Source organism: Schistocerca nitens, chromosome 2 (genome assembly GCF_023898315.1).
Source record: "Schistocerca nitens isolate TAMUIC-IGC-003100 chromosome 2, iqSchNite1.1, whole genome shotgun sequence".
Taxonomy (NCBI): domain Eukaryota; kingdom Metazoa; phylum Arthropoda; class Insecta; order Orthoptera; family Acrididae; genus Schistocerca; species Schistocerca nitens.
In genome coordinates this window covers 749,164,518-749,741,233 of record NC_064615.1, presented here as the reverse complement: position 1 = coordinate 749,741,233, position 576,716 = coordinate 749,164,518, and the positions used below count along the sequence as shown (strand labels likewise).

Sequence of the window (576,716 nt, the reverse complement as noted above, 5' to 3'; positions counted from 1 at the left end):
AACAATACCACACTTATCTCTTCTGACATTGTGTCGGCATTTTTTTATGGGTGGAGCACTACCTGTAATCGAATCAATTCGTCCCTTTATGCACTTTCTACTGCTCTTAACAATACCACACTTATCTCTTCTGACATCGTGTCGGCATTCTTTCAAGGGTGGAGCACTACCTGTAATCGAATCAGTTCGTCTCTTCTATGCACTTTCTACTGCTCTTAACAATACCACGCTTATCTCTTCTGACATCGTGCTGGCATTCTTTTATGGGTGGAGCACTACCTGTAATTGCTTCAGTTCGTCTCTTCTATGCACTTTCTACTGCTCTTAACAATACCACGCTTATATCTTCTGACATCGTGTCGGCATTCTTTTATGGCTGGAGCACTACCTGTAATCGAATCAGTTCGTCTCTTCTATGAACTTTCTACTGCTGTTAACAATACCACGCTTATCTGTGCTGACATCGTGTCGGCATTCTTTTATGGCTGGAGCACTACCTGTAATCGAATCAGTTCGTCTCTTCTATGCACTTTCTACTGCTCTTAACAATACCACGCTTATGTCTTCTGACATCGTGTCGGCATTCTTTTATTGGTGGAGCACTACCTGTAATCGAATCAGTTCGTTTCTTCTATGCACTTTCTACTGCTCTTAACAATACCACACTTATCTCTTCTGACATCGTGTCGGCATTCTTTTATGGGTGGAGAACTACCTGTAATCGAATCAGTTCGTCTCTTCCATGCACTTTCTACTGCCCTTAACAATACCACGCTTATCTCATCTGAAATCGTGTCAGCATTCTTTTATGGGTTGAGCACTACCTGTAATCGAATCAGTACGTCTCTTTATGCACTTTCTACTGCTCTTAACAATACCACACTTATCTCTTCTGACATCGTGTCAGCATTCTTTTATGGGTGGAGCACTACATGTAATCGAATCAGTTCGTCTCTTTATGCACTTCTACTGCTCTTAACAATACCACGCTTATCTCTTCTGACATCGTGTCGGCATTCTTTTATGGGTGGAGCACTACCTGTAATCGAATCAGTTCGTCTCTTTATGCACTTTCTACTGCTCTTAACAATACCACGCTTTTCTCTTCTGACATCGTGTCGGCATTCTTTTATGGATGGAGCACTACATGTAATCGAATCAGTTCGTCTCTTCTATGCACTTTCTACTGCTCTTAACAATACCACGCTTATCTCTTCTGACATCGTGTCGGCATTCTTTTATGGGTGGAGCACTACCTGTAATCGAATCAGTTCGTCTCTTCTATGCACTTTCTACTGCTCTTAACAATACCACGCTTATCTCTTCTGACATCGTGTCGGCATTCTTTTATGGGTGGAGCACTACCTGTAATCGAATCAGTTCGTCTCTTTATGCACTTTCTACTGCTCTTAACAATACCATGCTCATCTCTTCAGACATCGTGTCGGCATTCTTTTATGGGTGGAGCACTACCTGTAATCGAAACAGTTCGTCTCTTCTATGCACTTTCTACTGCTCTTAACAATACCACGCTTATATCTTCTGACATCGTGTTGGCATTCTTTTATGGGTGGAGCACTACCTGTAATCGAATCAGTTCGTCCCTTTATGCAGTTTCTACTGCTCTTAACAATACCACGCTTATCTCTTCTGACATCGTGTCGGCATTCTTTCATGGGTGGAGCACTACCTGTAATCGAATCAGTTCGTCTCTTTATGCACTTTCTACTGCTCTTAACAATACCACGCTTATCTCTTCTGACATCGTGTCGGCATTCTTTAATGGGTGGAGCACTACCTGTAATCGAATCAGTTCGTCTCTTCTATGCACTTTCTACTGCTCTTAACAATACCACGCTTATATCTTCTGACATCGTGTTGGCATTCTTTTATGGGTGGAGCACTACCTGTAATCAAATCAGTTTGTCTCTTCTATGCATTTTCTACTGCTCTTAACAATACCACGCTTATCTCTTCTGACATTGTGTCAGCATTCTTTTATGGGTGGAGCACTACGTGTAATCGAATCAGTTCGTCTCTTCTATGCACTTAACAGTAAACGCTTATATCTTCTGACATTGTGTCGGCATTCTTTTATGGGTGTAGCACTACCTGTAATCGAATCAGTTCGTCTCTTCTATGCACTTTCTACTGCTCTTAACAATACCACACTTATCTCTTCTGACATTGTGTCGGCATTTTTTTATGGGTGGAGCACTACCTGTAATCGAATCAATTCGTCCCTTTATGCACTTTCTACTGCTCTTAACAATACCACACTTATCTCTTCTGACATCGTGTCGGCATTCTTTTATGGGTGGAGCTCTACCTGTAATCGAATCAGTTCGTCTCTTTATGCACTTTCTACTGCGCTTAACAATACCACGCTTTTCTCTTCTGACATCGTGTCGGCATTCTTTTATGGGTGGAGCACTACCTGTAATCGAATCAGTTCGTCTCTTCTATGCACTTTCTACTGCTCTTAACAATACCACGCTTATATCTTCTGACATTGTGTCGGCATTCTTTTATTGGTGGAGCACTACCTGTAATCGAATCAGTTCGTCTCTTCTATGCACTTTCTAATGCTCTTAACAATACCACACTTATCTCCTCTGACATTGTGTCGGCATTTTTTTATGGGTGGAGTACTACCTGTAATCGAATCAATTCGTCCCTTTATGCACTTTCTACTGCTCTTAACAATACCACACTTATCTCTTCTGACATCGTGTCGGCATTCTTTCATGGGTGGAGCACTACCTGTAATCGAATCAGTTCGTCTCTTCTATGCACTTAACAATAAACGCTTATATCTTCTGACATCGTGTCGGCATACTTTTATGGGTGTAGCACTACCTGTAATCGAATCAGTTCATCTCTTCTATGCACTTTCTACTGCTCTTAACAATACCACGCTTATATCTTCTGACATCGTGTCGGCATTCTTTTATGGCTGGAGCACTACCTGTAATCGAATCAGTTCGTCTCTTCTATGCACTTTCTACTGCTCTTAACAATACCACGCTTATCTCTTCTGACATCGTGTCGGTATTCTTTTACGGGTGGAGCACTACCTGTAATCGAATCAGTTCGTCTCTTTATGCACTTTCTACTGCTCTTAACAATACCACGCTTATCTCTTCTGACATCGTATCGGCAATATTTTATGGGTGGAACACTACCTGTAATCGAATCAGTTCGTCTCTTCTATGCACTTTCTACTGCTCTTAACAATACCATGCTTATCTCTTCTGTTATCGTGTCGGCATTCTTTTATGGGTGGAGCACTACCTGTAATCGAATCAGTTCATCTCTTCTATGCACTTTCTACTGCCCTTAACAATACCACGCTTATCCCTTCTGACATCGTGTCGGCATTCTTTTATGGGTGGAGCACTACCTGTAATCGAATCAGTTCGTCTCTTCTATGCACTTTCTACTGCTCTTAACAATACCACGTTATCTCTTCTGACATCGTGTTGGCATTCTTTTAATGGTGGAGCACTACCTGTAATCGAATCAGTTCGTCTCTTTATTCACTTTCTACTGCTCTTAACAATACCTCGCTTATCTCTTCTGACATCGTGTCGGCATTCTTTTATGGGTGGAGCACTACCTGTAATCGAATCAGTTCGTCTCTTTATGCACTTTCTACTGCTCTTAACAATACCACCCTTATCTCTTCTGACATAGTGTCGGCATTCTTTTATGGGTGGAGCACTACCTGTAATCGTATCAGTTCGTCTCTTTATGCACTTTCTACTGCTCTTAACAATACCACGCTTATCTATTCTGACATCGTGTCGGCATTCTTTTACGGGTGGAGCACTACCTTTAATCGAATCAGTTCGTCTCTTCTATGCACTTTCTACTGCTCTTAACAATACCACGCTTATCTCTTCTGACATCGTGTCGGCATTCTTTTATAGTTGGAGCACTACCTGTAATCGAATCAGTTCGTCTCTTCTATGCACATTCTACTGCTCTTAACAATACCACGCTTATCTGTTCTGACATCATGTCGGCATTCTTTTATGGCTGGAGCACTACCTGTAATCGATTCAGTTCGTCTCTTCTATGCACTTTCTACTGCTCTTAACAATACCACGCTTATCTCTTCTGACATCGTGTCGGCATTCTTTTATTGGTGGAGCACTACCTGTAATCGAATCAGTTCGTTTCTTCTATGCACTTTCTACTGCTCTTAACAATACCACACTTATCTCTTCTGACATCGTGTCGGCATTCTTTTATGGGTGGAGCACTACCTGTAATTGGATCAGTACGTCTCATCAATGCACTTTCGACTGCTCTTAACAATACCACGCTTATATCTTCTGAGATCGTGTCGGCATTCTTTTATGGGTGGAGCACTACCTGTAATCGAATCAGTTCGTCTCTTCTATGCACTTTCTACTGCTCTTAACAATACCACGCTTATCTCTTCTGACATCGTGCTGGCATTCTTTTATCGGTGGAGCACTACCTGTAATTGCTTCAGTTCGTCTCTTCTATGCACTTTCTACTGCTCTTAACAATACCACGCTTATATCTTCTGACATCGTGTCGGCATTCTTTTATGGCTGGAGCACTACCTGTAATCGAATCAGTTCGTCTCTTCTATGAACTTTCTACTGCTGTTAACAATACTACGCTTATCTCTGCTGACATCGTGTCGGCATTCTTTTATGGGTGGAGCACTACCTGTAATCGAATCAGTTTGTCTCTTTATGCACTTTCTACAGCTCTTAACAATACCACGCTCGTCTCTTCTGACATCGTGTCGGCATTCTTTTATGGGTGGAGCACTACCTGTAATCGAATCAGTTCGTCTCTTCAATGCACTTTCTACTGCTCTTAGCAATACCACACCTATCTCTTCTGACATTGTGTCGGCATTCTTTTATGTGTGGAGCACTACCTGTAATCGAATCAGTTCGTCTCTTCTATGCACTTTCTACTGCTCTTAACAATACCCCGCTAATCTCTTCTGACATCGTGTCGACATTCTTTTATGGGTGGAGCACTACCTGTAATCGTATCAGTTCGTCTCTTCTATGCACTTTCTACTGCTCTTAACAATACCACGCTTATCTCTTCTAACATCATGTCGTCATTCTTTTATGGGTGGAGCACTACATGTAATCGAATCAGTTCGTCTCTTCTATGCACTTTCTACTGCTCTTAACAATACTACGCTTATCTCTTCAGACATTGTGTCGGCATTCTTTTATGAGTGGAGCACTACCTGTAAGCAAATCAGTTCGTCTCTTCTATGCACTGTCTAGTGCTGTTAACAATACCACGCTTATCTCTTCTGACATCGTGTCGGCATTCTTTTATGGGTGGAGCACTACCTGTAATCGAATCAGTTCGTACCTTTATGCACTTTCTACTGCTCTTAACAATACCACGCTTATCTCTTCTGACATTGTGTCGGCATTCTTTCATGGGTGGAGCACTACCTGTAATCGAATCAGTTCGTCTCTTTATGCACTTTCTACTGCTCTTAACAATACCACGCTTATCTCTTCTGACATCGTGTCGGCATTCTTTTATGGGTGGAGCACTAACTGTAATCGAATCAGTTCGTCTCTTCTATGCACTTTCTACTGCTCTTAACAATACCACACTTATCTCTTCTGACATTGTGTCGGCATTTTTTTATGGGTGGAGCACTACCTGTAATCGAATCAGTTCGTCCCTTTATGCACTTTCTACTGCTCTTAACAATACCACACTTATCTCTTCTGACATCGTGTCGGCATTCTTTCATGGGTGGAGCACTACCTGTAATCGAATCAGTTCGTCTCTTCTATGCACTTAACAATAAACGTTTATATCTTCTGACATCGTGTCGGCATTCTTTTATGGGTGTAGCACTACCTGTAATCGAATCAGTTCATCTCTTCTATGCACTTTCTACTGCTCTTAACAATACCACACTTATCTCTTCTGACATTGTGTCGGCATTTTTTTATGGGTGGAGCACTACCTGTAATCGAATCAGTTCGTCCCTTTATGCATTTTCTACTGCTCTTAACAATACCACGCTTATCTATTCTGACATCGTGTCGGCATTCTTTTATGGGTGGAGCACTACCTGTAATCGAATCAGTTCGTCTCTTCTATGCACTTTTGACTGCTCTTAAGAATACCACGCTTATATCTTCTGACATCGTGTCGGCATTCTTTTATGGGTGGAGCACTACCTGTAATCGAATCAGTTCGTCTCTTCTATGCACTTTCTACTGCTCTTAACAATACCACACTTATCTCTTCTGACATTGTGTCGGCATTTTTTTATGGGTGGAGCACTACCTGTAATCGAATCAGTTCGTCCCTTTATGCACTTTCTACTGCTCTTAACAATACCACACTTATCTCTTCTGACATCGTGTCGGCATTCTTTCATGGGTGGAGCACTGCCTGTAATCGAATCAGTTCGTCTCTTCTATGCACTTTCTACTGCTCTTAACAATACCACGCTTATATCTTCTGACATTGTGTCGGCATTCTTTTATTGGTGGAGCACTACCTGTAATCGAATCAGTTCGTCTCTTCTATGCACTTTCTACTGCTCTTAAGAATACCACACTTATCTCTTCTGACATTGTGTCGGCATTTTTTTATGGGTGGAGTACTACCTGTAATCGAATCAATTCGTCCCTTTATGCACTTTCTACTGCTCTTAACAATACCACACTTATCTCTTCTGACATCGTGTCGGCATTCTTTCATGGGTGGAGCACTACCTGTAATCGAATCAGTTCGTCTCTTCTATGCACTTAACAATAAACGCTTATATCTTCTGACATCGTGTCGGCATACTTTTATGGGTGTAGCACTACCTGTAATCGAATCAGTTCATCTCTTCTATGCACTTTCTACTGCTCTTAACAATACCACGCTTATATCTTCTGACATCGTGTCGGCATTCTTTTATGGCTGGAGCACTACCTGTAATCGAATCAGTTCGTCTCTTCTATGCACTTTCTACTGCTCTTAACAATACCACGCTTATCTCTTCTGACATCGTGTCGGTATTCTTTTACGGGTGGAGCACTACCTGTAATCGAATCAGTTCGTCTCTTTATGCACTTTCTACTGCTCTTAACAATACCACGCTTATCTCTTCTGACATCGTATCGGCAATATTTTATGGGTGGAACACTACCTTTAATCGAATCAGTTCGTCTCTTCTATGCACTTTCTACTGCTCTTAACAATACCATGCTTATCTCTTCTGTTATCGTGTCGGCATTCTTTTATGGGTGGAGCACTACCTGTAATCGAATCAGTTCATCTCTTCTATGCACTTTCTACTGCCCTTAACAATACCACGCTTATCCCTTCTGACATCGTGTCGGCATTCTTTTATGGGTGGAGCACTACCTGTAATCGAATCAGTTCGTCTCTTCTATGCACTTTCTACTGCTCTTAACAATACCACGTTATCTCTTCTGACATCGTGTTGGCATTCTTTTAATTGTGGAGCACTACCTGTAATCGAATCAGTTCGTCTCTTTATTCACTTTCTACTGCTCTTAACAATACCTCGCTTATCTCTTCTGACATCGTGTCGGCATTCTTTTATGGGTGGAGCACTACCTGTAATCGAATCAGTTCGTCTCTTTATGCACTTTCTACTGCTCTTAACAATACCACCCTTATCTCTTCTGACATAGTGTCGGCATTCTTTTATGGGTGGAGCACTACCTGTAATCGTATCAGTTCGTCTCTTTATGCACTTTCTACTGCTCTTAACAATACCACGCTTATCTATTCTGACATCGTGTCGGCATTCTTTTACGGGTGGAGCACTACCTTTAATCGAATCAGTTCGTCTCTTCTATGCACTTTCGACTGCTCTTAACAATACCACGCTTATCTCTTCTGACATCGTGTCGGCATTCTTTTATAGTTGGAGCACTACCTGTAATCGAATCAGTTCGTCTCTTCTATGCACATTCTACTGCTCTTAACAATACCACGCTTATCTCTTCTGACATCATGTCGGCATTCTTTTATGGCTGGAGCACTACCTGTAATCGAATCAGTTCGTCTCTTCTATGCACTTTCTACTGCTCTTAACAATACCACGCTTATCTCTTCTGACATCGTGTCGGCATTCTTTTATTGGTGGAGCACTACCTGTAATCGAATCAGTTCGTTTCTTCTATGCACTTTCTACTGCTCTTAACAATACCACACTTATCTCTTCTGACATCGTGTCGGCATTCTTTTATGGGTGGAGCACTACCTGTAATTGGATCAGTACGTCTCATCAATGCACTTTCGACTGCTCTTAACAATACCACGCTTATATCTTCTGAGATCGTGTCGGCATTCTTGTATGGGTGGAGCACTACCTGTAATCGAATCAGTTCGTCTCTTCTATGCACTTTCTACTGCTCTTAACAATACCACGCTTATCTCTTCTGACATCGTGCTGGCATTCTTTTATGGGTGGAGCACTACCTGTAATTGCTTCAGTTCGTCTCTTCTATGCACTTTCTACTGCTCTTAACAATACCACGCTTATATCTTCTGACATCGTGTCGGCATTCTTTTATGGCTGGAGCACTACCTGTAATCGAATCAGTTCGTCTCTTCTATGAACTTTCTACTGCTGTTAACAATACTACGCTTATCTCTGCTGACATCGTGTCGGCATTCTTTTATGGGTGGAGCACTACCTGTAATCGAATCAGTTCGTCTCTTTATGCACTTTCTACAGCTCTTAACAATACCACGCTCGTCTCTTCTGACATCGTGTCGGCATTCTTTTATGGGTGGAGCACTACCTGTAATCGAATCAGTTCGTCTCTTCAATGCACTTTCTACTGCTCTTAGCAATACCACACCTATCTCTTCTGACATTGTGTCGGCATTCTTTTATGTGTGGAGCACTACCTGTAATCGAATGAGTTCGTCTCTTCTATGCACTTTCTACTGCTCTTAACAATACCCCGCTAATCTCTTCTGACATCGTGTCGACATTCTTTTATGGGTGGAGCACTACCTGTAATCGTATCAGTTCGTCTCTTCTATGCACTTTCTACTGCTCTTAACAATACCACGCTTATCTCTTCTAACATCATGTCGTCATTCTTTTATGGGTGGAGCACTACATGTAATCGAATCAGTTCGTCTCTTCTATGCACTTTCTACTGCTCTTAACAATACTACGCTTATCTCTTCAGACATTGTGTCGGCATTCTTTTATGAGTGGAGCACTACCTGTAAGCAAATCAGTTCGTCTCTTCTATGCACTGTCTACTGCTGTTAACAATACCACGCTTATCTCTTCTGACATCGTGTCGGCATTCTTTTATGGGTGGAGCACTACCTGTAATCGAATCAGTTCGTCCCTTTATGCACTTTCTACTGCTCTTAACAATACCACGCTTATCTCTTCTGACATCGTGTCGGCATTCTTTCATGGGTGGAGCACTACCTGTAATCGAATCAGTTCGTCTCTTTATGCACTTTCTACTGCTCTTAACAATACCACGCTTATCTCTTCTGACATCGTGTCGGCATTCTTTTATGGGTGGAGCACTAACTGTAATCGAATCAGTTCGTCTCTTCTATGCACTTTCTACTGCTCTTAACAATACCACACTTATCTCTTCTGACATTGTGTCGGCATTTTTTTATGGGTGGAGCACTACCTGTAATCGAATCAGTTCGTCCCTTTATGCACTTTCTACTGCTCTTAACAATACCACACTTATCTCTTCTGACATCGTGTCGGCATTCTTTCATGGGTGGAGCACTACCTGTAATCGAATCAGTTCGTCTCTTCTATGCACTTTCTACTGCTCTTAACAATACCACGCTTATCTCTTCTGACATCGTGCTGGCATTCTTTTATGGGTGGAGCACTACCTGTAATCGAATCAGTTCGTCCCTTTATGCATTTTCTACTGCTCTTAACAATACCACGCTTATCTATTCTGACATCGTGTCGGCATTCTTTTATGGGTGGAGCACTACCTGTAATCGAATCAGTTCGTCTCTTCTATGCACTTTTGACTGCTCTTAAGAATACCACGCTTATATCTTCTGACATCGTGTCGGCATTCTTTTATGGGTGGAGCACTACCTGTAATCGAATCAGTTCGTCTCTTCTATGCACTTTCTACTGCTCTTAACAATACCACACTTATCTCTTCTGACATTGTGTCGGCATTTTTTTATGGGTGGAGCACTACCTGTAATCGAATCAGTTCGTCCCTTTATGCACTTTCTACTGCTCTTAACAATACCACACTTATCTCTTCTGACATCGTGTCGGCATTCTTTCATGGGTGGAGCACTGCCTGTAATCGAATCAGTTCGTCTCTTCTATGCACTTAACAATAAACGCTTATATCTTCTGACATCGTGTCGGCATTCTTTTATTGGTGTAGCACTACCTGTAATCGAATCAGTTCATCTCTTCTATGCACTTTCTACTGCTCTTAACAATACCACACTTATCTCTTCTGACATTGTGTCGGCATTTTTTTATGGGTGGAGCACTACCTGTAATCGTATCAGTTCGTCCCTTTATGCATTTTCTACTACTCTTAACAGTACCACGCTTATCTCTTCTGACATCGTGTCGGCATTCTTTTATGGGTGGAGCACTACCTGTAATCGAATCAGTTCGTCTCTTCTATGCACTTTCGACTGCTCTTAAGAATACCACGCTTATATCTTCTGACATCGTGTCGGCATTCTTTTATGGGTGGAGCACTACCTGTAATCGAATCAGTTCGTCTCTTCTATGCACTTTCTACTGCTCTTAACAATACCACGCTTATTTCTTCTGACATCGTGTCGGCATTCTTTTATGGGTGTAGCACTACCTGTAATCGCTTCAGTTCGTCTCTTCTATGCACTTTCTACTGCCCTTAACAATACCACGCTTATATCTTCTGACATCGTGTCGGCATTCTTTTATGGCTGGAGCACTACCTGTAATCGAATCAGTTCATCTCTTCTATGCACTTTCTACTGCTCTTAACAATACCACACTTATCTCTTCTGACATTGTGTCGGCATTTTTTTATGGGTGGAGCACTACCTGTAATCGAATCAGTTCGTCCCTTTATGCATTTTCTACTGCTCTTAACAGTACCACGCTTATATCTTCTGACATCGTGTCGGCATTCTTTTATGGCTGGAGCACTACCTGTAATCGAATCAGTTCGTCTCTTCTATGCACTTTCTACTGCTCTTAACAATACCACGCTTATCTCTTCTGACATCGTGTCGGCATTCTTTTATGGGTGGAGCACTACCTGTAATCGAATCAGTTCGTCTCTTTATGCACTTTCTACTGCTCTTAACAATACCACGCTTATCTCTTCTGACATCGTGTCGGCATTCTTTTATGGGTGGAGCACTACCTGTTATCGAATCATTTCGTCTCTTGTATTTAATGTGCCGTCTTCGTTTTTCAGTCATTCTCACTGCCAAAACTCTCAATGAGTAAGATCCGGGGACGTTGGTGGCCAAGATACGTGATTATTTCTGACAATCCATGCTCCGGTAACTCCGGGTTTAGATTACCTGTCACTTGAAGACCAGAACAAGCAGAATAACATACCCATTCTTGAAGGCAAAGGAACCTCTTGAGCGCTGTAAAAGCGTTTTCAAAGAATTCCAAATAACAAGAGCTGCATGTCTGTGCGATAACACCATTTGAATCACCTGATTGCATGTTATACCACACCACACAATTCCTGTGTATTCAGACGTGGTCTTGAAAACGTGTATCCAAAAAGAAATGGTTTCTTCGGAGCACCCAAGTGAGCTACAAATGTTACTGATACTGTGGCGAGTGAAAATGGCTGCCTCAGTACTCAGTATTAACGCGACCCTCGGTGATTTACAACTAGCCAAGTACAAAATTACAGTCGTCTGCCTTCATATCCTTTCAAAGGCGTTAAATCGATTGCCAATTATAATGATGATAGAGACTGGAGATACATATTATCCACCATACTTTTGTATAGGGAATACCAAAACACACAGAAATTCTGCATGTCCTTCTTGATGGAATACTTTCCACCAGCAGAATGATATCTTATACTTCACCCACACTCAGTCCATTTGCACGTGCGCATGAGATATGACTGCTGGACACTGAGCCATTTTCACGGCCTTTCGTGTCAAATAAACACTCTTGAATCTGGCAATCTGCAGTTAGGAATTCATCTACTGTATTGTCTACAAACAGCAAGAACAAAGGCATCTGCATTACGAAACCGGTACACAAATTTCACGTCGGCATACTCAGTCTTTGAAAATATGTGTGACAAGCTTAAATATTACAGTAGAACTGGCCAACAGTTTACAGTCACGATCATAGTTGAAAAATTAATTTCTGTAAATTCATCCAGAATTTAAAACATGAACTTCAAAGCAAGAATGACAGTCGTTAAATAAACCAGTAGCAACCGGAATGCTAACATGCGAAATGAAACCTTTCTCTGTAACCGTCTGTATATCTGATATAAATCCCAAGGGTTCCACGGCTGATGTTATTTTGAATAAAATATTTTTTTTTGTTGGGCCACGTCATTATAAAGTACTAAGGCAACTAAATTGAAGACGTTTCGACGGAATTTCTGCGATCCCCTTCGGGTAGGTTCGCTGCTGGATACTGGTGAATGTCTACTTATATAGGGTGATTCATCCTGCCCTAATTACGAGTTTTACGCAACCCACGAAGTTTTTAAAAACCACACACGACATTTTCATATTCTCTTGCTCGTTACGCGCAAAATAATAATCCTACGGAAAGAAATGAACAGAACATTTTTGTGGAAAATTTAATTTAGTTAAACTTTGTAGTCGGATACGTTTTCGCTGAAGTTATTCAAGAAAAACAGATTTGGAAGTCACTTTTCTACGTATTTCTTGAATAATTAGAAAACCACGGTCTCTAGTGAAAACGTATTCCAGTACAAAATTTCACTAAATTAAATTTCCTGCAAAGAGTTCCTGCTCATTTTTTCTATAGGATCGAAAGTTTGTATGTAGACACCGATACACTATGGAAACATTGAGCTTGGTATCTGAATGCTTTGTGGGATGTATAAAACTCATAAATAGGGGTAACTGAATCACTACGTACACTATCAACTTCGGTCATCTGGAGGCTACTAACATCGCATGTCTGGGATGTCGTTAGACAATTTAAAGAGATATCATGGTGGATGGGTAGCTGTAATGAAGGTCACTACCCGTGCCTGATTGGAAGGTAGCTCCAGTAGTCGATTGGCAGGAAGTACCATACCGGCTTGCTGTTGCCTACACCACTCTAGTAAGTGATATGTAGGCAATCTCTTGTTGGTGACTAGAAGGCAATAGCAAAGTGGTAGTTTGTGCCCAGATGGTAGGGTTTTCCTGCAGCGGAGCGATATGACCTCTGCGACCGATGTTTATAGTGTTAGACCCGGGTCAAGAGGTGCTGCTGGTTGGCGAACACACGCGGTGTGTCTGGCTGGAATCCCCAGGAGCCAGCCCGGTGGAAACTTACAGCCATCCTCCCTGTTCATGTAGTTACGGCGTTTAATTATTTCAGTAGCCCCTCTTACTTTCCGTGCTGCTTCCACTACTGCCGAGCAACTTCCTACCAGTCTTCTACTAGAGTGGCCTTCACTCAGCCACCAGAGTAACACAGGTAATAGCCAACCGTACAACAATCCTCTTTGCAAGAACCTCTCTTCTTTAATAGTTTATAATGAAGCAGCCCACTATTCAATAATATTTTATTCATCTGTGTGTCTACAAACAATAAAAATTCGACACATGTTTTATTAGAATGTTTTATTAGAAATAGTCATTATTACCACCTCCTAAAATACGATATTTACTTACCCTCGTGAAACACCACGTGTACCAGCCATTTTTTCCTGAAATATTCTTCGGTTTGCACGTGAACTTGACGAGCACATGTTTTCCGTTCTGGAATCAGCGAAGTGTTAGCGTGCAGTAAAAAGGCTTCGCCAGCGGGGGTGAAGGTCTACGTGCGAGGGAAAGTCGGATTGGAGCGGACGGGTTCGGCTCCCCCGCCTTCGCCCTCGCCCTCCGCTAGCGAGCTGTGAGCTGCCTGCTGTCTCGCCGCCTGCAAACAACGTGCAGTCGCTAATGCGGCAGCTTTTGTTGGGCCCCTCAGGCGCAAATTACAGCAGAGTTAGGCGCTTAACTGGAGCCTATTGCACAGGGGACAGCCACCCGTTAGTGAACCAGCTCGCAGCGCTGGGTGTATTGCGTGCGTTCGTTGAGTAACACCTCGCCGGCTCGCATTTCTTATGGGACACAAAATCACAGGGAAGCGTATGCTACATTTCGAAAAGTAAATACGCTCACGAAACTGAGAAGTTGTCGGGCGCCATTGATTCGAATTCGAATATTCGGATGTAATCAGAATACCGTAAAATGCGCTGGCTCGTTTTTTTTTTTTTTATCATGCGTGTAATGGTCATGCCAGGCCCGCGATATTGGATCTTTACCCTATCATTAATGGCGCGAGACCTGCACGACATTATAGCAACCGTTATAGTTCTGCATTATTCTACTGTGACGCTAAAGGTGATTTCACGTAATGAAAGGAGAATGTAAAGATTAAAGGACTCATTTATTTAACAGTTAAATATTGAACAATTATACAATCAATTGGGGGTGGGGGAAGAAAGAATTGAGTTCAGCAGCCTGCCCAAACGCTCGTTCATAATAAGCCACGATAGCAGGAGAACAGCAATTTTGGGAATGATCGCCGTATTATCAAATGGAGTCCAGTTTACTAAAAGAAGGGGTTGCAGGCATGCAACGGCCACCACCATGAATCAGCCAAAGACTAAGAAAGATGCTACTGTTGGTGAATCGCTAGGTAGCCTCCTGTACTAAAGGAATAAAACCAGCAAGACGCGAAACTATTCACGCGGGCGATACTAGATAACTTTGGCTCGCGGTCCGACTACGTGAACGAAACATGATGGTGCACCAGACACTCACCACGTGGCGTAGGACAAAGGGCAATAGTTTTCAAGCTAACAAGACCTAAATTCTGAGTCGAATTTTGCACAGGAGAACTGAAAGAGCTACTGCCATACGAATCGGAAAAGTGAGCATGAAAGTATACACTTTAGTGCCGCACTGCAAGCTACTGTGACTAACCAACACATCTCGCACATTATGCCCAACTATACAAGCAAACCTACAGTCTTATAACCCGGAAAAATTACGTAAACCGTAATTTAAGGAACGCACATCAGTAAAATGACCTATAAGGTTCTCTCTGGGCCGCATTGCGCGAAGCTAGAGTGCACGTCGGCGCCCATCGAACTTCATCTCCTTGAAGCAGCACCTCCGGTCTCAGGCACGATCACACTAGAACTGACTTACTGCCCCTTTGTCCACCATCCACCCGCGGAGGGCGGTTGGCGCCTACCCGCTAAAAGCGGGCGCGCACCTGAACTGCCCAATCAGAGGGCCGGAATCTCACAGGGAGGCGACCTCGCGACGTTAAAATCGAGCAGAAATAGGAGTTACAAGGTTTGTAAGGCAGGTTGGGAAACAGAACAACAGAAACTTTGGCCACTACTGAACGTTCAAACTGCACCACGTGCTGCCCTGGCGATCGGAAAAAGGATGGGAAACGGGAAGCCATTATGGCTGCTAGGAAGACTGCTGACCTCGCCTATAAATAAAGAAAATTTGTAGCGCACCAAGATCCTCTCACAGATCAGCGTGAAACACTCTGTACACATCGTCAAATAAATTAGGCAACCAATTGAAATTATTAAGATTGCCTGAATTATTATATTACCGAATACCAGACTGCTTGGATTAGAAATATGAAATACGAACTCTGAATGGTGAATGAAGTGCATGTCTTTCATCTGTTTCACTTACATTGTTCATACCATATTAGGTGAGTCTGTTAGAACGGATTGCACTTTTCCCCCTCTGTTTACTTGGTGCGTCTGCGTATTATAGAAAATAGAACGATACGGGATGACAAAATTAAGTTCATACTGTTTGTGATACTTATACAAGGTTTAACGGATACAAGTGCAGATTTTTTATGTGAGGTACATTAATATGTAAGTTTATTCTTTGTTTCTTCTCTGCTTCGAACAATTTTCCCACAAAAACGTCACAAACTTCACGAGCTGACGTTTTCTACACTGTGGTACTGCAACACTATGTGGACTACTAACAATATAGACTAAGCGTTCCCAAATTTTCCTCTGACGGAGCGCTTTGAGAATCTTGATACTTTGATAGAACACATTCTTTATTAGGACGGTTTGTAAAATTAAAAAGAAAATGAGAAGTACTTGTTGTATTCAGAGATTACTTGAGAAACTTACTATTTCTTTTCTTTGTACATGAGTCTTAGGGCACAGGAAAACGTTTTAATTCATTTATTGTTTGACATTCGATTGGGCTCTGAACTCGGTGATCGATTTTTCGCTTACATGATAGCCTTAGGCCATTTTTGTTATATGTTGTTAACGTTTCGATCTATGTATTCCTACTGTACTTAACGTCGTTGATGGGTGAAACTGTTTGAGACGGTTTGCCTTTAGCATATGTATATTAGCTTATGCCTTAGAACTAAACATTACTGTTCCGAATTTCCCCCTCCACCGTCCGGACCCGGTAGCTGAGTGGTCAGCGTGACAGACTGTCAATCCTAAGGTCCCGGGTTCGATTCCCGACTGGGTCGGAGATTTTCTCCGCTCAGGGACTGGGTGTTGTGTTGTCTTAATCATTATCATTTCATCCCCATCGACACGCAGGTCGCCGAAGTGGCGTTAACTCGAAAGACCTGCACCAGGCGAACGGTCTACCCGACGGGAGGCCCTATTCATACGACATTTATTTACTGACAACATAAATCTGGATGGCTGCCTGGGATCTAAACGAGCTCAATGCGAATGTGACTTCAGTCCCTTGCTCCTACACCACTAGGACCGGTTTCCTAACAAATGAAACATCCATATTAACAAACAGAAGTTTTCCCTGGCTTGATCCAACTATGGTCCTTTGATCGTCCCAGACTCTCTTGTCTGAGAACTCTGTGAACGCTATAACTCTTCTGGAGTTGCATCTGGTAGAAAGGACCCTGTCTCACCTCTGTTGTATGAACGGAAGTTAACTGCATCTCTCTTAAGTTGCTGAATAGTGGCTTCTTTTTGCAGTACTTGTATGTCCAATTTTACATAATGTTTCAGCATCTGCATCCCTGAATTCTTCCAGAAGTTCTCCCTGACGAAGATATTATAAAGTTGTCACATCAGGCATTGCTGTATTGCGTCCCCCTATTGGGCGGTCTATCAAATCAGTTCCTCCTTTTATCATGTTGTAAATGGTTATCACGTTTGGACAAGGGGTGTTCTGATGTTACTTTATTTACCTATTATAGGCAGAAAATTGTAACTTCAGACAGAAAGCTGCACCTGTCGTCCCACTCTAAGACCGCTACACACTGCAGAAGAGAGTACATGTTCTGAATTTCCTGCAGAAACAGTTCTACTGCGGCACTGTTCACAAGTGGTTCGCGGAGTGGGAGTTATATGACATGGCAACTGCAAACATACTGCAAAGCTGAACTGCGCGAGACAGTAAGATTCTTCTGGATAAAACGAATAAATTACACACATACTCATAGCGTAATTCTGACGATGTACGGACCAAATACATTTTCGCATCCAGCGGTACTGAAGTGGTGCCAACAATTTGATCAAGGCAACATAGACGTGGATGAAGCTACTTAGGAAGAAAGGTCGTCGACTCGACCACAAACGAAAATGTCCAGGCAATCGAGAAACTGGTTTTCAGCAAGCACAGATTTTCCGCCAACGCAGGCGTTCGCGCAACGGTTCTCGAATGACTCTGTGACCGAGGAGAGGATTTCTGCCGTCGAGGAATTATTCAGGAGTTGGTAGAACGTTCGTCCTGTTGTTTGCAGAGACTCGGTGACTATGTATCGAAATATAGCGTTATGGATCTATGTCAATTTGAAGAGTAGTGCAGCATTAAATAAAAGTGACGTGACCTGCCATAATGACATGTAACTTGCTTTATCAAGTTCTCTCGTATAAACGGGTCATTACCAAGAAACGAGGATAACACGGAGATAATTCTGTTGCCTTTCCACATAACGAATGCAATTTCACAACCATCGATATTAGCGCACCATTCCTCGCTGTATCCTTTTGGTCTGCTCTTCAGCTGCTCACCACGTGATGTTAACAGTTCGGAACAATGTCGTGAAGTGATTTTTTGAAGGGATGGACACCTTTGGATTCCTTGTCTGCTATCAATGGTAGTGATGCGTAGTAAGTGTCGTGATACAAAAAATGGTTCAAATGGCTCTGAGCACTATGGGACTTAACATCTGATGTCATCAGTCCCCTAGAACTTAGAACTACTTAAACCTAACTAACCTAAGGACATCACACACATCCATGCCCGAGGCAGAATTCGACCCTGGGACCGTAGCGGTCGCGCGGTATCGTGATACACTGGTGTGCAGTCTGAGGAATATGTCAATCAGTTCTCACAAGGACGTTCTCAGTTGCTTGTGTCACTGTTACAGTGTTGTAAATCATCATTTGTGCCCATTAATTTCAATGTTGTAAGCATCTCCAGTTTCACTGCTCAATAAAACTCTTTGAATCTATGTTGTGAGGCTTACGTAGCATGTACCGCTTCAAGTGATGCTGTGCTTTGAAAAGACACATTTGCTTATCAATGGAAAGAAATTGATTCAGCGGTACAGGCAGGTGTAGCTTGTCTCGTCGTCTCTCTCCACTGGTAACACATCTTTTTTTCACTAAAAAGAATGAATCGCCTGATTGATTCAAAATAATTCTACAGTATTGCTTTTTGAACGAGCTGGATGCAGAGCGTTTGATTCCAGTTGTGTGCTACGTCTCTCCTACACTTTCCATTACGTATTTTCCAACAAATTTAGTTATATCAAGTGAGCTTTGAAGACAAACCTATACACAATAATTTATTCTAGAACAATATTTATCAGTTCTTGAGTAAAATAATAGTTCAACAAAGTCGTAAGAACTCAAACGAGCTTTTGTAAGGCCACTATGTGTGTTATCGTGATTTAGGTCAGTACTCTGTTTCCCTATCAGAACCTTTTCCTTCTTAGCTGTTATACTTCTGTCTTGTGTAAATGAAATGGAACTGTGCTTGGTCAAACACTTGAAGAAAATAAATACCAACAGCGGTAATTTTATAACGAAATAACAAGCAACTAGTCACATACAGAAAATTTAATTTCTTTGGTCATTTCAGGCATTTAGTGCCCTTCTTCAGAAGGTCATATCTACCCCATTAAATGCAAATGTCAACATTAAGGTGCACACAGCAAAATTCCGTAGTCCCCAGCGACAAGCACCAGCCCCACGACACACTCTGCACCCCGCCTCTGTTAACATGTTCTTAGGGAACCTGCCAACAGGGGCGGGATGCAGAGAGTTTCGTAGGGTTGTTGCCTGTGCCTGGGACCACGTAATTTTGCTGTATGCACCTTATTGTTGACACTCGCAAGTAATGCTTTAGAAACAACCTTCTGAAAAATGGTGCTAAGTGTCTGAAACCGCTAAATAAATTAAATTTTCTTTTTGTAACTGGTTGTTTGCTATTTCGTTATATACAACCACAGTTGCTGAGGATGTATAAAATACTAAGCTGTAATTTTATTAACTACTTTATGTGGCTACCAGTTTCGGTGCCTGATTGGCACCATCTTCAGGCCACTATACGTGTAGCCACATAACTCATGCTCCAAGATGCTACTCCAAGGGGCAGTAAAATGCATGTGCGCAACGGAAGATACTGAACTCTAAAATGATGATTTGGCCATGTCTATCCCCCTGAAGCAGATCTTCGGATCTCTTAATGCTCTTTAACGTATAAATTACAACCTAAACATAAATGAATGATTAAGGCCTCTAATACTGGTAAATAATAAACGTTGTTTCTTATTATACATCTATTGTAGATTAAAATATAACCCTTTATTACAAATGTCTATATTTCCTAACTAAAATTTCTGATCAATTGCCCAACTCTACCCCTTTTTATGGCCAAGCGATCTAACATAAATAACGTGAAATGACTGACATCAGCTATGTACCAAGCACTATAAGACACTACTTTCAAAGATGATTTACGGTGGTGTGGAACCTCAGTGGAAATAAACTACCGTGATCACAGCTGTTTAGCTTTATAGCTCTAATAAGCCGAAGCAGTTAGCAATATCACCGTATGTACTGCGTCCGGTTCGTCGGAGTGTTGCTTCTCGTACACGTCTGCGATGATGAAAGAACTCCGGCCGCGAAATAAAACTCTTTCAAACACTAGGACGGCAGAAGGCGGTCCTCTGACTAATATACTCTAATACTGTCTTCTCCTCCCTGTGTTCTACAGACGAGGAACTCGAACCCCCAGCCACAAGGACAGAGTTCAAATAACATCTCAACGTAAGTATAGGCAGAGGAAGTGCTCTCAATCACTGAACGCTGCATACTCAACGACGACTTCCAACCCTGAGGCGAAGTCCAGAATCGTTTAAGTTCGCAACAGTACGGTGCATACAGTTATGCACTGTACTGTTGCGAACTATAACTCTCCTGACAACAAAGACAGCAAGTCTGTCTGTACCAACAATGCTGATACTGAGCGACCATCACACACGGAGCTCAAAACGGAAGACCGTTCCTCTCCACCGCTGGCTTCCCAGCAAGACTCGGCTCCCCTCCTCGTAACTGCAGAGGGCGAATCATATTCTCGAAACCGCGGAATATTCTCCCTCTCTACAGATTCTTCCGAACACCGACCAACCATATTTTAGTCTTCTGTCGTCAGGCGTGGAAAGTTTGCGAGGAAAACTCGAACAATGGTACGCTTCTGAGTAAAAATCCTTGGAAATTACGAGGTGACACTTGCTTGTTCCTGTCAGCTGTGTCCAAGATTTGCCGAGTTCCCAGTTATCCTTCCGGTCTGTCTACAGCACTGACCGGCCGCGACTCTGTTGTGCTCCAGCGTTCAGGTTCCCCAATGTCTGTCTTGATACTTCCTGCGTTTAAGCAGGACCGACACACCTGTGCGGGCCTTCGAGCCAGGGCTTCAGTTCCGCCTGCCGTTTCATATCCACTGGCGTTCCAACCTCTACTAGTATAGGCAGTCATTCATTACGCCGGTTTGATAATAAAGATACTCCTTCACCTTTCATACAAAAGAATTAACAATTATTTACAAGGCATACGTGGCAATATCAATCTATTTAAATATTCATATATGCGATGTACAACCTATCAAATGATACCTAATTGTGGTTGTAGAACACGGCAAAGTATGTAGATGACTGCTTGTACGGAGCGAAATTATAGCCACCTTACAGTGAAAACGTCTGGGCTATTATACTGATCACTAATTTCAGCTGGCTTCTGTAGATTTCTAAAGCTCGTCTGTAAACATGGTGATGGCAGTTGACGTTACAAGTGTGAGAATTCCACACAACAAGCACCGCCCACTACAGATGCTATGCCACCTTTTCGACAGTTTAGTGAACAAGACGAGGAATAATGGCACGAGTGGTTTTCCCAATCTGAAGCGCACCTCATCGCTCACAATGTACCAGGTACTGTGAAACTTCCCTATCTAATGTCAACAGTAGGAAGGGCAGCGTTTAGGCTTCTACAAAAACTTTTCCATAATGCTACTCCGAGTGAACTTAATTACGAACAGGTGACACAGTCGTTAGCTGACTATTACGACCAACAAGTCAATGTGGTAGCAGCTAGGTATCAACTCTTTAGTTGCGAAAACGGCCAGAACAAACTTATCGCGAGTGGGTAACAGATCTGCAGGGTATGACAAGGAAATGCAAACTTAAATGTGCTGGCGGTGTTTTATATTCAGATGTTATGTTGCGTGATGCGATCGTGTGCAATGTACCTGAAGTCAGACTCAGAGAACAAATTCTGAAACAGTCCGATCCATGAGCAGGTAGTGCAAATACTAGATCAGTACGATTGAGGTGTCTTCTTGGCTCAGACATTTGAGTAGCGACATTTGAGTAGCCAGCTTTTTGTCGGGTTGATTCCTTTAGTTGCGATCGGCCATTTTTTTAATTTTTTTTTAATTCCACAAAAACAGTAAGAAAAGTGGCTACAATGAAATGATATAAATAAGGTGACAGATAATTGCAGTTACAAATTACAGCATTCAGTGTGTTCCTTCCAGGGTAAATTACGTGGACAGAAGAGCAGTCCCGAACAGAGATATCGCAAAATCCTTCACTACCTTGTTATTCTTTATCAATTCCAGCCTTCTAAACACATCCTTAGGGAGTTCAAGATCTTCCTTTATATCACACACCAGATGATTGCCGTCATATTCTTGTATCTGCTGTACTACTGATTTATTTTTCAAGTGTGACTTGCAGGTGAGGTTAGGGTCGGGAACGTGACCCAACCCATCCCCTCTCTACGAGGAATCCACTTCCTAACCTATAACCATTCTGTTGAAGACAATTCGGAGCATGTTACTATATTTCTTATTGTGATTCTGATACTTAAGTGTTTCCTCGAAATCATTTTCCATATAGATCTTGTATTCAGCATGTTCATCGCTCCCAATATTGTTAAAAACGTAACTTGTATATTTGCCCATTAAAGAAATCACTGCGTTATTTTTTGCCTGAGGGTAGTAACTTTCTTCTGGTCTGAAGAAAACGTTAGTCGGTACATTGTTTGCTGAAGTTATTTTTATTTGAGCAGTTTTGTCCCTGGTCCACCTCCAGTTGATAATCCGATCCCCACATGTTTAACGATGAGGCACACTATCAACGTGGCTGCATTTGCTGCAGAGGTTAGTGTCACTTAAACCGATGGTATAGAGACGCTCATTAGTGCTGATGATGTTATTGACTACCTTGTGCCAGAAGTCGGCCCATTCACTAAAATCTAGTCACAAGGCCCATGTCGTTAATGCAGTATATTCAATGTCTGCAATAGGCATTCGCGAAACTAGCAAGTGTGGAGTTTCTTTAGTGATACGCCAGTCCTATAAACTCTTTGTTCATTTACTTATCTGTTCGGAATGTGGGAGTCACACTGCTCAATCATCACACATATCTACTGTTAGGCTCCCCACGCCTGTCTAAAACTAGCACGCAACTGACGGCTTATACTGGACAAGACATTCCTGTTTCAGGAACATGTACTTTTCCTGCCATGTATCGCTCACATACGCGAACATTGACTTTCACAGCGCTACAATCCCACGAGAGTGAGAACATATTTGGTCTTGATTCTTTGATTTGTTTGGCTTTAAAATTCAGGACAATGTATTGTCAGTGCAAAAGACAGTGTAGCTAGTCTGCTAAAAGAATTCATGGAATTGTTTTCTGATGATTTAGGCAAAGCTAACAGTTTTGTTGCATATATTACTTTGAAAGAAAATGCTCAGCCGAAATTTTGCTGGGCCAGAGCTGTGCCCATTGCAGTAGCAGACAAAGTCGCTGCTGAACTTAAAGAATTGCAAGACAGTGGAGTTATGGTTCCCATCTCAGCTAGTCAATGAGCAAGTCCACTGGTATTGCTCCCCAAATCTTCAGGTGACATACGCCTCTGGGTTGACTTTAAGTCTACCGACCATCCACAAACTGTCATTGATACTTATCCATTGCCATGCCCAGAAGATCTCATGGACAAATTAGACACTGGGCGCGATCTTTCAAAAATTGATTTGCACCTCACGTATCTGCAACTACCGCTCAATGAAGAATCTCAAAAAGTATGTGTAGTAATACTCATTTGGGTTTGTTTAAACATTTGCGGTTGCCTTTTGGCAGTGCTTCCGCACCTACTATTTTCCAACGGTATTTGGAACAGCTGACTGCGCAAGTACCAAACTGTTCTATTTGGTCGCAATCACCATGGCAACGTGTGGACATAGACATTGCGGAACCTTTTTGGAACACTCGTTGGTTGATTGTGATTAACTCGTATAGCAAGTTTCCTTTTGTTGTGCCAATGAACTCTAGAATGTCACGTAGCACAATTCAGGTGTTGTCATTAATTTTTTGCCTCGAAGATTTACCTGAAGTAATAGTGTCAGGAACGGCCCTCATTTCACGTCAAATGAATTTGAAACATTCTGTGAACGCAATTGCATACAACATGTAAGTAGTGCACCGTTATATCCACAGTCAAACGGTGAAGCGGAACGTTTTGTCACAACGTTCAAGCAGCAGGTGGCCAAACTTCGCCCCGCACAGAACAGGGATCAAGCACTGTAACTGTTTCTCTCCTATCATTTGCATCCACGAGATGGACCATCGCCGGCGGAAATGCTTCACGGCCGCCGCCATCGGACACTGCTCAACCTGCTCCAGCCTCCTCAGCATCGGCGTCTATGGAAGGCCGCAAGTATCGCTTCGCGCCGCATGATATTGTCTTTTACAGGGTTTTTAGCGGCAGCAGTTGGTGGGCGCAAGGCGATATCGTCCATCGACTTGGTGCTTGCATATATCTTATTTCAGGTCCGGATGGCTTGCAGCGGCGTCATAAAAACCAACTCCGCTTCTGTAATGTGCACGATGATCTTGCAGTGCCTCTTACCCCAGATTCACGCGTCCAGAGGACAGCACAGCCACAGCAACCGCCAGGGTGTCGTCACGACACCGCGGGACGACCTTATAGAGACTGAATCTTCGCCTCCTCCGCTTCCTCTAGTCCTACCGATGGAGCTGGACACGTCCACACCGCAGCAGTCGCCGCCTTCTTCATCTGGTTCATGGCAGCAGGTGGTGGATGCGTACTCTTCTGATCGTTTGCCAGGGGACGTTTCTGCCACAGCGCAGGCCAGATGGCAGGGTATCGCCGGAAGCTTGATGTACCCTGCAGCCACAGCTTCTGGTCCCTCAGAGCATCCACACTCCTGGCTCGTCCGCCGTGGTCGCACTCCCTACACGACGACGGCCCGTCACTTTGGGGGGGGGGGGGGGGGGGGAAGGAATGTTCTGGCATAATAACAAGCGCCGGAACGAAGAACGAAAGAGCAGAGAAGGCGGTGAGACGTCGTCGGCCAATGGTGCGTTGACTAGAACCGCACCACGACAGCAGAGTCCTCTAGCCGAACACGGACCTTGTATACAGCAAAGGACATTGATTGTTGGCATGTGGCCCATCGCTTGCGTCACCGTTGTAAATTCAAAGTTAATTATCGTCAAGTCTGCTTTAATGAAATAAAACTATTTTACTGTCATTTGCTTCAACTGTTGTATAGCATTCCGAGAACGCTGCATCTTTTAGGCACCCTATAAGTTACGAGTGAGCAGGACCCCACACACTAGATCAGATGAAATGTTATCACAAGCATGTTTGACAGTATTACGTAATATAATTACAAAGATATTTTGTTCCAATACAGGTCCATGTATTAAGAACTCTAGACCAGACCCTTACGTGCCACCGAATCCACTGACCACAAAAGAAAGGTAGAAGCAAATCAGAAGCCAAAGAAAACTAGATACCATCAGCTTCATACCAGATAGAACAATATAGACTCTGTATTTACGAGGGAGTAGTAAAAAGTAATGCCTCCGAATTTTTTATGTACAAAATTCTTAAAGCTACTTAAATAAATCAAACTTAATTAACATTCTTCATCTTTATTCTTCATGTCTACATTTTCTATTTTTCAACATAATCATCCTGTCAACGAACATATTCCTCCCAACGAGAGACCAACTTGTTGATATCGTCCTTCGTTGAAGGAGCACCAAATTCACCTCTCTTCGCAATACTCCATTACTGTCAAAGTGAAGTCCTCGAAGGTATTCTTTAAGTTTGGGAAACATATGAAAACCGGATGGAGCCAATTCGGGACTGCATGGAAGGTGATCGATGACAGTGAAGCCAAGGCGTAGGATTGTAGGGATGTCGTAACGCTCGTGCGTGAGGTAGCATTGTCATACTGATGGAGGGGGTGCTATCTGTGAGGACGAACTCTTCCAATTTCTGCTTTCTTATTCATAACGGATTATAGTACGGTATGTCTCACGGAACGCACTGACAAACTCAAGTTACACACCCCTGCCAGAAGGTGGCAACTGGTGTCCGCGAAGAGAGAAAGTCCACCGACTAACACGCAACTGAGAACAGAATGAAAAATGCGGAGGCATTATTTTTCAGCACCCCCTCGCATGTAATGTTTGGAGACAAATGCACCGCATTGTACACCACATTCATTTCGCATTGCCTTCCCATGATTTTTGGCCGTTCTACGCAATCAGAAGAGTGTGCCAAATTGCGTATCGATTTCATCTGCTTACACACGTTCTCCAAAAACTCAGAAAATGTCGCCTTAATCAGCGCCAAAATTGTGCTAAGAATGACGTGGAGGCTTGTGAATTGTAAGGGTATAAAGTTTTGAAAATTAATTCCAGGAAGTCACAAGTATCGAGAGACCTGTGTAAGTCACGATGAGACAAATTCAGAGGCATTACTATTGATCAGACTGCACAACATAGGTGGTGTAGAAACGCATTTAAAATTGAGGTTTTCCTTTTCTTGTGGTGAGTTGTATGATGCGCCAACTAGACGTTTACACCTCTTTTGACGGTGAAATCACTAAGGCAAGTGTTTAATCTCTTGTTTCTGCATTTCTCTGGGTTTCAGCGAAGTACAGCCGTACGAAAAGACTTACAAATTATCATGGCAGGCCAAGTAACTTTTATTGAATGCTGCACTACACTTCAGAGTGATGCACATACATGACACTGTATTTTATCATAGTCACCAAATCTCTGTAAACAACAGTCGGAACGTTTTACCAATCGTTCAAATCCTCGACAATGCAATCCACTCCTTGGTCACGGAGACATTTAGGAACCTCTGTGTCACAATCATCAAATTTGGATTATCTCCTCCCTCTCAGATTTTCCTATACTTGCAGAGTGACTTGAAAATTTCGTCTTTGCTCAGGGTCGGCGGCCTTCCTTACTGGGCAGCATCAGCTACGTCTGAATGCCTTGACATTTCACTACGACTAGACGCGACATTGCATTCGGGCCGACACGCTAGAATTTCGTGGTAATTCTGCGTGACATTTAGAGGTTTTGCCCACAAGAATCGTACTGTCCCGTGTACGTCAACTTTGGAGTACGTGTCCGGTCGTCGGGTCATTTCACTCCCACACAGTGATGCACCTGTAGCCTATACCGCAGCAGAATTGTGACTGCAGGAAAGCCAGAGCATCCACTCTCTACTGATAATGCGGCACTCTTATTGCGGAACGGTTTTATTACGGAACGACCTGCATAGCTTACTTTCTGAAGTTACCTCCTATCACCATTTATGAGGAGCGTTCAAAAAGTATTGCAACACCTTTTTTATCGGCCAGTTTCGGTTCCAGAAAAGCGGATTGCGTTGTAGGACATCGAAGAATTTTGCCGCTTCAGGTCCTTTAGATTCATGACGTGCCCTTTGGTGGCGGTGCTATACATAGCCTCCAAAATGGCGTCTGTAACGGAGGTGCGTTCCAAGCCGAGAACTGTCACAGAATTTCTTTTGGTGGAAAACCAGTGTATCGCAGATACCAGCGGCGGTTGCGGAATGGGTATGAAGACCTGGCAATGAACAAAAACGCATTGAGTCGTTGGACGAAGCATCTGTCATCCTCGCAACAAGGTCGGGCAAACTTGTGCAATCGTCCACGTACCGGCCGTCGGCCCAGAGCTGTGACTATTGCAATATTGGGTCGCGCAGACACTCTCATTAGAGGCGATCGATCGATTACAAACAGAGCCCTCGATGCACAGCTGGACATCTCTATTGGTAGTGCTGACACTTGCATCCACCCATTGGGGCACCCAAATGTGTCTGAACGATAATTAAGTCAAGACCCTTAGCTGTCGACAGGCGTTGATATACATAAACGGGTACAGTTGAAAATGTGTGTCGCGACAGGGACTCGAACCCGGGATCTCCCGCTTATATGACAGACGCTATATCTGAGCCAACGAGGGCACAGATGATAGTGCGACTGCTGGGATTTATCCCTTTCAAGCTCCCCGTGAGACCCACGTTCCCAAAATAATGTCCACACAGTACATTCGTAGTGCCCCTGCCCATTACACTCATTACTCGCGGCAGACAATCTTACATGTCCGAAAGAGCAGATATCATCTTCGTATATAGTTAAGGAAAACCGGCCATTGACCTCCTTCTGTGCTCGATGCACACGCATTGCCCGAACTCTTACGGGTCTCGGTAAGATTGTCTGCCACGAGTAATGAGTGTAACGGGCAGGGGCACTACGAATGTAGTGTGTGGACATTAAGTTGAGAATGTGGGAGCGTGCAACGGATAAATCCCTGCAGTCGCACTATCCTCTGTGCCCTCGGTGGCTCAGATGGAGAGAACGGCTGCCATATAAGCAGGAGATCCCGGGTTCGAGTCCCGGTCGGAGCACACATTTTCAACTGTCCCCGTTGATGTATATCAACGACTGTCGACAGCGTAGGGTCTTGATTTAATCACCATTTCATTCTAAGAGAGCATGGTCACCGATGGTATCTGTTCTTCCGGACATGTCCGAAAGAACAGATACCATCTTCATATATCAAAGGTGTCTGCCCTCTGGCTTCCTCGCCACCTAACAGAAGGACCAACCATGCGGAATTACTGGCATGTGATATTTTTTGGCCGGCCGGAGTGGCTGTGCGGTTATAGGGGCTACAGTCTGGAACCGAGCGACCGCTTCGGTCGCAGGGTCGAATCCTGCCTCGGGCATGGATGTGTGTGATGTCCTTAGGTTAGTTAGGTTTAATTAGTTCTACGTTCTAGGCGACTGGTGACCTCAGAGGTTAAGTCGCATAGTGCTCAGAGCCATTTTTGATATTTTTTGTCGAACATATTCACAGGTGATGAAACATGGGTTCATCCCTTCGAACCGGAAACAAAACTGCAATCCATGGAATGGTGCCTCACCACCTCTCCTCGGAATAAAAAGTTCAAAGCCGAACTCTCAGCCGATAGTCATGGAGACGGCCTCTGAAGGGGCTATTCTCACAATCCAACGATTAGCTTTGAAATTATTGTGCTGCCCTCAAGAAAGGGGAGAAATGACTTCAGCGCGTCCGTCGCCGCAAAAATGCAAACGAATTTCTCCTTCTCCATGGCAATGCGAGGCCTCACAGAAGTCTGCACACCCGTGGGGAAACTCACAAAACTTCATTGCCTTATTCTTGCTCACTTACCCTATAGTAGGTATCTCACACCTTCCGACATCTGAAGGTGGGGCCCAATGCAGGATACTCTCCACGGGAAGCGTACGTCGATGATGGGGAGGTTACTGAGTCAGCATGGCGCTGACTCCGACGTCAACCGGTAGAATGCTACTTACTATCCGAGCAAACAAGCCCTCTCACTGTGGTGGCGTAAGGCTGTCGCTCTGAACGGAGATGATGTTAAAAAATACACTCCTGGAAATGGAAAAAAGAACACATTGACACCGGTGTGTCAGACCCACCATACTTGCACCGGACACTGCGAGAGGGCTGTAAAAGCAATGATCACACGCACGGCACAGCGGACACACCAGGAACCGCGGTGTTGGCCGTCGAATGGCGCTAGCTGCGCAGCATTTGTGCACCGCCGCCGTCAGTGTCAGCCAGTTTGCCGTGGCATACGGAGCTCCATCGCAGTCTTTAACACTGGTAGCATGCCGCGACAGCGTGGACGTGAACCGTATGTGCAGTTGACGGACTTTGAGCGAGGGCGTATAGTGGGCATGCGGGAGGCCGGGGGGACGTACCGCCGAATTGCTCAACACGTGGGGCGTGAGGTCTCCACAGTACATCGATGTTGTCGCCAGTGGTCGGCGGAAGGTGCACGTGCCCGTCGACTTGGGACCGGACCGCAGCGACGCACGGATGCACGCCAAGACCGTAGGATCCTACGCAGTGCCGTAGGGGACCGCACCGCCACTTCCCAGCAAATTAGGGACACTGTTGCTCCTGGGGTATCGGCGAGGACCATTCGCAACCGTCTCCATGAAGCTGGGCTACGGTCCCGCACACCGTTAGGCCGTCTTCCGCTCACGCCCCAACATCGTGCAGCCCGCCTCCAGTGGTGTCGCGACAGGCGTGAATGGAGGGTCGAATGGAGACGTGTCGTCTTCAGCGATGAGAGTCGCTTCTGCCTTGGTGCCAATGATGGTCGTATGCGTGTTTGGCGCCGTGCAGGTGAGCGCCACAATCAGGACTGCATACGACGGAGGCACACAGGGCCAACACCCGGCATCATGGTGTGGGGAGCGATCTCCTACACTGGCCGTTCACCACTGGTGATCGTCGAGGGGACACTGAATAGTGCACGGTACATCCAAACCGTCATCGAACCCATCGTTCTACCATTCCTAGACCGGCAAGGGAACTTGCTGTTCCAACAGGACAATGCACGTCCGCATGTATCCCGTGCCACCCAACGTGCGCTAGAAGGTGTAAGTCAACTACCCTGGCCAGCAAGATCTCCGGATCTGTCCCCCATTGAGCATGTTTGGGACTGGATGAAGCGTCGTCTCACGCGGTCTGCACGTCCAGCACGAACGCTGGTCCAACTGAGGCGCCAGGTGGAAATGGCATGGCAAGCCGTTCCACAGGACTACATTCAGCATCTCTACGATCGTCTCCATGGGAGAATAGCAGCCTGCATTGCTGCGAAAGGTGGATATACACTGTACTAGTGCCGAAATTGTGCATGCTCTGTTGCCTGTGTCTATGTGCCTGTGGTTCTGTCAGTGTGATCATGTGATGTATCTGACCCCAGGAATGTGTCAATAAAGTTTCCCCTTCCTGGGACAATGAATTCACGGTGTTCTTATTTCAATTTCCAGGAGTGTATGATTTTGTAGCCAAATGAATGGGGTGTAATATGGTGTATTGGAATCCTGAATAAAACCAACTTGATTTCAGAAAAAAGTTTTGAATTACTTATTGAACGCCCCTTGCACAGTAATCATATTTTAGTGGTTACAGCGTCTTACAAATCTGGCTATCTCGACCCCGACTCCTTCTGGTGTCTAGCTCCAAGTGTTGAAATCAATCTGCATATTTGTGGTTTAATGCAGAAAACATTTTCGTATTGTTGCCTTTTTGCTTGGAGCGCAACTGAGACGAAAATGCTTATTCAGCCCACCAGTGCATAGACAAATGCTGGTTTCCCGTTGAAAATCGCATTACGACTGACCAGCAAAAGAGCCTAGCAATGACCTGGAAATAAACTGAGACAAAATGTCCCTTCAGGAAGTGACAGTTTTGCCACGTTACTACACAACCAATGGAGAAGGTTAACGTTTTTATTAATGTTAAGAGAGAAAAAAACAAGAGTGACATGTTTTTACTTGCCTAAAGGGTAGTTTTTCTTTGTTGTGTCAAACAAAAGAAAGCAGTCTTAATGGTTGTTTTAATGCGGTGGGTAAGGTTTGTTGTATTGGTCACCTGCAAGTTCATAGCATACTGTAATAATAAGTAAGTGAAATAAAATATTATTAGATATTACCTTTGTATGTTATCTATACTAAGAACAAAGTTGTAAAACTGTCATGTCAGTCTGTAAAAAAAAATTATAAATCTAGTTAAAGACAAAAAGACTAAGAGATGCATTACAAGAATTAAAACTGATGATGATCTGTGCTGTCCTAGAGCAGTAATTGTTGCATTAACGTACCACACAAACAAAATTTTCGGAACAGAACTAACCACAGGAGAAATTAAGAAAAATCAGAGAAGGAGATAAATGCAAATTACAGAAAGAGTTAATTGACGTATTATGTACACCTGGGTGAATACAATGAAGAAGGACTAACTTTATATGAGATTTAAAATGTTGAAGAATTGTTGGACATTCAAGTAAATGTTATATGTGCTGATAATTTCAATTCGGTTGTATATAGTGGCGCTGAGAAAGAAATCAAGATTTATCTGTACAAAGGCCAGAACCATTTTGACGTAATTAACAGTATGACAGCTTTCCTGGGATCAGTGTATATCTGTGATAAATGTAATAAGCCGTATAAGAACAAGAATTCTCACAGATATAAAATAGAGAGAAAAGTATGCGTATTATGCAAAAGTCTAGAACATGAAAGTGAAAAAAATAAGATTTATTGTGAGAAATGCAATAGATACTGTTATAATGAAGAATGCTTGAACAATGAACAAGAAGTTTGTGATACAGCTTACAAGTGTGAAGGATGCAAAAAGATTGTTTAAGGTCTAAATAACATAAATGTGGCTTTGAACTTTGCAGAAATTCTAAACAAGTAGTGGAAACTGAAAATCATAAATGTTTTATGCAACCTGTATTGCAAAAAGGTGGTATCGGTCAAAGAAGATTTGATGAGGGTTTTATAGTGCAAGGTAGTCCAATTTGCAATAAAGAAGGCTGCTATGTTAATGGAGAATTCAAAGGTTTTTATGTTTACAAGTGCCTCGAATGTAATAAAATAGTCACAGGTAGGAATTTCAATGTCGTGAAAAAGGCTACCGTAGGAAAGTGAATTGTACCTATACCGAGAGATACATGTGGTTTGATTATGAAGCAACTCAAGGAACTGGAACACATATTTCAAATTTCGTAATTGTTCACAATTGTAAAGGTGACACTGTTTATAAATTTAAGACAAAAGATGAATTCTGTAGGTGGATGATACTTGAAAAAAAAACAGGTACCACACATTCAAAGCTCCCTATGCAAAAGGTTACGATTTCCAATTCATTTTGAAGTACTGTGTTCAAAATACAATAAGACCGTATACCATCTATACAGGAACTAAACTGATGTTATTGGAGATCAAACAGTTAGGCATAAAAATTACAGATAACAGTAACCTTATCCAAGGCCCATTCAATAGCTTTCCTAAACCTTTTGATTTGAAAGAATTGAAGGAAGGCTACTTCCCACATTTATTCAATACACCAGAAAATGAAAGTTGCATAGGACCGATTCCTAATACTGAATGTTACTGTGTTGACACTACGAAGCCATAAGATAGGGTAGACTTTCTCAAGTGTCATAGCTCCAGAGTTAAAGATAATTAGGTGTTCAATATGAAGAAAGAAATTAACGAGTGCTGTAATTCTGATGTAGATACATTAAGAAGAGGCTGTTTGGAACTAAGAAAACAATTTCTAGAAATTGCCATTCTGTTATTTAACCATTGCTGGAGTTAGTATGGCTATTTACAGATCTAAATATTTACCGATAGATACAATCGCTGTATTGGATAAAGAACAGAAAGAGAATTATAGTAAATAATCCATAGCTTAGTTGAACAGCAACAACGTTCAACATGCTCTTAATGGCGGTGAAGTAAGAGTAGCTGGTGCCGAAGTAGATGAGTTTGATAAAGAAACTAATACTGGTTATCAATCCCATGGTTGTTATTGATATGGATGTAAAAAAATATAAAATTGTTAAGGCTTTCTTGGCCACTTGTTGACAAACTGCCTATTGGCTTCTATCTCGGGTTCTTCGGCCGATGTTCATCTAATGATTTTACTGACGTTTCGCCAGCACGAGTGGCTGGCATTGTCAAAGAGGAGAACCGCACAGGAAATGACCGCGGGGAAGCCCTCGGACGTTGGCGCGCCAGCTACATATAGTCTGCAGCCACGAGCTCGGATCCAGTTCACCACCGGCAATGGAGGGTGAAGCTTTGACAATGCCAGCCACTCGTGTTGTCGAAACGTCAGTAAAATCATTAGGTGTAAAAAATGTTTCAAAAGTGAGACAATTAACAATAAAAATAAGGAGACAATGGATGACCTTTATCAAAAGACTTTGAGAAGAAGCACAGAAATACGAAATGCTCGATACAATTTGGTAGAGATGTGAGAATGTGATTGGCTGAGCTCAGCAGAGTATAAAAGCATAATAAATTAAAGCAGTTACCTGAAATCGTTGAACCACTAAATCCAAGATATGCTTTTTATGGTGGCTGAACAAATGTAATAACATTAAGAGTTAAAGCAGATGGTAGTAGTCTTTATCCTACTGTGCAATTTTATGACTTTCATCCTGCACAACATCCGAGAAAAAATATATAGACCAAGATATTATTCTAAAAATATGTATGGTTTCATAAAATGTAAAGTATTGGCTCCTAGAGGATTGTTTCACCCTGTGAGGATAAAGATCGATAAAAATGAGAAACTACTGTTTCCTTTGTGTGCCAAATGTGCTCAAGAAAAAATAGATAAGCGAAATCACAGTGATGACGAAATAAGTCTTATTGGAACTCGGACGACTGATGAAGTGAAGAAAGCTGTAGAAAAAATATATGAAATTTTAAATGTGTATGAAATTTGGGATTTTAAAAATAAAAGCAGGTTGCTGCTTAAAAGTTAAATGAAAGATTTTCTGAAGATAAAATGAGAGACCACTGCACATAATTTTGAAAGTGATGATTTAGATACTGACAGAATAAAGGAAAATCCCGGAAAACGAGCTGTTGCTATGATATGTCTTAATTCATTATGGGGACATTTCGGCAAAGGGGAAATATGAGTCAAACAAGATATATAACGAATTTACAGCACTTTCATGAGATACTGCTGGATGACCGATTACATAATTTAGATATCCATTTTATTACAGAGCATATGGTTCAGATGATATATAATTTCAAGGATTATTATGTGAAAATAATACAGCTACAAATATTTTCATAGCTGCATTCACTACATGAAATGCAAGACTCAGATTATGTGATATGTTAGATAAACTAGGAGAATCTGTTATATATTTTGATACCGATTCTGTAGTACATACCGATGATGGTGAAAATACTGTGGAAACAGGTTGTATGTTTGGCGAATGGACTGATGAATTGGGAAATAACTGAATTACAGATTTGGCCTGAACAGGCCCGAAAAGTTACTATTATGAGAAAAATGATAAAAAACAGAGATGAAAGTAAAGGGCTTCACTCTAAATTGCAAGAATATTCAAAGGTTGAATGGTGAATCGATGATAAGGCTAATAGAGAATGAATTGAAAGAAAAGATACAGCTAGATTACAATCAGATAACCAGAGATGTTGATACTACAAATCTGGTCAACAAACAAGTTAAGAAAGAATCCTCATTTCAGTATCATAAAAGAGTGGTTCTACAAAATTATGGTACGGTGCCTTATGGATAATGAATATCTTCTAATGTAAAGAAAAAAATTCATACCACATTCCTTATGCAAGTAGAATAACTTAGTTGCCTTTTGTTGTATTCATTGTTATCTAATTTTTTGGTTATAGAATGGTAAACTTTAAAAAATAATGAATAGGCTGTAATGTAATTTTGTAATGTTGTTGGTAGATTATTTATAGGTAAATTATACTTTTCTATTAGTTTTACAATCTTAAAAAAGAGGGAATCTGAATTTTATATTTCATCATACAGTTCTATATCATATTCTTCCACATTGTGATGCCGACTTTTCAAATGTTCCATAGTTAAAGACGGTTTAAAATATTCATTTCAAATATTACATTCAACTTGTCTCTCTCGTGGTTTATGTCAAATTTTAATTCAACACACACATTAGTCATATTGGTAAGATTAAAATTTTAATTTTATTAAATAGAGGTTCTACTGAAGAAGGCAAATAATGCAAGGAACTGTAATTGGTTTAAAACGATTAGTGAGCTCGAATTAATTGAGCGGTATTCCATTACTGATTGTGTACGTTTAAAAACTGGATATGGAGCTCGATAATAAATTTAAAATTATTTTGCCACAAAGATTTAATAAAATAATAACTAACTGCGACTTCCAATTTTTTAAAGATGGTGACATTAAACTAAAATATAAAGGGATGAAGAAGACTAAAAATAATTAGAACGAATTTCATGATCTGAAGTTTGATGTGTAATTTTGAAGAAGTCTTTACAGAACATTTTCTATCTTATCTTCCGTACGACTTATCGCCATCCATGGGCGGGTTTGGGACCTGTCTGGCGTGTTTAGGCCCGAAATAATGGAGCACTCTGTTAACTCAGAGGCAGGTCTCCGTGATGCGCTGACGTACAGAAGGCAGACGACTCAGTGATCACTGAATAGAAAGTGTTCGATGGGAAATATTTTGCACTTTTTTTCATGATTTGGCAGTTCTGAAGTAGCTTTCCGGTGGTAGTAGTAAGTGGGTGCGTTGGGGTTGCTCGCAGATAATTTATCAATTTTGGCATGCGATGGGGGGCTTTTATTTTTTTACTAAGAAAGATTTTGAGCTAAATTATCTACGATTGCGCTCAGTCTACTCGCTTACTACTATTACTAATTCGAAAACTGATCTAAATGCTATTTTTGCGGTTCAGGTATCACAATATTTCCCCTGGCAGGGTTATCACTGCAGGTTCCGCCTAGATCCTGAATGCGACTCTGCGCGTGACTTATGAGTATTTGACAGTAGTCATAACGTAAGTGCGAGGGGCGTTCAATAAGTAATGCATCACATTTTTCCCGGCCAGTTTCGTTTGAAAAACTGCGGAATTTGTTGTGGCACATCGTGGAATAGTCCCGCTTCAGCCCTATAGTTTCTTGCAGTCCCGAAAGGTGGCAGCGCTAAAAGTACCTTCAAACGGCGTCTGTAGTGGAGGTGCATACCAAACAGAGAGCTGTCATTGTGTTTGTTTTGGCGGAAAACCAGAGGAACACAGATATTCGTCGGCACTTGCAGAACGTCTGTGAAGACCTGGCAGTGAACAAAAGTACGGTCAGTCGTTGGCCGAGGTGTCTGTCATCAACGCAACACGGTCTCGCAAACCTTAGTGATCTCCCGCGTGCTCATCGGCAGCAAACAACCGTAACCCCTTTTCCACAGTGCTACGCTTCACATAAATCGGCGGATCCGACTGGATCTCATAAAACTTCATTGGATTGTTCTTCCTCATCCCCCTGCAGTCCAGTCTTTCACCTTACGACTCCTATTTGTTGGTGCAATTAAGGATGCAGTCCGTGGAAAGCACTACTTCGAAGATGGGGAGATTATTGATGTAGCAAGACGTCGGCTGCGAAGTCGAGAAATACAGTGCTACCATGGGGGCATATAGCCCCCGCCCCCTCCCCCTCCAGTACGGTGTCGTAGGGCTGTCGCATTGAACGGAGACTATGTTGAAAATAGGGTTTTGTAGCCAGAAAAGTGGGGAATAATTTGGTGTATTAGAATACTGAACCACACCAACCTGCTTTCAGAAATAGTATGCGTTGCATTGCTTATAGTGCGCCCCTTATACACTGAAGAGCCAATGAAGCTGGTACACCTGCCTAATATAATGTAGAGCCTCTGCGAGCACGAAGAAGTGCTGCAGCACAACGTGGCATGAACTGGACTAATGTCTGAAGTAGTGCTGGAGGGAATTGACACTATGAATACTGCAGGGCGGTCCATAAATCTTTAAGAGTCCTAGAGGTAGAAGATCATTTCTGAAAAACACGTTGCAACGGATCCCAGATATGCTCAATAATGTTCGTGCCTCGGGAGCTTGGTGGCCAGTCGAAGTATTTAAATTCAGAAGACGGTCCATGGAGCCCGGACGCGTGAGGCGTCCCATTGTTCTGCTGTAATTGCCAAAGTCCATCGGAATGCACAATGGACATGAATGTGTGCCGGTGATCAGACAGGATGCTTACGTTCGTGTCACCTATCGCATCTAAACGTATCAGGGATCCCATATCACTCCAGCTGCACAAGCCCCACGCCATTACAGAACCTCCACCAGTTTGTCCCTTGCTGACATGCAGGATCGATGGATTCAAGAGGTTGTCTCCATACACATTCACGTCCATCCGCTCGACACAATTTGAAACGAGAGAAGTCTGACCAGGCAACATATTTCCAGTCATCAACAGTCCAACGTGGATGTTGTAGGGTCCACGTGAGGCGTAAAGCTTTGTGTCGTGCAGTCATCAAGGATACACGAGTGGACCTTCGGCTCCGAAAGCCCATATCGATGATGTTTTGTCGAAAGGTTCACACTCTGACATTTGTTGATGGTCCAGCAGTGAAATCTGCAGCAATTTGTTTAACGGTTGCACTTCTGTCACGCTGAACGATTCTCTTCAGTCGTCGTTGGTCCCGTTCTTGCAGGATCTTTTTCCGGTCGCAGCGATTTCGGAAATTTGATGTTTTACCAAATTCCTGATATTCACGTTAGATAGACAGATAGATATCTAGCGATCAGAGGCCCTGCAGATCATGCGCTGCTTCCACAAATTGCCCTTAATTCCTTCCTGTTTTGTGCCCCGTTCCTCCACGTGTCTTCAATTCGCAGGGCTGCTAGGTACTTCGCCAGGTCGTCCACCCAGCGCTGCCTTAGTCGTCCAATGGGGTGTTTGGTGTTTGGTTTCCCCTCTAGTGCCATCTTCGCCTGTCTTCGATCTGGCATACGGGCTACATGAACCACCAATTGTATTCTTTTGCTCTTGATTGTCGCATCAGAAGGTAGATTTCCTCGTTTTTCCTCCTCCTCCATTCTCCGTTATCTGAAACTGGTCCCCATATCTTCCTCATTACTCTTCTTTCAGATATTAATAGTTTTTCCTTTTCTCAGTTATTCATGCTCCATGTTTCTCAACCGTACATTCCTGCTGGGCATATCACTGTGTTGTAGATTTTCATCTTTGTATTCACTGAGATGGATTTAGAGCCGAGCGTCTCTCTGAGGTAATGCATGCATTTCATTCCCACCACTATTCTTTCCTTGATGTCCATGGTAAACCAAGATCCCAGGTATTTGAACTGGTGTACTGTCTAGAACCTCTTGCCATCTATCTCAAGGAATTCTTCCTGCTCTTGTCTTCTTCCTATTGCATGAACTCTGTTTTGTCTCGATTCACTTTGACCCCTACCTTCTGTGCATAGTTGTCCATTTTCGCCGGCCGAAGTGGCCGTGCGGTTAAAGGCGCTGCAGTCTGGAACCGCAAGACCGCTACGGTCGCAGGTTCGAATCCTGCCTCGGGCATGGATGTTTGTGATGTCCTTAGGTTAGTTCGGTTTAACTAGTTCTAAGTTCTAGGGGACTAATGACCTCAGCAGTTGAGTCCCATAGTGCTCAGAGCCATTTGAACCATTTGTCCATTTTCTGGTACACTCCTTTCAACTCGTGCTTCGATTCATTTAGTAGTACTATGTCATCTGCATATGCGAGACAACTGAAGTTACCGTCCATATCTACTCCAGCCCACTCCTGTTGCCTACACTCTTTTGTTACTTTCTCTAAGATGACACTGAACAGAACACATGAGAGAGCATCCCCTTGTCTGAGGCCTGTCTTAATCTCGAATGTTTCTGATGTGGCTCCCCGGAAACGTACTGGGGCCTTTGACTCTTCCATACAATGTTGCACCATTCTCACTAGCTTCTCAGGGATTCTGAAGTCACACATTGGTTTGGTCGACAGTCAGCTTGGTACTCCTGTATGTTGTTCTCCATGAATGGTTATAATTTTCTGAGGAAAATGATTGACAGCACCTTATACGTTACATTCAACACGGTGATTCCTCTGTAGTTATCGCATTCCATTTTGCTTCCCTTCTTGTATATTGGGCATATTATAGCCAATTTCCATTCTTCTATCAGTGTTTCCTCCTCCCATAACAACTCGATCACTTTATATATCTCTAAGCTCTCACCTCCCTCCTTGACTAATTTTGGTGTTATTATGTTCTCTGGGGCTTTGTTGTTTCTGAGTCCTTTGACTGCAGTCTTCACGTCTTCTTCACTAACTTCCCATTCATCTTTCCTTTCCTCCATAGTATTTGTAGGTAATATCTCATCTGGGTCTGGGCGATTGAACAGTTCTGAGAAGTATTCTTTGCATCTTTCTACAATTCTTTCCTTGTTATTTATTAAGTTGTAGTTCTTATCTCCAATGGAAAAAAGGTGGGCACTGAAATCCACGTTTCCAGTCTTTTATGTATTGGAAGAATTGCCTTGAGTTCTTGTTTTGGCTCTTTGCCTCAGCTTGTTCTACCAAACTGGTTGGATATATTCTCTTCTGTGCTCTTAGGATTCGCTTTGTCTTCTTTCTGATGTTGATAAAATGTTCCTTTTTCTGCTCATTCTCCCTGTCAGCTAGCCACTTCTCGCTCATCTTCCTTCTCTTTTCTGTAGCCTTCAGGCATGTCTCGTTGAATCATTTCCTCTTCTTCATTATCTTCTTTGTTCCCAATGTATCCTCCGCTACACTTAGTACTATGGACTTTATTTCTTTCCACCTTTCCTCCACATTCTCTCTTGCTTCCAGGGTCTCTAGGCCCTCGAAACGGTTTTTGATTTTTATAGCATATTGTTCTTTAATGGCACTTTCTCGCAATTTCTCAACATTCAAAGCTGGTTCTAGCGTCCCCTTCTTCTTATGCATGTAGGTGAAAATGAGTTTAAGCCTGCACACAATAAGGAAGTGGTCTGATTCACAGTCGGATCCTCTACACGACCTGACGTCCATGACTCTATGGCTATAGCTCTGGTCCACCAAGATGTGATCTATCTGATGGGTGGTTCTTCCATCCGGTGAGCCCCATGTTCCCTTATGTATTCTCTTGTGTTCGAAGTAAGTCAAACTTACTCTCAGGTTCTTTGAGATAGCTAAGTTGATTATCCTCTGAGAATTCTCAAAAATGGTTCAAATGGCTCTGAGCACTATGGGACTTAATTTCTAAGGTCATCAGTCCCCTAGAACTTAGAACTACTTAAACCTAACTAACCTAAGGACATCACACACATCCATGCCCGAGGCAGGATTCGAACCTGCGACCGTAGCGGCGAGCATTCTCATTGGTCTCATCATGCAAACTGTGTTTTCCTATAGTTGGTATGTAGAATTCTTCTTTTCCTGTTTTTCCATTAAAATCTTCCAGCACTGTCCTGATATTTCTAGTTGGAGCGCTCTCAGTTGCTCATAGAACTCTTCCTTTACGACATCTGTTTTATCCTCAGTTGGGGGCATGAACAATGATGAATGTGATATCTGACACTGAGTTTCCAAGTACTACGCAGGATATTCTCTTGTTAACAGCTTTAAATTCCTTCACCGAATTTGCTGCTTTGTTGTGTATTACAAAACCAGTGCCGAATTGAATGGTTCAAATGCTCTGAGCACTATGGGACTTAACATCTATGGTCATCAGTCCCCTAGAACTTAGAACTACTTAAACCTAACTAACATAAGGACATCACACACATCCATGCCCGAGGCAGGATTCGAACCTGCGACCGTAGCAGTCGCGCAGCTGTGGACTCAGCGCCTAGAACCGCTAGACCACCGCGGCCGGCAGTGCCGAATTCTTGTTTATCTTGAGTGTGAGTTCCTTCTGCTAGCCATCTGGTCTCTTGTACCACCACCAGGTGCAGTTTATATCGTTTAATTTCTAAAACCATAGTCTGGATGCTTCCTGGTCTATACAGGCTCTGAATATTCCAAGATCCAAAATTAAAATTTCTAAATCGTATACCGTTTTTCCTTTGAAGATTTCGTATTCCACTGTATAACCCGCCAGGTTAGCGGAGAGCGCTAATGCGCTGCTTCCTGGACTCGGGTTGGCGCCCCGGCCAAGATCGAATCCGCCCGGCTGCTTAACGACGGAGGCTGGTGTGCGGGCCAGCCTGGATGTGGTTTTTAGGTGGGTTTCCACATCCCACTAGGTGAATTCTGGGCTGGTCCCCACGTCCCGCCTCAGTTACACGGCTCGCAGACATCTGAAGACATTCACACTATTCCATGTATTACACTGGGCACAAATAGTTGGGGTACACTAGTTTCGTCCCGGGGGGGTATGGGGTGGCGGCAGGAAGGGCATCCAGCCACCCCTTAAATTAACCTTGCCAAATCCGAATAACCATGCCGACCCTGTGTCCTTAGCGGGAAAAGGCACAAGCAAAAGAAAGAAAGTAGGAATTTCGTATTCAATTGTACCTATCCACGTCCGAAGCAAGTTTGTGTTTTGTAACAAAGAATTTTTTACACGATTGGGTTGTTAGCCCAATGCCCCACCCTCCTCCTTTATCTAGGCTTGGGACCGGCAGTGGCTGTTTCAAGGCAACTGACCCCAGACGGAGTTGATATACGGTACTCTCGTGAAAGGGTCGTACGAGAAAATCCCCACTTCATCGCTATCTCGGAGATGCTGCGTCCCGTCTCTCGGACGCCGACTATAACACCAAGTTCAAACTAACTTAAATCTTGATAAACTGCCATTGTAGCAGCAGTAACCGATCTAACAACTTCACCTGATACTTGTGTCATATAGTCGTTGCCGATCGCAGCACCATATTCTGCCTGTTTACATATGTCTCTATTGGAATACGCTTGCCTATAACAGTTTCTTTGGCGCTTCAGTGCATAAACACAGTGCAGGAGTATTCGCGACCCGTAGTGGTACACAGCGTTCTTGCTTCAGTAGGAATACTTCTTTCCCTCATAAATGATTCTTATTCATGGGATAATTCTGACAGCCGTTCGCAGTGGTTGCCTCCCCATCACTCAGCCCTATTTCCCTTCTTATTACTATTACGATTTGGACATTATTGTATCAGTAGGACAGGAATTACACAGTCCCAGTGGAAAACTGTTTCGCGTGGAGCGTCGGGTGAATGGAGCAGGCATTCTGTGCAGCACCTCAGTAATTATGAATTACATTTTCGCACGTGTGGCGCCGCAATTGCTTTAAAACAGCGCGATAAGCACCATAATCGCGGCCCGGGACATAGATTCGAATACGCGACCGAAATTAGCCGGCGTGGCGCATGTGCGGCGGAATGCAAATGAAGCGAGAAATTAAGGTAGCGCTTACCGCGGGGGCGGCGGCCAGGGCAGCAGCGGTGGCGGTGGCGGTGGCGGTGGCGGTGGTGCAGACAGCGGGGGCGGCGGTGGGGGCGGGGCACACGTGCCGGCTGACCCAGATCCACGGCAGACGGCCGGCTGCGGGGGGATGTGACAGCTGTAAACGCTCCAGCGAATTACACGGTGTCGCTGAGGGTCTAGTGCGCTGAGGAGGATCCTACAGCTAAGGCCTCAACTGTTTAACCGAGAATCCTCCCGTAAACTTTAATGTTGTTTACCTGTATGTCGTCAACTGCTGTGTGGCGTCACAGCCATACCTAAAGATACCTCCCTTTTATCCAAATGAATAGTGTCAATTACGCGTAGTGGAAAAAATATATTGTTTTCTGAAAATTTGTCATCTGTAAAAGACAGCGACATGCGAACCTTGTTATTAAAATGTATTGTAAAAACAATGGTGATTATGTCCATGAAACCATTATGCATATAATGGATAGACCATTAGGTCTAATTTGTGTGTGTAGATTGAATGTCCATTACAAGTATTAAAAATATTCTGTAGCAGTAAAACTACATCGTTTCAAGAACCTCTTTCATTTTAGATAGAAAGAACAGATAAATTTCACTTGAAAGCCCCTCATTTGGTTCGCGACTATTTCAAAAGACATTTTGTGTGTAATTACTATTTCGTCTTACAGTCTTTATAACCTTTTTCTTTCGAAGTCTGATAACTTTTGTGAGTGCAATTATTCCAAAAGGGATAGAAGACCGAAGGAATTGTTTCAAACCTAACTGTTGGCCGTAGATAGTTTGCGGTTTTAAAGCAAATGAAAATTAACAATATTATTGTCATTCTAATCTTTTACGGAAGCATTTCAGATCAAACCAAAGACATAATCTTGCCCCAGATATTTTTTTTTTTTTTTGTAACGTTATCGCCAAAGACAGAGATTCAATAAATAATTTTACGTAACACTTAATGCTCTTCAGTACCAGATTCAGGATGTAATGCAATACATGTTTCCCCTGGCTTATTTCGTCAGCAAGAACACACACAGAGAATCATCAACACAACAGTGAGTAATAAAAGGTATTTGTAGTTGAAAGATAATCTGTGCTTTTGTTACACTAACATTTATTATTTCGAACCAGGTTTCGGCTTATTGGGCTGTTTTGGGCTAACAACTGACTAGCACCCACAAGAAACACTAATGTGTCAGATACCGAACATTAGGAACAAAGATTCTATCAACGCACATAGAATTACTGATCATGGCATTATACGAGAAGTGTTAAACCGAGAGTTTATCATTGATGACGTATTAAGTTAGTCTTAATTTATAATTTACAAGATGAATGCTATAAAACAGAGTTATTAACATAAATACAAAGTTGAAACATTCAAGTTGTATGAATGTTATACTAGAAGTTGTAAGGAGAAACAATGTGACGTGTAATGACCCGGCTGCCCCCGCCGTAGGTTCGAGTCCTCCCTCGGTCATGGGTGTGTATGTTGTCCTTAGCGTACGTTAGTTTAAGGTAGATTAAGTAGTGCGTAAGCTTAGGAATCTTACCACAAATTTCCAGTTTGTAATGACAGTTCTATTGTAGTCCGAGTTTGTCGGGCTCAGTGTGATCGTTGGGACTGAGGTGTGGAAGGGTGTGGTTCGTCCTTTGGATCATGTGGGGCGTAATAATAGCAAAATGCTCAGCTTAACTGATCATTTCGAATTAGGTCATGTTTTTGAGATATGTGCTTATTAACGTTGTCAGCCAAAGTGGAGTCTGACTTGCATAAAATGTAGCTACTTTCGTGCTCAGTCGGTCTGTCTGCAACGACTCTGACCAGAACACAATTTCTTATACTCAATGCAAATGATATTACAAACATCACTATTACTTAATAAATCTTCTCATCCATATGAACTATGGTCCTTCTTATATAAAATGAAGTTTAATTGCGGCAAAATACGACAGTTTGGGTTAATTCGCTGGATGACTCTGCTAAATGTGGGACAGTACAGCAACTGATTTTAGGCACCTCTGCTCTTTATCTACCAATGGGGCACACTGCGAAGAACAGAGGGCGCAGTTCACCTCCCTCCACCACGACCCCAAGAAATTAGAAGCTGACGTGCTCCACAAAATTAACATGAATCTTTACCAGCCATCTGCTGTGAAATCACGAAACTATTTTGCCTTACCCTACTATTCTTCCTATAAATAAAAATACGCTCAACGTTTGTGAATTCTGAAAGCCAATTATTTGCATTGTTCCTTCGATTCGTGGTGTTCCTTCTCACTTTTGAAGCCTATGCAATTTTTTTTCGTACATTATGCCAGGTTTAGCCCGTGACACTCACAGAATTACCATGTTTACATGGAAAATGGCGGATGTGACGAACTGCCCTTCCTGTCGTCATCCAATCAACCCTCGCCCTCACCACCCCTCTCATCAGGGTGGAATTTGTGCCCACCGTCAGTCTGGATTTAGCGTTATACCTTGTAAAATCGTGTGAATGTCCTTGATGTGTTTGCTAATCGTGTAACTTAGGTTAGACGTGAGTACCAGCCCTGTATTCACCATGTCGGATGTGGAAAACCACCTAGAGACCACGTCCACGCTGGATGGCAAAAGGCTCTTCGTTAATCCGCCGAGGATGGAGCCCCTACCCGAATTCCATAAGCGGCATGCTAACCTATTTAGTAAACTACGAAAAATACCCAAGTGATAGCGCCTTGTCGAAGAAGGTGGGGGAGCGGACAGGTTGAGGGCACTCCCTTGTCCTTGGGGTGGGAACCCCTAAAAGGTGAAAGAATCACAAATTACCAACGACCTGTGGATGCAGAAAGCAATGGAAACCACTCTGATAAAGACACATAACGTGTACCCATAGCACATGTGGCCTGTAAATGAAAGAAAAAGTATCACGATGATCTCCCTATCGGTGAACGATTTAGGACTAGTCCCTCATTCCGATCTCTGGGAGGGGATTGACAAGAGGGACGAGAGCATGAGAAAAGGATTTAACAACCAACGAAAGAATAACGTTCTATGAGTTGGGACGTGGAATGTCAGAAGTTTGAACGTGGCAGGGAAGGTAGAAAACCTGAAAGGGAAATGCAAAGCCTTAATCTAGATACAGTGGGAGTCAGTGAAGTGACATGGAAAGAACACAACGATTTCTGATCTGTTGAGTGTAGGGTGATATCAACAGAACCAGAAATTGTTTAACTGGAGTAGGAATCGTTATAAATAGGAAGGTTCTACAGAGAGAGAGTTACTGTTGTCAGCTCAGTGTTAGGGTTGTTCTCATTAGAATCGGCAACAAACCAACACCAACAACGATTGCTCCGATATACATGCCAACGTCGCAAGCAGAAGGTGAAGAAACATAAATAGTATATGGGGACAGAACAGGTAATTCAGTATGTAAATGCAGATGAAAATCTGATAGACATGGTGGCAATGGAATGCGTTGGAGGGGAAGTAGTAAAAGAAATGGTTATGGGAGAAGATGGGCTTGATGGTAGGAATGAGGAAGTCTAATTGAGTACTGCAATAAATTTCATCTAGTGATACCTAAAACTCTGCTCAGGAATGTCAAGAGGAGGGGGTGTAGTTGGAAGCGGCCGGGAGGTACGGAAAGATTTCAGTTATATAACACCATGGGCAGGCAAGATTCTCGAATCAGATGTTGGATTGTAAGGCGTACCCAACAGCAGATATAGGTTCAGATCACAATCTAGTAATGATGAAAAGTAGGCTGAAGGAAAGAGACTAGTCAGAAGTAATCAATGGGCAAATAAGTGGGGCACGGATATACTAAGGGATGATGATATATATTTGAAGCTCTCGGAGGCTAAAGCTGCTGCTACTTCTAGGCAGTTCAGTTGAAGAGGACAAACGTGTTTGAAAAGGGCAATCACAGAAACTGGGAGGAAAACATAGGTACAAAAGTTAGTTGAGAAGAAACCGTGAGTAACTGAAGAAATACTTCATTTGATCGACAAAAGAAGGAGGTACACAGATATTCATGGAAATTCAGGAATACAGAAACATAAATCACTTAGGAATAAAATAAATATGAAGTTGCAGTGAAGGTAATGCGAAATCTCTGTGCGAAAAGTGTGAAGAAATCGAAAAAGAAATGAATGTAAGGAGGACTGATTCAGCAAACAGAAATAAATTTAAAGCAAATGCCGTGACAGGAAGAGAGTAAAGGAAATTCACTGTTAAATTTTTAGGAGAGAGCGGATAGGTAGAAATAGTACATTGAAGGCTTCTATGACTGCAGCACTTGTCTGATGACGTGATAGGAGAAGAAACAGGAATCGTTACAGAAGACATACGGGATCCATTATTAGAATCAGAATTTAAAATAGCAAAGGCAAAGGGGATCCAGTATTTGAATCAGAATTTAAAATAGCTTTGGAAGACTTAATATCAACAAGGCAGATAGGATAGATGACATTACATCAGAATTTCCAAAATCATTGGAGGAAGTGGCAACAAAACGACTATTCACATAGGTGTGCAAACTGTATGAGACTGGCGACATACCACTAGACATTCGAAGAACTATCATGAACCATGAACCATGACCTTGCCGTTGGTGGGAAGGCTTGCGTGCCTCAGCGATACAGATAGCCGTACCGTAGGTGCAACCACAACGGAGGGGTCTCTGTTGAGAGGCCAGACAAACGTGTGGTTCCTGAAGAGGGGCAGCAGCCTTCTCAGTAGTTGCATGGGCAACAGTCTGGATGATTGACTGATCTGGCCTTGTAACATTAACCAAAGTGGCCTTGCTGTTCTGGTACTGCGAACGGCTGAAAGCAAGGGGAAACTACAGCCGTAATTTTTCCCGAGGGCATGCAGCTTTACTGTATGATTAAATGATGATGGCGTCCTCTTGGGAAAAATATTCCGGAGGTAAAATAGTCCCCCATTCGGATCTCCGGGCGGGGACTACTCAAGAGGACGTTGTTATCAGGAGAAAGAAAACTGGCGTTCTACGCATTGGAGCGTGGAATGTCAGATCCCTTAATCGGGCAGGTAGGTTAGAAAATTTAAAAAGGGAAATGGATAGGTTAAAGTTAGATATAGTGGGAATTAGTGAAGTTCGGTGGCAGGAGGAACAGGACTTCTGGTCAGGTGAGTACAGGATTATAAATACAAAATCAAATCGGGGTAATGCAGGAGTAGGTTTAATAATGAATAAAAAAATAGGTGTACGGGTAAGCTACTACAAACAGCATAGTGAACGCATTATTGAGGCCAGGATAGATACGAAGCCCACACCTACTACAGTAGTACAAGTTTATATGCCAACTAGCTCTGCAGATGACAAAGAAATTGATGAAATGTATGATGAGATAAAATAAATTATTCAGGTAGTGAAGGGAGACGAAAATTTAATAGTCATGGGTGACTGGAATTCATCAATAGGAAAAGGGAGAGAAGGAAACATAGTAGGTGAATATGGATTGGGGGGAAGAAATGAAAGAGGAAGCCGCCTGGTAGAATTTTGCGCAGAGCATAACTTAATCATAGCTAACACTTGGTTTAAGAATCATAAAAGAAGGCTGTATACATGGAAGAACCCTGGAGATACTAGAAGGTATCAGATAGATTATATAATGGTAAGACAGAGATTTAGAAACCAGGTTGTAAACTGTAAGACATTTCCAGGGGCAGATGTGGACTCTGACCACAATCTATTGGTTATGAACTGTAGATTAAAACTGAAGAAACTGCAAAAAGGTGGGAATTTAAGGAAATGGGACCGGGATAAACTGAAAGAACCAGAGATTGTACAGAGTTTCAGGGAGAGCATCGGGGAACAATTGACAGGAATGGGGGAAAGAAATACAGTAGAAGAAGAATGGCTAGCTTTGAGGGATGAAATAGTGAAGGCAGCAGAGGATCAAATAGGTAAAAATACGAGGGCTAGTAGAAACCCTTGGGTAACAGAAGAAATATTGAATTTAATTGATGAAAGGAGAAAATATAAAAATGCAGTAAATGAAGCAGGCAGAAAGGAATACAAACGTCTCGAAAATGATATTGACAGGAAGTGCAAAATGGCTAAGCAGGGATGGCTAGAGGACAAATGTAAGGATGTAGAGGCTTATCTCACTAGGCGTAAGATAGATACTGCCTACAGGAAAATTAAAGAGACCTTTGGAGAAAGGAGAACCACTTGCATGAATATCAAGAGCTTTGATGGAAACCCAGTTCTAAGCAAAGAAGGGAAAGCAGAAAGGTGGAAGGAGTATATAGAGGGCCTATACAAGGGCGATGTACTTGAGGACAATATTATGGAAATGGAAGAGGATGTAGATGAAGATGAAATGGGAGATATGATATTGCGTGAAGAGTTTGACAGAGCACTGAAAGACCTGAGTCGAAACAAGGCCCGCGGAGTAGACAACATTCCATTAGAACTACTGACAACCTTGGGAGGGCCAGTCCTGACAAAACTCTACCATCTGGTGAGCAAGATGTATGAGACAGGCGAAATACCCTCAGACTTCAAGAAGAATATAATAATTCCAATCCCAAAGAAAGCAGGTGTCGACAGATGTGAAAATCACCAAACTATCAGTTTAATAAGTCACAGCTGCAAAATACTAACGCGAATTATTTACAGACGAATGGAAAAATTGATAGAAGCCGACCTCGGGGAAGATCAGTTTGGATTCCATAGAAATGTTGGGACACGTGAAGCAATACTAACCCTACGACTTATCTTAGAAGAAAGATTAAGGAAAGGCAAACCTACGTTTCTAGCATTTGTAGACTTAGAGAAAGCTTTTGACAATGTTGATTGGAATACTCTCTTTCAAATTCTGAAGATGTCAGGGGTAAAATACAGAGAGCGAAAGGCTATTTACAATTTGTACAGAAAGCAGATCGCAGTTATAAGAGTCGAGGGGTATGAAAGGGAAGCAGTGGTTGGGAAGGGAGTGAGACAGGGTTGTAGCCTATCCCCGATGTTATTCAATCTGTATATTGAGCAAGCAGTATAGCAAACAAAAGAAAAATTCGGAGTAGGTATTAAAATCCATGGAGAAGAAATAAAAACTTTGAGGTTCGCCGATGACATTGTAATTCTGTCAGAGACAGCAAAGGACTTGGAAGAGCAATTGAACGGAATGGACAGTGTCTTGAGAGGAGGGTATAAGATGAACATCAACAAAAGCAAAACTAGGATAATGGAATGTAGTCGAATTAAGTCGGGTGATGCTGAGGGAATTAGATTAGGAAATGAGACACTTAAAGTAGTAAATGAGTTTTGCTATTTGGGGACCAAAATAGCTGATGATGGTCGAAGTAGAGAGGATATAAAATGTAGACTGGCAATGGCAAGGAAAGCGTTTCTTAAGAAGAGAAGTTTGTTAACATCGAGTATTGATTTGTCAGGAAGTCGTATCTGAAAGTATTTGTATGGAGTGTAGCCATGTATTGAAGTGAAACGTGGACGATAAATAGCTTAGACAAGAAGAGAATAGAAGCTTTCGAAATGTGGTGATACAGAAGAATGCTGAAGATTAGATGGGTTGATCACATAACTAATGAGGAGGTATTGAATAGAATTGGGGAAAGAGGAGCTTGTGACACTACTTGACTAGAAGAAGGGATCGGTTGGTAGGACATGTTCTGAGACATCGAGGGATCACCAATTTAGTATTGGAGGGTAGCGTGGAGGGTAAAAATCGTAGAGGGAGACCAAGAGATGAATACACTAAACAGATTCAGAAGGATGTAGGTTGCAGCGGGTACTGGGAGATGAAGAAGCTTGCACAGGATAGAGTAGGATGGAGAGCTGCATCAAACCAGTCTCAGGACTGAAGACCAGAACAAAATCATTCATATAATTCCGAAGACTGCAAAAGCCACCAAGTACGACAATTATCACACAGTCAGCTTAACAGCTCATGCATCCGCGTTGCTATCAAGAACAATATACAGAAGAATGGGAAAGAAAACTGAGCATGTCTTAGATGACGAACAGTTTGGTTTCAGGAAAGGCAAAGGCATCAGAGAGATAGTTCTGGCGTTGCGATTGGTAAATGAAACAAGATTGAAGAGAAATCAACACACGTTCATAAGATTTGTCGAACTGCAAAAAAATTGGACAATGTAAGATAGTCCTTCATGTACGCTATAAGGATAATTTACAGAGGAAGGCGGTTAATACCAGGTGTAGAAGAATGAAACCGAAATTTCGTTACAATAATTACACGTCTGTTGTTTGCGACTGATAAACAATATTTTATTAAAAATAATCTCCATTGCTATTCATACATTTCTCCCACCTCCCCGACAGGATATGAATGCCACTCCAAAAAAGTAGTTCTTCTTTCGAAGCGAACCAGTCAGCGAGCCATTTTCGTACATTTTCATATGAACTGAAGCGTTGTTCATCGAGAGCGTGTCCCCGTGATGCAAATAGATGATAATCAGACGGAGCCAAGTCTGGAGAATAAGCCGCATGCCCTGTTATTTTCCAACTGAACGCCTCGGTCGTTTCTCTTACACGTTTTGGTGTGTGTGCGATGGGGCGTTATTATGGAGCAATAAGATTTGTGTTGCCTTTTACGATATTCCGGTAGTCTTTCACGTAATGTTTGATTTAAATCGATCATTTGGTGTTGGTGGTGCTCATTGTCAACGTTTTAAACAGGTTTTAGCAGCTCATTATTGATGACACCGTCAAATCTCACCAGAGCATTGTCTTCTTTCCAAAGCGATGTGGTCTTGCGGTGGATGTCGATGGTTTGCGTGGTTTCATCCATGATGTACGACGCTTAGGATTCTCAAAATATATCCATTTTTCATCACCTGTCACTATTCGATGGAGAAACGACTTTCTTTTGTATCTAGCGAGCAGCATTTCACAAGTGTTCTTTCGATTTCCTTGCTGTCTTTCATTTAGTTCGTGCGAAACCCATTTTCCCCACTTTCTGCACCTTTCCCATACGTTTCAACCGAAGAGAAACGGCTTTCTGCGTCACATTCAATTGTTTCGCGAGTTACTGTTTAGTCTGAGTACCATCTTCATCCAATAAGGCCCGAAATTCATTGTCTTCGAACTTTTTCAGTCGTCTCCCACGCTCGTTGTTTCTCACGTCAAAAAAAAAATGGTTCAAATGGCTCTGAGCACTATGGGACTCAACTGCTGAGGTCATAAGTCCCCGAGAACTTAGAACTACTTAAACCTAACTAACCTAAGGACATCACACACATCCATGCCCGAGGCAGGATTCGAACCCGCGACCGTAGCGGTCGCGCGGCTCCGGACTGTAGCGCCTAGAACCGCGTGGCCACTCCGGCCGGCTCTCACGTCAAAATCACCACTTTTGAATGTTTTGAACCACTCGAAGAACTGTGTTTTCCCAAGAGCATGTCCACCGAAAACTTCGACAAGCATTCGATGCGATTCTGCAGTTGTTTTCTTCAAATGATAACTGCAAAACAATGCTTTTCGCAAATCACAGTTCGAAGGCACAAAACTCGACATGTTTATGGGTTTGGAACAGATACCAATGTAAGGAACTTATGTCGCCGTGTGTTGAAATTCGTCGTCAGCCATTACAGGAAGCAGATGGCGCTGCAGACACGGACTCACAGGCTCTACACTGACGGTTAGCACCATCTATATGGATAGTCCGGTTTCATACTTCTACACCTGGTATACGTCGTTTACAGGAACCGAGAGAGCACTATAAGATCGTTACGACCAAGAACGAAGTGCTCGTATTAAATAGTGTGTAAGACAGAGATGTCTTTCGTCCCTATTGTTTAAGCTATGCATCGAAGAAGCAATGATGAAAATGAGAGAAAGTTTCAATAGTGGGATTAAAATTCAAGGTGAAATAATATCAGTGATAAGATACGCTGATGACACTGCTATCCTCAGTGAAAGTGAAGAAGAATTATAGAATCTTTTAAACGGAATGAACAGTCTAATGAGTATAAAATATGGATTGAGAGTAAATCAAAGGAACTCGAAAGTAATGAGCAGTAGCAGAAATGAGAACAGTGAGAAACTGAGTACCAGAATTGTTCATGAGGTTAAGGAATTCTTCCACCTAGGCAGTAAAATAATCCATTCATGGCCAGAAGAAGACTACTACTATCTAACATAGGTCTTAATCTGAGGAATATATTTCTGAGAATGTACGTTTGGAGCATAGCATTGTATGGTAGTGAAACATTGTGGGGAAACCGCAACAAAAGAGAATCAAAGAATTTGAGACGTGGTGCTGCAGAAGACTGTATAAAATGAGCTGGACTGATAAGGTAAGAAATGAGGAGGTTCCCCGAAGAATCGGCGAGGAAAGAAGTATATGGAAAACACTGCCAAGAAGAAGCGAAAAACCATCTGTTAAGACGTCGGGGAATAACTTCCATGGTACCAGAGGGAGCTGTAGATGGTAACAACTGCAGTGAGAGACATCCAGTAAATAACTGAGGACGTAGGCTGCAATTGCTACTCTGAAATGGAAAGGTATACATAGGGGAAGAATTTTCGGAAAAAGAATTCGCCCATAAGGTTTAGTTTTATTCTGTAAGAAATTTGACCTCGTTTTCTCCTCTCCTTTTCCCTTCCACGAGACTAATATGAGTTATCCCCCCCCCCTCCTCCCCAGCTCAGAAAGATTCGAGTTGCACACGTGTCATCTTCAGGCGGTGATGTAGTGTGTTGATGGAAGGAGACCGCACGGCATTAACTGTATTCGCGAAGTACTCTGCGCATGTGCGAAGCGACGCCCGGGAATAACGGCTGTAACTTTTCTGAATAAAAATAAATAATTTGTTGAATGTCGTGAACTATAATTGTATTGAACTGAACAGGTTTCCTGTCTTTAAGTTGGAGCGTGTCTGTTGTAGTGCTGAACAATGAATGTAGCTCTCTCACAAAATGTCGCCTAACTAAAATTGTATAACGCTCTCACAATTAACTTCAACAAATTTAATTAGATAACCCAAAGCAATAAACTCAAGAAACCGTCCCGTGAAATTCTGTATTGTGCAGTGCAATGAACAGTGCTACAGTGCCTGACGTCACAGTATGTAATTTGCAATTTCAACGATGAAAACTAACAGAATGAAAAATGCTATTTAAAGTCACAAATTGAGTTTTCAAAGAATAAATAGCCAAAATGTTTCCGTGGAAATGGCTTGTGATTTTGTGTAAGTAGCTGCTTAAATAAAATTCGAAACGTTACATGATACACTCGCAAATGTAACACTGAACTGTAAAAATAAATCTGTCTGCACAAAATTGAAATCTTAACTTATCTTTACCTAAACTGAACTAGCTAAAAACTTCTAAACGAAACGCATGACTGTCAGTGATTTAAATATGTCCTTACCGTAGTTTCAAACTGGCCCTTGGAAATTTATGTGGCTTACTTGAGGCAGTGGAAACTTGGTACTGCTCGAAAGTGATGAACATGAAAAATACAGCACAGCAGCAAACCAGCTAAATAAATGAAAATCCTTGCGTAGTGCAGTGCAGTGCGAGGACATGAAACTGTGCTAGGCACATTAACCTCCAGCTTTACTTCTGTGCAACTATGTACCGGTCAGCGCAATGCGGCGACATAGGTAATTAAAAAATGAAATTCTTCAAGAGACGGAGGAGACTGCATTTATTAAATAATGTAAACAAACTGACATTTAAAAACTATATAGCAACTCTGTTACCTTCTTTAAAAACTTATTGCTTATTACAAAAGTGAGTCTGCCATGAAATTAACTACTGAAATGGTAAAGGAGTTATAAATGTATAACTTCTGACTGGAAGCCACGTTAACAGATAACTTTACGTATTCACGCCTGAAAAGTGAAACTAACTAACCCAACTAATAAAGGAAAATCCCACAAAAGCTTTCCGTTTTCAAATACATCCGAGATTAGGCGCAGGCAAGCAACGCAGCAACAACATTGTCTATAAGTCTTCAGACTTCTCAAATTAATATTTAGCGAATCACATTTCCAAAATTCAACATGTTCTGTATCTTCGTGTCCTGCAAACTATTTCCTGATCGCTCAGTAGTCTTACTAACACTCGAGTCACTCCCTTACTTCTCACAGAATGCTGCTGGAACGAAAGTGCTACTGACAAATAGAAGTCACAGTGCTTGTACTCTGAATTTCTATGGGGCAACATATCGACTGCTGAAGATCACAGTTTGAAAAATGTTCGAGGTACAGATATGAAGTGCTAGACAACGAATGAAAATGTACATTCCTGGAAATGGAAAAAAGAACACATTGACACCGGTGTGTCAGACCCACTATACTTGCTCCGGACACTGCGAGAGGGCTGTACAAGCAATGATCACACGCACGGCACAGCGGACACACCAGGAACCGCGGTGTTGGCCGTCGAATGGCGCTAGCTGCGCAGCATTTGTGCACCGCCGCCGTCAGTGTCAGCCAGTTTGCCGTGGCATACGGAGCTCCATCGCAGTCTTTAACACTGGTAGCATGCCGCGACAGCGTGGACGTGAACCGTATGCGCAGTTGACGGACTTTGAGCGAGGGCGTATAGTGGGCATGCGGGAGGCCGGGTGGACGTACCGCCGAATTGCTCAACACGTGGGGCGTGAGGTCTCCACAGTACATCGATGTTGTCGCCAGTGGTCGGCGGAAGGTGCACGTGCCCGTCGACCTGGGACCGGACCGCAGCGACGCACGGATGCACGCCAAGACCGTAGGATCCTACGCAGTGCCGTAGGGGACCGCACCGCCACTTCCCAGCAAATTAGGGACACTATTGCTCCTGGGGTATCAGCGAGGACCATTCGCAACCGTCTCCATGAAGCTGGGCTACGGTCCCGCACACCGTTAGGCTGTCTTCCGCTCACGCCCCAACATCGTGCAGCCGGCCTCCAGTGGTGTCGCGACAGGCGTGAATGGAGGGACGAATGGAGACGTGTCGTCTTCAGCGATGAGAGTCGCTTCTGCCTTGGTGCCAATGATGGTCGTATGCGTGTTTGGCGCCGTGCAGGTGAGCGCCACAATCAGGACTGCATACGACCGAGGCACACAGGGCCAACACCCGGCATCATGGTGTGGGGAGCGATCTCCTACACTGGCCGTACACCACTGGTGATCGTCGAGGGGACACTGAATAGTGCACGGTACATCCAAACCGTCATCGAACCCATCGTTCTACCATTCCTAGATCGGCAAGGGAACTTGCTGTTCCAACAGGACAATGCACGTCCGCATGTATCCCGTGCCACCCAACGTGCTCTAGAAGGTGTAAGTCAACTACCCTGGCCAGCAAGATCTCCGGTTCTGTCCCCCATTGAGCATGTTTGGGACTGGATGAAGCGTCGTCTCACGCGGTCTGCACGTCCAGCACGAACGCTGGTCCAACTGAGGCGCCAGGTGGAAATGGCATGGCAAGCCGTTCCACAGGACTACATCCAGCATCTCTACGATCGTCTTCATGGGAGAATAGCAGCCTGCATTGCTGCGAATGGTGGATATACACTGTACTAGTGCCGACATTGTGCATGCTCTGTTGCCTGTGTCTATGTGCCTGTGGTTCTGTCAGTGTGATCATGTGATGTATCCGACCCCAGGAATGTGTCAATAAAGTTTCCCCTTCCTGGGACAATGAATTCACGGTGTTCTTATTTCAATTTCCAGGAGTGTAGAATTCAAACCATATTCCTTGAATATCAACAGTGCTCTCTGCGGAGAGGCAGAGTAATGGGCAGATGGGACTGCTGACGAATCAGAAACTGCTTTATGAGTTTGTAAAAGTTTTCTTGAGCACTTGTAGATGCGGCTAAAAGAGCGATGGAACGGAGGAAGTGAGCTCCACGTAGAAAACTGAGGCTCATGAGTAACGAACGGGGGCTCACCTCAGTCTCGCATTGCAGCCATTAAAGCAATGATTTGCGCCACTGCCATTACCACGAATAGTGAGGTCCTTTTCCGAGACTGAGGTATAAGTAGCGTTGTCGATGGAGTAGAAACTGCATCACTCATTCCTGAACACTCAGCCTATACCTAGAGCACCAGTTTTTAACAACTCATTTAACAGTGGGTGTACAATAAGTGATATTTCATCGTTAAGGTTGGCAGTGCTCAGACGCAAAGGGTGTCCACAAAGTATGGATACATAGGGAAGTTTAAATTCTAATAAATACTCTGTATTCTATCAATATCAATAAATAACAATAAATATTAACAAATAAATAAAGAAAAATAAAATAAATTCTGAGAATTCTAATAATTTTTTTCAGATTAAATGTTAGCTCTGTCTAAAGAAGAACGAGTCGAGTTGGCGCTCTTAAGTGGACGGGAAGAATGGTAGATAAACTGGACGAAAATATCACTTTTACAAAGAACTGTGTGTCGTTCAATGATGAAGCTGTCTTTTTGTCAGTGGTGAAGTGAACCGACAAAATCTTCGATACTCGTCTCAAGGCAGTCCACTCTGAATGAACTCATCCAAACAGAAGGGCTGCCAAAAGGTGATGGTGTGTTGAGGTTTGTGGGAAGCTTATGTGGTAGGGCCGTTCTTCTTTGATAAACATGTAACGGATGAGACTTATCTCAACATGCTGAGAGGCAAATTGAAGACTCAAATTGAGTGTTTGTGTAAGGGACTTCCACACTGGTTTCAGCAGGATGGGGCCCCTGCCCATTCTCCTGTAACTGCTAGAGATTGGTTGAATGATAGTTTTTCTCACTGGAGTAGGAGAAGAGCTTATGTGGAATAGTCCCCTCTTTCGCCAAACCTTTCTCGCCTTGATTTCTTTTCTGGGGTATGCTGAAACAGAAGGTTTACTCGATGAAGATTACAAATTTAAAATACCTGACAGATCGCATTATCAGTCAGTGCGCTAAAATCAATGACAATTCAGACATGTTGCATCGAGTTCACCTTAATCTTGTGTAGCGCATAAAATTATGCATGGAAAAGCATGGAGATCATGTTGAAAATAATATTTATTAAAATTAAAGTGACTACTTATTAGAATACCCTATGTATCCAGACTTTGTGGACATCCTGAATTCTTCTGACTCCCACAAAGTGCCCGAAAGAGTACACTGTGTACTGGGGTAATGCTATTGTTGTGGTATTGAGTCCGGGGACTGGTTTGAAGCAGTTCCCACACTAGTCCACCCGTTCATCTCTATGATTACCGCTACCTACTAGCGTTCGAACCTACTACCTATACTCAACTTTTGGCCTTTCTCTGCAGTTTTTACACCACACAGTTCCTTCCGCTACCTAACTGACGACTCACTTCTTCAGCTTCGAACGTTATTGTAGATAAATTAGGGACTTAAATGTCTCAGGGAAAATTTGATTTAAGGTCTATACGATTCCTTCTATTCAAGTTGTGCATGATACATTTTTTCCACAGCTCGTTTCAGTATATACTATTCCCTTATACGATCTACCCATTCAATTTTTATCGTTCACTGAGAAAAGACTTCCCAACACTTCAGTTTAAATGCAATCTTAACAGTTCTTTTTCTGAATTACTTTCCTTTACTATTTCCAATCTGCAATTTATATCGTCTCTATTTCGGCCATGTTAACAGGTCCCCCCCCCCCCCCCCCCAAAAAAAACAATAACAATGGACTACTTTTGGGATCATATTCCCTAATCGGATTACATCAGCTTCATATTATTATTATTACTATTATTACCAGCTGGGGTGCCCAGCTTCGCTCAGAGAGTTGATACGAGACTGTGTGTAGTTGGAATAAAAGGAAAAACTTTAAAACATAAATGGTAAAAAATATATAAGTAACATATTGTAACTGTTCACAATATTTTTTAAAGTATAAAAGTTAAAAAAATTATTGAAAACGTATTCTAATTATTTGCCACACTTGCTTATAAATAAAATTTATCATTTTATTTTCCTGGCTATATATGTAAAAATTTTTCGATTTCCTACTTGGAAGCATGCTACGCGTTTAGGCCATGAGAGAAGTAGAAGTCTTTGAGGTTGATGCCTCAGTATTTTAAAGTATATCCTTGCGCTTTGTTAACCGTAAAACTGCAGGTTAATTTGATTGGAAATTGTAGTCTTTTAAACTGAAATGGTAATTCAGAAGAGTTCAGTAGCACTCTGGAGATAAATAATCTGTGTCATTTGTACTTTCCAGTCATTAGTTCTGCTTCGATGACGTTATTCGATAGCTGTTTTACTATCATCCTTGTTTCATTACATGCTTTGATGAGTTGAGATTTCTGAGTAGTATTAGCGGAGATCCAATTTTAAGCTGAAGGCAGTGTAATGGCATTTCTGGTACTTGCAAAGCGTTTAGAACATCTGTAGGGAGAGTCATACTTTCTTCAAAGTTTACAATCGTGTCGAGCAATTTGTATATTCTCTCTTCACTGGAAATTTTCTTTTGAATATTAAAGTTTATATCGTCGACGATGTTATTTTTATTTTTCAAAATTGCCCTTTCAGATAACCAGTATGGATTCGTCTGGTTGTGAAACAGTGCTTGGATAGATTTAGTTAATGAGTTCGTTTCCACCGCTGGCTATGTTGCAGAAATCTCTGCTGACTTTAATGAGACCTGTCGCCGGGTCAGTTGGATATGTGCTTTCGCCTATTTGTAAAAATTGTTAAGCTAAATGTGCTGTTCTTTCGTGTTTCGATAGTTCAATTTTCATATCATTTGTTAGTCGCAGTATTTGTAGGTGTGGCCAGAGACGAGATTTTTTTAAGCATGCATTTATGTCGTCTGCTAGTGTTGACTTGGGTCAACTGCTAGTGTTTTGTCCAACATCTCCTGAGAGTATGAGTAGATCTCCTTCCATCACCTCAGAGTTCTAGATTTTACATACCGGGAACTGCTCCTCGGCTATATTCAACGCTAGTTGTGGAGCGGAATGGACAGTTCGCTCTTCTTCCGTAAGTGTGGCTACAATGCCGGATGATATCAGTCAAAGTGCAATGTGTTGTTTAGCATGTATTTCCACCAGCAATAGATTCATTACAAATGTTTTCCATTGCCTCCTGGTGCGTCCAAGTAAATAATTCGGCCATTGTTGTTGTCGATTTGGTCCATGATAATGTTGTAAATTTCCTCTTGATTGTCATTGAGGAGTTGTTTGCTGTGAGTAATGTATTAAAGTAGTCCGCTGTTGTATCTTGTTTTATTTGTGATTCAGAAGTTTAGCACACTAATAGTATCTTTTCGTGGTACTTGCATCCCAAGTTGTACTCAGGTCTGGTTGTTGGTTGGTTTGGGTGAGGGGACCAGACAGCAAGGTCATCGGTTCCGTCGGATTAGGGAAGGCAGTCGGCCGCGCCCTTTCAAAGGAACCGTCCCGACTTTTGCATGAGGCGATTTAGGAAATTCACGAAAAACCTTAATTAGGATGGCCGGACGTGGGTTTGAACCGTCGTCTCTCGAATGCGAGTCCAGTGTGCTAACCACTGCACCACCTCGCTCGGTGGTCTGGTTGTTTGTTTCCAAATGTTTATCTTCTGGGCGAATGAATGTCTCACTTAAGATGTGGTCGTTGAATTCGAAGATCGGTTCAGGATGAGCTTGTCGGATTTGGTACAGTATGTCATCACTCATACCCTCTTTGAAGCAGTTCCATAGCCGTTTTAGATTCGAAGGGTGATACGTTGTTAGAATTATGGCGAACAAATCTCTCATTTGTTGAGATGAGGCTGTGAGTGTTAATTCCCAGTGTTTGTCGTTTTCCAGTAGTCCTAAGCATTGATATGCTACTCTGTTAGTCTGTGTTAGGTAACCGCCGGCCGGTGTGTCCTGCCGGCCGGTTTGGCCGAGCGGTTCTAGGCACTGCAGTCTGGAGCCGCGCGACCGCTACGGCCGGAGGTTCGAATCCTGCCTCGGGTATGGATGTGTGTTATGTCTTTAGGTTAGTTAGGTTTAAGTAGTTCTAAGTTCTAGGGGACTGATGACCTCAGATGTTAAGTCCCATAGTGCTCAGAGCCATTTGAACCATTTTTTTGAACCGGTGTGTCCGAGCGGTTCTAGGCCCCGTCCTGACAGCTTTACTTCTGCCAGTACCTCGTCTCTTTCTGGTATGTTTTTGTTCTTTTTTTAACAATTTCCATCACTCATAAATGCGAATTGGTGTTTAATGGGCCGCACCGTTCGTGAATCACGTTTTTCACTACTCTGTCGTGCAGTTCTGTTTCTTCGTTTCCAATTCAAGATACTTGCAGAAATTTATGCTCTTCGTTGGGCAGTGGTAGCGATGATCCAATGTTGCCACATATTTATCCTTGGGTGGGGGAAACATAATAGATTTCATCTCTGTTAATGTTGATCGATGTGAGACCGAAAGCTGTTATTTGGAAGTGGCGTTGTACGCTTTCATATGATGAAGAAAGTGTTTTGAATCCGGAGTTTTCCCGGTCATGTAATGTAATGGTGGTAATGGAATTTTTCCATTGACGCAGCAAAATCCTGGTGTTTCTGCATTGAACTTTTTAGCGTTGCAGGGGCAGATGTTATCTATTTTTCCGATTACGACGTGTTTGTGCTTGTTTCATTCTTTCGTCGTGTCGTAGTGGAATGCTTCAATTTGTTATGTAGTCCTGTTTACTTGTTCCCGTCCGCGCTCTTCGTCGGGTGCCATTTTCGTGGATGGCTTTATTTCGCAGTCTTTTATTATAAGATTGTGTCATTATTCTGATTCTTCATTCCGTTCATTTTGTTGTTCTCCGATTTCTCTGTTCCTGAGAGAGTTCATTATCGTTCGTTTGGAAATTAAACGTGCTTCGTGCTCTTCATCTCTTTCGTTTTTTCGCTCATTTTCTTGTTTTCACCGTTTTGCTTCTGAATTCTCAAGAACTCCTCTTCTTTTACGTTTATGCATTGTCTAAAATATAAATCAAGACAACTTTTTATTAACAGATAAACTAAGTACACTTTCACACTCTTCGCACTTTATTTTCGATTTATATTCAGTCACTATGTTACTTTGACTACTCACACTTCACTGTTCATTTTTATTCACTCACTGCACTACTTTTTCGTTCCCTCCTTTCGTCACTGATAAAAAATTGGCATTCGAGCCCACGGTGGGTCATTACCAACCGATAGCCCCACCAGTGGGGAATTCCAGAACTAATCAAAAAGCTTCGACTGATCCACAATGTTCTAGAAGATTACACAATATTCTAGAGTGTTCTGGAATGTTCCGCAATTATCTTGGATGATCTGGGATGTTCCCAAACATTCTGGTATCTTCTCAAATGTTCCAGACTATCCCCGAGCATTCAAGAGCATCCGGGATCATTATGAAACATTCCGGAACATTCTGTAATGTTATGGAATACTCTCGAATACTCTCGAATGTTCTGGAATGTTCTAGAAATTTCTGGAGGGCGAAACTTACCAGCTCTGATAACTTCAAAAGCACGCCCTTTGGGTAAAATCGGGAACGTTCATCATGGATGGGTAGAGGGCTACCACACCATATAACTCCCTTAGTCGTATCGGGATTCGTTTCTGAGTTTTATCGGCACGCAGTTGTACACTTACGTTTATAATATATATTGAACATTAATGATAATGACTATAATTATTATTATTGCACATTTTCCTCCAATACAGTGATTAACTTAAATTATACATGATTATCTATTTTTTCTTGCTGTCTTCTTTTCCTCTTTTCAAAATCTCTTCATTCTTCCTGTTTCCTGTTCTGTCTATATTTTGCCTGTTTTCTTCCTTTCTTTTACTCCGGATTTCGTGTTCATAATCTTGTTTCTGAATTCGTCTCTTTCATTTATCGTTTCAGTAAGATCCACGCTTGTTTTGGGTCTCCATCTATTTCTCGAAATGAATTGGCTTTTTGGACCAAACTGTTCACTACATCAAAAATCTTCTTTCTGAATGTGGTTCATTCTACTTATGTGTCCACAGAATGTTGGTCGGCGATATCTGATCGTGTCTGTGAGCCTGTGTGTTCGTTCATGTAATTCTTTAATTGGTCTCTTCATCCATATCCTATCACTGTGGTACTTGTCCAATAATGTCTGGGAATTTTGAGTTCTATATTTTGTCTGTGTGATGCTTGATGCCCCGATTGTGGTCGTTTCTGTTGCGTAGCGTGCTTTTGGTAATACAACTGTACTGTAGTGCCTGAGTTTAGCCTGTCTTGAAATATTGATAGAGTTTTAGCCCATACATGTCAGTCTCCACGCTTTCTGAAATTTTGCTGTTATTTGTATGTAGAATGGCTTGTTTGATCCTCCTGTTTGACCCCCAAGATATTTGAATTTTTCCACTCTGTTAATCTTTCCGTATTCTGTGCATATGGCTTTATCGTTGTTCTTTCTTTCCATATATTGCATTTTCTCATGCGATATCTGTAGACCTGTTTCGGCAGAGACTTCATGTAAGTATTTCTTCTGCTTCTTGTCTCTTGTTTCTGGGTAGCGCCAGGTCATCTGCTAATGCCAGCCAATTTATGATCGTCTTGTCGCTACACATTCTTCTTAACTGAATTCCTATCACTTTTTTTCCTATTGTTGATAATTTTGTCCAAGACAATGTTGAATAAAAGCGGTGAAAGACTGTCTCCTTGTTTGGCCCTGTATGTGTCTCGAATCGATCTGAAATTTCTCCCATAAATTTTAGTTTGTATGTGGTGTCTGTAAGTGCCTATTGTACGAGTGTCGTAGTTTTCTGTCTGTTCTGTATTCTCGTAATGTGTCAAAGAGAATCTACCTGTCCGTGGAGTCGTAGGACTAACTTCACGAATGTGACTATAGTGTTGTTCGTCTATCTGAACTTGAGGATTGTTCTCAGGTTCCAAATCTGTTCAGTACAGGATCTTCCTTTTCTGAAGCCTGCTTGGTATTCACCTATCTTTGTATCAGCATGTGGTTCTGTTCTATTGAGTTATGCCTTGGAGAAAATTTTGAAGTTGGTCCGTAATAATGGGACACCTCTGTAGTTATTGTGGTGAGTTTTGTTGCGTGGGTGTATCAACGCCCATTGTTTCTGCGTAATTTCCTCTGTACTCCATATTTATGTAAGAATATGATCGATTTCATTTGTGATGGTTTGGTCTTTGTGTTTCTAGATATCGGAGATAATGCCGTCTTCTCCTGGGGCTCTGCTGGTTTTTAGTTGTTTTATAATTTCTTCTACCTCTCTTACTGAAGGCGACTTTGAATGTGGGTTTGTACAGTTTTCGTGAAGTGTGATTTTGTTTAGGCTTCTCGCAATTGAGGATTTAACCTGAATAAATTTTTAGAATTTTAAGGTTTTCTTTAGTATTTCTTTCCAAAGATCCGTCTGTTGTTTAGAATTAAATATTTGGGGGCTGATAACCCTTTATATTTACCCTGAACATTCTGAAGAAATTCCTCATATTCTTTCCCTTGAAGTATTTCTCGGTTTCATTTAGTCTATTTTTGCCATGTATGCTTTTCATTCTTCTAATACCTTTCGAGGTTTGTTTCTGAACTTTTTGGAAATACTGCCACTTCTTTTTTGTTCTGCTACTGCTAAACTTCTTCCAGGCCTAGATCCTACCTTGCATTCCGAATTGTCTTCGCAAGATCTGCCCAATTTTCTGCTGAACTTCGTTTAATTTCTTCTATAATTTTGTCTTAGTTTATCTTCAAGTATTCTATCTCCGATCTCATAATATTTTTCTGTGCTGTCTTTCTGTTTCTTGGGATTGGCCTAATTTTTATTTGTAGATAGTGATGGTCAGACTCGAACAATCCTTTGCGTGTTCTCTCATTCAGAACATCGCTTGTATTTTCGAACGTTATGGCCACGTGATCTGTTTTAAATTCTCCCTATATGTTTCTGGGAGTTTTTCATGTTGTAAGTTTTCGTTCTGGGTTTGAAATTACTTTGTCATACTTCCTATGTTAAAATTTTGACAGTGAAGTATGAGATGTTCCTCTTCTTATTGGTGTGGTTGTGTGCTATGTATGGGGCTGTGATTTTCCTTTACTTCTTCTTCTTGCCTAGTTGGGAATCAAAGTCACCTAACACAATTTTAAAATGTCTTTATGGTATTTTATTTGTTATTTCTTCTATGTCTTCCCAAAAGTCTTCGACTTCTTATAGTTTCTTTCTGTTTTGATTGTTTGTTGGCGCATGTGCATTGAAGATTGTGATTGTTTTGTTTCCTGTTTTGAAGATTTTGTAGAGCTTCATTCTGATACTGGACTGAAATCTAGGATGTTGTCTCTGATTGATACGTGAACCGCAGTTCCTATGCGAAACTTTGTCGGTGTTCCTCTTCTGACTGCACGTTTTTCTTCGTATATCCTGTAGTTTTGTGTGTTGAAATGATTTTCGTCAGTGAAACGTATCTCTTTTATTGCAAGAATTTTGACGTGAATTTTTTTCATAACATCCGCAAGCTATTTGAGCTTGCCTATCTTGACCAGCATATTTGTGTTGAGCGTGGCAATACAGTTTTTGTGAAGAAGTTTCAAGAAGCTCTGACTGGACCCTGGGACAGTGGGTATTTTTCCTATTGTTCCATCATGATTTTTTCAAGTTTAAGGTAGTTGTGGTGATCTCTGTTGGAGATCACAAATGTGAAAGTAACTGAGATCAAGACATATTTGTAGCAGTCGCATCAACTTGGTGAAGACACGCTGACCACTGGTCGCTGGATGCTAGAACTGCCACTAATGTCCTTGGGCTTAAGTCAGTATTTGGCCCACATGGGTATTTCATTTCCCCAGGGCAACCTATAGCTGGAAGGCTTTCCCGTATCCGCCACCCGGGGAGGCGTCCGATGGGGGCTCTAACAACCCCAAACGTGATACCAGCATCATATAATTTAAAGCAACTGCATTCCATTACCTTTGCTTCGCTATTGTTGGTATATATCGTATGTCTTTTTACGGCACTGTATATTCAATTCAGTCGCTCTTCAAGTTCTTTTCTTTCTCTGGCAGAACCACTATTTTTTATACTTTTTTACTTTTTCTCGTTGACCTTTAATTCCTACTCCATATTTGACATTTGTTTCCTTTACTGCTAGCTCAATGTACAGACTGAATACCATCGGGAACAATTTACGACCTTTTAGCTCCCTGTATTTTACCCCTACTCACTTCAGAATTTCAGAGAGTGGCTTCCAGTCGATACTGTCAAAATCTTTCTGTAAAACTACTAATGTTATAAAGATAGGTTTACCTTTTTCCAGTTTATCTTCTAATATAAGTCGTACTGTCAGTATGGCCTTGCGGTGTCCCCGCATTTCCTTGGAATCCAAAGTGATCTTCACAAAGTTCGACTTCTACAGGTTTTTCCCTTCTTCTGTACATAATCCGTGTCACTATTTTGTCTTCATGACTTATTAAACTGGTAGTATTAACAGCAGTCTTAACTTACTTTTTCTCAGATGTGAATTATTACTAGGCCTATTTTTTTCAACGCCTTATCGATTGCTTATTGGAAACTCCAATGATAGTCATAAAACGTTTACTTGCAACATTTAGCAACGCCATTTTGAAAAATGAAGAAGCTGCAGAACAGTCGCTTCACCCGCAATCTCTTATTGTGTACACGACCGGTTTCGGAACACTTAAAATTCCATCATTTGGTGTAAAAAATAAAATCAGTTAATCATCTGAGGTCATCCTCACCCCCAATGTTGTCATGGAAGCAAACTTTCCGTTTCAAAAGGACAAAAAGGGGAGGATAGACCGTCAGAGACAGAGCACCTCGCAATCCTGCTGCTAACAAGGCGAGTACACCGTTCGTTTGTTATATATTTTGAGCTTCGAACAGGAACGACTTACTTACAGATACCTGTGTAGTTACTACTTTATTTGTAATTTCTTGCATGTTAGAGTGCTTAATAGGCACAAGCTTTTATTTTAAGCTTTGGATCATTCTACGTCCTTTGATACAGTTGACCACAAGATTATATTAAATAAATTAGAAGCATTAGGAATAAGAGGGGTAGCTAGTGACTGGTTTCGATCATACCTAGCAGATAGGGTACACATACTTCAAATAGATATAACCATTTAATAAAACACTTATCAGAACCAAAATACATCAATATAGGGGTTCCGAAAGGTGGCATATTAGGACCAATATTCTTCTTGATATACACCAATGACTTTCGCAGTAGTGTTACTCGTAGTGAAAAATTCTCTTCGCTAATGACAGTAATATTATAGTCACTGAGAAAACAAGAGAACTCCTGGCAGAGAAAGCAAATAAAGCTCTCAATGAAGATTAAGATTGATCAATAAGCAATAAAGTGGCTTTGAACATAAAGAAAACTAATGCCACAAATTTCAATTTGAAGAGGAAATAATAATTTAAAATTAAATGTAGATGGCACCTCTATAGACTGTGTAACAAATACAAAATTTCTAGGAATGAATATTGATTTTCAGTTGAAGTAGTGTGAATACACAAAGGTACTTGCATACAGAATGCTATCAGCATGTTGTGCCCTTAGTATCCTATCGTCAGAGTGTAACTTGCCTTGTCTTTTAGTTACATACTATTCATATGTACACTCAGTTCTTAGGTATGGCATTCATTTTTTGGAGAACAAATACAGAAAATATGAACACAATTTTTGAGTTCCAGTAAAGAGCCATAAGGATCATAACCAAAACTGGTAGTCGACCTCGTTTTAAAGCTCTGTTCAAAACACTGGGGATTTTAACTTCTCTGTGTGAATATATTTACCAGTCAGTTGTACACATCAAAAATAACATTGGTAATTACTGCACAAAAGTTCTGCCCATGACCATGGAACAAGAGGTAGACTCAACTTACATTTGCCAAGAAAAAATAAACATAAAACTCAAAACAGCTTTTTCTACCGAGGAATAAACGTGTACAATAAATTACCAAAAGAGATAAAAGAAATTGCAAAAATACACATTTAAAAAAGCATCAAAAATGGACCTGTCATGCAATGCATTTTATACATTGAAAGATTACTTAGATAAAAACAGAGAAGGGGTTTGATAAAAGAATGTTACACAACTAAGTAATAATAATAATTACAAAACATCCAACATTCCATATAACACCTTCACACTATATTGTTTCCTTCTTTTTATCTTTTCTAGAAAAACTTACTCCCAAGCTACGCATTGGACAATACTAACACCTCTTCCTGATCTCAGTATCTCACCTATTATAGAGGGATGCAGTTTTTCAGGATAGCAAATGGAAAGTTTTGGCACAGAAAATGGCCCAGAGATCACCAGTGTGTATGTGTTTGTGTGTGTAGTGAATGAAGCGTTATAGTGTGTATAGAGTGTGCAGTGACTGATAATGAGATATGAGAGAACAGTGTGGCATTACATTATTTTATAAGTTATTTGTAAAAAAAGTATTGTATACCAGGCGTAAATCTAATGATTGTATCTAACTAGAAGTCTGTAAATGTATTTGCAAAATGTATTAGCTTACTTTAAATTGGTCTAAACTTGTAAATATTTTGACATGTCCTACATCCTTGTGAAAAGAGATCTACGGATGAATAAAGCTACTACTACTACTAGTAGTAGTACTAATAAGAGTGTAGCATACAGTGCCAGTTATCGACTCTCGTACCGTACAGGCTTTAGTTTATTTTGGTTAGTGTAGCTCAGTGTCGGATAGGCCATCAGAGACAGAGCACCTTGTGTTCCTGCTGCTAATAAGGTGAGAACACCGTTTGTTATGTATTTTTACGAGCTTCAGACAGGATCCAATGCAGTAATGGATAGGAACTGTGATTGCTACGTGCAGATGCGAGCTGAGTTGGTGATCCTTCGATCACAGTTCCAGGCTGCATTGGTTTCCGTCACACAGCTTGAGGCTGCTGCCAAGGGACATCACTGTGGGGGGGAGGGGGGGGGCAGGCGCGGGGTTGCGAGGGACGTTGAGCACGCCTTACATGTCCCCCAATCGGTCCACTGCTGTGGCCGCCCCGGTTACTGCCTGCACTAACGTTGACCCCTCACCTGTGGTCAAGTGGGAGACAATTCCAAAGTCTGGCAGGTAGAGAAAGGCTTTCTGAGAGACTGATCGTAGGGCCCTCCGGTTCGTTTCACAAAAAGGTTTCGAGCGTTATTTGTGGCTGACCAAGTCTCTAAGCCAGATGCAGTCGTCCACCCTGTTCCAGAGGAAGCTTCTCGGCCCGCAAGGTCTGGGCATTTAAAGAGGGTGGGTTTACTGGTAGTTGGGAGCTCCAACGTAAGGCCCATAATGGGGCTCCCTAGGAACATGGCTGACAAGAAGGGAAGGAAGCCAGTGCGCACTCCGTGTGGATACCGAGGAGAGTCATTCCATATGTGGAAAGGGTGGATCCGGATGCATTGAAGAGAACAAGTTGCAGCCAACTATAGGTGGTGGCTCATGTCAGGACCAATGACGTGTGTCGCTTTGTGTCGGAGGAGATTCTCTTTGGCTTCGGGCGGCTAGATGAAATAGTAGAGACTGCCAGTCTTGCTTGCGAGATTAAGGCAGAGTTCACCATCTGCAGCGTCTTCTGTAGATCCGACCGGTGTCCTTTGGTGAAGAGCCGAGTGGAGGGTCTGAATCAAGGGCTCAGGCGGTTCTGTGACCGTGTAGGCTGCAGATTCCGTGATTTGTGCCATCGGGTGGTGGGTTTGCAGGTTCCGCTTAATAGTCCACTACACACAGGAACCGGCTGCAGGGTAGTGCAGTGGAAGGGACTGGGCGTTTTTTTATGTTCGAGGTTCTCAGGGAACTACAGAAAGGGCGTCCGTCTAAAACGGGGCAGTTAAAACACAGTAAGGTAATTGTAAAACGATCTGTGTCGTAGCTATACTGGGAAAGAACCAGAGCTCCAAGCCTTAATACAAAGCACTGAAGATCAAATAGTTATAGGTACAGAAAGCTAGCTAAAGCTGGAAATAAGATCAGCCAAAATTGTTTCAAACCATCTAACAGTATTCAGAAAGGCTATATTAAATACAGTTGGTGGTGGATTATTTATTGCTGCCAGAAGTAGTTTGCCTTGTAGTGGAATTGAAGTAGATAGTTCCTACAAAATAGTATGGGTAGAGATTATACTTGACAATCGGACTAAACTATTAATTGGGTCGTTTTACCGCTCCCCACTCCCCCAGCGATTCAGTAGATACAGTTGCTGAACAGTTCAAAGAAAACTTGAGTCTCATTTCAAATAGCTACCCCACTCATGCATTTATAGTCGGTGGTGAGTTCAATCTACCCTCGCTGTTCTGGAAAAATTATACGTTTAAAGCCGGCCGCAGGAGTAAACCGTCATCCGAAATTCTACTGAATGCTTTCTCAGAAAATTACGAGTATTTTGAACAATTAGTTCATGAGCCCACTAGAAGCGTAAATGGTTGCGAAAGCAACAAATAATCCTGCATAAATAGTGAGTATCCTGACGAATACAGGGATTAGCGACCACAAGGCAGTTGCTGCTAGGCTGAATACCGTAACACCTACAACCATCAAAAGATACGAGAAGTATATCAATTTAAAAAAGCTGATAAAAAATGCTCTTAACGCATTTTAACAGACGGTCTTCACTCCTTCCGATCTGATCATGTAAAGGTAGAAAAGATGTGGAATGATTTCAAAGAGATAGTATCGACTGTATTTGAGAGATATACACCGCATAAATTAACAAATAATACTGAGGAGTATGCTAGGGAAGACGAGGAGATACAGAGTGAAAAATGAAGATCTTGGAAAGGAAGTTGGAGTGGAGAAGTTGCTGTGAAAATTGTAAATAATAGATTAAAAAGATTTGGGCATGTGAAGAGGATGGGACAGGGATGAATACCAAGAAGAATGATGGAGTTCAAGATAGAGGGCAAGAGACCAAGAGAAAGACCGAGAACAAGATGGACTGATACAATAAACATGAGTTTAAGGAGGATAGACCTGCTATGGAACCAAATTGTGGAAGAAGGATAGTGGAAAGACAGAGTAAAGTGGCGAAGTACCATTGATACCCCAACCTGACCAGATGTTGGATAGAGAGGAAAGGAAGATGATGATGACGGTACTGATCACCCAAGGTAAACAAAACGGGTCAGATCCTGTTGCAGAAGCAACGAAAAAAACATGCCAAATTTAAAAGAACGCAAAATCCCCAATATTGCCAACGTTTTCCAGAAGTTCGAGATATAACGCGTACTTCAATGTGAGATGCTTTTAATAATTTACACAACGAAACACGGTCTCGAAATCTGGCATAAGACCCAGAGAGATTCTGGTCATACATAAAGCGAACCAGTGGCAAGACGCAATCAATACCTTCTCTGCGCGAAAACAACGGTGAGGTCATTGATGACAGTGCCACTAATGCAGAGTTATTAAACACGGTTTTCCGAAATTCCTTCACCAAAGAACACGAAGTAAATATCCCTGAATAACAATCAAGAACAACTGCCAAGATGAGAAACAAAATGGTTCAAATGGCTCTGAGCACTATGGGACTCAACTGCTGAGGTCATTAGTCCCCTAGAACTTAGAACTAGTTAAACCTAACTAACCTAAGGACATCACAAACATCCATGCCCGCGGTAGGATTCGAACCTGCGACCGTAGCGGTCTTGCGGTTCCAGACTACAGCGCCTTTAACCGCACGGCCACTTCGGCCGGCTGAGAAACATATAAGTAGATATCCTCAGTGTAGAAAAGCACCTTAAATCACTTAATAAAGGCAAGACCTCCGGTCCAGACTGTATACCAGTCAGCTCCAATTACATACAACCGCTCGCTCACAGAAAGATCCGTTCTTAAAGACTCGAAAATTGCTCGGGTCACACCAACACCCAAAAACGGAAGTAGGAGTAATCCGCTGTATTACAGGCCCATACCACTAACGCTGATTTGCAGCAGAGTTTTGGAACATATACTGTATTCGAGCATTAAGTACCCCGAAGAAAACGATTTACTGACACATAGTGTGCATGTATACAGAAACATAGTTCTTGTGAAACACAAATAGGTCTTTATACTCATGCAGAAGTGAGTGTCATCGACGGGGGATGTCAAATTGATTCCATATTTTTAGGTTTCCAAAAGGTTTTCGACACGGTTCCTCACAAACGTCTTCTAACCAAACTGCGTGCCCATGGAATATCACCTCAGTGGTGCGACTAGATTCGTGTTTTCCTGTCAGAAAGGTCCCAGTTCGTAGTCATAGACGGAAAGTCATCGAGTAAAACAGAGGTAATATCCGTCCTTCGCCAAAGAATGGTTATAGGCCCTCTATTGTTCCTGATCTATATTAGCGACATAGGAGACAATCTGAGTAGCCTTATTAGATTGTTTGCATATGATGCTGTCATTTACCGTCTTGTAAAGTCATCAGATGATCAAAACGTTTTGCAAAATGATTTAGATAAGATATCTGTGTGGCGCGAAAAGTGGCAGTTGACCCTGAATAAAGAAAAGTACTAAGAAAAAACCTCTAAATTTCGATTACGCGATAAGTCACACAAATCTGAAGGCTGTAAATTCAAGTAAATACTTAGGGATTAGAATTACAAGTAACCTAAACTGGGACAATCACATCGATAATGTTTTGGGTAGAGGAAACCAAAGACTGCGGTTCACTGGCAGAACACTCAGAAGGTGCAAGAGGTCTACTAAAGAGACTGCTTATACCACCCTTGTCCGCCCTATTGTGGAGTACTGCTGTGATTTGTGGGATCCTCATCAGGTAGAACTGACGGATGATGTCGAAAAAGTTCATAGTAGGGTAGCGTTGTCCAACTTTCCAATACTCGTCATAGAAAAAAGCCACCAATAATTTCCGCCAGCTTCCTATGCTGGTCTGCAGCTCGTTGTCTGCCCATGAGCGAAAGGATGAAACTCAGAGTGAGCCAGGTCAAGGCTATATGGTACGTGATCAAACAATACCCATGGAAAACGCTGCAGAAATATCTTTGTTTCCACTGTAGTGTGCAGATGAGTACTGTCAAACAGAAAGTAGCGCATGGCAGGTACGTTACATGGGTGCGTGAAAGCCAGTGTAACCACTCAGCAGGACTGGAAACTTGGCGGGAGGCACTATCGTTGTAGGCACCTTTACGTATAGACAGTGCACAACTGATCTGCCCAAAACTCCATTGGATTTTAAATGTGGTTTTAATTTAGCTGCATACTGGAAGTAGGAAAAAAAACTAGCGTACACTCAGGTGACAAAAGTCGTGGGATAGTTTCTAGCATCACGTCGGACGTCGCTGTGCTGGGCGTAGTGCAGAAACTTGACGTGACATCGACTCAACAGGTCCTTGGAAGTCTCTTGCAGATATATTGAGCTATGCTACATCTATAGCCGTCCATAATTGCGAAAATATTGCCGGTGCAGAATTTTGTGCTCGAGCCGAGCTCTCGAATATGTCTCATAAATGTTGAGGGGTCCATGTTGGGGGATCTGGGTTCCCACATCATTTGATCGAACTCTCTAGAATTTTCTTCAAACCAATCATGAGCAGCTGAGGCCCGATGACATCATTGTTTGGGAACGTGCAGTCGCTGAAAGCAAAAGGTCTCCATGTGGCCGAATATAACCATTCCCAGTCAATTATCAGTTCAGTTGCACCTGAGGACCCAGTCCATTCCATGTAAACGGAGAGACCACCAGTTTCAACTTGGGTCCATTGTTACGTCAAAGTTTGCCACACTGTCCTAACGGATGCGTCTGTCGCACGTCCCACATTGACTTCTGCCGTTACTTCAAAGACTGTAGCTTGTCTGTTAGTAATGGAAAATCTAAGCAAACGCCGTTGTTCTCGGTCGTTAAGGGAAGTACGTCGGCCACTGCGCTGTCCACGGTGGGAGGTAATGCCTGAAGTTTGGTATTCTAGGCACATTCTTGACACTGTGGAACTCGGAATATTGAATTCCGTAAGATTTCCGCAACTGAATGTTCCGTACGTCCACCTCCCACTACCATTCCTCGTTTAAAGTCCGTTATTCCCGTCGTGCGGCCATAATTACGTCGGAGACATATTCAGATGAATCACCTGAGTACAAATTACAGCTCCGTCAATGCACTGACCTTGTATAGCTTGTGTATGCGATACCTCCGTCACCTGTATATGCGCATATCGCTATACCATGAGTTCTGTCACCTCATTGTATTCTTCTTGTAGTCAGACGCTGTTTCGCCTGCCTAATGTACCTTGTTGAATAGTTTTGTGATGGCTGACTCTCGAATGGATATCATTCATTCTGAGCGTATGTCGTCTGCCCCAGGTGACTTGTTTCGACTTAACGTCTTTCAAGTGTACTTACATATAAAAAGTACACTCTTTGACATAAAACTTGACCGGCGGCCGGCCGCTTCAGAGGCTAAGTCCGCGCCGATCGCGACATGGGACAAAAAAACTGGCCAACTCGCTAATTCTCTAAGTCCGGTTATCTGCACAATCTGGCAACACTGTAGACTGCGGCACTTCCTGGAGGAAAACTTGTCCCATGATAGAGAAACGCTAGGCTGATTACGCCTGTGGTCTAGCGGTAGCGTGCGTGGTTTCTGTTCATAATGTCAGTGGATTGAGAGCAGCTGGCATAAAATATTTTTATAGCCTCTTCTGTCTGAATGCTGAAGACGTGAATGTAATGGTAGCGCAGATTCAATCTATTTCACTTTGTGACACACCGATATCAAAATTTTATCCAGTAACGATTTTGCGGCAGGTTTCCTGCAGACTGTCCTCCTCTGGACGCCGTATGCGGCAAAGCTCCGGGATCCATTTGCTGGCTACTGGCAGCGGCCGTGGCGACAGCAGCGGCGCTGCACTCCCCCGTTCTTTATCGAAAGCGCCTGCTACCGCTCATCGCTTTTGATGATTTAAAACGCTTTATTATTAAATGTTGCTCCACAGAAAATTTCTACAATTTCCATTCACGCTCAAAAGCAACGGAGACAGACGCCCTGATTAGGAGGCGGGTATTATATTACATTAATCGGCAAGAGCTGAGTATGGCCCGAAATTAATTTTATAGACTGGGACGAAATTAAACCACCTCACTACATTCGATGAATTTATAAATGCTTCATACCTCGTTTCTTTTCCTTTCAAACTCAATTATTTGTGCAACTTTTGGTCAATGTTTGGATGTTTTCGTCAAGCCAGAGTGAGCGTCTGTGGTGTAAAGTGTATTACAGTTCTTGTTTCATTCCTTATGGTAAGTCTATGCGATAAACTGTGTGAATACCTTGCAATGCATGCTCTGTAGCAGTGCAGGAACATTGCACATTTGGAGTTCCATGTATGGGTTCATGAAGTATTTATTGTTGATCGGAAGTGATAGTTAAGGTCATCAGATTTAAACCAGAAAAATTTGTCGTTTTGAAGGTTTCAGAGAACGGAAAGGAATTGCTAACGCCGGTGTTAGAAAACGTCTACAGTTAAATGCTATTGCAAAAATTTAGAAGAAGGGAACTGTATTAATGAACATGTGCACTTCATAAACAACTTTCTGACATGTTAGACCTATATGACGAACAAAGCTCAAATTTATATCGTTGACAGTCGGTTTGAATCTTTTCAGGGTCTATTTTACAGTGAAGCACCTTGGAATTTGCAAAGCAGAAATCCATGATATTAACTTAATTTACTAAGTCGAAATCGGACGAAGATTGATGTTTAAAGGCATTCTTCAGATTTCGCATAAGAAATTTTTACTAGCAGTTTGCAACTCCATTAATTAAAATGGAAAATGAAAGGTTGTAGTCAGCGGCTTCTACCGTGATTCGAACTGCTATGTCTTATAGTACAAGCACTGCAACGCACAAGGGAACCTCTGAGCTAACGACACACTGGCGGCCAGAGGCGGAATATAGTCACTGAGATGTTGCCTGAGCCTCAAAACGCAACCTTAAACACACGAACAGAGGAGGTGGAGATTACTGTTTTAACGCCCCGTCGACAACGATGTCATTAGAGACGGAGCACAAGCTCGGATTAGGGAAGGATGGGGAAGGAAATCGGCCGTGCCCTTCCTAAGGAACCATCCCGGCATTTGCCTGAAGCGATTTAGGGAAATCATTGAAAACCTAAATCAGGATGGCCGGGCGCGGGATTGCACCGTCGTCCTCCCGAATGCACACACAAACAGGTGTTACTTATGTGAAGAACGCCGTTCTTGGAGTCCAGAAATTAAATATACTTTCTAATTGTGTCATCTTGCAGTGGATTATATCGTACGAGTCTTCGATGTGGAAAACGAATGTCAAGTGAATTTAGCGAGGTAACGCCGACCTACACCCGGAAGTAAATGCACTATCAGAGTGTTGACAAATACTTGCTACGACGCTGCTATTTCTAGGCTCTCTGACGAGGCAGCTCTTCAGCGAAATGCTTGCCGTGATTCTCCGATACGGTTCTTCAGAGTGGAGACGCGCGCGCACGTTTGGTTTTTATGCGGCGTTCTCCCCTGATGGTTTCTGACGTCGCCTTGTGGGCTATGTATACATATGAGACATTCAATTATCATTAATCCAGAATGATACAGGTTTCAGCTTCCGGCGTGGAAGAAGGCTGTTGACGACGACATTATATCATTTCAACGTAGGGAAAGCAAAACGGATCATTCAATGTTTCTCATTCAACATAAAGCATGTGAGATAATTTTCCGTAACGTTCATAATCATCTAAAAATACAAACGAAGTAAAAATACACCGGAAGCTTATTCGAATTGAATATAACGCTTTGCACCTCGATGTCGAATTTGTCCACTTGCAATCTTTTGCAGCATACACATAGAATGTCATGATTACCACGAGAATGAAGAAATATGTTGGTAAGGATGGAAGCAAGAAGAGACGCAGTCAACAAATATTCTATTCCTCATGGCATTCATTTCATTTGACACGTAAGAAGAGGTAAAACGGGAATTTACTTTCGTTAACACGAAAGATATGCCGCACATATTGATAACGAGGAAGTCTGCGTCTTCATACGTTTCCTCCTTGAAATCTATATGCTCTATTATATACTAAGTAGCCCGATCATTGTTTCAGTAATGTTACCCTCTTGTTTGACCCCGTAACGATGAATAGATTCCAAATGCATGTCTCCCTTCCTGGGTTGTTTTTTGTGTTTTATTGCTTGGAATTCCTGAAGCAGACCACTGTGCCTTCCCCCCTCGTGGGTTAGGTCTCAAAACTAAACCGCTTTGTATCCAATGACATAATTTATTCAGACAGCATCAGCATAAGACTATCAAACAAAGCCTTCCATTTACAGTTGCAGCACTCTAACCAGCACTGACCAAAGTGTAATCCACGGTCATGGTCCTAAATTACCAGCTGTCTGCTACTGTGGCAAAGTCCGTACTATACTTTCGATTCCGCAGCACCATTTTATCTGGTAACACTGTGTAGTTGCACAGTTGTGCTACCAGGTCTGTCCTCACACTGTCAACTTTATGTATCTCACTTCTCCTGTAGCGTAGATCACGAGGAGCCGAAGTAAATGAGTGTATTCTGCATGACGTAACATTCAGTATTCCCTTCTTTCATAGCCACTCTTCATGTGCATCGATACCAAATAGGAATGCGAAAACTCTTGCGAGTGAGAGAATGACAATAACAATCGTAACAAGAACAAGCAAATAATGAATGATGTTTATTCCAACGCAGAACGAGAATGGTTTTAAATATAAAAATCTGCATCTATATCCATATCTATTGATCTTTGAGTTGGCACAATGCAAATATATTCTTAGCATTTAGTTACTGAATTTAGTTCTGGATGTTTGCAGAGAAAAGGAAAAGTCGGTACTTCTCGCTAGTGTAATATAATGTGAACCAGCAACTACCCTTTCCTTAGAACACGACTCAAGCAGGTCCTCAAGTAGGTAGCAAGGCACTGCTGCATTCTGTGCCCTGACATTGCTCTGATGACGGTTAATGCAGATAGTTCCGATTATGAAATACAAAACGTATTGCAGGTTAGTTCCTAGGATAGTAACATTAAATTTGCGTTGTAGACGGCACATGAACGTGACGACTATCCATATTACTCATCAATATAAAAAGACAATATTTTGGGAATTTAGCAGGATTACTCAAAATGAATTCTGAAATTGGGTGACTGACTGCACAGGTGCTAAACGTCGTCAAGAGTATACAATGTCCTAATCGCATTAGGAATATGAAGATCGTCTTCGACAGCACACAACTTTCACATTGCTATCTCCACCCTACTCCAGACAGCCCTCGGTGGAGTTGCACTACGTTGCCGATGTTATGGAAGGCCTTCAAACCGACAACAGACCACATATTGAAAAATACAAGCGAATTCTCTTGCAGCGTAAGCTTATTTGAACTAATCTAAAAATTATTGGAGAGGAACATTGTCCTATTCAAAAAAAGTAAAATGTTACACACTGTTGACGTCAAACGGACATTATCTATGTCCAGTCTTGTGTCCTACTCATCTATAATATCAAGTGTACTATGAAAATGATTATATATAATGGATGATAGGGTAATGCATTGATACCAGATGGTGGGGGCCGGCCGGTGTGGCCGTGCGGTTCTAGGCGCTTCAGTCTGGAACCGCGTGACCGCTACGGTCGCAGGTTCGAATCCTGCCTCGGGCATGGATGTGAGTGATGTCCTTAGGTTAGTTAGGTTTAAGTAGTTCTAAGTTCTAGGGGACTGATGACCTTAGAAGTTAAGTCCCATAGTGCTCAGAGCCATTTGAAACATTTGAACTATTTAACACAAAATGACATTAAAAATTAAAGTTATTCACGAGCAGCTAGTTGAGAATATGTATGAACATTAAATGACACGACGAACTGAAATAATATGACGAAGAGTTCAGCGCTCACTGGGAATAGAGCCCCACACATATCGTTGTTGACTACACACAAAGAGACGTCAGCTACCGAATTTTTCTCCACCAGCTGCTCAGAATAGCATCTTGAACTTACAGTCATCTCGCAAATAATTCTGCGTCTCACTGGGAGTTAAAAACGTCAGATATCGTTAGTGTTGACAACGAATGAAAATACGGTAAAAATCAAAATTATTATCCACCAGCAGATAGGTGTTCTCATGATAGAGCTTGATAATACATAATTAAAGCTTTAGTGCCGGGCCAGGATTCGATCCCATTCACGCGTAATATGTGAAGGTGTTGAGGAATCTGCAGTTTTGAACAAACAACAAATTGTAGCCGAGCTGTATTGCCACGAAGGGATCAAATTCCGCGTTAAGGGCGGTCTGAGTTGCATTCCCAGTTTAGAACCAATTTTATCGACATACAGAAGCTCAAATAAAAGATGGAATAACTGTCCTGTGACCATACATAGCGTTTGTGTCGTCACTTGAAATAAATAACTAGTATAAGAAAGGTTACTGGTGATAGAGTTTCTACATGTCGCCACTCCAAACTTTATTGTGGTTCAACCTACCGTCTACTTGGTAAAGAAGGAATATCATCTTTAATGTGAATTTTCAGACCACGCAGCCATTATATCTCCTTCACTTGGTGTAGCCAGGAGAGAATGGAATCTGTCTCTCCCTATCTAAAATCATTGACGGAAGTGGGAATCGAACCCAGACCATAGGTATAACAAGCTACATCCGTCCAACAGACCACGAAATCCTCTTCTCTGCGAGTCATTTTTCTATCGTAACGCAGTTGCGCCACACTGGATGAGAATTCTGACACACAGGCTCCCTGTAGTAATTTGCAGCATGTTCAGTAAATTCATTTACTTGGTTGACCGAATCACCATGAACTAGCTGCCTCGGCTACCCAGTGCATACATTCGACTATTTTGTAATCACAGAAATAAAATCACGTAACTGCCACCTACACACAACTGCCAACAGTGTAGGATGCAGAAGTTTAAATAGGAAGTGTTCCTTTCCACTTGAGCTATTCTATTGCGCTATCTGTTACTAGAAAACGTCGTTCAGTCCAAAAGAAAAACTGTAACTGTTTGTCTCTCAGAAGTCAAGACCTGGCCATATGCATAATCTCACAGTGCTGTGGAATCCAAAAGTTCTGGAGGAACAGTTGCCGAGCTCTGGAGCTGCTGTAGCTACGTGTCAGCTTGTAGCATAGATAAGATGTCGCGAGTTCGAATACATTCAGTGCTACATTTTTTAAAACGCAATTCTGCTCTCTGCTGAAGGTATCAATCTAATGGAACTTTGAACATAATTCCCTTCACTTCTCAACCCAAAGTAGTCGCATGTGGAAAAAGGGCTAACTACTGTGACATTTTGTTCGATTCAGGTTTAATAGACAGCAGGCAGCAGATGCATCTCGAAGATGTGCAGGGAGAGCGCATCGTGCCATAATATGTCAGAAAAGTATTTTCTACATTAGCCGTCGTGTGGTAGTGATATTTTATTCTTCTTCAAACTTTGTTTGACAGCTTTAACTCAGAACAAGTTTTCTACATGCATGTAATCAATAAACTGCATGTGCATTGTCAGACTGTCATAGGTAACATCAGAGAATTCGCATATATCGTTGATGATTAATTTCTCTCTCATGTTTACTATTGTTTTAACAACACTAAAGGAAACCTTACGAAAATTGTGCACTGTATTATAAGAAATGAAATAAAACTAACCATGATAACCTTACGACGAAAGTATCTGTACACAAGCATGCCTCTATCGACACGAATTAGTGAAATACTACTCACTTAGATTTTGATTGGGTCTGTGTTTAATTGGTATGCTGTGTCATACTCAAGAGGTATGCAAATGTGGCATTTCATAAATATAGTTACGTATTCCTAGAAACCCAAAATTCGCTTGTCAGCAGCGGAAAGAGGCCTTACCTGTTGTGCAGCATTGTAAGTTTTTCAACATTGCACTATGAGCTGAAAGCATTTTCTTGCGATTTCCTTATTGATGTTTGATCTGACTGCTTGTAGCTCTTTCACAGAAGGGATAAAAACGTTGCAGTCAGTGAGACTGGAACTGCGAACCGTAACAGACGCTTTTTCACAGGTCAGCACGTTACAACAGAGCTGGCGAGGAGGTATAGGTCTTAGCTTCCTATTACGAGGGCAATAGTAACTAGAACTCGTAAACCGCTATTTGAAGGTCGAGATTAGTTGCGGTTTCCACCTGCAACGACTTTCCTGGGCTGAAAACCGTAAATTTTCAATCTTTTGTTACCCTTCAAGCGATAATAACTCAGATTATTCAATGGAAATGACAGGTAAAATCAAATGAACTTTGAGGCTTAATTCCGTGCACACCAGGAAGTAACTCGTCGATCACAGAGTTGCCAAACATACGTTGCCTTGTTGCCAAATCTCAGTTACAGTACCAGCAGGAAGAAGACGAACCGATGTGATCCTACAGCGGTCTGGGAAGTGACCATAGCTGGTGTCTCCAAGTCGCGGCTGCTACGGCCTGGAATACGTAATGCGTCTGATTCGCTTTCTGTAACTAGGTTTAGGGACTGGAGCGTAGTTACTAATAATACTCAGAACTGACTGCAAACTGAGCATCATAAATCAGTAACTCTCATTGTTGTTTTTATATTTCTTTCGTAAGTGTACTCAAAACTAAGAAAGTCATTCACAGGCGTTTTCGTGCCTCGCCGATTGTCGAGCACAACATACAAATAAAAATAAAAAAGAATGTGTGTGTGTGTGTGTGTGTGTGTTTGTGTGTGTGTGTGAGAGAGAGAGAGAGAGAGAGAGAGAGAGATAAATAAAAAGCAATGAGAGAGAGTGTAAAAAATTGTTGTAAAGAAATTGAATCATGGTATTTAAAGAAATCTTTCATTAAAATGACACGTTCCACATCATTACGAAATGTCGTATTCATGATCTATGGAACAAGAGTTAATCTAATGTAATCTAATCTAATCTAATCACATCATATTGATGATTAGCCATGAAGAGTCATGAATTACCGAAATTTTGGCCAATACCAGTAACCAAATCTAAACTTGAAAATAAAAGACGACAATTTTTGTAATAAACCGTGACTTCTATCAAGACCCTTTCGTCCCTGTTATCTAACCACGAAAGATGTCTGATATACCTCCATTCTGAAGTAACAAAGTGTGCATGCATTTAAAGATGAAGTGCATGATGTGAAGTTCTGTGACGGAGATACGAACCCAACACGTAATCCGATTGTTAACTAAGACAAATCAGATGTTACGTATCGGTTTTTCTTACGAGCCGCTAGGTGTCTGAATCTAAAATAAGGATACAAACTTTTGTGCCTAAGTGGCAATCGAACTGCACACCTACCGTGCATCCACGAATATAGCTTAAGTATCAGTTGCTTACTCATGAACAGTAAGATGTGTGAGTGTTTGACCAGAAATAACGACACCTGTTGCGATTGTTGGAAACACATGAACAGACATTGAAATTGCGCGTTAATTTTCACTAGCAGGTGGGTGTGCACTTGATAAAGCTAGAAATGAAATTATGAATATTTTTGTACTGGATCAGGTTTCAGACCCACGTACTTACCTTTGGAGGAGACCTAGAGAAGACTGCAGTCTTGGGAAAAGGAACGAAATGACTGAACTATACTGTTCCGAGAGATTCAGATCCTCGAAAGAGGAGATACGAATTCGAATCACAGTCCAGCACCAAATTTTTAAACGTCTCTAGTTCAATCAAGTACAAGTAAAATAAGAGCCCTGTCCCTTTAAATGGCTATCGGTTCATCAAATAAAATAAAATTTTCTAAAGTAAGTAAGCTTACTGGCGACTGTATTTCTGTTTACCATGACTTCCGCTGTGTCATTTCCCAACGTAAACCGGCTCTGCCCAGTTGGTAATGAAGGAACGTGATGTTTAATGCGGATTCTGGATTATAACGTCTTTCTCTTGAGGTTACCAGAGGTAAAATAAATCTGTTTGTGCCTCTTAAAAGTAAATGCCTGAACCCACGCATTGCACCTGTGATAGCTCGTTCCACCATACCATTGTGGCCACATTACCCAGCCCCAAGAGTGTGCTGTAACGGATGATGTGCTTAGCTTACAAAATTAGTCACGGTGGAAAAAATGCGAGTCTATTAAATGGTCAAGTAGAAGCAAGCTTCTGACGCAGAGATTATGCTATTCTCATGTCAGCAGGATGTAAAGACTCTTCTAGGCATCATAGGCTGGATGTGAAGCCATTTTGATTTTTCACAAATTCAGCAAATTTCTTAGTTCGAGAAAATCCACTGTGAAGTGTGAAGTTGCCGGATAATTCGATTATTACTGTTATTATTAATATCATTTTATTCATACCGCTGCTGTAACACAAGTGTTTGAACATCATTTAATGCCTTTTGGTCACTATAGATGTAGTTTCCCAAGAACAGGTTCTTTCCCTGTCTACGGAATCCTTTTCATGTTAATATCAAACACCAGCAATTACTCGTAGATTACTTTAAAACTAAAGTAATTGACGAAGACGTTACTTGGTAACAAAAACGCACTGCCTTTCTTCATTTACTTTCGCCTAGAAATGGCTATCGAGTACTGACAAACCAAAAGGCAAGAGATCTTACTGCCTTCCGATATACGTTGGTGTTAGTTCTTCCACATGATTTGGTCGACATGACCTGTTTCAAGTTGTGTATGACAGACAGTGTTTTAGAAAATCTATTGTTTCCCTTTGAAATAAGCAGAAGTATTTTCATTCTAAGCTGTCCAAGTACAAAATTTTCGCAATATTAGTTCAAATTTAATATTCGCTTCTATAATGTAGGAAAGTATTTCACAGTCGCAAAACTCGCATCCGAAACGTTGACCTTACACTTAGTCGCTGACCATAAATTCTAGCTCAGAGTGACACCAGTTTAAATAACCTAATGTAGCGAAGACTGTTTGCCAGTGCTCTTTCTCACCGGAAAATACGCAATTCACTCATTTGGCTCCATAAGTACACTGTAACAGTAGTTTCTGTGTGAAATTTGTCAGTAAGCTTTTGCCTTCCAACCGGCAAAATACGGCAGAGTACGGCCGGTAAACAATTCACAAACCACGATTTAGTGCCAATAAGACGATTTCTTTAAACATTGTCGAAGCTGAGGGAATTTAGTTTCTGCTTAAATCGTCTTAAGCAGCAACGTTCACAGATATCTCAAATAGGAAAAAGCTGAATATCCAGCTACGAAGGTTGTAAAACAAACTTCCCACAGTTTGTGTCAGGTTGATCTTTTCGTCTGATAACACTGCTTAAGTATTTTGTCTAAGAGGTATCACAAGTAGTATCCCTGTAGCTGTGGGAATCATTGGTTGAAAACGAGTTTAACACCAATGGGTACAGTGCTGCTAAATTTTCACAATTATTATCAACCTAAGTCTGAGTTCATCCACAAACTGAGGCGTATTTATAATATTGGAGCTAGACTGTGTATTCTTGTCTTTCTTGAGTGGTCATTGGAAGGCGTTTACACACACGTATACAATACTATGAATACTTCGAACGCTATGGTTAACGTTGCTCTCATAAACTACTTTTTTTAAAAATTCTTCTGGGTCTTCAGCGTGCAATATGTGTTGTAGATACGGTCTCAGACCAAAAAATTGACCACCGAGTCGTTCACGTAAGGTGGACAATACAGTCGTGCTCCTCTCAGAACTCTATGTCTGGCAATATGCTCGATCTAGCAACATGTAGACTGCGGCACTTCCCAGAGGAAGTCTTGACTCCAGTCTTAGTACATTACTCTTGACTACGACCGTAGTCTTGAGGTAAAACGCGAGACCAGCTAATATGATATTGTAGATTCGCTTGAATTACTCTCATAGCTTCAGCACCGAGAGGAAAGGGGCGATAAAAATTTTGTCGATATGTGCTTTCGGTCGCCAGACGTTATATTAGCTGGTCTCGCGTTTTACCTGAAGACTACGGTTGTGTTCCAGCAGCGGTATGAATAAAATGATAGTAATAATAACAGTAATAATCGAATTATCCGGCAACTTCACACTTCACAGTGGATTTTCTCGAACTAAGAAATTTGCTGAATTTGTGAAAAATCAAAATGGCTTCACATCCAGCCTATGATGCCTAGAAGAGTCTTTACATCCTGCTGACATGAGAATAGCATAATCTCTGCGTCAGAAGCTTGCTTCTACTTGACCATTTAATAGACTCGCATTTTTTCCACCGTGACTAATTTTGTAAGCTAAGCACATCATCCGTTACAGCACACTCTTGGGGCTGGGTAATGTGGCCACAATGGTATGGTGGAACGAGCTATCACAGGTGCAATGCGTGGGTTCAGGCATTTACTTTTAAGAGGCACAAACAGATTTATTTTACCTCTGGTAACCTCAAGAGAAAGACGTTATAATCCAGAATCCGCATTAAACATCACGTTCCTTCATTACCAACTGGGCAGAGCCGGTTTACGTTGGGAAATGACACAGCGGAAGTCATGGTAAACAGAAATACAGTCGCCAGTAAGCTTACTTACATTAGAAAATTTTATTTTATTTGATGAACCGATAGCCATTTAAAGGGATAGGGCTCTTATTTTACTTGTACTTGATTGAACTAGAGACGTTTAAAAATTTGGTGCTGGACTGTGATTCGAATTCGTATCTCCTCTTTCGAGGATCTGAATCTCTCGGAACAGTATAGTTCAGTCATTTCGTTCCTTTTCCCAGGACTGCAGTCTTCTCTAGGTCTCCTCCAAAGGTAAGTATGTGGGTCTGACACCTGATCCAGTACAAAAATATTCATAATTTCATTTCTAGCTTTATCAAGTGCACACCCACCTGCTAGTGAAAATTAACGCGCAATTTCAATGTCTGTTCATGTGTTTCCAACAATCGCAACAGGTGTCGTTATTTCTGGTCAAACACTCACACATCTTACTGTTCATGAGTAAGCAACTGATACTTAAGCTATATTCGTGGATGCACGGTAGGTGTGCAGTTCGATTGCCGCTTAGGCACAAAAGTTTGTATCCTTATTTTAGATTCAGACACCTAGCGGCTCGTAAGAAAAACCGATACGTAACATCTGATTTGTCTTAGTTAACAATCGGATTACGTGTTGGGTTCGTATCTCCGTCACAGAACTTCACATCATGCACTTCATCTTTAAATGCATGCACACTTTGTTACTTCAGAATGGAGGTATATCAGACATCTTTCGTGGTTAGATAACAGGGACGAAAGGGTCTTGATAGAAGTCACGGTTTATTACAAAAATTGTCGTCTATTATTTTCAAGTTTAGATTTGGTTACTGGTATTGGCCAAAATTTCGGTAATTCATGACTCTTCATGGCTAATCATCAATATGATGTGATTAGATTAGATTAGATTACATTAGATTAACTCTTGTTCCATAGATCATGAATACGACATTTCGTAATGATGTGGAACGTGTCATTTTAATGAAAGATTTCTTTAAATACCATGATTCAATTTCTTTACAACAATTTTTTACACTCTCTCTCATTGCTTTTTATTTATCTCTCTCTCTCTCTCTCTCTCTCACACACACACACACACAAACACACACACACACACATTCTTTTTTATTTTTATTTGTATGTTGTGCTCGACAATCGGCGAGGCACGAAAACGCCTGTGAATGACTTTCTTAGTTTTGAGTACACTTACGAAAGAAATATAAAAACAACAATGAGAGTTACTGATTTATGATGCTCAGTTTGCAGTCAGTTCTGAGTATTATTAGTAACTACGCTCCAGTCCCTAAACCTAGTTACAGAAAGCGAATCAGACGCATTACGTATTCCAGGCCGTAGCAGCCGCGACTTGGAGACACCAGCTATGGTCACTTCCCAGACCGCTGTAGGATCACATCGGTTCGTCTTCTTCCTGCTGGTACTGTAACTGAGATTTGGCAACAAGGCAACGTATGTTTGGCAACTCTGTGATCGACGAGTTACTTCCTGGTGTGCACGGAATTAAGCCTCAAAGTTCATTTGATTTTACCTGTCATTTCCATTGAATAATCTGAGTTATTATCGCTTGAAGGGTAACAAAAGATTGAAAATTTACGGTTTTCAGCCCAGGAAAGTCGTTGCAGGTGGAAACCGCAACTAATCTCGACCTTCAAATAGCGGTTTACGAGTTCTAGTTACTATTGCCCTCGTAATAGGAAGCTAAGACCCATACCTCCTCGCCAGCTCTGTGGTAACGTGCTGACCTGTGAAAAAGCGTCTGTTACGGTTCGCAGTTCCAGTCTCACTGACTGCAACGTTTTTATCCCTTCTGTGAAAGAGCTACAAGCAGTCAGATCAAACATCAATAAGGAAATCGCAAGAAAATGCTTTCAGCTCATAGTGCAATGTTGAAAAACTTACAATGCTGCACAACAGGTAAGGCCTCTTTCCGCTGCTGACAAGCGAATTTTGGGTTTCTAGGAATACGTAACTATATTTATGAAATGCCACATTTGCATACCTCTTGAGTATGACACAGCATACCAATTAAACACAGACCCAATCAAAATCTAAGTGAGTAGTATTTTACTAATTCGTGTCGATAGAGGCATGCTTGTGTACAGATACTTTCGTCGTAAGGTTATCATGGTTAGTTTTATTTCATTTCTTATAATACAGTGCACAATTTTCGTAAGGTTTCCTTTAGTGTTGTTAAAACAATAGTAAACATGAGAGAGAAATTAATCATCAACGATATATGCGAATTCTCTGATGTTACCTATGACAGTCTGACAATGCACATGCAGTTTATTGATTACATGCATGTAGAAAACTTGTTCTGAGTTAAAGCTGTCAAACAAAGTTTGAAGAAGAATAAAATATCACTACCACACGACGGCTAATGTAGAAAATACTTTTCTGACATATTATGGCACGATGCGCTCTCCCTGCACATCTTCGAGATGCATCTGCTGCCTGCTGTCTATTAAACCTGAATCGAACAAAATGTCACAGTAGTTAGCCCTTTTTCCACATGCGACTACTTTGGGTTGAGAAGTGAAGGGAATTATGTTCAAAGTTCCATTAGATTGATACCTTCAGCAGAGAGCAGAATTGCGTTTTAAAAAATGTAGCACTGAATGTATTCGAACTCGCGACATCTTATCTATGCTACAAGCTGACACGTAGCTACAGCAGCTCCAGAGCTCGGCAACTGTTCCTCCAGAACTTTTGGATTCCACAGCACTGTGAGATTATGCATATGGCCAGGTCTTGACTTCTGAGAGACAAACAGTTACAGTTTTTCTTTTGGACTGAACGACGTTTTCTAGTAACAGATAGCGCAATAGAATAGCTCAAGTGGAAAGGAACACTTCCTATTTAAACTTCTGCATCCTACACTGTTGGCAGTTGTGTGTAGGTGGCAGTTACGTGATTTTATTTCTGTGATTACAAAATAGTCGAATGTATGCACTGGGTAGCCGAGGCAGCTAGTTCATGGTGATTCGGTCAACCAAGTAAATGAATTTACTGAACATGCTGCAAATTACTACAGGGAGCCTGTGTGTCAGAATTCTCATCCAGTGTGGCGCAACTGCGTTACGATAGAAAAATGACTCGCAGAGAAGAGGATTTCGTGGTCTGTTGGACGGATGTAGCTTGTTATACCTATGGTCTGGGTTCGATTCCCACTTCCGTCAATGATTTTAGATAGGGAGAGACAGATTCCATTCTCTCCTGGCTACACCAAGTGAAGGAGATATAATGGCTGCGTGGTCTGAAAATTCACATTAAAGATGATATTCCTTCTTTACCAAGTAGACGGTAGGTTGAACCACAATAAAGTTTGGAGTGGCGACATGTAGAAACTCTATCACCAGTAACCTTTCTTATACTAGTTATTTATTTCAAGTGACGACACAAACGCTATGTATGGTCACAGGACAGTTATTCCATCTTTTATTTGAGCTTCTGTATGTCGATAAAATTGGTTCTAAACTGGGAATGCAACTCAGACCGCCCTTAACGCGGAATTTGATCCCTTCGTGGCAATACAGCTCGGCTACAATTTGTTGTTTGTTCAAAACTGCAGATTCCTCAACACCTTCACATATTACGCATGAATGGGATCGAATCCTGGCCCGGCACTAAAGCTTTAATTATGTATTATCAAGCTCTATCATGAGAACACCTATCCGCTGGCGGATAATAATTTTGATTTTTAATGTATTTTCATTCGTTGTCAACACTAACGATATCTGACGTTTTTAACTCCCAGTGAGACACAGAACTATTTTCGAGATGACTGTAAGTTCAAGATGCTATTCTGAGCAGCTGGTGGAGAAAAATTCGGTAGCTGACGTCTCTTTGTGTGTAGTCAACAACGATATGTGTGGGGCTCTATTCCCAGTGAGCGCTGAACTCTTCGTCATATTATTTCAGTTCGTCGTGTCATTTAATGTTCATACATATTCTCAACTAGCTGCTCGTGAATAACTTTAATTTTTAATGTCATTTTGTGTTAAATAGTTCAAATGTTTCAAATGGCTCTGAGCACTATGGGACTTAAAAAATGGTTCAAATGGCTCTGAGCACTATGGGACTCAACTGCTGTGGTCATAAGTCCCCTAGAACTTAGAACTAATTAAACCTAACTAACCTAAGGACATCACACACATCCATGCCCGAGGCAGGATTCGAACCTGCGACCGTAGCGGTCGTGCGGTTCCAGACTGTAGCGCCTTTAACCGCTCGGCCACTCCGGCCGGCCTATGGGACTTAACTTCTAAGGTCATCAGTCCCCTAGAACTTAGAACTACTTAAACCTAACTAACCTAAGGACATCACTCACATCCATGCCCGAGGCAGGATTCGAACCTGCGACCGTAGCGGTCACGCGGTTCCAGACTGAAGCGCCTAGAACCGCACGGCCACACCGGCCGGCCCCCACCATCTGGTATCAATGCATTACCCTATCATCCATTATATATAATCATTTTCATAGTACACTTGATATTATAGATGAGTAGGACACAAGACTGGACATAGATAATGTCCGTTTGACGTCAACAGTGTGTAACATTTTACTTTTTTTGAATAGGACAATGTTCCTCTCCAATAATTTTTAGATTAGTTCAAATAAGCTTACGCTGCAAGAGAATTCGCTTGTATTTTTCAATATGTGGTCTGTTGTCGGTTTGAAGGCCTTCCATAACATCGGCAACGTAGTGCAACTCCACCGAGGGCTGTCTGGAGTAGGGTGGAGATAGCAATGTGAAAGTTGTGAGCTGTCGAAGACGATCTTCATATTCCTAATGCGATTAGGACATTGTATACTCTTGACGACGTTTAGCACCTGTGCAGTCAGTCACCCAATTTCAGAATTCATTTTGAGTAATCCTGCTAAATTCCCAAAATATTGTCTTTTTATATTGATGAGTAATATGGATAGTCGTCACGTTCATGTGCCGTCTACAACGCAAATTTAATGTTACTATCCTAGGAACTAACCTGCAATACGTTTTGTATTTCATAATCGGAACTATCTGCATTAACCGTCATCAGAGCAATGTCAGGGCACAGAATGCAGCAGTGCCTTGCTACCTACTTGAGGACCTGCTTGAGTCGTGTTCTAAGGAAAGGGTAGTTGCTGGTTCACATTATATTACACTAGCGAGAAGTACCGACTTTTCCTTTTCTCTGCAAACATCCAGAACTAAATTCAGTAACTAAATGCTAAGAATATATTTGCATTGTGCCAACTCAAAGATCAATAGATATGGATATAGATATAGATACAGATTTTTATATTTAAAGCCATTCTCGTTCTGCGTTGGAATAAACATCATTCATTATTTGCTTGTTCTTGTTACGATTGTTATTGTCATTCTCTCACTCGCAAGAGTTTTCGCATTCCTATTTGGTATCGATGCACATGAAGAGTGGCTATGAAAGAAGGGAATACTGAATGTTACGTCATGCAGAATACACTCATTTACTTCGGCTCCTCGTGATCTACGCTACAGGAGAAGTGAGATACATAAAGTTGACAGTGTGAGGACAGACCTGGTAGCACAACTGTGCAACTACACAGTGTTACCAGATAAAATGGTGCTGCGGAATCGAAAGTGTAGTACGGACTTTGCCACAGTAGCAGACAGCTGGTAATTTAGGACCATGACCGTGGATTACACTTTGGTCAGTGCTGGTTAGAGTGCTGCAACTGTAAATGGAAGGCTTTGTTTGATAGTCTTATGCTGATGCTGTCTGAATAAATTATGTCATTGGATACAAAGCGGTTTAGTTTTGAGACCTAACCCACGAGGGGGGAAGGCACAGTGGTCTGCTTCAGGAATTCCAAGCAATAAAACACAAAAAACAACCCAGGAAGGGAGACATGCATTTGGAATCTATTCATCGTTACGGGGTCAAACAAGAGGGTAACATTACTGAAACAATGATCGGGCTACTTAGTATATAATAGAGCATATAGATTTCAAGGAGGAAACGTATGAAGACGCAGACTTCCTCGTTATCAATATGTGCGGCATATCTTTCGTGTTAACGAAAGTAAATTCCCGTTTTACCTCTTCTTACGTGTCAAATGAAATGAATGCCATGAGGAATAGAATATTTGTTGACTGCGTCTCTTCTTGCTTCCATCCTTACCAACATATTTCTTCATTCTCGTGGTAATCATGACATTCTATGTGTATGCTGCAAAAGATTGCAAGTGGACAAATTCGACATCGAGGTGCAAAGCGTTATATTCAATTCGAATAAGCTTCCGGTGTATTTTTACTTCGTTTGTATTTTTAGATGATTATGAACGTTACGGAAAATTATCTCACATGCTTTATGTTGAATGAGAAACATTGAATGATCCGTTTTGCTTTCCCTACGTTGAAATGATATAATGTCGTCGTCAACAGCCTTCTTCCACGCCGGAAGCTGAAACCTGTATCATTCTGGATTAATGATAATTGAATGTCTCATATGTATACATAGCCCACAAGGCGACGTCAGAAACCATCAGGGGAGAACGCCGCATAAAAACCAAACGTGCGCGCGCGTCTCCACTCTGAAGAACCGTATCGGAGAATCACGGCAAGCATTTCGCTGAAGAGCTGCCTCGTCAGAGAGCCTAGAAATAGCAGCGTCGTAGCAAGTATTTGTCAACACTCTGATAGTGCATTTACTTCCGGGTGTAGGTCGGCGTTACCTCGCTAAATTCACTTGACATTCGTTTTCCACATCGAAGACTCGTACGATATAATCCACTGCAAGATGACACAATTAGAAAGTATATTTAATTTCTGGACTCCAAGAACGGCGTTCTTCACATAAGTAACACCTGTTTGTGTGTGCATTCGGGAGGACGACGGTGCAATCCCGCGCCCGGCCATCCTGATTTAGGTTTTCAATGATTTCCCTAAATCGCTTCAGGCAAATGCCGGGATGGTTCCTTAGGAAGGGCACGGCCGATTTCCTTCCCCATCCTTCCCTAATCCGAGCTTGTGCTCCGTCTCTAATGACATCGTTGTCGACGGGGCGTTAAAACAGTAATCTCCACCTCCTCTGTTCGTGTGTTTAAGGTTGCGTTTTGAGGCTCAGGCAACATCTCAGTGACTATATTCCGCCTCTGGCCGCCAGTGTGTCGTTAGCTCAGAGGTTCCCTTGTGCGTTGCAGTGCTTGTACTATAAGACATAGCAGTTCGAATCACGGTAGAAGCCGCTGACTACAACCTTTCATTTTCCATTTTAATTAATGGAGTTGCAAACTGCTAGTAAAAATTTCTTATGCGAAATCTGAAGAATGCCTTTAAACATCAATCTTCGTCCGATTTCGACTTAGTAAATTAAGTTAATATCATGGATTTCTGCTTTGCAAATTCCAAGGTGCTTCACTGTAAAATAGACTCTGAAAAGATTCAAACCGACTGTCAACGATATAAATTTGAGCTTTGTTCGTCATATAGGTCTAACATGTCAGAAAGTTGTTTATGAAGTGCACATGTTCATTAATACAGTTCCCTTCTTCTAAATTTTTGCAATAGCATTTAACTGTAGACGTTTTCTAACACCGGCGTTAGCAATTCCTTTCCGTTCTCTGAAACCTTCAAAACGACAAATTTTTCTGGTTTAAATCTGATGACCTTAACTATCACTTCCGATCAACAATAAATACTTCATGAACCCATACATGGAACTCCAAATGTGCAATGTTCCTGCACTGCTACAGAGCATGCATTGCAAGGTATTCACACAGTTTATCGCATAGACTTACCATAAGGAATGAAACAAGAACTGTAATACACTTTACACCACAGACGCTCACTCTGGCTTGACGAAAACATCCAAACATTGACCAAAAGTTGCACAAATAATTGAGTTTGAAAGGAAAAGAAACGAGGTATGAAGCATTTATAAATTCATCGAATGTAGTGAGGTGGTTTAATTTCGTCCCAGTCTATAAAATTAATTTCGGGCCATACTCAGCTCTTGCCGATTAATGTAATATAATACCCGCCTCCTAATCAGGGCGTCTGTCTCCGTTGCTTTTGAGCGTGAATGGAAATTGTAGAAATTTTCTGTGGAGCAACATTTAATAATAAAGCGTTTTAAATCATCAAAAGCGATGAGCGGTAGCAGGCGCTTTCGATAAAGAACGGGGGAGTGCAGCGCCGCTGCTGTCGCCACGGCCGCTGCCAGTAGCCAGCAAATGGATCCCGGAGCTTTGCCGCATACGGCGTCCAGAGGAGGACAGTCTGCAGGAAACCTGCCGCAAAATCGTTACTGGATAAAATTTTGATATCGGTGTGTCACAAAGTGAAATAGATTGAATCTGCGCTACCATTACATTCACGTCTTCAGCATTCAGACAGAAGAGGCTATAAAAATATTTTATGCCAGCTGCTCTCAATCCACTGACATTATGAACAGAAACCACGCACGCTACCGCTATAACACAGGCGTAATCAGCCTAGAGTTTCTCTATCATGGGACAAGTTTTCCTCCAGGAAGTGCCGCAGTCTACAGTGTTGCCAGATTGTGCAGATAACCGGACTTAGAGAATTAGCGAGTTGGCCAGCTTTTTGTCCCATGTCGCGATCGGCGCGGACTTAGCCTCTGAAGCGGCCGGCCGCCGGTCAAGTTTTATGTCAAAGAGTGTACATGTCCGCTAGATCTCTACGTTCACCGTTGTGCCTCACACAGTCATCAGTTCTCCTTGAAATCATGTGGGACATCTCAGGAGTTATGCATCGAAAGACTTTCTCAACACTTTTTTATTGGTTTTACTCCACCGTAAGGTCACATGGCACTTGATTGTTCCCCGTAATGTGCTGTCTGTACAGATAAGGTACAGGGGTCAGGATGGCAGCTTCAATGGGAGATGTTCGCGAATCATGTACAATTCAGTGGACTCGAAATTGTTCACTAAGGAATTAATGCACCTCAGTACCAAAGTGTGCTACAACTCTGTCCTACTATAACCACCCCTGAAACATGATTTCCTTGTAGCTGGACTCTACGTATTAACAACGCTTGCAAAATGTCCAAATAAGACTTTCCATTTACATATTATTAAAAGAAAAATATGGGCTGAACGGATATTGTGATATCCCTCCAGACACAGATCGAACATGAGGCACGTTCCTTTCCAAGTCTTAGATAATGATGATTTTCTTTAGAGCAGAAAACCACATTCCTCCTGTGTGAACTGTGAAATGTGGCACAGTCATCAGAAAGTAACTCTCTCAGTGACACCTATATCGATTAGAAGTAGGTTTATACAATGTCACTGTGTATCTGTGATAATGAAGTGTTTGGTCTTTGTTACTCAAGGTCATTGATTTGTGTCAGAAAATGTCGTGTGTGTAATAGATGTATGCAAAAAACTAAAAAATGTTTAAAATAATGGAATTTTAATAATATTTGTATGTTTATAAAGAATACCTTGTATATTGGAAGCTGATTCACGCTTAGGACACTTGTGTTGTGTAACGTAAAAGATGTAGGGAAGTCCCTCCGCAACTGAAGTGGCTTGGAGCGATGTAAAATGGTGGTTTTGGCAGTCGGACTGGGTTGCTCCCGGAGGGGGGGGGGGGGCGGTAATCAGTCACTGGCTAGCCGTTGCACGGTACACATCGAGGGTGCCAAGGAAGGCATTTGGAAACCATTTTGCAAGGAACTTTGCCTCGGATGTGGATTTGGCTGTTGCATGGTACCCTCGGCAATAAGGAGTGGCTCTAACATGTCAAAAATTCGTCGCCAAGAAGAAATTGCAAAGAGCATTCGAACATCAAGAACCGTGAGTACAGTTAGCCGCCAAGTCGCTTGCCACCACTATTTCGCCACTGCTCCACCAACTTCAAGCATACAGATATCTATTAGAGCATGAACCAGTTACGTTTTGTGAGTGTTTGCAGGAATAATTCAAGTGCTATAAACCTGTGTTTAGAACCATAACTTTTATCCTAATAATGAACCTATGCAGGATCCTCTCAAGTGTTCAGAAAAGAGAGTATCCTGTTTCAAACGAACTAGTGATTTATTTCTGTGTATTAAATGTGCACAAATTCAACGCCAGACTGAGTAAATTTTACTGCCTAAAATACCTGCTTCACAGGTGATGAAAAAGGCACATTAAGTTAAACTTATTTGAAATATAACTTTGCCTTGATTACTATTACGGACGATTTTTTTAAGTTAATCGAGTTCATTCTTGAATAATTTGCTTTGATAATTAATAACTTAAACTATTGCAAGTGAGGCTAGGATCGAGATTTAGTGAATTGAATTTCTACGAAAATAATCATAGAGTGTGACCAGTGATACGGTATCAGTTTATGGGTCCCACCATATTCTTCTCATATTAGAATAATGATTGGAGTATTATTGCTACTAAAGAAATATGATACATTTCTATAAATGGGAGTATAAAAAGTGTAATTGTGGTATTATTTATTTTTATTTGTGATATTTATATGTCAGTTAAGTCATAAGCTTCTCCATGTCCAACTTTAGTTGGGTGCTTCCCTCAGTAACATCTCAATATTTTGTCACGTAAAGATCGCGATTTTAACCGTTGTTATTATGCGTTGGGTATAATTTTGCTTTCTATGATTAATGGTTTGCGCATTTATGGTAAATATTGCTACCCACAACTTAGATCGTCCTGTATTCGTGTGTATCCAGTGTGCTATTCAAAGGGAGTCTTAATGGAAGTCACTACAACAACTAATATTTAATTTTCTTCAACATAATATTTCAATTTAATGTGCCTAATTGGGCTGGCGACCATTCGATTTTTCATTCGTATTTGAACTTTATTACTTTCATTATCCCAAGGTAAAAGTCTGATTAGTTTTTCTATTAATTACAATATATTCAAAATTACTGTCGGATACGCACTGACAAAACACAAAATCCTCCCAGTGGGGAACATTGGTTTGTGTCACAGCAAACGAGTGGCACGTGGCACCGCGTGACAGGACGTTCGTAAGTTTTATTCACAAAAATACAGATCAGAACGTAAATATTGGGCGCAAAACAATTGTAAGACGAGTATTGAAAGTCAAGCGGCGCGAACTTGTAATATATCGAGCAAAGAAATTAATAGAAATCTTGACAAGTCTTTAAAAGATAAAATATAAAGATCTGACAAAATTAAAAAGGATAAAAAAGGGGACATTAGGTCAGGACGAGAGAGACGAAAGATTACCTAGTGTAATAGGTGGCAGTAGTTCACAAGACGAGAACACAGATGATGACACAGGACAGCAACAGGATTACGTGGAATTCCATACACACGTTAACGATCACATTCAGAGAATGAGCTCGTCACATATAAAACAAAGCAGGAAAGACGAAACGATCGAAGACAGTGGTTATGTCAATGACTCGATGGATATGTTCAATTCAATTGAAGTCGAAACTGAAACTAGCGAAGCACGGAAAGGAGAATATGAATATGAGGATACCATAGAACAAGATAGCGAAAAACCACTGAGTATGACCCATTTGTTAAAAATATTGTCTGTACAAATTGTAGAACAAGGCAGGAATATTAACAAATAAGCTGCAGCACATGGTCATCGAACTAAAGCTCAAAGTAGAATATTAACAACCAAATTGAAATAGAAGGTGTTAAAATCAGTAAACAAATCTAAGAAGTAGACGTGTAAGTAAGTGTTGTGAGTAATGCAATCAGGAAGTTAAAAACTGAGATAGACACTATCAAAAATAATGTCGACATTATGCAGGGACAGATAAATGACATCAACGACATATTCGACACCGAAATAATGTAAATTCAAGACACTGTAGAACCTTTGGTGTTAACAAAACTTGATGAAAAAGTTTCTGTCCTAAAAACCGAATTAATAAACAAATGTATCACCAAAGTTTCTCAATTCAGACAAATGGTAAATGAGTCTGAAAAAGAACTGAGTAAACAAGTGACAACTTGCGAAAAGAAGTGTGAACAGAACACCTCACAGATTCACGGTAAAATGAGCGATCTTGAACGGAAAATGAGTGAAAAACCAAATTATGCCACTGATAGAATAATTTGTAGCAAATTGCTGGAGGGTGAAGAACGATTCGATCCGGCTAAAAAGCATTTTTTGAAAAATTGTGACAGGAATTTTCCTGATTATGTAACGGATCAGGAAAAGATCAATGTGGTCATTAGCGCCTTACCAGGCAGTGCAAAAAGATGGGGATTCAACTTAAATATGGAACAAATGTTATTTGAAAAATTTAAACAAATATTTATATTGGAATACTGGTCAGGACAAAAAATGCATTGCCTACGGCGAGAATTTATCGTGACAAGATTATATGATAATAGAGGCAGGAGCTCAATGAAGAATTTTGTAAAATGTGGTATCGAAAATTGACAAATTTGAGAAACAGGTCAACAGAATCTGAATAGTGTGGGAAATGTGGAAAAAGCTCCAAAAGGATTCGAAACGATATATGGAAAACATTCACAAAACATTTCATTCCGCGGTAGGAGTTTGTACCACGAAACTGCCGCAGAAAACTAAGGCCCACATGTTTTATGGGCCAGATTCGCGTAGACAAGCATTATGGGCCCAAAATAAAGAAAGGGTGCTGGATAAAATGGAGTGAATTTAAGACACGAGCAAACGGCAGAGATGTGTCACAAGGTGAACCGTGCAGAACGACAGGGGCGAACATGAATGAGTCATCTATGGGATACAATGCTGCAGGCGATAGCGTGGAACTAAACCACAGCATACATTGAACTTGGTGGGGCGCTCAGCTGTCCATTGTCCGGCTGCAGTAGCAGCATTAGGAAGAGATGACATCGCCAAGGAATTCAGTGGAACTTTTTTCGTGGAGAATATCACCGAAATGAAAAGAGAATCGCATATGTTATTAGGTAAAAGTGAAAAGACAGATAATTTGTGGGAAAGGGAGTCGTCAGGGATCGCAGAATGGCGTGTCGATTTGTTTCACAGTTCAGTGCAATACGAGCGGGAAAAGTTTGAAAAAGGTTATATGGCCAGAAATTTAATAAAAGGGAGAAACGAAAGTCTAAACGTAGGAATGAGGACATTGTCCGAAGATGAAAAGGAGGTGGAAGTAGTAAGTGCCACGCAAGGTGCGCAAGCAGTAATTTTAGAGGAAGGGGTTGGTATGAGAAAGGAAGGCACCACACAAAACACGCGAGCTGCCAATGTTAGGAAAATTTACGCTGAAAATAGAAACATGGTCGTTATAAATAGGAATCTGGAGGAGTAAGAAATCCTCAATAGTGTGTATGAAGCGATCCTGGATGATGAAAAACTCGTTCAAGCAAATATTAGTGATGGTCACGAAAATATAGATACAGACGAGTATATGCGAATCACTGAAATCCAAGACGATTATACGAAATATGAAGTTAAAGTTGACATCATCCGGAGTGGTATTGAAGAAACACCTGTGACTGAAAATGAAGTAGAAATTTTAGAAAAGGATCGGAAAATTGAAATTAATAGAATAAACAAAAGATTGAAAGAAGAGTTGGCTCGTTGTCTTAGAGTAGCATTCATGCTAGAATCAGACAGTGAATGTGAAATGAGTGATAGTTCAGACAAAGAAAACGTAGAAATAGATGAAAGAGAACAAAGCATAACGGAAAATATATCTGGAAAGCAAAATGAGGTTTTTTCTAAACAAAATCTGGCAGTAGATACCGAACCGAAAAAGTAACAACCACCTGGCAATACGATACTGGAGCGAGAGTTGATGAGAGTTGTGAAGGAAATAGAAATAAAAAAACCGAAAAATCCCCCAGATGTTTGTGATTTGCCAGTAAATAAAGTATCTTGGACCGATTTGATGGACGAACAATTATTTGTTGTGAGAGGGGAGGAACAAGAAATTTCGGAAAGCAGAACAATCAAACAAACTGTCGTCCCTGTAGAAATTTACGGTATGAAATTGCAGGTACTTTTCGACACTGGATTCCAAATTAGTGGTATTTCACAAACTTTCTTTGCATATTTCCAATAAACCATGGTAGTTTTGATGTCAGTAAATAATGGAGTGAAAATTGTAGGAGCAACTGGCAAATCCAGTAACCCTATTGGAAGACAAATATTGGTAAAATCTGAAATTAATGGACAAAAATTTGAACATAAATTCCTGGTCGTACCTGAGTTGAGTGCTGTAATGATTTTAGGTATTGATTGGTTAGACTAGGAAAAAGTATTCATTGACTGTAGTAATGGGATTGTCAAAATTAATAGTATATCTGCCATTTTCGAAATTACGTTTGCAGAAAACGAAACTTCACAGGACACCAACGTTGATGCATTGATATTAGAATTAAACTCGGGAAATGATGGTTTGTCCAATTTATTTGAAATACACAATGTGAAGAACGTAATGATTGATGACACAAAAATTGAAACTTTTAGAGAAATTATTATTATTCGGGACAGAAAGCCGATATGCTTAACATTCTAACTGATAGTCAGGAATTGTTTTCAGATATCCAGGGATAGTAAAGAATTCTGAATACTATATTGAAGCAGTAGAACACGAACCATTTTTCATAAGACCTTCTCCAGTACCCCTAGCTAACAGAGTAGCTGTGCAGGCAGAAATCAACAAAATGATGGAATAGGGGATTATTGAAAAGAGAAATAGTGAATGTAATGCCCTCTCATTACTGTGAACAAGGAAGATGGAGGCGTGCGAGTAGTAATCAATGTATGAACTCTAAACAAAGTTGTCAAAAGAGAAGTAGATCGTCCGGAAAATTTAGACGATCTGTTGCATAAGTTCCACAATGTGCGATGTTTGACTGGCTTAAACTTGACGGCGTGGTATTGGCAAATCCCACTACATAAAGATTCTGGAAAGTATACCGCATTCCTATTTGCGGGAAAATGATATCAATATAAAGTTGTTCCTTTTGGTCTCAATACTTCTCAGTCTCCATTAGGGCTTTAAATTCTGTACTAGGAAGAAAACTAAGTGCTAGATTGACAATCTATGTGGACGAATTATTGACAACCACAGAAAATTGGAGAAAACGTTGCAAATTGTTAAACAAAACCCTTTCTGCTCTTCAAACAGGTGCAAGGACATAAAAGCTGAAGAAGTACAAGTTAGTAAAACAAGAAATAAAATTCTTGGGACATATTATTACCACTTCTGGGATTGGAAAGGACGCAGAGAAGTTAAATGCTATAGAAAAAGCCTTCCACCTAAGAACCAAAAGCAGTTTAAAGCGTTTCTCGGTCTCTGTGGATTTTACCGCAAATTTGCGAAGGGACAAGCGTTTAATAGTCCTCATTTAAATGGGTTCTTAAGAAAAATAGTGCATTCATTTGGACACAAGAATGCCAAAACGATATCGAAGATCTAAAGAATGAGTTAATAAGGAACAATATTTTGCATCACCCTGTTCTGAGTGAACCATTTCATATGAGTACTGATAGCAGTGCATATGGAATCGGAATAGAAATTTTCCAAGAGAACGTTGACTCATTGGAACCAAAATGCAGGATAATAGCTTTTGCTAGTTGAACCCTGACCAAAATACAAAATAAATTACAAGATTTCAGAAAAGGAAGCTCTAGCTATCATATGGGGTTTGAAAAAGTTTCGAAATTATTTATGGGGGAATGAAATCATTATACATACTGATCACAAAGCATTGACGTTTCTTAGATTATACTCTTGAGCACTGTACCTCCAGCAGTTTGACTACGAAATTTTCTATGTCAAGGGAAGTGACAGTCATGTAGCAGATACTCAATCCAGACTACTGGAAGGAATAGGCTGAGGGCCAGAGGAAAATAACGAAGATGGCACTTTTCATACAAGATTCATCAAAGAGATTCATGGGAACAAGAAAATAGAAGAAATTTGCAAAATTTGCGGTACTACCAAAACCAAGATGAAGTCAGGAAATCAGTTAAAGTAAATTTTACTTACACCAAGTATCCTCAAATTTGTAAATTTTATAAGATCTTTAAGGGTATTTTATATGAAGGGAAAGATGCGAATAGAGAGGAATGGAAAGTATGTTGGCCATCTCAATTTGAGACCGAGGTAATTGATTATTTCCACCTCGTCTTACTACTACTGTGATCCGAAAAAGTTTTACAAATCGAACCAACCATGATTATGTGCAGAACAATGTACTGGAAGTCACTCTTGACATATTGTCAGTAGATTTGTATGGGCCTCTCCCGAAAACTTTCGGAAATTGTACATATATTGTATTGATATTGGAAGTATTTTCTAAATTTATCAAATTATTTCTCATTAGAAAAGCTACTGCAAAAGCAGTATTTAATAGAATGGCAGAATATTTCAATACAATAGGAAAACCAAAGGCAGTACTATCAGGTAATTTGCCACAGTTTATTTAAAAAATATGGAACGAATGGATGGAACAGAATGGCATCCAAGTGAAATATATTTTGGCTTACCATCCTGTAAGTTGTTCAGTGGAACGTTATATGCGTGAAATAGGTAGGTTGTGTTGAACTTACTCCCATCACAATCACAAGGCATGGGGCATATTTATTGCGGATTTTGAAAATGTAATTAATACACTCCATCATGAAACTACAAGATTTACACCCAAGGAAATTCTGTTTAATTATAAGAGCAAAAGTATAATTGAAGAACCCTTACAATTTCAACTATAAGTAGAACATGACCTGAAAGATAAAAAAGACTTGGTAAGAAAAAGGATGAAAGAAAAAGAGGAAGCCAGATCTAAAAGGCATGATAAGGGCCTTAAAGTTGCGAAATTCAAAACAGGTGATTTTGTTGTTGTAAAACCTCACGAAAAATCTAGTGAAATAAACCAGGAAATTTCTAGGTTCAAATATACTTATAACGGTCCCTTTTAAGTGCGAGGAACTCCGCACACTAATTCCTATAATCTTGTTTATCCTAGATGAAAGAATCCATTGGGTGTTTGTAATATTGTAGATTTAAAACCTTAAGTAAACAGAAATGAGTAATAAGAGGCAAATCAAAAAGTGTATAGGAATTCAATCAAATGGTAATTTACTCTACACGTTCTTGTTATTGATGTTGTATTACCAAGTGTTGTTATGTTGGAAAAATATTTTCTATTATCAGATTTCTGGTGCATGTCTATATGTTTCAAATTCGATGTAATGTAATGGGACATACATTGTATGTAAACTCCAGGGTATGATTTGTATAAGAACTGCAATAATGGAATGTTGCAGTACAATCAGAAGGACTGCCAAATGTGTCCATAGGCAGATAAAGCGTTGATGATGAAAATAACAAAGGACTGCCTTGAATACAGAGTGGGCAGCAAGAAAGACTTGCCAAACTGGGGCAAGAACGTATGTCTGAATATCGCAAAATGTTGTCAATCATGGACTGCCATACCTCAATGATAGACAGTGTTCGAAATTGAAAGCCTTTTGAGTGTTTTATGGTTTAAACTTGTGTCAGTAATGAACTGCCATAAAATCCAAAGTGGCCATTCAAATTTTTGATGCATAATGAAAATATAGTTTTGAAATAGTTGCAAACATGGACTGCCAAATGCTATTACAGGCAGCAAAATTATTTTGTTATTATTTTGATTAGAGCTGTATGTGTTTCACTATGGTTTTCAAAAATGGAATGTGTTTCAAGTAAGGGCAGTGAGAAAATAATAGTAGATACAATTTAAATATGTTTATATGTCTATATAAATATCAAAGAATGGATTGCTATTATTAGAAGCAGCATTGAAAAATTTTTCACTTAATGATTTAATAATTATGCTACAGTATGTACAACATGTGCAGTGTTAAAATTTTTTTTTATATTGTTGGGTGTATACCCACGTTTTTTGAATGCTTACAAAATGCTACTCAGTATTCTCGGTAGGTGTAGAGAAATGAATACTGATGTTTCTGTCTTGTTTTGGTAAGGATGTGTATATCGTCTGTTGTGTTTTAGTGTATTTTTGTGCCATAATTTTTTTCATTTTCAACTCCGATCGATTGATTATTTTTCTTGACTGCTCGACACCATGTAGGTGCTACTGATGTTTCATTGATGTATCCCTATAGGGAAACCTCAATGACACATGGGGCATGTGTAACACATACAGCGATTAGAAGTAGGTTTATACTATGTAAATGTGTATCTGTGATTATGAAGTGTTTTTTCTTTGTTACTCATGGTCATTGATTTGTGTAAGGATATTTATGGTTTATAATGTATCTATGCAAAAATAAGAAATTTAACTAATATATGTATAGTTATAAAGAAATCATTATATATTGGAAGCTGGTTCACGATTAAGGACGCTTGTATTGTGTAGCGTAAAAGTTGTAGGGAAGTCCCTCCGCAACTGAAGTGGCTTGGAGCGATGTAAAATGGTGGTTTTCGCAGTCGAACTGGGTTGCTCCCGGGGGGGGGGGGGGGGGGACGGTAATCAGTCACTGGCTAGCCGTTGCACGGTATACATCGAGGGTTCCGAGGGAGGCATTTGGAAACCATTTTGCAAGAAATTTTGCCTCGGATGTGTATTTGGCTGTCGCACGGTACTCTCGGCAATAAGGAACGGCTCTAACACATTAAAAATCCTTCGTCAAGAAGAAATTGTAAAGAGCATTCGAACATCAAGAGCCGTGAGTACAGTTAGCCGCCCGTCACTTGCCACCACTTTCTCGCCACTGCTCCACCAACTTCAAGCATACAGGTACGCGTTAGAGCATGAACCAGTTACGTTTTGTGAGTGTTTGCAGTAATAATCCAAGTGCTATAAACCTGTGTTTAGAACCATAACTTTTATCCTAATAATGAACCTATGCAGGATCCCCTCAAATGTTTATAAAAGCGAGTATCCTGCTTCAAACAAACTAGTGATTTATTTCTGTGTATTAAATGTGCAAAACGTCAGTGCCCGACTGTGTAAATTTTAATAACTAAAATACCTGCTTCACAGGTGATGAAAAAGGCACATAAGTTAAACTTATTTGAAACATAATATAGCCTTGATTACTATCATGAACGATTTTTTTAAGTTATTCAAGCTCAATGTTGAATAATTTGCTTTGATAATTAATAACATTAACTATTCCAAGTTAAGCTGGGAATCAAATTTAGTGAATTGAATTTTCTGCTGAAATAATCAAGAGTTTGACTAGTGATACAGTATCAGTTTATGGGTCCCACCATATTCTTCTCATATTAGAATAATGATTGGATTATTATTGCTACTAAAGAAATATGACACATTTCTATAAATGGGAGTGTAAACAGTGTAATTATAGTACTATTTAATTTTATTTGTGGTATTTATACGTTAGTTAAGTCAGAAACCTTTCCATGTCCAACTTCAGTTGGGCGCTTCTTGCAGTAACATCTCAATACTGAGTCACGTAATGATCGTGATTGTAACCGTTGTTATTATGCGTTCGGTATAATTTTGCTTTCTATGATTACTGGTTTGCGCATTAATGGTAACTATTGCTACCCAATACTTAGATCGTCCTGTATTCGTGTATATCCAGTGTGATATTCAAAGGGAGTCTTTTAAAGGTCACCACAACAACTAATAATCAATTTTCTTGAACATAATATTTCAAATTAATGTGCCTAATTGGGCTGGCGGCGGTCCTATTTTTCATTCGTATATGAACTTTACTACTTCCATTATTCCCAAAGCAAAAGCCTGTTTAGTTTTTCTATTAATTACAATATTTACAAAATTACTGTCCGATATCTTAACCCACATCAAGCGAGTGTTATATCTCGAACTAGACAGGCCATTTGGAAATTGTACCAACGAAGCTTGACAGGCTGCAACTTGGTGCACCTCTTCACTGTCAAATAATTTAATCATATAAAACGGTCGCAATTTTTGTCTTTCACATATCTTTTAATTTGATCATGTATTGTTGACCCTGGTATTTGAATTTCAGCTGCTCCTTTGCGACTTGATATCATGGGAGGACTGCTGAGAAAATTGAGTCCCGGAGGCTCAGGTTTCTTCTTGCGTTTTCTTAAGCCTAGTATACACGGCGACACTGGCTGCGCCACTCATTGTGCGAAACGAGATGAGGCAAATTGTTTCGTATATATCTGTGGTCACGGCACCACCAGATGGAAAGTCAATACATTAATGACTTTCCAGCAACACAAAGCATGACGTTAGCCATCTATGCTGATGCTACAGCGATCCTTGTGCAAGATGGAAACCGCCGAACATACACTACTGGTCATTAAAATTGCTACACCAAGAAGAAATGCAGATGATATATGGGTATTCATTGGACAAATATATTATACTAGAACTGATAAGTGAATACATTTTCTCGCAATTTGGGTGCATACATCCTGAGAAATCAGTACCCAGAACAATCACCTCTGGCCGTAATAACCGCCTTGATACGCCTGGGCAACAGAGATTGGATGGTGTGTAGAGGTACAGCTGCCCATACAGCTTCAACACGGTACCACAGTTCATCAACAGTACTGACTGGCGTATTGTGACGAGCCAGTTGCTCGGCCACCATTGACCAGACGTTTTCAATTGGTGAGAGATTTGGAGAATGTGCTGGCCAGGGCAGCAGTCGAACATTTTCTGTATCCAGAAAAGCCTGTACAGGACCTGCAACATGCGGTGTGCATTATCCTGCTGAAATGTAGTGTTTCGCAGGGATCGAATGGAGGGTAGAGCCACGTGTCGTTACACATCTGAAATGTAACGTCCACTGTCCAAAGTGCCGTCAATGGGAACCAGAGGCGACCGAGACGTGTAACCAATAGCACCCCATACCATCACGCCGGGTGATACGCCAGTATGGGGATGACGAATACACACTTCCAATGTGCGTTCACCGCGATGTCGCCAAACACGGATGCGACCATCATGATGCTGGAAACATAACCTTGATTCATCCGAAAAAATTACGTTTTGCCATTCGTGCACCCAGGTTATTCGTTGAGTACACCATGGCAGGCGCTCCTGTCTGTGATGCATTGTCAAGGGTAACCGCGCCCATGGTCTCCGCTCTGACAGTCCGTGCTGCTGCAAACGGCTCTAACTGTTCGTGCAGATAGTTGTTGTCTTGCAAACGTCCCCATCTGTTGACTCAGGGATCGAGACGTTGCTGCACGATCCGTTACAGCCATGCGGATAAGATGCCTGTCATCTCGACTGCTAGTGATACGAGGCCGTTGGGATCCAGCACGGCGTTCCGTATTACCCTCCCGAACCCACCGATTCCAAATTCTGCTAACAATCATTGGATCTCGACCAACGCGAGCAGCAATGTCGCGGTACGATAAACCGCAATTGCGATAGCCTACAATCCAACCTTTATCAAAGTCGGAAACGTGATGGTACGCATTTCTCCTCCTTACACGAGGCATCACAATAACGTTTTACCAGGCAACGCCGGTTAACTGCTGATTGTGTATGAGAAATCAGTTGGAAACTTTCCTCATGTCAGCACATTGTAGGTGTCGCCACCGGCGCCAACCTTGTGTGAAAACTCTGAAAAGCTAATCATTTGCATATCACAGCATCTTCTTCCTTTCGGTTAAATTTCGCGTCTGTAGCACGTCACGTGGTGCAGCAATTTTAATGGGCAGTAGTGTACATTCACGAATACAGACGGCACTCAGAACTGCCGAGCATTGGTTGGAACGATGGTATATTAAAGTAAACGTCGACAAGTGCGAAGCATTTCTGCTCACACGGAGACCGACTTTCGACCCAATCTATCTCCAGATGAGCCCTTATTAATGGTTAACTCTAATGAGACGCACGCAAACATCGCAGTACCCACCTCCTGCGAGACCTCACTTTAGTGAAAACAAACCCATATGCAGAGATGGCATTAGACCTTTGTGTTGGCCATCATGCAGGTGTGGGCGTGGAGGGGCTCCACCTCTTATAACCTGTACACACTTCAGTTTAGTCGGTGAGTGCAGTGGTTGTGTCCAAAATGAAAGTTATGTCAGCTGTACGAGTTGTGGCGGAGTTAATGCTTGTTTGCATGAAATCACTCCTTAAGAAAGAAAATAAAAAAATAAGAAACGTGTTTGGGTTCGTGACTGGATAAACAAAATACGTCAGCTCGGCTGCTCAGAGACCTTGCTGAAAGAATTTGTACTGGAAGACCCTAGTAATTATTTTAATTAACTGTTTTACAATTTATGAACGGGAGGTACTGCTGAGACATTTTGAATAAATAAATATTGAATAAGAATTTCAGCTCCCCATATTTCTGTCAACTATTTTTTTTCTTAAAAATGTACCTGTCCACTCGAACCACAGGATATTAATCTCGTAGACGTGGGCAGCCCCACAGCTAGGCGCTCCACTTCTCTGTATTTTTCTTAACTCATTTGTATATGTGCTCCTAATTAAATGGATTTTGCAACACTTTGCTGCTTGTTTTTGTAGTGAACATCATTAAAATCCCACAAACACCTATGCAGGGGTTTGATACCGAAATAGAGAACAATTTCCTCCGTTTCCCACTCCATATTTCTATTTGTTTACACTCCACGGTCACTCCTCTGCAATACTAGTGTCGCCAAAGTTGTAACAAGATGAAAATGTTTAGTTGTGCAAAAGCGCGCCGCGCATGTGCAGTGGCCGGTAGTGCAGTTGCGCGGAAGTTAGCGTTAAGCCTAGTATACACGACGACACTAAAAAATGGTTCAAATGGCTCTGAGCACTATGGGACTTAACATCTAAGGTCATCAGTCCCCTAGAACTTAGAACTACTTAAACCTAAGCTTACACACTACTTAACCTAAATTATCCTAAGAACAAATACACACACCCATGCCCGAGGGAGGACTCGAACCTCCGCCTGGACCAGCCGCACAGTCCATAATTGTAGCGCCCAGGACCGCTCGGCTAATCACGCGCGGCCCATATCAATAGAAATAATTACTAAATGACAGCAGTGCTCTTAAGTGAAACAACATTTAATTTTACTCATTAAAATATCTACAGTACTCAGTGATGCAAGGATCTTGTAACTAGTACTGAGATAGGAGTTACTCAAACGACATCACACACATCCATCACACACATCCATGCCAGAGGCAGGTTTCGAACCTGCGACCGTAGCAGTCGCGCGGTTTCAGACTGAAGCGCCTAGAACCGCTCGTCCACACCGGCCGGCACGACGACAATAGGTTGCAGGCAACTGAGCTACGGGCCATTAGCGTGCGCGTCGCGTGGTTGCGAATCTCGTTGGTGAAAGTAAATACTTTCGGCGTGTTCCAACTTTGGCGACAATAGTTGTATGAGTTTTGAGGTTATGTGCGTTCGTAGAGCGTAGACAATTTGAAATATGGAGTGGGGAACGGAGAATAATGTTCACATTTTGGATATCTATGCTTTGCATAGGTGTTTGTGAGATTTCAGTGATGCAGATTATAAAAATAAGCAACACATTGCTGCCGCTGAGACCGTCAGGTGCGATTATAACATAGATGGTATGACAATATCTGAGCTGCAGGGCAAAATTTATTGAGTTAGGAGCACATATACAACTGAATTAAGAAAATTACAAGCAAGTGTAATTCCAGCTGTGCAATGCTCTCGTCTATAAGACTAAAATCCCATCGTTCGAGTTGGCCAACTCTTTGTTAAGGAGTATTGTTGACAGGAGGGAAGATTATACAAATTCAAGAAGCCGCATTCTTCATTAGATATTCAGCTATTTAAAACGTCGCTGCTGTGCTCCCCATTCACATATGTTAGAATTTTGTAATAGTGGCACTGTACAGATCTATCGTCAAGAGAGTAGTCTGCAAACCATTCTCTTCTTAATGCGGCCTGCTTCGAATAATTACTGCTGTTAATGTTAATAATTATTACTATTAATGAAAAAGCGTCATCACCAACTAAAACCGCATCTTATAGCATGTCGAGTGTTCTCGATTGTAATGCATGCAATGTGATAAGTAATTTCAGTTCGGGCGACAGTGCATCATGCATTACAGTACCTTTATTCCTTATCGCATAATTAACTCTATTTAGAAGAAACTTGAACAATTCTGGTGACATTGTAAGATAATTAAAATAACTTCTTGGATCTTCCGTTATAAATTATTTCAGCAAGGATGCTGAGCAACCGAGCTGACGTCTTTCTTCATCCAGTCAAAAATCTAAACACGTTTCTTATTTTTTTCTTAAACAGCGATTCCACACAACAGGCTTTAACTCCATCACAACTCGTGCGACGAGCAGCTGCCAAAACCTTCATTTCAGACACGACTCAGGGACCCACAAAACGACGAAACTGAAGTGTATAGTGGTGTCGCCGTGTCTAGTCATATATGAAACCACTTGCGTGCAACTAATTTCACGCAACGACCGGCGGAACCCAATGTCGTCGTGTAAACTAGGCTTTAGTCTCGTCGTATGAACTAACCTTTCTGTCCACAACCTGGCCAGCCTTTGACATTGTCTCAAACAAAAGCACGTTTCTTCCCGCTCCCTATATACGTTCGTACACCCGCACTGAAGTGTCTCTTATTTCTGGTTTGAATTTTTCGTCACGTTGTTCCAAACTTGGTTCCATTGCACAAGAAAAACAGTTGTAACTCAGGCCCTATAGTAGAAATGTAAGACTTGGCCCTCTGCATCAGAAGTAATAGCTGATTAATCGATAACTTTTACTAACTTAATTCATTATTAATATTGCAGTATGAACTTTGATAATACACTGCGCATGGCTACAATGTACAATATAGTGCTTGCAAGGTAAATACGACGCGAATATTGCATCTTCTTTCAAAAATTTTCTTTGACGAACCCCGGAAACGTACGACTATATTGAGGTGTGGCCTGCAAATTAATTTTTGTAGTCCTCCAATAGCTTGACGCCCCTTTCAGCCGGAACATGTACAACATTCAGTTTAATACGTAAGCACAGGGCGTTGATGGAAACTTCATTTTCATGACACTGCGAATCTTTCTTAAGATACTTACAACTCATATCTAATTTGGTAAATATTATTTTGTAACCTTTTGATGGTGTACAGCAACCAGCAAAAGTTTATTTTTAGGTTACTTATTCAAAAAGTACCGTTACCGATGTCGAATTTTTCACAATTCATCATCAGATGGTTTCTCCATGCTTCCACTTTTGTTATAAACAAATTTCTCAGACCTAGTGTTGATTATTCATGGGGTTTTATCGATTCCCGTTTCAATAATTTTAATGTTTTCATCTGTGTCACAATTAAGTGCATTGGCCGTTTTCATTTTTGACTCGGGAAGCTACTAATAATTAAACAGTGGCAATGTGACAGAACAGAGGGTAGATGCCTCGCAATCCTGGCGAGATCCTACATATTTGAAACCCACGATTATGGCTAAGGCTTCAACAGAAAAAAGGATCTTATTGCAGTAATTGGATGATTTATATTCTACTGAATTCATAACGGCACAAATCATGTGACGATTCCTAATCATAGTTTATTGTCTTTGACTTACTGCAGCTGGAAGTTGACATCAGATGTTATTTGCACAGACATTGTATTTAGCAAGTGTTGTATAACTGATGGAAAATCAGAGACACTGATTTAACATTACACAGCAAAATCGCGTATATACATATGCTGAAAGGGTGTTGGTGAGACACAGAAACTAGATAAAAAATGTACGAATATTATAAGCTATTCGAGGCTTTAGAACGTGTAGCGGAACTGTAGCCTCGACCCAAAATTCATCCCATTATTTATGCGCGGACAAACTGATGAGATCTCCACAGAAATATTTTTAACTGCACTGAGCAGCGAGGCAGAGAAACAATGCCAGAAATTTTTTACTGCTGTAATTAATTATCAGCCAACTAAAGACTCACATTTTTTGCCGATGTTCCTCTGAGCTCAATATTTCATTCAACTTTGAGTCCAATTTTGTGGGCCGATAATTAACTTTAAGAACATAAACGAATGAGTATCGGAAAGAAATTTTAAAAGCATTAACATCACACGTCGTTACGAATAACGGTACTTTTCGTTTAACAGGATTGCGCGGTCCGAGTGGAGCCACAGAGTTAGATACATGGACTAATAAAGAGATTGTCTCCAAAGCGGCGTATCGTCATTAGTAATACCAATAACATTTACAACGTGTTGTGAACCGTGTTGTAAAATATAAACAAAAATACCTAACACTGTGTGACATTGGACAAAATTCAGTTAAATCAAGTGTTGGGAGCCAAAGCGTAAATGTGAAGTATTTACCAATTTCTAATTATAAAGCGATTGACTATCCAGGCTGTAATACCGTGTGGGAAAAAGATACCGTACGGATCCAGAATATGACACATGGCAAGTAGAACATTCCGTTGTCAGAAAGAGCTGAAGCAAATGAGTGGTATTTCCGGAGAGATACGGGTAATTGCATGTCATGCAGAAACTTGACGATGTGCTATAATCTGATTAAAATCACTTGTCAGTTGAACTTCAAATAGCAGCTGAGTTTCTCCAGCGGAAAGCAACTAGATTCTGGCACCACACAGAGCCTGTCTGAATACACTATCACCACAACAACTGAATTTTGGGATGAAAAAATGGCTTAATCTTGTATGTTCCACCTTCTGAATTCATCAGTTACCATAATAACGATCTGTTAACTCTGGGTTTGCCTATACAACGACACATAGTTTTCTCTGATTTACTTTTTCGGTTTGGGGTTATTATGTTTTTGGAATTGTCACACATGTTCAACGCCTGAACGCAACGTCCTCCAGGCGTCTGTAGATTATAAACGATACTATTGTTGCTGTTAATGTGGGTTTCATATTTTTTGCATTGTAATTAGTACTGAGTTTCTGTTGTCCGAGTGAGTCTGAAATGTAGAATTCGTTAAACACGGAAGCCACCAAAATATGTACGTTTGAAAGACAGCAGGCAAATTTGCACTCATTTTTCCTAAATTTTGATATCGGTTTAGCGATTTAGAGAACGAGAACGGTGGTGGCTGCAATAAGAGAATATTTATTACATATCTTGGACCACAGTGACTGGTAGTATGCTTTTTTTAACACGCTTAAAAAGACTTGTAACGACACAGCCAGGCTCAATTAATTTTTCCCATATCAACAAAAAATTGTTCAAATGTGTGTGAGATCTTACGGGACTTAACTGCTAAAGTCATCAGTCCCTAAGCTTACACACTACTTAACCTAAATTATCCTAAGGACAAATACACACACCCATGCCCGAGGGAGGACTCGAACCTCCGCCTGGACCAGCCGCACAGTCCATAATTGTAGCGCCCTAGACCGCTCGGCTAATCACGCGCGGCCCATATCAATAGAAATAATTACTAAATGACAGCAGTGCTCTTAAGTGAAACAACATTTCATTTTACTCATTAAAATATCTACAGTACTCAGTGATGCAAGGATCTTGTAACTAGTACTGAGATAAGAGTTACGCAAAAATAACTCCGTTATATGGTTGCCAACTTCAGCTGAAGACAAAACCTGACAGCTCAAATATGTACTATTGTTATCATTATCATTCCCAACACATTATACGGTACATACATAGTAGGTGCTATAACAGGAAGCATGCATGCATTTAACACGATACTCACTGTTAACTGTGCGAATACAGCAATTTCTGCGAGCCTCTACTTTATATGTTAGTTCTTTTCCGATTTCACAGCTTTAACAAGTTCTTTCCAGGTCTCGGATTTGACAAGTTTAGCCAAGACAGCACATTTCGTTCGGTAGTTAAATTTCACAAATAGTTTGGCTTCCACCTTTCCACTTTGTCTGTTTCTGTCATTGCTTCAGATATTTAGTATCACACTGAAAACCCACTCTACAAACGCTGTAGATGGTGAGACGGCTAGCACATGTTGAACAGCTTTCAGAAAATTATGCGCTTTGCATCTCTTAAAACCTGTGACCCGTTTGTTTGAAATGTCTGAGTGCGGCAAGTCCTTAATGAATGGCAAGACGTCGTTCATTGCACATATTTCACAAAATATTTCGTTTCTGTTAATATTTATGTCGAAATAATTTAGAAGTTTCATTACGTTCTCGATTTTAAGGGGCTGTTCAAGATTTAACTGAGAACTAAGCTTGAAAATTTAATCTTGACTAAAGTCATACCGTTTTTCTAGATATTGCAGAACTCTAGGAATATGGAGCCAACACTTTCTCTGCTATAGCTTCAGCTTTAATCTGTCCGCAGTGAATTCCAGATGAAAGTTTCGAATCCTAAGAAAAAAACTGAGATAGGAGGGCATTTGCACAGTCTTATGAAAGGTAACTGTGGTGACGTTTCGCTCCATGATGTGTTAATATTAGTTCCTTGCTGACTCTTCCTCTTCCTGACTAGTTCCCGCTGGCACGAAGTACCTTTGAACGGTAGAGTTTCTTAACACATACCGTACCTAATCAGTATGATTCTTGGTACTGCGATGATGCTTTACCGCTTGCACTGAGTCGTATTTCACTATAAAACTTACATGGCATGTTTTACAATATCAGATATATCGATCTCGCTTCGAAAGCCATCTCAAAAAGTATATTTCTTGTAGCCATCTGTCACTTAAATGACACTCAAGGCGCTGTTTTTTAGCCTGCTGCATTTGAAAATCTATATATACGTGTCCGCTATCACTCAGTCACTACAATGCTGGTCTTAACCATACCGTGTGTGGTTCACCTAACACAGACACGACAAAATACTTCACTACATCAATCAGCTGCTCGCAACAATGAGTGCAAATTTGCCTGCTGTCTTTCAAACGTACATTTTTGGTGGCTTCCGAGTTTAACGAATTCTACATTACCGGACTACATTTCAGACTCACTCGGACAACAGAAACTCTGTACTAATTACAATGCAAAAAATATGAAACCCACATTAACAGCAACAATAGTATCGTTTATAATCTACAGACACCTGGAGGACGTTGCGTTCAGGCGTTGAACGTGTGTAACAATTCCAAAAACATAATAACCCCAAACCGAAAAAGTAAATCAGAGAAAACTATGTGTCGTTGTATAGGCAAACCCAGTCATCAGTCCCCTAAAACTTAGAACTACTTAAACCTAACTAACCTAAGGATATCCCACACATCCATGCCCGAAGCAGGATTCGAACCTGCGACCGTAGCAGTCGCGCGGTTCCGGACTGAAGCGCCTAGAATCGCTCGGCCACCGCGGCCTGCCCATCAACAACCGACTTATGACTATGCTCATTCAGAGCCCCAGTAAAAAATATAAACTCATCAATGCACATGCCCCCACCAACATCGAAAATAAGAAAAACACCGAATATGAAGCAAACATAATATTTCCTTGTGTGCTACTACTGCATACATGAAAACCCTGCAGTTAATTTTTGTATGTTGGATAAATTTTAATACCACCTCACATTCCTTTCTGAGAAGGTTCCTGTTTCCGTGGGATTCAAATAGAGTGGACATTTCATCACTGGTTGATATTCTGTTGACTAATGACATGATACCCGTTGCAATTGCTCCATGGCACCTGTGAGTAGAGTCTCACGTTGGTTACTATAAGAACACGCAGGCAGTGATATCCGCTCACTGCAGTCAGAGCCAAGGTGATTTCCTTCTGTTTGTGGCGAAGCGTCTGCTGCAGTGTCCGCGCTCAGTCAACTAAAACAAAGCGCGGCGGCATGGGGCACTGCTAATCGCTGTACTTGTCGCGAGCCTCGACAACAAGAGCGCACTGTCTCTGCTAACGATACTATGGAGTTAATACATCTTACTTAACGTAATACGCAGGACGTGGGTTGGGTAAAAATTCAGTTTCATCGCATTAAATTACTTTACAGTCATATTTTATGCAATATTTATTGTTGGTTGTCTCTCTAATGTTAGTAGTATTGATTCAGATTGTGCGTGAACACGAAAACACACACACACACGCACAAACAGTTATTGATTCCAGTGAGGGTGACAACTACTGTGTGTTGAACAACACATGCACCAGTCAGTTCCTCAGTTGGCGTCCAGTGGATGAGCCCCAGTAAAAATTATAAACTCATCAATGCACATGCCCCCACCAACATCGAAAATAAGAAAAACACCGAATATGTCGAAAAATTATGGAACACACTCAAAATACAATGAGCAAAATTCACCAAGATGACGTGAAAATACTAATGGGAGACTTCAACTCTCTATTTGGGACAGAAAAAACCTGTAGAAAAATCATTGGTACAAATTCAACACACCGAAACGTTTAGACCAACGGCACATGTCTGACTGACTTTAGGAAAAAACCAGTTCCGAGGTAACATGCTTGGCTACCAGGTGCAAGCTGCTTTCGTTCGCCTTTCGAGACTCGCTGAAAGCCAGATTTTTAATTCTTTTGTAGCAGAGCTACAAGCAGGCAGATACAAACTCAATAAGGGAATTGTAAGACAACGCTCGAGCAAAATTGGTCTTGCTACTGTCAGTAACCCTTAGTGTCAGAACGAAAACCTTACGGCACTGCCAAATTCATAATGCCACTTTTGTTTTCTGCCTACATATTTTTTGTTGTTGTGAATACATAATTTTATCTATGAAATGACACATTTTTCATAATACTTGCGAATGATACAAAAAATGGTTCAAATGGCTCTGAGCACTATGGGACTCAACTGCTGAGGTCATTAGTCCCCTAGAACTTAGAACTAGTTAAACCTAACTAACCTAAGGACATCACAAACATCCATGCCCGAGGCAGGATTCGAACCTGCGACCGTAGCGGTCTTGCGGTTCCAGACTGTAGCGCCTTTAACCGCACGGCCACTTCGGCCGGCTTGCGAATGATACACGAAATGAAGTAAATACAGATCTTTTCGATGTCAAAAGTCGGTAATATCCTACTTATTCGCGTTAAAATATGATCAATCGTCTTATAGACGCTTAATGTTTTATTAAGATAGACTGCCGTCGTGTTGTTACTGTAGTAAGCTGAATTTAATTTGTATTAGTACAGTGAATATTTTAATTAAATTTTCCATTAATTTACTAAACGCATCAGTAATCGCCAAAGAGAAATTAATCAGGAGGACAATTTTCTTTCACGATATCTAAAACAATCTGACAATGCTAATGTTGTTTACAAATTCTACGCCCGTAGAAACCCACTAGTTCTAACGATGTCATTAAACCAGTGTAGTTTTAAAAGTATTTTCGTCTAGAAATGAATTGCCTTGACGGTTGATCGATCAAGAGCGAGTAAGGTAAAATTTTACGAATATATGACGAGAGGGACGAGTGCTTGAGAGAGGACTTCCCTATCAATACAAATGCCTGAGAGACGACTTTCCTATCAATCTCCTGGACAGTTTTGTTTCTCAAATCAACAGAGTGCGTCATCATGCAGTAGCACACGTGATGTAGTTTTGTTGCTCGATTTCCTTATACTGCGACCAAAAGGTGTCTTAGTTGTTGGCAACAAATTCCAGCTGTGTAGCACACACCCCGTGGGGCAGAATTCGTAGCCCAAAACACACTTTTGGAGCTATCAGATGTAAAATATTATGTTCACACTACTCTTTGCTCGAGTTTACGTCTTTTGGTGGGGCTCAGCCTTTCATTTCTTCTTAGGAAGTTAACGATAAAGGCATCATAACACGTCACCAACAACAGTACTGCGTACGAATGCTCAATGAGCGACCTGATGACGTTCAATAATAGTCACTCCATGATTTTTGTTGTTTCGAATTAGAGCATGCAGTACTCCTACGCCAGACTTCTGAACTTTGCCTGTTGATTGCAAATGTCGCATGATGGTGAAATGGTAATCTATCACATGTATCAGTAGTCGAGACTTCCTTAATGTGGAAAATCATTCATGCCAGAACGATCTTTGTTGAAACAAGAATATCTTTTTCTGGCGTATTTTTCCCAAAAGCACTCGCTCCACACACAGTTCAAATCTTACTAGTTGCCTCCTCTGCATTCACCCCTCTGTTATACCAAAAGTAAACGTTGTGTTGCAGATGTTACACCTTCTTCCACTTGCGACTCAATTTTACAATGCTTAACCGTAGTTCATGATTTTCAAGTATGCAAAATGCAATGCTTAACTGCAAGATGATAACTAGAGCTTCAAATTCGAAAATGACAGTTAATACATATACTGACAGCGTCGCGCCGCGTTCACATGGGCGGCGCCGGATTTCAGGTGGCGGGTGGCGTCTGGCCGATGGCCGGTAGCCGCTGCAGCGCGAGGAAACGCTCGAGCGTAAGCTGTTATGATCGCGACGCAGCCACGAGCTGTCCTGCGGAATTGTTTCTGGAATACTTGTTATTGCTGGTGGGTAGAATGTCAAGCGAATTATCTTCGATGTTCAATCAGACTCATAACTTTATACGAGGGCCGCAATGTAGTAATATATATATATATACATATATATATATATATATATATATATATATATATATATATATATATATAGGTGGACGCGAACAGACGACTATCAGTTTAGAATGCGCGACTATTACCGCTAGACCACGGGCTCACACAATGCGAGCACACATCGGAAGTAGACAACACTTCCTCGTAACAGTTCCGCATCTTACAGTGTTGCCAGATTGTGCAGATGGTCGGACTTAGAGTTGTCAGGGGCGGCCAGTTTTATTGGCCACCTTAAGTGAACGACTCGGACTTAGTCTCTGTGGCGGCCGGCCGGCGGCCAGTTTTTATGTCTAAGACTGTACAATGACTGACATACATTAACAGTTATTCTCTGATTCGAACACATATACAGAATAAAAGGATACTGTAGTTCAAGTTAACTTTGATTCCACAGTAGGTAAGGTACCTACTGTAGTAATTATAGACACAGGGACAGCGGCTAATGTCTCTCGTCTTAGCCTATGTAAGCAAATATGTAAGAATCACACATCTACCTCATTACCACCAAAGAACTGTCGAGTAATAGATGCCACTTTCAGCATCAAAGAATGTCATCTGACTGACCCAGGTTGAAATTGTTACAGGTAATGTGCCTTAATGGTACGTTCTTCGTAGTGGATAATTTGTCAGCCACTTACATATTTGCTATTGGGTTTTGCTAGAGGGGGATGCAAAAATCGACCTCTCCATAGCAAAGTGTTTTGTGAAAGTTGATGGTAAGGAGCTAGTTCTGATTTCACTAAAACAAAAGCCAATTACCGTAAGTTTTGCCACCGGGTGAAGGTCAATATTGCAGGTACTGATGTATGAGACGTAGGTAGTCTTCTAACTACTGAAGAGGTGGACAAAGCATGTAACTGGCTCTGAGGCTATGCAATATCTAGAAGTGGCATTACAGTACAGGATCCTGGGATCGGAACATTTAACTATCGAACGAATAAAGAACTCAGCACCTTATTGTAAAAATATTAACAAGACTGAGACAAAAATTAGGTGTAACAAAGGGTTGCGTGTATCATATGCAAGTAAAACATCCACAGATGTCTTCCTGTTCTTCCTATGCAGTTTCTTAGACCAACAGAGAGGCAGTAACTAAAGAGATGTACACAGTGACTACGAGATTTTCATGTCACTTGATTACTTCTGTTTTAATATTAACATATATTTTGTTGTTTCTTTATGTAGTTATGTTATTGACAAGATGTTTTGTTCTACTGTATAAACTACTGGTAGTATCAGAAACCAGAAATGTTTTAAATAAATACGAAATGCATACAAGTATGCTCATATAGAACCAAGGAATTTATGGGGAATAAACTGTTTAGGACGATTACCACAGAATTTAGGACCAGTAACCTACCTATATGACAACAAGAAATCCAGTATACTGACAATTTAAACAGTGTTTTGACATACAGCATTAATTAGTTAGCAAGTGTTTATACGTAGTTTAAGTCCAAAGAGTATCTAGTATTTAAGATTTGTGGGCATTTGAACTAGGATTAGTATTGCTTATTAATTTTCTTGTGCGTTTTTCCTGGTAATTTAATTGTGTGCTGTGAAATGTTAAGACAACTCCACGACCAGAAATGTCTGAGGAATGATGCAAGTATGCCGTAAAGAGAATATAGAACCATTTAATATAGCCACTTTCTGATGAAGTTAAACAGAATATGTATCTAATTACTGAGATAATATTTTGCTATTTTCAGTAATAACAGTTTTAAGTAAATGATGACTGTGTGTATGCCTATCTGGGAAAGTAAAGAAAAGTCCTCAACTTTCGGTAAGGCTTTGCATTTGAATTCTGTGCATTTAATTGTTGCCAAAGTTCGATGTCTTCAGACGTTGGTTCAATGAAAGTAATGTTAGGCATTTTTCTTTCCTCGGGTTCTTCTCTGTTTGATTCACAAAGACTCGCAAATCTCTTGAGCAGCGGGTTCCTTAAGTTAATGAATTTACTGTCAAAGTAAAAATACACAATTTCGCAACGCGAACTGGAAATCACCACCAGAAACAGTTATTGTAATGAAAGTAAATGTGTAGATAATGTTTAGGAGTTCGCCTGAGATAGGTTTTATAACGAACTACTGTGATGAAAGCTACACACGACTCATAGAAGTAAGTTCTTCTGGAATTTATATAAAGCGATGGCTTTAACAATCCAGTGACACAAGTAAGGATCGGTATATAATAGATAATTCAGAATATAACCGAAGGTCAAAGTCAGTAATACCAGAGACTTGCACTGAAAGCCGCAGTGCATGAACTTCGATTAAATAAATAGCGAACAGTACGATTCTACTAGTGTGTTGCAAAGGTCAATAAATCTAATGATGCTGTAAAGTTTATACTTGCCGAAACTGATGTGCCTGATCGTGCGAGCACGTGCAGCATCATGTGAAAGAAATCCTGTGTGGAACTAAAACCAACGTACTGTCAGTCTCAATAATTACACCCGCGAGTCAATACAGTGGGCCCAACAAACTGCCGTTACTGCGAACCTAGGTCGACGACAGTGATTTGCCGCTGTAAAATGTCAGCCACGTGATTGCTCTAGATAGGACACCCCTCAAGTGCGTGTTGTAGCATCATAATGCAATGAAAATTGACTGTAAACCATGGAAAATGAACAACGTATGAGGTGCAGTAAATAATCATTTCACGTTTACAAAGTACCTCAGACTAACCATTAACTCTCGAGGTGTTGTCTCTTAGACCGCGCCAGAATTTTCCACGTCGCTCTCGTAGGTCAGTTATGGCTGATCGTTTTTATACACCACCTACCCTCCTTTAATCACCAACCCTATAAATTAATATTGTCAGTTGCGTTATCGCCTTATTTGATCGTTGTTGACATATGTTGTTAACATGTAATGGGGTCTTCTTGACCGCGTCTCGTGAACTAACCACCTGCTCTCGTCAGTACAGTACAAAACATGTTAGCTGGAATGTGACAATTTTACACACTCTAAGTTCGATGAAATTTTTATTCAGTGGATAGAAAATGATGTCAATGATATAGAACAAGAAATAGGCGAAGAAGACAACGATTTTTCAGTAGCCTGTAATCACAATTCTGCTATCGAACAAGATGACCATTCAGAGAAAGAACTTCAGGACAATGGTGATGAGGACCTTTCTGTTTCTCCAACAAAATACTTAGTGTTAGTAAAAATTAAATGTGTTCCGAGTGGTGGTAACGAATGATGTATATCTCAGTACTGAATATTAATTTTGCAGCCTTTCTTTTTTATGCTATCGATTTCAGTTATTACATGCAAGTTTAAACCCCGGAAATTAGTTTTATGCGAAAATTTGCTTTTCAGAACGTAAAATTCAGTTCTATAACAGTTCGTTTGGTGTGCCATTGAAAAAGCTTCACACAAGTCTGTGACTTCTACTTGATGCAATACTAAAATACTGTCGGCTTTATTTAGTGCAATAAAATCAACAAGGAGTATTTAAATGACATCTACGTATATAGCTGTAACCCTAAATGTAATATAATATAAATTAACTTTTCAAATGATTTACAGCTTAAAGCTTGGTTTAAAGATGGGGGTCTCAGACACCACACCATATACTATACTTTACTGAAAAGTCACCTCGTGAGTTAAGGGTAAAACAACACAGACAAATTTGTTGAACAAGCGTGCCTGAATCGAAAACTGTAACCACAAACAACAAAACACGAACCATGCATCCTTGGAAAATTCTCTGTACTGATGAAGCATCTTTCTAGCTACATCTATCTACATCCACATCTACATGGATACCCTGCAAATCAAATTTAAGTGCCTGGCAGAGGGTTCATCAAACCACCTTCACAATTCTCTATTATTCCAATCTCGTATAGTGCGCGTAAAGAACGAACACCTGTATCTTTCCGTACGAGCTCTGATTTCCCTTATTTTATCGTGTGATTGTTTCTCCCTATGTAGGTCGGTATCAACGAAATATTTTCATTCGGAGGAGAACGTTGGTGATTGGAATTTCGCGGGAAGATTCCGTCGCGACGAAAAACGCCTTTCCTTTAATGATGTCCAGCCAAAATCCTGTATCACTTCAGTGACACCGTCTCTCACATTTCGCGGTAATAAAAACGTGCTGCCTTTCTTTGAACTTTTTCGATGTACTCCGTCAGTCCTATCTGGTAAGGTGGTAAGGATCCCACACCACGCAGCAGTATTCTAAAAGAGGAGGGACAAACGTAGTGTAGGCAGTCTCCTTAGTAGGTCTGTTACATTTTATAAGTCTCCTGCCAATAAAACGCAGTCTTTGATTAGCCTTCCCCACAACATTTTATATGTGGTACTTCCAGTTTAAGGTCTTTAGTGTGATTTACCGCCTTTACATTTTACTGTTTTATCGTGTAACCGAAGTTTAGCGGATTCCTTTTAGCACTCATGTGGATGACCTGACACTTTTCGTTATTTAGGGTAAACTGCCAATTTTCGCACCATTCGTACATCTTTTCTAAACCGTTTTGCAATTTTTTTATCTTCTGATGACTTTATTAGTCGATAAACGACAGCGTCATCTGCAAACAACCCAAGACTGCTTCTCAGATTGCCTCCCGAATCGTTTATATAGATAAGGAACAGCAAAGGCCCTATAACACTACCTTGGGGAACGCCAGAAATCACTTCTGTTTTACTCGATGACTCTCCATCAGTTACTAGAACTGTGTCCTCTCTGACAGGAAGTCACAAGTCCAGTCACATAACTGAGACGATATTCCATAAGCACGCAATTTCACTTTAAGCTGCTCGTGTGGTACAGTGTCTAAAGCCTTCTGGAAATCCAGAAATACGGAATTGATCTGAATTCCCTTGTCAATAGCACCCAACACTTCATGCGAATAAAGAGCTCGTTGTGTTTCGCAAGAACGATGTTTTCTAAACCCATGTTGACTGTGTGTCAATAGACCGTTTTCTTCGAGGTAATTCATAATACTGACACGTCAAGCCTTCGTATCTGTGTTTTTACGCAAAACGGTTGTGTTTCATGTACCCAATAGTAATGAAATGACTGACCAGGATAACAGAATCTGGCCGTCCTGAATCCTGTCGAACCCTTTCGATATCAAGGCCTTCCTATCCGTGTACCTGGCCACCTCGAATGTCCTGGCATCGGTCCTCAACCAATCCGACCAGCCGTTGTGCCTCTTATTCTCCTTGACAGCTCGACAGACCTTCCACATACAACTGTTTTACACTTACTGACGTCAAATCTGTTTGAAAATGTGTAATTGAGAAAACTAACTATTCTAACAATAATCGAAGAATAGACCAACACTAACATTTTCCAATTTTTCATGAACTAAGACAATATTAACTACTTGAAGACAAAAATGTTACTGTGTCTATACAGTATAAACTGTTAAAATTATAAATTTTATCATCCATGAAAATATAGCAAACATGCTCTGAAGGGCTAGTCATATTTCCATTTAATGACTTTTCGAGTGGGTATATTGTTTCTAAACCTTAATATACAAAAATCGGAGGAAATCGTAATCATGTCTTCTTCTAATGTGTCATACTTTTATTTAAACCTTAAATAAAATCATCAATGTTAAAAGAAGCCAAAGGCCTGTTCGTCCATCTCTAGGTTTTGCCTTATTTTTCAGTGGAATATGGATGTTGGATGAACAATCGAGGCATGAGTTAGAACACAGACCTCAATCAACCGACAGAAACTGTCACCAACAATAACAAATGTCAAAGTCTTAAGAACAGATTAAAATGCAATAAGCCTTAATCAGTCAACTTATATCATAATCGTAATAGAAATGAAAATCGTTATGCGTAATATTTTTGTCGAAACAATACAAATCTAACTGAAAGCAAAAGGACAGACCCCAACAATGAACTGCGTACGACAAGTGAAGTGACTTTTGTGGCGTCACAGCCAGACTTAAGGAATTTTGCCAGATTCCCCCACATCAAGAAAAATAATCACTAAATTGCAGCGTCTAGTACGCTTAAGTGAATCAATATTTAATCTTATTCATTACAACGTCTCTGTAATGTAGCAACGCGTGAACATCGTAATTAGTACTGGGGCAAAATTTACACAAATATACCACTGTCAGAATATTATAGAAGGACATAACGACTGTGAAGAGCTCTCTGGTTCTTTAGCTCTCGTTTACGCACTTATTCTCTTACACTGAAGTCTTGTTGGGAATTAGGTCTCTCTTCGCCGCTGTGCTGAGCTGTATTACTAACTGGGAGTTCTGTAGACCGACTATTTATTAAAGCACAAAAAGTAAACTGCGTATTATGACTATGTTGTTTGAAGATCCTCTTTTATTTAGGATAAAAAGGAAATAGAGATTTTATTCATAAAAGGTCAGGAAATTAAGTACGGAAGCTTTTCGTTTGGTTTGAAATTATTTCAAAAGCAGTTTTGTGTTTCAAGTACTATCTGCTTATTACATTCTATCAAACCTGCAGTCATTTATTCTTCTCGAGGTCTGATAATTTTTCTGAGTGCTATTATTTTAATTTATTTCACGGTCAGTAAAATACCAAACTAACTCTTTCCATCTGTGGACCGCTGGTATTTTACACTTTTAAAGTAAATGAAAGTTGAAGTATTATTATGATTCTTGATTCTCAGGAAAGTAAGTGACTTTAAACCAAAGATACAAATCGGCCCAGTTTTTTTATAACATTACTGCAAAGGCAGAGTCCACTCAATAATTTCAAAAGCAACTTAATGCCCTTGAGTATCAGTTCCAGAATATAGAGCAAATTCCACGTAATCACAGGAATAATATTATAGACCAGTGATCGCCAAAGCTTTTTGCTCGAGAGCCAGTATTGACATTGAGGGACGACACCTCGGGCCGCATATGTACCGATCTTATTATTAGTTGGTAAGCTTCACAAATTGGTATGTTGCAAGCGTCCAGTGGACTAGCTGTCGTAAGGGCGCGATAAGTTGGCACCTGGTCCCCATGTAGTGATCGTTAAAAATCGGTACCATTCAGACCATTTCGTGTCAGCTGTTCTCTGTTTCAGACTATTGTACCCTCACCGACCCCAGATGTAGCACAGCTTTGCCTGACTAAGCCTTGTGTTGTCTGTGTGAACGGATGGTTAATTGGTTAATAGAAGTAACTGTACTTATGTTTCAAAGCATTATTCAATATGAGACACTATGACATATGATTTGCATGTCAGTTTCCTTCTACTCATTGCACTGTATTATAAGATCTTTAATGTAATGTTCCTTGCTGCAAGTAAATACCACATTCGAAGATGACGTAACACGCATTCACAAATCCATGTTACTTCCGTCCCAAAATTTATACCGTAGCAGCTGATCGCTACGAGAGCTCGCACACGTGAGTTATCGGTACTTGGAGACAAAACAATAAACGTTTCCAGCTGTAACACAGCAGTGGCCACGCTACTTGACCCCTATACCCCTGAGTTAAGCGACCAACTTTCCTTCGCTCATGGACGAATTCATCAACATCGATTAAAATTAAGCACATCTTAAAATCATAACTGGCTGTGTAAGTATTTTTTTGTTGCTAAGCAGCAAAAGTAAAGCTCTAAACGTTAGTTGACATTTTGCATTCGGCTGTTAGTTGTCAGATGCATATTGTTATAAAATACGGCTGAGAATCGCGGGCCACACGAATACTTGATTCGAGCCGCATGCGGCCCACGGGCCGCAGTTAGACAACCACTATTAGGCTCACAGATTTTGAATGCGTTTGTGAGCATGGGAAGACACAATGCGCTGGAGCGAGATGGACCGACAGAAGACAGAACTCTGCCCGACAATTGGTGGGACAGGCATTGACTTCATGGGTCTGAGACTGCCACAGTGCCCCGTGAGGCAGCTAAGCATTGTCCACTTTACAACCTCAGGCAATTGAGTGGGCCACCAGAGGATGTAGCTGCAGGCGAGGGCTGTTTTCCAATGTTTGGCAGTTCGGCTTAGTAGGAAGCCATCGGCCACTTTCGAACACACGAAGTGTGCAAAATAATGGACTAGCTCCACAAGCAGTGTTTCCTAATTCAAGAGCCTCTGTGATATGAGACCAACTCCATGGGTACGCAGTCGTGGCAATGGTTTGTTTTAACAGTAGAAGAAGTTATGTGATGAGACTGTTATCTAAAGGTGACACGCTGTTTTGGCGGGACTCTCTATGCTGGAGGAAAACCTCGCTATTGGGCCTCCTCAGTGTTTTGTAATTTTGCTGTTGGGAACAGTCAGTGTTTGGCGGGAGAAATTAAAGCAGAGCGGACAGGAAAGCCGATTTTCTTTTTCGCAAGTGGACTTCCGTCGAAGGTAGTCACTAGGGATTTGCTGCCAGGCTTCGTTCGATACAAGATTGTTGTCGGGGTTCACTGTCGGCTGCTGCTGCCACTAATATTGGCAATAGTAGCAGTAGCAGTACTAATAATAATGACAACAATAACCATAATGTTAGTCGCAGATATAAAAAGAATTTATAGATGTACGAAATACACATTTCCTGATACAGCGAGTATTGGCAGAGGAAATTTAAGGAGACGGCACCAGCTAAGAATACTAGGAAATTGATAAGACCTTGTTTGAAAGGAGGATGTACAAGGGTAACGAGAGCGGGCAGGGACAATGTTAATCATTATTGTTCCCGTAGCAGATATGTCGATAACTGTCATCTGAAGAGGTTATACCAGACTCGGATTCTTGCAACTGAGAAGGACGTCGAGAAAGTGTGTGAACGATGGACGAGGACAGAAAAGACTTTGCTCGGTTGAGAACAGGTGTTTCTGTCATGTTGTTCAGACAAGACCGTTAAGAGATATGAGAGACAGTGCACGTTGATAAGATAGTAGAAGAAACGGATGTTGCGGAAATCTCTGTGCTTGTCTGCACGCTTTCGGTTTAGCTCTGCATGCGATGGTGAAATATTATCAAGACTGGATCATCACGGATTTAACGAACACAGACATTTATGAGCAGTTCCAGACGCCATGAGCTTGCAGAGTAACATCGCTGTAATCAATAATTGGAAACGTAATTGTTTGCACGGCGGGGAAATTTTATTTTTGTAGGGCATGAAGACATTCTGATGCCTTCTTCCCCATTACAGTTACGTGCTCAATCCAGTTTAGATTTTTATCTATTTTACTCCTAGATTCCTTGCTGAAGGGGTGAAGTTTATATTTGTTTCATTTCGGGTTAAAGATGGTAAAGATTCCCGAGCCTAGAACGACCATTCAGTACCGCTTGGGCTATAGATGAGTTGAGTTACCTCTATATAATGTGCCCATTTTGTTAGTGTACACAAGTCGGTACAGGTCTCTATTGCTACCTACATGTTTATAGGTTTTTCACTTACATATAACTGGAAATCACTGACGTAAATGTGATGTTTGCAGTAGGAAAAAACTGATGACACATTGCTGATATACTATGAAAAGAGTAGTGAACCTAATAACGAATGCTGGGGGACGCCTTTACTACTCGCCTCCACTGTGACTTTACGCTGAAACGCTTTGCTTTAGTCTAAGAAGCACTTGATAGTCGCCTCTTGTGCATCCATGTAAAATTCAGGTCATGTGTTACCTTTATTAACGCGAATGTTGTGCTGCGAAGTTTGTGATAACCTAATTGGCATTCGTCTAGTACGTCGTTTGTAGTTAAGAGTTTCGGTAACTGGTCGTGGAATGTATGTTCTAAGGTCTTGAACAGTGCAGAAAGAATGAAAGTAGGTCGGTAATCAGAAGTGCTGTGGCAATGTCGTTTTCAGATAGTGTGTTAACTAATCCCTGTCCGTCAGGGTGCACACTTTTAGTTAAGAAGTGTTTGAAGATATCTGTTACAGTGGGAAATAGTAAGTCAATAATAAGAGTCACAATCTGCGACATGGTTGCGAATAGCACAGTGATCTAGAAAGTGTAGAATAAATTTCTCTTATTTCCATCAACTAACGAGGAGTTTCGGTCAGCGATGACCACCTTCAGATCTGTTTCAGTACGTATCCGATAATAATGAAGCCCTAGTGCCATCGTCAAAAGATACACACAAAACCAGCATAGCATCGCAGCACATATGAGTATTTAAAATATGGTATACACTAGGCCACAGTATCGAAGTCGGAGCCATCTTGTCAACGGAGCTACTATTCATAACAAACTGCGTTTATAGTGTTATAAGTTTCATTACATGATCGAGTCTCACGCCTCATCCTCGAGTGATGATAATTCATTTATTGTCATTACCCACTATACTGTTTGTTGCGGCATTGTGTGATCTTCGAAGTTACGTATGCCAAATGCATAGAACAGCGACACTGTGGCGGCCTTGACCTCATCGATTTTATGCTGACATGCTGCACGCTGTTAGTACATTGTACGTTGTGCACAACTGAACACCATCTTGATAAGCCTACGGCAATATTGCGCCGCGAACATCAGCCGCAGCCGGATACAGCCTCCATAAATCCAACGACAATACCATCTAACTGGGATATGAGAGAAAACATTCCTTGTAGAAGACCAAGCAATAAGTTAGATACTCGTATTTGAACTGTTCGAAATGTACGTAGACTGCTTTATGCACTGCGACAACACTCATTGTCTAACAAATCACAAAACAGATATTCCTACACCTTTCAAAGACTATCTGTTGTAGCACAATGCATCATTATTATTCCGTCAGACAGGGAATGGCGAATGGCAGAGGGTGCTTTGTGCCATTAATAGTCATTTTCTTTCCTGTTCCACTAGCAAATAGATAGGGGGAAAAACAACCGCCTTTATGCCTCCGTATGAGGCCTAATTTTTCTTATCTTCATGGTCATTACTCTAAATGGACGTTGGTGGCACTAGAATCGTTCTGCAGCCAACTTCAAACTATGATTCTCTACATTTTCTCAGTAGCGTTTCCCGAAAGTAACATCTTCTCTCCATTTGAGTTCACAAATAAGCTCTGTATTACTTGCATGCTGATCGGGCCTACTAGTGCCAAATCTAACAGTCAGCCTCTTAAGTGCTCCGATGTCTTCATTTAATCCGGCGTGGTGTGGATCCAATGCACTCGAAGAATATTTCCGTCGTGAAGGCATCCTACAGCAGTATTATAAGTCAGTAATGCGAATATTACGCACCAGTTGTCAGAGGTGTGACGTGTTCACCACAACATGTTTTGGATTACGTTATCCCATTATTAAGCACTGTAAAACAAGGAAAGAAATTAACGCATCGCAATACTGCACACACTGACATCTAAGTAAATATTATATCATCCTGTAGTGTTACATACCTTAAAGCTTTTATGTCATTGGGATGAAGAGTATATAGCTAAAGGCAACCACGCATTGTCACATAAAACTCCTCCCTGAACGTCTCATGTTGGCGCATCATGCTCCCAAAAAGCTCAGATGTAGAATAAAGGCAGCTTCCTTCACCTACCAAAGATAGCACTATTCTATGATGCATGTACCACAACTCTGAACTATGCTACTGTATTTCTCAAAATCTTTGAATGCTACACGTCAAGTCCTAGTAAATTCTAAAAACCAATACTCAACCTATGTTGAACGTGTACATCCAGAGAGCTAACCAACGGAAAATATTAAACCACCATATAGGGTTGTGGTACTTACGTCATGGAATAGTACTGTCTTTGGTAGGTGATGGTAGCTGCCTTTAATTTACAGCTGAGCCTTCTGAAAGTATGGTGTGGCAACTTCAGACGTACAGGGAAGAATTTTATGTTTGACAATGCATGCTTCCCGCTGGCTACCTACTCTTGAGGGTGGTATGTTATACCAATATATTTGAATAGTTGCCACTATGTGTAAAACTCAAATATATTGTTTTGTTTCCTTGTTTTATAGCACTTGATAAAGGACAAAATAGTACGGAAACATGTTTTGGTAAATATTTCACATGTTTGACAACTGGTGCTTAACATTCTCATTACTGAATCCATCAGTACTCAAAAATGAGCCGCACTGTTGTTCCATACACGGTGTCGTTCTAAACATGAAGCACACTTCCCTGAAATTCTCCCAATAAACCTAAGTCGATCTTTCGCCTTGCCTACTACCTCCATAGGTGATTTCAATAATAGCCCTCTACTTTCAACCGTATTTTTCGTGCAATGGGTAAGCTGGAACTTAGCTATTTGTCTGCTTCTCTCCGTCTAAATGAATCTTCCTAAAACTGTCTACCAGATCTAATCAATATTGATTACCGGACAAATTAATTCTTAACTTACACTCGTGCACTGAGCGACACTTTGACTATACTGAATTATACAAAGACTTAGTATGGTTTGCTCAAGACAATATACTGACTAAAGCTGTTTCAATAAAAATGCAGTGCTACCATGAATGTAGCCTCACTTCTGAAATCAGTGCGCAACTGAATTTATAAAGAAGTGCCTGGTCCTGAACTGTATTTTCACTTACATCGTGTCTCGGCAAACATCTTGGCAGATTTCTCGAAAGCAACGCACGGCGTACAGCAGCAAAGCAACACAAGGAAACTACGACTGAAAATTCCGTACCACAAAGTGCAGCGTACGTACGCACATAATATACTGAACGCCGGATGGGAATTTTAATTGGTAAGAAATGACAAATTTCTAATGAAACTCTATTTTCGTAAGTAATGCTTTAAAAATCAACTGAGTGTTCACAATAGTATCTACGCAATATAAGCAAGGGAAATCTCACCTTCTCATAAGAGCAATCCTATAAAAATCGTTCAATCTGAGCTCCGTTACTACAATCTCAGTAACACAAAACAATCTTATGAACTTGAATGCTTAACTCAACCTCTCAACATTTCAGGAAAACTCACAAATTATCTCTTTACCTTCTCTCTCCATAACTGCATCAAAAATATTCACACTTCCATTCCATCAGTCTCATTTCATTGTTATAAAAAAATTTCCTGACCGTTCCTCAAAATACGTCTGCCACTCAACACTGCTCAACTTACAATAGGTGTTACTTCGCTAGCGCTCTAAGACAGAGGCGGTGTATCATCACACAGATATTGTAGCAATAGTAAAAGATTACTCAGCTACATGTTTTTGCCAGAATCCAGTAAATACAATCGCGCCAGTCTCTGGTTAGAAAGTTGTTACCAGTTACCAGCTGATGCGACACTAGCGCACCAAACGACGAGAAAGCAGTAATTTACATGCGTCGTAAGGATACTTAACTAACGAAATAGTTGCTATATTTTTGCGTTCCTACGTTAGTCAACTAACAATAAATATGAATTATCGTCAAATTTATGTGAAAACAGCTGAATCACACTGATTCAACGACATAAGTTATAGCTTACCCACGAAGAAATATTTTTGAATACGTGTATATTTGCAGAGTACTCCACTGAAAGTGACAGAATATAAACACATATTTCATGTGCGAGAAGCATAACTTATGTTTTTGTTTGTTGCTATTATCACAGGCACTTTCCTTGACACATAGAAAAAAATTTTATGGACTCTAATGATTCATCCATAGTTACACTTCACTCGACTTTATAATGCACGAACATTTTTGTAAATTTAATTACTTTTGTTTCAAAAGCGAATGTGCTGAAGATTCTTGCTGTTTGTAGCTCAGATTTAAAACAATAGTGGAATTGGTCTCGTCGTTGTTAGGGAACAGTTTTATTGCTTTTGCAGTTTTATTGACACGTAATGTGGTTTGTCCTTACGCTACAAGTGTGGTGGTTTATTTGGGACGTTAAGTGAAAAATGGCTCTGAGCGCTATCGGACTTAACATCTGAGGTCATCAGTCCCTAGAACTTAGAACTACTTAAACCTAACCAACCTAAGGATATCACACACATCCATGCCCGAGGCAGGATTCGAACCTGCGACCGTAGGAGTCGCGCAGATTCGGAATGAAGTGCCTAGAACCGCTCGGCCACCATGACGTTAAGTAATGCAGGTACTACATTCCATATATGATTCCTACGTTCCACATTCACTGATTTGGCTGAAAGTATATAGAACAAAAGTCCGTTTTCTGGGCTAGATCTACGACGTCTTTCTGCAATAGATCAGCGCTTCTGATGTTTACTAACAGTTTTTGTTATTAAAGGAAAACGACATTATCCAGTAAAATATATCTGTACGCTGCAAGAGAATCGTAAATAAACTGTCGTGTAATGTAACGTTCTGTACCTCCAAGAGGTTCTAAAAAACCTAAAGAATGACAAATGAGGTATCACTTTTTACATATTGCCGATATTCATGGCACTAAATACTCTTTCTGTTGTAAAAACTGTGTAACAGATCAATATAAACGATAAAATTTTGTTCTCACCCGATATCGTACTCCGAAGTGACACTTGCTGGCCGCTTGGAATGCTACTATCGCTGTGAGTAACAAAAACGGGGCATAGTGTCGCGACTGCTATGTTAGACTGTGGTTTTGCTGTGTGTGAGATATGGATGTCGATATTTACGGAAGAAACAGAGTTTACGGAGTGACCAGAATAATATACATACCTCACAAACCTACTGTCCGTGTAGTCGACTGCACATCAATTTCTTCCTTGCTTGGTAACATCAGCTATTTTTCTCAAACTGCAACTACAAAAATGCCTTCATAAAATTTATGAGGATAGCTATAGATGAGGCATAACATGCCACTTCAGCTCTACGCCACTGTTGTAGTGGCAACCCATGACCAAACGTTTTCCATGGGTGAAGGATCTGGTGAACATGTAAACCAAGGCGCCGACGCCTTCTGTAGCTATATTGATCACCACAGCTAGTGCAACTTTCTGTCTGGCGTTATCTTGTTAAAAGATAACGTTGAGAGAATTCGAAGGTACACCAAAGTCTCCGGCATTAACGCTCTGAAATGTAGCACCTACTTTCCACGTTACTGCCAATGTGACCCACAGCTGAACGTGTGATGTGCCCAATAGCAGCCGTCTGATAATAGCGCATGAAATCTCGAAACTTTCGTTTTCCGTGGAGCCTCCTAACACTCATTCGACCATTGTGATTCTATACGCGGAATCGGAACTTTTCTGAAATGACGAAGTGTTGGCAATCCTGAGTCCAGTGGTTTGATTTGGCGCAGCTGTATCGGGGCATCTCTGTCTGCTGTCGGCGGAAACCGCAACAGTCGCCGTGCCGTGATTCAAAAATTGTGCACACACCGTCGTACTTACTGGGTATGTACTCACCTTTTGTATGTATGTTTCTTATATTAACTTTTATATAAACTTTGTACATTTGTAAGTGATTGTGACGTAATAAATTATTATGCAAACATTTACAAAGTTTGCATACTTCCAACTGGCAGTAAATAAATTTCCAGAATACTAGCCTTCCTGCAAACAAGGCCATTTGCTGACTCAAGCTACGTGACATTGCTGTGCGATCCTTTGCACGAATGCAAGCAAGTAGCCCTCGTGTACTACCCTTGCAGAAAATGCCAGCTATATCCTCCCTAGTGTCGTTTCTTCCCTTTTTTTCTAGGCAATATCAGCACTCGGATATACATTTCTTTTTTGTTTGTCGTTATCCATTCACAATCTACATTTCACCTTCGCATACTTTTTTATCAAAACGTAAAATAATTATAATTTTTCGTTGTCTTTTCCGTATCTGGCTCGCGCTCTTCGGATCGCTCACTAACATTTAAATAATTTAATTTCCTAATACAGGTAAATGTTTACATCGAAGTGACTATGGATCCTGACCGCAAGAAATTCTTATGAATGTATCATCATCTTAGCGGCCAGCAAAATTTTGGCTTTGTTTCATGGTACATAAATTTCCTCATCCTTTCATTTCTCACAACATGATTACACTTGATACCAGAACAAGGATGGGGATCAATTTAAGGAAAACACTTGGAAGGATGTCCCAAACAAATAATTTCATTCACAAACAAATATTCTATTTAATAACAATTCTATCATATTGATTGGCGACTCCATGGAGTGCTGTGTGCACAACGACCATATACGTTAAATTAGAAGGAAGGTCAGCATTGGCGGTAATATTGATGGTTTATTGATAGCAAAATCGATTTTCAATCACATAATGATTTCTCCAGTGCTGTGGTGTACAAATTAAACTCATAGGCACTCGTATCAAGTTATTATCAGTAACCAAAGCAAGAAACGATCACAATATTACGGGCAACGCCAACCTTCCTTCTAAATTCTATCACATCCCAACTAACAGTTACCATACAAATATTTAAGGTTTCTAAATTAACATCACGATGCATAAGGACATTTGCACTATACATGAAATTATAGATGGTATTCGGAGAAAATGTCAACTGTATAATACAATGAAATCCAGATCTTTAGCTGCTTACAAGCGTTGATAAATATCAACGGGGACAGTTGAAAATGTGTGTGTGTCCCGATCGGTACTCGAACCCGGCATCTCCTGTTTACATGGCAGACGTTATATCCGACTTGTTTCTTTCCACTTTATATATATATATTATTTCTATTATTTTAAATATTGCCCGACCGGGACTCGAACCCAGATTTCCCGCTAAGCTTGAGCGGTCGCCTTAACATATTTTTCTATTTTTTTTTAAAAGTTTATTAGACCAGGGGGCAAAGTGGGCATGGGTCGTACTTGGAGGACTGACCGCGGTGTCCCCGTCTCCTGACAGGATAAGGGAGAGGCAGCGGAAAGGAAACATTGTACAAGTGTGTAATTCTTTTTTATTATTATTTTTATTTATTTATTTAATGTTAATATCCCAGAAGAAAAATCTTATATGAAAAAGGAAAGGAAATAAATATAGCACCGAAGTGACATCCTCGTCACTACACTGAGAGTAATATCCTATCCCTGCGAAACTATGAAAACCTGGGACCCCCACCTCTTCGGGGGGTCATGAAACATGCTGCCTAGAAAGTTCGAAAAGTGCATTTTGTATTTTGAGTGGCGTCGGATTATTTCGTGTTGTTCTAGTAGATAATGCCAATAGCCCATGCCCGACTTCCAAGGTCCGCGAGAGCAAGTAGTGTGATGTGTGTCCTCCAGCCCTGCGGATTGCAGGCGTTTTCTGTGAGGGGGAAAAGACAGCGTCTACATCTACATCCACATCTACATGGATACTCTGCAAATAACATTTAAGTGCCTGACAGAGAGTTCATCGAACCACCTTCACAATTCTCTATTATTCCAATCTCGTATAGCTTGCGGAAAGAACGAACACCTATATTTTTCCGCGTGAGCTCTGATTTCCCTTATTTTATCGTGGTGATGGTTTCTCCCTAAATAGGTCGGTGTCAACAAAATATTGTCATTCCGAGGATAATGTTGGTGACTGTAATTTGGTGAGAAGATTCCGTCGCTAAGAAAAACGTCTTTCTTTTAATGATGTCCAGTACAAATCCTGTACCATTTCTGTGACACTCTCTCCCATATTTCGCGATAATACAAAACGTGCTGCCCTTCTTTGAACTTTTTCGATGAACTCCGTCAGTCTTATCTGGTAACGATCCCACACTGTGCAGCAGTATTCTAAAAGAGGAAGGAGAAGCGTAGTGTAGGCAGTCTCCTTAGTAGGTCTGTTACATTTTCTAAGTGTCCTACCAATAAACGCAGTCTTTGGTTAACCTTCCCCCAAAACATTTTCTATGTGTTGCTTCCAATTTAAGTTGTTCGTAATTGTAATTTCTAGGAACTTAGTTGAATTTACAGCTTTTAGATGAGACTGATGTATCGTGTAACCGAAGTTTAACGAATTCCTTTTAGCACTCATGTGGATGACCTCACACTTTTCGTTATTGAAGGTCAACTGCCAATTTTCGCACCATTCAGATATCTTTTCTAAGTCATTCTGCAATTTGTTTTGATCTTATGATGACTTTGTTAGTCGATAAACGACAGCGTCATTATATTGTCTACCAGATCGTTTATATAGATAAGGAACAGCAAAGTGCCTATAACACTACCAGAAATCACTTCTGTTTTACTCGATGACTTTCCGTGAATTACTACGAACTGTGACCTCTATGACAGGAAATCACTAATCCAGTCACATAACTGAGACGATATTCCATAAGCACGCAATTTCACTACAAGCCGCTTGTATGGTACAGTGTCTAAAGCCTTCTGGAAATCCAGAAATGCGGAATTGATCTGAAATCCCTTGTCAATAGCACTCAACACTTCATGTGAATAAAGAGCTAGTTGTGTTTCACAGGAACGATGTTTTCTAAACCCATGTTGACTGTGTGTCAACAGACAGTTTCCTTCGAGGTAATTCATAATGTTCGAACACAATATATGTTCCAAAATCCTGCTGCATATCGGCGTTAACGATATGAGCCTATAATTTAGTGGACTACTTCTACTACCTTTCATGAATATTAGTGTGACCTGTGCCACTCTCCAGTCTTTGGGTACGGATCTTTCGTCTAACGAACTGTTGTATATGATTGTTAAGTATGGAGCTAATGCATCAGCATACTCCTAAAGGAACATAATTGGTATACAGTCTGGACCAGAAGACTTGCTTTTATTAAGTGATTTAAGTTGCTTCACTACTCCGAGGATATTTACTTCTACGTTACTCATGTTGGCAGTTGTGAGGGAAAAATAATGCGTCCTTCGAGATCGTGGATTCGTCGGTGCGTCGGAGTAATGCCATGATGCATTGCGTGAGCCGCCAAACTTCCTTCGCCTCACCGCACTGCAGAGAATGGACGTCGGTGTCCTGCATGCCACATATAAGGCAGACCGGGCAATGTACCATGCAAATGCCGTACAATCGTTGGCGGTTGACTGTCATGCGGTTGATTAATGTATACCAAGACCATCTCGCTGCCGTGGTGAGAAGAGGCGTATGGACAGCTCACCAAATCTGTCACCAATCCCTCGTTGGGTATTTAAGTTCCACTACATTGCTGCAATGAAGAGGCCTCAAGTATCGATATATCTCACGGGTAGTGGGTATGCTTGCAGAAGGTATCTGTAACTGAACATAACTAAAATCAACAAAGAATCGCGCGACGTGAGAAAAGGAAGGCGATGTTGTGCCTACCGTCACCCGTGGTTCAAAGGACAGGGGAAGAAGCACGTCCAGGATCGCCGACGTGATGGCGTGTAGCCGTTGGTTCCATGTTCGTAGCGTCGCTCGCAGGTATAGAGCTAGAGCTTTGAGAGTAAGTCCTCCAGAATGGTGTGGGAGAGTTAAAGTCTCGTATTTGACCTTAAACAACATTCCTTGGCTGTCATAGTATCCAAAGGCCGCCATTAACCTGTCAGCAATGGCAGTATCTATATCAGTTGCGGCAGTCGCGAGGCCGGATGAACATTAGTGTATTCCACCGTTTGGAGCAGGTCGTGGGTTCGGAGTGAATTGCTGCGTTTGTGCAGTCGGACGTGCTAGAGCAGACGTCGGTAGCTCGCCGCCGCTGATTGCCGTAGCGATCGGGTGAACAATACTCCTAAGCATTGCAAGATGTCCACCGTCGTAAACGGGCTGTGTAGAGCGCCCAGCCCTCGTCTGATGTCCATAACCTTGGTTTTATTCATGTTGACCCTGCTTCCTGCAGCTGCTCCGTACATTGTAAGAAGGGCAACCACCTTACGTACTTCGTTCTCCGACCGGACAAGTATCATCAAGTCGTCGGCATATGCACGACACGTGAAGGAACCCGCACGGAGTCGGACGCCTGTAAGAGTCCGTCTAAGAATCTACATAAATCGTTCGAGCGCTATTGCAAACAGCATCATCGACAAGGGACATCCTTGCCTAACTGAGCTGCAAACAGGAATCGTTCCTACCTCCCTGCCATTGACTCTCACCGTCGAAGGAGCGCCGAGAAGGAGGCGCATGAAGACGGTAATAAAATCCTGAGGTATTGCCATGCGTCGCATGGTCGAGTCAAGGAAATCATGGTTGATCCCGTCAAAGGCACGAAAAAAATCCACTGATACGAACGCCGCTCGTATTCGCCTAGGATAGAATGGATGTTGCTCCGAACCTTAGACAAGCCTGGTCTGGTGGTAATGTCTTGGATTTACAGTCTTGAGCCTTGCCGCCAACATTCGCGCAAAGATCTTATAGTCATTATTGATCATTGTGAGAGGTCTACATTGATGGGCGCTGACACTCGCTGCCGATTTCGGTATTGGTATAAGCAGTCCCGCCATGAACTGCGACGGAACGTCCGTGTCAAGGCTCAATAACTCATTATACATCAACACCAATTGGCACATCATTAAATCCGCAAATTTTCGAGTGTCAACCAATCCGGCCCAGGGGATTAATGCACCGCACCCTTTGTAAGTACCCTTCGTATGTCATCTTCCATTAGGGGTGCCAATTACGCCTCTGCATCCGGACCATCCACCTCCGTTTGCATCTGTGGCAAAATTTCTTCTCCTATCAGATCGTCCGTCGGCGTCCCAGTGAAAAGGAGGCGGTAGTGCTCCAGAAACACAGCAGCAGTGCCCCGTTGTGCCCTCAAGGGCCGACCATCATCATCGTGGAGCGATGACGCGCAAGTCCTTTGGACACATGATGCATGCTAATACGTCCTCCATCTATGTTGTCCAACCATCGAGCACGGATCGAAAGTCCCTCCAGTCGGCGTCTCGTGATCGATAAAATGCAGACCTAAATACGATGGACTTCCGCTTGACGCTTGGGGGATGGGGCCCTGGAGGACATGTCACGGAGCACCATGTAGTACTAATCAAGTGTATCTCGGACCCATTTCGCTTTTTCCTTGCCACACATTATGAGAGCTCTTCGTATCGCCGGTTTTGCACATTGCAGCCACCATGAAAGAACCGTACGGTGCAACGGCAGATTGCGAGTGCATGTCTACCTTGTTTCTTCGATCCGCTGGCGACATTCGAGATCCACTAATAAGGATGAATTAAGTTTCCATGAACGCTCAGCCAGACCAGCTGTCGGGTTAAGGTGCATAAATACGCAAGGTGATCCGTAAAAGTTGTGGCTCAAAGTTCAGCAGCCAACACGTGATCTCTTAATCCGTCAGAAACATAAATCCGATCCAGCCTGCTCGCCGAGTGGCTAGTAAGAAGCGTGTAGCCCTCTCGCAGCCCATGGGTCTTTTCCAATTAGTGACAAGTCCCGGCAGATCGTGTGCAAAGCGTAGAAGGAGCTGAAATTAGAGGTTTGATCCTTCGGCGTGACAACACACCTAAAATCCCCTCCAATAAAGATGTAGCCATATCTCCCATGGAATAGGCGGCAATCTCCTCCGAGTAGAATCGTGCTCGCGCGCATCGATTGTCAGATACGGAGGGTGTATAGATGTTGACAGTACGAATGCCATTCACGGTCATAGCCAAACCCCGAGCCGAAGGGAGGTAATCGAGGTCACACATCGGAATCCCTTCCCGGACTAATATGAATGAAAAGATTTGAACGAAATAATTCAGAGCAAATGTGCGAAATATATGTAAACATTTTTCTCAAAGAGTGCAGATATTCAAAAAGCCAACAGGGGTTCTCTATGCAGTATATGGAAGAAATTTCGTCGAAAAGAGTAAAGAAATTATACGTATGTTCTCGGTACTCGACGTCTCGCGAAACAATAACTCATTTACAGCGCAGGAGAGAACGATAAGTTTAAATCTACATCGCTTCCGTTTAATGAAAAGTGAGAGAACTATGAATCTTCTTACTCACCCTGATAGCATGGCAAGTTCTGTACAAGGAATGATCACAAGATACTGTGAAAACTTAGATGCATGATTAATGACTCATACGTCGCCTGCTTAACACCAGAGCAAATAATTCAAAAGATCTCACCCTTAATCTTCAACACTGTAGAAACTACGAACCGGCTCGCATCGACACCAGATACAGCAAGAAGTAGAAGAGAACAGCTGCCTTCCAAGGCGAACAGCAGAAGCAGACTTCACATATAGAGTCCTCATGCAGAATGGCCTAAACTTGATAACCTTGTGAGAACAAGCTCGCGAACATTTCCCTTTATCTGATGGCCCAACAGGGCTCCAAAGATATTAAAAGCATGTGAACTTAACAGAGAGCGTTAAAAGAAATTATTTCGAGTAATCATAACACAAACACGCAAAGCATTGCAAACATAAACTTGCGATTGTAGTAAAATCAAAAATATTCTGGAAAAAAATGAAAGTTGAAATGGAAATGTAACTTTGAGAGAGTGCTCGGTTTTAAACCGGAAAAATCGTTTTACTGTAGATGGTAGAAAACTAACATTCCAACAATCACTTAGTCAGTATTATATAACAGAGAACTGAAACAACTTTTTTCTGTGGTCCTTTCAACCAACTTTGTAACATTTCTCTGTAAGCTACAATCGTAAAAAATTGTGAATACCACGTATTTTAGATTTGTTAAATACAGATTACTTCCAGAATTCATTCGCAGATTTTCGGAGGCAGAAGGAGATAACCAACATTAAAAGTTCACAGTAGTGTCAGGTGCTGCTTTTCGGTACCAAGATCTTTATTAGGGGAGACACGTGTTTGGTCAAAGTATCACAAAGCTTAGTTACGCGTATGAAAGTTTATGGATTATTCATGTTTGTATTAATAATTTCCATTACCCTTTACTGCGAAATTGTGCTCACTCCTCCCTCCACTATTCGGAAAACAACATCTCTCCGGTTTTCTGGGAAGGACTTTCCTCTCCGGCGTTCCAGAAAGAACTCCCCTCTTCGGTGTTCCGAGAAGGACTCCTGTCTATCTCCATCTAAAAACCCCACTTTCAAAAAATGTTACTCCACTTGGAGCGTCTTTGAAATCATCATAACAATTGGACGCAGCAAGATTCCTTTATACTAATGGCGTAATCAAAAATAGCCGCACTGTCTTTCTCCAGGTGATGGGCAAAAGACACTCCACCAATAGAGAGGACTGCTGCCAAAAGTTACTGACGCTACCGTCTGATTCCCGATCATGGCCCTTATTTTTTAGTGCGCGAGTGACGTCACTTGACATGGGCGCCAAACGTACCAACAAATACACCGGCTGCGTTGGCGACAGACTATCGGACATCCAGAACTGCGGGACTCTCTCAGATTCGGAGAACATTTCACTGTGTTAGCGGATAAGCTTCTCTCAACAAACAGGTCCTCGGGCATCGGCCTGCAGATACATGCAGATTTCGAAAAAATTACTCTTTCGACGGGGAACAATTTTGAGGATATCGGCCTGCTGTGCCAGTGGACCAGGAATCAGTATAAGCCCTCTGGGCAGCGTCGTGGACAGTACGAAGGGCCGCATCGGCAGGAGACCCTGCTGGTCGCCGATCGACTCCCCGTGGCATCTAGCTAGGCCCTTGCGCAAACTCCTGTAACGCGAGAACAGCCACGAGTCACCACATGCTCTCTGTAATCCCAGCTGAGGCTAGCTGCTCCCGAATTCAACTCTTTAAGGCAGCCCCAGGGTAGCAAGTTTTTCTCCACGTAATGGCAGCACAAACATAACACAAAATCTTAGTCAGTGGAAGACAAAACTCACCAACACCAATTGCCTAGAGCAACTAAATGCCCATGCTACACAGTACAGTCACTGTTAAGCCATCTCATTAAACACCATAACAATAAAAAAAACTAAAGTACGTGCCGTCTTTCACAGTCTTTAGAGCCACATTACAAACCTTCCAAAACATCGACCACCCAAAGCAGAGAGGCGGCACAAACAAATGATGAAATACGCCATCACGTTTTATAGTGTCTCGACGTGAATGGATTCAGTTGCCACAGAGATAGGCGATTGAAGCTCATCCAGCACAGCGGAACAGTTATGGTAGACAGTGTTTTCCAATGTGCTCTTCAAAAAGTAGTCGCAAGGAGTCAGGTGAATATGGAGGCAAATGCGTATCTACATTAGTAAATTTGGGATATTCCAACACAGTGACACTGTTTTAAAAGCAGTCATCATGGAAGCAAAATACTAATGACAACAGCCGTCCGGGGTGGTCGAGTGGTTCTAGGTGCTACAGTCTGGAACCGCGCGACCGCTACGGTCGCAGGTTCGAATCCTGCCTCGGGCATGGATGTGTGTGATTCCTTAGGTCAGTTAGGTTTAAGTAGTTCTAAGTTTTCGGGGACTGCTGACCTTAGTTGTTAAGTCCCATAGTGCTCAGAGCCATGTGAACCATTTTGAACTAATGACAACAAGATGAGCTCACTGATAAACCTAAACAGTGATTTGCTTCAAGAATCTGTCCTGGCCCCTTTCCTGTTCAGTCTGTAAATATCAGATATGTCTGAAACCATATCAAGGAATTTTCTGTGCGCTGACGACTAGGCACTCGCTGAGAGACACAGTGATCTTTGAGTTGTCGAGTCTGCAGAGACCAATGGTTAATCAACTATTGTTGAGTATTTCGCACATGGAGCTTGCAACCAAGTGTCAGTAAGACGAGAGTCTCAGTATTTCACCTTCACAACAAGTTGGCCAACAAAGAACTGTGAGTTCGATCTTGGAATCTACTGAGACATTTCGTAAACCCGAAATATCTAGGGGTCGTGCTTGATAGAATGCTCAGTTACAAACAACATCTATTAAGAGAAGCTGCCGAAGTGATAACTCGATATAACACTGTGGCACATCATGGGATCCTCTCCATCGACATCCCATACTTTATCTCGGCGGTTCGTTTACCCCATTGTGGAATATTGCTCCCTAACTTGAACGAATGGTATTCAGACAACACTTGTTAACACACAGCATAACCATACCATTCATCTTATACAGTCAGACCAACAGCTATTTTATGGCTACCCATATGTACCCACATACCACCTCCATCTCTGCGGCACTTGTATGGCAGTACTGCAGAAAATTTCCCACTCCTCTGTTCATGCAGACATTCTAACCCCTAGCAAATGAAGGCTTCGCTCTCGCCACCGATCCCTAGAAACTGAAAGGATATTAGTTGACAACGGCTGTAATGCCAGTGACTGCTGAACATATAGGTGGATGATTAATCCTATTGTGGAACAACTAAGGATGCCATGATTATCGACCAAGTCATCTGGCCTTGAATTGTCAGGCAAGATCTGGTCATTTCTTAACCGAATAAGAACCAAGAATTTATGGTGTACTGATTCTCTGTATAAGTGGAAGAAAATAACTTGCGCTGAAAAGCAGATCGTTGACCAAGTAATTCAAGAATTTCATCTGAGAGCATTCCCTGGCGATTCAAAAGAATTCATGGTTGTAACGGAGACTAAATTCGTGGGCCGGATATTAATTTGTAATTTGAGACAATTATAAATACTTTTCTGTGGTGTAGGCATACGCAAAACAAAAGTAAATAAATAAATCTGTTCGGTGAGGTGTGGTGTGGTTTTGTACCATCTAGTATGAACCACACAGTGCCTGGACTATCCTCCCAACCGAGCGAGGTGACGCAGTGGCTAGCACACTGGACTCGCATTCGGGAGGACGACGGTTCAATCCCGCGTCCGGCCGTCCTGATTTAGGTTTTCCGTGATTTCCCTAAATCGCTCCAGGCAAATGCCGGGATGGTTCCTTTGAAAGGGCACGGCCGACTTCCTTCACCGTCCTTCCCTATTCCGATGAGACCGATGACCTTGCTGTATGGTCTCTTCCCCCAAACAGTCCAATCCAATCTATCCTCCAATGTTTGCAGTGTGGCGGCCAGTTGTTCCAAAACTGCAACGTAACGTTCATTGGTTACTTATACTCGAATGAAAAAAGAGCCCATAATATCTCTGCTGCATACTGCAGCCCAAACAGAAATTTTAGGGACATGAGAGGTGCTTTGATTCACACAGGTGGAATATACCCCATCTGTATGAGTGTAGTGTTGGTCATGATGAAAGTGAACGAAAGTTTTCTAAATGTTTGCGAGTCGTGTAAGTGAGGGGGAGTTGGGTTCTACCTCCGGTATTCACCTAGTGATACGTGGAAAATCGCATAAAAGTGCACCTATATAGACTGGAAGGAGCAACGACTTTCTTCGTGAATCTGCTGGCCGAACTCGATGCGGGTCCGGCTCCCCTCCCCGTCCCATAAACGGGGCTTTAACACGTAGGTGTACGTCCCTCTGCAGATCAGGTTACAAAGGTAAATAAATTGCAGTAGTAGAAAAAACCGTTACGCTGGCTGCGTATATGTGGTGACTAAGAGACGCGAAGCAATGAAACTAGTGGATACGCTTTTATCAGCAATCACGAAGTTAAGAGGCAGGTATTTAGAAATATGTCGCATCCGGCGCATCTGCCGTAAGGTTCGGCTCCGAAACGGTTATATTTTACGAAATTAGTAACTTCGTTTTCATCGAATCGTAACGTTTGTAAAAAGACTGAAATGGTATTTTCAAACGAATGTTATTATCGACTTTCGTCATCTCTTTTCAGCTACTGGCTATTCAGGAAATTCACTGGTATTGTGCTGATTACTAAGGGACAGTTAATTCCATCGGAGCAGACTGCGGTAATTCAATTCCACTGCTTTAATTGCAGTGGAATCCGCAGATAGGCAGCAAATGAATCACGCGGACATAACGAGGACGCCAGCTGCGACCCACGCGTGCGCCTCTCAGTGGGGCTTTTTATTTCACTTTCATTCACCCTTCGCTCTGTCAAGTATCATACAGTCTACGTCATCAAATATATCTGGGAAATCAAAAAGCCAACTTTACAAAACCGTAATGTGAAACGAATTGAACGTGGCCATACATAATTCTTACATTAGTTACCGTCTATTAACTATGTTCGACATAAGAAACGCAGGTGTCTTTTAAAATACTTTGACACAATCAGCATTAACATAAATCGTTCACCGTTGTGTATATTAAGAGTATCAGGACACTTTCAGAAATTTGCAAATTATTATAGCATACTTGCAAGTAATGTGTGAAAGCACGAGTAGCGTTCAGTAAGTAAGGCAACAATTTTTTTCTGCCAGTTTTCGTTGAAAAATTCGGAATTTGTTGGGTGACATCGTGGAATATTCCCGCTTCAGTCCCTATGAAGATCCGATAAGTCGCGACGCTGTATATCACATTCATTGACGTCTGCAGCAAAAGTGCGTTCCAAGTAGCTATCTATCACTGAGTTTCTTTGGGCAGAAAATCAGAGCATTGCAGATATTCATAGGCATTTGCAGGATGTATATGGAAACTTGGCAGTGAACAAAAGCACTGTGAGTTGTTGGGCCAGACGTCTGTCATCATCGCAAAAATGTCGCACAATCTCGTCCGATCTCCCGCTTGCCGGCTGGCAGCACACGGCTATGACTCCTGAAATGTTGGACTTGCGGACACTCTCATTCGAGGTGAACGTCGAATCAGAATCAGGCATCTCGCTACTCAACTGGACGTCTCTGTTGGTAGTGATCACACTAGTCCACGAGTTGGAGGTACTGAAATGAGTATGTCCGCTGTTTTTCTCGCCGTCAAACAGAAGACCATAAAGAGTTACGAAGGACCAAGTGTGCAGAATTGCTTGCACCTCGTAAGGTGCTGAACATTCTCGGGCGATGAAACATGAGTTCAGACAGCACTTGGAATCTGAAACAAAACGGCAATCCATGGAGCGATGTCATACCACATCTCCTCAGAAGAAAGAGTTCAAAGCCGCATCGTCAGTCGGTAAGTCACGGCGACGGTCTTCAGTGACTCTGAAGTTGCTGTTTGATGTCCTCCATAATGGTGCAACGATCAACCCTAAAGTGTACTGTGCTACTCTCCGGAGGTAGAAGAAACTAATTCAACATATTAATCGGCACAAAAAAAGAAGATTTCTCCTACTCCGTGACAAAGCAAGGCTTCACTCAAGTCTGCACACCCGAAAGAAGCTCACAAAACTTCATTGTATTGTTATTCCTCATCCACCTTACAGCCCGGATCTCCTATCTGCGGATTTGGCCCAATGAAGGACTCCCAGAGTGAAGCAATACGTGGATGATGGGAGGATTATTGATGCAGCAAGACGCTGACTCCGACGTGGACCAGTAGAGGGGTTGCATGCGGGCATACGGGCCCTCTCCCAGTGAGGTGGCGTAAGGCCGTCGCATTGAACGGAGTCTATATCGAAAAATTTGGTTTTGTAGCGAAAAGAGTGGGGAGTAATTGGTGTATTTGAATCCGGTATAAAACCAATCAGCTTTCAGAAAAAAGTTTTGCAATACAGTAGAGCGTCGATTATCCGAAGTAATTGGTGCACATGGGTGTTCGGATAACTGGTTTGTTCGGATAATCGAACTGTATATATTTATTTGCTAAAAAGAAATACTGTACAGTAAATTTATTCTTAAAAACAGGCATCTCTTTTAGTATTACAAAGTAACATTGTCGACTTCCCCACCTTGTACTCACTGGATAAAGTGGTTGCAGATTAACCTTCTTCTAACCTTTTAATAATCTCGTACTTGTCCCTCACAGAAAGGACAACACGTTTACGTTTAAGCATTTTGTATCGTCAAGTTCACTTCTTCACGCAGCGGCACACAAGTGGTCGTAACAGAGAACAGAAGGTGACTGATTGCACCGTGAGAAGCTCTTCTTGGTGGCGCACAATCCTTCAAACTGCGCGTAGTTGCACGCCTCAACTCTTAAGCTGGCGCAGCTGTTGCTGTGAACAGCTTCGTTACTGCCACTACTTCTACTGGCAATGCCAAGCCGACAGAAGTGTGCTGATTGTTGAACACAGCGACTGGCGGCTTGGCCGGTCAGCAGCGCCTTGTGAAGGCCCCATTAGAAGCAATGTTCCGCCGGCAGTGGCCCAGTGCGGCGACTACTGTGGGGAACTTGGTTTGGGAGTGAGGGGGATGATGGACGGTACGGTGGGAGAGTAACAGGCGCGAGGCGAGCACACAATTCGGTTAAGCGGCCGTTCGGTTGATCGACGTTCGGATAATCGACGCTCTACTGTACTTATTAAACGCCCTTCATAGGCCTACTAGTGTAGCAGCTCCTTAGCACCAATTCTGAAAATTCACCAGGGACTGAAGTTGAGTTTTTCACCAGGAAGCTTGTAGACAGATGTTACTGTACAACTGCTCACCGCAACTGATAAATCTTAACAATTGAGCTGAGCAATTGTACAGTAACATCCGTCTACACGCCTCCTGGTGAAAAACTCAACTTCACTCCCCCGGTGGATTTACAAACTCAGGACACTCACTTCATCGTGGGCGACTTAAACAGCCGCAGTAGCGTCTGGAGCTATGGGGATGATGATGTAACTGGAGAGGAGTACTAAAATTGGCTGACTGCAGAAGGTGAACTCTCTTACATGACTGCAAGTTACCGTCTTCATTTAACAGCGGCCGCTGGAAAGTAGTCGACCGGCCTTTCGTCAGCGACACCCTTTCCCACCACTGTGTGAAGGCTGTATCATCACCTGTTCCTGGTACCCACCATTTGCCAATCAGCTGCCAACAGCTTGCCCCTTCCGTAGGCAGTTCAGCTTTAAGAAGACCATCTGGAGGAGTTTTGCGGAAACTCTGGATGAGGCAATACGAAGCATCGAACCCGTGCCAGACTCCAACGATCGTTCTGTAGATGCTGTAAAGAGATACTATCGCGCTTTGATCCCCAGAGGCTGCCGTACAACATGCAATTCGGGAATTACTGAAGAATTAAAGTCAAAACTTCAAGAATACCTTACACTGTTTGATGACGACCCGTTCAATACGGATACAGTAAAATCTCGACAGAGACTAACCCAGGAATTGGCGAAAGCCCAACCGAATCTACGAATTGTAACAGTAGAGAGTAATGAGATGTCTAAAGGCAGCGGAAAGGCTTGGCAACTGTTCAAACGATTCCGTAATGACCCTGTTATACTCAAAGTAAGACCCAACATTACTCCAAATAAAGTCGTCCACGAGGTGCTGCGGAATTGGAAAACCGAAAGAAGAAAGAAAAAAATAGGGATTACCCTGCAAAATCCAGAAGCAAACGTGCTGTCCGGTAAGTTTACTTTGGAAGACTGAGAGCTGCCATTAAAACGTGCAAATCCGGAAGAGCGCCAGGTCTTGACGATTTTTTGACGAAGCCTATAAAGCATTGTGGGCCTGCGACTACGGGATGGCTACTGCAGTTGTATCATAACTGTCTAACATTACAGGAGATTCCTCAAATCTTGAGAAGGACAAGGGTCATTGACATACTGCAACCCAGCAGGCCAGCGTCTAATGCCAGGAAATTTAGCCCGATATCTCCGTTGTGCCACCTTTATAAAACACTCGAAAGAATGTTGGTTAATCGTCTCAGCCCCGTCACCAAGCCTCAACTGATCCCATAACAAGCTGGATTTAATTCAAAGAAAAATTGTACAGCACGTATCCTCAATGTGACACAGAATATGGAGGATGGTTTTGAGCGGGGTTTTGTTACAGGAGCGGTATCTGTAGATCTCTCCGCAGTGTATGATACTATGTAGCGTAATATCACTTTGCACAAACTATATAAATTAACGAGAGATTATAACTTTATAACTTCATGGGAACTCCCCTTCAGAACCGTGGATTCTATCGTGGACTAGACGGCAAGAAAAGTAGATGGAGAATACAAAAAAGCGATCTACCCCAAGATAGAGTCATAGCACCATCCTTGTTTACCTTCTATAGCAACGATCGGGCACAACCTCTTCGCACAAACAGCTTCATCAATGCTGACGAACTTGCACTAATAACTCATGCCAAAGACTTCGAAACAGTGATGAGGCATCTAACAAACGGACCTTTCATTCTCGCGGCATACTACCAAAATAACTACCTGAAAAATCATCTAGCCGAAGCTGAAGTATGCGCTTTTCATCTACGAAACAAAGACGCCAACAGAAAGTTAAAAGTCGTACGGGATGGCATGGAGATGGAGCACTGTCGTAATACAAAACATCTGGGGGTCAATCCGAACCACGCGCTGACATTTGGGAGGCACTGACTAAACACAAAACAAAAAATATCTGCCCGTATTAACATCATTAGAAAGCTCACATGGGATGCCCAAGCGGCACTCCTCAGAACATTCGCACTTGCATTATGTTACTCTGCCGTTGAATATGAGTGCGCTGTTTGATAGAGTTCTGTTCACGGCAGGCATGTTGACGTTGCCCTCAACGAGACATACACAATAACATCAGCATGCTTGAGGGCAACGTTTATCTACAAATTCTACTGCCTGGCGGGGATAGCCCCACCACATATAAGACGGGAAGTTGCCGCGAACACAGAGAGAAGCAAAGCGGAACTGAACGTGCTCGCTAGTTGCATAGACACCAGCCTTCCATAGTCAGGCTGAAATCTAGGAAGATCTTTCGGTCAATGGCAGTACATCACTGTCAATGACAGGAGAAAACCTGTGACGTCCGGAGATGATATCGCGTCATGGCTCCCATCTTCGAAGGCCCTCATCCCAGGCGAAAATCTGTAATGGAAAAATTAGAAGCCCCTCAACAGACTAAGAAGTAAAGTGGGTGGAGTAAAGGATACTATAGCCAACTGGAACTGTCTTCGGGGCCCATCAACTTTATGCGAATGTGGAAGCGAACAAACCACCAAGCATTCGCACAGTCGTCCTCAGAGCCCAGTTTAATGCACGCTGTAGAAGTATTGAGGGCAGGGACAATGCCGTCGACGTCTCTAATTTTTGGTCTTATTGTATTTAGCGTTTGTAACCTGATTATAGGTAACTATTTCTATATGGCTCACTATATTGCCTCACATTGCATCTGTATTTCTTTTGTGTGTTTTAATCTTGTATAGTTAATCTGTTTTTCTCTTTTTGTCTATTTAGTACGAAGTAAATAAATACCTACTTTTCTACGTAGTTACCAACGGTCTCAGCACATTTTTCCCATGGTGGTACCTGTTTCAATAAGCCCTGTTCGTAGAAGTCCGTATGGCTGGAGTATAGCCAACTGCGGACTGTTGATTTCACTTCTACATCTGTCACAAAACTTTGGGCAGTCACGAATTTGTTCATAGGCCCAAACAGATGAAGGTCGGACGATGCAGGGTCCGGACTTTATGATCGCTGATGGAGAACTTCCTACCCAATTTTGGCGATTTTCTCACGAATAGGAGCAGAAACACGAAGGTGAGTATTGTCGTGAAGGAGTTTGACGCCCTCAGGCCTAATATTGTGGCGTTTGTCACAAAGGGCACGACGGAACTTAACGAAAGTTTTAATGCAGGCTGCAGCACTCACAGTTGTATCGTGTTCAGTAGAGTCTAACAATAATACACAATGCATATTCCAGAACACTGTCACAAGTACTTCCCTAGTAGATTGAGTCAATTTGAATTTTTACTGCACTGAGGAAACATCATGTGTCCAATGCATAGAGGCCTCCTTGGTTTCGGATGTGTAGTGGTACGCCCAACACTCATCACCAGAGACGATTCTTTTCAAAACGTCATGCTCTTCAGCGGCGTAGCGCGTTAAATGATCGATGCTTGTCATCATTCGCTGGTTGTCTGTCAGGTTCTTAGGCATACAGCGAGCAGTAACGTTAAGAAAATTCAACTTGTCTTGGACAATATTGTACATCGCGACAAACCAGCTATTGAACTGCTGCGATAAGGTTTACAGTTGCACACACCATGAAACGTCCCCTTAGAAAAATTATACATGAATGTGCTTAAACTGACACACAATATTTTTTAGCGCAACGCAATCTGACTTTCAATAATCCCTAGAAGAGAATGGCCCTGACTAAATTGACCTATACGTTTCACAAATCACTTACCTCACAAAAATCTTCGTTACTCGAACTATTGCAATACAGCGAGCGCCACTACTGCCAGCTAAATAAAAGATTCAAACTACTGAAGGCACTAATTACTGATAGGCATAGTTAGCAAATGAAAGATTTTGATAGAGAACAAACAATGTATTTACCTTAATAGTGTTCAAAAGTCATAATATGTATAGCAGTTCAAGACATCCAGTCTTACAAATTTCAAAACTCCGCCATTTCTCTCCCAACATCCACCACTGCTGGCGGTTCACCTCCAACTGCGCAACGCTACGCGCTGTTAACATCCAGCTGCCCAACACTACAATGGCTAACAACAATGCAAACCAGCCACAGACTGCACACAGCACAGCCAGTGATTTTCATACAGAGCGCTACGTGGCGTTACCAATATAAAAACCTAAACAGCCTACCTACAAAGCCCCCATGCTCCCCACAAAAAATTTTACAAATTGTTTTGGGCAGTGGCCAATACAGATTTGAAAAAAAATTTTCATAATCACAATAACAAAGATATCAAATGCACACACTTACCGATACAATGTTGGTCAAAAGCTAAAATTTTCTCACAGTCCATAAAGACAGTCCTGATCATTCATCACAGTAAAATTGCAGTGTTTCTTTTTTCTCAAAGTCTGAGCAGTAAAAGAGAATGCACACGGAAGTAGTGGAATTCCATGCAGTCTTGAAGAAGTAGTGTTGTCCTTCCAACGGAAAGACAGTGCTGGCTCTTGACATGCAGACAGATAATGGGCCACAACAGAGCAAACCCACAGCACAGTCAGTCGAAGTGTTGAAGAATATTGGTAGGTAGGTCATCACAGAGCAGACCCACTGTAGTCTTGGTAGACAGTATGGTATTGGTGGGCCACCAGAGGTGCAGACCCACTGCAGTCTCTGTAGAAATAATGGTATTGGTGGGCCATCAAAGGTGCAGACCCACTGTAGACCTTGTAGAGACGGCCAACAGCCATCTGTTGCGACTGTGCAGGTGCACAATCACCATCGAAGAGTCTTGTGGAGAATATAGCAAGTCCATAAACCACCACTTGTGCACTCACAAAGTTTTTGAATTGTCCTTAGAACCAGCAATGCTGTTCACCAGTCCCTTGCTGAATTATCAACACACGTCCAAACATTAACAGTCCTCTTTTTTTCACATATTGTGCATATACTATGACCAACAGAAATGTGTGCAGTGAAATGATACTTAATTTGAAGAACTGGTGTCTATTACAATATTATAACATGAGAATACAATAACAAAGGCACAAAATACGTCATTAAAGAACATAACAATACAGATAACATTTGTAGTTATACAGGCTTTACAAAAGAATAGAAATAATCATATACACCAGTGTTACAGGAATTATTACATAAGTAAATATATGAAAAATAATGAGAATAGTTTTCGAAACATTAATTTCACATATGAGCATTAAAACAGAACAGGATCAATAATGTCTAAACATCTCTACAAAATAAATAACATATTATTAATGCAAATTATATTTGAGGATAACAGTATTCCTCATCATAGTGAATGAAGCTTAGTATTCGAAGAGAAAAAATTCTATGAAACAGTACACAGAGACAGGAAGAAAACAAATACACAAGGGTACACAAACACATAGTGGGATAACACAAAAGGAAAGGACAGGGTTTGTTTTCAGTGTAACATTTGGTACTGCAGTCCAACCCAAAACTTCATTCCATAGATCATCCCTCTTATTTCAACATTTGCTCCAGCCAAAAAAAAAAACCTATCCAAGCATGCTTCCTGTATTCTGTTCACATCCTCTTTCAAAAATAGTTTTTCTCCACTGTACACTACTTTTTTGGCCAAACCATTTTCTTATAGCTTCTCAATGGATTTCTTCCAATTCATCATAGTTAGTTTCTTATATAGTCTACCCCCTCTTAAGCTAACTTAAATCTACTGAGATCAGATGCTAAACTAAGGGACGACGCAATGCAGCAGCACAAAACAATTAACACAAACAGCAATGACAACAAAATGCAAATTGGCAAAAGAATCAGCAATGTATATAAGTTATATATAAGTTAGCGAAGCAAATGCCACATTATCACTAATATGAGCCAATGTGCAGCAAAAAGAAAAATAAAGCAGTAGTAAAGCTGGCTTAACAGAGTAATACAAAGTGAAATTCAGTAGCACTATGCCTGGCACACAGCAGCAGCAAATGCAATAACTTATACCTAAACATGACAAAGTTCAAGCAGAAAAAATATTACAGTAAAAATGGCCATGTTTAATACCCATGTCACAACTTAATACTAGAGTGATGCATCACCTTAACTTACACTACTAAAAAGTTACCAGTCATTGACAAAAATTTTGTATGCAATTCCTGTGAAGGGAAATGTCTTTATGTGCTCCCTCGTGTTTTTGGAAGTAGATCATAAAATTACTGTTCACTGGATCTGTAGGCATAAATATCTATATTAGTACATCTATTAAATTTTATTTTAACCAATGCTGCAGTGCAGCTAGAAACTAGATATTAAACAAAATGAGCAATCTCTCAACTAGAAAGACAACAGATGTAAAACGTTTCTCATCATTTCATTAGGCATTTTAGTAAATATCATAAATTAAGAGTTCCACCGTATAATCATATGTTTTCAAGTTTGAGTGTGTCGTATTTGCGATGCCTTCTACAAAGGAATGTCAATAGCGAGGATAATGGCCTCTTTTTTTCTCCACCTGTGCCTCTGAAAGGCACACAATAATGCTTTTTTCCAGGCGACTGTCATGCAGCTTGGTGCCCACGATGCATTACATGAAGGTCGTCACTCAACTTTCTTACCGACATATTTACACCAGTTTGCACTACAGTGACAGTCTCATATAACAATTTCACAGGTCCAGAATTTGCGTTTCAAATCTGTAGAAACAAAATCCTGTAAATATAACAGTGTCCAAAAAATTTTCGCCAACATAGTGATACATTCACGCACATACACACATTTTATAACTCTTAAAGTACGGTTCTCGGTTTCCAACATCCTTTTTCACAAACCAGAGTCCCTAACCACTACTCATTATTCCTTGCTTCATTACACATATACTTATTCGTAGACACTTCTTCAATATTTCATCATAATAAATATATAGCATAATCAAATCCCTCATATAGCATCAGCCTATTGATCATAAACATACCGCAACAGCGTAATACACATCTTCATCATAACATCATAAAACCTCAGCCAAATCTCAAAATCGTCGTAGCTTCCTCTAATAATTTCAAATCCTAAAAAAAAAAATCTCTGCTCATGTCAAAAGTTTCATCTACCGCAAACTTACTTTAAAAATCATGATCCCATACCAAATACATCACTCAAAGCTCTCATGGTATCAGAATGGTTGCGAAAAAATATGAACAGTTCGCAAAGTACAGACAAAATACAATTTCGTAAGTGTGAAGTTATCAAATGCTGTAATTACGTAAACATCTGTCACTGATGTAGAAATAAATGTTTGTCTCTGTCAGTTAAATGATCAGATAGCTGTGTAATTTATGTGTTAGAGAAATATGGTTTCGATGTGTAAAGTTGTATGAGCAAATACCATATTAGCTAGGGCTCCTTGTACTTGTCAAACACATGGTACACAAAGTAAGCGTGTAGCCCCCTGAGGATTTATGTAATTATACCCTCAGGTGTTACAGATTACAGCAATGGAATGAAATGTATCACAGAAAACCTTTGTATCATTGTACTTCAAATATCTTTAAAAATAAATGTTTTAAGTACAAAATTAATCACTCAAATACATGTACTGTAGCGCTAAACTGTGCATCTTGTTGTAAAATAATCTCTGTGGAACTGTCGTACTTATCGTCCTCCGAAAGCTAAGTTCTGCAGAAGTCAATGTACTTACCTCATGATAAACAAAAGTGAAATGCTTTGCGTATAGATATTTTAGTTATTACACTTATTGCCGTGATAAAGGAAGTACTGTGCTCTAATGTATTGTTGTGGTACGGAAAAGTCTGTCTCATTGTAGCTATACCACAAAAGTTACTACTAAAACATGTTTTACTTTCCAGAATTATTCAGAAAAACTGTGCAGATATAAAACAGAAACACCGCAAAAGCAACATTGTAAATTGTCACTGATTAATAGCATCATGATAAAATCGTGTAGCTGTCAGATAAACTAACCACTGTGTCATCTGGTATCTCACAGAAAGTACTTTAAATAAAGAATGTCTTTTCAAGTAAACCAAAACGTTGCATTAAAATCCCATTAGCAGTACAGGTTCTAGGTATGTAAGCCTTATAGTCGTCACGTAATCGTGAAACTAACAAGCATGAATGTACACACACAATAACACAGTGTCGTCTGTTCACAATAACAATGCATTCGTAATTACTGTCTAAATATGTACCCTAGGTTCTAGACTGGATAGTTAACTTCAAACACTGTTGCATGTTAACAGATTCTAAGTCTGACAAAGCATACTAGTAATGTAAAGTGAAAAATTTTATAGCAAAAACTAAGTTAAAACAACCGATTATCTCCCAATAAACGGTTTTACATGTGAAGTGTGGTGCAATCCTTTACTCTTCCTTGTACACAGAGTTTCAACTCCGACGCAATTATCATGTGGTATACGTCAGTAGAGAATACAGGAATTTTTCTCAAGGTTAGCGTCTATGTTATTTTTCTCTGAGCCAGCCGGTGCACGTGGCTGCCTGCGGTGCGAGTCATTGTCCATCTCTTTGTTGGCGCGCGTCGTTATTAGGATTAGGAGACCTAAGTTCTACAAATTCACCTTGTCGAGAGGGCCCTGCCCTGTTTGAATCCCGCCAGTTCTGATGCAATTCAGGTCTGTCGTTACGATCATATCGTCTGTCGTCATGTCGGTAGATTCCATAGTTTCTTTCTTGTCGGTCACATGGTGGAGAATTTCTCCCTGAATCGTAACTGCGCGCTGGACCGTTGCGTGTAAAGTTATTCTGTCTCCCTTGATAATAATGATTTTGGTTCCCATATTGTCTGTTTCTCTGATTGTCTCTGTGATAGTCACTACCGCGGAGAGGTGATCTTTCCCTGTAATTATTAATACTCTGCCAATGGTTGTCATACGGGTGGTGTCTGTTTTGGTCACGATTTGTGTTGTGAGAATAGCCTTGTCGTGTCCAGTTATTATTTCTTTCATCGCGGAATTGCGACGGATGTGACCTGTAATTGTTGTGTTCCTGTTTTCGCGTTCCGCGATTGTCAGTGTCAATTTCTAATTCTTGTAAGAGTCCCTGAAAAGCTTCAATGTCGTCTTTGCAACGTCCTGCCAAAATAATATGTCGTAAATGTTCAGGTAATTTGATTAAGCAAATGCGGATAAGTTCTGAGGGGCTATATGGGTTTGACAGGTACTGATTCTTGTGCAACATGTCTTCAAAATATTTTACCAAACTGGAAAATTCACATTTTTCAAAATGTTTCATCATTATGATGCTATGGTTTACTCGGTCTTGTGTAGCTTGAGACCAATATCCTGAGAGGAAGGCATGATAAAATTCTCCTTCACTGTGGCAATTGTGAATGACCGATCGCATTCTTACAGCTGGTTCATTCTCTAAGTAGCCACACATAAATTCTAATCTGTGCTGCAATGACCAGTTGGGAGGAAAACAATGAGAGAATTGATGAAGCCATGCTCGTGGATGAATGTCGTTGCCAGAATTCTTAAATGTTTTGAATTTACGTGTAGTAATGAACAGCTTATAGTCAAAACCATCGTGTCGGCGAGTCGCACATCGCTCATTGTTACTTCGTTTCGGCGGTTCCATCTCAAAATTCAATGCACCTTGCCAATTTCTTTCATAATTTCCGAAATGCCCTGTGTTATTTTTTTGTGGCTTTTCCGTATTTCTCAGTCCCTCTTCCCGTGTTGGAGCGCGAGTGTCCTCTGAAATATGTAATTTTTGTATTACCTGTGTCAGCTGATCTTGTACTTCCCGGATTTCTCTTTGGTGTTGGGTATTGATTTGATTTTGATTTTGTTTGAATTTTCTAATTTGTTCATACTCTTCAGTGTCACTGAAGGCTACAGGTCTTGTGTCATTCAGATCATCATCTACCTTTGTAGATAAGTTAGTGAACTGATCTGAAAGTTCGGTTACTTTATCCGATAGTGAAATTATTTCCTCTGTGTGTTTTTCTGAATCAAGTTTCAGAGTGTCCATTTGTGTTGAAATTGTATCTACTGTGTCCTTTAAGTTTTCCTGAGTTTTTGCAAGTTGTGTAACCAAATCGGTGGATGCAACTGAGTCAGTTTTAGCTTGCAAGGTGTCGTGATTTTCATGAACAATAGTTTGCAGTTCTTTTATGGCTGCTTCGTGATTCTTTAATGCATTTTCAAGACGTGAAAAAATAGGTTGAAAATGCTCACAAATTTGTGTTTTTACGTCATTACAGACTTTTTGACATTTCGATTCAATGTTATGTAACTCATTAGCTAAATCTTCACGTATTTGTTCAAGCGTGATGTCTAACTTCCGAAGATTTTGTTCCATTGTGTCTAACTTTTGAAGCTTTTGCTGTGTTTGTCTCTGGTGTTGTTCCATTGTGTCTAACTTCTGAAGATTTTGTTCCATTGTGTGTAACTTTTGAAGCTTTTGCTGTGTTTGTCTCTGATTTTGTTCCATCGTGTCTAACTTTGGAAGATTTTGTTCCATTGTGTCTAACTTTTGTAGCCTTTGTCCCATTTGTTGCATTAACTGTAATAACAATGCACTGCTGTCTGAAACATGATCCTCAGTGCTATTCGGCAGTGCATTTGAACCGGCAATATTCGCATTTTGAAATGCAGAAAATGTGTCTTGACTTATCTGAGAAAACGGTGAGGACGCAAAACCTGAATCTACAGTATTTGCAAGATTGTGCCCTGTAATTTCGGATTCCCGAGGCGAGCTGTTGCCGACCGATCGATCGATAATGCTTCCCTGTTCACTAATTGTTTCACTGTCTACACCATTATTTGCAGGCCACTCCATTTCCCTATGCACAATTACCAAATTACTACTTTGAACATTAGTTAATTCATTACACGGTGGCGCTAACAGACTGCTTTCGTCTTCACTGTCATTTCTCAGTTTACTTTGGAGCCTAGTATTACGTTTTTCACACGCCATTATTGTCACAATATTTCACACGATAACAAAGAAAAGCACAATTTGAAGAACAGAATAAGAAAAAACATTAGCATAGCGCCGAAAATATATCTAGTTAATTGCAAGCGCAGCTGCGAAATACTTAGTACAAATCTGCATGCATGCCACAACTGTTTTACTGTAAAACAATGAAAGACTACAACTACAAAGAAGATTCTCTCTACAATTAAGCGCTAGCAATAAACAATAGCTACACTAATTACACAAACTACAAGAAAAAATCAGAAGATTCCAGTGAGGTATCCTCGGCTAAGGGTCGACACATGAAACGTCCCCTTAGAAAAATTATACATGAATGTGCTTAAACTGACACACAATATTTTTTAGCGCAACGCAATCTGACTTTCAATAATCCCTAGAAGAGAATGGCCCTGACTAAATTAACCTATACATTCCATTTGTTGCATTCGTCTGTCCAGCTTTGTTTTCAACATGTGTGATAAAATCCGAAGCACTTTACGAAATGAATAATTGATCATGCGAGTTTTAATGTGCTCAACTCCCTTACATTCCTTTACATATGGAAGCAGATGGTGGTCTCTTCGGCTTGCTTATATTGCGTTCCAGGTTGTTGCAGTTAGTCGTCCATTCCGTTATTCATTATTATTTCCCTTTTTTGTGTTATGATCTCTAACTTTTTCATGGTTCCTCTATGGAGAAAAAGGATTACTCTGCATCTTCTGTTTTTTTTAGATCTATTGGATAATAATCGGTGAGCGCTAACAGATCTTCTGCAGACTTTATTTTCTAACTCCTAGTAAACCACACAAGTTCACCTTACTTCATCATATACAGGACTCCGACAGGTGCATTTGTTTATGTTAATGTGCCTACATTCGTCCACCAATGACTGTAATAGCATTTACAGTATTGGCTCAAGTTAATGGGACCAACTGTCAAACACCAGAATAACCACCTTTGCAGGGCGGACCGCTGGAACACATACAGGAGGAAGGTATCGACAGGGATGTGGAACCGCACGCTACGTTTCTCGGTTGAATATCCACGGCACGAAAAGCCGAGTCGAAGTTGTCCCACAGATTCTCGATTCGGTTTAAATCCTGAGAGTCTGGTGGACGGGGGACTACAATAAACTCATACTCGTTCTCTTCGAACCACGGACGCACACTGCGAGCTGTGTGACACGTTGCATTGACCTGCTGTAAGATTAATGCCAAAGAAAAACAAACTTCATGTAGGGGTGGACATGGTCCACAAGGATAGATCCATACTTATGTTGATCCATCGACGTTTTAAAATGACGCTGTCATCCAGGGAATGCCCTCTGAAGTGGACGCTTCGGGCAATCGTTGTAGGATGTTCGTTTTCACATTGTGGTATTGGCGCTCAAATTCCAGTCATCGTCGCCGTTGAACAGCAGCGTGGGTGCGTGAATTAGGGGCCTGGTGCGGAGGTCCATGTGCAGCAGTGTTCGCTGAAAGGTCGTTGACGAGGCATCGTTCATAGTCACTTGTTTCATTTGCGTCGTCTGTTGCTCAACAGTTGCACGTCTACTTGCCCGTACATATCTCTGCAACCGTCGTTCAGGGGACTGATGAGCTCGGAAGTTAAGTCCCATGGTGCTCAGAGCCATATGAAGCATTTTTGAACCGTCGTTCACCCCTGTCATCTACGGTCAGTGGTGCACCGAAGTCGCCTAGGCGCCCGTTTTTGGTAGCACCATTTTTGTACGCACGGTATACTTTAACGACAGCGGCGTGGAAACAGTTTACATCCTTAGCATTTTCGGAAATGCTTCCAGCCATGACCTGAAAGCTCATGTTCATCCCCTTTTGGACATCAGATAAATGGCTCCGTTTCCACATTACGACAACGTCTGCAGTGTTTTCCGCACCCCTCCGACACACTTTATATACCCTCCACTGCTAGTGCTTCCAGCTGCCGTCTGTGAGTGGTTGTTGCACACAGGTGTCAAACATAGGCGGTGGTCACATTAACGTGACTGGATCGTGTAGAATCTCTTCGGGAATATGCACACTTAAAGACAGGAAAATGCAGCATGTATCAAAAAGAATCACCCGATTTGGCACTTATATATTTCTGAGGACCTAATATAGGAGATTATCAAGCAGAATTTAGAAAAGGTAGATCATGTGCAGAACAGATTCTTAATTTTTTTTTAAAATTGAGAGTGAGAGCTATACAAAATAAAAATACAATAGTTAATTTCGTATACTTCAAGAAGGTCTACGACTCAGTTAACAGACAAACACTATTCCAGATACTTTATGAATCAGGGATAGACCAAAACACCAGATGCCTCGTTGAACAAACGCTCGCACATAAAACATCAAGAATTAAGTTTCAAGGCGAAATTTCTGAACCGTTCAAAACCAAAACAGGAGTTCGACAGAGAGATGGACTGTCCCCAATTCTCTTTAACTTGGTTTTAGATAAAATAGCTAAAACATGGTAAAGCAAATTAAAAAACAGAGGCACAAAGGGTATAAGCATGGGCCAACGAAGGAACAAATTTGAAGTGAAATGTTTAGCCCTTGCGGTTGATATGGTATTGAAAACTGAAAACCGGATAGACGCAACAGTTATGTTTGATGTGTTACACGAGATTTCTGAAAAGACTGACCTAAAAATATCCTATGAAGAAACCGAGTATATAGAACACAAACATAATACAGAAAAGTTTATGAAAACAAAAGTATGGAAAAATTAAAACTGATAGATTCAAATACCTTGGGAAGGGGATCCAAGTCAATGGGCTGGGTAACACAACAAATAAAGAACGAACGAAATAGTTAGAATTTGCACATAAATTAACACAAAATTACTACAGTAAGAAATCAATATCCATACAAGCGAAGATTAGACATTATAATTGAGTTATTAGGATACAAGCAACGTATGGATCAGAGTGCCTAACATTGAATAGGAAAGGTGAATTAAGAGAACTAGAAAAAAGAGAGAGAAAAATGCTAAGAAAAATTTGATGGACATTTAGAAGAATGGAAGAAACACGGATTACAAAGATAATTTTTAATTACCGATACGTTGGTAAGCTGAAGAAAACTGTAGGATGGATAGAAGCAGTAAACAAAGATGCCAACAAATTACATGTTACAGAAGAAATAATACGTGACAGGAATCACTTCAGGCTACTGATAGAAAACGCAAACTATGAACAAGATGAGCCAAAACCTCGACCCAAGAGAATGTGGACAGATGATCAGAGACAAGCAGTTGGCGAGAAAATGAAGAAGTACTGGGAAGAACGGAAGAAGAAGAAACACCATAAATCTTAAGTTGTATGCGGTCCATAGCTGGACAAATTCATAATTAAAAAAACATTTATAATGAATTTTGGTTTTTGATGAACGGGAAACACATAAAGTTTTTTGTCATGCCTCTTTACAGGTGTTGAGTACGCCCCCCTTTAAAAGCACGGCATGTATCAGTGTGGTATTCAAATTCTTCCCACATTGCAGCGAGCATTTTTTGAGTTACAGCTTCCACAACCGCTGTTGTGTGACGTCTCTGTTCATTCACTGTTGGTGGTAACGGAGACACCTAAAGAGAGTCTTCTATTTGCCCCCACTAGAAATAAACACATGCTGTCAGGCCCAGTGTCCTTGGAGGCCAGTAACGTAAGGCTGAATCATTTGGTCTAGTGAGACCGATCCATCGTTCGGTAATCCTTTTATTTAAAAATTCCCGCACTTCCAGATGCCAGTGTGGCGACGCCCCAATCTGTTGGTAAACTAAGTCATTCGAATCAGTCTCCAATTATGGGAAAAGAAAGTTCTCAAGCATATCGGGATGTGTGCTTCCTGTAAAAGTGTTCTCAGCAAAGAAAAATGGACCGTACACCTTTTGCTGTGAAACTGCACAAAACATTGTAAATTTTGTACAGTCCCTCCCATCTTGTACAACTTCATATGGTTGTTGCGTACCCGATTCTCACATTATGACTGTTTATCTTTCCATTTAAATGGAACGTTGCCTCGTCGCTAGACATTAAGCATGGAAGAAAACTGTCATCCTCCATCTTGCCAAGAACGAAATTAGAGAACTCCACTCGTTGTTGTTTGTCACAGTCACTAAGACCTTTCAGTAGCTGAATTGTGTGTGGTTTCATGTGTAAACGTCGACGCAACACATGTCAGAAGGATATCGGGGGCATGTTAAGCTGTCGAGCTGCACGGCAAACGGATTTCTGCGGACTCCGTTAGACGTCTGTGTCAGATACTCGGGGACGGGCCGGCGATTTTCCTTTACACAGACAACCTGTTTCTCGGAATTGTTCGTGCCATCGTCTAATGCTCTGTGCCGTAGGAGGACCCACACTATACCTAGAACCAAAGTCTCGCTGAACAGTTATTACTGACCGGCACTGCGCAAAACTTAGAACACAAAACGTTTTCTGTCGTCCCAACACCATTTTTACTAGATCTGAAGAGGGCTCACACTGCTGCTACCTAGCGGGAACCATGTAAAACTCGAGAGTTTGCTCTTTCCAGCAATACGTTGTTCACGCACATGTCTCAAATAACTTAATAGTTATGATTTTTTTAAAAATCGTATGATTATTTTTGATACACCCTGTTTATTGATACCAAGATATCACGTTTCAAACAAACGTTAGTAACGTGTGTACTGAAGTTAGTCTTTACCTGTAATGATGCCCGGAAACTTCTTCACTGCCCCATTAGTGATTTGTGTTCCATGCGTTCCATGTAGTTTCTGGTCGTTGATAGCTTTCCACGCAGTGTGAACTAAACTGTCTTATTCATAGCCACTCTGAAAGCTTTCTGACCTGCTTACTTGGGAGGGAACTTACTTACGCTTCTTTTTCAGCTTTGCTGAAGGCTATTCGTCAGATCAGCGGCATATGCTACGACTGCTTCAACTATCACCACTTCTCCAGCAGTTCGGGCAGTCATCAGGTAAATTGAGCCCAGACCACAGGGTCCAGGCAGTTTACTTAGAGACCTTAACAAAGATTGCCGTTGCACGAGTGGCCCATTTTACTCCTCTCCCTGTTCAGTAGCTCTTTAAGCATAAATACAAGCATCTTAAACATTCAGAAATATTAGTCTGTTAAATAAGACAGATCACTAGAGATTGTCCAAAGTACTGGCTATGTCGAACATTACACCAACCCATGCTGCTCGTCACAGAAAAAAAGGACAAAATTTTTTGCTGTGCTTTTCCTTTATGCACTACCGAATTCCATTAACATCACGTGTAGCGTTAAAGTGGAAGAGTTTATCGAATTTTTTGCCTAAGGCGTCAAAAAAACCTGTACGTTTGTTCAATCTCAGTTTCCTTCCACGTGGTCGGATTCTGCCCTGGGTAAGGAACTCATTTGTCATTGTCGTCAGGAAATTACTTATTTCTGGTCTCCTGGAGCGCTTCCATTTATTATTCCATCTTTCCTTTTTTAGGAGATAGTGATTACAATTCCGCTATTATTTTGTGGTTTATACATGTGTTGTCACTCCGTAGTCTGTTGGTACTGTAAGTAGGCTGTTTAGGTTTTTTTATTGGTAACGCCACCTCTGTATGAAAATCACTGGCTGTGCTGTGTGCAGTCTGTGGCTGCTTTGCATTGTTGTAATACTCGCCATTGTAGTGCTAGGCAGCTGGCTGTGAACAGCGCGTAGCGTTGCGCAGTTGGAGGTGAGCCGCCAGCAGTGGTGGATGTGGGGAGAGAGATGGCGGAGTTTTGTAATTTGTCATGAACTGCTATATATATTATGACTATTAAGGTAAATACAACGTTTGTTATCTATAAATATCTTTCATTTGCTAACTATCCCTATCAGTAGTTAGTGCCTTCCATAGTTTAAATCTTTTATTTAGCTGGCAGTAGTGGCGCTAGCTCTATTGCAGTAGTGGGAGTAACCAAGATTTTTGTGAGGTAAGTGATTTGTGAAAAGTACAGGTTAATGTTAGTCAGGGCCATTCTCTTGTAGAGATTATTTAAAGTCAGATTGCGTTGCGCTAAAAAAAAAAAAATATTGTGTGTCAGTTTAAGCACAGTCGTGTATAAATTTTTCTAAAGGGGAAGTTTCATATGTCGACCCTTAGCCGAGGATACCTCACTGGAATCTTCTGATTTTTTTCTTGTAGTTTGTGTAATTAGTGTAGCTTTTGTTTATTGCTAGCGCGTAATTGTAGAGAAAATCTCCTTTGTAGTTGCAGTCTTTCATTGTTGTACACAGTTGTGGTATGCATGTAGATTTGCACCAAGTATTTCGCAGCTGCAATTAACTAGATATTATTTTCAGTGCTATGTTAATGTGTTCTCCTATTTTTGCTCTTCAAATTGTGCTTTTCTGTGTTATCGTGTGAAATATTGTGACAATAATGGCGTGTGAAAAACGTAACACTAGGCTCCAAAGTAAACTGAGAAATGACAGCGAAGACGAAAGCAGTGTGTTAGCGCCACCGAGTAATGAATTAACTGATGTTCAAAGTAATAATTTGGTAATTGTGCATAGGGAAATGGAGCGGGCGGCAAACAATGGCGTAGACAGTGAAACAATTAGTGAGCAGGGAAGCATTATCGATCGGTCGGTCGGCAACAGCTCGCCTCAGGAATCCGAAATGACAGGACACAATTTCGCAAATACTGTAGATTCAGGTTCTGGGTCATCACCGTTTTCTCAAATGAGTCAAGACACATTTTCTGCTTGTCAAAATGTGAATGTTGCCGGTGAAAATGCACTGCCAAAAAGCATAGAGAAACAGATTTCAGACACTAATACATTATTATTGCAATTAATGCAACAAATGGAACAAAATCAGAGACAAATGGGACAAAATCTCAAAAAGTTAGACACAGTGGAGCAAAAGCTTCAAAAGTTAGACTCATTGGAACAAACTCTTGAACAAACACGTGAAGATTTAACTACTGAGTTACATAACATTGAATCGAAATGTCAAAAAGTCTGTAATGACGTAAAAACACAAATTTCTGAGCATTTCCAACCTATTTTTTCGCGGCATGAAAATGCACTACAGAATCACGAAGCAGCCATAAAAGAACTGCAAACTACTGTTCACGAAAATCATGAGACCTTGCAAGCTAAATTTGACTCAGTTGCATCTACCGATTCGGTTACGCAACTTGCAAAATCTCAGGAAAACTTAAAGGACACAGTAGATACTCTGAACTTGGTTCAGAAAAACACACTGAGGAAATGTGTTCACTATCGGAAAAAGTAGCGGAACTGTCGGATCAGTTCACTAACTTATCTACGAAGGTAGATGATAATCTGAATGACACAAAACCGGTAGTCTTTAATGACACAGAAGAGAGCGAACAAATTAGGAAACTGAAACAAAATCTGAATCAAATTAATACGCAACACCAAAGAGAAATCCGCGAAGTACAAGATCAGCTGACACAGGTAATACAAGAATTACGTATTTCAGAGGACACTCGCGCCCCAAGACGGGAAGAGGGACTTAGAAATACGGAAAAGACGCAGAATAATAACACAGGCCATTTCGGAAGTTATGAAAGAAAATGGCAATGTGCACCGAATTTTGAGATGGAACCGCCGACACGACGTAACAATGACCGATATGCGACTCGCCGACATGATGATTTTGACTATAAGCTGTTCATTACTACACGTAAATTCAAAACGTTTAAGAATTCTGCCAGCGACATTCATCCACAAGCGTGGCTCCATCAATTCTCTCATTGTTTTCCTCCCAACTGGTCATTGGAGCACAGGTTAGAATTTATGTGTGGCTACTTGGAGAATGAACCAGCTGTAAGAATGCGATCGGTCATTCAGGATTGCCACAGTGAAGGAGAATTTTACCATGCCTTCCTCTCAGCATATTGGTGTCAAGCCACACAAGACCGAGTAAAACATGGTATCATAATGATGAAACATTTCGAACAATCTGAATTCTCCAGTCTTGTGAAATATTTTGAAGACATGTTGCACAAGAATCAGTACCTGTCAAACCCATACAGCCCCTCAGAACTTATCCGCATTTGCTTAATGAAATTGCCTGAACATTTACGACATATTATTTTGGCAGGACGTTGCAAAGACGACATTGAAGCTTTTCAGGGACTCTTACAAGAATTAGAAATTGACACTGACAATCGCGGAAAGCGGAAACAGGAACACAACAATTACAGGTCACATCCGTCGCAATTCCGCGATGAAAGAAATAATAACTGGACACGACAACGCTATTCTTACAGCGTAAATCGTGACCAAAACAGACACCACCCGTACGCCAACCGTTGGCAGAGTAGTAATAATTACAGGGAAAGATCACCTATCCGCGGTAGTGACTATCACAGAGACAATCAGAGAAACAGACAATATGGGTACCAAAACAATTATTATCAAGGGAGGCAGAATAACTTTAGACGCAACAGTCCTGCGCACAGTTACGATTCAGGGAGAAATTCTCCACCTGTTAACCGACAAGGAAGAAACTACGGAACCTACCGACATGACGACAGACGATATATTCTTATCGATAGACCTGAAATGCATCAGAACTGGCGGGATTTAAACAGAGCTGGGCCCTCTCGGCAAGGCGAATTTGTAGAAGTTAGGTCTCCTAATCCCAATAACGACGCACGCCAACAAAGAGAAAGACAATGACTCGCACAGCAGGCAGCCGCGTGCGCCAGCTGGCCCAGAGAAAAATAACATAGACGCTAACCTTGAGAAAAATTCCAGTATTCTTTACCGACGTATACCACATGATAATTGCATTCAAGTTCAAACTCTGAGTACTATGAAGAGTAAAGGATTGCACCACACTTCACATGTAAAACCTTTTATTGAAAGATAATCTGCTTTTTAACTTAGTCTTCGCCATAAAATTTTTCACTGTACATTACTAGTAAGCATTGTCAGACTTAGAAACTGTTACCATGCAACAATGTTTGAAGTTAAATATCCAGTCTAGAACCTAGGGAACATTTTTAAACAGAAATTACGATTGCATTGTTATAGTGAACAGACGACACAGTGTTGTATTTGTACATTCTTGCTTGTTAGTTGCACGATTACGTAACGACTATAAGGCTCACATACTTAGAACATTTACCATTACTACTAATGAGATTTTAATTTTGGTTTACTTGAAAATACATTCTGGATTTAAAGTACTTTCTGTGAGATACCAGACGACACAGTGGTTAGTTTATGTGACAACTACACGGTTTTATCACGACGCTACTAATGAGTGACAATTTACAATGTTGCTTTTGCGGTGTATCTGTTTTATATCTGCACAGCTTTCTGAATTCTTCTGGAAAGAAAAACATGTTTTAGTAGTAACTCTTGTGGTATAGCAACAATGAGACAGCCTTTTTCGTGGTACAACAATACGTTACAGTACAGTACTTTCTTCATCACAACAATAAGCGTAATAACTACGATATCTATACACAAAGCATTTCACTTTTGTTTATCATGAGGTAAGTACATTGACTTCTGCAGAACTTAGCTTTCGGAGTACGATAAATACGAGACTTCCACAGAGATTATCTTACAACATGACGCACAGTTTAGCGCTACAGTACACGTATTTGAGTGATTAATTTCGCACTTAAAACATTTTTTTTAAGATATTTGAAGTGCAATGATACAAGGGATTTCCGTGATACATTTCATTCCATTGCTGTAATCTGTAACACCTGAGGGTATAATTACATTAATCCTCAGGGGGGTACACGCCCTAGCTAATATGGTATTTGCTTATACAACTTTACACATCGGTATCATATTTCTCTAACAGAGAATTACACAGCTATCTGATTATTTGACAGAGATAAACATTTATTTTACTACATCTGTGACAGACGTTTACGTAATTACACCGTTGGATAACTTCACACTTACGAAATTGTATGTTGTTTGTACTTTGTGAACTGTTCATATTTTTTCAGAACCATTGTGATACTATGAGAGCTTTGAATGATGTATTTGGTATGGGATCATGATTTTTAAAGTACGTTTGATGTAGATGACACTACTGAAATGAGCAGAGAATTTTATTTTGGTTTCTTAATTATTGCAGAAAGCTACGACGTTTTCAAGATTTGACTGAGGTGTTATGATGTTATTATTACGACGACGATGTGTATTATGCTATTGAGGTATGTTTATGATCAATAAGCTGATGCTATATAAGGAATGTGATTACGTGTTTATATGTATATGAATAATGAATAGAAGTTAGGGACTATGGTTTGTGAAGAAGGTTGTTGGAAACCAACAATCGTACTTTAAGGGTTATGAAATGTGTGTATATGCATGAATGTATCACAATGCTGGCGAAAATTTTTTGGACGCTGTTATATTTATAGGATTTTGTTTCTACAGATTTGTAACCCAAATTCTTGACCTGTGAAATATTTTTATATGAGACTAACACTGTAGCGGAAACTGGTGTCGTAAATATTTCGGTAAGAAAGTTCAGTGACCACCTGCACATAATGCGTCGTGGGCACCCAGCTGAGCGGCCAGGTGTGCCAGACACCTGGAGAAAAAGCCATTATTACGAGCCCTTTTCAGCGGTACAGGTAGAAAAAAAAAAGGAGGCCATTAACCTCGCTTCTGACATTCCTTTGTAGAAAGCATTGCAAAAACGACACGGTCGAACTTCAAAACATATGATTACACTGTGGAGCTCTTAATTTACGATATTTACTGAAATGCCTAATGAAATGACGAGAAATATTTTACATCTGCACACCTGATTATGACAAGCATCTTTCTAGGAGAATTGAGAGAATTTCTACTAACTTATGAAATGTCACATGACTCAAAATTGTTGAGGCTTTCGTGGCCACTTGTTGACAAACTGCCTATTGGCTTCTGTCTCGGGTTCTTCGGCCGACGTTCATCTAATGATTTTTCTGACGTTTCGCCAGCACGAGTGGCTGGCATTGTCAAAGCTTCACCCTCCATTGCCGGTGGTGAACTGGAGCCGAGCTCGCGAGCGCAGGCTATATGTACCTGGCGCGCCAACGTCCGAGGGCTTCTCAGCGGTCATTTCCGGTGCGGTTCTCCTCTTGCTACCTGCGATGGTCGTTCGCTGCAGTACGGGAAGCCAGGATCCGTTGACCTTAAGGCTTTCCTCTTTCTTGTTCAAACTGTTCGCGTGTTTTTGTATTTCTACAGCTTCTCTGAACAAGCGCGTGTGATAGTGCTTCTCTACAGCCAGAACTTCCGTGTCGGCGAATTTTATTACATGGTCAGTCTCATTCAGTGCGTGCTCTGCCACGGCCGATTTCTCCACCTGCCCCAACCTGCAATGTCGCTTATGCTCTTTGATCCTGGTGTTAATGGATCGTCCAGTCATTCCGACATAAACTTTTCCGCATGTGCATGGTATGCGGTATATTCCCGACATTGCAAGTGGGTCTCTTTTCTCCTTCGCCGATCTAAGACACTCTTTGATCTTCCTTGTCGGTTTGAAAATCGTCTTTACGCCATGTGTGCGCAATATACGGCCGATTCTGTCCGTCACTCTGGGAATGTATGGCAGAAAGGCCGTACCCGACAATTCTTTTTCCGGTTCCTTGCTTCGCCGAGGGTTGGGCTCTGTTACACTTCTGATATAATTTGTGGAGTAACCATTGCTCCTCAGGACAGTTTCCAGGTGTTGCATTTCTCGTTTGAGGTGTTGCGGCTCACATATTCGTCCTGCTCTCGTTACAAGCGTACTAATCATGCCTCTTTTCTGACGCGGGTGGTGGGATGACAGTTTGTGCAGGTATCGGTCCGTGTGAGTCGGTTTTCGATACACGCTGTGTCCCAGATCTTCGCCGTCCCTTGTGACCAGAACATCTAGAAATGGCAGTTTCTTGTCCTTTTCTACTTCCATGGTAAATGTTATATTGGCATGGAGGCTGTTCAAGTGTCTTAGGAAGTCACTGAGCTGTTCTTCACCATGGCTCCACACCACGAAAGTATCATCGACGTACCTGTACCACACCTTAGGTTTGCAAGTCGCCGAGTCCAGTGCCTGTGCTTCGAATTGTTCCATGAAGAAGTTGGCCACCACTGGACTGAGAGGACTACCCATGGCGACGCCTTCCAGCTGTTCGTAGAAATCGCCATTCCACGTGAAATAGCTCGTGGTGAGACATGCATGGAAGAGCTTTCTGATGTCTAGCGGAAAAATGGAACCGATGTGCTCCAGAGCGTCACTGAGTGGCACTTTCGTAAATAACGAAACAACATCAAAGCTGACCAGGATGTCGTTTGGTGCAAGTTTCAGTTTCTTCAGCTTCTCAATGAAATGTCCTGAGTCCTTAATGTATGTGTCGGTCTTCCCCACGTGTGGCTGGAGCAGAGAGGCCAAGTGTTTTGCCAGTTTATATGTCGGTGATCCAGGAGCGCTAACGTGCTGGCGAAACGTCAGAAAATCATTAGATGAACGTCGGCCGAAGAACCCGAGACAAAGCCAATAGGCAGTTTGTCACATGACTATTGAATGATATTTTTATGCTTCGCATTTCATAGTTGCTTATTTCATTTGATATCTAGTTTCGAGCTGTGTTGCAGCATTGCTTTTATAAAATAAAATGCATTTGCTAATGTGAACACATTCTGTCAACAGATCTATTAAATAATAATTTTGTAATCCACATTCTTAAAAAAAAAAGGAGCACTTGGAAAGGAAAGAACAATAAGAAGGGACTAGTAACAGTAACTGCACACATAATTTTCTTTTCAAGTATATGGTAATATTTTTTTACAATAAGTTGTTGTGGTGCACCACTTTAATTACATAGTCATTAAGATGTGAATAGACATTTCCCTTATATGCATTGTTGTCTTTAGTGTACTATTTTTTTCTGCTTGACCTTTGCCATGCTTAGGTATTAATTATAGCATTTGCTGCTGCTGTTTGCCATGCATAGTGCTACTAAATTTCACCTTGTATTATTCTGTTAAGCTAGTTTTACTACTGATTCATTTTTCTTGTTTGCTGCTCATTGCCTTATATTAGTTGTAATTTATGCTGCTTGCTTTGCCTTTTATATTTTTTATCATTGCTGTTTGTGTTAATTGTTTTCTGCTGCTGCATTGCCTCGTTCCTTAGTTTAGCATCTGAGCTCAGTAGATTTAAGTTAGCTTAAGAGGGGGTAGACTATATAAGAGAACAAATTGTGATGAATTGGAAGAAATACATTGAAAATCTATAAGAAAATGGTTTGGCCAAAACAGTATTTTGAAAGAGGATATGAACCAAAAAAAAGTAGGGTTTAGGGACAACAGGTTTAGGTAGGATTTTCTTGGAAATAAATGATGAAGTAAGATAATGGAAAACAAATAATGAGGTAAGAAATATGTGAACATATACACTCCTGGAAATGGAAAAAAGAACACATTGACACCGGTGTGTCAGACCCACCATACTTGCTCCGGACACTGCGAGAGGGCTGTACAAGCAATGATCACACGCACGGCACAGCGGACACACCAGGAACCGCGGTGTTGGCCGTCGAATGGCGCTAGCTGCGCAGCATTTGTGCACCGCCGCCGTCAGTGTCAGCCAGTTTGCCGTGGCATACAGAGCTCCATCGCAGTCTTTAACACTGGTAGCATGCCGCGACAGCGAGGACGTGAACCGTATGTGCAGTTGACGGACTTTGAGCGAGGGCGTATAGTGGGCATGCGGGAGGCCGGGTGAATGTACCGCCGAATTGCTCAACACGTGGGGCGTGAGGTCTCCACAGTACATCGATGTTGTCGCCAGTGGTCGGCGGAAGGTGCACGTGCCCGTCGACCTGGGACTGGACCGCAGCGACGCACGGATGCACGCCAAGACCGTAGGATCCTACGCAGTGCCGTAGGGGACCGCACCGCCACTTCCCAGCAAATTAGGGACACTGTTGCTCCTGGGGTATCGGCGAGGACCATTCGCAACCGTCTCCATGAAGCTGGGCTACGGTCCCGCACACCGTTAGGCCGTCTTCCGCTCACGCCCCAACATCGTGCAGCCCGCCTCCAGTGGTGTCGCGACAGGCGTGAATGGAGGGACGAATGGAGACGTGTCGTCTTCAGCGATGAGAGTCGCTTCTGCCTTGGTGCCAATGATGGTCGTATGCGTGTTTGGCGCCGTGCAGGTGAGCGCCACAATCAGGACTGCATACGACCGAGGCACACAGGGCCAACACCCGGCATCATGGTGTGGGGAGCGATCTCCTACACTGGCCGTACACCACTGGTGATCGTCGAGGGGACACTGAATAGTGCACGGTACATCCAAACCGTCATCGAACCCATCGTTCTACCATTCCTAGACCGGCAAGGGAACTTGCTGTTTCAACAGGACAATGCACGTCCGCATGTATCCCGTGCCACCCAACGTGCTCTAGAAGGTGTAAGTCAACTACCCTGGCCAGCAAGATCTCCGGATCTGTCCCCCATTGAGCATGTTTGGGACTGGATGAAGCGTCGTCTCACGCGGTCTGCACGTCCAGCACGAACACTGGTCCAACTGAGGCGCCAGGTGGAAATGGCATGGCAAGCCGTTCCACAGGACTACATCCAGCATCTCTACGATCGTCTCCATGGGAGAATAGCAGCCTGCATTGCTGCGAAAGGTGGATGTACACTGTACTAGTGCCGACATTGTGCATGCTCTGTTGCCTGTGTCTATGTGCATGTGGTTCTGTCAGTGTGATCATATGATGTATCTGACCCCAGGAATGTGTCAATAAAGTTTCCCCTTCCTGGGACAATGAATTCACGGTGTTCTTATTTCAATTTCCAGGAGTGTATATACAGAAATCATGCTTGAATAGGATTTTTTTGGTGGAAACAAATGTAGAAATAAGACGAAATATCTATGGAATGAAGTTTTGGGTTGGACTGCAGCACCAAATATCACACTGAAAACAAACCCTGTCCTGTATTTTTGTGTTATTACACTATGTGTATTTGTGTTTTTCCTGTCTTAGTGTGTTTAGCTAATAAGAGTTATGTTGTAGAATTTTTCTGATAATATGTTATTTTCTTTGTAAAGATGTTTAGACATTATTTATTCTGTTTTGTTTTAATGCTCATGTGTAAAGTTGATGTTTCAAAAGTTATTCTGATCTTTTATGTATTTACTTATGTCATAATTCCTGTAACACTGTTGTATATGTTATTTTGATTCTTTTGTAAAGCCTGTACTACAAATGTTATCTGTATTGTTATGTTCTTTAATGATGTATTTTGTACTTTTGTAATTGTATTCTTATGTTATAAAATTGTAATTGACACCAGGTCATCAAATTAAGTAACTTGTAAGTTCCATTTCACTGCACACGTTTCTGTTGGTCATAGTATATGGACAATATGTGAGAAGTAGGGACTGTTAGTGTTTGCACATGTGATAACAAATCAGCAAGGGACTGGATAACAGCATTGCTGGTTCTAAGGACAATTCCAAAAACTCTGTGAGTGCACAAGTGGTGGTTATGGACTTGCTATATTATCCGCAAGACTCTTCAATGGTGATTGTGCACCTGCACAGTCACAACAGATGGCTGCTGGCCATCTCTACAAGGACTGCAGTGGGTCTGCACCTCTGGTGGCCCACCAGTACCATTATCTCTACAAGGACTACAGTGGGTCTGCATCTTTGATGACTCATCAGTACCATTATTTCTGCAAGGACTGCAGTGGGTCTGCGCCTCCGGTGGCCCACCAATACCGTAATCTCTACCAGGACTACAGTGGGTCTGCTCTGTGATGTCCTACCAAACGATATTCTTCAAAACTTCGATTGACTCCGCTGTGGGTTTGCTCTGTTGTGGCCCATGACCTGTCTGCATGTCGAGAGTCAGTACTGTCTTTCCGTTGGAAGGACAACGCTGCTTCTTCAAGATTGCATGGAAATCCACTACTTCCGTGTGCATTTTCTTTTACTGCTCAGACTTTGAGAAAAACACTGCAATGTGATGAATGATCAGGACTGTCTTTATGGACTGTGAGAAAATTTTAGCTTATGACCAACATTGTATCAATAAGTGTGTGCATTTGATTTCTTTGCTATTGTAATTATGAAAAATTTTTTCAAATCTGTATTGGCCACTGCCCAAACCAATTTGTAAAATTTTTTTGTGGGGAGCATGGGGGCTATGTAAGTAGGCTGTTTAGGTTTTTTTATTGGTAACGCCACCTCTGTATGAAAATCACTGGCTGTGCTGTGTGCAGTCTGTGGCTGCTTTGCATTGTTTTAATACTCGCCATTGTAGTGCTAGGCAGCTGCCTGTGAACAGCGCGTAGCGTTGCGCAGTTGGAGGTGAGCCACCAGCAGTGGTGGATGTGGGGAGAGAGATGGCGGAGTTTTGTAATTTGTCATGAACTGCTATATATATTATGACTATTAAGGTAAATACAACGTTTGTTCTCTATTAATATCTTTCATTTGCTAACTATCCCTATCTGTAGTTAGTGCCTTCCATAGTTTAAATCTTTTATTTAGCTGGCAGTAGTGGCGCTAGCTGTATTGCAGTAGTGGGAGTAACCAAGATTTTTGTGAGGTAAGTGATTTGTGAAAAGTACAGGTTAATGTTAGTCAGGGCCATTCTCTTGTAGAGATTATTTAAAGTCAGATTGTGTTGCGCTAAAAAAAATATTGTGTGTCAGTTTAAGGACAGTCGTGTATAATTGTTCAAAAAGGGGACGTTTCAGTACTTGTTATTCTCCTTGCAGTCAACCGGGTGTAAGGTATCCACTACGTATTGTAAGGTCTAAAATTTATGATGTGTCCTTTTTAATAGGCGTAATTAAACAGAGTAGTGAGTTATCTTGTCATATGCGCAAACCCGTTAAAATGTTTGCTTGGGAATTTACTTTTTTATCTTTAACTGACATCGTTTCTGAGCCATGCACGGCTCGTGTTCGTGCCATTAATTATTTGTCATCTTCTGTTACGTTACTGACGTCTCGTTTTCTTATTCCATTTACTGGCGTCACCAACTTCCTGCCTTACTTGCCCTTGAGCGGTAGCAGCAGTGCGTATCGAAAAGTGCACTGTCGTACCACCTCTGGGGTGAACGATAGTATTTCCGGGTTGTCGTGTGTCTGCCAGTCAGTTTTGGAGACGGACCATCAATGCAGTCGCGACGCAGCAGCAAGGAAGTCGGGGACGGAGATCCGCGAGGCGCGGACAGCCAGTGCTCGCCGGCCACTGGCGACACACATGAACTGTCCAACGGAGGGAGATTGGAGGGGGACAACCGTTGGTTGGTCGTTTGGTTGGTCGTCTCATTGGCCGACGTATATTTGCTGCTGTCACCGTTTCCGAGCCTGGGAGTTGGTTGGTTGGCGTGGAGGAGCGAGAAAATCTCCGCGCAGCGTGAGTTTGGCCGAGGCCGCTGGCGGCGTCCACGCGCGATCGGAGTGTGTGCTGTTGTTCCCATTGCTACGAGGTCCGTGGCTCACCGATCCTGGACACGAAAGTTGAGTTTTGACTTAAGCTACCATTTCCGAGAGCAACAACGTGTTTCTTCAAGTTGGAAAATTTTAGCCACCCTCCGGTGGAGTTTAAGTGTACTTGGTTATTTTGAATTGAAGTGCACCAAAAAAATGGTTCAAATGGCTCTGAGCACTATGGGACTTAACATCTATGGTCATCAGTCCCCTAGAACTTAGAACTACTTAAACCTAACTAACCTAAGGACATCACACACATCCATGCCCGAGGCAGGATTCGAACCTGCGACCGTAGCAGTCGCGCGGCTCCGGACTGAGCGCCTAGAACCGCTAGACCACCGCGGCCGGCGAAGTGCACCAGGTAGTGTATTTTCCTCATCGTGTTGTCGCTGTCCGGCACGGTGTGTAGTTTGACAGCTCAATGTATAATTGGTTGTGGGCACCAGTACCTTCTACCTTATTTCATTGAACTCCCTGTTGTGTGCTGGTCGCGTGGAGCGGAAGTTATCTTGTCGGTGGGTCCGTTTACTGTCTTTCAATTGGGTTGTCGTCGGATCGAGAATGGTTGGGCCAACTGCCTGTCTCACCTAAGCGAGCGTTAGTGTTTCAATTCCAGGCCGACCATCGGAAACTTCTGAGCGCCGTTTGGTGTACTGCCTTTTCGTAATTGGTCTTGATGTTTGTATTTGTGTGGCTTCTAGCCGATTGTTAAATTAAGTTTGTTTTGCCCTCAAGGCGTAAGATTGGCCCTTCAGCCTAATTTAAAGAACTGTTTTAAGGTAAAAATTTATTTAAAAATTTATTTTGGTTTGAGTCTTAACTGATGGGCCTTCAGCTGATTTTTAAATTAAAGTTGTTTTGCTCTTAAGGTGTCAGATTGTTTGGGCCTTCAGCCTAATTAAGGAACTGTTTTAAGATAAGGCCTTTGGTCTTTTAAAAATTTATTTTGGTTTGAGTCTTAACTGATGGGCCATCAGCTGATTTTTAAATTAAAGTTGCTTTGCTCTTAAGGTGTCATATTTTTGGGCCTTCAGCCTAATTAAGGAGCATTTAAGATAAGGCCTTTGGTCTTTTAAAAATTTATTTTGATTTGAGTCTTAAGAGATGGGCCTTCAGCCGAATTTTTTTTTTAATTTAAGTTGTTTGGCTCTTAAGATGTGAGAGTGCTTGGGCCTTCAGCCTAATTGAAAGACCTGCTTTAAAATAAGGCCTTGTGCTTTTTAGATTTCTGAATTTGGTTTGAGTATTAAGTTATTTCAGCCGATTTTAAATGAAACTGGTCTTGCCCTTAAGGCATGAGATTGTATGGCGCATTCAGCCGTTAATTAAGTTCGAAAAATTAATACTGTGTTTTTTAAGAAATTTTTCTTGTCTCTTGTAATGATTGGTCAAATAAATATAGTTGTATGTTCGAATGTAACAAACTGCCGCTTATTTTCGTCCCTTACCACAATTTAAACTACCTGTCCTGTCCTGCGGGTTTAGCAGAGCGTCTCAGTTTCTTATTCGTTATTCAAATACTTGTTACGTAGTGTATCGTCATCAACAGATACTAATGTCGTTTTCAGCAATATTTTGATAAGCTTTATAAGTTTTTCCAAACGTTAAAATTGAATGATGCACTTTGACAACGAAAAGACAATTCTTTAAGAACCATGTTTGCCTACTTCACTTTACGGTAAGTTAATTATTAAGTTCATTTCAACTTCCAGAATCTAACGGTATAAAACATCATCTCTGGTAGTGGTAGTACGCGTTTTCTTTTGTCACGTACTCTCCCTTCAGACTGCAACATGTATTATGTACGGCCTGGTGCCACGCTGCGCTGTTAATAATTCCGAATCCGAGATTTATGCAGCGCGAACAATCAGTCGGAAGTTCATTGACCAAACGACGATCCAGTGAGTTACGGCCTACAAAAGCACTTCGTTGTGAATCAACACTAATCATTTATTTCAGATGTATTTGCGGTCTAAATGTTTAAAATGAAATTCCAGTCCTGATAGCATTGTCTGCTGGTGAGAAAATCAACACTGATCATTTATTTCAGATGTATGTGCGGTCTGAATGTTTAAAATGAAATTCTAGTTCTGATAGCATTGTCTGCCGGTGAGAGATTGCACTGCGATTCCGCATTTGATAATCAAAGTTAATACTATATTTTCAAGCAAATCCCTTCAAAAGGAAGTTAGACTGAAGAGTGGCAATATTTGATGCTTAGTCTTGTAAATGAATAATTCTTCAAATTTATGTCGACACGATCAATGTAAGCATTACGACCAGCAGGGCAGGCACAGTGCCGCTGAAATTTCCGATGTAACTCAAACATTTTCTCAGGGAATATGCACCGATCAGCCAGAATATTACAACCACCTACCAAATAGCCGGTATGTCCACCTTTGGGCCGCATAGCAGCGAAGATGCGTCGGGGCATGGAAGCAACGAGGCGTTTGGTAGGTCGCTGGAGGGAGTTGTCATCACATGTGAACACGAAAGTCACGTAATTCCAGTAAATTCCGGGCAGGGGGCGATGAGCTCTGACTCCACGTTCAATCTCATGCAAGATGTGTTCGATTGGGTTCAGTTCTGGCGAGTTGGGGGCCAGCACATCAACTGGAACTCGCCACAGTGTTCGTGGAACCACTCAATCACCCTCCTGGCCTTGTGACATGCCGCATTATATTGTTTAAAAATGTCACTGCCGTAGGGAAAAATGATGGTCATGAAGGGAGTGCATGGCCTACAACCAGTGTACAACACTCCTTGGCCGTCATGTTACCTTGCTCGAGCTTCATTGTACCCATGGATGCCCACGTGAATGTTCCCCAGAGCACAACAGAGCCGCCGCCAGCTTCTTTCCATACCGCAGTAAGGCTGTCAAGGAGCTGTTCCACTGGAATACGATGGATTCGCTCCCTTCCATCGGCATGATAAAGACGGTATTCGCATTCATCAGACCATGCAACGCTCTACCACTGCCTCAACTTATAGTTCCGACGGTCACGTGCCCATTTCTGTCGTAGTTGCCGATGTCGTGGTGTTACCCTAACATTGGCACATGCGTGGATCGTCGCCTGCGGAATCCCATTATTAGGAGTGTTCGGTGAACTGTGTGTCCAGACACACTTTGCCCAGCATTAAAGTCTGATGTTAGTTCCGCCACAGTTTACCTGCTGTCCTGTTATACCAGTCTGTGCAGTCTACGACGTCCGACATACGTAATGAGTGGTGGCCGCGCAATCCCACGACGTCTGGGCGTGGTTTCACCTTGGTTTTGCCACTTGTTGAAGACTCTCACCACAGCACTCCTCTAACATCTGACAAGTCGTGCAGTTTCTGAAATGCTCGTGCCGAGCCTCTTGGCATCACAGTTAGCCCTCGGTCAAACTCAGATACGAGGGCTATTCGGAAAGTAAGGTCCGATCGGTAGGTAAAGCGAAACCACCGTGATAATCAAAAACGCTTTATTTGCAGCAGTTAGCTACACCCTCCAGCTACTTCTATACATAGTCGCCGCTCCAACTTAGACATTTTTCTTAGCCTTCTGCTTACTTTCCATCACCGTCGTCGTAGAAGGCAGTCGCCTGTGCCTCCCGCTAATTCTCTACGCTGGTCTTTAGTTCGTTGTCTGTGCCGAAATGCTGTCTCCATTGCCAGTGCTTCTCGTAAGCAGAGATGAATCTCAGAAGGAACCAACTACAGGCTGTACTGTGATTGATCGAACACTTCCCATCGAAATCGCTGCAGGGGCATCTTCATTGCCCATGCAGAGTGCGGCCGAGAATTGTCACGAAGGAAACGCATAACAGTTACATTATGTGAGCTGTATGACATCGGGTGAAATCTCTCACCGGGCCCTGATACTTGCCGGGAGGCTCTAATTTTTAGTCATATTTACGCCCTCACTGTGTGCTCAGAACTGAAAACAGTGACGTGATGCGATCGACGGGCATACTAGAGACACTGCCCAACACATGTGTGCAAGGTTTCATCGGATTGTCATTTTGGTTTCCATTTCGCACCTGATCGGACCTTACTTTCCGAACAGCACTCGTAGATCATACGCCTTCCCTATTCTACACGCGGACTTCATGCTCGCTGATACTATGTGTACTGTGCGTATGTCTGACAAACAGCCATTCCTCGCCAGGTGACGGTGCTATCGCCTGGACGGTCATACGCCGGTAAAAGGTCAGTGGTCATAATGTTCTGGCTGATCAGTGTATTTGTTGAAATGCATGAGGAACACAATGCTGTCTTGTATATCAGTTTATTGACGACCGACTTCGGTCTAGGACTATTTTCACAGTCGACGTAGCGATGTAAGTGCCACACCGGAAATTAACGGCATGTCTCTAAACTGTGTATATATATTACGTAGAACAGATACCCAACTTGGGCCCAGCTCCGTGCAAGACCTTGAAAGTCTACGTACGACTGACACTAAAGTCAAATATCATTCATGATTCCATGTTCATAGTAAGTAAGAATTCTATATTTGGAACGCAGACGTTTGGTGTTTGCTTAAATTCTACATGACCGAATATTGTAGCAAATGTACCCGCAGTAGATCCGAATGCGACAGTCAGAGTTCCGATTCCTAATTAGAAAACCCGTGGGTATTTTGCGACCTTACAGATTTATCTCTCAAGACTGGCTCAAACAAAACTCTCTTTGTGCAAAGTACTTGGTACAGAACAAGGAAGATCAGGAAGGTTATGCTATAGCTCACACTAAGTAACTACGTCACTGACAGGCGCCTGTGGTGGAGTGTGGTGTTACCGGCGCAAGTGATCAATAAACCCTATCTGATGAAATGTATCCGGACTTCTATTGCTGAACATTAATAAGGTGTGTTTCGTGACAGATTCAACTCTGTTCGGGACACTTTCTATGAGGTATCTTAAATGTTTGTGGAGGAATGACTGCCCATTGTCCCAGAAGAGCCGAAACTATAAAATGATGATGGACACGAGGGTTTGGAGCGAAGTTGACTTTCAAACTCATCTCAAAGATATTCCATGGGGTTCAGATCGGGTCTTCTTCACGGCAGAATAAGTTGAATCCCAATGAGGCATAGCCCTTGCTATGGGGACTATTTGAAAAGCTCGGTTTCCTTAGGCCACAGCCGACTGCATAGAGGGCTCTTCTTTTCATACCCAACATTATTCTGCTCGTTTGAACAGTGTTACGCAGGCTGCTACTTGCGCTAGATTCCCATACACTGATTTCTTCAAACGACCATAACTAATTCCTCTCTGGTATATTCATGCTTCAAGGACCATTTAAACATAAGACAAAAGGCTCCTTTTAACAGGAAAGGGCACCTAGGCGAAAATTACTGTCTTCTGCATTAATTTCACTTACAACCAGGAAAATGGACAGTACCTCCATACTGGGCCTTCATTACTGTGTGTTTGGTATCTCTCGTGTGCCCCCGCAACACCCACATGACATCATGAATCAAATCATAGTAAAAAATAGTTCGTACCACAATACAGTTCTAGTTCCAAATTCTTGTGAATCTCTAATTAACCTGATGTGGCGATAAACTTTACCGTCACTTGAGCGTGTGGCATCACAGACTGTCAAAAGCAACAAGAGAAAGGGGAGCAAAGGCAAGATGCTTTGGAAAATACTTTTTCTCGGGCACAGGAAACACGGTCAACAGTAAAGAAGAGGAAAAGGGAAACTTCGCTGCAGTACTCAAGAGGTTACTATTGAAAGATGGTCGTTCTTGTAAGAAGCCTGCACCATTCCTATTAAAGAGAGGAGCGAATAAAAGCACTCAAGCTCGTGAATCGGCAGTGATTGCTGCGTGGTGCACCCGTGTAAGTTATTGACATACAAGTACATGACGTGACTTGAATCAATGGATGCACTGAACCTCCCACCTATGTGTGAGTTATCTGCCTTGGTGTGCCTATGAGTACATTGACAAAGTTCTAGAAGTATTCATTACTCAAAGATGTGTAGTATATCAGCATCGATCAATAGTTCGATGCTGCACTTCGTTTTCTTAAGCACAGCGTAGCATTGCAAAACAGGTGCTGCGTAATAAAAGGCGATATCCAGAGAATATGTGGTTACGCAAGGACTCCAGAATTCCTCGGAACCATCCACAAGCAAGCGCACATCTGTGTCCATGCAAAGCTGTGCATACTCTCCTAAAGTGGAGATGTTGAATTCCCGCCAGATATTCACGGCAGGCTCATACACTGAATCCATTATGGTATCGCCTTTAGGATTGCTGGAGAACGCAGTTACGTGAGGTAGCCTGGTTTCGTTGAGTTGTGCCATACTATCCAGGTACTCGCATGAGACAATCCCATTCCTAGTAAAAATTGAAACTTTTCCTCATCGGGGGAAACGCAGCTCGAGTGATGTGCATATCCTTCAGAATTAGAGCTTCAACAAACCTCTGGAGTGGTGACTGCACAAAGCGGAGTGAGTCAAAGAAACGGAGTATACTCCTTGGCGTCATAATTTTGGAGAATGAAGTATATTTCTCAGCACTCTTAAGCAGGACACTAACCCGATTTTTCTCCCAGCTGAATCAAGTGTTCAACTTGAAAATTAACTTCATACACGCTTAAATTACGGAAGAAAACGGGTGTGTGTTGTGGTAATTGATACTTCAGGTAGCATGTATTATGAACTTCGCCAAGGAAGTTTCCCATAACATGACAGTGGTCCGTACCAGGAGTTCCCGCTTTTCCATCTAATGGCAGCCCACAAATATGACAGTCAAACACCTTCAAGTACAAATCTTCATTCTATTTCGGTTTTGTAGTGGGAACGTTGTCGCTGCAAAGCTTATCAACCTCCCTTGAAAGTTGTTCACGCTCAATGAGAAGCCAAATCGCACGATTATCGCTGACATAAGAAATGCATTGCTTAAGACTTGAATCATAAACACACGACTTGGTACGCTGTAGCATATGGAGCGTGTTTTTCTGTGAAGGCAGGATGTTAGTCCGTATGGTCATCTTCACCGTGGGCCACAGGAGCGAGGAGACATTCAATGTCGGCATACCACAAATGAGCATCGCTCCTGATGGTGAGTATTCTTAAACTTAATTAATTTGTTTTCCTCAGTAGGCATAATAACACGTATCAGGTCCTTGGAAGTGCACTATTCTAGATGCTTTGCTAATAACTTGTGTCAGGAAAAGACATTCAGACACCTTAAAAAAGTACACTATTTGCCCTTGTGTTTTCTCAGTTGGGATGCAATAAGTCTGGACATACGAGGTGCGACTAGAAAAAAACCGGACTGATGCTGGAAAAAACATTTATTTACAATTATTTACAATTTCATGTTATCTCCTTCAATGTACTCTCCTCCTCGGTCTCTACACCGCTCCATACGAATTTTCCACTGTTCATAGCAATGCTGCAGATCATTTTCGCTAAGTCCATACATTACTTCCGTCGCTTTTTCTTTTACTGCTTCAACAGTCTCAAATCTAGTTCCTTTCAAAGCTGACTTGACTTTAGGGAAAATAAAAAAGTCACAGGGGGCCAAATCAGGTGAGTAGGGTGGATGATCTAAGATGGGAATGTTGTGTTTTGCCAAAAACGTCTTCACTGACAACGCACTGTGAGCTGGGGCATTGTCTTGGTGAAGGATCCATGACTTTTTTCTCCACAAATCGTTCCGTTTTCTCCGTACTCGCTCACGAAGGGTAGCCAGGACGCTAATGTAGTAATGCTGATTCACTGTTTGTCCCTCTGGTACCCAATTTACCGATTTTTTCAATGTTTGCATCAGTTTTTGCTGACAATGGTCTGCCAGTGCGAGTGTCATCACTGGTGTCTTCGCGGCCATCTTTAAATCGTTTAAACCACTCAAACACTTGTGTTCGCGATAAACAATCATCGCCGTACACTTGTTGTAACATTACAAACGTTTCACTTGCAGATTTTCCTAGTTTGAAACAAAATTTGATGTTAACACGCTGTTCTTTCTGTACACTCAACATTTTCCGACGCACAGACATACCGTCAACTACTTAAAACAGACGCCACGGGCAGACTGAGTGCAGGAGGCAGATGAAACTCGATCAGTAGGCGGAGCGAGAGTCACGTGACAGGCCACGCGACTTTCAGCCTTATTGCATTCGTTTTATTGTTTCACCAGTACTAGTCCGGTTTTTTTCTAGCCACACCTCGTATCTTTGACTCGGAACATAATGGTGCCTGTCTCCATTAGAGAATAGCAGCATGTTCATGTGCATGTTACGCTCACTGGCTAATTTTGAGAAATGGAGGGCCTAAACCACTATGTGCTTCTTCTGCTCATTTCTCCAGGCCATAAACATGAAACAATATTCCAGTATAGCACCTCAAATTAAATATGTCCTAGATCTCGATAGGTAAACTGATACCGTCTAATTTATAATTTCCAGGGAAAGTGTATTTACGCCTGTGACTCCTACCAAGAAGCCCTGGATGAACCAAATAGTTTCTCTCGCAAGACAGGATTGACCATACAAAACAATTCTTGTCGGTTATATTTTGAACATTAATACATGCTTGCTTGGCTGCTGTATCGTCAGTAGGCTTGACGTAGGTGGACCCCCCATTTACTCTATCACAGACATATGTCTGGATATCAAAGTGTAGTATTTGGCAGAGTTGATTAGCTGACCTTCTGACCTTCATCTCGGTAAACTACACTCCTGGAAATTGAAATAAGAACACCGTGAATTCATTGTCCCAGGAAGGGGAAACTTTATTGACACATTCCTGGGGTCAGATACATCACATGATCACACTGACAGAACCACAGGCACATAGACACAGGCAACAGAGCATGCACAATGTCGGCACTAGTACAGTGTATAGCCACCTTTCGCAGCAATGCAGGCTGCCATTCTCCCATGGAGACGATCGTAGAGATGCTGGATGTAGTCCTGTGGAACGGCTTGCCATGCCATTTCCACCTGGCGCCTCAGTTGGACCAGCGTTCGTGCTGGACGTGCAGACCGCGTGAGACGACGCTTCATCCAGTCCCAAACATGCTCAATGGGGGACAGATCCGGAGATCTTGCTGGCCAGGGTAGTTGACTTACACCTTCTAGAGCACGTTGGGTGGCACGGGATACATGCGGACGTGCATTGTCCTGTTGGAACAGCAAGTTCCCTTGCCGGTCTAGGAATGCTAGAACGATGGGTTCGATGACGGTTTGGATGTACTGTGCACTATTCAGTGTCCCCTTGACGATCACCAGTGGTGTACGGCCAGTGTAGGAGATCGCTCCCCACACCATGATGCCGGGTGTTGGCCCTGTGTGCCTCGGTCGTACGCAGTCCTGATTGTGGCGCTCACCTGCACGGCGCCAAACACGCATACGACCATCATTGGCACCAAGGCAGAAGCGACTCTCATCGCTGAAGACGACACGTCTCCATTCGTCCCTCCATTCACGCCTGTCGCGACACCATTGGAGGCGGGCTGCACGATGTTGGGGCGTGAGCGGAAGACGACCTAACGGTGAGCGGGACCGTAGCCCAGCTTCATGGAGACGGTTGCGAATGGTCCTCGCCGATACCCCAGGAGCAACAGTGTCCCTAATTTGCTGGGAAGTGGCGGTGCGGTCCCCTACGGCACTGCGTAGGATCCTACGGTCTTGGCGTGCATCCGTGCGTCGCTGCGGTCCGGTCCCAGGTCGACGGGCACGTGCACCTTCCGCCGACCACTGGCGACAACATCGATGTACTGTGGAGACCTCACGCCCCACGTGTTGAGCAATTCGGCGGTACATCCACCCGGCCTCCCGCATGCCCACTATACGCCCTCGCTCAAAGTCCGTCAACTGCACATACGGTTCACGTCCACGCTGTCGCGGCATGCTACCAGTGTTAAAGACTGCGATGGAGCTCCGTATGCCACGGCAAACTGGCTGACACTGACGGCGGCGGTGCACAAATGCTGCGCAGCTAGCGCCATTCGACGGCCAACACCGCGGTTCCTGGTGTGTCCGCTGTGCCGTGCGTGTGATCATTGCTTGTACAGCCCTCTCGCAGTGTGCGGAGCAAGTATGGTGGGTCTGACACACCGGTGTCAATGTGTTCTTTTTTCCATTTCCAGGTGTGTAGTCCAGTATAGCACTCAAGGCGTATTTTTTGAACCATTCGGCGATTGATGTGCTCCCTAATATCACGTCATCAGCCCCCCCCCCCCCAAAAAATAGTAAAGTCTTGTCTCTCTGATACGGCCAGTGTCGGGGTGTAGTTCAATACACAGCATAGCGCTGCATTTTGAAGTAGGATACCATGGGGTACTAATGACCTTCAGGAGCTCTTTTTACAAACTAGGGAGTAGTGTTCTGAGAAAGCTACAGGGACACAGAACCCCAACTGGATTCGTGATCCTCGTGGATGAGATCTGTTCCTCAAAGGCATCTGTAATCACCCTGTAGTTTAACTGTGGTATAGTTTTACTAATTTTACTCTGTTCACTAAAAGGACAGGGTAGGGAGCTGCCGCTAGCTACCGGATATTACTGCTTTTACTATAACTAAGAGAAGCTGATGATGCTGCAGTTGCGATCACTCACTGGTTGATACTCACCGCCGACGCTTCCGGTGCTGCAAGTTAAATATCGTCGTTTCTGCCTCCAGCAGATTCCCTTTGGTTGTAGGTCGTTAGCGCCGCTTCCGGGTCTCTGCAAGTTCGAAGTCACTGTTTGTAACCGTACAATGATTTCCTCGCCACGGAAATCGACCAGTTGATCATCCTGGTCCACTCTACACAGCTCCAGATAATGCAATGTCTGAACTGTTACTGGGAGGTAAATAGTGTTGGTAGGGGTTTCAACGTTCTTACACACTGATCCCATTGATTTTAAGAATTCGTAAACTGTATGGCTGAATCCATCGTTGATCTAAAAGTTTGTATCAATATTACACTCGGCATGCATTGTTCTGACAGGATGTATATCCACAGACAGGTCGGATCAGTAAAATACATTAGGATCCTTCTTCAAAATCTGTCCTTTTGTGTAGCCTAGTAACCGTCCTATTGAACCTTTCTGGTTAAAGTCAATCGTTGCACTCGTTGTCTTTATTTCAGATTTAAGTGTATTAATGTCTGCATGTAGCACACAGCCTTTACCAGACGTTTTAAAACATCGTTTAAATCGTCAGTATCGTATGCACCAGGTTCCATTTCCACAATTTCTTTTCCACCATTAATTTCCAGAGGAAATGGATTGTTGTCCTCAGTCATATTCGGAATGTTGTTGTATGCCTCCAGCCCAATCGGCGCAATAATCAATTCACCGTTTCTTAAATCAATCGATTTATCATTCCCAAAAATATTTTTGTTTGATAACACTTCTCTCATATTACACTCCTGGAAATGGAAAAAAGAACACATTGACACCGGTGTGTCAGACCCACCATACTTGCTCCGGACACTGCGAAAGGGCTGTACAAGCAGTGATCACACGCACGGCACAGCGGACACACCAGGAACCGCGGTGTTGGCCGTCGAATGGCGCTAGCTGCGCAGCATTTGTGCACCGCCGCCGTCAGTGTCAGCCAGTTTGCCGTGGCATACGGAGCTCCATCGCAGTCTTTAACACTGGTAGCATGCCGCGACAGCGTGGACGTGAACCGTATGTGCAGTTGACGGACTTTGAGCGAGGGCGTATAGTGGGCATGCGGGAGGCCGGGTGGACGTACCGCCGAATTGCTCAACACGTGGGGCGTGAGGTCTCCACAGTACATCGATGTTGTCGCCAGTGGTCGGCGGAAGGTGCACGTGCCCGTCGACCTGGGACCGGACCGCAGCGACGCACGGATGCACGCCAAGACCGTAGGATCCTACGCAGTGCCGTAGGGGACCGCACCGCCACTTCCCAGCAAATTAGGGACACTGTTGCTCCTGGGGTATCGGCGAGGACCATTCGCAACCGTCTCCATGAAGCTGGGCTACGGTCCCGCACACCGTTAGGCCGTCTTCCGCTCACGCCCCAACATCGTGCAGCCCGCCTCCAGTGGTGTGGCGACAGGCGTGAATGGAGGGACAAATGGAGACGTGTCGTCTTCAGCGATGAGAGTCGCTTCTGCCTTGGTGCCAATGATGGTCGTATGCGTGTTTGGCGCCATGCAGGTGAGCGCCACAATCAGGACTGCATACGACCGAGGCACACAGGGCCAACACCCGGCATCATGGTGTGGGGAGCGATCTCCTACACTGGCGGTACACCACTGGTGATCGTCGAGGGGACACTGAATAGTGCACGGTACATCCAAACCGTCATCGAACCCATCGTTCTACCATTCCTAGACCGGCAAGGGAACTTGCTGTTCCAACAGGACAATGCACGTCCGCATGTATCCCGTGCCACCCAACGTGCTCTAGAAGGTGTAAGTCAACTACCCTGGCCAGCAAGATCTCCGGATCTGTCCCCCATTGAGCATGTTTGGGACTGGATGAAGCGTCGTCTCACGCGGTCTGCACGTCCAGCACGAACGCTGGTCCAACTGAGGCGCCAGGTGGAAATGGCATAGCAAGCCGTTCCACAGGACTACATCCAGCATCTCTACGATCGTCTCCATGGGAGAATAGCAGCCTGCATTGCTGCGAAAGGTGGATATACACTGTACTAGTGCCGACATAGTGCATGCTCTGTTGCCTGTGTCTATGTGCCTGTGGTTCTGTCAGTGTGATCATGTGATGTATCTGACCCCAGTAATGTGTCAATAAAGTTTCCCCTTCCTGGGACAATGAATTCACGGTGTTCTTATTTCAATTTCCAGGAGTGTAGATTAAACAAGTCAAGGTATACCTCTACTGGAGCCTCTTAGGACTAATAGGTGCTGTAATTTGGATACGCACCAAATGGCAGATGGCCGGTTAAAATGTACACCTATATCCCGAAGGGCTCCTCAACATGGAGTGAGAGAGTGTGCAAATACGGACACCCATACACACGTGACCCAGACAACACTCTTGTTACAGGCCAAATCCAATAACTCATCCCAGCAAGGGCCATAAGGTCTATAACAAACAGAAATTACTATCAGTAATTTCAAATAATCAATGATGACAAATCATGATTTCAAGTATCAGATTAAAAATTGCTAAATAGTAGCTAGAGGCTGGCGGAAACCTCCAGATTGACACATACAGCCCCAAAAGGGGCCACTGAAAGGCATAAAGCAACCAGATTCCTGGCCAGTTCACAAAAGGCATAACTATTTTTAAGTGCAGTTGTTACTGAGCAGTCTTTATAAGTAACCTGAAATAAGTGTCAATGTAGCCAATAACCTTAGGTCACCAGGCAGGCGCAAATACTGTCCTCCTTCTCGTAGCTGCTAACTATTTCTCCAAATGGTTCAAATGGCTCTGAGCACTGTGGGACTTAATATCTGATGTCATCAGTCCCCTGGACTTAGAACTACTTAAACCTAACTAACCTAAGGACGTCACACACATCCATGTCCTAGGCAGGATTCGAACCTACGACCGTAGCAGCAGCGCCGTTCCGCACTGAAGCGCCTAGAACCGCTCGGCCACAACGGCCAGCTAGTTCTCCAAAATATCTGCGTGTATTTACCACACAACCCCAGAGGGAACACACAACCAAGCAAAGACGATACGAAGAGGGCCAGAGTTAATGAAACGCGAGCACAAGTGGCGCCGGTAGGACCGCGTGTATGCCCTCACAGAAACTATCACGGCTCATTATACGTATGAACTTGTCCATCATGCGATGTGTACTAACATACTGCACTTCGTATCCAGCTTTCATGCTACGAGAGCCGACCCTTGCCCGCTAAAGTCGGCGGTAGCAGCGGTCAACGCTGTAGGAAAACGTGCCCCCCCCCCTCCCCCTAACAAAACAGTCCACCATTTCAGCTCTCTGCAGTCTCCAGGTCGCTGAGTATTCGGGCGCATCCGTCCAGCCCGGTGTTCCACACACCACTCACTACCACACAACCCCAGAGGGAACACATAGCCAAGCAAAGACGATACGAAGAGGGCCAGAGTTAATGAAACGCGAGCACAAGTGGCGCCGGTAGGACCGCGTGTATGCCCTCACAGAAACTATCACGGCTCATTATACGTGTGAACTTGTCCATCATGCGATGTGTACTAACATACACATCCCTTTTTTCGTAGAAGTATAAAAAGAAACTCCTGGAAATTCCGTCTATATCAATCGTCATTTAGTTTTCTTGGTTTATCAATAATGAGAAACCTGTACTGTGTGTCAGTACAGCTATTCGCAAATATCTTCAGAAAATCACGGAATGACGACAGTTCCTACATGCGACTGGTAATTGTGTAAAAAAACAAAAAAAAACGTGGTTCAAATGGCTCTGAGCACTATGGGACTTAACATCTGAGGTCATCAGTCCCCTATAACTTACAACTACTTAAACCTAACTAACCTAAGGACATCACACACATCCATTCCCTAGGCAGGAATCGAAACTGTAACCGTAGCGGTCGCGCGGTTCCAGACTGAAGCGCCTAGAACCGCTCGGCCACACCACCCGGCAAATGTGTTTCAAATTCATATCGACTTATTTGAAAGCTACAATGAGATTTGCATTATCCCTCCCCAATTATTTGGGAATCTCGAGTATGTTTGACTCAAATAAAATACGTCAAGGCCTACAAGATGGCCAAAAGAGAAATTTCGTAGAGTTTTATCCTTATTTTCCACAACAGCATCGTCAAATATGGACAATGTGTTTGGCTTTACGTTTTCTGATGGGAGATTTGACTGCTTTGATTGAATGTCGTGTATTTTATATCTGCATCCTGCGGTATCTTTTGCAGTCACTACCAATTGGCCTGAAACAGCGTTTTTGAAAACACACTTATATGCTCAAAGCGGATTCCATCCGGGTGTGTTAGTAGTGACATGAGAACGTTTGTCTTGCCACAGTTGGATGGACGGGTAGCAGTATCCAATTCTTCTTCTGGTCTGCTTCTCAACCATCATGGGATCAGTCACTTACAGCAAAGTCCTGTTGCCTCCCCGACCCTGCCATGATACCGGCTACATCAAGTTTTGTTGTGCAATGAGCATTTATAGAAAAATTAACACTTCTAATAATAATAATAATAGTATGTGTAGCCACTACAACGCAGTCATCTTACCAACTGGGCTACAAGGGCTACACCTTACATTATGTAACGACGGAGTAGTTAAATAAGAAAAACTACCAGTATTTCCAATATTAATTTTTTTGTACACTTCAGAAATGGTGTACATCAGTAAAAATTCTTTGATTCAATCTTCACAAAAGTGGAGTATTTAGCAAACGAAGCATTCTTGTATGCACAGAATGCAGTGCGCATTTCTCACAAACTTATGGATGTTCCTTTAGCCTCTTCTTTTGACACCATATTGATGCAGTGTTTTAAGTCATCTGCATGCATACTATTTGTACAGAAATAGTTCACAATGTCTTTATATACAATTATAACATAAGGCATCCCACGGTTCAGTCTTTCCAAGACAAGGCGTAGCACTGTCCTCAGGCCCAACAATTTTGTAATGGTGGAGTGCTGCAGATAAATATATCGACCTCCAGATCTCAACATTTGTGTCATACCGTCGTACGATGATGTTATAGAGCAGGGGTTCCCAACAAAATTTTCTCGAGGACTCCCTCATCGAGCATGATTGGTACCTTGTCATATCGCAGTATCAAGTACCTAAAAAAGTTTTTATACGTTTTCTATTTTTTGTGCTTAAAAAAACATTGACATATTCATTATTGAAAAAATATTGAGCGGCCACAACAAAAAATCTGTTATCATACGAAATATGTTTAATATATTTTTTTATTCTAGATCCCTCTGGCATAGCTCGCGGACCCCTGGGTGTCCGCGGACCACCTGTTGGGAACCACTGTTATAGGGAGTGTCAAGTCAGTACAGTAAATATTTGTGGGTTGACTAGATTGAGAATACTTGGAGGTCATCTGTTGATTGATGTAGGGTTCTGCATGGCACAGTTAATCCCATTCCAGCTCTGTAAAACACACTTTAACACTTACAGAATCACTTTCAAACTCTAACACAATATGCCATTCACCGCCCACTGATGGTTCTACACCAATATTTAAGTGCTTTGGGAAGCTAACTGTAAAATTATAAGTCGAAATAGAGCACTGGGAGGAATCAGCACCTTATCATCCACCACATCAACTCTCTGCCCTTGCAGTAACACCAGAATATTCTGGGATGGTCCATTTGCCGGAGACCAGTACTGATCGTTCATATTGGCTCCTTCTTTATTCAACAAAAAGTAGCCACTTCAGAGGGACTGATACACATGTGATCCTCCAGTCCTGTACCAGTCATTGCATGTGGGAATATGCAATGTGCTGGCCAGCACAGCTGCAGTTCCTGGTACTCATGTAGTTGGCTGATGGCGAATGGTGACACGTGGCTCCAATATACATCTTTAGCAGCATTCAGCGTGCTCTGATATATAAGTAGTGCAGTGATGAGTTGATCAGTGTTCTCATATGGGACCTATCGATGTATTTGTGATGGGAATTTAATTCTTTTACTTGTTTACTTTTTGCAATATGAATATATGTGTGTGATGGTCAAGCGTAGTTGAGGAGTTCAGATATGATTTGTGCAACGACATATCTGTATTTACCTTTTTTAACTGTGTGATTCTCAGGTATGTATACTGGTAAGTGTATTTCCTGTATTCCACCATGCATGATCGGAATACCGATTTAATTTCTTTGTCATCACCAATCAATATGCTCCCAGTGCAAGCACATGAAGACATTCCCATCAAAATTGGTAGTGTGACATCCTCCCACAAATTGTTTAGATAAACAATATTCCACACTGCCCTGGTTTCTGCAAATTAACAATGATACTGTGAGCACACGAAGACATTCCCCGCCAAACTGACGAAGCTTGGTAGTATGAGCAATAAGTTGTATTATCAACATGAAATTCACCGCACGAAGTGTTTAAACAATATACCACTGCCTTAAATTGTTGAATGCAATGTGATTGACAATATATTACTGCCATGAGATCTTCCCAGTCCAGCAGCTCAACACAGATTGTGAGATTTTTGTAGCCATTTTCTTCCAGGCAGGGATAGGGTGGAGGTGAGGTCAGAGGAGGGGTGGGGATTCCCCAGAGGGGTGGCAAAAGGGGACATGTGCCAGCTGGGGAAAACCTATGATGTCATCAGGAGGGAAGGAGTAATTAATTGTTCAATTTAATAAACCTATGTATTTCATTTGATATCAATTTCAAATAAAACTGCCCTGTTTCCTGCTTTACCCTACTACCGGTGTAATGTTTTGGGATAGGTTTAGTAATATAGATAGCTCTTAAATTGGTAGATAGTTGCGCAACCAGTGGTTCAAATGGTTCAAATGGCTCTGAGCACTATGGGACTTAACTTCTAAGGTCATCAGTCCCCTAGAACTTAAAACTAATTATACCTAACTAACCTAAGGACATCACACACATCCATGCCCGAGGCAGGATTCGAACCTGTGACCGTAGCGGTCGCGTGGTTCCAGACTGCAGCGCCTAGAACCGCTCGGCCACCCCGGCCGGCCGCAAGCAGTGGACTGATTGGCTAACTGCAATACTAATTAACTAGGAAACGGCGCAAAGCATGGAATTTCTTTTCAACAGTTATTTTTCAGCACAACCGACCTGCAACACGTGTGTGTCAGAGCAAAGTAGTTCGTAATGAGAAACATTAGTAGTTGGACAGATTTTGAAATCAGACGCAAGTGATGAGTTGTCACTCATATTCTACAATGACAAGTGAATCTCAACATCGACAATAGCAGAAATTAAAGTCAAAGTTACTCGAATGAAATAATGTTTACTTGAAACGTTCACTAACCCAAATTCAAAACTAAAACTTTTTGAATTATGAGTTCAGGAGGAAATTATGAACGAACACAAAGACTCAATGTCGATCTGGGCAGCAGACTGTGACCGGAGTGCTTTAGTGCTTTATGTTATCAGGTGGTGCGTATGGTTTGTCGGCGGCATGGCCACAGCTTTATGACCGCACTGAGCGCTGAGCGGGGTCAGGCTGATGTTTCAGCAGTACCAGGGCTGGTCTACTAGGCTACTTGGCGTGGGGCGTCCTCGTTAATGTTCATAAGAAAAGACTTGCGAGACCTAAAGCAGTTGAAGTGGATTACATCAAACAAAGCGCCGAAATGTCTCACGAGGAATAGTAACCAAGGCCTGCATTATGAGTGCCACAGTAAAAACTGTTCATTTATTTAAATGGCCAGTGCAGATTCTTTCTCTCGCCATTCGCGGCTTTTTGTTACATGTTTTAAGGTGCTAAGAGATACCAACACACTCGCCAAGAAATTTCTTCTTGTAACTTGTCTACTCTTATTGTAAATTGTCTACACTTTTTGAAATTTGGTTTACTAGCGCAAGTTAAAACACAGCATAATTACATCCGAACAAACTGCAACGTATTATATACGATTAAGAAACGAGTGTAATCTGACTACATAAAAAAATGCAAGTTACTTTAGCAGCAAACACATACATTAGATTGGTGCATGAGTTCTAAGCCTTTTTGTTTTGCATGTTGGTATTCCGGTTGCTATGAGTTTATTTACCGATTGTCATTTTTTTTATGGTTCACTGTTACTATTTGAGTTTACATATCGTCATTTTGTCATTTGGAATAGTTAGTGGAGCTGTTGATGTTAAAAAATGGAGTGCCAAGTGGAGAAACCTGAACATTTCCGACATATATTTCTGTTTGTGTTCAATAGAGAGGTGACAGCAGCGGAGACAGCCAGATACATTTGCGCCGTTTATAGGGATACGCCAAGGGACAGAGTACGGAGAGGTTCAAATGGTTTAAATGGCTCTGAGCACTATGAGACTTACCATCTGAGGTCATCAGTCCCCTACAACTTAAAACTAATTATACCTAACTAACCTAAGGACATCACACACATCCATGCCCGAGGCAGGATTCGAACCTGTGACCGTAGCGGTCGCGTGGTTCCAGACTGCAGCGCCTAGAACCGCTCGGCCACCCCGGCCGGCCGCAAGCAGTGGACTGATTGGCTAACTGCAATACTAATTAACTAGGAAACGGTGCAAAGCATGGAATTTCTTTTCAACAGTTATTTTTCAGCACAACCGACCTGCAACACGTGTGTGTCAGAGCAAAGTAGTTCGTAATGAGAAACATTAGTAGTTGGACAGATTTTGAAATCAGACGCAAGTGATGAGTTGTCACTCACATTCTACAATGACAAGTGAATCTCAACATCGACAATAGCAGAAATTAAAGTCAAAGTTACTCGAATGAAATAATGTTTACTTGAAACGTTCACTAACCCAAATTCAAAACTAAAACTTTTTGAATTATGAGTTCAGGAGGAAATTATGAACGAACACAAAGACTCAATGTCGATCTGGGCAGCAGACTGTGACCGGAGTGCTTTAGTGCTTTATGTTATCAGGTGGTGCGTATGGTTTGTCGGCGGCATGGCCACAGCTTTATGACCGCACTGAGCGCTGAGCGGGGTCAGGCTGATGTTTCAGCAGTACCAGGGCTGGTCTACTAGGCTACTTGGCGTGGGGCGTCCTCGTTAATGTTCATAAGAAAAGACTTGCGAGACCTAAAGCAGTTGAAGTGGATTACATCAAACAAAGCGCCGAAATGTCTCACGAGGAATAGTAACCAAGGCCTGCATTATGAGTGCCACAGTAAAAACTGTTCATTTATTTAAATGGCCAGTGCAGATTCTTTCTCTCGCCATTCGCGGCTTTTTGTTATATGTTTTAAGGTGCTAAGAGATACCAACACACTCGCCAAGAAATTTCTTCTTGTAACTTGTCTACTCTTATTGTAAATTGTCTACACTTTTTGAAATTTGGTTTACTAGCGCAAGTTAAAACACAGCATAATTACATCCGAACAAACTGCAACGTATTATATACGATTAAGAAACGAGTGTAATCTGACTACATAAAAAAATGCAAGTTACTTTAGCAGCAAACACATACATTAGATTGGTGCATGAGTTCTAAGCCTTTTTGTTTTGCATGTTGGTATTCCGGTTGCTATGAGTTTATTTACCGATTGTCATTTTTTTATGGTTCACTGTTACTATTTGAGTTTACATATCGTCATTTTGTCATTTGGAATAGTTAGTGGAGCTTTTGATGTTAAAAAATGGAGTGCCAAGTGGAGAAACCTGAACATTTCCGACATATATTTCTGTTTGTGTTCAATAGAGAGGTGACAGCAGCGGAGACAGCCAGATACATTTGCGCCGTTTATAGGGATACGCCAAGGGACAGAGTACGGAGAGGTTCAAATGGTTTAAATGGCTCTGAGCACTATGAGACTTACCATCTAAGGTCATTAGTCCCCTACAACTTAAAACTACTTAAACCTAACTAGCCTAAGGACATCACACACATCCATGCCCGAGGCACGATTCGAACCTGCGACCGTAGCGGTCGCGCGGTTCTAGACTGAAGCGCCTAGAACCGCACGGCCGTAGCCGGCAAGCCCAAAGCGTAAGGCTTTGTGTCGTGCAGTCATCAAGTGTACACGAGACGGCCTTCGGCTCCGAAAGCCCATATCGATGATGTTTCATTGAATGGTTCGCACGCTGACACTTTTTGTTGGCCGACCACTGAAATCTGCAGCAATTTGTGGAAGGGTTGCATTTCTGCACGGTTCTGTTCAGTCGTCGATGGCCCCTTTCTTGCAGGATCTTTTTCCGGCACCAGCAATGTCGGATATTTGATGTTTCAGCGGATTTCTGATATTCACGGTGCAGTAGTGAAATACTCGTACGGGAAAATCATCACTTCTTCGCTACCTCTGAGATGCTGTGTCCCATCTCTCGTGCGTCGACTGTAACTCCACGTTCAAACTCACTTCAATCTTGAAAACCTGCCACTGTAGCAGCAGTAACCGATCTAACAACTGCGCCAGACAGTTGTTGTCTTACATAGGCGTCGCTGACCGCAGTGTCGTATTTTGCCTGTTTACATATCTCTGCATTTGAATACGCATGCCTATACCAGTTTCTTTGGCACTTCAGTTTGTTTACGCTAGTATTATTATTGCTAGTTATTTGAATGGTATAATTTACAGGAATTTTTTTCATATTTTTACGTCGTATGAAGTGTACAGTTTAACTTTCTTTTCGTGAAAGGCTTATTCTGAAATCTATATCTTACTGATATTTGATAAGACATGAGACGTATGTCTGTTGGTTAGTAGATATTTCATCAGATAATACATCCACATCCGTGTTCGAGGTTTCTTCTAAGAGTCTTACATTACAACCAATACCATCAGGCAAGAGTTGAGTAGACTACGGTCTGTGTCATTTATCTAGATTCTTCTCAGCATTTGGAACACTATACCGCAAGTTATACTGTCGGAGAGTTACTCCAGTTCCGAAGCAGCCGACGGATAACGATAAAACAGTCTCTGTTTTACGGAGAGGCCCACGCAGCAGGTGTGGGTGACGTTGACAGCGAGTTGGCGTGATGAGCTCCCGCAAACAGTTCGCTTCTTAAAGCCCAGCCAGGTGAACTTGGCGGGCCGCACCGGGAGTTCTCTCATTAGCGAGGGCAGAACTTGGGCCGGCCGCCAGCCGGTGTATCTTTGCAGAAGAGATTAATTCCGATGTTTGCTCAGGGCGGTGGAGAAGAGTGGCAGGCGACCCTGAAGCAGCCAGATATGAATCTGTCGCCCAGGCGTCTCGTCTGCAGCGGCTCCGGCAAATACATTAACAAAGGCCGAGTTAAACATGCACCGTCTCTGCCAACGGGCGCCACCCGTATTGACTCAGGTACTAATCTGACACTGAAATGAAGCTCGTCTGAGACTTCGTTGTCCTATGGCAAGACGATAGAGTTAATTTTTCACTATGGTTTGTTCGCTGAAGAACAGTTTCAGCTACCTGCATAAAGCAGACTAAAAATACCATCTCACATTAGCAATAAGGCCATGGATTAATAAACCATTTTGTATTCCAAATACTTTCATTTAAGTTACACTTGTACTAACAGCATATTTGCTTCTCCAGTTCTGGACATTGCGGGGATTTTTAAATTTTTAAATTACTTCATTGTGAAACGAAGTGGAAGAATAGTACACCCGACACTTTTTTTTACTTGATCGTAGCAATTAACGTAATACTCACGGATTTTGCCACCGCAGTGAAACCAGAAACTCTACACGGAATCGAACTGATCACTTCTCACAACAGCTACCTGCCCAAGAAGCGGAAAATAAAAAGATAAAAAATCCAAGGAGAACTATACTGCCTATAAATTGGACCAAATAAGAAAAAGTATGAGAATATATATAAAACTGGAATTATCTTGCAGGAGAAAATTAGTAGTTTTGGAAAGACGATATCAATTTTGATCTGATGGCAGCATGTGCGACCTGCGGGATAATAGATGTAATGATAATGGTTTCAACATACTCTGCCAACAGATAGCGTAGTGGCCTAGCTAGGAGGGCGCCATACTCATTAATGGAGAATGCTCACAACCAGAAGGCACATTGTTGTGCAAAAATGTGAAGCAAGCAGGCAACCATGCCATGGATACACACTCGGGCGTCCTGCAGCCAAATGACCGAGTGTTGAAGGGGTCAGATTGTTGCCTTCCGACTGGCGCGATGCTCTTCCGAGAATTGCAACATAAATTGGACGTGCTGCATCAGTTGTGCAATGATGGTGGTATCAGTGGAAACATGAACGTTTCACACCCGTAGACGAGGTTCTGGACGTCCACACGACACAAATGCCAGCCAGGATTGTAAGGGCAGCAGTGGCAGCTCGTACAGCTACCACAGCACAGATAAGTGAAGATGTATCAACATGAACTCTTTCGGACGGGACGGGTTATTAGCAATAGGACCACGGGCACACGCACATACAGCCCATGCCGTACCATCGACGTGCACAGCTGAACTAGTGCCGCCAGAGGATCACTTGCAAGATGGCACGCCTAGTCTTCAGCGATGAAAGCAGATTCTGCCTGCGTGGAAGCGAAGGTCGTTTGAGCGTACAACGTAGACTTGGTGAGAGCTGTTTTGTAGAGTGCATTCGTTTAAGACACATTGGATCTGCCCCAGGCCTCACGGTCTGGGGCGCGATAGGATACAACCCTCGTTCACCTTTGGCATTTCTGGGGGGTGCGGGGAGCTGTGGCGGGGGGAAGGGGGGGAGGGGACGCTAACCAGCTCTCGGTTCATTGTTAGACCCTTTCTTGTAACAGGAAAGTGATGTGTTGTTTCAGCAGAATAATGCTCGGCCGCACAGTGCTCGTGAAACTCCACGTGCTCTGCAAGACGTGCTTCGTCTTCCATGGCGAGCACGATCTCCGAACTTGTTTCCAATGGAGCACGTGTGGGATACGATGGGACGAGAAGTGATGCGTGCGACTCATCTACCAACAACTCTTACAGAACTACGTGAAGAGGTCGAACAGGCGTGGCATGGTCCAAAGTCTGTGTACTTCGACGATGTCCCACAAATAAATGTCCATCACCGCAGGATAACTAGTAGATCGCTATTCTAGCGCTACTGCATGGAGGTAGCAATCGGCGTGGACCAGAGCGCTGCTAGTAGCTGCTGGAGTACCGGTTAATCTTAGTGTTTTACCGTCCCACTTAATACAGATCGATGCAACAAATATCGCACTAGACTAATTTGGGACCGCTATATCGAATGGACACGTAAAATTCAGCATTAAAAATCAAACGGGAAATAAACCGACGCTTTCTGTCGACAGTGGGCATCGCATAATATATATGCTGAGCTTTATTTGTGTGGGCTGGCTCCAGCTATACATAGCAAAACGAAATTGCAAATATCTGCGGAAATAACAGACAAAATGCGTCAGTTCTTCTGATAGCTCTTAGTAGAGACAGCCGGCATATATACAATATTAACAACAACCATTGTTCATATTAACGTAGTAATAAAAGAGAATATTTGAAAGATAATCAGCTAAAATTGACATAAAAAAGTGGAATTTGGTTCAAGTTCTAGGTGATTGACCTCCGGCTTATATGAGTACTTCTGTTACTAGAAGCCTCGGAGAAACTCGCGGTTTGCCAACTAACTATAACAATATCTATCCGAAGATCTCTTGTTGTGACGCTATTTTACGTTGATGGCACTGGTAAATGCGTGCCTCGGCAATTCTCTAGTCTACGCATACCCACGTGGGTGACCATTGCAGTTTTTGAAATTTTTTACGCAGGGTGAATCAGGAGGAAACGCATATGCTTTGACAAGTGATAGTACGAGGGCAGTTCAATAAGTAATGCAACACATTTTTTTTCTGAAACAGGAGTTGTTTTATTCAGCATTGAAATACACCAGGTTATTCCCCAATCTTTTAGCTACACAACACAATTTTTCAACGTAATCTCCATTCAATGCTACGGCCTTACGCCACCTTGAAATGAGGGCCTGTATGCCTGCACGGTACCATTCCACTGGTCGATGTCGGAGCCAACGTCGTACTGCATCAATAACTTCTTCATCATCCGCGTAGTGCGTCCCACGGATTGCGTCCTTCATTGGGCCAAACATATGGAAATCCGACGGTGCGAGATCGGGGCTGTAGGGTGCATGAGGAAGAACAGTCCACTGAAGTTTTGTGAGCTCCTCTCGGGTGCGAAGACTTGTGTGAGGTCTTGCGTTGTCATGAAGAAGGAGAAGTTCGTTCTGATTTTTGTGCCTACGAACACGCTGAAGTCGTTTCTTCAATTTCTGAAGAGTAGCACAATACACTTCAGAGTTGATCGTTTGACCATGGGGAAGGACATCGAACAGAATAACCCCTTCAGCGTCCCAGAAGACTGTAACCATGACTTTACCGGCTGAGGGTATGGCTTTAAACTTTTTCTTGGTAGGGGAGTGGGTGTGGCGCCACTCCATTGATTGCCGTTTTGTTTCAGGTTCGAAGTGATGAACCCATGTTTCATCGCCTGTAACAATCTTTGACAAGAAATTGTCACCCTCAGCCATATGACGAGCAAGCAATTCCGCACAGATGGTTCTCCTTTGCTCTTTATGGTGTTCGGTTAGACAACGAGGGACCCAGCGGTAACAAACCTTTGAATATCCCAACTGGTGAACAATTGTGACAGCACTACCAACAGAGATGTCAAGTTGAGCACTGGGTTGTTTGATGGTGATCCGTCGATCATCTCGAACGAGTGTGTTCGCACGCTCCGCCATTGCAGGAGTCACAGCTGTGCACGGCCGGCCCGCACGCTTGACCTTGCGGCGATGATGACACACGCTTTGCCCAACGACTCACCGTGCTTTTGTCCACTGCCAGATCACCGTAGACATTCTGCAAGCGCCTATGAATATCTGAGATGCCCTGGTTTTCCGCCAAAAGAAACTTGATCAATGCCCGTTGTTTGCAACGCACATGCGTTACAGACGCCATTTTAACAGCTCCGTACAGCGCTGCCACCTGTCGGAAGTCAATGAAACTATACGAGACGAAGCGGGAATGTTTGAAAATATTCCACAAGAAATTTCCGGTTTTTTCAACCAAAATTGGCCGAGAAAAAAAATGTGTTGCATTACTTATTGAACTGCCCTCGTATTAGCGGGTTTTGAACAGCCATGTCATAGGAACACATTTACTGTTATTCACATGAAAATAATGTGGCCTAATGGCTTTTTTTTAATTGTGTGCATTCCCTCACGAAAGATGTTCAAAAAGTCCATCGTCAACTGCAATTTAGTTTCGCGCTCGTGTAGACACCTGCTGTGTTGCTGATCTGAGCTCATTCCTACGGAACGTTGCATTCGATGTATTCCGTTCACTGATGAATCAGCATTTACCCACAACGGCGTCAATAACACGTGCAACTCTCGCGTGCGGCAGACGAAATTCTTTATAACGAGGAAATACTTTTCGTAATCGGTTGACGTTTTCTTAATATTCGGAGTGCCCGCTTAACCATTTTAGATATTCGATGTGCAGTCGTATTAACAGTCGTCAGTGTTCTGCTCACTTAACAATCGTTTGCTGGTCCCTTTCTAATTCTCTGGATTCTCCGCCTACCTGGAAACGAGGGAAACTGAAAACGATGTGATCAGCGGTACCTCCCCCTCCACATTCACAAACTGACGTCCTACTGCTCCCCACTCAATGCAGACGTCTAGTATACGAAACGTGACCTGTTAGTAAGTGCCACATACCTCGAGTAGCGACAATGGGGCGAAACCTGAGCCAGGGCCTAATGCTTCGGAACGTGCTATATAGCCGCCCAGCACTGATTCTTCTGGCCTTGTCAGTCTGCCGTTCGTCTGACTTTAAGGCTCTTAATGTCACAGAAGAGGCTGCCTCTGTGAAGGGTGTGTCTGGTACCAATGTCGGGCCCGTGCGCCACTGACGTCACTGTTGCTGCTGTGGCGCTCATGAGAAATACGAACCCGACAACGAACTTGTGACGTCACGCTTGTTGCTTTATCCGTCATACTTCACGACCGCTCGGCTCTGTTGGTTGGTTGTTTTGTAGATTAAAGGGAATAAACTGCATGGTTATCAGTCCCTCGCTCGACTCTGTGCAAGGCCCGCAGGAAGTCAATATGTCAACGAAAAAGTACCCACTAGAGGTCTTAACTTTGTCAGTTACTATCTAGGATTTAAACGGGCAGTTAAGAATTATTAAACTCGTCTGAGACAGTTACTCGCTTCCCACCAGAGATGGTCGCTGGCACTAGTAACACATGTAGTGTCACGTACTGTGACGTACACGTTGCCACCTGTCTTTCTTGTGGGGCTCGTTCCGCTGCCAACCACTTTGCAGTATGATTCGGCAAAATTCTCTGAGCGTAGCAAAACTTTGGAGCACTTGCTCCTCAGATCTCCTACAATCAATGCCATTCTTTGCGTTTTCTCAGGTTACATTGTTCATTGAAAGAATGGAGTTTCTCACAGGATTCCTGTGTGTATAAATTCTTTTGCATCAGCAGCCCAAATAATAAAGTCTGTGTTGTTAGTACCACCCCGTCTTGTAACTCTGGAATCGATACACGACGACTAAATTGTTCGTTAACTAGGATGGAACCGATAGTATTTGACCTAGAGCATCTCTGTTTCGATCTTTGTGACTGCTCTTTCAGAAGCATCGTTGAGGAACATTAATCTGGCGACCGTATTTTGTTCATTTGTTTCAGCTAGCCATACAGCCACAGCCTGTGCCATTGAAACATTCCCGTCTTCTCTATAGCTCTTTTACTTACGCAACCTTCCCTTCTACAATAACCTATGAAACCTTTCCTTAGGATTTCTATCTCTTGCTTAATAATAACAAATGAAATCTTCCCTTTGAAATTTATTCTCTTTCTCAGTCTTCGCATACGAATTTAACTGCTGATTATTAAAAATGATTTTCTGATTATTTCGACGAAACATAGAATGTGTCGTCGTCGTGGCCCTCAGACGTTATCTGCAACAACCCAAAACTGTTCCTTACCTTTTTCACTGATACTGGATCGCCATCTGACTGCTACATCGAACAGCGACATGAATATACTTACTCTGGTTTACTATACTCTATTAACTGCTGGTGGGCTGTCATAATGTGTGGCTGTATTTATTACCAAAGCTGACTTTATTCTTTAATAGCAAAGCTGACGTTATTCTTTAATTTATTTGACTGAAGTTGCGTAATTCATAGTTACACTTTTTCTTGACAACAATAAAATTTTTGCTAAGTTTTACGTTGATGGCTTTTGGGATGGATTATAATCAGTACTGCAACATTGCTGGCAAAAATTAATTATATTCTGAAAACGTTTCTTCAAATATTTACTGCTGGTAATGAAATGATTTTACAAACGTTCAAATGGGACTTACTTTTTACAATAATCTTACAACTAGCATTGCGCAAACATATCTTCAGTAGTCTCGAGTTTCGCAAAGAAAATAATTCAATAATATTAATTCCTCTTATGATAATAGTTATCTGATGTCTCTGTACATCCGTTTATAATCTCTTGTAAATCATAGCTGGTGGCTGGCAGGCACATTGCTCCTCTCAACCTCTCGCTTCAGACCTGCTACCAGCTGGCTTCACATCTCGCTTACTACTGACTTCCTACGAACGCTAAGGTGCGGTCTCTCCTGCCAACAATGCTTCCTGGTGCAGACAATCTCTGCCACCATTACAAAATCTATCAATGCGCGGTCTTTCCCGCTCTTCTCTTAAAATGTATCCATACGCGGTTTCTCCCGCCCTTTTTAAAATTATATCAATTTGCCGTCACTCTTGTTAACAATACTTTGGTGCAGACATTCCCTGCTACCACAATTATTTCCAACACGACAAACATTAATTATTCCTACTTAATCCTATTAATAAAATATAAACATCTTTCATAAATTGTGGTTTGACAATAGACAATAGAAATATACACGTCTTACACCATGAATAATTATTTGATCTCATGCGGAGGCCGACAGCAAGGTTCTAACATATGCTAACCGTCAGTTAGTAATTGATTACCTACACCGAGAATACTGAGAGCTCGATTGTGCTTCTATATGGCTCTCCCGACGTTATTTCGGTTTCTGTAGAACATTTCCTTCTGTTACAGCATATTGATATTAATAGACGAACATTCTTCGATCCAGTCGAATAGTTATAGGAACATTCGGTGGGATCTAATCTCACCTATCTATCGACTGTGTGTAACGCTTTCAAGACATCTGGATAAACTAAATCCACCTTTTAACATTCATATGCTATTTACGAGGTGTGCTATGAGAAAAGTATGAGTTGCGCTATTACATACAAATGTTTCCTTCTCAGACCGTGCTGATTCATTGAAAGAAGTTTCTTTTCCTCAAGACGACGCGAGATGGTTCAAGACAATAGTTTAAATTGCCGTCTGGACCTCCGAATTTATATTTTCCGTGGTTTTCCTAAATTAACTTCTGTCAAATGGTGGGATGGTTCTTTTGAAAAGGACAGGGCTCATTTTCCTTCCGATCATTCCCCAATCCGTCTCTGTGGTCCGTATTTAACGACCGAGTCACTAACGGAACGCTAATGCTAATTATCTGATAATGTTAAAGATAAGAGATTGCTCTAGGATCTCACAGGTTTCTCAGCAGACGGGCGTAAAGGCATTTTCTTTAAATAAATGACCTCTGTGGGTTGATGAGGCATTCCGCAAAACTCTTCATTTCTTAGTGACAAGCGTGGATTTTCTACACATTTATTTCCTTCTATATTGAACGGGAAATGTGACATGATCATTAAAGTGAGACCACAACCTCGAGTTAGGGAATGATCTGACGAAACGGGCCTTGTCCTCTTCAAAAGAACCACCCAAGCATTTAACAAAAGTAATTTTTAGGGAAACCACGGGAAATCTAAGTTCAGATGTCCAGACAGGGGTTCAAACTGATCCCTTCCGCCTTCTCACTTGGTCTTGAGGAAAAGGAGCTTGTGTCAGTGAATCAGCATGATCGATAAGAAAAAAGTCGTATTTAATAACGCAACTCACACTTTTCACATAGCACGCCTTGTAAATAGCACATGAATGTCAACAGGTAGATTTAGTTTATCTAGGTGTCTTGAAGACGTTGCACACTGTCAACAGGTAGCTGAGATTAAATCTCACTGAATATTCCTAGAACTATGTGACTGGATTGCTGCCAGCAATTCTTATTGTTGATACACTTGCACCTTGACGCCAAATCAATTTCTTACCTCATATCCTTCTTAGATGTGGAGGATGAGCGCTGAACGAGAAAGACTGCATCCCTGCCTTACATCCTTTTTAATTCAAGCTCTTCTCTTTAGGTCAGCCAGTCCTTGGGCGTAGTGCACGTTATCCATGTTTCATTACTACGGTGCAATTTTTGAGAATTTCTAACGTCTTGCACCATTTTATGTTGTCAAACACTTTTTCTGTGTTGAAAAATACAACGAAAGATATATATTTCCCCTAATTCTCGCTTCCATTATTAACTTCAGAACTGTCCCTCTGATGCCTTGCCTTTCGTGAAGACAAACTGCTCCTCAGCTAGTAAAGTCTCATTTTTTAATCCTTCTGTATGTTACTATATCAGCAGCAACATACAGCTGATAATGCTATATTTCTAGCTTTTTCCTTCCTTAGGTATGTTCAGCAATGTGTAGATGAAGTTCTTCAGAAAGCCCAGTGGAAAGCCTCCAGTCTCATGGTTTCTACAGACTAAGCTGACTAATTGTTTAGATACTGCTTTCCTGAAGGTTGTAAAAGGAGCGGTAGCTATCATTTGTGCCTTCTTTGTTCACAAATGCTGCAAAGCTCAGTCAAACTCTAACTCTGGGACCATTACCTCTCCTAAATTGTGGCCCATTTCTTATTTTTTCACGTGGCAGACTGTTCCCGCACTCATAGATGTTTGCAGTACGGATACAGGTAGAGCACTTAACCCGCAGTGGGCAAAGGTCTCAGGTTCAAGTTCCGATGCGGCTCACAGCTTTGAACTGCCAGAAACACGATATCGCTCTTCTTCCGAGCGTCCATTCTTCCTCATCTGTTATAACCAGGAGTGAAAAGTGCTTTTTCCGTTAGGTGGGACTATTTCCTTCAAGAGATATCCTCGAAAATTATGAGCTATGAAGGCGTTTAATTGTGCAGAATTTTCAACGTAAGATATGAAAGGAATTTTTTCATGTCCTGGTGTGTCGTTCTCTTAGAATTTTTCAATCCTAGAGTACATACTTCAGTAACAGTCTTCGTATGTTCGCACTGGTCAACTATTTATTCATCTGTGGGTCCACAGCTGCGATAAACTTTTTAAATGAAGAAATTTTGCATCTGTCTCAGAACTTCGAATGTATACTATCGTATGTAGTTACGTTGTGGTTGTTTCGTTGGCCTTCTCGTTGGGTATGATAAAGCAGTCGAAGTTGGCCGATGATGATGTGTAAATCATTAAGATGAATACAGAAAGCAATCTAACTGGAAAATAGTTCCATTCAAGAAAGGTACCGTCATGCATAAATTCATTCAGTAAAGCCACCACCACCCGCGAATGCATTTAAAAATGTGGAATTACATATTTTGGGCTTCTGTCTATTGTGTCCAGCTTCATAAGCAGACAGTTGAACGATGGAGTTGATGGTAGGCTCTAATCCGTCAATGATGTTGCCTAGCTCCTGAACTTCCAAATACTTTGTGCTATCTCAATGCCTAGACTTAGTGCCCAGCCGTTCTTACGGATGAAGTTTCTGTTAAGTTTCCCCTACCACTTTCCCCATATTACTTTTCGTGACAATTCTGTAAAATTATCTGGTTATTCTTAGTTTTTATTAGGAAAGTCTGTCAAATACATTAAAATGACTTCTGTGAATGCAAGCATGCCTCAAGCATTCCACAAGCCGATTCCTGATAATGAATTTCATTCCTCCAGTGACCAACACAATTTCATTAACTGTGTTCCACAAACGTATTTTGGAAACTACATTTTTCATTATACGAGTACAGTTAAAAAAAATCATTTCATTATTTACAGATAGTTTTACTGTGTAACATAATTTGATAAGTCATCATAATAATTTGTTAGGATACATGCCGTGAACGATAAATACACTCTCTGCAACTCTAGTCTTTCTCTGCATGCAAAATGTTAGTCATTCTAACGTCTGTGATGGAAAACAGGTTTTAATAACGCGTAATTAATAACATACATTTATTTTCATGCTGCTTCATCCACGAATGAAGTATGGGAAATAAATACCCTCCCTAAACTTTAGGGGTGAAATGTTAGTAGTAGTGGGGGCGGGGGTGGTGGGGCGGTGTGTTCAGTTCCGTTCAATAACAAGATGGTCATTCAGATCAGTATCTGAAAATATTAGCAGCTGAACTGTTATAAACTGTTTCAGCGTTTAGAGCTGGAAAACAAATTACATTTACTGAAACTCTGATAAAAGTGAATGGAAATGAAACCAGTGTGGTAGAAAAATTGCGACACTTCTTGATGACGATATAAATCGATCCGTAAATAGCGAGCATTTTGCACATATAAACTGCATGTTATGCGAAATTTCACTTCAGATGTTTCCTTATTCAACATACACTCCTGGAAATTGAAATAAGAACACCGTGACTTCATTGTCCCAGGAAGGGGAAACTTTATTGACACATTCCTGGGGTCAGATACATCACATGATCACACTGACAGAACCACAGGCACATAGACACAGGCAACAGAGCATGCACAATGTCGGCACTAGTACAGTGTATATCCACCTTTCGCAGCAATGCAGGCTGCTATTCTCCCATGGAGACGATCGTAGAGATGCTGGATGTAGTCCTGTGGAACGGCTTGCCATGCCATTTCCACCTGGCGCCTCAGTTGGACCAGCGTTCGTGCTGGACGTGCAGACCGCGTGAGACGACGCTTCATCCAGTCCCAAACATGCTCAATGGGGGACACATCCGGAGATCTTGCTGGCCAGGGTAGTTGACTTACACCTTCTAGAGCACGTTGGGTGGCACGGGATACATGCGGACGTGCATTGTCCTGTTGGAACAGCAAGTTCCCTTGCCGGTCTAGGAATGGTAGAACGATGGGTTCGATGACGGTTTGGATGTACCGTGCACTATTCAGTGTCCCCTAGACGATCACCAGTGGTGTACGGCCAGTGTAGGAGATCGCTCCCCACACCATGATGCCGGGTGTTGGCCCTGTGTGCCTCGGTCGTATGCAGTCCTGATTGTGGCGCTCACCTGCACGGCGCCAAACACGCATACGACCATCATTGGCACCAAGGCAGAAGCGACTCTCATCGCTGAAGACGACACGTCTCCATTCGTCCCTCCATTCACGCCTGTCGCGACACCACTGGAGGCGGGCTGCACGATGTTGGGGCGTGAGCGGAAGACGGCCTAACGGTGTGCGGGACCGTAGCCCAGCTTCATGGAGACGGTTGCGAATGGTCCTCGCCGATACCCCAGGAGCAACAGTGTCCCTAATTTGCTGGGAAGTGGCGGTGCGGTCCCCTACGGCACTGCGTAGGATCCTACGGTCTTGGCGTGCATCCGTGCGTCGCTGCGGTCCGGTCCCAGGTCGACGGGCACGTGCACCTTCCGCCGACCACTGGCGACAACATCGATGTACTGTGGAGACCTCACGCCCCACGTGTTGAGCAATTCGGCGGTACGTCCACCCGGCCTCCCGCATGCCCACTATACGCCCTCGCTCAAAGTCTGTCAACTGCACATACGGTTCACGTCTACGCTGTCGCGGCATGCTACCAGTGTTAAAGACTGCGATGGAGCTCCGTATGCCACGGCAAACTGGCTGACACTGACGGCGGCGGTGCACAAATGTTGCGCAGCTAGCGCCATTCGACGGCCAACACCGCGGTTCCTGGTGTGTCCGCTGTGCCGTGCGTGTGACCATTGCTTGTACAGCCCTCTCGCAGTGTCCGGAGCAAGTATGGTGGGTCTGACACACCGGTGTCAATGTGTTCCTTTTTCCATTTCCAGGAGTGTAGTTACCCATATACTGCTTAATATTTCAAATTGGTCGGCATCATTTAAGTTACTTCTGTCAATAAAAGGAAAAACATCGTTCTTTTACAGGTGAAGTTTGAAATGGAGAACTTTTAACACAGTCGTACCCTCCTTCTGGACTGACTACATCAGACTGATATCAAAAGATTAAATTGATGCTTGCGAAAATCTTTTTTGAACTGTTGGCGCCATAATAGTTCCTAAAAGGAAGCTATAACATTTGAAATGTTCGGTGTTGCAATGCCGTGGCATTGTAGGGCTAAACTAACTATAAATCCTGTGTGTTAAAGTAAAAGAATGAAAGTTGTTTAAGTAAGGTGATTTTTTGCATTGTGTGTTTTGTAATGCATAATTTGAAAAGTGGGAAATTAGATAGAATGAAATGTTTAAAAACTCCTCATATTTACTTTAATAATATTCCAGAAGATTTAAAAAAGCATTTCACTGTAATTTTTTATTCATTACAACAGGATAACTATTAACTTTGAAGGTATTAGTATGGAAACAGCAGACTTTTTTTTTTCATTGCTTGATTAGCCTCGTCGGGTAAACTGAAGACTGTGACTGGGGTTTGACAAGTTATGATTCTATGACTTAAAACTTCAGTTTGAAGATTTTTTATACTTAAATCGAAAGGTTGGTTGCCAAACCACCGCTCACATTTATTTCACTTTTTTTCATTTAAAATCATAAAGCTTCCCTATCTAAGTGAAAGTAGTGAACACTTAACTTGTACCATTCCTTTATCTTCCACACTCATGTAGCGGTGATCCAAGCAATGGACCCGGATCATTGGTAAATTTTTCTGTCAGGAAACCTTGCATTTTTTTACTTTGTACTCTAGGGGCCACTGAATCCTAGTAACGTGACACTACTACATATACTGTCCAACGTTTCATGACGCAATGCTCCCTAGTATTGCTCAGAAGTTGTCGACAGAATTCGTAAATTTTCGTGACGCTTGCCACCATGCTTGCCAATCTACACGAGCTGATACTAAATGGCACTGCGCTAGGCTTTACGCAGTTCACTTCTTGACTTTGAGCTGTGGCATTCATTTAACTTCATTTCATATTCATAGCTACATATAAGTACCACCTGTGAACATGAACGTATCTGTAACACGCTCACGCGAAACCTTGTCACGTCCTTGCGCGTATCCATCTTAGCAGGTGGTCAGATCGTAACGTGAGCTGAAAACGTTGACACCATTGTGGAAGATGCCCCTCCATAACATTTCATTGAACAAGCTATACTGCTGCTAATGCTTTATGACAGATAGATAGCTCCGCCATACTGACTTTCCGTGATTACGCAGTATGCAAGTGTTCTCAGTTTCCTTCAACATGTTATCGAGTTTCGCGGTTTTCTTGATTAACATAATTTGAAAACGCTCTCTATACTTCGTGTTTTAAAATAAAATTTGTAAGTATGACGTATCAGAGAGAGGATCGGCAACCCTTTGGAACTATTACCGAAATGAAATCAAATGCTAAATCATATATCGAGACATACCAAACTATAGGATGGCTTCTTTGTGGTCTCCCCCTTCCACAATACAGCAGTCCCTGTGAGCATGTAATTACATTTTTGTAATCAGGTTAGTAATGATATATTTTTCAGTTATTTACGAACATTATTCTACACATTACAGTACATATAAAGTGACATTTCCGCTCTAAAGTGATTTTACACCAATGTGTCTGACTCCTGCTACGTTACTCTCGTTGCTAATGCATTTCTGGTTTATTTAAATCGTAACACCTAACTTTAATACTGAAATGATGGAAAAAAATTTACGTAAGATTAATACAATTAAATTAACACAGTTTTTTAATAACACTCCACTCTTCCAAAATATGATTTTTTCTTACCGTGAAATATCACCTCAGGTGAACTCGACGAATATCATCGCATTCGCGCTACATACTGCAACTTGCTTCTTGCTATCAGTGTGACGAAAGTTTCTGAAAGTTCCTCAGATTCTATTCATCGTTTAGCACTCAAGTAAACAAGCACATGCTCACTGATTGGTCAGTAACCCTAGAACGCAACCACCGGGTATTGTTGCGCACTTGGAAATGTGTTAAACATACGTATTAGGAATACTCATGGGAGCTCACAGAAATTTTCCGTGAGAGTGCGTGGGGCAAAATAGTAGGTTTCAGATTTTTTTAAATTTATACATCAAAAAAAAGTTTTGCATCACCCCGGTTCCCTGAACTCCTGAACATAGATGTTGACTGTGGATATTATATCAAAGACACAGTCCCTTTGACTGTTCAAAGATGTCACTAAACCCGCCCAAAGAAGTAAACAACCATGCATGAACAGCGCCTACTAGATGGAGAGGGTCCGACCGTTGATCAGTTCCAGTTATTTCACCAGGAATGAGGAACACGGCTCGTGTTGTCTGTAGTTCAACCATGCCTAGACGGTCAATACCGCGGTTCGATGGCGTCCGCATTGTTACTTTGCGCCAGGAAGAGGTCTCAACAAGGGAAGTGTCCAGGCGTCTCGGAGTGAACCAAAGTGAGGACATACAGGAAGTGTCGATGACATGCCTCGTTCAGACCTCCCAAGGGCTACTGCTGCAGTGAATGACCGCTACCTACGGATTATGGATCGGAGGAACCCTGACACCATCCATGTTGAAAAATACTTTTCGTGCAGCCACAGGACGTCGTGTCATGACACAAACTGTGAGAAATAACTGAACAATGCGCAACTTCACTCCCGACGTCCATGGCGAGGTCCATCTTTCCAACCACGGCACCATGGAGGGTGGTACAGATGCGCTCAGCAACATGCCGAATGGCTCACTCAGGATTGGCATCACGTTACCTTCACCGATGAGCGTCGCGTATGCCTTCAACCAGACAATCGTCAGAGACGTGTTTGGAAGATACCCGGTCGGGCTGAACGCCTTAGACACACTGTCCAGCGATTGCAGCAAGTTGGAGGTTCCCTGCGGTTTTGGGGTGGCATTATGTGCGACGTACGCTGCTGGTGGACGTGGAGGGCGCCGTAACGTAACACGTGAATGCCATCCTCCGACCGACCATATCGGCAGCTTATTGGCGCGGCATTCGTCTTCATGGTCGACAATTCGCGCCAACATCTTGCACATCTTGTGAATGACTTTCTTCAGGACAACGACATCGCTCGAATAGAGTGGCTAGCATGTTCTCCAGACATGAACCCTATCGAACATGTCTGGTATAGGTTTAAAAGCGCTGTTTATGGACGACGTGACCCACCAACCACTCTGAGTAATCTACGCCGAATCGCCGTTGAGGAGTGGGACAATCTGGACTCATAGTGCCCTGATGAAAACATGTATAGTATGCCACAAGGAATATAGGCATGCATCAATGCAAGAGGGCGTGATACTGGGTATTAGAGGTACCGGTGTTTACAGCTATCTGGACCACCACCTCCGAATGTCTCGCATGCAATGTGTGGCTTTCATGAGCAATAAAATGGGCGTAAATGATGTTCACGTCGATCTCTATTCCAATTTTCTGTACAGGTTCCCGAACTCTCGGAACCGAGGTTATGGAAAAAATTTTTGATGTGAATATAGATGAGTTGGTCAGTGTGAAGCAATAATGCTCTAAGAACTAAACTGAATAGGTGACATAAAAACATGTATCAGAGAACTGACGATGATTCACTCAGTATAAGAATAAAATACTCTGTATTCGAGTGTGAGGGGGACAAGAGCAAAGAGCACGTTGTTGGCTCTCCCTTGGTGACGCCTGAGGTATACTGGCGTTACATCACAACATTAAACTCTGAGACACACTAAAATCAATAGCGTGAAAAGCGACCAAGGTTTTGATAATCATTATCTTGTTTAAGTCATGTTTCTTGTATTTCAAATTTTAGTGATCTCAGACGCCACAGTTCCGCTCCATATATATCGATAGAAGTCGATATAAGTTGTTGGTGCTAAGATGAGCCTCAACCACAGTGGAGTGTGATGTACGGTGAAAACAGGAAGGTGGATTTTGTCCCCTATCATTGATGCCAATTTCAGCATGCATACACGCAAATATTCAGCAGCTATGCTATAAATCACACACGGATGTAAGATGGATATGTTAAAGCATGTCATAGAGGTGTTCATGTTGAAATACGAGATCGCTGCCCTGTTATAGTGCTACAACTGTTAGATCACTGTCACTGGCAGCAGTCGTTAACGTAAGACAGTCAACACGAAGTGGACTGACATGTACTGATAACAAACAGAAAGCCGAAGCTCAGCTTAAGTTTACTCCACACCACAGAGTAGAAATGTCTCTGGAATGAGCATTCAGATGCGCAGAATTGATTTTTTGTTGTCAACATACGATACCATCGTGGTAACCTGATCTCGGGAAGGCGAAGGGTTGGCCGTAATGTGTCCCATTAATTTTAAGTGTTTCCTTATCGCTAGTACAGACAGACTCTCTTGTTACGTGCAGTGGATATAGTATAGGCGCTTTGTAGACACCGTAACAGTTTACATTCGATACCTGGAATAAAGTGGCTCTTAGCTTTGAAGAACAAAATTAACGGACTTCACGTTACGGCACCGTCACGACAGGGTATATTTACACCGTCTGTCAGGTCACTTCTCACCACCTCGCTTAGCCCAGTACTGAAAGGCAAAATTGAGGTTATGGGGCACCATCTGTAATAGTAAAAGTCAGAGCACAGTATCGGAACTGAGGAACTAACAACGACAAATTTTATTAATGGCCTAAGCAAACTTTATAACCTGTGTTCTTTATTAGTTTCTTTCGATAAAGTCCTGAGATGTGAAACAACATCAGAACTTAGACGCCTGTTTGCTAGGGGTAGTATATAAATAGAAACACATCAAACAATAATCATAATGGATTAAATACAGCCTGTTAACCAATCCACTATGTTGTTTCTTCTTTAACTAACAACGTCATAAACAACTGAACTTTCTCCTCCATTAAAGCTCATTATTCACTTAAAATGTTATGTGGTGGAAGTTGGTTCATCAATTTACGTTCTTATCTACAATATTAAGGCGTTGGCTCTGTTGTGCTACTTGTCAGTATGTGGGTGTTATGTTGACGAGTTGCGCAACGTATTGATCTGACAAGTACCCTTTGGATCCTGCAAGAATCAATTTCCAGCCCAAACTATTACAGAAGTCGGGCAGACGCTCCTAACTTACCAAAAAGAAATGCCTGAAAAACTTTCACCAATAAATACCTTCTGGACTCGTCCGCTGTAAGGAGAAGACACAAAAATATTCTATTTTCTTACGTAACTAGTGGGATACTTGGGTACTGGAGTATTGCTAGTTACTGTAAGGAAAACATTAAACGAACAGAAAATATTATTTATTGTAAAATTTAAGAAAAATCAAATGAAACTTTTATTTATAAACTGAAACACAAATTTCCGTGTTCTTTTCGGAATAGGAGGTTACCTCTTATGGATAGAAATCCTGTTAATGACATTTATATACAAAGTGTGGAAAAGCTCTTTTATCCCTTTTCTTTACAAAATGTTATTTAATCAACTCGAATAATTATCCAAATGAATTTTTCTAAGTATGGTTGAGGCTGTCACGTGAGAAATGTAATGGAGTGACGTGAATGAAGTATGTTATTTCTAATGGGGGACAGATGGGGTTTACCTATGCTGTAGTGCACAGTACCATGAGCTCCGAAGGCTGTAGCCTGCGTCGTTCGCCGCTGAAATATAACAACACTACCTCTTTCTATCTGGATAGACCGCCAATCAAACTCTCACTACGCCTTGATGAAGTCAAGGACTCCTATCTGCCCCTAGACTAACTATTGGCGTGGTACACCGGTCAGATAACCAGTCCACTGTGATGCCACTCAATTTTCGCTCTCAGGCGCTAACTATTACTCTGTCTGTGTTCACAGCACACATTAAGTGTTGTGATCAACACAGTGAACAAACACTTAATTGCAAGCGACTCAATGAGTATCACTCCGATTCGCCAGCGAGAGAGGTGCTCTCTCAGTGCAGTACTGAGTAGAGACTTTGTTCTTCACTCTCTGCATACACGCATGAGCGCAGTCGCTCCCACTACGTGTTCCTGCTACAAGAACGTCACTGGAACGACTTCCCTCCATGCAAAAAGGGAAAGGTTATATCATCCGCTGTCTTTCTCTCACTCATCCAGCTCATTGCATCAGAAATAGTCCACCAATCAGCGTTACTCTTACAAATGGGAGAATGGCGAAGCCGACCAATCTGGAAATATATAGCATCTGCATTAGGCGTTTACTGTCCACTTGTGAGAACTCTGAGATTGCGCACTAGGTCCATAAAAAAATTCATATGCTGGGGCTCTCCCAATACAGCGCATTTTGCTTTTAAGGTGACACACAGGCCATTATCCCTTTTCACTGGCAAAAACTGTTCTGGTGCAGCTGCGTGTTAACTCACCCTCCTACGGACTTTGCAGCAGGCTGGTTGCCTCCGCCGAACAAAAACTCCTGTGGCCGTCGCGTCTTGAATGTTTGTGTACGCCAGCCTCGACTTTTTAATCTCGGTGCGCATTTGCTGTTTATTTATTAGATTTGCATATCGAATAAATGGAAATATGTAAAATTGATTCTACCCTATCGAGTATGGATTCGAATGAAACGTGTCTATACACAGAATGCGATGGTGAGGTCGGAATATGTAAGAAATGAAGGTCGGGAGACCACGCCACCTTACATACTGTATAACCTAAATAAGTTTTCGATTTCAGGTATCTAACTTCCCTTCTATAAGAAAAATCAATAGAAAAATATCCAAGTCGTCATGAAACATTTGTAGTTTGATACGAAAACAAAGTATAATGATAAAATTAAAAACATGTAGATATAAAATACGAAAATCCACTATTACAAGTGAGCGCAACAGTTTTAGTAGACGACCATACAGTCAGACTTTTCTGCCCATAAGACTTTGAAACCCTAATATGGCATAACGTGTGGTACGTTGACAGCCTGAGTGAATGCTGCCATTTTAAATGCGGTGTTGAATGTTTTGACATGACTGACGAGACATGACATGATGAGATGGCGGGTGCGTATTGCCCATAAGCAGTCAGATCGTCCCGAGATCATGTGACAGTTCGGGTAAATGTTGACAACATGCGCAGAACGCAATGCCCACTACAGAGACACCTCTAGTCAATTGTGCACACGATGCCTTTTTGCTGTTCAATTCTGCGCATGCACTAGGTCGTATTTGAACAGGACTCGAACTATTCGAACAGTTTAGGTCACAGTTTGGGAAATCCCAGGTTCTGTTCTGTCCTTAGATTAGCCTGCAACCTAATGACTGTTGCTTGTACTACGTCCCTGACCAGTCTTACTGCTTTTAATGCACTATACATTTCAATAGAAAAAATAACTGTGAAACACTCAAAATATCTTCAGGGGTGCAGGTCAAGATTAACAACGGCAACTGATAAATAAATAAGAGAATACAATCATGATTGTATCCAGTTCTCGGACGTTAGCTTCTCCCGCAATTTAGTGACGTCTGATGATGATATGTCCAGGACTGATCTTGTTGTTGTAATTTATACAGTTTACGAAGATATATTTCGTACGTTAGGCATTAAATTATTGCTGAATTTAATTCCTTGTTTCATCTGAATGTTGTCAGCTTGTTTTCAAAACTGATTTATCACGTTTTTACGTACCATTAAACTGAAGAGCCAAAGAAACTTGTACACCTGCTTAATATCGTGTAGAGCCCCGCGAGCATATGGAAGTGCCGCAACACGCCGTGACATGGATTCAAATAGTGTTTGAAGTAGTGCTGGAGGGAATTGACACTATGAATGATGCAAGGCTGTCAACAAATCTGTAAGAGTAAGAGGGTGTAAATCTCTTCTGAACGGCACGTTGCACGGTATCCCAGATATGCTCAATAATGTTCATGTCTGGAGAGTTTGGTCGCTGTAACAATTCTGGGCTCCTGGGGTGTCGCATTGTCCTGGTGGAATTGCCCAAGTCTGTCGGAATGCACAATGGACATGAATATACATAGGTGGTCAGACAGGATTCTTATGTACGTGCCACCTGTCACAGTTGTATCTAGACGTATCAGGGGTCCCATAACACTGCAACTGCACACACACCGCACCACTCCAGAGCCTCCACCAGCTTGGACAATCCTCTGCAGACATGCGGAGTCCATGGATTCATGAGGATGTCTCCATAACCGTACACGTCCATCCAATCGATACAGTTTGAAATGAGACTCGTCCGACAAGCTAGTATGTTTCCAGTCATCAACAGTCCAATGTCCGTGTTGACAGGCCCAGGCGAAGCGTAAAGCTTTGTGCCCTGCCGTCGTCAAGGGTACATGAGTGAGCCATCGGCTCCAAAAGCGCATATCGATGATGTTCCGTTGAATGGTTTGCACACTGACATTTGTTGATGAATGCAGCAATTTTTCGGAAGGATTGCTCTTCCGTCACGTTGAACGATTCTCTTCAGTCGTCGTTGGTCCCGTTCTTGCAGAATCTTTTTCCCTCTGCAGCAATGTCAGAGATTTGATGTTTTACTGGATTCCTGATGTTCATAGTACACTTGTGAAATGCTCCTACGGGAAAATCTGCACTTCATCGCTACCTCGGAAGTGTTGTGTCCTATAGCTTGTGGGACCGACTATAACACCACGTTCAAACTTACTTAAATCTTGAGAATCTGCTATTGTAGCAGCAGTAACCGATCTGAAAACTATGCCAGGCAGTCTTATGTAGCATTGCCACTGCAGCGCCGTATTCTGCCTGCTTACATGTCTCTCTTTTAGAATACGCAATGCTATACCAGTTTATTTCACGCTTCAGTGTATAATGCCCCCCCCCCCTCCCCCTCATATCGAAGCCTCTGGTTAGTAGGCTAATTTTACCTTCAAGTTACATATGTAACTCGTGAAACACATCTGAAGAGTACCTGCAAATTACATCGAAATTTTCTAAATTAATTTGGCATTTTCCATATGTATCCACATAATATTTTAAAAAAGTTTTTGCAACAGTCACTCTCTAGTTGAAATTTCTGTCGATGTTATGACTGACCTTTTTCAAAATATTTTGTTTCCTACGTTCGTCCAGCGTAATGGGTTTATGCCCTTCAGCAATGCATGAGTACATGTGTTTCTTATGAATAATCTCTTCCCAGATTTGTTACCACTTTCAATAACAATAAAATAAACCAAACTGTGCAACAAGCTTTACTCTTAAGTGAACTTGTTTTACTCATATTTTGTTGTCCCATACAGTTTTTGAGATGATGACTCTAGTAGGTAGCAGATGACATAGTTACAAAATGTACTACCTGTCTTTCTCGGGAAATCTCCGCTATCACTTTCTTTTTAATGGCTCATTTCACTCTGTATACCATAGAGCTCTTTGAATATCCCTTGCAACCTCCAAGGACGTTTAATGGGCTCAGAATAGGTAACATTACTGCCTAAGGCAATGCAATTTTAATGCCATTTTGATAATTATTACACTTAATAGTAAATAATTAATGATATAATACGAGTATAGTAAAAGCCAAAATCTGCTGTCATTGTCAGGTGGTATATTGACCATAAATAGAAGAAGATTGTATAAGAATTGTGGAAACCCTGCTGAAACCTACCGTTTTTCCTCAGCATGTATGGACTGAATTTCAAAAAGTGATCAGTTATACTGATAACCTCTTTGTGAAACGAGCTACAGGACTGTGGGTGGTAGAATGACACAGATTTCCTTAACATCAATCTTCAGCAACAATCTAGCTCATGATAGAGTAGTGAGACTTACCAATACATATTATTAAGTTTCATATTGTCATGATACATTGATTAAGGGATATATTTACAACATATAAATGCTTTATGCATGAAAATCATCTGTTTTAGTGACGCTTCATTATTATCCAGGGCTACACTCTTTACATACTTTAATGTATATTTAGATACAATTACACTTGAACATATATGTGTTCAATTATTTTTTAAAAGAATGTATTTTTCTAGATAAAAAATTACAAACAGGATAATGATGTCTTATAAAAACTTGCCACAGAACTAAATAAATGGTATGTTCCATTCATGATATGGTAAAGTATTTCTTATGTAAGACTGTCAAAAAATTTTGGGAAATTTGTTAATTGCTAATTTGTAAAACAATTCATTTTCATATATGCACTCGATTGTAATAAAAGTTTATTATGCTTTCGGTACATACATTCAGTGACAACAGTTTCTTCTAGCTACACTTTTATTCATATTAACTGTGATATTAAACTGTATGCACGTTACAATGAAAACAGTTTTGTGAGAATCTGGTATGTCCATAAATTAATGGCAGAAAATTAAGTATGAAAGATGTGATTAGATTTACAGTAAACCAAAATTAACCTATGTTTTGAATAATATTTAATTATGAAGAATATCTAAAGAGGGAGCTGTATGTTGACTCTGATCATCAAATCCACTTTCCTAATTGGGTGTATTCCTGTATGAACAGTGAGTCATAATTTACTTCCCATGAATAGGAGTTTCTCGCTAATAACATGAACTTCGATGTTCAGTGTGATATTAGCTTCCTATTCATTACAAATCTGTAGAAGACCACAATGTTATGGCCCAAAAGTATTAAAATTAGGGGGAAAGGAAATAATTATATAACTTCAACCTTATAGAATTTTTGAGAAGGAAGGTGATAGTAGTGGAAAAGAGAGCTATCAATATGTATCACACCACAAGAAATGTTTCTTCACAAACTTCTCAATCCAGTATATATATATTTATTACACTTACAATACATTGAAGGCTGGTAAAATGTATGTCTAATGTGTTAGTGTCTGGGGTATATGGTATGGATACCATTCACACGAAAGTGTTGCACTAATGATCTATCTATATCATAGTTGTTTCCTCATTGTACAAATCTATTATAACAACATGGAAATTACATTATGTCTGAAAGTGTTGATACTAATATATTACATATTTACACTTCATAGGCCTTTTCTCTCAGCCATCGTGTTTGCCTCATTATTAGAAACATTACGCCATAGAAATACAAAGTAAATTCTGAACTGCTGAAACATTTTACATTAAAGTAAACTCTTGAGCTTATCGAAGGATAGAGCTTTAGCAGTTTCAGTATCTTAGATAATTAAATTTATTAGTACAGCTTATCTGCTACATAAGTTTTACTGATACACTGATGAACCAGCAACAACAGGGAATAGTTACGTTTCAAGTGAAAGTACAACTTTGTGTGCATACATTACTGAACATTTACCTTCAAAATAATTTTAAAGTGGCACCCTGTTCTGAAACACAGGATTTACTGAAACTGATGATGCCAAGATTTAAAAACAATGTAATACTGACTTGTGCAACAGATAAAACATAATATCACTGAACATGTTCCAGTGCAGTAATTAATGTTAGGTTTGGCCAATCATGAAAACAAATTTATTTCTTAAACACGTTTTCTGTCATGTGATAGCTTTTGTTGCGTTACTTTTGCCAATCTGTTTTCATTCATATACGATATTTATCACTTTATAACAGGTAGTGTAAATCAGTACAATCCATTTCTTTAATTTTATGCCAGAACTGCCATCAATCGCTGTTTACAGGTACCAATAACACAGTGAATTTAAGGTACTGTTTTGGATATGTATGTGTTTCCTCACTATTTATTTGCACTTCTAGAAAACTTGAAACAGCTCACCTCAGATTTTGACAGTTATCCAAGATATGAAAAGATGTTTGTAGGTGAAACATTTTTTCATATTTTCAATTGAATAGTGTAGCTAGTCAGCATACACATTATGTAGACAAATGTATGCTAATAGAATCAGATCCTTCTATCTAGTAAATGGAATTCATTAATGTGAATTCAGAGTTATCAAACAAGGTAAAAGAGTTCATTAAAATCCTGGGTTATCTTTGAGAGTGTGAATATTTTCTCTATTTTTCGATAGTATGTTGGTATTTTGATGGTAAATTAAATCATAAGGGCTACTTTACAGCTATAACTCCACATTCATTATTTTCGTTTGAAATATCTGCACAAGACAACATAGGTACTTTTGCATATCAATAACATTATAGTTCCACATCTGTACACAATATTTACAACATTTTTCCTGTAATGTTGATGTCCTGAAACTGATTCCTTTAGAGCAACCAGACAGAAACAAAGTAGTATCTATGTTCAAGGATTTGTTAACTATACGACACTAAATGCTCGGTAAACAATGAAAAACTGCTGTTTCAGTTAAACGCACAGTACAGTTGCATGAAAGTGCATGTTTCATATTATTATTCAATAACTGTAACAGGCTACTTCTACAGTACACAATAAGTACAAAAATAGTAATATTCTAAATTCGCTGACAGGTCAGTGGTATATCAAATTCACGTAACTCAGTTCAGTAAATCACCAGTCCCGTTATCACTACATCTCAAACACAACAATTTTTAATATTATAAAAATTTAAGTGGCTTTCTTTTCAACTGTGTGGCATAAACACTGCCTATAGATTCATGTTAAACATTTTAATGTTACATACCTTCATCAAATATATCTACATAAGACTGTCACTCTTTAACTTTATTTATATCCACAACATTTTCCTCAGTACTGAATTTTAAACTAATAACGTAGATTCTCTGCTTTATTAGTGTGAAATAAATTTACTTTTTAAATTTTTATCTTTAATCAAGAATTATTTATCTAAACATACACTTCTCATATTTTCCAACAATTTTATAATCTTGTGTTGAACTGTATACATTGTAATCAGAAAGTACTCACAACTTACCAGAGGTTGAAAACCATTTATCTCACCCAAATATATGCAGACAGTTGCCAGATGCTCTGTGTGAGGTTTTAAGTTGTAATCAGAAAGCACTCACAAGATACTATACGTTCTAAAACATTTAACTCACGCCAATGTATGAAGAAAATTGCTTGATAATTTATGTGATGTTCTTTTAACTTCTCAGTCTTCACATCTTTAACCACTGCTTTTAAGATCTGAAGGTATCGTCTTATTATTAACTATAGCATTACATTTGAGCTGGTAGTGACAAACATGTGGAGGTTCTACGAGTAACAAGTGTCTTACATGAAGGATGTTCACACGAGAGGGCATCAGAACGCTACAGAATTTCACAAATGACATAACACTTATAGATGTTGAATCAAGTGTCAAGTCATGTACTTAATTGTCTAATAACACAAGGCTTTTTTTTGTCATACTGCTAATGTAACCTTCATTGACAATATATTCAAGAGGTATTTTGCAGCGAACTAACTGCCAAAATTATCTTGATGAAAAGGAGCAGATTTGTGATATCTGTTATTCTAAGCAAGTCTGATATTGTGAAAACCCTGCAACACATACACTAAGTTAGTTGTTTCTAACTTGGAATTACAAAGAACAGAATTGATTTGGGTAATGGAAACACCTCTGGGAAAAAGAGTAAATTCAAGGCAAATTACTCGCAAAATGATAACGTATAAACCCAAGAGCACTGTTATCTTCCAGTAGCATGAGTCAGGACACTTTCTTGTCACAAGCAAGATGCTGCAATTTTCACCATTTAAGGACGGAAAGTAACGCGAAAATCGTTACCATATGACAGTTTGTGCGCTGCTGGTGTAATCTGAATGGTCTAAGTTCTCAGTATAAAAATTTGTGCCATTAATTTTAGTTGTCGGGAAACATATTTTATGTGATTAACATTTGCATCACTATTACTTTCTTAGCGAAAATCCACCAAAAAAGGAATAATCGTTGTCGAATTTGTTATTTCTTGAAGTCTGTGGCAAAAGGTATTGTTATTACTGTATGCCATTCCAACGCAGTAACTTGTTAATGAATAGTGGATCACCAAAAAAAAAAAAAAAAAAAGCATTTTGCATCTCCATTTAAACAAGTACATACTAAAGTATTTGCTACAATTGTTTCCTAACATTTCTCTTGTCACTCTTATTAGGACGCACGAAATGGTCCATACCCACTCTGAGGTGGTTTTTTATGAAATCTGTGCTGCAAGAGCTACGAAACGAAAAGCTGCCATTTCCTGTTCTTTTATCTAGTACATTCTGTGAAAAACAAAAGAAGTCACGGATTGGGAACCTACAATATTGTACAGTTTAAACAACAATGGCTGCAGCACCAGCATACATGCATCATATTCTGTTATACTTCAATGGATTTTTCGAGGGAAGTGACTGATTTTATTAGGATTTGAATGCCAGAAATGTGGGTGAAGCATGTCTAATCCTTGATCAACTTTCTTTATTGGAGTCGTAAACTTAATTAAATTACACTCTTAAAAAATAACCGACCCTCTACAAAAAAGGAAGTATCCGAACGGGATGGAAATCAGAAGATATAATGTAAGTGTACGGACCAACAAATGATTTCAATTTCAGAAAAAATGGATGATTCATTCAAGACAAAGAGCTTCGTAGAATGAGCGAATCAATAACGCCTTGGTCCGTCTTCTGCCATTATGAAAACATTATTCGGCTTGGCATTGATTGATACAGTTGTTGGATGTCTTCTTGAAGGATATCGTGTCAAACTCTGACGATCTAACGCGCCAATTGGACAGAATTTGGCACGATATTCGACATGAGGACATCGAAGAACTCTGTCAAACAGTGCTAAGCCGAATGACAGCTAGCATAAACATCATAGGTGGCCCAGTGGGTTATGACTTGCTCAGTTCTTGACGCTTTTTCCCTTGAATAAATCATCCAATGTTTCTGAAATTTTAATGACTTGTTTGTGTGTACATCACGCCTGCCGATTTCTGTCCCATTCTGATAATTAATTCATCGTTTTTTTTTTTCTTTCTTTCGTAGAGTGTATTTTGTGTATGGCTGAGGAATTTTTACAGATACGCATATATCTTCGAAAGATAAAGTACAGAAGCAGTTTATCTCAGTCCAGATATGGCACACAGATATTTGGTAACATTTTATGCAGAGAAGTGCGAAACTATATAAATTTTTGGACCTAAAGGCAGTACCATTGACAGGCCTATGTTCCACATCAAACTGGGAGTTTTATGAAGGCTACATTGAGGACATGTAGAAAAATTTTCTAGGCATTTATTATCATGAGAACAAAGATATTTTGCAATGAATGCAGCTGCTTCATTGGTTGTAAACTATTTTAGAATTATTGTAAAGTAAAAGTTCAGAAGTCATAAATCTGGATTAAACCTAATAACTGCTTGCATATGGGCTAGAGGCGGACCAACGCGTTATTGACTTGCTCCATTTATGAATGTCTTTCTCTTGAATTCTCGTCCTGTAGCATGATTCGACGAGTTTCCAGTTTATCATCTGTTGGACAAATAGCGTCGGAACGATTCAGCATGATAAACAGGTAAGATTTCATCAAAGAAATTGGCCGAGAAAGACAGTATTCGCTTACACGTTGTTAGTATCACACGTCTACCTCTCCATAATGTTCCCTCTAATATTCATTTTTCGAAGGGCAACAGCCATATGTTTCCCTGTATTCCATCACTGATTGAGTTGTCATTCATACACCTTCCTTCGGAGTTCATAATTTTGACTGACGACAATCTTCAAGACCGGGACTGTGTGTCGTGCAGACCGGAAGTGACTTCGCCAGCTGGGCTTACGCGAGGCAGCTGTCACCAGCCACCTCGGCTAGTGCAGTGGCGGTGCCGACTGCAGCTACGCGCCGCGCAGCGGTGGTGGCACTGATGTTGATGTCGGTGGTGTGGGCGGCGGGCATCACATGATGCTGCAGCTCTTGGCGCGGCCCTTCAGCTCGGCCTTGAGGTCCAGCTTGCTCTTGCAGGGGTAGCCGCGGCCGCGCTGCTGCAGCAGCAGCGCGTGGTGCTTGTTGAGCTTGCCCAGGGCCGCCAGCGCCGCCACCTCGAAGGCGTCGCGCACCGCCTTCGCCGACGCCTTCGCCGACGTTTCCACGTACGTTGTGGCGCAGATGGTGCGGCTCACGGACACAGCCTGCAACACATCCAAGTTTTCCGTTCTGATGCAGTTCCACTACTTGCGCTGTGCAGGGGCTGTCATCTGGGAAATGATTGTGGGCAGGAGCAGACACATGGTTAGGTTCTGGAGAGAGGTCTTTCTTTGTAACTGTCTCTGCCCCACTCCCTCTACAAAGAAAGCTTGCCGTCACCATCCCTACTTTTTAACAAGCCACAAATATTTACAATTTTAATAGTAACAGCAATAAAATATATAAAACGAGCGATCCGCCCGAGATTCACATAGGTATCACAAGTATCTACGGGTGGACGGCTTGTCTGACGTAGTGGTAATTACACTAATGGCACCAAAATTGCTACACCAAGAAGAAATGTAGATGATAAACGGGTATTCATTGGACAAATATATTATACTAGAACTGACATGTGATTACATTTTCACGCAATTTGGGTGCACAGGTGATGAGAAATCAGTACCCAGAACAACCACCTCTGGCCGTAATAACGGCCTTGATACGCCTGGGCATTGAGTCAAACAGAGCTTGGATGGCGTGTACAGATACAGATGCCCATGCAGCTTCAACACGATACCACAGTTCATCAAGAGTAGTGACTGGCGTATTGTGACGAGCCAGTTGCTCGGCCACCATTGATCAGACGTGTTCAGCTGGTGAGAGATCTGGAGAATGTGCTGGTCAGGGCAGCAGTCGAACGTTTCCTGTAACCAGAAAGACCCGTACAAGACCTGCAACATGAGGTCGTGCATTATCCTGCTCAAATGTAGGGTTTCGCAGGGATCGAATGAAGGGTAGAGCCACGGGTCGTAACACATCTGAAATGTAACGTCCACTGTTCAAAGTGCCGTCAGTGCGAACAAGAGGTGACCGAGACGTGTATGTAACCAATGGCACCCCATACCATCACGCCGGGTGAGTATGGCGATGACGAATACACGCTTCCAATGTGCGTTCACCGCGATGTCGCCAAACACGGATGCGACCATCATGATTCTGTAAACAGAACCTGGATTCATCCGAAAAAATGACGTTTTGCCATTCGTGCACCCAGGTTCGTCGTTGCGTACACCATCGCACGCGCTCCTGTCTGTGATGCAGCGTCAAGGGTAACCGCAGCCATGGTCTCCGAGCTGATAGTCCATGCTGCTGCAAACGTTGTCGAGCTGTTCGTGCAGAAGGTTGTTGTCTTGCAATCGCGATAGGCTACAATCCGACCTTTATCAACGTCGGAAACGTGATGGTACGCATTTCTCCTCCTTACACGAGGCATCACAACAACGTTTCACCAGTCAACGCCGGTCAACTGCTGTTTGTGTATGAGAAATCGGTTGGAAACTTTCCTCATGTCAGCACGTTCTAGGTGTCGCCACCGGCGCCGACCTCGTGTGAATGCCCTGAAAAGCTAATCATTTGCATATCACAGTATCTTCTTCACGTCGGTTAAATTTCGCGTCTGTAGCACGTCATCTTCGTGGTGTAGCAATTTCAATGGCCAGTAGTGTACTTTATCCACAAACCTTTCTCACGCCTCGCTCTATCTACGCTGACGGAAAGAAAATCACAGAACCAAAAAATAATTAACGTAGAGTAATGAACATTGCAAGATCACAGGTTAATGTAAACGCGAGTTAAGTCATTGTACGTGTGAAATGCTGGTTCTATAGTAACTGTGTAAGCGCCAGTATGTTGAATGCAAGTGTGTTATACAGGCGCCGGACGTCAGTATGGGGCTGGAGTTCTGTGTCTGTTTCACCTGGTCGTCAATACAAGGACCGTTAATGCTGTTTGTCTATGACGCTGCAGTTTTCGTCCGATGGTGTCCCATATGTGTTCGATTGGAAACAGATCTGGTGATCGAGCAGGCCAAGGCAACAGGTCGACACTGTGCAGAGTATGTGAGCGAGCGTTATTCTGTTGGAAAACACCGCTTGGATGTTGTTCGTGAATGGCGGCGCAACAGGTGATGTCAAGATCTGCAATCAGGATTCGTCGGATAACCACGAGAGTGCTCTTGCTGTCATACGAAATCGCACACCACACTATAATTCTCGGTGTAGGTCTACTGTGTCTCGCACACTGACAGGTTGGTTGCAAGCCCTCAATTAGGCTCCTCCTAACCAACACACAGCCATCGCTGGCATCGAACCAGAACAACCTTTCATCATAAAACACAGCAGACTTCCGTCCAGCCCTCCAATGGGCTCTCGCTTGACACCTCTGTGTCCCAAATGGCGATGGTTTGGGGTCAGTAGAACGCACGCTACAGGACGTCTGGCTCGGAGCTGTCCTTGAAGTAACTGATTTATAACAGTTCTTTGTGCCACAGTGGTGCCAACTGCTGCTCACATTGCTGCTGTAGATGCTTTACGGTGGACCAGAGCCAAACGCCGAACACGATGGTCTTCCCCTCCGTAATGCTACGTGGTGGTCCAGAGTCTGGTGTTGCGGCCGAACATTCTCGCTACCACCGCTGTAAGCAATGATATACAATGGCTACGGTCCTGCCAAGATTTTCTGCAATATCGCAGAAGAAACATCCATCTTCTCGCCGCCCTATTATACGACATCGTTTAAACTCTGTGACGTGTTGATAATGGCGTCTTTGCCGCCTTAAAGGCATTCATGACTACTCATCACGTCCAATCTCACAGATAAGTAACGTTCACGACCGTTACAGAGTGTATTTAGAATAAATCTGATTTGCATCCTCGTAGTAGCTCTACTTTTATGCGACTGGTGCAAAATTTGAACAGATATCATCTCTCAGTTGTGGAAAGACGACTACCATCTTTCATTTATGTCGCTCAACTCCTTGGTGTAGTGATTTTTTTCCCGTCAGTGTATTACCGACAACCGTTATTAAAATCACCAGTTACCTCAAACAGCCACCACAAATGAACGGCAAAACGCAGCAGGGGACATTAGTTCATCATAGTTCAGCCAATTGGTACGAAGTATTTGAAAATATGGAATCTAAACCACTCGTCGTTTCTGGCTAATCCCCACGTCATTGAGTGTCGAATGGTGGGTGTAAAGTGAGACTGAAAAGTACGTGGGCCAGACGGAACTCGATCTCGCTAACTTTCATCTAACCGCGCGCGTTTTACCAATAAAACATAAAGCCCGACAGTGAATTTGGTCAAGCTTTGCTGTTCTGTGGAGTTATAACGGCTCTTTATTGTACTGCTTTTCCCGCCAGATACCGTCTCCATTATAGCTAACCAGGTGACAGCTCCCATCAGTGGCGCGAGACGTCGCTACCAATGCTAATTAAATGAGAAAAAGATAAAGGTACGAAGAATGACACTCATTATTACTTAGCGGCAAAAAATTATATGCACGTACTTCGTTGTGAGTTATTCAATGTATTCGTGTAAACCGTATCGAAACCTCTGGAGCAGTTCCTTCAGATTAGTCTGTACAGCGGAAACCACTGTGGGGGACCCTTATGATAATTAAACAGTGCTACATTAGAACATCTGTTCTAAACTTATAACGAATTAAATTACTAGGAAACATATAGAAATATATTAACGTAATAATAATAACAGTAATAACATATAGTTTTCGTATGTGAGTAGTGCATTGCTTTACCATAACATCTGACAAATTGCAATTTAGAAACGTACAACCTTTGAAATGCAAAGTTCCAAAATTAGAAAAATACACATAACACACAATTAATCTGAGAAGTATAAAAGCAATAAATTCTCGTAACACTGATACTGTCGTTATGTACACAATACACAGTTAAAGAATGCAGTCAGAATAATCAGCAGATAACCAGGTACAACGATTGTGAACACTGGTCTGCAAACTATGGCTGAACGACCGTGTAAATGATCGGAATGCCGTTTCTTCTAGGAAATCAGTTTCATTGGTATTTCTTTTCTTAGTGGAGGGTCTTTCCCCTTTTGTCTTCCTTACGCAACTTTTTGTGGGTTTCTTGGTTGTACCTGTGGATTCACGTATTGTGTCCAGTTTGTTGTTGAGAGCTGTTAGGTCAGCCTGTGGACAAGAGCCTTCACCTGGCTGCAATGTTACCAGTCTAGACACAAGACCTATTCAAGCGAGCAGGCGGTGACGTAAATAATTTAAAAATGACTTGCGTTAAAAATACCCTTTAATTTTACAAGAATATCTTGCCCTTCTCGAGACTTTCAGTTTTGATGCAACTACTTGTCCGAAATTTAGCTATGAAATTTGGTAATTAATTTATGTAAAAATGTATTTAAAGCATATCTTGGCTGTGTACACATCAGAATTTGTGCAAATATTAATGTGTGTGTGTGTGTGTGTGTGTGTGTGTGTGTGTGTGTGTGTGTGTCTGTGTGTCTGTGTGTGTTTGGAGCTTATGCGCCCTCAGTGGTGAGGTTATCAGCGTCCATACACTCATTAAAACAATCGAATATGGATAACATCTCTCAAATTATTATACACTCATCCACTGGAATTGACCACACAGTCACACAGTCACTACATCGCACTTGCGCTGAAACAACCGAGAAAAAGTAAACGTAGTTATATATGAAGTTATAGAACAAGTAAAAGGACATAGTAGCCGAAGAAAGGGCATGGAAATGACAGTGGCTGACTATTTCCAAGGAAAAAAAAAATAACGTGGGTGAGGCAGTCACTCTGTTAACACATTAAAACCATCTCCCTCAAATCTTGGGACAAACATTCGACAATTCACAAAACTTTAAAACTCGAACCACATTCGTTTGGACATTCCCTGAAATAGAGGGCACATGCAAAGGCATTTACGCCGCTTCCCGGTGGTCGGAAAATAAAACATAGTCCAATAAAATGTGACGCTCAGTGGTCTGTAAGCCACAAGCACCCAATACTGTGGGGTCCTCTTGCCGGAGCAAGCCGGCCGTTGGTGGCCGAGCGGTTCTGGCGCTACAGTCTGGAACCGCGCGACCGCTACGGTCGCAGGTTCGAATCCTGCCTCGGGCATGGATGTGTGTGTTGTCCTTAGGTTAGTTAGGTTTAAGTAGTTCTAAGTTCTAGGGGACTTATGACCTCAGCAGTTGAGTCCCATAGTGCTCAGAGCCATTTGAACCATTTTTGAACCGGAGCAAGAAGCCATGCGCAATAGGGCTGTGGCCTATATGAAGACCCCAAAGGACGACCTCATCCCGTCGACGTGACTGGAAGGGAGTACGACACAGCTACGATGTGGGATTTTCTGGATGGGGCTTACAGTCAGTCACTTACAGCCACTCATCCTCCCACCGACATCTACGCTCTGGATCTCAATGGCGAGACCATAGCATGCAGGGGGATGCTACACTGAAATAACTGAGGATCACGACATGCCTCCTTGGCTGCTGGATCCGCCCATTCGTTCCCCACAATATTCATGAGGGCTGGTACCTGTCAGAAAGACAGATTCTTTTCCAGTCGACGTAGTTGGAGGACGGCATCCTGGATATTCTGGAGTACATTATCTGCTAGGTGCAAACGTTGTTGAGGGTGAAGAGCACTGAGAGAATCAGAACAGACTAGAAATTTAGGATTGGATGAACGTTTCATCTACTCCAGTGCCCGCAAGATCGAATATAAGTGCATCGAAGACAATAAAGTCGGACCTTGAGGACAAAGCCTGGGAAAACAAGAGAGCAGCCAACGGAGTCCCCCTATTTCGACCTATCCATAAAGACACTTACATAGTTATCGCGCTCACATAAATTATCTGAAAATACCGCAGTAAAACTAGAAGCATGATTGCAATCTTTCCTATACTGCACTAAATCTCAAATGATTGGGTCTCTGCAGCAACGAGGGTGGTAGGCGGTTAAAGCCCTGAATTTGAGCTTGGACTTGCTCCACTCCGAGTAACTCCAGCACATACTGCACGCGGAACTCAAATGGTCTTGTTGCTCGTGGAGAAAGGGAGAACAGGTTTTCCAAAGGGGACGAGCAACAGTGTGGTATGTGGGTGAATTCTGAGCTGCGAGAAGCTTACATGTCTGACGCACCATGAAGAGTTGCTGTCGAATTGTAAGTGGCGATTCACCAGCCTCAGCAGAGGGACTGGGAATGAGCTGGTGCTGTAAGCATCCGACGTAGCCTAATCCCCTCATGGTGAACAGCGTCAGCCATCTTCAGACAAGAAAGCGCCGCCGATCCTTACACTGTACACCCGTAGTCAAGAAAGTCCTATAAAAGTGGAGCAGACGCATCATGTCCACTCCCCAAGACCTGTGGCTAAGGCAATTTATGATGTCCAGTGCCTTATGGGTTCTGGCTTTCCTTTCTCTCAGGTGTGATAACCACGACAATTTAGAGTCAAAAATGATGCCCAGAAACGTCCCGAAATCTCTGAAACGTAGAACAGTGTCCGCCACATGCAAGGCAGCTAAATTAAAATTACGGCGAGAACGATTAAAATGATTCACAAACTTTTACTTCCTGGAAACTGAAAATCCATCTTCGTAGTGCATTCCTCCAGTCTCCACACTGTGCGTTGCAACTGACGGCTGGCTGTTGCAAGACTGGAGGAGGAACACAACAGCGAATTTTTCCACAAATAAGAGGCACTGTAGATGTGATAATGTTTATGGCTACGGCAAAGAGGATAACACTTAAAGTACTGCCCCGAGGGATATCATTCTCCTGCTCAAAACGATTTGACAGTGTGTCACCATCTCTGTTCTTAAAAACTACTTAGGCAGGAAAGACGCTATGAAAATGCGGAGGTGGCCACTAAAACCATATTGATGCAGTTGTGCTTCAGCACTGCGTCTCCAAACAGTATGCTACATTTACTTTGTCCACTGTATCTGTCGGTTTAGTTCCATTAAGAACGACGCATTATCAGGAAATCCTCATCCCAGTGGAAAATCTCAAATACTCATTAGAGTATCATTATGTTCGTTTGTTTGTAACGTAATTGTAACTGAAACAGCCCATGTGTCTACTGTGAGAGGGCAGTATGTGCAGTCTGTGGCAATAGTTCACGTGTAAACATTACGGTACTTGTGCTACGTGTCATTAAGAGAGTTGTGTTGCTTCTGGGTGGTTCGCACAGCAGTAACGTATTATCAAAGGCCTTTATAGTCACTCCAATGAAGCAGAGAATGAGACTGGTGGACGTCGGAGGGATATCGCTCTGGGTCAAAGTGAGGTCTCTGCAATATGGAACAACTGCAAGCGACAGAATCAGTTGAGAATCGTCACTGGCGTGGCCGTGGAAGAAAAACAACAGGTGTGCAGGACCGTTATCGACGTACAACAAACAGAAACCCTCAGAACAGTGCTATACGTGTACGGTGGCAGTACCAAAACAGCTACAAGAGTGCAGGTGCAAACACAAACGGTACTAAATAGGCTCCGTGAGTAGGGATTACATGCCCGGAGACCTCTACAGGCTACCTTTCAAAACAGGGTTCGGAGAAGGGCTGGTGTCGCTTGGGCACGGAATTACCAGCGGGACACAACACTCTTTTATGATAAGAGTTCTGTCTGTCTCCGCCGCGACAGTATTCATATTTGTGTATAGGGGCAACGAGGACAAAGATTCACCGTAACTGCATAGCAGACAGCTACCTTTATCGAGGCGGTTCAGTCATGTTTTGGGGTGGAATCTTGTACGGCAGCGGGACACCACTTGCAACATTACAGTGGAGAACAACTGGAGCGAAAGCATCCCTGTAAGTACTGAGGCTCCATTTGGTGAACATGCTGGAGCGGAATTTACGCTGATGGACGACACTGCACACCCCCACCGTCACAATCTTGTGAACACTTTCCTAGTGGAGCGTAGAATGATTTGGATGGAATGGCCCCCATATTCTCCAAATCTCAACTGCATTGCGAGTGCATGGGCCATGCTAAAACGAATGTCTTTCAACCGTCCTGTCCCTCCAGAGACCTTACAGGGCAGCAGAGAGGCCGCTGTACAGGGGTGAGACAGTGGCTTACAGGTTTACCTCGACTATTAGGTAATGAGTATGCCAAACCGCGTTCGGAAGTGTTTCAAATTACGAGGAGACCATTTTTTACACGAGATGACCTGAGAAGAAGCTGCTGTGTTTACAGTGGAACCTTTTGTATGCTTTTTTTTTCTTTGTGTTTATCACGTGTAAATGTGTTTATCCTTATTTTCCTTATGACTGCATCTGACAGGACAAAGTTTCTTTTGTTTTCTGTTATGTACAGTATTGACAATAAAGCAATATGCCATATTAATTTTGATCGCTGTATAAAGCAAATTTGTGAAGTAGCTCAAGGGAATGGTTTAGAGCCGCTACTGCTTAAAATTTATGTTAATGATCTAGTGGATAACGTTGGGGGTTAAGAAGGGCTACTCGCGGGCGGTGCTGTTGCTATAGGGAGCTTGCAACGCCAGAACACAGTACCAAATGCAGGAGCACATTCAAATAAACGACGAGCAGAGCAGGGATTCGAGGGTTACCCTGAACATAAACAGATGTAATGTATTACTTACAAACAGGCGAAGAAATCCGCTGCTGTTGATTACACTGTTAAGGGCAAATCACTGGAAACTATAACTATCGTGAAGAATCTACTAGTAACTGTACAGAGTGACCTCAAGTAGTATGAGCACATAAAACAAATATTAAGAAAAGCAGATGCTACAATGAGATTCCTTTAAAGATTACTAAGGGAATGTAATTCATCCATAAAAGAAGTGGTTTACAAAACATTTGTTCGAGTGCTTCCTGAGTACTGCTCACAAGTTTGGACTCCTACCAAGCAGAATTAGTTCCAAAAAAGAGCGGTGCGTTTCTTCACGGAGCTGTTCGCTCGAGACTAGAGCCTCACGGAGACGATGAACAAACTCCATTTGTGGAAGCTTCATGAGAGGAGTTGCCATTCACGCAGAGGCTTACTAACATCACTGCGACAGCTTACTATTCGGCCATAGTCTCACGAAATGACGACGAGAAAATCAGAGAAATTAGAGTTCAGAGGATGCTTTACCTTCAGTCACTCCCTCTGCGCACTGTTCGTGAAAAAATAATGGTACCAGAAGCAACGTAAATTGGCTTGTGGAGTGTAGATGTAAATGTAGATGTATGCAAAAATCTGTTTGTTCGCCCTGCCCTGTAGTTACCACCCATTCTTATACTTGATTTTCTCCTCCTTCTTATACACTGAAGAGCCAAAGAAACTGGTAACTGGTACACATGCGTAATATCATGTAGGACCCCAGCGAGCACGCAGAAGTGCCGCAACATGACGTGGCATGGACTCAACTAATGTCTGAAGTAGTGCTGGAGGGAACTGACATCATGAATCCTGCAGGGCTGTCCATAAATCCATAAGAATACGAGGGGTGGAGATCTCTTCTGAACAGCACTAGTAAAGGCATCCCAGATATGCTCAACAATATTCATGTCTGGGGGGGGGGGGTTGGTGAACAGTGGAAGCGTTTAAACACAGAGTTTTCCAGGAGCCACTCTGCAAGAATTGTAGACGTGTGAGGTATCGGATTATCCCGCTCGAATTACCTAAGTCCTTCGGAATGCACAATGGACACGAATGATGCAGGATATCAGATAGGCAGTTTACGTACGTGTAACCTATCAGAATAGTATCTAGACGCATCAGGGTACGCATATCACTCAAACGCCCTACACCATTACAGACCCTCCTCCATCTTGAACAGTTCCCTGCTGACATGCAGGGCACATGGATTCATGAGGTTGTCTCCATACCCGTACACGTTCATCCGCTCGATACAAACGAGACTCGTCCGACCAGGTAACATGTTTCCAATCATCAACAGTCCAATGTCGGTGTTGATGGGCCCGGGCGAGGCGTATAGCTTTATGTCGTACAGTTATCAATAGTACACGAGTGTGCCTTCGGCTCTGAAAGCCCATATCGATGATGTTTCATTGAATGGTTCGCACGTTGACACTTGTTCATGATGGCCCCGCACTGAAATCTGCAGTAAGTTGCGTTAGTGTTGCACTTCTGCCACGTTGAACGATTCTGTTCAGTCGTCGTTGGTTCCGTTCTTGCAGGATCTTTTTCCTGCCGCAGTGACGTCGGAGATTTCATGTTTCACCGGATTCCTGATATTCACGGTACACTCGTAAAATGGTCGTACGGGAAAATCCCCATCGCTCCTCGGAGATGCTGTGTCTCATCGCTTGTGCGCCGACTACACCACGTTCAAACTCACTTAAGTCTTGAAAACCTGCCATTGTAGCAGCAGTAACCGATCTTATAACTGCGCCAGACACTTGTTGACTTACATAGCGTTGCCGACCGCAGCGCCGTATTCTGCCTGTTTACATGTCTCTGAATTTGAATACGCATGCATATACCAGTTTCTTTGGCACTTCAGTGTAGAGTTACGAAGTTTTGCTAATCCCCTGACCACTCTCGAATCTGATTACGCGCCTAGGGCACAGCCTTCTTACATGCGTAGGTTGCGAATGGAGATGGAATGTGTTCCCTAGCTGGAAATGTAAATTATCAATGTGAACGGGAAGATCACGGTACTTGAAATTCTCGAGCAGTTTATCGCTCGTTACACGTATGTGATAGGTGTTGTTGTTAGAGGTGTAAAGAATATAGTAGTGAGTATGAACGACGTCAGTTGCCTTTCTGCAGGCGTGTCGGTCTCCAATAGAGCTGGGAATTTGTCACAAAGAAATTGTTGATTCACAGCCTCTGTTACTTTGTGCAATAAAATGTATGTCCCTGAGAGCCTCTTCACCCCGATTCGTGCAGACGCATTGATATTAAGGCCAACCTGACGCCTTACGTGAGGATTTACCTCTGGTGCCACATGATTACTTTGGTAATCTACTGTCCCATTCTGTGTCAAACCTGTACTATCCGTAATTAAATTCAAGCTGTGAGCTAAGGATCTTCCGTGCTGCGTCATCGACTGACGAAAGTTTAAAAAAGAAGGACGGAAGTTTAGGGTTTAACGTCCCGTCGACAACGAGGTCATTTGAGACAGAGGCAAAACTTCACTCTGACGTGGTATTCTTGTGACCAGAGAGTTTGCACACGTTGTATGCAGTGTGGATTAAGTAACCGCTCGTGCAGAATTGATGGCGCGACAGTGTGGTTATACTTTCAGTAGCTCCAATTATTTGTACACACGCTTCAGTAACATCTTTTATTAGTCTTAACATTTGTTTCTCCACATACCGCGTGCGAAATCTTGTGACGTTCATTGCTATCCCTTGTTCGTAAATGAATTTCCACTCTGCAGTGGAGTGTGCGCTGATTTGAAACTTCCTGGCAGGTTAAAACTGCGTACAAGACGATGACTCCAAGTAGGAACCTTTACCTTTTGAAGGAAGGCGCTCTCCCGACTGGTCTATCACAAAAACACGTCTGAGTCGAGATGGGATAGCTCATTTGATAGAGCACCTGACCATGAGTGGCAAAGGTCCCAGCTGCGAGTCGCTACCTGTTGAGAAGTATTTTGCCACTGCTGGTGCAATGTGGCTTTAAGGATTTCGCTCGTCTTACATGACACCTGCCCTGTTGAACTGAACAACAGCAAAATACCATGTTTGCCTCTCCTCCACTGAAAAATAGGAATTTTCTACACTGCTTACGGTTTTCGCACTCCAAGGAATGATTAACGCTGTTCTGATGCCAAAGGAACACAACCAATACGACGTGAGCAATGAACGTTGACAGGAAGCCTGCCTACGACAATGAGTACCGACCGTACTCAAGACATTTAAAACAGCCCGTATGTTAACAAGTATTTGTTTCTAGGCATACGATTATAGCACTTCTCTATCTGTGGCCACCACAATCTCCTATAAAAACATGGGACACCTACAGTAGTAAAGGAGTTTTGCTATTTTGGGAGCAAAATAACTGATGATGGTCGAAGTAGAGAGGATATAAAATGTATCCTGGCAATGGCAAGGAAAGCGTTTCTGAAGAAGAGAAACTTGTTAACATCGAGTATAGATTTAAGTGTCAGGAAGTCGTTTCTGAAAGTATTTGTATGGAGTGTAGCCATGTATGGAAGTCAAACATGGACGATAAATAGTTTGGACAAGAAGAGAATAGAAGCTTTCGAAATGTGGTGCTACAGAAGAATGCTGAAGATTAGGTGGGTAGATCACATAACTAATCAGGAGATATTTAATAGAATAGGGGAGAAGATGAGTTTGTGGCACAACTTGACAAGAAGAAGGGACCGGTTGGTAGGACATGTTCTGAGGCATCAAGGGATGACAAATTTAGCATTGGAGGGCAGTGTGGAGGGTAAAAATCGTACCAAGAGATGAATACATTAAGCAGATTCAAAAGGATGCAGGTTTCAGTAGTTACTCAGAAGGTTGCACAGGATAGAGTAGCGTGGAGAGCTGCATCAAACCAGTCTCAGGACTGAAGACCACGACAACAACAACAACTTCTTAATACCCAGTATACCACTAAGATGTTCGTGAAGTAATTAAGATTCTGAATTATTTTTTCTCGTGTGCTTGATGTTCGTTTTGCAGCTTCTTCTTCGAATATTGTACAAACATTCCTAACATTTCACATCAACAGACGCGAGAAGACAATACCATCATGAAGATCTGATTAGCTACGGTGTTGGAGGGAGACCGTTTCTGTCGAAAAAGGTAAATGAATAGCTGGACATTTCAGGTGATTAAGTCGTAGTCGTGACAGCCGAATGTGTTGATGGACCCGCAGTGCTGTATCAGCGCGTTTCATCACCGCCAGAGAGTGGAAACCCAGCGCGTCGCACGTTCCATATCCGAGTTCGCGGAGTAACAGAGCTTACCAGATGCCACAGTATCAACGATGTTCCACGAATTTCTCGGTTCGCTGCCACTGGTGTACAATGCAGTCAATAACAAGGTGTTGATGAGATACGTCGCCATGGGTTGTCGGGGACGGTAACAGTAGACACACAGGCTAATCATTCGTCTATTCAGTAAGAGACAACAGCTACTGGTGAGTAGTACCATCCGGAGCTGCAGCAGGGACGTAAGTACAGACATAGGGACCACGGAGCAAGAATCTAATTTGGGATATCCTTCCTCTCCTAGAAGCCTCGTCCCATGGAAGCTTGTTCCCGATTCAACAGAACGCCGACCACACACCGTTTCTCACAGCCACTCCCTTACTCCCCATACACACACACACACACACACACACACACACACACACACACACACACACACACACGCACACACACACTAAAATGCATCTATATCCCGGTCGGCCTCTTGCTGCCTGAGTAAAAAAAAAATTAAAAACCGTTCTAAATACGTTGATAAAGCGATATATATAGGCTTGACAATTTTTCCTGATTTATTCAGACAGGGAATATCACTTCGTCCCTACATCGCTACGAAGGTACATTTTAATTAACTGCAAAACCAAACTTGCGAAAACTGCTATTTAGCGAGTAAGACAATATTCTTACACTCAGAATAAAAAATTAAAAATAAATTAATTATAACAATGAAAAGTACAGTAAAAAGTGAAGTACTTCCTAATAGTGTATTAAAAGACTAAACAAAAATGAATAGATAATTTCAAAGAAGTACAAAAATAAGTGTGAATATCAATGTGAAAATAAAACCTACCAATCAAATGCTTGCCGCGTGGAGTGGTCACTCGGTTAGAGGCGCCATGTCCCTGACTGCGAGACTCCTCCCGTCGGAGAATCGAGTCCTCCGTCGGGCATGGCTGTGTGTGTTGCTCTTAGCATAGGTTATTTTAAGTTAGTATAAGTAGTGTGTAAGTCTAGGTACGGATGACCTCTGCAGTTTTGTCCCTTAAGAACTCACCCACATTTTGAACAATCAGATGTTTGAATTCGGTCAGTTAAATTCTTGACTTACGTAAATAAGTTTTCCTTGTTTTTGCGTATGCAAAATAAACCCTTATTTAAAAAAATGTAATTAAGGATCTTATATTTTCTAAATATGAACATAAATCTTTATCTATATTCAACGAATCTGTGTGAGGACAGAGAGAGCGGATACTTTCTTTGAGCTATACGTTAGTGGCTGTTCCTGTCCCATTTGCGGATAGAGCTTTGGAAGAATTTTGCTTATACGTCTTTCTACAGGGTTGTGTTTTGCCTGATAGTATCTACGAGATAAGGATTCAAGAATATTTGTAATTTCCGCACTGACATAAGGGTTTATGAATTTTATAAACACGTTCCTCCGAGATGTACGGAGACTTGATTTCATTTCTGAAAATTAAGACTCTTTTTAAAATAATTTCTGTTACAGTCCCTCATGAGTTAAAGAACTCTGTAACTATTCGTTACCGCCCTTCTACTGCTGATAAACCAGCTAACCCTTCCTGACTCAGTGCAGAATACAATTATCTTTTTTAAATACTTCCAGCTTGAAAAATGAACAGGCATATAGATTCTATTAGAGACACCAAGACGGCAGCGTATACGTCACGACAAATCGATATCAGCTCTGCTAATTCTTGCACAGAAGCTATATTTTATATTTGTACATTAAATGAAGTTCTTGTCAACATTAGTTATGCCGGAAACACAAGAGGAATATCATGAGGCAATGTCATTGAAAGCACTTCATTTTTAAGATCTTCGTCACAGGCAATGAACACACAAAAAGATTGTATCTGTTACTTACTTAATTGCTTAACATCAGGCAACTAGTTGTGAAGAAATATTGTCAGTGATCCCAGTGTCGCTTTTGTTCCACGGAGAGCGGGTCGAACAGGTTCTTCACTAATTTACTGCGACAAACAATTTACACTCAACGCTCCATCTTTTACAGATGCCGAAAATTTCGTGAAGTCGTTTGTTGAATGATCCTTTGACAGCAAGCGAGCGATGTGGCTAGGGTAGTGCTGAGACACTGGACTCGTATTTGGAAGAACGACGAGTGAAATCCTCGTGCGTCGATCCAGCTCGAGATTTTCAAATGGCTTAAGGTAAATGGCGATATGGTTTCACTGAAAAAGATCCGGCAGATTTATTTCCCCATCCTGTTCCTATCCAAGTTTGTGCTCCGTCTCAAATGGTCGTCAACAGAATGTTAAATCATTTTTGAAAATTCATAATTCTATGATCAATTTAGTAAGAATTTTTCTGTTAACCGTAATGTGATTTAGTTGTGTAATCATCTAAGTCTCTTGATGTTTATTCTGCATGTTGTTGTGCTTGTTTCTAGCTCAAGGTTTAGGAGTATTTAATCCATTTGCACATATTAACTTCTTAGGAAAACTCTCTGTAAAGTTAGTACCGTATTATGCTACAGAATATACAATATTTTTCATTCACGCCAACGGTGTTGTGTAGATGTGATCTGTTTGTATTTCATAAATATACCTTGAAGGCCTCAACTTTGTCGTATCCTTGGCCTTGACCAGATCTAGTCCCTTTTTTTATAGATTCATTTAATAGATGTTTCAGTCATAATGCAGACTGATCTTTCACATGAGTAAATGAGTTAAATTAGGGTCATATCTTTACATGTTAATGGTTTCCCAGACCAGTTTACATTGTTTTAACACAGGGAAAGACTTCACTTGACTTTTGAGGTACAGATGAGCTAGCATAACTCACAATGGCTGTTCAAAGCTTTCCGTGTCTCTCTGAGTCCTTGCTGTAACCAGGTGTCCCTAACTGAAATGTTCATGAATATATTTTGTTTCTTGATCATTATTATTTGCAACTTCGTCCAAGGCTTGTAACTACGCTTCGTTCATGCTTCTGTTGTTCAGTGTCAACCGTAGCTTGTTTGACGTCCAACATTATTGGCTGGCGCACTGTTCTCAGCACGTTGCTTTGCCAATGATGTGTATAGCCACTATTAAATTGCCCGACAAAGATATACACAACTCCCTGCGCTCACTTTGGGTTTCGCTATCTGCAGTGCAAGCAACAAACAAAATGATACAGAAAATGAAACACCCTAGATTTAAGAATCTATATTTGCCGCTGTTATGAAGTAACTGACTTCTGGTTACCTCTCTTCAGTGCGTGGTCAGAAGCATTTTTTAGTTATATTTAACGGGAGGAGACAGCAGCTGTTTTGCTTCACGTATTAATTTTTCCTTCTACTTCTACGACAGAATAAGTAAATAAGGTTCTGTCGCTTAATAGAGGTATAACAAAAAACATTTAGAATTTCATTCTCTCTGATTGATAACTGCTTTTCAGTTAATTTAGTGGAAATATTTCAGCCGAACGTCTCAGATTTAGAGATTTAATAACCAGCACACTTCTGAGCGCCAAGGACAACAGAACATCGTTCGCAACACAGGCCCACCCATTGTGCAGTTTTACATTCTAAGGATTGCTCAGATCACATCGAATGGCAAAGACTGAAATAAGGATGTATGCATTGCTTTCTCACTCTTCGTCGGCTTGTCTGATTTAAGCCATGCCTGACACATCGTCAATGCGCGAATATCTATGGTCCTGCTGAGCAGAGAACTTCACGCTCATTTCGAAGACCATCTTGATCTCAGAAATACTTGTAAAAGACGTTGTATTCATATAACTTAATTTTTAGGTGTTGAGGCAGTACCAAAAACTGCAGACACGAACGAAGGTTGGAGATGCAGAAAGGCGAAATGGAATCACTAGCTGGCAGGAAAGTACAAACGACTAGACAGAATAGCTAAACCTTGGCCTGTTTAAACTTTATCTATCTTTGGACGAGACGTTAGACCTTAAGCTTCTTTCTTTCTCTGTAGCTCTCTGAACTGTACGTGGAATTTTCCCAATAAATTAAACCAGTGTGATAGACAATCGTTCTCCGAGGACGAATAAATGCTTACTGAACGATTGTTGCGGTTGCGGTGACCACAGACACAGCGGGCTCGATTGCAGATGGCAGTAGAAATTTCTATCTCCAGTATTTGAATGGTAACACGGGGAGAAGTGGTGACTCATCGCGAGACTGGTACCTTTGTCCCTCTAAGTTGAACCCTGTATTTCGCCTCAGTAGTCATTCTCCGAATAAGGGTGTGGGATGCTGTTTAAGTATAGTTCGACCACTGGATGGGGAATTTGAAGTAGGAAGTACCCATGTTGTTTGAAGAAAAATAAAGATCAAGTGCTGACACCAAGTTTAACCCTCTATCTCAACTTCATTTTAAAATTATTCACAAAACTGCAATTATGTTACTGAACATCAAAAAAAGTAAAACAAAGGTAACGGAATGTACTCCAATTAAACCAGGTGACATGAGGGAATTATGAAATGAGACACTAAGTAGTCGATGAGTGTTGGGCAGCAAAATAACTGATGATGACTGAAGTAGAAAGGATATAAAATACAGACTGATAATAGCAAGAAAAACATTTCTGATAAAGAAAAACGTGTTGATATTTAATATAAACTTAAGTTTTTCAATGATGAAGATACTAAAAAAGTTTCGGACCCCATGACAAAATTAACTCTTAACAAATGCCAAATCTAAAGTGAGGTTTAAAGGAGAAATATCCGAACCGTTTACGATTCAAGCAGAGTTTAGACAGGGAGATGGTTTATAGCTATTAGTTTCCAACTCTGCTATGGACAACGTGATGAAGGAGTGGTACAAGGAAGTCCTTAAAACTTAAGAGTTGCAACGAAGAAAAATCAAAGAAACTTAAATAGCTAGGTTTTTGAAGATGACTTTGCGTTACTAACTAATGATGTTCAAGAAGGCAAAAATCAAATAACACAAAGCATAAGACAAAAAATTAGGACTCCAGGTATTATTCTAAAAGACGCAGATTATGGTAGCAGAGCCACTAGTAATCAACCATATAACAGTAAATAACAGGGAAGTAAAAGTACTGAAACAAGTCAAATACTTTTGAAATTATGATATACAACTTCGATGAGCAACCGGCATGGCAATAAAGGACTAATAAAACGATATAAGCTCAAAATTTAGCATGGTCTATATACAATAAGAAATGTCTATCAATCAAAACTAAATTAAAACATTACAAGATGGTTTTTGAACCACAGCTGACATACAGAAGTGGAACTCTTTTCAAAATCAATCAGAAAGACAAACTCCTAAAAGTAGAGACAAGAACAGCTAGAATGCACATAAATAAGAAAAGTCAAAAAGATAAGAGAGTTGCGGATAGTTCCAAAGGAAGTGGTGTACAGCGAACTGGAGCACATTACAGATGTTATACCTAAGAAAAGGCACACTTTTTTTGGTCACATTATGAGGACACCAGAAACCTCATTACCAAGAAAATAATCATGCAGAAACTTCGGAAAATGAAACAACAAGTTGGATGGATAAAGGAAATCAGCAGGATATGAAAGAGATAGAACTAACCCTGGACGATTTGCAAAACAAAACAGTAAATTTAAAGAAACTGAAAAACATAAAAAATATTGAAAAAAAGGCAAACAACATACAATAAAAAGGGTATTTACAGATAAGGAACGCCACAAAATATCAGAACAAATGAAAAGATACTGCGCAGTTCGGAAAGAAAATTTATTGAAGAAGATGGCCAGATAGTGACTGACTGAAGTGGCCCAAAAAGGCCTTAAAAGCACGAGAAGAAGAAAGTTAAGTGTTAGAATGTCTTTCTGGAGGTACCTGTATGGAGTCTAGCTTTGTGTGGAACTGAGACATGGCCGATAAACTGCTCAGACATGAAGGGAACAGATCGTTTTTTAAACGTGGCGCTATAGAAGAACGCTGAAGATTAGATGCGAAAATAGAGTAACTAATGAGGAGCTACTGAACCGAAATGTAAAGTAAAAGAAATTGCGTCACAACATGACTAAAAGAAGAGAGCTGATGATTGGAAGCATTCTGAGGCATCAAGAAATGTTCAGTTTAGCAACCAAAGAAATTTTGTGTGATATGTATCGCACAGCGAATCAAGGCTAGATTAAAATAAACAGGTGTAAATGCATAAACGAAGGAATTTCAAAAACTAAGTTACAGATTATTATTGCAGACTAAGTAAATGTTACTGAATGTCACACTACACTTCAAAGTGACACAGTCAAATGGCACTATTTTTCAACGTAGTTACCAAATCTCTGTAAACGACGGTTGGGACCTTCTACCAATCTTTCAGTTCAGAAAACCGTCCTTGGTCGTGGAGCCACTCAAGAGCTGTTTCGTGAACGTACTGACAGTTGGAAAATTTCTTACCCCCAAATGTTCTTTCAGCTCGCCGAGAGGACATAAATCGCCTGTGTAAGATCCGGACTTCCAGATTGGCATTACCCGCGTCTGTGTGGTCATAGTTAAATTGTTGGCACCATTTCATCTTCACCGGAGCTGGAAGCGACACTGCATTTAGTCCATATACTAACAGAAATTCACGATGAATGTATGAGAAATTAGAATGTTTCGACTCCAAGAATCTTACTGTCCCCCGTATTTCAAATTTGAAGTACGTTTCTAGTTGCCGTGTCACTTCAAGCGCACATGGTGATGGACCTGTCATTCGTGCCAGGGTATCTGTGCGAACATTTGCACTTTTATAGTTTCAAATAATCACAGTATTTGGAAAAAGTGTAGTCGTTGGGGTAAGGATAGTTGTGGGAATGAAGAGAAAGCATCTTTAAAACTGAGCCGAACGACACGAAATAATAACGATGAATTCATGATACATCCTTGTATATACATTTCAGTATCGGGCACGGGTGTGTGTGTTGTTCTTAGCAAAAGTTAGTTTAAGTTAGTGCGTAAGTCTAGGGACCGATGACCTCAGCAGTTTGGTCCCTTAGGAATTCACACACACACCAACACTTTGCATTCGGAATGTTTGTCACGGCTTGTGCGACAGCCAGAGATCATGGACCATCGGTAGCATCAGTAGGACCAACATGTCCAATTACAGGAATTACGTTAAGTCGTAGTACTAATAGATAAATCATAATTCAAGGTGACAATGAGAAATATGTTTGTCGTTTTGGACAGTATATTCGCTTAGAAAAATCAACTAGTATGACGGGCAGAGATAATAGATTACCGCAAGGGTCACGGAAATTATACAGTTAATAAGTATCTTAATGCAAAAAATGGTATTTGTAAAAAAATAACATGAAAAGGAAGTTCCTTATTCGTCATTAATAGGTCAGCTTCGTAAAATATAGTTATGAAACTGGCCGTCCATACTGCCCTTTTGCCCATCGTCGTTAAGTCTCTTTTATGTTAGAATTTTCCACAAACAGCAGATTTCAGCCAAAAATCGGCAATCACTGTCAGAAGCCGGTGTTTGTAATCCTTTTCCCTGTACGACTACTACGTGTTGAGAAAAAACGATAAAGACGTGTGAAATAATAGAGAGCGTTTCAAAAAGAACACTCTAGTTTCAAGTATAAATTTAAATGGGAAATTGATGAAAAATTACAGCAATGAGTACATATCATGAAAGAGAATTCCTTCAAGTTTTGTTTAATGTTAGTAGACGTCAACGTGGGATCCATTTCTTGCCCTGCCCACGTCGAGACGATATTCCACTTCTCACCACACAATCACCAACATTTCAGCCGCGCGGAGTGGCCGCGTGATTTGAGGCGCCTAGTCACAGATTGCACAGCCCTCCTGCAAGAGGTTTGAGTCCTCCCTCGGGCATGGGTGTGTGTGTTGCTCTTAGCAAAAGTTAGTTTAAGTTAGAGCGTAAGTCTAGGGACCGATGACCTCAGCAGTTTTGTCCCTTAGGAATTAACACACACGCACACCAACATTTCAGGTTTAACTGTCCCAACCGCCGCGATGATTCTTTCCCGTAAATGATTGATGTCTCTGATCTTTTTATGTGGCCCCAAAAGAAAAAGTCCAGTGGGGTTAAGTCTGGGCTTCGTGGTGGCCAAGGTATTGGGGCAGCCCTGCCTATCCACCTTCCTGGGAAACGAGTGTCAAAGCCACACACACACATGGTAACTGTAATGAGGTGGGGCGCCATCTTATTGGAAAAACACAAGCCCCTTTCCCGCCTCAATATCTCCACTTGGGAAACACGTACTCTGTCAACATGTCACGGTAAACGTCCCCATTTATTGTTTTTTCTACAAAAATGAGAGGACGAGTCACACGATCTTCCATCAAACTGCACCAGACGTTAACTTTGGGAGAGTTACGTTGATGCTGAATAACTTCAAGTGGATGCTCTGCGCTCCAAATTCTGCTGTTAGGACGATTAAACTGTTTCACTGACATGAAATGTAGTCTCATCACAAAAGAGAATCTTTTTTAAACAATGGATATCATCATCAATTCTGTGTGGAAAGCCAACAGAAAACTCATACCTTTCGATTTTATCGGTAGGTTTTATTTCACGTAACAGTTGCAATTTGTAGGCGCGTAATTTAAGCCTCTTACGTACAGTACCATACACAGTACCTTTAGGCACACCTAATTTTAGACTACGTCTGGCCAATGACTTCTTCGGGCTCCGAACACACGAAACACGGATCTGTTCAACAACAGCTTCAGAAGTTCTCGGTCTACCTAGTGTTTTTGCTTTTAAAACACTCCTGGTTTCCTTGAAAGACTTTAGCCAATGACGAATAGTTCTTGCTGTAAGTGGTTCACCACTATACTGACGTCCAAAATTACGTTGCACTGTTATAACTGACTCCATTTTCAGAAACCAAACAACACACTGCGCTTTCTGTTGCGGAGTACACGCTGTTGTTGAGTTGCTCTGCACGCCTGCCTGGACTGAACTGAGGGAACAGAGGAAGAAAACAGCACTGGTGCCGTCTCAAGGTCAAGCAGATCTGCCAACTGCAGGGGAGGCAAACTTAGAGAGTTGATAATCAAACATCACAAACTAGAATAGTGTATGTCACTTTGTACGGATTCTAGGACACATTAAAACTTTGGAGTTCTTTTTCAAACACACTGTATTTGTAATCGCACGATATCTATCCTGCAGAAACCAGGATCATTTACTCCCCTATGACAATGCACCACACCTGGGCAGTGGTCTCAGTGTGGGAATACATTGCGAAGCTACTTTCTGAAGTCCCTATGTCGCTTGCAGAAACTATACAGAGAATAAATAGAATAGATTAGCATGGAGACCTGTATCAAACCAGTCTTTGGGCAATAACTTAAGACAATAACCGAACCTCATGTGCACTAACCAGTCATCCACAGGTGGTAGCTATACTGTATAGCTGGTGTTACACCTACAGGTCACAGGTGCCGATTACAAATTGCACGGACAACGATTTTGCAAACAGTGTAGGATTCTGTGCTCCGTCATGCTGCTCTCTACTTAATGCAAGAAGCAAATAACTTAACGAAAGGGATATGCAAATACAAGTTCCTATTGGTGTAGAGCGAAAACAGTGCGCCACGAAGGAAAACTGGGAGGAACTCAGCGTTATGATCACTCTGATATAAGTGTAGGCGTTAGGACATGAAAGAGAGTAACCATTCACCAGTGAAATGCCGTACAGTACTAGAAATTCTAGTGCTAATTTAGGAGTTGTTACACAGTTCACCCTCGTAAAGATTAGTTCATCCAGATAAACCACACTGCCGCTCTCCTTCATCTATGGATGTTTACACTTGCTCGTAAATCTTGACATGCCCAGTGGTTAAGGAGGAGAAAGGACCGCTGGGATACTGGGGCCATGTCTACAGCGTTTGACTGATATCTGGCCTCTACGGCGTCAGCAGTAGGAGGGCAGGTTGACCCACCTGCTCCGAGGAGACGGGCGCGTGGTGCAGCTTGGCCAGCGCAGAGATGGTCTCGATGTCGTTCCTCAGGTCGCTCTGGCAGCCGCACAGGATGACCGGCGTGTTGTCGCAGTGCTGCCGTATCTCCGGGTACCACTGCACACAAGGTAACCATCACTGTGCTAGTGGACGGCTGTGACACGTATACTTGTACAGGCACATGTATTTTAATTACAACTATGCACAACCGATTAAATCAATTAGAGAAGGTGGCTCTCATCAAACATGAGTCACGCATGAATCTTACATCACTATACAATTAAAATGAAAGATCGTCTGACTATGAAATGAAATAGGATTGCAAACTAGAGTTCTATGGTTCAATTACATAAATATACACTGAGGTGACAAAAGTCGTAGGATACCTCCTAACATAGAGTCCGGCCTCCTTTGTTGCGTTGTAGTGCAGCAAATCGAAGTGGCATAGACTCAACAAATGGTTGGAAGTCCTCTGCAGAAATATTGAGCCATGCTGGCTCTATAATCATACATAATTGCGAAAGTGCTGCCGTTGCAGGATTTTGTGCAGGGACTGACCTCTCTACTATGACCCACAGATGTTCGATGGGGTACATATTGAACGATGTGGGTGGACAAACTGCCCAGAAAATTCGTCAAACCAATCACAAACAGTTGTGGCCCAGTAACATGGCTCATTGTCATCATTAAACGTTCCATCGCCACTGAGCGGGGTAGCCGTGGGGCCTTGCCATGGTTCGTGCGGCTTCCACCCGTCGGAGGTTCGAGTTCTCCCTCAGGAATGGGTGTATGCGTTCCCCTTGGCGTAAGTTGGGTTAAGTCAGATTACGTAGCGTGTGAGCCTAGGTACAGATGACCTCAGCGGTTTGGTCCTGTAGGAACTTACCACCACCATCATCATTCCATCGTCGTTTGGGAACATGAAGTCAGTTAATGGTCGCAAAGAGTCTCCAAGAAGCCGAAGATTGGTTCAGTTGGACCAGAGGATCCAGCCCATTCCATGTTGGCACAGCCCGACCACGCAGTGCCTTTTTGACAACTTGGGTCAATGGTTTCGTGGAGTCTGTACCATGCTCGAACCCTACCATCAGCTCTTTCCAACTGTAGTCGGACTCATCTAACCAAGCGACGGTTTTCTACTTGTCTAGGGTCCAACTTATGTGGTTACGAGCCGCCGGTGGTCTGCTGCCATACCTCATAACGCTAGATCTCTGAATACTGAATTCCCTAAAGATTCCCTAAATGAGAAGTCCAAGGCATCAAGCTGCAACTATGATTCCACGTTCAGAGTCTGTTAATTTCCGTCTTGCGGCCATAACCATGTCGGAAACATTTTCTCATTAATCAACTGACTAGAAATGACAGCTTCGCAAATGCACTGCCCTTTGGCACATTGTGTATGCGATACTGTCGCCATATATATATATATATATATATATATATATATATATATATATATATATATATATATATATTTTACAAATGATTGAAGCATTTCACAGCTCTACAATAACTTTATTATTTGAGATATTTTCACAATGCTTTGCACACACATACAAAAACTCAAAAAGTTTTTTAGGCATTCACAAATGTTCGATATGTGCCCCTTTAGTGATTCGGCAGACATCAAGCCGATAATCAAGTTCCTCCCACACTTGGCGCAGCATGTCCCCATCAATGAGTTCGAAACGGTAAGGCTTCTGCTTTAGCCTTTTCCGTAAGATTTTCCAAACCGTCGGCTGTGGTACGTTTAGCTCCCTGGTTGCTTTATTCGTCGACTTCGCGGGCTACGCGTGAAACTTGTCCGCACGCGTTCAACCGTTTCTTCGCTCACTGCAGGCCGACCCGTTGATTTCCCCTTACAGAGGCATCCAGAAGCTTTAAACTGCGCGTACCATCGCCGAATGGAGTTAGCAGTTGGTGGATCTTTGTTGAACTTCGTCCTGAAGTGTCGTTGCACTGTTATGACTGACTGATGTGAGTGCATTTCAAGCACGACATACGCTTTCTCGTCTGCTGTCGCCATTTTGTCTCACTGCGCTCTCGAGCGCTCTGGCGGCAGAAACCTGAAGTGCGGCTTCAGTCGAACAAAACTTTATGAGTTTTTCTACGTATCTGTAGTGTGTGGTGACCATATGTCAATGAATGGAGCTACAGTGAATTTATGAAATCGCATCAATCATTTGTAATCGCTGTCCCATGACTTTTTGTCACCTCAATGTAAATTTTATTACAAGATTTACCTGAAGTCGAGAAACGACACGAACGTAGAATGAATATTCGATTAATATGAAAGATACGAATATCATGGCAAAGACCTGAAGCTAATGGAACATGTGAGGTCCTGATCTAATAAATTAGCTGTGAAGGTACAAATTCGCAGCCCTGTGATTGCACTGAAAGAATGGTTAACTAAAACATGTCTACTGTGTTAGTTCAAAAAATGGTTCAAATGGCTCTGAGCACTATGGGACTCAACTGCTGAGGTCATTAGTCCCCTAGAACTTAGAACTAGTTAAACCTAACTAACCTAAGGACATCGCAAACATCCATGCCCGAGGCAGGATTCGAACCTGCGACCGTAGCGGTCTTGCGGTTCCAGACTGCAGCGCCTTTAACGGCACGGCCACTTCGGCCGGCTACTACTGTGTTAGTAGATGAATCGTGAATGACCTCAGATCTTCCCAAGAAATTACAAGGATCGCAACAGTTACACGCTTCTAACATGGCACCTGCAAATAATCTCTGAGTCTCACCACCGATTCACCTAACCTCTCATTATGCCTAGTATTATGTGCCCTTTGCTTAAAGTCATTGGTTGGCCAGTTTTGAGGACTGATTTCTGTTTGCACCTTTCTTGTATTACTTTCTCAAGAACATCGTTAGAAAGTTATAGAGACAGCCCATCTCCTTGTCTTACTCCAATTTTGATTTCGAAAGGGCATGACGATTCCGAAATAAATATAATTATGTTTCTTTGTACGTATCTGTGTCTGTTCTATAGCTGCAAGTGCTTTCAGATCTACACATTGTTCTTTTAATATCTGGAAGAGTGATTAGCGGACAACTCAGTCATGGGTTTTTTCTTTTTAAATCAACAAATCTGCAGACTAAATTTTTGCTACAAATTCCATGATATCAAAGGATTACCTTTCCGTTCATGATTTTGTCTGGGCATGACCAGCCTGGTCTGAATCGTCCCAGATATCCTCCAAGGTTTGGTTCCTGTTGCTTCTGTGCTCCATCGAGAAGCTGAAATAAAATTTTGTAGGCAGCTGATATTATTGAGATCCCCTTGTAGTTATTTACATCTGTTCTATACCGTTTCTTGTACTTCTGATTAATTTGGCTGTCCCTTTCCGCAATGTCAGGAATGTTTTGCAGTTGTCTTCTGTAATAATACTCCAGCCGTTGTGCTCATTCTGTCGAGACTGAATTTCATACTCACAGTCCTCATTCCATCAATGGTGATTTTTCCTTTTCTGCAGAGGAATTTGCGCTGTTTCGATAATTTTGCTTTTGAGTTGTATGTAGCTGTTTGACTGCTTTTTCTGTAGTTCTTCTATGAGATACTGTGAGATGCTGCTAGTATCAAACTTGAGGGCTTGGATCTTCTTTTTTGTGAAGCTCTGAGGTTTAAAAGTAGTTTTCCTCTTGTCAGTCTTTCTGATTTGAACGTTCGTAACTTCTCTTTAGCATGTATAAGATATTGCTACATGATCCATTTGGAATCCACAGATGAATGAGTTCGGTGATTCCCATTTTATCTGTTGTGGTAGTTTCTTTTCGAATTGTGCTGTCACTATTTTAAGGTTGAATAACCTTTTTCCGTCCTGGTTAGTCCCTTTACGTGTTGGGAATTCTCCAGTTTTTTTTTTTTTTGCTTCCTTTCTTTGCCTAGCTCTATACTGAAATCGCCTACTAGAATTTTGACATGGTTTTCTGGAATTTTAGAAACTATTTCTTCCAGTGCTTCCCGTGATTTGTCCTCATTTGTTATACTTGATGTTTACTTTTACTTGTCGCTCTCTTTGTACTTGCACCTCCTTTGTTGTTTGTAAAAGTAATTTGTATAGTAATTACTCCTTTCGTCTGTTTCTCTATAATCTTAATTTGTAAGATAATGAACATCTTATTTAATTTACACTTACAAAATTTTCTCTTCTCAAATAAAGTCTTATAATTACAAGTACGACGGGTGTTCGATAAGTAATTCAACACTCTTTTTCTGAAAGCAGGTCGACATTATGCAGAATTCCAACACACCATACCAGTCCCCATTCTGTTCGCTAGGAAACCCTATTTTTAAACGTATGCCCGCCTGGTAGCCACTCTGCTGGTCGACGTCGGAGCCGACGCCTCGCTGCATCAATAACCTCCCCCTCATCCACCTACTGCTTCCCGCCGACGGCGTCCTTCATTCGGCCAAACAGATGGAAGTCGGAAGGTGCGATATCCGGACTGTAGGGTGGATAAGGAAGACCAGTCCACTGAAGTTCTGTGAGCTCATTCCGGGTGCGCAGACTTGTGTCAGACCTTCTGTTCTCATAGAGAAGGAAACGTTCATTTACATTTTTGTGGCGGTGAGTAGGCTGAAGTCGTTGCTTCAATTTCCTTAGGGTGGCACATTACACTTCACTTGAGCGCTGATCGTTGCACCATGACACAGGACATCGAACAGAAAAACCGATTCTGTGTCCTACGCTGAGGGTATGGCTTTGAACATTTTCTTGCGAGGAGAGGTGGTGAGGTGCCACTCCATGGATTGCCGTTTTGTTCCCGGTTCGAGGTAATGAACTCACGTTTTACCGCTCTTGACAATTTTCAGTAAAAAAAACTGTTACGATCAACCTCGTAATGCGCAATCAGTTCCGCACAGATGGTCCTTCGTTCCTCTTTATGGTCTTCTGTTAGGCGACGAGGACAACAGCGGACAAAAAGCTTTGAGTACCCCGACTGGTGAATGAGTGTGTTTGCACTACCAACAGAAAGGTAGCTAAGCGGCGAAGACTTTGATTGTGATCCGTCCATCACCTCGAATGTGAGTGTCCCCGCACATTCCAGCACTGTAGCATTTATAGCAATGTGAGGCCGGCCGCCACGCGAGAGGTCGGATAGGTTTGGGCGGCCTTGGTGTGATGACGGTAGATGACTTTCCCAACGACTCGCCGTGCTGTTGTTCACTGGCAGGTCACCGTAGACAGTCGTCAAGTGCCTATGAATATCAGTGATGCTCAGGTGTTTTGCCAAAAGAAACGCAATGACAGCTCTCTGCTTGGAACGTACCTCCGTTGCAGACGCCATATTGAAAGATACGCATAGCTCCAACTATATAGGTTGAAATGATAATTAAATCAAGACCGTACGCTGCCGACAGGCGTTGATATACGTCAACGGAGACAATTGAAAATGTGTACCCCGACTGGGACTCGAAAACGGGATCTACTGCTTACATAGCAGACGCTCAATCCGTCTGAGCCTTCGAGGGCACAGAGCATAGTGGGACTGCAGAACTTATCCCTTGCACGCTCCCCGTGAGACCCACATTTCCAACTTAATGTCCACACACTACATTCCTAGTGCCCCTGCCCATTACACTCATTACTCGCGGAAGACAATCTGACCGAATCCCGTTAGAGTTCCGGCAATACATGTGCATCCGCACAGAAGAAGAAGGTCAATGGCCGGTTAGCCTTAACTATATGAAGATGGTAACTGTTCTCTTGAACATGTCCGAAAGAACAGATACCATCTTCATATATATGGGCTGAAGCGGGAACATTCCATGACGTCCCACAACAGATTTCGCATTTTTTCAACATAAAATGGGCAAAAAATGTGTTGGGTTACTTTCTGAACGCCACTCGTATGATTTCATATTTCATAAGTTGTTTTCTTTTCTAAATGACTTTATTCGACAACGTCTGTACTATTTATTACAATATCCACTATTACAGTTTCAGTCTTCAGTCATTTTTCAAGTGATCGTACTTGCTGAAAACACAGTAATACTCTACATCAACAAAGATAATACTAAAGAGTAAGCCTGTATGGCTCGTCTCACCCTTTGTAATATAGGCCGTCGGAAAGTCACGGTAGGTTTACATCTATGGATCTGTAATCACTTTAAATTCGAAGGTGATTCAGGACCCTCACATCCAGTAATAAGGTTTAATACTTATTGTTAATTTAATTGCGATCCATTTGACCCCTGTTATGTCCATTTTGTATACGCTTTCTTCAGCACAAAGACGTTGAACTTTTCTGCAAACACTAGTAGTCCGAAATTATGGTGTCTGACTTTCTAGTATTTTCATGGAGTCTCCTACTTAGGATCTGTCCTCTATTGTGTGTGCTACCTTCGTATTAATACCTGCCCCCCCTCCCTCCACCACACACAGTATCATAACTATACGCAGAATTAAAAGATTTCCACGAAGTATCTTTTGTCTGGTTTAGAATAAATTTTGTTTCTCTGTTAAGGATATCTTCTGTGTCTGTAACAATGTTTTTAATTTTCATGTTTGCAACGACGGGGAAACCTGATTTTAATTCTGTTTGGCATAAGTTTTTTTCGCCCAACTTCAGTTACCGATGTATCGTATTTGATCTTATTAAGTGCTCTTTTTCTTCCCCCATGAACCATGGACCTTGCCGTTGGTGGGGAGGCTTGCGTGCCTCAGCGATACAGATAGCCGTACCGTAGGTGCAACCACAACGGAGGGGTATCTGTTGAGAGGCCAGACAAACATGTGGTTCCTGAAGAGGGGCATCAGCTTTTTCAGTAGTTTCAGGGGCAACAGTCTGGATGATTGACTGATCTGGCCTTGTAACATTAACCAAAACGGCCTTCCTGTGCTGGTACTGCGAACGGCTGAAAGCAAGGGGAAACTACAGCCGTAATTTTTCCCGAGGACATGCAGATTTACTGCATGATTAAATGATGATGGCGTCCTCTTGGGTAAAATATTCCGGAGGTAAAATAGTCCCCCATTCGGATCTCCGGGCGAGGACTACTCAAGAGGACGTCGTTATCAGGAGAAAGAAAACTGGCATTCTACGGATCGGAGCGTGGAATGTCAGATCCCTTAATCGGGCAGGTAGGTTAGAAAATTTAAAAAGGGAAATGGATAGGTTAAAGTTAAATATAGTGGGAATTAGTGAAGTTCGGTGGCAGGAGGAACAAGACTATTGGTCAGGTGATTACAGGGTTATAAATACAAAATCAAATAGGGGTAATGCAGGAGTAGGTTTAACAATGAATAAAAAAATAAGAGTGCGGGTTAGCTACTACAAACAGCATAGTGAACGCATTATTGTGGCCAAGATAGACACAAAGCCCATGCCTACTACAGTAGTACAAGTTTATATGCCAACTAGCTCTGCAGATGATGATGAAATTGATGAAATGTATGACGAGATAAAAGAAATTATTCAGGTAGTGAAGGGAGACGAAAATTTAATAGTCATGGGTGACTGGAATTCGTCTGTAGGAAAAGGGAGAGAAGGAAACATAGTAGGTGAATATGGATTGGGGGGAAGAAATGGAAGAGGAAGCCGCCTTGTAGAATTTTGCACAGAGCATAACTTAATCATAGCTAACACTTGGTTCAAGAGTCATAAAAGAAGGTTGTATACCTGGAAGAATCCTGGAGATACTAATAGGTATCAGATAGATTATATAATGGTAAGACAGAGATTTAGGAACCAGGTTTTAAATTGTAAGACATTTCCAGGGGCAGATGTGGATTCTGACAACAATCTATTGGTTATGAACTGCAGATTGAAACTGAAGAAACTGCAAAAAGGTGGGAATTTAAGGAGATGGGACCTGGATATACTAAAAGAACCAGAGGTTGTAGAGAGTTTCAGGGAGAGCATAAGGGAAAATTGACAGGAATGGGGGAAAGAAATACAGTAGAAGAAGAATGGGTAGCTCTGAGGGATGAAGTAGTGAAGGCAGCAGAGGATCAAGTAGGTAAAAAGACGAGGGCTAATTGAAATCCTTGGGTAACAGAAGAAATATTGAATTTAATTGATGAAAGGAGAAAATATAAAAATGCAGTAAATGAAGCAGGCAAAAGGGAATACAAACGTCTCAAAAATGAGATCGACAGAAAGTGCAAAATGGCTAAGCAGGGACGGCTAGAGGAAAAATGTAAGGGTGTAGAGGCTTGTCTCACTAGGGGTAAGATAGATACTGCCTACATGAAAATTAAAGAGACCTTTGGAGAGAAGAGAACCACTTGTATGAATATCAAGAGCTCAGATGGCAACCCAGTTCTAAGCAAAGAAGGGAAGGCAGAAAGGTGGAAGGAGTATATAGAGGGTTTATACAAGGGCGATGTACTTGAGGACAGTATTATGGAAATGGAAGAGGATGTAGATGAAGATGAAATGGGAGATAAGATACTGCGTGAAGAGTATGACAGAGCACTGAAAGACCTGAGTCGAAACAAGGCGCCGGGAGTAGACAACATTCCATTAGAACTACTGATGGCCTTGGGAGAGCCAGTCATGACAAAACTCTACCATCTGGTGAGCAAGATGTATGAGACAGGCGAAATACCCACAGACTTCAAGAAGAATATAATAATTCCAATCCCAAAGAAAGCAGGTGTTGACAGATGTGAAAATTACCGAACTATCAGTTTAATAAGTCACAGCTGCAAAATACTAACGCGAATTCTTTACAGACGAATGGAAAAACTGGTAGAAGCGGACCTCGGGGAAGATCAGTTTGGATTCCGTAGAAATGTTGGAACACGTGAGGCAATACTAACCTTACGACTTATCTTAGAAGAAAGATTAAGAAAAGGCAAACCTACGTTTCTAGCATTTGTAGACTTAGAGAAAGCTTTTGACAACGTTAACTGGAATACTCTCTTTCAAATTCTGAAGGTGGCAGGGGTAAAATACAGGGAGCGAAAGGCTATTTACAATTTGTACAGAAACCAGATGGCAGTTATAAGAGTCGAGGGGCATGAAAGAGAAGCAGTGGTTGGGAAAGGAGTGAGACAGGGTTGTAGCCTCTCCCCGATGTTATTCAATCTGTATATTGAGCAAGCAGTAAAGGAAACAAAAGAAAAATTCGGAGTAGGTATTAAAATTCATGGAGAAGAAGTAAAAACTTTGAGGTTCGCCGATGACATTGTAATTCTGTCAGAGGCAGCAAAGGACTTGGAAGAGCAGTTGAACGGAATGGACAGTGTCTTGAAAGGAGGATATAAGATGAACATCAACAAAAGCAAAACGAGGATAATGGAATGTAGTCAAATTAAATCGGGTGATGCTGAGGGGATTAGATTAGGAAATGAGACACTTAAAGTAGTAAAGGAGTTTTGCTATTTAGGGAGTAAAATAACTGATGATGGTCGAAGTAGAGAGGATATAAAATTTAGACTGGAAATGGCAAGGAAATCGTTTCTGAAGAAGAGAAATTTGTTAACATCGAGTATAGATTTAAGTGTCAGGAAGTCGTTTCTGAAAGTATTTGTATGGAGTGTAGCCATGTATGGAAGTGAAACATGGGCGATAACTAGTTTGGACAAGAAGAGAATAGAAGCTTTCGAAATGTGGTGTTACAGAAGAATGCTGAAGATAAGGTGGGTAGATCACGTAACTAATGAGGAGGTATTGAATAGGATTGGGGAGAAGAGAAGTTTGTGGCACAACTTGACTAGAAGAAGGGATCGGTTGGTAGGACATGTTTTGAGGCATCAAGGGATCACAAATTTAGCATTGGAGGGCAGCGTGGAGGGTAAAAATCGTAGAGGGAGACCAAGAGATGAATACACTAAGCAGATTCAGAAGGATGTAGGTTGCAGTAGGTACTGGGAGATGAAGAAGTTTGCACAGGATAGAGTAGCATGGAGAGCTGCATCAAACTAGTCTCAGGACTGAAGACCACAACAACAACAAGTGCTCTTTGAACTCCACTGACCCAGCCTTAGGTACAAGAATTCTGCAATTTATTTTCCCCAAACAACAAGTAATAGAAAGAGTTAGGTTTATAAGGCCTATGTTATGGTTTGTTTGGGCAATCTTCGTCGAACCAGGAAAAGGCCAGAGCGCTGCGTATAGCCCGCTAATAAAACTTGACGCAGTACATTACACACTGATAATTCATCTCCCTGCAAAGCACAAGAAAAACATAAACAATCTTAGTGAGCTGATAGAATCAACATGGACACAGCCATGTGTTTCCGGAGGTAGAATTACACCTACAACCGTCTCGAGCAAGCCAGTCTACCCGCAGGTCTCAGAGATGTAGTATTTCTGATAGAACTACTGATGTACAGGATGAGCCAGAAGATACGCAACCCCCAATTCAAAAAATTCTAATCTTCATTAATGTACCTATAATGCATACACTCACAGTATATATTATCTCATAACAGATGCTGGATATGTCCTCGGTGTGCTACAGCAAACGCCTCAACACGTTTCTTCATGTAAGCTGCTACGTTTTGGATGGTCGCTACTCTAATGCAGGGTATTTCGTCTTTGCTGTTGGGCATCAGTTGCTCGATTGTGTGATGGTTAATCTTGCACACGTTACCATTCAGGTGCCCTCAAAGAAAAACGTCGAGCGGAGATAAATCTGCGGATCTAGCCGGCCACAGACCACGAGAAATAATGTGTTCGCCAAAGAAATCACACAACATTATCATTGTTCTGTCCCCATGTGCACCGTTGCATCAGCTTGCTGCAGCAAGCAGTGTCGTTTATTACCCTCTAACAATGCTACGAATTGCATGATGATGTAATGGTAACGTTCAGCTATTACCGTTTCCGAGAAAAAATTTGGGGCTACAATTCTCTTGCGCGGAACGGCACACCAAAGTCCATCCCTCTGTAAATGTAATGCGGTCTCATGTGAAATGTGAGGCTTTTCGTAGCTCCAGTATCTGTCTTTGTGGCTGTTTACATAGCTAAGTAAATGAAGTCATGCTTCATTTGAGCAGAAAACATAAACCAATACCCGAAAATTGTTGCGAATAAAACGCAAAAAAATTGACACTAATGTCGTCTTTTTCCTCTAGCAGGTTCTCGAAGCTCGTACACAAAGCAAATGAGATACGGACGGAGTTTCAGCTTCTTTATGGTTCTCCGAATACTTCCGTAAGACATTTCAGTTCGGTGACACAGTTTTGTTACCGACTTTTTTGAAGAACATAGCAAGGATGCGCAGACATTTTCCATTGAGGCATCATTTAACAACGAAAATCGGCCGGAACATTGACATTCATTCAAACTACCAGTTTTTCTGAAACGAGCCACTGTGCGTGAAATGGTTGATCTGATAGGCGCCCTTCTTTCAGGGAAAGCTATCCTAAAGTTTCAAGAACGAACTCACATTCAGCCAGGGAAGAAAGAGTGTTCGTTCGTACAGAACTAAATCAATACTGACATCAAAATGACGGTAAACTGCTCGGATATCAGGTGCTACGCGTCTCCTAGAAGCTCATCCGTTCCCAACACAAACATTCCCGCCGGTATGACATTCATTTTCCCATTATTTTAATTTATGGCTGCTTAACTTTTGGATCATCCTGTAGATACAAGAAACTGCAGTACATGTACAACGAGGAACATAATGAAAAGGTAAATCTATAACCGTATGCATGAATCTAAAGGAAACTGTTTTCTATCGTGTAATATTATATGCTAGGTAATAATAAGCAATGACAATAATAACAATGATAGAAACGAATATACACCCATCTTGAAGCCGAGACACAAGAGTTCAGATACCACAAAGTTAAGACGACTCACCTTGTTGACAGCGTTGTCGAGGGAGTCTGGATCACTGACCCTGAAGCACAACAGGAACACCTTTGCATCCTGATAGGCCAAAGGTCGCACCGTATCGTAAGCCGCAGAACCTGCAAGCAGACAAAATTAAAGTTTGCCACCGTTTTCAAGAAACGGCCAATGGATGCACTTAACATCTGCGCATCATCGAGAATAGTTGCAATAAAACTGTCTGTAACGTCAAAGATGGCAGCGTTGTACACACTACGTATGTTTCTTATGCCCACCCCCTGTATCTTTGTGTAGAAGCCATTCGCAGTTCTGTGTATTAGTCTAAGATTATTTTGCCTGAATTTACAAGTACTTCATAATGACACAGATTAAATTCATTTGTTTTTCAAGTATGCGATTCTAGAGCACAATTCTTTATATATAGGTAGAGCAAGTTCGGTCATTTCATTGCATGGCTGTAAGTCAGCGTATGCGGATTCATAAATCACTGTACCACAACGTTGCACTTATTCCCACGCAATGAAAAGGCAAACCAACATCTGTTGCCTGAGACTTTATCGGATTTGAGGTTTCGCCACTTTCTGGTAGAAGATTTTTAATAACAAAACAATTGCGCAAAATATTACTGCAAAAAGCAGTCTTCATTTTAATTTATGATGAAAGGACTTGACGCTTGTGTTTCGGACGTGGAGCTAGAGAATCTTGTGTGTCAGGTGTGGCACAGTAAAGCGTGGCAGACTTCAAAGAAAACTCTCCTCTGCAGCGGAGATAGATGTAGTTCAGTGTTCAGGTTCTCAGCAGAGCACTTCTAGGTACGCCAGACAAGTCAGTGGCGGTCTGCTCACGTTACATCAACGACTGTGGTAAGAGTAACTTGCAGCACTGGCGTGTTAGGATGAACGGAATTTAGGTATTCAACATCGTCTTTGGTGTAGCCTCGGCATGTTCAACAGTACTGTCACAGCTGCATGATTAATTTTAGTTTTTCTTTAAAGACACGCAATCACTTATTAATGTGTAGGCAGGTATGCGATAATTTCACAAGGAAAGGTAGAAGGAGTTCAGCAAATTTCAATTCCCCACCAGTTTACTTCACTAACTGTTGTTTGAGTTATCATAATTTTTCCTTAATCAGTATTTGAACTGTTGTTGTTGTTGTTGTTGTTGTGGTCTTCAGTCCTGAGACTGGTTTGATGCAGCTCTCCATGCTACTCTATCCTGTGCAATCTTCTTCATCTCCCAGTACCTACTGCAGCCTACATGCTTCTGAATCTGCTTAGTGTATTCATCTCTTGGTCTCCCTCTACGATTTTTACCCTCCACGCTGCCCTCCAATGCTAAATTTGTGATCCCTTGATGCCTCAAAACATGTCCTACCAACCGATCCCTTCTTCTAGTCAAGTTGTGCCACAAACTTCTCTTCTCCCCAATCCTATTCAATACCTCCTCATTAGTTACGTGATCTACCCACCTTATCTTCAGCATTCTTCTGTAACACCACATTTCGAAAGCTTCTATTCTCTTCTTGTCCAAACTGGTTATCGCCCATGTTTCACTTCCATACATGGCTACACTCCATACAAATACTTTCAGAAACGACTTCCTGACACTTAAATCTATACCCGATGTTAACAAATTTCTCTTCTTCAGAAACGATTTCCTTGCCATTGCCAGTCTACATTTTATATCCTCTCTACTTCGACCATCATCAGTTATTTTACTCCCTAAATAGCAAAACTCCTTTACTACTTTAAGTGTCTCATTTCCTAATCTAATCCCCTCAGCATCACCCGATTTAATTTGACTACATTCCATTATCCTCGTTTTGCTTTTGGTGATGTTCATCTTATATCCTTCTTTCAAGACACTGTCCATTCCGTTCAACTGCTCTTCCAAGTCCTCTGCTGTCTGTGACAGAATTACAATGTCATCGGCAAACCTCAAAGTTTTTACTTCTTCTCCATGAATTTTAATACCTACTCCGAATTTTTCTTTTGTTTCCTTTACTGCTTGTTCAATATACAGATTGAATAACATCGGGGAGAGGCTACAACCCTGTCTCACTCCTTTCCCAACCACTGCTTTCCTTTCATGCCCCCCGACTCTTATAACTGCCATCTGGTGTCTGTACAAATTGTAAATAGCCTTTCGCTCCCTGTATACCAAGTAATTTGATGTCATGCTATTTCCATTTTTTGTGCAATGAAACTTTGTAAAAATTCGGAGTCACGCAAATTGTGCTGTTGCGTAAAGTACACACATGCTCATAAATTAAGGATAATGCTGATACATGGTGAAACAACGCTCTGGTGGGCGGCTTGCGGGTTTAAATCACCTCGGGGTATGACCATGCGGTGAATTTTACCTTTGGCCGTCGCACGATGGCGCTGGCAGCAGTCCACATATGCAGAGGTGTGTTGGTGCATGTCAGAATACGGTGCAGCAGACGTTTTCAGATGTGCTAATGGTGACTGTGTGTTGACACTGGCTCAAAGAACACGTATTGATGACATTATGAGGGGTAGAATACTGGGGCGACTGGAGGCTAGTCAAACACAGCAGGTCGTAGCACGGGCCCTCCGTGTGCCACAAAGTGTGATCTCAAGATTATGGCAACCATTCCAGCAGACAGGAAACGTGTCCAGGTGCTACAGTACGGGACGTCCACAGTGTACAACACCACAAGAAGACCGTATCTCACCATCAGTGCCCGCAGACGGCCTCGGAGTACTGCAGGTAGCCTCGCTCGGGACGTTACCGCAGCCACAGGAACAGTTTTCTCCAGACACACAGTCTACAGAAGACTGAACAGACATGGTTTTTTCGCCCGGAAACCTGCAAGGTGCATTCCACTGACCCCTGGTCACAGGAGAACCCATACAGCCCTGTGTCAAGAACACAGTACGCGTTATATAAAAATATACAGCCTAGAGTTGCAGGTTAACTCTATCGTTTACCTAGGTTTCAACGTTAGTAATAACGTCTTCAGATCATAAAATATTATTTAAATGTTTGTCTAAAACAGGCCATGTCCTAAATTAACTTTATAAAACTTTATGCATAACCATAAGGTTTTGTCACTTCTATTGAACAAGCTGTAGCACATTCACTTTAAGCCCGTTGTATGTGCCTCGTCGTGTTCTGTAGAAGACGTTATTACTAACGTTGAAACCTAGGTAAACGATAAAGTTAACCTGCAACTGTAGGCTGTATATTCTTATATCAGTTGCTGTCGCTGCATAAAAATGTTAAAAAAAAAACAGTACGCGGTCATTGGAACAGTGGTCCCAGGTTATGTTCACGGACGAGTCCACGTATAGTCTCAACAGTGATTCTCGCCGGGTTTTCACCTGGCGTGAACCACGAACTAGATACCAACCCCTTAATGTCCTTGAAAAGGACCTGTATGGAAGTCGTGATCTGATGCTGTTGGGTGCATGTCTTTGACAGAGGAACTGTAACAAGTCAGGTGTATCGGGACGTCATTTTGCACCCCAGCATATCCGCCTTTTCAGGGGTGCAGTGGGTCCCACATTCCTCCTGATAAATGATGACGCACCCCGGCCGCCCCTCCTCCGGGTTGCCATCGTGGAGGAGTACCTTGAAACAGAATATATCAGCCGAATGGACTGGCCTGCCTGTTCTCCAGACCTAAACCGCATCGAGCACGCCTGGGTTGCTCTCGGTAGACGTATCGCTATGGCACTTCAGCAGCTCCGACAGGCACTGTGCAAGAATTGGATGCTATACCCTGGCAGCTGCTCGACCACCTGATCCAGAGTATGCCAACCCGTTGTGCGGCCTGTGTACGTCAGCATGGTGATCATATTCCATACCGATGTCGGGGTATATGCGCAGGAAACAGTGGCGTTTTGTAGCAGATGTGTTTCGGGACGGTTTTCTCAACTTATCACCAATACCGTGGACTTACAGATCTGTGTCGTATGTGATCTGCATGTGCCTACGCTATTAGCGCCAGTTGTGTAGTGCCACGTTATGTGGCACCACATTCTGCAATTATCGTTAATTTTTGAGCATGAGTATAGTTAGTAAACCCTCTATCACAGTACATGTTCTTGTAAAAAAGAATTTGGCTACCCTAAACGAATGTTCAGTACCAGGGCAAAAATCTTGTAAAGTGTTAATTCAATGCATTGTGCACATTTAATTCGGCAGATTTTTAAGGGTGGCTCTGTCTCACAGTTCATTCCAATACACATTGTTCCTCACAACACTGTGGTTTCACAAGATAACCTCCTCGATACATCTGCCAAACCCAAACCCTTCCATCAAATTGCCACAGTGTATAGCCCTAGTCAGACAAGTCCCGATTTCAGTTGGGAAGAACTAATGGTAGGTTCGAGCGTGTCACCAACCCCACGAATGTCAGCGCCGTCTGGAGCCAACTAGGGAGGTCACACGGTGCTGCTAAGGAGAGCGTTGGGCGCCGCAGAAGCGGGGACCTCACAAGGAGCCGTACGATCCGGCTGGACGGACTCGATCTCGTAAGTGTGCAGCCGCGGTTCAGTTGGGCGGCTGTAGGCTGAGGTGACAAAACGCAAGGGATAGCGATATGCACACATACAAATGGCGGCAGTATCGTGTACACAGGATATAAAAGAGCAGTGCAATGGCGGAGCTGTCGTTTGTATTCAGGTGATTCATGTGAAAAGGTGTCCGACGATTTTATAGCCCCACGACGGGAATTAACAGGCTTTGGACGCGGAAATACAGTTGGAGCTGGACACATTGGACATTCCATTTCGGTAATAGTTAAGGAACCAGTATTTCGAGATCTACAGCGTCACGACGGTGCCGAGAATACCACATTTCACGCATTACTCTCACCGCGGACAACGCAGTGGCCGACGACCTCCACTTAACTACCGAGAGCAGGCGCGTTTTCGTAGAAATGTCAGTGCTAACAGACAAGCAACACTGCGTGGAATAACCGCAGAAATCAGTGTGCGATGTACGAAGGACGTACCCATTAGGACAGTGCGGTGACATTTAGCGTCAACGGGCTGTGTCAGCAGACGACCGACGCGAGTCTCTTTGCTAACAGCACAACATCGCCTGCATCTTCTCTACTCGGCTCATGACCATATAGGTTAGACCATATACGACTGGAAAACCGTGCCTTGGCCAAAGGAGTCCAGATTTAAGTTGGTAAGAACTGGTGGTAAGTTCGAGCGTGGCACAGACTCCACGAAGCCATGGACCCAAGCTCTCAACAAGGCACTGTGCAAGCTGGTGGTGGCTCCCTAATGTCTGGGCTGTGTTTACGTGGAATGGACCGGGTCCTCTGGGCCAACAGAACAGAATGGAAATTGTTGTGACTTACAAGTTTGTGGCTCCCACCATCGGTAATGCTGGAATTCAGTATGGTGTTGGCCCACCCTTAGCCTTGATGACAGCTTCCATTCTCGCAGGTACACGTTCAGTCAGATTCTGAAAGGTTTCTTGGGGAATGGCAGACCATTCTTCACGGAGTGCTGCACTAAGGAGAGCTATCGATGTCGGTCGGTGAGGTCTGGTACGATTCAGGTCAGGACTCTGGGCAGGCCACTCCATTACAGGGATGTTATTGTCGTGTAACCACTCCACCACTGCCCGTGCATTATGAACAGGTGATCTATTGTGTTGAAAGATGCAGTCGCCATCCCCGAACTGCTCTTCAACAGGGGGAAGCAAAAACGTGCTTAAAACATCAATATAGGCGTTTGCTGCGGTAGTGCCGTGCAAAACAACAATTGGTGCAAGCCCCCTTCATGAAAAACACGACTACACCATAACACCACCGTCTCCTAATTTTACTGTTGGCACTAGACACGCTGGCAGATGACGTTCACCCAGATTTCGCCATACCCACACCTTGCCATCGGATCGCCACATTGTGTGTCGTGATTCGCCACTCCACACAACGTTTTTCCACTGTTCAATCATCCAATGTTTCCGCTCCTTACATCATGCGAGGCGTCATTTGGCATTTACCGGCGTGATGTGTTGCTTATGAGTAGCCGCTCGACCGTGAAATCCAAGTTTTATCACCTCCTGCCTAACTGTCATAATACTTGCAGTGGGTCCTGATGCAGGTTGGAATTCCTGTTTGATACTCTGGTTTTATGTCTGCCTATTGCACATTACGAGCCTCTTCAACTGTCGGCGATCTCTGTCAGTCAACAGACGAGGTGTGGCCTGTACGATTTTGTGCTGTATGTGTCCCTTTACGTTCCCTCTTCACTATCACATCGTAAACAGTGGACCTAGGGATGTTTAGGAGTGTGGAAATCTCGCGTACAGACGTATGACACACGTGACATTCAGTCACCTGACCACGTTCGACGTCCGTGAGTTACGCGGAGCGCCCCATTCTGCTCTCTCACGATGTATAATGACCACTGAGGTCGCTGATATGGTGTACCTGGCAGTAGGTGGCAGCACAGTGCACCTAATATGAAAAACGTATGTTTTTGGTTGCGTCCGGATACTTTTGATCACATAGTGTAGATGGCAACGTACCATGTCACCAGCCGCATTTGTTCTTGACTGATTTAAAGAACATTCTGGTCAATCCGAGCGAATGATTTGACCACCCAAATCACTTGACACGGATCCAGTCGAAGCTTTATGAGACGTAATTGAGAGGTCACTTCGAGCATGAAGTCCTGCACCGGCAACACTTTCGCAGTTATGGACGGCTACAGAGGCAGAATGGCTCATTTCTTCTGCATGGGACTTCCAACGACTTATTGAGTCCATGCCAGGTCGAGCTGCTGCACTACGCTGGTCAAAGGAGGCTCAACACGATATTAGGAAGAATCCTATGACTTTTGTTACCTCAGTGTGTAGAAAAGTATGGTGGTCGAGTAGTGTAGTTCCAGAATGTCGAACTCTGCTATAGAAATGTCTATCTTGTCGCTTCCTGGAAGGCAAAACTTGGGGCAACGTATTACGTTGTGTCTGTTTGTTGTCATGCAGTACATCCCTAAATTCTTTCTGAAAGTGTTTGTTAACGATCATCCGATACCATCGTTAGAGTACTCATAGTCGAGAGCATCGTTACTGTGTTTCTACGTTTCTATTCAGTGCTGATATGACTACTCATTATTGCGTGCATACTAACTCTTGTCAAAAAATTACAACTGTTTCTCAGTACGATATTTTGTTGACTCAGTGTAATTGTGCCGTAGTAATCAGTGAACCGTGTATGTTATTCTACCTGTCACCATGTCATGTAAGGACGTATAATTGAAACTAACCTGTGCCATACTTTCTGCTAGCGTGCATGTGTCTCGATGTGGTTTACTCTTGGAATGAATGGGTTCGAAGCCTTGTTTTTCTGATTAATGTTGGTCATAACTGCACCGTGTATACGGTCTAAAGAATTTCTGAAATCGTTTGGTCATTTTGTTGCATTTTCAAAATGGGTTCGATATTGGCTGTGTCTGATAAGAGTGTCGGTAAATTATAGTTGCCTTATTGGCCAGACAGTGTGAGCAATGTTGGTAACTGTCACAGGAGCTTCACCAGTGCCGGCCGCTGTGGCCGAGTGGTTCTAGGCCCTTCAGTCCAGAACCACGCGGCTGCTACGGTCGCAGGTTCGAATCCTGCCTCGTGCATGGATGTGTGTGATGTCCTTAGGTTCTTAGTCTAGGGACTGATGACCTCAGCTGTTAAGTCCCATAGTGCTTAGAGGTATTTGAACCATTTTTGAAGCTTCACCAGTAAACAGTACTGAAGGGATCGCTCAGCAGTTTCCAATAAGCGAAAGAAAAAAATCCAGTCGTCTACCTTCATATTCTTCTGGAAACTGTTCAGTCCGCCGTAAATAGTAAAGGTAGAGGCCGCGCAAACATAACGTCTTCCACATTCTTGCGTGTGGAACAACAATATATATGGAGCTTTTGCGTGTACTTGTTGAAGGAATACGTTCTAACAGCGTAATAATGTCTTCTGTTCAATCACATTCGGTTCGTTTGCGGTTCGGATGAAATATGCGTGTTGAGCACTGCAATCAGCCTCACGCAGTTCAGTGAACACTTGAGTACACACTCCAGAATATGGCACTCTGCGGTTAGGAAATCGTTTACCACATTAACTACAAGCATCAGCAGCAGCGCTTACGTTACAAAATCGGTATATCAATATCTTATCAGCATACTCAGCGCTGTAAATACGTGCAGCATACTTAAAGGATACAGCACAAATGGTCGATGCATCACTATAAAAATGACAGTTGAAAAATTCAATTATGTGAACTCAAGTACAGCTACACAGCTTGAAATTCAAAGTAAAAATCGATAAAAAAACACACAGCTATTGGAATACCAACATCCGAAATGGAAGCAAGGTAAGTAGTCTGCATAAGAATGGGATTCACTGTCAAAATATCAAGAGCGCATATTCCTAGAAGAGTCACCCAACATATTATGGCTTCGCACCACGTACATCTTGCGAATAGACCAGGAACGTAAAATTGAGGCTCACAAGAGGGTTTCCTGACAGTGTCTCTTCCCGCGAACAATTGTGACTAGAGGAGGGTAGTGAGAAAGCTACAGCTGTACGCAAGTTATCCTCCACTACACAACATAAGGTGGCTTACAGAGTGTGGGTGCAGACGCATCTTTGTAACCAGCTTTATAAACAGTTTACAGTACAGTGCAATCCGGATTATTCACATTTCCTAGCTCTGTTTATTCTTATTACCAGGGTTGGCAATTTGTGAGGAATTCCCCAAACTGTGGGGAATTTCAGATCGATTAGGGATTTTGTGGGGATTTGCATTACGTGGGGAATATGTGGGGATTTTAACGTTTTACAATTTATTAATGTGTCGTAGATGCTACATCGATAATTTGATGACTGGTGAGATTGTTACTGGTGTTGATCCTAATGATTTTCAAGATCTTAAGCTCGGAATGAGTTTCATAAAGAAGATTTCAAGCAGTACTATATAAACAGGGTAGATAAATACTCTTTTATATACAGGTATTACTCAAGAGAGAGACTGAAAATAATAATGGTTGAGCGCATGCGAGAAAAAGCTGTTGAGTGCATGCATAGAACAAAGCATTGTTCCCCTTTCACATTCTGTTTGTTGGGGAGTACTTTCTTGCCACTCTTCAGCTCGTATAGCTTGTATTCTACTACGTTCGACTGTTTACGTTTTGTTTTCTTTCCTTCGGAAATAATAACCGTTTTATGCAAAAATGGATAAATGGTTGCTGAAAGGCAGAAACTAATCCCGAGGTACACCTACATCTACATCTACGCGATTACTCTGCTATTTACAATAAAGTGCCTGGCAGAAAACGGGCACTTAAATTTTTCTGTGCGGGCCCTGAGTTCTCATTTTTTTATTGTGGTGATCATTCCTCCCTAAGTAGGTGAGTGCCAACAGAATGTTTTCGTAATCTGAAGAGAAAACAGGTGATTGAAATGTCATGAGAAGATCCCGTCACAACGAAAAACGCCTTTGTTTTAATGAGGGCCACTTCAATACTCGTATAACGTCTGTCACATTATCTCCCCTATTTCGCGATAGTACAAAATAAGCAGCCCTTCTTTGAACTTTTTCGATGTCATCCGTCAGTCCCACCTGATGCGGATCCCACACCGCACAGCAATACTCCATAATACGGCGGACAAGCGTGGTGTAAGCAATCTCTTTAGTAGACCTGTTGCACCTTCTAAGTGTTCTGCCAATGAATCGCAGTCTTAGTTTGTTCTACCCACAACATTATCTATGTCATCGTTCCAATTTCGGTTATTTGTAATTGTAATCCCTTAGTATTTAGTTGAATTTACAGCTTTAAGAATTGTGTGACTTATCGCGTAATCGACATTTAGTACTTATGTGAATAACTTCACACTTTTCTTATTCATGGTCAATTGCCACTTTTCGCATCATACAAATATCTTACCTAAATCATTTTGCAATTCGTTTTGCCCATCTGACGACTTTACAAGACGGTAAATGACAGCACCATTTACAAACAATCTAATAGGGCTACTCAGATGGTCTCCTATGTTTCTAATACAGATCAGGAACAATAGAGGGCCTATAACACTTCTTTGGGGAAGGCCGGATATTACTTCTGTTTTAATCGATGACTTTCAGTCTATGACTACGAACTGAGGCCTTTCTGACAGGAAATCACGAATCCAGTCGCATAACTGAGGCGATGTTCCATGGGTACGCAGTTTGTTTAGAAGACGCTTGTGAGGGACGGTGTCGAAAGCCTTCTGGAAACCTAAATTTATCGAATCAATTTAACACCCTCTGTCGATAGCACTCAATACTGCATGAGTATAAAGAGCTAGATGTGTTTCACAAGAACGATGTTTTCTGTACCCGTGCTAACTATGTGTCAATAAATCATTTCCTTCGTGGTAATTCATTATGTTCGAACACAGTATGTAACCTCCTCCTCACTTATCGACCTTAATGACAACGAAAAATTAAACCGCGTGTACCTAATGGAAATTTGGGAAAAGCAATCGTCACCGAAGTTAATCTGTCGGTAAAGAGGGAGGAAAGGGTTACATCTAAATGAAAGGAAAAATGCAAATGAAACCGGTGGAAATTAATTTTGAAAAGGGGTAAAGTTAATAAAGAAAGTAAATGTGCGGCCGTTACGTCAACAATTAACTAGCGGTAATTAGATATTTGAGATTTGGGGGAAATCACGGTCGCCAGTCCTAAGGGCAATTACTATAGTAACTGAAAAAGAAAGGTTATTACACATATAATTAGCACTAGAAGCGTGGCAACTGAAGGTTGACACGTGTAGTGTGAAAACTGAAAGTTTGTCAGAAGTAATAAATTTCGTTACACTCTGACTTAATTTAGCAAAAGAATTAATAAAACCTGAAAATTGAAAGTTAATTTAGTGACTGAAATTAATAGTGAGCTTTCTTTCTGAAGAACATCGAAATTCAGTAAAATACGGTTAGTCATGGACTACCTCAACAATCATTTCAAAAGCTACTCGAATCTACGCAATTTAGAAATAAGAGATTTAACTTTGAACTTGAATTAAATGATTCTGAACAATTAACAATAGTAAAATTTAGTACGTACCAAGCTGAGCTGCAGTCACAGGTAAGCTAAAATACGGTAACAAAACTCGCACTCTTAATTTGTGCTTGGGTTATCTAAATATTGTAGCCAGCTATGAATACCTTAACTGAACTTTGAAATTAAAGCAGTGAAATCTAATGATGCTGGCGTTTGAATTTCAACGACACTCGGGCTCATTTCGGAAAAGGAAGGGACCCTGCTTGGCAATGCAATTGGGACAATGAGCAACAAAGGTTCATGCTAAGTTGCTGTAATTTTGTGATGCAACAATTTTAAAATTTGAAAAGCTGAGGTCTGCCATACAATTCTAAAACTTTACGTGCTTCCAGTCTTCCTTGTTGGCTGATTGAAGGTTTGAAGCCGTCGATCGAGGAGGTGGCGACAGTCACTCATTGTCGGCCGTCGCTGTTGCAGAAGCTGGATGTTGGCGCGCCTTCTTCTCGACACGGTCACCAGACGAAACGGGCTCTTGATGTGCGCCAGCTAATGCTTCCGTCCGCGACACCATGTCAGAAACTATCATCGCAAGTTGAGCGCAATTACATGCTGCCAAACCCCGAAAGCGCGGCAACTCGCGGGAGCTTCACACAACACACCTGCTCCACAGCACCGCCCCAGCCAGACTATCCCTGCTGTGCCCGCGCTCCACGTGGCAGAGTTAACACTACCAAAGATCCTAAACACTTTCTTTCTCCACACGACCTATCGATGTATTTGTTCGATAGTATAGTTTTCCCTAGGCCAGACCCAGCGTATAATACAAATAATATTTACAAAACAAACCAATTATACATCGACATAAATGCATATATATATATATATATATATATATATATATATATATATATATATATATAGTAAAACAATTACAATATATAAAGACACAGAAATGTCATATCTTGAGGTAACAAGGAAAAAAATTCTAGTACAATAGATGGAAATAGGAGGCTATGCATTTCCGGCGTTACAAGTATATGTTTTAAAACCCTACTCCAACGCGACATTAGTGATATGGGCCTGTAATTCAGCGGATTACTCCTATTTCCATTTTGCGTATTGGTGTGACTTCAGCAATTTTCCAGTATTTAGGTACGGAACCTCCTGTGAGCGAGCGGTTGTATATATTTGCTAAATGTACAGCTATTGTATCAGCATACTCTGAAAGGAACCTGAGTAGTATACTATCTGGACCGGTTTGTTAAGTGATTTAAGCTGCTTTGCTATACCGAAGATATCTACGTCTATGTTTCTCATTTTGGCAGTTGTTCTTGATTGGAATGCAGGAATGTTTACTTCGTCTTCTTTGGTGAATGAGTTTCGGAAAACCGTATTTAATAACTCTACTTAAGTGGCACTGTCATCAGTGACTTCAGCGTTGTTATTGCGCAGTGAAGATATTGATTGCGTCTTGCCACTGGTGTGGTTTATGTATGACCAGAATCTCTTTGGGTTTTCTGCCAGATTTCGAGACAGTGCTTCGTTGTGGAAATTATTAAAAGCATCTCGCATTGAAGTACGCGTTATATTTCAAACTTTTGCAGAAGTTTGCCAATCTTGGGGTTTTGCACTCTTTTAAATCTGGCATGCTTTTTTCGTTGCTTCTGCAACAGCGATCTGACCCGTTTTGTGTACTATGGGGGATCAGTACCATCACTTATTAATATATGTGATATACATCTCTCAGTTGCTGTCGGTACTATCTCTTTGAAATCATTCCACATCTTTTCTACGCTTACGCGATCTGATCGGATGGAGTGCACACTGTCTCTTAAAAAGACGTTAAGAGAATTTTTATCAGCTGTACTTTGCGTTTCTTTTTGATGGTTGTAGGTGTTACGGTATTAAGCCTAGCTGCAAGTGCCTTGTGGTCGCTAATCCCTGTATTCGTCATTGTAGTCCGTATTTGTCCAGGATTATTTGTTGCTAAGAGGTTAAGTATGATTTCGCAACCATTTACGCTTCGAGTGGGCTCATGAACTAATTGTTCAAAATAATTTTCTGAGATAGCATTCAGTACAATTTCGGATGACGATTTATGCCTCCCGCCGGCTTTAAACGTATAATTTTTCCAGCATATCGAGGGCAGATTGAAGTTACCACCGAATTTAATTGTGTGAGTGGGGTACCTAATTGAAATTAGACTCAAGTTATCTTTAAAATGCTCAGCAACTATTTCTTCTGTGTCGGGGAGGGGGGGGGGGGCGTCGGTAAAACAATCCAATTAATAATAGTTCAAATGGCTCTGAGCACTATGGGACTTAACATCTGAGGTCATCAGTCCTCTAGAACTTAGAACTACTTAAACCTAACTAACCTAAGGACATCACACACATCCATGCCCGAGGCAGGATTCGAACCTGCGACCTTAGCGGTCGCGCGGTTCCAGACTGAAGCGCCTAGAACCGGTCGGCCACTACGGCCGGCCGATCCAATTAATAGTTTAGTCCGATTGTCAAGTATAACCTCTACCCATACTATTTCGCAGTAACTATCTACTTCAATTTCACTACAAAGTAAACTACTTCTGACAGCAATAAATACTCCACCACCAACTGTATTTAATCTATCGTTTCTCATCGCTATTAGGTCGTTTGAGAATTCGGCTTTAGCCAGCTCTCTGTACCTATGCCTATTTGAGCTTCAGTGCTTTCTATTCGGGCTTGGAGCTCTGGTTCTTTCCCAACACAGCTACGACAATTAACAACTACAGTACCGATTGTTTCTACATCTACCTTACCGTGTTTTACCTGCCCGCATTTAGACGGTCGCTCTTTCTGTGGTTTCCTGATACCCTCCTACCTAAAAAAAACGCCCAGTCCCTTCCACACAGCCCCCGCTACCCGTCTAGCCGCTTCCTGTGTGTAGTGCACCCCTGACCTATTAAGCGGAACCGGAAACCCACCACCAGATGGCTCAAGTCACGGAATCTGCCGTCTACACGGCCTGAGCCTCTGATTCTGACCCTCCACTCGGCTCCGCACCAAAGAACCACAGTCGGTTCTCTCGACGATACTACACATGGTGAACTCCGCCTTAAAATCGCAAGCAAAACTGGCAGTCTTTACCATCTCCTCCGATGCAAAGCGACACATGTCATTTGTACCGACATGGGCCACCATCTGCAGTTGGCTGCACTCTGTACTCTTCATGGCATCGGGAAGCACCCTTTCCACATCCTGAATGACTGCCCCCAGTATGCACACTGACTTACTTCCCCTCCTTGCCAGCTATGTTCCTAAGGGGCCCCTAACCTTGGAGCTCCCAACTACCAGCAAACCCACCCTCTATTTATGTAGAGACGTTGCGGACCGATAAGCTCCCTCTGGGCCAGAGTGTACGACTGTATCCGTCTCGGAGACTTCATCAGCCACAGATAACTCCCGAAACCTGTTCGTCAAACGAACCGAGTAGGCCGTATGAGCTGGCCGGGGTGACCGAGCAGTTCTAGACGCTACAGTCTGGAACCGCGCAACCGCTACGGTCGCAGGTTCGAATCCTGCCTCGGGCATGGACGTGTGTGATGTTCTTACGCTAGTTAGGTTTAAGTAGTTCTAAGTTCGAATGGACTGATGACCTCAGAAGTTAAGTCCCATAGCGCTCAGAGCCATTTAGGCCGTACGATCGCCTCCTCGGCAAGTCTTTTGCTGCCTTCCAGACTTTGGAATGATCTCCCACTCGACCACGGATGAGGAGTGAACCTCAGTGCAAGCAGTACCCGGGATGGCCACAGCAGTAGACCGATCTAGGAACATGTGGGACGTGCTCGACTCGACGTCCCTTGCATACCCGCCTCCGACACTCCACAGTGTTGCCCCATAGCAACAGACTCAAGCTGTGTGACGGAAGCCAACACAGCCTGGAGCTATGCGCGAAGGGTCGCCAACTCAGCTCGCATCTGTACAAAACAATCACAGTTCCTATCCATTACTGAAGTAGCTCCTGTTTGAAGCTCGTAAAAACATGTAGTAACCGAACGGTGTACTCGCCTTATTAGCAGCAGGAACTCGCAGTGCACTCTCACTGAGGTGAGAAGGTAGGTTATTAACTAAATTTGTTCGAATTCTTTTAAACAGCTCATATATAGCTTGTTCACTTCTTAACGATACCTGTGACTATACTCTGGTCTGGAGTCGTCGGTGGTAATTCGGAAGTTTTCCTGCTAGTTTTCTGACAGCCTTTACCATTTATCAAAGTGTGACGGTACATTACTCATTAAGACACTGAAAGGATTATTGATGTTATTGTTGGTTTGCTGGGCGTTGCGAATCCACGTGATACATGATTGTTCATAGTACAATATCATCGACGTAGGATATTATGTTAAATTAAGATGATTCTGAAACAAATATTCAATGAGTAAGATAGGCATGATGTTTAATTTATTTATTAAACCTTTACAGTCCGATTAAATGCCTTCGGGTCGTTAAAGGCGTCGATGAAGCAACATTTTCTTTTCTATACATGAATTATGGTTGTGGTCTTTACTTTTATTCACTCCTGTGTGAATTCATTGCCTTCCAAACCGCAAACGCTCCGACATCCGAGCCACATTTTGTCAATGGTCTCGTCTCTGCGTAACACACGGCTACGTGACCGCGCTCATTGTTGGTGCAGCATCTCACACACTAATTTCCTCCCGCCGATAATAACTCAGTGTTCACGTTTCCTCCCTCTTTAAAAAAGGAAAAAGATTCTGGCCAGAACAGTTGGAGACAGGGGTCATGTATGTGTGAGTTTTGTGTGTATGATAATATGAATGTGTGTGTGTGTGTGTGTGTGTGTGTGTGTGTGTGTGTGTGTGTGTGTGAGCTCGCGTGCGCTTTGCTTCTTCTCTGACGAAGGTACAGGCTGGTAGGAGTTGGAAATTAACAGGAAAACTTCAGAATTACCACAGACGACTCTTTTCATCGTGCTTGCCTGCTGCTCGGCTTATGATTAGCGATCTGTCGGCTTAACAGTACAGTTATTCCCTCATGAAATTTGTTGTAAATAATCCACTTCACTTCAGCAGGTACAATAACGTACATGATTAAAATACCAGAAGAAGAAAATCTGGCATTCATTAAGCCACACAAAGATTGTCTGTAGGACAAACAGAGAGGTTCACAACGCTGCAACCGAAAGTTCTGATCACTTATCCACCCAAAAGTTTTGATCACTTGGCCAGTGATAGAAAATTCCCGACAGACAGCAAAGTAAAATTCGAAACTAAACTGAAAACATTTCTCTTTGGCAACTTCTCCTATTCCGCAGAAGAATGCCTATTATTGTAATGTGTAAATGGTAATGGGTAGGAACTACTGACTACCATCTGTTTAGTTAAAAAACAAAACTCTACGAAATCATCAGCAAGGAGGCATATTTATAAAACAAATCAATATAAAATGCCCCGTTCCACATCACCATGATTTATCACGTAAATGATACATGAGACTGACTAACTAAGTACTGGTACAGCAGAAAGAATGCTAAAGACTCATATATTCTGAAAACCTCAGAATGAAATTCAGAAGTAATCTGAAGTAGATGATCAAAGTAGCACATTCAAATTGTGATATATTTGGTTATTCCTGAAAAACTGTCAGTTCGTGGCGTGAAATGTTCCGGGAAAATAAGAAAATAGGCTACTGTTGGAAAGGTGGCCTAAATGTTACACAGGTTAGGCTACCATTACTTAAAAAGTGAACTACATACATGTTAAAGCAAAATATTCATTTTATGGGGTCTAAGCGTTTGAGACCATTCCCTTAATCACATTTAATTTATAGTACTGCACAATGCTCGAACATGCTTAAAAGATTATATCTTTTTTTTTACCCTGTCAGTTACTAATATTGGTCACACACTGAATGACACATCATACTAAGATTAAAAATGCACTGACGGTTTAAGAACTCTATTGTGCATGGAAGTGCACCTCTATGCTGTTCTGTTTCTTTGTCATTTGAAGTTAAATGTAAACACCCGTACATAATCAAATATTAAATGACTGTTGCAGAGTAGCACATTTTTTCATGGGGAACTAATAGAATAGTACGTATGATATGCTATGTTTACTAATATGGAAATGATCGTCAGAGAAGAAGATACCTGAAGTCACAACTATATCTTTCGGATATCTACGATGGAGCTACAGACACGTCTTAAGCATCTTCTCACATTTGTAATAATCAGAAACAGTTTTCCAGAGTTGTTACAGATTTATTTCTACATCGTGATACTACATATAATTTGTAGCTCATTTTCCACAACATAAATTCATATACAGTGTGTTAACTTCTGTTTCTACTTGTAAATACTTAAATTTATGAAGAATAAGAGTGTATTTTGAGTATGAAATAATGTAATCAATAATAAACTGATGTCTAGTACCAAAGAGCAATTTTCTCCTCAAATCTGAGGAACTTCATATGGAAGTTACAGCAAATTTGATTATTGACGTACGAAGTATTGGATTTAATACGTTATAACAAATGATGGAAAATGTGCGTTCATACACAAGTTTACAATCATTGTTACGTAACCATATAATTTATTTAACTTCCATATAATTTATTTAACTTCGCAGAGAAATAATTTAGCTGCGAGTTTTTTTTTTAAATCAGTGTGACCGCGTTGTATTGCAATAACAATATTTGTAGCGTACAAAATGACTGTATCAAGAACCATGGCTGACGTAAATTGGTATGATATGGTGTTTTGAAGCAGGTAATATGTATTAGAAGACTTGCTTGGTCATTTAAAATATTTAGGAAATAAAAATGCAAAGGTAACATGTCAGACCAACCGGACAAACGTCACAACACCACGATAATCAGATGTATCCAGTGGCGTATCCTGGGGTTTGAACACCCGCAGCAATTTAAAATGCCACGCCCACTCATAAACTGTTACAAATTCAAGTTGTAGATCTATTGGTTTCTAAACAGTTAAAATTATAACATCAAATTATTACTGTAAAGTCATTGATGTTTACTTTGAAGCTAGTCCATCTTACAGGTACCAATAACCAGTACAGGTACAGTATAACAAAATACGGAAACAGAAATAATTATATATTAGACATTTCAGTATACGTACATATCCAGCTGTCACAGGCACTGAATACCACGCGCTGCTTCTACAAACTGCCTCCATTCCTTTCTATTTTGTGCTGGGTTCCTCCACGTATCTTTAATCGCGAGGCCTGCCAGGCCTTTCGCCATGTCCAAGATCACCCATACGATAATTTGTAGGGTGGGGGACGGGGGTGGGACGGGGGGGGGGGCAACCGGGGGTACTAAGAAGTTTTAATATTTTGGGAGACGAAAGGCGAATTGTAAGTAGTCATAGTAAAGTTCCAGCTTCAACCATATTAAAAAAATATATGGTACAGACATTTAAATCATTCTTTGAAAGAGAAACAACTGACTACACTACATTTTTTTTCCTTTCCCTGACAGGTAGGGGGAGGGGAACAGCCCCCTCCTTACCCCCGGGTATGAGCTCTCTTGCCTATGTCGTCCATCCAGCATTGCCTTGGTCGTCCTCTGGGGATTCTAGTGTTCAGTTTCCCCTTCACCTGTATGTGTTCTGGGATACCGGCTACATGCCCTACCCCCTCCCTCCCCCCTCTGGATTCTTTCCCACTCCTTGCTTCATGAAGTAGATTTCCTCATTCTTCCTCCTTCTCCATTCTCCTTTATATAAGATCAGTTCCCATATCTTCCTCATTACTCTTCTTTCAAATATTGATAGTTTTCCTTTTTTCGTTTAGTAAAGCTAGGGAATAAAATGCATTTACTTAAAATTATGAATTCTGTTCTTGCAAATTTTTCAGTTGCATGGTTAAAATTTACATGTTTTTCTTTCAACTGATAAAACTGTTAAGTTACTTAAACTTTCATGGCTTGTAGTCGATCTCTGATAGGTCTTCTTTAGCTTTAATTTCGGAACACTTCTTCCACAAGAATCATTTGACACAACGATCGTCAAAAATATTCTTAGTGCCACAACAGTGTTAATTAAACTCTCTTGCATGGTCCAGTTAATTATCGAGCTTAATAATTTTCATGTGGTCCGCGCCGAAATGTTCCCCTCTGCACGTACTTCGTTAAATAAAGGAATTTGCCGTTTAGTACGCTGTTCTTCAGTAATCATAACTCAAGCATTCAGTTCGGAGATTATTCACGTAAATGTCGAATGTTTCGAGCAATATATTCAGCTTGCTCTGCATCCAGTAGTATCCTAGGTTGAAGTATACTCATTTGTAACGTACGTTATTCTTAATTTTGATGTTAGCTTACTTCCTACTTCAAGTTCTCGAAGAGTTTCCTGAACTTAATCTAAGCCAGAGTGGATACTTTTCTCACCAGACTTTTTCTGTTGTCTTCAGATTCTTCTTTCTGTTTAAATATCAGGTATATAGCATATCTCCATAGCTCTCTCAGCTCCTTTTGTGACTAGAGAATAACGCTTTTCCTCATAAAATAGTCAGTCCTTTCTGCGTTCGAACACAGTGATAGAGACCAAATCCTCTCTGCTGTAGGCTTATCTGAGCAACATTCAGTTCGTAACCACTAGGTTCCAAAAATAAAGGAATGCAAAAAAAGGATAGGTCATAATGCAAATCAACAAAATGCCTTCATCTCGTTTGGTTTCTGATGTATCTTCCGATGCATCCGTCAAGACTGCCAAGGCTTGTATTATTCTTTCAATGTGCTAAGCAAGCAAATGTACAGATTCATGCTTTGAACTCACATCTTGTCTCCCAGGATCGCTTCACATTAATTCAAACGTTTTGTTTAAGAACATCTCACCTACTTAGAGTCTGAGAAAAATGTGTACACATTTTGCACAGTGCCAAAAAAAAAAAGTCACCAAATTGGTTCCAACAGGAACTGCATGTACTCCAGCAAGACTAAGTGATAGTTACGTGGCGCAAACATTGTTTTGGGGTTTATATTCAAAGTACGTCTCTGAACACCAATCATGTGTCATTCAAGAACATAGATTATCGTACACTTGTCACCAGCAGTACTTCAGTTTTAGACAGTCTCTTTGCAACTTGTCACAAATTCGTTTTGTGGTTTCAATAGCTGATTTCCCTTGTAACAGAATGAAGTTACTATAGGATTCCTCTGCTGTGACCTTCAATTTGTATATAACGCAGAGACATTTGGTCGATGTGCGTTGAATTTTAGGAAAGAGTGGTTCACCTGTGGAGAAGACCGCATATAGGACACTGATGCGACCTAATCTTGAGTACTGCTCGAGTGATTGGGATGCATACCTGGTGGAATTGAAGGAAGACTTCGAAGCAATTCAGAGGTAGGCTGCTAAATTGGTCACCGGTAGGTCGGAACATCAAGAAGAATATAATAATTCCAATCACAAAGAAAGCAGGTGTTGACAAATGTGAAAATTACCGAACTATCAGTTTAATAAGTCACAGTTGCAAAATACTAACGCGCATTCTTTACGGACGAATGGAAAAACTGGTAGAATCCGACCTCGGGGAAGATCAGTTTGGATTCCGTAGAAATGTTGGAACACGTGAGGAAATACTGACCCTACGACTTATCTTAGAAGAAAGATTAAGGAAAGGCAAACCTACGATTCTAGCATTTGTAGACTTAGAGAAAGCTTTTGACAACGTTGACAGGAATAATCTCTTTCAAATTTTGAAGGTGGCAGGGGTAAAATATAGGGAGCGAAAGGCTATTTACAATTGGTACAGAAACCAGATGGCAGTTATAAGAGTTGAGGGGCATGAAAGGGAAGCAGTGGTTGGGAAGGGAGTGAGACAGGGTCGTAGCCTATCCCCGATGTTATCCAATCTGTATATTGAGCAATCAGTAAAGGAAACAAAAGAAAAATTCAGAGTAGCAATTAAAATCCATGGAGAAGAAATAAAAACTTTGAGGTTCGCCGATGACATTGTAATTCTGTCAGAGATAGCGAAGGACCTGGAAGAGGAGTTGAACGGAATGGACAGTGTCTTGAAAGGAGGATATAAGATGAAAATCAACAAAAGCAAAACGAGGATAATGGAATGTAGTCGAATTAAATCGGGTGATGCAGCAGTAATTAGATTAGGAAATGAGACGCTTAAAGTAGTAAATGAGTTTTGCTATTTGGGGAGCCAAATAACTGATGATGGTCGAAGTAGAGAGGATATAAAATGTAGACTGGCAATGGCAAGGAAAGCGTTTCTGAAGAGGAGAAACTTGTTAAGATCTAGTATAGATTTAAGTGGCAGGAAGTCAATTCTGAAAGTATTTGTATGGAGTGTAGCCATGTATGGTAGTGAAACGTGGACGATAAATAGTTTAGACAAGAAGAGAATAGAAGCTTTCGAAATGTGGTGCTACAGAAGAATGCTGAAGATTAGATGGGTAGATCTCGTAACTAATGAGGAGGTATTGAATAGAATTGGAAAGAAGAGAAATTTGTGGCACAGCTTGACTAGCAGAAGGGATCGGTTGGTAGGGCATATTTTGAGGCACCAAGGGATCACCAATTTAGTACTGGAGAAGTCTCAGGACTGAAGACCACAACAACAACAACAGGTCGGAACAACACGTAAGTGTTACGGAGATGCTTCGGGGAGTGAAATGGGAATCCATGGAGGGAAGGTAACGTTCTTTTCGAGAAACAGTGTCGAGAAAATTTAGAGAAACTGCATTTGAAGCTGACTACTGAATGATTCTACTGCAACCAACATACGTGGCGCCTAAGGATCACGAAGATAAGGTACGAGAAATTAGGGCTCATACGAAGTTAGACAAACATCGTTTTTCCCTCGCACTATTTTCGAGTGGAACTGGAAAGGAAGTGACAAGTAGTGATATAGGGTACCCCTCGGCAAGCACAGTACGGTGGCTCCCGGAGTATCTGTGAAGACGTAGCTGTAGCTGTAGATGTACTATCAAACATGATGGGGAAATACATGTCCTAAAAAATTTTCTTAAATTTTTCTATTTGATATAATCACCAAGTAGTTCTTTTTGGCTTCGTGGAGAAAGATAAGATACAACCAAGTAGCCTGCATGCTGAACTTAGTGAAGATGGTGATTCGCATCTGCCTCATGTTTGCAGAGTAGCTCACAGATTTCAAGGAAATTTCCAAGGTCCTCATTTCCACAAAGCTCTTCTGAGTGACCATCTAAGGGTAAGGACTACCTGGATAAATACAATACACATTCAAGAATTCTTGTTGATACAGCTTTCCATTTCTCAAATCACTTACGTTCTTCTGAGCACCGTCATTGACTGTTTCACATTTCTGTAGTCGTATTGCAAGTTCTTTCCAGTTTTCAAATGTTTCAATAGGATAACTTTTCTCGTGATATAACGCTCTGAGGTTAAGCTTTTTACATGTTTTTAGGCGATGTTGTTGTACAAAAGAAAGGTTTTTTAAAAAAGCATTCTATGTAAGCAGATTGTTTACAGGGACTTGGTAACTACGTTTAAAAATAGTGTCATGTATCTGTGTCACTTTGAAGTGTACCGCAGCATTCATTAAAAGTTACTTCACGTCCAGGATAATAAGTAACTTACTGTTTGAAGTCCCCTCATATCAGAGAAATAGCCTAATGTTCCTCTCACGGAAAGGGACACCCTAGAGTGTCAAAATCGAAGATAGTAACAGCGATAAAAGTAAGCAAACGCACACAGATTGAACCTGCGAAGCTTTTTGCTCTTAGGGCGGAAATTCAGCTACTTGTTCCATTTGACCGATCCACGCAGAGACCTGAGTGGTCCTCCGCCTTAACACGGCAGGAGCACACAGAGAGCTACAAGTGACCCCTCACGGGCACGTCCAGAGCCCCCCACGGAAGGAACAAAGGTGCACGTACAGTATGTGATCAAAAGTATCCGGACACCCCAAAAACATACTTTTTCATCTTACGTGCATTGTGCTGCCACCCACTACTAGGTACTCCGTGTCAGCGACCCGCGGAACTTACGGACTTCGAACGTGGTCAGGTGATTGGGTGTCACTTGTGTCGTACGTCTGTACACGAGATTTCCACACTCCTAAACATTGTTTCCATTGTTTCCGATGTGATAGTGAAGTGAAACGTGAAGGGACACGTACAGCACAAAAGCGTACAGGCAAACCTCGTCTGTTGACTGACAGAGACGCCGACAGTTGAACAGGGTCGTCATGTGTAATAGGCAGACATCTGTCCAGAACATCCCACAGGAATTCCAAACTGCATCAGGATCCACTGCAAGTACTACGACAGTTGGGCGGGAGGTGAGGAAACTTGGATTTCAGGATCGAGCGGCTGTTCATAAGCCACACATGACGCCGGCAAATGCCAAACGACGCCTCACTTGGTGTAAGGAGCGTAAACATTGGACGATTAAACAGTGGAAAAACGTTGTGTGGGGTGACGAATCACAGTACACAATGTGGCGATCCGATGGCAGGGTGTGGGTATGGCGAATGCCCGATGAATGTCATCTGCCAGCGTGTGTAGTCCCAACAGTGAAATTCGGAGGCGGTGATGTTATGGTGTGGTCGTGTTTTTCATGGAGGGATCTTGCACCCCTAGTTGTTTTTCGTGGCACTATCACAGCACAGGCCTACATTGATGTTTTTAGCACCTTCTTGCTTTCCACTGTTGAAGAGCAATTCGGGGATAGCGACTGCATCTTTTAACACAATGGAGCACCTGTTCATAATACACGGCCCCTGGCGGAGTGCTTACACGACAATAACATCCCTATAATGGACTGGCCTGCACAGAGGCTTCGCCTGAATGCTATGGAACACCTTTGGGATGTTTTGGAACCCCGCCTCATCGACCAACATCGATACCTCTCCTCAGTGCAGCACTCCGTGAATAATGGGCTGCCGTTCCCCAATAAACCTTCCAGCACCTGACTGAACGTATGCCTGGGAGAGTGGAAGCTTTCACGAAGGCTACGGGTGGGCCAACATCAAATTGAATTTCAGCATTAAGATTGAGGGCGCCACGAACTGTTAAGTCATTTTCAGCCAAGTGTCAGGGTACTTTTGACCACATAGTGTAAGTGAATCCACAGCACATGAGGCCAGTAGCAGGGGCGTGTGTTAACAAGTCCAGAGCAGTCAAAGTATCACTGCAAGTTGTCAGTCTCTACACCACTTGTAAGTCGTATCAAGATCTGACCGAACAGTTTAAGAGCTGTCAGTCATTCCTGCCCCGACATATCTAATTTTGCTCCGTGAGTTGCATTAATCAGAATTACTGTAATGTTTTACTCACTGATTTAAGCTTGTTATTAATCATAGCAATGAAACCAGTGATTGTATTAACCTTCTCTATTCTGATCAGGAATTTTGTCGTAATTAATAGCTAACTTCACTTGTGAGTCAGCGGATGGCACAACAAGGGCTGAGGTCTGAGATACTAGCCGATATTCTTTCTAAAGGACAGAGACTTACTTATGAAGACCCTGCCAACTGGTGGTGGCATAGTGTCTCTGGTCAGCTGGGGCGCAAGTACTAAGACGACCAATATTATTCTGATAGGTGCCCTTCTGGCGTCCAGAAAATAATTTTGTCCTTGCGCCGTAGGCAGCCAGTGCACGCAACACGGGTCTGGCTAAAATGCTAAGAATAATAAGTGACGATGAGGCTTGTCCGAAGCAAATGAATGGCCGTTTTACAGCCAGGTCCACTGTCGTCGAAGCAGGCTCTGCAGAGGACATTCACGCAGCCCAGCGACTTCTCGGAAGGCCGGTGGAATGGGAAACAGTTTGAACAGATCGCTATCCCTTGCCCTCCAGACTATTCATTCTTCTGTCTCCTGGTGAAAGTGAGCAACGTCAATCAGGTGCCAGACCTGGTGCTGTCAGGAATCCTTCCACTAAGAGACGGTAGGTTTTTGCGTGGGGCATTCTTAAAAAATACAAGAGAGTGGGAGATTAGGAGCTGACATTCTGATCATATTGCACTTGCTATAACCAAGGACTTATGAACTAAAACAGAAATGAATGAGGCTGAAAAGCGATATAGAATGTTCTAGAAACGGTTCCATCAGGAAGCCAGCTGTATGGAGAATTTTTACGCAGATTCTTTAGTTAGAGAACAGAAACCCCCTGTCCTTTATCATTTGCTTCGTTAAGATCCGTATTAATGTAATTGTTTCTCTTGTGTAGCCTGAGAAATATTATAACAAACGTATAGTCACTTGGGCCAAGATTTTAGCTCAGTAGTTAGTGGAACACTTTTCCAAGCGGTATCCCATTAATGATTTTGTGAATCCCAACACCCAGGACTCATTTCTTAGGGACACAGATTTAATACCATTAAATACGTTGTACAGCAGCTCATAATTCAGTATCTGAGTTAATTAGGGAGCGATCTGCACCTCTGTTGCCGTCCTGATGCAAATCTTTATAGGAGCGGAAGGTTCGCGTCCATAGTTCGGTTTACTCTTCAAATTTCAGCTTTTTCCATACAATACTTCACTACAGACATGATCCGTAAAAAATTGGAGTTGCTGTTACTATTGTCTGTAAGGTCATAAATACACTATAAGAAAACAAAGGAAAAAAGGAACGCACCACGAAGGAATTATCCAAAAGCGACGGAAGTCGGTAAATGAGATCCACATGTGTAGAAAAAAAAATTATTTCAATTTTTAAAAAATTGGATAATTTTTCTAGGAGAAAGAGCTTCACAAAACGTTTTGGTCCACCTCATGCCCTTCGGCGCACAGCATTGATTGACAGAGTTGTTGAATATCCCCCTGAGGGAAAGCGTACCAATTTCTGTCCAATTGGAGCGTTATGTGCTGGCCGGGGTGGCCGAGCGGTTCTAGGCGCTACAGTCTGGACCGCGCGACCGCTATGGTCGCAGGTTCGAATCCTGCCTCGAGCATGGATGTGTGTGTTGTCCTTAGGTTAGTTAGGTTTAAGTAGTTCTAAGTTCTAGGGCTTCCCCCATGAACCATGGACCTTGCCGTTGGTGGGGAGGCTTGCGTGCCTCAGCGATACAGATGGCCGTACCGTAGGTGCAACCACAACGGAGGGGTATCTGTTGAGAGGCCAGACAAACATGTGGTTCCTGAAGAGGGGCAGCAGCATTTTCAGTAGTTGCAGGGGCAACAGTCTGGATGATTGACTGATCTGGCCTTGTAACATTAACCAAAACGGCCTTGCTGTGCTGGTACTGCGAACGGCTGAAAGCAAGGGGAAACTACAGCCGTAATTTTTCCCGAGGACATGCAGCTTTACTGTATGATTAAATGATGATGGCGTCCTCTTGGGTAAAATATTCCGGAGGTAAAATAGTCCCCCCTTCGGATCTCCGGGCGGGGACTACTCAAGAGGACGTCGTTATCAGGAGAAAGAAAACTGGCATTCTACGCATCGGAGCGTGGAATGTCAGATCCCTTAATCGGGCAGGTAGGTTAGAAAATTTAAAAAGGGAAATGGATAGGTTAAAGTTAGATATAGTGGGAATTAGTGAAGTTCGGTGGCAGGAGGAACAAGACTTTTGGTCAGGTGATTACAGGCTTATAAATGCAACATCAAATAGGGGTTATGCAGGAGTAGGTTTAATAATGAATAAAAAAATAGGAGTGCGGGTTAGCTACTACAAACAGCATAGTGAACGCATTATTGTGGCCAAGATAGACACAAAGCCCATGCCTACTACAGTAGTACAAGTTTATATGCCAACTAGCTCTGCAGATGATGAAGAAATAGATGAAATGTATGACGAGATAAAAGAAATTATTCAGGTAGTGAAGGGAGACGAAAATTTAATAGTCATGGGTGACTGGAATTCGTCAGTAGGAAAAGGGAGAGAAGGAAACATAGTAGGTGAATATGGATTGGGGGGAAGAAATGAAAGAGGAAGCCGCCTTGTAGAATTTTGCACAGAGCATAACTTAATCATAGCTAACACTTGGTTCAAGAATCATAAAAGAAGGTTGTATACCTGGAAGAATCCTGGAGATACTAATAGGTATCAGATAGATCATACAATGGTAAGACAGAGATTTAGGAACCAGGTTTTAAATTGTAAGACATTTCCAGGGGCAGATGTGGATTCTGACCACAATCTATTGGCTATGAACAGCAGATTGAAACTGCAGAAACTGCAAAAAGTTGGGAATTTAAGGAGATGGGACCTGGATAAACTGAAAGAACCAGAGGTTGTAGAGAGTTTCAGGGAGAGCATAAGGGAACAATTGACAGGAATGGGGGAAAGAAATACAGTAGAAGAAGAATGGGTAGCTCTGAGGGAAGAAGTAGTGAAGGCAGCAGACGAGCAAGTAGGTAAAAAGACGAGGGCTAATAGAAATCCTTGGGTAACAGAAGGAATACTGAATTTAATTGATGAAAGGAGAAAATATAAAAATGCAGTAAATGAAGCAGGCAAAAGGGAATACAAACGTCTCAAAAATGAGATCGACAGAAAGTGCAAAATGGCTAAGCAGGGATGGCTAGAGGACAAATGTAAGGATGTAGAGGCTTGTCTCACTAGGGGTAAGATAGATACTGCCTACAGGAAAATTAAAGAGACCTTTGGAGAGAAGAGAACCACTTGTATGAATATCAAGAGCTCAGATGGTAACCCAGTTCTAAGCAAAGAAGGGAAGGCAGAAAGGTGGAAGGAGTATATAGAGGGTTTATACAAGGGCGATGTACTTGAGGACAGTATTATGGAAATGGAAGAGGATGTAGATGAAGATGAAATAGGAGATAAGATACTGCGTGAAGAGTTTGACAGAGCACTGAAAGACCTGGGTCGAAACAAGGCCCCGGGAGTAGACAACATTCCATTAGAACTACTGATGGCCTTGGGAGAGCCAGTCATGACAAAACTCTACCATCTGGTGAGCAAGATGTATGAGACAGGCGAAATACCCACAGACTTCAAGAAGAATATAATAATTCCAATACAAAAGAAAGCAGGTGTTGACAGATGTGAAAATTACCGAACTATCAGTTTAATAAGTCACAGCTGCAAAATACTAACGCGAATTCTTTACGGACGAATGGAAAAACTGGTAGAAGCGGACCTCGGGGAAGATCAGTTTGGATTCCGTAGAAATGTTGGAACACGTGAGGCAATACTAACCGTACGACTTATCTTAGAAGAAAGATTAAGAAAAGGCAAACCTACGTTTCTAGCATTTGTAGACTTAGAGAAAGCTTTTGACAACGTTAACTGGAATACTCTCTTTCAAATTCTGAAGGTGGCAGGGGTAAAATACAGGGAGCGAAAGGCTATTTGCAATTTGTACAGAAACCAGATGGCAGTTATAAGAGTTGAGGGACATGAAAGGGAAGCAGTGGTTGGGAAAGGAGTGAGACAGGGTTGTAGCCTCTCCCCGATGTTATTCAATCTGTATATTGAGCAAGCAGTAAAGGAAACAAAAGAAAAATTCGGAGTAGGTATTAAAATTCATGGAGAAGAAGTAAAAACTTTGAGGTTCGCCGATGACATTGTAATTCTGTCAGAGACAGCAAAGGACTTGGAAGAGCAGTTGAACGGTATGGACAGTGTCTTGAAAGGAGGATATAAGATGAACATCAACAAAAACAAAACGAGGATAATGGAATGTAGTCAAATTAAATCGGGTGATGCTGAGGGGATTAGATTAGGAAATGAGACACTTAAAGTAGTAAAGGAGTTTTGCTATTTAGGGAGTAAAATAACTGATGATGGTCGAAGTAGAGAGGATATAAAATGTAGACTGGCAATGGCAAGGAAAGCGTTTCTGAAGAAGAGAAATTTGTTAACATCGAGTATAGATTTAAGTGTCAGGAAGTCGTTTCTGAAAGTATTTGTATGGAGTGTAGCCATGTATGGAAGTGAAACATGGACGATAACCAGTTTGGACAAGAAGAGAATAGAAGCTTTCGAAATGTGGTGCTACAGAAGAATGCTGAAGATAAGGTGGGTAGATCACGTAACTAATGAGGAGGTATTGAATAGGATTGGGGAGAAGAGAAGTTTGTGGCACAACTTGACTAGAAGAAGGGATCGGTTGGTAGGACATGTTTTGAGGCATCAAGGGATCACAAATTTAGCATTGGAGGGCAGCGTGGAGGGTAAAAATCGTAGAGGGAGACCAAGAGATGAATACACTAAGCAGATTCAGAAGGATGTAGGTTGCAGTAGGTACTGGGAGATGAAGAAGCTTGCACAGGATAGAGTAGCATGGAGAGCTGCATCAAACCAGTCTCAGGACTGAAGACCACAACAACAACAACAAGTTCTAGGGGACTGATGACCTCAGCAGTTAAGTCCCTCAGTGCTCAGAGCCATTTGAACCGTTTTGAGCGTTATGTCGGAAACCCCGAGCTGGTTGGAAGATCCTAACCATAAAGCTCAAAACATTGTGAGTTGGAGAGAGATCCAGCCACCTTGCTGACAAAGGTAGTGTTTGGCAAGCACGAAGACAAGACACTCATGCCGTGTGTGGAAATGCATTATCTTGTTGAAATGTAAGGCCAGGATAGTTTGCCACAAACAGTATCAAAACGGGTTGTAGCATATCCGTGACATACCACTAGGCTGTAAGTGTGCTGCAGATGACAATCAAAGGTGTCCTGCTATGAAATGAAATGGCGCCCCAGACCATCACTCCTGGCTGTCAGGCCGTACGGCACGTGACAGTTCAGTTGGTAGCCCACCTCTCTCTGGGGCATCTGCAGACAAATCTTCGCTGGTCATCGAGGCCTGAGTGGAACTGAATTTTCATTGATGAGTCCCACTTCGAGCTGAGTCCCGATGGCAAGTGAAGACGTGTCTGGAAGCGTTCCGGACAGCAATGGAATACCAACCTTAGTGTCGCCGGCGTACGGCCTGACAACCAAGTGTGATGGGCTGCAGTGCCATTTCTTTCCATAGCAGTAACCCTTAGGTTGTCATCCGCGGCATCCTTGCAGCACATCGGTACGTCGACGATATACTACGCCTCACTTTGTGGCCCTTCATGGCAGGCCATCCTGGCTTACATTCCAGTTAGATAATGCCCGCCTGCATACGGCGATAGTTTTCACTGTGTTTTCGTGCTTTTCAACCCCTACCGTGGCCAACTAGGTCGGCGAATCTCTTGAGAACGTATTGAGATTATGGGCACGGGTCTCCGATAAGCCCGGGATTTTGACGATAGAACACGTCAGTTGGACAGAATTTGGCATGGCAGCCCTCAGAAAGACACCCTAGAAAACTATGAACCAGCGCGAAGCCAAACACCCATTCTATGTGGTGCATACTTTCGGTAACAAGTGCAAGTGTGGTACTCAGGCAATTGCCTTGCAGAAGTCACAAAATACTGCACCTAGCTGACTGCCTTGATCAATGGTTTTCAGATTGTTGTGTTTTCGGAATGCATGCTGGTTGGTACGGAGGTGATCATTGTTTTAGAATAACATCTTTACATTTGAGCTCAGAATACGCTCTAACATTCTACAAGTGAAATATTATCAACAGCATTGGACATGAGTTGTGTCTGGATAGATTAGTCGGTTGAGCACTTGCTGGCGAAAGGCGAAGGTTCCACGTTCGAGTTCCAGTCCGACATACTAGTTACATTTTAACTAGCCGGGTACGTTTCAAATCAGCACACACTCCGCTGAAAAGTGATAATTAATCCTAGAATTGCTGTATTACACATATTTGCTCAGGTACGATAATTTAGGTGTGACGATACCCTTCATTCTTCTTTGTAATGGGTCATTTGAAACCCGAGTTCAGAATTACTGCTTTCGCTTTAGTACCCTCAGTTTCAGTTCCTGTGAAATCCGTGAGACTCTGGACATCGCTCAGACCCTTCATCACCGAGCGAGGTGGCGCAGTGGTTAGCACACTAGACTCGCATTCGGGAGGACGACGGCTCAATCCCGCGTCCGGCCATCCTGATTTATGTTTTCCGTGATTTCCCTAAATCACTCCAGGCAAATGCGGGGATGGTTCCTTTGAAAGAGCGCGGCCGACTTCCTTCCCCTTCCTTCCCTAATCCGATGACACCGATGACCTCGCTGTTTGGTCCCTTCCCCCAAACAATCCAATCCAATCCAATCCAGACCCTTCATATACGACCACAATTTGCTTGGGTTTTGTGAAAGACTTTCGACTATAGTCATCTACGGTTGTGACTGAAGGCTTCCCACGTTGCCCTCTGGACACCTATCACACCTTTGATTTAGCATTTATCTATCTATAGCCCAATTATTTATGTTGTGCGTATTGTGTAGCAGTTCCAATTACTTAAGAACTTTCCTTACAGTAAATGTATGCCACTGCGCGTCCCTGCCACGATTAACCTTTGTACTGGGTGCATGACCGACTATTCTTCTAAACTTTAGCAACAGTTCTAATATCTGACGACACTAGTGTCTCTTTATTCAATTTACTGAATACATGTAATTAAATCTCTGCTAACGGAGATCGTGTCGATGCCTGCGAGTCCACTGACGTCATTGGAACGTAGATAATTTCGCAAATTTCTCTGTAGTACCTCAACATCAAGAACCCGTTTCCATGCACTTCCATAATTATAGCCGCTGTCCCAATCAACGTTATTGCTGCACGTTCTGATCTTTGCAGCCTATTTAATGAGTACAAGCTAACCTGATAATCTCCTGTTAAATTGTTGTGTTACTGTCTAAAATCCACTTATGTCAACAATAAATGTTCAGCGTCGCTTAGAGTGAAACAGTGAAACAAGCACAGCAGTTATTGGCGTTTAGAGCACTGGAAGAAGAATTTATGGAGTGATGCATTATGATGCTACGTGACTATAATAAATTAATGGGCAGATACACACAGAGATCCCTTGTGGGCTGTAGTTATCATATGGCAGCGAAACTTCGTAGGTATTCTAATGCGTTAATGCGGAACCGATTTTCCCTGGAAAAAATTAATTCCAATTTTGGCCACCAGGTGCTAATCTAGCGCTGTAAAGCACCTCGTCGACACCTCTTTTGTTCGTATTGAACAAACTGTATTAGCGGCGGTAATAATAAAATCAACGTTATGCCTTTCTCACTTGTTTGACCTTTTCTTCCCACGTCCCGTTCCTAATCCACTGCATTTGCAAACGTATCTATACGTCTTTTTTGCAGTCACGGGGCCAGATTTGCACCTGGTGGCCAACATTTCAACCAATGTTTTCCAGTGTACATCGGTTCCGCATTAACGCATTAGAATATATACCAAGTTTCGCTGCCATACGACAATTACAGCCGACACTGGACATGTGTGAGTAGATACACGTTAATTATAACGACTCAGTACATGGCGCGGCGCACTGCTTCTAGTCGGGGGTGCGGCTAGTGGATGCTGAGGGAACGCTGTTCACATGAGTGTGTTGGGGATAGTCGGGTATAGAGCGATTCTCTGTGATTCTGTTTACGTATTAAGGATTAAATTGTTAGCTTTGGTAATTGACAAAACGATATACGAGGGTTGGAACTTCATTTAAGTTACATGTTTGCAGCTCTCACTGTCCTTCAGAGTAGTCACCAGCGTTGTGTAGAACCCGTTGCCAGCGATGTGGAAGACGTAGTATACCGTTAGCAGAGCTTGTTCCGTCGAATCTCTGGAACAGTTCTGAAGCGAATGCCCCGAGTGGTTCCTTCATCTTCGGAATCAAATCAAAGTCACAAGGACTTAAGTCCAGGGAGCATGGTGGATGGTACAGTACTTCCCAGTCCCATCGACAGAACAGACCAGCCACAGCTTGCGCTGTATGCGCCCGTGCATTGTCGTGAAAAATGATTGGTGGGTTGCGCAGAAAGCGTCGCCGCTTTTTTCGCAAAGCTGGTCGCAGGTGATGCTCCAAAAACGAACAGTAATATTGTGCTTTGACGGTGGCATTCGCTTCAGAACTGTTCTAGAGATTCGACAGGCAGTACACCGTTACATTCGCACGATCAACAGAACAAGCTCTGCTAACGGTATACTACGCCTTCCACATCGCTGGCAAAGGGTTCTACACAACGCTGGTGACTACTCTGAAGGACAGTAACAGGTGCAAATATCTCTTTTGTATCGGTTGTGAATAAGTAGTTGCTACTATTTGAGTTGCAACCCTCGTATACGTTCAAGAAAATGGTTAAAAGTTATGGCGTGCTTCCCATTTATTTTGGAATCGATTTTTTTCGTGGCTGTTGACTTTGGTACAAAGAGCAACGTGTGCCTGAGGAAACGATACGGTAGCTCCTGCTGTACCCATCAGAGTCCGTTGTTTCTTGGCATAGCAGACATTCTGAATTAACCGCGCACACTTAGAATAGACAGGGAAGTGCTCAGATTTGTGCCTTTTTTGCCGCACAGTGTCGTAAAAAAGCAGATGTGGACGTCCTCTGTACGTCATTAAGGCGCAGCAGACGACGGTACATTGGCTCTGCAGAAGAAACGTCCATTTTGTTCGCTTTTTTCGTATTTTTTCGCACAAAGAACGTGTATGAGGGCCCTTTATGTTGAAAGGCACGTAACACAATCATTACATGACAATATCTGCCTGAGAGTTGTACCAAATGTGAAAGATATTTAGTAATGCCAAGAACCGTGTGGTTACGACTGATTAGAACTGAGACATCTCTCTTCTCGAACTGTGCAGAGTGGTTACAATTAAACTGCGGCTACTCATAGAGATACAGTGTGGGCTGTAATCATCGTACGGCAACGAAACTTGACACATGCTAATGCGTTAATGTGGAAGCTATTTACGCTGGAAAACCTTAGTTCCAATTTTGGCCAGCAGGTGCAAATCTGGCGCTGTACACCGTTTGGAAGACGGTACGACAGCCACGCTGTCGTTTGACAAGCCATTACGTAAGAGGACAGTAAGGCTATCGAGAAGAGAGACCGTGCGTTGTAAGTGAAACTGTTTTACGTGAACGGCACCGATTACAGTAGTGCATTGAGAGAGTGTCACCAACTGAGAGGCCTGAGCAGAGGCCCGATGTATGATGCCATTAAATGGTTCAAGGAAGATGATGACTGAATTCGAAGCCAACGGCCTTGCCATAGTGGTAACATCGGTTCTCGTCAGATCACCGAAGATAAGCGCTGGATTGCACTTGCGTGACCACCCGGTCTGCCTAGCGCTGTTGGCAAGTCGGGTGCACTCAGCCCTTATGAGGCAAATTGAGGGACTACGTGAGAAGTAGCGGCTCCGGTCACGAAAACTGACAACGGCAGGTAGAGTGGTATTCTGCCCTCACGCCCCTCCATATCCGAATCCAGTGACGCCTATAGAGTGAGGGTGACACGGCGGTCGGTCAGTACCGCTAGGGTGTTCCGAGGCCTGTTCGGAAGGAGTTTAGTTTAGTTGGTTAATTAAATTCGAAAACACGCCTGAGCTTTGTGGAAACTGGAGAAGGAAGACTTTCTACGCCGGTGGAAGTCACTGACGACGTAGCTGTTCTTGTAACTGACCATACAGCACGTGCCCTGGGTAGTGCTGGTGCTCGTGCAGTGTCACGAGAATTGTCCGTTCCATGATCAACAGTACGTAAAGTTCTGTGGGCTATATTACACCAGTATCAGTACAAGATCCATACGGTGCAGCAACTGAAACCTCGTGATCCGCAGCAACGTTTTGAATTTGCTCTTCGGTTCCCGGCACGGATCGAAACTGATGAAACATGACAAGGCAGTGTTCCATGGAGTGATGAGACACATTTTACAATACACAGTGCAGTGCCCCAAATTTGGAGTAGTGCTGAATCGCGTCTTGTGTACAAAGAGCCACTGCAATCGCCGTAAGTGGTTCTGTAGTGATTATTCGCAAGCATCTTTACCCTCGGTCCGTTCTTCTTTGAAGAGATTACACCCAGAAGTCCTGTCAGGTGTACCACGACGGCTGGACGTTACCAGTATCTAGTTGTACAGCGTGACTCCTGCCTCGGAAGAGTGCAGATGTGTGGCAACCACTGTCTTCATGCAAGATGGGGGCAACGCCTCATGTCGCTCACCCAGTGACAGACCTGGTTAACTCAACCTTCACGAGCGCGTTATGTCAAGGGTTTATCGAGATGCATAGCCTGTAAGATCACCTAATCTGAATCCATGTGACCTTTGGCTCTGAGAATAACTACCAGAACGCGTTTACCTGGATACTTTCGGTCTCTACCTGATCAGAAGGCCAGTATAAAGAAAAAAGTTGCTCAGCTTCCACCGGAAATGTTGCAAGCGGGATTAGCTGAGCGGTCTAAGGCGCTGCAGTCATGGACTGTGCGGCTGGTTCCGGCGGAGGTTCGAGTCCTCCTTCGGGCGTGGGTCTGTGTGTTAGTCCGTAGGATAATTTAGGATAAGTAGTGTGTAAAATTACGGACTGATGACCTTAGCAGTTAAGTCCCATAAGATTTCACACATATTTGAACATTTTTTTGTTGCAAGTATCTGTTGATCAAATCGTTTTACGGATGCAGCATCCCGTCACCGCCTCCACTGCTCATATTGAACCAACTGTGAAAGCAGCTGTTAATAATAAAATCATTGACAGCGTCACATTGGCAACTAGCGATCACAATTGGAACTATTTCTTTCCAGCGTAAATCGTTTCGACATTAGAAATTCTACCACGTTTTACTGCCATACGATAATTACAACCCACACTTGACTTCTGTGAACAGCTGCACTTTAATCTGTTATAACCATCCGGTATTTTCAGTTATCTCCGATTCAAGGTAATGGCTCTAAATAGGCCTTTGTTGTGTTTGCGCAGTTTTTCGCATCCAGAGTACAATTTTTAAAGTAAATCTTGTTTTCCATTTCTAACAATGATCTATGTGCCCCAATAATTCGTGAGAAGTAGCTTACGAAACCCACTTTTTACGAAAACACACTGGTTACGCAAACAGCAACCCTGTGAAACGCCCCCCTTTTCTGGTCGTCCATCAGATACAGGAAGCAATAGACAAAGCTGCACATTTTGAAACAGTGGTTATTGACTTCCGTAATGCGTTTTTGTTTCTTCTTTTTTTTTCCTTTAGAAGAGGAAGAAGTGTCGGATGTGAAAATTAATTCACACACACTCCGAGTGTATTACAGGTCTCCTACTGTTCAAAACGATCTATCGGATAACGTCGGAATCGAATGAGGCTGTCGATGGGTGTTATTGTTGTATATAGGGTAGTTGCAATAGACAGATGCTTGAAGTGAAATACAGGGTGACTTGCAGAGGACTGAATTTGAAACCGCCTCATACCAGTACAAAAGAAGTCAGATGCCGACAAGTGAGTCATTTCAGTAACTCATGGTTGTAATACACTAATACATATTATTTCACAGAAGTAATGAAAGACTGGAAAACGCCAACGTTGCAGAAGATCAGTTTTGATTACGGAAAAATGCAGGAAAATACGAGGCAGTGCTGAATATGAGACATGATATAGATAGATTGGAAAAAGAGAAACGTGCATTTATGGCTAATGTAGATTTACGGAAAGTTTTAATAATGTAGAACAGAGTTACCTGTATGATCTTATGTAGGTAGCAGAGATGAAATGCGGGGAACGAAAGGTTATCTACAGCTTGTACAGAAACCATACTGCAGTTGGAAGAGAAGGACAGGAAAGGGATGCAGTATTTGATAGTTATTCAATCTGTATACTGAGCGAACAGTCCAGCAAAATAAGGGGATATCTGGTAAGGGAATTAAAGATCTTCGAGAAGAAATAAAAACTTTCTGATGTGCTTAGGGCAACGTAATTCTCCCAGAGACAATAAAGTTCTTGGAAGATCAACAACGGAAATGGGTAGTGTCTTGGAGAGATATTGTCAGGTGATCATCTACAAAAGTTAAGCAGGGGTAATGGAACGCAGTCGAATTAAATCACACGATGATGACGGAATCATATTGGGAAATGGGTTGTAGATGGATGCTTTTCTATTTGGGGAGCAAAAATTTTATAATGATACAACTAAATACTATATAAAATGCATAATTACCGTAGTAAGAAAAAAGACATGTTAGCATCTAATATAAATATAAATTTTGGGCTGTTGTTTCTGAAAATATATGTATGATTGTAGATTTATATCGATATGACACACGGACGATAAGCGTCACAGAGAAAAAGAGAATTGAAGCTTTTGAAATATGGTGATACAGAAGAATGCTGAAGATTAGTTGAGCGGATCGGGTAGCTGCTGAAGAGGTGGGGATTCGTTCGGGAGAAAAAGAAATTTATGCCACAACCTGACTAAAAGAAGGGGTAGGTTGATATAACACGCCATGAGAATTCAATAAATAATGAATGTGTCACTGGAGGAAAGTGTAGAGGGTAAAAAAGAGTAAATAGTGACCAAGACTTTATTATGATAAGCAGGCTCAAGTGAATGCAGGTTGTAATATTAACCTCAGAACACTGGTGGTGGTGGGGGGGGGGGGGGAGGTGAATGTTACGTTACTATTAAAACACTGCAAATTTTACTACTCCAGATTTTATTCAAAGGAAGTCACAATTTTTATGTTATCTGCTAGTCAATTATTAGATCTCCATTGGTAGGCTACATACAAAATAGGTGCAAAATGCCCTTTTTCATATTCTATAATAACAATTTGACTGCTCCAAGTATTATGGGAAAAGAAGTCGTAATCTACGGTATGCCCTAGTTACACATTACTATAATTATTATGACTCCAAGAGTATGTATCCACAAAATGAGCAGAGAGTCTTCTGCTTTCTTCGACGGTCACCCCGAGATTCTTCAACCGAGTCGTCATTTGCCATTTCAGCGCCTGGGTCTACATCACTGTCATCTGTACACACAACATTAACTTGCTGAAGAAAATCTCCCTCTTCACTAAATTTGCCATTGTGTCTTTATCAGCTCCTTATAGCTAATCACCCAGTGTATCAGTGTCAAAATCAAATTCAAGACCACCCACATTGTGCTAATTTTAGCAGCAAAAGACAATATTAGCACTGATGAGGACCAATGTGGTACACTACTGGCCACTAAAATTGCTACACTATGAAGATGACGTGCTACACACGCGAAATTTAACCGGCAGGAAGAAGATGCTGTGATATGCAAAGATTAGCTTTTCAGAGCATTCACACAAGGTTGGCGCCGGTGGCGACACCTACAACGTGCTGACATGAGGAGAGTTTCCAACTGATTTCTTATACACAAACAGAAGTTGACCGGCGTTGCCCGGTGAAACGTTGTTGTGATGCCTCGTGTAAGGAGGAGAAATGCGTACCACCACGTTTCCGACGTTGATAAAGGTCGGATTGTAGCCTATCGCGATTGCGGTTTATCGTATCGTGACATTGCTGCTCGCGTTGGTCGAGATCCAATGACTGTTAGCAGAATATGGAATCGGTGGGTTCAGGAGGGTAATACGGAACGCCGTGCTGGATCGCAACGGCCTCGTATCATTAGCAGTCGAGATGACAGTCATATTATCCGCATGGCTGTAACGGTCGTGCAGCCATGTCTCGATCCCTGAGTCAACAGATGGGGACGTTTTCAAGACAACAACCAACTGCACGAACAGTTCGACGACGGTTGCAGCAGCATGGACTATCAGCTCGGAGACCATGGCTGCAGTTACCCTTGACACTGCATCGCAGACAGGAGCGCCTGCGATGATGTACTGAACGACGAACCTGGGTGCACGAATGGCAAAACGTCATTTTTTCAGATGAATCCAGGATCTGTTTACAGCATCATGATGGTCGCATCCATGTTTCGCGACCTCGTGGTGAACGCACATTGGAAGCGTGTATTCGTCATCGCCGTACTGGGTTATTGCCCAGCGTGATGGTATGGGGTGCCACTTGTTACAGGTCTTGTTCGCACTGACGGCACTTTGAACAGTAGACGTTACATTTCAGATATGTTACGATCCGTGGCTCTACCCTTCATTCGATCCCTGCGAAACCTTACATTTCAACAGGATAATGCACGACCGCATGTTGCAGGTTCTGTACGGGCCTTTCTGGATACAGAAAATATTCGACTGCTGCCCTAGTCAGCACATTCTCCAGATCTCTCACCAACTGAAAACGTCTGGTCAATGGTGGCTTAGCAACTGGCTCGTCACAATACGCCAGTCACTACTCTTGATGAACTGTGGTATCGTGTTGAAGGTGCGTGGGCAGCTGTACCTGTACACGCCATCCAAGCTCTGTTTGACTCCATGTCCAGGCGTATCAAGGCCGTTATTACGGCCAGAGGTGGTATTTCTGGGTACTGATTTCTCAGGATCTATGCACCCAAATTGCTTGAAAATGTGATTACATATCAGTTGTAGTATAATTTATTTGTCCAATGAATACCCGTTTATCATCTGCATTTCTTCTTGGTGTAGCAATTTTAATGGCAAGTTGTGTATAACCTAACGCCCTCCCAATTGTGACTGCCTGATATTTCACGTACGTTGCGACACTGAGAAATTCTAAACGAGCATGGCGACTATTAGAAAACAGGCACACCATTAGCAAACATTCGTAATATTCACGACAAAGGCATCAGTGCCGGCAAACCGCTATTCCATGAAGGTATTCATGAGCACGTGTCACTAATGTGTCCAGATTGGGGGGGGGGGGGGAGGGGGGGGGAGAAACACGGAGAGATACCGACTGCAATCCTAAATTTTACGAGAGTGTGGTAATACAGGATTAATGCAGAGAAGAGGCTTGCGCAACACAGACAATCGTGGGGAGCCGCTTCAAAACCAGACTTCGGACTGACGAACGCAGCGATGTATAACGTGCAAATGGGCGGAGAGAAGCATTGTTGTTCAATCTCTGGAAAGTCAAAAGTGTTAAATATTTTACATTATACGTCTGGAGTGATTTTGAAGGGAAATAACTCTTTAAAAATATACTCCGCTATAGAGTGAAAATTTCGTTCTAGACAGATTCGTTCGAAGTAACCTAAGGATATTCTAGTATGTGCTTACGAAACCCTTGTTCTACATGTATTTTACCATGGTTCCTGGCTTCTTGCCATAACCATCCGCATCTTCTTGATTCATCTTTCCAGAGGATGTTCTGTTGGTTTGGTGACAGTCCTCGCCGACTTCTGTCTCCCTTTCTGCCCGGATCGATCGCTGTTCTGATGTGTCTGGCTTCCACGCTCATCCTTTACGTGGAGGCGATTCATGAATAGCGCAGCAGGCAGGTGAGACGGGGCATCGTTTCTAAGAGCGCTTTCATGTGCACACACCTGGGCCGCGCTCCGTAACAAGTAATCTCGGGCCACAATGAGGGCGCGCCCGCGCCCCGCGCGCCACGCCTACTTAGCGACGACCGGGAAGGCGGCTGCGGCGCGGCTGTGAAAGGCGGGCAGTCGGCAGGCTGGCAGCGCGCTTTGTGCAGGTGGCGCGCCGCGCATGAGCACTCACCAGACGTGTCCCAGACGGCGAAGCGGATCCGGTAGTCCGCCACGTTGTACGTCGACGCGTACTTTTCGAAGCCAGTCGGCGTGTACACCTGCAACAAGAGAACGCTCGCTGCAGCCACAGCTCCGACCTCTTCACCGTCTGCACTCTGAAAATTGAGACCGTTGTACTGTAAATTATCTAGCTGTCGTAGGCTCACATGATGCTTAGTGCTGCGTGCTGCGTGCTCCGCCAGCTACGGAACACAGCTATACGCACACGGGGTGCCAAACAACAGAATTGTCTCCACCGTGGCTCCACGTAGTTATCTGACAATAGAGCAGCGCCTACTCACCAACACCGATTTCATCCAAATTACCGATAAGCAGGGATTGGCTAGAGCTAAAAGTGAGAGAAGTAGGAGCTCCAGAATGCAAAGTGCTTTGGAAAAAAAAGTCTATTTGGCACGACTCGTGTGAGGCATCAACCATTTGTGATAATGTACTTCCAAGGCAGCGCTTGCACAGTGGAAAGAATACGGAACGTTACAGAATGATCCCTATGAGAGAATTATTTTTTTATTTTTATTTTCAGTTCTTGCGTTACTCACACTGCGAATAAGCCGAGGCCGGCCGGAGTGGCCGAGCGGTTCTAGGCGCTACAGTCTGGAACCATGCGACAGCTACGGTCGCAGGTTCGAATCCTGCCTCGGGCATGGATGTGTGTGATGTCCTTAGGTTAGTTAGGTTTAAGTAGTTCTAAGTTCTAGGGGACTGATGACCTCAGCAGTTAAGTACCATAGTGCTCAGAGCCATTTCAATAAGCCGAAGTAACGCTCAGTATACTGTTTTTATTAATACCTTCGTAAAAGGGCTGACAAGGAAAGGCAAAAGAAAATGGCAAATAGTTACCAAGAGATGAGTGTAGTAACAGCACCCACGGGGACTGTGCAAATAGCTTTCCAAGAAGAGACCGCACGTAGAGTGTACAAGACTTTCGTTTGTCTCATTTCCCATTCGAGCAGCCCTTGGCAAATGTACGCAAACAATAAGTTCTCTTGTTTTTACGTGTCAGTCATCAACTGTAAAATAATAAAGGAATCCAGTTTTACACTGAAGAGCCAAAGAAACTGGTACACCTGTCAAATATCGTGTACGGCCCACGCCAGCACGGAGATGTGCCGCAACACGACGTGACATGGACTCCACAAATGTCTGAAGTAGTGCTGGAGGGAACTGAGAGCATGAATCCTGCAGGGCTGTTTATAAATCTTCTGAACAGTACGTTGCAAGGCATCCCAGATATGCTCAATAATGTTCCTGTCGCAGGTGTTTGGTGGCCAGCTGGAGTGTTCAAACCCTGAAGAGTATGTCTGGAGCCACTCTGTAGCAATTCTGGACGAGTGGGGTGTCGCACTGTCCTGCTGGCGTTGCCCAACTACGTCGGAATGCACTATGGACATGAATGCATACACAGGTGATCATATAGAATGCTTACGTACGTATTACCTGTCAGTGTGGTATCTACACGTATGAGGGGCCCCACATCACTCCAGGTGCATACTATTACAGAGTCTCCAAAAGCTTGTACAGTCCCTTGCTGACATGCAGGGTTCATGGATTCATGAGGTTGTCTCCATACCCGTAAACGTCCATCCGCTTGATACAATTTGAAACGAGAGTCTTCCGACGAAACAACATGTTTCCAGCCGTCAACAATCCAATGTAGGTGTTACAGGCCCGAGCAGGGCGTTAAGCTTTGTGTCGTGCAGTCATCAAGGGTACACGAGTGGGCCTTCGGCTCCGAAAACCCATGTGGATGATGTTTCGTTGAATGGTTCGTACGCTGACACTTGTTGATGTCCGACCACTGAAATCTGCAGCAATTTGCGGATGGATTACTCTTCTGTCACGTTAAACGGTTCTCTTCGGTCGTCGTTGGTCCATTTCTTGCAGGATCTTTTTCTCCCGCAGCGATGTCGGGAATTTGATGTTTTACCGGATTCCTGATATTCGCGGTACACTCGTGAAATGGTCGTACGGGAAAATCCCCATTTAATCGTTCCCTCGGAGATGATCTGCCGCATCACTTGTGTGCCGACTATAACAGCACGTTCAAACTCACTTAAATCTTGATAACCTGCCATTGTAGTAGCAGTAACCGCTCTATCAACTGCGCCAGACACTTATTGCCTTATACAGGCGTTGCCATGTGCAGCGCCGTATTCTGCCTTTTTACATACCTCTGTATTGGAATACGCATGCCTATATATCAGTTTCTTTAGTGCTTCAGTGTATATGCGAAGTCTTACAGTGTGCCTTATAACCTTCTACAGGAAATTTATTTGAGTCCCCAAATTTTACCTTACCTGTGCTATTCATTCTTTTTTTAAAAAAAGATATTAACAAATGCAATAAACGGAGCACTAGTTTGGTTCATTTGCAGTGCAATCTCGTAAAAATGGACAAAAGTGAAGAAAAAAGAATTCCCACATAGGAACTCGAACGCCCGACTCACGTTCTCTTTTGTACTCTTCCTGCTGAACCTAGCGGTGCCCTGAAACAATAAGTAAGACAAATGGGTCATATTTAGCTCGACCTACGCCATAAATGCTTCTTTTCCTTAACGCTTGGCCTGTAGCTCCCACTTTTGTGACTTTCATTTCTGACCAAGCCCTAGATACACTACAAATCTGAACGAAATGGGCGATGATCAGCGGGCGCGGTCTTCTTGAGAGCGTATACTTAACAGGAGCATCGTAATGCTTCCACGAAACGATTTAAGGCCGATTCATACTAGATACTCACGTCACGTCATGTCAATTCCATTCGTTTAGCCTAGTACCGAATGATGAAAGTAAAGTTATGAGTTAGTCCGCAGCTCGTGGTCGTGCGGTAGCGTTCTCGCTTCCCACGCCCGGGTTCCCGGGTTCGATTCCCGGCGGGGTCAGGGATTTTCTCTGCCTCGTGATGACTGGGTGTTGTGTGATGTCCTGTATTGTAATGAAGGTGCAGCTACTCGCGGAGGCAAAGTGTGGGCCGTAACTATCGTATTGCCAGAGTCTGAATATGAGTCACAAAAGTCGGAGAGATTTTCTGCAACTTCGCTATTGCAGCGCCTCCAAGTGGCATGGCTGTATAAACAAAGTACTGCCACATAGGTGCTGTGAAAGTATTTCTGTATACTGTTAGTTAGGTTTAAGTAGTTCTAAGTTCTAGGGGACTGATGACCGTAGATGTTAAGTCCCATAGTTCTCAGAGCCATTTGAACCATTTTTTGAAAGTTATGAGTTACCATCCGTGATACAAGAAGTCGGAGTACAATGTCAAACTTGCGGAAATAAACAAAGCTAAAGTTTATTAATGGCCAAAGCAAACTTCATAAAATATGCCCTTCATCAGTTTTGTGTGGTAAACTGGTGAGAAGCGAAACCAAAATTTAAAACATTGACATCCATTTCCCTGTGAAAAAATATATATATAAACACATCAAAACTATTTACAAGGGAATAAATAGAGTCTATTTACCTTATTCATTATGTTTTCCCCTATGCAACTAATAACGTCATAAAAAGCTGTATTTTTCTCCTTCATTAGAACTGACGTTTTCTCTTAAAATGGTATTTAATGAAATCTGCTTTATCACCTTACGTTATTATTTATGTAGAGTATAGGCGTCAGCTCTGTTTTGTTATTGTGAAACTTTCACATACCTGATCTCGCTTTTGGGAAAATATTCAAAAGTATCCAAGTTGTCATGGAACATTTGCAATTTGTCACGAAAACAAAGCAAAATAACAAGACTAAAGTTTAAGAAGATACAAAAGCACAAAGTCCCTTACAATAATATCAGTGAACACGACGAACATACGTTGTATTCCGATGTTAGCAGACGACGACACCATCAAAACTTCCTTACCGACAAATCTTGGTGTGACGTGACTTGACGGTCTGTGTGAATGCTGTCGTTTGAAATACATTGTGGTATGTTTTGATGTAACGTGACGAAACCGACGTTCCGTGACGTGATGTGAGGTGGTGTGACGATGAGTGTGAATTGGCCTTTAGTAGTCGTCCGATCCACCCGGTGGAAGTTCTGTCTGACGCCATAGAGGCCGCTGATACCAGAGACGACTTCCTTCATCCATCAAATAGTTCGGAGACAAACATTCTTCCGTAGATTACAGACGTAAGCGGACACACAGCTTCACTCGGCACTTTGCGCAGTTGTCAAACAGTTGCTGCAGTTGCCGCAGTTGTCAGCCAGCAGCAGTCAACGAGTGAGGATGGCACAGTCAGTATGACAGTTTATGCCTATTAACAGCCTGAACTTAGAAGCTGTTGCTGACGGTAATCCTGGCCGAACAACATTTAGATTAGTTAGTCATCGTTCACTGAGTTGCGTTAGGACCAGTTTTCAGAACTTTTACATTAATGTCAGACCTTGTCATTACAAAAAAAGTTCAGTATTTTTGTGTCATATTATCTCAATAAAAGTTTGTTAATTGCTGCTCATCGCGTTACTAACATTATTTACGTATTAGTTTAATAATGCCCTGTGAGAAGACAATTACGGCATACAAGCTCACCTCACCGATACAGCGAGAGCAAGGGGTTCGCTTCCCGCTATTTTTATGTTGGGAGCCTTCTTTATTTCGTGAATACTACACCCAGCACAGTTATTTGGCCTCAGAAAGCAGGCTTTCCCGTTTAGTATTTACTTCTTTCGTGGAGTGACTGTTGTGTCTTAGACAGCGATCATAGAAAAAGTGCTGATGTTCTTACAGTATTAGCAAATATAACCACCGTCGGGGAATATTAGTATGCATCTTCGAAGCCTTCATTGATTTCTCCTGCAGCAGCAAATGAAACCTTAGCCCCGAAGATTATTCAGGGGTTCCTGAAGCTATGTATTACCAGGAAACTGTTACTTGTCTTAAGCGAAAAAGTTGGAGCAATGTTTAGCTATCGTCATTGGGTTTTCATTTCTTACCCTTACTCACAAGTTATCACGTTTGATCTTTAGCAACTAAATAAATAAATGAGCGGAACTTGCAGATAAATACGGTTCAATGTATAGAATATGATTCTACATTGTAAGAGGTCCATCACTAAGGAATTTATTGCTAGCGCACTCGAGCAGATGTAACTTCGGTGGATTGATCACGCAGTGCCTGCGAAATGTGTATTACAATAGAATCGCAGACCAGAGAGCAATGTCGGCAGCAGTAGTGGTAGTAGCTCGCAGTCGAGCGGTTGGGTCAGGTCGCTCTTAGAGAGCCGTTGTCTAGTTGTATAGCTCACAGAGAGCACTTGTGTCATGTTTGGAATTGCCAAGGCCGGTCGTGGAGAACGATGTAGTATAAGGTAAAAGCAAAGATTATTATTATTTATTGCCGTGCGCATAGGTAATTTGCAACAACTGATTTTGTTCTATTGCTACATCAAGTCCCATGTAAATGTTTTTAAAAATCGTTGAATAAAAATCTTTCTTATAACGATAGCTTTTGACAATCATTCATCTGAATTTAAAGATTTTACTAATTTCTCCTACCCATGGTCATTCCGATTATCCTAAAGAAAAATCAGTTTTTTTTTATACATAACAAATCTAGCGGCCAGCATTGCACTGGGCTGTGCCAGAAAAATCTCTTATAGGAGCAGATATACAGGGTGAGTCACCTAACGTTACCGCTGGATATATTTCGTAAGCCACATCAAATACTGACGAACCGATTCCACAGACCGAACGTGAGGAGAGGGGCTAGTGTAATTGTTTAATACAAACCATACTAAAATGCACGGAACTATATTTTTTAACACAAACCTACGTTTTTTTAAATGGAACCACGTTAGTTTTGTTAGCACATCTGAACATATAAACAAATACGTAATCAGTGCCGTTTGTTGCACTGTAAAATGTTAATTACATCCGGAGATATTGTAACCTAAAGTTGACGCTTGAAACCTCCGACGTTCAGTTGCGTGTTGTAACAAACACGGGCCGCGGTCGGCGAGCAGCATCTGCTGGGACATGTTTACGATGACGACCGTGTTTACGAGTGTGGCTGTAGTGCACTGTTGTGTTTTCGTCTAGCTGTCGCAGTGTCCGCATGTAGCGCTTGCTGCTATTGTTATTCTGCATTCGTCTCCGCACGCAGACCAACTGTAGTACACCGTGTTACCAGACGTCTGTGGTAGTGTAGTGTTGTAGGAACTGTGACCATGGTGTATTCGAACTCTGAAAAGGCGGAGATGATACTCATCTATGGCGAGTGTCGACGAAATGCAGCTGAAGCCTGCAGGGTGTATGCAGAACGGTACCCGGACAGAGAGCATCCAACGTGCCGCACATTGCAAAACATCTACCGCCAACTGTATGCAACAGGTATGGTCGTAGCACGCAAACGGGTCCGTAACAGGCCCGTCATAGGAGAAGCGGGTGCAGTTGGTGTGTTAGCTGCTGTTGCCATGAACCCACACATGAGTACACGGGACATTGCGAGAGCCGGTGGACTGAGTCAAAGTAGTCATGCGCATACTGCATCGTCACCGCTTTCACCCGTTTCATGTGTCGCTACATCAGCAATTACATGGTGATGACTTTAATCATCGAGTGCAATTCTGTCAATGGGCATTAACAGAGAATGCGTTGCAGTTCTACCTGTTTACCGATGAAGCGGGTTTCACAAACCACGGGGCAGTGAATCTACGGAACATGCATTACTGGTCCGTGGACAATCCTCGCTGGCTCAGACCGGTAGAGCGACAGCGACCGTGGACTGTAAATGTATGGTGCGGAATCATTGGCGACCATCTCATTGGTCCTCACTTCATTGCAGGGGCCCAAACAGCTGCAACATACATCGCGTTTCTACAGAATGATCTGCCAACGTTGCTCGAAAATGTCCCACTGGAAACGCGTCGACGTATGTGGTATCAGCATGACGGTGTACCTGCACATTCCGCAATTAACTCTAGGCTGACCCTTGACAGGATGTTCGACGGGCGTTTCATATGACGTGGAGGATGCATAAATTGGCCAGCCCGTTCTCCTGATCTTACACCTCTGGACTTCTTTCTGTGGGGTACGTTAAAGGAGAATGTGTACCGTGATGTGCCTACAACCCCAGAGGATATGAAACAACGTATTGTGGCAGCCTGCGGCGACATTACACCAGATGTACTGCGGCGTGTACGACATTCATTACGCCAGAGATTGCAATTGTGTGCAGCAAATGATGGCCACCACATTGAACATCTATTGGCCTGACATGTGGGGACACACTCTATTCCACTCCGTAATTGAAAACGGAAACCACGTGTGTACGTGTACCTCACCCCTCATGGTAATGTACATGTGCGTCAGTGAGAAAGACCAATAAAAAGGTGTTAGCATGTGGACGTAATGTGCTGTTCCAGTCTCTTCTGTACCTAAGGTCCATCACCGTTCCCTTTGGATCCCTACGTAATTCGGTGCTCTCCGATACACACGATCGAACAGCGGAGGAGTGGTACTCAAGCGTCAAGTTTAGGTTACAATATCTCCGGATGTAATTAACATTTTACAATGCAACAAACGGCACTGATTACGTATTTGTTTATATGTTCAGATGTGCTAACAAAAGTAACGGGGTTCCATTTAAAAAAACGTCGCTTTGTGTTAAAAACATACTTCCGTGCATTTTTTTATGGTTTGTATTAACCAATTACACTAGCCCCTCTCCTCACGTTCGGTCTGTGGAATCGATTCTTCAGTATTTGATGTGGTTTACGAAATATATCCAGCGGTTAAGTGACTCACCCCGTATACGCGTTATCCGGCGACACTATTGAGGTAAGAATCTTCAGTTTATTCAGAACGACTTTTCAGGGCCATGACCCAGCATTGCTGACGTCTAGATTTACCAGTTTAGATTTACAGTCAGTTAATTACTGAATGATTATATATGAGTCCCGTTAATATTGCGAGGCTACGGAATAAACTGTTGGGAGGTTGCAACATGTCTATGAAGAAAATGGCGCAGGTGAGACCAGCAAATAAAATCCCTGAATATTTGGAAGCATAACTGGACGATGGAAATTAGAGAGTACAAGTAAACTAAATAAATTCCAAAAAAGAAAAATAGACACGCACCACAAAAGAAGTATGCGAGTGTGACGGAAATCGGTAGATGTGATGTAGGTGTACCATCAAACAGATGATCACAATTTCAGAAAAATTGGATGATTTATTCAAGAGAAAGAGCTTCACAAACTGAGCAAGTAAATAACGCGTCGGTCCATCTCTGGCACTTGGCAATAGGATTTAACAGTGACGAAGACAAGGAGCAGAAACTGTCGCCATATGCAGGCGAGAATTATCGTGCTGAAGTATAAGCCCAGAACGGCTTGCCATGAAGGGTTACAAAATGGGGCGTAAAATACCATCGACGTACCGCTATGCTATAAGGATGTAGTGGATGATAAACAAAGCGGTCCTGCTACAAAAAGAAATGGTAAACCCGACCATCACTCCTGGTTATCGAGCCATATGAAAGGCGAAAGTTTGATTGACATCCCACCACTGTCCAGGGCATCTCCAGAGACGTCTTCGGGCTGTAATCTCATTCACTGTAGTACAGTTGTCTTCATTGACGAGTCCCACTTCAAACTGAGTCCCGATGATCAGCGAAGACGTTTCTGGAGACGCACCGAACAGTTGTGGGTATCAGCCTGACTGGCACCCGCCATATGGCCCTACAGCCAGGAGTGATGGTCTGGGATGCCATTTCATTTTATGACAAGCCCCTTTTAATGTCATGTCACCAATACAGCACAGCGATACGTCGATAACGTCCTAAGCCCCGTTTTGTTCCCCTTCATGGAAAACCATCCTGGGCTTATTGTGCCGTGTGCTCCTGCGATTTGATTGTTCCGGTGTAGTGTGTTCGATCTCTTTCGATTCGCTTTGCGGTGCGCGGGTTGGTGCGCCCTCTGGGATTCCGTGCGGGAAGCTGAGAGGGGGTTGGTTGGTTGGTTGTTTCGGGGGAAGGAGACCAGACAGCGAGGTCATCGGTCTCATCGGATTAGGGAAGGACGGGGAAGGAAGTCGGCCGTGCCCTTTGAAAGGAACCATCCCGGCATTTGCCTGGAGCGATTTAGGGAAATCACGGAAAACCTAAATCAGGATGGCCGGACGCGGGATTGAACCGTCGTCCTCCCGAATGCGAGTCCAGTGTCTAACCACTGCGCCACCTCGCTCGGTTGCTGAGAGGGGGTCTCGGGTAGACAGAGACGAGCGGGCCTGGGCGGAGCGACGCCGGAAGATCGCGGAAGTCGCGTCGGCAAGTGGTGTGAGCGTGGCAGCCGCATTGGGGCCGGCCGAGCAGCGGAACTGGAAGTGCTGCAGTGACTCGCTATATGTTAGTTCTGTTTACGAGTTCAACCTTCCTCACGCTGTGGCTACGGGCTGGTGTTATTCTGGCCATTACCTTATTAGCGGCATTTGGTTAATATTGTTAGAGGTGAGCTGTTGGTTTGGTGCATCTTCATCCGGTGGAGTTACAGTGAGACTTCTTTCTGTCGTATTCTGGCTTGCGCTGCTGAGCAGTGAGTGTTCCCACGTCGCGTGTCGAAATACTGACTTGTGCCTTGGTTGATTTACGTATGACCTGGAGTGCCTTTGTGGACGTGTTTGCTTAAATTGTTGACGAAATGTTTCACAATACCCTTACTTGAGTGTCTTTAAATTGCATTTCAGTTTGTTACTGAGCTTATGTCATTTAAGGGACGCCCAAATTGTCACGCTACTCAAGTAAAGTTGAAGTCTACTGTGACACCACTGTTTACCTGTTGGATTAAAATTAATTCAATCTTAACCACAGCTAGGAATAATTCAAGGGTACTTGAAAGTGCCGTGTGTGTTTGTTTTTGGTCCTTTTCTCTTACTCACTACTGTTGAGTGTTAAACTGTTTTGGAAACCCCTTTGACGTCATTTCACGGTGTGGTTTCAGGAAGAGTTTTGTGGGTACTGTTGTTAACGGGTACTGTTGTTAACTGCTCCTGTTGCAACGGGGTTTCTGGCCCACACATCCATCGCACGCCAGGGGTTTAGTGCCAACCGCCAACAGTGCGGTGACTTGTTATCAATCCTTTTCGAACCGCCGTCTGGTCTACGACTGTTGATGGATTTCTGTGGTAAAATTCTAATGGAGGCACTGTCTTGTTAACTTGTCTGCACTGAAGGTGTTTGCCTTGTAAAACAGTTCATTACTGATCCTGGGTAGTTTAAGCAGTGGTAGGGCTCTCGTTATTCTGGACCAGACTGTACTTGGCATTAATTGCATTGTCTTGGTAAATCGGTGTACTACGCAAGATTGTAACGCAAGCGCCATTGTGTGTAATATTTACCATTTGACTATATGAGTTGGTTCTGTGAATCATCGTGGCACATAAGGTCACGTAAGACAATACTGTAGTGGGCAGATATTGCTACACGTCTGTGATATTTTTTCCTGTAAGCCATTGTACCCATTAGGTTATGTAAGGCTTAAATACAGTGACCAGTTTGTTATTTTTATGTGTTTCGTAATAACATTTTACAAGTATTAAAATTTTGGAAAAGGTTTAAATCTCATATTTGCAGATTGTTTGATGTTAGACAGATTGTTGATGACTCTTGTTAAATCAGCTGATGTACACTTAAATTGCACAAGTTATATGTCAATATGTTGTTACCAGTACCATGCATGAATTTTCTTGAGTAATAAATTAAATTTTGTATTATATCATCAATTTGTTGCTCAGCCTTCCACACCAGCAGCCCCTGTATCCTGCTCCCAACCATATCACTTATATTTGAGAAAGTGAATGCTCGCCAACAAAAGTGCTTTTGTGCTTGCCAAACCCTATCTTGGCCAGCAGCGTCGCAGGATCAGTCCCCAACTGAGAAAGTCTGCAGCATTATGGGCAGGGCACTCCAACCACCTCTGTATTTTGATGATCTAACGAGCCAGCTGCACAGAAGTTGGCACGATATCCCTCAAACGACATCCAACATCTCTCGCAGTCAGTGCCACGCCGAAGGGCCAGAGGCGGACCAACACGCTACTAACTTGGTCAATTTGTGAAGCTCTTTCGCTTGAATAAATCATCCAACTTCTCTGAAACTGTGATCATGTGTTGTCTGTACATGTACTAAATCAATCTACCAATTTCCGTTTTATTTCGATAATTCCTCCGTGGTGCTACGATTCTTTTTTTCTTAGAGTATTAGCATAAGTGGCAAAATGCAACTGATTGAAGCTCTCATTCGAGAGAAGAGCTATCACATCTCTCTCTGGCCTCACGTTTATGATTTCCGGGATTTCCCTAAATCGATTAAGTAAAATTTCGATACGGGAACGTTGAGAAAGACATGGCCAATTTGCTTCCCTGTTTTCACCGATCCCGTATAATTCTTCACTGACGTCATGCTTTCTTTTCGAGCGCACATGAGTCCACTAAGAAGGAATGGAAAGCTATTTAAAAAAAATGGCTCTGAACACTATGGGACTTAACATCTGTGGTCATCAGTCCCCTAGAACTTAGAACTACTTAAACCTAACGAACCTAACGACATCACACACATCCATGCCCGAGGCAGGATTCGAACCTGCGACCGTAGCAGTCGCGCGGTTCCGGACTGAGCGCCTTGAAAGCTATTTAACTACACTTAAATGAACAAATGCGTAGTCCAATGGAAACCGAAAAGGAGAATTTAAATCTTTGTGGTTTATACTCGTAGGTTGGAGCTACGCTTTCGATTTGGCTCCACTTGGTGACTAGGGTGGCAACGTCAGTCGTAAGTAATAAAAGCGCTTCTCTTTTGATCTACTAGGGCAGTGTGCATCCTGTTTCAGATCTTTCCATATCTTTCATAAAATTCGGATATGACGCACAATAATCGAACCTTCAGCTTTCGGGTCAATAGCCACCGAAGTTAAGCAAGGTGACACTGTTAACTACTTGTTGTCCCGTTGTCCTCAATTGCGTGCAATATATAATTATCAGCATAATTAAGACAACTATCACAGATTCTGATGTCGTGTTTTTTTTTATTTCTTTTATTTTTTTTATTTTTTTTTTTTAAATAGGACAGCATACCACTGCTTTTGCTTCTTGTTCCAACTAGTCCCAACTAGTAAAACTTTCACTGCTGTGCTTGATGTTTCCTGCTATTTTAATGACTTGTGGTTCCTCAGTCTCAGCTTGCTGTTAACTTAATATTTCCGCGAATACGGTGTTGTTATCGCAGCGACCGTGTCCTACCAATTGTTTACAAGATTAACTTGCTGATTACACTGGGCAACAAAAAAAGATTTTTTTAAAAAAGTCTAGGGTTTTCCCGCTGAATTAGACTAATTTTGATGCCCTGAGTCCGAAAATGACCTTGGTTTTGTTCTATCAGGTCAGGATTTTTTGCTACAGAAATTTTTAAAAATCGATTTTTCGTAAAAAAAACAAATTTCTTTGTATCATCTGCTGAGAAACCCCGGAAGATTTTTTCCGTTTTCCTCAAGAAATAAAAGTCAACGTATGCAAATTCATTAAGTTTTTATTTACTCCATCAAAGTAAATAAGCATATTTATCATAATATTAGAATAACAATGAGCGTTACGTGACACAAAAGTTCAGAGTTCACGGCATGAATCGGCGTTTCTTCGATTCCCGTTTGTGAGCGGCTGCTGGGTTGTCTCTCTTCAGCATCCAGCAGTAGTCCGCCATCATGACTGCGTCCCACCTCCCCTGGTACCTATCCTCCATTTGGCGCATGTCCTGATGGAACCTTTCTCCCTGCTCGTCGCTCATCGCCCCAAGGTTTTCAGGAAACTTCTCCATGTGTGAGTACAGCTTTTGAAAGGCCTCTATCATGCTGCTGATGAGTCTGGCGTGGTTTGCTGCCTTCGTGTTCCCCAGGAAGTTGTTCACCACCTGCACAAACGATTTCCACGCGGCGCACTCTAACGTGTTCATGGAGTTTTCGAACTCTGTGTCCTTTATGAGCTGCCGTATCTGTGGCCCATAGAAAATGCCGGCCTTCAGCTTCTCAATGGTCAGTCGCGGAAAGGCTCGGCACAGGTAGTGGAAGCACCTCCCATCCTTGTCCAGAGCACGCGTGAACTGTTTCATTAACCCAAGCTTCATGTGTAGCGGTGGGATCAATATCTTCTCCCGGTCAACAAGAGGTTCGTTTATGATGTTTCTCGCACCAGGTACTAACTGCTCTCGTGGCGGCCACACTTTCTTTACATAGTGCTGGGCTCTGTCTCGACTGTCCCACATACATATAAAGCATGGGTATTTCGTGAACCCGGACTGCTGACCAAGTAGAAAGTTCACCATCTTGAAGTCGATGCAGATGATCCATTGGTGCTGCTCATATTGGATTTTGTCGAGCACGTACTTCACTGCTTCATATTTCTCTACGAGAGTTGTGGAGTGAGCAAGAGGGATTGAGGCGAACTCGTTCCCGTTGTGGAGGAGCACACACTTCAAAGAGCGCTTGCAGCTGTCAATAAAGAGTCGCCAATCTCTCGGATCGTATGTAGGAGCCCCGAGTTCAACAAGAAGACCGGCGACATCTCGGCAGTACACTAGGTCTTCCTCCTGGCAGAAGTAGCCCATGTAGTCCTCATGCCTTCTACGAAAGAAAGTGATACGCGCGTCCTCGCCAAGTAGATTTTTCTCTTTGAGTCTGGAGGCCAACAGCTCGGATGAAGTCTTCGACAAGCTGAGATCCCGAACAAGATCATTAAGCTCACATTGTGAAAAGAGCTGCCGACCATCTTGTGCTTCATACTCCTCGTCTGCTATATATCCTCCCTCGTCTGCAGTGGTGGCCTCGTCGTCGATGTTAGGAAGCTCTGTGAACGCTGGTACAGGAATTTCTTCGCAGTGAGCAACTGGACGGCGGGCAGATGGAAGGTCGGGGTACTGGAGGCTGCGCCGATTCTTCCGGTTGATGCCAGTAGTATTGATGGCGCAGAAGTAACAATCCGATGCATGGTCAAAGGGCTCCCTCCAAACCATCGGAATCCCAAACTTCAGTGAAGTTTTCGTGCCCTTCGTCCACCGCCGGAGGTATTCCACGCACTTCTTGCAGACCGTGTGCGGTGCCCAGGGCTTATCTTGGTCACCCAGCTTGACTTGAAAGTAAGCCTGGTAGGCCTTCTTCACAAATCCAATGATGTTCTTCCTGTCCACTGAAAGCGTGTATTCTCCGCAGATGTAGCAGAAAACGTCTGGATTATTCATGCATGAGCGTCGCGCAGAAGCCATATCAATCTGAAATAGTAATAGAAATATGCAGTTGACTGTCAGACAATAAAAATTAGAATAAATTTTATACTATCGTAAGAAAAAAAGGCATCTATTGGAATGATTAACTGTTACAATCTTAAAGGCTTCTTTTGTTTTCATATGTCCTGAATAATCCCCTTAAAACCCCTAATATTAGCGTATTGAAGCCTATAAAAAGGCTTACATTTCAGGGAAAAATGGTCATGTAGGCCTATGGCTGTATCTCAAAAAGTTGACCTGATAGAGCAAAATCAATGTGATATTCGGACTCAGAACACCAAAATTAGTCTAAATCAGCTGAGAAACCCATGACGTTTATTTGGTTGTTGCCCAGTGTTATAGAATATGTGATCTTAGAACCTCGTAAAATAAACAAAGAGCCACCTCTTGGTGAAAACCGAAAGAGATTACATCTGGGAACACATAAAAAGAGCCGTATAAATTTCAACTCTTCATTAGAACGTCTTTGGGAAAGACAAGTAAGGTCATTTCACCTCAGGACTGTCGTACACATCTACTCGCTGATTACAAACTAGGTTCAAATGGTTCAAATTGCTCTGAGCACCATGGGACTTAACTGCTGTGGTCATCAGTCCCATAGAACTTAGAACTACTTAAACCTAACTAACCTAAGGACATCACACACATCCATGCCCGAGGCAGGATTCGAACATGCGACAGTAGCGGTCGCGCAGTTCCAGACTGTAGCGCCTAGAACCGCTCGGCCACACCGGCCGGCCTACAAACTAGGGCCAGCATAGGTAACAAATAAAAAAATAGACTGACGTATTCTGAGAGACCTGTAAACACTTCATTTACAGACACAAAGTAATACAATAATGTACAGAACAGTTTATATCACAGAGTAATACAAAAAAACGCTTAAAAACATAACAAATTAAACGATAATATTTCTATAAAATATTTGTCACTTAAATACCTTTATTGGTTTACAAAAACAGAAACAGACAAATGAACAGTCTGGAACCGCCGACCGCTACGCTCGCAGGTTCGAATCCTGCCTCGGGCATGGATGTTTGTGATGTCCTTAGGTTTAAGTAGTTCTAAGTTCTAGGGGACTGATGACCTTAGAAGTTAAGTCCCATAGTGCTCAGAGCCATTTGAACCATTTTAGACAAATGAATACTCGCAATTTTAAAGAAACACAACACACACTAAAACTTATTTCTCTCAAATATTAAATTTCTTATATGTTATTTGTTTAAGACTCAAATAGAATGCTTTGTTGGAATATTTGTTCGACGTGGCTGTTTCTCCTCACCTCTGAAAAAGAGATAGCAAAAGTTTAAAACAACAGGCATCATTTTGTGTTTAGAGTTTCCCTGTCTGTTGACCTATTGAGCAACATGAAAAACAAAAACAAAAGGGAAGAAGCAGCGTCGTTACTTTTAACAGCGAGAAAGAGAGGGGGCGGGATAGGAGGGAAGGAAACAAAGTCTATGAACCGCTTTGCAGTTAAGAGAGATTACGTCCTGGCCCGTGTTATGAAGACCGTGCACTAACACCATTGCGATGCCAGGAATGATCATATGTTGTCATCTGTAGACCACTCATCTATATGTTATTGTAGGTTCTCTTTGGAAGCTCCCTCCTCCGTAGCTGAATGACTTAGAGAGAAAAAAAAAAAAAAAAGAAATTGTCAGCGCGGCTGTCTACCATGCAGAGGACCAGGGTTCGATTTCTGGTATTGCCAGGGGTTGTACCTTGACGTGAGGATTGCAAAGAGGTGTCCTCAGCTTTGTAATGCCAGTGAAGTATCTACTTGGTCGAATAGTAGCGTCTCCAAGTCACGGAAACTGACGTCCCTCCATCCCGCATCCACTGACGCCATTGGCAGACGACCACTCGGAGGTCCGTCGATAACGACTGCCCTCCAGGGCGCACACATCCAGTACGACTTTGAAGTATTTCCGAAGTTTTTACATGATCTAACTGATACAGTTCTGTTTCTGCATACTAACGAAACTTATAATAAAATTATAGCAGCAATAGGAACTAAATAATAGTAAAATTATTACTTATTGATAGTAATACTCAGAGAATACAGGGGATGGAAAAAATATGGAAATATCGAAATCACAGCACATTACCATGCCTAATACAGTGTAGGAAACCCACTGGCCTTCAGAGCAGTTTCCAATCGCCTCGGAATAGAGGTCCTGTAAGGTTTTCAACGAAACCGTATAGTGGCTAATTCAGATAACAATATGCAAGTGAATAGCGATCATGCACCTTTCTCTCCAAAGTAGACTAGGGAGCCTCAATAATTCTGAGATGCGGCAATTCACCCTCGTACCAATCCCGGAAGATGTCTTGGAACACAGCATTACCAATGGCGAACAAACATTCTACCTTGGGATGTAACTAAAATGGCTATGAGCACTATGGGACTTAACATCTGTGGTCATCAGTCCCCTATAACTTAGAACTTCTTAAACCTAACTAACCTAAGGACATCACACACATCCATGCCCGAGGCAGGATTCGAACCTGCGACCGTAGCAGTAGCGCGGTTCCGGACTGAGCGCCTAGAACCGCTAGACCACCGCGGCCGGCCGGGATGTAACTGATCAGCCAAAATGGTTACATAATCCTTGACATGAATGAGACCTTGTAGAGTAAACATGGCGCCCATGGAATACCACCATATGGCTGCCCATATTATCACCTAACTCCCGCCACCATTCACTCTCGGGACATAAACTCGGCCAGAAGTTGGAAACAATATGAAACAAGACTCATCAGACCAAATGACTTTCTTCCATTTATCCTTAGTCAGATTGTATGGCTTTGGCATCACGATTTCCAGTTACGGGCATTTACACCACTGATGAGTCGTTGTTGGATTCTAGATCCTCCTTCAACATTCACGATTATGAAGTTCGCTTCGTGGTGTTGTGCTGACAACGTTCTCGGATGCGACATCGTGTTCTGCTTTTGCACCGGTCGTCCATGTTTTCCTCATCGCACTCCTCTCCAATGGCTGTCTGTCACGTTCACTCAAGACACACTTTCGTCCGTGTTGTGACACTGTGGGTGTCCTTTTTAAGCTTTCACTGTAAGAGGTATAAATGTTCGATACGATTTCCCCTGAATATTTTGTCTACTTGGTTACGGAATCACTCACAACACGACGAGACATTCACTCAGTTCCGAAGTAGTGCGCTCACAAATAAACAGTACACTGCTGTTATGATCAGGAATGACAACTGAAAGGTGCTCGGGACATTGCACAGATGCCTTTCGTGGTCAAATACACTGAAGCGCTAAAGAAACTGGTATAGGCATGCGTATTTGAATAAAGAGATATGTAAACAAGCAGAATGCGGTGCTGCGATCGGCAACGCAGTTGTTACATCGGTTACTGCTCCCACAGAGCCAGGTTACTAAGATTTTAATGAGTTTTAACGTGGTGTTATAGTCAGCGCACGCGCGATGGGTCACAGCATCTCAGAGGTAACGATGAAGTGGGGATTTCCCCGTACGGCCATTTGACGAGTGTAGCGTGAATATTAGGAATCCAGGAAAACATCAAATCACCGACATCGGTACGGGCGGAAAAAGATACCGCAAAAACGGGACCACAGACGACTGTAGAGAATCGTCCAACGTAATAGAAGTGCAACCCTTCCACAAATTGTTGCAGATTTCACTGCTGGGCCATCAACAAGTGTCAGCGTGCGAATCATTCAACAAAAATAATTGATATGTGCTTTCGGAGCCGAAGGCCCACACTTGTACTCCTGACGACTGCACAGTACAAAGCTTTTCGCTTCTCCTGGCCCGGTAAACACCGACATTCCACTGTTGTTGATTGGAAACATGTTGCCTAGTCGGAAGGGTCTCGTTTCTAATTCTATCGAGCGGATGGACGTGTACGGGTACGAAGACAACCTCATGAATCCATAGAGCCTGCATGTCAGCAGGGGACTATTCAAAGTGGTAGACGCTCTGTAATAGTGTGGAGTGATATAGGACATCTGATACATCTAGATACGACCCTGACAGGTGAAACGTACGTAAGCATCCCATCTGATCACTTGCATCCATTCATGTCAATTGTGAATTCCGACGGACTTGGGCAAATCCTGCAGTACAATGCGACACCTCACACATCCAGAATTGCTACTGAGATGCTCCAGCAACACTGTTCTGAGTTTAAACACTTCCACTGGTCACCAAACTCCCCTTATTGAGCATACGTGAGATGCCTTGCAACGTGCTGTTCAGAAGAGACCTCCATCCCCTCGTACTCTTACGGATTTATGGACAGTCCTGCAGGATTCGTGGTGTCAGTACCCTCCAGCACGACTTCAGGCATTAGTAGAGTGCATGCCACGTCGTGTTGAGGTAATTCTGCGTGCTCGCGGGACCCCTGCACGATATTAGGCAGCTGTAGCAGTTTCCTTGGCTCTTCAGTGCACAACAGCGCCACCTCCAGCCCTGGCTATCATCTGCGTTTATATTCAAGCATACATTTCTCGCAGTGTTTCCGTATTTTAGTGCGGTTCCTGTATATGGGTATGTACTGCTAAAAATTAAGAAAATGACAGTTTAAAAACAGAATGAATACTGAAAAAATCGGACAAGGGCAAGTAGGAATCAAGCTCCGAAGGTTTCGTACAAACTTATTTATGTATACAGACAGTTCGTTATAGGTTTCGATGAGTATTTTTCGAATATCTTTTGATTGCATTGACTTGAAAGTTTAAATTCTTTATACCGCCACGGGCTATAGATCGTAGTATGCGACATAAATTTCAAGTAGATACATCTAGTCGTTCCTGAGAAAAATTGGTCTAAACAGACGGAGGGTCATAGAGACAGGCATACGGATAACAGAGTAATCCCACTAGGGTTCCGTTTTTTACCGATTGAGGTACGAAACCCTAAAAAGATAAAATCTTATCACTAAGCTCCATTACTAACATGGTTGTGGCTTCTTAGAAGTTAAAGAGAAGAGGGGTCGGCGTGTCGCTGCTAACGTAGAGCTGCAGATTCTGCTTGTATGGGCTGTGATGTTGGCTACATACGCACATCCACTAACAGAACACTCGAATCAAATACACTACTGCCCATTAAAATTGCTACATCAAGAAGAAATGCAAATGATAAAATGGTATTCATTGGACAAATAAATTATACTACAACTGATATGTAATCACATTTTCAAGCAATTTGGGTGCATAGATCCTGAGAAATCAGTACCCAGAAATACCACCTCTGGCCGTAATAACGGCCTTGATACGCCTGGACATGGAGTCAAAGAGAGCTTAGATGGCGTATATAGGTACAGCTGCCCATGTAGCTTCAACACGATACCACAGTTCATCAAGAGTAGTGACTGTCGTATTGTGACGAGCCAGTTGCTCGGCCACCATTGACCGGACGTTTTCAATTGAGATCTGGAGAATGTGCTGGCCAGGGCAGCAGTCGAACATTTTCTGTATCCAGAAAGGCCCGTACAGGACCTGCAACGTGCGGTCGTGCATTATCCTGCTGAAATGAAGGGTTTCGCAGGGATCGAATGGAGGGTAGAGCCACGGGTCGTAACACATCTGAAATGTAACGTCCACTGTTCAAAGTGTCGTCAATGTGAACAAGAGGTGACCGAGACGTGTAACCAATGGCACCCCATACCATCACGCCGAGTGATACGCCAGTATGGCGATGACGAATACACGCTTCCAATGTGCGTTCACCGCGATGTCGCCAAATACGGATGCGACCATCATGATGCTGTAAACAGAACCTGGATTCATCCGAAAAATGACATTTTGCCATTCGTGCACCCAGGTTCGTTGTTGGGTACACCATCGCAGGCGCTCCTGTCTGTGATGGAGCGTCAAGAGTAACCGCAGCCATGGTCTCCGAGCTGATAGTCCATGCTGCTGCAAACGTCGTCGAACTGTTCGTGCAGTTGGTTGTTGTCTTGCAAACGTCCCCAGCTGTTGACTCAGGGATCGAGACGTGGCTGCACGACCCGTTACATCAATGCGGATAAGATGCCTGTCATCTCGACTGCTAGTGATACACGAGGCCGTTAGGATCCAACACGGCGTTCTTCATTACCCACCTGAACCCATCGATTCCATATTCTGCTAACAGTCATTGACTATCGACCAACGCGAGCAGCAATGTCGCGATACGATAAACCGCAATCGCGATAGTCTACGATCCGACCTTTATCAAAGTCGGAAACGAGGCATCACAACGACGTTTCACCAGGCAACGCCGGTCAACTGCTGTTTGTGTATGAGAAATCGATTGGAAACTTTCCTCATGGAAGCCCGTTGTAGGTGTCGCCACCGGTGCCAATCTTGTATGAATGCTCTGAAAAGCTAATCATTCACATATCACAGCATCTTCTTCCTGTCGGTTAAATTGCGCGTCTGTAGTACGTCATCTTCGTGGTGTAGCAATTTCAGTGGCCAGTAGTGTAGTTCCTACGAACATCTTTCACAACATTCGTTACACTCGGTGGCATCTCACCTTTCACATTCACCTTGTTACGATTATGCTATGTGCGATTTGGGAGCAGTATTTGGTAAGTGTCGTACCCCTACATGTTTCTCTTTTATTGTCGCGGAAATATTAGCGTCACTGATTATTGTCTTCCAGCATTCGCAATTACTAACAAGTTTCTGTAGGTGTTGGTTTGATTCGATGGGTTCCCCAGTTCCATAATGGACATCAGAGATAGACCTAATTTTGGATGCTCACGTATGAACACACTGATACAGTACATAACGCTGTCCTTCCTGTTCAAGTTGTGCGGGTAAGCTACGTAAAGGCCATGTCTTGTTAAGTAACACGATGCACTGAATGGTGCTTGCAAAGTTCACGAATATTAGACAACAGTTGTAATCTCACACGTTTCACTGTTGCTCCATTCGTTCAGCCACGTATTTAGTTTCAAGTGCAGGAGGTTGACAGTGGTTGGTTTTCTTTGTTCCACGATTTGCTAACGTTGTCAAACCCCGTTACGAAATCAATAGGGACCCTCACGACATCTTACCGTAATATCTACCGAATAGATCCCGAAGATCACCAGCGAAGTATCGGTCGGTGTTGTGCCAAAGTCCTCGTGTGTCGAAAGACCAGAGCCACCCTTCTGTGGCCACAGTTTGGCTGTTCCCTCGCTCGCAAAGGTCTGTGCAGCCAGAAGCTTGTTGCGAAGCCTATCATGGCCGCGAAAATGGTTTTGTATGTTCTCACAGTATGTATCATACCTTATCATTAGCTTTGAAGGCACTGAAAGTTTCTTAACATGATGTTTCTTCCTTTATGTGTGATTGGCTGAAAGTGTCGCTCGAAGTTTTCCGTTTTCGTGCAGCTGTACTCCAAGGTATCGTGTGACTGTTTACTGGTTGAGATATATTCTAATATTACTCTGGGACATTTACCTAAGGAGAATTATCGTGGGGCTACTGCTAGTTCGTTATCTTTACTCTATATTTGGATTCGGAGAGGAGTTCATTTGCTATTCCCTGCAGCTCAGCTCATGAGTTCCCCGACACCACAGACATCGGCGGGAACGGACAGTGAGGAACTGTCCTTCAGAGGAGTAGCCTTGCTCGCCTACGGGTTGCCACAGCCGAGGTATGAATGGAGCGGGTGCTCCCACCTGCTGCTAGACAATGGCTGCACACGTCGTGCGTGGGGGAACGCACTCACTGAGATTGGCACAGACGCGTCTGGCAAGCGGCAGAACTGTTGTTCTGTCGCGGCCAAGCAGAGTACACGCTCCTTTTACGCAGCAGCAGCAACGTAAATGGAACCGTCATGGACAGGCAACGTTGCGCTCTTGCTTCCCACAACTACTACTTCCTTGTCAGGCTAGGAGGTGACTGCACTAATAAAGAAACAAACAAAAAGTTACTGTTAGTTTATTTCATCGCATTTCCTCTAGAGCCGGACCTAAGATTGACACGGTGCTCATAGCATACACCATCTTAGTTTGTATCTTAGTGAATAAAAAGCAGACAAAACGGTCTAAAATTTTACACGTCGACAGGATGTTAGTGTGTTTTAATCTTCTGTCGGAATACTGGCTTGATGCAGCACTGCACGCTACTGTATCCTACGCAAGCATCTTCACCTCTGAATGTCCGCCCCGATAGCTGAGTGGTCAGCGTGACAGATTGCCGTCCTACGGGCCCGGGTACGATTCCCGGCTGGATCGAGGATTTTCTCTGCTCAGGGGCTGGCTGTTGTGATGTCTTCATCATCATTTCATCCCCATCCGGCTCGCAGGTCGCCCAATGTGGCGTCGAATGTAATAAGACGTGCACAAAGCCCACCGGACCTGCCCCGCAAGGGGCCTCCCGGCCAATGACGCTATACGCTCATCTCCATTTTCATCTCTGAATAACCACTGCAACTTACTGTCACTGGTGCTTACCGTGCCAAGATTTTGTTTGGTACCCTGTCCACCGATACCATCTTATAGTCAAGTTTTGCTACAAATTTCTTTTCATCCCAATTCGATATAGTACCTCCCCATTAGTTACTCCATGCAGCCATCTAATCTTCAGCATTCTTCTGTAGTGGCATATTACAAAAGTTTCTATTCTCTTTTTGTCTGAACTGTTAATCGTTCATTTTTCACTTTCGTAGCCGGTCACTGTGGCCGAGTGGTTATAGGCGCTTCAGTCCGGAACCGCGCTGCTTCTATGGTTGCAGGTTCGAATCTTGCCTCGCGTATGGATGTGTGTGATGTCCTTAGGTTAGTTAGGTTTAAGTAGCGCTAAGTGTAGGGGATTGATGATCTCAGATATTAAGTCCCATAGTGCTTAGAGCCATTTGAACCATTTTCACTTCGGTACTATGCCACAATCCAGGTAAATATCTACAGGAAAGAATTCCTAACACCTTCTAATAAGCTTTTATTGTTTTTTCCAATCTGCATTTGGTATCCTCTTTACTTCGATCGTAGTCAGTTTTTTTATCTGCGGGAATAGCAGATTTCATCTAATATTTTTAGTATCTCATTTTATAAACTGATTCCAACAACATTGCTCGGTTTATTTCGGCTACATCTCATTATCCTTCCTTTATTGTCCTTGGTGGATATATGTCATGAGATCATTTCAAGATACGGTATTATCAATTTCGTTCAGCTTTTCTTCCTAATTTTTTTCTGTTTATGATATAATTACAATCTCATCAAAGCAATGTGTTTCTGTGGTTCGCAGAATTGAAGGCCATGATTGAAAAGAGAGCAAATAAAATAAACGAAAGAATGTAACTGACCTGGAATCCTTTTAAAAAACGAAATGTGATACTGAAAACTAAGTTTCGTATCCAGTTTGTCTCAAACTGTAAGTTTACAGTCGATGTATATTACTTATTAATACTTTTGACAAAGACAAAACGATACAAAATCTGAAGATTGCTCATCGACTAATAGAGAAACATATGGCGGGAATTCTTGGAAGAGAATGAGTAGCAGGCAAGAGGTTCAGGGAAGTCGTATTCACAGCTACAATGAAACTGAAATGAAACTGCAGACGGATGAATAGGTGGTAGATGGACCAAGGAATATCTCTGATTCCATTCAAGAGACACGAAAATATGAAGACATTCTGTTAATAGAAGACTAATGGATGAAATTAAATAAAATGGAGGAAGAATATGAACGCCTCCAGCTAAAGACTGAACTGTATGGAAATATTTGGGGAGGACTCCATGTAGCAGCGTGAATTAAATGGTTGATTCATGCATGGCGAAGTTTATATTACACAGCGTCATGTCGTATCATTTTCATCTGAATATTCTGACTTTTCATGTCTCTATTTTATTGTACCTTTAAGAGAGACTTAAAGATATCAAATATTGTGAACCCTTGTATCAACAAATAGTAACAAAGAACTACGATCTATACCGACAAATAGTTAAATTACTTTTTTACCACAATACACCGACGGCTGCTAGAGATCCAGTGTTTGAGCAATGCCATACGAAAACGGTCGTCGCCAATTCGACGTATCTAGCTTGGCAGAAAGGTATTCCCTCCCAGTGGAAACAATGAGTATTTCCACTCCGAGCTGTCTCAGGCACAACGTTGCACCCGGAATTTGCCAGCACATATAGACACAGATTATATGTGACGCTGACTCTCGTGTTTTGCATGAACGGCGACACCACTTGAGTAATCCGGGTACACTTCACGCAGCAACTCTAAACTTAAACCTGTCTTTAGTCCCTCTTCATTTCAGAAACCTTAGTTGCTTAGACAACTGCAAAATCAGTTTTAGGAAGGAAAAAGAGGTTTCAACGTCCAATGGACCACGAGATCATTAGAGACGAAGCCCAACCTCGGAATGGGGAAGGGAATTAGCCGTGGCCTTTCAAAAGAAGCATCCCTGTAATTACTTTAAGCGGGTTAGGTAAATACAGAAACCCAATACGCGTTGTACCATGAGGAATGGTTAATATTCGTGGATACCACATACAGGATTATTTGAAGCGAAAAGCTTCTTATGAACATATGCCCTATTTCCAACAGTTTCCGGGGCAGAACACATTTAATGTACATTGTTATTTATTTTCTGTATTGTTCACTACACTGTCAGATTAACACATGTACAACAATTAGTAAATGTTACAATACGCGTTTTAAAAATGCCGATTGAAAAATAATTGCAGAAAGTCATCGTGTGCTGATTGAATGACTACTCTGCACCTTTTCAACTATGTGTTGTTCTCGCTACACAGGTTGTAGTACTTCACGTCCAGGAGAAAAAGAACAACTGTTTCAAGCAATCTGATGAAAACCCTGGTAAACACTGTTTGATCCGAGCGGTTCTAGGAGCTACAGTCTGTAACCGCGCGACCGCTACTGTCGCAGGTTCGAATCCTGCCTCGGTCATGGATGTGTGTGATGTCCTCAGGTTAGTTAGGTTTATGTAGTTCTAAGTTCTAGCGGCTTATGACCTTAGAAGTTGAGTCCCATAGTGCTCAGAGCCATTTTTGAACTGTACGATCAGGATTTTGACGATTCCGAATGCACCGACGGTATTGTTCGACAGTAACAACAGCACCACCATTAGAGAAGCGGTAAACTTATCAGCACATTCTTCATTAGTGTGGATGGGTGGCATTTTTGTCAGCGCTTGTACAAACATAGTTAACCGATGCTTCTCTCTGATACACACTCAGTCCCTCGCGCTACTACAGTCACAAAATACCATAGACAGGTGCGCGTTCAACAGGTTGGTTAAAAGGCAGATACAGGGTGTTTCAAAAATGACCGGTATATTTGAAACGGCAATAAAAACTAAACGAGCAGCGATAGAAATACACCGTTTGTTGCAATATGCTTGGGACAACAGTACATTTTCAGGCAGACAAGCTTTCGAAATTACAGTAGTTACAATTTTCAACAACAGATGGCGCTGCGGTCTGGGAAACTGTATAGTACGATATTTTCCACATATCCACCATGCGTAGCAATAATATGGCGTAGTCTCTGAATGAAATTACCCGAAACCTTTGACAACGTGTCTGGCGGAATGGCTTCACATGCAGATGAGATGTACTGCTTCAGCTGTTCAATTGTTTCTGGATTCTGGCGGTACACCTGGTCTTTCAAGTGTCCCCACAGAAAGAAGTCACAGGGGTTCATGTCTGGCGAATAGGGAGGCCAATCCACGCCGCCTCCTGTATGTTTCGGATAGCCCAAAGCAATTACACGATCATCGAAATATTCATTCAGGAAATTAAAGACGTCGGCCGTGCGATGTGGCCGGGCACCATCTTCCATAAACCACGAGGTGTTCGCAGTGTCGTCTAAGGCAGTTTGTACCGCCACAAATTCACGAAGAATGTCCAGATAGCGTGATGCAGTAATCGTTTCGGATCTGAAAAATGGGCCAATGATTCCTTTGGAAGACATGGCGGCCCAGACCAGTACTTTTTGAGGATGCAGGGACGATGGGACTGCAACATGGGGCTTTTCGGTTCCCCATATGCGCCAGTTCTGTTTATTGACGAAGCCGTCCAGGTAAAAATAAGCTTCGTCAGTAAACCAAATGCTGCCCACATGCATATCGCCGTCATCAATCCTGTGCACTATATCGTTAGCGAATGTCTCTCGTGCAGCAATGGTAGCGGCGCTGAGGGGTTGCCGCGTTTGAATTTTGTATGGATAGAAGTGTAAACTCTGGCGCATGAGACGATACGTCGACATTGGCGTCATTTGGCCCGCAGCTGCAACACGGCGATCGGAAACCCGAGGCCGCTGTTGGATCACCTGCTGCACTAGCTGCGCGTTGCCCTCTGTGGTTGCCGTACGCGGTCGCCCTACCTTTCCAGCACGTTCATCCGTCACGTTCCCAGTCCGTTGAAATTTTTCAAACAGATCATTTATTGTATCGCTTTTCGGTCCTTTGGTTACATTAAACCTCCGTTGAAAACTTCGTCTTGTTGCAACAACACTGTGTTCTAGGCGGTGGAATTCCAACACCAGAAACAGCCTCTGTTCTAAGGAATAAACCATGTTGTCTACAGCACACTTGCACGTTGTGAACAGCACACGCTTACAGCAGAAAGACGACGTACAGAATGGCGCACCCACAGACTGCGTTGTCTTCTATATCTTTCACATCACTTGCAGCGCCATCTGTTGTTGAAAATTGTAACTACTATAATTTCGAAAGTTTGTCCGCCTGAAAATGTACTGTTGTCCCAAGCATATTGCAACAAACGGTGTATTTCTATCGCTGCTCGTTTAGTTTTTATTGCCGTTTCAAATATACCGGTCATTTTTGAAACACCCTGTAGGTATACTAGCAAAGGGATTGAAAACAACGAGATAGTTCGGGCTAGAATGAAACGTCATAGGTGTTGGACGGGTAAGAAACATACACGCGTGCCACTAGCCCTAGAAACAAATTTAAAGTGCTCTCTTTCGGAAACCATTCGTAACTGGACATATGTCTGCATGCAGTTATTTGTTTCAAATGAGCATTTCTGTCGTATGTCTTAATGCTGACCATTTCTCCTAGGACATCCTGAATTGTGTGTGTGGATGGCCGGATGGGGTTATGAACCACCGTCAGTGTCTTATCGCTGTGTCACATCCTTCTGTATACCTGAAACCAATTTTCAGCTCTGCTGAAAATATTGAGCAAAAGACAATGTGCAGCATGTGTTCAAAGAACGAATGAAACGATCAAATATACTGTGATACATTTAGAAATTCTTTGCAAAAAAAAAAAAGGGGGTAGAGAGAAAACGAGCATTGATCATTGTCGCACAGAGCATATCTCCTGGGCTGGTCTTGTCACTGTGATACAAGGCACATAAAACTTATCGGGTCTCAAACATCTCTGTAACACAGAACGGAAATCTCCTCCATATGCTGCTGCTCTGCAAAGGTTAACGTGGCGTGTGATTTCAATACCATTCCGCGCTCCAAAGAACGATGTCCTCGGATCACAGGGAACCCTCCGATCTGCCGGCGCTATTCAAACATTTGGCGCTGCCTTTAGAGAAGGGCACAACACAGTGGCGAAAGCTCCTTTTGAACGCCCCTTTGGATGGGAACCCCACAATGGAAGCGGAGTCCTGCTGTGTTGGTCGGCTGTTGTTAGCAAGCGGCGCGGCGCTGCTGGCAGCTGGGCTGGAGGAACCAAGCAACTCTACTCGCAGCGTTACGACCGCGTCGCCCCATTGACTAACCCAGTACTAAGGGACCTAACCCCAGCTCCGGAAGGCCGAGGTCACCGTCGCTTGGTCCCAGCCCTCTTTCCTCGCCACACAGCCACTATTTATCTCCCGTCACATCCTACTGCGGACGTAACGAATGCCTCAGCCGACAGCTGCCCAGGCTGGTTTTATAGCCGTAAACGTAACGACTATATTCCCTGTCGCACTACCACCTGTCCCAAGAAAGCTGTTACTCGCGATTTTGTTTACTGAACGCTGTTGTGACGCGTCTTATATGTCATTCAAAACATTGTAGACAGTAATTGCACTAGTATCGTATGTACCGTTTGCTTGTATGTAGCTGACATTAAAGAAAATTATATTCCATTTGAAATAGCAATCAAGCAGTAAATTGTAATTCTTGAGTATCACATCGATCCCTGCAACATAGACTATACAGCGGTTGGACGAAAATACGGAAATACTGGGGGCAATTCATGCTTGAACATAAATGCAGATGCTAGCGCTGTCGTATCTGGCAACGAACGGTACGTGTGCCATGTCCTCAATGCAGAGTGTATCAAAAAGAATCGTCTGATTTGGCACGTCTATATTTCTGGAACTAATGAACATATAGAATGAATATTGTTTTTTGATGAACGAGAAACTCAAGCAGTTTCTTTCATATCTTTTCATAGGTGTTCACTATGTCGCCCTTGAGATGCACGACATATGTCAATGCGGTATTCAAAGGTAACGGAGGCATAGAAACAGTCTTTTATAAACCCCCAGAGCCCCCTGACCTTGGAGGCCAGTAGTGTGAGGCTGAAACATTTGGTCCAGTGCGACCAATCTAGCTTTCAGTAATCCTGTGATTTAACAGTTCCCGCACTTCCAGATGCCGGTGTGGCGGTGCCCCATCCTGTTGGTAAATGGATTAGTTCGAATCAAACTGTGGGAAAAAACAGTTCTCAAGCATATCGAGATATGTGCTTCCTGTAACAGTGTCCTCGGCAAAGAAGAATGGACCATACACCTTTTATCGCGAAACTGCACAAAATACATTAAATTTTGGAAAGCCCCTCTCAAGTTGTACAACTTCATATGGTTGTTCCGTATCCCGTACTCTCACATTATGACGGTTCAAGTTTTCATTTAAATGAAATGTTGCCTCGTCACTAAACACTAAACGTGGAAGAAAGCTGTCATCCCCCACCTTGCCAAGCACGAAATTGGAGAGCTCCATATGTTGTTGTTTGTCACCTTTACTAGTAGTCTGCAGTAGCCGAATTTTGTATGGTTTCGTGTATAAACGTCGATGCAACACACGCCAAACGGTCGTCGGTGGCATGTTGAGCTGTCGAGTTGCACAGCGAACGGGTTTCTGCGGGCTCCTCGTGAAACTATGGCGGATGCGTTCGACGTCTGTGTCAGACACTCGGGGACGGCTTAGCGATTTGCCTTTACCCAAACAACAGATTTCTTGGAACTGTTGATGCCATCGTCTAATGCTCTGTGCTGTAGGAGGGTCCACGCAATAACCAGCACGTAAGCACGCTCAACGGTTATTAGTTACTGACCCTCGCTGCGCAAAACGTAGAACATAAAACACTTTCTGTGGTCCCGACACCATTTTTACTAGAACTGAAGTGAGACTGCCGCTACCTAGCGGGAAACACGTCAAAGTCGAGAATGTAATGGCTCTGAGCACTATGGGACTCAACTGCTGTGGTTATCAGTCCCCTAGAACTTAGAACTACTTAAACCTAACTAACCTAAGGACATCACACACATCCATGCCCGAGGCAGGATTCGAACCTGCGACCGTAGCAGTCGCACGGTTCCGGACTGCGCGCCTAGAACCGCGAGACCACGGCGGCCGGCCAAAGTCGAGAGTTTGCTCTTTCCAACAGTACGTTTTTCACGCACATACCTCAAGTAACATAATAGTCCTGACTTTTTTTAAATCGTATGATTCTTTTTGAGACACCCTGTATGTTGCAGCTGTGCTCGTGGTGAAAGCAACGTTCGATTTAGTTGCGAGCGCAGTATATCGGAGCTAAGTGAATTCGATCGTGGGCGAATTGTTGGTGCTTGCGTGGAGGGTGCTTACGTAACTAAGGTGGCCACAACGTTTAGTGTTTCAAAATGTACCGTATATAAGATTTATACCGCATACAGGGAAAGCGGAAAACTCGTCAAAGCGGGAAACTGCCGCTACCTAGCGGGAAACACGTCAAAGTCGAGAATGTAATGGCTCTGAGCACTATGGGACTCAACTGCTGTGGTTATCAGTCCCCTAGAACTTAGAACTACTTAAACCTAACTAACCTAAGGACATCACACACATCCATGCCCGAGGCAGGATTCGAACCTGCGTGTAGAGTGATTGAGACGCACGGTCATTGAAGGGGATTCTGGCGAAGAGTAAGGCACGACAGCTGCAAAAGTTACTGCAGAACTGAATGTCGCATTCGTTAACCCTGTCGGCAACAAAACGAAGCAAGTTCAAGAAGCAGGGAATTTCAGGCTGAGCCAGAATTTCATAACCACTTATGGGTGATGTAAATACCTAACAGAAAAAAGCGGTACTGAAGCCGTAAAAACTGGACTATGGGGCAACCGAAGAAAGTCGTTTGGCAGGCCAAGTCTTGTTTCACACTGTTTCCAGTTTCTGGCAGAGTTTACGTCCCAAGAGTGAAAGGCTGCGTTCGGTGATGATGTGGGCAGCCATTCCGTGGTATTGGTTGGTTCAAATGGCTCTGAGCACTATGGGACTAAACATCTGAGGTCATCAGTCCCCTAGAACTTAGAACAACTAAAACCTAACTAACCTAAGGACATCACACACATCCATGCCCGAGGCAGGATTCGAACCTGCGACCGTAGCGGTCGCGCGGTTCCAGACTGAAGCGCCTAGAACCGATCGTCCAGTGCGGGCGGCATATCGTAGTATTCCGTGTGCCCATCGTTACTCTGCAAGGCCACATTACTGCCCAAGTTTATGTTACCACTTTTACTGATCAGGTCCATCCTATGGTACGATGTTTGTCCCACAATGGTCAACCTGTGTTCCAAACGACAGGGCCCCTGCTCACACAGATCCCCTCGTCCAGGACTGGTTTTGTGAGCAGTTGGACGAAGTGTCGCGTTTCTCCGGGCTACCACAGTCACCACATCTCAACATTAGTGAGCCTTTGTGGTCTACTTTGGAGAGAAGGGTACGCGTTCGCTATGAGCCTCCTTCACCGTTAACTTGCCGCCATTGTGCAAGAAAAGTAGTATACGATTCCCTTGCAAAACCTATAGGACCTGTATTTAGTCATCCCGAGACGAGCAGAAGTTGTTTTGATTGACAACGGGTTTCTTAGAGAGCATTACTCATCGGAAAGTATTGTGTTCTTGGTGCTTATTTTTGTCCACCCACTGTACCTGTTAATCACAATACATAATTTACCCCGTCGATACAGCTGTTTCCTACAACAGGTTGTTCCATTTATCTTGATCACCCCGAATAGCGTGTTGTCCAGTTGTATCAAGCAAATGGTGTTAAACTAACAGGGGGACATTAGCCGTCATGGCTGTCTTCCTTGAAAATTTCTTCGTTACGAAGACATCAACAGCATTTGCAAAAACAGACATAATGTCTGATAGGATAGCCGCAATCAATGGTTTTACGTCGTAACTTTTAATCCGTCTTGATTGAAAAATGTTTATTCATGTGACTGGTTTCGGTTCCTTTAGAACCATCTTCAGATCAGTATCGATAATGATACTGATATTTCGGTTACAGGAGTAACCCGTCCAAACACAGCAACTTTCACATGCTGCGTCATGTGACACAGCATGTGAAAGTTGCTGTATTTGGACAGGTTACTCCTGTAACCGAAATATCAGTATCACGCAGCATGTGAAAGTTGCTGTATTTGGACGGGTTACTACTGCAACCGAAATATCAGTATCGTTACTGATCTGAAGATGGTTCTAAAGGAACCGAAACCGGTCATATGAATAAACATTTTGCAATCAAGACGGATTAAAAGTCACTTTAACATCAACAGTAGTACTACTTCTTTTTAGATAGCAACCTACAATTTTTATTCTGTAATCCACTTCCTCTCCTCAAGAAGAGTTGAAAACAGTATCACAGTGTACTGTTCACGTAAAAATGACGTTATTTGAACCTAACTTTTCCGCTTGCTGGAGGTGACAATAAATAAACTGAAACACAAGGAAAATGCAACCGGTTATTCAGTTAACAGTTTCGGTTGACGGTTCGTACGAGAACATTGTGTACCAACGAATGATAAGGAGGCATGCTACTCTTCTATGGAGCCGGCCGGTGTGGGCGAGCGGTTGTAGGCGCTGCAGTCTGGAACCGCGCGATCGCTACGTTCGCAGGTTCGAATCCTGCCTCGCGCATAGATGTGTGTGATGTCCTTGGGTTAGTTAGGTTTAAGTAGTTCTAAGTTCTAGGGGATGATGACCTCAGATGTTAAGTCCCATAGTGCTCAGAGCCATTTGAACCATTTCTTCTATGGAGAATGTAAGTTAAACTGTTTCACCAATAAATTTCTTTTCTTGTGGTAGAAAATAGGTGTAACGCTATACTAGCAGGGAAACTCTACACAGAGCGATATTATGATAAACCCAAACGCTGCAATCGTCGTGTGAGGGCGTGCTGAAAAGTAATGTGAAATTTCTTAAAGTTTTTAAAATAAAACAAACGTTACTAACAAAAAAATGGTTCAAATGGCTCTGAGCACTATGGGACTCAACTGCTGAGGTCATTAGTCCCCTAGAACTTAGAACTAGTTAAACCTAACTAACCTAAGGACATCACAAACATCCATGCCCGAGGCAGGATTCGAACCTGCGACCGTAGCGGTCTCGCGGTTCCCGTTACTAACATTCCGCGTCTTTGTTCTCCACTTCTACAACCTACTTCTCAACATAGTCACCCTGGCGACGAACAGATTTTTCCCGACGAGAGACTGGTCTGTTGATACTGACACTTCAGAATGTCTGTCTTTGTTAACGTGAGCCACAACGTCATCTCCGCTTGGGCCGCTTCGTCGCTACCAAATGAAGTTCTCAAAGGTGTTCTCTATGCACTGGAAACAGATTACAATCGGATGGGTCCCAAGGCGCCCGATTGTTGCAGTGCCAGCGTGTGGTTTGGTATTGTCTTCCGGACGGAAAAGGTGCACCGTGTGTAGACGAACTCTTCGAATTCGAAACTAGATTACAGCACGCTGTTTCTCATGCACCGCCATATTTATGTTACACAGCGCCATTTTATACGCTACAATTCGTAGCTCTCTTGTGACACAGATCTGCAATATGTAGACATGAATAATAAATAGGTACAATATTTATAACGTTTGCTGTAATTAAAAAGCGTTAAGAGTTTTACATTAAAAATCAGAGGTATTAAGCACGCTCCCGCATAATACCAATTACTACGTCACGTCAGATGTCACAATTTGCTGTACCATCCCACCTGCTACAGGAGATGGCCCACGGTCTTCTCGTCGCATTTGGATGCAATACTGTGCTCGTCTCTGCAGTGAGTTACAAATTATTTGCACCATCCCCAGATCATCTCGTAAAATTTGACAAGGCTACACAATTCGCTGCCCTAATCATTCAACCGTATCAACGGAACTGTTGTACATTTCTCTTTTGAGATGACCTGAGACACAAATCCAGATAACTGAAGTCAGGTTGTAACACCCCACCCGTCACTTATCTGGTTTTGGCGTGTGTTCGCCCCAGCTAATTGACTAACAGATCAACAGAGAGTGCAAAACTGCCGCAATATCGGATAATGCAAAAAAAAAGTAATAAGGTCCTGTGACTCCTGACTGAACTGCGGTGGCAGTGTTGACATTAATTGATTCAGAATTGATCACTTTTAATTAAAAAGGGGTGCAGATTGGTGTTATATTCAGCTATTGAACACCAGATGCAAATGTTGAACACAAAATTAATTAAAAAAGTGACTTAGGATTTCAACTACTTGATTGAAAACAGATGCAGTCGATTAGCATAAATTTATTTTAACTCCCGACCTCCAATTATCACATTACAAGACTCTCCTATCAGGCAGTGGTAATAAATTGCGTATGCGTGGAGTAAAGCGCGATAACTCAAAAGTGATTCCTATCGACTAACCCAGGCGTAATGCGAAGTGCGAGAAGAATTCTACAATACATGGCCCATGAAACCCTCGAGGAAACTTTGCCGATGTGATTCAACAAATTAATCAGTGGCTGGAACGGGCGCAATATCACTGAATACAGCGTGGCGGAGCGGCGTCGTTGTGTAGACCTCGGCCGACCTCGTGGTGCTGCAAGGCTGCGCTCGTCTATTCACTCCTAGCTATCTTGCTCAGCACATAGCTGAACCAAAACTTCCTATCTCCAAGCTCAATCGTTCCATTTTTTAAGTCCTAAACTGCGGAGATGCTCACTCTTTCTCAGGCAAGCTGAGTAAAGAACGCCACGTTCGCACTCTAGGCAAGCTGGGAACAGAAGACCACTACGGGGACTTCTCCCAGTCCGCTCTTTGCCTCAGTTTCCCCTCCAGCAAAATCACTTACGCCAATTGCAGCGCAAGTCGCGTTAATTATGAGTCGCTTCCCAGCGCCGACCAATGCCTGCTCTGGGAAGTGAACAAATTCCCACAAAATTTCCCTTCATCTCAACTTCTGCTATTTAGCTCCTCCCAGGCCACCCATCAAGGTTAGCATCTGCACAAAACACCATATTTTCCGGAATTCTGACTCCCAGGAGAGTACTTCAAATTCCTTGTCCTACGTTCCCATCGGAGGCTGGCGTATCTCATTCTGTCGCTCTTCACCTGATTTACTTCAGACTCTGCGGACTGTGACTTCAGCGTGAAGTTGCTATAGTCACGAACACGCATATTTTGGCCTCTGTTGACCGCTCCACCGTAGCTCTGTGCGGCTTACTCGCATGTTTCACTGAAAATGGGATGACGGACATTTATCAACAGGCACACAAGTTCTCCGTCTGCATCCTGGTACACCAGCATGGGGTCAACCACCCACTTACTGTCACTCATCTTAAGGCAGCTGGAGGCCACGCCCCGTTACCGCTTTCTCAGAGCTTGAGCCACCCTAAGCTGCCTATTGTCGCTTCCCTTCATCGCTCCCCAGCCGGCCACGGTCACTCAAATACTTCCCTGGGATAAACTAGCCTCCAGTAAATCAACACATTTCCGAAAAGTTTTCATGTCGTGTGAATTATTTTAAAACCATCACCCGACATTAATTATTCCAATATGTCCATACTATACCCTCTACAAGATGCATTGTGCCTTGTCAGTCATTTTTGTTCAGCCCTACTGTTCGCTCAATGTGAGTTAGGTGATCTTTAATGACTTCATGTAAGGGGCATAGTCCTTGCTATCTTACAAGGTGAACGGAAATGGAAATGCCGTGTGGCTAGGGCCTCCCATCGGGTAGACCGTTATCCTGGAGCAAGTCTTTCGAGCTGACGCCACTTCGGCGACTTGCGTGTCGATGGGGATGAAATGATGATGATAAGGGCAACACAACACACAGTCCCTAGGCGGAGAAAATCTCCGACCCAGCCGGGAATCGAACCCGGGCAGTTGGATATGACATTACGTCATGCTGACCACTCAGCTACCGGGGGCAGACACTGGAGTCACGTGATCTTGTGCTGGATGTCAGTTTGTGGGATGGAGTTCCATGACTGTTGCACTTGATCAGTCAATACAATGTGAATGATGCTGGAAATGTCGTCCGATGATGCCTCATATGTGTTCGATTAGAGACACATCTGGTGATCGAGCAGGCCAAGGCAACGTGTCGACACTCCGCAGAGCATGTTGGGCTTCAACAACGCTATTTGGGCGATCGTTATCCTGTTGAAAAACACCCCCTGGAATGCTTTTCATGAATGGCAGCACAAGCCGAATCACGAGACGGACGTACAGATTTGCAGTCAGGATGTGTGGGGTAACAACGAAAGTTCACCTGCCGTCATACGAAATCGCACCGCAGACTATAGTTCGATGTGTAGGTCCAGTGTACTGTGTCTAGCACGCAGACAGGTTCGTAGCAGGCCCTCCAGTGACCTCCTTCTAAGCAACACACGGCCATCACTGGCACCGAGGGAGAACCAGCTTTCACAAGAAAACACAACAAACCTCCAATCCGCCATCCGATGAGCTATCGGTTGACACCACTGTAATCGCAAATGGCAGTGATTTGGGGTCTGTGGAATGCACGCTACAGGACGTCTGGTTCAGAGCTATCCTTGAAGTAACCGGTTGTAACAGTTCCTTGTGTCACTGTGATGCCAACTGCTGCTCAGATTGCTGTCGCAGATGAAGTACGGTGCACCGGAGCTATACGCCAAATGCGATGGTGTTCCCTCTCGATAGTGCCACTTGGCCGTCTGGAATCCAGTCTTTTGCGACCGTACATTTTCGTGACCACCGCTTCCAGCTTTAATGTACAGTGGTACACGGTACAGTCCTGCCAAGTCCTTCAGCAGTATCGCAGCACGAACATCCAGTTTCTTGTCGTGCTATTACACGACCTCGTTCAAACTCAGTTGGTGTTGGTAAACGCGTCTTCGTCGCCTTAAAGGCATTCTTGAGTAACATCAATTCACCACGACCAATGTCATAGTTCAATGTCAACTAATGTTCACAACTGTTACAGCATTTGGCCGGCCGGGGTAGCCGAGCGGTTCTAGGCGCTACACTCTGGAACTGCGTGACCGCTACGGTCGCAGGTTCGAATCCTGCCTCGGACATGGATGTGTGTGATGACCTTAGGTTAGTTAGGTTTAAGTAGTTCTAAGTTCTAGGGGGCTGATGACCTCAGAAGTTGAGTCCCATAGTGCTCATAGCCATTTGAACCATTTCTTTGTTACAGCATTTATTTTGAGCAAACCTGATTTGCATCCTCATAGTGCCGGAACTTACGCACCCCTTATGTGACTGGCGCGAAATTTGAATATACATCATGTTTCAGATGTAGAAACTATCGGATATGTGGCATAATTCTTTGTTGTTTGCGTTTTTCCTTTCCGTCAGTATATATTGGTGCTTTGTATACTGTAGACATGTAGCAAAATGCACATTCATCAGCGATGGATTAAGAGTTAGATTTGAGCTCATTTGACGAGAATTTAATTGTTTATATTTCAAATACGTTTGTACCAGGTACAAGATTACTTCTTACTGACGTCAGTGGCTGCTTGTGACCTCAAATTCGCAATTACTAGTAAACGGCTCGTTTGGGGATTCGCGTTAACTGAAACTTTTTTGTTCGCATAGACTTTCACCCGTGTCTGTTTATATGCTATTAATTTAGACGCACCCTGGATACACTGCAAGAAAACTGTCTAGTGAATGGAATAGAAACTTTCTACGAGATTTTGTCAATCGCTGCCTTATTCCACTCACATTCAAAGCGGAGCACAAGTGGCTATCTATGTGTCTCAATACGAGGGCTAATTTACCTTAAGTCATTCTTATCATTGCTATGCGAAATACATGACAGGCGCAGCAGAATTTTGTAGAGCTTTGCACAGTCAAGCTAGGAGCACAAAAGCGATCAAAATCTGATACAATATTACTTCACTGGTCAGTCATGAGCGCGATATACAACACTGGCTCGCCAGTTTCAGTATCTGCTTGCATACTGTCACCAGAATAAAGACGAAAAATGAATCTTTGTTCTATAAATGAAATACATACTCTTGAAAAAGTTGTTCGAGGATGGAGAAAAGCAGGTGCACCAGCACACAGACTGGGACCAAAACGTAAGGGCATAGAATTAGACTATTTAGCATTTACTGACGACATGGCACTGATCGCCCAAGACATTACCGATGCACAGAAACAGCGAGAATTATTACAAGAGCAGGCAGCAAAATTAGGATTAGAAATTTCATTTAAAGAAACAAACTTTATGGCCGACATCAAAATTTGCACATTCTGATCTCAAAATTTGTAATAACTACATCTCTCGAGTAAAAGAATTTAAATATTTAGGTGAATGGATTGCAGAAAATTGTAATGAAAAGAGATTTGTCAGATCAAGAGTCCAGAAAATGGAGAGGGCGTTTCAGTTAACAAAAAATGTTTACAACCAAAGGAGTTAATAATTTAGCTGACTCAGCCTCATACAGTAACAGGACAGGACAATAATCTATAGATGTCGTGGGTCCATATTCAGAAGTAAAAATCAACTTATCATAAAATACGCTATCTGATTAAATGTATCCAGACTCCCCTACGATACGTGGGATTGACCACTAGATGTCTCGAGAGACCAGACTAAAGGGAGGCGGAGAGCACTGTGTTGTCAGTAGAGATGCAGTGACAGCAAAATAGATCGGTGAGGATATCTCAGTGACTTTGAACGCAGTTTTCTCATTGGTTGTGACCTGAGTAACAAATCCATTATGACAACTCAACTTTTCTAAAGCTGCCCAGTTCGACTGCTGGTAATACGACTGCGAAGGAGAAACGTGAACAAGAAAGCACAGATGAATATGGACCAGGCAGACGTCATGTACTGACGGACGGGAAACGTCAAGTGTTTTGGAGGATGGTCGTAAAAAATTGTTTGAAATCTATAGAAGGAATCACTCTTAAGTTCAGAGTGCTACCAGCAGTTCAGATAGCACAGTTCCTATGCGTAGGCAGCGAAAAAGAATGGGGTACAATGGACAAGCACCTAGTCATAAGCTACGCATTACAAAGGTCAACGTTAAACAGCGAATCAGGTGGTGTAGGGAGGGACACCACTGGGCAGTGTATGACTGAAAACGAGTGATTTGGAGTGATAAATCATCCTGCGCCGTGTGCAAATTCGATCGAAGAGTTTGGTTTTGGCGAATGCCCGGAGAGCGTTACCTGCAAACATGTGTAGTGCCAAAAGTGGAATACAGACGATATGGTGTTACGTTATGGAGGTGTTTTTGGTGGTTATGTTGTGGTCCCGTCGCTGTATTTAAGAAAACGATAACTGCGGAAGTATGTGAACCCCCCCACCCATGAACCATGGACCTTGCCGTTGGTGGGGAGGCTTGCGTGCCTCAGCGATACAGATGGCCGTACCGTAGGTGCAACCACAACGGAGGGGTGTCTGTTGAGAGGCCATACAAACGTGTGGTTCCTGAAGAGGGGCAGCAGCCTTTTTGGTAGTTGCATGGGCAACAGTCTGGATGATTGACTGATATGGCCTTGTAACACTAACCAAAACGGCCTTGCTGCGCTGGTACTGCGAACGGCTGAAAGCAAGGGGAAACTACGGCCGTAATTTTTCCCGAGGGCATGCAGCTTTACTGTATGGTTAAATGATGATGGCGTCCTCTTGGGTAAAATATTCCAGAGGTAAAATATTCCGGAGGTAAAATAGTCCCCCATTCGGATCTCCGGGCGGGGACTACTCAAGAGAACGTCGTTATCAGGAGAAAGAAAACTGGCATTGTACGGATCGGAGCGTGGAATGTCAGATCCCTTAATCGGGAAGGTTGGTTAGAAAATTTAAAAAGGGAAATGGATAGGTTAAAGTTAGATATAGTGGCAATCAGTGAAGTTCGGTGGCAGGAGGAACAAGAATTTTGGCAGGTGAATAAAGGGTTATAAATACAAAATCTAATAGGGGTAATGCAGGAGTAGGTTTAATAATGAATAAAAAAAATAGGAGTTCGCGTAAGCTACTAGAAACAGCATAGTGAACGCATTATTGTGGCCAAGATAGACACGAATCCCATGCCTACTACAGTAGTGAGAAGAGGAGTTTGTGGCACAACTTGACAAGACGATGGGACCGTTTGTTAGGACATATTCTGAGACATCAAGGGATCATAAATTTAGCATTGGAGGGCAACGTGGAGGGTAAAAATCGTAGAGGGAGACCAAGAGATGAATACACTAAGCAGATTAAGAAGGAATAGGTTGCAGTAAGTAGTGGGAGATGAAGAAGCTTGCACAGGATAGAGTAGCATGGACTGAAGACCACACCAACAACAACAACATATGAACTCATTTTGCAGCACTGTATACTACGTATAGCCAAAGGAACAGTTCGAAGACGATGAAAACTTTCATCATACAGCACCTCTAAGCCAATAAATTGTGGACAACGTAAATGAAATGAACTGTCCTTTCCAGCGTCCCGATATCAATCCCATGGAACAACTTTGGGATAACTTAGGACTTCGTAAAGTTCCTAACGTCCGACGCCATTACCTCCTATGGTTCCGGCTGTCAATCCTCCAACTCACTGAAAGTGCCCCAGCAGATTTCGAGCCGAAGGGTGAACGCACCCCATATTAATGCCCCATAATAATAGTCGAGATATCTGTGATTAGATAGTTTACGTAATAAACCGGAAAAACGTGTAATATTCTAGTGGAAAGAGGATTGCAAAAGGTGTAAACCCGTTATGAAAACGACAAACAAGTTACAGCCATTACTGTAATAGATGCAAAACAACAGGCAAGTATCACACCCTAGGAAAACTATTCTGGGAGATCCATTTTGTAGCTCAAAATACGGAACAAATTCTTCATGTGTTTTAGTGATTCGTTCTAGAAATGATAGTGTCCTATTGAAACTACTAAATATAGCAGACAGAACTCACCAACATAGTATTATGATAGTGAAATTGTAACACAGTCAACCTCGTATATATTCCTCAAAATCCACTCAACAAGATATTGCGAAACCAACGTCGTCTTTTGTTCCACTGATTCTCATTTAAGTTCCCTGTGTGTATGTGCTACATCTCTCTGTGCGCTAACGGACCCGTAACTGTTCTAGAAACGCGTTTCTTAATTTTATTGACGGGTGCTAACAGTTCCTCAGAAGGAGTTCAAACATTGGAGCAATAGTTCACAGTACTGAGCACTAGTCTCGTACACAAAGTCTACGCTTTCCAATAGCCCTCGTAGTAAATCTAAGGCTTTCATTCAACTACCCCACAACTGATTTTCTTTGTTCATTTCAGTTAACACTGTTTCCCAACTTTATTCTTCCTACATACTTTAGTTAAAGTCTAGAGTTATATAGTTTGTCACAAAACTATTAATTATTACGGGGTGCCATTTGTTTTCTATGCGCATTAACTTACTCTACCAGTTACTATTGCCGTCATCGAAAAATATTCGTCAGACTAGTTGTGAAGATGTTTCATTCAACGCATCATACATTCACCTCAGACAGGAGAATATTAAATACTTATATCTATAGTGGACAATTAGTGAAATAACGTTGCGGCATGTCTTTATTTGTGGTAGTGAGGCTGACAAACGTTGATAAAGAATTCACTGGAATAATAAAACTTATCTGAAAGTAAATAATACCAATATGTCATGAATTGCGCAAATCAGAAAGCAAAGGAAAGGCTCGTGACGAAACATATTACATTCTGTGGGCCTTGTTGTATTCGGTTTACATAGTGAAGCTTGTCATGTAGATACTAATTCTTTCGCTGTCTGCTTGTGTGTCGTACACAAAAAGTTGGGTGTGGAACACGAAAGGACAGAGAGAGAAGGAAGGCAAAGAGATTAACTGCGTGTCTACTTCGGCTGTTTAGAGACACAACTCTGGCACAGTTGCACCAAGGACAAGAGAAAGAAACAGGCACAGCTTTCTCGAAAGAACCATCATTGCGAAGCTGTACATTTAAGATTTCACCTGAGTATTATTGATACCTGCGTAATCACGGTTGTAGATGCGGTAACAGATAACAGAAAGAGTTAGTGGTACAAAACACCGTGTCTACGAGTTAAATCAAGAAACTTGAAGCTAATTTTAATTGATAACCAGGTATTAGTTGCATAGAACGGTATCCAAGAGACCATTTTTTTTCTTTTTTGCAATGGAGTTTTCACTCTGCAGCGGAGTATGCACTGATATGAAACTTCATGGCAGATGAAAACTGTGTGCCTGACCGAGACTCCAACGCAGGACCTTTGCCTTTCGTGGGCAAGTGCTCAACTAACTTTTTTTTCTTGCATCACTTTGGTGAGTGCCCCACTTTCTACTTCTCCCACCATGGAAAAATCTCTGGCCATACCGGGAATTGAACCCAGATCCTCTGCATTGCAACTAGGCACGCAGAACACCTTTTCCATTCTTTCAATCTCTCGGTTTGCTGGCAAGCCCTTTACCACTTTGTTTGACACGTTGAAATTACGTTAAATAAAAATGAAAATAGCAATCTAGAATGCACTAGTTTGCACCACGATTAGAGTAGAGAACTCAGGCCACCATTCTGTGACAATACATGAGTGAAACTGCATTTTTTTTTATTTTTTTTTTTTTTTTGCATTCTCACAATAACATTTTACGAGACTTTTCTAACCGAAGGCGCCATAAATCAGAGAAGAAAAATTTCAGTTGCTGCCCGATTCAGAGGAGGGCAATCGATAAATGTAAAAGAAATGTACTCTCAGTGAGACTCGATCTGGGTACCCCGGGCCCACGAAACCAGGCGCATACTTATTTAATAACTGTTTTATGTTGATCTCATTTTGTTCGTTACTGTTCGTTGCATTTGTTCGGGGCGTACGTCCCACGACAACCGGTGAACTTCATCATTGATCCATTCACCCATTTCTTTCTTCTTTTTTTTTCGTTACAGAGGGAACCTAACCCCCTGGCAGAACAAGCTGAGCTACCGTGCCGGCTGTCCGACTGAGCTATCCAATCACGACTGAAGACCTCTCTCCAGATCTGTACTTGTGCCAGTACCTCTTTTCCTACCCCCCAGACTTACCAGAAGTCTTCCTGCGAAACTTTCAGGATTAGCAGTCCCAGAAGAAAGTACACTGCGGAGATATGGCCTAGCTACAGCCATGGGGAGAGTTTCGAGAATGTATTTTTCACTCTTCGGCAGGATGTGCGATGATTTGAAACTTCCTGACAGATTAAAGCTATGTGCCGGACCGAGAGCACTTACCCGTCAAAGGAAAAGACCCTGAGTTCGAGGATCGGTCTGGCACACAGTTTTAGTCTGCCAGGAAGTTTCGGTTGTATGTTCTACCCGTTTCCAGATCTCAGCGAGTCGCTTAGCAGACGGATTCCTCCGATGTTTTCCACTCGTTTGTAGTAGTAGTACTTTGTGTAGCAATAGGTTATGATGTTCTTATGACGACGGCAGCCGAAATACTTACCATTGTATAAGATGCTTATGGAAAGTTACGAGCTCGACTGAACGTCTATACATATTATAAACTGAAGTCGCCTGACCCTTTTTTCTGTCTCCATGTGGGATTTTGATACAGTTTCCACTAACACACAGAGTAATTCAGGAAGAAGGTCTGTGTTTACTGTTTATAGATTAACAATAGTAATGATGTGTTTATAATATAAGTATTTTTACGTGCTCCATGTTTAACTATCGTTTTCAATGACATCTCAAGGCAGTGGTAAGAGCTAAAAGCTGACCAGCTAGAGAGCAGGCAGTACCTGGCGGGAAAAGCACTGATGTAAACAGCCGCTCTAGAGAACAGCGAAGCTTGATCAGTGCCCAAAATTAAAGCAACAAACGGAATTTTACAGGGTTGCGTTTATTTTTCCACAAAAAAGTATAAACAGATGATAGTGAAGTAGAAACGCTGTAAATAGTACCGAACGTAATCAACTGCAACATGTACAATGGTAGACAAACATGCTTCTCTTTTTTCTCCAAATTAACGGATTGGTACACACATTCTGACAACTGGTTAATGTGCTCAGTATGAGGTGTGACTACTTCTGGCACGAATACAACCTGAAAACGACGGGACATGCTGTGTTTGATGTCATCAATACTATTTTGAGGCAATAACGCCCGTTCTTCCTGCAGAGCTGCTCACAAGTTTTGGAGAGTGGTTGGTGGATGCTGACGTCTTGCAACCTGTCTCCCTAGTGCATCCCAGACGTGCTCTATGGGACTGAAATCGGGAGAGCAAGCAGGCCACGCCATGTGTGCAGTATCTCCCGTTTTCAAAAAAACGTAAACCAACGGTGCTTTATGATGTCGTGCATTATCGTCCATCAATACGAAGTCTGGGCGCACAACACCTCGCAACAAGCGCGCATGAGATCCCAAGATCTCCTCACGGTACCTGACAGCCGTTAAATCTTGCTGATTCAGCCATACAATTTATGAAGAGGTGTTCGAGTGGAGTGGCCGCGCGGTTAGAGGCGCCATATCACTGATTTCGCGGCCACTCCCGCCGGAGGTTCGAGTCCTCCCATGGGCATGGGTGTGTGTGTGTGTGTGTGTGTGTGTGTGTGTGTGTGTGTGTGTTGTTCTTAGCATAAGTTAGTTTAAAGTAGTGTGTAAGACTAGGGACCGATGACCTAAGCAGTTTGGTCCATTAGGAATTCACACATTTGAACATTTTTTAAATCCCTGCCTACACCGTTGAAATCGTGTTCCACGTGCCTTCCAGATGCGAATCCATCAACAATTACTCTCCAGACTAAATCGGGACTCATCTGTTAAAAGAACATTGGCCCACCATTCGACCGTCCAGGTGGCATGTTGACGGCTCCACTCTAGACGTTCCCTTCTGTGAAGGCACGCCAGAGGTAAACAGACGGCAGATCTGCAACAATAAAGGTCAGAAGCCGTCTGCGTATATGCAACACACACAGTGGATGTTGCGAGGTCAGAGGCCAGTTGCGGTGCAGTTTAAGGCGGTTGCGTCGTGCCCTTACAACCAAATAACGGTCCACTCTTTCTGATGCCACACTTGGTCGACCCTTTCCTGGTCTCCAGGATACAGTTTCGGTCTCTATAAACAGTAGCCTCATCCGAGAAACAACAGAACGGTTCACATTAAGCCATCGGGCCACATCAATCTGTGAGTCTCCTGTTTCTATTCTTCCTACCGCCCTCCACAGCAGAGAGTATGTAGGCGTCTTGTCTGTGCCATACTGCACCGTCTGTGACTGTGTACACCGCGATTGTGGCTGTGAGACTACCCTTCAAACACTATCCTGCTGGATAGGTGCTCTGACGTCATTGCTGGCATGGTCGTCCGTTGATCGGAATGCCAGCATCCGTGCAGAACACTATAACGACACCCGTTGACAGTTTGTATGGTGAATCAGACACAAGTTTGTTGTTTTAATTTTGGACACCAGTGTACATACGAGGGACGTTCAATAAGTAATGCAACACATGTCTTTCTGAAAGCAGGCTTGTTTTAGGCAGAATTCCAAAATACACAGTATTATTCCCCACTCTTTTGACCATAAAACTATTTTTTAACAGAATTCCATTCCATGCGACGGCCTTACGTCACCTTACTGGGAGGCTCTGTATTCCCGCAAGTTGCCACTATGGCACCACTCTACTGGTCAACATCGGAGCCAACGTCTTGCTACATCAATAACCTCCCGATTATCCCCGTACTGCTTCTCGCGGGCTGCATCCTTCACTCGATAGAAATGGAAAGGTGCGAGATTCGGGCTGTAGAGCGGGTGCAGAAGGACAGTTGAATCAAATTTTGTGAGGTTCTCTGGGGTGAGCAGACTTGTGTGAGGCCTTGCGTTGTCATGAAGAAGGAGAAGTTCGTTTGCATTTTTGTGGCGACGAAAACGTTGAAATCGTTTCTTTGGTTTCTTGAGGGTAGCACAAAAGACTTCAGAGTTGATAACTGTACCATGAGGGAGCACATCGAACAAAATAACACCTTCATAGTCCTAGAAGACCTTCGTCATGACTTTACTGGCTGAGTGTGCGACTGTGAACTTCTTCTTCGAAGGAGAAGTGATGTGGCGGCACTCCGTGGATTTAAGTTTTGTTACCGGTTCCAACTGCTGAACCCTTCAACGCCTGTGACGATAAAAAAGTGGTTAAGGTCAGCCTCGTAACGCCCAAGCAATTCCGTCAGATGGTCCTTCGTTGCCCTATATTCTTCTGTTAGGCGGCGAGGAACTTAAAGGGCACACACCTTTGAGTACGCCATATGGTGGACGACTGTGTAAGCACTTCGAACAGAGGCGTCCAGCTGTGCAGCGAGGCGTTTGATTGTAATCGTCGATCAGCTCGAATGCGAGTGTCCGCACGTTGCAACATTGCAGGAATCACACCCGTGTGCGGCCGGCCAGCACACGCGTGATCGGACAGGTTTGTTCATCCTTGTTGCTAAGATGACAGACGCTTCCCCTAACGGCTCACCGTGCTTTTGTTCGCTTCCAGGTCTCCACAGACATTATAGAAGCGCCTATGAATATCTGCGATGACGGCTCTCCGCTTGGTACACATCTCTGTTACAGACACCATTCTCAAGACTGCGTATAGTGCCGCTACCTATTGGAACTTCAGGAAATTATAGGGACTGAAGCGAGAATATTTCTGGATATCCCACAAAAAATTATACATTTCTTCATCCGAAACTGGCCGATAAAAAAAATGTGTTGCATTACTTATTGAAAGCCCCTCGTGTCTTCTGCACAGATTGTGAAGTCCCCACCGAGTATTCCTTTCTATATATGAAGGCTAACCTCAGGAACTACTGCAGAGAATTTTATACGGGTTTTACAAATAGATAGTCTGAGTCACTTGGAAGGTTTACGAGCACAATTCATTACCGTTACGCCAGCCAAGCCGTCCAGGCTGGGTCGCTAGTTGGTTTTATAATCCTAAAAGAGGCGTAAGTCCACCTCAGAGACCTCTCAATTACACTTCATTATTTTATTTGCCTTTGCAAGTTTCACGGGTAATGGATAGTAATGGGTGAGGCACGTTTTATTACATTTTTATTCGTTTTCGCGTATCTGTGATACCACCTCACATGAATCTAATACATTAGTTGTCACAAGATTACGGTTGTGAATTACAGTTGATCCAGCGTACTGCAGGAATATAGCGTCTTCTTTTTCTCTCTCCTTTTTTTTAAAAAAAGGAAACAGAAAGATAAATGTGTGCATGCAAATAAGTACATAAGAGGATGTAAAGGGCGCAGAGAAGTTACAATCTTCAGTCTGAAAATCTGCAGCGTATTTCGTATATTATTTTTCTTATTCCTGTGGACCATTGCAAATAAAACGTGCAGAATAATGTCTACCTTTTTTTGCAATGGTATCTGAGTAAGGGTTATTTTCTCTCTTGTGTTTGTTGAGTAAATGCTATAGTTGCTTTGTAATAAGTCAATGTTGCTAGGTAATATTACCATGAGAGGATATATATACTGGCATATCTCTGTCATGCATCGTTGAATTTTCAACAGAAATTTACTCAGAGTTAGAAAACTTACACCAGAATTCTCTATGCTCTTCCTTTCTGGAACAATAATATCATCTGGGCATACAAAAATATGACTTAATATTGACACATCGTACAGAATGCAATGAAAACAACTGAAGTAAATAAGTTTTCAAGTTTTTGGGGTCAGTATCTACAGAGAGAATTCAGATGCAGACGATTCCATTCAACTTGAGTGCAAATTTTCAATCCAGTACTGAATTTGCGCTCAGTATCAAATGAAAGACCTAGGTTACTACACTCATGCTCATAAATTAAGGATAATTGCAGAATGTGGTGCCACATAACGTGGCACTACACAAAACTGGCGCGAATAGCATAGGCACATAGGGAACACACATGACACAGATTTGTAAGTCCATAGTATTGGTGATAAGTTGAGAAAACCGTCCGGAAACACATGTGCTACAAAACGCCACTGTTTCCTGCGCATGCACCCAGATATCAATATGGAATATTGTGGTGTCACCGCCAGAAACCACACTTGCTAGGTGGTAGCTTTAAATCGGCCGCGGTCCATTAGTACATGTCGGACCCGCGTGTCGCCACTGTGTGATCGCAGACCGAGCGCCACCACACGGCAGGTCTCGAGAGACGTACTAGCACTCGCCCCAGTTGTACGGACGACATTGCTAGCGACTACACGTACGAAGCCTTGCTCTCATTTGCCGAGAGACAGTTAGAATAGCCTTCAGCTAAGTTAATGGCTACGACCTAGCAAGGCGCCATTAACCATTTGTAACGTTGCATGTATCTCAAGATAGTCTCACTTGTATCATCAAGAATGCTGTATACCAAAGGACGATATAAAAGTTAAGTGTTCTAGTAGCTACGTTCTTTTCTTTATCACATTCATTACGAATCCTGTTCCAGACTTAACGCCAGACGGCGTGAGTTGACGCGTGCCCTTTCGGCTACTTCACTGTGGACTGGCTGCCTTAACAGTCCACTACAAATATTATCACCATGCACGCGTACACATGCCGCACAACAGGTTGGCATACTCTGGATCAGGTGGTCGAGCAGCTACCACGGTATAGCCTCCCATTCTTGCACCAGTGCCTGTGGGAGCTCCTGAACTGTCATAGGGGTTTGAAGACGTACAGCGATACGTCGACCGAGAGCATCCCAGACGTGCTCGTTAGGGTTTAGGTCTGGAGAGCACGCAGGCTACTCAATACGCCTGATATCTTCTGTTTCAAGGTACTCCTCCACGATGGCTGCTCGGTGGGACCGTGCGTTATCATCCATCAGGAGGAAGTACCCCTGTAAAGGTGGACATACTAGTGAAAAATGACGTCCTGATACACCTGACCTGTTACAGTTCCTCTGTCAAAGACATGCCGGGGTGTGCGTGCACCGACCATAATCCCACCCTACACCATCAAACCACGACCTCCATACAGGTCCCATTCAAGGACATTAAGGGGTTGGTATCTGGTTCCTGGTTCACGCCTGATGAAAACCCGGCCAGAATCACTGTTGAGACTATACCTGGACTCGTGCGTAAATATAACCTGGAACCACTGTTCCAATGACCATGTACTGTGTTCTTGACACCAGGCTTTACGGGCTCTCTTGTGACTGCGCCTTGAAGGTCTCTGGGCGAATAAACCATGTCTATTCAGTCCTCAGTAGATTGTGTGTCTGGAGGCAACTGTTCCAGTGGCTGCGGTAAGGTCCTGAGCAAGCCTACCTGCAATACGCCGTGGCTGATAATGAGATATCGGTCTTCTTTTCGTGTTGTACACTGTGTACATCCCGTACTGTAGTGCCTGGACACGTTTCCTGTCTGCTGGAATAGTTGCCATAATCTTGAGGTCACACTTTGTGGCACACAGAGGGCCCGTGCTACGACCTGCTGTGTTTGACCAGCCTCCAGTCGCCCTAGTTTTCTACCCCTCATAACATCATCAATATGTGTTGTATGAGCCATTTTCAACACTCAGTCACCATTAGCACGTCTGAAAACGTCCGCACACTTACTCGCTGCACCGTACTCTGACATGCACCAGCACACTTCTGCGTGTGAGGACTGCTGCCAGCGCCACCGTGCGACGACCGCAGGTTTAATTCACCACATGGTCACACCCCGAGGTGGTTTAAGCCCGCAAACCGCCCACCAGAGCGTTGTTTCACCATGTATCAGCTTTATCCTTAAGTTAAGAGCATGAGTGTAGTTTGAGGCATCTAACCGAAGTTCGTTACAGTTTCTTTTATTTCCACAAAATATCTCGCTTTGGAGAACAGATAAAATTATTTCATTTACCTTTCAGGAAATGTAGTTTGAAACAATAAACATCTTAGCATAATGTTTTACAGGTAACAAGAAAACACTAATATGCTCATTGTATTAATAATTACCAGCGAGCCGTTTTGTTGGCTATTAGTTAAAATTTTGTGAGAAGTGGAATATTAGTAGGTGGACATTTACTCGAGTGCTGTATTGAATTGTACGACAGGGAGGCGATCGGAATAAAGGCGGCAGCCAGTTATTCTCTGTGCTACAACTGCAGTGGTATCTGCAGGCTATGATTCTGACTGACTCCCTCTGTATTCAGATTCGAAGTACTGAGTGACTCTGAGCAGCAGTTGAAGCGTGTTGGCTTCATTACTGTGAGAGGGTTTCCACTCTACGAGGCCTCTCCCCCTTGTGTTCTGCGAAATTAATTTCTTTTTTTTTTTCCTGGGCGTCTGGCTTGAGCAACATTAATCAGACCGTAAGTCATCTTTTCACTGGATGTATGTGAAGCATCGGAATGACTGAAAGATGAAAACAAAGAGCAATACCAAAACGATTCATTAAAAAATAACAAAAAAAAGAAGAAGCACCATTAAATACAGGGTCTCATTGCGCTTGGAATGGGCAGAAAAAGCACAAACTGGTTCTTTGAGCAGCTGGCTTGTCAGTTGATCTCACTAAATTCATTCATCGATCGCTGATAGTGCTGAATTGATTTTCGGCGGACGTCGATCTGCAGCGGGGTGGGTCTCGCCTTGATGTACATCACTGTGTGCTTGGAGATGAATGACAGCTGACGGCAGTTGGATGGCCTGTTGCCTTTGTGCAGGATGAGAGGGTTAGCACAGAGATACGCTGGCGACGCTGCTGCATTCACTTTTCAGGTAACAGTGTCACAAGGTGTCTGCTCTCTGGCCGCAGTAAATTTTTCATGTGGCTGTATTACAGAGGCAGCACCGAAGAAATCTAATGTTAACTGGACGGCGGTGGTCAAGCAAATAACTCGCTGCCAGAAGAATCAGAACATGGTTCAGCATTGGAATCAGACTGAAAAAGCAGCATCAGATGGGAGAAGGAAGACTGGCTTTAGAAAAGGAAACAAAGTCGAATGCTCTTGAGAATAATAGTCACTCTGGAATCAAGTATTGCAACAATGAAAGGAATTCGGAGTGAACGTAAAATTTTTAAACTTTTTTCTTCTGTAAGCATTGAGCGAAGGCAAGTCAGGGCAAGTGTTGTATCACAATTAGAATGCTACCAGGGAGTAAGACCAGTGTAGCAAATAGTGAGACACACAGGTGTGGCATTGCCACACCACAGTCGAGCAGAGGGCACAGAGTGCGGCCACAACAATATGATCGCATCATAACGTCAATCTGACGGCATTGCAAAGCGCTGTAACTACATGTCAGTTATGCGCAAGAACGAACTTTAGGCAAATGACGTGGCATAAAGCGCCAATTGAAGAAATGAAAGCCACAATTGGGACACCACAGTACTATTTGAAGCGCTGACAGGCTTAGAAAATGGGGCCAAATTCACTCATTGCAACAGTTTGGTAACAAACCAGTCAGAATAAATACTGGGACTTCTGGAGAACGCATTCTATTCTGTTCAGTTGCCAGCTGGTAGTCGTCAGTCAGTTTGACCGTCTTGTGAGTTACAATGAATCCACATCGAGGCTGTTCCATGATGTGCTGCCTAATATTTGTCTTGTGACTTCAGCTAGGAGATATAGCCCAACCTGATGCACTACACTATCCTGAAATTTCGCTGCTGCTACTTTGCTGCCACTCCGGTGAAGGCCTGAGTCTCTTACATCAGCATCCCACTGGGGGTCAATTGATGGGGAGGTGCTAGCTGAAGGCAACACATTACGTCCAGGAGAGGTCCATTCTTGCTGCCCCCTGGCTGTACCTGTCAGCAGCTATCGTAGTCTTGACCATCTCGTACAGCGAGACCAAGGGCATGCTTCTGCATGGCTAGCATCATTGCATGAGGAGCTTTTGGGCACTGATTGGGCCAAATTCTGATGTCTTCGAGAGCGTCTCGCTAAAGCAGTGCACCATGATGCCGGTGTCCTGGTTGGGTGGACGACTGCCGAACCCAGCATGATGCCACCCAAGATGAAGATGCAGTACCGACCTCCGACATGCAACATAGACGTGAGGCCACCCTGCCGCTTTCGCTCAGTACCACGAAGATGCTGTTGCTTTGTATGTATCCTGAAATAACTGTATTTACAGCCAGTACTGTATCAATGACGTCCTCAGACCTTTCACTGGACGACTCTCCCGCATTCCTAGTTCGGCATCCTGCGCCCGTAGAGACCACAACTTCCCAGCTCTCCACAAAAGTCTTGTTAAAGACTGAAATGGAATTCAGAACAACATGGAGTAGACTGAAGTCATCACATTATCGGATCAGCACCAAGGACAAGTCCAGACCAAGTTCTGACTACCAACTCTTCAGATGAAATCCCAATATGAAGTCTCTGTAATGAATCATCATGTAGTTTCACTCCTCACTGAGTGTCTCCACTGACTGTCCTATGAATGTGATCACTCTGCCAGCGGAAAGCCCTCATATCGCTCTCTCTCACTTATACTTCATTAGAATATCTCATTTGTTGAGACAGTCGTTTGATCGACCTTGTAGGAATTAAGAGGTTTGGGGTTTCTATCCAAACGATCATGATACTCCGCTTAATGAAGTCATGTATCCACTCTCTGACACTTTATGTTCATATTCCTTGATTGATTTATATGTTTGCTTTCCTGTCTATCTATGTATGACATGATGTACCTGTAACAAATCTAATTTATGCTCTCTTCATTACTCTTTAGCTATTTTTTCCCAGAAACAATATAGCAGTGCTCAGAATACAAAAAAAATATTCACCTGCATTGAAACCATAAATGACCTACGCTAGAAGCAAGTATAAAGAGATGGTTTTCATGGAAGAGACTGCAAGTGTAATCCCGACTTGTATTCTTACTTACCTTGCAATATTCTTCTAAGGATTAATGGGGAAACATAAAAGTTTACCACTATATTCGTATATGAAAGAAGTGCCTCTTTAGGACTGAAGTTTTGTCTCTGGGCAATTCCTGAACCGTGTTGGAGTGGGCTCTCCAACTTTATACTTTTATTTATTCTTCCTCTAAAGCCCCACGCCACGTCAAGCGCGCGTTGTGTCGTGAAACAGCGCGGCATCTGCTCACACACTGCCGCCACTTTTCAGCCCGGTCCTCGCCTCTTTCTTGCTGTATTTCTCTTCTGGTTCTCTTCTTTTTCCAAGCCTAGCGGCGGCGCCTTCCCTCCGCGGCGTTTGACAAACTCGGTTGCGGTCGCCGCTGCTGCCTGCGGGGCTTCCCCGGCGAGGCGCTGCACGGCACGTGACTGCGATGCCAGCGCCCCTGCCGGTGTGTGATCTAATTACCGCCGCCGCCGTTGCTGCTGCAGCCGGCCACCGGCAGACAGGCGTCCCTCCCCCGGTGTCCCTGGGGCCGCCGCCTGCCTCCTCCGTGACGGCATTGTCTCTCCCAGTCTCTGCTGTCTCTGGTACTCTGCCTCTACCACAGTAGCTGTGGCAAGGCCTGCGGAGAGTTAAACGCGCCCCGTCCGTACACTCTACAAACTGCGTAATTTATACAGCGACCGCTCTAATGCAATGCCTCCCAGAGTCTGTACATAGTTAACTCCTATTAACAAACAAACAGAACTTATTATGCAGTCTGTTCCAAGCTCTTACAAAAAAAAAATCCAAATTTTGTAGTGAGTGCCTGTAAAGGAAAACGGGAGATTACGGTTAACGCTGGGGTGACAGTGGCACCAATATCGGTGGATTCCACCGACGACCGACATCGGCGAAAGACAACCAATGTTTTCAAATCAGTGCGCCACTACGGGCACGGTTACACTGCAGACGATTTCATCGGCCGAAGGTACAGCTTTCGGACGACCATCCACGAATTTCAAATCAATATGTTTTCTTCGGTCAAATCAGTCGACGTTTTTACACACGAAATATGGACTGTGAAATACTGGTAAATTTAATATAAGACAGGAGTACGTACCATTTTGTGGATAAAAAATTTCATAATCGGGCTTTAATTAGGAAGCTACGGAATGGATATGCAACTTGACTGGAAACCACAAGTAGGCAGATTTTTTCGGAAATTTTATTTCTAATTTATAATGTCAAAACAAATTTGTTCAAGTGAGAAGAGTGGTGAATATTACGCTTAAGGATACAGGGTACTTTTCCGGCTCAGTATTATGTAAAAATCAACATCTATTTCTTTCAGGCACTGTTTATAATGTATATGTTTCACAGATTTTTTGTTGATATCAGTTAATACAGCACACTTTTTAAACAGTTTAAAAGTATTTTGAGTATTTCTGAACCTGCTTAGGGTTATAAAAAAAATTACAAAGAAATTGACGCACTTAGTTTTTCCAAAATGCTTCCTCAAATTGAGGTACCATTTAATCCAATGTTTTATATTTGAAGGAGACCAAATTTTTACCAGATATGCATGACATGATGGGTGAGGTACTAGACCTATTTAATTCCACCAATTATGTATATTACAAGGATAAAAAATATCAAATCTTAAATTTTAGTTTTTATAATTTTTTTCCTAATAAAAAGGTTATTTTTTCTATAATTTAGTTGATTCTGCAATAAAGCTTAGGTCTGCTACATAAGTACGGGCTATTGCAAGTTACAGAAAAAAATTAGAGCAATACTTTATAAACTTTACTAAGCAAAACAAGGTCACTCAGCTCCCTAAAAATTGGTTTTATTTCATTCATAACAGGCTCAGGAAGAGAATGCTTTATGATGGTATATTTGACCACTTTCTTTTGTTTTTTGGTAACCACACCAAGAATCTGCTCCTTTAGGGCAAAGTTCGTAAACAGGGTGGTCATCTGTGGACAACTTATGAAAGTAGGTGGCCCATACAGCTTTTCTCATTGCTGTAACATCATTCAGAAGTGCAGTTCGTCTAATGGCCAGTCCATAATAACTCTGAAGAAGGTCTATTTCAGTTTCTGTCAACCTGCCTCGGCCAGACAGAGATTTTCCATCACATAGCAACTTTCCCTTCATTTCTCTTCGTAGCTTCCTTAATCTAGTACCCATCCTCTTGTGCACGTGTCCACAACGCTCCAGTTTTATTACCAAGGTATCACCATAAATATTGAATTCATTAATTTTATTGAAAACTTTAGAGTCAGCATCGCCTAGATACCTCGTATATCTAACGGTATATACGGTACCCGACATGTGAAATATTTTTAGAGCTCCATCACACTCCGAACCTCCACTGTAACCATCACAGTTCTAACAACACTGATGTTCAGTATCTCCTTCAGCGTTACCATGGCAGGTGTGGCAGTACTCAGATAAGCACTCAACATCAACAACTTTTCCATTCTCCAGATAAGTAGCATTTACAACACCATTCAAGGAATGATATCCTCGACGTTGCCATGTCCCATCAAGTGCAACAACAACGTTCCTGGTTCCGCTAATATTTAGTTTCTTCTACTGCACGTTTCATAATGCTTTAGACACAACTGTTAAGGTACCTAAAAGTATTTTTATATACTTGCTGAACCTACTGGGAGGAGGAGGAAGGTCCATGAAACCACAAAACGTTTGAGCAGCCTTTTTTCCTTTTCCTATTGCACGCATTGCATACACTAACTTCAGATTCACAGAATATGAATTACGCACAATGTTGGAAGTCATTTTCGAGGTAGATTTATTGCATGATCTACACAGAACAACTAATTTTGACGCTAAACCCTACCTGCTACTTCGTTGTTCAGTTATTTCCAGACAGTCTACACCATAACATTGTTTACATTTCGCCACTTCCTTTAACAACGAAGATAAGATGCCCATATAAACAACAACAAATCCACTACAAGAAGCGTCATCGTTAACACAAAAATTTGAATCACCAGGAGGCGTGCCATATGGGAGTTTCTCCCCTGAAGAACTGACACATAGGTTACTTTCAACAGTGTGGCTTGCTTTGTTTGTGAACTGGTTACCACGGAATTTCCTTTTATTGAATTTCTTGATGCGTGGCATAGTTCGTATTTATTGCATACTAAACGATATGTACTTCCACAAATATATGTAGCACTTGGGAAACAAACATTCAGTAACATGCGAACGAACTGCTTCAGCGTAACAAAAGTAAATACTAGCAAAAATAATCATTTACAGACACTAGAAACCTGCACTGTTACCAACATATACAATGTATTATACGTATAATCGCTGGAAACAGAAAGGTCATAGTTCTTTTCGAAATAATACTGGGTTCTATAACAAAAATAAAGGGGGCATGGTGGCATACATGGCCGTAACTTTAAAATTTGGCATACATATATACCAAAAGTAAAAGAAAATGCATATATATATATATATATATATATATATATATATATATATATATATATATATATATATATATATATATATATATATATATTGAATTGAAACCCTATAATGTATACATCAATGTAATCAAAAAAGACTATAGAATTTAATAAAGTCATAAAAAAATTTCGATTTTTCCACCAATTATAAGTACCTTGTATCCTTAAGTTCACTGAAGTGGATCTTTTTTCGGTTGAAGTAGCTCAGCGTTAGCTGCCTACAAATTATTATTGCTGCTTACTGGCGTGTTTGTGGCAGGAGGTTGATGATTCTGTCATGTGAAGTGGTTTGCAAAAGTGTAGTATGTTTTTGTGCTTTTCAGTGTGTCTTATTGTAAAATTTAGGATTGTGATTTACAAGTATACAGAATGACAGTCATTGAAGGTTAATTTGCATATGTCTTGTTTGTTCAGTTTATCTGAAATTGAGAACGTTTCTCACTTCATCTCAACTTGTCTGGCTAACGCAATAACTGAGGAAAGAATGTACGGTATTAACCACCTTATTTCGAGTCAGTATAGCTCATTCACATTCATTCAGCGTCTTTTTAATAGCGAAAGCCACAATGCAGCACTCGCCTCCAAGCACAGAGACGCCGTAGAATCCATCACGCCTCCAGAGTTTAAAATAAATTCTACCGCCTTAACGGAATAGATTATAACCTAATCTACGCTAAACTTCTTAATCCTCCAAAAACTGACGAAGAGACCGGACGTACTGCAACCAAACTGTCGGCCGGAGTTATCGGGCGACATCTGCTGACGGCGCTTGGTCTTCATTGTCGATGCGACTGTGAATGCAACATTAACGGAGCATTGAAAACTATGACATCACAGACGGAGAACAAGGCGTATAGACGACGAACAAGCCGCAAGAAATCGGCCGTATTCCAGTGGCTCAGTCACTCTGCTACTTACCTCCGTAGGTGACAGAAACAATAAACTGATGCCAGGAATTCATAATCGGAAAATCCATTCTATGAGGTTACAGAGCTTGGGAAATATGGGGAACACCATTTATCGCAATACATTACTACTTACGTAGCCGTAAGCAACAATCCAAGTTCGAAGAATTTCCCTCTTTTCTTATAATAATTAAAAGGACATACAGTGCAAACATAATATAATAAGGAAACCTATTTGTGTGGGAAAAGCAATTGCGAGAAAGTAGTCGATGTTGTTCAAGGTATCGGTAAAAATTGGGGAAGTGTCTAAACATATGACGTCAATTTACCACCGAGTGATGCCTTTGTTTCAAGATGGCTAGCGTAATTATTAATTCTTCATATACTAGAAGTATGATGCTGACGGAAAAACTAAGGAATGAAGCAGAGCACAGACTGGAGAGTACAGTGACATAAGAAACAAACGCAGCTGAATGTTACAAGTAACGTCAGTCATGAGACTGAATGCGATTCCCCTCTCTGTGTTGCCACCGATGGCACATAGCTGTGTCCATCATCGCTCAAGTGGAAACACATGTGAGTGGCCTAGCTGTGTCTTGTCTATGCCAAGTGGAGCTGCTCTACGCCGGGCGAAAGGAGGTCCGACACGATATACACTATTGGCCATTAAAATTGCTACACCACGAAGATGACGTGCTACAGACGCGAAATTTAAGCAACAGGAAGAAGATGCTCTGATATGCAATTGATTAGCTTTTCAGAGCATTCACATAAGGTTGGCGCCGGTGGCGACACCTACAACGTACTGACATGAGGAAACTTTCCAACCGATTTCTCATACACTAACAGCAGTTGACCGGCGTTGTCTGGTGAAACGTTGTTGTGATGCCTCGTGTAAGGAGTAGAAACGCGTACCATCACGTTTCAGACTTTGATAAAGGTCGGATTGTAGCCTATCGCGGTTGCGGTTTATCGTATCGCGACATTGCTGCTCGCGTTGATCGAGATTCAATGACTGTTAGCAGAATATGGAATCGGTGGGTTCAGGAGGGTAATACGGAACGCCGTGCTGGATCCCAACGGCCTCGTATCACTAGCAGTCGAGATGACAGTCATATTATCCACATGGCTGTAACGGATCGTGCAGCCACGTCTCGATCCCTGAGCCAACACATGAGGACGTTTGCAAGACAACAACCTTCTGCACGAACAATGCGACGACGTTTGCAGCAGCATGGACTATCAGCTCGGAGACCATGGCTGCGGTTACCCTTGACGCTGCATCACAGATAGGAGCGCCTGCGATGGTGTACTCAACGACGAACCTGGGTGCACGAATGGCAAAACGTTATTTTTTCGGATGAATCCAGGTTCTGTTTACAGCATCATGATGGTCACATCCGTGTTTGGCGACATCGCGGTGAAAGCACATTGGAAGCGCACGTTCGTCACCGCCATACTGGCGTATCACCCGGCGTGATGGTAAGGGGTGCCATTGGTTACACGTCTCGGTCACCTCCTGTTCGCATTGACGGCACTTTGAACAGTGGACGTTACATTTCACATATGTTACGACCCGTGGCTCTACCCTTCATTCGATCCCTGCGAAACCCTACATTTCAGCAGGATAATGCACGACCGCATATTGCAGGGCCTGTACGGGCCTTCCTGGATACAGAAAATGTTCGACTGCTGCCCTGCCCAGCACTTTCTCCAGATCTCTCACCAACTGAAAACGTCTGGTCAATGTTGGCGGAGCAACTGGCTCGTTACAATACGCAAGTCACTACTCTTGATGAACTGTGGTATCGTGTTGAAGTTGCATGGGCAGCTATACCTGTACCCGCTATCCAAGCTCTGTTTGACTCAGCACCAGAGGTGTTCTGGGTACTGATTTCTCAGGATCTATGCACACAAATTGCGTGAAAATTTAATCACATGTCAGCTCTAGTATAAGATATTTGTCCAATGAATACTCGTTTATCATCTGCAATTCTTCTTGGTGTAGCAATGTTAATGTCCAGTAGTGTAGCTCCGTGCATGAAGCCGCTAACGTCCCATTGTCTATGAGAATTTGCTAAGTCGCTCAACCGTTCTCTGTCGTCACTCATGGTTCCTCAGCAACAGCCACATTGATATGTGAGCAGTCTTTCCACATGAAGTGTGCTCCTCCCGTTGTTACAAGACTGTTTTTCGCAGAACTGTCAGGACAATAATTAGATTCCAGTAAATTAATAAAACCAGTTCATCAAAATTAACCCCAAGCTAGAAACAAGTGTGCAAGTACAATTAAAGTTAATGTTAGTGATTGCCACATGCAGTTACTCTTTCTGTACTGAGTACTTCTTCTGGAGGTGGTTTTAAATTTGTTAGGGATCGTATTGAGTACGGGTTGGGCAGTGGAAACCCGAGCAGGAAGAAACAGTCAGCGTTCAGCCATCAAGTAGGCCATAGGTCTCTTTGAAGGGCAGGCACCGCCAAGAGGATGTGAAGCAGAGGCGGAAGACAGAACAGTATATTGCGTGCGGCTAAACTCCGCCAAAGAGGCACCATCTAACTTTTGTCCTAAATGACAAAAAGCCATTGTCAACATTAATAGCAGTCTGCTGGCGCCGGTAAGACACGCAGTGAGCAAACTGAGAGTGCAGTTTTGTGGCGCCCTCTGCTCAGTCGGAAGTCAGCATTGTAGGAAACTCTAGACTTGCAGCAATACACAGATAGAAATCTCTGGAGTAGAATGAGACGGTAGGCCACCCTGTGCTTTTGTGATTAAAAACACGGGGCTCGCAGCCGTCAGGCTGGTGCCACGTTAGCTGCCTTGTTGACTCTGTTAAGAATTTGTAAAAGCTGCTACCGTTGGATAATTGGGATAAAAGCCAGAGTGAGAGAAGAGGAATACCTGTGTGTACATGCAGGAGACCTGGCTGGCCAAAAATCAAAGGGTCAGGAGCAGCTTGTTTCTGAGCTCCAACACTAAAAAATCACACGACTGGGTAATTATGTTTAAACCGAGTATCAAAAATGGTTCAAATGGCTCTCAGCACTATGGGACTTAACTTCTGAGGTCATCAGTCCCCTAGCGACCGTAGCGGTCGCGGAGTTCCGGACTGCAGCGCCTAGAACCGCTCGGCCACCCTGGCCGGCAAACCGCGTATAGACGGGAGGTTTATTTTAGAACGGACTTGGTTGGCCAACATTGGTGCTCACAATCATGCACAAATAAAATTCTGCTTCTTGGTGAGACCACCCTGTGGAACTTACTTGCATCGGGGACACGCCAGAGGACACTTCAGCCTAGAGAAGGACTTCGAATCTGAGGGAAAGCAGACTAGACGATTTAGAATTGTCAACTACTACATCTGCCACTCGCAGGCACCGGTACTGCTAAGTATGGTTAGCCATTGCAAAGTCCGAAAACCAAGTGATAGGACGCACATGCAGTTTTGAGTTTGACGTTAGGGATTTTACATTTATGATTCAAGTACGGTCATTAGCAATCTCTAACTCAACATGTGCTCAGTCAAGATAGTGGGTATATGCACAATTCTTTCCATGTTTTTCTCTTTCCTCTCTGACTAACGATCTTCAGTCTTTGAGCGATTTCCGCAAACTAGATTGTTCACCCAGTACTGCGTTGACTTTAACGTATTCACCACCATCTCATTACCTGACCTCTTGCCAAGGTGTTGTTATTGTTAACTGTGTTGTGATATTGTACTGATACTCGATGAACGTAACGCTTGTCCTTTTGCCAATGTGTTGTTACTGTAACTCCGTTGTGAATTTATCTAGATACTCTATGAACGTAATGCTTTCATATCCTTGTATACTTGGATTTATCTTGAAGACCACAGAAAGTTGTAATAAATACGGTTTTATAGTGAGCATTGTTTCATTCAGTAGTTTGGCGAAAATCTCTATTTCGTCATCTTATTAGTTACTGCCCCTGTTTCACGTATGCTAGGGCCACTCCTATTTAATGAATTACATTCAATAATTATCAGGCCTGACACTTGTAATTAAATTCAGGTGTTTCTATGGAAAGGAAGATGATTATTGGGAATCTTCGTACATCCATATTTAAACTGGATGAAGGCGGGACACAGCTGGTATAATTTTGATTAAAAATGAAATTACTCCCACTGTGCTTAATATCTTTTATTTACTTCGAAACTAGTAGCGAAGTAAATAAAAATCTTAAGCACAGCTGGAGGAATTTAATTTTTAATAAAGATAATTGGTAATGTCACTCAGAACAGCTCCACAGGGGTATGTCGATGGCTCAATTGTAACCTCACACTGTCATTGCTGTTCTTGATGCATAAAACACTTTCGCATTTCCTGTTAAGCCCTTCCTAGGTTTCTTGTGGGTAACTAGATGTAGAAATGCAATGATTTTGCCGTGTGTACCTTAAATATGTGTACGTGCATCTTTATGTGTGTGTGATTCCTCATATCTTTTGCTTAAATGTAAGGCTCAGTTTTCTGACAGCTAGATAGTGTCATTAACCTAGAATACACTACACTGTTGAAGCTCTATTCCAGTATGGTATCGCTGCCAAAGGCTTTACTTAACTGCTCTTTTTTTTCTACAGACAACGATGCAGTTTTCTGTTGAACACGGATGGCGTCAAAATGACTTGAGGTCTACTCTACAGATATAAGGCCTCTTGGCTTCAAATGTATTGGGAACAAGTGTGAAGCTATCGAGCCATATCTGCGAACCACAGACGCTATGTTTTTAGTAGAATCAGTTGCACGTCACATCACTGCCACTACTGTGGACAGCAGAGATGCCAACGCTACTAGACTAGTGACTCCGGCTCACTCATAAGTGTACACTGTAAACTGCATGTTTGTACATTCCATAATGTTGTCCACTAGGATGTAATGGCAAATTCAAGGGCTTGCACCCATTTTCTAAACCTTTATTACAATGGGTATATCTCTTCAGACAAATAGTGCCTTCATGAAATGTCGTTTGCAATGCATATTAGTCTTCTAAATAGACTTCCGTTTTGGAAGAAATATGAGCTCCTCAGTGTGGAAATTAAATGAGTGTAAACTCCGCAGCAGACACGACGACATTCTACGGAAGGATGCTTACTAACTTTTATTAAATAACAATAACTAAATAAGCCCCTAACAGACACGTGTATACCATGCTGTACAAATATTCAGTAAGAGGTGTGTCACAACTACTGTCAGTCCTCGTCTGCTCTGGTGCAGAAGTAGGCACGTGTCTCATCAAACTCGTCCTTGAAAGCCTAGAGTACAATGCAAAGGTTGTCCAAGAAATCCTAGACTGGTGTGGATTAATAGTGCGGGTGGTGGGGCAATGCACAATAACAAGAGGCAAACAGCAGCCAATAGGGTCATTCTGCGTGGGCGACTATTATCGTCTGTGAGTGGCTCAAATGGCTCTGAGCACTATGGGACTTAACTTCTAAGGTCATCAGTCCCCTAGAACTTAGAACTACTTAAACCTAACTAACCTAAGGACATCACACACATCCATGCCCGAGGCAGGATTCGAACCTGCGACCGTAGCGGTCGCGCGGTTCCCGACTGTAGCGCCTAGAAACGCTCGGCCACCCTCGCCGGCGTCTGTGAGTGTCTACATGATTTTAGTAGTAGTGCAGCTCAGTCTAACGAACCACAACACAGTAAATTTGTACTTAGTGGCTGCTCACACGCAACGTTACAGATTTAGAGCTCTAATGTACCATCTTCATTACTGCCAGTATTATTATAGATGTTAAAGGACGTTAATCCGAGGCGAACTTTGAATATGAAACCAGAAAAAGATCTGGAACCCACAATCAGTGCCACGTCTCCTTGCAACTGGATGAGAGAGCCTGCAAGGAAGCAAGTGAATTTGTTCGTTGGCGACACGTGCATGGCACGGAACGCTGTCAGAGGGTGGGATTCCCCCTTCAACTCTCTTCCATTGATGGGCCAAACGCGTGTGCAGCTAGAGGCAGAGAGACAACACACTCAAAAAATCATAACAATTAACACACTTGAAACTGTAGCTTAAACTGTTCAGATTAAACTGTTCTTGAATTTAGGGTTGATTAATGTGGTAATTTCCGGAAAAAATTGAATTTTCGTAATTTTTAGAGGCGCGAAATATAAACGTTTCGAACTTGAAATTTTGATAGTATATGTGCTTACGCACAACGTAATCACCCTAACGTTCCTACTGCGCTGCTTTTATTATTTTTTGAGTTTTTCCTGATACAGAATTAGCAGAAGTGTTGTATATTATCTGCCTTCTAGAGGCAAGCTAGGAAGCAGAAATTTCGGCTCCATATTCCACCTAATATATTAGAAACAGTATGAATTTGGAAAATAATAGCTGTATAATGTGTGATGTTTTGGCTTAAGGCACTGGATGATAAAGCGCAATATTTAAGTACTGGAACAGCCCGTCTTCCTCCATTCCAAGGAAGGAATGAAGTGTGTCAGGAAGAAAAGTAAGGTCTGCTTTAGTCACCCGCGAGAAGTTCGCGTCGGAGGCCGCGAGTGCTGTAAGCCAAATACGTGACCCTCACTTGTGATAATAGCCGCGGAACGCGGACCTCTCGGATAACTGTACCCAGATGAAACTTCTGTATCACGAACAAAACTAGATAATATTCCAGTTTTGTTTTATGAATTTAAAAAAAAATGGCTCTGAGCACTATGGGACTCAACTTCTGAGGTCATTAGTCCCCTAGAACTTAGAACTAGTTAAACCTAACTAACCTAAGGACATCACAAACATCCATGCCCGAGGCAGGATTCGAACCTGCGACCGTAGCGATCTTGCGGTTCCAGACTGCAGCGCCTTTAACCGCACGGCCACTTCGGCCCGCTTTTATGAATTTCACCGTAAGTGTGGAGTGGTGCAATTTCCATACCTTTCGGTATTTGCGAGTTTTTGTACACCCCCCGTCCTTTTCTGGACGAACAATGCATCACCGATTAACCAACCGCTGTTTAATGGGAACAGTAACTGTAATGAATGGAAACAGGGCGGAATCTCCGACTCTGAGTAGTGCCAGGTGCTGAAAATAGGTTGAAGAGTTTTACAGAATTTTACTTTCTGAGTGTTTTGCCTAAAAGAACTTATAAACCACGAGCTTTGAACTGTGTTTAAATAATTTCCTTGAAGAAATTCTTCATTGCCTCATATTCTCATTACGTAAGAATTTCCCAGCTAGACAGTCTGGGATGTCAGGAAGAGGAATGAAGACTAGTACATCTTTCCGACTATTCACAAGTCACGTATGTGCGTAGTTTACAAGCTCTTACTGCGTCTGTTAGCCTTTGAGACGGATTTTCATCTACTTTCAGTGAAACGAAATGTACAGAAGCGATATGATGATCTACATCAGACTGACTCATGTTAACGGAATGATGAAATAATTATTTCGCCTCACTGCAAGACGATTTTCAGGTGGTATTAAGAAAGCAGCAAATCGCCTTCAATGTGGTTGTGCTTTGCAAATCATTGGGGTTTAAAAACATGCCTTCCGCCTGCAGTTAACAAGACTCAGTCCTACAGCTTTAAAACTACGTGCAACTATTTTGTGATGGGTAGATTAAAAATTCTGAGAGCACAGCACGACTGACGAGGTACTGCTACAAGAAAACACGTGGGAACGCTGTTAGTCAGTGTAGTGAAACGGCTCAGTCGTACACTCTTGCTGTTTAGTAAAGAACACGATACACTTATTTGAATCACGCAGCGATCCAGAAATTTTTCATATTTATACCAATTATAACGCAAATTATATATATATATATATATATATATATATATATATATATATATATATATATGTGTGTGTGTGTGTGTGTGTGTGTGTGTGTGTGTGTGTGTGTAAATAAGAAATATATTTAGATCTGCACTTGAATGACGTTTCTTCAAAAATACTTCAAAAATTTTCATTTTTTATGCAATAACTTTATTTGGAAATTTTCAGTGTTAAATTCACATTTAAAATTATCATTATTATTGTTGTTGATTATTAAAACATTTATAAAATAAGAAGAGTGTGCCGTAGGAGTGATTTGCTTTTGTTTTTGGTGTGATTGATAACTTCATAATGTATTATCTCTGGAGGAGTTGCCGTTGTCTTCAAGTGTCTGACATTCTGTGCAGTAAGTATGTTTTGATGAGTTTGAACTCATGAGATTGGTTTTACTGTAAGAAGAATTGTATAGAAAGTGATTACAAAATGTGGGAAGTTGAAGTTATGGCCTGCAGAATTTCATCTAAACAACCTATATTAAGAGCCCGTAAGCGTCAAAATAAAAATATATATCTTAAGTAAAACTGCGCCAACAGCGACACCAAGATGAAACGGATGAGAAGAAGAATATAAGTAAAATACAGTATATCGATTTTTAGAAACATCAGTTTATAATTTATTGACATTTCTGACATGTTTAACAAGTCATAATGGAAGCGGGAATACAGGTGGAACATGTGCGGTTTGATGACTGAAATTAATTGTTATTAATGGTAATCTTTAACTTCATAAATTAAGGCGCTGATTAGAACAGTCGCAGACTCACTTCTTGTTGATCAAATTAGACCAAAGACTCTGAATCAAACTCCAGTTTGTCTCGGGTTGTCTGCTTTATTGCAGTTTCAAGCTAGGAGTGTTGAATTTTTAATAATAGCGGGAATCCGATATATCGATATAATCGATTAAATAATATCATTGTCGTCTTCCGATGGATCTAACGCAAGTATCTATATACCTACGGAAGAATAGTCGACATATCGGCCTATGAAAGTATTGGCAGCACATTGCAAATATAGTGCCGGCTTTAGAGTTGTATATTTATGTACTCATTTATTATTAGATATTCTGTACATCAGCAAGCTGACAGCATGCCTATCCCCCTTAGAGGAAGACTTGAAAGGAAAACGATGGACGTTCCACTCTTGGCGATAATCTCTTCGATAACAATGTTACTGTATATAAGTGGCACAATAAAAGGCGTTCGAAATACTTCATGTGGAGCGTTATTTCATTTCTGCTAATGCCAGCGACCTAAGAGCTGTAGCGTCAAAATTGTGTGTTGACGCCTAAACGTTGCAGTTTCTGTTGGTAGCCACAAGCGCCGATTGCGTCAGCATTTCCCCTCACACGCCTTCGCCCACCAGAAAGACCAATCTTGTCATTTAGATTTTTGTACATAATTTTCAGAAACTGTTTTCGAATAGTGCCGATGTGAAGAAGTAGTACACTAGTTTCGTTGATTTTTTTAACGCTACTGCTGTGCTATTTCTTCACATAGGAAATCTTGTTATTCCATTACACCGCAACCTACCAATTGCAATCGGTTGGTTGGTTAATTTGAGAGAGGGGACCAAACAGCGAGGTCATCGGCTCCATCTGATTAGAGAAGGATGAGAATGGAAGTCGGTCGTGCACTTTCAAAGGAAACATCTCTGCATTTGTCTCAAATGATTCAGGGAAATCATGGAAAACATAAATCAAGATGGCCGGACAAGGGTTTGAACTGTTGTTCTCCCGAATGCGAGTCCAGTGTACTAATCACTGCGCCACCTCGCTCGGTACTGGAAACGGACTTCTTCTTTTGTGCCACCTACACTTGCCTCACAATGTCAAATAGAAAGACTGGATGTGATGAAATCTCAAAACGTAATAAGGCTTCTTCACTCAATGAATCCAAAATTATATTCTACTACAATTTTAAAACAACAACTTCAAATACTTACCGAAAATTGTGAAAAAAGTAATACAAAGTAAAAATATCGTCACTCGATATGGTCATTTTGATATATATATATATATATATATATATATATATATATATATATATATATATATATATATATCGGAGAAAATATGTAGCTGATATATGTTGATATTGTTGGAAAAATATCGATACATCGATATTTTATCAACAGACCTTTCAAACGTATACCCCAGCCTTACCCCAGTCCCTGATCACCTGTCCCAGATTTTTTAAACCACTACGCCTCATAACCGAGGACGGAGCTGCAAATCATTGAACGATCGTCAGAATTGAGGTTTTCTTGGTTTCCTTGAATAATTCCAGGCACACGCCAGATTGGTTCCTCACAAGGACGCCACTGACGACGTCCGTCCCCATTTGGCTTATTTTCCTTCGAGGGTTGTAACAGGGTTTCGGGTCGACCACGAAAGGTCTTATCTTCCGACTGAATCTGCCCCTGAGATTCTGTCTCCAGCTTCGATAGGTTTCAAACGAAGGACTGACGGAAGTTACAGCTTCAGAGTTTGACTTAAAATTTCAATCATTAAAATGTGGTCTAACAGCAACAAGACCGTCCGCGTATACCTCAGGGATTTGAAGCAGTTTTCTGCCTTTCCAGCTCCCACGGCACACTACAAAGGAATACGCTTGTTTACAAGCCACTTCAGATATTTCCTTTAAGGAGAGCTGTAGTCGTTCTTCATATTCTCAGACCCAACGTGTAAAATGACTTTTATTGTGAAGTCGTTAAAGAACAGGTTCAATACCAACTATCACGATTCATTAATCCATTGCATGAGCTTCGTAGTCAAACTGAATATTCTGGCGCCCTTGCCCAACACGTGCATCGGCAGAATCTGATGTGTTGGCAGAAGAGCCAACACCGTGTTGCTAGAGGAGGCCGAAATGCACGCGTTTAATTACACGCAGACTGGCGTGAGGTCTGGAACAAGGTAAAGTTATTATAGTAGCCAAAAATAGTACATAGCTTCTGAAATACTTAACTTTAATCCATAATTGGAGAACATCGCTCTTGATGATACATAATTACAATCTCAATATAACTGGTAATGGCGCCTTGCTAGGTCGTAGCAAATGACGTAGCTGAAGGCTATGCTAACTATCGTCTCGGCAAATGAGAGCGTATTTGTCATTGCTCCATCTCTGGCAAAGTCTGCTGTACAACTCGGGGCGAGTGCTAGGACGTCTCTCTAGACCTGCCGTGTGGCGGGGCGGCGCTCGGTCTGCAATCACTGACAGTGGCGACACGCGGGTCCGACGTATACTAACGGACCGCGGCCGATTTAAAGGCTACCACCTAGCAAGTGTGGTGTCTGGCAGCAAAGTTACTGACGCTGTGACAAGAGACAGGTAAACGCAAAGATTCTTGTGAAGTGCGGAAACATAACAGCAAAATTACTGTTATTTAAATATAACTTCCACCTTACGTTTTACACATTTCCATTATACCTTGTAATCGTTATTGCTTCTTCTTCCACAATTAATATACAATGAAATTAATTTTTTATGGCAGTAAATAAACTGATTTATGTACACATTCCTTTTCCGACTGAGGAATCATATCTATATAAATACCACCTCCGTAAAGGAAACAAAATTGAAGTCGTTGTAATGGAAAGGGAAAAGGAAGTAGATAATGTTGAAACGGGAGACACGAAATTGCGAGGAAAATTTGAAAAAGCATTGCAGGATCAAAGACGAAACAAGCCACCTAGAGTAAACGACATTTCCTCAAAACTGCTGAGAACCTTGGAACGATGTACCGTTACAAGCCTATTCCACATCCTGAGAAGTATACTGGGTGGTCCATTGATAGTGATGGGGCCAAATATCTCACGAAATTAGGATCAAACGATAAAAGAAGAAGAACAAATCACTTCATGCCTGAACGGGGAAAACAGATGGCGCTATGGATGGCGCGTTAGATGGCGCTGCCAAAGGTTACATTGATAGAAACTACATTTTTTATATAAGTCCCCTCGTTTTTATTACATATTCGTATAGTACTTAAATAAATAGGAATGTTTGATTTGGAACATTTGATTCGCTTTGTGATCGATGGCACTGTAATATTCTCACAAATGTAGCAATGTGCAATTCATTACTTAAATTAGGGATGATAATAATTACGCGGAACCACTTTGCCTCCCACCTAACATGTTTTTTTCCATCCCAGATGATCCCCACTTTGATTATTCCCTCTTCCCTGATGTCATGGACCGTACGAATACCTCTGTTCCTCCCCTTGCTCCTAGCTTCCAGTACTTGGGCCACACCCCACCATCTGAACTTAACACTCCCATCACTACCCAGGACATCAGTCTCACACTCTGCACTAAATTCAACACTGCTCCCGGCCACGACTGCGTTACCTACCGCCACCTCAAACACTGCCCTCCCTCCTTCCTTTCCATCCTTGCCACCCTCTACAATGTCATCCTTGTCACTGGCTTTTATCCCGACCTGTGGAAAACCTCCCGTATCCTGATGTTCTCCAAACCCAACAAGCCTCCATCTGATGCCTCTTCCTATCGTCCTATCTGTCTCACATCGGTGTTCAGCAAGCTCTTGGAATCCATCCTTTCCCGGCGCATCCATCACCACGTCCGCCAAAACCACCTCCTCCCACACACCCAATGCGGCTTTCGACCTTCCTTCTCTGCCGATGACCAACTCCTCCGCCTCACTCATCTCCTCTCCCTCCAGCTAAACTCCCGTCGCTCCGCCATTTTTGTCTCCCTTGACCTCGAAAAGGCCTATGACTGTGTCTGGCATCCTGGTCTCCTGTTTAAACTCCACATCTACGCCCTTCCTATCAACTACATCCGTCTGGTGGCCTCCTTCCTCTCCCACCGCCCCTCCTATGTTACCATCCATAATGCCAATTCCCACACCTTCTACCCCTCTGCAGGTGTGCCGCAGGGCTCTGTCCTCTCCCCTCTCCTCTACCTCCTGTACACGGCACATATGCCCCAACCCCCCCCTCCAGTACACCTCTGCAATATGCTGATGACACCGCATTCCTCGCCCTCGCCCCTACCCTCCAACGGTCCCAACGCCTTCTCCAGAATCACCTTGACCATTCTGCTGCATGGTGTAACCAGTGGCTCCTGAAACTCAACCCTTCCAAGACCCAGGCGATCATCATAGGTCGTACCACTCGCTCCTTCCTGCTCCTGGATTTCTCCCTTACTGTCTGTGCCCGTCCTGTCTGCCTCACCCCCACCCTCACCTACCTTGGCCTCACCATTGACCGTCACCTCACCTGGATCCCTCATCTCCGCTCCATCCAATCCAAAGCCCACAACCGCCTCCGACTCCTCAAACTCCTCTCCAGCCGGACATGGGGGTTGCACCCCTCTACCATCCTCCACACCTACAAATCCTTAATCCGTTCCATCCTCTGTTATGCCAGTCGTGCCTGGATATCTGCCCCCCCCCCCAAATTCTATAAGTCCCTCCAGATCCTTGAGCGTCATGCACTCTGCCTCGCCTTCCGTATACGCCTCCCGTCCCCCACGCGGATCCTCTATGATCTCATTCCTTTCCCCCATCTGCTCCTATTCCTCGAACATATCCGCATCCTCTACACCTCCCACCATCTTGAACCCCCTCACCCCCTGGTTGCTCCTCTCCTCTCCGATCCCCGCCCCCTGCCACGTCATCACCGTTGTGTTCCCCCTACCCTCCATCACTACACCCTACATCTCGTTTCCCAAGGTGGCTTCCATCAACTCCCCCTCCCAGATGATGCCCTCTCTCCCTCCATTTATCCCTCCTATCAACTCTGATCCTCACTCCCCCTCCTTTCCTCTGTCCTTTTCCCAGGCTCCCTCTCCCCCCCTTCCATCCTCTTTCTTCCACACCTCCCCTCTCTTTGCCCCCTTCTCTCCCCCGAGTCCTTTTACATTTCCCTCCTCTGCCTCCTCTCATTCCTTCTCGTGTCTGCCCTTCTCCCCCTTTATTAGTCCTCTCCCTCCTTGGTTCCCCCCCCCTTTTCGTTTTTTCCTCTCCTCCCTTCTTGTTTTTCCCCCTACTCCAGGTCCCCCCCCCCCATCTGCCTTGGATCGTGAGTGCCATCTTTGTGCCACCTTTTTCGTGCAGTGTTTTACAGTGTGTTTTTCTAGTGCGTGCTCCATGTTGTGTCTTTTGGGAAGTGTAGCGAACAGCCATCATACCGTCGCTGGGTGTGCTTTTTCTTTTTTTTTTTATCACTTGCGAACAGAAACCAGACTGTCGCCATGTTTTTTAATTGTGTGTCTACTATGTTACTTGTCTGATTCCTGTGTATTTTATCAACATTGCCAACCCCTTTTGCTTTCTGTTTTAACTTCCCGCATTTTTACGCCATTTTACACATTAAATCACCATTTTATCGCCTGTTTTTCCTTGTTTCTTTCTTCTTCCTTTTTTAAACAAAAGTCTGTAGGCTGTAGAGCAGCGTAGTAAGCTGCTGCCAGCCCGCCCCCTTCGGGGGGATTTGAATATCAATAAAGAAAAAAAAAATTACGCGGAATACATAACCTTTTTAAAATGGAACGTATAACAGTCGCAGCAAAGGTGGGTATGGTTTTTATTTATGGCTATTGTGATCAAAATGCCCACCAAGCTTGTGCTATGTATGTCGATCGTCATCGTGACGGACAGCATCCACGTATCCGGAACTTTCGTCGAATAGTTAATGTATTTAAAGAAACCGAAAGTGTTCAGCTAAAGTAGAAGACGCAACCAAGAACAGCAATAAATAAAATGCCCAAATAAGTGTTTTAGCTGCAGTTGAGGCTAATCCGCACATCAGTAGCAGACAAACTGAGCGGGAATCGGGAATTTCAAAAACGTCGGTTTTGAGAATTCTACATCATCATACATTTCACCCTTACCATATTTCTAAGTATCTGGAATTGCATGACTATGATTTTGAACGTCGTGTAAATTTTTGCCACTGGGCACAAAATAAATTACGAGACGATAACAGGTTTTTTTTTTTTTTTTTTTTTTTTTTCAAGAGTTCTATTTAGTGACGAAGCGTCATTCACAAACAGCGGTAACGTAAACCGGCATAAAAGCACCATTTGGCAACGAAGAATCCACAAAGGCTGCGACAAGTGGAACATCAGCGACCCTGGCGGGTCAGTGTATGGTGTGGAATTATGGGAGGACATGTAATTGGCCCTTATTTTCTCTAAGGAAATCTAAATGGTGCAATGTATGCCGATTTCTTAATTAGTGTTTTACCGATTCTGCTACAAGATGTTTCATTTCATGACAGAATGGCCATGTACTTTCAACATGATGGATGTCCGACACATAGCAAGCGTGCAGTTAAAGCGGTATTAAATAGAATATTTAAGGACAGGTGGATTGGTCGTAGAAGCATCATACCATAGCCTGCACGTTCACCGGACCTTACATCTCCGTACTTTTCTTTGGAGAAAATTGAAAGATATTTGCTGTCGTGATCCACCGGCAACGCCTGAAGACATGCGTCAGCGCGTTATCAATGCATGTGTGACAATTACTGAAGGTGATATACTCGCTGTTGAGTGGAATTTCGTTACCCGTATTAGCAAATGCATTGAAGTTGAAGGACAACATTTTGAGCATTTATTACATTAATGAGGTTATTACGGTTGCTCAAACAATAACAGCATGCGTTCCCACAATTTTTGATAAGGTCACAAAAGTAAATGTATCACATTAGAACAACAGAAATAAAATCCAAACGTAACTACATTTTGTGTTTTAATTTTAAAACCACATTGTTACCAACTTTTCATCTAAATGGGTGAGGCATAGTATAAGTGTTGGAATATTACAGGGCCATCACAAAGTGAAACAAATGTTCCAAATCAATCATTCATATTTATTTACGTACTATACGAATATGCAATAAAAATGGGGGTACCTACTTAAAAAATGCAGTTTCTATCAATTTAACCTATGGCAGCATCCGCCCCTGGCAGCTGAGTGGTAAGCGCAACGTAATGTCATACCCAACGGCCCGGGTTCGATTCCTGGGTGGGTCGGAGATTTTCTCCGCTCAGGAACTGGGTGTTATGTTGTCCTTATCATCATCATTTCGTCCCTATCGACACGCAAGTTGCCGAAGTGAGGTCAACTCGAAAGACTTGCACCAGGCGAACGGTCTACCCGACAGTAGGCCCTAGCCAAACTGCATTTCCATTACCTACGGCAGCGGAAACTAGTGGGCCATCCATAGCGCCATCTGTTTTCCCCGGTCACGCTCGAACAGGTTTGTTCTTCTTATTTTTTCGATTGATGCTAATTTCGTGAGATATTTGGCCCGGTCACTATCAATGGAGCACCCTGGAGATGTGAGTTAGACGAAAATCCGTGAGAGTTCAAGATCAATGTAATAACTGAAAAAAACATTAGTTTAACAAGTTATGAGTGCAAAATATTGACGCGAATTAATTACAGAAAAATGGAAAAACTGGAAGAAGTTGACTTCGGCGAAGATAAGTTTAAATTCTGGAGAAACGTAAAACCACGCGAAGCAATGCTGACTCTATAGCTTATCAGCAAGCCTGTGTTTACAGCATTTGTAGATTTATAGAAGATTTTGCCAATGTTGACTGGAATACATTTATTAAACTTCTGAAGGTAACAGGGGTAAGATACATGAAGTGATGGTTCAAATGGCTCTGAGCACTATGGGACTCAACATCTTAGGTCATAAGTCCCCTAGAACTTAGAAGTACTTAAACCTAACTAACCTAAGGACATCACACACACCCATGCCCGAGGCAGGATTCGAACCTGCGACCGTAGCAGCCCCGCGGTTCCGGACTGCAGCGCCAGAACCGCACGGCCACCGCGGCCGGCTACATGAAGTGAAAAGTTATCTACAGACACCAGATTGCAGTTATGAAGTCAAAGGACATGGGAAAGCAATGCTTGAGAATATAGGAAGACAAGATTACAGCCTGTCCCCAACGTTAATCACTCTGTGGATTGAGCAATTATGTAAATATTTCTAAAGGAAATAAAAAGTTCTGCAAGAAGACCTAAAACTTTCAGGTTTGCTTATGACACCTGAATCTGTCAGAGACGGCAAAAACATTGGAATAGCAAATGATTGTAACGGTGAGTGTCTTTGAAACGAGGTTATAAGATGAATATGAACAAAAGTAAAAGAACGTTAATGGTACGTGTCAAATTAAATAAGGCGACGGTAAGGTAATTAGGTTAAGAAATGAGACATTAAAACTGGTAGATGAGTGCTTCCTCCTCCTCCTTCACCTGCTGCAATGCAGAGAAGAGGGACGAGTGGAGACAAGCAGGCTGTTGTTGATGCAGTAGCATTGAGTCCGAAGACTAGCGTGCTGCAGCTCCCCTTACTACTCTATTTTGTGCAAGCCTCTTCACCTCCAAATAGCTACTGCAATCTTCATCCTTCTCAATCTGTTTACTGTATTCATTTGCCACGTGGTCTGGGGCGCCTTGCCACGGTTCGCGCAGCTCCCCCCGTCGGAGGTTCGAGTCCTCCCTAGGGTATGGTTTTGTGTGTTGTCCTTAGCTTAAGTTAGTTTAAATTAGACTAAGTAGTATGTAAGCTCAGAGAACGATAATCTCAGCAGTTTGGTCCCATAGGAACCTACCACAAATTTTCAAATTTTATTCATCTCTTGGCCTCCCTAACTGATTTTTACCCACCGCACTTCTCTGCAGTACTAAACTGGTGATCTCTTGATGACTCAATCAGCTTCTCAAACATTGCTTCGCTTTCATGCCCCTCGACTCTTATAATTTTCATCTGGTTTATTCACAAGTTGTAAATAGCCTTTCGCTCCCTGTATTTTACCCCTGCTACCTTCAGAATATCAGAAAGAAAATTCCAGTAAACATTTTCAAAAGCTTTCTTTTAACCAAGTCGTGCAAAAATTCTACTCAGTATCTCCTCATTGGTTACGTAATCTACCCATCAGCCTTCAGCATTCTTCTTTAGCACTACATTTCAAAAGTTTCTATTCTCTTCTTGTCTAAACTGTTTATAGTCCGTGTTGCACTTCCATACCTGACTGCATTCAATAAAATGTTTCCCAAAAATTTTTGTCTTCTCAAGAAACGCTTTTCTTGCCTTTGTAGACTACATTTTATATCCTCTCTATTTCGGCCATCATCAGTTATTTCGCTCCCCAAATAGCAAAACTCATCCACTACTTTAAATGTCTTGTTTTCTAATCTAATCCCCCTAAAGATCGCCTGATTTTATATGACTACATTCCAATATCCTTGTCTTGCTTTTGTTGATGTTCATGATACATCCTCCTTTCAAGATACTGTGTATTCTGTTCCGCTGCTCTTCCAAGTCCAAAGCTGATTGTGACAGAATTACAGCAAAACTCAAAGTTTTTATTTCTTCTCCCTGAACTTTAATTCCTACTTCAAATTTTTCGTCGGTTTCATTTATTCCTCGCTCAGTGTACAGGCTGAATGACATCGGAATAAGCTACAACTCTATCTCATTCCCTTCTCAAACATTGCTTCGCTTTCATGCCCCTCGACTCTTATAATTTTCATCTGGTTTATTCACAAGTTGTAAATAGCCTTTCGCTCCCTGTATTTTACCCCTGCTACCTTCACAATATTAGAAAGAAGATTCCAGTAAACATTTTCAAAAGATTTCTCTAAGTCTACAAATGCTATAAACGTACGCTCTCCTTTCCTTAATGTATGTCGTAAGATATATCGTGTGGTCAGTATTGCATCATGTGTTGCTACATTTCTCCGAAATCCAAGTTGATGTTCCCCGAAGTCGGCTTGTGCCAGTTTTTCTGTTCTTCTGTAAGGAATTATTATTAAACTGATAGCTCGGTAATCAGCAACTGCTTTCTTTGAAATCGCAATTATTACACTCTTCTTGAAGTCTTATTTCGCCTGTCTCATACAATTGCTCACCGTATGGGAGAGTAGTTGTAGACAGGCAAGTCGTTCATCTTTGAGATTTGGTTCACTGGTGAATGGACCTTTTTGAGACATGCTCATATTTACCCATTCACTTTACTTTTTTATCTAATTACGCGATACTGTACGTGTATTTCTAATTTTAATATACTTTCCCGAGTGTGAATTAAAAACAAAAATTCGTTATTTTAATTAAAAATTTAACTGAAGATGCGTTAATTAACATTTCCATTCGATAACTAAGATGTAATTTAAATAAAACTAAATAACAGACTTGTCTCTAGTGAGATTCGAACCAGCGGCTTTGCAATTACGAAATTAATACTACTCATATAGCTACTCGCAACTACTTTTATAAACCTGAATTGTTTTGTTGTTAACAGAACTCGGAAATCTTTCAGCATTCAAAGCCGCCGTTCACTTATTTGAGAATTGCGTCACTTTTAAAAATTTTCCGATCTTCAAAGCCGACTTACTGAGTTTTTAAGAACTGGATCATACTGCTGTAGACAGCTAATGCCCGGGCACTGACCTTCGGACTGACCTTCCGGACTCATCCTACAGCCCGATTCTCGCAGCTTCCGACTTCCATTTGGTTGTCGCAGTGAAGGTTACACTCCGTGAGAAGCAGTGGATGAGGGGGAGGTTACTTATGCAGCAAGACGATGGCTCTGACATCGACCATTAGAGTGGTACCATGCGGGCATACAGGCCCTCCCAGTAAGGTGGTGTAGGGCCGTCGCCTTGAACGGTGATTATGCCGAAAAATGGGGTTTCTAGCCTCAAGGGTGGGGAATTGTATGGTGTATTGGAATCCTGAATAATACCAACCTGCATTCAGAAAAAAAGTTTTGCATTACTTATGGAACGACCCTCGTATATATGAGGGTCACCCGAAAGTAATGCACCGCATTTTTTCTTCAACAGTTCTTATTGAACGTAACGAGAATTACACACACGAAAGGATGGTGTTTTATCTACACACCCAATTTTTCCACATAATCTCCATCCCGTTTTATGGACTTCCTCCAGCGCGACTCAAGGGCGTGTATGTCCTATCTGTACCAACACTTGTCCTGATGGCGGAGCCAGTACTTCACTTTGTGAATCACCTCCTCATGATCCTCAAAATGTCTTCCACGAATGACATCTTTTAATGGCCCAAACTAGTGGAAGTCCGAGGGAGGTAGGACAGGGCTGTAGGGTGGATAGGATAACATTGTCCACCCATGTTTTGCAATGTGTTCAGCAGTCCTTACACTTGTGCGGTGTCGAGCGTTATCGTGTTCCAGCAAAACATCTCCTTGGATGCTGTGGCGCTGAAGTCTTTAGAAGCGCATCTTGAGTTTTGTTAATGTATTGACAGACGCTTCTGAGCTAATGGCACAGCCTCTCGGCGTCACATCAGTGAGAATCACACCGTCACAGACCCAAACACGGAGATCAGGACCTTGCTTTGAATTTTTTCTTCTGTGGGGAGTGGAATTGGCGTCATTCCATCGACTGTCGTTTTGTTTCGGGCTCAGAATAGTGAACCTAGGTTTCATCGCCTGTCACAATCCGAAACAAAAAGCTTCGGAACGTTGCAACAAATCAAGACAAATGATTTATCTGTGCGTTTTTTGATCCATCGTCAGACACCGAGGGACCCAACTTGCACACACATTTGAATATCCAAGAGTGTGGATAATTGCATCCATACCTCCTTTGCTGAGTGACAGATGCAGTGCCAACTGCCGAGTTGTAATGCGACTGTCCTCGCCAATGACATCAACCCCCTGCAACATGTCAGGTGTGACAGCCGTGGATGGTCTCCCGGACCGCTGCAAATCGTGGAGCTCCGCCGAACCGCCTTCTGATGACCTCACCCTCCGTGCACAGCGACTAACTGTACTTCTGTTGCCAGCAGATGCTCCATACACATTGCACAGAGTTTGTGAATATTCCCCACAGTTTCTTTCTCTGCAGTGATAAATTCAATGACGCCACGTTACTTATAACATATTTCACCTACAGACTGTCCTACACCTACGCTTTCTGTCGGAAGTGACGGAAACTTGGCGCGCTCATTCAGGAGACATCAAATAATACCTACGTAACGTTTCGCATAAGTAGCATTGTTTTCGGCTGAGAAAAAAAAAAATGCGCTGCATTACTTTCTGGGCCGGCCGGCGGTGGCCGAGCGGTTCTAGGCGCTTCAGTCCGGAACCACCCCGCTGCTACGGTCGCAAGTTCGAATCCTGCCTCGGGCATAGATGTGTGTGGTGCCCTTAGGTTAGTTAGATTTAAGTAGTTCTAAGTTCTAGGGGACTGATGACCTCAGAAGTTAACTCCCATAGTGCTAAGAGCCATTTTTTTTAAAATCACTTTGTTTTTAACGGACAGGGAATCACCCTAGCGAAGATATAGGCTGCAAATGGGGAAATCCATTGAGATAAGCAACTTTGACAAAAGGCAGATTATTATTACGCACAGTCCGTCAACGACTGACTGGAAAGCGGCGAAGCCGTTCGAATATTCACGTGCTACTGTCGTCAGCATCTACGGAATGCTGTAGAAGGACAGTGAAACTATAACAAGGCGCTAAAGGATTGGACGTCCACGACTCTTCACAGAACGTGGGGTTCGGAGGCTTATCTGTTCTGTAAAGTAGGATAGATGGTGATCTCTGGCATGTCTGCCGGAAGAGCACAATGCTGGTGCACGGACAAGTGTTATGGAGAACACTGTTCATCGTACATTTTTAAACATGGAGCTCCGCGGCAGACCACCCCCATGTGTTCACACATTGGCCCAGCGACATCGTCAATTACTATTGCAGTGGGCACGTGCCCATCAGGATTCGACCGTCGATAAACGAAAACGTGTCGGCTCTTAGAGTGAATCACGTTTTTGCTACACTAGGTCGATGGTCGTCTCCAAAAACACCGTCACCGTGGTGAACGGCAGCTCGAAACGTGCAGTGCGCCACTGACGCAGGCTGGTGGGAGCAGTATTATACTGTGGGAGACATTCTCCTGCGCTGGAATGGGACCTGTGGTAGTAATCGAAGACACGCTGACAGCAGCGAACCACCAGCATCCCTTCATGCTCGAGGTCTTCCCCGACGGTGGCGTCATATTTCAGCAGTATAATAGTCCATGTCTCGGAGTCAGAACCGTGTTACAGAGAGTTGAGCAGCTTTATAGTAAACTCACTTTGATGTCTCGGCGACCCGGTTCGCCTGATGTAAACTGTTAAATCTGTACATCGAGAAACAATGATGGAAACAAAATAAAGGTTCAGGAGTGGAAGAGTGGAACTAAAATTCAAGGTGAAAAGATATCAATGATACCATTCGCTGATGACATTGCTATCCTGAGTTAAAGTAAATAAGAATTACATGATCTGCTGAACAGTGTAATGAGTACAGAGTATGGATTGAGAGTAAATCGAAGAAAGACGAAGGTAATGAGAAGTAGTAGAAATGAGAACAGCGAGAAACTTAACGTCAGGACTGATGGTCACGAAGTAGATGAAGTTAAGGAATTTTGGTACCTAGGCAGTAAAATAACCAATGACGGACGGATCAAGGAGGACATCAAAAGCAGACTAGTAATGGCAAAAAGGGCATTCCTGGCCAAGAGAAGTCTACTAATATCAAATATTGGCCTTAATTTGAGGAAGAAATTTCTGAGAATGTACGTCTGGAGTACAGCATTGTATGGTAGTGAAATATGGACTGTAGGGAAACCGGAACAGAAGAGATTACAAGCATTTGAGATGTGGTGCTACAGATGAATGTCGAAAATTAGGTGGACCGATAAAGCAAGGAATTAGGAGGTTCTGTGCAGTATCGGAGAGGAAAGGAATATGTGGAAAACACTGACAAGGAGAAGGGACAGGATGATAGGACATCTGTTAAGACATGAGAGAATGACTTCCATGGTACTAGAGGGAGCTGTAGAGGGCAAAAACTGTAGATGAAGACAGAGATTGTAATACATCCAGCAAGTGATTGAGGACGTAGGTTGCAAGTGCTACTCTGAGATGGAGAGATTAGCGCAGGAGAGTAAGTCGTGGCGGGCTGCATCAAACCAGTCAGAGGACTGATGACCAAAAAACATCTTATGGAACCCATCTGGGTCGCTATCGGGCGGCATCATCACGTACGAAAATCTGAGGCCCGTTATTTATACAAATTACCTGAGCTGTACATAGATATCTCATGCCACATGTCACATAATCCACAAACCTACCAAAAAACAGTGGGATCCCTGATACGCAGAATCATTGGTGTATATCGTTCCAGAGAAGGAGAAAAGAGCTACTAATCAGGTGGTCGTAATGTTCTGGCTGAGGTGTTAAAGTCCGTATATCAAACGACTATGGGAGGTAGATCACGTCATGGGGAACAACTTTGTTTAGAGGCAAAATGTTCGCTGTCACTTGCTGACGGCACTAGACCGATTTTGTTATTAGTTATTCCCATGAGAGGCGGCAGAGCGTAGGCCACCTGCAGTGGGTGTATGCCTTGTGTGTTGCCTCTAATCCAGTTGTCTGCTCCTTATGAATGGAGGTACGCGCAGTAAAGTTTTCGTTACTGATTCACTCCTAAAATAGTTTTCTCAGCTTGGAGACAATCACTCTCAGGCTTTTCTCGTTAAAAATCACTCTATCAGTTTAATGGGGTAGGTAGAGTGGAAGGCACCTGCTTAGCACACACGGCTAGTTAGCTAGCATCTCGTCGTCCCAGGGCCGGCAAATCCTACAGCATGCCTAGCATCACTGGAAAGCATAAAAGAAAGTATTATGTCTAACAACAGTTGGTTCCCATAACGTGAACTATCACCCACAGCCATTTGACTTAATGACTCTCGAACACCTGCTATTGATAAATATTATTTGTAAATGCCGAAATTGAAATGATGGAGACTGTGTTTTCTAAAACAACCAGTACAATGGGAAAAAATGAGTTCCAAGGAAGTGGGGCTATTTTTTTTTTAAATTTTAACGTACGTTGATAACGGTGTTATGAATTACCACTGTTGGATGTTGAACAGCATACGCAAAGAAGTCGATATTTCGAGAATAGTTTGAAACTAGGCAAGAAAAACCAAACGCAGAGAATGTAAGCAACAATAACTGAATGAAGGCAGGTGGAGTGAGACGAGGATCTAGTGAGCACGCGAGAAAGACCAAACTAACCGAACGAGACCGAAGCGTGGACGAGGAATGGCGGCACTGAAACGAGGAGCGAGACCGACCGAGCGAGAGCGATGTGGGAGCGAGACCGAACGGAAGGGAACGGTGAATGCTCGTTCCTCAGAAGTCGTCCCTCAGCCCTTCCATTCAGTTCAGACAACCGTTCCTTCGCGAGCGACCCACCTCCAGAGCGGCTGCGCTGCGGCGGTGACCGGTTTGTCGCGGCCACGGCGCACCGCATTCCGCCCCCACGGCAGCTGCTGCTGCGGTTGCGGCTGCAGCTGCTCCTTCCTGTTAAGGAAGGTCGTCCGCCAGCGGCAGTCAGTGACCGCGGCCAGGCGGCTCCTCCGACTACAAGCCCACTCCGTACAAAGGCTGCTCCTGCTCTTACATTTAACACCGTGTAGGCGCACGTGGATGCTGTGCTCAATCAGTCTGAAGCCTTCTACGATAAAGGCGTACTTAATATAATCAGCTTTGCCCTCTAGCCAGCCTTCAACCTCGCGGCACTGGCGGAATAGCCGGTTGGGCTTCGTAGTATAGCGATTCGACTTTGCGGCAAAATAAACGAACCCTTTTGGTGCCTCTGAACTCGGACGCAGCCGTTTCGGATTCTACTCTCGGAAGAAATTTTCATCGTCGTTATTTAAGGGGTAAGTAACGGTATAAGGTTTCCGATAACCAACAAAATTTGCTAGTTTCATAGATCAGGTCGTAAATGTCTTCTCAATAATGCTGATGAAAATAATGACTAAATTGAGATACTCACATCAGACTGAGATGTTAATCTCCTCTTGGTGCTGTTCGTACGGTAAGCCGTCTGTCGTCACATGGTTTCAACATTGTGTTTCCTTACACCTATAACACGAAGACAGCTAATTAATAATCTCAACCATTCACACTGTACAGTCTCACAACTGAAAGGCAGATGGAGCAACAGTCCGCGACGTTTGCTAGGCCCTTGTCGAGAACAGCAATGCGTGATTCCCGCGTCTGTTCCCAGTTCTTATTTCCTGAGTTTTTGGCTGTCTTTGGCTGATTGCTGAAAACTATTGGCCTTGATTTCATCGAGTACCTGTGCAAATACACTACGCTGTTTCACTATACTGGCATCAACGATACCTCTTTACAATAGCAACTGAAGATAATTTGCTTCCATAATGAGTATTTTTCAGAGTCTTTTTTTTACGTTGTCAGTGATACGACACACTCGTGGCAACTTAGCGAGTTTATTTTAATGCATTCATTCCTGATGGTACACATTTGGGTTTTGTCTACGGTGACTATCACATAACAGTATAAAAAGTTTTATTTAATAATATTGTATACGAGTTTTCATGACTGGTTAATTGAACTGCTTGACTCAGGGCTCTCGATTGCATAAGCGACAGTAAAAATACACGAAATAAGAAAACTGACAGAGTTACCTAAGCGCTGACCTTAAAATTGTTCCAGTCGTCTCGGAAAATGACTACTTCCTCTTTCCTAACAGTTTTGGTATTTATCTCTTCAGAGGCTATGGTGGAAACATATTTCAGGTTCGCTGGGATATATTTACAGTAAGACTAACACAGGATAGATCCACATTAACGACTATCAGAGAATATGCTATAAATGGCCATCGTTGAGATTAATATACAGCAGTGCTGCGAGACACGTGTAGCATCTTTGTCTGAGTGATACTAGCAATAGCATTCACGATGTTCTGGCTTGATTTTCCAGTGTGTCTGAATATTATGCGTACGTCTCACTCTTCTGCTGGTCCCTAAGGTAAAAATCGCAGAGAGAGATATCTTGCGATCGAGGTAGCAAGGAGACCGCACTGCTTCTGCTGGTTGTCATCTTCTCAAAAAATACCTAGAGCCTTCGTGACTAGGCTGTCAAGACGGCGTGTGCCTTGCCTCTGTTTTTCAGAAAATATCCATACACTCGTGCATCCTCTGTGAGCTGATGCAAACATGGCTTAAACAGTTTCCGGACGTACCGGTTACCATTAACAGTTTGGCGAAAGAATCGTGTTACCATGCAGACACCAGATATTGGTCAGCAAACAACAATCTTGAGATAATGCAATGGTACATCAAAGTACCGATGGTGAGAATCGTGTTACCATGCAGACACCAGATATTTGTCAGCAAACAACAATCTTGAGATAATGCAATGGTACATCAAAGTACTGATGGGCATTGGTGCATAATTGCGCATGTTCTGTGAGTTAACATATCGTGACATCCTGATCCAGGCCCAGTCTCCACATCTGCACAGACTTCCGCTCATGACGCAGTAAACCACAAACACCGTCTGGCGTGGAGGGTAGTGTGTCACACAGTTCCGCAGAAGAGATGATTCGTACGTTGCGCAACCAGTACACTTGAAACATCCTCAGTGAGAGAAGCCCAATCAGGTGGGCGTCGAAGCCAAAGAATAGAGTCATTTTCCATATTAATTGAGTAGGAGGAGGAAACTAGTGTTTAACGTTCCTTCGACAACAAGTTCATTAGAGACGGATCACAAGCTCGGATTAGGGAAAGATGGACTAAGAAAGTGGCCGTGCGCCTTGGAATGAACCGTCCCGGCTTTTGCCTTAAGCGAGATTAGAGTTACAAAAGCTACACTAATTAAAACACAAATAACCAGCAAAAGAAAACTCAAACAAACATAAATAGATTTAGGGAAATCGTGGGAAACCTATGTCAGGATGGACGGATGCGAGTTTGAGTCGTCGTCGTACCGTATGCGCGCCAGTGTGCTAACCATTGCCCTACCTCTCACGGTTCCATCCAGCTTAATTATGACTACTTAACGTAGGAGACTGCGATGTGTAAGTGTGGAGCGCATTGTATAGTTTATGTACTTGATGGTGGGGAAAGAGAAGGGAGAGAGTTAACACCAGTGTCGCAACATGGTCGGTACCTCTCACTTAGTACCGAGGTACCGGCTTAAATTCCCCGTCCGCTGGAAGGGTTACCATAAATAGCGTTACATGTCTCCACCTTATGGGAAACTGCAGAGATGTGGAATTCGATCTAGGCCAGTGTCGGAAATTCTGAGATACACAATCTGATCAAAAGTATCCGGACACCTATTAGTGGAATTTAATGGACGTATGTCCATCCTTGGCCTTTTACGTCGGCTTGAACTACGCTGGTGACAGTTTCAGTGAGGTGTTTGAGTGTCTGTGGAGGAACGGCAGCTCATTCTTGCTCAAGAGCAGAAACATGAGAAGGTAGCGATGTTAGAGAGTGGGGTCTGGAGCGAAGTCAACGCTCTGACTAATTTCAGACGTTTCCCAATGCATCTGGTCTGTTCAATTCAGAAACGTTACTGTCCACAAACCGATGTCTCACAGATGCTTCTTTATGAGCAGGTGTATTGTCCTCCTGATACAACAATCGTCTCCGAACAGCTCCCCTAACGTACCCAGAACACAGTTCTGTAAAATAAGTTCATATCCTTCCGCAGTCAGTGTTTACTTAAGTGCAAGAAGGAGACCACACCCTAAACACGAAAAACACCCCATGCCCCAACACAGCCACTTCGCTACTTCACTGTTGGCATTACACATGCTGACAGGTAACTTTCACCGGACGTTCGCCGAACTCAAACCCTTCCATCGCATTCTTGCAGGTTCTAGCGTGGTTCATCACTCCAGATCACTCGTTTCCAGACACACACACTGCCCACAGGTGTCGCTCTGCAGACCATCTCGAGCGTCGCTTAGCAGTCGCTAAAGAAGTGTGTGGCTTACGAAGAGCTGATCGACTATTGCATCGCAGTCTGTTTACCTGTCTGTGCATGGTCGCTGTGTTAGCTACGCGTTTCCACTTCGTAAACACACCGCCAACAGTTGACCCGTGCAGCTTTAGAAGGATGCTTTTAAGGTGGCATCCAATTATTAGTCCCCGTTCGAAGTCACTGAGCCATCCTGAACGAACCCTTCTGCTGTTACTGCGTCCCTACTGCCAACACTACATTCCCCACTTCCTGTTACAGTAGCAGATCCATCTTATAACACTACAACCCAGTGCCTCAAGTATTTTTCAGCTACTTAATTTCTCGAGTTTGTAACTGTTTTTTGTAAAGATATGTATTAAAGACTTTTCTCAGTGATTAGAGTTTACGAAAATGTAACCTAAGTTGATAGCATAGGTAAGAATTATTTATATTAAGGCATTGTAGTAAACATGTTGGCCCTCTAAAGAATTTTTTTATTGTATAAAGCACAGAGAATATCCTTCGTGTAACATTAACATTAAATGGTTCAAATGGCTCTGAGCACTATGGAACTTAACATCTGAGGTCATCAGTCCCCTAGTACTTACATCTACTTAAACCTAACTAACCTAAGGACATCACACACATCCATGCCCGAGGCAGGATTCGAACCTGCGAACTTAGCGGTCGCGCGGTTCCAGACTGAAGCGCCTAGAACCTCTCGGCCACTCCGGCCAGCACATTAACATCATTGACGCGAGGGCGGGCAGCTGTAGAGGTGAGGGAAGAAAAGTAGTTGCGAAGCATCTGTGGTCCTGTTGGCGCGCAAATGCCAGAGTGTTTTGGGTCGAAAATGTTGTAAAATATGACCAGGCGATTTATAAGTGGGCGAGCAAGTATGTGGGCACAATATACGGTCGCATGAAGATTATGGAAGTAATGAAGAATACAGGGTTTATTAATGGCACATCTATATTTCTGAATCTAATAAACATATACAATGAATTTTGTTTTTTCATGAACGGGAAACTCCAAAACCTTTTTTATACCTTTACATAGGTGTTTAATATGCCCCACTTCAGATGCACGGTAGATGTCAGTGCGGTATCTAAATTGTTCCCACTCTGCAGCGAGCATATCTTGAGTTACAGCTTCCACAGCTGTTGTTATGCGAAGAATCAGTTCATTAATTGTTGTTAGTAACGGAGGTACATGATCACAGTCTTCTATACTCATCCACAACCCCCTGACCTTGGAGGCCAGCAATGTAAGGCTGAATCATTTGGTCCCGTGCGACTAATTCATCGTTCAGCAATCCTTTGATCTGAAAATTCACGCACTTCTAGATCTCAGTGTGGTGGTACCCCATCCTGTTGGTAAATGACGTCATTTGAATCAGTCTCTAACTGTGGGAAAGCAAAGTTCTCAAGTATATCGAGATATGTGCTTCCTGTAACAGTGTTCTCGGCCAAGAAAAATGGACCATAAACCTTTTCCCTTAAACTGAACAAAACACATCAAATCTTGGAGAGTCCGTCTCATATTGTACTACTTCATGTGGTTGTTCTGTACCCCATATTCGCACATTATGATGGTTCGCCTTTCCATTTAAATGGAATATTGCCTCGTCACTAAACTCTAAACGTGGAAGAAAATTATCCTCCATGTTGCCAAGAACGAAACAACAGAACTCCACCCTTTGTTGTCTGTCATCTTCACGAAGAACTAGCAGTAGCTGAATTTTGTATGGTTTCATGTGTAAACGTCGACGCAACGCTCAGCTGTCGAGCTGCACAGCGAAGGGGTTTCTGCGGACTCTGTGAAATTATGACAAATGTGGTCGACGTCTGTGTCAGACACTCGGGGAGGGCCCGGCGGTTTGCCTTTACACAGACAACCAGTTCCTTGGAACTGTTCATGCCATCGTCTAATGCTCTGCGCTATAGAAGGATCCACACCATACCTGGTGCGAAATTCACAATGAACAGTTATTATTGAGCCGCACTGCGTAAAACGTAGAACACAAAAAGCTTTCTGTTGTCACGACACCAGTCCGCAGCTCGTGGTCGTGCGGTAGCGTTCTCGCTTCCCACGCCCGGGTTCCCGGTTTCGATTTCCGGCGGGGTCAGGGATTTTCTCTGCCTCGTGATGACTGGGTGTTGTGTGATGTCCTTAGGTTAGTTAGGTTTAAGTAGTTCTAAGTTCTAGGGGACTGATGACCATAGATGTTAAGTCCCATAGTGCTCAGAGCCATTTGAACAATTTTTTTTTGTCCCTACACCATTTTTACTAGAACTGAAGTGGGGGTACACTGCTCCTACCTAGCGGGAACCATGTAAAACTCGAGAGCTTGCTCTTTTGAACAGTACATTGTTCACTCACATATCTCAAATAACATAATAGTTTTGATTTTTTTTTATCGGATGAATCTTTTCCATACTCCCTTTACTGTGTGGCCCAAACTTACTCAAGCTGCTCGCTAGTTAAGAAACGTCTGTTGCAATAAAGGATCTCTATAAGCACTACTACCACCATAAGCAATAAATCGCAAAGCAAGATCCAGCCAGTATTTTGTATCTGTGTGATAGGCATGCCAGCGTCTTAGTAGCTTTGTGGAACATTATAGCGGTTTTACTCAGGAAACAAACTGGCAGAAAGAAATTTCATCGACAAGAATCGTTAACCATCAGTAGGGCCCTGTCCTTTCATTATAAATTCCGATAAAGTCTCAAGTGAAACAAGTAGTCAAAAGAGGCCGAATCTAGTTAAATTTACAGTTGATTTTTAATCAAGTATTTATTACTTTCATAAACGGTAGTAACTGTAATGGTTTGGATAAAGTTACACTGCTACTGCAGACAATGAGCTAAAATTAAAAGAATTGTATGGAAATTTATTTTCTATGACTAAAGTTCGCAGATTTTCTTGTACTCAAAGTAGTTTTAGAATTTAACGTTGTATTTCATGGTTGATACTATGTGTGTACGTCTACGTAACATTAGTACCGAAAATAATAGAAGTCATTATCACGGCATTAATCTGAGACGCAATAATTTACAAAGTGATAAGCAAAGAATGGTAAACAGTTTGATTCACGTTTAGGCATTTGTTCAAAGAGACTCAATTATCGCGAATTTCGTAATACAGTAGTTTCCCTAAAGTACATTTGAAATTAATATCTTTAGTGTTCATGTCACTCGTGTCTTTTACATGAAAGTTAGTTCGTGTGCACCTTTTGTCCAGTTGCCGCTTTGTCTTTCTCATACGATATTTACGCGATTTCAAAGTCATTACAATCATTTATCAAATTTAACTTTTGCTAGCGACCGTTTTATTGTGCGGTCTACATTCATTCAAATCGTATTCCGGCATTCAAAATTACGACTGACTACGGTGAAACCTAAATTTATCACCATTTTTTTACATTTTGGTCATTCTGCACGTATTAACAAACACTCGTGCGATATCGCTCAGGTTGTAACTACATGTATTCTGTTGGCAAGCATTGATCTTCAGATTCGATGCCTTGTTTCCACTAACAGCGGAACTTTTGGTACACGTGTCACAACCAAACCTGATAAGCACCGTAGAGTATTGATATGTTATAGCCTCTTTTGACATTTGGTGGTCAGCTCTGCAGCGCTCATTTATGTCTGGATAGTTACGCGACGGGTTTGGACACATGATATCCCTAACGAGATTGTTGGGTTAGGAAGATAGTGTTACGTCACTGACCAGCCACCGCCGTTGACAGCCAGCGACAGGTGGCCCGTAGGCAGCGCGGTGCCTTGTAAGGGCAGCCGGCTGCTGCGTCCTAAGCGCGCCTGCAGCTGGCCGCGTGGGCAGCCACTCGCCACTGCTGTGGGCGATGACTGATGGCCCTGCCTCGCCGTGCAACTTTTCCCTATTCGGCCCGTACTCATGTACGTTGTATCTCGCAGTTACTACTCGGTCCAATCACATTGAACTGACCACCGCCTATGCTCGACGTAACCACTCACAGAAGCAGGTGGCAGCACTAGCAGTAGAGTGTAGGTATGAAGCGAGTTGGGAGCTCGCGGAGAACAGTGGAGCCGTTGTCGTAATGTGGAAACTGAGGATTTATCTGACGTCCGAAAGGTCATAGCCATTAACTTTTGAGTCAAGGGGGGAAGCCTGTCCGAAATGGCTAAGTTTGTAAAGTGTTCGCGTGCCGCCGTGATTAAAATATACCGTGCATGGCAAACTGGCGCTATCCAAATCCGGCGCTGGGGTAACTGTAGTCCACCACGGGCCATAGGTGACAGGGGTCAACGACTGCCGCGGAGCTGTGTACGGGCGAACAGACGTGCATCTATTGAGCAACTGACCGCGCAGGTGAATCAGGGGGCTACAAACAGTGTCTCCTCAAAGACCTTTCACCGAACGTTGCTGCGTATGGGCCTCTTCAGCAGGCGCCTAATTCATGCACCCATGCTCACTGTTGTTCATTGGCTGGAATGTGCACGCCAGCACCGCAACGCGACGTCCACTGTTCTCTGCTCCATAGGACAGCTGGTCGTTGGCGTCCACTGTCCTGCAACAATCGTCGGAGGCTCCAGGCTGGAGGCGAGAGCATTATGGTCCGGGGAATGACTTTCTGTGGCCGAGCTGTTCTAGGCGCTACAGTCTGGAACCGCGCAACTGCTACGGTCGCAGGTTCGAATCCTGCCTCGCGCATGGATGTGTGTGAAGTCCTTAGGTTAGTTAGGTTTACGTAGTTCTTAGTTCTAGGGCACTGATGACCTTAGTAGTTAAGTTCCATAGTGTTCAGAGCCATTTGAACCAATGATTTTCTGTCATTCCCTGACTCGTCATTCTGGAAGGCACAGTAGATCAACACAAGGACTGATCTATCCTTGGGGACCACTTCCACCCTACATCCAATATATATTTCCACGGCACGGTGGCATCTATCTACAGCACAATGTAACGTGTCAGACAGCTCACAGTGCACGTCCATGCTTCTAAAAGTACCAGCTTCAGTTTACCGTACTCCCATGGCCACCAAACCCCTCGGATTTAACCCAGTACTGTGTAAGTAAGTCGGTGAGATGAAGTGTGTTAAGCCACATTGGTATAAGCTTTCAGAATCACGAATTGTGATAATACACTATCTAGTCCTATTAGTGTGACCACCTGCGAAAAGCGTAAATAACCAAATTCTGCAGCGCGGGCCATAGCGAGACATGCAGGAAAAGACAGTGAATGAGGTTCCGAAAGGCATCGACACACATTTCGAGCTCTGACGACTCGTGTGCCGTCACCAGATGCGCTAGGTTTCTCAGTTCAGGATCCACGGCGCGAACAATCCGCTCAAGGTGATCCCACAGATACCCAACTGCATTTAAATCCGAGGAGGCTAGTGGGCAGGGGAGAACAGTAAACTGATGCTGGTGCTCTTCGAACCGGACAGGTACAATGCGAAGTGTGTGCGGCTTTGCATTGTCTAGCTGATAGATGTTATTGTGCCGAGGAGAAACACACTGCGTGTAGAGGTGGACATGGTCCGCAAGAATAGCTGTAAATTTGTGTTAATCCGTTGTGCCTTCCAAAATGACGAGATGACCCAGGGAATGTCACGAAAACATTCCCCAGTCGAAAACAGTCCTCAATCCATAACGCCCCCTCCTACGGCCTGGAACTTTCTGACGATTGTTGCAGGGTGTTGGCCTTCTGTCCAGTGGAGCATACAACGTGACTTATCTGAAGAGGCCACCTATCACCACTCAGTGAACGTCCAGTTGCGGTATTGATGCGTAAATTCCACCCTTCGTCACCTATGAACAGCAGTTAACACGGATGCATGAACCAGGTACATTAACAGCAGCCAACATGTGTGCATGAACCAGGCGCCTGCTGCAGAGGACCATCTGCAGCAACGTTCCCTTAACGGTCGTTGACGAGTCACCGTCGGTAGCCCCTTGGTTTACCTGGGCGGTCAGCTGTTCAACCGTTGCACTTCTAATCTCCCGTACACATCTCCGCATCCGTCGTTCACACCTGTCATCTATGGCCCACGGTGCACCACAGGTGACTCAGCTCCGATTTTGGACAGCGGCGTTTCGCCATGCGCGGCATACTTTAACCATGGTGGCACGTGAACTGTTCACAAACTTAGCCGTTTCAGAAATGCTTCTACTTTTGTCTCGAAAGCCAATTATGAAGCCCATTTGGGCGTTAGACAAAACGCTCCACTTACATATTACAACGATTGCACTCTTCTCTGGAGCAGCGTATTTTCCTAAATAGACTGAAGTATGCCATTGTTAAACCACTGCATAAAAAAGGGGATACGTCTGATGTCAACAACTACCGCCCAATCTCTCTTCTGATTGCCTTATCCTAAATTCTTGAAAAAGTAATGTATTGTAGACTAGCTTCACACCTTTGTAAAAATAAAGTTTTAACAAAATGTCAGTTTGGTTTCCAGAAGGGTTTTTCAACGGAAAATCCTATATATATCTTCACTAATGAAATATTAAATGCTCTGAGTAACCGGATGTCACTAGTTGGGATTTTTTGTGATCTATCAAAGGCTTTTGATTGTGTAAATCATGGAATACTTCTAGATAAGCTCAAGTACTGTGGTATGAATGGGACAGTGCTCAAATGATTTTAATCATACCTAACTGGAAGAATGTAGAAAGTTGAAATAAGCAGTTCAAATTATATGCAAAAACTGGTGATTTCTCAAACTGGGGAACAATCACGAATGGGGTGCCACGTGGTTCAGTCTTGGGTCCTCTGCTGTTCTTAGTATATATTAATGACTTGCCATTCTATATTCAGGAAGATGCAAAGCTGGTACTTTTTGACGATGATACAAGCATAGCTATCACACCCAACAGACAAGAATTAACTGGCGAAATTGTAAACGATGTTTTTCAGAAAATCATTAAGTGGTTCTCTGCAAATGGGCTCTCATTAAACTTTGACAAAACACAGTATATACAGTTCCACATAGTAAATGGAATGACACCATTGATAAATATAGACTTCGATCAGAAATCGGTAGCTAAGGTAGAATATTCAAAATTTCTAGGTGTATGCATTGACGAGGGGTTGAACTGGAAAAAACACACTGAGGATCTGCTGAAACGTTTGAGTTCAATTACTTATGCTATTAGGGTCATTGCAAATTTTGGCAACATACATCTCGGTAAATTAGCTTACCACGCCTATTTTCATTCTCTGCTTTTGTACGTCATCATATTCTGGGGTAACTCATCATTGAATAAAAGAGTGTTCATTGCACAAAAGCGTGTAATCAGAATAATTGCTGGAGCTCATCCAAGATCATCCTGCAGACACTTATTTAAAGAGCTAGAGATCTCCACTGTAGCCTCACAATATATATATTCACCTACGAAATTTGTTATTAACAATCCTAACGAATTCAAAAGTAATGGCAGTGTACATGGCTACAACACTAGGAGAAAGGATGATCTTCACTACTCCAGGTTAAGTCTAAATTTGGCTCAGAAGGGGGTAAATTATGCTGCCAGAAATGTCTTTGGTCACTTACCTAATAGCATCAAAAGTCTGACAGATAGCCATATAGCATTTAAAAGGAAATTAAAAGAATTTCTTAATGGAAACTCTTTCTACTCATTAGATGAGTTTTTGGATGTAGTAAGTGGGTAATTTCCCCAACCATCACAAAAAATTAAGTGTCGTAATATTTTGTGTAATGTAATATCTTGTATAGACGCTTTTTATTAACCTGACACATTCCACATCATTACGAAGTGACGTATTCATGATCTCTGGAACAAGTACTAACCTAATCTAATCTAATGTAATCTAATCTGCATCACCTGGAACGCTTTATATAACCTCCACTGCTAGTGCTGCCACCAGCCGTCTGTGATTGGTTATTGCACGCTGACGTTGAACTTAGGAGGTGGACACATTAATGTGAATGAACTGTGTAGGTTACTTTAAACAATCGTAAAGTGGCGGGTTACAGTGTCAACCCAGACTAATCGCCATCTTAGCGTGTGCTACGTGGTCGGGAAAAGAAAGTCTGATTGTGGCCGCAGAGGTGTGGGTGCTGGGGTGGAATTCTCAGGGACGTTCGGTCTGCTCCTCCTACATTCTGGCGCCCCCTGCCCTCCTCCAGGCTTTCACAGATAAAGAGGCGGGCCAGCTGCAGCTGGCTCCATTTTGCACACGTCTGAACCGCAGTGTGTAGCAGCTGCACAGGTGTTAGGTACTGGAGCAACCTTCAACGTCCTCGCCTTTTATTTTTACTACACATATTACATAAATTTGAGGAATTAAATACACTAATCACTCATTTGGTGTACCAGAAAGTTTAATCGACATCTTTGTGACGAGGGCATAATAAAGTTGCTACGTAAGTCAGGTTACTGTGAACAGTTACAGTATTTATTGCTTATTTAAACAGACAGTACTCATAAACCATTATATTTTTTCTTTTGCTCTCCTTTGGAGACGATTGTTACGGCGGTGGTGCGTCAAACGTAATCGCGTAAACAGATATGAGCTCCAAATCTAGAAGACAATCCACCTTCGTGAACAATGTATCGGAGCCGCAACAGTGACATCTTGTTTCACTGGAGATGCAAATCTCAACAAAGAAATTAGGGTAGCTTGATTACGATGCAACATCAAAGGGTACCACTGAGGACCAAAAATGTTGATGTTCCTGCAAGACATTTCAGCGGAAGTGTATCAGTTTCTCTACAAACAACTTAACTTCACAGTGTTTGACTCCAATATAAGACATACTAATGACAAGCTATTAATATTAGCTCTCCGAATAGGTAGACGCAAGAAATTTTCTGATGTACTCATTTTTGGTACGTGCACTGCATGCCATCTGACAAGAGTTGTGAAATTTGCCATCAAAAGCTTCAGAAACTTACTTCACGTCTTCCCATAACGAAGACGTTGAAATCTTAAGGGACGGAACTCAAGTTGGAATTGGAAAACGATGAGATTTGAAACTGCTAGTGCCCAATTTCAGTGAATCATCACGGTATTTGTCAGATGAGGTTTAAATAATACACAGCGTGTTAGGGGTGTAAGTATAGATATCGTGGTCATTGGTACCTTAGAATGTACCCACTTCAGTGTGTTGCTTCTTTTTCTCGCTGTCTAACAGTCTTTCTACAAACACATCACATAATTGACTATTTGATGTTTTCTGGACAGTCGCAACTGCATCGCGAAGTGCACTAGACTTTTCTGTGCAGACTATCCGTTTTGCATCCAATCGTTCTCACTTTATTACCTTACCCGCTGCGCAGGTAAAAATAAACATTAATGGCTTACTTGCGACATGTGCATTTGGAGATGCTAACAAACGAAAAACCATATTGCTCGTAATACGAGGGCTATTCGGAAAATAAATTCCGATCGGTTATGAAAATGGAAGCCACTGTGAAAATCCAATGAAACTTTGCACAGATGTGTTGCGTAGTGTCTCTAGTACGTCCATCAGTCTCGGCATGTCACCGTTTTCAATTCTGAGCGCTCAGTGAGCACGTAAAGATGCCTAGAAAATAGTGTCTTCCACTAGTTATGAGGGCCTGGTGAGAGATTTTGCCTGATGTCATGCAACCCAAATAACATAACTGTCATGCGTTTCGTTCTTCATGACAATTCTCGGTCGCACTCTGCAGGGGCAATGAAGATGCAAATGCAGCGTTTTTGTTGGGAAGTGTTTGATCACCCTCAACACAGCCCGTAATTGGCTCGTCCTGACTTTAACCTCTGGTCACGTGAATCGAGAGCTATGAAGACAACACTTTGACACAGACAACTAGCTGTAGACAAAGCGTACAGAACTGGTGGAAAGCACAGGCGGCTGCCTTCTACGACAATGGTATTGGGAAGTTGGTACAGCGCTAAGACAGATGTCTCAGTCGGAGTGGCAGCTATGTAGAGAAGTAGCCGTAAGGTGGAGCTAACTACTGCAAATAAAACATTTTTGATTTTCACAGTTGTTTCCATTTCGCGACCGATTGGAACTTACTTCTCAAATAACCCTCGTAGCTGTAATTATTACTCTGCACATGAATTAAATACTGAAGTAACGTTGTTCAATGCATTGCCATCGTTAAAATATCTACACTTATATCACTAACACCTTGAATATTTTAAAGTTTGAAGGTAGCGTCTGTTATAAATGTAGAGTTTACGGATATGTTAAGGTGTGATCCAAGATGTCTGTATCTCGTCCCTCACGATTCACGTACAGTTGCGTCGGCCTTAAGCAAAGAACTGCTGTTTCTCTAACGGACATTCCTCATAGATATGAGACGCTGACCAGTAGGATCACGAGGTATCCGACCTGTGGTGTTTTATATACCATCGGTATCGCAAAATCTAGGAAATCCTTACTCCGGACGGTTGGTCAGGGATTTGAACGTCGTTTCTACCGAACGTTATTTCATTGTTCTAATTTGTGCGCCATCTCGGTCGTAAACAGATATAAAGGCTTTCACATAGCTACACAGATGTCGCTGACCGCACGCTTCCAGAGACTTCTGTAGGGTGTGGTGTTTAGAAATAATCAGTTCTGACCACAATTGTTAATAGCTGACACAGGACAGTGTAAAATTATCGTACCGTGCAGAAATAACCGACAGTCTGATGTAGGTGCCTTTTTGAAGCTGTACAGCTGTACACACTACTTTCAGATCAACAGTAGACCCACGAGACGTCATCCTTTGTTAAGTACTGCAAACGTTTTAATGAACTGTGCAATAATATAAATAGATGGGTCAATCAGTTGGCAATGAAGTATGGTAAACTGTGGATGCTCCTTGTCATCCGTCACTCATGGCCACTAATTTCTCAGTAATGTGGCGCATAACAAAGGAGATTGGATTTTCAAAGATTGGTTAATACCGAGTACTGACAACAAAAGAACCCCACTCAACGGGCGTAGCACAACCAACGTCAGAATTACAGTGGAAGCTGAACTGAAAACGACAAAAACCAGAAATTCTATCAAAGAATGACAATGTTTGGTGCTGAGTTTCATATTCCAACACTGAGTTAATGGAAGAACGTTTCTCTCACAATAGCAGCGACTCCATCTCCGGTTCCAGGAAAAACTTTGAAATTCATAGAGTAAAAGGGTAGAAAACTTCCAGTTCTCTAGAAAGCTACGGGAAAACATAACGTTGTTTACCATTTCCCGTTTTGTCCATGGAACTTACTCTCTATTTGTGTTTCAGATTCGAGGAATAAACAAATATCTCGTACATTGATCCCCTAGCTGCTATCACTGCAACTTCTAAAAAGCCTATGAGACAAGGAAGTAACTGTTCTTTTATACAGATTATATTGGTAGTAAGTTGTTCCTCTTTCCACACCAATATAGGGTCACAGATGTCTAATCGACAATGAGGTTGTTAGGGACGGGAAGCTAGGCTATTTGCAGAAGTACAGGAGAGGAGTTTCCTTTCAAAGAAATAAGTCGTGTCAGAAGATTTAGGGATAGAAAGTTCTACGACTAAGATGAGCCACCCCGATACGTCAACTGTCTTCTGATATTTATTTCAATGATTTATTTCTAATGCAGCGCTAATTTTCTTGGTCGTCAACTCACGTAACGCATTAATAATGATAAAAACTTCCGCAATGCTTTAAGAGTCATATTGTATTATGCCTCAGTAGATCAAAAATACTGATACACTCTAGTCAGCTGTTAGAGGACTAACTATATAGACCACCTGTAGATGCAGATAAACCGATTTATAATGTTCATTTTCGATCCCAGAGGCATCTTCATATTGTTACACTATAATATTGTTCATCATAATTAGGAAAAAATTGCTTAATCGAGTAAAAATGCAAGAGTTGCGATTTTGTGATGTCGATATGTCGTTCGACAACGGGATACAGAAAGAGTACTATTACACAGAACGCAACAAGTGCAAAGATACGAATAAGAATGCAATTGTATCAAGCCAAAATTCGTGGTGGGTTAAGTGCTCTGGAAACAGTAGTAGGAGACAAGAAGAAGATATTCAGCTCAACGGTTTCACGTACTGAAGTCGTGCCAAGCGGTGTGCAAATTATCCACGGTCCTGGTGCGGCGCTGCTTAGCATAAGAACTGAATAACCAGCAACAGGCGCCGAGGCACGTTCCGAGGCAAACGCCTCTGTTTGCAAGTCAGGAAATTTCCAGGATGGGGGTACGTATGTTGAAAGTACACTATCGTACTCCACTGCTGCACAGAAAGTGGTTGACGAATCGCAACGTAATCACTGTTGGTCTGTTAACAGACGCTCATTGTGTTGACCGTAATTAATCGGTTCCAGTAAATATTTCTACTAACGAACATTAGGAAAATCACCTTTGTTATTGGCGCTAAACCATCATGCAAACTGTTATGAAATCGTCAAGGCCCAGAGTACACTGCGGTGACAAAAATTATGAGATAGCGATATGTGCATATACAGATGGCATTAGTATCGCGTACAAAAGGCATAAAAGGAGCGTGCATTCGCGGAACTGTCATTTGTTCACAGGTGATTCACGTGGAAAGGTTTCCGACGTGATTATGGCCGCACGACGGGAATTAACAGAGACTATGAACGCGGAATGGTAGTTTGAGTTACGTGCATTGGACACTGCATTTCGAAAATCGTTAGGGAATTCAGCATGAGTAGTCCGAGATTCACAGTGGCAAGAATGTACCGAGAATATCAGATTTCAGACATTAACTCTCACCACGAACAACGCAGTGGCCGACGGCCTTCACTTAACGAGCGAGAGCATAGGTGTCTTCATAAAGTTGTCAGTGCTAACAGACAAGCAACATTACGCGAAATAACAGCAGAAATCAATGTGGGACGTACGATAGACTTATAAATTAGGACAGTGAGGCGAAATTTGGCGTTAATGAGGTATGGCGGCAGACGGCACGAACTCGCCTACTGCGCCTCTCCTGGGCTCATAACTACATTGATTGGACCCTTGACGACTGATAAACAGTAGCCTGGTCAGATGAGTGACCGACTTAAGTTGATAAGAACTGATGGTAGGGTTTGAGTGTGGCGCAGACCCCACGAACCCATGGAGCAACCTTGTCAACAAAGCACTGCGCAAGCTGGGGATGGCTGCATAATGGTGTAGGTTATGTTTACATAGAATGGAATGGGTCATCTGGCCCAACTAAACCAATTATTGACTGCAAATAGTTATATTCTGCTACTCTGAGAACATCTGCAGCCACTCATGTACTTCATGTTCTCAAACATCGATGGAATTTTTATGGATAACGATGCGCTCTGTCATCAGACCACAACTGTTCATGAATGGTTTGAAGAACATTCTGGACGGTTCGAGCGAATGATTTGACCACGCAGATCGCGCGTCACGAATCCCATCGAACATTTATGGGACTTAATCGAGAGTCCATTTAGAGCACAAAATACTGCACCGGCAACACTTTCGCAGTTATGGGCGCCTATAAAGGCAACATTACTGAATATTTCTGCCAGCAGGTGACTTCCAACGACTTGTTCAATCCATGTCACGTCGAGCTGCTGCACTACGCCGCACAAAAGGACACGATATTAGGAGGTATCCCACAGATTTTATCACCGCAGTTTATTCCATTTGTAATGCAATCTCGACATGGCAGAGCTCCTACATGTACGGGACCATCAAGAAGTCAATAAAATTTTGCTCGTATAGGCCCTTCGTGCATTTAATTACATAATTAATGAGACGCTACAGCAAACAATAGTGAAGGATTTTGCACATCATTGAAACTATATTTCTCACATACCAGTTGATCTAAATTTAGCACTAACACTGATGAGAATGAATTGGATTATGGCTATTTCCTCATGAGGTACTGCCATGCGTTTCGTCCTCAACACAGAAACGAGGGAACAAAATATTACTTAATGTGCAACTTATCTTTGATCTAGCGTTAAAAAGACTTGAGATGCAATTCTTGTCATTATACTCTTAATTTAGGTCTTTCATGGTTCATAAAAAAAGGTGGGATTGGGAGTTGATCAAGAATACCGTCTATCTCTCATCGCCTCTTTCCCGCTCTCTGATATAGAGAACTGATTGACTGTTACGTCCCATACGAACTTCCGTGACTTCCTCAAAGTGCTTAAAATGCGTTCCAGTATGGTGCATGAGGAAAGCCCGCTATCCACTGCCTCCTTCATTCTAGTTTCATTGGGTCTGCTCTCCATCTTTAATGAGATCCTAGTTTACATAATATGGTAACTCGACCTTCCTTCCTTCGAACGAGCTTACAGTTGCTAACATGTTACAAAATTGAAATGAACTTACTTGCCCCTCTGTCATTTTCTGTCCCTTGATCGTACATCGTCGCGGATATTAATCATTTGGCGTCTGTTAAAAGATGCTCCAGGGTGCAGTTCCTGTCGTAGAAGCGGAAGGCGCCCGAAAGAGGTAGGGTTTTGTAATATTATGAAGGTATCGAGAAGCTCTAAAATAGAAAGAGTACGGTAAGCAACTCTGTGTGGGCTTACAAGGCATTATGCACTGACCTATAGGTAGAAAGCCATAGAAACTAAAATACACTGCGTATCATAGTTAAAGGGTCACTTCTTCCGAACCCCGTAATTGCATCCCGTTAGAATGCAGGAGTTTGAAATTTGGCTCTAATATGCGTATAACCTTCTTCTGTAATAGTACAGAAGCGTGGCGCCCTGCGATGTCACATCCGGACTTGGTGAAGCTTCAGACAACAACGTGTAGACACATGCGAAAAGAGGAGCATTCCTCAGACGATCATGTGAGGTATAAGGTAGGTTAATGACGTCACACTGACATCAAATTTCTCCACATATATGTCCAGCTCCATCATGGAAGTCTCATACGAAGGGAAGGTCAGCATACCCACTCTTATCGACATTGATCCCTTCTTTTGGCGCCTCTGCGATGGAAGTCAGAAACGCAACGACCAGCGTTGTAATCGTGCAGTTTCCTTATGTATGCCCAAGGAAAACAATTCAGACACACCGTCGGTTAGAATAGACATGAAAAGGACTCCGGAGGTAGCATAAAGGGCGTTAATGAAGCCACCCCTTCTCTTGGGGGAATGATTCCCACACGTTTCACTCTCGGAAACGACAGCTGCCAGTGCAGCAAGCAAGAGGACTATGTTCTAGAGAACTTTTGACACTGCTGACCACCCCCAGACGATTCAGTCCTTCTCTCAGGACATTGATTGTGATCACACACCTTTGGAGTGTAGCGCTACCACTATGTTTGCTCAGGTGTACTGGGTGGAACAAGTAGGGCCTGTTGAAATTACTTGACGAAATTTAAACGTGATACAGAGTAGCAAAGTGTGTGTATGCTATTTCAATGCTATTGATTGCGCCGTCCATTTGCTGCGTGACAACAGGAGACCATGACGGATTTCTAGACACCTGCAAGCAGGCAACCCCTTCTACATCCCACAAATCCCGCATGTGGGCAGAGCAGGTGCAACGGCAGCAGCACGGAGCCATTCAGCTGAAGGGAGTGACGGGGGTAACCTGCCTGCAGGGGCCTAGGATTCCCTCACGTGTTGTCTCTGTGGACGTACGTTTTTAAATTGCCCAATAAAGGTGCGTGGGTAGCACCGAGGGTGTTACAGAACTGGGGGTCAAAGAGGACCCTTTGCAATTTTAACCCACCTTACACATCACATGAACTTCTGAGCTCTGGCCTTTTCTTCACATGTGTCGACACGTTGCTGTTTGAAGCGCACTGGCGCCAGGGGGTGAGGTCGTAGGTTACCACACTTTTGCATCTTTCACATAAATTTCACTGCATCACAATGGCAGACAATTACGGTGTTTCGAAAAAGCGACCATTAATTGTGTTGGGCAGTGTACTTTAACTCGTCACCCTGCTCTAGGTGATTCGAGTAGCTGCAAACAAAAAATTTTCTCATACTTTCAACCATAGCATACAAGTGAATAGAGTTGATTTTTCGATACTCATCGATTTATTTCCTCTTGCTACAGTAAAAAATGGAATGGAGAAAACACATTTTAAATGTCTGTTATTTTTGCATTAGTTAATTATATATTTTTTGTATCGTGTTAGTAATGTGCTATTAGTTCGAGAAAATTTTGGTGAGATCTAGTAAGTTACACTGAGCATCGAGGAGTTTGCTACACAAAAAGTAACTGAAGATGCGCTACAAAGAAACGTGACAGGACCGTATATAGACGTATATGGAAACAATTTACTGGAAAGGGTCAGCCATTCTCTAGTGTTGTTTCCTGACATTTTAGTTCTCTTCGTGTCATTATTGAAGCTGGTTGGTCGAAATGAACTCCAGAACCAATGTGAAACCACGTACAGACATCGTGGTGTTGGGCGACATTACATACGTCGGACGTTGTAGGCTGGGCAGAGTGGCAAAATAAGACAGGCAGCGAACTGTGGTGGAACTAACATCGGACGTTAAGGCTGAGCAGACTACAAGTGTGTCTGAACACACAGTGCACCGAACGCTCCTAACGATGGGCCTCCGTAGCCGACGACCCATACGTGTGCCAATGTTAACATCACATCGGCAGCTACGACTGAAACGGGCACGTGGCTATCGGCGCCGGACGTTGGCGCAGTGGTGGAGCGTTGCATGGTGTGATGAATCCCAATACCTTCTTCATCATGCTGGTGGGAGGGCGGGAATCTCTCGTCCTCCAGGGGAACAGCTCCTTGACACCTGTACTGCGGGACGGAGACAAGTTAGCAGCGGCTCCATTATGCTCTGGGGAACATTCACATGGGCGTCCATGGGACCACTGGAGCACCTGAAAGGCACCATGACGGCCAAGGAGTGTCGTACATTGGTCACAGATCGCGTACAGCCCTTCATGACGACCATGTTTCCCCACGCCAGTGGCTTTTACAAGAAGATGTCACGAGGCCGGTAGCGTGATGGAGTGGTTCGAGGAACACAGTGGCGAGTTTCAATTGACGTGCTGGCCCCCATCTCGCCACTTCTGAACTCGATCGAACACATCTGGGATGTGATCAAACTTGGCGTCAGAGCTCATCGCTCCCCTCCTCGGAATTTACGGGAATTAGTTGACGTGTGTGTGTGTGTTTATGAGCAGATGTAGTTTCAGCTCCCTCCTGTGACCTATCAAGTCCTCACTGCTTCCATGCCACGACGTGTCGCCACTGTTATCCATGCCAATGGTGAACATATCGGCTATTAGGTACTTGGTCATGCTGTTCTGGCGGATGAGTTTATACAATATTTGCTGGGAGTAGGTAAATGGAAATCATTACAAGAAGCTCTTGCTACCCGTAGCTCGATAGGATTTAGTGAAAAGGTAATTAAGATAGGCTGTGAAACAATACTCTACTGCCTCCAAAATATATCTCAGGCACTATCAATGACACTAAGAGACGATAGATTAGACCACGAACGGAAGGATAAAGCCACGCTCCGAACACGTATGAATTAAAACTTCCTAGCAGATTAAAACTGTGTGCACCGACCGAGACTCGAACTCGGGACCTTTGCCTTTCACGGGCAAGTGCTCTTCCATCTGAGCTACCGAAGCACGACTCACGGCCGGTCCTCACAGCTTTACTTCTGCCAATATCTCGTCTCCTACCTTCCAAACTTTACAGAAGCTCTCCTGCGAACCTTGCAGAACTAGCACTCCTGAAAGAAAGGATACTGCGGAGACATGGCTTAGCCACAGCCTGGGGGATGTTTCCAGAATGAGATTTTCACTCTGCAGCGGAGTGTGCGCTGATATGAAACTTCCTGGCAGATTATGAAATAGTTCTTCAGTATGTACTGTACAGTGACTTGTCGAGTACACTCATATAGATATATACAGGGTGCATCATAATTAATGGCGTAAATGCGTACAGTTTAAAGTACACGATACTGGAAACAAAAAAGTCTCAGTAACATAGCGTCGAAAATGTATACCTTAAGAGCTACGAACAAATTTTCATCTTCGATACTGTGAAGCAAATGTCTTCTACTGCAAGCTCTTGCTTTCCACATTTTGGGAAGTAGTAGTAAGGACCAAAACAAGGAAACAAATGTCCAGTAAACATCTGCTCTAAAATGCATACCATAAGAGCTATGAGCAGATGCGCATCTTCACTACTTGGAAACACAACTCTTCCACTGAACAATTGCTAATAACTTTTAAGGTATGCATTGTAGACCAAATGTTTACTGGACATTTTTTCTTGTTTTGGTCCATACTACTACTTCCCAAAATGTGAAAAGCAAAGAGCTTGCAGTAGAAGAGATTTGCTTCACATTATCGAAGATGAAAAATTGTTCGTAGCTCTTAAGGTACGCATTTTCGACCCAATGTTTACTGAGACTTTTTTTCTTTTAGTATTGTGTACTTTCAACTGTATGCGTTTACGCAATTAATTATGATACACCCTGTATATAAATCAAATGTAGGTTGCCATTGGGTGGATGTCTTCAGACAATGGCAAACGGTTAGCGCACATCTGTAACCACAAATATACATCCTCTCACTTGTTCATTGTCGTAGAGTGGCAGACCCCTCAAAATACTTGCTGTACTGTTTTATAGCTTTTAATAATGTTGGGGGTTCTCGTATTTTGCGGTACTAAGGATCAAGGTTTCATTGATTTCATACTTATGGTACATGTAGTACGTCAGTCCTTGCTGGGTGCTGATGTGTTGGCTATGCAAGCGCTATCGTGATTCTCTGAACTCTCTGCATTCAGCGCTATCAACCTCGCCACACTTCATGTGGAGCCAGTGTTGCGCTCTCCAATAAGATGATCTGTCGATTATGGATTCTAATAACAAAGTATAATCTGGGAGAGGAAGTATTAGATGGGAGCTACAAGAAGTGCGTTCAGAAATAGACCTTATCATACATTACATCAGAATGTAAAAATTTGACACCTATAGAATATTACAGAAGGCTTGATGAGGCCGTTAGATTATGAGTTTCCTCCATACTACATATATGATCCTCTCACTCGGGTAGGAAATGAGTAATTCATTATTAACTGGAACCGAATATAATTACTAATAAGACGAGCCTATTCAAACATGCTGACATAACAATGATAAATGAACTTGAGCAAATCCTCATCCTCATAGACGTAACTGTAACGAACATCCACAATTTGTAAATAACCTGGAAGAAAAAAATGTCTAAATATAGGAGTCATGAAGGAAAAGTAAAACTCATGTGGACACAGGCGACTGTGCACATCCTCCCCCTTATAATATCTGACATCTGTTCGTTCTCCCAACGACAACTACGAAGAGTCTGTAATGCTGTGTCTCCCACTCTGATGGCAATCGCGAAAGGGAGGTCTTCTGAAAACCTATGGAACAGTTTGTTGGGTTCTTTCATAGTATAGTAACCTTAATGACAACTTTATATCTATAACGTTATAGTTAGTTTCATGTCAGACGTCACTGATTGCTCCGCCCTGCGTGATTTCGTACATTTGTGGAGGATTTCAAGCTCGGTGTCCGGACATCAGTTTCCTAAAGCAGCACGATGAAATTCTCAAAGTATCCCGAAAGAACAGCTTTTGAGGGTTAGAAGTCTCCCGAACGATGTTAAATATAAAACGTTGCTAACTTATTAACATCATTTATTGGAGCTAATTGCGTTGCATAAAGGCCATGTAATCGATGTCTCTTGTTCAGATCGCACTAGCAGCAACTTTTCTTGCTTTTAAAGACCCTGTTACCATATTTTTACATAAATATACCTATTTTAATTTTTACTTACTGATCGCATGAAATATACGTGCAATCACAACGAATTAAAATTCGGTACAAAGGTTTGAAAAATGAAATCTGTTATATAAACATGAATATTTATTTTTATTTATTTATTTACATTTTTTTTGCTCGTCTTCTATGCGTTCCTATACATTCACCAAACTGCGGTAAGACTTCAGTAAGTTGTTATGCGCACGCTCGTGAAGGTTTCTGTAACGGTAATAGGCACTTGAAGATGGGGTTGACATGAGGGTGACACAGAAGCGTAACTCAGGAACGTCTGCAGCAATTTCAGTCAAATGTTTTATGTTCCTGACTGATTATTTGTATAAAAACATTGCTAGTGTATTATACCCCAACCACCCATAGAGGTTAGGGTGGTGGTGAGAAGATGTGACGTGCAAAAATTTTCGATAACGACCGATATTAGTATTAAACCCATAGATTTCGGGGTCGCTAGACTTACTGGTGACATTCAGCATAGCGTTCCATCTTTAGAGTTGGGGGTAGAGGCAGTTAGCGGGGGGGATTTCCTACAAATACTGGCACAGCTTCCATTTATTATGTGGAAAAATTTCTGTGCAGTCCGCGGCTCGTGGTCTTGCGGTAGCGTTCTGCTTCCCGCGCACAGGGTCCCGGGTTCGATTCCCGGCGGGGTCAGGAATTTTCTCTGCCTCGAGATGACTGGGTGTTGTGAGTCTTTCATTATCAGTTCATCCTCATCCACTCGCAAGTCGCCGTAGTGGCATTAAAGAAGTTGTGGAGCGGCGGCCGAACCGCCCCGCAAGGGGTCTGGTTCAAATGGCTCTGAGCACTATGGGACTTAACGACTTAACTTCTGAGGTCATCAATCCCCTAGAACTTAGAACTACTTAAACCTAACTAACCTAAGGACATCACACACATCCGTGCCCGAGGCAGGATTCGAACCTGCGACCGTAGCGGTCGCGCGGTTCCAGACTGTAGCGCCTAGAACCGCTTGGCCACACGGCCGGCGCGAGGGGTCTCACGGCCACCAATGCCATACGCTCATTATTATTATTATTATTATTTCTGTGAGAGGAAGAACACCCATACCACGCTTCTGGTTGACAGTTTGGGGTGAAAAAGGTTGAAATAGAAGCATAATTCAACCAAGGACGGAGCAATTTCAACCAAATTCAGCACATAAATGACTCATTATTTCTGTCAAAATACCGTCGGCTTAAGATACCCCTTACTGCCGCTAGGGATAACTTATAGAAACGATAGGAAACGACCTCTTGGTACATCTTCCTTGTTATTAATAGACGTGGAATACTTTAAAAGTATGAAGCGTAATGCGTCTGTTATTTGTGCCGTTCAGTACATCAACCACTCCGTGAGAACAAGAACCAGAGCGAGCCAGTAATTTTTCCAGCGAGTTTCGGAATGAAAGATCGTGCCACACGGCTCAGTGCCACAGATTCAATACTTGTTAACTAATATTTTTATTTCATAATAGATGTGTAATTTAAATAAAGTTAAAACGGTTCACATCCAGCGACTTCATGACTACTAGGCTTGAACACTACGTACTCAGCTACGGAAAATTATGTTAATATTCTAGACCGTTTCATATTTAATACAACTTGTAGATGTTCAAATCGTCAAAGCCTACTTCCTCATGTTTTTATGTCAACTCTGTCGTACTACTTTAAGATACTGGTGACGGGCACTGACTTTTAAATCCTTTAAGTATGACGAATATCGAAGAGAGCTGACCAGTCCATCAGATCTTCTTGTGAGTAAGCCAACAAATAAGCACTTCTGTTGTATATTTTACAGGATGGCGCCTAAAGCAGCACTGCTCCCCCGGTAAAAATGCAGTTACTGATAAAAATACAGCTCACGTGTTCGTCTCAGAGAAGAGGTGCGTTACTTTGAAGAACTTGTGTGGAACCATTTAGGGAGGTCCAATGGGGAGTCGTGCTCCTAACCACTTTCTCCGGCAGCTTCCTCTGAACAGGATGGATGTGGAGTCGGTGACTTTCATCAGCCGTAAATTGCCGCGACAGCTGGCGCTATGAAGTCGGCTGCGGTCAGTGTACTGTAAGGTTGTAGTCACGGTGGTACCGACAACGGTCGCTTCTACCGACAAACGACGTCGCTCGAAGACGGCGGATCTTTTCAAATTAGTACACGACTAAGTGTGTCAATCCATTATAGCCGACCTCATCGTCCGAATGAAGAGCTTTCGGACGATAATCGGTGAAACTCAGATCAGAATGTCTTCTTCGACAAAGCCGAACGAAGTTCTCACGCAAGAAATATGGACTGTGAGAAATTGGTAAATTTCATCTAAGAAGGAGTGGCTTTGTCCCTTCCGGAGGATGAAAAGTGTCCTGGTCGGGACAGAGTTAGAAATCTGTGGACTGAAATCGCAGATGTATTGGAAACCAGAAGTACCCAAAAACTTTATCGGTATGTTGAATGACAGTCACTGAAGGTTAACTGACGTATGTCTACACAGCTTCAAATAAATACAGCAACACGGCGTGTTTGTAATCTTGCTTTGCAATGTCACCACGAAACATTTGAAATCGTAACAGAACGTTTTCCCTTTTCCCTTCATCTCATCTATTGGTGAAACTTACCTGGTTATTACGATAACTGAGGTCTGAATGCGAATACTCACGAAGTTCTTTTCCAGACAGATACAACTCATTTCCGTGCATTCGGCGTCCTTTTAATAGCAAAATCTGCAATACTGCGCTCTTCTCCAAGCATAGAGGTGTCATGATATCAGTCCCACCGTAGTATGTTAAAATCTAACTTCACGCATAGAACACATGCTAGCCTAACATGACCTCTTTGAGCGTGCCAGAAACAGACGAAGGGGATTGACGCACTGTGATCAAGCTGTCGGCCGATGTTATCGGCCGACTTATGGCGACAATATATGACAACTGTTGCCGGTGCCATTGTGAATTCAGCCTAAGTTTGCGGTCGCCGTGACACTGCCACCGGTGGCTTACACCAACGACCTATACTATATGATCAAAAGTATCCGGACACTTGGCTGAAAATGACTTACAAGTTCGTGGCGTCATCCATCGGTAATGCTGAAATTCAATATGGCGTTGGCGCACCCTTAGCCTTCATGACAGCTTCCAGTCTCGCAGGCATACGTTCAATCAGGTGCTGGAAGGTTTCTTGGGGAATGGCAGCACATTCTTTACGGAGTGCTGCACTGAGGAGAGGTATCGATGTGGGTCGGTGAGGCCTGACACGAAGTCGGCGTTCCAAAACATCCCAAAGGTGTATCCTATAACTCTCCCAACAAACCAAAGTCGACAGTTCGCATTCCCTACCATAGTTCTCACATACTGGTTCAGTTTCATGTCACAATGCAATGGTTAGGGCCAGAGCTTTAAACGACTTGACTGTGTCAAGCAGGACCCTAGTAATACTGTATCCGAACACTGCAGGTTCGTCCCATTTTTATCAATTTCCATTTTTACATATTTATAGCTAGCTGCCTTTTATCACGTCAACTGGAAATTTTGTTAAGTCGTCTTGTATCTTTCTATAGTCACTCAACTTCGACACCTCAGCGTACACCACAGCATCTTCAAAAATCAATAGTAGATTGCTGCCCATCCTATGGCCCCTACAGTGGCAGGTTAATGGCTGATGGCAAGTCAGGATGAAGTACTGCCTCCCAGCCTGGACATGGGTTGTGGGTGTGGGTGTGACTGGAATCGTGCAGCACACCAACAATGTAATATCCCAGGCTATAACAATCCTTTCTTCACTTCAATCACACAGGAGGAGCTGAAGCGAGAGGGAAGCTCGTTGGCTTCCATGATGCAAGTGACTGCAAGCACATAGCGAGTTAGCCTAAACTTTTCACCTGAGTGCAGCTGCTGACATCGTCCACATGGCCGGAGAAGACTGACACTAGCACCATCTGCAAGAGATCAGCATCGCAGCTCCTTGTGGACCAGCTGCTCTGTGGCCACAGTGACAATACCCCAGGACAGTGTTACACCGTGGTACCCAGCGTGAATGAAGATAATAGCTTGCACACACGGCAGGTGATGGTCAGTTAAATTGTGGCCCTTACTGTCCAGATGACTGCGATAGTGCAGCTAGGCAGCAAAATGACCCACTAGGGATGTGACTAACAACAGAAGATGGCCAACAAGAGAAGATAGTCATCCAGCAGTGCTGAGGTACCAAGTTGACGGTATGCGAACCTCACCCTAGGAGGGAGCCTGTAGGTACTGGAAGTGAACTCTGTGGATGGTGGCGACATCTTGTGCTGACAGTGTCCTCCAGACAGTAATCATCAGCTGATGTAGACTGCATTGCACCACTTATTGTATGCACCTAGATACTGTTGGATACAATGAACATCTCAGAATTAGTGTCTGATTTGACATTCCCAACCTGGAATTCATAGTCGGCTGATGTGGCAGGGCGTTGCCATTGGTCGACAATGTCTTCATTTACCCCCATTTTCTTGTTTAGTCAGCTCTTCCAGAAGCCCTGCCAGAGCTGTAAGGCTTCCTAACTTTTCCTTCAAAAGGCTCTGACTGGCGTCTTCCGCTTTATCAGCGTGCTGAATGAGCGCTCTTGCACACTGAATACACCTTATTGTGTAATGGTGCCTGGACTCAAGAGTGGCGGCTGCTTCCCCTCTCTATGACATTGATCTGCTCATTGATGAAATTGTGGTCAACACCTTGCTGTCTTTGACAGAATTAAAATGTTTTTGTGATTGTTTTGTTTTTGTACTTTTTCTGTTTTCAACGTGTACTGCGCACTGAAAAATGTGTTAGTGAAATGTAATGTTGTGACTTCTGCATAAGTGGACTACAAGAATACTTAAAGACAAGAGAACAATACAGCACCTCACACATCGAAAACATCAGAAATATATGGCGTATGCACCCAAGAAAGGCAGTTGAAAATGGGAATAATTTCGTGACACATATCGTGCAAGAGATAAACAAAAAGGAAATTGTTACTGGCAGCAGAAAAAATGTTATTTTGTAAACAAAGACATCGTTTATACAGTCATAGAATTTCACAAATAATTTCCAATGGATAAAAAAATCACAACGTCATCAGCAAATCTCAAAATTTTTGTTTCTTCCACGGAACATTCATTTCCTTTTCAAATTGCTCCTTGGTTAGCTTTATAACTTGATCGATGTACTGATTGAATAACATTTCAGAGAGCCTACAACCCTGTTTCGCTCTCTTCTGAAGTACAGCTTTCCTTTCATGCCCTTTGACTCTTGTAACTGCAGTCTGGTTTCTGTACAAGCTGGAAATAAACTTTCGCGTTGTTTATTTATCCCTGGTACATTGGCAAAAGCTTTCTCTAAATGTACACAATAGACTCTCAAGAATCATACTTCTCCTGTACTATTCATAGATTAATGAAGTAGGGAGTACATTGTCTTGAAAGGAGACATAGAAGGATATGTACAGCGCCAGAAAAAAATGCAGCACCCTCAAGGAGTGCACCCAGTGAGACCAGGGTAAAATATGTGCACACTGAGGGGTTGTAGTGTTAGTAATTCATTTATTATGGTCATTGGTGGTCAGACGGCGCACAGGAGGTTTGTAAATGCACTCTCTGTTTTTACTCCACAAGCAGTAACTGTGCTGAGTTTAGAGCTTAACAGTGTTTACAACACTCATACTATGGTACAACCGTGCCCCACCGACGAGTACATAATCCTCTTGAACAGCATAACAGCATCATATGTTTCAGTGGGGTCACACTGTTGGTTTGCAGAAAGCTGGATGGATGTTCGACCGATTGCTGCACATCTTGCGCACACTGTATCAGTGGTTTGTCGCTCGTTTCAGCAGTGGTCTGTGAAATATGCCCACGCCTGTACGAAAGGTCCTGGAGGTCCGCATAGTACATATGCACGTCAAGATCGACGCATTGTGCGAGAAGAGGTGGACGACCGAATATCACCTAGGGACGAAATCTGGTCACATTTTACATCTTCTGCGTCACCAAGGACATTTGCGAACCGTCTGCTTGCATCAGGATTAAGATGAGGTGTACCTCTGGCCAGGCTACTACTGCGACCACGACGCTGCCAAGCATGGCTATCTGGTGTCGTAGAAGTGTTGACTGAAAAAGGGACTATTGCTGTGTTTTATACAGTGATGAGACTGTGTTCTGTCTGTATGAGAGTTATGGGCATACGAATGTATGGCACAGGCCTAGTGAGCTTTGCTACTCCAGAGTGCATTCTCCCACGACACACAGGTCCTGTACCTGGCTGCCTGGTGAGGGTGAATGAGTTACAACTCTTGCTCATATCTGGTGCTTGTGCAGGTTAAAGTAATACTGCCTTATACATTGTACAGGTTGTTATTCCCATTGACACTTCCTCGACTGGAAGGCTGTGTGTTTTTCCAGCAGGGCAGTGCCCATCCACATACTACTGCTGCGGGGCAACGTGCTCTTTGTCGTGCGCAACAACTGCCTTGGCCAGCAGATCGCCAGATCTCTTACCAATTGAATACGTCTGGGACACGAGGTTGTTACAACTTACTTGTTCTCCAGAGCCTGCAAGAGCCATTGGCGGATTAAAAAAACTGCAAGATGCTTGCGACAACCTATTGCAGGATGCCACTCGGCCACTTTATAATCAGTTACATACGAAAATACGTGCTTGCGTTGCTGCCAGTGGGGGGAGGAACCCTTTGCTGTGATATAAGTATTTAAGTTGGTCTGACTTTGTTCCCATATACTCCTTCAATGAGGTACCTGTCACCTCACTCGTCGATAAAATGACCTTGTACTTAGTGTGGTGCGTTTTCTTCCTGCACTATAGGAATAAGTTCGAGGATTGCGTTGGGATTCATGCTGTACTTGTCCGGTATTTAACGCGGCAACATGCGGGGCAGAGCGAGTAGCATGTTTGTGCGTGGGAAAGCGGCCGCCTGTAGGGGGAGGTTTTTGTGTGGGAGAGGGGGAGGGAGGGAGGGGGCGTGCCCCGGGCAGGTCAGGCGCGGCGGCCGCTGCCGCGGCTGTCCCCATTAAAGACGGGAAATTGAGCGGCGGCAGGGCCACGCCAGGTACAGGCGGGCGACAGAGCAGGCGCATGCCGGCGCGGCGGACGCGTCCAAACACTGCGCCACGCGTGTACAGCAGCCGAAGCTGCGGCTGTCTTTTAATTAAAAACAGCTAACACTCACGTCTTTAATTATACAAGATTATTAGCAGTCGACAGAATTGCGTTCACACAGTCCGGAAAATAAATATTCCATTCAAAAAATTTGTCGCCCTCGTGAGGCATCACAAAGAATGGTTCAAATGCCTCTGAGCAGTATGGAACTTAACTACTGAGGTCATCAGTGCCCTAGAACTTAGAACTACTTAAACCTAACTAACCTAAAGACATCACACACATCCAAGCCCGAGGCAGGATTCGAACCTGCAACCGTAGTTGTCGCGGTTCCAGACTGTAGCGCCTAGAACCGCTCGGTCACTCCGGCCGGCTGAGGCATCACACTAATGGAGTGTAAACGGGCCTCTAGCCTTCTTAATGTATATATTTTGGAGAGGGACAGAGAACACAAGTTTATTCAGGTTGTAACAGTTACGTTATTTTTGTTGTTCTTGCGTGTTGTTGATGTAAGCTAAACTGGTTTCCTATTCTTAAACTTTCGTGTATATATGTGTTAAATCTGAATGTGAACGACTCAAACGGTTTGATTACGTAAATGCTATCAGATAAAAAGAGTTGCCAAATTTAACTGCAACCAACTTTTATCAAAAATATTTAGGAAGCGTAAAACTAGGTACTAAATAAGCTGTCCTGTGAAATTCTGTGGCCGGGTACGGTGGCCGAGCGGTTCTAGGCGCTTCAGTCCGGAACCGCGCGACTGCTACGGTCGCAGGTTCGAATCCTGCCTCGGGCATGGATGTGTGTGATGTCCTTAGGTTAGTTAGGTTTAAGTAGTTCTAAGTACTAGGGGACTGCTGACCTCGGATGTAAGTCCCATAGTGCTCAGAGCCATTTGAACCATTTTTTTTGAAATTGTGTATTCCGCAATGCTGTGAGCAGTGCTACAAATCATGACGCCACAGTACGTAACTGGCAGTTCCAACACACAAAACTAACAGAACAAATTAGGCTCTACGTAAAATTATGAATCGAATTTTCAGAGAATAAATGTCCAAAATGCTTCTATGAAAATGTCCTGTAAATTTAATGTGCGCAAACTGACTAAATAAAACTCCAAACATTAAATTATGCACACTCGAAAACAACACCACCATAACAATAAGACTGTCGGTATAAGGAATCAGATACGAACTTTACCTAAGCTGAGGTAATAATTTTGAAATGCAACACATGAAAACGAATGGTTTTATTGTGTCCTGACTGATGATAAAATAGCCCGAAAATTAATTTTGTCTTATCTAGTGGCAACCGGAACTCGGTACTGCTCGAAAGCGGTGAAAATAAAAATGCAGCGCAGCAGAAAATCCGCTAATGAAAATAAGAAGGCTTGCCCACGTGCAATGAAAGGGCAAACAGCTATGCTAAACATACCATACATTAGTTTGAACAACTGTGTTCCGCTAAGTGCAATGCACCGACACAGATACAGAACAAAATTTTCGTAAGGAGACAATGGTAGAAACTCGATTTGTTAAAAGATTGAACAGGAAACTATCATTCAAAACTCTATTATGAACCTCATTCGTGAACAATTACAATCATCTTTGCAAAAATAACTTATTATTAAAAAAATGACTATGCCATGTAATTAGGTAACGGAATGGTAAAGAAATGGTGGATCTATAACTCTGACTGCAAACTACCTAAGCAACTAACTTTGTTTAATCTCGTCTGGACAATCAGACTAATTAACCAAAACGCACATCGCAGAAAATTTCACAAACTGACCGTAATTACACACGAGCAAACAACGCAACGACACAGTTCTCTAATCAGTCTTTACCAAATCGTATTTCCAAAAATCGAGGTCATCTACATTTTCATCTCTGCGTTCTGTTTATTATTTCAACACTACTAAGTAGCGTAACCAATACCTGACTTCCTCTCTTATTTCTCACTGAATGCTGCTGGCAACGACAGTGCTGCCGACAGCAATAAGTGCTTGTATTTACAACCTCTGTGGCGTAACTTGTCGACTACCGAAGACATCTGTTTGATAAAATATCCAGTGTAAGCCATTCATTAGTGACTGATTCAGCAGAGCTGCTAAGTTACGGAGAAGCTGACTGCCACATTCCAGCAGCTATTACAAATAGCGTCCGATATTTTCTGTGCGATTAAGAGCGGCTGATCTAGCGAGCAAGTCGAGATGTGACAGTGTGCTTGAGTGCTCATCATACCAGGAAAGTACAGGTGTCATTCAATAAAAAACCAGATTTTTTAAAAAAATAATATATTACGAGAATGGAATATAACATTTATTTATTTTTCAACGTAATCCCCATATGTATTTCGCCAACGCTGCACAAGCTTCTCAATTTCACATGCGAAGAATTTCTGGGGTGTGTGCGTAACCAGTTTTTGGGTCGCTGCCTGGAAGTTCTCAACATCATCGAAACCTGAGTCACTAAGAGCTGCTTTCAGTGGGTGAAAAATGCATCCAACTGCCATCTCGCTTTACAATGCGGTGAAGAAACGTCACACCTTCAGTTTCGTACTATTACAAAAGCTTCCTGCGCACATCCACGTGATTTTATTTCATATCTCATTTCAGATGTTTTGGAATCCACATCGTAAACATCAGTACGCCATGAACAATGTAGTAGGCTGATCCGACACTAATGTTCATAGTTGCTGCAATATCACTCGCCGCAATACGCCTGTTTTCCCGTACAAAATTCATCACCTTCTCATTGTTTATAAATTGGCTTTCGGGACGTGCAGATACAGTCATTTCAAAATTGGAAGATGCGACAGTGCGTTTCGACAATTGAGCACATTCATTGTGGCCAAGACGTATCCTAGTACTTACACGTGTCATGTGACGTCAGGCAAGTGATTTCCAAGATATTAATGACGGTACGAAGATAAAGAGAACATAGCACCCACTTCGGGAGTGGAGAAAATCTCTCTCGCAATGTAGTTCTTCTTCACTGCACAGACAGAGCATCGTGGGCGTGGCGAATCTTCAATACGTGTTACACAACGTTTGTACTTACCTGCCCACACTTACACTTGTGTTCGACTCAAATTACTTTCATCATATTGCACTGCCATTAGTCAGAGAATTTCCATTGGTTTCAACGCTTCATGTAACAGATATTTAATGATGCACAGTCGCTCCACGTTGGTACAAACCAGCACTGAGGCCGCCATCTTGTGTCACTGATTTCCAGCACCCCGTTTGTGAAGCAGGCGTGTCAGATCCATCTGATGATAATTCTAGGAAACCACCAAAAAATAACAAAGAAACACTAACTTTGTCTAACTTTTGAACTTTTTTGGTAATTTATTGAATGGACCTCGTATGTGCGCCACCCTGTGAACACGGACGTTGAGTGTTGTCATCTTGGAAGATGGGTGTGTCCAGAGCACACTTATCATGAAGATGTAGAAGAAAGGGCATTGAGAATGTTGAAATAAACATTCTAGATCATATTCACCTGAATGAGTCGGCCCAAGCAATGGTACGAAAAATACCCCCAAAACATGACAGAACCACAGCCTGCCAGAACTGCTCCCTACACACACTGTGGTTTAAGCACTTTTTTGGGCCGCAAGAACATTCGGCGTCTTGCTTCATTCGAAAAGAGACAAAATTGCGACTCAGTGGACAACACGACACACCTCCTGCGAGCTTCTGACCAGTTCTTGTGTATCTTGGCACTTTGAAGACGTGCAGCCTTAAGTCCCACTATGATCAATGGCGTTTTGCGAAGTATACGACTCCAAATGTCCAGTCAGTTTTTAAACCGACTGTCACTGACAAATAATTCTCGCCTTCTCTTTATGTCAATTAGGATCTCTTTACGACCAGAATCCTTACATTTTATATAGATGGGAGTGGTACACCTTTCCTTGTAGAACACGCACTAATGCAAACTGGGTACCTTCATTCACGATATGGCACTGTGCACATCCAAACACGATAGCTCCTTTCTGCCAGTCTCTTATGTCTTTATGTCTGCGTATCTTACTGCTATGGTTCTATTCAACCGGTTGACACATACAACACTGCACTTCACGTCCGAGAACTACGTCTGCGGCGTTGGATCACACAAGCGCTTGGTAACATTTCTGCTCCATCAACAGCGCCCCAAAGCGACCACTGATCTCTTTCAAAGGGGTGACTAATATTTTCTCTGTTGAGCATGCAGAAAATAATTCGAAGTACGAAATCTGTCTGGAAAGTAAACTGCTTTTAGTATGAGGATATTGAAGAGATGCTGGCAATAGATCAGTGTGCTTAGAACTGCGACAACAACAAATCGATATGGCTACACGGTTGTCTACGGTAGCCGTTCACAGTACACTGATCAGCCAGAGCATTATGACCACCTGCCTATGAGCCGGCGAGTCCATCTTTGACGCGGATCACACAGGCGACACATCGTGGCGTGAAGGCAATGAGGTATTAGTAGATTTCTGGAAAGAGATGGAAGCACGTCTGCACACACAACACAAACAAATCACCTGAATTCCTGTAAATTTCGGGGACGGGGACGATGAGCTCTGGCGTCACATTCAACCACATCCCATATGTCTTCGATCGGGTTCAGATCTTGCGAGTTTGGAGGCCACCACATCAACTGAAACTGGCCACTGTGTTCCTCGAACCAACCCACCACTCTTCTGGCCTTGTGACATGGCGAATTATCTTTCTGAAAAATGCCGCTGCCGTCGGGATACATGATAGTCATGAAGGAGTGAACGTGGTCTGCAGTCAGTGTACGATACCCCTTGACCGTCATGGTGCCTTGCACGACCTCCAATGGACCCGTGGATGCCCACATGAATGTTCCCTAGAGCATGAAGTAGCCGCCGCCATTTACTTCCGTCCAGTAGCACAGGTGTCAAAGAGCAGTTCCCCTGGAAGACGACGGATTCGCTCCCTCTCATCAGCATTATGAAGAACGTATCGATATTCATCAGGCCGTGCAACACTCTGCCACTGCTCCAATGGCTAGTGCGGATGGTCACGTCCCCATTTCAGTTGTAGTTGCCGATGTCATGGTGTTAATATTAGCTCATGCATGAGTCATCGGTTGCGGAGCCAAATCGTTAGGAGTGTTCAGTACGCTGTGCGTTCAGACGCAGTAGTTATCTGCCCAGCATTAAAACTGTTTTACCACTCTGCCCAGCCTAAGACGTCCGACTGTAAGGAGTGGCCGCCCAACCATTACGACGTGTCGACGTGGTTTCGCCTTGGTTTCGCCAAGTTTTGAAGACACTTACCACAGAACTCCTCAAATACACGACGAGTCGTGCAGTTCCCGAAATGCTCGTGCCGAGCCTCCAGGCCTTTGCTATCTACCTTCGGTCAAACTCAGCCAGATTGCGCGTTTTCCCCACTTTACATACGAACAGCGCTCTCACTGACATTACATACACCGTGCGAGTGTCTGACTAGCAGTCAATCCTAGACAGACGATGTTGCTGTTGCCTTGACGGGTTGATACCAATAGTAGATCGGTGGTCATAATGTTCTGGCTGATCAGTGTAAGCACTGCAGTTGAAAATCCAGCCACATCTCAAATGAGAATTGCATTCTTGTTTTAGTGAAGGGCCCATCGAGTAAAGGGAATAAAAGTCTCACTAAACCGCTGTCACATCCTCCACCGTCAAACAGACAGACGTTTTATTGGATATCACTTTGACGAAGTCTGCTTTCTGCAACCGAACAAAAGTGAATGTAGCCATAGGAATTTGTTACGAAGTCTCAAAATTATTTGGTAATTCAAGGCGAAACCAGCATAAATTGTCTTCCCCGCCGCCTCCCCCTCAGATAAGATCCTGGGTTCACTTGCTTTTAGGGGCAGAAACATTTGTAATCATTTGAAATATGTTGCGAAATTTGTATACGGATTAAGTGTGGTGAGTAAAGGTGCTGGGAATCAATAGTGTCGTATGGTGAAGAAAGAAACGAAGAAATTTCATTGTGAAGACAGAGATGGCTGTCCATCTGTTTTCAGAAATAAATGATACGGGAAATTCACAAAAAGTTCATGAAAGCTGGGTTCACTATATGTCATCCACTGAACAACTTCCCGCTAGTTTCGTGGAGAGTTTTACACGTGACCGTCACTAATTCTGTGTTCGTTGCATTCCACATTTCCTTTCTGAAGGTCACAAAAGTCAACGGATGACAGCCGCTCTGGACTTCCTTTTTCGTAACGATTTCGAAGGATAAAACTATTGAAGAGTATTGTGACTGGTGACGAGACATTTATTGCCTGTGCTAACGCGTTGATGGAACAGCAGTCAGAATAATCTACAGCCTCCTGTGAAACATTAAGAGAACTGCGAAAAGCCATTCAGAGCAAGTTGAACTCTTGACTACTATTGGCGTCCTGTTTCTGCCCGTCTAAGCGTGGCCTTACACTCCCCGAAAAACACAATAACTGTCGCGTCAGCTAAACTGAGATGTATTTCAACATGCGCTTGCCTGCAAGTGATGTTCGCCTCATCACGACCATAAAAAAACGGCTTGGCTTCAAATGGTTTAACTCCGACTAAGAACTTCAAGACATTGTCAAAGGCGGGCTGAGAAATCAAGCGTCAGAATTCTATGCTGAAAATTTCTAAACTCTCTAAAACACACAATCCACGCTTGAATTTGAATATTGATCATGTTGAGAAGCAAAACAAATTACCTACGACTTATACTATATTATTTATACTCTTACGGAGATGAATTTCCAGATAGCTCTCACGTACTGTAACTCAAAGATAGTAGAAAACACAATTGCTATTGCTTTTTTCGCCAGTATAGTCTCGAACATCTACAGTGCCCTTCGGAGCAGTGTTAAAGCTGCGAAGGCTCCTTTTGGAATCGATTTGAGCTTCTATGGAGACGCTGAAATTATCGAGTTGAGCTAAAGGGCACATCACAGTCTGTAATAGTAATAACAATAATAAAGCACTGCAATACGATTTTAGAGACACGACAGAGTGCGAGGGGAGAGCTTTATGTTGCATTGGCAACGCTTTTGCAGTAATTCTTTTTTAATTTCCAAGAAGTGAAAACATCATTGTTCTTTTTATCTAGTAAGGCCAAGCACTTTTTAGCTGCATTCGTTACCAGTTGAATAACAGACTCTTGTGGTCTAGCATTTCAGTGTCTGGAATGACAGGTTCTTGTATCTAGGAACGCGGGGTGTTGTTATGACCTCCAATTACTTCATAGCCACGCGAGGTGTTGTTATGACTTCCAATTATTTCATTCGTCACATAAACAACACAGAAAGGGGATCGAATCCAGTATATTAATTGACCACAATATTATTTCACCTGGAAAAGAGAGCGTTCCGGTAGGAATATCGCGGGTTATTATCGTGATATTTCACGAGGACACGCTGAATCATTTGATAGTATATGCACAAGTGTCCTGTAGGAATTCACAGCGCTATGCGTAATCCTTAATCACCACTCTACTTATTTACTGTACGTCACATGTTTCCGATAATGGCTACGGGAGGCCAAGTGCGACAATATTGCTGTCAAATAGTACATTGGCAACTCAGAGAGCAAAATTGTACCAGGGTGTTTTGCCTATGTAGCACTAGAGAAACATTTTAAGTGGGGTTCCACGTCCTTATCGACATCGGAATGAGATTTATGGAATGCAGAGCATTACCACCGGGGCCAAGTCAACAACACACTGGCAAAGGAACATATTGGCAGATTATCGGACGAGACATCGTAATGGCTGACCAACATCTTAGCAGTGACAACTGGGACAGCCAAGGGGTGATTGCAGACCTGTATCTTGGATCATCGTGGTGTAAAGACCATCTCGAAGCAGCAGTGGCTGCTGAGCACCTTGACTCCTACAGGACTCAAACAGAAACGAAATGTTTCCATTGGTACATTTCTCAGGCTCCAGCTAACAAGCGTTGCTTCTCTTTCGCATGCTCTTAGTTGTTCGCCCATTATTTGTTCTCGAGTCAGTGAGGTGTGGCATAAGAAACTCATGCCCTGCACTACAATCCCCTAGGTGCCAACTTTTTCATACCCCAGAAACACGCTGCGATAGGGATTTCCATGTTTGGCTGCCAGTTGCTTCTGGGTATGGAAAAGTTCGATCTAGAACGGCCAATTTCCGAAGGACTCGCTGATTTCTAGCGGTGTATTTGGTGTAGATCTTCCACCCTCCCGCAGTCAGTTTCCAGATACAGATGTCTGTTGTGTCCAGGTGGACGGCGTAGAGCTTACGATGGCGTATCAATGCCTACAAACAGCTAACTGGAGGTTTCCTTCCTTTCCCAAGAACTCCCATTGTGGGCTGCATCGTAGACAGCATCTACAAACGTGACTGGAATCAACACTCGCGCAGACAGAATCAACCGCTTATTAAATCACTTCGCTCCTACCATTACCACAACTTACACACATTTCTGTCACGGAGCACATAATTGCTCAAATATGCTTCCACAATTACTATATGATGTCTCTTTTCATATCACTAAAGACATGTGGGTCAGAATGATTAGACTCGAGGCCAAATTATAACATTCTTCGAGACATTTGGAACAGTGTATCGGAATAGCATGATCCATTATTGTCTAGACAGCAGAATTCAACAATAATGGACTTCTTCCTATGGCGCCAGAATAGTGTGAAGGCAAAGAAGATATTGTGGCTTGCTATCCATCGCTTTCGAAACTGTCAACCATACCTAGGGATTCTAAAGAGGGGCATGAAAATTTTGATGTATCCCAAACCCGCGGAGACAGCGAACCATATTGTGGCTTTCACTCCAAAGTTTTTCAAATTTTTCAGCTATTAGGCACAGTGCCGGAATTATGAATTGTAGCAACAATCATTACTTCATAATTTTGTCTTTGGCGACTGTTTGCTTCAGGTTATACCAGTCCATTGTTACAGCCTTCATTGATTAACATTGTAACACATTGTTTCGAACAATATCCAATTCCTTATTGCCACTGTTGTCATCTACAATGAATCAGTATTCATACAGTCATTTTGTGTTGACACATTGAAGCCAGAAGATGGTCAGGTCAGTGGAAGCACCCTAGTAAGAAATCTGCTGTGCTTGTGTATGCTTCATTTGGTTTTAACACATGGGCGATATCCTCTAAAAGAAATTTTTATCACTCTATAATTTCGAGGTTTCTGGAAAAATATAGAGGGAAAGATAAAGTTGATCGTGAGAAAGGAAGAGGTAGGAAACAGGTGTCTACTGTCAAACAAGATAAGAGATTGGAAATGCTTCTTCCAATAGATCGTCGCCTGTCGTCAACTGAGCTAAAGGGGCAATGGGAAGAAATGTGTGATGTCTTAGTAAGCAGAAGAACCGTCAGAAACAGACTGCTGGAAGCTGGAGTCGTTGCCCGTCGAGCAAGGAAGAAGCCTTTACTGTTAACAACAACCACAGCAGCAACTAAGTTGGAAAAAGCACTTGTGACATGGACGCCGGAGTTGCGGAACTGAGTCGTCTTCCCAGATGAGTCTAAATTTAATGTGCAATGTTCCGATGGCAAAGTGTTCGTGTGTCACAGAGTAGTCGAAGAGTTTTTGCCTTCGTGTGAAGCACAAACAGCCGAACAACCAACAGGACCGGTGGTCTGGGAATGCATTTCTAACTGCGGAGTAGGTCGTCTGGACTTCATAAATGGCACAGCCAATGCAAATTTTACGTCAGCATACTTGACAGGAAGCTTTTGATCACAAGAAGAAACCAGCTTCGAGATATTTCAAGTTGAATTTTCCAGGATGATTCTCCTCCGTGCCACAGAGCTTTAAAAGGATATCTTGTGTTAATATTTGTATCAAGCATGAAGCAGATGATGATCCAACTTAATTTTTAAGTATTTCTGCATTTCAGGTAAAAACCATCCTTAGTCAAAACGGAGTTCAAAAGTTAGAAAGATCAGGAAACAGCCCAGATCTCAATCCTATTGAGAAACGCAACAGACAGGAACTCGCGCGTGTGTGGTTTCGTTGGCTGAGCGAGGAATACATTATCAAGTTTGTTATCACCATGCCTAAACGGTGCAAAGACGTTGGTTAAGGCAAGTAGAGAGCCAGCCAAGAATTAAATGGCAAAAGTGGATTCATATAAGATAACTGTGCACGAACAATTATTAGATGCTGTCAATATTATGTCGTAAAATTAATATTCCTTTTTTCTTCCGAGATAAGCACTCATAGTTCACAAAAAAAAAAACAAAGACAGATCAGATGGCATATGTATTTCCACCCGGTTAATTCAGAAAATATTAAAATGAAACAACAACCCATTTTATACGAGGGGCGTTCAGAAAGTAAGCTCCGATCGGTCGCGAAATGGAAACGACTATGAAAATCCGATAAAGCTTTGCACAGATGTGTTGGGTAGTGTCTCTAGTATAACCCCAGTTAGCATCACGTCGCTCTTCTCATTTCTGAGCTCGCAGTGAGTGCGTAAAGATGTCTAGAAAATAGTGTCTGCCGCCAAGTACGAGGGCCTGGTGAGAAATTTCGCCTGAAGCTATGTAGCTAACATTACATAACTGTCGTGCTGTTTCTTCTTCAAGACAATTCTCAGCCGCATTCTGCAGGGGCAATGAAGATGCTCCTGCATCGTTTTCAAATGGAAATATGAGATTACCCACAATACAGTCCGCAATTGTCTCCCCCTGAGTTTCATCACTGGTCACATGAACCGCTGTCTTTGAAGACAACATTTTGACACAGACAACGAGGTGTAGGCCAGCGTGGAGAATTGGCGGAAAGCACTGGCGGCTGCCTTCTATGATGAGGCTATTGAAAAGTTGGTACAACGCTATGACAAAAGTCTAAGTCAGAACGGCGACTACGTAGAGAAGTAGCTGAAAGGTGTAGCTAATTGTTACAAGTAAAACATTTCTGATGTTCACTGTGGTTTCAATTTGGCAATCAATCGGAGCTTACTTTCTGAACAGGCCTCGTAGAAACAAATCAAGAGAATAAAATAAAATTAGATCAAATTATTAGGCATATTTGCTTCCTATAGTAACAGAGGGAAAATCAAACCAGTTTACTTGAGACGTTCAGTGATTATAACAAAAGTAATGATTTATAGAAGGTGAGGCAATAAATAATTCCACCACTGTTCTACATATACATCCACATACATACTCCACATACTCCGCAAGCTGCTGTGTACTGTGCGGTGCGTGACGGGGGGTTCCCTGTACCGTTACTGTACTAGTCATTAACTTTCCTATTCCACAACCAAACACAGCGAGGGAAAAGTATGTTGGCGGTGGTAGAATCTATCCGCATTCATCTTCAAATGCCAGTTCTCTAAATTTTCCCAATAGTGTTTCCCGAAAAGAACGTCATCTTCCCTCCAGTGATTCCCACACGGGTTCCCGAATCGTCAGTGCAGTCCGTCAATTTTAGCTTAACAGATTCGTTTTCTGTGGGAGCCGTCAGCTCATTCTCGATCACGTGGATCCGGGTTCGATCCCAGACAGGGTCAGTGATTATTCTCCGCTCGCTACTGGGTGTGTGCGTGCGTTGTCCTCATCATAATTTCATCGCCACGGACACGCAAGTCGCCAAAGTCGCGTGAAATAAAGAGACTTACACCACGCAGCCGAATGTCTCAGATGCGGTTTCCCGTCGAAAAAAGCTGTGGGAACGTGAACTGTAAGCGTTGAGCTGTTACTGTTATAAGAATGTGTTAACAATGAAATGTAGTCATCTTGACATTTGGGTCACTAGACGAAAATTTGTCAGTTCTTCAGCGTTACTCGCTTACCTAAAATACTTTGTAAATTCTAAATGCCCTCAATAGTCTGTTTGTAGGTAATGTGTCGTACCCAAAGTTTTAAAACTAGTTTTCCCCGCAGCCTGCAGAAGTGTGTGCAGCTCCGTGACACCGCCCAGCCGCCAGCCACCAGCTGTCGCAGGCTCGGCCGCTGGAGGTGACCCCGTTTACTGCCCCAAGCTCCACAATACCGTCTGGGAGGAGAACGCAGGGTCGCCCAGGTGCCGCCGCGGCTTTGTGAGCGGACCATTGTGCTCCGTGGCCACGGGACCCGCCCTTTCTTCTTTTCTCTGTAAGGCGCATACAGTTTACTTTTAGCTTTATTTTACCATTTCCCTCATTAATATCCTCGGGTGAAGAGGAAGATATTATCGAAGACACACGAAATGCTTTTGGAATCTGTAAAACTACAAAATGACAACAGGGCACAAGTTCATGGAATACCTAATGTGGACGTTTAAGCACCAGTAAATGAGGCGCAAAGCAATATTTTGGAAACCCAAGGAAAATAGCCAGAAGAATAAGGCTAAGAATCACCTGCAACAATACAAAGACACTGAATACCAACGGAGAATGGAATTCAGTCGAAGGCACTGTGGTAGTAGTACGGGGTAATTATAATTAAACTTTCCCTATTTAACCTACCAGACTTGATTGAATTAATGTCCAGAATATGGGGTGCACGATTTCCATACGTCACAGCGCCACTGTTCAGTTCCAAATATTGCCACCAGGTTCCGTGATCAGTCATAATGATTCATAGTCTCACACACCCGACCAGTCGCAGTGCTCTTGTTGACGAATCAACATGAGTTTGGACAACAGTTTGGTGAAGCTCTATTATCAAAACAACAGTAATGCTGCAGCTGCACTTCGAGAATATCGCTGCCTGATAGGATTACGTAAGGGTCCTCTTTCTCCATCTCCTGTGCGGATCATAATGAAGTAATTCGAATCAACTGAAGAACTGGGCGTCGCTCCGGGAAGAGGTCGACGACCGGTTGCACCACAGGTGGTTGATGAAATCGCTGTTGTTATGGCAGTGCGCGTGCTGTGTCACGACAGTTGAACATCCCGTGATCCACTATATGGAAGGTGCAAATGGTACTCGTACAAGACCCATATCGTATAGCACCTTGCTCCACAGGGAGCATATCGACGTATAGACTTCGCTCTCCAGTTTCTGAGAAGGATTGAAGTTGACGGAGGCTGGCCCTGGACCATCCTATGGACAGGCAAAGCTCAGTTTTCTCTGACGGCTGAGGTGAATACACAGAATTGCCGAGTGTAGGGGTGTTCACCTCAGTCACTGTCAGTGAAACTCCACTGTATGGTGACTGCTCATCATTGGCCCGTCGGCCGATGGGGCCGAGAGGTTCCAGGCGCTTCCGCGCGACCACTACGGTCGCAGATTCGATTCCTGCCTTGGGCATGGATGTGTGTGTTGCCCTTAGGTTAGTTAGGTTTAAGTAGTTCCAAGTTCTAGGGGACTGATGACCTCAGTTGTTAAGCCCTATAGTGCTCAGGGCCATTTGAACCATTTATCATTGGCCCATTCTTTTTTGAACAGGTTGGCGCACAAGGACCAAAGACGTGCTGTGTGACTGGTCAGATTAAACTGCGATATGCTTCGCCAGCATGTCATACCCGCCCTACAGGAGAGAGACGCATTGAACTCGGAACAGTTTTCATGCCAGATGGGTTCCCACCGCACATCGCTCGTGAAGTTCACCTGCTTCTCCGAAACACATTTGGGAACGACCGAATTATCAGTCGATCGTTTCCAAATGCTTGGCCGGCACGATCACCTGATCTCACTCCCTGTGATATATGGTTGCGAGGCTTCCTGAAGAACAGGGTGTACCAGGGGATCTGAGGTGCAGCGTATCAAGAGAGGTATGCTGGCTACGGACATGCTTCGTCCGGCTGCGCAGAATGTAATCCTGCGCTTCCAGACTCTTATGGACACTGGTGGGCGCCATATTGACCCCCTTTGCAGCGGTAATGGTACCGGTATGTAACGGTATTATGTACCGTAGCAGCACTTTAAAAGTGTTTCAATTGAACTGATTCTACATTATTACTCTTCCCCATGTCCTTGACATTAATGATATGAAGTTTGGTACTTGTACGGTAATTAGTTTCCGTGTTATAACGTGTCAAATAGGTAAAGTTTAATTATAACCACTCGCTACATAAAATTAATTATGTGGCGAATAGGTAGCAACGAGAAATCGGGGTTAGGAATGAATCGGAAGTGAACAAGATTATAATACAAATAATATATTAATGGGCTCAAAAGGCCGGACACTAAAAGAGAAAATTATTTGAGGCTGATACGACAACACTGAGAACGCATGGTGTACAGTAAACAATAAAAGTGCACAAGGAAAGTTGTTAACCAAATGATGGGTTCTGGAAGACTAGATAAAGGATGGAAGCGGTTAACCAAATGATGGGTCCTGGAAGACTAGATAAAGGATGGAAGCGGAGGTAAACACAAAAACTGTACTAAAAGAGAGTTTAGGAACAGAACCGAGGGCTACTAATTGGGTACAAGCGATAAAAATATACAGAGAGTCTTAGGAAAAGAGTGGTAGAGAAAGGAAAGGGATGCAGAGAAGAAGTGATCTCAATGAAAGGATTACCGTTGATCTTACGAAGGGGATGAGGTGGGAACAATAATAATACCACAAAACTTGGTAGTCTGGAAGTACAACCGACTGTGTTTCTCTACGGTGTTCCAACAGATGATCTGTAGGCCTGCAACATTCGATGGAAGAACATCCAAATATGCCTCTCACAAATATTGTATACCGAAGGTGCAGGTGCATGGGTTAGCACACTAGACTCGCATTCGGGTGGAGGGCGGTTCAAATCCCTATCTAGCCACTCACATTAAGGCTTTCTTTGGCTTCCTTAAATCGTTTGCAGCAAAGGCCGGGATGCTTCCACTGGAAAAAACACTGCCAGTTTTCTTCCTCGTCCTTCCTTACGTCCGAGCTTGTACATCGCATCTAATGACATCAACAGGACTGTAAATCCTAACTTTCCTTCCTTCTTCTTTGTAATATTATACACGAAATTTCGTCCGCCGTTACAGTGTTAGCAAGCCAGCCAGATATTGCAGCTCCTCCCACGAGGTAGACTGCATGCTTCATCTGCATGATAATGCGCTCGATTCAGTCAGCTTTTTGTCTCTGATTCTAATCTGTGGACTTGACAGTGACTGAATTTTCTGTGGCGTGACGGCATTGTGGTACCTGTGTGTGTTTATGAGTCTACCGCAGAGCTTAACATTTTCTGGAGGAGTGATTTCGATAGAGTCGAAGGCTTCTACTCTACTGGTGGCCATTAAAACTGCAACTGTGGTTGTGTAGTGCAACGGACAGAATTGATGATTAAATTTGCCTGTGATTTCGCAGCATACAAGTTAGTAGCTTCACGGTGCTGAAATCTCTGGCAGTGGCAAATGCTCTAACCCTTCTGGACATACGCGAACAGATCTTGTATGACAGCCATCAGTACTTCATTCCACGCAGCTTCAAGTCTGTGGTAGAATTCTTCATCTGTCTTGGCTAGTGAGTGGTGACATGACACTCTCTCAAAATGTTTTCAGTGGGTTAGAGTTCTGGAGAAAGTGCTAGCCCGGGCATTAGTCGAGCGCCTTCTGTATTGAGGCAGGCCAGGACAGTACGACCAACTTGGCGGTTTTGCCTTACATAGTTAAGACATAACTTCATGGAGAATTGGAAAATAAGGCACCCTAACAAACCTACTCTCCGAATTCCTGCACGCGAGACAGAGGTCATCGTGTTGTGTATCCAATGGCGTCCCATACCATCACGCCCCATGCTGGGACATATGGCGATGACGTTTTCTTTGAAGCCTCGACACCTGGATACCTCTAGTGTGACCTTAGAATTTATCACATGTCAGATTATAACGAGAAGAGTGCACAGGATTGCATAGTCAACCCGATCCGTGTACGTGACAGCTAGAAGACAAACAGGATATAAGGAGAAGATAACGCTCCCCCAAAAAGCTGCACACTCTTTTTCCAACCGGCTGGTCAAATACGCCAGCAAGCATCACACATGACACTTCGCCAAAGGCGCCAAGGGTCAAGATCAATGGGAAAAGAGGAAACATTCCGACGAGCATGATGGAAGAATCCCGAATGGAACTTAGATAGATTAACATTAAGGCTACCAAATGTTAAGGTAATTTCTAGACAGATACTGAAGAGGGGCGTATGCACCCAGAACCGTTTAAGAACAAAATAAAAGGTCAGACAGTAGCTGATTACGACGTCAGTAGTCAGTAATCAGTACCGAGCACCCAGAGGGCTGTGACGCTCCGCAGCAGAACCCGACGGAGCAATAGACACTGCATCTACGAGAAGACGGTGATAGACTCTGGTAGATACACAGCAAATGCTAGCTAAGTAGCGTTTCACAGTATTCATTGGAATAGTGCTCAACAGAGACTGCCTGTCTCTGTCTCAAAGAGCTAGAATAGTGGAACTTCAGCGAATAGCAGGAACAACTCACTGCTTGGTACTACCACTTGCAAGGAGGACAAGTCGCCCTTGAGTACTATTCACTTAGTACGAAGTGCAACTCATTGGTTAGTTAGCCCGAGTGGCCAATAGTTAGCAGACCGAGTGACTGCGGGAGCACTCGTCGCTGATAAGAAATTACTTCTAGTAATTATTGAGAGGATCTGACGTTCTGATTAGACGTTTTGGTTCGACATCTTACTAAACGAACGTGGCTTTTAGAACAAGAAACTGATTAAGGAAAGAGTAAACACTTGGTTATTCAGCAAACCATTACTGCAAACTCCACCAGAGTTACCAGTCTTCTGTAATCTAATCCCCTCCAACAAGGGAGATTTACTGCTTCTCATCTCCGCTATCGTGGCTGCAAAAAATCAAACTAAACCCACATGGTCGTTAACGTCCTGATTGCGCCACGCAGATCACGCCGAGTGCCATTTGGTATAGTGGACCGGTGGCGGGAGGCGACAAGCCGTACGTAGAACCGGAATCGTCTGGAAAGATGACGTAATTCCACTCCTGTGTCCAGTGCTATCACTGCGCCCACCGTTGTCGGTGCAACTCTCTTAGCTGCCGCGTCAAATGAAACCACAAAAGTGCTTGCCATGCACGCCGCCCATGTTGCTCCAGAAGTCATTGCACTGTCCGTGTGGATGCGTCTTGCTGCAAACAGAGCCCAACTTCTCCCTCAAGGAAGATAACGCGGCTGGAAGAACCTGGGCTGGTCGCTAGGGCCCGCAGACATCCTGCATAACTTTGGGTATAACCCTACAGCACCCATTTATTAAAGCCTACCCGTCAAGAAAATAGTCACCCCTAGAGAAATCACTGCAACTATCATTTAATACTGTATAATTACGTTCCTATACTTGTTAACCGCCTGGATTCGGTTAGGAAGTGAATTCACAAGGTTGCGCAGGTACGTCGCGTCCAGGTTAAGCCAATCGCTGAGGATATGATCGCGCAGTTCCACCAAATTGTGGGGAAGCTGATGTCGGTGTTTAACGCGCTGTTCCAACATATCCAACAGATTTTCTGTGGGATTCACGTCAGATGATTTTGCAGATCAATCGAGGTTTCACGGAAAGGGGACGTATTCAGAAAACCAGTCACATAATCCGACGAACTTTGCTGTTGTCGTCTTGAATAATAGGGGTATCAGAAGCATATTCATCATGCAGATGTTCACTGAAACGCAACACCTGATAATTCTGAATGTTTAAAAAAATATGCCGGTTCATATTAGTGGTACAATTCATGTTAGGAGTCACCTCAGTGGGAGGTTTCAAATCAAGGTGAGGAAATCACCTCCAAAACATCACACACCAACCTTTGGCTTGAAGCTGACGTTGCACAAGCTCAGGATGAAATGCTTAATCTGGACTTCGTTGCAATTGACGATGTGCGCCATTTGAATATAGACGAAAACGTGATTCGTCAAACCACATTACGTTCCGCCAGTCAGCCACTGTCCATGTTCGATGATTTCTAGCCCGCTGAAGACGCAGAGTATGAGCAACGGCCTCTTGCGAGGTGACCGACTAAAAATGTACATTAAACGCAGTTCCCATCACAATGTTCTTTCACAGGCTGGTGTGGTCATTCATTCACTGCGTAAAGCATTTTGCATCGGGTTTGGAAGCGATTTTGATTCACAAGTTGAAAAAGGCGTCTCCGATCTCTCTCAATCATGATCTTTTTCCGACAACAATTCTGACGACGCGTTTCGTGGCCATGTCCGTTACACAACTGCTAGTAAGTAGGCACGCAGAACAGTCTCAAGATGAACAGTCCACCATGAAACACCAACAAATCCAGCAACGTCACATACCGTATGGCCATCGGCACGGCCAAACACGATTGCCCCTTTTTGCTACTCTGCCACGTCCTTACATTTACCCACGTTTAACCACAATATCCGCTTCACACATAAATGTCTCACTGATCCCTACTGCCTTAGGCTCACATAGAAGCAGAGCGCGCGCGTTTGACCACACGGTTCGAACCCTGCGCCATCTGTAAAGGCTTAATGGGCATACAGGGGTAGTCACCTCAGTTGGTTCGATGAGCTTAGATACGTATGGCGGTCATGGGATCCTGACCAATGCGAGCAGCACTATTGAAGTATAGTGACCGTTACTATCGATAGGCATCGATCCTGCCACTATTGAAACCTCACATATGCTGGCAGACGTTTCCCCCTCTTGTAGGAGGCTTAACACAATATCGTCGCAACCAAAAAACCTTGTAATGAAGATTCTGACTGCGGAACCTGTTGCGTACTATTGTCGTGACATACAATTTGTAGATGTCGTTACTTTTACATACTTAGTGCTGTTGCGCTGAAAGGTAATCATCTGCGTATTCAGAAGTGTAGTACATTTCATTCTAGTTTGACAACATTACACATAGCCTTTTTGGTGTTCCAATTTTAATGAGAAAGGAGATCTAGGGGACGTTGTGCGGAGGTATAGGTTGGGACAAAAAGGGTAAATTTTGTTGAAGGTGTAAGAACTTTATGACACTGACTTAACTAGCAAGAGTATGGCACATTTAAATTAGTTAAACTGGCAAATACATACGTCTTTTAGGTACGAACTCCTGCCAAGGAAAATTTTCTTTAAATTCCGGAAACATCGATAGTTCTCTCAGGTTATCTAGAGCAATCGTAGCTGCAGTAGGAAATTTTCGATCCATGAAAGGATTTTTGAAATGTCAAGCTTTGTTTAGCCCGTATCTGCTTAGGCGTGTTATTCTCATCTCTCGTATAAAAGCCAGGTTGACGATCCAAAAATAAATATTTTCGGTACTATATCATTGTCCGGGAGAAGACGTGGAGCAGTTGTAAGACTAATACTTTTTAATAGTTGTTAATCAGTTTCTTCTTACTTTGAAACTGCTCATGGTACATAATTATTATAAATACATGGAGAAAGCAGCTCCTCCAAACATTATTGTTTTCCCATCTGTAAAATAAATGAGCGAAATGTGACAAATTTAACAAAACGTGTAAATGAGCATTGTGCAAAGTAATGCACTACATTATTAATTTCTCTAGCCATTGTATGTTCTGAAGGCACCGAGGACAGACATGAGAGTTACGACGTTTAGTAGCGTTTAGATCGAGAGACTTCTAGCCAGTGGGAAGTGGCAGAGAGTTAGTGATGTGACACACCCCTCCGTTGTGAAAGTTACGACCTTGTTCCTTCTGATAACGCTTTTGGATTGCTATCTCGTTCGTACTATTCGTTCGGTGAGCACTCTCCACTTAAGAGCAGCAGCTTACCAGAAATCGTCAGTGACTGACCTTCCCAATATTTGAGGTCTTTTGCAGAATCTACTGCACGAAAAACTATCTGGTGTTGTGGAAGTATATGACGTGCTGGATTCGAACCCGGTCCCTTGACCATGGAAAGTTTGAGCGCGATCTCTCACTGGTCAAACAATACGAGGGACAGAGTTAGTGCTGCTTACTGACCCGTTGTTGACCAGTACGAGTATTTCACAATCTATGTTGCGCGACGTTTTGCATCACTGAATGCGTGGTGACGCTGTAGTAATAGCCTATATACTGCCTTTCTGCATATGCCGTGATTTAGTTTCCAGGTTGGTGTAGCTCCGGCCGCCGAAGCATCAAATTGCAACGCACAGGGTTATCTCGTTTCATTTCTTCCTTGCAAATGACGAGGTGTTCACGAGTCAAATATCGGTATTTGCCGATGACGTTAACTGGATGTATTCCGATAAGTTATCTGAACATACATCACGCCGGGAGAAACTCAAGTCCGTGACAGAAGGATTTTGTCATTGCCTATTCATTGTCTTTGCCTTCATAATACTGTAATATAGTTCTGAGCTAAACTCTGATTTATTTGCAAAAATATCTTGAATAATATGTATTTACCTTGAAAGCGATAAATGAAGTTCCCGGTGTATGCGAAGGGTGTATTTAATGAAGATTATGGATGAACTGTTTGAATCACCAGTCAAATATAGAATTACATATTACTACTAGAATAATTACATAAAATGTACTTTGCTTAGAAGAATGAAAACAGATACTAAAAATTAATTTTATTGCAAATATAATACGAAATTAATTAATGATGTGATTTAAAAAAGGACTTGGTACCTTATTCTAAAATATCAGACACTGTAGTACTGAAATATACATACACAAAGGTAAACAAAGTTTCACGGTTAAGATGAGCATCTCAATACAAGGTGCTCATTCCACTGCCTGAGATCATCGGTAGTATCGGACATTGTGCTCACTCCGCGGTTCCACGATCACCGTCGTCTGTACATAGAGGCGGAAGGTTTATGCGCGTAAAGAAGAAGAGACGTGGAAGGTTAACCAAAGGTATTGCTCTCCTACACGGCACGCACACAACACACTCCTTGCTTCATTGTGTTCGGTGGGAGGTTTGAAAGAATGCACAGTAGAGTCCAGATAATGCACCGTACGATTTTCATCTTTTTGGCAACTTGGAAGAACATCTGATGGTAAGAGGACATTCACACAGTGGTTATCGAATGCCTCCTTTACCAAAAAGCGGATTTCTATCGTCGAGGATGTGAACGATTGCTGGAACGCTCCTACCGTTGCTTACGATGACCTGATGGAAAATAGTGCCATGTACCTGTGTCTCTTTGAAGTACAGGGCAGTACTCATTAAAAGTTACTTGACTGTCATAAAGTTACTTTCTGAAGACCACTCGTAGACCTACTTGCGCACTACACCATTTTAGGAAATTTGTGTTTATTTGTAGTGTTCTCCATTGTAATGAAAACGTAAATTTGCGTAAAAATGGTTACTTGTTTTGGCTACAAATAAAAGAACCGACGTATAAGGTCTCCTGTTACTTTCTACGGGCAGATGCTCTTTAACTAAAATAATACTTTTGATTTACAAGTAGACTGTTCATTTCGATATTTCACTCACTAACGTCAACCTTCTATGTTTGTAATACGTAGACGTACAAAGAAGGAGTCCAAAGAATAGCTTCTGAACTAAGGCATTGCGGTAAAAGACTAAGATAAAAAAAAAATAGCGCAATACGTTCAGAGCGTTTTCGCTACGTTGACAACGAGCACTTTACGTTCGATCAGAGGCGGTGCCGTGCCTTGCCTTTTTCAATCGTTTCTGTTAAATCTGCAGAATGTAAGTTGGCGCAGTTGCATTTATTTGACAGAATGCTCATTCACTGTATATTTTCCTACAGAATTTACGTTTGAATTAAAAACAAACGAGTTTTTTTTCTCATTTAAAATTATCAGCATATGAATCTTTTTCGTGTAAGTATGATTGTTGTGCTCTGAACTAATTGTTATGTTTGGAGATTCTTCTATATTTCTGGAGCTGTAGCTTCTGAAAGCAGACATAATTCTGTGCGTCAAAAACTTGACAAGTAACTACAAACTCTGTCGTTCCTCGGAAATATGGCTCAGCTTAGACATCTTTTGCATTAACATTTATTCTACAAGAGCGTATGACCAGGTGAGGGCTAGTTTTGATACCAGCTTTCCACATCCTGGAACAATAGCTAGTGGCAATAAGGTGTGAACGGAGCATTTGGTTTCACAAATGATGCATTATGTACGTCCTCAGAACTCCATTGATGTAATAGAAAGTGAAGTTATGAGTATGTGTGCAAACATGAAATTATTTTTAAATGAAGTTCTCACAGGAGACATCTGTTATCACTTGATAATCACTCGGTACTACTGATAAAAGCCATCACAGTGCGGTATGATTCATGTGATGAAATTGGTGAATGTCTTTTCCTACAGAAGTAAAACCAGATGCAAATAAACAAAATCAGCTATCTTTGAAATACAGTACACATGATTTGTGGTAAAGCATATTGGTTATTAGGTTGCAAGTTCGGATGATTTTGGAAAGTACAGAATTAAGTTCGCAAGCCACTAGATTCTTGTTTTTGTGTAAATAAAACAATAATTTAAGTGAAAAACCTATTTGTTGGTGAAAATCCTTCCTGCAGACATCATAACTGAAGACGTGTACACTAGTGCCTCTAACAGTATGCTGAAATTATGGCTGAAATACACGCTCCTAACTTTGCAAAATTGTAAAACAAAGTCGATCGTGAACTAAACATTCTCAGAAGGGGAAAAATATATGAGGCAGACAAAGGAAGTCTTTGCTTGACATGTACCAGTTTTTGTAGGGAACTTCATACAGCGTTGTCGTATTCTTCTGACTAAAAATCGTCACTTCAGTATTTACATTTTGAAAATCGTACGTTTTGGTTGTAAGGCTGTTTTGCCGCGATGTAGTTCATCCTTAGCGAATTAAATTTCACTTTAACAAATCAGATTTTCAACTACCTGTTGACGAGTATTCCTCCACAGAAGTACATCGCATCTAAATGCATACGGGAAAGTGACGGTCCGTTCAGTGACTGCAAGTAGAGAGAGCAAGCGTAACACACGGTGGTAACGAAGAAACTCTCATCTTGGTCTCCTGAACATGGTGGAATGCCACGCATCAGGTGAAAATCACCCTATGTTGAGTGCTCACTGTGAAGACGCGGAGATGCTGTATACCAGTAAGAGACAGCGTTATCAGCACCTGACAGAATTTGGAACAGACCTCATTGAGGATTTCCATTTGGCTGTCTGGTCGAATCCTGCAATATCTAGATTTGTGGAGCATTTGGATTTGAGAGCGACCCGATGCTGGACTTTATGACTCTGCAAGGGCAAGCATACTCGTCGTCAAGGTTTCGTTTGACCACATCTGACCATCACCAGGGAGAATCGCCTTCTTGTGCACCAAGCACATCGTAGCTCTTTCACATCTGCCCCCACCAGCCGAGAACACGAGCTATTCTGTGTCATCTCGTACCATTGGTCTGAGGCTAGCATCAGCCAGACAAAGAATCGCTGTCCCATACATAGGCTGCCGTTAACACCACGTATGGCGTGGCCCGCTTCCGGAAAGCATGAACTGCAGATATATGGCATCATACTGTGTTCAGTGGATAATCGCCGTTTGGCACTGCCCCAGTGGACTAGAGGGAGGTCCAATTCCTCCAACGTATTGGAGAAGTGCAGCGGTGTAACTTCTGGCGTAATGTTGTGGGGACCCATCACGTACCACTTCAGGTCACTGCTGAAGTGATTGAGAGAACTCTGATGACACAACGGTACGTCAAAGACGAACGTTTTCTCATGTGACTAAATAGTGGTGCCATTTTTCAACAGGACAATGCTCATCCACACATGAAATATATATCTACACTACTGGTCATTAAAATTGCTACAACCCAAAGATGACGTGCTACAGACGCGAAATTTAACCCACAGTAAGAAGATGCTGTGATATGCAAGTGATTAGCTTTCCACAGCACTCACACATGGTTGGCGCCGGTGGTGACACCTACAAAGCTTCCAACCGATTTCTCATACACAAATAGCAGTTGACCGGTGTTGCCTGGTGAAACGTTGTTGTGATGCCTCGTGTAAGGAGGAGAAATGCCTACCATCACGTTTCCGACTTTGATAAAGGTCGGATTGCAGCCTATCGCGATTGCGGTTTATGGTATCGCGACATTGCTGCTCGCGTTGGTCGAGATCCTATGACTGTTAGCAGAATATGGAATCGGTGGGTTCAGGAGGGTAATAGGGAACGGCGTGCTAGATCTCAACGGCCTCGTATGACTAGCCGTCGAGATGACAGGCAACTTATCCGCATGGCTGTAACGGACGTGCAGCCACATCACGATCCCTGAGTAAACAGATAGGGACTCTGCACGAACAGTTCAAAGGCGTTTGGAGCAGCATGGACTAACAGCTCGGAGACCATGGCTGCGGTTACTCTTGACGCTGCATCACAGACAGGAGCGCCTGTGATGGTGTACTCAACGACCAGCCTGGGTGCACGAATGGCAAAACGTCATTTTTTCGGATGAATCCAGGTTCTGTTTACAGCATCATGATGGTCGCATCCGTGTTTGGCAACATCTCCGTGAAATCACATTGGAAGCGTGTATTCGGCATTGCCATACTGGCGTATCACCCGGCGTGATGGTATGGTTTGCCATTGGTTACACCTCTCGGTCCCCTCTTGATCGCATTGACGGCACTTTGAACAGTGGACGTTACATTTCGCATGAGATATGACCCGTGCCTCAACCCTTCATTCGATCCCTGTGAAACTCTACATTTCAGCAGGATAATGCACGACCGCATGTTGAGGTCCTGTACGGGCCTTTCTGGATACAGAAAATGTTCAACTGCTGCCCTGGCCAGCACATTCTCCCGATCTCTTACCAACTGAAAACGTCTGGTCAATGGTGACCGAGCAACTGGCTCGTCACAATACGCCAGTCACTACTCTTGACGAACTGTGATATCGTGTTGAAGCTGCATGGGCAGCTGTACATGTAAACGCCATCCAAGCTCTGTTTGACTGAATGCCCAGGCGTATCAAGGCCGTTATTACGGCCAGAGGTGGTTGTTCTGGGTACTGATTTCTCAGGATCTATGCACCCAAATTGCGTGAAAATGTAATCACATGTCAGTTCTAGTAAAATATATTTGTCCAATGAATACCCGTTTCTGCATTTCTTCTTGGTATAGCAATTGTAATGGCCAGTAGCGTGTGAAGAATCTGTGTGGTGTTCAAGTATTGGCGTGGCCAGCAAGATCCCCAGATATGTGTCCGTTGGAATGTATATAGGATCAGCTTGTACATTAATTCGGTCCCAGAGCCAGTATACAGTACATCAAAGTTCAAGTAAAACATTCGTGGGCTAGTTTACCTCAGGAGAGCTTTCTACGGCTTTATCACACCCTTCCCAACGAAATCAGTACATACATATGGGGCAAAGTGGGTGCAATGTCATACTGATAAGTACGCTCATACTAAGAAATTCTTTGTAATTTTGACTTGAGATTGTAATCAGTAAAATAAAATCACATAACCTCTCAACCCGTGAAGCCTGATTTCGTTTGCTCTTTTCCTTCCAGATGCTACAGCTTTTTCTAGGGCAACGTATTTCTGGAATGAAATTTTCACTCTACAGCGGAGTGTGCGCTGATATGAAACTTACTGGCCGATTATACTGTGCCGGACCTGGACCTTTGCCTTTCGCGGGGAAGTGCTCTTCCAACTGAGCTCCGGCGGGGTCAGGGATTTTCTCTGCCTCGTGATGACTGGGTGTTGTGTGATGTCCTTAGGTTAGTTAGGTTTAAGTAGTTCTAAGTTCTAGGGGACTGATGACCATAGATGTTAAGTCCCATAGTGCTCAGAGCCATTTGAACCATTTGAACCAACTGAGCTACCCAAGCACGATTCACGGCCCGTCCTCACAGCTTTAATTCCGCCAGTACCTGCTCTCCTACCTTCCAAACTTCACAGAAGCTCTCCTGCAACCTTGCAGAACTAGCACTCCTGGAAGAAAGGATATTGCGGAGACATTCGAGAAACATCCCCCAGGCTGTGGCTAAGCCATGTCTCTGCAGTATCATTTCTTCCAGGAGTGCTAGTTCTGCAAGGTCGCAGGAGAGCTTCTGTAAAGTTTGGAAGGTAGGAGACGAGGTACGGGCGGAATTAAAGCTGTGAGGACGCTCCGTGAGTCGTGCTTGGGTAGCTCAGTTGGTAGAGCACTTGCCCGCGAAAGGCAAAGGTCCCGAGTTCGAGTCTCGGTCCGGCACACAGTTTTAATCTGCCAGGAAGTTTAATTTATTTCTGGTTACTCACTGTTTCCTCTTCAGCTATCACACATTAGGCTCCAGGCAACCTTCTGTGTGAAGGACTATGAAGTGGACGCTCTACGATTTTAGTTTATAGAAAAAGACTTACATATTTCAAACTTAAAAATCCCGCACTTTCTCAAATCTCTAGCCACATCGCCGATTCACTAAAGATCACACTGAGTAAGGTGTCCTAAGCGTAAAGTACGGAAGGTAGGTGCGGGTTTGTCTCGCAGACAAAGCACCAGGCACACCTCAGGTTTGCAGGCGGTGCCCCGCAGAAGTCGGCGGCGACGGCCTCCCATCGCGAGAGCAATTCCGGCGGGAGTCTCGGCGGATCGGCGGTGATGCCGACGCTATTGATTTCCGGACTCTAGGCACGCGCTGCGCTCTCCTGCGCCCATAAACCTTTGATCCGCACAGCCCTATCGTTACCGGGCGCAATCCGTGTATTTGCCGCCGCCGACTCGCCTCGAATTTATCGCCGCCGAGAAGAAAGAGAGGCGCGCCGGGCCGTTAGCCAAACTGCTGACGAGCAGGGGGAGCCACTGGAGTTGCGAGGCACCTGAGGACGAGCCGCTGCTGATGGGCTGCGCCGTTACAGTCGAAACGTCACTTTTCGTCGTCACATAACGGTGTTCGGTTTGAAATATTAGTATAGCCTCCGCTGGTTGTAATGCATCTGTCCTTTCCGGTTAGTAAAAGTGAATTCAGCATTAATTAATAATTGTGTTAGTAAGGAGCATATCGAAGCAAATATTTTATAAGAGAAAATATATAGCGATTCTGGACTATTCGTTAAGGTAGCAGAGTGGTATAATGTAAATATAAATTTTTTCTGTACAGTTCAGTCTCTTGTAGAATTACTGAAGAACGTATGTTAATACTATCACTTACTGCACTTTAAAGAAAATGTAAAAAAGTTCTTCAACAGTATCGTTTTTAAACTGACAGTATTTACGTTTCGTAATGTTCGTTATTCAATAATTTCTTCTCTGTTGCGCAGCAGCATATATAAGGTTAAAACATGAAATTTCTGTATAAATTGAATCCTAGTTCGCTGCAAAATATTTTATTTAGCATGTGCTTCACTACAGCCATGATTCCGCTAGTAGGCCAGTGTACCTGTTAATGCCACAGTTAACGTAGATTACCTACAAGAAGAGAATAGAAGCTTTCGAAATGTGTTGCTGCAGAAGAATGCTGAAGATTAGATGGGCAGATCACATAACTAATGAGGAGGTATTGAATAGAACTGGGGAGAAGAGAAATTTGTGGCACAACTTGACTAGGAGAAGAGACGTATTCTGAGACATCAAGGGATCACCAACTTAGTATTGGAGGGCAGCGTGGAGGGTAAAAATCATAGAGGGAGACCAAGAGATGAATATACTAAACAGATTCAGAAGGATGTATGTTGCAGTAGATGCTGGGAGATGAAGAAGCTTGCACAGGATAGAGTAGCATGGAGAGCTGCATCAAACCAGTCTCTGGACTGAAGACCACAACAACGACAACAACCTACGTCTGTGTATCTTTCATATAAGGTTGCCTTACCATTTTACTTGCGCCTTGGTGGAATGACGTTCATAAATACGACTCGGAGTGGATATTTGTCTGGTGACAGGTGGTACGAATCACATAATTTGTTTTGTATAGAAAACTTTTTCACAGATAAAATGACATTTTTCGCTCCTGCCATGCTTTGTGTTTACGGAATAAGTCGAACCTCTGAAGGTCAGAGATGCTGGCTGTATATCATAGATACTATAATTTTGTAGTTAAGCATAGGGGTAAAAAACGAAGGAGTTCTCATTATGTAACAAACCTGAAACCGACGTCCGCCATCTTACACAGCCCAAAACATTAGGCTCTCCGCATTTATACATGAATGGTTCACCGCGGTCATATTTCCCTGTTATGTCACTCTGACGTGCCCGTGACCAGTTTCGACAGTTGGTGATATGAATCGACTTTTGTGGTCGTATCCCAAGTAACATCTAGTGCTTTGATTGACGTAGCTGTTTAATTAAGAATGCTAGCTTGCGTCGTTTACTTGTGTACTAACCGATCCAATCGTAATCTAAAGCCTGCAGGAATCACGTTTCATTCGTAAGTGGAGCCGTTGAAGCAATATTTTCTTTTGTATACATATATTATGGATGCGCTGTTTACTTTTATTCTTTTCTATGCTTTTTATGGCCTTCCAAACCGCAAACGATCCGTCATCCTAGTCATACTGTACCAACAGCCACTTCACCGTTCAACAGAAGACTACATGACCGGTTTGGTTGTTAGTGCAACATCTCATGTCCTAAATTCCTCCCATTGACAATTATTCACTGTTCACATTTCCTTCCTGTTTAAAAAGGATTATGGCTGGAACATCCAGACACAGCAGTCATGTCTGTGTATGTTTGCATGTGTTAGTGCTTTGCTTCCTTTTTGAAGAAGACTTTGGCCAAAAGGTAATGTGAATACTCTCTTCGTCGTGCCTGCCTTTTGCTCGGCTTGCGAGCAGCAGTCTATCCGCTTCACACTATAGTTATCCCTCGTGAAGTTTGTTGTAAGTAATCCACTACACTTCAGCTAGAACAATGAGTACATAATTACATTAGCAGAAGAAAGGAAGACATTCATTATGACACATTAAGGTTGTCTGTAGCACAAACAGCAGTTTACAACGCTGCAGTCAAAAGTTTAGATCACTTGCCCACTGATATAAAATGGCTAATAGACAACAAAGCAGAATTTGAAACTAAACTGACAAAGTTACTCTTTGACAGTTCCTTCTATTCCGCTGAAGACTACTATTCTAATGTGTAAATGGTGCTGGCTAGGGATTATTAACTTTTGTCTGTCTTTAATTAAAAAATAAGGAAAGTAATAAATGTTCGGCATGGAGGCATATTTACATAAAAAATGATGTTAATGTTAAATGTCTAGTCCGACATAATTATGATGTATTGTCCAAATCATAAGAGGAACCTGAAACTAACTGACTGACAAACTACGTGTTGGTATATCACAAAGCATGGTAAAGACTTCTATAATATGAAAACCTCAAAGTGAAATTCAAAAGTAAAATAAAACTGACGATCAAAGTAGATGTACCTTCCAATTCTGATACGTTTGGTTATTCCTGAAAAACTGATTATTACTGGAGAAAAATATTCCTGGAAAACATGAAAACTGGCTGCTGTTTTTCGGAACAGGAGGTGTCGGACAACATATTACTTCCCCCACATACATCTCGCGTATTGACCAAGAGAACAAAATTCGAGAAGAAAGGCCGGCCTATAGTACTCACGCGTTAGGCTGTTATTACTCACAAAATTACTTACATACATGTTAAAATAAAATACCCAATTTACGGGCTCTAATCGTTTGAGACCATTCTTTTAATCACATTTATAGTATTTGTTAATGCTGGAACATGTTTAAATTTATATCGTTTTTTATTCTGTAAATTGTTGTTATTCGTCATACACTGAATGACGCATCATAGGTACGATTTCAAGGTGAGAAAATGTGTAAACTACAGTGAAACTATTGCAATGAAAATTTAATAAAACAAGAAATCTATTCTGCATGGAGGTAAACCTCTATACGACAAATCTATTATGCATGGAGGTAAACCTCTATGCAGTCTTGTTTCTATGACGTTTCAGTAGTCGTTCCTTTTCTTGACATGGACAGGATACGACAGCATGCCTTGCGTCTTCCCTCATTACACACGTTTATGGGCTAGCAAAGAACACGTACCTAAGTTTTTTGTAAATGTAAACATTAGAAACGTTGCGCACACCATTTGAAAGCTGAAAGCGGAACGAACAAGAAGCAACACCTACTGGGACTTGTTTCTAAATTCCAGCTTCAGTTTCGAATGATACAAACAGACTAAAAGTTGAACTAAATGCGCGGGATTAGCCGAGCGGTTTAAGGCGCTGCAGTCTTGGACTGTACGGCTGGTCCCGGTGGAGGTTCGAGTCCTCCCTCGGGCATGGGTGTGTTTGTTTGTCCTTAGGATAATTTAGGTTAAATAGTGTGTAAACTTAGGGACTGATGACCTTAGCAGTGAAGTCCCATAAGATTTCACACATATTCGAACATTTTAGAACATTTTTTTCGAATTAAATGGATTTCGAAAGAATGCTTTTCAAACACTTCCTTCTCTTCTTCGTTATTCGAAATATATAAACGAAAACTTAGTTACGTTAAAGAGACAAAATGTGTCGCATTACAACAACAAAAACTTTCAAGATCAGGAAAACGTTCGAAATTGCCTTCCTGACGCTATATTATTCATGTAAGCATGTCATTTTTAGCATTTAAAAGAGTTGTTGCGTGCACACGACAGAAATACTGAACAAGAAGCAATATGATTATGTTTTGGGCCAATTAAGATGGCGGCAGACTCCGCTCACTCTGGCTTCAAAAGACGTACAGCGTAAGACTGCAGTGCCATATTCCTCCTTTTTTTAACTCCATGTTGTTAACTGCACTTAAAAGTTGTCTATTGTTTTTGTGATTCATGTGCATTTCTTGCTTACTTTTTCCAAAATTTCAGTCAAGTTTTCTAAATAATTTTACGTTTCAAATATGTTAGTTCTTTAAGAATGCTGTTAGGATATCTCTTTGCATCTGTGTAAATTGGCAACTCCTCCAAAATGTTCAGTGTAGAGCCTGTAGGTATCGTATGTAAAATTTTAAATTATTTTCGATGTATTCTGCTGTGTTGGTTTGGTTCATAAGGTGTAAGTAGAAGCTACACTGATTGCTTTCACAGTTTCTCATGTGTTCTTTAAATTTAATTGTAAGGCTTCCTCCTCCACTTTGACCAATATAAAACTTAGTGCAGTCGCCACACGAAATTTTGTAGAGGTCTGGGTTGAAATTAATGTGGGCTTTTGTCTTTCCTGATCTTAGTTCCGTTGCTAAAATTACTGTTTGTGCAAAATGCCAGACTGATGTTAGTTTTCTTTAACAGGTCGCTCATTTCATCGATATGTTGCCTAAGTATGTAGATGGTACGTATGTTGGTCTCGTTTTACTTCTGTCTTCTCTTTTCCATGTTATGTCTTTACTTGTTTTTGGTTTTGTGTGTCATTCATATAATTTGAACACTATGTCAACCTTGAAATTATTCTTTTGCGCTATGTATCATACTGATGTAAGTTCATTTGTATTACGTTTTGTTCCAGCGGTAGACTTGATTCGAAAAACGCATATTTGTGTAAGTTTGCGTGACATAAATTTTTATTTATGTCATTACCTGTAGTGGTTGTGTTCCTATAAATTTCGAATGTGTGACTAACTACTCATATCACATATTTTTAAGCTTAGAACATTTATAGATCTGTTTTTTTTGTGTCCAGTGTTAATTTTACTTTTGGATATAAGGTATCTTCTATGGCTATTAGCAGTAATGCTTCATTTACATAACGGTGGCAATATATAATTTTGTTAAGTAATAGCGAATTGGAATTGATGCGTTTTTCTTCTAATGTGTTAATGAATATATCCACAATTGTACCCACAACACAGTTTCTCATTCCGACCCAGTCAGCATGTGCATAGAGTCTATTGTTAAATTCAAAATAATTTTGGGATAAAATAAAATGCAAGAGATCTATTGTTTCATATGATTCTGTGATAGAAACTTTCCTGTATCTGAGCACCTTGGTTTTATATATATAATGTGAGTAGTTTCGGTAACAACTGAAACTTTGTGCTAATTCAGTGATTTTGTTATCCTGTAAAAATGCCACGACTTTACATATTCATCAGGTTTAACATGAGTCAGACTATTTCCTGTATCATATTTCACTGCATTTTCTGTGGGTAAGTGGAATGCATTTTAAACCTGTCTGTTTGCTGTAGATTTACCTATTTTCTATTTTCATCTCTAAGAATTTTTGCTATCTTGATTGTTAGTTTATTTTGTTTTCTTAGAGCCGATCTTGCCACATCAATGGCTACTTTTGTTGTGGCTGTTATGTATTTTATAAATGTGTTGTAAAACCATGGGTTCATTTTGTATTTAATACCTTTATTAAGTAGATCCATTTGTCGTTTGTGAATTCTGTGGTTGTTAGCTGTTTGACTCGCATAAAACTGAAAAGTTGGTACAATTTCATATGTTACTTTTTGTTCATGACATCTGTTTTCGATTACCTTAGCAAATTTCTTTTTATGTATTGTGTGTATACAACGATTTGTATACCAGATATGTCTGTCTATAACATTGGCTACACAATCGAATATTAATGGTGTTTCACAAGTACTTAACTGTAAATGTTCTACAGACTGCTCTTTGTTGATTTCATTTTTATGGTGAAGTTTGTCTGTGACTTCCTCGTCCTTCAAACCTTTGCTCCAAAGCTCTTGATGCGCTGCACTAAACTTGATTTTGCACTAAATTTTATGTTTATGTACAGACGTATGATTTTGCGCTTTAGACATTATTTTTTATAATGTAAAGTTTCATTGAGTTTCAACATTTTAATTTTCATACATAGTTAATGAAGGATATTCTACAACAAACAGAGGCATGTAGGATGCGTTACACTTACCCACATAAATAAAAAATTATTAACACCAAACACAACAGCAGTGAAATCTGATGAAGGAAATAGTCTGGTTGTCATAGAACTTGCTGAATACACAGACAATGGATTTTTTCCTGGAGTAACAGTATCACTGAATTACCATAGAATACGACCAACAAATTTACTGCAAAAGCTACGAAAGCAGTTAAAAATTGCTATACACTCTTAACTGGTCAAGAAAAGAAAACATGCACTTTTATGAACCAACGCACTTCAACATTACATACATAATCGAAAATGCATAAAGGCCTAATTCCAGTCCATCTGATTATTCATTCTATTAATAGCCTGGCATATCTACTAAGGAAGGCACTTAATAAACCAATATCTTACCTGTACACATTTAACAAACAATTCGCTATTACAAATTCGAAAACATTTGCACATACTCTAAAAGATACACAATCCTGCAGGCAGGTAAATTTATCTTATTTGATATAACAAATCTATATGCGAACATATCAGTTTCTAAAACAACTAGAACTGTGTAAAACAACCTGCTCAGAAGCCTATGAAAGGATAGATCTCTGGCAGCTTACTTTATCACAAAATCAATTTGAAATTAATAAGAAAATCTAAACAGAAGTGGATGGAGTAAGAGTGGGGAACCGTATTGAAGGTACGATTGCAGATATATTCATTAACACACTAGACGAAAAATTTCCAATTCATATTGTCCACTACTTACGAAAAGTATATATTCCCTCCATTATGTAGGTGACACTTTACCACTAGTGTCTAGAGACGATAGTGGCAGCTAACAACAAAATCCTAATACCCATGACGTACAACTATCGTCTATGACCTTCAGAGATGTGATTTATTCTGTAAACACGAAGTTTTAGAGATGTGAGAAGTGTAATTTTCTCTGTCAAACATAGAATTCTATACAGATGAAATTCAGTGATTTGTATACCCTGCCACCAGACAAATATCTGGTCCACGTCCATTATGAACTTTACTCCACATTCACGTAAACGAAGCTGTAAAACAACTTTATATGAAAGATACATAAACATCGGTAAGCTATATTACTTTTTACATACCAAGTACAATTCACAACGGCATACAAGCCGAAACAAGCTTGTAAGGAAGAAATGCGACCAGCACAAACTAAATAAAATATCTGGCAGCTAACTGGGAAACAAGGTTTGCTGTTGGTGTTTACTGCAGAAGAAGCCGAGTAGAAATTAGGCTTTTGGAGTTCATTTATCTCTACTGCTCTTGTAGGTATCATTTCAATAAACGAACAGAGTTAAAAATTAAATGAGATAAGAATTTTTAAAAAATGAGATCGTGCCGGTGCTCGTTTATCTATAACCTTTATTAACAAACAGATAAAAGAATTATGACCTATTTTACATTGGACAATGGTGGTAAAAGATATATTTAACTTCTGTAAAAACGATTTCACCAGCAATGTGTTTCTTTTACTTTTGTTCGAGAAAGCAGCAAACGAAAGGTAAGTAAAGCAGATTTTAATCTTTTACCTGAGCTATTACAAATTTCACGCCCTGGTCTAAAATGGTGCAAATATGGTCTTACAGAGTTATTAAAAGATATTTGTACAAGAAAAGGAACTTCTCTTCTGAACCTCCGTCAGCGTCGAGCAGACGAAAAACAAAACCACAGACATCAGTGCAATACTGGCAGAAAAGATGCGTTAAACAAAAATACAAACAATTAAAGTACAACAAAGGAGTATTATCAGGGAAAATCCAAGATGGTAGAAGACCGACCTGCCCTTGTAAACAAAGCAGACGAGAATTCTAACACTAATAACAATCCATATTATTTTCATCTCTGGAGAAGGCATGAAAAGGATAAACCTGTTGAATACACTTAAACAGTTTGGAAATGCACAGGTGCCCTTCCGTGTCACTTGCTTAGCCAATACATTCCAAAACATATGCAGTCCTTGCACTTTATTAACAGTAGCATTAACAAATTCTATCATCGTCTTGGCCCCGTCCTCACATTGCTGTTACGACCATTTTTACAGCCATGGCCGTTTGTGGTGGTATAAGTAATATTTGGAAGTTTAAAATGTATGTACGTGTCTTTGACTACTAGAACCGTGTCCCTCAAAACGAAAAATACGTCTCAATAAAATTATTTGGTGGCACTAATCTCAAGAACTTTATTATTAATTTTTTTTGTATTCAGATAGTTTTTTTGCTTTAGTGTCTTTACATAACTTTGGCTTTATTACGACAACGCCCAAATATCCTACATTCTCGAGCCATACCCTTCCTCTCTCTCTCTCTCTCTCTCTCTCTCTCTCACACACACACACACACACACACACACACACACACAGAGTGCAAGTTTTCCAAGCCGTTGAGAGTATATGTTAGTCAATTCACAACGCGCGGAGCATGAATGTATGCAACGTGCTGGTAGTGCTGCTGATTCTGAGGTCTCGTAGGTGAGAACACATGAACTCCGTCGATATAGACATCGACCATAGCTATCCATCTTCAAAAAATTGTAGACGAATGTAGTTGCTTTCAGCAGAGTGTCAAACACTCCAAAACTATTAGGCTTAGCTTAAATGTCAGAGGTTTTACCACGAATTCACTGAAAATTTTCTCGATATTAGTGAAAATTATAGTAACAAGAGGTTTTGACATGAGGCAGCACTAAGCGCAGAAGGGTAATTACAGGGGGAGAGGCGATACTGAAGGAAATGTTTCTGATTAAGGCCAAAGACATGCCATCTGTAGTCGCAATGCTAACTGTGTAAAAGGCGGAATGTTGAACAATTTTCATAAGCTATTTCTGCAAAGTAACGTGGATACGATAAGTGTTCTGTGGGACGAGTTGGAGAGGAGGAAACATTTCTAAAGCCCTGATACTACAGAAGAGGGTGTGGGTTTTGGCAACCGAAGAGTGACAGCGGATGAGGAAGTGGCTATTGGACGGTAGGGCTGAAATTTAGCGGAGGAGTGAATTACTGTTGGAAACAGCTTAATATTTGGGTTCCGCTGTTAACCGCTTGATGGAGAAGACTTTGAACGAGACGACGACGTGGCTAGGTTTGTTAAAGAGACAAACTGTTCTGTTTCTGGGGGAACTGAAGTATTTACATTAATGAGACTACTGACTCTTCTGCTTCTAACTGCAATATCGAGTCTCTTCCCTTCTGAAAACCGCGGGGGGGGGGGGGGGGGGGGAATTGGAACTCTACGGCGATTAAGTGGAGTAAGTGATCTGTGTGTATTCTCCGATCCAGTGAGTGGCTGAGGCATCTGCGTCATCCCGTCGGAAAACATCGTTCAGCGCCGCTGGGAAAGGAGCAGAGATTAACTAACCCTCTCTCGCAGATCAAAGAGAAGCTGGTGACCCTTATTAATACGATTTGCTAATCCGTAAACGTTATTCTTATCTGACTATGAGGTAATTGACATTCGTAGAGAATCTGAACTAGTCACACTGTGTTTGGTTGACGATAGTGAAGTTCTTAGACCACATACGAAGGGGGAACATTTCAGTGTGAATGACGAAGCGTGTGAAGCTCCACTTTGCAACAGTTCTAATATTTATACTCTACTTGTTTCTAATGGTAGCGTCTTTTGACTATTATCGGTCATGTAATCCCAAGTCATCTAAGGATTTATACTCGCTGAAGTTCGGCTAAAACTCCAAATTCGAAGCATTATGAGTTACTATTGAGGACTGCGAAACGCAGAGGTTCTTAAATGGGCTACTTTTTATGGGAAAATACCCCATTTTCTTTTCCTGAAAAAATTTCTTAGCATACGTTTGACTTTCTAAAACACATTTATTCAGATTTTATTGTTTTGATTCCGTTGCGTCGTCTTTAGAGAGCGTTGTTTATATAATAATACTTTTTACGTAATGCTTTACGGCTGAGATTCGAGTCCTCCCTCGGGCATCAGTGTGTGTGTTTGTCCTTAGGATAATTTAGGTTAAGTATTGTGTAAGCCCTACCCCCATGAACCATGGACCTTGCCGTTGGTGGGGAGGCTTGCGTGCCTCAGCGAAACAGATGGCCGTACCGTAGGTGCAACCACAACGGAGGGGTATATGTTGAGAGGCCAGACAAACGTGTGGTTCCTGAAGAGGGGCAGCAGCCTTGTCAGTAGTTGCAGGGGCAACAGTCCGGATGATTGACTGATCTGGCCTTGCAACACTAACCAAAACGGCCTTGCTGTGCTGGTACTGCGAACGGCTGAAAGCAAGAGGAAACTACAGCCGTAATTTTTCCCGAGGGCATGCAGCTTTACTGTATGGTTAAATGACAGGGAGCGAAAGGCTATTTACAATTTGTACAGAGCAGTAAAGGAAACAAAAGGAAAATTCGGAGTAGGTATTAGAGTCCATGGAGAAGAAATAAAATCGTTGAGGTTCGCTGATGACTTTGTAATTCTGTCAGAGACAGCAAAGGACTTGGAACAGGAGTTGAACGGAATGGACAGTGTCTTGAAAGGAGGATATAAGATGAACATCAACAAAACCAAAACGAGGATAATGGAATGCTGTCGGGTGATGTTGAGGGAATTAGATTAGGAAATGAGACACTTAAAGTAGTAAAGGAGTTTTGCTATTTGGGGAGCAAAATAACTGATGATGGTCGAAGTAGAGAGGATATAAAATGTAGACTTGCAATGGCAAGGAAAGCGTTTCTGAAGAAGAGAAATTTGTTAACATCGAGTATAGATTTAAGTGTCAGGAAGTCGTTTCTGAAAGTATTTGTATGGAGTGTAGCCACGTATGCATGGACGATAAATAGTTTGGACAAGAAGAGAGTAGAAGCTTTTGTAATGTGGTGCTACAGAAGAATGCTGAAGATTAGATGGGTAGATCACATAACTAATGAGGAGGTACTGAATAGAATTGGGGAGAAGAGGAGTTTGTGGCACAACTTGACAAGAAGAAGGGACCGGTTGGTAGGACATGTTCTGAGGCATCAAGGGATCACAAATTTAACATTGGAGGGCAGCGTGGAGGGTAAAAATCGTAGAGGGAGACCAAGAGATGAATACAATAAGCAGATTCAGAAAGATGTAGGTTGCAGTAAGTACTAGGAGATGAAGAAGCTTGCACAGGATAGAGTAGCATGGAGAGCTGCATCAAACCAGTCTCAGGACTGAAGACCACAACAACAACAACAGTGTGTAAGCTTAGGGACTGATGACCTTAGCAGTTAAGTTCCATAAGCTTTCACACACATTTCATTTCGTAAATGCTTTATATTAGGAAGTCATAAGGATGCGAAAATTTACCTTCAGAGTCCTAGGCACATTGGTTTTGTCATAACGATTTGTTTAGAAGAAATTTGTCATTTTAAGTGGGCTGATTCTTAACATATCCGTGGGTTAATCAGTAAACTGTACGGAATACACTTTGAGGAACTCTGCTGCTGTATACACAGTTTCTTTTAGACTTCTTTTTCTTATGGATATTTAGTTTTCGTCCTAGGATGAGATACGACTTGCATAAGCGTAAGACTTCCTGGGAAGAAATAGCCTATGAATTGACATCTCATGGATGACGTAGGACGAAATATCAGTAATACAGAGGGGATGAAGTGATGATGACCAGATGAAGTACTTAACTTACAATCTTCCGTTTTCAACCTTATGTAACTACAGCAAACATCTGGTTCGTTCTTTGTTCATAGTTTCCGTTTAAGTGGAAGCTTATAGAAATTTTCACGCAGTTGCTTTTCTTAAATCAATATTTCTGCTGCTAATAATACATACAGACGTCGGCCGTTTGTCAGTAGTTCATTTTACTTCTTTTTCCCCTGTGAAAACTGTCCCTTCAGTTAAGACTCAAACTGCGTCACTGAAGTGGATTACATTGCCTCCGCTCCGGCAGATTCCTGAGTTAGTTCTAAGATTCGATCACTAAATGTTTTCAAATAAATGTACATGTGCTCGGTTTTGACGAGCTAACACTGGAAATAATCTATGCCGTATCGGCACGTACGCAATGGCACTCAGCTCGTGTAATGTAAGCGAATAAACAATATTTAATTTACAGCAGGCTGTACAGAACTAGAAACATGGTTTTTCCCAATGGTAAACAAAAATTTGAAATATTCGATTGTCTACATTGCAATAAAGAAATGAAACTGTTGAAGTAGTTGAAAACTAGTTCATTCCTTTGTGATAGTTCACTACTTTTCTTCAACCTTGCTGATATTCAAACCAAGACATTTGTTTAGCAAAAAGATGAAAACTTCGGAAAATAAGGAATTTATTACTAGCGTTGTTTTAAACAGGAATTTGATGTGTGTTATCTGAAGCCGACAGCTTGTTACATAGGTGGTATGTCTGATGATTAAAATTAGAATGTTATACCAAACATGATAACTGAATGTAATACGATATTATTCTAACTTACAGAAATTAAAATAATTTTTTCATTATTGACTGGAAAAACTGGAAGGAATTTGAAAAAAATTCTTAATTTATTATGAAATGAAGCCGCTACATGATCTTCAGACTATAACACATATTCTAGGTGTTAACAGTACGTACGTAGAACACTCCCACGTGACAGATAGTCACTGGCTCGTACAAAAGCTCTTCATACAGGCTGCAATATATTAGAAAGTTTACAATGATTAGGCATGTTGTTACATTCGTTGATGAGAAGACAGTAGTAATTATAATGGGAAAATGGTAACTCAAGTGGGTTAGTCTGTTACAGAAAGTGACAAGCTAATCGTAAAACCACTCATACGGTATGAACTTAATGTTTAAATTGCCTTCTGCAGCAGAATATCAGGAACAAGCAGGGCAGCCTTTTACACCTAGCCTGCGGAAGTTCCCTTGTAGACGAAGGTCTTGTGTTGAATACTGTGGCATCGGCGGCCTTCAAACTCTTCTTTCCCTCGTGACGTACTTAAGCTTCAGTCTGAGGAAAGTGGCCGTATGTGTTGACGTAGGGGATAAGTAAGTATTTGTCCTTTCGGAGAAGGTCCACGTACTTTGTTCAGTGCCTTGGTGAGCTGGTATCCAGACAGAGTCTGTCCAAATTCCACACCTCTGCAGCTCACCCAATCCACCGTTACGTTCGTAGGAAGAGGCTGCATTTCACTGGTGAGACATGATCAGGGTCCAGTTCAACCCTTACAGCCTGACGATGTGGAGTCTTTTCATAATGACCACTGCTTCATACAAAAAGATCTAATGTGTTCTAAGAGAGAGCAGTATCATTCTGTTGAGAAACGAGGTCCGAATGTGGCGGTTACCACATTAGATTGGTCAGCATTTTCCATTTGTCAGGGAAGAATTTAATAGCACCTCACCATTGAATTTTCACGTATACCGAGAATTTGTATTACTTTTATTTGTTTCACTTTTGGAGAGGACACGGATACAGCTGGAAACGAGCGGCTGAAAAAGTAATGGCTTCTAACTACCGATAGGAAACTTACAGTATCCATTACTATTTTAAAGGTGTGGTAATGTAAATTTTGCAGAGTAATTCATCGCTGACGGTCTAAAGCAAATACTGTAAACATTAGATCGTTGATTTGTCTGCCGTCTACGGTTTTTATTTTACTGATGAGAGATTATTTCGCATTTAGTATTCACATTTCTGTCGTCATTGTTCGTATGGGCAGGACGCGGAATTCGACTACTTCCATAATAGCACATCCTAAGTTTCAAATATAAATAATTTGTCGGGACGTATTGACTCAGGAACGAGTCTTCCTTGCATCATTCTCCAGGCAAATGCCGGGATGGTTCCTCTGAAAGGGCACGGCCGACTTCCTTCCCCATCCTTCCCTAATCCGATGAGACCGATGAGCACGCTGTCTGGTCTCCTTCCCCAAACCAACCAACCAACCAACCTTGTATCATTGTGACTCGTGAGAAGATAAACTGAACAAGTAAATTATTGTCAGTGGGACGAACATTCATTTATAGCGTGTGTTCACTCATGATATTAATCGTTTTCACATGTCTAAATGTTATGCACAAAAAGGCGTATTTACAATGTGACGGAATGCGAAAACACGATGGTAAGCTATTGGGAAGTAAGTAATTAATTTGCATAATTTCCATCTTCACCGAATAGCTTGATTACTAGCAATCAAAGACGCTGCTAATACGCTGTTGGGGGTACAAAGCTTTTTACTGAGTTACTTACTCACCGAAATAACTATCTATAATCATTATGTTTATTGATATTATACGTAATAAATTTTATTTTTCGTGGACGCTACAATCTTTGTATTTTAACAATGGCACACAGCTACAGATTTTTCTACAACATCCAAATTCGGTTCACAGTAACATTCGGTTCACTATGGAGACTGAGAAAGATGAAAAACTACCCTTTCTTGATGTCCTAGTGGAATGGAGGTCTGATGGCTCACTGGGTCACAGTGTGTACCGCAAGCCTACACACAATGACCTGTACCTACATGCCTCCAGCTGCCACCATCCGGTGTAGCTTCATGGAATGCTCAACACCTTGGTACATAGAGCACACTCGATCTCTGATGAACAGAACTTGCCAACGGAACTCTAACACCTGGAGACCGTGTTCCGCAAGAATGGGTATGGCAACTGCCAAATCCAAAGAGCCTTCCGACAACAGAAGTGCAGCAAGAAACGAGATGAAGAACAACCCGAAGAAGAGAAGCAAGATCTGGTCTTTCTGCCATTTGCTGGCAACGTGTCGTCAAAAATAGCGAGACTGTTCAGGCGACACAAGATTGACACAGTTTTCCGACCACCAGCAAAGATTCGTGACCTACTAGGAACGGCAAAAGATGACGTAGGCCTTAGGAAAGCGGGCGTATACAAAATCCCGTGCGGCTGTGGCAAATCCTACATCGGCCAAACAGTTCGCACAGTCGAGGACCGATGCAAGGACCACGAACGTGACACACGCTTACGCCAACCCAGCCATTCAGCCCTAACAGAACACTCCACTGAAACCGGACACACAGCGAATTTCGACGAGACAAAAATCCTGACGCCCACAAGTGCCTACTGGGATAGTATCTACAAGGACGCCATAGAAATTCGCGTAACAGATAACCTCATCGACAGGGACACCGTGTATTAACTTAGCAAGGCCTGGAAACCATTATTAAACACCATCAAAGAGCAACGGCGCGAGCGGACGCGAGATCCTTCCGCCACGGCGGACGGAGATGAACTACGCCTACCACCGGGCGTGGCTGCAGCTACCCCCCCCCCCCCCCATCACCCTCTTACCAAGCGGCGCGGCGTTCCGCCGGCCGTCTGCGCCGGGGTACGACTCGGGACCCCGCGGACATAAATACCACGGACACTGCGCAGACAGATCATTCCATCAGCACCACCTGATGATGTCGGAACGGTTATTCGCCGAAATACAGGATGTTTTAGAATAACACCGACAAATTTAGAGGGTATGTAGATGATGTCTTGAGGAACAAAATGAGGATAGGAACCGGTGTTCGGAAGTATCATCCTGCGATGCGACAGAGAGGCGCAGTTACAGGAACCGGCGTCAGTATATTTAAACACAGGGTGATTCAGTGATGATCTTAGAGGTTGCCAGGGATTATGGAGAAGGAGAACTGTACCTATCTGAGTTGAGGGACCCTGCTCGGGAAACGAACGAATCGGAATTTATAAGCGAATTCTATCTGTAACCTCTGATGGCGGAATCCATGTACCAGTCCTGTTGCTGCTAAGATTGTAAGGTAGACAAGTTCCAGAAGTTATGGACCAAAATAAGAAAAAACAATGTCTAATAAACATGGGCTTTTAAGTGGATACCTGAGGAACTCTGAACAGTTGTTCATCTTCGCTGCTGTGAAACACATCTAATCTATTTAACAAATGACCGTAGCTCTTGAGGTACGATTGTAGAGTCCAAGTTACTGGACATTTTTTGTGGTTTTGCTCCATACAGACGCCTCTGAAAGCTGCCTACTCTACACTCTTAGCAACAACAGTACTGGTACATATATTCCACTGTCAGAGGTAGCAGAACGATTTTCTCTTATAACTTTCGACTCAGTCGATTCCGGATAAGGATTCCTCACCTAATGTTGATATATAGACATCAAAAATGGTTCAAATGGCTCTGAGCACTATGGGGCTTAACATCTGAGGTCATCAGTCCCCAAGAACTTTTAACTACTTAAACCTAACTAACCTAAGGGCAACACACACATCCATGCCCGAGGCAGGATTCGAACCTGCGATCGTAGTAGTCACGCGGTTCCGGACTAAAGCGCCCAGTAACCGCTCGGTCACCGCGGACGGCTAAACAGACATAAAAAACTTTTGCATCACCCCGGTTCCCAGAACTCCTGAAGATAGATGTTGACGGTGCATATTGTGCCGCAGACACAGTCCCTTTCACTGTTCAGAGATGTCACTAAACCCGCCCAAAGATGTAAACAACCATACATGAGCAGCACCTATTAGACGGAGGGGGTCCGACAGCCGAATGGTTCGTAATTACATCAGGAAGGACGTACACGACTCATGTTGTCTGTAGTTCAACCACGCCTAGACGGTTCGATCATGACCGCATCGTTACTTTGTGCCAGGAAGGGCTCTCAACAAGGGAAGTGTCCAGGCATCTCGGAGTGAACCAAAGTGATGTTGTTCGGACATGGAGGGGATACAGAGAGATAGGAACTGTCGATTATATGCCTCGCTCAGGCCACCTAAGGGCTGCTATTGCAGTTGATGACCGCTACCTGAGGTTTATGGCTCGGAGGAACCCTGACATCAACCCCACCATGTTGAATAATGCTTTTCGTGCAGCCACAGGACGTCGCGTTACGATTCAAACTGTGCGCACTAGGGTGCATGATGCACAACTTCACTCCCGACGTTCACGGCGAGGTCCATGTTTGCAGAGCGGTACAGATGGGCCCAACAACATGCCGAACGGACCGCTCAGGATTGGCGTCACATTCTATTCACCGACGACTGTCGCATATGGCTTCAACCAGAGAATCGTCAGAGACGTGTTTGGATGCAACCCGGTCAGGCTGAACGTCTTAGACACACAGTACAGCGAGTGCAGCAAGGTGGAGGTTCCCTGCTGTTTTGGGGTGGCATTATGTGGGGCCGACGTGGCCATGGAAGGCGCCGTAATGGCTGTACGATACGTGAATGCCATCCTCCGACCGATAACGAAACCTTATCGGCAGAATATTGGCGAGGCATTCGTCTTCATGGACGACAATGCGCGCTCCCATCGTGCACATCTTGTGAATGACTTCCTTCAGGATAACGACATCGCTCGACTACAGTGGCCAGCATGTTCTGCAGACATGAACCCTATCGAACATACTTGGGATAGCTTGAAAAGGGCTGTTTATGGACACCGTGACCCACGAACCACTCTGAGGAATCTACGCCGGATCGCCGTTGAGCAGTGGGACAATCTGGACCAACAGTGCCCTGATGAACTTGTGGATAGTATGCCACGAAGAACACAGGCATGTATCAATGCAAGAGGACGTGCTACTGGATATTAGAAGTACTGGTGTGTACAGCAATCTGGACCACCACCCCTGAAGGTCTCGGTGTATGGTGGTACAACATGCAATGTGGGGATTTCATGAGCAATAAAAAGGGCGGAAATGATGTTTATGTTGTGATTCTTGAGTTTCTCCCGGTTTATTTGATAATCAAAATATCCACGGGTGTGCTGCCGGTCAATAGTGTCCAACGGGCACAATATTTCGGCGATCATACATGTCGCCATCATCAGGTGAACCGACGGACTGAGCTCCTGTGAACGTGCCGGCACGGAGATCCGTACGCTATGGCTGCTCAGAGGGAACTGGGTTCGGTCGCGGCGGCGGCCGATTTAAATACCCTCCGCCCGCGGCGCGCTCCCTCCGCCGTCCGCGCCCCGCGCCACGGTCGCGCGGCGGAACAGATTGCGACGGCGTCTGAGATGACGTCGGTGTTATGGCTCTGTCCGCCGTGGTCGTCACAACTATACGTTTGCTAGATTTACTCTTGATTAACCCAATCGCTGGTTCCCAAGCCTTGCTAAGATTATAGCCACAGTCACGGTTTATGAGGTCGTCATTGGTGCGAATTTCGATGGCCTCTCTAACAACGCTGTCCCAGTATCTCGTCGTCTGTACCAGAATCCTCCTGCGGTCATACTCCATAGCGTGATTTTCCGACAAACAATGTTCAGCGACCGCCGACTTGCTCGGATACATCAGTCGAGTGTGCCTCTGGTGTTCACGGCATCGATCCTCTGAGATTAGATTAGATTAGATTAGTTTTCATTCCATAGATCCGTGCTGAGGAGATCCTCGTGGATGTGGAACATGTAATTTTTTTTAAGCTGAAATAACAATACTAATAGTATGAATATATACAATACATCATTTGTTTCTATTAAAAAATTCGTCAATGGAGTAGAAGGAGTTGGCCACTAGTAAGTCTTTCAGGCTCCTTTTAAACTGATCTTCATTCGTAACTAAATTTTTTATGTTTACTGGCAAATTATTGAAGATGAGTGTTCCTGAGTAGTGGACCTCTTTTTTAACTAAAGTAAGCGCTTTTAAGTCCTTCTGCAGATCATTTTTGTTCCTGGTATTGTATGTATGAACTGAGCTGTTTGTTGGAAAAAGAGATATATTATTTAGGACAAATTTCATTAATGAGTAAATATACTGAGAGGCAGTAGTTAGTATACCCAGTTCTTTGAAGAGGTTTCTACAGGACGTCCGTGAATTTACTCCACAAATAATACGTATTACACGATTTTGGACTCTGAAAACTTTTGTTTGACTTGAAGAGTTACCCCAAAATATTATTCCATATAACATTATGGAATGAAAGGAGGCAAAGTATGCAAGCTTTTTCATTTTTATGTCGCCTATGTCTGCTAACACTCGAATTGCAAATACAGATTTGTTAAGGCGTTTCTGAAGTTCTGTGGTGTGCTCTTCCCAACTGAATTTATTATCAAGTTGTAATCCCAGGAATTTAAGACTGTCAACCTCTTCTTTCTGCTCTCCTTCGTATTTTATGCATATGCTGGGTGGAAACCTCTTACAGGTTCTGAATTGCATATAGTGAGTCTTTTCGAAGTTTAATGTCAGTGAGTTGGCTTTAAACCATTTATTAATATCCATGAAAATATCATCAGCAGATCTTTCTAGAACTACACTTGACATACTATTTATTGCAATACTTGTGTCATCTGCAAACAAAACGAACTCTGCTTCTGGCAGTGTAACTGATGAGAGATCATTAATGTACACAAGAAAAAGCAATGGCCCTAAGATGGATCCTTGTGGGACACCACATGCAATTTCTTCCCATTCTGATGATGACTGATGACTTAATTCACTAGTCCCTTGCACTGACACTCTTTGTTTCCTGTTAGTGAGGTATGACTTGAACCATTTTGCAGCACTGCCCGTGACACCATAGAATTCTAATTTACTTAAAAGGATGTTGTGGTTCACACAATCAAATGCCTTTGACAAATCACAGAAAATACCTGCTGCTTGTAATTTGTTATTTATTGAATTAAGTACATTTTCACTATAGGTGTAAATAGCCTTCTCGATATCAGAACCCTTCAGAAATCCAAACTGTGTTCTTGATAATATGTTAATTGTGGTCAGATGGTTGAGCAGCTGCCTGTACATTACTTTTTCTAAAATTTTGGAGAATGCTGGCAAAAGTGAAATCGGTCTGTAATTTGATGGTATCTCTTTATCTCCTTTCTTGAATAGAGGCTTAACATCTGCATATTTTAGCCAGTCAGGAAATGTCCCAGTTATAATTGACTGGTTACACAAGTAACTTAGAATTGTACTAAACTCACAAGAACATGCCTTAATTAACTTTGTTGATATTTCATCGTACCCACTAGAATGCTTTGTTTTTAAAGATTTTATTATGGACGTTATTTCTTTTGGTGAAGTGAGTGATATATTCATGTACATGAAGCTATTTCTGAAGGCTAGTTTCAGATATTCAATGGCATTATTTACTGATCCTGAAAGTCCCATTCTATCAGTAACGCATCGTCTGACCAATATACGACTTGCCACATTGACACGGAATCTGGTACACGCCGGCCTTCCTCAAACCGAGGTCATCTTAGGCGCTCCCCACCATTGCACGGGTTTAATTCGGAGGACAAAACACAGTTCCGACCCGGTGTTTCTTCAGAATGCGGGCGATTTTCCCCGAGAGTGCGCCTGTGTATGGAATAAATGCAGTGCCTATCTCCTCCCTCGTGACTTCATCCATCTCAACAGGTTGTGCTGCAGTGGTTGGGCGGAGAGCACGTTGAATCTGCCACTCTGAGTACCCATTTTTTCGAAATACAGTTCTCAGATGTTCCAATTCCTGGGTTAGACTCTCTGCGTCAGAGATAGTGCGCGCCCTATGTACTAGAGAGAACTAGAGCGGACAGAGCCATCACACCGACGTCATCTCAGACGCCGTCGCAATCTGTTCCACCGCGCGACCGTGGCGCGAGGCGCGGACGGCGGAGGGAGCGCGCCGCGGGCGGAGGGTATTTAAATCGGCCGCAGCCGCGATGGAACCCAGTTCCCTCATTCCCACAACGACCAGGTCCACCATGACGGAGGAAGCGCTAGGGAACCCCTCACACACTCCCCCCCCCCCCCTGGATCAGATGGAAATGATGAAGGAATTCAGGGAAGCCCAGAAGCAGAACACACAGATCCTCGTCGCCCTTCAGGCAACAGTCCAGCAGTCGCTCCCCTCTGCGACTTCCTCAGTAGCACCAAAACCCCATCATGAATAGACGACCGAATATTCAAGGCCTGACAATGTGCGTCTTTAACGCAGACGGCATTGTTAATCAAGAGGTCGAGTTCAGAGTATTCATGAAACAGTTCTCCATCGACATATGCATGATGGGGGAAACCCACCTAAAACCGGGAATAAAAGCGACAGTTCCCAACTGCTTTAGCTACCGTAAAGACAGGCCAACCCAAGGCGGAGGAGTGGCCATATATGTAAAAAAGAGGGATCCCCCACCACCAGGTATTCTTACCAGCTATCAACAAAATCGAAGCAGTGGCGGTGGAAGTAACCACTGCTACTGGACCCCTAACAATTGTTGCAGTCTACCGACCCCCACATGACCAGATAGATGAGGGAGACATAGCTGCTCTAGGGCAAATAGGGGGAGACTTCAATGCCAAACATCCTGATTGGAATTCTAGAGTAACCTCCAGAGCAGGCGCCAAACTGCAACAACTAGCGCGCACCCACCACTTCGAAACATGGGGTCCAGTCGAGCCCACACATTTTCCAAAAAATGGAGGCAGGCCCGACGTGATAGATATAGCTCTCACTAGGAGGATGGCAGGGTTTGTGGCCGCAAGGACAATTAACAGAATGTCCTCCGACCACAACCCAGTGATTCTGGAGGTCGATGTGGGAGAACGGGTAGCACTCCCACGGTACCAGACGACGTACAAACGTACAGACTGTGAGCGATACCAAGAAACTGTCGCCTCTGATATCGCTCGCGCTCCGCCACCTACTGCCGAAACAGTAGAACAAGCGCTACAAGACCTAACAGGCACCATCTTGCGAGCAGCGGAAGAAGCCACCCCTCCACAAAGGGATGGCCCACCGCCGCAAATACAGCTCCCGGAAAACTTGCTAGCTCAAATTCGACATAAGAACAGAGTGGCAAAAGAGTGGAAGATCACCAGAAATCAGGCCACCAGGAGGCTGCTCAATCGTCTACAGAGAGAACTGAAGGTAGCACTCAATGAGCACAGAAACCAGCAATGGCAAAACCGCCTCACAGCTCTCAAAGTCGACGATCATACACTATGACAAGCGACCAAACAGTTTACAAAACGACGCGATAGGATGCCGCCACTGCATGGCGAGCGGGGACTGGTCTACGCCATGCTGGAAACGCCAACGCCCTCGCCGACTCCTTCGAGAAGCAGTTCCAAGCGGCAGAACCCCAGGATGAAGAGCATGAAGAGGTAGTCAGTCGTCAACTGACTGTCTTCCTCAATGCCGAGGAGTACCCAGAGGACGAACCCATACTTTTTGCCCCCGAGGACGTGGCAAGAGTAATCAGGTCCCTCCCTACTAAAAAGGTACCAGGGCACGACAGTGTCACTAATCAGTTAGTCAAAAATCTCCCACCCACAGCAATCACACACCTCGCGAACGTCCTCAACGAGATTATTCGATCCCGTGTTTTCCCAGCTTGCTGGAAACATGCGGAAGTGGTCGCGATACACAAACCAGGGAAAGACCCTCTATTCCCGCAGCACTATAGGCCGATTAGCCTCTTGCCAACTCTCAGCAAGATCTATGAGCGCCTCCTGCTACGACCCATACAAGAACATATTACCAGAGAGCAAATTCTGCCGGATTTCCAATTTGGAAACCACTCTGCCTCTCAACAGGTCATGAGAATGGTTGAAACAGCTACAGAGAGCTTCAACCACAGAGGCTACTGCGGGATAGTGCTACTAGACGTAGCCAAAGCCTTTGATTCAGTATGGCATAGAGGGATACTCTACAAGTTGTGCACACAAGGGTTTCCCGGGAGCATAGTTCAGCTGATCAAGAGCTATCTCACGAATAGGACTTTCTCCGTCAAAGTAGAAACTGCCACCTCCACCAGAAGGCGTATTCGTGCTGGGGTGCCACAGGGATCGGTCCTGGGGCCCGTATTGTACAGTCTGTACACTGCGGACACTCCAATGGCCCCCCTGGTGCACACTGCACAGTACGCTGACGATACAGCCTTCTACACGAGAAACACGAACAAGGACCTGGTCATCCGTAGGCTACAAAAGGTTCTAGATGACACAGAAACTTGGGCCCGTCGCTGGCGCATCACCATCAATTCTGAGAAGACGCAGGCAATGCTGATTACCCGCAGGCTCGCAAGGCGCGAACCTCCTCAACGTCCCCCCTCCACCTTCACCTAAATGGAACCCAACTCCCCTGGCGCAGAACCGCCAAGTGCCTTGGCGTAACCTTGGACTCTCGTCTTACGTGGAAACCCCACGTAGACGAGGTCCACAGGAAGGCCTGCGCCAGAATGTCCATCCTATACCCTATCCTGAACACAACCAGCTCCCTTCCCTGCCCAGTAGCAGTAAATGTGTACCAGGCCCTGATCCGGCCAGTCATGGAGTATGCGTGCCCTGTCTGGGGATACGCGGCAGAACCGCGCCCTTAGAAGGGCACTGCGTCTACCTCTTGGATTCCCCACAGACGACCTGCACGCCGCAGCCGAAATCCCACTCCTGAGAGAGCGTTTCCAAGATCTGGCAAGGGCCTTCTATGAGGGTTCTTCCAGATCCTGAAACGCACTCATCCACTGCCTAGGTCGGTATGACATGTCCCACGATAAGCACAAGCGCCCTATGACGATCTTCGACGACTAAGTCGAAGAGAAAATCCCAACACCCAATCCATAATTCTGTTCCTTCCCATATAACACCAATCTTCTCGCCTACCTCAGGCAAGTACCAGACACACTCACAACAATCATCACAAATCACAGACACCAAAAACTATAGAAAAATCACACACACACGTTCACAGGGGAGTAAAAGCCGAAAGGCTACAAACTCCCCCACACACTTCACCAAAGAGGGGAAAGTAACAGATGAGAGCAGCAGTGACCGAACCCAGTTCCCTCTGAGCAGCCATAGCGTACGGATCTCCGTGCCGGCACGTTCACAGGAGCTCAGTCCGTCAGTTCACCTGATGATGGTGACATGTATGATCGCCGAAATATTGTGCCCGTTGGACACTACAGACCGGCAGCACACCCGTGGATATTTTGATGATGTTTATGTTGATCTCTATTCCAATTTTCTGTGTAGGTTCCGGAACTCTCGGAACCGAGGTGATGGAAAACTTTTTTTGATGTGTGTATTTATCCTTCTCCATCATCCCTGAAAGTCTGTAACATCATCATGGAACCATCCTGTATATGCATACATATACAAGCACCAACGGCTACAACATCGACTATCTGTAGCGTCGTTGGGTGACGTTTCCGGTCACGGGTTGCTACTCTCATTTTGTTCCTCCAACCCCCTCCTACATCGCCTCGAAGTTTGTCGGCGTAATTTTTAAACACCTTGTATGCAACAAATGTAATTTTATTTCCGTTACAAAGTCCGTTAATTGTGACCTACGTCTCATTTCTAATAACAGCTTTGTCACAGAAAATCACGGGCAGTATTTTAAACTGTGTACAAGGTCAATAATACTTATAAGCGACTGTACTGAGCAGTATATTGTCAAATAATAATGAATTTTATGTAAATGAAACTTCGATTTAATTTTATATCTCGAAATCGCTTACCGGTACACAAGGAAGTTTCGATATAGTACAGGATCAACGCTCTTTCAATTTAGGAACTGTATATCCCGAATACTTTATTTTTCAATTCTATTGAAAATAATGTTGGTGCTGCAGCGCCACTCTGCACACTACGTTTGAAATTAATATGGACAGATCATCAAAGGGGTGCTTCACGAGATTCATATGTTCGCACGCCGCAAATAGCACGCGATAAAATACGGAAGGGGTTTGTTCCGCTAAATACAGAAGTAATTTATGAAACTCTGACACATATATTTGCGCCCAGAGACGCAAACCATTCATTCTCTTAGTACCTACGTGGATTAAATCGCTAACTGGAATGTCTTATAAAATTACCTTAAGTGGTCAGTATAGTGTGTTAAATGAATGTGGAAATTATTTGATAGTAACGAAATGCATCAGTCCTCACTCCTCACATTAGTTTAGTCAGATTCTGACACTATTAATCCCACTATAAAACTCTTATTTCAGAAATGCTGTGCTCACTTATTCTTTCCTTACCAAAAATCTGATACCTTCTTTTAATAGTTTTGCATCGTTTGCGAGCATCCAAAGCACCTGACGTGACAGACGTTTACAGTGTTAACATGAACTTTTATTACTGTTACGTCCACCTTAGTTAGCGTATTATGCATAGCAGATGTCATTAGTTTTATCTCTCTGAGTACCTGACGTTGCCCGTGTCTGTATGTATTTCCGTCTTCTATTAGTCCATCTCCTCCGTTCCCCTCTCTCTGTCGATCACCTCCCACCCTCTCACTGTCCATCTACTCCTCACTCCTCTCTCTCTATCCATCTCATACTTTCCCCGCCCCCTGTCTACCACTTCCTCCCCCCTCTCTTTGTCAGTCTCCTCCTCCCCTCTCTCTCTCCCTGTTCATTTCCTCCTATTACCTTTCCCTCTCCATCTCTTCCTCTCCCCTCTCTCTTTCCGTCTCCTCTTCCTTTTTCTTTGTACACTTCCTACTGCTTCTCTCTCTGTCTGTCTCCTCCTCCCCCTATTTACATCCCTGTCCTCCTTCCGCTCCTCACTGTCTGTCCATCTCACCACTTACCTCCCGACATTATCAGGTCACCCTAACAGGACGCTGGTGGTTCTTAGCCTCACAATTTTTCTTTCAGATCGTAATTAACGTGTGTATCACATTTGTCAGAAATCGTTCCAGGTGTGTAGGATAAACTTTTTATCTGTGCCTTGCCTGCGTACACACATGTCAGATTTATTCCTCGTATATTTCACGTATTTCACACATGTTTCACCTGTATCTCTAGCAAATTTCTACCAGCAGTTTCATTTTCATGCAGTTCAGTGTTTATGAGGTCCAAATGTGTTGTGAAAAGAGTTAGCAGTAAGGAAGCAATAAATTTAAACGTTATGCTTCATGTGGCTGTGTTACTGCGAGACCAGAGCGAAAATGTAGGTGGGGGGCGGCTGTCAGTGAGAAACAAAAATGGCTCTGAGCACTATGGGACTTAACATCTGAGGTCATCAGTCCCCTAGAACTTAGAACTACTTAAACCTAACTAACCTAGGGACATCACACACATCCATGCCCGAGGCAGGATTCGAACCTGCGACCGCAGCAGCAGCGCGGTTCCGGACTGAAGCGCCTAGAACCGCTCGGCCACAGTGGCCGGCAGTGAGAAACAGTTTCAGATTATCTGTAAGATTTGTTGTAAGTCACGAAGTGAACTAATTCTCACGCAATGGATGATCAGGGTATGGGTATTCGTCTGTCTTCAGCTACACTGCATTCCCGTTCCCCCCACCCCATTTTGGTAGGTAGGTGGTTCTTACACCCACAGCAATTCGTTCCAGACGTGTATGTGTACCAAGTTTGGTTGAAATTATCCCAGTGGTTTGGAGGAGACGTGGAACATACATACATACTTACATATACATGTACATCCATTTCTATAACACGTCTGCCGGCCAGAGTGGCCGAGCGGTTCTAGGCGATACAGTCAGGAACCACGCGACCGCTACGGTCGCAGGTTCGAATCCTGCCTCGGGCATGGATGTGTGTGATGTCCTTAGGTTAGTTAGGTTAAAGTAGTTCTAAGTTCTAGGGGACTGCTGACCACAGCAGTTAAGTCCCATAGTGCTCAGAGCAATTTGAACCATTTTCTATAACACGTCTGGGTATATTCCATCTGTAGCAACGCTCACATATCGGTAGTTTTTTTGTGATAAGTGAGTAAGTTAATGCACGTACAATAACATTAGCTGCCCTCACGTATGTGTTCGGGTAAGCATAGCTCGTGATGTACGCTTCCCCCTCGTCTAACGCTGTCCCTCAATTGCCAACTGCCAAACGCACGACGACGTGGCACGCGCAGCGTCGCTGCCGAGCAGTGTGTTTGGATTGGTATGGCAGGATCGTGCATCTATGCATCGTACTGCTCAATAACTGTCTATTATACAACGTGTGCATTATTATGCAGCACCTTTCCCTTTTCTCTCTCTTTTTTTTTTTTTTAATCTCTAAAATACCCACTGCTCTTCCTCATGATGTCGAGGATTGTATAAACACTGTACCCATTACGCTAAATCGTATTACGCAAAACATATCAACCAACAAAAGAGTTTTCACAAATATGATAAGGTTAAAATGTCAACCTCTTTCAAAGAGTAAACGTTTTGCCTTAATTCGCTTAATATTCTTCAGATCAATAAATGTCTTGTATTACAAACTTTCTAAGGTAGCCTATGCTGTTCCTCAAGGTTTAAGCTACTCCGTACCAAATTTAAACGAAAGTGGTTCAGCGTTTTAGTCGTGGAAAAGTAACAGACAAAGCTACTTTCCGAATAATATTAGTAAGGATTTGTCCGAACGCGATATTCGATGTTCATAGAGAGTACACGCCATAGATCTGTCTATGTATGATCCCAGTCCTGTACTATGAGACTCAGTGACCACTTTCAGGTTTTCTTAGTCCGTTGTCTTAGTGTCCGACAGGATCATGAAGTATACCATGTACACACAACGATCTGCGTACTTCAGGGGTAGGAAATATCATGGACCACACTGTTGTTATGTAGGCATGGTTACGCATTGGGGTAGAATAAGATTTTAAATATTCAGGAGGCTCCATGTTTTCTAGACTCAGATCATTTTTAACAATCATAAAGATGTTATTCTTGACAGACAGTAGCCTGATATAACATGCACAGAATGCAAGTAATCTAATGCTTTTACTTTGGTATATGCAATATATTACTGTGTTATCAACATCGATATGTTTGTTTATCCTTTTTATTATGCCACGGAGGATAAACTACACTCCCAAGTACCGGTATGATAAATAAACTCTTTTGAAGCACTACTCATGATGTAAAAAGATGTCCTCTCTCATACGAGATACACAATCCTTTACAAGCTGTGAGAGAATCTGGTGTAGTTGTTTCCATGTCTTCTTAGAAAAGAATTGTGTATGTGTCGCAACAATATTATGCCGGTGTTTAAATAGCAAAATAGGTTACAGTAATAATGCACACAACAAAAAAAGTTTTCCATCACCCAGGTTCCCAGAACTCATGGAGATAGAAGTTGACTGTGGATACTGTATCACAGACACAGTTCCTTTGACTGTTCAGAGATGTCACTAAACCCGGCCAGAGATGTAAACAACCAGCACGAGCAGCACCTATTAGACGGAGGGGGTCCGGCAGACGATCAGGAATGAGGTACACGGCTCGCGTTGCCTGTAGTTCAACCATACCTAGATGGTCAGTACCGCGGTTTGATCGCGTCCGCATTGTTACTTTGTGCCAGGAAGGGCTCTCAACAAGGGAAAAGTGTCCAGGCGTCTAGGAGTGAACCAAAGCGATGTTGTTCGGACATTCTGGAGATATAGAGAGACAGGAGCTGTTGATGACATGCCTCGCTCAGGCCACCCAAGGGCTACTATTTCAGACGATGACCGCTACCTGTGGATTATGGCAACGCCACCATGTTGAATAGTGCTTTACATGCAGACACAGGACGTCGTGTTACGACTCAGACAGTGCGAAATTCACTGCATAATGCGCAACTTCACTCCCGACGATCATTGCGAGGTCCATCTCTGTAACCACGACACCATACAGAGCGGTACGGATGGGACCAACATCATGCCGAATGGACCGATCAGGACTGGCATCAAGTTCTCTTCACCGATTGGTTTCGCACATGCCTTCAACCAGACAGTCGTCGCAGACGTGTTTGGAGACAACCCGGTCAGGCTGATCGCCTTTGACACACTGTACAGCGATTGCAGCAATGTGGAGGTTCCCTGCTGTTTTGGGGTGGGATTATGTGGGACCGACGTACGCCGCTGGTGGTCATGGAAGGCGCCTTAACGGCTGCACCATACGTGAATGCCATCCTCCCACAGATATTGAAACCATATCGGCAGTATATTGGCGAGGCATTCGTCTTCATGGACGACAATTCGCGCCCCCATCGTGCACATCTTATGAATGACTTCCTTCAGGATAACGACATCGATCGACTAGAGTGGCCAGAATGTTCTCCAGACATGAATCTTATCCAACATGCTTGTGATAGATAGAAAAGGGCTGTTTATGGACGACGTGACCCACCAACCACTCTGAGTGATCTACGCCGAATCGCCGTTGACGAGTGGGACAATCTGCAACAACAGTACCTTGATGTACTTGTGGATAGTATGCCACGACGAATAAAGGCGTGCATCAATGCAAGAGGACTTGCCACTGGGTACTAGAGGTACCACTGTGTACAGCAATCTGGAACACCACCTCTGAAGGTCTCGCTGTATGGTGGTAAACATGCAATGTGTGTTTTTCATGAGCAATAATAAGGGCGGAAATGATGATTATGTTGATCTCTATTCCAATTTTCTGTACAGGTTCCGGATCCCTCGGAACCGAGGTGATGGAAAACTTTTCTTGATGTGTGTATTATCGTGCTTGAAGTATTACTTTCAGAACAGAGCCCGCAGGCGTACGCCCCGTTATGCCCACTATGAACCCTCTGTGCAGTTCTTAATACCGTTCGACCAGTAACTAAACACATCTGAATAGTTGCTGTAATGCAACTTGTCAAAGCTCTTGAATTATGGCCATAGCTGTTCCACTGCGTCATCTCTGTATATTAACAGGTACTGGTCGCCGAAACCCTCGCTCCCTTGTCCCTATTGTGTGTAATGTCCTTGGCGAATATTCGACTCCCGGTGGTGACACTAGAACTGATTCATTTTCAATATATCGACTTCACACTCGACTTATACGAGTTTAGGTTCTGCTTTATCTTAGAGCTGATGATAAAAGAATATGCTTAATGAAATTTACACTTTTGCTATTCAGTGTCGACCAAACCTCATTTTTACTTGATTTCAATAAAGTCACCTCTGGATGACCTTACCTGTCATTTCTGTTGACGTCATTGTACAAACGTTTTGAAAATGTAATGTACTGCAGGAAACTGTTCCACAGAGCTAATAATATCGCATTTACGTTTTCGGAACAGCTCCCAAGAGATACTACTATTTACACATAAATTAATAAACTTTTACTAGCGTTAAATAAAAAACTAGCAGTGTCGGCGTTTATTATAACTTGTTCTTGGAATTTTTCTCATCTGGAATCGCTATCAAATTGCTATAGTCGCATTTATCGAAAAGAAAACATAAAGTTATGGTACATAATTCACTGAACATAAACCGTTGAGGTTTTTGTTATTCGGGATAAAACTAATGTAGTTCTACACGGCTCAGTTTTTTGCAAGACGTGTAAGGTTTTCATATGTTTTCTATCGTCGTAAATAACTTCTTTAATAACGTCTTTACTCTATTGGGACAACGATGAATATCTTTTTGACAGTAAACAGAGTTTAATTTTTCAAGGTCGACTTCCTTTATAGTAAAATCCTCCTCCATCATTCTTAGTAAAGTTTGAATACTTTGTCGCTTGTGCATTGCACCTTATGCCACACGAAGACAGATTGCATCTGACAAGCAAATAACAAAATTTTATAATGAGTAGTTTACCCTTTCTTTAACTGCTGCTTCTGCTGGTTTTTATTTGCTTTAGACAACGTCAGTACACAACACATAAAACAATTCTAGGCATGAGGTAAGTTCCTTTATATTTCAGGACAGGCCTCGCTTTGCGTTCTTATGAGGAAACAGTTCGTTGTCAGAATCGTCAGGTGTTGTGCTAAACAAGCAGATTAATTTACAGTGAACAGTGTATGTAATCTCAAACAGTAATTTTTCTTCTGTGTAGAGCAGTATTTTACTTTTGTGAACATTTCGAGTCAGATATTGCACTTCATGTGCAGCTTTCATAATGTACTTCAGTATTTTATTTAAATAGTTTTAATTGTCTGCAAAATTGTTTACTTTTGGCATTTAATTACATTAGTTTTCATTATTTAAGACTTTGTAATTTTTGTTTTTTTGTAAGTTTTGTTTCACCCGAGGAGAAAGTTTTTCTTTAAAAAAGGAATATTCAGTATTGTCACTTATAGATAATTTTTATGGAAAGCTTACCGAGGCAACATACAATTAGCATCGTTGCCCCTTTTGCCCATAACAAAAATATCATAATCAGTCACTAGAGATACACTCCTGGAAATTGAAATAAGAACACCCTGAATTCATTGTCCCAGGAAGGGGAAACTTTATTGACACATTCCTGGAGTCAGATACATCACATGATCACACTGACAGAACCACAGGCACATAGACACAGGCAACAGAGCATGCACAATGTCGGCACTAGTACAGTGTATATCCACCTTTCGCAGCAATGCAGGCTGCTATTCTCCCATGGAGACGATCGTAGAGATGCTGGATGTAGTCCTGTGGAACGGCTTGCCATGCCATTTCCACCTGGCGCCTCAGTTGGACCAGCGTTCGTGCTGGACGTGCAGACCGCGTGAGACGACGCTTCATCCAGTCCCAAACATGCTCAATGGGGGACAGATCCGGAGATCTTGCTGGCCAGGGTAGTTGACTTACACCTTCTAGAGCACGTTGGGTGGCACGGGATACATGCGGACGTGCATTGTCCTGTTGGAACAGCAAGTTCCCTTGCCGGTCTAGGAATGGTAGAACGATGGGTTCGATGACGGTTTGGATGTACCATGCACTATTCAGTGTCCCCTCGACGATCACCAGTGGTGTACGGCCAGTGTAGGAGATCGCTCCCCACACCATGATGCCGGGTGTTGGCCCTGTGTGCCTCGGTCGTATGCAGTCCTGATTGTGGCGCTCACCTGCACGGCGCCAAACACGCATACGACCATCATTGGCACCAAGGCAGAAGCGACTCTCTCGCTGAAGACGACACGTCTCCATTCGTCCCTCCATTCACGCCTGTCGCGACACCACTGGAGGCGGGCTGCACGATGTTGGGGCGTGAGCGGAAGACGGCCTAACGGTGTGCGGGAGCGTAGCCCAGCTTCATGGAGACGGTTGCGAATGGTCCTCGCCGATACCCCAGGAGCAACAGTGTCCCTAATTTGCTGGGAAGTGGCGGTGCGGTCCCCTACGGCACTGCGTAGGATCCTACGGTCTTGGCGTGCATCCGTGCGTCGCTGCGGTCCGGTCCCAGGTCGACGGGCACGTGCACCTTCCGCCGACCACTGGCGACAACATCGATGTACTGTGGAGACCTCACGCCCCACGTGTTGAGCAATTCGGCGGTACGTCCACCCGGCCTCCCGCATGCCCACTATACGCCCTCGCTCAAAGTCCGTCAACTGCACATACGGTTCACGTCCACGCTGTCGCGGCATGCTACCAGTGTTAAAGACTGCGATGGAGCTCCGTATGCCACGGCAAACTGGCTGACACTGACGGCGGCGGTGCACAAATGCTGCGCAGCTAGCGCCATTCGACGGCCAACACCGCGGTTCCTGGTGTGTCCGCTGTGCCGTGCGTGTGATCATTGCTTGTACAGCCCTCTCGCAGTGTCCGGAGCAAGTATGGTGGGTCTGACACAACGGTGTCAATGTGTTCTTTTTTCCATTTCCAGGAGTGTATGTGTAAAGCATCAAAGGAAATCTTAAATATTCTCTGTCTGGGAAATAACTTATTGCTAATTAAAAATCACAAAAAAGGGAGCGAAAGACATCATACTCAGGCCCCTACATCCAATTCTACAGCGTCAGTTGTAAACCTAACAGGCAGACAAGAATAACTAACTAAACTCATTCTGTGAAATTTCTAGGTGTGCGTATTCATGAGAAATTAAACTCGGACGCATACATACTATTGCTAATTTTGCATTTAGTGCCAACTTAAATTTCGGAGAGAAAGAACATTTTTAAGATAACACATTTCGTTGTCTTTATGTACTAACGTTCTTTGAAGATTTATTCATCCACAGATCTTATTTAAGAAAGAAGTTTTCATTGTACAAAAGAGTGCAATAAACAATAAAAATACATCACACTGCTACCAATGAGCATTTCCCATACACTGTCTAAAGAGTTAGGTAATTTAATTTCAGCACCACAGTATTTTTATTCTCACAAAATTTCTTGCAATTGACTGATATTTTTAGTGGATTATGAGTTTTGCAGCAGCCGTACAAGAAGAAGAAATTCGATCGTTGTCTATATTAAACGTGACTTTAATGTGAACGGGTTAAATAAAATCGCTATCAAAACCAGCGAGCACTTGGCTTATGACATTAAACGTCGGATATACAATAAAGTTAAATTTAGAAGTAAATTGACAGCATTTAATATTTCATAGACGAATTGTTATTTGGAATGTGGCTTGTGTAATGCAAAATAATCAATATTTTAAGCGTGTAGGTGAACTTAATTTTATTTACTGGTGTATAAACGCATGCACTAATAGTATGTAGTTCCTTAAAATATGAACTGTAAATAGTCTGTGCCCATTTTCGTTGTTTGTCGACAAAGTTTCTGAAGTTGTTCAGTGATATTTTCTAAGAATTAAGGTATTAGGAACCCGCTTCTCCGGTAGCCCGTTATAGAGTAATCGCATTTCGTTTGATTTCTTACCTCACTGACTTCCGCACTTTTACTGTACTGAAAATATTTGTGCAGCAGTAACAACTCGTCGGTCAGCACTGTGTACCATGTTTGAAAATAAACCTGTGCCATTCACTCACTGTACTTGCTGTGCCACGTTACTGCTTTCGAGGCTTCGTGGCTCCGTTTTGGGTTTGTTTAGCAGGCAGTGTTAGTTTCATGTTGACAGTGACACACATCAGTCCGGACGACGAAGAGTCGGCCGATGTGAACCTCGCGTGTGGGTTCACTGGAAGCAATACAAGAGCAGCGCAACGGCGCTGTCGTGAAGGTCTACCTGTTTTGTCTGACCGTTGTTACACTCCTGGAAATGGAAAAAAGAACACATTGACACCGGTGTGTCAGACCCACCATACTTGCTCCGGACACTGCGAGAGGGCTGTACAAGCAATGATCACACGCACGGCACAGCGGACACACCAGGAACCGCGGTGTTGGCCGTCGAATGGCGCTAGCTGCGCAGCATTTGTGCACCGCCGCCGTCAGTGTCAGCCAGTTTGCCGTGGCATACGGAGCTCCATCGCAGTCTTTAACACTGGTAGCATGCCGCGACAGCGTGGACGTGAACCGTATGTGCAGTTGACGGACTTTGAGCGAGGGCGTATAGTGGGCATGCGGGAGGCCGGGTGGACGTACCGCCGAATTGCTCAACACGTGGGGCGTGAGGTCTCCACAGTACATCGATGTTGTCGCCAGTGGTCGGCGGAAGGTGCACGTGCCCGTCGACCTGGGACCGGACCGCAGCGACGCACGGATGCACGCCAAGACCGTAGGATCCTACGCAGTGCCGTAGGGGACCGCACCGCCACTTCCCAGCAAATTAGGGACACTGTTGCTCCTGGGGTATCGGCGAGGACCATTCGCAACCGTCTCCATGAAGCTGGGCTACGGTCCCGCACACCGTTAGGCCGTCTTCCGCTCACGCCCCAACATCGTGCAGCCCGCCTCCAGTGGTGTCGCGACAGGCGTGAATGGAGGGACGAATGGAGACGTGTCGTCTTCAGCGATGAGAGTCGCTTCTGCCTTGGTGCCAATGATGGTCGTATGCGTGTTTGGCGCCGTGCAGGTGAGCGCCACAATCAGGACTGCATACGACCGAGGCACACAGGGCCAACACCCGGCATCATGGTGTGGGGAGCGATCTCCTACACTGGCCGTACACCACTGGTGATCGTCGAGGGGACACTGAATAGTGCACGGTACATCCAAACCGTCATCGAACCCATCGTTCTACCATTCCTAGACCGGCAAGGGAACTTGCTGTTCCAACAGGACAATGCACGTCCGCATGTATCCCGTGCCACCCAACGTGCTCTAGAAGGTGTAAGTCAACTACCCTGGCCAGCAAGATCTCCGGATCTGTCCCCCATTGAGCATGTTTGGGACTGGATGAAGCGTCGTCTCACGCGGTCTGCACGTCCAGCACGAACGCTGGTCCAACTGAGGCGCCAGGTGGAAATGGCATGGCAAGCCGTTCCACAGGACTACATCCAGCATCTCTACGATCGTCTCCATGGGAGAATAGCAGCCTGCATTTCTGCGAAAGGTGGATATACACTGTACTAGTGCCGACATTGTGCATGCTCTGTTGCCTGTGTCTATGTGCCTGTGGTTCTGTCAGTGTGATCATGTGATGTATCTGACCCCAGGAATGTGTCAATAAAGTTTCCCCTTCCTGGGACAATGAATTCACGGTGTTCTTATTTCAATTTCCAGGAGTGTATATTGCTCTGTATTTTGTGTTCGGTTTCTGGTAATACCACGCGGTTTTCCACGTTATGTAGGTATTTTCACAGAAACAAACCCAGTCAACATGAGGGCCCGCAGCCCCATATATCTTGCAGAGACATTGTAGATAGAGAAATACTAATCGCTGCAATGTTTAAAGCATTTAGAGTATTTTTGATTTGCGATAAGCCTTCTTCGCCTAAAGTACCATTTTCAAGCTGCCTTCGAGTAAATCATTGTTTCGTTAACCTTTGTTACTGTTCTTATGTATCATTCATGACAATGTTGGGGGATTATACAATTGTACTTACGTATAGCTATTTTTGACATCCATGAAACATCGACTGGTGCTATCCTGTCTAATTATTTTGTTGTTACGTCTTATAGATGACGTGATTATGTGACTGTGGTAGCTATACTGCCGTACCTCCATGGTTAATGTTGCTGTAGGCGAGACTTTTTTTGTTGCTATGACCTTTTTATTCTGTTACAACTTCTGTGATTTTGACAGCTTTATTTGACAGAAGTCCATCGATTTTAATGGTTATACTTTTGTTTTGGTTTATTAATTTTTTATGTGCTTTTGACAGCTTTATTTGACAGAAGTCCATCGGTTTTAATGGTTATACTTTTGTTTTGATTTATTAATTTATGAGTTTTTATCATGAAGCTAAAAAAGAGAGCAGTTGTCATTACGCCGCAAACTTGAAGCCGATGTCCCCCATCTTGTTTTTGTTGTGGTCTTCAGTCCAGATACTGGTTAGCTGCAGCTCTCCAACAGTGTGGCTCGGAAGACGGAGCGTTTGCGATTTGGAAGGCAATGAAAAACACGGGAAAGGAGAGAAAGAACGGATACTGAGTAAAGCAAGGCAAATCTAAAGTCAAATGACAGAAATAAAATCACTACAATAAAAGCAAAAAATTGCAATCATAATTCGTGTATAGAAAAGAAAATATTGCTTGAACGGCTCCACTTACTTTAGATTACGAGTCGGTCGATTAGTACACCCGGTAAACAATGCAAGCTGGCATTTTCGATGAAACAGCTACGTCGCGACATAACCAAAGCACCCAACCCGTCGAAACTGGGTACAGGCACGTCAGAGTTACGTCACGGGGAAGCATCATTGGGATGAACCGTGTAGGTATGAATGCGGTGATCCTAATGTTTTGTGTTGCTTAAGATGGCGGACGTCGGCTTCAAGTTTGTGGCGTAATGACAACTACCTTCTTTTTTACTTCCGTAATCCAAACTCATAGATTAATAAATGAAAACAAAGTACCAACCATATAACTTCGCTGGTGTTCTTGAAATGAAGCTGCAGAAGTACAAAAGCTTGTACACACACCGGAAAGGCCATAGCCAATTAACAAAATTTCTTCTACAACAACATTGATGATCGAGATATGGCAGTGTAGCAGCCACATTCACACCATCACACAATCCGTGAGACATAAAACCAAATCATTGGACAGCGACAGCACCAATCGATGGTTTATGAATGTCAAAAACAGCTAGACGCAAAACTATTGTTTAGTCACCCAATATTGTCAATAATTGTGGATAAAAATAGAAAAAAAAAAGATTAACGAATTCATCTATTGTTCGCAGGCAGCTATGAAATAGCACTGTAGCCTAATTAGGCCTGTGGCAAACCAATAAAGCACTAAATACTTTAAACATAGCAGCGATTTGGATTTCTCTACTTACAACAGAATAAATTTTGATTATATTTTTACTCTGTAACTAGGAAAGAGAGACTACGCTTCCATTATGCTAAAATGTTCAGAAAATATTCTTGAACGACCTGGGATTTTGAGTTTAGCTGTACAAGATTTTCAAAGCGGATCAATGACTTAAACCAGGGGTCTTGAAACTACGGCCCGCGGGCCAAAACCGGCCCGCGTTAGCTGGCTGGACATCCCCGGTATCCCACCAACAATTGAGTTTCGAGGCCTATCGCGACCAATACATCGTGACACTGGCTCTGCTACTCGCTACGAGACTACATAACTAAACTTATTGTTGCGCCGCTTGAAATAACAATGCGTTGACATACTCTAACTCTTGTTACGTCTTGCAGTAATAGTGTTGCTAACAATGATTTTGAGATTTCGTTAACTTTGCAGGACGCTGTCGTGAAGAATGTGCAGTGACATACTTTTCTGTCAGTGAAATTCGCCAGAATAAAATACGCCAGAATTTCGGTCAGGTACGTCCACCAATCAAAATTATGTAATTAAATAAAAGTCTTAGTTCGTTTCAGTGCTAGCTATTCCCACAACCTTAGATTTTTGCGATTTCATCTTTCCTTTAGCCTTACATTACGGTGATCATGGAGTGCTAGGGTGCTTTAATCCAACTAGGTAGATCTTGGCCCTTATGACTTCGTGGAGGAGTCAATGTGGCCCGCGGACTAAAAAGTTTGGAGACTCCTGACTTAAACAGTAGGCATGGAAACAAAGTAGTCAGAGATACTAGTAGCTCCGTAACGAATATGTGATGTTCACGTCGTGGGGATATCACGCCGGTACGTTGAACATTATTGCAAAAGGCATCTCCAGAATAGTCAGCAATCAGTCCTAAGATGTGCAGATGATAAATTTAGTTACTAGAAATACCATACATGTAAGAGATTAAGAAATAAAAGTGCCACCGAAACTCTTTAATACCAGCCGTACTGACCACACCCTGAACACAATTTACACAGAGCGTACCCGAACGCAGCGACCTACAGCAGACCGGCATTGCCCACTGCAGCGCAGTGCATCACTAATGCTGGTCGGGGAACCGGTTTGAGCGCCGCCGCTGCGGCTCCACGGGCGAAGCGCGCCCACTGACCACGAAGGCCGCTCTTTAAACAGCCACCGGCTCCTCTCGTAGCGGGCACGCCCAGTCTGATCGCCGGATTAGGTTTCTTAATCTGACAATAACTTAAGGACACACGGCCTGCCGCAGCTAACCGCACCCTCCACAAGTCCGCCTGGGAGCTCCATTAAGCTTAATGGTCGCTGTGGACTGGGCGGTTTGAGATGCGTGCTCCCACCCACAGGGCGCAATCAGCTGTACCGTTAACGCTCAGAAGTGGTTTCAACTCGTCCTCTTTTAAAACGTATCACATTCGGGATCACTAGAACGATGTGTCACGAATAGGATGAAGTTCACTCCGTCATTATTAGAAGAATGAAGCACAGTCGTCATCACGATGAAGGAAGGTTTTGTGGCAGCCGTGTGGTGTTGGCTCAAGTAGTGTTGCTGAAACGACGCAGTATTTCGACTAAGCACGTGTTCACAGTCTACCGGCAATGGTGGTTACCTCTGGTGAAAGACTCAACAGTGTTCCCAACATTTAAATACACTCGATACTGCATAACCAATTATCAGCGCCGATTTTTAATGATATACTGCGTTATCCATGGTTTGCTTCCAAACTATCGTCTGAAAGAGAAGGTTTTGAAAATGTTAACGAGGTTTGTTTTTCCACGGAAGAAGGTCAAAAGACCTTGCGTATACGGAAACATAGCATTTATTCAATGCAGCTGGTGCCGTTTAGGTTTGTGTGTTCCATGTTTTACGAAAAATACCACCCTGCAACTAGTAATGTCAGAAGCGACGATTAATTGTACATCTTTCGAAAGCCGTCTGTACCGGTCAAAACTTGGAGGTAACAAGTCGTTTCGGGCTCCTTCCAGATATAAGGGATTTCTCAAATCACGGGCAAGCATACATTTTCAGTATCACTTTATGCGTTTGGCCGTTTACTAGTCGATAGTTATGAATGTTACATTATTTGTGCCAAATAACATTGTAAATTTAATAAAATTTCATCCGATTACACGTATTTTCCCCATTATATCAATTGTAATACAAATAATAAAGAAAATGGCTGTGTTGAAAATGAAAAACTGACGAATGGAACTCGATCCAGCGATCCAGCGGCTTGAACGCCAACCAATTAAAAAAAAAATTCTTGTTCTATTTTATTCGTTGAATTTGTTCAGGGCGGACGTCCGATGATACCCGTTCAGTTTGTTCGATGGCCCGTTCGCTCAGTTGTTTTGTTAGGAAGGAAAGCTAAAGCTCTAACCGAACACGCTGAGCTACCGCGCCCCTACCATTCGCATTCGCATGTAGCCGCTTCATGGTTAAAATGGCCACGCAGAAATATATATTTGACAGCCGAAATTATATTGCGATTTTCTCAGTAACGCTTGAGAAGTAGGCGCTACTGCTTACACATTTTGCTGTCCTCATGGAGTACTACGAGTGTACGAAGTTCGCTGTAAATCCGCGTTCCAAACGTCGTGGCCTCCCCTTGTGAGATATTAGATAGCCTGGTGAGCTCCTCAATTTAACTGCGCAAAGTCGGAGTTTTCTTACGTCTCTTGTGAGGAAATGGACAGTCTCTATACGATAGTATCGTCCTAGAAACAGAAAACAACAGGGAGAAACTTGGTGTTCGGGTAAACCATCCAGCTAATAGCCAGGAGACCACAGCAACACCGAATATATCGGGAAAGCATTTCACGGCAGCCCAGAGGGTTGGTTTGAATGCTGAAGTAGTATACGAGGCACATTACTGTACCAAGCGCCATGCCAACGTATTTCTCTGACTTGAAAAGTTACTCCTCCAAATTGTTACACGTTTACGTGTAACACAAATTATAATGCTATTTTTCTTCATACGAAATGTTTGACGTGGAAGTTTCGTTTATTCCATGAATAAACTGCAGGTCCAATCAGCAATCTAACCCTGTACCTTGCCAGTGCTAGTTTAAGACTCTGCCAATGCATCGATCGAGTCGCAAAGTATTGGTGTGTGTGTGGGGGGGGGGGGGGGGGAGGGGGAGGGAGGGGGGGGGAGGAGAATTATGCAATAAAACGCCAAAAAACATATGTTCCGAATACCAAAATAGTATTCAGACTATAATAGGCAATGCCCACATAACATCTAAGGGTACAACACTGAAGCACGTCACTCCGAAATTTACTCTGAGAGATGTTGCCGAAGTATGGAAAGCTAGCAAAACCCCCGACTGGTAAAGCACTAAATATTATGGAGGCACGGTTGTTATTCGTACTTCTAAAGTGAATTTATGGTGGTGTATGATGTCAACAAAGTCCAAAGACAATGGACGCGGGATTATTGAACAGAATACAAATGTAACTATGAATTTGAAGCAATGATTATTAATCTGAAACTCGGATTGTCGTGTGCTGTAAACTAGCAAATTATGGCAGGTCGCACATACTAAAAAGTCTCATTTGAATGTTTTAATTCTCACCGTAAAATTTTATCGATCTGAGACTGGGAATTGTGCTACATTCTTCTACCCGCAGAATGTAAAATATTGTAATGCTGTAAATGGCCATCACCCAGATCGCAGGATTCTGTCAGATTTTTTTCGAAAAGAGAAGGACATCCTAGGTGCAATAGATTCATCCCTGAAGCATGATTTAGGCTGAACACGTCAGCAAACTGAAGTAATTGTAAGTATGATGCAAAGGAGAGGAAGACATTAGCTGCTATTGGGTACTGAAATAAGTTACATCAGTGGGGACAGCTGAAAATTTTTGCCGGACTGGCACTCGAACCCGGATATTTCCGTTTCTCACGGACCGGCCACCTGCACGGCCCAGCTCATCCAGACACTTTCAGCGATTCGCTGGTTCCCATAAGAGTTCGAGCATGTTGTGCATCTGCAACGAATGGATCATTGCCCCTTCGCAATGTGTGTATATATTTCGGACATTTCAGAAACAACAGACACCATATATTTGACATTAAGCAATTGTTACAGTACGGCCTTGCCGCAGTGGTAACACCGGTTCCCGTCAGATCACCGAAGTTAAGCGCTGTCAGGCTGGCCTAGTATTTGGATGGGTGACCATCCAGCCAGGCGGTCTGCCGAGCGCTGTTGGCAAGCTGGGTGCACTTAGCCCTTGTGAGGCAAACTGAGGAGCTATTTGATTGAGAAGTAGCGGCTCCGGTCTCGGAAACTGACCTACGGCCGGGAGAGCGGTGTGCTGACCACATGACCCTCCATATCCGCATCCAGTGACGCCTGTGGGATGAGGATGACACGGCGGCCAGTCGGTACCTTTGGGCCTTCATGGCCTGTGCGGAGGAGTTTAGTTTTTTAGTTTTAGTTGTAACAGTAAGTAGTTGCTTGCAGATCTACAATTCAGTGAAAGTGATGTTGATGTTGATTATGTTCCAGTTATCTGTTTCTACGATTCCTCTTTGGATGTATGATAGATGTCCAAGTGCATGTGAACATGCGTGCATTTTCATTGTACACGCCCTTCATACACCTTGCGGCAACGGGTGATTTGCACTTTCAACACAACCGTGCAGCATCGCATTGTCAGTGAAACGTACGAAAGTTGATGAAATTTTCTTGAGGACGAATGAGAAGTGTGGTTTTCGGTACAAGGTTGGTGTGCGAAGAGGAAAACACAGCAGGGCCACCTTCTCCCCTCCAGTATGTACTTGGGCACAGCGCAGCAAGAACTGAAACAGAATCAGGCAGCAGCAGGCCAACACAAGGTGGCGATCCACGAAATACTGCGACAGTGTGTTCTCTTCTTTTGCTCTGTAACTGCATTTTTAGTTACATGCCTCGAAATTAAATTTAATTTTTCTGTCAAAATCTTTGTAATTCTTCTGTCCTAATGGAAAACTCACAAGTTTATCTGCTATATCATAATTTTATCGTATACTGTAATTAAATATGTCAGTTTTCAGTGTCTCTTTGTTGTTATAAGTTTTAACAACAAATTTTATAACCCTATAAGGTAATTATACACGTACTGTAAATGACGACTCAAAGACTGGAAAACATCAAATCAGACGAATTTATGCAAATAAATTTACCTTTCGTTCCCAGGTTTCAATACTTTGCTACTGCTGGTGAGTCATATATTTCTGGGTACTGTCTAAAAGCAGAAACAGTGACAGAGCTTTGGGAAGATCTTTAACAGCATGTGTATCATTCAATGCATTCATTGTAGACTCTTCACCAGACATGGACAGTAAATGACAGTTCGTTGTTCTTAAAAGCGTCTGAACGCTGTTGGTGGCCTTTCGAGGCCACCGTAGTATTTGTGGGAATCTAAAGTGACTGGTATTTTCTTTTTATCGATTCGTTGGTGTCATATTTACATTCTTCCTCTTATTTTCTTGAAATACACATATGGATGGATTATCCTTCGTAAATAACATTTTTCAGTGTGACATCGAAAGTGAATTTTAATGTGTTGAATGAAGTCAACGAAGCCGGCCGAAGTGGCCGCGCGGTTCTGGCGCTGCAGTCTGGAACCGCGAGACCGCTACGGTCGCAGGTTCGAATCCTGCCTCGGGCATGGATGTGTGTGATGTCCTTAGGTTAGTTAGGTTTAACTAGTTCTAAGTTCTAGGGGACTAATGACCTCAGCAGTTGAGTCCCATAGTGCTCAGAGCCATTTGAACCATTTTTTGAAGTCAACGAAATTCAGAGACAATAACTTGTAGGGGCAACCGGTGATCGAACTCTATACCTTTTTAATGCTAGTGTAGCACTTACAAATATTTCGCCATCGTAGATGGTTTAGTATTTTTCCTGTAGAGGTAGTACGCTCCAGTAGTCGTTCTTACGGCTCGCCTGCAGTTTATCACGAAGTGAGAATGAGTGAGACTGTTGATGGTGATTTGTTCTTTGGATGAGGGCGTTAAAACCGGCGACTCCATAAGGGGAACAGGCTACTTGCCGGCTCTAGCTTTTACTCTCTCCGTCTGTCTCGTCGTAAGGCGCGAGATGATCGTGAAATTCCAATCCACACGCACTTATCAGTCGACTACACTAAACACTTAACGGAAGACACAGTACTCAAATTTAATGATAGCAAAGCCCAAACGTGTACGAATGAGTATATATTCTATTAGACGTCAGAACCTACCCTTCCCCAAATCAGCAATACCATACGACATGACTGTCTTCCATTCCATCGAAAAGAACATAGCCAATGCACAGCAAACGCTAATGTACAAAATAGGCTACTTCCATTAAGGTTTTTGTTAACTGGGTGTCAGGACATGGTCTAAGACATGTTTCTGCAGCTTACGTTTCGTTTCCTAATGCTGGTGACACCAGAAAAGGCTGTAAGTTAGTATTTTCAAAGGTTAACTTGATCGTAAAATTCTAGCTACTTCTATATAGCCTCTGATAATGTCTGTGACATTAGCAGACAAAACGTCAAGCTGCGGTCTAGTTCCCGTATAACACAAATTAATAGGGCTGGAAACAACCACGGTGAAAACTTCCATGATAAAGTAGATTTCTGTTACGCGTTAAGACAGACATTGGGGATTATGCTTGTGGTACATGCTGAAACTCATTGTCCTGTTATTTAAATCTCAGAATGTGGATATGATCTACAGCCATAAATTATTCCATTATTGTTACGCAACAACTTGGATACGACAATGATAGTATAATCACTAATATTTTTACTTAGCCACTGGAAGTAATTCTTCGTTTAAAAGTAATAACTGGACCAAATAACAATCACTATATTTCGACTGATCGTGCGACAGTTCAACAGGCATATCTTATACAAGGAACGCAGGTATCAGTTACTATCTCAACTACTGCCTGCACGTAAGCGAGAAAAGTGGCGCAGTTTCCTCACTTGCGTTTGCTCATACCGGATAGTGCTCCGTTTACAGAACTGTATATCCTTTGCCTTCCTCCACTATTCTCCATATTTTTAAACCGCTCTCGTAGTGGTGATAAAGAAACACCCATCACGCCCTGTCACTTTCGCTAATAGATCTTTCGTTTGATAGCACAGGCCAACGACGGAAAAACTTTTCTGCTGAAAATGCCTTATTCTTATGCTTTTTAGGGTGGTAAATCCAAATATGATTCTTAAAAACCTGCATCGCCCACCATTTCTTCACATTTTACAGTTAAATTTATTAAATTAAGCGACTTTTTAAAGAATTTAACAGCTTTTATATATTTAAAATAATTTTAAAATGAAGTGTAATGAATGTAGATGACGTTGGTAGCACTGCCGAAAAACATTTGCTGGCAAAAAAGGTCGATTTTATTTTTGTGTTAACAGATGGTGTTTTGTTTACTGTCAACCTAACCTCACTTTCCCATTTCCTGTACATGTGCTCAGTACAATGTATAATCATGGTTGTAAAAACTCTGCTGACAGTTTTTGTTGTATTTGTGGTGAATTTGTGATTAAAAAACACCAAAGAAACATTACAGATTTTGTGAAAAAGGTGTATCTATCATACTTTGGATCTAAACTTGGTGGTCAAGATAAATCTTGGGCTCCACATAAGGTATGTTATGTGTGTGTTGAAGATATGAGAAAATTGTCCAAAAAGGAGAAAAAAGTCTTTAGATTTGCTGTTCCTATGATATGGAGGGAGGCAAGAACTCATTCCGATGATAGCTACTTTTGCAGTGTTGATGTTACTGGTCATAATTCGAAAAACAGGAAGGTAATAAGCTACCCCAACCTTCCGTCCCCATCTGACTAGTAGGGCATGGTGTAGATTTGTCGGTTCCCTAACCACCAGATGATTTAAATTCTATTCCAACAGAAGTATTTTCTGATGTACAGTGTGATTTAGATTAACCAGATGCTGATGAATTCCATTATAATACAGAAAGTCTAGAGCCCAAATTGTTTACTCAGACCGAGCTTAGCGGTTTGTATAGGGACCTGAGCTTAACGAAAGAAAAAGCTGAATTGCTTGGCTCTAGATTAAAACAAAAGAACTTATTGGCAGTTGGAACCAGCATATACATGTACAGAAAGAGAGAGCAGCAATTTTTCAAGTTTTTTCAACAAGAAGGTGATTTAGTGTACTGCTCAGACATCCCCAGTCTGATGAATGTGTTTGGTATTGAATACAAAAAGAAAGACTGGAGGCTGCTTATTGATTCATCCAAAACTAGTTTAAAGACTGTTTTATTACACAATGGTAACATGTATGCATCTATACTTGTTGGACATTGTGTATATATGAAAGAAAGCTATGAAAATCTAGAAATAGTGCTAGGTAAAATAGGCTATTGTGCTCACAGTTGGATGATATGTGGCTGTCTAAAAGTAACATGCATGCTCCTTGGTCAGCAAGGTGGCTTTACCAAATTTCCATGTTTCTTGTGTGAATGGGGCAGCAGGGCTAGGGATGAACTCTGGTGCAAAAAGAACTGGCCTGTGAGGGAGTCTTTAAAACCTGGTGAGAAGCACATTCTACGCAAAAACCTTATAGATCCAACAAACGTACTCCTACCTCCTCTACATATAATGTTAGGCCTGATGAAACAGTTTGTAAAGGCTTTGCTTAAAGATGGACCATGTTTTAAGTATCTCTGCCAGAAGTTTCCACACCTCTCAGAAGCTAAACTAAAAGAAGGAGTCTTTGTCGTGCATGACATTAGAAAATTGATGTTTGATGTTAACTTTGAATCCACAATGACCTTAAATGAGAAAGAAGCATGGGCATCATTCAAGCAAGTCGTTATAAAGTTCTTAGGACATGAAGAAGACCCAGGTAATATGTTTCTATTATAGCTACAGTGTTAAAGAAGTTTAAAACTTTAGGATGTTTAACGAGCCTGAATATTCACTTTTTGAACAGTCACCTTGATTACTTCCTGGACAATATGGGAGATGTTAGAGAGGAGCAAGGAGAGCGTTTTCACCAGGACATTAGTGTGATGGCGAAAGGCTACCAAGTCCACTGGAGCACCAACATGATGGGGGACTACTGTTGGTCACTTCACCGAGAAGTTCAGCAAGTTACTCGTCGTAAAAAACACTACACAATAAACTTCAAATAAAAATGAGAAAGAAAATGCAAACCAATTCCAGCTGACATGTGAAACATCTATAAACAAATACCATTGTTTTAAGTAGCTTACTGTAAACAGAAAGCATGCTTATGTTGTAACAAAGCGTTTCATTAATTTTCCCGTTTACCGTATAGCAAAGGATTTTTGTACTATATAGTAAAAGGCATATTGCTCGAAAACTATGGATGATACAGAAAAACGGATGCTAGATTTGGATTCAGCTCATAAAAATCTATAACGATCAGCTATCAAAACAAAAAACAATTTTTAAAAAAATCTTCGTTGGCCTGTGTAATTAGTTTTGATGTTTTGGGGATAGTCCTTAAGCTGAATATTTGGAAATCTCTCATGACATCGCTCTTGTGTGTACAGTTTCTGTAATGGCTTCACTTGCGGTGCGGTAGTTCAGCCATTCTTACGGAAAAGCTATCTTCCTGTAATATAGAAATGATTTCACGGTCTTTATTAATAAACTTTGCCTCGTAACCATAAAAATTTAACCCCTTTCGGTTCTGAATAACAATATGACTTTGTAACCCATATTCCAACAAATCTGCTCTAACTGAACCCCTGGTCTCTTTCTCTCTTAGTTTATTAAGAATTTTCTGTGAAAGACCCGTTGTGTGCGGGACTATATTGCAGCTGGTACGTACCACACGGAAACAACGTTACAGAGCTATCGGTACCGCAAGTATGTGCAGTAGTAAGAAGTGGGAAAAACCAGTAACCGAAAATTATTTAGGTATTAAAAACAAAATGTGCCTTCTCAGCACTAGGTATTTTCTTAAATTTTTGTGAGCTTGTTATTTCAAGCTTTGAAATAATGAGCGTTGGTAGATTTGACGTTAGGAATTTTAATTGAGTGCTCCAATCTCTTGATGGAATCGCGCTGTTAAAACTTGAGCGAAAGTCGGAGTTAAGAAATCGCCCTAACGATATAGTCTACTTCAATGCAGAGAATAGTTACAAATTATGTCGGCATTGGACCATAATTTAGATGAAATCTCGCGATTCTTGCGCAACAGCTGATCAGAGGCGTACGGTGGGGGGAACATGAATAAGTGATTATGACTTACGGCGGATAGCAAGGTATCAGACTGCCTTAACACCTGCTTCCAAGTCCCAGGAAAGTAAATAAAAGCGAAAGGCCCGCAGACAGCTATGAGCCATTCTCCGCTGAGCTCTGCAGTCGTGGGAGTAAATGCTCGTAGTCAGGCAGACTCAACACACTGGATGGTTAATAACATATTTGTAACAGCACGCTAAGGATCCGATCTGCTGTGATAAAAAAAGAAAAAATAACTGGAGAAGTGGGAACGAGTAGGACTTGGACTCTGGGGGTTCTGTACAAACTTAATTATGCCACGAGTAATGAGGATAATGGGCAAGAGGCACTACATTAGTAGTGTGTGGATAAACTGGGAATTTGCATCTGATGGGAGGCGTGGTAGGGTAGTGCGTGCAGATGCGATGACCACTGGGCCCAGATGGCACAGTGATCATCACATATACCTACCAAAGGGGAGACTCGATTCGAATCCCAGTCTGGCACAAGTTTTCAACTTTCCCAATTGATTTAATCAGCTAATGTCATTAATTCCTTTGTATTGTTTGATTCATAATGGCTGCAGTTTAGAAATTGTAACTTTTCTTTCGGATATGCCTCAAAAAACAGACACCACATGTAGAAGAAGGTTGCTGATGCCAAAGAAACCAATGTGCGTGTGCATCTTGACTGATTAACAGACAGAGAATATCTGCACACCAAAACTCAAACTATCTAAATTCTCCATTGTCCATTAAAATCTGATTTAACACAGTACTCGTCGCTGTATGTACAGGTGGTGAACGAAAATATGGAAAAACCAAAAACACAACACAATACGACGACAAATACGGTGTAGGAAAACAGTTAGAATTCAAAATGGCTTCCAGTTTTCTCTAAATGGATTAGTACGGGCCCAGTATGGTGTTAAAGCGAATCTTACACCATGTTTCCATCATGACAGTGGTAACTTCATATAACGACGATGAAGATGGACAGCGATCGCGCACTCCTTACTGCAACGCAAACCACAAAGGCTCAGCAACATTGAGATATGGTGGACAGAGGAGATGCTACAATTAATTCTCGTGCCCACAAAACCACTCCTGGATGAAGCGAGCCACATGAACAATGTCCTATCGTCTTGGAACATGACATCACCATTGTGGAGCGAACACTGCATCAGGGGTTCGACTTGATGAAACAAAATGGATAGGACTGACAGGAGACGTAGAGAAGATCCAACGAAGAGCGGCATGTTCAGTCACGTGATCGTTTAGTCGACATGAGAGCGTTACGGAGATGCTAAACAAACTCCATTGGCAGTCGTTACAAGAGAGTTGCATCACGGAGAGATTTGCTTCAAATTGTTCAAATGGCTCGAAGCACTATGGGACTTAACATCTTAGGTCATCAGTCCCCTAGACTTACAACTACTTAAACCTAACTAACCTAAGGACATCACACTCACCCCTGCTCGAGGCAGGACTCGAACCTGCGACCGTAGCAGCAGCGCGGTTCCGGACTAAAGCGCCTAGAACCGCTCGGCAGAGATTTACTATTGAAATTTCGAGAGATCACTTTCCGGGTAGAGCCGGACGACATATTACTTCCCCCCTACATACGTCTCGCGTAATGCTCTGAGGAGGAAATTCCATAAATTTGGGTCAAAGCAGTGGCTTACCGCAAATCATTCTATCCACGCGCGATTTGGGAGTGGAAAAAGGTTGGAGGGCTCAGTTAGTGGTACGGAAAGTACAGTATTAGATGGGATGCTGAGTACGATGTAGACAGACAGATAAAACAGACACATAATCCTTGGCAGTAGTGCTACCGTGCAGAGTACCCATGGGGGGAATGGAACTCCACAATATGGATGCCGAAATCAGTACCGAACGCCTCCACGTTTCACTCTTGCGACATAAACTCGGCCAGTAGTTGGAAATGGTATGCAACATGACTCAGAGGACCAAATGCCTTCATTCCATGGCTCTGCAGTGCAGGTTTTGTGGATCCGGGGCCACGTTTTCTTGCTGCTGGCATTTACATGAGGAATGTGTTGGTTTGTAAATCTAGCATGCGCTGTAATTCACACCTTATGGAGCTCTCTTCTCGTTGTTTGGTGCTGACAGGATTCGCGAATGTGACGTTCAGTTCTGCAGTGAGTTTTGCAGCCGTCGTCCCCTTCTTTTTCGTCAAGAGCCTCTTCAATGAACGCCTGTCGCGATCACACACATTCGCCTGCGTTGTGGCTAAGTGGATGATGTTTTTCCGCTTTCCCCATATGAAGCGTAGTTCCCGGAGTACAGTGGAGCGGTGTTACAGAGCATGTAAGTAGGCTGTTTAGGTTTTTATCTTGGTTACGCCACGTAGCGCTCTGTATGAAAATCACTGACTGTGCTCCGTGCAATCTGTGGCTGGTTGGCATTGCTGGAATATTCGCTATTGTAGTATTGGGCAGTTGGATGTGAACTGCACGTAGCGTTGTGCAGTTGGAGCTGAGCCGCCAGCAGTGCTGGATGTGGGGAGAGAGATGGCAGAGTTTTGAGAGCTGACGATCTTGACGTGTGTCCATCAGAAAAAGGAAATTTGTAAGACTGTATAACATGAATTGATATATATATTATGAGTTTTGAACACCATTAAGGTAAATACATTGTTCTCTACCAAAATCTTTCATTTGCTAACTATGCCTATCAGTAGTTAGTGCCTTCCGTAGTTAGAATCTTTTATTTTGCTGGCAGTATTGGCGCTCGCTGTATTGCAGTAGCTCGAGTGACGAAGATTTTTGTGAGGTAAGTGATTCATGAAATGTATAGGTTATTGTTTGTCAGGGCCATTCTTTTGTGGGGTTTACTGAAAGTCAGACTGCATTGCGCAAATAAATAAATAAATAAATAAAAAATAAATAGATTGGGTGTCAGTTTAATGTTGATCAGAATAAGTAGAGAGAGAAATGTCTGAGTACGTTCAGTTTTGGTCAGCTGTTCGAAAATCAAATAACGTAAGAGGTTTACCAGCACAGTCATTTATAAATTTTTCTAAGGGGATGTTTCAAGCAGAGCGGAGCTGCGCGTCGGACGGCTGCTGCAGCACTGCTTCGCGCCGAGTTTTAGTGGGATCCGGGAGCGGCGTATGCAATCTTACCCTCCCACGCATCACCATTAAGTTTCTCTTAGTCTCTTCGTTGTTTTCAAAAACTTCGAGAGGTGTAAGATATACAATAGAAAAACTGTTTACTTATCTTCATTTTCTCTTCTTGTTGGCTCCAAGTCTTGCGAATAAGGATACATTCTTCAGGCTGAAATTTTGATTTAACGTTGTGGGTTCCTGATGACTAAATAGCTGATGAAGATTTGCCTGTATATTTCTTGAATTTTAGTCTTTGTCACATTATTAAATATCACACCGATTTACAATTTCCACTTCTATCACATCAGAAATTACATTATTAGTGACACAATCAAAAACACATCTGATACCATCTGAGGCATGCCCACTACTACTTACATTTTACGGTAGTCACAACATTCTAAAAGAATGCGAAAGAGTTACAAATTTTCTTGAGGAAAGAAGAATCCTCGCCAAAAACATGACTACGTTGTAAATGGGTCCAGAAATAAATTTTATAGTTATCGTCAGATTTTGCAATTAATAACAAGAATTTTAAGTATACCCGAAATTTCGTAGTTTCAAATATTTATAAAAGAAGAATAATTGTAACTGTACATGCAGAGTGTAACAAACTAGTTTCTTTTTATGCATTTTAGAATGAAACGTAACACATCGTATACAAAATCATATGAAGTTCAGTCAGTTAAATAGGTGATAGAATGTTCACCTATACAAGAATCGATAGTATACATGGTATCGGTTACTTCTATAAAAGAAGGTAATGTTAGAGGAGGGTGTCCCACTGCACGCGCCAGCGGCAGGCTCGCCTGGCTGCGTGGACGCCAAGCGCGCAAGCCGGCCGATCTGCAGACTTTTTCAAACGATTGCAAAGAGACTACTCGGTAAACAAATTTGATTCTCACGCATCTCACAGCTTTATTCGTCAGCTTCCTAATGAGGTGCTTAGTATTTCATTATTCTTAATGGTTATTCTTATATTTCAAAACTAAGCGAGCTAGTGCAAGAAAATCGCATAGTTTTGAAAGTTAGAGGTCGCTATGAATTTGCGTTTGGTGGACATTAGATCATTTATTACTGCGTTTCAAATGTAGTTAGCATACTGAACTATTCTTTAAACTTAAGATGGGATCTATAACTAAGTGCACTCTCGAGAAAATGGATCGTATAGGCCCTGTCGCGCACTCAGTTCCATTACCGAGCACAGACGATAAGGCGAGAGTGAAATATTTGTACCATCCTCATATCTCACAAACTGTTTGAGATAACGAAAAAAGAATTTGGAAAACGTAGGTTGCCATATAATTACTGTGTGTAACATCCTTATCTAGTGCGATATACAGCAAACTACAGAGATTTCAATGCAGTACTGTAATATTTAAGGGACATCTACAGCTGATGAAACGAGAATTGTTACGAGTTCCTAGAAACCAGAAGACCTTTCGGGATTTGGCTCTTACCATCATAATAGGATTCATAACCATTTTAAGAATTGTGGAGTCAACCATCAAAGCGTTGTGGGATTGCTTCCAGTCACAACACACAAGTACCATTGTAGATGACTTTCTAAGTACTGTAAATGATTTTTACAAGATTTGGAGCTTTCCAAATGCACTCGACAACGTTGATAGAAAACACATTTGTCTAAAATTGTCAGATAATTCTCGTAAAATGCTTCTAACTATAAAACATTTCCATTCAATGATCTTACACCAAGTTCCAGATTCCCACAGGAAATTCATTGGAGGTGATGTTGGGTAATATGGGAAGGAAAGAGAAGGTGCACGTTCCATTCTTCTAGTGTATTTCGCTTGAGGCAAGAGGGAAGCTTAATATATCGCCAGACTCTCCACCACCAAAGACATCAGGTGTGTTGCCTTTTGTGTCCAATGGAGATGAGGCAAATCCAGCATTGAGGTATTTTACCAACTCTTACAGTCGGTAGATTTCAGATCCAGGAAAAGAATGTTTCGACAAATGCTTTTCCAGACCACAATGATTAAATGAACATGCGTTGCGAGTAATGAGCGCTAAGTGGAGCATATTTTGCAAGCCAATACAAACTTCACCAGTATATGTTGACGATGTTGTGAAATGTACATGTTCTCCATAACACTATTATTGATCTACAAGGATCTCTGAATGTCGATGAACAACATACAGTAGAAATCGAGTGTTCAGTACAATGCACTTATCAGTCAGGACGAAACTTCAATACAGCTTTAAATGAACCCGTCCTAATGAGACGGTTTTGAAAACATTTAAAACACGATTTTCATATATTTCTCAGCTTCGTTACTTCAACTTGCTATCGTCTATCGTTTCAAGAGAATGAAAGAAATAAGAGATTGAGGAATTGTATTCTGTACTTGTAATTTGTGATATTGCTTCCACCTCATATGATAACTTGTCCAAAATGCATCGGCTGTGATGATACTTGTTCCCCAAGTTCCATAAGGGATTTCGAGTGAAAACAACCGTTGATGCCATTTCCTCAACAGTACAACAAAAGGAATTTAAGCGCATAATCACGCGCACAGAGTAGCGCCGGTCTGTGTCACATGGTTCAAATGGCTCTGAGCACCATGGGACTTAACTTCTGAGTTCGTCAGTCCCCTATGACTTACACCTACTTAAACCTAACTAACCTAAGGACATTACACACATCTATGCCTGAGGCAGGATTCGAACCTGCGATCGTAGCGGTCGTCGGTTCCAGACTGTAGCGCCTAGAACCGCTCGGTCACGCAGGCCGGCCCGGTCTGTGTCGCCAGCGCTGCTCTGCTCGCCGCACTGCTCTGGCCGCGCCACAGCGCTCCACTACAACCGCAGCAGCCTTTGGTGCACTGACTACACTGACTTTTGAAACATTAATGACTTTACCTTCATGGGTTACGGAAGCACACACCGTACGGGCACCAACAATTTCACCATATTCGAATTCACTTAGCTCCAACATAATGCACTCACAACTACAGTGAACTCTGTTCTGATCACATCTGACATTTGCAGCGTATTGAGGACATCAGCCAGGTGTCGTTCGTGGTTAAATGCAGCATCACAGCTGCATTTATGTTCCAGCATGCATTTCTCATGATGTCTCCATATTTTTTGCAAACCCTGTACGTACGTCTGAGCGCTAGAGAATTGTAACAAGACGAAAACTCCAGCAAAGAACAGTAGACTCAACCACGGACTACCACCTGTCATTATTAGCTTGCACTGATGTAACATACTGAGTGCAAACAAGCAGAAAGTTTAATTAATTGCTGTTTAAGAACATGGCTGGTTGTCAGCCAGTGGAAACAGTCAAACCCTTAACTGTCTAGAAGAGTCCCGAGAGATTTAAAGTGGAACGACAACATAGAAATAATTGTAGAAAATGCAGATGCCAGGCATAATTACTGGAGGAATACTTAAGGTAATGTAATTCATTCACGAAAAAGCCAACAGTTGACCGATTTTTACTTGTTGCACGTTAGTCGGGGTAGGTTTAACAAAAGAGAAAGAGAAAATGTAAAGACAGCTGCACATTAGACCATAGGCACGAGAGCGATAGTGAAACCGTCAGACTGAGGCTGCAAGACAAATATTATGCGTCAGAGAGAGACCTACTGCTAAATTCCGTAAGAGCACATCCCAAGAAGAGTTAAATAATATGTTACATGCTCCTCAACGTATTTCATCAAATGACCATGACAACAAAGCAGAGAAATTCGAGTTTATGAAGAGGCGTTTCGGCAGTTGCTCTTTCCGCACTCCGTTTCAGCATGGAACAGGAGGGGAATGAAATGATAGTGGTATATGATTTGACATCCAGCACACAGCATTAAATTTAGTTTGGCATATAAATATAGTACAGTAGTTCTACGGCAATCTCTGCAGTGCGTGTAAAGTACTCTTTAACGTAGCTTCACTATCTTCCGATGATGCGAATTATAATAGAGGACTAATTTAAACGAAACAGTCAGAGAGAGGGGGAGGGCGGGGGGGGGGGGGGGGGAGGAGAAAGAGAGAGAGAGAAAACTTTGCCATTCCCAGAGCGGATATATAGATGAACTATCTGATGGATAGGGTGAGCAGCAATCTGCACTGTTTGCTGCAGTGTACGTCGTTGGGTGACTGTAGGAGGAGGCAGGATGATTTTGACATAATTTATATTTGGTGCTATGAAAAAATAAAAAATAAATGTAGAATAATACGAGTAGGAAAAACAATCCTGCAATGTTCGAGTACGTTATTAGTAGTCTGTCGCCTCAGAGTCACGTCCATTAAAACTCTAGGCGTAACGCTGTAAAACCAATTGAAATGGAACGACCACCTAAGGTTGGTAGCAGGAAAAGCAAGGGGTCGACTTTGGTTTATCGTAAGAATTCTAGAAAAGTGTAGTTCATGTGTAAAGGAGCCCGCGTATAGAAAACTACTGCGATCCTTTCTTACGTACTGCTTGAGTGTTTGGGACCCCTACCACGTAGGATTAAAGGAAAGCATCAAAGCAATTCAGAGGCGTGGTGCAAAATTGGGAAATGCTCCATGCGTTCAAACAAGAGAATAAAACATTCTTTTGGAGGAATGGTATTGAGAAAATTTAAAGAACCGGTATTTGTGGTTGACCGCTGGACAATTCTAGTGCCGCTAATGTAGGTTTCGCGTAACGACCGCCACGAGAAGAGAAATTAGGGCACGTACGGAAGTGCATAGATAATTGTTGTTTTCCCCCGCTCCGTCTGCGAGTGGAACAGGAAAGGGAACCATTGGCAGTGGTACAATGTATGCTCTGCCACGCACCTTTTGGTGGCTTGCGGAGTATGTATGTAAATATAGATATAATGTCAAACTGAGACTCTGTTTACATGTAAACGAAAGATATGATCAGTGCACCTTACGCGAGATTTATCCGGTGAGTTACGAGGTGCAAAAGAAAAAAAAAAACAAAAAGAAGGCAAATGAATTTTTGTAACGGCAACTGCTGACGCTACAACGATTTCATGGAGTTTGTCCGATACCCTGATCCACTGAGACAGGCAGCGTCAAGTTGGAACACGTTCTGACTTGTCAGTCAGCGTCCAGAGAAGCCGAAGAGAGGTTGGGTTTATTGTAACTGTGGCGCACCATAGATTTCTAACAACGTATGAAAAGTAACGTTTGTTCTAAGTTGCAAAAAAGTGGCGAAGAAACCCTTGAAATGTTGAAACTGGTGTATAGCAATACTGCTGTAACTCTAAATACTTTTTACAACTGATTATACCGATGTAAAAGCTGAAATGATCCGTAGAAGACGAGCAACGTTCAGGACGTCCATTAACCTCTAAAAGAGAAGAAATCATGCAAAAAGTGGCAACATTTTTCTTTCGACAGGCGAATAGGTATCCGAGACCTTACCGAAGAGCTTAACAATCTCGCACGGGTCCGCGGAAAGCATTTTTGCATATAATTTGTAGTTAAGACAAGTGAGCGCAAAATTTGTTCACGGACTTTTGAGTGGTAAACAGAAGGAAAATCGTGGGTCAGTTTATACGGACAAGAAGTATGTCGCTTTTCAGATCCGGACATCATGTGCAAAATTTTAACTGAAGGTGAAGTTTGAGTTTATAGGTACGAACCTGAAACGCTAAAGGGAAACCAGTGAATTTCATCGTCCTAATAAGGTACTATCGTTAAAATCGAATATGAGAGCCATGTTCGGTTTTTTTCGGTATTGAGGGCGTAGTGCGCTCAGAGCTCGTTCCAAGAGGAACAATTGTAAACGGAGAATTTTACAAGGGCGTACTGCAATGTTTTCGGAAGGATGTACAAAGAAAGGGACTAGAAAAATGGGAAAGTGGTTCGCTTCTTCATCATGACAACGCACCGTACCGCATCTCCATTTTGATTCGCGAGTTTCTCGCCGGGAAAAGTGTTCCCATCTGCCCGCATCCGCCGCCGCTGTAGCCGAGCGGTTCTAGGCGCTTCAGTCTGGAACCGCGCTTCTGCTACGGTCGCAAGTTCGAGTCCTGCCTGAGGCATGGATGTGTGTGATGTCCTTAGGTTAGTTAGGTTTAAGTAGTTCTAAGTCTAGGGGACTGATGACCTCAGATGTTAAGTGCTTAGAGCCATTTTTACCCGCATCCGCCTTACTCTCCAAATTTAGCGCCATGCGACTTCTGGCTTCTCTCAAAATTTAAAGCGATGCTTAAAGTTTAACTTTTTGACACTATTCCTGACACTGAGAGGACAGCTACAGAGCAGTTAAGCGCACTATCAAAAGAAGCTTTCGAGAAACGCTTCCAGTTATGGATACAACGTTGGAATAAGTGCATTGCTAACCAATGCTTTGAAGCAGATTAAATCAGATTCAATGCAAGCTTATTACTTTGTTTCTAGTATTTTTTTTTATCACGCCTCGTACAAAAGACCGGTGCGTGGCTGTCACACAATCTTCATTGGGCTCGAAACGGTTTAGAGACACAAACTGCTTTACTATCGCAATAGGTGGTAATGCGACAAGGTCAAATGTGGTGGATGGTATCGATCTCCCAACATTTTATGATTCATATCCATCAGTTTTCATATTGCCGAAGCTCGTCCGTTGACACGCGCAATTTTTTTCTGAGGAAGGACAGTTTCCTTTTCTCCTATGCCTTACAGTCTAGTTCTCATATTTTTCATCAATTGCTTGCGTACATGTGTTGTTCTACTCTTTGCAGGACTGGCGACATCCGACAGACGACGACTTAAGTGTGTGACTACATGAGGCCGCGCCAGGTGGGCGCCTGGGCTTGGGGCGGTCAGCTGCAGCTCCGTGGCGCCACGCACCGCTGCGCCCGCCGTGACCCCAGCCCCCCCCCCCCCCCTTCTCCTCGCCGCTCCTCTCCTCACCACAAACAACCAGCGCCGCATTCTTGCGCGGCAGAGCCTGTGCGTCTTGAGGCTCACCTCTTCAGTGGGCGGGGCGGCACGCCTGCCAGCCTAGCCCCATATGGCAGCACGGGGCTCGCACCTGGTCGCCTACCACGTGTTCTCTGCCACGTTACTACTGGCAGGGCACTAAATGAAAGTTTATTCGCAGGTATGAGAAGGAATAGACACAGTGGACGCAATCACTGGTCAAACATAGGCAGTAAGCTGGACTTCAATACGAAGGGGCGCTCAATAGGTAATGCTGCTTTTTTTTGTCAAAGGGGGTTGGTTTAGTTCAAAATTCCTATACACCATATTAATCCCCACTCTTTTCTCTACAGAACCCTACTCCGTTCAGTGCGACAGTCTTACGCCACCTTTCTGGGAGGGCCTCTTCGGTCACATGGTACCACTCATTGGTCGACGTCAGAACCAACATCTTGCTGCATCAATGATCTCCTGATTATCCATTCTGCTTCCCACGGAATGCATCGCGCATTGGACCAAACAGATGGAAGCCGGAAGATGTGTGATCCGGGCTGTAGCATGAGCGAGGAAGAACAGTCCAATGAATTTTTGTGAACTCCCTTCTTGTGTGGAGACTTGTGTGAGGCTTTGTATTGTCACGAAGAAAGATATAATTGGTTTGCATTTTCGTGGTGACAAACACGTTGAAGTTTTCAGAGAGTAGCACAGTACACTTCAGAGTTGATCGTAGCACCATGAAAGAGGACATCAAACAGAATAATCTCTTCGGAGTCTCTGGAGGCCGTCGCCGTGACTTTGCCGGCTAAAGCTGCGGCTTTCAACTTGTTTCATCCGAGGAGAGATGATGTGGCAACACGCCAAGGATTGGTGTTTTCTTTCCGGATCGAAGTGGTGAACCTATGTTTCATCGCCTGTGAAGATGTTCCACAAAAATTTGTCACCATAAGCTTCGAACGCGCAATTATTTACGGACAGATAATCCTTCGTTGGGCTTTATGGTCTTCTGTTAGGCGGTGAGGAAACTAACGGACGTACGACTTTGAATTCCCCAAATAGTGGAGGAGTGTGTTAGCACTACCAACAGAGATGTCAAGTTATGCAGCGATGTATCTGATTGTAGTCGTCGTTCACCTCGAACGATGCAAAATTGCAGGAGTCACAGCTGTGTACGGCCGGCCGGCACGCCTGAGGTGGGTCCGATTTGTGCGACCTTGATGCGATGACGACAGATGTCTTTCGCAACGATTCACCGTGCTTTTGTCTCCGAAGACAGTCTGCAAGCGCCTATGAATGTCTGCTATGCTCTGGTTTTCCACTAAAAAGAAACTCAATGACATCTCTGTTTTTCCAATCGAAGTTGGCCGAGGAAAAATATGCGATGCAGTACTTATTGAACGACCCTCATAGATGAATTGGTAAGAAGCAGGAAGAGATTCGGAACAAGGAGAACAGTAGAAGACGAGTTCAGCAACTTGCATTCGAAGCGTGCATCTTCATGCTTCCTCGCCAATGACTATGTACACCGATAGACAGCGTCCTGGAGCCGTTGCGGGCACGTGACACGGTAAAAAATGTCTACATGCTCTTTAAAAAAAGTTTAAAAGGTTTTCCATATTCTGATAGGTTGTCGCTTAGACCAAAACAAGGCAAAAATATACAGCAAACATAGGCTATGAAATGCATACCGTGATAGCTATGAGAACTTACTCGCCTTCGCTCGCACGAAACTCACCTCTTCTACTGTAAGCGAAGAACCAACAGACTGCAGTAAAAATACGTTATTCTGTTACTGTGAAAGAGCGAAGTTTCTAATGTAATCTGCTTGCTACTACATACAAGGTATGGTCTAAAAAGGACCGAACTGTTGAAATAGTGCATCAACCAGTAGTGGGATTGCGCTGCGGATACTGAGCACAGAAAATGGAAAGTATAGACAACAAAATCCCGTTAGCGTCGTTTCGCTGTGACCATTAGTTGCAGAGCTGCAGCTGCTGAAGTGAGCACGTGCACACGCTTTAGTGACAATCTGACAATGAAGTGGTTGCCTTAGATCTAATGTATGCGATGAACTTACCCACTGTGAATACTGTTTACAGTAACAACACTAATAGACATTCACTGCATGCTGTAGCCACGGACAATAATTGAGAAATGCGTTCTGTAGCTTGTAGGCAATAACAAACACCTTACAGGAGATGTGATGTGTTTCACTGTAACAAACATGAGCGAATCCTTGTATGTTTAAGGTAATAATTTTAGAGCCCATGTCGATGGGGCGGTTTTGTCTCGTTTTGGTACATACTACCATCTCCCAAAGTCTGGAATATTCTTTTCAACGTCCTGTATAAGCGAAGCTGAATAGAATGGGTATCATACTAGTGACGATACGGGCTGCAAACGGGGGAAATCCACTGACATAAAAATCATTGACAAAGACTGGATTGTTTCTGCCCGGCAGCTGGTACGACCATCTCGGAAATGGCGGAGTTGCTCGGCTACCTGCGTGCTGCTGTCGTGAGCATGTATGGAAACGCCTTGAAGAACGGTGAAAACACGAGTAAGCGACAAGGCGTTGGACGTCTACGCTTCATCACAGAATGTGAAGGCCAGAGGCTTATCCCCTTCGTAAAGAAGGACATTCGGTGATCTATGGTATATACGAGGGAAGAGCACAATGCTGGCGCAGGCAAAAGTGTTTTGGTGAGCGATGTTTAGGGGACAGACGACTCCTACATGTTCCTTGCGTTCACCCAACGACATCGTCAATTACGACTCGATTGGGAACGGTATCATCTAAACTGCACCGTGGATCAATGGAAACGTGTCACCTGGTCGAATGAATTTCTTTCTTTGTTGCACCAGGTCGATCGTCATATTAAAAATATATATATATATATATATATATATATATATATATATATATATATATATATAAAATAATAAAAAAAAATTCAAATGGCTCTGAGCACTATGGGACTTAACATCTAAGGTCATCAGTCCCCTAGAACTTAGAACTACTTAAACCTAACTAACCTATGGACATCACACACATCCATTCCCAAGGCAGGATTCGAACCTGCGACCGTAGCGGTCGCGCGGTTCCAGACTGAAGCGCCTAGAACCGCTCGGCCACCAGCGGCCGGCGATCGTCATATTCGAATACGCTATCATCCACGTGAACAGGTGTTCGAAACATGCTCCGTGTCATCAACGTAAGCCGACGGGGGTAGCATTACGCAATGGGGGACATACAGATGGCCGTCCAAGGATTCTGCGGTAGCAATCGAAGACAACATAATAGCCGTGGACTGCGAGAATATTATCGTGAACGACTGGCATACTTTCATGCTTGACGTCTTTCCCGACGACGGTGATACCTTCCAACAGAATAAGGTCCATCTAGTGAGTCCAAAATGCCAAAATCATGCTCCAGTGGTTTAAGGAGCATGTTAGTAAATTTAAGTTGATGACTTGGCACCAAATTCGATTGATATCAACCCCATTGCACGTTATAGAACGCCAGCTCCACGCACACAAAGGACCAGCGACTAACTGACGGGAATCGCCTCACTTGTATGCAGCTGTTACTTAACTCCGGAGACCTACGAAGCACCTGTAAGACCTATGGCATTCAGAATCAGTGTTGTATTGCGTTTAAACACGCTATTAAGCCAGTGGTTAGAATATTTCGGTTCGGTGTAGGTACGCTGTATAAAATTCGCAGTCGCATTTGCTTACAAGATTAGTAGCATATGTTTTCATCGTGTCGCTTTGTTTAAATTCTTACACGCAATATTGCGAGGAGATATTAAAGGGTAAAAAAACCTATCAGAAGTAGTAGCAGGGAAATCGAATAGAAGAGTTAGATTTGGTGCAAGAATTCTGGGAAAGTGCTGTGCATTCAGACAGGAAGCTACATGCACGTCACTCGTGCATTTTATTTTAGAGTATTGTGTGAAGAAGAAGGGACAGCACATGTAGAAATTCAGAGAGACACTGCAGGTATTCTGAAAGTGGGTTATAGTTCATTGGCAAGTGTTGGTCAGGAAACCAAAATTTGGGTTTTTTTGGTAGAAAGACACCGTAGCTCTTACGAAACCGTACTGAGTGACTTTATAGAGTCAATAGTTGCAGTAGACTGTAAGAATTCCACTCTTTCTATTGCACTGTTCACGTAATGATAATTTGAATAAGATAACCAATTCTATTCATACACGGTTTAAACTAAAGTGGTTATATGAGGAAAGTCCTAGTCTTGTAGATTTGCTTTTACTTAGATTGGCGTTTGTACTCAATGGGAGACACGCAACGATAGAAAGCTAGCTTTAAATACGAAAATTGCATTAATATTCGTATTGTGGTCGTGTCGCTAGGAGTGTGAGCACTCCACAGAACATATGATAACATACAATAAAGCTTACCATACCTACGCTACTACAGCATTTAGAAAACCATCGGCATAGCGTTGCAAATGTCAGCAGTCTAACAAACAGCATTAACACATCATAGTGGTTCCAGTTGTAGTCGAAAGTGGAATATCTTAATTTTTACGAGTAGAAACGACTTTTAACACCGCTACGAGCTATCAAGATGGCATACCAAACCACCTTCTTCATTTCGCAGAGTCTACATGAGAAGTTAAAGCCACCGAGCTTCTACAAAAATTGAACTTTACTTGTCTCCCTGGGAATCCAGAGTGAAACAGTCCTTGAGGGATGTAACGTTCTGCACTTAAGAAGGGCCAATAACGCGGCAGCCATCCCCAATCCATTCTGTCAACTTTTGCTATTACTTTTCGATGTCAGCTTGTATTAGATTCTAGTTTCTTCGTCTCAGTCAGACTTATCACTATCGTAAGCTTCTAGTTCTTCCTCCTAAACATTAGTTTTAATTATTGTTGAATTAATCTAACTATCCCTGTTCTGTTATTTTCTGAGTCAATATCTTCTTTCATGTTCTTTTAATAGCTGCACAACAGGACTGTATCTTTATAGAAGGCAAGGAGATTTTTCCTTTTGCTTCGTGTGGTAGAGAATGTAACAGACTATACGAAGGCGTACGAAATATGTAGAATTAAATGTACTTACTTGCTATGCGAGATACGGGAGAAACGTCAAACCAATCACACCTAGAGCGACAAAAAAGAGGAAGCAGAGGTTGCCGAACAGTACCGCCACTAGCAGATGCACCTCCTTTCATGTACATTCCGGAGAGCCATTGTGCATACTGCTCCCAGGGACATGACCCAGGGCTGCTTCTTTTCTGCCTGCGATAGCTGTACAACATATAGTGAAGAGGAGGAGGAGGAGATTAGTGTATAACGTCCCGTCGACAACGAGGTCATTAGAGACGGAGCGCAAGCTCGGGTGAGGGAAGGATGGGGAAGGAAATCGGCCGTGCCCTTTCAAAGGAACCATCCCGGCATTTGCCTGAAGCGATTTAAGGAAATCACGGAAAACCTAACTCAGGATGGCCGGAGACAGGATTGAACCGTCGTCCTCCCGCATGCGAGTCCAGTGTGCTAACCACTGCGCCACCTCGCTCGGTCATATAGTGAAGAGCTGAAGAAACTGGTACACCAGCCAAACCTTGTAGGGCCTCCGCGAAGACGCAGGAGTGCCGCAACACGACGTGGCATAGACTCCGCTAACGTCTGAAGTAGTGCTGGAGGGAATTGAGACCATGAATCCTGCACAGCTGTGGGTAAATCCGTAAGAGTACGAGGGGGTGGAGGTCTCTTCTGAACAGCACGTTACAAGGCACCCCAGATATACTAAATAATGTTCATGTCTGGGAGTTTGGTGGGCAGTGAAAGTGTTTAAACTTAGGAGAGTGTTCCCGGAGCCATTCTGTAGCAATTCTGGACGTGTGGGGTGTCGCATTGTCCCGCGTGAACTGGCCAAGTCCGTCGGAATGCACAACGGGCATGAATGCATGCAGGTGATCAGACAGGATGCTTACGTACGTGTCACCTGTCAGAGTCGTATCTAGACGTATCAGGGGTTCCATATCACGCCAATTGCACACGCCTCCACCATCTTGAACATTCGCCTGCTGACATGCAGGGTCCATGGACTCATGAAGTTGTCTCCATACCCGTAGACGTCCATCAGCACGATACAATTTGAAATGAGTCTCGTCCGACCAGGCAATATGTTTCCACTCATCAACAGTCCAGTGTCGAATTTGACTGTCCCAGGCGACGCGTAAAGCTTTGTGTCCTGCCGTCATCAAATGGGTCTGAGCACAAGGCGACTTAACTTCTGAGGTCATCAGTCACCTAGAACTTAAAACTACTTAAACCTAAATAACCTAAGGACATTACAAACATCCATGCCCGAGGCAAGATTCGAATCTGCGACCGTAGCGGTCGCTCGGTTCCAGACTGTAGCGCCTAGAACCGCATGGTCAGTCCGGCCGGCCTGCCGTCATCAATGGTACACGAGAGGTCTACTGCTACGAAAGCCCTTATCGATGATGTTTCGTTGAATGGTTCGCACGCTGCCGCTTGTTGATGGACCAGCATTGAAATCTGCAGAAATTTGGAGAAGGGTTGCACTTCTCTCCCGTTGAACGATACTCTTTAGTCGTCGTTCGTGCCGTTCTTGTAGGATCTTTTTCCGGCCACAGCGACGTCGGAGATTTGATATTTTACCGGATTCTTGATATTCAGGGTACACTCGTGAAATGGTTGTAGGGGAAAAATCCCCATTTCATCTCCACCTCGGAGATGCTGTGTCCCATCCCTCGTGCGCCGACTATAAAACCAAGTTCAAACTCATTTAAATCTTGATAATTAGCCATTGTAGCAGCAGTAACCGATGTAACAACTGCGCAAGACACTTCTTGTCTTAAATAGGCGTTGCCGACCGCAACGCCGTATTCTGCCTGTTCCTGCATTTGAATGCCCATACCTATACCAGTTTCTTTGGCGCTTCAGTGTAGAAATTTGCAGGGAACTGAGAAATTGACGGTTCAGCACAACACATAGTTTTCCATATATAGGATAATACCGACAAAAGCAAGCAGGGATTTGAAATGCGTATGGTTTGAGTCGCACATCACTTCTGTACTAATAAACATGTGCGTCTCAAGCTTAATGTGAGCCCTGACTTCAGTGGCGACTCGTCCCTTCCGCCGGCTGAGATGCAACTCGTACTTGGTAGTAATAAATCCAACTGGCGACTCTTTAAGTGAGACGGGGTGGCTCCCAGTCTCTTGAACCACCTCAGCTGGTGTTGTCAGCATAGTGCGAGCCCTCCTTTATTTTCAGTCTCAAGCTTTGTCTATCAAATAATCAGACACCGTCAGTGGTAACCTCGGGCATCAAACCTATTTCCTTCTTGAACGATTTTCTTGCCCCCGCAATAAAAAGTTCACATTCCGCTGAAAAATTCACATTTTATACCGTTCTGCTCACGTTAACTGTACAGTTTATTGAATTTCTTGCCTATTCCCCATCTAAGAGATGGATTCTTTTCTGTTTGCAGCGGAGCCATAAATACACTCTCCCATATATTAGACGCATTAGGTTTATTACCTGTTTCGTTCGTATATGTTTTTGTTGACCCTGTTTTTGAAAATTGTTCTGAAACATCATTTTGTGCTAGTGACACCCCAAACCAGTACGCACGGCTTATTTCAGTCAGAGAAATGGCTTCCTTACCCTTTCCGATTCTGGCTTTGCGTTTTGTTTATAATGTCACCGTGACATTAAAAGAGTTCCACAGCGGGCGTTGCAGAGTAGACTGTTACATAATTGCGAGACGTTAATCAGCAGCACTTCTGAAGTCTCTCCTGCAGTGACATGTTTACTTCTCACTTCTGAAGTCTCTCCTGCAGTGACATGTTTACTTCTCACGTCTGGAGTGTCTCCAGTAGTGAAATGTTGGTCTGTTCACTTGGCCGCCTCTTCAGGCACCTAAGAGCAGTGAGCCGAGCCACGTCTTTGATTTTCGAAGACAATGTCCAGGCTGGAGGTAAAGTTATTCCATAGAATTTTCTCGCGAGGGCGTCTTTGATTAAAACTTCCTCGATTTACTAGTCGCGTAAATCTGGGTGATATGTCGAGATTTCGACGAACTCCTCAGGGAGAACTGACTATCGTGGCTGAGGTGTTGACCACTTGCAGCCCATAGACAGTTTGCGACTGGTCGGCGTCCGTCTTCAGTATGTCGTACGGTCATAGATTGTGTCCATGTCAGCAGTGGTGGCGCCAACGCTTTCGTAAGGACGTAAACAGTTCAGTACATTTCTATGCGTAGTCTCAGTGTCGATAGCTCGCGTCCACTCACCACTAAAACTATATAGCTGCTGTGCCGGTTGAAGTTGTTCTCGCGCGTCCTACTTTTCACTGCTTCTTTAATAACAGGATCCCAGAATGTAGAAGTGTGGAAGAAGATCAGATTTTTAATGTGGTTATGGAGTTTTGTGCAGCGGTCGTTAACGACTGGGATAGACTGGCGGATTTAGTTCCTTCCTCACTCACAAGGAATGTTGGAAATTCCAGGGACTCTGAGACCGACACTTACCTTAACTGGGTGCAGCATCTGCTTTTTCTGCTTGGATGGGCGGAAAGTTGATCTTATGCCTCTTCTTCTCGGCACCTTGCGTACAGGATGATTTTAATTAAACTTCCACTACTTTAGAGTGCCTTCGTGAAAAACGAGTGATGATAGGACAATGAAACTGTGACGAAAAATTTTAAGGACATGCAGAAGAAACGTATAAACTATTGAAAGAACCACATTTATTTTTCACATGAAAGGATTCAAATCTGTTGATCTTGGTGGTTACGCTGTTTGGAACGGTAGGCCCATGATCGAGTTTGCTCTTGAGAAAGGCTGACGGCCAACTGGACCACAAATTGCTGAAAAAGTTACTGTTGCCATGATTGAGAATGCTAAAGGTGGAAACAATGTGCGACATTCAAGCAGTGCACGGGCTGTCTAATGACAGCTGAGCATCCCATGGTCCACCAGTCTAAAAGTGCTGCGAGCAGTTGTGAAATGGTACAAATTTAATATTGCTCCTCAACTTTTGACATGTAGCTGAGACATTAGAGTAGATCACCAGATATTAACGGTCTCCTGAGGAAATTAAAATGTGTTTCTTTCAGTGGTTTATTAATTATTTCTCTTCCGCATGTATTTATAAATATTTCCACAAAGTTTCATTGTCCTGCTGTCTCTCGATTTTATTGGGGACGGGGGGCTCCTCTCAGGTAGAGAAGGTTCAATTATAACTAACCTGTATTTTGCTAGAAATAGCGCCGCGGAAAGGAAGACACGAAATAGGGAGATCGTTACGTGATTGTTCAACGTGGCCGGCCGGAGAGGCCGAGCGGTTCTAGGCGCTACAGTATGGAACCACGCGACCGTTACGGTCGCAGGTTCGAATCCTGCCTCGCGCATGGATGTGTGTGATGTCCTTAGGTTAGTTAGGTTTAAGTAGTTATAAGTTCTAGGGGTCTGATGACCTCAGCAGTTAAGTCCCATAGTGCTCAGAGCCATTTGAACCGTTTGTTCAACGTGTTCGCTGAGAAAGCGCAGAGAAATGTTCTGAACTGATTACATCCCTGCGAGAAAAGCATCGTGTAATGATATACAGAAGCTGCAAGCATCTATAGGGTATAAATTGTCACCACAGCTGCAGCCAGGAGAGTCAGTTGCTTGCAACGAAGACAATGGAGGAATTCGTCGAAAGCTCGAGATTTCATTTAGATTTGAAGCGACATGCAAACCGAATGCGTTTTTACGAACTTCCACTTCCAGTACGCTGGAGTAACTTGGGTCGGGGAACGAAGAACCAGACCAAGTTGTAAGTTTTTACTTTTTATTGATTAGGTGCCTAGTTGCGGGAGGAAACCCATTTTCAAATCATCGTAATATAGTCGAAAACAGCGCTTCCGAAGATGTCAAAAATGTTTAGTGAACATTTACAGTCCGTACAGATAACTTAATCCATTATAAATGTTCATTGCACATTTTTGACATATTCGGAAATGCCATTTTCGACTAAGTTATGATGATCTGAAAATGGGTCTCGGCCCGAAGATAGTCATCGAATGAATGAAAGGTAAACATTTGAAAACATTTACATCTACATCTACATGGATAATCTGCAAAATCACATTTAAGTGCCTGACAGAGGGTTCATCGAACCACCCTCACAATTCTCTATTATCCCAATCTCGTATAGCGCGCGTAAAGAAGGAACACCTCTATCTTTCCGTACGAGCTCTGATTTCCCTTATTTTATCGTGGTCATCGCTTCTCCCTATGTAGGTCGGTGTCAATAAAATATTTTCGCACTCGGAGGAGAAGGTTGGTTACTGGAATTTCGTGAGAAGTTTCCGTTGCAACGAAAAACGCCCTTTTTTAGTGATGTCCAGCCCAAGTCTTGTATCATTTCTGTGACACTCTCTCCCATATTTCGCGATAATACAAAACGTGCTGCCCTTCTTTGAAATTTTTCGATGTACTCCGTCAGTCCTATCTGGTAAGGATCCCACACACCGCAGCAGTATTCTAAAAGAGGACGGACAAGCGTAGTGTAGGTAGTCTCCTTAGTAGATCTGTTACATTTTCGAAGTGTCCTGCCAATAAAACGCAGTCTTTGATTAGCCTTCTATGTGTTCTTTCCAACTTATGTTGTTCGTAATTGTAACACCTAGGTATTTAGTTGAATTTACGGCTTTTAGATGAGACTGATTTATCGTGTAACCAAAGTTTAACGAATTCCTTTTAGCACTCATGTGGGTGATCTCACACTTTCTGTTATTTAGGGTCAACTGCCAATTTTCGCACCATTCAGATATCTTCTCTTTATCGTTTTGCAATTTGTTTTTATCTTCTGATGACTTTATTAGTCGATAAACGACAGCGTCATCTGCAAATAACCTAAGACGGCTGCTCAGATTGTCTCCCAAATCGTTTATATAGACAAGGAACAGCCTGTAACACTACCTTGGGGAACGCCAGAAATCGCGTCTGTTTTACTCGATGACTTTTCGTCAGTTACTACGAACTGTGACCTCTCTGACAAAAAATCACAAATCCAGTCACATAACTGAGACGATACTCCATAAGTACGCAATTTCACTACATGCGTTGTACAGTGCGGTACAGTGTCAAAATCCTTTCGAAAATCCAGAAAAACGGAATCGATCTGAAATCCCTTGACAATAGCACTCAACACTTCATGTGAATAAAGAGCTAGTTGTGGTTCACAGGAACGATGTTTTCTAAACCCATGTTGACTGTGTGTCAATAGCCAGTTTTCTTCGAGGTAATTCATAACTTGGACTCGCTTTTCGTTGTACAGAGAACGTTTTGTGCAAGGAGGGCAAGTTGTTATTAATAGCAAACAGACGATAGCGCTTCGCGAAACAGAGCATCTCAGTTTTCCTGCAAGTCACGATTCGTGAGGCACACCTTGGCTTTATCAATATTCCCCAACGGAAATACTGAACTCAGCTAAAGCAGGAATCCCTTCTGAGAAAAAATTTCTTCTTATGTTGTTGTGTTAGGTAATGGCAACAAAAGCTGTTACAAAGTAATTCCATTTGCATGACGAAGTACTATACCTGGCGAATTAGAATTGAGGATATGCCTCTCGTAAGTTTTACAGAACGCTAGGGGACAGATCATCCTGGTGTGGAATACCTTACTGCTAGGCTTTATAAGAGACAAATCGCTACTAGGCCTCAGGTACGTACTTGAGCTGCTGGCTAAAGGTCGTTGAAGGCTCTACTTGTGTGCGCAATGGCAGTCAGCCGAAGCCACTGCCGCCGCCGCTTCGCAGGAGGCGCGCTCCAGCCCTGGCCGCAAACACGCAGCCGCTGCGGTAGCCTTCACACGGGATTCTGGATCGCCCACCACCTGGCAGCACTGCCGTCCAGCGGACGCAAAGACAGTTGCCTGTCGCCCGCCGCCCACAGACAGCGCGCCGCCTTCTAAGCGAACTGCACCGCTGCACTCCACCAGCACTCCACCTGCCGGTCCCCTGTTTGGCTCGGAGCAACAAGTAAAGCCCAGAAAAAGCGAGCCTGAAGATTTTCGTTAATACACACCTGGCAGTCCAAAAAGCTTCGAACCTGGATTTAGGGACCGATGATCTCAGCAGTTTGGTCCCTTAGGAATTCGCACACACGCATATTTGAAGCTGGATTAATAAAACATAAAGAAAAGTTAAATTCGTGGTATTAATGTTTCGGATGTTCTACACAGTTTCACTCTCACTTGATTCTAATGTGCAGAATGTTCATACAACCATGTCAAGCTGCCGAAAATGAGGTATCGTCCGAAGATTACTGTGCCACATCAAAATCGGCAACATTTAACTACACCACAGATGTTTGCGAGGTCTCGCTGAAATCCTCAGCGATGTATGGGAGCTGCTCCCCTCTCAGCACAGCACTGCCCCCACACTGGACGTCAATACGGAGCCGAGAACAGACGCGCTCTGCTCTGGCTCGAGATCTCAGCTTCAGCAGTCAATATTGTCGTGTAGCATAGTGACAGTTAAAGCTTCTCATGAAATTTACCTTCGTAAATGTTGCGTTTTGTACTGTAAGGGAACAGTTTGTTAATCCGTGCATCAAGAGGTGCTTTCATGGTCAATGACAGATGTAAATTATGAAGCAATCCTGTGGCAAAGGACTGTGTCAGAGTTAAGTCAATCTTTCGTTCATTTATGGAAAAAACTGAACTAATATTTCATGTGTTCTAGTTGATGAGCGTTCTCCCAAAACAATCAAAGAAATCTGTCGGGCCCCAACAACAAATAAAAAGGTCCACCACTGGGATACTGTTCAGCTCGCTCGTCTCACTGCCTTGAACCTAGCTTATGTCGTCGAAGCGTTGACGCTTCATGTGACTTTCTGCACTTTGTCTTTTCGTAGTAGGTTCGGACTGATGACACTAAGTCTTGTCAACTGTGAAGATTTTTTTTTTCAGAAAAGGTTTGTCCATGTTTTGTATTTCAATCAAGATGCGTCGGGCGTTCACGCGTCATGGTCTTTGTTTGGGAGTGAAGCTGCATGGTATAAACTTGGCACACACTTCTCTCTACTTCAAAACATTCTGATTTCGAGAATTTGCTCCTAGCAACGTTGCCACTCTAGGGCCGCACGTCCACTAAGTTCCACACATCCTGTTCGCAGCTGAGTGGTATAATGCACATCTTTTGTTTACAGTTCTTAGTTCAAGCTACCATCGCATGTACTGCCCTATATCAGGAATAAAATCAGTGTCGAAACTTTCTGCACTGACTATGCAATCGACAAACTATTGTTGTTTTATTCAAATCATAATGACGAAAAATATTAACTGTTATGTAACTATGTTTCTGTAAAGGGTAGTTGAAAACAACTAGTGATGGTCCAAACAGATCTATTTGTGGAAGCGAAAGAAAATTAATATATCCATCAAAGATACAAATTTCTGTAAGTCACATTTACTCCTCTTTCCGTTACACGTTTCGGAGGAATATTCTTACAACAGGAGATGGATTTTTTCACTTAGTATAGCATACTAGAGATAGTCAGAAAGTTTCAATTACCGCCTCGAAATAATAAACTTACGTAATTAATTATTTGCTTGTTTGCACGTACGTGGCAGCACATGTGCACTTTCAAACAGCCGCGTCATAGTTCAGTAGCGTGCCGCTAGAGAGCCAAAACAAAATCGCGGAGACTATTGAGAAAGTGGAATACCATGCGGTAATTCGTTTTTTTTTCTCTTTTTTTTACATTTGAAGATGAACAACGCAATAATCCTTGCAGAGTTAGTGGTAGTGTCCGCCCAAAAGCTCTATACAGGGTTTCCAGCGAGGGCGTCCCTGAATTCAGATCCGAATACCTCGAAGCCTAAGACCGATAGACGAGTGCAACAAGTTCTATGTTTATTGTGAAAGCTGTAAGAATTTTATATAGAAGTTTAGAAATGCCAAGACATAGCACTTTACGCTGTGCAGTCCGTATAATATCAGCATGTTTAAATAAACTGTCTCTCTGCGAGAAATATCTGCAATCGTATCACAGTCTTTTCAAAATGCCCACCACTCGTAGTATGGACGTGACCCAAACGAACAATGAAATTTGCCATCACTTCGTGTAGTTTATCGAAGGAAATGGATTCATATGCCACACAGATCGCCAATTGAAGCACGTCGAGCGCGGTGAGATGGTGCCGGTAGCCAGTGCCTTCCAATGTGTCTACAAAAAGTAGTCACAGGGAGTCAGGATATAGGAGCCAATCCATGACTGCACCAGTAAATACGCAAATAATCCAGTGCAGTGTCTCTAATCTCGAAGTATTCACCAAGAAAGCGAAACACCTGTTAGGTTTCATGCGGTCTGGCCACATCTTGCATCAACTACTAGGTGCCTGGTCGATCTTCCAACGCTAGCTGTGTGGTGACAAACTGGTCCACATTACGACATAACGTTCACTAGTGATCGTTTCTCGACGTAAACAGGGCCAATAATACCTCTCCATTTAATACCTCTGTTGCATACTATAGCACAAACAGTTACTTAGTGGTTTCTCTTCACACAAATAGACATTTTCGTCTCCACAGAATCGCCCGTTTTGTTTATTCACTACTCCATTCGGATGTAAGCGTGCTACAACTCTGAAACAGACGCAGCCGACATCAAATCCATCACTATGAGTAACTTTGAGAAACTTTCTTCGCAAATTCAGACCTCTGTCTCACAGCTCGTACAAGTATGGCCGGGTGGCTTTTGTTTTTGAATGGAACATGTGTAGACTCTATCTTAGTATTTTCTGGGCGCTACAACGCTTCGAACCAGTCTCTGCTGCAACTGTGTGTGTGTGTGTGTGTGTGTGTGTGTGTGAAATCTTATGGGACTTACCTGCTAAGGTCATCAGTCCCTAAGCTTACACACTACTTAACCTAAATTATCCTAAGAACAAACACACACGCCCATGCCCGAGGGAGGACTCGAACCTACAGCGGGACCAGCCGCACAGTCCATGACCGCAGCCCCCCAGACCGCTCGGCTAATCCCGCGCGGCCTGCTGCAACTCTTCGGACGGGTTTCCTTTGATTTTGCTGAATAATTCCAGAACCGGGGAGACGTTTTCAGGAGGAACTACAGATTGCCTGGGCCAACGATCGCCTCTAGACCACCAGCTTCGCTGCCTGTCCGCTGGAACTTCGCGAAGAGCTTGCGAATGGGTTTCGCATCGGATCCTTTAGGAAAACTGAATCGTGTTTTCAAACTGTGCCTTGTTGTGTTAGAACCGAGGTACCTTCGGTATTCCAGTATGACAAAAATTCGTTGTCCAACGGAATACATGATTTTAAAATCATCCTTCAGTATGCAAACTTCCTGTCACGTTTCAGCGATGGAACTACCGCCCTGAGCTGCGACGCACTCTTTATAGGCACTACATATTGCGGTTACAGCGCCATTTGTTAGAAGTTTTTTGAACATTTGTATAACTTATATATAAAATTCTTACTAGTTCCACAATAAACTGGCGGTTTTTTGCAATCGTCTATCCATCTTAGTTTTAGAGATATGCAATTTGAAATTAGGGACTCCTTCGTTGGACACCTGTATGGCACGGTGGTTGGGTGGCCAGACGCTTCCAGTCTGGTTAAATAAGTGTGAATAACGAAGAACAGAAATCTTTCAGTGAAGAAATGACAGTCGCAAGAGAAGTGGAGGCCGTCACTGTCGCAGACGTGCACATCACACTCGATAGGGCAGTAAAAATAAATAAATAAATAAAAAACACTGACGGAATATTTGAATGCACAGTGCCTTTCACTTCGAAAGAACAGACACAATGCAGATCCATGAGCTCTGAAACACTATATGGAAATTTAAGGGGGATTAGTGCTATCAGTCGCAGCGAGACATTATTCAGCGACGGCGAACGAGAATGTGTACCGAACCGGGATCCGAACCCGGGTGGAGCTAAATTGGAGTATGGATCGGCCATGAGGCGTACCTAGACAATCCGCGCAGTTGCGATAACGCTTTGTCCCGGGCTGCGCAGTGGTTATAACACCTGCTCAGAAAGCAGCAGATTCCGGGTTCGAATCCCAGTCCGGTGCACATTTTCGTTCGTCGCCGCTTATTCTTCTTAATGTCCCGCTGCAGCTGATAGCAGTGATACCCCTTCAATTTGCATATAGTGTTTCACAACTGCTGGATCTGCTTCGTGTCTGTTCTTTCGAAGGAACAGACACTGCGCATTAAAATAATTGACAGCCTGACTGAGCAATGGATACACTTTCTTCAGTGCGAATGCATCAATACGTCCATCCTCCTGTGGGAACCTGTAAGTCATGAACTGTGTGGATCAGCCGTGAGGCGTTCCCAGATAGTCCGTGCAGTTGCAATAATGCTGCGTCCAAGATGGCGCACTGGCTAGAGCACCTGCCTATTAAGCACGAAATCCCAGGTTCTAATCCCGGTCCGGTACACATTTTCGTTCGTCGTCGCTGATTCCGCTTAATGACCTCCTGCAGCCAATAGCAGTGATCATCCTTCAATTTACATATACTGACGCGTCAGTTGTCAACGTCTTTCTGGGGATTTTGAACATGACAGATATGATCGCCCGATGAATTTCGCGATTGCTTGCACCCATTCGAAAAGCCGCCGACTCGAGGCAGAAGCGGAAATGTTACAGCTCTGTCAGGCCAGTCCAGATGACTTCTTTAGCTGCCCAACCGCCGCAGGTGAGTGGTGGTACAGGGAGCGAGTCTCCGTATTTTTTTAAAAATACGTTTTGAAGCGCAGTTTGTTACACTTCAACTTCACAATTTTATGTCAGGGCGCTGATAACGAGCTGCCCGGTGCAAATAAAACAGAGGATCTACAAGCTCAGACAAAGAATTACATCACTTTCCATTGCTCTTCCACTGATTTATCCCGCACACTGCAATACTTGGGAGGTCAGTTATAAGATGCATGACTTCGTAGGGTTTTTGTTTTGCATGTTGGCATTCTGCTTGCTATGGGTGCAGTTATCGTTTGTCATTTTTTATTTCTAGTTCACTGTTGCTATTTGAGTTTACATATTGTCATTTTGTCATTTGCAGATAGTGAGTGTAGCTGTGGACGCTAGAAAATGGGGTGCCAACTGGAGAAATCGGAACATTTCCGACATGTTCCTCTCTTCGTGTTCACTAGAGTGGTGGCAGAAGCAGAGGCATCCAGAAAGATTTGTGCCGTGTATTGGGATAATGCCGTTTGACAGAGGTGGCAAGAAAGAGGTTTTCTCGTTTTAAGCAGTTTTTCTTTGCCATTAGTGACTCTCCACGTTCAGGAAAACCTTCGGAGTTTGATGAAGATAGTTTAAAAGCATCAGCCCAGAATGATCCACGTCAGCACACTCGAGTACTGGCAAATGTAATGAGCGACATTTGCATACGGTTGGGAACGTTCAGAAATCGAGTTTATGGGTACCCCATTTTCTGAGCTCAAATAAAAAAAAAAAAAAAAAATGAGCGGCTGGCCATATGTGCATCCCTGCTTGTTCATCATCAGTTGGCTCGTGAACAACACAGGCCATTCCTATCCTGTATCGTTGATGCTGATGAGAAGAGCTGTCTTCATGCTAATATAAGGAAAATAATGGAGTGGTTGGGCCCAAACAAAGCAGCAACTACCTGTACAAAGAGCTGCGCGCATCCACAAAAGACAATGCTACGTATTTGGTGGAACAACAATGGCTTGGTATATTGCGAATTGCTTTCCCGAGGTGTAACCATCACTGCTGACATTTATTGTGAACAACAAAGACGTCCTGCAGCCGCAATGGAAGAGCAACGACCAGGAAGACCGTGCGAAGCGATTCTACTCCACGATAACGCCCACCCACATTCCACTAGAGCAACAAAACACACTATACAGGAGTTGGTTTGGAGGTAATTCCACATGCAACTTATTCACCTGATCTTGTGTCCTCAGATGTTCTATCGAACAGCATTCAGGGAACTTCCTTTCGGGATGAAAATGCTCTCCCAACATGACTCGAAGAGTTCTTCACGTCAGAACCACGACACTCCTACAGGTGCGAAATCGAAAAGATATCCCAGCGTTGGCAGACTGCTGTTAACGTCGAAGGAGAATACATTATTGACGACTAAAATGGGTGTCAAGTGAATTTGTTGTGTTAATTAAACGTATGGAAAAACACTTCGAACTTAGGCAGCAAACGAGTATTTCACCGGGCAACATGTACACCACGGTGGAGTGTATCCGATTACTTTACACAGAGATAATTAATTTAGATTTCGGACTGCGTCTTTGTGCAGGAATGAAGAGTATAATTACCCCACAAATTCACAAGACTGCTGAATTACCCTTTCGCATAGCTGCACGCGTTAGCACATCGGATCGGGGATTCAGGGAGGCGAGCCGGCTTGGGATCACATCTACTCGGCAGATTAACTTCGCCGGCCGGTGTGTCGGCCAGTCCCAAAGTGGATGTTAAGCGCTTTCCTAACTAGATTACTACCGTGGTAGTACCCACGTCCGTCTCCGTTGCACGATTCACATTCACTTCAAAAAACGTTTACACGCTTTCACATGGAACAACATTTGGCACATACAAATTGGGTACATAAAACGCAGGTGGTTGGCATCAGGAAGATATCTGGCCACGCTCTACCACCGACATCCCCAAATCCTGAATACTATGGCGACCCTGTGAAGATGCCGCATAAGAACAGAAAAAAGAAGAAGACACCAGACGACAGAATATCCGACGATTCTCTATATCCTTAATACCAGGGAATACCTACGGAAACATAATGAAAAACTGCTTCTAATTCTACATCTACATGATTACTATGCTATCCACGATTAAGTGCCTATTTCTCTACCTTTCTGCTCTCGAAGAGCGCCCAGGAAAAGCAGACACTTATATCCTTCCGTGCGAGCTCTGGTTTCTCTCATTTTATCAAGATGATCGTTTCTCCCTGCGTACGTGGTTACCAAAAAGATATTTTCCTTTGGCAAGGAAAAGTCGGTGACGGAAATTTCGTAAGCAGATCCTGCTGCAAGTAAAGAAGCCTTTGTCTTTGTGATTGTCATCCCCTACTTGCGTATCATATCCATCACGTTCTCTTCTCTATTTCGCGATGATACAAAACGAGCTTCCTTTCTTTGAATTCGGTGACGTCCGTCAATTTTATCTGGTGAGGATCCCATACCGCACAGCCACACTGCAGCAGAGAACGCCGCACAAGAGTAGCGTACGCAGTCTCTTTAGTAGACCTGTTGCATCCTCTAAGTGTTCTGCCAATATATCGCAGTCTCTGGGTCGCTTTCCCCACATCATTATGTATGTGATGGTTCCAATTGAATTTATTCGTTATTGTAATCGCTAAGTAATTATCTGAATTCACAGCCTTTAGATTTGTGTGATTTATCGTATAATCTAAATTTAGCTGAAGCCTTTTAATACACATGGGGTTGACTTCACATTTTTCATTATTCATAGTCAATTGCCACTTTTTGCAGCACGCAGTTATCTTGTAAAAATCATTTTGTAATTGGTTTTGATTATTTGATGACTTAACAAGACGAAAAATTTCAGTATCATGTGCAGACAATCTAAGAGGTGTGACGTATATTTTTATATACAGGGTGTTACAAAAAGGTACGGCCAAACTTTCAGGAAACATTCCACACACACGAATAAAGAAAAGATGTTATGCGGACATGTGTCCGGAAACGCTTAATTTCTATGTTAGAGCTCATTTTAGTTTCGTTAGTATGTTCTTCCACCTACGCTCAATGGAGCACGTTATCATGATTTCATACGGGATACTCTACCTGTGCTGCTAGAGCATGTGCCTCTACAAATACGACACAACATGTGGTTCATGCACGATGGAGCTCCTGCACATTTCAGTCGAAGTGTTCGTACGCTCCTTAACAACAGATTCGGTGACCGATGGATTGGTAGAGGCTGACCAATTTCATGGCCTCCACGCTCTCCTGACCTCAACCCTCTTGACTTTCATTTATGGGGGCATTTTAAAGCTCTTGTCTACGCAACCCCGGTACCAAATGTAGAGACTCTTCGTGGTCGTATTGTGGACGGATGTGATACAATACGCCATTTTCCAGGGCTGCATCAGCGCATCAGGGATTCCATGCGACGGAGGGTGGATGCATGTATCCTCGCCAACGGAGGACATTTTGAACATTTCCTGTAACAAAGTGTTTGAAGTCACTTCCATTCCATTCCATGATTAATGTGATTTGAAGAGAAGTAATAAAATGAGCTCTAACATGGAAAGTAAGCGTTTCCGGACACATGTCCACATAACATATTGTCTTTCTTTGTGTGTGAGGAATGTTTCCTGAAAGTTTGGCCGTACCGTTTTGTAACACACTGTATATATAAATTTTCGGTGTCTACAGTGTCACGTCTTTCAGTGTCACACAAATTTTTATTTTTAAAGGGTATCACTTAAGACTATTTCCATGGTTTCGCCCCTCAAATTTCTGCCTCATATCACAAAATTGTCATCTGATGTAATACAAACTGAAAAAATAAATTCCTTTTAAAGCATATTTTCGTATATAATTTAAATTCAAAACCTTACACCTATGTCACAGAACAAATCCTACATCGAGAATACTTTCAAAAAATGGTTCAAATGGTCTGAGCACTATGGGACTTAAGATCTTAGGACATCAGTCCCCTAGAACTTAGAACTACTTAAACCTAACTAACCTAAGGACATCACACACATCCATGCCCGAGGCAGGATTCGAACCTGCGACCGTAGCAGTCCCGCGGTTCCGGACTGCAGCGCCTAGAACCAAACGGCTACCGCGGCCGGCGAGAATACTTTACACACGTTTATGGGAAGAAATGCTTCCGATAATTATTGCAGTATTTAAAGTACATCAAAATATGAACAGGCTGAAATGAAGAAACAGTACATGAGACTATGTAAATCAATTCAACTGTAAAAAGCTAAGGAGCATATTATTAGCAAAATAGAAATATGCAAAAGTGAAATGCCTAAAATGAGCACTCCTCAATTGGGAGTAAATCAAAACAATCAGAATGGCTGAAAGAGAGCACAGTAACATGTGCCATAAACGAATATGAGCTAAGCAACTAAGCAAATAAGCAAATACGAGAATTGGCAAAAATGAGATGCCAACGAAATGAGAGCTGGCCAAACTCCGTCGGCACTTATATACGGTTGCGCTCGTGGCGGCACCTCGCGGCCCGTATGCAACACGGGCGCATGCGATCGCAATGCACTCTTAGCGCTCGCGGCGGTGTCTAGCAGCCCGTACGCAAGTTGTGCGATTGCTGTCGCAGATCGACCCTTAATCTATGATGTTACAGAGGGTTGTTCAAATTGTCTCCTAAATTCTGTATATATATCAGGAACAGCAGAGGGCCTATAACAGTTCCTTGTGCAAGCAAGGTGTTTTACTCGATGACCTTCAGTCAGTTACTACGAACTGTGGCCTTTGTAACAGGAAATGACGAATTCAGTCGCACAAATGAGACATATTCCGTAGGCGCGCTATTTGATTAGAAGTCGCTTGTGAGGAACGGTGTCAAAAGCCTTCGCGGAAATCTAAAAATATGGAACCAATTTAACATCCCATGTCCGTAACATCCATTACTTCTTGACAATAATGAGCTAGTCGTGATTCATAAGAACTATATTTTCTGAATCGTGTTGGCTATTTGTCAATAAATCGTTTACTCCAGGTAGTTCACAATATTGGAGCACATTAGATGTTGCAAAATCCTACTGCAAATCGACATTCATCATAAGGGTCTCTACTTAAGTGCATTACTCCTATTTCCTTTCTTGAGTATTGGCGTGACCTGCACAACTTTCCAGGATTAGGTACGGACCATTCGTCGAGCGAGTGGTTCTATATGACTGCTAACTATGGGGCTATTGTATCAGCATACTCTTCAAGGAAACTAAGTGGTATGGCTTGGTTCAAATGGCTCTGAGCACTATGGGACTCAACATCCGAGGTCATAAGTCCCCTAGAACTTAGAACTACTGAAACCTAACTAACCTAAGGACATGACACACATCCATGCCCGAGGCAGGATTCGAACCTGCGACCGTAGCGGTCGCGCGGTTCCAGACTGCAGCGCCCAGAACCGCTCGGTCACACCGGCCGGCCTAAGTGGTATACAATCTGCACCGGAAATCTTGCTTTTATTAAGTGATACAAGCGAATTCGCTACAGCAAGGATTCCATGTATACGTTAGTCGTGCTGGCAATTGTTCACGATTCGAATTCTGGAATATTTACTTTGCCTTTTTTGATGACGAAATCGGAAAACCTTGGTTCGTAACTCAGCTATAGTAGCACTATCAGTAACATTTCCATTGTTATCGCACAGTGAACGTACTGATTGCGTCTTTCCGCTGGTATACTTCATATGTGACCAGAATCTCTTCGGTTTTCTGCCAGATTTGAAGACAGTGGTTTCGTTGCGGAAACTATTACAAGCATCTAGCATTGAAGAGCGCGTTAAATTTCGAGCTTCTATAAAACTTCGCCAAAGTTGGAGATTTTGCATTCTTTTAAATTTGGTAATTTTTCGTTGCTTCCGCAACAGTGTTATGATCTCTTCAGTTAAAACTTCTGGGCTGACAGGACGTGGTCGATGCATAAAAGTGCTTTCTGAAGTTTCGTCTCCAAACGCAGGAGACGTCTTTCGAGATAAAATGGCTACCATCTCTAAGGCTTAAGGAAGTCTCACATTTATAGAGCGCATAGAGGGTACCGCCGTACGTCACGTGACGTCGACTGTGTGATGTCTCTGGCTGGAATGAATTCACGACAAAAATAATCGATTGTCTTTCTGTTGGCGCGAAGTCGTCGTCCATATTTTACCCAACTTAAAATTTTCTTCTTTTCCGTTAAAATTATTATAGTGCTTTTCTACTCAAGCGTGCTAAAATTCTTGAAGCACCACGAAGCATTTTTATACATCTACCACGGATTCTCAGCCGGAAGTTTTAACCAAAGAAGACGCCTGTCCTGAAAACCTGCAATTTGTGAGTGTTCTGGTGTATTTTGTGAACCACGGGGGATCAGTGCGATCTCTTATTAATTTATTTTGCAACTCGTGTTACTTGACCTCCTTTAACATCTACTTGTTGGTCTGTCTGTCTTTCTCTTCCTTTTGCTGCCCTTTTCTCCTTGTTCTCAGCTTGTGGAGGCTTATCTGCGAGCTGCCGGTGGACAGAGTCCCGAAGACGCGCCGGCGCTTGTTGGGTATTCAGGAGGCGGCGCGTCTAAAGAGCTGAGCCGGCTCGGCTCGGGTCCTTCCGGGCCATTAGGGGCGGGAGGAGGCGCCGCCCGCGGGCGCACACCCGCGTCAGGGGATCAGCGCGATAACAGGAAACTACTCTCACGTCGCTACGCCCTTCAGAATATTGCTAAGCTTGTTATTTCCCCAGCCCAAACACGTATACTTGCCGGGAAGATTCCCCTTCTGCGTTGCTACATTGGCTTCTCACTCCGTTAACCGGAATCGGTGAACAAAAATAGCGAAGTGGAGCAAAGAACATGTTTTTAAGTAACTTAAAGAAATGCAGCCTGGTGGCGTCGTCGATAAACGCCGCTATTTCGATACGAAAACATACTGTCATTTTCAAGTCTGAACTGCAGCAAGTAAGCGCTGTAAAAGGGAATTTAAGACCTTGGTTTGCAGAGAAACTGTGGAAAAATAAGACACACACACACACACACACACACACACACACACACACACGCACACACACTGTTCACACTAGTGCCATCACAAACCAAAGATTACCGACGTCAGAAGTTATCGATAGTCTGTCAATAATCAACGGGCGAGGTAGCGTTAGCTCTGTTCCTCCGTTTTTTTTTTTTTTTTTTTTTTTTTTTGTTATGCAAGGGAGAGAGAGCAGGATTCCATGTAGAACTCAGAACAAAAATGATTACTTGCTAATTCAATTTCAACTGCTTCCTTAACGTCACTATCCCAGTAGCTGGAAATACAGGCCAGATTCTCCGTGGTGTTATATTTCATAGGATGACAGCTGCCAAGACAGTGTTCTGCAATGGCGGTTTTACTTGGCTGTTGTGAGGGTGTGGGACGCTGATGCTCAGTACACCAGTCCTCCACAGTCCTGTTAGTCTGGCCAATATATAACATGCCACAGCTGCAAGGAATGCGGCAGATACCCGCCTTACGCAAACCGAGATCATCGTTTACAGAATCTAGAAAGATCCTGATTTTAGATGGTGGTCTAAAAACACATTTCACATCATATTTCTGCAAACTATTACCAATTATGTTTGAAATACTCCCTGCGTAAGGCAGAAAGCTCGTAGACTTTGCTAATACATCGGTATTATCATCACTGACCCGGTGAACAGTTGATCGATAGCGCAACGCACATCTGATCTGTCTTTCAATGTAACCGTTCTGACGAAAGTTGACCCCGAGGTTTGCTAATTCATCTAGAAAACCCTCAGAGCCCGAAATGACATGGGCCCTTTGAACAAACTAGGATGGTGACAACTATCAGCCAGCAAAAACAAGTCAGTGAGAGTGGTCTTTCAATAAACGGTAGTCCCCACTGTATCATCAGCCACCCTCCTGACCAACACGTCAAGGAAAGGAATACAGCCATCCTTTTCCGCCTCAATCGTGAAACAGATATTCGGGTGGACTGGATACAGATGTTCTAAAATGTCGTTCAAATTCTCACTGCCTTGAGGCCAAACAACGTAAGTATGGTCTACATAACTGAAAAAAAAAAAACCCCCACAGGGCTTTCAGAGTCACCGACTTTTAGTGAGTGCGCGCGCGCGCGCGCGCGTGTATGTGTGTGTGTGTGTGTGTGTGTGTGTGTGTGTGTGTGTGTGTATGTATGTGTGTGTGCATGTGTCCGTGAGTGGATATGTTGTCATACCGAGTTTCTCTACAAACTGAGGTTCCTTGCACACTGCTTACTTGCTGCAGTTACGCCTTGAAAATGGCAGTCTGCGCTCCTTTTCAAATATAGGTGGTTGTCGACGACGTCACCCGGCTGCATTCCCGTAATTTATTTGAACTTCGTATGCACAGGAGAAACTGCGGTCTGACAAGTTGTTTTTATTTGTAAGTGAGAAACAACATACGTGCTTCTGGAACGGAATCAGCACTACGGATATGTCGATTTACAATACTTCATTGACTGAGCAATTCAGGAGTTCGTAACTACAATTGCTGAAAACTGCTACCGAATAGAGATATAACATACCCCTCGCTACGGTGGGACAACGTATCTTCGTATCAGAGCAGGAGATAGATAGTGAAGAATCCGAAAAAGATTTTCAAGTCGAAAAATTGTTACTTCTTCGTGGAGCGGAAACAACTAAACTCTCGATAAAGGAAGAGACACGCATTTTTCCACGAGGCAAGAATGAAAAGTTTTAGCTCCACAGTTAAGGTTAGGGGAACCGGTACAAGACGAGCGATATGCGGACATTACCCTCCGCTGACCACCTTGGCTCTAGCTAGATTTCATGAAGAGTGACGAAGACGATTGATGCCAGACTCAGTGCCTTTCTTACGTTTCCGTACCTAACGACCTCAACGTCGACTGAGCGTTCCTTCATTCAGAAGATACAGAGGACTACTAGGGTGTAGATGCACGCAGGGGAGAGTGTTCTGCATAGGGGGTAACGTACTTAGGAACATATGATGTTTCCTTGTCGGGACTTCGGTCTAGTAACTGATATTATTATCACAAGTAGGAATGCGCATTTGAGACCACCATAAGCAGGTTCCGCCATTGTCTATTTTCGTTGTTGTAAGATATGAGGATGTTTTTGAACTATTACAAGGCAGGTACAAGAAATTGTGAAACATTTCCCCATTGGGAGACGGTCATCTATTACAATGTCCAAACGTCAACCACCAGGACACTGCTTTATCCCTCTGTACATATCTTCTCAGACTGAATTCTGAGAACGATATCCGCTTTACAAATAAAAACTGACTAATTCGCTATCGTGTGACCTGAGGACGATTCGACAGGCTACTCAGCAACTCCACATCGCCGCAGACCATTTTCTGGTTGAATATCACTGCTTCACAGTACTGTTATCAAATTATAAACATATTTAAAACAACTTGTTGTTGCCAGGGGAAGTTTTTGAGAGGAGTTTATGAGACAAACGGGATCTGTTAATGGATCATTTGGTGGTTAGCTTCATTTGCAGAAATATTTTCGTTAGGGTGTTTCTTCCGTGTCTCGGCGTCAACTGCGTACGTTCTAAAACAGTACCAGACGATAGTTATTGATATGCTTGCTAACTTGTACACTCCTGGAAATTGAAATAAGAACACCGTGAATTCATTGTCCCAGGAAGAGGAAACTTTATTGACACATTCCTGGGGTCAGATACATCACATGATCACACTGACAGAACCACAGGCACATAGACACAGGCAATAGAGCATGCACAATGTCGGCACTAGTACAGTGTATATCCACCTTTCGCAGCAATGCAGGCTGCTATTCTCCCATGGAGACGATCGTAGAGATGCTGGATGTAGTCCTGTGGAACGGCTTGCCATGCCATTTCCACCTGGCGCCTCAGTTGGACCAGCGTTCGTGCTGGACGTGCAGACCGCGTGAGACGACGCTTCATCCAGTCCCAAACATGCTCAATGGGGGACAGATCCGGAGATCTTGCTGGCCAGGGTAGTTGACTTACACCTTCTACAGCACGTTGGGTGGCACGGGATACATACGGACGTGCATTGTCCTGTTGGAACAGCAAGTTCCCTTGCCGGTCTAGGAATGGTAGAACGATGGGTTCGATGACGGTTTGGATGTACCGTGCACTATTCAGTGTCCCCTCGACGATCACCAGTGGTGTACGGCCAGTGTAGGAGATCGCTCCCCACACCATGATGCCGGGTGTTGGCCCTGTGTGCCTCGGTCGTATGCAGTCCTGATTGTGGCGCTCACCTGCACGGCGCCAAACACGCATACGACCATCATTGGCACCAAGGCAGAAGCGACTCTCATCGCTGAAGACGACACGTCTCCATTCGTCCCTCCATTCACGCCTGTCGCGACACCACTGGAGGCGGGCTGCACGATGTTGGGGCGTGAGCGGAAGACGGCCTAACGGTGTGCGGGACCGTAGCCCAGCTTCATGGAGACGGTTGCGAATGGTCCTCGCCGATACCCCAGGAGCAACAGTGTCCCTAATTTGCTGGGAAGTGGCGGTGCGGTCCCCTACGGCACTGCGTAGGATCCTACGGTCTTGGCGTGCATCCGTGCGTCGCTGCGGTCCGGTCCCAGGTCGACGGGCACGTGCACCTTTCGCCGACCACTGGCGACAACATCGATGTACTGTGGAGACCTCACGCCCCACGTGTTGAGCAATTCGGCGGTATGTCCACCCGGCCTCCCGCATGCCCACTATACGCCCTCGCTCAAAGTCCGTCAACTGCACATACGGTTCACGTCCACGCTGTCGCGGCATGCTACCAGTGTTAAAGACTGCGATGGAGCTCCGTATGCCACGGAAAACTGGCTGACACTGACGGCGGCGGTGCACAAACGCTGCGCAGCTAGCACCATTCGACGGCCAACACCGCGGTTCCTGGTGTGTCCGCTGTGCCGTGCGTGTGATCATTGCTTGTACAGCCCTCTCGCAATGTCCGGAGTAAGTATGGTGGGTCTGACACACCGGTGTCAATGTGTTCTTTTTTCCATTTCCAGGAGTGTACATTGATAATGCGGAACCTATACAAACTCAGTGTCAGTCTTTGATTTTCTCAGTCACGTTCTCACTAACAGGTACAATCAATCATAAGAATTTAAGAATCTGTTGATACACTTGTTGTATTACATTAATATTTAATTGTAAGAGAAACAACAATTGTTAAGGTAAGAAATGATAGGTCGTGTGACTACCTCATTGATTAAGAAATAAACTTAGTGAACCAGCCACTCTGGCAGTAGCATATAGTACCCAGTAATTCTCGGAGCTAGCCAGACATCACACAACATCTCTGCTCCTTATTCATCACACTGCGAGTTAAATCAAACAGGAATAATGGTCCAGCTACCCCGTACTCAGCACATAGAAAGATTATTTCCAACCTATTGCCATAGTGCTGTACTATATCATAAGAACTGTATACCACTCGCCCTCTCGCGGGAGAAGGAATTCAGGCATCATAGAGCAATGTCCTGTTTGAATGTGGGTTATGGTAACTTCATCGTGTCGAAGCGGTTAATATTTTCGAGTTGAGGTTCAACTGAAAATCCTTGCAATTTAGTTTCGATACCCTTTAGGTCTTCCAGCATTTCGCTACACACTTTTTAGCGTTGTGACCTTACTGTATACAACGACGTCAACTTTGAACAGTGTGACGGTGATTCCCCCGTTACCGTTAAAGTCATTAGCACCTATCATGATCACCAACTCCCTACATATCCTTGTAGTGCTAAGTACGGAGTTAGTTTTATACCTAGAATTTTCGCCACGTTAACAAGGACTTGTTGATCTGTGCTCTAGGAAGTTTTAAGTCCAAACACGAAGCTGATCCGACATGCCGCACGCTCGTATTTTGCTCACTAAACGACAGTGTAGAACTAATCTGAATGTCTTGTGGTAGCCAAGGTGCTTGGTATCAGTATGGATGCCTGTATCTACTGCTCTCTGGTGCAAAGCTTCACAACAGACCTCCCACATGAGAACAACACGGTGCGGACGGAGGTAGTATAGAGGTCTGTTCTACGCTTGCGTAGTGCAGAGGCCCTCGTCTTCACTTGCATGAACAGCAACTCCTGTTCATAGAGAACAGGTCGCTTTGCTGAGACAATGGAAGACGAGGAAGTTGTACGAGGGGAGTGATCTGAATCTCTGTCAGATCTAAATACCAAACGTGGAAAGAGCGCGGAAACCGGATGGTCCTTTTGCATAGTCGACATTAACATCGACGTCGCGGCCATTAGATACGCGGCACCCACCCACACACACACACACACACACACACAGTGGATGATGAAAGTGACCATGATCTGTTCAAGGAAATGCACCAGAGTTAAACTGGACTTGGGGAAATCGTGGAAAGCAGAAACCGAGACCTCTATATTGGGGCTTGCACCGTCTCCCACCGAAGTCATACGGGTTTAACAGTTCCTCACTGTCTATCGTTACGTACAGCCAACATCGGCCAGTGATGGTAGAGCCTGTGTTTACTTTAGTCAGTACGGCTTCGTGTTATACTTAAGTCAGTATTACTTCCCGTTAAGGGTTGGTCGTTACCCTATGTGTTAGTTCGCACGTGACTAGAGCACGGATAGAATCAAATTTATCATGTACAACCGTTTACACTTTTAGTCATTTTCATGTTTCATACAATAGATATCCAGTGCCAAATCAATTAATTGACAAACGTAACTTACGATACGAGTGTAATCTCTGAAGCTTTCACGTTATTCTAAACTTTCAGCGAAAAATAAGCAGGTCTTGAAGACCCAACGATATCGATCGGGCGCCATATCATTCTCAGTACCGTAAGCGTCACCGGATACGGATACGAAGGAGCATGTGGTCAGCACACCGCTCTCCCGACCGATGTCAGTTTTCGTGACCGGTGCCGTCAGCATGAGAGTACTGGGAGATAAATATCGAAGATCTCAGTGGGGATTAAGTGGTGGAGCGATGTGACCAAACAGTTGGCCATGACCATCCCCAGCCTGTTAATTGCTTGGCCAGGAAACTCCGATACTGTGTGAGTGTAATGTTCCTACTTCATCGGAGACATACATTTTGCTCGTCTTCGTCTATGTCTGAATAAAGGGATTTTTAAGAACTCGGAAACCAAGTTCCACACGTGTGATTCTACCCCATAAGGAAGACTGACCCATTAATTTTAAACATTATGAAATCATCAAGACTATCCACTTCATCTGGTATTGCTTATACCAAACACGCACTTGAGTTCCTTCAGCATCATGTTCTCTAGTTGCGAAGTCAACCTTTGTGAAAGACTTGTTTGTTCAACTCTCGCTGTCTTCTTTTAGATTAACTTTTACGTGCACTGTAGATGACTAAAAGTCTTATCAGCTGCTGGTACCTGTTGCAACATGGCGAATTTTTACATCTGAAAATGTGAAAAATTTCCAAAACCAAACCAGTCACCGTGCATTTCTCATGCGGTTGGAAGATGACGAAGTATTTGTTTCGTAGAACATCAGGGGCAGTCTCGGAATTGTTCCACGAAAAATATGTTGATCTTGTAGATAACCATGTGACTTTTCTCTCTAATTTTGTACTGGACACTAAGTAGAGCCGCCCGCATCTCGTGGTCGTGCGGTAGCGTTCTCGCTTCCCACGCCCGGGTTCCCGGGTTCGATTCCCGGCGGGGTCAGGGATTTTCTCTGCCTCGTGATGGCTGGGTGTTGTGTGCTGTCCTTAGGTTAGTTAGGTTTAAGTAGTTCTAAGTTCTAGGGGACTTATGACCACAGCAGTTGAGTCCCATAGTGCTCAGAGCCATTTGAACCATTTGAACTAAGTAGAGCCGATGTAGTGCAGCATCGGTGTAATGTTGTAACTCTATATCATGGTGGATACAAAATATATATCGAGGTTGACACGGTAATATCATCTTCGTTCCATATGATCAGTCGTTTGGCATATCAATCCACATAAAAATAAGTGAGTCAAATTGAATCTCACTCTTTTAGTGTTATGTGGAGGCAGGACGAGCGGAATTATGCGAAATTTATCGTCAAATGGTGCCTGTCAGTCCACATACCACCCCGCAAAACTTCCTAAATAAATGGTGGATGAATCAACCTGTTTAAAAAATTCCGCGTGGACCAGAGACCAGTGACCAACTCCAGCCTGCATAAGTTATATCAACATTATAGTGGTTTATAACCGTAGGGCTAGTGAATAACGTAGGGCGTGTTAGCGAACGCTTGGAACCAAGCTGTCCAATAGTTGGCAAACTGAGTAACGATTCTAGTTGTCCTCTCCCCTTGGCAATAACGGGTCCGCCTAAATCTGTGGACGCACCGGCACTTTTATGGTGGTCATCGCTCTTAGGTATAGGCACTTCCTTCACTATACTGCTGTAGTTTGGTATTAGGCACCGAATCGTTATATCATCATGTAGTAGTTTCCAGTTGGTTTTCACTTTAATGCTACAATTCAGTAGTTAATTTTGTGGTTACATTTATATTTAATCAATTTTTGACTGGAGAAAGAGTCTTGGTCAGACAGCCTTTGTCTATGATGAAATGCTTCCACGTGTACTTAAAGATCAATAACCTTAGTGTTTCATCCTAAATGTCATTTCTAAATTCACAGTAATCTATCAAAGCACATCCTGAGATGTTTAAATGAATGTATCATCGCCTTAACCGATTACATTTAGTCATTTCGCAGCCATATTTCTAGGCTTACGTTTACCCAGTGTAAGGTATTTTCCTTCTATGCTGAATATTATAGTCATTGGCAGAATCTACCATGTGTCCTTTAGTTGGTATCAAACAAACAATGCTATGCTTCACATTGTCATACATGAAGTTACGAACTGAAGGAGTACCAATATGCGTACTGAATTTCTCCTTATTTAGGATTTACAGAATTTAATGTGTTTTTCAACATTTGAGTGTAATGGCCAGTGACATGACATGCATGTACTCACCTATTTTCACCATAGTCGGTTTAATTGTGGTAACAGGGCACCTCTAGGATCTTAGTAGTTTCTGTCTCTTATTTACGTGACTTTGAATGAACAGTTTCCATAGCCTTTGATCCATACAACTCTCCCTATCTACTGTGCACACAAAACAAGCTACGTCTGCAATTGCCCCTCCATGTTACTGATATTTTAGGGGACCATGTAATTCTATCTTTTTTCTTGTTGTACATACTTCATTGTCTGAAGACGTTTTCAGTGGTTTGTAGTGGAAACATCGATGCCCATGTTATGTATTTACAGAATAAATACCAATTATTGGAGATCATTGATCCCCTATTTCATTAATGAGCACTTCACGCATCCTCGCAAACTAATTTTTTACCTTGACGTAAGAAGAGTTATAAAGGCAGATGAAATCAATTACTGCAATTCATATAAAATTCCTCCGCGCACAGTCTCGTGTGTAGCTCGCGTGTTAATGAAAATTTCCGTTGTGCGTGAAATCAATTCAGACAGATTCATGTCTTTTGCTTACCCACTTGCTTCACACAAGCTCAACGATAAGCCAAATACATGGTGTAAATACACATTAATTAGACAGCCCATCGCTTTCCACACTGGGCAACTCCCTCTTACTAACAAATTAAAGTCTATTAAACATCCTCCATTCAAGATGAACTCTCATACAAGCTTTAATACTAATAAAATCAAGAGACTGTATTTAGTGAAATATTTTTCAACACTGACAACGTAGTCGCTTCTTTATACTAAAGTGCCATGAGAATGGAACTTAATAAGCTGATCGTAGCCTGTTGGTCCATCGCCAGTCAGAAAAAGAATTGGTGTCGTGTTGTCTTGAGTTTTAAAAATCCTTAGTTTAAGGCCATGCGTTGATGGCTCCAAATATCCGTGCACAGAGCATGAAAGTCCTATGGTGTACGACGAAGTGATTCGTGAACCCCGAACGGAATCTCCACAGCAGCCTCAATGCGTTCCATAGTCGCCTCGTCTGGCCTGTTTTGGAAACAGGATTTTATGTCGAACTCATTATGATGCTTTTAAAACAAAACGGAGAACGATCATGGCCTTTTAGGTTTGAGGATTCTCTCGCTGGAATAATTGATATTTGGAGCACAAAACATCAGACATATAAATTTGCAACATGGCAACGACAAATCGATGTAGTCCATACCTTGTAAAGCGATTTCTGTAATAACCATACGTACCAGAGTGCTGAATATAAGCATTTATCATGACATCGCCTACCATCAGCATGTGAAAAAATGCTAAGCAGAAGTCCTTCCAGAGAATGACATTTGTTGTGACGATTTTAGAAACTTCATTCATTGGACAGTGAACTTGATACTATGGTCAAATATATTCACGCGTCCGCAACAGTAACAGGTGGTGGAGTCACTTGATCATCAGGGGCACATCGTCTGCAGTGAGACCGGAACTGTATGAACGTGCAAGGAACAGCGTGTTCAGATACGTAAAAATCTTCCCCATCATCTTCCTCAAAGACGAGTTGAGACACGGACTGGCTACTGTTACTTTTTGAAGAGCGTAAAGACCTGATATCCATTGTCTTAAACCAGACACCATTGTTCAGTTTATTGTAAACGTTAGTGCAGCAAATTCTACGATAACGTTCCGACAAGAGCTTTCACCAAGTAGACAAGAGGCAACCATCAAAGGAATTCAGACATGCTCTGATAAGCTTGTAACAGATCTATTATGATCATACGACAGTGTAAAAACGATGCTTGTGAAATAGAAACTGGATCTTTGGCAGGAAGACGAAATTGCTCTCTCGAAATTTTGTTGAGTAAACTTAGAGAACCAATATTCGAGGAGAGTTGTATGGCAAGACGCTGCTACAATTTTAAACCCCACGTACAAGCCATTAAACAAACGACATATCAGTGTATGTACAGATCCATATAGATAGTCATTCCTATCTCGCATAGTACACGAATGGAGTAGGAAAAGAATTCGCTAACATTGGCACTTGGTATCCTCGGCCAGATGTGCAGTGAGTTGTGGAGTATTTAGATACAGACAGAGACAATCGGCGCTTTCGTATCGGAGAGATGGTGATGATAAGGCCATCGCAAGAATCCACAATTGCACCGTTAATGTGACGCTAGTTTAAAGATTGCAAATCACCAGTGCCTACAGTTTCCCAAAGTTGTTGAAATTATAACATTTTCCCCATTCTGTACGAGACTATTCTTACGCCCTGGAAGCTGTTACACACTTTTCACACTATGCAATGTGTGCTCCACGTGATTCGGCCATTATGGTTCCTATGATAGACAGATGGTGACAGTCTTCTGGCTAGCCAAGTTACGTTTTCATTCAAAGTGAGGAATGCGTAACTAACCCGAATTATCTGGATAAAATTAACATATTTTTAATGCTGCCATTTAGTACTGGAACACATAATTAACACAAAGAGCGTATGTAAATTGACGTAATCTTTCAAACCAACCTTTGTTGTCAGAACAGTATCTACCAGAAGTTGTGTATGAAAGACCTTATGTTACTGTAGCTCTCGTAAATAAGAATCATCTACTAGAAGTTGTGTATGAAAGCACGAAGAACTTCTGTTACTGTAACTCTCGTAAATAAGAAACTGTCACGCCATTTTCGTAAGGTGACGAAAGAATCGAAAACCTGAACCAGGATGGAGAGAAAAAGATTTGAATTCCACTTCTCCAAATACTTACTTCGTATCGATATCAGATCACCTCATAATCGTTGTTCATTAGTTCAGCCAGTACTCACATGCTTCATCTGGGACGTCTACTGTATGTCATTTCCTCACAGTAGTAATGCACGTTTGTAAAATCACAGCTCTGTGATTCGTTCGTAAACATTCGACGAGCTTCGATACTTACGTTGTGCTTGTCTACAGTCGTAAACTGATCACAATTTCTAGGGAAGGATGAGGCATTATTTCATAGGCTTGTATTTTGCTCAAAAACATCAGCAACTGCTGTGAGATGAAAAGCTGTTATTATATGATCACCTAACAAATGACACAGAAGATGAGATTATGATCACTGACAATGAGTTAAGCTAACTGAAGAGTTTGAAATAAACTCTTTGTTCTACTTCAGATCACCCGCCAGGATAGCCGTGCGCGTTAAAGCGCTTTCCGGGACTGGTAGGCGCGCTGGCGCCTGATCGAATCCGCCCGGCGGCTTAACGATGAGGTTAACGTGTAGTAAACTCTCGCCCACTTGCACGTGAATAACACTACACGCAGACAGTCGGGATACAAACATTCCATCCCCGGGTAACGGGATGGCGACACGAAGAGCATCCGACAAACACTTAAACTAAACCACGCCAAATTAGTTAACAACAGTGTCGACCCTGCGCCGATGCGGTATAAAGGGATAAGAAAAAGAAAAAAAAAGATACATCTTCAGATCGAGTGTTCAAAATAAGAGAAAATATCAGCCAGCGGAAGACTATTCGGATGTTTTGCTCATGGCAACGATATCTGAGCTCTCTCCGCGCGACTGGATGCAGGCAGAATCAGATAACGGACTAACGCTGTTCTGTGAACAAGCAGAGAGACACGCAGGATCAATGTTGATTACATCAATTTTATACAGAATACCTTACGGGCTTGCATGGTTTGGAATTGAGCTGATCTGTGCGGAAATGACACCACTCGAGAGAAACAAAGTACCAAAGTTATTAAAATCATACTGTTGTCGAGTGGAGGGTGTACAATGGATGCAGGGAAAGCGCTTCTGGTGCTCCACAGTGGAGCATACTGCAAACTTTACTTTTAAAAAAAGCACTCCTCGTTTTTCATCTGTAGTAACCCACCCCTGCCATCACGAGTAATTGCGGCCGAGTTTTAACGTATCCATACGAACTGTATTGTTGTATGGGAGAACCCGGAACAAATTCTAAACTGAGCCAGTACAATTTCTGAACAAATAATAGCTCTGTTCGGATTTCTCTAGTGGTACCACAACGAATGTGTTGTGCCAACTGTTTAAAAAAGCTGCTCACATTTCGTTTAAAAATGGTGAAGGAACCGGGTCGCAAATCATTCCACAAGTACATAAATGTCATGGTTAAGGAAGTGACAGAATTCTCCAATCGTTGCTGCAAGACGATTCGTCCCGTCTTACGCTCCTATTACGAAATATGTAAGTTCATATAATTACTCGTACAAAATTTCACCATCTTATTCCACCTTCTCTCATGTGTAGGTCGATCGTAAAAGTATTACAGAGCTAACTCGGTTTCTGCGTAGCACTGGCAGTAGCAGGGACAACGAAACAATCGATACACTGAATCACCAAGTAGGTCAGTCTGGTTAGTTAGAATCTATGGTAGTGAGAAATCCAGGAAACTTCTCGTTCGACTACAGGTAGCTGCTCAAAAAGAATGTGGCAATTGAAAATCCCGTCAAATGCGAAGTCCGTTCTGTAATACGTTTCTTAATGTCAATTAATCAAGAAACGTTAACATTTATGGCAAAATTTGTGCTATATTCGCCACGAGCGTGAAGACTGGAAGAGTTGTGTGTCAATGGTGTCATTTGGTTAAGAGTGGAAAGAAATTTTCATGGTGATGACAGAAGAGACCTTTTGTTTGTAGTCAGCCACGAAGTAACACAGAAAATTTGACGAACACCAGAGTTTTACGGAACCTCAGGAGTCGGTCACCTTTTCGCACAATCCTCCGGTTGTTTTGCCTGAGGTCGCATTCAAACAAATGGTGCACTGGAAGTTCTATGATCGTTTGATTCTAAGACCCTCAGATGGTAGAATTTTATGCAGGTTGATATTGTCGACTCTTTAAGATATATCACTTTAATAATTTTTATGTAGAGTAGTAATAAAGGGTGCAGTTTGAAATTAATTGACCTCAACTAATGTGGACTTTATTACAGCGTGACAAAGGGTGCTTTCCGGATAGCTCACTTACTTGTATACGGATCCGAACCAAAACACTTTAAGATTTCCCTGATTGCTAACCCTTCAAAACAGAAAACTGTGATGTTTCTAAACGACCCTATTATCAGTTTCTACGCTAATCGCCAGTAAGAAGAATAAATATTAGAAAAAAACTAAATTTGGAAAGCTGAAGTAGAAGAGAATGATGAAATGGCTCTAACAATGCATCAGGTACCACAGAAAAATTTCCCAATGATGACAGTGAAAAGCCGTTCGTGAGGCAGACTTCATGTTAAAAGAAAGAACTTCAGCGTCAGACAGCGCCACAGATCATTGCTGACTAGAAGGAAGTTTGTGCATTATCTCTGTTTGGAGGAGGTATTTATTGATTTTATCAATATAGTTGGCTGAAATTTTCATAATAACATTTAATTTGTTAAATAAGGGGGATATTTCCTATTTATTACCACATTTTACAGCTAAAGTTATTAATCAGCGGGTAAGGGAACGTGGACGTTGTCGATTTCGTCCATTCAGCAACAGTGGCACGCTAAGTTTGTGTTCTTGAGGATGGTGGCTGAAAACCTACCTGGTCACACAGGTTTAGATCTTTATAGTGTAGAAACAATGTGCTATATTTACGTTGGTGTGAATGTTTCTAGCCGGCCGCTGTGGCCGAGCGGTTCTAGGCACTTCAGTCCGGAGCCTCGCTGCTGCTACTGTCGCAGGTTCGAATCCTGCCTCGGGCAAGGATGTGTGTGATGTACTTAGGTTAGTTACGTTTAAGTAGTTCTAAGTCTAGGGGACTGATGACCTCCGATGTTAAGTCCCATAGTGCTTAGTGCCATTTGAACCTTCTTCTTTTTTGAGTCTTTCTTTGTCTTATCTGGGTTTCGCTTATTTTGTTCGTTTGCCAGCTTTTTGGCCTAGATTTAACTCCAGTAGCTATTGCTGCGAACAAATAGACGTACTAACTGGGAAATATGTGGTTTTACTATTTAGCCAATTGAGGGGTGCGGCTGCCGGATGTGAAATTTGTGAAGAAAGGGGGCAGTAAAGAAATCAGATGTCTTAGTCCAGGCTCAAAAACGCTAGCGGGTTGAGTAGTAGTAACGCAGTTAATAAGCGTAAAATGTTTGCTTCCCCGGAGTGAGAGTTGATGCTGTAAAAGCTAAATATTGCCATCGTTATTATCGACTAACTGAGCTCTGTTAAAGGGAATAATTTATACAGTTTTATATACTGAAGCGTTAGAGAAATTGGTATCGGCATGTGTATTCAAATACAGAGATAAGTAAACAGGCAGAATACGGCGTTGTGGTCGCAATATCTATACAAGACAACAAGTCTGCCGCAGTTGTCAGATCGGTTACTGCTACTACAATAGCAGGTTGTTAAGATTAAGTGAGTTTGAACGTGGTGTTATAGTCGGCGTAGGAGCGATGGGATACAGAATCTTCGAGGTAGCAATGAAGTGGGGATTTTCCCGTAGGACAATTTCATGAATGTACCGTGAATTTGAGGAATCCGGTAAACCATCAAATCTGCGACACCGCTGCCGTCGGATAAAGATCCTGCAAGAATGGGACTAACGACGACTGTAGAGAATCATTCAACGTGACAGAAGAGCAACTCTCCAGCAAATTGCTGCAGATTTCAATGCTGGGCCGTCAGCAAGTGGCGGAGAGCGAACCGTTCAACGAAATATCATCGATATGGGCTTTCGTAGCCGAAGGTCCACTCTTGTACCCTTGATGATTGCACGACTTAAAGCTTTATGTCTCGTTTGGGCCCGTCAACACCGACATTGGACTGTTGATGACTGGAAATACGTTGCCTGTGTCGGTCAAGTCTTGTTTCAAATTGTACCGAGCGAATGGACGTGTACGGGTATGGAGACAACCTCATCAATTAATGGACCCTCCATGTCAGCAGGGGACTGTTCAAGCTAGTGGAGGCTCTGTAATATTGTAGGGTGTGTGCCGCTGGAGTGATGTGGGACCCATGATACGACTAGATACGACTCTGACAGGTGACACATACGTAAGCATCCTGTCATTTCAGCTGCATCCATTCATGTCCATTTCACATTCCCACGGACTTGGGCAATTCCAGCAGGACAATGCGAAGCCTCACACGTCCACAATTGTTACACAGTGGCTCCAGGAACACTCTCCTGAGTTTAAACACTTCCGCTGGCAACCAAACTCCCCAGATATGAACGTTATTGAGCATATCTGGGATGTCTTGCAAAATGTTGTTCAGAAGAGTCTCCACCCTCTCGTCCTCTTACGGATTTGTGAACAATGCTGCAGGATTCATGGTGTCATTTCCCTCCAGCACTACTTCAGACATTAGTCGAGTCCATGCCACATCGTGTTGCGGCACTTCTGCTTGCTCGCGGCGGAACTACACGATTTTAAGCAGGTATACCAGTTTTTATGGCTCTTCAGTGTATATGAACCTAACGCCTTCTTATTTAGAAAGATATCGTTCCTAAATATGGATCAGTGTAGATCAGAACTTGCAAGCCATATACATCTACACGTGTACTCTACCAATTATCGCCCAATGTGTATTAACCAGAATTTCTCTGACTCTAATGTCGTGGTCAGTATGCGACATATATGATAGGGCATTAAAATTTTTCGTCACTCGTTTTGGTACGTGGGCATTTCTCTGAATCTGTCACACTGACTAAATGAATCCGTGACGAATCGTACAGGTGTACGTTGATTTCATTTTTTCCGTTCATCTAATCAAACAAAGGCGCAAGATCCACGAGGGCGGACTGAAAGGTAGTGACTCCGAACTTCTTATGTGAAAACTCTTAAAGCATTTTAAGTAAAGAAAAAGGTTATTACTATTATATATATATGCAGTCTTCATATCTACCGGGTCATCAAAAAGTCAGTATAAATTTGAAAACTGAATAAATCACGGAATAATGTAGATAGAGAGGTACAAATTGACAAACATGCTTGGAATGACATGGGGTTTTATTAGAACCAAAAAAAATACAGAAGTTCAAAAACTGTCCGACAGATGGCGCTTCATCTGATCAGAATAGCAATAATTAGCATAACAAAAAATGACAAAGCAAAGATGATGTTCTTTACAGGAAATACTCAATATGTCCGCCATCATCCCTCAACAATAGCTGTAGTCGAGGAAATATGTTGTGAACAGCACTGTAAAGCATGTCCGGAGTTATGCTGAAGCATTGGCGTCGGATGTTGTCTTTCAGCATCCCTAGAGATGTCGGTCGATCAGGATATAGTTGCGACTTCAGGTAACCCCAAAGCTAATAATCGCTCGGACTGAGGTCTGGTGATCTGGGAGGCCAAGCGTGACGAAAGTGGCGGCTGAGCACACGATCATCACCAAACGACGCGCGCTCGAGATCTTTCACGCGTCTAGCCATATGGGGTGGAGCGCCATCCTGCATAAACATCGTACGTTCCAGCAGGTGTCTATCAGCCAGGCTGGGGATGATGCGATTCTGTAACATATCGGCGTACCTCTCAGCCGTCACGGTAGCAGTAACAAAACCAGAATCACTCATTTCCTCGAAGAAAAAAGGCCCGATAACTTTTTTTTGTTCTAATAAAACCCTATGTCATTCCAAGCATGTGTGTCAATTTTTACCTCTCTATCTACATTATTCCGTGGTTTATTAAGTTTTCAAATTTATACTGACTTTTTGATCACCCGGTATATATTTGCAGCCCTCTGTCGCTTGTGGCGTGTAACATGGCGGTGTGTAACGTAGCAACGTCGGTGCGCGAGAAACAGCGTAGTGTAATCGAGTTTCAAACTCGAAAGTTACTCCACAAGTGGAGAACCCTCTCTTCAATATGACAATGCCAGAACACACACAAGTACTGCGATCTGCAAGAATCCGACCATTGCGTACACTGTAGTCGATCATCGTCCGTACAGTCCCGCCTTGGCTGCCTCTAATTTTCATCTCTTTCCGAAACTTAGAGAACAGCTTCGAGGACTTCACTATGATTTTAATGAAGCGATGCAAGCAGAAGTGAGATTGTGGTATCAACAGCAAAGTCAAACATTCTACAATGCCGGTATGAACAACCTAGTCTCTCGTTGAGAGAAATGTGTTCGTCGCCAGGGTTGCCGCATTGAGCAATAAATATGTAGATATGAAGAGTGAAGATGTAGAATGTTAATAACGTTTGCTTTATTTAAAAAGCTTTAAGAATTCCCACGTAAAATATTCAGAGGCATTACTTTTAAGCACGCCCTTGTAAAAACAATATTCAGTTACATGTTGAACCTCTTTCACGTGTGAATTACGTTTCCATATGATTCGTCCACTACATCTGAGTCTAGAATTTGCCTTTCTGACGGCTACATTCATCCAGCGTGTATCACTCTGGACAGACGTTTAGAGTCACATGCCAACCTGCCGATCTTCTGCAAGGCTACATATTTCGTAACACGTCGCCTATCACACAACTGGGTAGACTGTGAAAGGCATTACATGGCCACAGACGTCTTCCGCCAGGGCGCCAATGCAAGCTGCTCTCCATCAGAATGCCAACACCACAAACACGGCTGGGACAGCTATTTTGTTATTTAAGAATCGCATTTGAATGTTCGTTGTGTATGAGTAGACAGTGTTGTGATGATCCCATGGCTACCACATGAATATGGACTTTTTGGTCTCAGAAGCACCATACACAACCCCATGTAGGAACAAAACGACTCCACGCGACTAGTGCAGGTACTCAACCCCATGTAGGCTGTCAGTGGCCCCAAGTGACTAGCACCTGATAGAACACATTTATCGTTCACTCAGTTGCGCAGTTTCATATAGCCACGTCACGTACTTTAATGCAGAAAAAGAGCCTGTTTGCAGCACGACAAGTAATCACATGGCGAATGCAATGATTTCTGAAGTACCACTGATTGGCAGCATGTCAGCCACTGTTACGGCTTCCTTTGACGCAGCAACAAAGAGAGACTCACTACCAGTGACGCGCTAAGTGACAACACTGGGCGCAGAAGTAGCAACACGTCGTCTTTTCACACGAATCGTAATTCTTTGTGCAGCATCCCTGTGTGGAAGCTCTTAGGACAATTAACTTCAGCATATTGCATTGGTCATCGTTACAAGGGACCAGCGCTTCGCGTAATGGTATGAGATGCCTCTAGGAACAACAAAAGATTACCTCTGGTTCGATTAGCCGGTAATCTGGACATCAGCCGCTACATTTCAGACATGTTAAGATGTGAGACTGTGACCAGTCTCTGTGGCGTTACTTTTCAACAAGTTATCAGAAAACCGTTGTTGCCCTTGCTGTCCTGCCTTAATTTGATACAGAGGGTGTTCGAGTGTTGTTCTAGGCAGCACGGTCTCCAAATCCCACAGCCATTGAAAAAACCTCGTCATGAGTTGTCGTGATACTGAGACGCTATCACTGATGAGACACTATGATTCAAGAACTCTTCAATACTGTTCAGGCAGAATCGAAAGATGAACCCGTATCTGTCGTCCAAGTTCAGTTCAACTTGATGCCCGGACAGCTCAAAGCCACTATTGTGCTAGGTGTGACAGTTCATGTATTGCATTTGGCACTATGTATATCTGAAACAACTTGCAAACTTCAACACTGCTCATCCTGTTCTGCTGTATAAGTACAATTTTGTTGTTTGCTACCCTTCCTCGTGTTGGAATTTTTATGGAAAGCTGTGTATCTATTGTGTACAGAAGCGATCGTATCAGACTACGCTGAAACACTCGTCACTGCCTTTGCTTCTGGTACCACCCCATTACCATTGACACAATGATCCTACTGAGCTGTCTTCATTCCGATCGTGTATCCGTTTCACTATTCCGTGTGTACGTGTTTTATTTTATGGGCGAACGTACGAAGCTGCATCGATGGACCACAGGAGTTTAAGAAACACATCAACCTGTGCTCCGCCATCTACCGTCCTCTGCCATTGGACCATTAGACACTTGATAACAAATCTAGTACACTCACTTACCGTTCCACAGTTTAGGAACTGAGCGGTATTCCGTTACGAACTCGGTGAGTGCAGACGTACTTTCCTCAAGAAAGCCTTATTTTCTTCCTTATCACTTCCCATTCGAGGTAATGTTCCGTCTGTAATGACCCCGAGATTGTGAAAAATATGCCCGACTCTTAATTTTCACTTCTTTCTGTGGATTCGCTTGAACGCGCATATGCTACGACAGCAAAAGCATCCGAAAACACGAGGAATTTGCAGAAATAACGATAATGCATGCACGTCTTCCTTTCGCAGTTGCTGAAGGACACTAGTGGAACAGCAGCAGCAGTTCGTGCTGTAGACTTCCATGTCCGGTTGCAGTAGATGTGTTTACTTTCCGTGAGGCTCGGTTTCATACTGTAGTGGGTTTATACCGCAGTGTCGTGCTTTGTTTGTGGACTGACGATGATAAGAAGAAATGGAGACAACAAAACCTGTTTCTAGCAAATAGCGTACTCATAACAAACAGCGACAATAAGCGTAGGTGTTCAGCTTGCCCTTCCGTTGGACAGATTACCAGCAACAGCGTCATATCCCCTCATTCCATGACGCGCTACAGAGAGTATTAGAATTTAGCCAACGATATTGGCACAAAGTCTGGTCTCAACTGAAACTCTGTGAGTGTACAAGAAATTATTGCACTACATCGTTCTCAAGTCATTTCAGAAAATCAGTTTATAATTAATATATTTCCTTTTTTTTGTTTTTCTCTAGGATTCGAGCACAGTCCTCACGCTTATCTCCAGCACTTAATTAAACCAATTTGGGTATCCGAGCATGCCTATCAGGCCAAATAAAACATTCAGTTTCATATGCGTTTTCCTCGTATCTTTTCGAACAAACATCCAGAGGTTCTCTCTTAGGGACACGTTCGCTACCTCCGTCCAAGAATACCAATGACTTACTGATTTCCAGATGCAGTGCTTGTTGCCTTTCATACGAGGGGGGTTCAATAACTAGTGGAACACATTTTTATCTGAAAGCAAGTTGGTTTCATTCAGGATTACAATACACCATATTACTGCCCACTCACTTGCATACAAAACCCTATTTCTCGACGTAATCTCTGTTCAATGCGACTGTCGTACGCGCAGTGTGACATTCTATTAGTCGACGTCTGAGCCGACGTCTTGCTGCATAAATAACCTCCCCATCATCTACGTACTGCTTTCCGGGAGTCCATCCTTTATTGGGCAAAACATTTGGAAGGCAGAACGTGCGAGATACGGACTGTAGGGTGGATGAAGAAGAACTCCAGTGAAGTTTTGTGACCTTCTCTCGGGTGCGCAGCCTTGTGTAAGGTCTTGCGTTGTCAAGGAAGGAAGAAGTTCATTTGCACTGTTCTGGCGACGAACACACTGCAAGGAGTCACAGCTTTGCGCGGCCGGGCGGTCTGCGGGAGACCGGACAGGTCTGCGCGACTTGTTGCGATGATGACAGATGCCTCACTAAGCGACACATCGTGCTTTTGTTCGCTGCCAGTTCTCCATAGCCTGCAAGAAGGAACTCAATGACATCTCACTGCTGGAACGCAGCTCCGTTACAGACGCCATTTTGAAGGCTACGTATAGCACCGCCACCTATCGGAATTCGTGAACCTATAGGGGCTCAAGTGGGAATATCCACGATGTCCCACAATAAATTCCGGATTTTTTCAACCGAAATTGGCCGAGAGCAAAAACATGTTGCATTACTTACTGAACGCCCCTAGTAGTTGTTTAGTGGGAGAACGGAATCAGTAGCCGAACAACCCCCTTGACAATACAGCGCCGTTGTTCACAGCAGTTGTGAAACAGACTACATTACGGTAGATGGGATACGTTCATCGAATGATCCCAGAGGTGAACGCGCTAAGACAGACCCTGCGTTTGAAGAGACCTCTAGGATATTCCACACTTACGATAAATTATGTTACCAAATATTACAAGCAGGGATTTCAAATACGCACAATTGCAGGTGGGAGACATGTAGATCTATACGGTGACGCTGCTTATCTAACGGGAAGGTAACAACGATGAAGAGTGATTAGGAACGCTGATCCAAAGTGACTTCCTAACACCGCCAACGACCCTGAACAGCCAAAGATAATTGGAAATATCGTGGTGTTGTCAAATTTATCACTGAGAAATGCGGTCGTGACAGCGTTAAAAAGAAATATATAATTAAAGAAACAACGCTTTTCCAAGAAGGTCAATGTGTCCCCATCACCTATTGTTTGTAGTAGTTAAAACTTTCATTATAACAGTCGTGTGTAAAGACGTTATCGGCTAATTGTATCGAAAAACATTTCGCAAAAATAGAATTAGAACGTAGAAGTCCACTCTTTCGTGTTCAGTGTTTTGGAGGATACGGTTTCACGGTACATTCTTGAAAATGACAGGTACGCTTCAGAGTTCACCAGCTGTGAAACCTCTGTTGGATTTTTCGAAGAGTTGTTTGAGGAGGTTCATTTTGTGCAACACCACAAAAGCCCATATCAGTACTTACTCATTACAGCACTCGAAATGGAATACTGCGTTGCCACTTAACACTAGTAACTTCTCTTAAAACGTTGAAGGTATCTCATTCTAGTAGCTCGCAGGACATTTATTAAATAACTTTCGTAATTTCATGCTGTTGTTCGCAGCTGTAATTAAAGTGAAGAACAGATTTTGTTATCTCCAAATGAAAGCAATGTCACATACATGGCGAGCTGTCGTGTGCCTAAAATTATCGTCTTTCTTCAGTCTCTAGATAAAATAGCTGCAACAGTTATCAGTAGGTATTTTGAGAAACAATCGCATTACATACAAAGAAATCAGTACTAAACATTGTAAATATAGTTGAAACATATCTGATAAACTAACAGTCAAAAAATAAGTTAAAAAGCCTGTGCCACGAAAAGAAATCCGGTCTGTGAGGGTGAATGACTATGTTCCGTAAGCTATTAGTTTTGTAAAGAAACAGAAACTCTACAGGATACTATGTCCGTCTGACATCGAACTGTGCAATAGATGATTAGAAAAATGTATTCCTTAAATGTGTGTCAGTCCCCAAAGTATAGTGTGGAAGTTGTTTTTCGTCGTTTGTGAAGCGAATTTTAGGTTTCTTGGCCTAGTGAATTGATGAGATTATAGGGCCAACAAGATTTTTTCATATTATTACTGATGGATTTCCTCTAAATTATTTGGTACGTGGATGATTGCCCTGGCTGTTACCTAGTGTATGTGTTGAGAGCATAGTGGGGAGCGTCCGCCATATCTCGGAAAACTTTGTTTTAAATAGCTTGCAGTCTTTTCAAGCGTTTCTCGGCGGCCAGTGACCAAACTTGCGATCTACAAAAGATGGAGAGGAGTGTGATGGCACATCAGATTGCCAGTTTTGCATTTTCTGATATTCGCATCGCTCTTGAGGAGTGTGTATAACTGACAAAATAGGCCACAATCAGTATAGACTGAGCAGGTAATGTGCGACCTCCATGTCAATCTCTTGGCTACGGTAAGGTATGGCTTGCAACCAGCTGTGAGTTGACAACTGGAGATCTTGAACTTGGTGGTGAACAGAATGGACTGGCTCTTGTTAGGATTGGTTTTCACCTTCCAGACAGTCGAATATTGAATTACTTTGTCTAAAAGTCTCCGGAGGCACCTGAAAATGGAGTTTACGCTGTAGCACCGCTTGAACAGCGCAGTGTCATTGGCATACTTGGCGATTTCTCCTCCCACCTGCTTAGGCTTGTCACTGATATCGATAGAGGACAGCACGGGTCCGAGTACGGAACCCTGCGGCATGCAGCCAATACCGGTTTTGTGATGTTGCACGATCTGCGCTTCCTGACAAAGTACATCTTCTCCCTAGGGAAAAAAAGAATCAATCGTCTTGAGTACATGTCCTGGACAACCTATGATTTTAATATATTGTGTGAAGCCATCATGCCACACGCGTCCTAAATGAGTTCCACCTCCGGGTCATGTAGGCTCAAGGGATGTCTACCGGCCGCCATGTCATCCTGTGTCTTGCGGCGTCACGCGGATTCGGTGTAGAGTGGCATATGGTCAGCACACCATTCTCCCCGCTGTTGTTGCGGGCTTTCCAGACCGTGGAGCCGCTACGACTCTGTGAATTAGGTCATAAACTGGCATCACGAGGCCGAGTGCACCGTACTGGTACTCTCACCTACGAAAAATCCTTGGCAGTTCCGAGAATCGAGTCTGCCGCAAGATAACATCTAACGCGTTCAGAAGCCAGCCTTTTCTATATCAAGGAATACGTCGCTGTGCTCCTCTCTGTGCAAATACTCAGTCAAGATATGGGGCTGGTGGACTGTGGAATGCTTTGTGCGGAAATAATCATATTTATAAAAGGCTCTGAGCAGTATGGGACTTAAAATCTGAGGTCGTCAGTCCCCTAGACTTAGAACTACCTAAACCTAACTAACCTAAGGACATCACACACGTCCACGCCCGAGGCAGGATTCAAACCTGCGACCGTAACAGCAGCGCGGTTTCGGACTGAAGCGCCTAGAACCACTCGGCTACAGTGGCCGGCGATCAAATTTATATACACTCTGTGTTGTTGTGTAATGAATCTACACTCCTGGAAATGGAAAAAAGAACACATTGACACCGGTGTGTCAGACCCACCATACTTGCTCCGAACACTGCGAGAGGGCTGTACAAGCAATAATCACACGCACGGCACAGCGGACACACCAGGAACCGCGGTGTTGGCCGTCGAATGGCGCTAGCTGCGCAGCATTTGTGCACCGCCGCCGTCAGTGTCAGCCAGTTTGCCGTGGCATACGGAGCTCCATCGCAGTCTTTAACACTGGTAGCATGCCGCGACAGCGTGGACGTGAACCGTATGTGCAGTTGACGGACTTTGAGCGAGGGCGTATAGTGGGCATGCGGGAGGCCGGGTGGACGTACCGCCGAATTGCTCAACACGTGGGGCGTGAGGTCTCCACAGTACATCGATGTTGTCGCCAGTGGTCGGCGGAAGGTGCACGTGCCCGTCGACCTGGGACCGGACCGCAGCGACACACGGATGCACGCCAAGACCGTAGGATCCTACGCAGTGCCATAGGGGACCGCACCGCCACTTCCCAGCAAATTAGGGACACTGTTGCTCCTGGGGTATCGGCGAGGACCATTCGCAACCGTCTCCATGAAGCTGGGCTACGGTCCCGCACACCGTTAGGCCGTCTTCCGCTCACGCCCCAACATCGTGCAGCCCGCCTCCAGTGGTGTCCCGACAGGCGTGAATGGAGGGACGAATGCTGACGTGTTGTCTTCAGCGATGAGAGTCGCTTCTACCTTGGTGCCAATGATGGTCGTATGCGTGTTTGGCGCCGTGCAGGTGAGCGCCACAATCAGGACTGCATACAATCGAGGCACACAGGGCCAACACCCGGCATCATGGTGTGGGGAGCGATCTCCTACACTGGCCGTACACCACTGGTGATCGTCGAGGGGACACTGAATAGTGCACGGTACATCCAAACCGTCATCGAACCCATCGTTCTACCATTCCTAGACCGGCAAGGGAACTTGCTGTTCCAACAGGACAATGCACGTCCGCATGTATCCCGTGCCACCCAACGTGCTCTAGAAGGTGTAAGTCAACTACCCTGGCCAGCAAGATCTCCGGATCTGTCCCCCATTGAGCATGTTTGGGACTGGATGAAGCGTCGTCTCACACGGTCTGCACGTCCAGCACGAACGCTGGTCCAACTGAGGCGCCAGGTGGAAATGGCATGGCAAGCCGTTCCACAGGACTACATCCAGCATCTCTACGATCGTCTCCATGGGAGAATAGCAGCCTGCATTGCTGCGAAAGGTGGATATACACTGTACTAGTGCCGACATTGTGCATGCTCTGTTGCCTGTGTCTATGTGCCTGTGGTTCTGTCAGTGTGATCATGTGATGTATCTGACCCCAGGAATGTGTCAATAAAGTTTCCCCTTCCTGGGACAATGAATTCGCGGTGTTCTTATTTCAATTTCCAGGAGTGTATATAATCAATCTACTGATACTCTGCATACCGAAGTGAAAGTGGTCTGTAATTTGTCAGCTTGAGTACAACAAGATATAACGGCATATTTTAGTCATATTATGAAACAAAACTGTGTATCTTTACATCGTGAACCCCAGCTAGGTGATACGAAATGAAGGTTGCGTAAACTTTTCGGAACACAGTTGGTAAGAAACTAATGATCAGCTTTAACTTTATTTCGATGACAATAGGAAAGGACTTTGTCAGGAATGATTCATGGACAGCACCATTAGGAACGCTTGGCCGGCTGGAGAGACAGGTCATATCGCTAGTCCAGCCACCCACCGCTGTTCTGTCTCGCTCAGTCCCTCTGCTACCTGCTTGTCCTATCGGCCTCGTGCTTTGTGTGTTTGCTTCGTCAAACACGCCAAATTTCTAATAACAGACGCATGGCTCTTATATGCCCGAAAAGTGTTCGGTACTGAACCATACGGTCGACTGCTGACGAAGCTGGTGTCACACGGAATATCTACGAGGTACGATACCGGTGTTAAAATTTTTGACAGTTTGAAGAAGAACCACTATAGCCTACTCAAAATAGTGTATTTGACTGAAACAGAAGTAACAATGAGCATGCCACACGGATGACTGACTACACATAAACGACCAATTAGTTAGGGTCCGCAGCACTCCCAAATCGATCTTTGGAGATACTATTGTCTACCAGAAGGTGCTGGCGTCGCTGATTGATGGTAAAAGAATGAAGAACGGCTTTCACTCTCTGTACTGGCTGGCAGCTTTCCTAAAATCGATAGTGTTTAGTGGTCATACGCTGGAGCCTCTCATGTAGATTAAACACCTTACGATATGAAACGGAATTAACAATGGAAGTCACTAGCGAAATCAGGAAAGCGAAAGGATGACTTAGATTCGTTGGCTGTACTCTGGTAAAATTGTGTGATACTATTAAGAAAGCTGCATAAAAGACACTAGGCAAACTGTTCTACGAAGCTGTTCCAGTGTTTCAAATAGTCCGCATGAAAGCTATTGAATAAATTTAGAGAGATGCTGCTTGGGCTGAAAACATGTTAGTTAGTACAGCACATATGACAGATTAACAAAGAACCTTAGTGAACCTAATTAGTATCTTTGGAAGAAAGATCACATTGTTTTTATTGAACCCTTTCGAAAAAATTTAGAGACCTAATTTTTGAGGAAGGCTGCAACAAGTCTATCCTGTATATTACACATCTTATGTAAGGATACAGTTGTCACGTTAAGAGATATTACGGCATGAACTGGTATGTACACAGATTCAAGTTTATCTGTGTTTGGAGTAAATGGTACAGGTAGCCAGGAGCTCCAGGTGCGAAGCAAAACCGTCCATTACTACACTGTCGCTCTCACAAGGGAACCTCCCCATCGCACCCCCCTCAGATTTAGTTATAAGTTGGTACAGTGGATAGGCCTTGAAAAACTGAATACAGATTAATCGAGAAAAGAGGAAGAAGTGGTGTGGAACTATGAAAAAAATAACCAAAATATACAAACTGAGTAGTCCATGTGCAAGATAGGCAACATCAGGGATGATGTGAGTTATGAGCGCCGTGGTCCCGTGGTTAGCGTCAGCAGCTGCGGAACTAGAGGTCCTTGGTTCAAGTCTTCCCTAGAGTGAAAAGTTTATTTTCGCAAAGTTATGATCTGTCCGTTCGTTCATTGACTTTTCTGTTCACTGTAATAAGTTTAGTGTCTCTATTTTCCGACCGCACTGCAAAACCGTGCGATTAGTTGACGAAAGGACGTGCCTCTCCAATGGGAACCGAAAACATTTGATCGCAAGGTTACAGGTCAACCGATTCCTCCACAGGAAAACACGTCTGATATATTCTATACGACACTGGTGACGGCATGTGCGTCACATGACAGGAATATGTTGTCGACCCACCCAACTTGTACACTTGGCGAATGGGTAAGAAGATTCTTCTACCTTGCCCGATTTAGGTTTTCTTGTGGATGTGATAATCACTTCCAAAAAGTGATGAAAACATAAGAGTTTGTCACATAAACTGCAACAAATGAATGCAACAGTTTCACAGTCGCACAGTGTGCTCTGTCAAAACATATGTTTTAACGTTTTCAAATTTTTCCGTGTGTAGACCGTCAAATCCTGCATAAGCAAATAGAACATGTCCTGGAATTTTGGAGAGCGAAGTTGATTATGTGTGAGTGCCTGAACTTTGATAATTGACACACGATCACGTAAACAATACTGATCTGTGTACCTGTGCAGCTTTGCAAAATCATAGAATCTTTTCACAAAGTATTTCACTTGCCGTTTCCATACTACGGCGCACTTATCTTGCGGACGGACGGAGAGATAATAATTGTCTGAAAATAAAAAATTAAACTTTTCACTCGAGGGAAGACTTGACCGAAGGAACTCTCGTTCGGCAACTGCTCATGCTAACGAAGGGACCAAGGCCCTCATGAGCTCACACTGTCCTTCATGTTGCCTATCTTGCGCATGAACTACTCAGTTTGTATATTTTGCTTATTTTTTTTCATAGTTCCACACAACTTGTTCCTGTTTTCTCTGTGTTCAGTTTTTCAAGGCCTATCAACTGTGCCAACTTATATCTAAATCTTAGGGGGTTGCGATGGGGAGGTTCACTTGTCAGTACAGCTGCTACATGCCTCTCCTCCCTTTGTCTCGTTTAACTTTGACATCTCATACCATTTATTAAAAATCCAACTCCTATGCCCATTTACACGAAAAATCAAATTCACATCATGGTCATGTATTATTAGTTTGTTACTATATACGCTAATATCTAGAATATCAGAAAGCACAACATATAATACTATATCAGTACGACAATTGGAACTAGGCAGCTAAGGAAAAGAAACACTGCTCTCTCTCTTTTATTTTTGGTCAACAGACTGTGCTGTTCAGACGCAATTCACCATGACCACTCACCTCGACAAATTTGTCCGAGACGAACCTCTCGACGAGCGCCGTCTTGCCGCACTTGGAGTCGCCGACGAGCACGATGTTGCAGTCGATGTCCTGCAGCGCGTCGCCGCCGCCGCCGCCGTCCCCTCCCGTATCCATGGTTTCGACAACAACGCGCCGCCCCGTCTCCCGCAGCCCGCAGCGCACCGTACGGCAGCGGACGCACACCTCAGCGCGACACGGCACTTGCTAGCTCCGGGCAGCCCGCGGCGCCAGCATCCCGCTACTGGCACGGCAGAGGCGCGCCGGGCACGTGCAGCTGCTCTCCCAGACGCGCATGCGCACTGGCCGCCGTCTCCGAGTAGGGCAGCCCCAGGTAGAAGCAGACAGCGCGTGACCCCCCACGGCAGCAACAGCTGGCAGAGGACCACAAAAATTCTCACATCGTACATCAAGAGCTGTACACGAACTCTATTATTTATTGTCATTACTTTTATTTTGGACCACGTTTATGCCCTGCATTCACTACATTGAGTTTGGCAGAGAGTACTTCTCGCTGTTTCGTACTATAATGAGCCAAAACGTTATGACGACTTGGTTAACAGCGTGATAGTTCACCTCTGGGACGCAATACAGCGCTGACTCTGCGTGGCATGGATTCGACAGTCCTTGAGTGGTTCGCGGAGGTATGTGACAGCAGATGTATACACAAAGGTCACGCAGTTTCCGTAAATGACGAGCCGGTGGTTTAAAGGCGCGGACAAGACGCCCAGTTGTATCCAGATTTGTCCTATCGGTTCCCAGATCAGGCGAATTTGATGGGTGTGACATCAAGTCCCTATCAGGTCGGATTGAGGGAGGACATAGAAGCAATTTAGAGGCGGGCTGCTAGATTTGTTACTGGTAGGTTTGATCATCACGCGAGTGTTACGGAAATGCTTCAGGAACTCGGGTGGGAGTCTCTAGAGGAAAGGAGGATTTCTTTTCGTCAATCGCTACTGAGGAAATTTAGAGAACCAGCATTTGAGGCTGACTGCAGTACAATTTTACTGCCGCCAACTTACATTTCGCGGAAAGACCACGAAGATAAGATAAGAAAGATTAGGGCTCGTACAGAGGCATACAGGCAGTCATTTTTCCCTCGTTCTGTTTGGGAGTGGAACAGGGAGACAAGATGCTAGTTGTGGTACGAGGTACCCTCCACCACGCACCGTATGGTGAATTGCGGAGTATGTATGTAGATAGATGTAGAAGTGAGACACTACCAAAACTACTGTAGCACGTTTGTGTCCTTTGGACACGTGCAGTTACGCTGCTGTAAGACGACACTGAAGTTGGAAAAGAGATGACGCATAAAGAGCTGCAGCAGGTTGAAACTTCCCCTTTGAACAATTATAAATGACTGTGCTTAAACTGACACAATATTTTTAGCGCAACGCAATCTGACTAAAAAAATCCCTACAAAAGAATGGGCCCTGACTAACATTAAACTATACCTTTCACAAATCACTTACCTCACAAAAATCTTCGCTACTCAAGCTACTGCAATACAGCGAGCGCCACTACTGCCAGCTAAATAAAAGATTCAAACTACTGAAGGCACTAACTACTGACAGGCATAGTTAGCAAATGAAAGATTTTGATAGAGAACAAACAATGTATTTACCTCAATAGTCATAATATATACAGCAGTTCATGACAAATTTCAAAACTCCGCCATCTCTCTCCCCACATCCACCACTGCTGGCGGCTCACCTCCAACTGCGCAACGCTACGCGCTGTTCACAGCCAGCTGCCTAACACTACAATGGTTGAGTATTACAACAATGCAAAGCAGCCACAGACTGCACACAGCACAGCCAGTGATTTTTTTATACAGAGGTGGCATTACCAATAAAAAAACCTAAACAGCCTACTTACATAGCCCCCTTGCTCCCCACAAAAAAATTTAACAAATTTTTTTGGGCACTGGCCAATACATATTTGTTAAAATTTTTCATAATCGTAATTACAATAACAAAGAAATCAAATGCACACACTTATTGATACAATGTTGGTCAAAAGCTAAAATTTTCTCACAGTCCATAAAGACAGTCCTGATCATTCATCACATTGCAGTGTTTTTCTCAAAGTCTGAGCAGTAAAAGAAAATGCACACGGAAGTAGTGGATTTCCATGCAGTCTTGAAGTATCGTTGTCCTTCCAACGGAAAGACAGTGCTGACTCTCGACATGCAGACAGGTCATGGGCCACAACAGAGCAAACCCACAGTGGAGTCAGTCGAAGTTTTGAAGAGTATTGGTGGGTAGGTCGTCACAGAGCAGACCCACTGTAGTCCTGGTAGAGATTACGGTACTGGTGGGCCACCAGAGGTGCAGACCCACTGCAGTCCTTGTAGAAATAATGGTATTGATGGATCATCAAAGATGCAGACCCACTGTAGTCCTTGTAGAGATGGCCAGCAGCCATCCGTTGTGACTGTGCAGGTGCACAATCACCATTGAAGAGTCTTGCGGATAATATAGCAAGTCCATAACCACCACTTGTGCACTCGCAAAGTTTTTGAATTGTCCTGAGAACCAGCAATGCTGTTAACCAGTCCCTTGCTGAATTATTAACACACGTGCAAACACTAACAGTCCCTACTTCTCACATATTGTCCATATACTATGACCAATAGAAACGTGTGCAGTGAAATGTAACTTACAAGTTGCTTAATTTGATGACCTGGTGTCAATTACAATTTTATAACAGAAGAATACAATTACAAAGGTACAAAATACATCATTAAAGAACATAACAATACAGATAACATTTGTAGTACAGGTTTTACAATAGAATAGAAATAAACATATACATCAGTGTTACAAAAATAATGACATAAGTACCTACATAAAGATCAGAATAAATTTTGAAACATCAACTTCACACATGAGCATTAAAACAAAACAGAATAAATAATGTCTAAACATCTTTACAAAGAAAATAACATATTATTAATGCAAATTATATTTGAGGATAACAGTATTCCTCATCATAGTGAATGTAGCTTCGTATTAGAAGAGAAAAAAAATTCTATGAAACAGTACACAGAGACAGGAAGAAAACAAATACACATGGGTACACAAACACATAGTGGGATAACACAAGGAAAGGACAGGGTTCCTTTTACTGCAGTATTTTGCAAACAAAACTTTCTTTACTTCTCGGAGATCTCCCTTCGTTCCTCATTATTTCCAAAAAGTCCTATCAATACCTGCTTTCTCTACTCTGTTCATATTTCTTTCAAAATAATTACGGATCATTGTACAATACTCATTTTGGCCCAAAACGTTTTCATACCTTCAATGCATTTCTTTCCATTCATCACAACTTGTTACTTATATAGTCTACCCCCTCTTAAGCTAACTTAAATCTACTGAGCTCAGATGCTAAACTAAGGGACGAGGCAATGCAGCAGCACATAAAACAATTAACGCAAACAGCAATGACAAAAAAATGGAAAATTGCAAAGCAAGCTACAGTAAATCTAAATTACCAAACAATGCAACATTACAACTAATATGAGCCAATGTGCAGCAACAAGAAAAATAAATCAGTAGTAACTAGCTTAACAGAGTAATACAAAGTTAAATTCAGTAGCACTATGCCTGGCACACAGCAGCAGCAAAAAAAAAACTTATCTCTAAACATGACATAGATCAAGCAGAAAAAATATTACACTAAAAATGGCCATGTCTAATACCTATGTCACATCTTAACACTAGAGTGATGCATCACGATAACTTACTCTACCAAAAAAATTACCAAGTAGTTGAAAAGAAAATTATGTATGCAGTTCCTGTTATTAGTCCCTTCTTATTGTTCTTTCCATTCCAAGAGCTCCTTTTTCGAAGAATGTGGATCATAAAGTAATTATTTAATAGATCTGTTGACAGAAAGTGTTCACATTAGCAAATGCATTTAATTTTATTTTATGAAACCAATGCTGCAAGACAGCTGGAAACCAGATATCAAATGAAATAAGCAATTACGCAAACCAAAGCATAAAAATATCATTCAATAGTCACGTGACATTTCATAAGTTAGTAGACATTCTCTCAACTCTCGTAGAAAGAAGCTTGTCATAATCAGGTGTGCAGATGTAAAAATATTTCTCGTCATTTCATTAGGCATTCCTGTAAATATCATAAATTAAGAGCTGCACAGTGTCAACATATGTTTTCAAGTTCGACCGTGTCGTTTTTGCGATGCTCTCTACAAAGGAACGTCAATAGCGAGGATAATGACCTCCCTTTTTTTTTCTACCTGTGCCGCTGAAAAGGGCTCGCAATAATGGCTTTTTCTCCAGGCGTCTGACACACCTGGCCGCTCACAATGAATTACTTCATGGTCACTTACCTTTCTTAACGAAATATTTACGACAGCAGTTTTCGCTACAGCGACAGTCTCATATAAAAAAATTCACAGGTTGAGAATTTGGTTACAAATGTGTAGAAACAATATCTTATGAATATAACAGTGTCCAAAAAATTTTCACCGGCATTGTGATACATTCACGCATTTACACACATTTCCTATCTCTTAAAGTACGATTCTTGGTTTCCAACATCCTTTTTTTACAAGTCAGAGTCCCTAATTCATTACTCCTTACCTTATTACACATATACAAATTCGTCGACGCTTCTTCAATATTTCCTGATAATAAATACGTAGCATAATCAAATAACTCATATAGCATCAGCTTACTGATCATAAACATACCGCAACAGCATAATACACATAGTCATCGTAATAATAACATCATAACACCTCAGTCAATTCTCAAAATCGTCGTAGCTTCCTCCAATAATTTCAAAACCTAAAAAAATTCTCTGCTCATGTCAGTAGTGTCATTTACCTCAAACGTACTTTAAAAATCATGCTCCCTTACCAAATACATCATTCAAAGCTCTCATAGTATCACAATGGTTCCAGAAAAATATGAGCATTTCACAAAGTACAGACAAAATACAATTTCGTAAGTGTGAAGTTATCCAACGGTATAATTACATAAACATCTGTCACTGAGGTAGTAAAAAAATGTTTGTTTCTTTGTTAAATAATCAGATAGCTGTGTAATTTATGTGTTAGAGAAATATGGTACCGATGTGTAAAGTTGTATAAGCAAATACCATATTAGCTAGGGCCCCTTGTGCTTGCCAAACACATGGTACACAAAGTAGGCGTGTACCCCCCTGAGGATTAATGTAATTATACCCTCAGGTGTTACAGATTACAGCAATGGAATGAAATGTATCACGTAAAACTTTCTTTGCAATTCAATAATCTTTAAAAATAAATGTTTTAAGTATAAAATTAATCACTCAAATACGTGTACTGTAGCGCTAAATGTGCGTCTTGTTGCAAGATAATCTCTGTGGAAGTGTCGTAGTTATCGTCCTCCGAAAGCTAAGTTCTGCAGAAGTCAATGTACTTACCTCACGATACACAAAAATGAAATGCTTTGCGAATAGATATCTTAGTTATTACGCTTATTGTTGTGATGAAGAAAGTACTGTACTGTAACGTATTGTTGTGCCACGAAAAAGGCTGTCTCATTGTTGCTATACCACAAAAGTTACTACTAAAACATGTTTTTCTTTTTCTTTCCAAAAGAATTCAGAAAACTGTGCAGATATAAAACAGATACAGCGCAAAAGCAACATTGTAAATTGTCACTCATTAGTAGCGTCGTGATAAAATCGTGTAGCTGTCACATAAACTAACCTCTGTGTCATCTGGTATCTCACAGAAAGTACTTTAAACCCAGAATGTATTTTCAAGTAAACCAAAATGTTGCATTAAAATCTCATTTACCAGTATGTGTCCTATGTAAGCCTGATAGTCGTTACGTAATCGTGCAACAAACAAGCAGGAATGCACACACACAATAACACTGTATCGTCTGTTCACAATAACAATGCATTCGTAATTTCTGTTTAAATAAGTTCTCTTGGTTCTTGATTGGATATTTAACTTCAAACATTGTTGCATGTTAACAGATTCTAAATCTGACAAGCATACTACACTCCTGGAAATTGAAATAAGAACACCGTGAATTCATTGTCCCAGGAAGGGGAAACTTTATTGACACATTCCTGGGGTCAGATACATCACATGATCACACTGACAGAACCACAGGCACATAGACACAGGCAACAGAGCATGCACTATGTCGGCACTAGTACAGTGTATATCCACCTTTCACAGCAATGCAGGCTGCTATTCTCCCATGGAGACGATCGTAGAGATGCTGGATGTAGTCCTGTGGAACGGCTTGCCATGCCATTTCCACCTGGCGCCTCAGTTGGACCAGCGTTCGGGCTGGACGTGCAGACCGCGTGAGACGACGCTTCATCCAGTCCCAAACATGCTCAATGGGGGACAGATCTGGAGATCGTGCTGGCCAGGGTAGTTGACTTACACCTTCTAGAGCACGTTGGGTGGCACGGGATACATGCGGACGTGCATTGTCCTGTTGGAACAGCAAGTTCCCTTGCCGGTCTAGGAATGGTAGAACAATGGGTTCGATGACGGTTTGGATGTACCGTGCACTATTCAGTGTCCCCTCGACGATCACCAGTGGTGTACGGCCAGTGTAGGAGATCGCTCCCCACACCATGATGCCGGGTGTTGGCCCTGTGTGCCTTGGTCGTATGCAGTCCTGATTGTGCTGCTCACCTGCACGGCGCCAAACACGCATACGACCATCATTGGCACCAAGGCAGAAGCGACTCTCATCGCTGAAGACGACACGTCTCCATTCGTCCCTCCATCCACGCCTGTCGCGACACCACTGGAGGCGGGCTGCACGATGTTGGGGTGTGAGCGGAAGACGGCCTAACGGTGTGCGGGACCGTAGCCCAGCTTCATGGAGACGGTTGCGAATGGTCCTCGCCGATACCCCAGGAGCAACAGTGTCCCTAATTTGCTGGGAAGTGGCGGTGCGGTCCCCTATGGCACTGCGTAGCATCCTACGGTCTTGGCGTGCATCCGTGCGTCGCTGCGGTCCAGTCCCAGGTCGACGGGCACGTGCACCTTCCGCCGACCACTGGCGACAACATCGATGTACTGTGGAGACCTCACGCCCCACGTGTTGAGCAGTTCGGCGGTACGTCCACCCGGCCTCCCGCATGCCCACTATACGCCCTCGCTCAAAGTCCGTCAACTGCACATACGGTTCACGTCCACGCTGTCGCGGCATGCTACCAGTGTTAAAGACTGCGATGGAGCTCCGTATGCCACAGTAAATTGGCTGACACTGACGGCGGCGGTGCACAAATGCTGCGCAGCTAGCGTCATTCGACGGCCAACACCGCGGTTCCTGATGTGTCCGCTGTGTCGTGCGTGTGATCATTGCTTGTACAGCCTTCTCGCAGTGTCCGGAGCAAGTATGGTGGGTCTGACACACCGGTGTCAATGTGTTCGTTTTTCCATTTCCAGGAGTGTAGTAATGTAAAGTGAAAAATTTTATGGCAAAGACTAAGTTAAAAAGCAGATTATCTCTCAATAAATGGTTTTACATGTGAAATGTGGTGTAACCCTTTGCTCTTCCTAGTACGCAGAGTTTCAACCTTAACGCAATTGTCAAGTGGTATACGTCGGTAAAGAATACTGGAATTTTTCTCAAGGTTAGCGTCTATGTTATTTTTCTCTGAGCCAGCGGGCGCACGCGGCTGCCTGCTGTGCGAGTCATTGTCTGTCTCTTTGTTGGCGCCCGCCGTTATTGGGATTAGGAGACCTAACTTCTACAAATTCGCCTTGCCGAGAGGGCCCAGCTCTGTTTAAATCCCGCCAGTTCTGATGCATTTCAGGTCTGTCGTTACGAACATATCGTCTGTCGTCATGTCGGTAGGTTCCGTAGTTTCTTCCTTGTCGGTTAAGTGGTGGAGAATTTCTCCCTGAATCGTAACTGCGCGCAGGACCGTTGCGTCTAAAGTTATTCTGCCTCCCTTGATAATAATCGTTTTGGTCCCCATATTGTCTGTTTCTCTGATTGTCTCTGTAATAGTCATTACCGCGGAGAGGTGATCTTTCCCTGTAATTATTACTACTCTGCCAACGGTAGTCATACGGGTGGTGTCTGTTTTGGTCACGATATGTGTTGTGAGAATAGCCTTGTCGTGTCCAGTTATTATTTCTTTCATCGCGGAATTGCGATGGATGTGATCTGTAATTGTTGTGCTCCTGCGTTCCGCGATTGTCAGTGTCAATTTCCAGTTCTTGTAACAGTCCCTGAAAAGCTTCAATGTCGTCTTTGCAACGTCCTGCCAAAATAATATGTCCTAAATGTTCAGGTAATTTGATTAAGCAAATGCGGATGAGTTCTGAGGGGCTGTATGGGTTTGAAAGATACTGATTCTTATGCAACATGTCTTCAAAATATTTGACAAGACTGGAAAATTCAGATTGTTCAATGTGTTTCATCATCATGATCCTATGTTTTACTCGGTCTTGTGTAGCTTGAGACCAATATGCTGAGAGGAAGGCATGGTAAAATTCTCCTTCACTGTGACAATCGTGAATGACCGATCGCATTCTTACAGCTGGTTCATTCTCTAAGTAGCCACACATAAATTCTAATCTGTGTTCTAATGACCAGTTGGGAGGAAAACAATGAGAGAATTGATGGAGCCATGCTTGTGGATGAATGTTGTTGCCAGAATTCTTAAATGTTTTGAATTTACGTGTAGTAATGAACAGCTTATAGTCAAAATCATCATGTCGGTGAGTCGCATATCGGTCATTGTTAGGTCGTGTCGGCCGTTCCATCTCAAAATTCGGTGCACATTGCCAATTTCTTTCACAACTTCCGAAATGCGCTGTGTTATTATTTTGTGGCTGTTCCGTATTTCTATGTCCCTCTTCCCGTATTGGGGCGCGAGTGTCCTCTGAAATACGTAATTCTTGTACTACTTGTGCCAACTGATCTTGCACTTCCCGGATTTCTCTTTGGTGTTGCATATTAATTTGATTCTGATTTTGTTTGAATTTCCTAATTTGTTCGCACTCTTCTGTGTCATTAAAGACTACCGGTTTTGTGTCATTCAGATTATCATCTACCTTCGTAGATAAATTATTTAGCTGATCCGAAAGTTCAACTACTTTCTCTGATAATGAACTAATTTCCTCCATGTGTCTTTCTGAACCAATTTTCAGAGTATCTACTGTGTCCTTTAAGTTTTCCTGAGTTTTTGCAAGTTGTGTAACCGAATCGGTAGATGCAACTGAGTCAATTTTAGCTTGCAAGGTCTCATGATTTTCATGAACAATAATTTGCAGTTCTTTTATGGCTGCTTCGTGATTCTGTAATGCATTTTCATGCCGCGAAAAAATAGGTTGAAAATGCTCACAAATTTGTGTTTTTACGTCGTTACAGACTTTTTGACATTTCGATTAGATTTTATGTAACTCAGTAGTCAAACCGTCACGTGTTTGTTCAAGCGTGGTGTGAAGATATTGTTCCATTGCGTCTAACTGTTGCTGTGTTTGTCTCTGGTGTTGTACCATTGTGTCTAGCTTTTGAAGCTTTTGCTGTGTTTGTCTCTGATTTTGTTCCATTGTGTCTAACTTTTGAAGCTTTTGCTGTGTTTGTCCCATTTGTTGTATTAATTGTAATAACAATGCATTGGTGTCTGAAACATGTTCCTCAGTGCTTTTCGGCAGTGAATTTGCACCGGCAACATTCACATTTTGACAAGCGGAAAATGTGTCTTGACTCATTTGAGAAAACGGTGAGAACCCAAAACCTGAGTCTACAGTATTTGCGAGATCGTGTCGTGTCATTTCGGCTTCCTGAGGCGAGCTATTGCCGACCGATCGATCGATAATGCTTCCCTGTTAACTACTTGTTTCATTGTCTACGCCATTATTTGACGCCCGCTCCATTTCCCTATGCACAGTTACCAAATTACTACTTTGAATGTCTGTTAATTCATTACACAGTGGTGCTGATAAGCTACGCTCATCGTCACTATTATTTCTCAGTTTACTTTGTAGCCTAGTGTTACGTTTTTCACACGCCATTATTGTCACAATATTTCACACGATAACACAGAAAAACACAATTTGAAGAGCAAAAACAAGAGAACACATTAACATAGCACTGAAAATAATATCTAGTTAATTGCAGCTGCGAAATACTTGGTGTAAATCTACATGCATCCCGCAACTGTTTTACTGTACAACAATGAAAGACTGCAACTACAAAGGAAATTCTCTCTATCATTATGTGCTAGCAATAAACAAAATCTACACTAATTACACAAACTACAAGAAAAAATCAGAAGATTCCAGTGAGGTATCCTGGCAGGGTCGCCATATGAAACTTCCCCTTTGAACAATTATAAATGACTGTGCTTAAACTGACACAATATTTTTAGCGCAACGCAATCTGACTAAAAAAATCCCTACAAAAGAATGGGCCCTGACTAACATTAAACTATACCTTTCACAAATCACTTACCTCACAAAAATCTTCGCTACTCAAGCTACTGCAATACAGCGAGCGCCACTACTGCCAGCTAAATAAAAGATTCAAACTACTGAAGGCACTAACTACTGACAGGCATAGTTAGCAAATGAAAGATTTTGATAGAGAACAAACAATGTATTTACCTCAATAGTCATAATATATACAGCAGTTCATGACAAATTTCAAAACTCCGCCATCTCTCTCCCCACATCCACCACTGCTGGCGGCTCACCTCCAACTGCGCAACGCTACGCGCTGTTCACAGCCAGCTGCCTAACACTACAATGGTTGAGTATTACAACAATGCAAAGCAGCCACAGACTGCACACAGCACAGCCAGTGATTTTTTTTATACAGAGGTGGCATTACCAATAAAAAAACCTAAACAGCCTACTTACAAGGTCCGCAATAACGTTCACGTAGCTCACAGTTGGGCTGACGTTACATACTGGATCTTGCCCCCCATCCTCCACCCCCACCCCCCTCCCCAGCCAAAAATAGGACTCAAATGGCTCTAAGCACTATGGGACTTAACATTTGAGGTCATCAGTCTCCTAGACTTAGAACTACTTAAACCTAACTAACCTAAGGACATCACACACATCCATGCCCGAGGCAGGATTCGAAATTGCGGGCGTAGCAGCAGCGCAGCTCCGGACTGCAGCGCCTAGAACCGCTTGGCCACAGTGGCCGGGCGCCCCCCCCCCTCCCTCTCTCCCAACTCCCTACCCGCCCCGGCGAATATAACATTTCATCCAGCAATTATTATGAAATTGGTTATGGTATATACTCTGAAGTTGTAGATGTATGGTATTCTCGCAAGTTAACTATGTTCTTCAAAATACGTGTCTGTTAACAAGATTGAGAACATGTTTCACGAGCATAAGTAATAACCTTATTGGTTGAAAGTAGCCAACCACAAACAATACGACGTTTCGTGACGCTACTGGTGAAGTAAATAACTATATAAGAACCAAATGTAAGTGGCTTTTCTACGGGAATGAGCGCGAACTTGAATAGGTTGTTGGAGTTGCAGCCCCGCTGCTGAAGATAGTCGCGAATTTAAGGAACAAAAAATTTAAAGAATGAGATTTTCACTCTGCAGCGGAGTGTGCGCTGATATGAAACTTCCTGGCAGATTAAAACTGTGTCCCCGACCGAGACTCGAACTCGGGACCTTTGCCTTTCGCGGGCAAGTGCTTGGTAGAGCACTTGCCCGCGAAAGGCAAAGGTCCCGAGTTCGAGTCTCAGTCGGGCACACAGTTTTAATCTGCCAGGAAGTTTCATATCAGCGCACACTCCGCTGCAGAGTGAAAATCTCATTCTGGAAACATCCCCCAGGCTGTGGCTAAGCCATGTCTCCGCAATATCCTTTCTTTCAGGAGTGCTAGTTCTGCTAGGTTCGCAGGAGAGCTTCTGTAAAGTTTGGAAGGTAGAAGTAAAGCTGTGAGTTCGGGGCGTGAGTCGTGCTTCGGTAGCTCAGTTGGTAGAGCACATGCCCGCGAAAGGCAAAGGTCCCGAGTTCGAGTCTCGGTCGGGCACACAGTTTTAATCTGCCAGGAAGTTTCAAAAAATTTAAAATTTTCGCTCTGAAGTATTTTGGAATGGATTTAAAGAGGGCCTCACCTGACATATGGATTAATTATATTCCAAACACAATACATTTTATAGCGTTCGGAATTAATAAAATTGAAAGGCACATTAGACCTAATTCTTTATTATATTATACATATTTCACAGTGATAATTGGCAGTACAAATTATGTATTAAGGAAAATGATAATTGTGTCGGAGGAATTACATATTTCTCGTGGGTTACCTTTCATCAAATAAAGGTTCTAGAACTAGCTAGGAGTGTACTATAACTCTCTTTATATCGCTTCTGTAGGGACAGCGAGGACGAAATTCCATTAATTACGAAACACATACAGCCATTTAAAAAGTCATTCTTCCGACGGTCATTACGTGAATGGAACAGAAAGAAGGACGCTACATCTAGGGGCAAGGGGACGGGAAGGGTGCGCTCGCCCGTCTAGTTCTCAGGGGAAGTAGGAAATATGGTGTAGACATGTGTATTTCTTTCAAGAAATTGATTTAAAAGCTGGTTTTACGCAGGTATTTAACAGAGTCGGAAGTGGACCTTACTTTGTGGGTTCTTACAAGTAGCTATTCGTCTTCCAAAATACTGAAAAATGGTTCGCCTCCCCCCCCCCCTGCCTACTCATTACTGGGTAGTAACTGGTAAAATGGGAGGTACCCTCTGCAAAGCAATTCACAGTGGCTTGTAAAGTATGGATATATAAGTAGATTTACAATCCTATTGTTATTTTTCTAACTGGTAAAATACCTGAAACTGATGACACAGGTGTGGGTCCCAAAATCCCTGTCGATGGTAGCAGTCTGATCTGTCACGTAGCGCGAAGTCTAGGTTACTTTGGAATGCCAACTAATGTTATAGCGATAACGTGTGTGTGGTGGTAGACTGCTCCCTAACATGCGCCGAGGTCTAGGTTATGCTAGTATGCAACAGTTTGATTGTGGGTTGGTAATGCCTACGAATGTGTCATCGAAAAACATGTTTGTGTTTTGCAGACTGGATTGTGGAGTAGCCCGATGTCTAGGTTAGGGTGGAATGTAACAGTTTGGTTGTGAGTTCGGGGAGCTAACGAATGTCATATGTGACAGAGACACATCTTGGTGACAGACTGGTCCGTACCGTAGCCCGAGGTCTAGGTTAGGTTAGAATGCGACAGTTAGGTTGTGTGTTGGAGAAGCCGACGAATGTGATAGCGAAACACGTGTCTGTGGTAACAGGGTGATCTGTAGCGTAGCCCGAGGTCTAGGTAAGATTGGAATGCTCAGTTAGGTTGCGAGCTGGTGAAGCCAACGAATGTGATTGCGAAAATTGAGTGTTGTGACAGTCTGCTCTGAAGAGTGGCTCGAGGTCTCGGTTAGGTTTGAATGCAACAGTCGAGTTGTGAGTTGGTGAAGCCCACGAAGGCGAAAGCGAAAATCACGTCTGCTGTTACAGACTGGTCTGTAGCGTAGCCAGAGATCTAGTTTAGGTTGGAATGTGACAGTTTGGTTGAGTTGGTGAAGCTAACGAATCTGATGGTGGTAAGCGTGTCTAGTGACAGGCTGGCCTGGCCCTTAGATTGTCTAGGCTACGGTGGAAGCTGAAATTTCAGCTGATTGATGTTAAATAATGATCAGGCCATTTGAAATGTGTTTCAAGTGTTTGTCCTTAGGTAGCTGATTTTATACCAAACCTGATAAGTGTAGGCCTATCATGCTGTACTGGACTTCTGTTACTTTCCTTTTGTAATATCAGTCTGTAAAAGTGCGCTGTGTCCTGCAACGGTTTGTTATCGATACGTACTGTGGTCTTTATTCAGTTTGTGATGAGTTGGAAGTATTGTCACTAAACATCTGATCTTTGCTTTTCTTCCGTGGCGTCAGTTGCTGTTTCTTTGGCTTCCTTCGCGAAGTGAATAGTTCGACGCCTTTTCGAGTACTGTTAGGTTCGAACATGTAGTGAATGTTTGTAGCGCCTTAAAAGAGCCAGCGAGATTGTCAGGAGTTTATATATAGTCTGAAAGCCGCAAAACAAATTGTAGGTTTGTGTATGTCGAGTGGATTCATTGCAAAAGAGAGAAGGTGTGAAGTGTGCCAATCAGCAATGAGGCTGGGAGTGAAGAAGAGTTTGAGTGACGGATTCAGGTGGCAGTGTCGGGCAAAAAATGGAGTAAAGGGCCTGAGAAACAATGTTCAGCAATAGTATGTTCTTGGTTTGCAGCTAGCAAAGTACCGATAAGTATCATTTCGTGATTGATAAACTTTTTTGGTTGTATGAATGTGTCAGCAAATACATTGGTTACGACCTACAATGTGGCCATCAATCTATTTTTGTTTGGAAAGAATACTGTAGGAAAGATTGTAATACTGATTGTTCAAGAAAAATGAAGAACTTGGTGGGAAGGATGTAATTGTAGAAAGTGATGAATCTCTATTTGGTAAGAAAAATCTGAGAGGGCCAACAACGCGCCAGGGCGATGGATATTCGGTGCTGTTGAAAGATGCACTAATAAGCGCTGTTGCCTTGTAGTTCAAGAGAAATCTAAAGAGATTAATTTGGAGATAGTTAAAGAAAATATTTTACGTGGGACAACAATACTTTCTGATTGTTTCAATTCCCATATACACCTAAAAGGCGAGGGAGTGAAGCATCTATTCGTAAATTATAGCCTTTATTTCAAGGATCCAAGAAGTGGAGGACACACAAACACCATTGGAGGAACGTGGCCAACAATTATAAGATCATTACAAGGAACATGGCAGTGCATAGGATTATCTGAGTCTTATTTATCTAAGTATATACAGAGAAAGCAAAATATAGACGAAATAACTTGATTACGTATTTCACGCCCGGAAAGATGTAGATGTTTGTTTTTTCCACAGGCTGTTCGAGAGTGGAATACTAGAGAATTGTTGAGCAGTTGGTTCGATGAACCATCTGCCAGGCACTTGAGTGTGATTTGCAGGGTATCCACGCAGATGCAAACGTAGATGTAGACGAATTGTGCAACTCTTCGGTACAATCGCAACTCGTAAATGATCACATTTTCGGGTGTACCGTTCATGAAATTTACAAAAAAGATTCTGGCAGTCTATAGTTGCTCCATACATATTCAAAAAAACCTTTGCGACAATTTTTCACTTGCATTTGTGATACAGACGCACCTTCTAATAGTAGGTCTCGCTTCTTAAAGTACATTTTTATTTGCTCCAGTGTTCGTTTCCTTGAAAGTTATTCGTGATTTATGGTGAGGTTTTTGGATCCTTCGTACCTACAAGAACCGAAAAATCGTATCGCGAAATTATCGCTTGTAGTCCGTTGTTTTGGTTGATTCTATCACTACTGCTTTGCTTAAATATGCCGCTACACGAAAACTACGGAGAGTATCTTTTTCAGTTAACAGAATACTCATCCCCTCTTAAACATTTTCACTTTTCCGAATACAGATATGATTTTTTGCTATTATGTACTTCGCTCCAGTCAGTTCATTATCTCTAAAATACACTCTTTTCTCGGTTCATTCCAACTGACAGCAGATTTATTTCCAATATTCGTCACATGAAATAAATTGATTATTATACTGTAACTGAATATCTCTCGAAAATTATGGTTTATTACAGGTTTGTTGTGTGCAGTCAGAGTACTATTTCGATTTAAATACCAATTCTCTTGCCGATTTTCTCACCATCTCCACAGCTGCCATACCAATATTCTTTGTAGGTACCAGACTGATCGTATAATGACACTTCTCACAGCAATGGTCTATTGCTAGTATGACAAGGTAACTGCTAATCTATAAGGTGAGTCGTGAAATCCGAGTTGAATGGTTTTCTTTCTTTTCTTTTTTGGTTTCCCTCCGCGTGTGACGTCCTTATGAGACTGTGGGAACCGAGATTTCTCATTGTTTAAACGTTTCCTAAGTTTCAGAACTATCTGTCGTTGCCAAAATTCTCTACGTATTTAAGATACTTTCCCTTATAAATTAACAAAAGTGTAAAACAGGCAGTGAAATGTTGTTTTACACGATAGAAAAAATCTTTGCTGATTATCGAATGGCGGAGGGATTGAAGTTGGTGCAACTCCTGATTCAAATCATGTTGAACAGACTACTTTCACCCTGCGACATATTTACTTCAGTAATGAAATTGATAAATATTTAATAAACGGTTTTTGGAATTCGTAGATCTAAATCAGAAAACGGGAGTTGCTATTGCACAATCAAACCGATCAGTACTTGTGAAACACCCAGTTTCTGTCAGCGAATGCTGCAGACAAGTTTATGATTACGGAAGTAATATGAGACGGTATTGGAAAGGAGCTCAGACCCATTTTCGCCAGTGGAACCATCTTCCCAAATTTTCTCTGTTTGCTTATCATAGCCTTATGCGGTGTATGTTCAGCTGAGAGTATTCATGAAGCAGATACTTCTTTCCGAGTGGGAGTGATCAGTTTTTTTACAACCGTTCAGGTTCAGTCCACAACGATGGGATATTCTGAAACAGTCTGTTAGAAACTGTTTATAATCCACGTCGGACAGCCTCTGGAGTGCACGAGCCGACGTAGTAAGACCAACTGGAGCTCACTGGGATACGTTTTCCATTACTGTTGAAACTCTCAGTAAGTTAAATTAGTCAGCTGAAACAGGGTACTTTCGATATTGTGAAACCATTCAAGTGTTTAATCATGACATCTGTTCAGCTGAAGTTGTTGATACCAACTGACTAAAGAGACACACTGCTTCAAATTCGAAATTCTACCACTGATGTTGAAGGAAGAGACTCTGAGTGCTTATTAAATGACTTAAAATATCTTCGTGAAAAATTGGGACACAATTTTCCCTAAATCTTAAGTTGCTCCCAGCGCAATTAATGTCGATTGCAAATCTCCGGAAGTGCCCACTAAGGAGTGGGAGACCAGGGATGAAACGACGGATGTGAATTAAAAAGATTTATTCAAGATAAATGATTTTATGTCATTTTTGACAGTCTAGTGTCGGACTTGAAAAGTCGATAGAAAAACAGTGAATATTGTAAATGAAGCTTTAAGATTTTTATAGAAAAGCTCAAAGATGATTCACGACCAGGTCGCTGAGGCATGCAAGCTTTTTATTAATAAATACCCTAATGATGTCGGAACATATTTAGAAGATGAAATTACATATCTGACAGAAATTCACACTTAAAATTTTAAATACATTACTTTGGAACCATTAGATCACTTGAGTAATATGCACGAGATTAAAAGTACAACCTTACCTACGAGTGTATGTCTAGCTACAGGCGTCTTTCACACAAAACCAGTTATAATAGCTGAAGCAATAACGTCGTTCAGCACTCTGACTCGTGTTAAAAGTCGTTTCAGATCAAATGTACGTCACCAACGTCTCACGAATTTGGGGACATTGGCAACTCAGTATACACTGAAGCGCCAAAGAAACTGGTAAAGGCATGCGTCTTCAAATACCGAGATATGCAAATAGGCTGAATACGGCGCTGCGGTCGGGAACGCCTATGTAAGACAACAAGTGTCGGGCGCAGTTGTTACATCAGTTACTGCTGTTACAATGGCAGGTAATCAAGATTTTTGTGAGTTTCAGCGTGGTGCTATAGTCAGCGCACGAGCGATGGGACACAGGATCTTCGAGGTAGCGATGAAGTGGGAATTTTCCCGTACGACCATTTCACGAGTGTACCGTGAATATCAGGAATCCGATAAAACATCGAACCTACGACATCGCTGCAGCCTGAAAAAGATCCTACAAGAACGGGACCGACGACGACAGAATAGAGTCGTTCAACGTGACAGAAGTGCAACCCTTGCGGAAATTGCTGCAAATTTCAACGCTGGGCCATCAACAAGTGTCAGCGTGGGAATCACGCAACGAAACGTCATCGATATGGGCTTTGGGAGCCGAAGGCCCACTCGCGTACCCTTGATGACTGCACGACAGAACGTTTTACGCCTGACCTGGGCCCGTCAATACCGACGTTCGACTGTCGATGACTGGAAATATGTTGCCTGGTCGGACGAGTCTCTTTTCAAATTGTATCGAGCGGATTGACATGTACGGGTATGGAGACGATCTCATGAATCCATGGACCCTGCGCGTCAGCTGGGGACTGTTCAAGCTGGTGGAGCCTCTATAATGGTGTGGCGCGTGTGGACCCATGATGTGTCTAGATACGACTCTGACAGGTGACACGTAAATCAGCATTCTGTCTGATTACCTGGATCCATTCACGCCTATTGTGCATTCCGCCAGACTTTTGCAATTCCAGCAGACAGTGTGACACCCCACACGTCCAAAATTGCTACAGAGTGGCTCTAGGAACACTCCTATGACTTTAAACACTTCGCTGACCACCAACCTCCGCAGACTTGAACATTACAGAGCATAGCTGGGATGCGTTGGGACGTGGTGTCCAGAAGAGATCTCCACCCTCTCGTATTCTTACGGGTTTATGGACAGGCCTGCAGGATTCATGGTGTCAGATCCCTCCAGCACTACTTCAGACATTATTCGAGTCCATGCTCGGTCGTGTTGCGGTACTTCTGCTTGCTCACGGGGGCTTTACATAATATTAGGCAGATGTACCAGTTTCGTTAGCTCTTCAGTGTAATTTGGCAAGGAAGCTAGATTCTGATGTACTAATTCAAAAAATTGCTGAACGGTAGGCTCACAAAGCGCCATTCATAGTGTTATAGGTAAGTATATTGTAGGATGCTACCCGTTGCACGACAGCTTATGTGTCAATGCGCTGATGTCTGTCTACTGCCATGTGCGGGCACACCTGGGCGCGAGCATGGATAGAAGACTCCACATAGCAGCGTTGCAGGCACAAGATACTTCGTGTGCTGCAAGTCAATACAATACTTAGCCTTTTGTTTTAAAGCGAAGTGAATGTAAATTAAACCATTTCAAAATGTAAAACTGAATGAAGCCTACATGCATTTTACAATACTTTCTCATCGAATAGCATCTGAAGGCGAACCTGCAAGTTCGTCGATCGTATCAGTTTTCTCTCTTGCCATTGCAGGTTTCGTTGGAGCTGTTATCCAGTTCCCTAGTTGAGGTGGTTTTAGGTTCCTGGTAAGTGTCTTCATCAGTACTTTTCTAACCAATATTTATTACTTTCCTTCAGTCTCCTACTCCATGAAAGCTTTATGATGTTGGTCGTCTTTCTCGATATATTTAACTTTCGCAGACTAATTCGTGATCTGTCCAATTGGTCTGTTAGTTTCTTTCAAAGCCACAGTGGAAAACTGGAGACATGATTTACAGCTGTTTCTTGTTTTACTACATTTCAAATGGGTTTAATTATAAGAGAACATTGTACAAGGTATACCACAACAACAATTTCCAGTTTTCTCAAATAACAGAGGGCATGAAATTAAACATTTTTCTTGATAAAAAATGTCTAGTAATACGTCGTTTTCAAAATGTACTGCGGTGAAGGAAACTGTATATTTTAATTCAAGTGCTGATAGGACTTTTAATATGAAACTAGTGCGCAGCTTACAGCACGATCTAAGCAATGGCACATCACGAAATGTGCTGCAAACTGTTTTATTTTTTCTTTCTACGAAATCATTGCCATTAAATCTAATGCAAATTGCAAATATATTTATAAAAGTTATTTGAATTTGTAGCTAATGCAAGCTACTGTAATTCTGACTGGAAATATGTGTGGAAATCAGAAATATGAATGCAGGAAGTGTGCTCGGGAAATAGTAATAGGAAATTTGACTTTCAGTGTCAGTTGTATGGTTTACCACGCATTCGTAGAAAAACAATGTCATATGTTTTAATACCCGAAACTAAGATATTCTGTGAGTTAACCATCTTAAGTCTGAGTGATGAGCATTGGCTTTTGCATAGAAAACGAAGCATTTGCAGACTTTGTGTTATTGATACGTAACATTTATGTTAATTTATTCCACATCAGAAAATTAGGAACAGTTAATCTGTTACTCCCATATATAAAATTCGCGCGATTTCTTCAGGGGCATCTGCTTTCTAAGTACGAGTGTAAGTCAAATGAAAACCTTAAATATTTTTTTTAAAATGTTATTTATTGTGCAGAAGTGGTACAAAGCTGTATCACTTTTCAACAAAATCTCCCCCACGCTCAATGCACGTCCTCCAGCGCTTACAAAGGGCATAAATTCCTTTAGAAAAAAATTCTTTTGGTAGTCCGCGCAACCATTCATGCACCGCGTTGCGTACCTCTTCATCGGAACAGAACATGCTGCAATCTCATTCAGTGTCACACGGCGGTTTTCCTTCACTGTGGCTTCAACTGCTGCAATATCTGAGGAGTCACATCTCGTTGTGCCTGACCTGGACGAGGAGCATCTTCCACTGAAGTCACACCATTTGCAAACTTCCTACTCCATTAGTAGACTTGCTGCTGTGACAAACATGCATCACCGTACTGAACCTTCATTCGTCGATGAATTTCAACAGGTATCACACCTTCACTACGCAAAATAACAGAACGTTGTTCTTCACTGGTGAAAGTCGCAAGTGGGGCGGCCATCTTTACACTGATACTGCGACGGGATGTGTGCATCTGCACTATGCTGCCACCTACAGGCCATTCTGCACGCTGTTTGTAGCACGCTTACCAATCTACGGGATAACGGCGCGAAATTTCGATTTATTATTACAAATTTAAGGTTTTTATTTGATTCAACCTCGTACAATGCAGTGTCAGGTCACAGTCTGTATAAATTCCTTGAAAGTTTACTATCTCTGCAATCCAGAATAACAATGCATCCAGCATTCAGCCGAAGTTAGTGTTGTTAATAGTAACTCCATGATACACGTGTGTATAGTACCAAGCACTCAGTTTCAAACTTTTGAGTCACTAACTACTCTCAACTCATTCGGATTGCGATGGCAATATCTTGTGCGACGTATCTTACCATAGTATACATTTCATTTGTGAACATGTGTTGAGAATTTAATGAGAATTCTATATATCATCCCAGTTGGTATTTCTTGTGTATCTCCTCTACTCACCCGAATTACGTTATGCTTGAATCATGTCAGATCTTCTATAAAATAACAATAAAATTCGGATGCTACTTTTGGATCTGGGCTCACTCACTCATCCTGCCCCGGGCTCAGTCCTGGATCTTAGCGGCACTGACCACAGATCCTAAGGAAGGCCACATGAATGAGATCCATAGCACAGTACTGCCTCTATTTGGCTGCGTCCGTGGCACACTGCATGTTTTGAGCACCCTTTCGCTTGGATGGCAGCGTATCCGGGAACCACCATAGACCTGGTGAAATAAGAAACGTGATTCAATCAGCCAAGTGAGATGTTTCCATTGATTTACGGTCGAATCTCGATGACCCTGTGGCCATTGCGAACATAGCTTTTGACGTCAACATTGAACATGTAGATGTCAGCTGTTGTGGAGCCGTGCCACGAAACATTTGTGCTTGCACCAGTATTCTATTCTCTCGCCAGATCTGCCACATATTGCCGCGTATCCTCCTTCACAGAGCGGGTATATCTCGTACCCCCATATACTGTGATGAGGCGTGGTAATCCAGCTTTGTTACCTACTCGTAGGTTCTCCGTTCTTCAGACGCCTCCCACAGATGCTCAACTTCCCCAGCTACGAGATGTTCATTCTCAGGCCTTATCGCATAGCAATCTCCCTTTGTTACAGTCCTTTATGTTAGTACATCACCGCTATAATAATTCCCCATTCGTCATCTTCCGTTTCTGTTCAAGAACATTCGTCACCAGAGACGAAAAGAGATATCCAATTTTTGGCACTCCGCTTCGTTCAGTCATCTGACAACAATTATGGCGAAGGGTACGTCAGACATTAATGTGTGGACTTTCCCACTCGCAGCACTTAATTCTGGGTCTCCTTTGGAAGTTACTGGCTGGTTTTCCTTCACTGGACCACTGTCTTCATTATCCTCGATGATCTGAACTGCGACTGTCTCTCCTGCCTTTACGGCAGGTTGAGAAAAATGCTGCACTTAATAAATACTAGCGTTGTATTGACATATTTACTCTTCTTCAGTTCTTTTGCTACCTTCTCTAACAATGGTGTCCGGCAATACGCACTTTAGTATAAACTAACGCAATGATGGACACATTTATCCGACAGATCAGTGGTTGACAAATGTACTTATATACCACCACAAGACAGGAAGACAGTTCGTATCTTGTGGACAAGAGAGCAATACCAAGTGGATCGCAAAAGATGTGGCAGATTCGTTTAAAAATTGTCCCACGTCAAGTAACTTCAATAGGACAACAGCTGATACGAGATAACTGAAGTCGAGGCTACGGAAAACTGACTCTGTGCACTTGTTGTAAATGTTTATATGAGAAAGTCGAAGAAGCAGCTCGTGAGAGGGGGAAGAAGAGACTCTCATATTCCTTTCGGTACGTTGATGAGAGTTTCGTTATATCGGTTCATGGAGAAAAAAGACCTCTCAGAATTCCTAATGACTCCGAATGATACTAGTTCTAATAAAAAGTTTACTGTGTTAAAAGAGAAGAAGGATAAAATTTCGTTTTTGGAAATACAAGCGCTTAGAAAACACGACGGATCAGGCGCATATGGATAGATCTTTACAGAAGTTCTAGTCATCATCCCTGAAAGAGTAGATGAGTGATCATAACATTGTCAGTACGAAAGCTGAAGGAATCTGTGAACCACAGCACTTGGAGGACAAGCCCCATCATTTAAGAATTCTCGTATCAGCTGTTGTCCTATTGAAGTTACTTGACGTGGGACAATTTTTAAACGAATCTGCCACATCTTTTGCGATCCACTTGGTATTGCTCTCTTGTCTACAAGATACGAACTGTCTTCCTGTCTTGTGGTGGTATATAAGTACATTTGTCAACAACTGATCTGTCGGATAAATGTGTCCATCATTGCGGTAGTTTATACTAAAGTGCGTATTGCCGGACACCAAAATATCTGCAGTTTCTAATGAAGAAGAACCAACTATAGGAAAAATTTCCTGCCATTCATAAAAATTGTCAGCCGGCCGGTGTGGCTGTGCGGTTCTAGGCGCTTCAGCCTGGAACCGCGTGACCGCTACGGTCGCAGGTTCGAATCCTGCCTCGGGCATGGATGTGTGTGATGTCCTTAGGTTAGTTAGGTTTAAGTAATTCTAAGTTCTAGGGGAGTGATGACCACAGATGTTAAGTCACATAGTGCTCAGAGCCATTTTAACCATAACAATTGTCACAGATTAAATCAGCTAAATATTAAGAAGACACGACTTTGGCAAAGTGTTTAAACAAACAAAGAGAATGGGCGAAAGTTTGAACACTGTGAAAGACCCTCGCCTGTCGCTTGCCACAGCGAGAGCACACACTGACCAGCCAGAACATTATGACCACCACCTACCTAATAGCCGGTATGTCCACCTGTGGCACGGATAACAGCGGCGACGCTTCGTGGAATGGAAGCAATGGGGCCTTCGTAAGGGACTCAGCACCAATTCTGCAGGTCACGGCAGGTTTTTGAATTTTCTGTGCCCGAGGACTGGGTTTTTGTGTTGTCCTCATCATTTCATCATCATTTGTGAGAGTGACTAGATTGGATTCTGAAAAGAAAATGGACTGTGTAAAAACTGGGACACTGTACAGGACCTGATGACCGTGTAGTTGAGCGCCCCATAAACCAAACGTCATCATCACCAAATCTGCCCACACACATCATCTAACTCCCGCAAATTCCAGGGATGGAGACAATGAGCTCTGAAGCTACGTTTAATCACATCCCACATTTGTTCAATCGGGTTCAGATCCGACGAGTTGCCGGCCACACATCAACTGGAACTCGCCGCTGTGTTCCTCGAACCATTCCATCACATTCCTGGCCTTGTGATATGGCGTGTTACCTTTATGAAAAATGCCACTGCAGTCCGGAAACACATGAAGGGGTGAACGTTGTCTGCAACCGGTGGAAGACCCTATTCGGCCGCCGTGGTGCATTGCACTAGCTCTAAATGGTTCAAATGGCTCGGAGCACTATGGGACTTAACATCTGTGGTCATCAGTCCCCTAGAACTTAGAACTACTTAAACCTAACTAACCTAAGGACATCACACAACACCCAGTCATCACGAGGCAGAGAAAATCCCTGACCCCGCCGGGAATCGAACCCGGGAACCCGGGCCGACCGAAGTGGCCGTGCGGTTAAAGGCGCTGCAGTCTGGAACCGCAAGACCGCTACGGTCGCAGGTTCGAATCCTGCCTCGGGCATGGATGTTTGTGATGTCCTTAGGTTAGTTAGTTTTAACTAGTTCTAAGTTCTAGGGGACTAATGACCTCAGAAGTTGAGTCCCATAGTGCTCAGAGCCATTTGAACCATTTTGAACCGGGAACCCGGACGCGGGACGCGAGAACGCTACCGGACGACCACGAGCTGCGGACTGCACTAGCTCTACTGAACCCGTGGATGCCTATGTGAATATTCCCCAGAGTACAATGGTGCCGCCGCCGGCTTGTCTCCATCCCTCAGTACAGGTGTGAAGGGGGTGTTCTCCTGGAAGACGACGGATTCGCGCGCTCTCGTCGGCATGATGAAGAATGTATCGGGATTCATCAGACCATGCAACGCTCAGTCACTGCGCCAAGGTCCAGTGCCCATTTCAGTCGTAGTTGCCGATAATGTAGTGTTAACATAGTCATATGCATAGGTCGTCGGTTGCGGAGGTCCTTCGCTAGAAATGTTCTGTGCACTGTGTGTTCAGACGCACTTGAACTCTGCCCGGCAATAAAGTGTGATGTTAGTTCCGCTACAGATCGCCGCCTGTCCTATTTTACTAGTCTGCCCAGCCCGTGACGTCCGACATCGGTAATGAGGGGAGACCGAGCAGCCCCACGACGTCTGGACAAGGTTTCACCTTGGTTTCGCCACTTGTTACAGACACTCGCCACCACATTCCTCGAACATCCGACAAGTCGCGCAGGTTCCGAAGTACTCCCGCCGAGTCTGCGGGCCATCACCTGCCCTCCGTAAGACTCTGGATAGATGGGACGCCATCTCCATCCTACATACGGACAGAGCTCACCAATACTACATGCATCGTTCGTGTGTCTGACACTCACTCATTCCTCGCCAGATGACGCTGATATCGCCTGGATGGGTTTATATCAATAGTAGCTAGGTAGTCATAATGTTCTGGCTGATCATTGTTTAAAATCCCTTGCACATGCGGTCAGGTGTTCAATTAATGATGTAATTAGCGAGACCTGTTGCCCTTTTGTCATACTAACATGGCAAGCTATACTATCTGTTTCTCAGCGTAACAGGCTATGAGACACAGTGCTACCAACATGTACTGTTAATTCGCATACAGATGTAGCATCCCTTACAGGAAACACGAAATGGCATACCAAATGGACCGAAGTGAGGAATAAAATTTTAATGAAACCAACTGGGACGATACAAAGCGAAGCACGCTCATCGAGTATGCAAGGATGGCGTAATGTCAGCACTCAGAAGAACCGCAGTACAAACAAGCAGAGAGCTCATTGCCTCAGATTGTGTGAAGCAGAGCAGTCACAACACTTTTCTGTAATGGGGCTATGTGTAGTACATAAATCTGGGAACGACTCAAGAACCCATTTCAGACTGCAAATTTGCATAAATGAACGTTATGAAGCTCTGAAATCAAACATTAGATCGTTGATAAGTCCAAAAAACGGGAGCACGTCCGTCACCAGTATCGGGCCATTACGTCACTGACTGCTATAAAACCCCCACCTTCTTTCCGCTCGTTCTCAGTCTGGCCACTACATCTGTGTCACTGATACCGGTGGATGGGCAGGTGTGGCAGTTGCAGGATGAGTCGGTGAATATGACGAAGTGTTTCCAGCCGCCACCAGCTTATAGTCTACTGATACGAGTCTGCTGCCATCTGGCAGTGGAGGGAACTTCAAATTCATGAACTGTGTACTTGCCGGTCATACCTGTGACTACCCGAAGTTGAGAGCCGAGTCGATCTTCCGTGACTGAAAAACCGATCTGCTCGTTCGCAGGCTGCACTGCTAGGTAGCAGGGCCCTGTGCCACCACTCCTAGACAGTACAAGTGCCACCTTTACTACTGTAAGCAGGGACCGCCCCTCGGATTGTCCTTTGTGATGCTGTTGAGTCTTCTGCCGACACGCCTTCACGGAAACCGACAACAGGGGCATGCAGATTTCTGGGGCCAAGCCTAAGTGCAGCTACTTTCAACGAGAGCGCAGAGGCTCATCCACAGCCACGCCGGGCCTCCATAGCCTCCAGCGACAAGTCCCCGGCACTGACCTCAGAAAATGCCATCGGCTGCTCAACCTAATTTTTCACCGGGTCCTGATACGCAACCACGCACCTCTTTGCAGTGCAGGCAGAGATTTCCACTCGTGGGCTGCACTGGGAAGAAGACAGAGTGACTCTAAGACTCTCGGCAATAATTGACTGTTAATTGAATGACGTCTTATTAGTGCCTTCTCACACCATAGGACCACAAACCCACACCTTACCCCGACTATCCTACACCTATAGGGTAGGCGGCATCTGGCGGACTACTACATAAGTTACGACACATTAATTGACATTTCTGGCGCATTGAGATAAAACTGTGTATACATCACATGAAATTCCGTAAATCAGGTGACGAACGAACTATGGCAGCATATAATGCTTCAAGTTTCGGTTATCTTTATCAGACCAGAGTGAAGATGGACGTTTGGTGAGTCGCTAGGATGCGAATAACGATAACTTCAGAGAAGGATGAGACAAAAGTGATAAGAACATATCTTTATCGAAATAAATATGATTTTATATCTATATGCGAACCAGCTAATGTCTAAAGGTAGTCATCGCAGTACGAGGGTCACTCCAAAAGAAATGCCCACTATTTTTGTAAAAATACAGTTTTCATTCTGCATGTGTGAAAGTTTTACAGTGTGTAGATACATCCTTCCCGCTTGTTTTAAAACTTAGTTCAACCTGTTTCTGTGAGTGACGCCGTCACAGCATGTCTTCAAGATGGCTGCTACACTTGACGTTCGTCAGAAACAACGTGCTGTCATAGAATTCCTGTGCTGTGAAAACGAGACAGTGGGAAACATCCATAAGAGGTTGACAAAGGTGTATGGAGATGCTGCTGTCGATCGCAGTACAGTTAGTCGGTGGGCAAGCAGGTTACGTGATGAAAGCGGGCATGGCAATATTGAGGATTGTCCTCGCAGTGGAAGGCCTCGTACTGCACGCACTCCAGACAATGTGCAGAGAGTAACGAATTGGTGACTGCTGACAGACGCATCAAAGTGAATGAATTGTCACGTTACGTTGGGATAGGGGAAGGAAGTGTTTGCAGAATACTGAAAGTGTTGACGTTAAAAGGGTTTCTGCAAGGTGGGTTCCCAGGATGTTGCAACTGTACCAGAATGGTGGAGATGAATTTCTTGGAAGAATTGTGACAGGTGATGAAACATGGCTCCATCATTTTTCACCAGAGACGAAGAGGCAACCAATGGAGTGGCATCATGCAAATTCACCCAAGAAACAAAATTCCAAACCACACCTTCTGCTGGAAAAGTTATGGCTACGGTGTTTTTCGATTCTGAAGGACTCTTGCTTGTGGGCATCATATACCAAGTGGAACCACAATAAATTCTGATACATATGTGACGACACTGAAGAAACTTCAAGCTCGACTGAGTCATGTTCGACCACATCGGCAAAAGCAGGATGTTTTGCTGTTGCACAACAATGCTTGGCCACATGTCAGTCAAAAAACCATGGAATCGATCACAAAACTCGGATGAACAACACTGAAACACCTGCCTTACAGTCCTGATCTGGCTCCATGCTACTGTCATCTCTTTGGGAAACTGAAAGACTCTCTTCGTGGAATAAGGTTTGAAGATAATGACTCCCCTGTGCACGTTGCCAAACAGTGGCTCCATCTGGTTGGTCCAGAATTTTACCGTGCGGGTATACAGGTGCTGGTTCCAAGATGGCGTAAGGCAGTTGAGAGGGATGGAAATTATGTGGAGAAATGAAAATATTGTTCCTAAAGGATGTATCTACACACTGTAAAACTTTCAAACATGTAGAATAAACGATGGATTTGTAAAAAAAAAAAAAAAAAAATTGTGTGCATTTTTTTTGGAGTGACCCTCGTAGTACTAAAATCCATATAATTTATTTTTTTCTTTATGATTGTCAGAAGCTTAACTAGAACTAAAGTCGGTAACAAACTGGATCAGTAGTAAGGAACTTTATTCGTTGCCAGGACAAATTAGAGGGTTCCAGCTTTACACTTCCTGGTACGAATCATTGGAGGCCAAAGGGCACACCAATTTACGGGCCGGCCATGTGGCAGTTCCAGCTCACTGGCTCTGTCAGAGGCCAGTATGGCACAATACTCGTCGACAGTAGTCTTTAACATTTATGGTAGATGTAGGAAATAAAATTTTATACACATTTAAGTTAACTGTGATGCGCCTGGTGACAATTTCATTTATACCCTGCGCAATAAAATGAAAGGATCACATTTCCGAAACCCCGTAATTTCTTACCTTTGCGAAACATAAGTTTCAAATTTGGTTCAGAGGTTCCTACAACTTTCCTCTGTAATGCTGGAGAAGCGTGGCTCCTTCTAACGTCACCCTCACACAGGTACATGTCGACACATGCGAAAAAAGGGCACCAGCTCAGAAGTTCATGTAAACTGTAATGTGGGCTAGTGATGACACACTGGTACCAGATTTCACCACAATTCTTCCCAACGCCACCGTGGACGAGTTGCACAATGAGAAGGTCGTCACGTACCTGTTAATCACATTTCACCCCTTCCTTCGACGTCTCTGCGATGGAGGTCAAAACCGCGATACCCAGCTCCTCTACCACCAATGGGTCGGGCAACCCCCTCGAGATCTGAGTCCGGTTTGCCTAGCTTCAGCCGCAAGAGCAGCCGACAGGCTGAAATGGTGACAAAATTTCTGCAAAGTACATTTGTAACGTGAGCAACGAAGTTGCTTGGGTGACATCTGAGTGATCAAGCCACAGGAGGGTGGAGAACATGAGGATTGAAAAAGTGTAAGTATCCTTTCCTGCTTCAGAGGAAACTGCTTAACGCAAATTTCGGGATGGTTCCTTCGAAAGGATTCGGCTGAGTGCTTCCCCATTCTTCCTGCCTCTGAAGACCTAGATATCGATGGGACGTTAAACATTGATCTTCAGAACGTCCATTTTCCTTCACGTTTGTATCTTTTTGAAACGGTAAAATGTTGCGAACTGCATCCACTGCTCCATTATCAATATCCATATTTTTAAAACCTCGCGAAAGCGAAGTGAAGAACGTCGGACTTAAACGTTGTTCATAATCCCATTACATGGAGATATCTCTCGCTATTAACTGGAGTGAAGTCGATTTAGCTTAGATCACGACAGAGGTGGATACTGCAGCAAATAAAATCTCCTAGATACGAAACTTAGTTTATGTGACTTTCTGAAATATAGCAAATGTAAAAAGTCGTTCTCAATTTGTAAAAATAAGATTTCGCGAAATTCGTTAGGTGTTACAAAGTTCTCTTTCTTTTCTTAGCATCAGAGTTTACGGAACAAGACCGTGAGTGATCACAATCGTTTCTCTGCAGAGTTTGCAGCTCCGCAGTATTATCAAAATTAGATATGTATTTTACTTTGTGATGACAAAATCATAGTGAGCTTTCGAGCTCCAGATCATGTTACACAGAATAGTGGGTATTAATGTGAACGTCGATGTTGGTGAACTTTGATGTTCTTGTCTGCGATGCTCGTAGATGACTAGTATTTTCCTCCCAAGTCTTATGGCTGAATAAAACGGATCTTTTTGTTTCCGTTTAAAACTTGTGTCTTCTTAACATCTAAGACGCTGCAGGTGGCATCTCATTTATTTATTTATTTTGCTTCCTGGAAGGAAAGCAAGCCACATATGTGAGTTGATAGTACTATGTTGGTAGCCTGTTATGCTGTGTAACAGTCTATATAGATTTGTAGTTCAGCAATACGACAAGGCGAGAGGACTCGCTCATTCTGTCACTAAAAGTATGTAGAAACTACAAAAAGAAGTATTAACATCCGCCTTAAGGAACACAAAAACAATTGTTGTCTGGCTTACACTGATAAATTTACAGTACGAGACCCTGACCTGTTGCCAGGGCTTCACCATATTCGTTTCCCTATTTTTACTGTGAAACTCTAATCATTATTACTACGCTAGGACGTACACGGAGACCATTGAAATGGAAAAGCACAACAACATCTTTAACAGCAAAAAAGCACAGAAATTAGACAATTTTTGCGTATTAGCGTTAAACAGGCCTAAAACAAAAAGTGACATCTTCCCCGCTACTAGTTCCGTAACACGCGTTCACGAATTTATGCGATGGTATGATGGTGTCATGAACCGAGCGTTGCGTTGCTATATATAAACAGTTCGGCTTTCTGAGCCTGTTTGAAATT

General features: G+C 42.8%; 1 protein-coding gene across 1 annotated transcript; it reads right to left on the bottom strand.

Annotated features, from left to right (window-relative positions):
- Nucleotides 1–222,504: 222,504 nt before the first annotated feature.
- LOC126236978 (ras-like GTP-binding protein Rho1) lies at nucleotides 222,505–546,387 on the bottom strand. Its single transcript, XM_049946696.1, has 5 exons — nucleotides 546,151–546,387; nucleotides 299,399–299,486; nucleotides 259,004–259,113; nucleotides 247,208–247,342; nucleotides 222,505–224,589 (listed from the first exon to the last, which is right to left on the bottom strand). The coding sequence occupies exons 1-5, from the start codon at nucleotides 546,283–546,285 to the stop codon at nucleotides 224,356–224,358; spliced, it is 702 nt and encodes a 233-aa protein (XP_049802653.1). The 5' UTR covers nucleotides 546,286–546,387; the 3' UTR covers nucleotides 222,505–224,355.
- Between the last annotated feature and the right edge of the window lie 30,329 nt (nucleotides 546,388–576,716).

Coding starts and splice junctions, on each gene's coding strand:
- LOC126236978 (XM_049946696.1), bottom strand. CDS start 546,285: ATGGATACGGGAGGGGACGGCGGCGGCGGCGGCGACGCGCTGCAGGAC. Junction 299,487..546,150: donor TCTCGGACAAATTTGTCGAG/GTGAGTGGTCAT, acceptor CTCTTGTTGCAG/GTGTACACGCCGACTGGCTT. Junction 247,343..259,003: donor TCGACAACGCTGTCAACAAG/GTGAGTCGTCTT, acceptor CCTTGTGTGCAG/TGGTACCCGGAGATACGGCA.